We start from the raw sequence: 420,019 nt of genomic DNA on the forward strand, positions 1-420,019 counted from the left end.
TGGGCATCAGGGCCATTGCCAGTCCATAGAAAGCAAGTGTGTGAAGTACAAAAAGCCTCTTCTCCAGGCCAACTGAGCTCCTACATGAGGTCTAGTTGGCCCATGAGACACCTACTAGAGCTGACCTTCAGCCCCTTTCTCCCGCATCGATGGCCTCTGTGCTGTAGGCAGGACCAATGACAGCAGCAACAAGCAAACACCTAGGTCTGAACTGGCTTTGAGGCTGTGGCCTTTGAGGCTTTTCTATCGACTCTTCTCCAGACTGAGAGGCCCAGAGAGGGGGAGGAGGATGCTAATTCCCAGTGAGGAGGAAGCTGCCTCAGTTTCTTCTTCCACTGCACCTCAGGCTGAGACTGAGTTTGCAGCATCGGTCGTGAGGAAGGAGAGAAGGTGAAAAGAAAGTGAAGGCCATGAGTGGGGGAAGTGAGGAAGCCCACGTGTAGAGCAAGGAAGCTTTGGGGCAGGACCTTGAGCCCAGCAGCCCCTCCCATCCCCTCCTTCACAAAGCCTGTTTCCTTGCATCTCTATGGCAGAAACCATACCCAGGAGGAGGCCAGCATAGCATCTGGGCCCTCACCCAGGCACAGATGCAGCTGCAGCCGCAGTTTGGGCAAGGAACCCTCATGTCCCAGACAATCATATTAAAAAATTAACATTCTTGAATGCCAAGCTAGATGACACAATCCACTCAACTAGGACCCACTCCATAGGAAGGGGTTTATATATAAAATTAAATATACTGTGGAAGGTGCCCTCGGGGCACATCGATGGGATGGGACGGCACCCTTAGCACCCCTTCCCCACCCTAAACAAGGGTAAGAACAGTTGACCACACTGTTGCATCCTTCAAGTCATAAGCCACTTTATTCCAGTCCCTTGAACAGCACAGGCTGGCTTGATTTCAGACAGAATGGACTCCATTTCCAGAGGTCCCTCAACACAGCAATGACAATGAACAGCCCAGCACAGGAGTGACGTAAGCCTTCAGGCATTCAGCCTTCTGGGTGCTGCAGAGTCCCGTGGCCACACTCGAGCGCACTGGGTTAGACATACAAAGGCCTTCTTGGGAAGGAAAAGAATGAGAAAAACAACCCTCAAGAAAATACAGACAGGGTCAATGGCAGGCCAGGCAAGGACGATTTTCCATCTATCCCTGGTGTGTCGGTGTTCGTTAGCCATGCGTCTGCTCTGGTTTTTTAACAGCTGGAGACACGCTTCCCTGCTGCTCACTCCCTAGATCTAGGCTCTAGGGAACAAAGTGAGTCTGGATCAATAAGATGTCATGACCGAGGGCAGAGCCCCGGCTGGCTTTCCCCAACATTAACTGACTCCACCATCTAAGCACTAAAGGGAGAACGAGGTCTTTACTCAAGAGCACGAGAAAGTGGGGCGCGTCTCCTGAACGCTTCCCGCAGAGGTGCCGGCTTCCTGGCCACTCTGCACGCCATGCCTTGGGCGGACGCTCTGTTTTTCAAAACGAGATTTTGCCACTTGGCCCATGGGGAAACTCGGCAAGTCTCACAGTCTGGAACCACTATGAGAAACTGACACTCAGAGGAAGATGAAGATTATTTTACTGAGTCCAGGTCTCAAAATTTCACCCTGCAAATTTGGTTCACTTTGGTCAACCGTACAAATTTGGAATTTTCTATCAGTTAAAATGGACTGCAGTGATACATAGGAATCTGGAGGTTGGAATGGACACTGTGTCATTTTCTTCATGGTTATGAGCTTCTCCTTCTGCGGTTAATGGTCTATGGGAAGTAGCTTGGCAGCAGACAGACCCAGTGGGGACCCCTCTGCCTTCCCTTGAGACAGGTTCTCCCCATCTACATCCTATAGTGTTTGGGCTTCCCCATGCCTAGTGCTTGTGAAAATATGACTTACCTGTGGCCAGCAACTTTTATTCTTACCTTCCAATTCAAATTAGGGTGTATGAGGTCATCAGACCACACAACAACTCAAATTTGTGTTATCACTTCTGGAAATAGAAATCTGCATTCAAAGAACACGATGATGGAAATACTTTTGGATTCCCCATAGATGGCCTTGGAAATCACAGACACACTTCAAGATGAACCAGATGACTGCTCAACCTCTGACTCTTTTAAGGGCCTCTAGGAGCATGGAAAAGTCAACATTCCAGCTATGGCTTCCTAACCATACAGGTGGACTCGAGCACTGGGAAGTCCTGAGCGTTTATGCTCTTTGGAGGAGGGGGAGTGTCTACAGAATATTGATCTGCTCAGAAAAGCACCACACCTCCAATCCAATACTATCAATCAGCTGTTGGGCTGGGAGGGCGAACCATCACCTCACATCTCTAATAAATATGAAGCTTCTGGTGCTCCAACTGACATGTCCGACTTAAACCTGCCCCACTTAAGTTCTCTAGGCACTACCACTGGAAAAGCATTCAAAATTCAGGCTGGGCCCTAGTCGTGGTTACTTTGTACTCTTCTGGAATATATAAAATATATATACCTGTTGATTGGTGCATTTGTGCAAAGACGGATATGACCTGAAAACAAGACATAGACATTCTTTATAATTGGCTTACTTCACAATAAGCTACTGCAGTCTTCTGTAATAAGATTGTATTAGTGCTCACTAAACATGCATTTCATTTAAACAAGGCAAAACACTTAATTTGGTCAGCAATACCCAATATTTTATATACAACAATCTTTTTTTTTTTTTTTAAACCACAATAGTAGGCAACAAGATGGATCTGGTTTGGGAATAGAAGTTACCATTTGCTTTTAATTTCCAAAGACACTCATCTTAGTTCAACTAGTGTAAACCTGGGAAGAAATGGCTGAGCCATCTTTTTCCTCTATTAATTGACCTTAAAATGTTCACAGCTTAGAAACTACAGCCTGCTGGGGAGAGAGTGGGGTGGGCCTCTAGGGGGATCCCCCAGGTCCCTTTAAGAGCCTGGCCCCAGAGGATTCTTCATCCTTGGGGAATCCAGCATCTTCCCTAGGGCATGTGTGACTCCAGACCCAGGTGGGGAGTTTTGTTTTTCAAACAAGCCCCTCAAGCTTGCACTAGAATCACTGGACTGGATTGGTTTTCCCTTGGCTTGCCTCCCCGAGTCTTCACTTTTAGAACACAGACTCTCGAATCAAAGGAAAAATAATAACAATGAAACATCTTCAGAACAACGAACACCACAAAGTCTGTGCGTGACAGCACTGTCCATGCTCTCCACAAGCGAGCGGGGGCTGCAGACACTCCCACGAAGCGTCCATGACAAAAGAAGCTGAAGGCGGCATGGAGAAAGGTGCATCCGACCACACGGGGAACAGCATCACCGTCAATATTGTTTGGCAAAAAAAAAAAAAGTTGTAAAGAAAAATCCAAAGGGAACACAAGCAGCTCTACCGTTCGTGGGACGCCGGGCTTAGAACTGGCCGGCGCTGCTGGGGTCGCACTGCAGGAGGCGCACTATGGACGGGTCGCTCTTGGCCCCTCGGATGAATTCTTCCAGGGAGAGTTTTCCTAGAAAGTAAGAGGACCGGTGAGCGGTGGCTGCCGGCAGCTGCACGATCGTACAGTCTTCCCGCAGCACCTTGCGGCAGCAGCGGCTCGCCTCCTCCCGCCTTCTCCCGCCGTGTGAGACCCACCGTGTGTCTTTCCGGGCGGAGACCCCGGGGCAGGGTCTGGTACAGCAGCGCACCGCCGCCCCCCGGGCACAGCACACGGCGTCCCGGGAGCTCACAGTGTGCCCGGCCCTGGCGTTGCGGGTCGGGGTGCTGGGTGGCCCTAACTAATATGGTACCTGCCCTCGTGGCCCTTCCAGCTGCAGGCGCCCTGGGGGGCTCCTTCGGGTCACTCGGGTAGGTTTGCTGGAAGAGTCCCTCACCCAGCATGTGGGCAGAGGGGCCAGAACAGACATCCAGGGGAAGGGTTCCTTCTTTTGGACGAGGTGTGAGAACAGCTGTCCTTCCATCTGAGGTAAGGGGGATAGAGAGGGATGTGCTCCAAGCAGAGGGCACCTGCTGGGTCCCTCCTGTAAATCTGGGCACTTTCTTCCTACCCCGAAGGGCTGGAGGAGGGAGAATGCCTGGGATTCCACTCCTACCTCGTGTCCTTGTGCTTCCTGCCTAAGCTAGAGTTGGTTTTAAATTCCCTTCTAGAAATTTCCTCATGCTGGTCGGGAGGCAAAGCTCCTCCCCCTTCCCTGGCATGGTGGGCAAACCCTGCATTTGGCATCTACATCTGCTCACTGGCTCCCACTAACCACCTGCGTGCGTCGGGGCTGGCTCCCAGACTGGGGGCCAGATTCTTCTCTCCAAGCCAGCGGCCAGGGGTTAGATGCAAAGAACTCCTACCAAGAAGAGTCTGATGGCAGGAGATTCCAGATGAGGCCTCTATTCCGGCGCCCCGCCTTGGGGTCCAGAAGCCCTGAGTGGAAGCACCAAGTGTCCTGGTTGGGCAGAGTCTGACCCCTTGCAGACTTAAAGCCCCTCCCTGTACGGTTCCCACTCTTTTTTTTTTTTTTTCAACCCAAGGTTTTCCCTTAGGAAAGTACAGGGCTTTCACAGGCAGGGCCCAGTGACCCCAGTGCGGCCAAGTCCCAGCGGGCAGGCTCTGATCTCTCCCAGTGGGGGTTTCATCGTGCGGTGTCTGGGTCTTCTCCCTTCCTTCACACCTGTTCTAAAGAGGATGCAGGCCTGGGCAGGATACAAGTCTACCTGCGCTCTTCTGGAGCATCAGCAAATCATGCAGTTTAATGTTAGCAAGTTTATTAGTCCATTAAAAGAATACAGCTTATTTAGTCTTTGCAAAACAAACTATTCGCTGTGACTCAAGGCACAAAAAGAAATGGGATGTAATGGCACCTTTGTCAAGGAACAAAACAAACAGACTGGCCTGTACCCTGCAAACCCGGATACTCTAGCAGCTGGTGCCCCAGAGGGCACAGGGATAGAAACGGAGGCTCACTCTGCAACAAAGCCTTCCGTCGGGGGTATACCGGTGCATCCACTCATCACTGACAAGAATTGCTGGGGAAGCCCAGCAGAACAGGGGAGCCAGAAATAACAGCAAGAGCAACAGATGACTGGGGCTTATTATGGGCTGGGCTCTGTGTGAACACTTTAAACTCAGGTATTACGTCTCCATAGGGCTGCCAGGATTGGCAAATAAAATACAGAATGCCCAGTTAACTTTCAATTTCAAATAAACAATTTCTTCAGTATGTCCTAAATATTGCATAGGGCATACTTACATTAAAAATTCATTTGTTATTTATCAAAAAGTCAAAGTTAATTGGGCCTCCTGTGTTCTATCTGGCAATCCGACATCTAAAACCCACTGTTCTTGAGCTTGAAATCCATCCCTCCTTTCATTTTGGCTTGCTCTGCATCCCCTTGTTGGGTTTGAATTGTGGGTGGCTCCCTCAGAGTGGAACCTGCTGGCCACCTAAGCCCCCAGCAGCTGAGGAGCCCTGCTTGGCTCCAGGAAACCCGACACTTTGGAGCATGTGCAGGAGACCCCAACAAAACCCCTTGGACAGGCTGAGAGGAAGGCTACCAGGGTCAGGATGGACACCAAGCCCCTCCCCACTTTCTGACTAGCTGGCCTGCAGGATCCAGCCTGCTGTGGACCACGCTGGTCCTCCTCCATCCTCCTCTGGCAGGTAACATGCAGGATGAGCCACTTTCACAAAGGGCCTTGAGCCAGGTCCTCACGGTCTATATCTTGTCCTCGAGTGGCATCTCCCAGTGGCACACCCCAGCCCCTCCAGCAGCCCCCACTCTGAGCAAAGCAAAGCAGCCATGGCCTCCTACCGTCTCTGTTGGTGTCCATCTGGCGGAAGATCTTTTCTGTCCTCTTCTCTGGGGTTGACTCATCTTCAGGCATTTTCATTACGGAGGAAACCATCTTATAGATCGCCTGGGGACAGAAGCAGCACCGTGGTAAGATGGACACATGCTTTGGTTTGGCACACAATTAAGCCCCCCAAATACAGGGGTGAAAAGCACGCCGCCCCTTCACACAGAGAGCCAGCTCGGTTCCTGCCAATCTGCTTTAAAAAGAGACACGCAGTTGCTGGTGAGAGCAGCCAGGCCAGCGGAGCTTGTCCAGCGCTAAGACCCTTCAGGAACAACAGCTGACAGGGAGATCCACTCGACCCCCAGTGTCTAACTTTAATGTGCACGTGAATCCCCTGGGAATCTTGTGAAAATACGGAATCTGACTGAGAAGGGTGGGCTGGGGAGATGGGGAGCTTGAGACACTGCATTTCAAACGAGGTCCTTGTGTGTTGCTGCCGCTGTTCTGACGTCCCTGCTCTCGGGTTATAGACGACATTCCTCAGGACAGAGAGGTAGGTCGGTGTCTACGTGGTCTCTCCTTGCATCCCTCAAGGATGATAAACACTGACCTCAGTAAGGGCCTGCCCTCCTCTTCTCCCAGACAGACATTACCAATCCATCCCAGTGCTCTTTCCCCTTGTATGTGGCAGTCATTTTGCATTCCTTCTCAGCAAGCTGTCAGGTGTCCCCAAGATGGGAACAATCTGCCATCTAAGTTCGGGATTAGGTAAGTCTACAGTCTTAGGCTTGAGAGCAACTGAGTACATCTGAAATCTGATGGGCAAAAGAGGATTCCACTGAAAAGGTTTTGTAAGTGGTACTAAAACTATCTCCCCTACCGCCTGTGGACCCCCCATGGTATTCATAGTAAAGGCCTGGAAGGACTCGGTTGTCAAATGCTGTTTTTATTTTGGAAGAATAATGTAAAGTCATTGTTTTCATCCCCAGTCCATGGTTTTGCTACTCAGTTTTAACCCCTAGACAGAGTTTTAGAAAAAGTAGATTTTGCCAGAAGGTGGGCAGAGAGCTCTGGGAAGTTCTGGAGTTTTCTGGGAAGTTCTGGAGTTTGGAAAAGAAGGGCAGGCAGTGGAGGGGAAGGAGCCTCCAAAGGGGAAATGCAGGAGCCAACGGGCTGCAAAAAGAGATAGTGGCTGAACTTCTCTGCTGTACAGACTTGCTCAGGATCAATCTTGTCTCAATCCCTAAAGTGTTCTGGAGAAATGCAGGTAAATATTATGATCTCAGGAGATAAGACAGGCATGAAGAGTGGACTCACCCAGTATGCTGACCCTTGGGCTGATCCCGCCCCATTGGGACCCCTCAGGCCAGGCCCCCTGAGTCTGACTTTAACCCACCCAAAGCCCTCACTGAATTGTAGTGAATCTTTCTGGGAGGAGGGCCAGCTGGGAGTCCTGGCCCCGCCTGGGGGGATGGGTGTCCCTGGGTAAGGAAGCTTGACCACAGTCAGCTTTCCCAAGAGACATTCACTAAAGTGTGTTCCAGAGGTGAGGGGCAGGCCATGCTCTGGCTTCCTCCTCGTCCCCCATTGCTGTCCCCTAGCCCAGGTCCACCTGCCATCTGTGCTGGGGTTAGAGTGCCACGTGCCAAGCCAGTGGGGCACCTGACTCCTTGGTGGGGCTACAAGAGGCTGTAGAGGTAGAGACTGTTTTACAAATGGGGAAACAGAGGTGCTGGGCTTCCAGGGCCAGGCGACTATTTAGAATCAGGAGTAGAAAGCAGGGGTCTCTCCACACCAGCTGGGTCTTGAGGTCCTGGTGCCCTCTGCTCAGGTTTCTTTGCTCTTGCATGGAAGTTTTTCTGTAATTCTTAATCCAAAGAGGAATCGGTGACACTAACCGATGAACACACATACACACACACACACACACACCCCCCCAGATGTCAGACTTACACAGTCTAAATATTTTGTGAATTTGTAAGCTCAGGAATCTTAGAACAACGAGAAAACAGTGTCCGGAAATCAGCCCCCGACTAGACCACCAGCACATCTCTTTAGAGGTGCAAGAGATGACACATTTCAGGAGCTGTAGAGCGGATATGGGCGGGGCATCTATGGGCACATAATAAGTTGGCTTTTTGCTGGGTCTTAAGGATGCTGTGTAATCAAGCTTCCTTCCAAGTCTGTTCTGGCCTCAGTAAGGTCCCAGTGTAGCAAGTAAACCCACCAGACTGGAACACTTCTTGGAGCTCTCAGTCTCTAAGAGTTGAAGCTCATGAAATTCTCCTTCTTTGCATTCTGAAGGGAAGTCAACTGTATAATAATCTAGAGATTTTTCTCTTACTACTCTGGTTGAACCAATGAGTGAAAGAGTAAAAAGCCAGATGAATGTGTGATAGAAAACAAGGCTCTCACACCCAAAAGAAAGTCTTCAAGAATTTAGTCTTTAGCTGTTAGGCTAAAGGAATTGGGTGGGAGCAGAGAAATGAGGACAGTTCACACAAAAACAAAAACAAAACAAAAATGAAGGAGGCAGGGTGCCCTTATGTGAGTGTATTTGCAAACGAGGCTGCTGGGATTGTGCAGGAGGTGCATGGCTGAGTGTGCTGTGGGGTTGAGGAGGGAGTGAAGGCACGTTTAGGAGGCTAACGTTTCCGGATGGCTGTCATAGCACTCAGACGAGATTTTTTTTTAAATGTGCATCAGCTCACAGAAAGGGATTAGTGGATTATTCACAAAACCAGGTCTAGGACATGGGTGAGCAAAGAAGAGAGGTGACAAGTCCTAGAGGTCCCAAGAGTGAGTAAGTGGGTGACAGCCTTGCAAAACCTCGCTGGGGAATGTGTCCCTCTGCCCCTCTTCCACGGCACCAACAGCCCAGCACTGGCTGTTGTTAGGACTTCAAAGTCTAGGCGGCCACAGCGCGGGGAGGGAACAGACACAGCCCCAGACAGAATCTGAAACAAGTCATGCCTTTTCTTAGCTCCAGCTTCCCCCCACCCCCTCAATTTAATGGGATTAAGCCATTAAGAGGCCAGGCTACTTCCCTACTTTATTTTTAGCAATGTCAATGAGAGACCCAGCAGGGACATCCTGTTTTTAATTAAACTTGAAGAGCCCTATTCTTGTCTCTGGGTAAATATGTCTATGGGACACCCAGGAGCCCAGCTGTGCTCTGCCCTGTGCAGACTTAGAACAGTGCCATCCATGGCCAGGGGTCTTACTAGCCTCCTCATGGCCTCTGTGTGTGTGTGTGTATGTGTGTGTTTTTTTTTCCCTCTGAATGAACCACCTCTAGGGATGCTGGAAAGGAAGGACTTGTATCTGAAACGATTAGAAGTTGGGGGATTAACTGAGGGCAGGCACAATTCCAAGAGCTAAAGTTCAGTCTTCTCTCTGAAGGAAACCAGACTGACTTTTCATCAGATGATGCAGGGTTTCTAACAGGACACACCAGGCCCCAGGACAACCCGCCAAGGGCAAAGGAAGTGAGGCAGTTCAAGGTTGTTTTAGACTATGCATAGAGAGCAGCCCCCTGCCTGGGAGGCTACACCACGCCAGGAAGGGCAGGAGAGACAGGCCCTGAGGACCCCTCTTGGAAACACTTTTAAAATGGGATCAGTGTCTATGTATCTAGAATGGCACAAGCATTTTCCTGTTCAGAGATAGAGGGATACACTGAGTAACTTCCACAACGTTCTACCAAAGTTCTGGAGCTGCCTTCACAGACGGGGGGAGGCCGAGGGGAGAATATGGGGCCTACGCCTTTTTTCAACCAAAGCAGCTCCATTCTTCTATTAGGTTTCATGTAAGATTTTACTTGAAAAAACTAGCTCATTTTTGCCCAGTCCCATTCCCCCAACTTTTATATGTGTGTGTGTTTCTAAGTAGTCCTACCATCCATCCTGTAATTAAGTCAAAGACATCTTCGGTACCTCTCTCCCGTCTATCTCCACATCCAGGCAGTTGACTAGACCTATCAAATCTGTATCCTTAATAGTTTCCTAAATTTATCATTCTTGCACATCCCTCCTGCCACCGTCTTGTTTCAAGTCAGTGGTGGTGCCCATCATTTTTAGATACGGGTGACGAATTTTTTTTTCAGTCTTATGTAAAGTGCTCTGCAAAGGCTGCTTCAAAAAACCTCTTGCAAAGATCCCATTTACTTTCCTAAACAGACATTCTGGAGCTGCTGTGTTTTAGGACTTCACATTTGAGGGGGGGAGGTGAGTAATACAGAGTTTAGTTCTGGAATGTCTGACTGAGGTACCAGTGCAGTGTCTTAGTGGAGAAGTCCAGTAACAGCTGGACAGAGTAGAGGTGAAGATCTGGAAGTGATGTGTTTCTTCATCCATAAAACATTGTTAATAAAGCTGTTTCAAGGTTGAAATGAGATAATGCACGTGTACAAGGTTGACTAGTGTCGGGCAAAAATTCATGTCCACCCAGTACCTATGAACGGGACCTTATTTGGAAATAGGGTCTTCACAGATGTAATCAAGTTAAAATGAGATCATACTGGATTGGGGTGGGCCCTAATCCAATGATGTGTCTTTATAAGAAGAAGGAAATTTGGACACAGACACAAGGGAAAATGTCATGTGGCGACTGGACAGATGCAGCTGCAGTCTGAAAACCACCAAAGCTCGCCAGCCATCACCAGAAGCCAGAACAGAGGCATGGAGCAGACTCCCCGCCAGGAGTCTCTGGAATGGAACCAGCCATGCCCACGCCTTGGTTTTGGATTTCTGGCTTCCGGAACTGTGATGGGAAAAATTTCTGTTGTTTGAAACTGCCGAGTTTATGGTAATTTGTTACAGCAACCTAGGAAACTAATACAGCGCGGAAAACACTTAACACAACGCCTGGCCCATGACAAGCACTGAGAAGAGGGGACTTCCCGGAGGGAGAGAAAGGAAAAGAGAGTGAGGCTGCAATGCTGCTGGGGAATATCCACGTTTAGGGAATGGAAGGAGGAAGGAGTCCACAAAGGGCCCCTGGAGGGCACGGCGGAGAGGGGCCTTTGGGTGGCGGCGCTCACTCATGGCGCCAGATGCGTAACTCAAACTCTATAATGTGCCTTGTCATTTTAAGATTAATCTCCTCATAAGAAAGGGATAAGCCAGACACAGCTGATAGCAAACACTCAGGTTAGTTCTTAGAGAAAGTCACTAGCCTAAGCAACTGCTGTAAGGAATTTTCTCCAGGAAAGAAACTGAAGTTGGATTCCAGAGTGACATCTGTGGGCCACTCATCCTGGAGAATTAGGCAAGAGTTTGGAGCTGAATTCCCAGAGGCCATGTCAAGATGGACTAGAAGCTCTCACCCCCACGCCTTTTTTCCCCCCACAATCAGAAGAGCACAGTGTTTCAGATCTCAAATTAAAAGTGACAGTATCTCTGGCACCAATTTAGAAAGATTTGGAAGAAAAAAAATGCTACTCCAGACGTGGTTCTAGAAAGAATGTAACAAAGTCTTTCTGGTCCTGATTTTGATCATTTGTGGCACAAATGCTCACAAGCTGGTTGGCTGAATTGGTCACAGTGGTGCTCTGGAGACAAGGTCAGGTTAATTTGTGCATCTGTTTGGTGTTTGTGGACAGCCAACCTTGGCATGGCCAGCACCATAAGCTCCCTTCCTCTTGCTTCATCTGGTTGCTGTATACATACTTATGCCTTATTCTGATGAGTGAATCAGAAAAAAAATTCCCATACAGCTAAAAGAAACCCAAAAAATACAACCTTTTATGATGGGCTGTCAGTATAAGCCCAACCTCCTTTCTTTAGGTTTCATTCATTCAAAAGGTACGACAATGTAGACTAAGGGTGATAGGAAGTTCGAACTGCTCATCAAAAGTTCCAATTAACCTTGAAGCACAACTAGGAGGGGGATCTGATTCTAAGACAACACTTATTTGAACACCAAGTATTTTCAAAGCAATCATTAACATCCAAGTGATGAGTATGCTAATTAGAAATTATTCCAACCTGGTCATTAAAGTGAGTTCCCTGAGAACTGCTAAGGCTGACACTGAGTTAGCTCAGATATTCCTTTCAGGAAAATCTCACTGGAATTTGAGAACAAATTCAGACAGGCCATCCTCCCAACAGTCCCAGTGCACAAAGGGCACCTCTGGGCTCAGGTCAACAGTTCGGACTTGGGGAATTCCTGGTGCCAACCACATTCTCTCTTGGAAAGGTGATCTTTCTGTTACCTGAATCCTGTGTGCTTCAGAGCAGCCCAGAAGTTTTAGCTTATTCCCAGCTGGGCTGGTGTTAGGTAGAAAAGACAACAGCTGAATAAGACTGGGAACTCCCAAAATTATCAGTACACGAATATCTCTTCTGTGAATTCCACCAGTCAGCGGTCTTGTTGGGTTACCTCCCTTTGTTTTGTGAACATATAGTTTATAACTAGGTGTATGTAATGTAAAACCTAATGGAAGATTCGATTACCTTGTCCTTTGAATGGGAAATGACCTCCCTTTATTTTGCAGGGAAACATCCCGTCCCAGCTCTGGGAATGCTGTAGGATAACAGCAGCCTGCATTTACTGAATGATGCCCCTTGAGAGGCACTGTTCTAGGTGCTCGACTTGTAATAACCGTTTAAGTCTTACAATTACTCATGAGGCAGGTGCTGCGATTAGTTCCAGTTCACAAATTATGAGAACAATGCACAGAAAGGTTAAATTACTTCCTTGATGAAGAGAAGGTAAAGAAGATGGGAAAACGAGAGGTAAGGGGATACGAACCGCTTCGCCCAAGACGCCACCTCTCACACGCCAAACCTTCCCTTGGCCTCCTCTTCATCTTTGTTTTGGATACAGGTGGTCAATTTTTGTCAAAGCTTGTGATTTTCACTCAATCATATGAGTAAAGAACGCAGCTTATCTACTCCTACCTGAGGACAGTCCTGTAGTTAAAAACGTGTTCTTTCAAGGGTCCTAGTTACTTTCAAGAGAACAGAAAGGGGGCCAGTTTCCCTCCACGTTCTTCCTGCATTCTTCCCTGGGAGTGCTGTGGTCCTGCTGCTGGACCCCTAAGTTTATGTTCCCTCGTCCCCGAGACCCCAGAGGGCACCCAAGCATTCATGGTTCAGTGGGCAATGCCACTCACGTGCTCACTGGCCCCTTCCTCAGACACGGCCTGTGCTGGGCTGGGTGTGGGTGCTCAGACCTGCCTCTGGCTGGGCTGAGGGACAGGGAACTGTGCAGGGCAGGAAGGATTCTCCTTCCTCTTGCAGTGGGGGGCTGACACTGGCCCCTCTGGAGAGGATCTGCTATAACAAGAGAAAGGTCAGAGTTGTGATCTGGCTTAAGACTTGTGAGAGGTGGGTTTGAAGCAATAATAAAATACTGGGCTTAAATCATGTTCCTAAGTTTGTCACTTAAAAAAACAAACACATGAATGTGAAGACATTCGTCTGAGACTCTAAAAATAATCTGCATATGGTTTTGCTTATTCACCCAGATGCTGATATAGCATAAAATGATTTTTTTTAAAAAAAGAAACATAACTGCAGTTTGATATATGTAGTAGACTGAATAATGGCCCTCCAAAGATGTGCATGTCATAATCCCTGAAACCTGTGAATATGTTACCTTACATAGTAAAAGGGACTTTGCAGATATGATTAAGTCAAGGATCTTGAGATGGGGGGTAATTCTGAGTTATCTGGGTGGTCCCAGTGTACTCACAGTGTACTCACATAAGCAGAAGAGAGAAGCAGAGTGAGACACCCAGAGGAATGACAGCGTGAGAAGAACTCAATCCACTGTTGCTGGCTTTGAAGATGGATAAAAAGAGCTACAAGCCAAGGAATGTTCCAGAAAGTAGGAAACAGATTTTTCCCCTAAAAAATCTCCAGAAGGAAAACAAGCTGTGGACACTTTGGTTTTAGTCCAGTGAAACTGATTTCAGACCTCTGACCACCAGAACTGTAAGATAATAAATTTGTGTTGTTTTAAGTGCTCAGTTTATAGCATTTTGTTACAGCAGCAAGAGGAAACTAATACAGTGTATTTCAGCATTACACAGTCCACGGTAGAGTCCTTCCTACCAATGTCAGGAAAAACAAAAGGATTCCAGCTTGTTACCACCAATGATATTCTGTGGATACAAAAATTAAACCATAGGAAGCAATGCTAGGTAAGAAAAACTAGAAAATTTATGGAGTCCTACCCTGCATTTGTTGTCAAGTCTCACTGTAAATGTGCTTGGACTCCAGTCTTCACCCTGACCAGTTATTAGCATTTGTAGGTGAACATCATGAACTTGCATTTTGCATTAAATGGCTTGAATTTCTGAGTCTTGGAGGGACAGGCATTCAGCCAAGAGTTTATGTGCTGACCCTTGTAATCAAGCTGCAGTTTGACTCACTTTAACAAATACAGCCTTAATTTATGTGTGCTTCTGCCAGCCCAGAGCTCGCCTCCATCTCATCACTTTCTAACTGATATCTTCCCAGGCACAAAGCAGACACCTAACAGACAGTGACTCCTCTGAAGTAATTGTAGCATGTAGCAGATAAGCGTTTTCCTAAGTGGTGCTAACCAGTTAGAATCGAAAAAAGAGAAACCCCACAGAGGCACACAGCTTCTTGGCACAGTGACGAGGCCTGGAGTGTGGACTTCCAAAGAAGAGGGGGTTGATGAAAGGAAAAGAAATCGAGTCGTAAGTTTAGTAACATCCTACAGCAAATTCCTGATCATCCAGAATCACCGAAAAGTGGGGATTAGCATAAGAATGAGACAGAATACATGAATTGTCCGTTTGCAAAGTAGCAGAATAGAATAAAATAGCCCCTAATAGGAAAATGGTTCTAAATTTAATTTAGTCTCACTGACAATTTGGAAGGTGCCTCAGGGTGCTGCAAGATTTCCTCTCTCCGGTCATGAATATTAACCATCGGGGTGCAGTGCTGTAGAAAACAAGGTAGGAACCTTGAGCCTTCCATCTGCAGGCATCTTAAAGAACCCCGAGTCTATAAGCTTTATTAAGGAATCTGTGCCCTTCCAGTTATAACCTGAAAACTGACTGTGGACCTGCGAGTGGACAGAGCTGTGTCGTAGTCAAGAAAGTGCCTTGTTAAGGTGAATGCATCTTCATTCTGGGGATCAATTTTTACATCTGGTGCTGAACCTGGAGCGAGTCAGCAAGGGCTCAGCACCTTCGGCACATTCTCGGCAACGTTTCACTCTCCCTTGCAAACTGGATGCCACAGCACAGGAACGTGTCTGTTTTCCTCCCTGTGCTGTTTATTCCCAGCTACTTAGTGGGTGCTTAACCACCGGTGCGGAAGCAGTATGTGAATGATTCTTGATGTCCATAAACCCACGTAATCGGGACAGTCCTCCACGCCTGAGGATCTACATCTTTCAAAACTGGCCATCGCACCTGGACTAGGGGTAGCCAGAAGAACTATGCAAAAGGAATATACCCGTCCCTTTCTCTGCAGTGAGGCCGAGGAACAAAGGGGCAGTGCACAGCACCCCCAGATAAAAAGGAGAGATAAAAGAAAACTAATTAAAATGAAAAACCACCTTTTAAATCTTCATGTGTAAAGATTCAGAACAACTCAAGAAGTGCAAAGATAGAGGGCACCCTTGGCTCACTTCAGGGGTACATTTGGAAAAACAATTTGGCAGACTCCATCAAGAGCCTTAGAAATAAATGCTCATTCCTTTTGGCCCAGTAACTGCACTTCTGGGAATCCATTCTAAGGAAATAATCCTAAATATAGAAAAAGCTTCATGCACAAGAATTACGTGTTTGTTATTTCATTTTAAATGTTACAGTATTATGTATAATAACAAAGACTGGAAACAACCTAAATACCCAATAATAAGGGGCAATTAGGTAAATTATGATATGTTGTATGACTATTATGCAGTCATTAAAATATCTGTGTTGAATGTTTCAGTAGCATGAGAAATGCTTGTGTTATGATGTTAAGTGAAAATGGCAAGACACAAAATTTCGTATACATTATGAAATCAATTAGATATTTTTAAGTGCATGGAAATAGGACCAGGAGGATATATTACAAAATTATTAGCAGTGATTCCCTTTGTGGGTGAACTGAAGAATTTGTCTATTTTTCTTTTATTTTTTTCTATAGTCCCCACATTTTTTTGTAGATATTATATTTTTCATATATTTATCTTTGGGGGAGGGGATAAGCTTTTTATTTTTGTTAAAGATCCTTCTCTCTGAGGGATTCATTCAACACAGCTTATTCAGATAGTTACTATTCCAGGCGAAGGAAAAGCCACTGGTGGCCCAGGGAGAAAGGAAGAGGGGCTGATGGACCCGGGGGTCTCCTCGCAGGAGTGCTCATTTGGATTCCCGTTCCTGCAGTGTGGGCAGCTGTCACTCTAACTGCCCATGGGCTTCAGTCCCCCGGGCCCAGTAGCAGACCCCGGGCCTCAGTCACAAGGCTCAATAGCAGGTGAACAGTGTTGCTCTCTTTCAGGCTCTGTCCTTAATTTCTGTTACCACATTATCTACAGATCTTTGAAAGCAAGTGTCAACACCTCCACCTGTGTCCTCATTAGCTGAATCCTTTTTGTCTCCTTGTGTTACACCCTCTCCCCTGCTTCCAGCACCCCACGAAGTCTCCCAGGGGCTGCAGCCCTACCTCTGCACCCAAATGTCCTGGGATAAGCATTGGCCTCTGAGATGAGCCCTCCAGGAAGCCGAATGCTCACTTTTTTGGACCAGCCATTTGCTGCCAGGTGTGTCCCCCTTGTGTCCCACTCACCTACTAAGATGGTGAGTGACTTCCAGCCCTACATGGGCTACCCCCCCCTCCCCGGTCCTTCTTTACTGAAGCTGAGGCTTTCCTTACCCCCCCCCCCCAAGCTGTGTCCCAGTCTCCTTAGCTTGGTCCTGTCCCACCCCTGCAGACGAAGCTGTCACTGCCATAACTATAGCTCCTTATGCCCCCTCCCCACCTCCCCAAAGTCTGCTGGGATCTCACAGGAAAATGTGGCCAACACTAGAGCCCCTTCTCCTGTTCCCTGTAGGAAATTTACTCTGGGTAAGTGATTTGGGGAAATAAAATGGAGAGCTTCCTATTAAAATGATGAAGGTCTCGATTCTGCACTGTTTGTATCTCTGATTAGACAGAAGCTAGGCTAGAGATCCCTACTTTTATTCGAGTCTAATAAAGTTGGAAATTAATGATGAGGATGATGATTAACTTTCCTATGTAGCTGGCACTGTGCTAAGCATTGAACAAGGAGAGTCAATCTAGTCTTTAAAAAAAAAAAACTCCACAGCAGGGGGCACTGTTGGTAGTTCCATTTTACAGATGAGGACACTGAGGCTCACTTAGGTTAACTGGCTTCGTTAAAGTCACAGAGGTAGTGACTGAAAGGGGCAGGATTTAAGCCCAGGTCAGTTTGGTCAATAAATATCACTGCAGGCTGGGCCCTTGCAGTGAATGGATGGAGTGGCCTTGGTGAGCATGACCAGCTGAAGAGTGCATGTCCATCTGTGTGTGTCGGGGGGTGTCACCACAAAGCACCAGGTGACCTATTCCAGGTAAGAATGTGGGCCCGGTGTTGCCAGAGCTCCTGAGTTTCCAAGAGAAGCCATGCAATCTGCATTTTGATATGCGATCACCCTCTTTTGTATACAGGTTCGACATTTTCAGAAACACTGGCTAGGCCAAATCAGTGCCCAGGTGGGCCACCAGTTTGCAATCTCTCCACTAAGCTCTCCCGTGGGCCTTCCAGCTCTTCTTTGTGACCCACGCTCTTCTCTTTGGAAGGCTGAGGGCTACGTACCTGCACGATCTCCAGCATCTCTGCCTTGCTGATGTAGCCATTCCCGTCCAGGTCATACATGCTGAAGGCCCATTTCAGCTTCTGCTCCAGCTTCCCCCTCGATGTCACACTCAGGGCTATGATAAATTCTCTAAAGTCTATTGTCCCATCTCCGTTAGCATCAAAGGTGCGGAAAACGTGCTCTGCAAATTTGGAAGCATCCCCGTAAGGGAAAAAGTTCCCGTAAATTTTCTTAAACTCCTCCATTGACAAATGTCCACTGGGGCAGTCTCTCAAGAAGCCTTTGTACCATTCCTGGATCTCGTGCTCCGTGAAGTCTGTGCTTTCCAGCAAGTCCTGCATGACCTCTGGGCGCAGCTTGCTGTTCTGTTTCCCCATCTTGGCAGCAAGAATTCAGCTGCAGATAGAAAAGAATAGAGTATATATAATTTTTAAACTGTTTCTTTAGAGGCACATGTTATAATCTGTGATTGTTCCTCTGGGAAAAAGAAAGAAATTGCATTTCAGTCCAACAACACTGTCTAGGGTTTTCCAACACTGTGGTCAGCCAAACAACATGCAGAAAGATAGGCAGGCAGAGATGCAGAGCAGAAATGTCATTGACCAGAAAACTGACACTTCTTTTACACAGAGCCAACCTAAAAACAGGAGATTCGTAATGAAAGAGAGAGAGAGAGAATTAATTGGTTACTTAGTTCTGCCTTATCTATTTGCAAGAGGTTGAGCGGGACTTGAAGAAGACTGGGGCTCTAACCCCCAATCCAAGTACCAGCAGGGAGAATTAAAGGGGAATTGCTTTGCAAATAAAGTGCTTGGGCTACTTCTGAATATTATAAATGTGGGCATAAGTAAAGAAAATAGAAACCTATCTAATTCCATTAAATGCTACCAAGCTAGGTCATTTATTTAGATCCACAACAGCAAATCACTGTCAACACTGGGTTTAGATAGTAAAGATGATGCTTCATGAAGTTGTTTATGTCCTATGATTGTGGCTTATGAAATTGGCCAAACATTCCTTTTCTTTCTTTTTTTTTTAACATTTTTTATTGATTTATAATCATTTTACAATGTTGTGTCAAATTCCAGTGTTGAGCACAATTTTTCAGTCATACATGGACATATACACACTCATTGTCACATTTTTTTCTGTTAGCTACCATAACGTTTTGTGTAAATTTCCCTGTGCTATACAGTATAATCTTGTTTATCCATTCTACAATTTTGAAATCCCAGTCTATCCCTTCCCACCCTCCACCCCCCTGGCAACCACAAGTCTGTATTCTCTGTCTATGAGTCTATTTCTGTCCTGTATTTACGCTTTGTTTTTGTTTGTTTGTTTTTTAGATTCCACATATGAGCGATCTCATATGGTATTTTTCTTTCTCTTTCTGGCTTACTTCGCTTAGAATGACCAAACTTTCCTTTTCAAAATACAAATGACTTCATATTTTCTTACCATAATAGCAGCACATCCATAGCAAACTGGTAAAACACAGTGATGCATGAAGAGGAAGTCAGCATCATTTCAAATCTTAACACCTAAGAGAGAACCACTGCTAGCATTTTGGGGTGTGTCCTTCTAGATTTTTTTATATGCACCCTTACCTAAATATGCTATTAATGTATGTTTTTAATACATTTACATTTCAAAAAATAAGAATATGTACCCTTTTGTTATCTATTTTAAAACAATATGAGGAATAAAGGCGCCTTTTATTAGATGGGAAAAATCCTGTAATTACCATCTTCCCAGTCACAGGGCAATTCAACATTAATTGAGCGCTATATACCAGGCACATTTCTGGCGCTGTGGATGCAAAGAAGAGTCAGATGAGCCCTCTCCTCCTTAAGGGGCACCCAGTTGTGTATGTGTGGGGGTGATGGTGGCATTGAGAGGGCAACACAGTAAACATTCAAAATGTGGTATCAGGAGACTGGACATGGTGCTGTGAGAGTACATACAAAGGACACCCAAGCCAAAAGGGGACATGGGTGCTATCAGGGAAGCCTTCTTGGAGGAGGTGACATCTGAGCTTAGTTCCCCTGTCTACAGTCTTTATGATTTAAGCATGGTCAAGATAAATCCCTTTTCATAAAGGAGCTCTGCACTTATATTTTACATTTTTCTTGTATTGGAAAATTATAGAATTATAAAAGATAACACATCCCCATTTTAACAATGATTCCCACTTCCCTTTGAGATTTTCACTTTGTGGTGTTTATGTCTGCCTTCCTCCCACTTCGGGGTGAGCTCCTTGAGAAGGAACCTCCGTTGAAGTTACTTTGTCTCTGTAGGGCCCACCAAAGATAACACTGGGTGAGTTAGTGAACGAAGGAATGACTGATAGATAAACAATTACAACATGGAAATGTGGAATGATCTTCTTGAAAAAGGAGTCTTTCCGCACTAGCTTTCAGAACATTGAGACACAACTAGTTGGTAGTTAAGACTTGGTCTAAGGATCTCTTTTTTACCCCTAATTTTATTGAGATATAATTAACATAGAACATTGCGCACATTTGAGGTATACAACATAATGACCTGATATATGCATATATTGGGAAATGATCACCACAGTAAGTTTAGTTAACATCCGTCATCTCACACAGTTACAGTTTTTTTTTTTCTTCTGTTAAGAACTTTTAAGTCTACTCTCATAGCAACTTTCAAATATACAACACAGCATCGTGAACTGTAGTCACCACGCTGCACGTTACACCTCCAGAACTCACTTATCTCATAACCTGAAGTTTGTGCCTTCTGGCCGCCGTCACTCTGTTCTCCCTCCCTCCCCTCACTGTTGGGATCTCAGACTGAATTGCCTGTATATCTGCCTGAGGCTCCCACTAAAAATAAACTCCTTGAGGGCAGTGTTTGCATCTCACATGCTCAGACGTCTTTGGCTACATCCACAGTTCAGGAAACAACACGCAATCCTTATTAATTGCCAAGTTGATTGATTTTGGCTCTTAGATAGGCATTCCCAAAGGGTAGAGCAACAGAGTGAGCTTTCTTCCCAGTAGCAGGATCAACAGCTGCTAGAAGGAACTTATTTTCAAAGGTCCCCCTGCACTCGGAATCAGGCAGGTACTGTTTTGTGCAAGAGAAAAATTAAACTACGACTCCAAACTGAGCACCAACAGAGTTTATGAATTGAAACTTTCCATAACTTTCACTTCCTTTCTGTGTCCCCACCTCTTTCTTTTTCCTCCAGAAAAAAAGTTGGAAAGGCTGGTTTGTATTAGAATTTTCAAACTGTCATTTAATTGCTAACTTGGCAATTTGCCTGAGGCCAGAATTCAGAAACATGAGGTCATACATAATACATGGATTTACAGAGCTTTGAAACACTTTATGGAATTTACAAGTAAGTTTGAGTTTTCCTTTTGGGGAGTTCTTTAGAGTATAGCCCTTTGGTGTGGTGTTCAACCAAACCACTGTTATTACACTTGGTTCTATACAAATCACCATGTGCAAGGCCTTGGGAAAAAAAAATGCCACTTTGATATTTAAATCTGCTCTCTTAAAGAGTGATTTATTTCCCAGGATATATAAAGCACTGTTTCCGCAAAACCGAACTTATGTTCCTTCCCCAATGTTTAAAAAGTGCTTCTCATTATTAGCTGTTTTTGCAGTAGAAACAAATTGCCTCAACATTTTGGCTAAGTCTCCCGCTGAGACGGATCTGTGTGCAGCTATTTTTCCGGTAAACAGTAATTAAACCACATTTACAAATTCATTAGCACAGTAAGGCCATAACACAAACCAGGCAGAAGAGCATTGAATAAGTTATCTGGGAAGCGGGTGTTTGCAATTTAGTCCAGAATTTGTTTCAGGAGAAGACTACAAATACTTCACGAAGTATGATGTCTGAGCTTGAGAAGAGCATCTGGCCTTGGTTAGGCGGGATGACAGAAATCTCAGGGGATCTATGACGGAGTTGCAGTCTTGGAGGGAGGACGGAAAAGACAGGAAAATGCCTGAGAATACCTTTTCCTTTTGGAAGACAGGAACTTCTGCTGTTGGAGTTGAAGAGGGGGAAAGACAACAGCAGGGAAATGCTACATTAATTAGCAGTCAGGAAAACACATCGTCTAGAGACAAAAGTTGCACCTCCGGTTAAATCCTTTTACTTACTCCATTCAGTCATTAGGACATTTATTTTGTGCCAGTTGAACATAATGGGGAAAAACTCAGGCCGTGGAATAAAAATGCTTGGGTTTAAAGTCTGGCTCTATCGTTGAGCAGCTCAGGTAATTCACTTAACTTCCTGGGGCACCTCAGTTTTCTCATCTGCAAAGTGAGTTCAGTTGTATGTGGTCCTATCTCACTGATTTGATGTGAGAATTAAGTGAGACAGTCATGTATGCAGAGCTCTGGCACTGAGCTGGGGCCAAATGCTGCGGTCAGTGAAAATGACATCTTACTCTTGACAGCGCTTCATACATCATTCTATTGCACCTTCAAAGCAACCCTGAGTGATAGGCAGGGCAGCTTTCTCCATTTTATAAGGAAAAAAAGAAAGAAAGAAAGAAGAAAGAAAAAAGAAAAAAAAAGAGAAAGAAAGAAAAAAGAGAAAAAAGAGAAAGAAAACTCAGAGAGGCAAAGTGACTTGTTCCAAGTCACACAGCTTGTGAAGGGTCAAAAGGTAAACTTGATTTGAAAGTGGCTATCGAATGATTTTACCACTACACCCTACTAGCTTTGCAGACAAGCACATACAGAAATTAAGGCAACAGTTCCATAAAAAGCCAGAAAGAAGCAGTTAAGAGGGAAGAGACCACCTCCTATTAGAACTCATTCATGTCACAAATATGTGCCAAGTGTCTACCAGGAGGGAGGTGTGGCTCCGGGCACTAGGGATTCAGCAGGGAACAAACAGGCAAAACTCCTGTTCTCAGGGAGCTTACAGCCTAGTGGCATGAGACAGACAATAAATAAGATAAATAAGTGATATGTTAGCAGGAGAGGAGCTGTGGAGAAAAGTAAGGGGGTTGGGGAATGCCAGGAGTGGTTGTTAAAATTTTACATAAAAAGCCAGGGAAGGCCCCATTAAGAAAATGATGTTTGAAAAAGACCAGAGAGGGAAGGAGGTAGCCATGGAGATGACTGGGAGAGGACTATTCCAGGCAGAGAAAACAGCAGCTGACAAGGGTCTGCATAGAGAGCACGCTGAGCACACTCAAGGACAGGGCTGGAGCAGGGCGGGAGGAAACCAGGAGATGAGATCCGGATAGTTATGAGGACCAGATGATGTGGGACCAAGAGGTAACCATGAGGACTCTGGCATGCACTCTGAGTGAGATGCAGCCACTGCAGGATTTTTAGCAAAGAAGTGATCAGAGTGATTTCTATTCTAACAGGATCACCCTGGCTGCTGTGTTGAGAGTAAGCTAAAGAAGCGTAAGGGCCGAGGCGGGAGGCCAGACAGGAGGCCATGCAGTGACCCAGGCAAGAGATGATGGTGGGTGGAGCCTGGAGAGCAGCAGAGGAGGTGAAAATTGGTGGGATTCTGGACACAGCTAAAAGGCAGAGTCAACAGGATTAGTTGATGGTTGAGCTGCAGGGTGTAAAAAAAGAGAACTGGAAGGATGAAGTTGACATTTACTGAAATAAGACAAATGCAGGAGAAGCAGGGCTTTGGGGTGAGGCAGAGGGCATGACTATTGATGCTTAGCTGCGCATGTTTTAATTCTGACATGCTTATACATCTGACTGGAGATGTCGAGCAGACAGTTGGATATAAAAGGTCCAGGGAGGTGATATAAATTTGGGAGTCATCAGTTTATAGATAGTGTTTATAGCCAAAGCCTGGATGAGGCACCAAGGAAGGGAATGTGGAAAGAAAAGAAAAGGGGATAAGGACTAAGCCCCGGCTGGCACTGATGTTTAGAATCTAAGACAGGAGAAGGAATCAGCACAGGAGAATGAGGAGGAATGGCAGCGAGGAGGTAGGAAAACCCAGAGGCTGGAGTTATGCCCTCTCCATCATCCTGTGCCCTGCCCTTTGTGCCCACTCAAGGTGGCCCATGGGAAGTGCCCAGTATGGGAGAGGGAACTGGAGCTCTTGGTTTCCTGTCTGAATCTTGTGCTCTCCCCTGACCCCAGCCCGTCCCGTTCCAGCAAAGGACATCATCTTCCACCCAATTGTTCGCTCCAAACCCCTAGGGCTCATCTGTGATTCCATCAGCAGGTGCTGTTGATTCTGTCTCTAAGATTTGTCTCAGACCCACTCAACTCTCATCATCTCCATTGTCACCACCTCAGCCTGAACTACCATCACCTCCTTCCCGAACGTCCACAACACCCTCCTCGCTGGAACCTCGCTCTTCACTCTGGCCCTCTGTCTCCCTACCCTGCCCCCCATCTGCTCTCCACTCGGCTCCACTCCCCAGAGTGACCTGTGAAAAACACAAAATAGACCAGTTCACTCCTCTGCTAAAAGCTCTACACCAGCTTCGTAACACACGTAGAAGAAAATCCAAATGCCCTCCTCTGGCCCACAGGGAGGGCTGTGCAAGCTGGCCCTGGGCCATCCCGGACTCCCTCTCAGCGCCCCCACGCCCAGGTGCCCGGGCTCCCACGTGCTCTGCCTTTTACCTCTTAAGGGCTTTTGCTTCAGGGCCTTGAAGAATATTTTTCAATAGCAAATGACTCTTCAACCCTTTAGTTTACATACCGTGTAAGATCTATCGATCGATTGATCGATCGCCCTATCTATCTATCAATCTATCTATCTACTATAAGATATATAATATATATTAATTATTGCTGCATTTCTACTGCATTTTATTAAATGAAATACACACGTATTCTATTAAACATCAGCATTCTGTTTTTCAGTAGTTTACTCTGAGATGGGTAATGTGAAATTTCCCAACTTATTTTGGCTCACATCCAGTCACCAGGGCCCAAAAAAATAAACCTAGGGTGAATACTGACCACAGATGAGAAAAGAAAAATATACCAGAGAAGGCCCCAAACCACCAACAAAGAACCACGAACAGGAATCTCAAATATGAAGTTGACTTTCCATCTAAAAAAAAAAGCTAAAAAAGGAAAAGCTCCTAAAAAATGACACTGCGGGGAAAGAAACGGGCAAGCAGGGCCAGCCCTTCACAGTGCATGTGCACCCTTCTTAATATTTTGTATCCGTGGAGTGAAAAGAAGTGCGGCGTTTCATTTCTGTGATTCCTCAAAAAGCTCTAAAACTCCGCGAGCTAATTCCTCAGAGCCCAGAGTTAGATTTTCCAGGGGAAAGTCCGTAACTTACCCTGGACAGCCTGGGTAACCTCAGAGGAAGTCTCAATGCAAACTGCACTCAGGTCTTCTGAAATGGAATTTACAAGAAGCTAGCAGCTAAGGTCACGTTTAGCTGCAGCAAGGAACACAGAACCCACAGTGGTTTCCGAAAGAGGCCAGGTTAATTAAAATGTTTGCCGGTTTGGAACATGTTACCTTGTCCTCTAAGAGCCGCTTTGAATTTTCAACCAATGGAATGTCTAAATTATAAAAACACAACTAAAAAAAGGTCCCTAAAATGTACGGAAGGAAATGATAAAAGTTATAGGTTAATGGGAGGAAGCATTCATTTACCATGACTGAGACATCCAATGTTTTGGCCATCTGAATTTTACAGGCGGCTAAAATCCAGCAAATTCATTTCAAGGTCAGTTGTCCTTAATTCTCACTGGGAAAAAAAAATGACTAAATAAAAATCTGAGGAACACATTGCTTCAGAAATTTCTCTTCAGTGGAACTTGCCTCTCAGTGAGAGTTTGAAAGGTGACCGTAGATATAAATTGGCATATTTCTATCAAGTGGGCAAATTAGGAAATCAAATGCAGTGGTGCATAAAGGAAAACAATTAAACTATTTCAGAGGGAGAACTGAAGTTCCGCAACAGTCTCGCTAACTTTTCTCTCCTCTGGTCTCTGGTAGGATTAGCTTATACAAGGAAGCGAGACCTACTGCCGAACCCTCACGTAGATCGCAAAATGGCTTCGCAGGAATTGCCTGAAATTCGTCACAAAGGCAGGGCAGTCTTCCTCCCAATGAGGATGGGGCATCTGGACCATCTCCTGACTGAGGGGTCATACCTGTGACGCCTGGTCACACACCTGGCACTTGCTCCCCGGGCAGAGAGGTGATGGGTTTGAGATGAGAACTTAACTGGTACAAAATACATAGTGAGCAGGAGGCTCACTAGAAGCAAATCCACTCTTCCCTCCACCTTCCTCATGCTCTGAGATAAAGCCTGGAAATGCACTTGGTCTCCTCCCCAGGGTGAGCAGGGCTTACGGTCTCTGCCACATCTGGGCCCTTGTTCCACCGAGCCTGAGTCCCAGACTGGGGAGAGCCTGGCCTTGGGCTCTTTTCCAAGTTTTATTTTCTATAAAAATAAAGTAAACCACGTTACTACCAAAAAACACATATTTCTGATAGACTCTGAATAGAATGCTATCTAACAATGACCTTTGCCCTCGTCCCCCAAAGTGGAAATATTTTTGGTTTTACCGACTACCAAAGTGGTACATTATTATTGTAAAAAAGATGTAAGTGATAAAAGGATATCAAAACTAGAAGGTGAATACCCTTGCTCTGACCCAAGAGTACTCTGTAAGAAACAGCCACTATGGACAGTTTTACATATATCATGCTAGACGTTTACATGCGTATATATGAAATCTGTACATTCTAACCATAAAAGGGATCATTTTCACTTAAGAGTATATTGTGGACATTCTTCCATGTTATACATACAGACGTATCTCTTCTTTTTAAATTGCTGAATTTTGATGCACTGATTCAACAGACAGTACTGAGCACTGACCTGGGGCCAAGCATCGACTTGGCAGCTGACAGAATAGTCAGCAGCATGAGGCTTACAGGCCACTGCGTGGAATTTATTTAGCTACCCCCCCCCCCCGATGGTCGTTTAGGTTGATTCCACTTTTATTCCCTCGGCATTTACCTTAGTCATGGTTCCTGGGCTCCTTGGGCAGTATTTATGACAAAGAGGTTCTCGATGCCTTTGACAAGTGCTGTGCTCTCTAGACCCTCCCTTAAAATTCTCCAACCAGCCACTTCCCCCAGAGCCTTTACATGCTAACCGTGCATTTGGTAAGAGTTTATACACTAGCTAGGATTAGAACTGAATTCGGAGTGGAATTGGGTTTGGAATTCCACACCATCCCCACTGCCCGTGTTACAGGCACATATGTGCAAGTTTGGCGTTAGCTATTTCTAGCACTTACGAGGCCATGTCCACCCTGTTTACTAAAGTACACTGGTGTCACCATGCAAATGCCCCCTCTTTCATTTCAGCCTAAAGACATATTTCACCCAAACAGCACCCTAAATCCTCTATCGCTTAATACTCAACTCCTGACTTTTCATGCCCACTCCTTTCCCTTCTACTTCAAGTCTAGCTAATGGTTGACTCCCGTTCCACTCCCTCCTAGACTGCCAGCCATTGGAGATGAACGTACATTGCAAGCTTAAGGTGCCCTTAAGTAAGTAGCCATAAGTAAGGGGACGGGGGCCATAATAAACGGTCATCTTCCAGGCCTGCAGAAACCACAAACCTGTCCCAAAGAAAGAAATCGTTGGAGCACTGAAGTCAAGGGCTTCAGATGGAGTGAACATGTCCCCTTCCATCTGCACACCTGGCCATCAGACCACTGCATCAGAGCTGCTTGTCTGGGCCGCCAGGGGCAGACGCCAGGTCAATGTCAGCTGCAGGGAGGGAAAGAGAGAGATGCTCTGAGGGCCCTCAACCATTCTCCAGGGCTGCAACAGACTAAGACCCAACCTTGGCTGACTTCCACGGAACTCCTATTGTGATCAATGTCTGCTTGGCTAAACCTACTAAATATTTTCTTATTTTAAAGATAAGAATTACTACTTTGGGTTTTGACAAAACCATGAAGCAGAACGGTCAGCTGGCATGGACTGAGGAGGGCAAAACAGACAGCTGGGCCTCATCTTGTAACGAGCAGCCAGAGGTACAAGAGGAGCTCAAGTCTCCATTTTTAGACATTCTCTAGGGGCTGCAAATGCATTTAGTTAATTGATGCAAGCCCCTCCATGGAGTCTAAGAATAGTTCATAACTCTCTTGTATTATTTATTCAGCAAACATGTGTTTAACATCTACTGTTTCCTGGCTTAAAATGAATATTCCTACAAAAATAGTATCCCACATAAGACAGGGAAAGGAAGGGGGCCTGGGATTCTTCTTGCAGCTCAGAGCATTTTCATTAATATTTCATTCCTACAACTTTGCCATAGAGTTGGTGAGAGGGATATTATATCTTGGCCTTACTCCAAGGGGCTTAGAGGGGCTTAGAGAAGCTCACCATCATGGCAAATTCATGTAGCTCGTGGTCCCAGGGGAGTAAGGTGGGAACGACCCTCCACACTCCCACCCCTTCCACATCTCTGGCTGGATCACTTTTGGTATTTGAATGCTTCTGTTGGAAGGTACTGATTGATCAATCTCTATCCTGGCCAACGTGGCTGAAATACTAATGTTTATCCATCAAATTTCTGTACAAGAAGCCCAATAATTGGCTAACAAGGAGGGACTATGAAGTGACTTCTTTTAGCCTCTTACACCCTTTGTGTCTTCCAGCAAGGTGTGCAGGAAGAGAATTGGACTTGGTAGCAGAGGAACTAAACTGAAGTTCTTATAAGAGTGCTGTGTTATGTGATCTTGGAAAAGCCATTCAACTTCTCTAAGGGTCTCATTCTTCTACAGTAAAATAGGCATAGTAGTGCCTCTCTCATGGAGCTGTTTGGTGAGAAAACAGGAAATGAGAACAAGGGATTCCAATGAGTGCGGGAATCTAAATATTGTGCCTGGCACCTAGCAAGTCCTCAACAAACACTGACTTTTTTTTTTTTTTTTGGATATTCAAGTAATTTTTTATTTAAATGGCTTCTTCATTGAATAATACTTGGTAAGAACCTTTTCTTCCACTTCCTTTTTTTTATTGAAGTATAGTTGATTTACAATGGTGTGTTAGTTTCTGGTGTACAGCATAGTAGAATGTAAAAAAAAATGATACGAATGAACTTATTTACAAAACAGATAGAGACTCAAAGACAAAAAACAAATTTATGGTTACCAAAGGGGAAAGGGAGGGATAAATTAGGAGCTTGGGATTGGCAGATACAAATTACTATATATAAAATAAGTAAAGAAGGTCCAGTAGGATAGCACAAGGAACTACATTCAATATCTTGTAATAACCTATAATAAAAAAGAATATATATAGTATAACTGAAATATTGACTCTAAATATGAGTGAGGTAAGGATTCAGTTTGGTGGGTTGTTACCAAGAGAAATCCTGCAGAGTTGGGGACACTGTCCCCTTTGCTTTAGCTCCATGGAGAATTAGAAAGAACAAATAGCCAAGACATGGAAACAACCTAAATGTCCATTGATAGAGGTCTGGATAAAGAAGTTGTGGTATGTATATACAATGTAATAATACTCGGCCATAAAAATAATAAAATAATGCCATTTGCAGCAATGTGGATTGACCTAGAGATCATCATACTAAGTGAAGTCAGTCAGACAGAGAAAGACATACCATACAATGTCACTTATGTGGAATCAAAAAAAAGACAAATGAACTTATTTACAAAACAGAAACTCACAGATATAGGAAATAAACTTTTAGTTACCAGGAGGGGAAAGGGAGTGGGAAGGGATAAATTGGGAGTTCAAGATTTTTAGATACTAATTACTATATATAAAATAGATAAACAAGGTAATACTGTATAGCACAGGGAGCTATATTCAGTATTTTGTAATAAACTATAATGAAAAAGAATATGAAAAGGAATACACGTATGTATATGTATGACTGAAACATGATGCTGGACACCAGAAATTGACACAACACTGTACACTGACAAGGCCCAGCACATGGTAATTACTCAGTAAGATCTGTTGATGGAATGAGTGGATAATTAAATTCAATTTGGTCTCAGTTCTAACAACCTATTTTCCCTTTGCTTCTAATCTCACCACACAGATTATAAAAGCTTAGAATAAAACAGAGGACACTGCTTTTGAAATCATGTGCAGTGTGTCTTTTAAACCCACTCACCCTTCCTACTAATATTTACGGAACTCCAAGTGTACGCAGGGCACTACACCAGTGGCCGGATGCCACAAACTAAAATAAAGCACGGTTCCTTCTTGCCTGTTTACAGGGCTTTCACATAATCTATTTCAGCAGGTTCTTGAAATCTGGGAGAAAGGAAGGGGCCAGATCAATTACTTATATTAAAGAAATCGAGGGTGATGGTTTCAGGGTTTTCCCACGGTTACATGGCTGATAAGTTTCAAAGGTGAAGCAGAACATGGATCTTCCCCCGTCCATTCAGCACAGCACCTCGTGGTAGAAAACAGAACAAAGCCTCAGGGAGGACGTTGCCAAGTGTTTGAGGATGTGTGCACGTTTTCCTAAGCACGTTTTTGTGCTCAGGAAAAGCCTTCCTGTCTGGCTATTTACACTCTGGTTACTATTTCCGTTTCTTGTTAAGGGAAAATGAAAATGGAAGCCTCATCTGAAAAGAGGGAAGGGGAAAACAGATCCACAAAGTGATTAAAAGGCAACAAACCCAAACCAAGAATCCCCTGCATCTCTGAAAGAGGTTCTGCGTCCATCTAGGCAAGCCCTTCCTCGTTTAGACTGTGTGCACCTGGGTGGGTTTCCTAACTTACCCTGCACACCCACCTGCCCCCTTCCCAGCAAGGACCAGCTAATATTTTCCCTATTTCTAAATTCCGCTAGGAGTGGCTCACTTCTACTAAGCTACCTTATTTTCTCTACATTCTCTTACATTACAGCAAACACTGCAAAAAACACTGTACAATCAGTGTGAAAAAAATAAATGTTCTCAAAATATTTTAACGTTGTTCAAAAAAGCTGGTGGCATTTTCCAGGCGTGTCACTCCCTGGGGAGGGTCAGTGGAAGCAGAATCAAGTAGCCCCCGTGCCGCCTGATGCGGCAAGGACAGCAGAGGCGGCGTCCTGCCCCGTATCCCTCACACACACCGAAGCCCACTTCACGGTTCCCGTGCTGCCAAACCACAGAATGGCCCGACTTCATCAGAAGAAATTGTAAAGAAAACGACATTCTGCCTTTTCCTAAGTAACGTGACTTCTGCCCTTTTCTACTTAATCTTGCAGCACCAAAGGGCTTATTAGTACACACAGCTTAGTCGTTATGACGACGGCAAATACAGCTTCCATGGGAAGCTGCAGAGATGAACTGAAGAGCGGAGACTCCTGGGCTGTGTATTTATCATGTGCCACTAGCCAGACACCTTACATTTATGAAGCAGGCAAGCAGCGCTGACTCAGAAGCACCCATATAATTGTATTACCAATGGTTGGAACTGACAACCTAAATCGTTCTCATTGATCCAAAGATTCAAATGCTTACTCCTGCAGTAAAACTTGGGCTTTGTGGATCAGTTTGGAACAAAAAATGATGAAAGAAAGAAAGAAAGAGAGAAAGAGAGAAAGAGAGAAAGAGAGAAAGAGAGAAAGAGAGAAAGAGAGAAAGAGAGAAAGAAAGAAAGAAAGAAAGAAAGAAAGAAAGAAAGAAAGAAAGAAAGAAAGAAAGAAAAAGGAAGGAAGGAAGGAAGGAAGGAAGGAAGGAAGGAAGAAAGAAAGAAAGAAAGAAAGAAAGAAAGAAAGAAAGAAAGAAAGAAAGAAAGAAAGAAAGAAAGAAAGAAAATCTGCACCTTTACCTAAAGAATTTTATTGAAGGAGAAAGCAATAATGGAAGAGTGTTGTATTGTATGTAACTATTCTATCTGAATAATGATGAAGATAAATTTGCCAGCACTCCTCTTCCCCTTCATTAATGAACTATGATGCGCAAAAATGTATAAAATGATTCAGAACATTATTCCAGTCCTCTGAGTTGACTGCTTGTTTCTTTAAGAGCAGCATTTTCCATTATAAGAAAATTATGCAAAATTAGGATTTGATTGAAGTCATACAGAAAGTGGTAACACAAGAATGTAGAATTGAGGTAAAAGCACTGGAATTCATACACTTCAGCGATCAAAACTGAGCTGGATCCATTTTTAAATAAAAGCCAAAAACAAAGATTTAAAAATCTAAATGTTAACAGTGGTATGCATGTAGTTTAAATCACTTTTTTCATTTAGATTACAAGAATTTTAAATATGCATTAAAAGGTGTATTTTTCAAAGTTTAAATTTATTTCCAGTAGATCAAATAATTCAACTGGAAAGTTAGAATGAACACTGTTCCTTCCTAGAATAAAGTTGTGAGCTATGTACATAGGAGAAGCTCAGAGTAATGTCTTCATTCAAGAAGATCCCATTTCCTTTTGAATTACTTCACAAGAATTTCCTGAGAAATTGTGAGCCTGAGGACTGTGCAAGATATTACGGTAGATTCAAAGAATTATACAGAATGAAATGGCAGGGAGGCTGGTCAGCTGGTAAACCAGATGGACTATTATTTCACATAAAAGACCTGGTCTCTCTACTCAAGGAGCATAATCTGGGCAAAGCGATAACACACCACAAGTGATGGGTAGGTGTTCTTTTCACTGAGTGACTGGGTTAAGAAGTCGTTAGAATGACTGGATTTTCCCTATAACTCTACCTATTAAAAGAGGTAAAGGCGGCCCTCTGGTCACATGAAGAGGGCAGTGCACACAGGTGGGAAAAAGAGATGCGATGCTTTTCTCTTGAACCTTCCCTGCCCCTCAGTCCTTAGACTCCCACAAAAAGCACTGTGCTGTGAGTGATGCTACAAATTCTGAGGCTGTTTTCATGAGTCATAGACACCACAAGAAATAGGATGACAACAAACTAATCTCTTCATGGATTTATGAGGACATTGTATCAGATTTGAATTGTAAAGTCACACTGAACACACTAAAGCTCGCAGTAAAGCTCTGCATATGGCATCTCAAGACCCAGTTCTGTGTGAAATCTGCCCCTCTGCCCTTGGGTGGGAATGTAAATGCGGCGAACAAAGGCTCCCCCCAACGCTTGGAGTCACAACAGTAAGTGCGGAGGAGCCCTTGGGCCAGGCTGCTGGATGGGAAGTCACAGGGCTGGCCTGGAGTGCGTCTGCTCACTTAACACCTGAGGGGAGGTGGCAAAACACCGAAACGCAAAGAGCACGTGGCGCTGATGTGGAGAAGTATCTGTCTGACTTCCAGGGAAAATCCAGTTTGTTGGCGGAGGAACCGTAGACCCATCAAGGCTCAGTCCCCAGGCCACCGCTCCATTTCCATCTCCCCTTTCTCCTTTCCTCTGTTCCCACCATCCTTGGCGTTCAGGACCCTCAAGATCCTCCTCTGTCCCAACCCCTGCTCCTCCATCCAACCTTCCTTCTGCCATCCTCACCTCATTCCACCAGTGCTCACCTATTGGAGGCAGTGTGGCATGGCAGTTGTGAGCTTGGTCTTTTTGGATAGACCTAGATTGGAATCCTAGCTCTGCTCTGCCAGCAGAATATCCTCTACCTTCCCTCTTCCCAAAGCAAAAAGAAGAGAAAGTTAGCTTTTTGAAACCAGAGCATTTTAAACAACTCCATTTCCAAAGAGCATCATGGCTTTATACTTGCCTAATTCAAACTTCCTTGGGTGTTTTTCATAATCAAAGAAATAACCCCAAAGTAATAGGGAAGTCGCTATCTGTAGCAAGACAGATTGTGCTTGCAGATTTTTAAGTGACTTTTTTTTTTAAAGCTTCTCCCTATCAAGGTTTAAAAATCTTAGGACCAAAGTTTCAGGCTGAGCAGGGATCCTGTTTCACTACTAGTTTATTTAATACATGTCTTCATTGTTAAGGGCAAGCTTAGTAAAGAAATTACCTGTGGGAAGTTCTACTAATCATGTGTTCCCGGCATGGTGGCAGGCCATGGCAGTGTGTCCTGGCCTTTAAGTCTCTCAGCACACATAGAGGACGCCACTGGGCATGCAGCGCCCCGGGGTGGGTGGATGAGGGTGCCGGAGGCTCTGGGAGGCCTGGGTGCTCGTGCCACCTGGAGGGCTGAGGGGTCAATACCACCCCATCCACAGCTCACCCGGGGGGTCCCACACTGGGGCTGAGAAGTCCTGACTTAAACAATCAAAATAAAATCTAGTAATTGTAGCAAAGAGGACATCTCATGCTTCTATTATGAACGCCCCACGATAGAGTAAATGTCACTTTCCATCTGCTTGGATCCACTTCACCACTTCAGCCTGTCGGCTCTCATTGTATAAAATGCATGTAAATCCAAACTCCTGACACTCCCTCATCATCTAGCAGACAGGGGTTCCAATTATGTAGGAATGGGCTTTGAAGGGGAGGGGACAGCTCAGCGGTAGAGCACATGCTTAGCATGCATGAGGTCCTGGGTTCAATCCCCACTACCTCTGTTAAAAAAAATTAAATGAAAAAAATTTTTTTTAAAAAGAAAGAAATGGGCTTTGAAACCTGGCCACTGAAATTTAGGGTAAGACAGTCAGTCAGCAGAATATTTTCTTTTCATCTCACAGCCTGACTCATAAGAGTCAAGTTTTCTTTCAACACACAAAATCAGACACACGGAAAGCGGGGAACACAGCACAGCAGTGCTTCCGAGTACTCTGCAGGGGCGAGAGTTAATTAAACCTTTTCTAGATGGGACTCGGTTAAAAGAATTTTTCTTTAGGGAGTGACTTAATTACAAAGTGCTATCACGGTGTAGTGAGTGAGTTGGCCCTGTTTCCTCAAGTCTGTTCTTTGCTTGCTGTTTGGCCTCACCACAATCACCTGCTATGTGATCGGTCGCTAACCCATCGAGGGCCTCGTAGTGTCCCCAGGCCCAGCGGTCACTCCCACTTCATTATTCATCCCATGCCCAGAATGCGCTAAACATTTTGCACGTGTAACTTCATTTAATCCCTGTAACAACCCCATAAAGAAAGTATAATGGCCATCTCAGAGACGAGGGCACTGAGGTTAAAGGAGATTCGATCGTTTCTCCCAGATCAGGCAGGTAGTAAGTGGTGGAGCCTGATTTGAATCCCCAGGCTCCCAGAACCTGCCTTTATCATTACGCGGGGCCGCATCACATTTAAAGAACAGCAGCTAGTGATGAAGAGCAGCACTCACTTGTGTAACACATGACAGTTTTCCAAAGTGCTTTCACATCCGTTTTCTTACTTAATCCTCTGCAATAACTCTGCAAGCTATTATTATCCCCACTTTATAGGTAAGGACATTGACGCTAAGAGAAAGTCATTGAGCCAGAAATCCAGAGAAACTTCAGGTCTCCTGTGACAAGATAAAATTTAGAAAGACTAACATGCAACATGGACTTTGAAGTCAAAGATTAGAATCTGATTTCCTGTTCTGTCCCTTTCCAGTGAAGTGACCCTGGGCAAGGCATGTAACCTGCTGAGCTTCCATTTTGCTTGTGTGAAATGGGCATAACGATAATACCTTATATGGCTGGATCCAGGGAGGTACTGTGTTTGAAAGCACTGTGTACATTATCCAGCGCAGTATGAACGTTAGTAACATCAACAGCAACGATAATAAAAGTCTCAATGCCTGCATGTTAGTGTTATTGTTCATTTCAGCCTCTGTAGGATGCAAACATAGGGACAGAATCAAGGCAGACCTTCAAGAGTTCATGCTGATTCAGATGCTTGTGATGAGAGTTGAAAGTCAGGTCTTCAAATGCAAGGCACAGTATTTTTCTGAACCTCTGCTAGGTGAATGTGTTTGTCTTCTTTTCATCCACCAAAGCCAATACCCAAATTGTCATCAGCATGCACCTCCTTAATGGAATTTTCACATTACATTGCATTTATATCTTAAAAAAAATGTTTAATGAAGTTACTGGGGATTGAATCCAGGACCCTGTGCATGCTAAGCATGTGCTCTACCACTGAGCTACACCCACCCTCCCCACATTAATATCTTTAATTTATTTATTTAGATAAATTAGCTATTGATTTAATTTAATTAGATAAATCTGCACAGTAATAATGACCACCTGGTTGTTAGCTACAATTCATTTCTCACTTGATCTTTCATAAAATCCCACTCCAAACATGCCACATCTGAGATGCTGTGACGCCCCGATGGAATTCCAACCTGGTGGTAGACTAGCTCCCGTCATTCCTGTGAGTGTTAATAGGAGACAAGAGCCATTCGAAGATAATGAATATGTGCTGACGAACAGATAAGACCCAATCTCAGTCAAGTCAAGACTAACATAGCACTCAAAGCCGTCAACTCTACAATAATCCAACTGAAGAGGTTCCAACAGGATCCAGAACAAGGCCCAGTTTAGACACCCCTACTTTTGCAAGTCACTGAGGCACATACTGCTGGGTGCATACCCAGCAGCTCCTTCCCTGTCCCACACCAGGAGCCTTCAAGTGGTTCTGATGCCTTCTCCTCCTCCCCACTGTCACGTGGGCAAATTCTGATTAGTCTAAGCCAACGACGGCAGTTGTGTTCCTCAGTTCTGGTCAATGAAATGTGAGTGGAAGGTTGCCAGAGGCCTTGGAGAGAGCTTTCCTCACTGATAAAACGGGAGCACAGGAAAAGACACAGCCTCCTCCCACAGGTCAGTGTGATGGTGGACCTGCTGTGGTCATCTCGTGACCAAAAACATTAAGATGATGTGAGGACGGGAGAAATGAGAAAAGTTCTTGATGACCCTATTGAGCCGCTAACTGGGCTGCCACCAGTAACTTTCAGTGTGTGAGATAGTAGATTTTCCCTGTGGCAGGCCAGGGCTGGAGTTTTTGAGACCCACCTGGAGGTGTCCTCACTGGGACACATGGAAACGACCACAGTTCTAGATCCTCGCGGATCGTTGCCTCCTTTAGTCTGTGTTCCAGGGGGTCCCTTTGCAGGCTGAGCTCGGGGGAAAATGGATAGACACTAACAGTCATATGAAAAAAGCTCTGATTTGAATGACTTGCCACTGGGAACTCAGACCTTTCTCCTCCAATGAAATGAAACGTTCATTTCATGAAATATCCCAAAGGCATGGGTTTGATCCCAGAGTGAGAAGGAGATCTGTCCAATTTCCTTTTTTTGTGTCCCAATGGCTTATAAAAAAGTGAAGAAATGCTGAAACAGACTTCCAAAAAATTGTGACATACTCTAAGTATTTGTTTTAGCAAATGTATGCTTTTATAACACATACAAATCAAAGCACTATAACATTTAGAAGTGAATTACAGGACTCAGAAGGAATATTAAGTCATAGTACACCATACATGCTGTGGTCCAGGGACCCAACCAAAGTGGCACGATGAACGTCCCATCCATCAACCTTGTCAGCGTAACTCGGTGAGTTAATGTGCAAACTTGAGTGGAGATAATAATGACCAAAGTCTGAATGTGTGGCCTTTGTGAATATGAGGCCCACGGTATAAAAACAAACAAATAAGAAAATAAACAAACACCTTTCCCCACCTGCCTCTTGTCTCACCCGTGGCGGGCGCTGGCTGGCTGCTGTGATTTTTTGTCACTTACCGTGTTTCTATAAAGCACTCCTGACGAACCAGTGTCTTACACACTAACTTATCTGACCCTCATACCACCTCTGAGGAAGGTCCTACCATCACCCCCATTTTATAGGTGAAGAAACTGAAGCACAGAGAGGTTAAGTGAGTTATTCAAGACCACACAGCTAGTAAGTGGTGGAGCCAGGAGTAAAATGTGGGGCTACAGCTCTAGGACTCATACTCCTAACCAGTCCATCATGCAGTCGGACCATGAAACCATGGGGGTTAAGAGAAGTGAACCTGGAGGACAGAACCGGGTAAGGCGCTCTCAAGGCCAAGGTGAGACAAGTTGGTGCCACAGTGTAATCACTGTGCAACGTGGTGTGGTCTCTTCTGCTCCTCTCGCCCTGGAGTGTGCACACGTGTGTGCCTGTGTGGGTTTTGCACACCAGGCGTCAATGCCGTGTGTCGCAGCAGCGCATCAGCTGTGCGGGGTTGACTCCTCCAGCCTCTTCGCTGAAGCTTTTCAAGGCCACTGCTCGGCTCTCTAACAATTATTTTTAATCAGGCTTTGACGGCTGAGTAGAAAGAAGCCCTTAAAATAATTCCATTATCTTGAAATAAGGTCATTTGTCTTTTTCTTTTAAAACAATGTTCATGTTATAATCACTTCAACTGTTTCTAAATTAAGACTCGTAAGTGGCTGTGCAGAATGGATGGTCTCCGTGGTCAGAAATGCTTCCCCAAAGAACCAAAGCTTACGACTGGCACTGCCCCGTCACAGAAGTCCCCTGCTGCCCACGGAACAGGACCGAGAAGGGGGCTGGCGGAGGCGAGTATTGTGGGGCCTTGAGGAATCCTCTCTGGGGTCAAGTTTGCCAAAAGGAATATTATGGAATAACTGTTAGCTCGCAGATTGTGGTGTCCAACAGATCTGGGTCCCAGTCCTGCTCTGCCGCTCAGGGCCATGGCAAGCTCTTTATGTACATTCTCAGAGCCTCAGTTTTGTCTCCGGCCAAAGAGTGACAGTCCTGAGTGTGTGGTCCACACGGCTGTTATAGAAGGAGTGAAGGGCCTTCACAGACACAAGGGAGGAGGAAAGTTTGCCTCCCCTCTGCCTCTATTCAGCCCCTCCTCACGAAGCACTAATGACACTGGGTAAGTTACCAGGCTACGACTTTGCCAAAAGCAAGGACTGCAGTTTGCTGAAGTCCAATGCATTTCCTCGGCTTCTTGCTCTCCCCAGGCAGAAATCTCTGGCACTTTCTCCCGCATCCCCTCTGCTGACTCGTAGTATACTGACTACTCCTCCTGGCTTAGCAGCTGAATGGTGGTAACACTGAGCTTTGAGTTGAGAAGGTGGAGGAGGCCTCACCTGGGCCTTGAGCCTAAGTCATCCACTCCAACCTGATCACTAGAGATGATCTTACCCAACTAATGATAAGAGGCACTTTGATTTCCCAATTTCCTGTGTATTTACAGCCCCCAGGGAAACCCCAAAGGAGAGAAGACAGGATTGGCAGAATTGGATTTGGATATTTCCGGGTCTCTGGTTACAACACCAGCTAACACTGCCTCATGGAATAGAATGGCAGCCAACACACTGAAAAGACGCCCCACTCTCCTGGACAAAGCCACACGCAATCCTCCTCCGAGCTGCTTTAACTCCAGAGGCAGGGACACTTCCCCGCTCCCTTGAAAAGTCCTCTTTTCTACAACAGCAGCGAGACAGCACTTGTCTGGAGCTTCCTGACAGACCCTCAGAAGCCCCTCCTGCCTAGGAGTGGAGGGTGGGATGTGAGCAGCCCCCACATCCCGTCTCTGCCCGGTGAGGAGGCAGAGATGTTTGCACTTGGCTCAGAGAAACATGAACTGTAAAGAGGTCCCCACTCCACGACAGCCTTCCGCACTAGCAGGCTCTCTTTTTCAACAGGGCACTTAGACATTTTTAGGGTGATAACATCTGGGTTTCTTTTTTTCATCAGAAACGAATCCAAATGCAGAAATGGCTGGAGTGTCATCACATGTTTTTCATGCTCTATTAAAAACTAGACATAGCCCAAACATGGAAACAATGTAAATGTCTGTCATCAGATCAACGGATAAAGAAAATGCACTGGAATATTATTCAGCCTTAAAAAGGAAGGAAATTCTGAAACATGCTATCCCAGGGATGAACCTTGAAGACATTATGCTAAATGAAAGCCAGACGCAAAAGGGCAAATACTGCATGATTCCACTGACGTGAGGTACCCAGAACAACCGAATTTCCAGAGACAGAAAGTAGAATAGAGGTTGCCAGGCTAGGAGAAAGGAGGTGAATGAGGAATGAGTGTTTCCTGCTTGGGGCAATGAAGAAGTTCTGGAGGTGGACAGTGGCCATGGATACACAATGCTGTCAGCGTGCTTAATATCGCTGAGTTGTGCGCCTAAAAAGGGTTAAACTGGTGAATCTGATGTTACATATATTTTACCACAATAAAAAAAAGAAAGAAAGGACCCCCAGGCAGTCCTGAGGTACCGATTCTGTGGAAGGGGAGGGCCCCAGAATTCTGCCCGGCTTCCCGGCATCTGCATGTCACTGGGGCAGAGCTTTTCCAAGGGACCGAGAAGAGATGAAAGCCAGAGGAAACAGCTCTTCACAAGACCCGGCAAAGAGCACTTGTTAAAGCCGTCCTGCTGACAAAATAATGGACCCCACGATTGTTTTTGTTCATTCAGGGGGATCAGCGCGCCCAGAGGCAGGGAGGGGCAGGCGGGACTCTGCTTTCAAAGGCTGCTCAGCCCTTTGACCAGACAGTAACCAAGTAAGCCTGCTGCAGCCTCCAGCACGTAATTTATGGCCGTAGATATTACTCACTTCCAAATTAGAACTACAAATTTCCAGATGTTTCTTAAAAAGATAATTTTCCTCAAATAACGGCATTTTGGGGCTACTGTAACTATTCAGTTCAACTCCCTCATTTCTGCTCATGAAATTTAAAAACGTTTCTGACCTCTTTGTGCCATTATAAACAAATTTCCTCCTAAATGTTTTTTGGAATATGTTCATTTTCTTGGCCTTCTAAATAATCCTGGCTTAAGCATATAATACATGATAAATAAATAAATATATATATAATTCTTTTATTCATGAAAAAAAGGAACTGCCAGCTGTAATTCAGTGGAGTTGAACAGAAAGAGCATAATTTACACCTGCATCTTTTTTCCTAATGATTGTAAAAATAACTAAAATATTCTGGAGGTTGTAGTCATGGAGACACCACTACCTATAAAGTGTAAGAGAGAATTCGCTGAGGAATGTCTGAAAAGGCGGGATGAAAACTAACAAAGGTGAGCAAGCCTGATCAGAATCTTTTAGTTCCAGTCTCTCCTCTTTTAATTTGGATGATTTCATAGAAACTCAGTGCCCAGAAGTGGCCACAAGAAACAGAGATTTCCAAACCTGACAAAATTAAAAAGCAGCTTCAGACTAGATAGAACCCAGAAAAGAAACCCAGGCGTCAGCAAATCAGAGGCGGTGGTCACATAAACCATCCATCTTACACTTTCTTTCAACCAAGTCAAGTGTTTTGACTGGATTCCAACTCTGACCGACCCTGGGGTGGGGAAAAGGAGTGAAGTGATGAATAATAGATAAAGAGGATGCAACCCCTGCTCCGGAACAGCTGCCAGTCTAGTGCACAGACATGCAGTGTGAGCTCCACATGGGAGCCACGCAGGGCATTTTAAAAAATTCCAGTCATCACGTTAAAAATGAAGAGGACACAGGTGGAATATACACTGTAATATTTCACTTAACCAAAATGTACTCAAAACATTTGAAACGGTCATTTCAACATGTAATCAACTTTAAAATTATTAGTGAAATATTTTCCATTCCTCCTTTTATTTGTCCTAAATCTTTGAAATTCAAAGTGTATTTTGTACTAACAACACATCTCATTGGGCCAGCCACGTTTCAGGTGTTCAGTAGTCTCGTGTGGCCCAGGCTACATGGGCCACACATGGAGGGGAGGGTGGGAGGCATAGAAAATACACACATAGCTCAAAAGCAAGACTGTCCCTCAGCAGGGCTGTAAAAGAGCCATAAATAAAACATCTGGGGCATCTTCACAGAGGTGGCTGCACTTGAAATGAGTCTTGAGATTCTTTAAGTTAAGAAATACTGTACTCAGACTTGTATCAGATGAAGAGCTGACTGGCAGCTGATTGGGTGGTTGGGAAAAGGACAGAAGGAGTCAGGTGTCCAGGCAAGAGAGCTGGACCCTGGGCAAAGGCCAGGGTGGAGTTAAGAGACGTTCTGGAGGTGGAGTTAGGCGATGTAGTGGCTGGCTGGAAACAGAGTAGAAGACGCTGTAGGTGGTGACCCAGCAACCATTTCTCTTTCCTTCTCTGTGAAAAAAATGACTCTGTTCAGGTGTTCTGCATCTCTGCAATGCCCTATTTTTATGGGGGAAGATGATAGGATTCTCAGCCCCAGCAGGGTGGGTCTTCATTAGCATAAGCCAATTATAGTAACTTTATCTTGACTGGCTTAGGTGGGGACAAGGAATCCAGTTTTGGCCAATGAGACTTACTGGTTAGTCTGCAAGGTGGGAGTCTGAGAAGAGTTTCATAGATACTAAGAAAAAATACAAGAAAGAGAGAGTCTCGTTCTGCCTCTAGGGTGTGGTGATGTGAGGTTGTAATGCCTGGACGACAGCAGCCAGTGTCATCCTGCAGTGAGCCCACCAACACCTGAGAACGGCAGAGTGGAAATATGGACTCTTGATGACATCATCAAACCACAGAATTAACCAGTCCTGGAAACACTGCACCTCCGGACTTCGTGTTTTGTGAGAGAATGTTTGTATGGATTATTTAAGACACGTGGGGTTGTCTCTCATTTGTAGGTGACAGCATCCTAGCGGAGAGGAAAAGGGAAGAACCTAGACCATGACCTACCCCCTGGTAACAACCTTTCCTTTGTTCTGCCCGTTTCATGGTATGTGAAGCTCGTTCACCTGACGTCCCCATGGAACCTCCTACAGCCCAGGAAGCTGCTTGGGCAGATGCTCTTGTCTGGTGTCTCCTGCCCAGCATTCCTCTCCCCCATTCTCCTTTGTATTCCCAGCACCAAGTACCTGGAATAATAGTAACTGCTATTATTTCTTGAGCTCTTGTTATGTGTCAGAAAGTGTCCAATGTTTTGTATACAAAATCTGACTTTATTTCCTCACTTACAGCAGTTCCGTGGGTTGGTATGATTATCACCATGTAATAGATGAGGAAACTGAAGCTCAGAGGGGTTAAATGATAAGTTCAAGGCCTGAAAGTTAGTGACAGAGCTGCAATTTGACCCCTCGTATGTCTCTCTGTAAAGGTTATGTTTATCACCATGATACAATGACACAGAGCAAGTCCCTATGTTTACTTAATGAATGAATGACTCAATTCAACAAAATAAATGGATGCTCAAAGAGATTAAGTACTTTGCATAAGGTCATCCAGTTAAAGACAGATCCATGGCTTGACACAAGCCTTCTACCCCCAAGGCCATTGCCTTTCCTACCACATCCCATGACTATCACTTTTTCCAGCTTTACTGAGGTGTACTTGACAATCCAGGACTATCAGACTATCTTTTATTTGGCACTTGGCTGGGCACGACCTTGAATAATTCCTGGCAAGTTCTTTGTGTCTAAGTTTTTTCTCTTCAACCAGACTGTCAATTCCTTCAGGTGGCACAGCTTTTTTTTTGTAGCTCCCACAGTAATTGGAACAATGTATTTTTCATAGTTAATAGTTCAGTTTTAAAATATAGTATCTTCAAAAGACAGATCCATCATGGTTAGGATGACCACAACTCCTAATGTGCCTGCAATAGTTGCCCTGGCTTTATTATTAATAGAGTAATATTAATACTCTCCAAAGTATTCCTGTTTGGACAATAAATTGTATGGTCACCTTAATCATGGTAAACAAGAGCTCAGTTTGGCTTGTTCAGCTATGCTCCATCAACCACGCCCAGCACAGCAGCCTTTGGATAAAGATGGATCCAACAGCCGTCAAAGTTCATATTTAATGCTGGAACACAGAGAGCTTCCCGGCACGGCACCTACCGCACCTCACCACCTCTTTCGTCTACTACTCATCCCAGACTCTTTCTCTCAAAACCTCCTTTTCTTTGTTTTACTGGTTTCCCTTCCAGAGGCCCCTTTCCAGTCTGCATCTCACATCCTTTGCTGGCACAAATGAGGTAATAGGTTTTGAAAAGTTAGGGAAATACATTACTGTTTAGCTGCTATTCTTGGCTGAAATCACTTTCAACTAAAGAGCAACACCCCCTTGTAAATAGCAAAATAGGAAAAAACAAGCCTTTCGTAGCTAACACCTACATTTTGGCTCTATGTCTTATGCAAATATGTGTGTGTTTTGGGAATGTGAGGCTACATGGTAAACCGGATTATTTTTTAACCAGCAAAAACATACAGTGGTGGCAAGAAGAGATTCCCAGCAGGTTAATGCCATTATGAGCTCAGCTTGAACTAGTTTGAGTTCTGGAATTATGGCTGATGTGGGGAGAATAAAAAGCACAATAATTCTTAAACACACTGTGTAGACTGAGACATCTTATCAGTGGGGACTTACCAGAGATTAAATTTTGGCTCCTCTTTTTTATTAAGACAAATGACAAAAATCAGATCACAAATGGCCCCATTTAGAAGTATAAATGCAGAACTGGAGGCCCTACTGTCTATGGAGAGAAGTGTTTCAAGATCCTTCATTCTGAGAATTTAATAGAAATCTGGCCCACTGTTTGGATGAAGAATCTTGGGGGAAAAGATGCCATGAAGTGGCAGATGCTTAAGAGGCCTTGACTCTGCTCAGCTGGGGCTGACTGTTGTTACAAGAAGTGGCTGTACAGGTGAACCTTCTTGCTTGGAATATACCCTTGGCCTGTGTGGTCAACAGGACCAGCTAGGAGCCCCGGCAGCAGTGGGCAAGCAATGACTGTCAGACCGCCTGGGGCCAGTGCTCAGCACCACCCTTGTGTGACAGCGAGAAGCAAGTACATGGCAGGCCAGTGAGACACCAGCAATAGAGGCGAGGCATGTGGCGGTCAGGGGCTGTTTTTGAACTGAGTAAGTCTTGGAGAATGCTAAACAAGTAAGGGAAGGGATGAGAACGAGAGAGAGACATTGACTGGCCTGCTAATAGGGTACATGAGAGTTCCAAAGATTTAAGTAATTATTAGGAGGAATGCAACTTCACTTGTAACCCGGTTTGTAGAATAATTCTCACTAGTTACAAATGCATCTGACAAGAGAATCTGGCCGGATGAGATTATCCTGGTAAGAATCTGGCTCAAACACACATACTGTGTTTTCCTTCATGATTATTAAGTGTATCCTATTAGAATCTCTACTATTTAATATGTAAGTTATTGACTTTATTCACTCTTGGCAGTAAGTTATGCCACACTACCCATGGCCATCTTTCCAATAAGAGTGTTGCTAGTAACTTCTGGAAGGATGAACACAGTCAAAGACAATGGCCTCATACGTCTCTGTCTTCCTTTTAAGATTTTGTTATTTCTTCATGAACATCACTAAGCATGCTGTAATTCTTTTTCCTCTCCTTGTTTCCTCCTGGGTTCCAAGTAAATATTTACACATCACCAGTCATTCCTACTGTTTATCTAAGATGCCTTCAGATCCTGTCCGCAACCTCTCATTAGATAACCTCCTGTTTTCCATTATCTAACATTGCCTCTCAAAACATTTCTACTTTGATGGGAAAAACAACTTTCCAAAGTCAAGTGTTGGTCTCTCTCTCTTAAAAAGAAAATGAGCTGAACGTTCAAGGTGCCATGAAGATACTGTCCAAAGCTGTTCATTACGTTCTTACTGTTCACTCAAGTTTCATTCTCTCTCGGGAAGATAATACAGAACTTGATTTCACCCCAGAAGGCTGCTGGACCAGCTGCTCGGAGAGGGCTTGCCGTTACTGGCCCCCGTGATTTCTTTTCCCAAAGATTAAGAGGGAGGGGAGGAGAAAGGCAAGAAGAGAAGTGGCTGTCTTTCGCCCTTTCCTATCGCTGAGGAAGTATTTTGAATTCCAATGGCCCAAAAGATCTCATTTTCCCATGAAATTATTTTTCACTTGTCATTCTCCATCACCTCCGCTTCTAGACAGTCACCAGGCTTTATCAATTCTATCTCAGTAAAATGTCCTGCATTGTTCCCTCTTTCTCCATCCCTCGCCTACACTCTGCCTTCATCAGTTCCCAGCAAAATGCCCAGACGCACAGGCCATCGCCAGGTCCTGACAGAGCGAAAGTGAACATAACCCCTTGCTTGCCCTCATTTGCTCATCTCCTAACTAGTCTCCCCTCCAGACTATCCCCACGCAGCTATCAGAAAGGCTACTTTTTAAAACTCACGTCGCTCTCTGTCGCTTTCTTGCTGGCAAACACCAGTCACCCCACACTGTCTTTAATGTCAAGTCTAATACTCAGGCTGGCATTACAGATTGCTTCACAGTCTGGCCCTGACTTCGCTTTTCTAAAGCTCTTGGCTCCCTCTCTCCACTCACTCCTGCCCCCACCGCAGAGACGGGCCGGCTCCTATATGCCGGGGAGCTCTCCTGTCTCCCCAGGGGTCTCCTGCTGAGGTCTCAGCCCTCACCCTTCCTCAGACCACCCAGAATTTCACCCAGTAAAGCCTGAATCAGCTGCCCACTCTCCAGTTACAAACGATCATTCATGGAGCACGTTCTCGGTGTCAGATGCTTTCCTGGGCACATTATACACCATTCCAGGATTTCTTTTAATCCTGGTAGTAACAATGAAAGTTAGCTATTAATTTGTTTACTAACTTGCTTACCTAGTTAATAATGGCAGATCCAGGATGTAACCCCATTTGTCTGCTACCAGAGACCAGGTGTTCTCACCCACCAGGTATATGACATCCCACCCAACCCCACCACATGTCTCTAGCACACACCTTTGCCATAGTGCTCACCACCTCACAAGAGAGTCACTGTTGACAGATGAAAGGTCCCTGGAGGGATTATGAACACCTCAGTAACAAGGCTGGTCCTTACGTATCTGTGTATCTCTAGTGCTCAGCACAATGCTGGCAGATGGGGTGTGCAAAACACATTTTTTTTGGGGGTAATTGGATTTGAATCTTTGCATCCAATACTAGGAAAAAGCTCTGTCCCAAATGAATCAGTTGAGCCACATGTAGAGGGAAAGAATAAATCCAGGGACTCAATTGGGTAATAAGGAAGCTGAAACTCTACTTTTATCTCCAACTGACTTCATAAATATTTTTAACTCACCTATAGGAAGCTGGCATTGTAATACTCATGGCAACCATCTGCAGTTGAAGCAGCCAAGCAGAAACCGCCCACATTTTCAATAACAGCACAGCTTAATCTGAAACGCTTTTTTATAAGACAAAGAAGCATTCATAAAATGAAACAGCAGTGAATGTTGATAACAAGAAAGTTTTACAACAAAGTGTCTTGCTGATTTATACAGTGCTTCCATGCCAATGGCTAGAAGAAATTTTTACAAAGATTCACTCTCCTAAGCCTAGGCAACATGCCAGAAAGGTTGTCAGTGTCTTTAAAGACAAGGAAAGTGAGGGAGAGAGAAGAGGAGAAGGGAAGGAGGAGGAAATGAGGGAGTGGGGCAGAGACAGGGACTTGCCTTCCACCCCTGGGTGCACAGGGGAAACTGTAAGCAGTAAAATGAAGAAAGCGTGCCATTTTTTTTTCCACTACAAGGAGCTCTCATCTGAATTCCAGGTAGGTCTTGAGAAGATACCAGGGACCTGCCTAATCTCAGTGAGAGAAGAGTAATATTTCCTTTCCTACTCTTATTTCATTTCAACCATAAAACAAAGAATTCTGGAGAGTAAGGAGCAGGGAGCCACAAAGCTAGACACACATCCTCAAAAAGACCAGAAAAAGTCACCAAAGCTTCAGGTTACTCAACTGAATTTCCAGTCACTACTTTTTTTTCCCCTTGTATAAAAAAATATGAAAATGTACAGCTACACCCAAAGCTTGACTTGGGTAGCAATATCCAATGCTCAGAGTGTTGGATAAAAATGGATCATCAGGAGGGCACATCAAAGGAGAGGCCCTGATCAAGCAGTTCCCAATACTTCCTCTCTCTTAGTAATTCAATAAAGGGCAACCACTCCTGCATTCTGAGGCTGAGTTTCCAAGACCACACCAGTCCCCAGAAGGTTAGTCAAGTCAAGATGGGGGCCAGCAAACAAGCTGACCCAAGGTTATGGCTCCAGTTCCGTTCGTCTGGTCTTGACATGATCCTCCAAGAGCTACCGACTGATAAGACACAGACTAGGCCTAAGTAGAGAACATTGCATCCCAGTTCTCCCAGTGGAACGTCTCAGAGGCTGACGATTTGTCATGCCAAGAACACGTAGCCTGGATTTTCCACTCCTCCCACGCTGCTTGGCGGGCCTGGCTAGCAACGGACTTTATTTTTACAATGCTTATCACTGTGGCTTTACCTCCCGGCCAGTGGGCTCTGAAGCAGCTGGAAACAAGAGCCAGCTGGGGGCCCAGCTGAGCAGCAAGCCACTTGGAGCCTTCTACACCAGCAGAAGAAAAGAACTGGCCAAAGGCCATACTGCTAAATATCCTGGGAAGGAAAGATGGTGACACAAGGGGGAAGGGACCTCCATTCACCCAAAAACAAATGCAAACTGACATCTGGATTAAAGGTAACTGAGGTTCCAGGAGAGTGTCTGGTTAACTTAACCAGAGGCAGTCAACTCCTTGCTAATTCAGATAAATGAAGACAGACCAGTGCACATTAGTGAAATTCCAAAACCATTGAGCATGGGCTGTTTCTTGTTTTCAAGTCCATAGAGCAACTCAACTTTATCCTAACTGTAAGTTTCAAAGTGAGGTGTGGTTGTTCCCTCTGCTACTGAATCTAACCTCGTCTGGCATAAGCAGCAGTCATTTAAATCCAATTGTTCATGCAGTTAAGTCCTGCAAAAGTCTGCTCTCATGAATATGATCAACATCACCCCTTATTCTCTTGTTTACCATATTTATTTACCCAGGTTGGCCTTCCTTCCAAGGCATCATAGAGATAAACCCAGCCCAGTTCAGGTCAAACAAGCATAAATTGTTAGCAGAGTGCAAGTGGATGAGGTTTTCCCTTTAGAGCCTGAAGCCTTGTGTTCTGTCCCCGTCCTCGTGGGAGCTGTGGAAAGTCTGAACAGATGTTCAGATTCAGGGAGAGGGCTGCTTTACTGCTGCTCTACTTATTTCCTCCTGCAGGATCCGTTTTCATTTCCTTATGGACTAGAGAGAACAATTCTACCAGCTTAACTGCTACCTGCGGGAGGGGAAGCCTGAGACCCTGGTTCCCACGAAGCATGATGCAGTAAGAAAGGAATGCAGCAAGCTGTGGCACCACACTTACCTCTGGCTCTTTGTTCCCAAAATTAGGTCAGCAAATTTGCCAGGGCAGTAGCTTGATCTCTGGGTGCATTAATGAAGCAGCCTCTCAGCTGGAACATGAATCCTTTTTAGTCCGAGTCTATCTTTTGCATCTGTTTTACAACAAGCAGTCTCTCTAGCTTAGCGTGAAGGGGTGTGGACAGTACAGGGAACCGATCTGTGACCACGTTGTCTTTTGACATATATTTTCCTGCAGTATTTACCCTGGGATTGAACAGTGTTTGTTTTGGGCATTATAATAAAAACACTCCACAAAATCTCTTGGATAAAAGTGCATTAACTACATCACCCAATCAGCAAACATTTATTGAATCCTCACAATATGCAAAGTTCTGAGAATGTAAGATTCGGCCCTGCCCTTTAATACCTTATTATTTAGTTGGTGACAGAAATATTTACAGATATGTCCAAGCAGGGACTTCTATTTGTCTCCCAGTAGTCACTCCTTCTTCCTTTTAGTAACAGAATCCCCCAAGCTGGGCACATGGTTACCCTACAGACTAGGTTTCTTGGGTTGTCTTAAGTATGGTCATTTGACTAGGTTCTGTCCAAAGGGATATGACTAGAAGTGAGATGTACAACTTCTGGGTTATATCCTTAAAAATAATCCATTTGCTCATATTTCCCACTCCCCTCTTCCCAGGGCCTAAAACGTACATGTAGGGGTGTAAGCCAGTCTGCCATTATGAGAACAACACAGTAGGGGATGGTGGGGCAACAGCGTGGAAGGAAGTGGGCTCCAGATGACCATGGGAGGCAATCTCCTCTCCCTTGATTGCTTACCAGCTGGTGGGGTAGAGAGAGAGATGGGCAAGGGGAGAGTGGCGAAATGGAATCTTTCTGTCTTGTTTAAGCCACTGTTATTTAGTCTCTGTTAAAGCAGCCTGAATCAATATCCCAACTAACATATACATATTTCCCCTAATAGACCAGAATTTTCTGGAAGCCTCTTTAGTTCCCTAACCCCATCATGAAGTCATAAAGAATAAGTGCTCACCTCATATTTGTGGATGATGAGACAAAGATACAGTTAATAAACACTCCATTTTGCTCTTGTGAAATAATTTAATACCATTATAATTATTATAAGAAGATAAAAGGATTAACTTATAAGGAAAGCTCAAAGTGATGTCTGGCTTGGCTTCTTAAGAGTTCTAAAAAAAGGCAGAAGGGACATAATGTTAATCTATTAGTGTCTGAAAAGCGGAAATATTTCACAACAAGGAGATTTAACAGGACTGAAAGGCAATGAGATAAGAATAAGAATAAACCTTTTCTTGTGGTCAAGTATAATCATGAAAATTAGCACTGCTTTACAGACACTGCTTACTGGATAAGGTCTATTTTTAATAAAAAATGGAAAATAGATGCCCAACAACCACAACCATTTGCAGAAACGTACCTAACCTCAGTGCTTCTTGCCTGTGACTCGGATAAGTACTGTTTTAGAATAGCTTTACTACTTACTGACTGTGTCACCCTCATAAATTACTCAGTCCCCTTAAGGCTCAGTTTCCTCATCTCTATAGTGGTAATTCAACTAAAAACATTTTTTGCATGTACTCTACATCTCAGGCACTGTTCTAGGCATTCTACCTGAGGCAGACAGAAAAATGACAATCAGTAAATGAGGAAGTTACGTGGTATATAAAAGGTGAGAAGTACTTATGGATAAAATTAGAGGAAAGGAGAGCAAGAGAGCTGGTGGTAGGAATTTCAAACATGGTGTTCACCACAGGTCTCCATGAGCAATGACTGTGGCCCAGATTAGGGCATTAGCAATGGAAGGGGTCAGCTATGGTTGTGTTCTGGATATGTTTTGAAGGTAGAATAAAGGGAATTTTCTGACAGGTTGTAATGTGAGATGTAGGAGGAAGAGAGGAGTCAAGAATAACTCCAAGGCACTATATGCCGACGACATGTTACTATATATAGAAAACCCTAAAGGGTCCACACAAAAACTATAAACCATTGATGAAGGAAATTAAAGAAGACTTTAAAAAATGGAAAGATATCCCATGCTCCTGGATTGGAAGAATCAGTATTGTTAAAATGGTCATATTGCCCAAGGCAATCTATAAATTTAATGCAATCCCTATCAAATTACCCAGGACATATTTCACAGAACTAGAACAAATCATAATAAAATTTATATGGAACCATCAAAGACCTAGAATTGCCAAAGCATTACTGAAGAGAAAGAAAGAGGCTGGAGGAATAACTCTCCCAGACTTCAGACAATACTATAGAGCTACAGTCATCAAGACAGCATGATATTGGTACAAAAACAGACGTATAGACCAATGGAAAAGAATAGAGAGCCCAGAATGAACCCACAAACTTTTGGTCAACTAATCTTCGACAAAGGAGGCAAGAATATACAATGGAATAAAGACAGTCTCTTCAGCAAATGCTGTTGGGAAAACTAGACAGCAGCATGTAAAACAATGAAGCTAGAATACTCCCTTACACCATACACAAAAATCAACTCAAAATGGATCAAAGACTTAAACATAAGACAAGATACAATAAACCTCCCTGAAGAAAATATAGGCAAAACATTATCTGACATACATCTCAAAAATGTTCTCCTAAAACAGTCTACTCAAGCAATAGAAATAAAAGCAAGAATAAACAAATGGGACCTAATGAAACTTATAAGCTTCTACACAGCAAAGGAAACCATAAGTAAAACAAAAAGACAACCCACAGAATGGGAGAAAATTTTTGCAAATGAAACCAACAAAGTCCTGATCTCCATAAAATATAAGCAGCTCATATGACTCAATAAGAAGAAAATAAACAACGCAATCCAAAAATGGGCAGATGACCTAAACAAGCAATTCTCCAAGGAAGACATACAAATGATCAATAGGCACATGAAGAAATGCTCAATATCACTAATTATTAGAGAAATGCAAATCAAAACTACAATGAGGTATCACCTCACACCAGTCAGAATGGCCATCATTCAAAAATCCACAAATGACAAATGCTGGAGAGGCTGTGGAGAAAAGGGAACACTCCTACACTGCTGGTGGGAATGCAGTTTGGTGTAGCCACTATGGAAAACAGTGTGGAGATTCCTCAAAAGACTAGGAATAGACTTACCATATGACCCAGGAATCCCACTCCTGGGCTTGTATCCAGAAGGAAATCTACTTCAGGATGACACCTGCACCCCAGTGTTCATAGCAGCACTATTTACAATAGCCAAGACATGGAAACAGCCTAAATGTCCATCAACAGATGACTGGATAAAGAAGAGGTGGTATATTTATACAGCAGAATACTACTCAGCCATAAAAACCGACAACATAACGCCATTTGCAGCAACATGGATGCTCCTGGAGAATGTCATTCTAAGTGAAGTAAGCCAGAAAGAGAAAGAAAAATACCATATGAGATCGCTCATATGTGGAATCTAAAAAAAAAAAAACAAACAAAGCATAAATACAAAACAGAAATAGCCTCATAGACATAGAATATAAACTTGTGGTTGCCAAGGGGGCTGAGGGTGGGAAGGGATAGACAGGATTTCAAAATTGTAGAATAGATAAACAAGATTATACTGTATAGCTCAGGGAAATATACACAAGATCTTATGGTAGCTCACAGAGAAAAAAATGTGACAATGAATATATGTATGCTCATGTATAACTGAAAAATTGTGCTCTACACTGGAATTTGACACAACATTGAAAAATGATTATAAATCAATAAAAAATGTTAAAAAAGAAAAAGAATAACTCCAAGGTTTCGGGCTTGAGACAAACTGGAAGGATGCTGTTGACAACCAATGGTAGGGGAAGATGTAGGTAGAGTAACTTTTGTCCCAGTGATCAGGAGTCCAATTTTTGGACATGCTGTGTGGGATGGTTAATTTTATGTCAGTTTGGCTGGCCACAGAGTGCCCAGGTATTTGGTCAAACACCATTCTGAGGGTGCTTTGGGATGAAATTAACATTTGAATTGGTAGACGGAATAAAGCAGACTGCTCTCCCCAATGTGGGTGGGTCTTCTGCACTCAGCTGAAGGCCTGAGTAGAAGCCAGAACAAAAAGCTGACTCTTCCTCGAGTAAGAGAGAATTCTTCCTGTTTCAATACCTTCAAACTAGGACGTGGGCTTTTTTTTTTCTGCTTTTAAACTCAGACTTAAACATCATCTCTTCTGAGGTGTTGAGCCTACTGGCCTTCAGACAAGAACTAAATCATTGGTACTCCTGGTCCTCAGGCCTTTAGCCTTGGCCTGGAGCCAGGCCATCAGCTTCCTGGGTCTCCAGTTTGCTGATTCACTCTGCAGATATTTTGGGACTTGCCTGTATCCATAATCCATATAGTACATATAATATATATATACACCTTGTTGGTTCTGATTCTCTGGAAAACCCTAACTACTACACAATGCTTGAGGTGCCTACTAGATATTCAAGTGGAAAGTCCGGTAGATAGTTAGATATGAGCCTGGAATTTAGGATTGAATTTAGGGTTGGAAATATATATTTGGGAATCACTGGCAAAGATAGTATTCAAGGCCAGAATACTGGATGGAACCATTGAGGGAACTAATATTGATTCAAAAGAGGTTACTGAGTCCTGGGTCCCTGCGATGTCTAAAGATCAGGGACCTCAGCCACAGAGACTGACACACTGAGACAGAAGGAAACCAAGGAAATGTGTTGTCCTGAAGCCAAGGGGAAAATCACGTCAAGGAGGAAGGAGAGACATCCATCAAATGCTGCTGATTATCACTACCGTTGGTAAATGCTGTGGTCATGGGTGACCTTGACAAGAAAAGTAGCACAGGAGAGATGGGCCAAAGCCTGTTGCAGTGGGTTTAGGAGCAAATGTAAGGAGAGAAGTTGGAGCTGTTAAGTATGGGCCCTCTTTGGAAGAGCTTTGCTCACGGAAACAGACAGCTGTTGGCAGGAGAAGTGAGGTAAAAGAAGGATTTTTTTAATGAGTGAGCTAACAGCACGTTAACAATTTCATTAGCTGTCATTTGTGGAGCAGTGCACTGTGTGACGTTAGGTGCTTTATACACAACCCTCCCAATGGTTCTGCAGGGTAGGTATCACTATTTCTATCTTTCATGCAAGGAAACATGTTAAGAGAAAGTGAGAAACTTTACAAAACCAGTTAATAAGTGGCTGTGTCAAGATTTAAACCCAAGGGACTCTTTACTCCTCTAGTAGAATTACTGTCTCCCACAATGGAGCCTGCCACTCAGAGCCCACCTCCTGCAGGGAGAGCAGGCCTGCAAAGGCACCAGGCCAGTGTCAACTGTCAGGATTCCTGTCAGGGCTGGGGGCAGAGAGATTCGTATGTATCCTTCTCTGGTCCCAACTTTTAGGAAGGAGGTTATAATATGATACCCTCACACAGACTGCTCTATGCAAGTGGTACTTACATAAAAGGATAGGAACAAACAGTAGTGTGCGAATTCTGTTTTTGGACTGGGCAGGGCGGTAAGGTCCTGCCCTTTCTTACCTAGCACCCTGGTATGGATCTAAGGAGCTTCGTAAATATTAGCTATTCCTACAGTGCTACGTTAAGCTGAGGGGCACCCTTTTCTGAAGGTGGGATGAGCAGAGGTGCATTGCTATCCTTGGCAGTGAGAACTACTGGGGTCTCCGAGCATGGTCAAACTCTGACACGTACAGCAATCTGTCATACCAAGACTACATCAGGTTGCTTATTACAGACTCCTTTTCAAAAATGCATGATGAAAGAAACATCTCCTTAGTGAAAAAGGCTCCTGGAATCTTTGTTTGCACTGAGTTTTGGTTATTAAGCTGTATGGAAATTCCCTGCTCTGAAGAGATGCAGTGCATGTGGGGGGAGGGGTAAGAATGAGGACAGTGTCTTCTAAACCCGGCGTTTCTATGGAAAATGATGATCCTGACACCCCAACTCAAAGGAACAGCAAGCGTGAGCAGGTGAAGAGCTTAAGAAAAACTCCCACGGTTAAGCACAGGGCGTCCTGGAAACAGCCATTTCAATTAGTGCCAGACTGACTTGAAATGAGGATTAAGAGGTCATTTCAAATGATAGATGAAGGAGAATTTGCTTAGCATACAGATCTGTACTACAATATCCTTCGCTCTTTCCTCTGCACCGTAGCATTAACCTCGTTTACTGTTCAGTCCTTACAGAGCACACGTTACTAGCCCTACAGACCCCGTTAATTCTCACATCAAGAACTCCACCTAACGTCTCACACACACGTCTCATTCACAGAACACAGATGATGCTTTCAGAAATGCTCAGAAATGCTTCCTCCCCACGTACCTCCTTATTTTCAGTTATTCTTAACTTGTAGGGAAGGTTACTTTTTGGACAAAGTCACCCATATTGAGTGCTTTCATGAAGGCATTCTTTGAATTTTTCAGAGGTCTATCAATCATCCCTGGGTTATGACACAGGAAAACATTAGAAGCCTGGTCATCAGGAGAGAAATAAGCAGTAAATCCCATTTTAAATTGGAAACATTTTGACTTCATTTATCATCTTACATTTTTTCTTGATTATAGAGATAATGCACGCTTACTGAAAACAAATTCAACCAATACAAAAAAACATAAAGGATAACATGAAAAATATCTTACAATTCCATCTGTCAAAGAGTATGGTTAACAATTTGGTGTATATCCTTCCAGATTTTTCTTAACTTATAATACAAATACATATACAATAGAGATCCCTAACCTAGACTTGCTGAAGCTGTGTGTGAAATTTTGTGTGCACGCATGTGTATGCATTTTAAAGGAAAAGGGCCATAAATTTCATCAGTTTCCAAAAGAGTTAAAAAATATATATTTATGTATGTATATAACTATATATAACATACAAAGTGTAACATATATAACTATATGTATATACACATTCCTATGTATACATACATTCCTTTAGTTTACAAAAATCTGTCATAATCTACATAAACTGCTACCCATTTTTTTCCATTTATGGACATTTCTCCATTTTAGAAGTAGTTGTTGTTCCTGATATTACTTTATTATCACTTGGTTTTTCTCCTCTTTAAGTGCCAGAACCTGGGCTTGGAGACAGAAAGATCTGGATGGGACTCCTGGCTCCACCTCTTACCAGTTCCGCAAGTTTGGCAAGTTACTCAGACTTCAGAAGTCTGCTCTGTCATCTGTAAAACTGACTGGAGTTATAATAGAGTTATTGCAAGGGGCAAACAATAAAACATATGCTAGGCAGTTGGCACTTGCAGTGACGGCACAAGAGTAAATATTCAATAAACACTAGTGCTTTTTCTAGGTAGAATGTGCTTGGTCCAAATTCATATATATGACAACATCTGGAGAAGGTTTTTAAAATCAGGATTTAGGATGACAATAAAGTGGATTATTGAGAATAAAGCTGAAGCCACAGTCTGGGATAAGATGGCATTATCCATTACTTAAAAGTAAGTCAGCAAGCAAATGATGATTTGTACAGCTGTAAATGCTACAGAGGATCGGGTGTCAGTCCTAACCAGCATGGCTGAGGAAATCACTTATGGACTGAGCCAAGCAGAACTCATATCCTCCGGATCCCAATCCTCCTCTCATGATACTGAGAAGGTCACGATTTATACCATTCCTTGGTGGGGTTTGCCTTCCCATTCTGGGTCTTATCACTAAGTTCTCAGACTTTGCATCTGCAAATAGTGCAAGTTCCATCAATGTAAGTGCAGAATTCCACTTCCTTTGATGATGTGGTGGCCTGCCCCATTTATGAACACAGGAATGGCTGTGGTCCCTGGCTCGACCTGCAGCTCTCTCCACTCCAGTGCTCTCTGCCCTGCCTGTGTCCACTCTTTCTCTCTGGGGTCCCGGGCAGCCAGAGCAAGGGCAGGTCTGGGGTAAGGCCCTCCCCTGGCCACCACTCCCTGGGCAACAACTATATGCCAGGCATGTGCTAAGTCCTTTGTACATTTTAATTTTCATAATCTCACAGCAATTCCAGAAGTTATCATCTCTGTTTTTCAGAACAGAAATTCAGGTTTAATTAAAATGAGAAATTTGTGCAACATCACATACTTAGTAAGGAGCAGATTTGGTATTTGAACTGAGCCCTGACACTTATGAATGCTCCCCAAACAGCTTTCGATCCTGTGTAGTAAGCTATATGTTACACTTGGAAGACTTTGGTGGAAAAGGAAAAAATATCAATTTGGTGCCCACTGAAAGTTCCCCTTGGACGGAGCAGGTTCCAAAGCACCAGCAGGCCTTCTCAGTAGGAGGTCTTGCCGCAGGATGGCAAGTTCAAATTCACCGTCCACATCTGCAAATCTTGGCTGTAATTAACTCCTTCAGCTTTGCAGGAAGACCAACAAGAAAACTGATCGAAGAGGATAAATTAAATTATCGGTGGTAGGCAGGATAATGGCCCCCCAAAACGTCCACAACCTCATCCTTGAAACTTGTGAATATGTTAGCTTACATGGCAAACAAGACTTTGCAAATATTGGATTAAGAATCTTGAGACGGGAAGGTTAACCTGGATCACCCAGGTGGGCCCAGTGTTATCACAAGAGGGAGGCAGGTGTGCTAGAGTCAGAGGAGGAGACGTGACAACAGAAGCAGAGGGCGGAGAGATGCGGCGACTGCCAGGAGCTAGAAAAGGTAAAGAAACAGATTCCCCCTCAAAGTCTCCAGAGGGAACTTTGCCTTGCTGACCTATTTTAGGCTTCTGACCTCCAGAACTGTAAGATAATAAATTTGTTGTTTCAGGTGCAAAATTTGCAATGGCTTGTCACAGCAGGAACAGGAAACTAATACGGTATCTATATCCCAAGTATCGCAAAACAACACTGTCTGCATTAATCTTCAAGCCCTATACCCAACTTCTTTAAATTCCTAAGATTAATGTTTCCCGGTATTTCAAACAGCCCACTAGTGATGTTCTGATTGACCTCGTTCCCCTCTTCATAGAGAAAGTGAATTATAATACACTACCTGTGAGTTCTTAAGTGCACTGAATACTCCAGATATTTCCAAAACCTAAGAGAGGACGGCCGTCCTCCTTTCCCCTGGAAAACAACCTAGGCATGCTGTCCTCTGACTGCCGCGCGTTCACACGCTGACCACGGTGTTACAAATCTAAGACAGGCAGACGCGATGAGACACGAATGTGAACTCCCTCTCCTGCCGAGAGGCTTGTGAGCATCTTTCATCGGCTCAACTGGACAAAGGTTAAAACCTCTTCCTAATTTTGATTCTAATACATGACTTGAAGAAAAGCGTGTCCCTATTTGTTTACATCTATAAATTTAGAAGCACTGTGAAATCTCAAACAAAATTAGCCACCAGGGAGAAAAAAAAATCAGGTAACCTAATTAACCAAGGCTGAGCCATTTACACTCACAGGACTATGGGTACCGCTGGCCAGCCGGACAGAAGGGAGAGCAGATAAGCATCGATGGAGAGCCAGAGGCCCAGGAACAGAATTCAAACAATAGGAGGGAAGGTCATTAGCCGATGATAAGGCTTTTGTCATCCTTGTCACTGAGCATGAAGAAGAATCCTTTAGCCCTGGAAGGTTCTTAACATCATCCTTGGTATTTGAATAAGGCAGGAAACAGCAAATCCCAGAAATGCATCCTTTGTAGCCATACATTCAGAGAGAAAGCTTTGGGCTTTGGAAACCTGCTGTGTACCCCTATGCTCCTCAGCTGGACGCCACAATCGCCGATGTTTCTGTGCAGACCCTGGACTGCTCTGGAATAGCCAAAGGGGCATTAGTTGGTTCTCTTGTATTATTTATTTCTCCAATTGAGTGCCCCAAACAGCGGAATGTGCCTAGCATCCTAGACTACTTCCCTCAAAGAAATCTCATCTAGAGCTGGTGTTATACTCATTAGTCAAAATTATCACAATTTTTTTTTCCTGAATTTTCCCCATTACCTACAGTCTCCTTGTAAACAGGCTCCTTCTTACTCTCTCATAGTAACAATTTACACTGAAGAAATGATTAAAAATGCCAGAATCACTATGCAAATGCCTTGTTGCCTTCCTGCAAAGAAGCAGGCTGGCAAATATAGTTGCTATTTCTTCACCAGGAAAGTTAGAGCGAGTGGCGTGTCTGTGTGTGCCAGCTGTCATCTGGGACAACGGGGACTCTTGACCCACTTGGCAAATGGCATGATCTTCCAAGTCTCTTTTTCTCTCCCAGGGCACAGGGCAGAGTCGGCTGCAGTCCAGATTTCCCCAAAGCCCTGATTTCAAGTAATTTCATTTTCAACACAGTGATTTGTTTCAATCTAAATGTGGTTTAATCCTTATGCTGGTTGAAGACTGCCCATATAAATGCTTAAAAGAGGATAAACATCTTTAGAGCACTTTATGACTCAGGGTTAAGAAAATAAGGTCACTATGTTTTTATACATCATATGTAGTAATGAGATTTAACTTCCCCCAAATCAAACGTAACTTACAATGCACAGAGTTCAGACAAATGAGCTCTCTTTCTTAGTCATTGCAGCTGTGGATCTGATGTGAGTCCCAATATTTCCCCATCAAAGTGGCTTGCTTTCCTTCTACCCACCTGCTCCAAAAAGTAAAAATAAAAAGCGAAGTGCTGTAGGGTAGTTGTAGATGGGTGCGGCCCATAAGCAGTAACAAGCCCCAGCTCTTTTCCTGGAGGTACTTTGGTTAAGCTGTAATCTGATGGGGCCTCTGCAGAGTTTTAGCAGAAACCACTCAAGCAACATATGCACCTCCAGATGAGCAAGTCCAGGGTAAGGATCGGTGGTGGGGTGGGGGGTGGGTGATACAAAAATGCATCATTCCCGGGGTGCAGTAGTGTAGAAGAAATACTTTACGTACTTGGGAACCTGCTTAAAATAAACACTACCCACTATAAGAATCGAAGAAATAACCCATTCTCATGTCCCTTCTCCCTTTAAACTTGCAATGTCTGTGGTTACAAAACGTACTTGGGGGCAGCCTTTAGTGTCGTAGGACTAGATTTTCAGAGAGGATCACACTAGATACTGAAGCGTCCAGCAGACTGTTAATAGCTGGGACTAATTCCTAATGGAATCATTAAGATCATGTATTTGCAGAGAGTTTAATTTTTGCAAACTGTTTTTCTCCCTGACTGCTCTGAGGTGAGATGGGCGGATTATTCTGAGGCCATTTTGGATAGGTGAAACAGACAGGCACCAAGTTAGGACTATCACTCCCATCTTCTGACTCCTAGTGCTGCAAAGCAGCCTCAGAAAGCACTTCCCCCCAACAAGATGGGCCAGTTGAGTATTTAATCCTGAACAACCAAAGTGCCAGATGTGGTAGCAATTGGGAGTTTGACATAATTATATATCATTCATTCCCTCAATGAATAATCATTCCACAAATTGGCAGTATTTGGGTCCCGACTGTGTGGCAGAGAGATAAAGAACAAGACAGGCAGGGCCCTGCCCTCACACAGTTTACAGCCTCATCTTATGCCCCGACCTGAGGAGTAGGGACCTGGGAATGAGGTCACATCCCACAGAGGGTTCTACACACCCCTGAGAGGTGAGAAAGCGGCCTAAAGGCAGAAGGTGCAGGAGTTAAGAAGGCAAAAGAGCCACAGGAGTCGGGGATTCTGCCCAAGAAGAAAGGGGCCCATGGTCAAATTAGCTTGGGAAACCCATCTTACCATATTTTCCTCTTAGACATTTACAAGCAAATTGAAAGTACTGAGAAGTTCTCCAGGTAAAACACATGCTCACTTTCACTGGCCCAGCAAATGCGTTTGCCGGCCTTCCGTGGGTCCTGCTGCGAGAAGTGCTGATTCGCCCACAGTCTCAGAGCAGAGGCAAGGGGCTCTGACACAGAAGCCATGCTCCCAGCAGCGCACACGCTTGTCCAGACGGCCTGCAGAGGTACTCACTGCTGGGACCTCCCAGGCTTAAGCAGCTCTTAAAGGAGAAAGAGAACAAGGTCCTCCTGGTTCCCAACAGTGAGCTCTAGAAGGCTATTCCTGAGACCAAGTCCTTCAACCCTGGGCACCTTTCCTGGTTTCTGGGTCATGGATTTTCCTGGGACCTGGCCCCATAGCCTCTGACTTGGGTAGCTCTCTATGCTCTTTGAGGCAAGTCTTGACACAACCCCATTTGGCTTCCTGGTACCTGTTTCATTCTTTGATTCAAGGACATAGCCTGACCCTGGGCCCCACAACTTTACAACTCTGAGGCCAAGGGGCTCCCTTGTCAGGTTTTGTCCACACTTGTTTTTCGAGTCAACATATTAAGTCACCACCTTAAACCTAACCTTGTGTTTCCTTGTGAGAATTAGTTACCTTGAAGGAGAGGGTAACAGTCCATCCTTATTTTAATCAAGAGAACTCAACAGTGATCCAGTGACCCTGGATAGGCCAGGGGCCCCTGATGTACTATATCACATATTATCTCATTTCATTGTCCCAACAAATGATAAGTGGTTGCAATTTTTACCTCTGTTTTTCAAATTAGGAAACTGATCATTTGAAAGGTAGTAACTTGCCCAAGGTCACAAAGCTTAAGTGATAGAGCCAGGATTTGAACCCAGGCAGTCTGACCTCAGAGTACATGCTGCTCTGAGCCAATAAACTTCCCTTGATCCTACCTCTTATCAAAGTCTGCCTATCACCTTCCAGAATCACTGCCCGGGAGCACGGCACTCCTCTGCAGTTGGGACCCCGGGCAGCCCCGGGTTCCCAGCACCACCCCTCCCTCACCAGTCTGGTCAGCACACCAGACCCTAGGTTTGTTCTCCTCTCCCCGTCCCTCTGTCAGAGGGGTGTATTTCTACTAGAATTAACTCTGTGCCAATGTTTCCTTTCTGGTAACAAAATGCTTTAACCCAAGGCCAAACGTAGGTGTCTCTAGAGGCTCCATATGCAGGGGCTTTAATGGTAAGACAGTGGAAACCTACAGGGGGAGACTGCTGGGTCAGGATTGGAACCTCAACATCCCATGAACCTCTGCTTACTTTGCCTGGACCAGCATTCTCAACTCTCCCTGCACAGGAGCATCATGGTAGCTTGCTCTGTCTATCAATCAATAAATCTATCTATCTATCTATCTATCTATCTATCTATCTATCTATCTATCTATCTATCAAACCAAAAACCTATGTCTAGGCCACACCCCAAACCAAACGACTCAGAATCCCCAGGAGTGGGACCCTAGCACTGGCATGCTATTAAAGCTCTCTAGGTGATTTTACATGAGACTAGAGTTGAATACTCCTTTCCTAAATAAACACAGAGCTAGCGTGTAAATGAAGACACGTTGTCTAAATTTGGGTTTTTGTGCATCCCATTGAGGCTGGTAAAAGATGACAAATGTGCTTACTCAGAGGATGGAAGAGGTTTAAGAATCATAAACCAGACTCTGATTACCATGTGCTCTTGGGCAAGAATCAGCTTCTTTGAGGTTTGGTTTTCCTAACCCAGTAATGAGGGGTTAATAGTAACTTACCTCAAGGGTGGGTAATGAGAAATGACTAATTCAGATGGCCATGGAGTACTACTTAGACAAAGTTAAAATGCTTCTGTGACAATTTGAGTTATTTGCCTCTTAAATATTGTCAGGAAAGTCCCGATAATTCTAAATAAGGAGCCAGAGTGGAATGCAATGAAGCAGACAGCATAGACTCACTAATTTCCTGCAGATGGCTGCTACTCTCTCCTTCCATTAATATCTTTCCTCTGGATAGCAGTTTGAAAATAAATCAAAAGAAAAGAATATAATATCTTGAAGCTTCCTTGGCACTCCCACAAAGCTAATACTGTCTTGCTGACAGACTGTTTCCTGAAAGCAGGTGTGTCCCAACTTAGAGAACATGGACCTACAATGAACAAGATAACCGAAGTGTTCTTTCACTTTATGAAGCTTTCTTGAAATAGGAACTTTCCTTTCATTAACTTATTATCCTTGGGAGAAAAAAAAATTCAAAATAGAGAGGTAACTCTGAAATGATCAGGATAACCAGTGGGGAAATGTGCTTTAATTTGTGAAACCTTTGTAGGAACTCATGATATTTGAAGTGTGGTTTACTTCTATGAAGCTATAAAGAGCTACAAAGAGAAAAAGACATATTTAGACTTACAGTGTTCAGTACTTGTCAACCACGAGCTCATCTCACAGGTGATGGAGAGCACGGTCAGTGAGTCAGGGTGGAGGCTCATCACTGCTGGGGGTGTGAGGAGGTCTACCATGCTGCGTCAGTTCTGCCAGGCAGGCTCTCCCCTTCTACAACTCCCAAGTGGCACTGAGGTTAGCCTCCTTTGAATAAGAACCATTTAACCTGACCCCTGTGTATCTATTATAAGCTGAGTGCTACACTAGGCTTGCTAAGGAAGATGAAGGTAATAGGGCATGCTGCCTGCCCTCTACTCTTATCAACTTATGGTGACCAGATACCCAAATTTGACAGCATCCATCTTTTAGGGAGTGTCCCTAAATAAGCTTAGGGATAGGGCTGCCAGATAAAATACAGGATGCTTAGTTAAATCTGAATTTTGGATAAACAACCAACAATGTTTTAGTGTAAGTACATCCCAAATACTTCATGGGATATACTTATACTAAAGAAAAAATATTGAGTTTTAGAAAATTCTAATTTAACTTGGTATCTTGTATTTTTATTTGCTAAATTTGACAATCCTACTTAAGGAATCTGTAGGGCCTGTTATGAGCTTCGTGAATTAGCTCCCTCCTTAGACTACTCTTTACACACAGGGAATTTGGAGTTGTTTTTTAATTGTGGGAGCGATTCCTGGGCTGATGACTTCCTGTTTGCATCAGATCCCTTTGTGACCAATGGCCTCTAGCCACAAAAGGAGGTTTTAGTGATGCCAGGTGGTCGTGCTGGGTTGAGGGTACGGGTTTTGACTTCATACCTTACTAACCCCTGATGGTAAGAATTGCCTTTGAGGCCGAAAGTAGTGCCTGTGTTCTAGAATCACTTGTCAAATGCAAGGGCACAGAGCTTGCCTCCTCATGTCATGTGCTGACCAGCCACATGCTTATCTGCAGTTCCTGGTGCTGGACAGTCTGTCCACAGCAAGAGATCCTTGTAGAGTGAGAAGACTGAGATCTAAGCAGCTCTCAGGGTTCAGTTGGTGTGAGTTAAGAATCACCTAGTAAGTTCTGTAAAGAGGCAGACCTGAAAGTCCTGATTTCAGCCTCAGGAATCCGCATCTCTTAAACACAGGGCTGTGATTCTGACTCCAGGGGCCGAGGGGCCTGTGTTCAGACCTTGAATCTCTCCTCTCAGGCTCCGGGGAAGAGTTGAGCCAAGCGCCCTCAGGGGTCACACTGGGCTGATGCTCTTCACTGACCAGGCAGCTCAGATCCAGCTGGGACTTAGAAGAGTGAGAAAACTCACTCACAAGAGTGAGTTCTCTTCTTGTGTCATCTTCATGTGTCATTTCTCTCCTGATGTCTCCAGCCCTGACTACGGCAAGGGTTGCCAAAAATGTGCCCCTTTTTGCCAGTCACTTTACAGTGTTAGAATTCCCAGACCTCATTTTCCAATTAACACGACCTGGCGATTCACTGATGGCTGCCAGGGCAGCTCCTGAGTCATACAACTAGGAACGTCCTGCTCTATACACCTCGCATGTAACACCGGACCGCTGAGGGGCCACACGGCTGTAGTCTTAGAAACAAAGCCAAATCGATACTGAGAAGTTGGTGTGTGATTGACGTGCCCTTTGAGTCAGGGTCTCTGCCACAGGGAACAGCACACCCCCCAGACCATCCTGTGTTCTGGACAAATAAAAGGACCCTGCTGAGATGTCTTTGGTGACATTCTAAGTCCTGGAAGGAATTATCCTCAAAGACAAGAGATGGATCATGTGCGCAGCCTGTGATGGAACTGAAAATGGCTTAAATGGAAAGACTAAGCGGCCTGTAATCAAAAGCAGATCCTTGTGCTTATCAGGGATAATTTCCTGCAAATGTTTTCCTTGACTCTAATTTCAGAAAAGGCAAGCCCAATCTCCTTTCAATGTTTTATTCATTCTTCCACGCTTTTGACAAATATTTATGGAGCACCTGCTACATGGGTAGAATAACACATCTCAAAATTGAAAGACTCATTTTAACTAACCAGGAATTGAGAGCCTACTTGCCTCTGACAATTAGTAGTTTTTAATTAAATAACCAGAGGTAAGGCCCTCAGAGCTCTGAGGAGGACTTCCAGGTGGCGAGCAAGGAAGTTCTGCCAGGAAATCATGTGAGCGGCATAGCTGGTAGCTTCAGCTTCGTACTTCACCAGTTCCCAGCCGGCTGCAGGGGCCCAAGGACGATTGGAAAGCTTCATTCTAAGCCATCTGGGGTTTCATACTGTTGCAATGAAGTGAAGGCTCGACACAATTCATGATATTTAATACAGATGTAAACAGATCCTTTAATAGAAACATGCAAAGAATATTGGCGCAGGTTTTAAGATGTGATTATAAAGTACCACAATGGAGGCTTTATTTACACCTATGGAATTGAGGCACCAGTGTTTCTGCTAAAACACAATGGTTCTAATTAGACCTGCACTTACTGAACTGGCAAAAATGGAAGAACCCTGTAATCTGATTGCCATCAGCACAAAAGGACGCAGCAGAGATTAGAGGTTGAATTTGGATGAACTGATAATCTACAGCTCTCTGGGAACAAACTCCATCATTCCTCCCCAAAGCCATGCCCCAGTTTGTCTTTGAGCCGTTCCTGCTGAAACAACCTTCCAGAGCTTCTCTTGACTAAGAGCAGGTCAGTGCTCATTTTCAGCAAGGAAAGACAACACACGTGTTTCCTAGGTCAGCATCAAGTTCATTCATTCCCTTGTTCATTCATTCAGTTACTTGGTTATTCAGTCTGTATTCTTAATGCATGCCAGCCCCCATGGGGTGCACTGAGGATGCAGACATGAAATAAGGCACCTCATTTACCTTCAGAGGGCTTAGACCTTAGGGGAAGAGATAAATACGAAATTGTACAACTGTGTGGTTACTGTTATAATCAGAGTTTGTATTATGCAGGAGTACTGGGGAAGTTAGGAAGGTTTCCTAGAAGAGATAAGGCCTGAATTGAGTTCTGAAGGATGAGGGAATACCTGTTGGAGGCAGATATTATGAGTCTGATGGAATCTGCTCATGTGATCCATCCTCTCACACTCTGCTCTCTTTGTGTAAATGATCCATGTTGATCACATGGCCGGCCAGGGTGGGGAGTGCTGTCTAGGGTCATGAAAGAAGGAGAAATGACCTTGTGGTGAGTAAGACATGTGCCATGGCCTCATGTCAATCATGGACCAACACACTGGGACAACTACTCGGAATGTTAATACAATCTCACTTTAAGATGGCAGACTAAATCATGTTACTATCAGTTTAATAAAAACAGTTATAGTAATGGGTTGATAGATTTACAGAAAAGGGTAACCACAAGCCAAAAATTTACAAAGGAGTCACAAAAATTAAATAAAATCCATGATAATACAAAGGAAAATTACCAAACCACAAAAAGAAGAAGAAAGGAACAAAGAGGATATACCAATTCAACTGCAAAGATAAGTTCAAAATGGCAATAAACACACATCTATCATTAATTACTGTAAATGTTAATGGACTAAATGCTCCAGTCAAAAGACACAGAGTGGCAGACTGGATAATAAAGCAAGAACCTTCAATATGCTGCATACAAGAGACCCACTTTAGGGAGAAGGACACATATAGATTGAGAGTGAAAGGATGGAAAAGGATATTCCATGCAAATGGAAAAGCCAAAAAAGCAGGTGTTGCAGTACTGATTTCAGACAAAATAGACTTTAAAACAAAGGCCATAAAGAAAGATAAAGAAGGACATTTTATAATGATTAAAGGAATGATACATGATGAGGATATTACACTCATTAATATATATGCAGCCCAATATAGGAGCACCTAAGTACATACAAGAATTACTAACAGAGATAAAGGGGGATATTGATGGGAATACAATCATAGTTGGAGATTTTAACACTGCATTAACATCACTAGACAGATCTTCCAGACAGAAAATAAACAAGGCAACAGAGAAATTAAATACTACAATAGAAAAACTAGATTTGGTGGATATTTTCAGAGCATTACACCCCCAAAAAATAGGATATACATTCTTTTCAAGTGCACATGGAACATTTTCCAGGATCGATCATGTACTTGGGCACAAAAGAAACCTCAACAATTTTAAGAAGATAGAAGTTATCTCAAGCATCTTTACTGACCACAATGCCATGAAACTGGAAATCAACAACAGAGAAACAAAGGAGAAAAAAAGGAAAGCATGGAGATTAAACAATATGTTATTGAAAAAACAATGGATCAATGAGGAAATCAAAGCTGAAATTAAAAAAAACCTTGAGACAAATGATAATGAAAGCACAACCACTCAAAACCTATGGGACACAGCAAAGGCAGTGCTAAGAGGGAAGTTTATAGCGATACAGGCCTTCCTCAAAAAAGAAGAATAATCTCAAATAAACAATTTAACCAACCACCTGAATGAATTAGAAAAAGAAGAACAAAAAGCCCCAAAAAGCAGCAGAAGGAAGGAAATAATAAAGATCAGAGAGGAATTAAATACAATAGAGATTAACAAGACCATAGAAAAAATCAACCAAACCAAAAGCTGGTTTTTTGAAAAAGTAAATAAAATCGACAAACCTCTGGCCAAACTCACAAAGAAGGAAAAAGAGAGAGCACAAATTAGCAAAATAAGAAAGGAAAATGGAGAAATTACAACAAACAAAATAGAAATACAGAATATCATACGAGAATATTATGGAAAAACTATATGGAACCAAACTGGATAACCTAGAGGAGATGGACAAGTTTCTGGAAACATACTGTCCACCGAAACTGAATCAAGAAGAATCTGAACACTTGAACAATCCGATCACTAGAAAGGAAATAGAAATAGCAATTAAAAACCTCCCTACAAATAAAAGTCCAGGACTGGACGGCTTCACCGGGGAATTCTACCAAACATACAAAGAAGAACTCATACCAGTCCTTCTCAAACTCTTCCAGATGATTGAAAAGGAGGGATTACTCCCAAACTCATTCTATGAAGCCACCATCACCCTGATACCAAAACCAAGCAAAGACACTACAAAAAAAGAGAATTATAGGCCAATATCACTGATGAACATAGACGCCAAAATCCTCACCAAAATTTTAGCAAATAGAATCCAACAACACATAAAAAAGATTATACATCATGACCAAGTGGGGTTCATCCCAGGGACACAAGGCTGGTTCAACATACGCAAATCAATCAGTGTAATACATCACATCAACAAGAGAAAGGACAAAAACCACATGATCATCTCAATCGATGCAGAAAAAGCATTTGATAAAATTCAACACCCATTTATGATAAAAACTCTCGCCAAAGTGGGTATAGAGGGAACATATCTCAACATAATAAAAGCTATATATGACAAACCTACAGCCAGCATAGTACTCAACAGTGAAAAACTCAAAAGCTTCCCACTAAAATCTGGGACAAGACAAGGATGCCCACTATCACCACTCCTATTCAACATAGTCCTGGAAGTCCTAGCCACAGCAGTCAGGCAAGAGAAAGAAATAAAAGGGATCCAAATTGGAAAAGAAGAGGTAAAAGTGTCATTATATGCTGATGACATGTTACTATATGTAGAAAACCCTAAAAGGTCCACAACAAAAGCTACTAGAGCTGATTGAAGAATTCAGCAAGGTAGCAGGTTACAAAATTAACGTTCAAAAATCAGTTGCATTTCTTTACACTAACGATAAATCAACAGAAGAAGAAAGTAAAGAAACAATCCCCTTTAAAATAGCACCCAAAGTAATAAAATATCTGGGAATAAATCTAACCAAGGAGGTGAAAGAATTATACACAGAAAACTATAAACCATTGATGAAGGAAATTAAAGAAGACTTTAAAAAATGGAAAGATTTTCCATGCTCTTGGATTGGAAGAATCAATATTGTTAAAATGGTCACACTGCCCAAGGCAATCTACAGATTTAATGCAATCCCTTTCCAATTACCCAGGACATATTTCACAGAACTAGAAAAAATCATAATAAAATTCATATGGAACCATCAAAGACCTAGAATTGCCAAAGCATTACTGAAGAGAAAGAAAGAGGCTGGAGGAATAACTCTCCCAGACTTCAGACAATACTATAGAGCTACAGTCATCAAGACAGCATGGTATTGGTACCAAAACAGACATATAGACCAATGGAACAGAATAGAGAGCCCAGAAATGAACCCACAAACTTTTGGTCAACTCATCTTTGACAAAGGAGGCAAGAATATACATTGGAATAAAGACAGTCTCTTCAGCAAATGGTGTTGGGAAAACTGGACAGCAGCATGTAAAACAATGAAGCTAGAACACTCCCTTACACCATATACAAAAATCAACTCAAAATGGATTAAAGACTTAAACATAAGACAAGATACAATAAACCTCCTAGAGGAAAACATAGGCAAAACATTATCTGACATACATTTAAAAAATTATCTCCTAGAAGAAATAAAAGCAAGAATAAACAAATGGGACCTAATGAAACTTACAAGCTTCTGCACAGCAAAGGAAACCAGAAATAAAACAAGAAGAAAACCTACGGAATGGGAGAAAATTTTTGCAAGTGAAACCGACAAAGGCTTGATCTCCAGAATATATAAGCAGCTCATACGACTCAGTAAGAAAAAAATAAACAACCCAATCCAAAAATGGGCAGAAGACCTAAACAAGCAATTCTCCAAGGAAGACATACAAATGATCAAAAAGCACATGAAAAAATGCTCAATATCACTAATTATCAGAGAAATGCAAATCAAAACTACAATGAGGTATCACCTCACACCAGTCAGAATGGCCATCATTCAAAAATCCACAAATGACAAATGCTGGAGAGGCTGTGGAGAAAGGGGAACCCTCCTACACTGCTGGTGGGAATGCAGTTTGGTGCAGCCACTATGGAAAACAGTGTGGAGATTCCTCAAAAGACTAGGAATAGACTTACCATATGACCCAGGAATCCCACTCCTGGACTCCTGGGCTTGTATCCAGAAGGAAATCTACTTCAGGATGACACCTGCACCCCAATGTTCATAGCAGCACTATTTACAATAGCCAAAACATGGAAACAGCCTAAATGTCCATCAACAGGTGACTGGATAAAGAAGAGGTGGTATATTTATACAATGGAATACTACTCAGCCATAAAAACTGACAACATAGTGCCATTTGCAGCAACATGGATGCTCCTGGAGAATGTCATTCTAAGTGAAGTAAGCCAGAAAGAGAAAGAAAAATACCATATGAGATTGCTCATATGTGGAATCTAAAAAACAAAAACAAAAACAAACAAACAAACAAAAACAAAGCGTAAATAAAGGACAGAAATAGACTCACAGACAGAGAATACAGACTTGTGGTTACCAGGGGGGTGGAGGGTGGGAAGGGATAGACTGGGATTTCAAAATTGTAGAATAGACTACACTGTATAGCACAGGGAAATATACACAAAATGTTATGATAACTCACAGAGAAAAAAATGTGACAATGAGTGTGTATATGTCCATGAATAACTGAAAAATTGTGCTGAACACTGGAATTTGACACAACATTGTAAAATGATTATAAATCAAAAAATGTTAAAAAAAAAAAAAAAAAAGATGGCAGACTAAGCTTATGAATTACCTACCCTACCTCTGTTTTTCAATTTTGAAGGCAAAATGAAGATGTATCAGGACTTAGCCCTTCTTCTTACATTTTGAAAAAAGTAATTTAAAAACATACACTAGCAAAATTGAAAATGAATCCAAGAAATAGGCAGACCTGGAAACAATGGAAATAATGTAGTTCAGATGAAAAGAAAGCCTAGTGGAACAGCGTGTATTTAGTCCAAATGAGAATCGCAGGACAGAGTGCTTGGTGAAGAACACCTTCAACAGAACAAAAGATTATCATGACCCAACTGGATGCTTAAGAACCAAGAAATAAACTAAAACATGCCATGTATGTACTGAAGATTCATGGTTCTCCAGGTCAACTAGAGAAGGAAAAGATAATTAGGAACTCTAGAAAGATAAATCATGAAAGGAAATCATGGTCTAAATATGAAGCAAACTAAAATACAGGTTGTATCTGAACAATTAAAGGGATATAGAAATCACTGGTGTCTGAAGCAAATGAAGTTAACCCTCTATGGCAAAGGAGAGGGTCAGTTAACATGGTGAATGCCTCTAAATTCTCCGTGAGTTCCAGGGCCCTGGGTAAAACAACTGCTTCCCTATTGTATGGTTTATTTTTCCTTTTGAAAGTGGTTTGTGACTTTATGGACTATGTTCCTTACAGATTATCCTTTTTATCTACTTTTTTTTCCCCAGGAGAATATTTCTAAGGCAATCTCTGGTTAAAAACCTTTTATTTCCCCAAGGTAGTTTTGTTTGATTATTCTTGGTCTTTGCTGATCTCCATAAGATAGCTAACTAAGCTCTACTAATTGAAAATACAAAGCTATACCCATTAAGAAGCAATTCGTTTTTAAGAAACATTAATTCCCCAATCTCTTAATGTTTGATTGAATTTCAATTTTTAATTGGCAATTCAGTTTAGTTAAAAACCATTAATTTCTGCTTTAAAGACACAGTTACCTGAAGTTCAAATGCTCAGGTTCATTTCAGAGTTCTTTTTCTTCTGCTGAAGTAAAGTAAGATGAACTATAAACTTAAAATATACCGCTTTTTAATTTTAAGCTATTAATTGTGGTTACTTTAGGCAGTAGAATATTAAAAGTTAGGTTTATTTTCTTCCTTACATTCTTCTGTATTTTCCATATGTTCTATCATAAACATACATTGATTCTATACTTAAGTTACTTGGAATACAAGTAACTATACAAGACTATTTGAGTGTGTTACTAGGACCAGAAATTCTCAGGTTCCATGGCTTTTTTTTGACAAGCAAGGTGGCAAGCTGAGTAATTATATAAAAATTGTATTGAATACGATTTAAGTAGGTGGTTTGGAACACATGTTTCAAGCCATCACCTCTGTTGTATATCTGAAATCTCTACATCATGGAACGCTGTGTAAACATTGCCCACTGTGTAAACCTAAGAAATTTCCATTTATTTTGGGACTTTTAACAGGGACTTTATTAATTGAAGACTTTAAGCAAGACAAAGAGGAACAGTAGGTTTTAAATTTCCTTAAAATGTCCCTGTCAAAAGAAAGTAGAATGACAGTTACAGGGCCTGGGAGGGGAGGAGAGAATGTGGAGTTAGCGTGTGATGGATACAGAGTCTCACTTTGGGAAGATGAAAAAGTTCTGGAGGTGGATGGTAGTGATGGTTGCACAAGAACGTGAATGCACTTAACGCCACTGAATTGTACACTTAAAAATGGTTAAAATGGTTAATTTTATGTTATGTATATTTTACCACAATTAAATCTAGACATGATTTAACATGATTTCAGTGAGACCTTTTCTTTTTTTATAGTATCCCTGACTCAGTATCTTTTTGTCGTCCTATAGCATAACGAAGTTTGTGCCTGTAAGAAAGCAATCCTCCTGACGAGGACACCGATGAAGCAGTCAGGCCTCTTGGTCAGGCTTGGTATTAATCCCTAGGCTGTTTAGAGGGCCAGAGGAGGAAGATAATTTTTTCCAAAGATCAATGGATTGGGCTTTTAAAACTGGAAGTTGGTCAAAATGTTTAGAAGTGACCAGAGCATATATAATGACAATTACTTTTACAAAGTAGAATTTGGACCAGAGGTTCCATCTTAAGTGGCTTGCATTTTGTGAAAGCATTTTTATGATACGCCAGAAAAAAATGTCATGAAACCTATAATTTCCACTTAAATTTCTGTTCAAGTTCCTTATTAAGAAAGCTCCCCTGAGAGTGGATGGTTTGCCTTAACAGCCCCCAGCAGCTGGCCCTGTAAAAGAGCTCTGGCTCACAGAGGGTCACTGCTGAATGGCCAGGAGGTTACAAGCATGAGTGGGCGATGGCTCAGGAAACAGAAATGATCTCCAAACATCCACATCTGCCAGCAGCAAAGGCGAGTGATAGTCTGCAAGTGTAACGCATACTTTTTACTCTCCATTACAGACTGAGATAATGTACTCTCTGTCCTCAACTGGCTTAAAATCTTTATGTGATTAGAAATTTTAAAAGTACATCACAGATTCAATTTCCACGAGGCAGTGGACTTTAGATACAGTGCTAGCCTGCATGGCGCTGTGGTGAAGGCACCATCAATGTCAGTGTGCGGACTTCCACTTCACAAGAACAATTAACAAATATTATTTGTTTTATTTTTATGACATACATTTTCTAATATTCTTTATACTGTACATAAATATACACACTTTTGCGTGTATAATTGACAGTATTTTTCTTGAGAATGGTATGCTTTAAGAACATCCTGACAGTTGCCAAACACGTATAATTGACAGCCAGTTTTCAAAGACTTCAGATATGAAATGTACTAACAACTTAAAACTAAAACTTCACTGAACATAATTAAATCTTTAATTGATGACTTAATCAACAGATTTATCAGAATAATGGTGTGATGTCCCAGGGGTTTCATTATGTATATACAATTGAATATACAAATGAATAACAATTATCACCATAGTATAGTTCTATAGAAAATGTTATGGAGGTTTGAATTTTCAGTCGGTTTGAGTTTTATGTGAATGTGACTTTGCTAAATAGCAGATTATATTTTTTAAACTATGAAGTTGACATAGTTCTCCCTACATATATCACCCAGCTAAAGTTAAAAGAGCCACTTACACAGTATTGAAGGCAAAGAAGAATTCACATTTTTTTAAAATTCACAAAGTTAGAACTTTTCTATGAGAAAAACAGAAAAAAAGGAAATACTTAATACATATTCATAATTAAAATAAGTTGTCTAAAGCAAAAGGAAGCATGGATATTAAAATATTATCACACCCCTTGACACAGATATCACTTACCCGCGCCCTGCCTGTCCCTAGCTTCCTGCCGTCTATCAGGTCAAATCCAGCTTGTTTTACACTGATAATTCTACGTCCTCTACATACCCACCTGTGGACTGTATGTCTTTTCTTTCCCCAGCCATTTTCCTGATTCCAGACGGGTGAGTCTATTTCTGCTACCGGGATGTACTTATGATGTTTCTTACTCATGGGCAATCCTTTCACTTCCAGGTCATGCCAAATATTCTCCATCCTTTGAGGCCTAATTCAAAGTTCACTTCCTCTCTGAAGTCATCTCAAAGCCATAGATCCTTCTAGAGTTAATCTACTCATTAATCACCTACCAGAGATTTAACGAGTGGTTACTGTGTGTCCAGCACTACACTAGGCACTAGGAGAAGTTGTGACCAACATGGAAGACATAGCTCTGGACCTTAGTTGCATATGCTGTCTGGCCTCTTCAACTGGACTGTAACCCTTTCAAAGAGTGGCGGGTCCTATGTTACCCTTGTAGTATCCTGCTTCGCTGAGGCATCTTGAGTGAGGTGGGACATGTGCTGGTCATTGAAACGGTTGGGTTGACTGGACCACATCTGTCTGCTGTCAGTGGTAAGCAAATTAGAGGCAATTAGAGGAACCTTACCAGTCCTTAGACACAAAATTTTTTCATAGGTGCTCAACAAGAGGGCCCACTATATGGGGCTAATAAATGTTGAATGCATACATCAAGAGTGAACAAACCAATTAGCCTTCTAAAGGGAAGATGGACAGAGCCTCAGAATGGGATGATGTTTAAGTGAGTGAGAAGAGGGTCAGGGGTGTTCATTTCTCTCTAGTAGAAGACACAGAGATGCCTCTTTGAGTCAGGACATAAGAAATACATTTCTGAGCATTTCCAGTACTAGGTTTGACCAACACATGCAGCCGCAAGCCAGTGGATGCATGCCATTTTGGCAGCTTTATCAAGAGAAAAAAAAGACTTTGCTGAATGAGCTAAATCTTACCTGGCCAAGAGGAAATCCCCAGCTTTACTATAAACCACTGGAGGAGAAAAACAGGCTTAGAAGCATTGGAAATGGGCCAAAAGAGAGTGTCGAGACAGCAGGGTCTAACAATAGAAAACTCGGCAGCAAATTAGACAAGAGTAGCTGTGAGAAAGAGAGATAAAAACAGATAAGGAGGACTAAGCGGTGACGAAGGGAAAATGGCAGAACTGCTGTCCACGTGGGACTCTCCTACAGAGAGGGTCCCAGCCAGGAGGGAGCAATGAGGGAGACTTTACTAATGCACACAATCCAGTCTCAGTGTAGCCCGAATCCTCCTCTAGAACCAGCAATAGAAAATGTAGGGACACTCTTCTAAGTTTATGAACAGGATGGGTACCTAAAGTCCACTTTAAATTTAATTGGTAACTGAAATATAATTTCCCCCAGAAATTATTTTAACTAGGTTAGCTACCCATGCCAAATCCCCAAAACCTACTTAATCTATATGTCTCTAAAGTTCAGTCCTCTACACAGGTATTTCAGTCATTTCTAACTACCCCATACATTCCACTTACTCTGGTTGCCTAAGAAATAATTCCCAAACTTATGAAGCTAGAACAACAATAGTTTTTATCTTATAAATGAACCTGCAGTTTAGAAGAGTGCTCACCAGGGATAGCTCATCTCCGGTTCCCCTGGCGTCAGGAGGGGTGAGGGGGACCCAAGGGCTGGGGCCCGGGATGCTCTGAAGGCTTGCCCACTCACATATCTGGCAGTTAATGCTGGCTGTTGGCTGAGATCTTAGCGGAGGTGTTGACTGAAACCTACATGCAGCCTCTCTCTATGGTCTAAGCTTCCTCATAACATGGCAGCTGGTTTCCAGGGTCAAATGTCACATGTAAGAGAAAGAAAGGACAGCTGAGAGAAAAAGAAACTGTATTCGTCTTGTAATCCAACCTTGGAAGTCGCATTGCATTGTTTCCACTGTGCTCTCTCAGTGGGACCAATCACAAGTCCACGGGGGTTCCAGGGGAAGGCAATACTTCTCTTGAGGGAGAGTAGCAATATCCTAGAAGGCTTTTAGCGATACAATCTGCCACAACATATTACTTCTAGGGAAAGTGCAAATGTACCAGCTTAAAAGCTTATACAGCATAGAGTCCAGATCTCAGTACACAGAGCTCCATTATACACTTGGGTGGTGTGGGGCAATTTGCTCAAGCTCTCTGTTGCTTAGTTTCCTCATTTATAAAATTGGGATGCTGTGAAGAAAAAAATAGTTATTTTGAAAGGAGCCTAGAAGACTATCTAGCTCCCTAAGTGTTAGCTGTCATCATGACACTAGGGACACATCCCCTCTGACTATGGCCGTGGTACTTCCTGGTTCCTGGGGAGATGGTGGTGGTGGCAGCACTACCAGAAGCAGAAAATTAATGATAACAGTTTAATACCTGCCAAGTAAGCTGACTTAAAAATGTATGAGGTAGGTACTAATACTATCCAGGTAAGAAAGCCATGACTTTGGTAACTTGCCCAAAGTGACACCTGCAAGTGATAGAGACAGAATTTGTCCCCAGATCAGTCTAAGTAGATGGAAGGGCCTGAACCTTGGATTATTGTGCGGAGAAGAGCCCTTTTCCCAAATCTGATTTGGGCGTGAGTGAAAAATGAACAGCACTGTATTATGCCACTGGGGCCTGGGGCTATTTAACAGGGCAGTGAACCTATCTTGACTGGGTTTGAATAGGGAAGATGGGGTCGGTATTCTTGGGCACAACTAACTTAAGGATTCCTTTCATAAGATGAAATAGCTCTCATCATTTGCACAAGGCAGGGTATATGCATAAAGGAAAATTATCCTCTAGGTCAGTCCCTACTAGTCCCATATGTCTTCTGAACTAGAGGACAGAGAGCCTTTGGAAATAGGGCTGGGCGTACTGATCTGGAACCCTTGACACTGATATGAATGGATTAGGCTAGCTGTTCACCAGCTGAAGAATGCCTCTTTCAAGTTTTCACTCTGGTGTAAAATCTAATGGGTTCTCAGGTTATTTACTTGCCTCTTTCATTTTGATTTTTTTTTCCCTTATAGAGAAGATTCTCTTTTTGACTACACTGGCCAGCACGGCTGTAAGAGAAAAAAATCCTTGGTTGCTGTTACACTTAGGTCTCTGGGCAGGTCCCCTGGATAGTTAGACTGAAAGTCCCACGATGGCAGGGATCTTGTCTGTCTTGTTCACCACCACAGCATCCCTAGTATCTAGTGTACCGCCTGGCACACAGTAGGTGCTCAAATTTTACTGAATGCATGAAAGACCAGATGTTTGAACAAAAGCAAACAAAAGCTGGAAGTCTATAAAGTAACTCGGGCTCTTTATGCCAGTGGCATTTTATCACTCAAGGACATCATGAGGGAATCCAAAATGCCTACTACAGTACTGTGGATGCAGCAGCCACTTAATAATGCTTGCTGACGGAGTGACGCTGCCTCACGCTGCGCCTGATCCACAGCAGAAGCAGGAATGCTTAGGCTCAGCTAGCTTTTGTGGGATGCTATTTTTTAATTTATCTCCAAGGATGTTGTAAATATGGTCGTCACAAAATTGATTGTGGATTTAGTTGTATGAATCATATGAAATCTGTGGGAGTCAGCTAAAGAAGACAACGCTTTTCTTGACATTTACCTCTAATGGGAAGGCTTAGAACTCATAGAAGTAAAGAAATTCTAGAATCATTCTTAAAAAATTCATCCTTGCATAAAAGCAATATGTAGCCTTTGGTCCTCCTGTACACACTGGGACAGAATTCAGAAAATAGGGAAAATTCTCCCATTAGGACAGGTAGCAGCTGTGGTATCTTTTAGACTACAGATTTCTTCCTTGAAAATCAAATGTAGAACTTTAATGTGATGTAAGTATACTATGTTTTACATTGGTGTAAACTAAAATTTAAAGGGATGCTATGTCTCTAATTAAAGGCATTTATAGAAATATGTACCCCAAACCCTGAATTTCACTGCAGAGATAAAAAGAACAGACGGTTTTTAGTTTGGAGTACATGGCTCCAGTGAATTTAAATATTTATCATATAATTTTTAATCAAAGTCTTAATGAGCACTAACTTTTAATGGCCTCACTTCTGGAAACAATTAAAAATACTGTATTTTGGAATGCTATTTCTAGTTGGATTTCTATCACAGGGCACCATTTAAATAACAGTTGATTTCGTAAAAAAATAATGGCACATTCCTTTCTGAACTTCAGATTTCAACACCTGCCATCAAAGAAGCAAACAGTACTGCCTGGAATCAGAGATTTTTGACTTTTTCCAAGTTTCTTTATCAAGTTGCCACAGAGACTCAAAGCCCCCAAAGCAGGTGTTCTTTTCTAGTCCAAAGAATAAGAAATGTTTGAGAAAATCCTCTTTCGTAATTCCCCCAAGAACACATGAAGAAAAATAGCTAAGCTTCCATTTCAAATGTTAGGGATTTGGATTGTGTTTAAACACCAGCTTGTGCATAATGTCATAGCTCCAATTTTCCTATGCTGTGATGGTGGGTGCTGATGTAATAGAAAGGGTGGCTAGGACTAAATGCAGGGCTGGTATGGCAGTGATACCTGATATCTGCTAACTGACTGCAGAGTACCTACTTAGATGGAGAGGAAAATTAGGCAATATCTTCTGCAAATTGAGAATGACATTGGGAATGAGACAACTCTCGTGTAAATCAGAAAACAATAATATTAATATCCCCTGTATTGGTCTTGAATATCCAGGAAGTCAAATAGGATTCTGCATTCAGATTACTTGGGAAATGTCTCCGCTCCCCCATTTCGTTCTGAATGTGTCCTGTTCTAGGGACCTCTGACAGGTGAACCAGCAGGCTCTATTCAGAGTAACTGGAATCTACATTATAACTGATCAATTTACACATGTATGTGCTTTACCTTAAAATGAAAAGTTATGTAAGTTTTTTAATGCTCATTTCAATTGCTGTGAGCACACAAAGTACCGTCTAGAATATTCCTTCAGCTATGATCTCATATAACATCCTGCATTCTTCATCTAAGTACAAGCTTATTTTCTTTACAAAGGGATAAAGGTCCCTTTGTAAATAGCTATAGTCTTACTTCTACGGTCCATGGTTTTAACTTGCATAACTTGCATTAACACTAGAGTTTTTCCTCTTAACCCCTATCTAACCAAGTATGAGTTTCTCAGTCCAAGGACACAAGACTACTTATGAATTTCAAGAAGGAAAATAAAACAAAGTTACAGTTTGCTAGCTATGTGGATAAATCATCCCTTTTCACACAGAAATTAAAGAGAGAATACTGTGAAATTCACACATACAGAGAAAACAAATCAGAGGTAGAAGAACTGAATGTGGAAGCAGTGGTGTGGATTTTGTCCAGTGCAGTCCCAAGCCTTTTAGCATCACCAGCTTACATATCATTTAACTCAGGAGTGGACAGAATTCACAGGATCGGGGAACTTGGACGAGAAAAATTTTACATCTTTAGTTTCACTAACCTCAAACTAAAATTTAGTATCTTTCAATTAAAATGAGGCCACAAACCACAGTACCTGTGACTTTGTTGCCCAGAGAAATCACAGATATTCTACATCACATCACAGTCATCGCAGCCATCTCGAAATATCTTCCATGCTCGTCACTACTTCAAAATTATGGTAGTTATTACAACTGCTGTTAATTTTATTTTATGTAATAATGAATTATTAACATACATACCATAATTTTTTAAAATTTGGTTAATGTATTTCAATAAAAGTGGTTTCCTTTGTAATCCTGCATACTTTATCACACATTTAAAAACATCATTCTAAGAAGAACCTATAGGCATCAACAGCCTGCCAAAGAGCTCCGTGACACCCAAAACATTAAAAATCCCTGAAACTGTACATAAAGCATTTAATAATGCAACATCCAGGTTTCTAGAGTAACTCATTCTTTGCTAATATCTTTTGAAGTTGAAACAAACTTGACCTTGAAGTCAACACAGTCTCATTGCTGTAAATGGATGACTCTAATAAGCGTCTTTCCTCCCCTTATTTTGCCATAAGAAAAGACCTGTAGATTCCAGAGAATCTCTGCTGTCACAGCATAGGTTGTTTTCTTCTCATGATAAACTTTATCATTAACATTTTGCCAATCAACACTGAGTTGTTTGCTGAAGTCCAGTCTGTTTCATTAGAGCATTGAATACAATCATTTTATAACTTTAATTTAAAACACCATAGAGAGAGCATCAAGAAAATCTCTGCTACCTGGAAAAACTATAATGATAATTCCTTATTTTGAGAAAAACAAACAACAAAGTACTCCATCAAAGACACTGCTTTTAAATGACAGTGCTTCTGGCTGTTGGTCCTACTTATGCTCAGTTGAAATGCTGTAAATCAATTAACATAGTTCTAGGAGGCTTAAGAATATGGCCTCTGAGTTATTATAATTATGAGATAAATTGAATGATGAGATAATGCCTCAGTGGATGTTCCTTGAGTATAAGTACATTAGACTTTTTGGAAAATCCTCCATGGAGACTCTGGCCAAAAATAGACATATCAAATGGCAGCAAGTCAAATGAATATTCACTCAGTGAAAACTATTGAGAAATTATTGATGTACTCACAATTATTCACTTGTTACTGAAGCTAAACACTGTTCAAAATCCCCATCTCCAAAAGTAAAATAAAGGCTATCAGAACAATGTATTCTGGCATTAAGCTGATACTTAACTCATATACCATAAAATGTGTATTCTTCATATACATAGTTAAACCATTATTTTCTATTCATCAAAATAACAGGTATATTACATGTGCTGCTCTAAAATGTACCTTTTTTTCCAATTAAATTTGTAAGATTCAGACACCTGGTTATAAATCTAGGCTCCAATTAACTTCAATACCAGAGGTTTTCTTTGAATTACAAGCTATAAAAATGATCCAACTTGTGTGCAATGATAGAAAATTCAAAATCACTAAACTTGACAAGGAAAGAAACTACAACAATGCAAAACACCACACCCAATTTGCAGTGCATAGTGCTATAGAAATCGAGATGAAAGGCTCTACTAATCAGTTATCAAATTACTCATTTGAGATCTGGAGCAATTTTTAGTGACTATTCATATCCGTGTTTGAATTAAAGTAGATCTACCAATGATAATTTGGTTTTAAGGCTATTGTTTTCTTCTCTAGGTCATTATTTCAATCTTTAAATATAAAAACCAGCTTACATGACTCCTCAGTGAAGACCATCCAATGCTATTCTCTTCACAACTGAATTTTCAGAGGAAGATGCTGAAAATATGCACTTCGCTCTAACAACCAAAAAGCAACTGCATGCACACATGTAAGAGGTTCCACCCCAGATTCTTTGGCATATTCCAGATTATTTTCTCTAAACAGGAAGCTGTTGACAGTTTTCCCCAGTATTTGCAGAATACTTCGTTTACCAGAAAAACCCCAACTTTTGTTTCAAAGTGTAATGTTCTTTCCCACTGTGCCTATTGTTGCTAATTATGAATGCTGCAAACAAGACAGAAACCGAATTCCAAACTATTCTAGGCTGATTCAGAACAGGGTAGCAAGTGTACAAAAAAGCAAAGTTAGCAACATACTGCAAGACTATGCTGGAGTCTTTAAACCCAAAACAATACAGAAGGGAGGATTCCTGGAATTCAACGGGGAATATTTAGCTCAAGCTGCAAAATCCTATCTCTAAATAATGTCATGTTAGCAAGTGTTGAATAAGAAAGGCGATTACATTTTAACCTACTTCACAGAACATTAATCCAAATTTAACCAAATTCCAGAGATTCCGCCCCAAATTAACAACTAGAAGCTGCTTCACATTTTTCTCCTGGTACAACAATAACTGTTCATGAAGACAAACTTGTAAGAGGTAAGAGAGAGGGGAGAACCACAATGATCTATAAACACATCAACTATTGTACCTAAAGCAAACTAATTACCTCGCACAGAAGAAGGGCAAGGTTTAACAGTCCATGCTCTGCAGCCCCTGGGAAGCAGCGGCAGCAGCGTTAAGAGCAGCGGCAGCGGCAGCCAGCATCCACCAGATTCTCACAGGCCTTTGACTGTGTGGACTCAGCCACAGACTCTGCCTCCAGCTGACGTCAAAGTCCCTGTCACATGGCCAGATGAAAGCCAAGAGAGCATTGGTTGTCGTAGCAACCACAGAACAGCTCTGAAATTATTTCAATAGGTCATCTGTCACTGTGGTGTGTAAATGTGTGTGAGTGAGTGTGTGTGTGTACACTCACCCCACAACCATCACGGACAGCTCCCCGACAACCTCAGCCCTTGAAGTTGTGACTCAAGAGCGCCTACAACTTTCCTCTTTGAGGCTTTGGTGTCTTTTACAGTTACTGGCAGGAAAATGCGTGCCCCTCTGATGTTCCCACTGGTCTCGCTGTCACCAGCATGAAGCTTGTGTCTCTCTGTAGCACAGAGGGAAAGAAGCTGAGAAATTTGGGGGCAGTATTCTAAGCTAATTAAATCTATTTGTAAGCAAATGGATAAAAACAGAAGCTCAAGGAGAGATGGAAGAAAAGCTATTTTTAAAATGATAGAGGAATCCACATCTATGTACTGAGATGGAAAGAAAGAGAAGAAACTTGGGGCGGGTGGCCCCGCATCAGATGAGAGTCTAATGACCCTCACATCAAACAGGATGGGGAATCAGCTGACATGAATTCAGGATCCCTGCACTGGAAAGTGTCTATGCAAGAATGATGACCAAAAGAGTTTCAAAACAGTACTCCTTTAAAATACTTTATATTTTGACCTTTTTTGACTTTTATTTTGGGGGTCACCATACAGGTGCCAAATCCTCCCCTATGTGCTCTTGTCCACATCCCTCTGGGGCTCAGCATGGAGTAAATGGTAAGTGTCCCCAAACACACACTTCAGTGAAAGTCTAGGGCAGCAGAATAAAAGGACAGTCCTGCACGTTTTCTAACTTGAGCTTCATTTCCTTTAGGACCAGCCTAGCTTACTTCTAACTCCTCACACGTGCTTATTTCCTAGTTCATTCTCCCTCTTAATTAACAGGAAGTCCATTAAACAAAATGAAATGAAACCCAGAGGAAGGTACTCTGAAAAAACACATTCAGAGAATGTTTACCCATTCAAAGGGCAAAGGGGTTAAACGGCGGCAGAGGAGTGACTGCTCTCAAAACCCTAAGGATCTTTCCATGCTAGAGTTATCAGGATTTCTATTTTGGCTTCTTTTAAAAAAGGTAGCTCTGGGGTTTTACCAAATATAAGTGGAAGCTAAGCCAGCTGAACAGATTACATTTATGTCCCTGTAAAAGAATGCAATTTCTTCAGTTAGAGTCAGGATTTGCTCTAGAACAGTAAGACTAATGTTCAAACTGTTTCGCCATAGACTCCTCCTAGTCCATCTTTCTCTTCCTTTACTTCTGTCTCAGTCGCAACTGGGAGAAAAGATACACTTTCATTTGAAAAGTTATTTTCCTTACGCGATTGGCTATAGCACTGCAAAAGTAAAATTGAAGTGTAATGCTGCAGTGAAGGCTCCCCCTTTAATTTCAGATTAATGATGGCTAGGAATTTATCTGTTTGCACAAGGACAATTAGCTCATTGAGTCCAATGTCTATCTAAATGGGCCAGGATGTCTCGCCAGTGGCAGATTTCAGTAACAGCTACAATTCACAAATTTGTAATTGGTTCCAGTGATAGTTCTGGTTTCCTGCTCAGAAATGCACATCATAGTAATGAGAGGGGTGGGAAGAGAGGAGAGAAAGCATATCCTTCTAGACTTCCAGGGCCCCACGTTCTCTGACTCCAGATCCATGGCTGCCTGATCAACTCTTCCTCTCTGTGCAGTGTCAACATCTAAAAGAGAAAGCTGCAGTACCATGGTTTGCCAGTAGGTGATGTCCTCTGAAATAAGGAGTTAGCTGTTCTAAACATTCTGGCCTTTCATTAGTTTAAAATTTAACAAATAATAATATCTTTTTATTTTGAATTTTCTTTTTTTTTTTTTAAAGATTTAAGTATACTTTACTGTATACTTATGTGCTTAAACTCATTATAAGTTAAAATCAGTGGACTGGCCTTCAAAGTGAAAAGTGGATACATGTAATTCTTTTTTCTATAGCCTGCTTCCAACATGCCATCAAGTCACTTCCCTTTGCAAACTACCTAGAATTAGAGGTCCCTCTTACAGCTAAGAAAGCCACTGGCCTCCTGCAGAGTTGAAATTGTGAGGACGATCTCTTTGGAGCTCAGGTTTCTACCAGTTTGGCTAATTAATCCAAATGTAGTTGAAAATATCATAGGAAAAACATGAAGGTCTTCTCTAATCAGAGCCCACAACATTAAAAAGAATATGTGTCATTTTCTTTTTTAAATCATAACTCACTTTTTTAGGTGAGAATGATTCATTGAATTTAAAAATACCCATTCGAAAATAGTTCTGCACCATAGCTTTCACTTGCCGTATGAATGTCAAAGCTGCCTATTCTTAGTTTGACCACTTTGCCGGAAATAAACGCCACTAAATTTATTTATGGCAATTTATGGTAAATGCCACAAAACAAGCAGCCTGACTCGGGTTCACACAATTAAATTAACAGGTGGCTTAGGCCATAAGTAGACAGTGATAATCAACCTTTTCTTTGCTGTTGCTAGCTAGTGGTGCTGTGTCCCCACCTTAACATTAGTGGGAAGGCCATGGACCTATGTTTTGTAAGCACTGGGTTCAAATCTCATTTAGGAAAGTTACTTAAGTCCTCTGAGCCTCAGTGCTTACATCTTAAGGTTGTTATGAGGACTATAAAGCTAAGGTTTTCTAAAACTCTGACACCCTGCCACAGAATAGCTGGCTCATTGTGTGTGTCATTTCATGTTTATGTCTGACTCTGGTGAGTCTATAGAGACTTTCAGGGAAAGGACGGGATCTTAGTCATCTCTACAGCTCTGCGGTTAGCACAGGGCCCAGAACACAAGTGCTTGATAAATAGACTCCACTACCGGGAAATAAATGCTGAGCAACAGAAAGAAATGCTTCCTTTTTCTTCCTGCTAACAGAGAAGAGAGAGCCTCCCCTCAAGCTCCCAAAAAGGCAAAAGAAGGAAAAAGAAGAACAAAAATGTTGAGTTATCACAAAATGTTCTAGCAATGGATGGGTTCAAGTAAATTGGCCAAGTAAATCAAACTTATCTCTACTAAATCATAAGTATTTATTATGTGTGTACATAAGTTATATGCTGGTGTATTTTACAGCTACTGCTGTTGATGTTGGATAATCTTTTACATTAACTGACATTAACTGAGCACTTACATCCGGAGCATTGTTCTAAGTGCTATAGATATATTAAATTCTTTACTATAATAACCCTATGAGACAGGTATTATTCTTTTCCACAATCATATGATCCAGCAGTCCCACTCCTGGGCACATATCTGTAGGGAACTCTAATTTGAAAAGATACATGCACTCCAATGTTCATAGCAGCATTATATACAATAGCCAAGACATGAAAGCAACCTAAAGTCCATCAACAGATGACTGGATAAAGAAGTTGTGGTGTATTTATACAATGGAATACTACTCAGCCATAAAAAGAATAAAATAATACCATTTGCAGCAACATGGATGGACCTAGAAATCATCATTCTAAGTGAAGTAAACCAGAAAGAGAAAGAAAAAAACACCGTATGATATCACTCATATGTGAAATCTAAAAAAAGAGGACACTAATGAACTTATCTACAAACAGAATCACAGACATAGTAAACAATCTTATGGTTACCAACAGAAACAGGGTAGGAAGGGATAAATCTGGGAGTCTGAGATTTGCAAATGTGGGCCACTATATACAAAAATAGATTAAAAACAAATTTCTTCTGTAGAGCACAGGGAACTATATTCAATATCTTGTAATAATATTTAATGAAAAAGAATATGAAGATGAATATATGTATGTATATGCATGACTGGGACATTGTGCTGTACACCAGAAATTGACACATTGTAACTGACTACACTTCAATTAAAAAAAAAAAAAAAAAGAGAAAAAAAAAGAGAAACTTAAGCAAAGAAAGATTGAATAACTTGCCTACTGAGTACATGCAGAGCCAGGATCTATACCCAGGAAGCCTGGCTCCACTAATTTTTGGAAATAATTTACATTTGATGTATTTTTAGAAAGAATTGAATTATTTTTAACGGTTATTTTATACTTGAGGGTTATTTTTATTTTTAATTCCTTATGAGAGTGAGAAGGCCAACTTACCCTTTCTGCATTTGGGAACTCTGATGATCTTAATCTAGCTTTGGCTTAAGGAGTAATATGGCAAGAAAAATCTAATCAGGAAGATTTGAATCAAAGAAAACAGGCAAAATAAAACAGTAAAAATAAAATAAAATAAAACTGCCCAAATTATTATAGTCTTTTTTTTTTTTAGGGGGAGGGAGGCAATTAGGTTTATTTATTTATTTTTTACTGATTTATTTAATGGAGGTTGAACCCAGAACCTTGTGCATGCTAAGGTTATTATAGTCTTAACTGAAGCAAATATTTGGATCACACAGGCTTGAGTAACTTCTATTTCCCAGTATGATGGAATTTTTTTTTTTTTGTCTTCAAATTAATACTCTCACTGAGATAATAATAGCTGGATTTTTAAAAAGTGGTTGGAAGGCATCAAAGAGTAGCAAAGGCATCAAGACCTTAGATAAAAGGGAACTATAATGATGCAAGCCCCAGCATTCTCCATATTATCTGTTACTTCTCTCCTCAAATTATTATTTTTTAATTCTTAAGTGGTGTGAGGCTTTTGGCATTCTCAGAGACTGGAGAGAAAAAAAAATGGGGGTACAAATACTCAAAAACATTCAGGACTTTGGGGATTGAGATCCTAGTTTAAAAAAAAAAAACGAAAAAGGAAGCACAGAGAAGAGATCCCAATATTCTGAACTATTTTGCCCTTGAAGCATTTGCCAACTCCTAGATGGTGTTAGACAAGAGAAAAAGAAGTGAAGCATTAAAATGTAGCAAACAGGATAAAAACAAGAAGGGTGCGTGTAGCAGTCTTGCAGGCTTGGGAGTTCAGGATCTTCTGAGGAGCTGGAGCTTGTAAACACCCTTAGTTTTTAGGTCTCATAACTGAAAGGCTATGACCTAGAAGTAATGGAAAATGGGAAATAGATGCATCCTCACAAAAACCAGGACCCATCCTAGAATCACTACAATACTTAGTTGGATCCAGGTAATTTGCCCCTATTACTACTTTCCAGAGAAAATTAACCCTCTCTAAAGGACGATGACGTCAGACAGACCCTTGGCTGCTCTGCATACGCCACTTCCAGTTCACTCAAGAATCATTAATTGTGCGAGAAAACTGGTATAACTAAGCAAAATCCAAGAGGAAGAAATAGACCACAGACAGATCCATGGGTAGTTATCACAGATCCATCTTCTGCAGTTATCAGACAGGACTTTAAAGTAACCATAGTTGATCCCTGAATAATGTGAAATTTAGGGAAGCCGACTATCCACATAGTTGAAAATCTGCGTATAGCTTTACAGTTGGCCCTCCGTATCCGCACATCCACATCCACAGATTCAACCAACCGTAGAGCTGTGTGTAGCACTGTAGTACATGTTTAGTGAAAAAAATCCACATATAAGTGGACTCATGCAGTTCAAACCTACGTTATTCAAAGGTCCACAGTATAATGAATATGTTCAAGGAAATAGACAGCAGGGTGGAGAGTTCCACAAGCAGAATAATAAAATCTGCTTAAGAAGAGCATATTAAAATTAACTGAAACATACAACTGCAATTAAGAGCACAACAGATGGGTTCAAGAGCATAGGAGATACAGCAAAAGAGAAAAATGGTGAAATGAATGATTAGTAGATAATATCTAGACTGAAGTATGAGAAGAAAAAATGAATGGAAAATACAGAAAAGAATGTAAGAGACTTTTGGGACATATGAAAAGGCTAACATGTTGGGGAGAGGAGAGAGAGAGAGGACAGAAGCAATATTTCAAGACAATAGGCCGAGAGAGTCCTAAAACTTACAAAAGATATAAAATAACAGATTTAAGAAGCCCTATATACCCCAAACAGGATAACCACAAAGAAAATCACACATACACACATCATGACCAACTTGCTGAGAACTAAAGACAAAGATAAATTATTAAAAGCAGCAAGACAAAAAATTATATTCACTTGCAAGGAGCAACAAAAGACTTCTTAACAGTAAAAATCAACAGTAAAACAATCCAATTTCCCCCAAGACATTTTCCCCAGGAATATATACAGATAACAAATACGCACACAAAACAATTTTCCGATATCATTAGCTATTAGGGAAAAGCAAGTTAAAACAATAATGAGATATTACTACACACCTCTCAAAATGACTAAAATAAAAAATAGCAACAATATCAAATACTGGCAGAGAAACTGAATCACTCATACATTGCTAGTAGAAATGTAAAATGGTACAGCCATTATAGAAAACAGTTTGACAATTTAAAAACAAAATTAAACATGCAAATACTGTATGACTTGGCAATTATGCTCTTGGTATTTCAGAGAAATGAAGATGTATGCTAACAGAAAAGCTTGTACACAAATGCTTATTGCAGCTCTCTTTGTGCTGGCCAACAGCTGGAAACAGCTCAGGTGCTTTCAATGAGTGAATGGGTGAACACATTTTAGTACATCCACACTATGGAATAGCACTCGGTAGTAAAATGGAACAAACTACTGATGCACACAAAACCCTGCATGAACATCCAGAGAATTTTGCTGCGTGAAAACACTAACCTCAAAGGTCACATACTGTACAATTCCATTTATATAAACATTATTGATATGACAAAATTATAGACATGAAAAACAGATCAGTGGTTGCCAAAGATTAAGGAGGGAATGGGAGGAAGTGCCTACGGTTGTAAATGCGCTATGTGAGGGACTCTTGTGGTGTGATGGAAACATTCTGTATTTTGACTGTGCTAATGTCAATATCCTGGTTGTAACATTGTATGACAGCTTTGCAAAATGTTACTTTTAGGGGAAAGTGGGTAAAGGGTATTTGGGTTCTCGCTATATTGTTTCTCACAACTGCATGTGAATCTCTACTTATCTCAAATTAAAAGTTTAATTTAAAAAATTTAAATGATGATGACACAAGACACTTCAGTCAAAAACCGAGGGAAGTTGTTCCAACAGAATTACATAAATTTCTGAAGTTATTTAAGCAGAAGAAAAATGATCCCAGATGGAAACAGAGAGATACAGAAAGGACAAACATACAGATGAATCTAAATGAATACCAATTTTATAAAATGATAATGTCTTGTAGGGTTTAAAATGTGTGTAGATGCAAAATATAGGGCAACATTAGTACAAAAGGTAAAAGAGGGTGGATAGAATTAAAGTGTTCTAAGATTCCTGTTTTCTGGTCAAAGTACTAATTAAAAATACTCTCTAACAGGGAAGGATGCACAACTACTAATCCTTGTGGTATCCATAAAAGAGTAACAGAAGAATGAATAGCTTATAAACTAACACAGCAGGAAAATAATTTAAAAATTGCTTGATTCCCAAAAGAGGCAAAAAAAAAAGGAGGGGGAATAAAAGAAAAGAAAATGATTCTTCCTAGAATACATAGGAAGAAATAGTAACATTGAAGATTTAATCCCAAACGTGTCCATGGTTACTGTAACATAAACTGGCCAAATATTCCAATTAAAAGACAACAAATATCAGACTGTATTAATAAGAAAATTCTAACTCTTTACTTCATGTAAGAGATGAAAAGTGATATATCAACTAACGTGTAAAAGCTGGTGTAGTGGTATTATTATCAAGAAATAGTATTTAATAGCACTATAAGCAAGAAATCCCACTAGAGACATAGAAGGACACTTCATTGCAATGTAGAAATATTTTGAACTGATATCAAAATTTACATGCACCTAAAGCCCTATTTAATGGAAACACATATATCTGTTAAAAAAAAAAAAAGCAAAAACAGAGTTCCACTTTTAGCATGGCACTTTGAAGAGCTCCGGGGATCTGTACTCCAGTGAAACAAGCATAACTTATGAAAATACTGTTAAGTGTTCTATAAAGTCTCTGAGAATCGTCCTTAGGGCATACTGCCAATGAATAAATATTTATTCAAGAAAATATACTAAAACTTGATAAGAACATCGAGAATCTGTGGCACTTCTGAGTCATGACCTACCTCCTCCCCAACCCCTCCGCGCAGTTTGATGGAAGCTCCACTCTGGGAAGGTGGCACCAATAAGACTGGGCGTCTTCTCCCCTTGGCTCTTGATAAAGGGGCACAGTATCTCACTGGGAAAGGCAGACCATCAGTGTTTCTCCAGCTCTGGTGTTAAATTCCTGGTAAGCACAGCCAGGAGGTGGGGAGCTCCTTTCCTCCACCCAGCCCCCACCCACAGGGCAGAGGCTCTACTCCAGGAATGGCAGGACAAAAATCCTAGTGCCCTTATTGCCCTCAATCCAGCTCACTTGCAGGGCAGAGGTTCTGTGCCAGAGGCTGTCTGAGACTAGAGGTTACCACCACTGTCTGGTGTCCAGAGCACTCACTCAGAGATTTTTTTCTAGAGGGAGAGGCAGTCTGTAAGAGCAGATGGCTCTGAAGATCTTCACAAAGAAACTGACTTTATTTGAAATAGAATGCGGGTAAGCTCAAGTTGAAGGTTGCTCTTGAAAATAATGGAGACTTTCGTGGTAAACAATTGAGAGGAGGCTGAAAGAAGGACAAAAGCTAACCTGTAGACCAGCTAGTTTACCAGAGAGAACCAGGGGAAGAGACAGCTAGAAAAGAGCCCTTCTAGGGTCAGAACAAGCCTCAAAGATTGGCCTCAAAAACTACCCCTAATGAATTTAATTGGATCAGACTGTGGAGATATTTATGCCCGAGAGCACTGTAAGAAATACTAGAGTCATAAGCCAAAAATTAGTGAAGCCTAACAGCTGGGTGTGATACCAAATGTGGCAGATAGTGTGGCAGATAGCATAGCAGAGATCAGGGAACAAGACAGACAAAGAGAGCCATGTTAAATTTAGTCATCACAGGGTGACTGGGCACAGTCGTTCAAACAGTGGTAAGAAACTGCCCTGACCACTTACATTGTGCTTTGTGATTTACACAGCATTTTCATGATTCTATTTCATTTGACCCTAAATCAATAAAAAAAAAATGTCATTTTTTAAGAGGTTTGAAATCTATGATCTAAGTTTCTACCTCAAGTAGTTGGGCAAAGAAGAGCAAAATAAAACCCAAGAAGGTAAAAGGAAGGAAATTATAAAGAGAGCAGAAATTATTAAACTGAAAACAATGTACCATACAGAAAATGAGAAAGCCAGGGTTGGCTCTTGAAACAAATTACTAGAATTAATAAACACCTAAAATAATGAGCAAGGAAAAAGAGAGAGAAAGAGAGAGAGAGAGAGAGAGAGAGAGGTCTCAAATCACCAATATCTGAAATAAAAAAGGGGACATTATTACAGATTCTTCAGATGTTAAGAAATAATCGTTTTCACAGGCTCTTAGGAGGAAATACCTTAGTGGTCACCCAGTGGCATCTTCCCCCTAGAGGAGGAATCCTCTCTGTACCTGAGAGATAGGAAACACCTTTTGCTTGAATACTTTCCAATAAGGGGGACTCTCCACTATAACATGTCAAGTCATCCATGTGGGAATGTTCTTCCTTATGATGAGCCAAATGTCCCCTCCCTACCACTTCAGTATCACACTCATATTTTGCTCCTTGATGCTACAAAGAGCAAATTGAGTCCTTTGGTTCACATGGTGCCCTTCAGAACTCTAAAGGAGCAGCTATTATGTCCGTGGCAGCAGCTAGTTGTCCCCTCAATACTCATTTTCTCCTTCTTGCATAGAAATAGAATCTTTAGCTGGGAAATAGCTGCCTAGAATAAAGACATTTTCCAGCCTCCCCTGTAGCTCTGTGGCTTTGTGATTAAGACAAGGCCAACTGGATGTAAACTGATGTCATGTGTACATTCCAGAACCTTCCTTAAAAACAAACTCGTCTAAGCCCTTTGACCTTTTCTTTGTTTCAGTCTGTTTACCATCCTACTGCTTGGGAGCATGGAGGTGATGGCCACCGCCATGGACCATGAGGAAGTGGGCTATGTACCCGAGAGATGGATGGTGGTGCTGTGGGAAGAAGCCTGGGTTCCTGAAGACTTAATGGAGAAAAGCTGTCTTTCCAGTCCTGCATTTCTTCCCTACCTTATTTAAGGCACACTTATTATACATCAAACTTATTCCCAAGTGTTAGAGTTTCCACCATTAAAAAAAAAATTGGTAATTTCGTGGAAGTGAAATGTCACATAGTAAATAAGCTTATGGAATTTCATGAAATTCCCTGGAATCCGTCTAGAAGAAAATAGAGTGTACTGCATTCAAAAGCATTGCAGAAGAGATACTAGAAAACTTCATTTCTCCAAGTAATTAAACTAGTAACATTTAATTAATATTTGGAAATAATTATGCAAAGGCTCTTTAAAGTCTTTCTGGACACTGAGGAGTTACATAGATTGAAGATATAGAAAAAGGAGAAAAGAAACAAAATTATTCAAGAAGTAAAAACGGCCTCTCCTTTCACCCTGCCTGCCTTTTCATAGATTGAATGAGAGAAATAAATTCTTTTCTCAAAGAGATAATTTCTCACATGAAACTGAGGATTTTGTAGGAAAACAGTCCACAGACCATCTCTTTATATTTAATTTTTCATACAAAGGGAAAGCTGCAAATGTCACTTTTCCATCAGCAACATCCAGTACAATCAGAGCAAATATTGATCTTTTTTTTTTTTGTTTTTTTCTTTTTAAAGATTGGTTTAGAACCGTAACTCTCTCTTTGCATTCAGACACTGTTGCACATTTATGAACTTGATTTTTACAAATCATCAAGGATTCTATTCCTTCCTACTTCCAAGAGATAAAGAAATAGGCTGAAAAACATGAAGAATCTAGATGCTTTCCTGTGGTGTCTGCGTTGAAATGGAACTCCTACAAATAAGAATGGAAAATCAGTCCTGAGACGTATTTGCAGCCCAAAGTCATACATTTTGTTGAGTTTCTGTACAAAATGTTGACATCAAGGATTCTTGCTGTATTATACTGGAAAGAGTATGACGAACTTTGGAATTGGGTACACCCAGATTTAAATGTGGGCTCCGCAAGTATGACTTTTCATCTCTATGACTTTAGACTATTTACTTAACTTGAGTCTTGATTTTATTATCTGTGAAATGGAAATACTAATTACCTTGCAGGGTAACGATAAGAGTGATGCTCAAATTTAGTGGTACATCTGGTACAGCTGAAAAGACAGAGCTAAACTTCACAATTAGTAAGAATAATTAAGAAATATGATGATTAGGGTCCAGTTTATCCTAAATTTATGCTTCCTAAAGAATGAACTTACATGAAACGTGATTTCTTGTTTTCATTGAATTCCTCAGTAAATAGATAATAGTTCTTAATATCAGAACTATGAATTTATATTTTCATAGTCGATATTTTCACTTAACAGCATTTAATGACAGTTAAAACCACAGCATAGAATCACATTTAGCTTATTAAATTATTTATTCTATATAAAAGAGGGAAAATAGGGCATTATTCATTTGCTGATACTAGCTTCTCTTCTAAAAAAGTCATCCCCCACATCAATACTTCAAGAACAGTGAATGCCTAGTTATTTTATTTATGCAAAAACTTTTCCATAATAACCTTCGCATAGGTTTATATAAAACAAATGTGTTCACATGATAAAAGATGTGAATCTTGCTTTAATAAAGTCAAATATATATAAATCTTAATGTAGTAAAATAATTAATTAGGACATTTAAAGCATAATTACTTCCCTGATGAATATAAAATGCAGTTCAATGATAGGAAAAACTATCACAACTTTTCAGAAAGACATTTGACTAAAGGACGTAGTTATCTTCCTGACTTGTTCTAATAGACTACTGATTTCAGTTACTGTGTTTGGACAATGTGAGAGGCAGATGAACACTCTGCTCACCCTTCATTTCCCTGCCCACTCCCACCTCCTGAGATGCCCCTGTTCTAATTCCAGGAACCTGTGAATTTGCTATCTTATGTGTTAAAGGTGAATCAAGGTTGCCAATCAGCTCACCGTAAAATACGGAGATTATTTTGGATTATCTGATGACCCCAATGTAATCACGAAGGTTCTTAAAAGTGGAAGAGGAAAGCAGAAAGACAGCAGCATGAAGAGGTTTTGGCCTAATGTTGCTGGCTTTGAAGATGGAGAAAGGGCCATGAATCAAGGATGCAGGCAAACTCTAGAAGCTGGAAAAGAAAAAGAAATTGCCTCAGTCTGAATGTTTATGTCCCCCTAAAATCTATATGTTGGGAACCTAACCTCCAATGCAATAGTATTGGGAGGTAGGGCCTTGTGGGGTGCTTAGGTCATGAAGGTGGAGCCTTCGTGAATGGGATTAGGCCCTTATGAAATCATGAGATGCCAGAGAGCTTGCTTGCCCCTTCCACCATGTGAGGACACAATGAGGAGTCTGTGACCCGGAAGAAGACCCTCGCCTGACCATATGGCAACCTGGTCTTAGACTTCCAATCTCCAGAACTGTGAGCAATCAATTTCTGTTGTTTATCAGCCACCCAGTCTGTGGTATTTTTGTTATAACAGCCTGAATGAACTAAGATGGAAGTGGACCAACCCCCAGAGCCTATGAAAGGGAACCCAGCCCTACCTACATTTTGAGTACAGCCCAGCGAGACCCATTTCAGATTTCTGACCTCCAGAACTGTTAGATAATAAATGTGTCATTTTAAGTCAAAATTTAAGTCTTAAGTTTAAAGATTGGGATAATTTTTTATGGCAGCAATAGGAAACTAATACAGACAACAAACGTGTACCGTGCATGCCTCTTAAGCATAACTTTGCAAAGGAAATTAAGGTGATTCCAGCCTTAAGGAGCTAGCAAAACAGAGAGGGGAGATATCACATATCCCAAGAGAAGCACAGCAAAGTACTACAGTGCTTCGGGGAGGGAGATGTCCTTCCCAGCTGGGAAAGGAATATATATATACACACATACATAACATATATGTATATATAACTGAATCACTATACTATACACCAGAAATTAACACATTATAAACTGACTATATTTCAATTAAAAAAAAAGATAAAAGGAAGATTTCTGGTCTATTAAGCCTGTCCCCTTGGGAATGAGTTAACATAGAACCTTCTATGAAAGGAAGATTTCTTTCTGGTCCGTTAAGGTCGTGCACGTGGAAATGAGTAACAATGGAATCTTCTATAAAATGATGATGGGCTTGGAGTCCGAGTCCCCAGTTACAACTCTGAGCTCCACAGGGCCTCTCCAGTTCCTACAGTTACTCCTTAATGTCTACGAGCCACATCAACATCATATCAATAACCTCTTTCTGTCTAGCCAGCTTAAGTGGGCATTCCATCAACTGAAGCAAGTGAACTCTAATACAAACACAATCAGCACATTGTTGTCCTCAACTGAATCAGTGTTACTGATTCCGTGAAACTGAAAAGACCTTGATTATCTAAATCATTTTGCTCATTCATTCACTTGTTCACCTAATAATCTTCAGAGAATGCTTTCTCTGTGTATTGGGGACATAGCAATGCCTAAGAAAGACACAGACTTTGGCTTCATGGAGTTTATAGTTATTGAACAATTACAACATTTAGTAACCAGTGAGTGATACAGAAGGAGAGCTACCCAGTGCTAGCCCAGGAGGACCTAATTCAGTCTGGGATTTCAGAGACTCTCTCTCAGAAGACATGGCCCTTGCATGAAGAAGAAAGAGGAGGAGTGAGCCAGTTGAGGAGTTGGCAGATGTGTTGAACAGAGAAAACAGTGGGTTGAGAACCTCAAAGTTGAGAGGCATGGCCTGTTAGAGGAACAGAAAAAGGCCAGGATGGCAGAAGGCTAAGAAGAGTAAGTACAGTATGAGCAGGCTGGTTGTGGGGCAGCTCCTGGAGGACTCTGTAAACTGACGTAACCGGGTAACTGAGCCACTTCAGGACACACAGCTAGCAGGTGGCGGATTGGACCCTAGGTCGTCTGAGCTCTAATACAAAGACCAATTAAAATTCTTTAAAGTAATGTTCTTTTAAAATTATTTCCTGGTTCTAAAGGTAACACATGCTGATTACAGAGAAAACGTATCTTCTATTGGCATAAAGACCACTATGCAAATAGCCCCAAGGTACACAGTACACACTTTGCGTGATGTACAGCATCACCTGATCACCTTCAGCAAATCCATTATCCCCAGACACTAGAATGCCTTTAATTATAGGATTTGTCCAGATTAGGCCATGGAAGTCTCAGGATTAGGGTTCATGATGAAAATCTGTCCATTACACAAAGGCCCTTCCCTGAATGTCAGCTGCTTGCCTATTTTTACTGCATGAAAATGCAAACTTGAAGATAATTGAGTGATTATACTCAGAAAAATATCTGATAAATTATATTTGCACATCTCCTGGACTCTTTATGGTCAGAAGGTCTCTTTCCCTTTCAAAATCGGAAGACGGTGTTTTCCTTGCTCAATCGCAGAAGTCATTTAGGATGTCCTGCCTCTCTCCGCGCTGCTGGCAGCTCAGATTCCTCGGTCAAACCTGAGCTGAGCACTTGTAATAAGGATTCATATGCCAGAATAGAAGCCCCTTGTTCTCCCTCCTGGGAAGGCGCTCTGCAAGCCTAATGGAATCCACTCTCCCCTCCTGGTTGGAGGGGAAGCTGACGAGCCCTGGGAAGCCTGGGCAGCAGATAAAGTGCTAGATTAAGACGCCATCCTCTTCACAGTTAATTGGCAGATCGCTTTTAGAGTTCATGCCTTAGAATTGGTTCTTTCTGGATCGTCATTTTATTTCCCTGCCACCCACATTAAAAGAAAGTCTCTTTTGCCTGTCTTTGCAGTTCCCAAGCCCAATAATAATCACGGTTTCAGCCTCTTGCCTGGAGTTTCTGACAGTGTAAACAACACAGGTGCACAGATAGAATGTAGCTAGGCTGGCTCTTGCTTCTTTAGCCAAGCAGCTACCAAAAAAAAAAAAAAGTAAATAAACTGAATTGACAGAAAGATGCATTTTACTGTCCAGCAGCCAAGAGGGCATTGCTGACAATGAGCATTTCAGAATAATAACCCTAAAGAGAGGAGGTTCAGAGCGTCCCATTCATGGTGGCCACAGCCTGAAAGACACATTGTTCCCGACAGGTCAGGTGGAAGACCCCTCCCGTGAATGCAGCATTCTGAGGAAATGCTAAGCCATCCATTTTTCAAAAGACCCTCTGACACCAGAAATTTCAAACATGATTTGGTTCTCAGAGAGCGATGCTATGTCCTCACAGGTGTGGGATAATCAGGCATCTAAGAACAGCAGCTTCTCCAAAAACAGCTGCGGGAAGGATAAGGATACAATTGGTCCATTTAAAATCTGTGCGGGGGACTCCCCAGCTCAGTGTTTGCTTTCTGAGAGCTGGGAGGGTTGTGAAATGGGGCTTCCCGACTGCTGGAAAGAGGAGGGGCCCCGACATGAGGGCTTTGCTCTGGGAGGAGTCTGGACTTAGAAATGTATTTTTTAGAATACCAACATGCAAAACATTGTAAAGGGAAATGCTCAGAACTAAAATATTCACCCATTCCATTATCCTGCACAAAACTTTTCTCCCATTTTTTTTTCTCATGCTCTCTTCTAAACTTTAATTTTGACAGAGGAAAAAAATAAACATAGTTACAATAATAATATTTAGGTATGCTTCTTTTTTTGGCTGGTTTTGCACTTGGCACTGTGCTGAGTGCCTCATGTGAGTTACCTCATTTGATCTTCACAATAGTCCTGTGAGGTAAGTACTGTTACTACAGACCTGAGAAAACTCAGGTCACTTCTAATCAACCAGTTCCTTTTTCCCCTAGAAAGCTTCCAGATAGTCAACATCTAAATGAGCTAAGTCTTGTTTATATTTAGGTGATTTCTCATTCATAAATCTCTTTTTTAATCACTTGGTGCATTTTTTATTGAGTTCTGATGAAATTGATTGCTATAGCTATTAACCAATAAAAAATTATACAACGGTAAGCAGGTATTTATTAAGGACTTAGCACAGGCTAGTTACTGTGCCAGGAACTTCATACACATTAAGCAACGTGTTCTTACAATGACCCTTGAAAGGTAGGTATTATTTCCATTTTACAGAAGAGAGCACAGAAAAATTAATAACCGTTTCAGGTCACATGGCTGGTAAGTAGTGAAGACGAGCCATGAACTGAGTTGTCTCTGAAGACTGTGGTTCCCGGGGTCTGGTCTGCACAGCCCACGAAGGAGGCCAGGCCTTCCAACACCCACAGCTCAACAGCCACACACTTCTTCAGCCCCATCTAGGTGCTAGCTCTCTGCCAGGCCCCGTGTGGGGTTCAGAGATGAACATGACCACCACGGTGGTCCTTGAGGTGCTTACAGTTTACTGGGAGGAAATGACAGAGAAGCAAATGAATTCTATAAAAGACATACTGAGACCTGTATTATAAAGAGATTCAAGCAAAGAGCTCTGAAGTTCAAGCTGGGCACGGGTATGCCCTGGAATGTACACTGTGTCTTTGAGCTCACAGTAGCGTTACAATAGGAAAAAACAAAAAAGCTTTGGCAAACTATTTACAAATCCTATTTTTCCCACATCAAGGTCTCTTTTGGGTTGCAAGTAAAAAATTGCCATTTTTTCCCAAGCTACAAGGCCACCACATGCTGGCTGGAAAGTGTTAGGCAGAGTTCTTGCCCCAGTTCTGGAAATGAAGAGCTTTGAAGCTTTTTCTGAGACTCTGCTTCCTTGGGGGTGGGGGGTTGAGGATAAAAGTAATTACTACATCTTAGGTTGCCATATGTATTAAATGAGAAATATTTACACGTCACCTAGCATTTTGTGGAAGCATAAGCCAAAAGTGCCTTCCTCCAAAACTTTCTAAAGAAACAAATCACAAAAGATAAACAATAAAATGTATTGCTTGATTTTTTTCATTCACACTCCCATCTTTAAATTTTTTTTTTAAAAATGGAAGCTATCTAAAATTTAAAGTATCTGGGAAAGTGCAAAGAAAACCAAGGGAACATCATTCATTCATTATTCATTCGCTATTCATTCACGAAGCTGGAAAGAAGGATGTGACACACTGTGTGGCACAGCTTCCCTCGGTAGGAAGGACAGACATGAGCTGTCATTTGCCTGTTTGCTCTCAGTTCCACTTCCTTCCCTTCTACGCTCAGCTCTGTTTTGCAGGGAGCTGGACTCTGCAAGCTACATCCTCCAGAATCCTGCCAACCGACTATCAATAAGCTCCAAGCAGTGGGAGCCACTGGCGTGTGTCTGGAAGATGGGAGGAGGAGAGAAGCCACTGATGGTCCTCCCTCTCCTCCCGGCCATGTGCCCAGCCTTGGTGGCAGCTGGCTACTCTGGGCCCCAAAGGGGCTGCCTATTCCAGGAGAGGCAGCAGCAGCCATGAGTGGCTGTGGCTCCAGTGTCCTTTGCAATTCCCCAAGTAGCATCAGGAGGTTCAGAGGCAGGTGCCGACCCAGACGGTTCCCGGGAGTGCACATCCTAGCTCTTCCGTTCTGCCGGCAGCAGCAGTTTGACAGTCTAATCTCTGCATGATCCCACCTTCCCTTTTTCGTTCCTTCAGGCCTTACTTTTAGAATCAGTCCCCTGTTTTAAATCTCCTTTGTTTGACATACCTAACATGGTTTCTATTTTCCTGACTAAACCTTTACTGATTTAATTAGTCCAAAAAAAAAAATGACAAATCCTTTCAACCAACCCAAACAAAGCTCATAAAATGCAGTCTAATTGTTTTTATGAGCCTTGTCAGAATATAAAAATGTCCTTTGATATTCTGCATTTATGTAGAGTTCAAAAGTTTTCTGATGACAAATGGCGTTGCTTCAGAGAATGCCAGAATAGTTCTGGCAAGTAGTTACCAGTATTAGAAAATTAAAAATATAGTGAGCATGGAGAATGTGAAAAAACTTTTTTCCTGCTGTTAGCAAGGCTGTGAAATGTTCTGCTTAATAAAAAGAGAAGAAAAAGAGAGATCTCAGAACTGGCTGAAAAACCAGGTCCTGGAAACTATATAAAAAGCTGCAATTGTAAGAGGCACCCACATGAAAGACAAGAAAGATTCTTCAATGTTCTTTTTTCAAATTTAAGTTTCTATACATATAAGGGCTCCTCCTTGATGAAAATAAATCCCACCAACATTCTGAGTTTGGCTTGCCTTGGAATTTCACAGTGCTCTTTAGGACAAAGGTATTAGAACAATATTTTTGGCCCATCTTGGCAAGGCTTTCAGGAAACAAAAACGCAAATACCATCAGTCTCCAGGCTTCTTAAGGTCAGTAGCATGGGGAAAAAATCATTTCTAGAAAAAGGGAAGCAGCCAATGAATGTTTACAAGCTGAATGGCTTCTCAAAATACTAGAAAATTCAAGGCTGTACTCAAATTATACTGTTCTTTAACTGGGGGTTAAGATCAGAACCCAGGAAGGCCCTAGAGAGCAGCCATAAAATCCTCTGAGTATGGTGGGAGTTGACAACAACCCGCTGGCAGCATCAGTGGAGCAATTATATATATGGCAGTGCCAACTGAGGCAATGGAGAAGGCAAATTCTGGAAAGATCCCTCAGTTTGCCTTCCAAAGTCCTGGGAAGAAAATTAAAAGTAGCAGCTTACTTATTGATCTACATGGGGGCAGTGATCAACTGTCAAAAGGAAACAATGTAAATCCTACAATTATTGTGAACAAAATGTCATTTAACTGTCATGAAACTTCTATATCCAATCAATAGTTTCTTTGCTCTGATCTCAAAAAATAAGGAAAGAAAAAAATATCTCTATAAGTGGCACACAGGACCTATGCTCTATTCTGTCATCTTGGCCCATTCCCTGCCTCTACATAGAAGCTGGAACATGTTAGTATTACTGGCAGTATTTGTTACTGATCAGCATCAACCTCCCTATTTATTGAGCCCTCCCAGTTTCTACTGGCCTTTTGTACCATGGTCCTGCTGGGACCCAAAGCTGTGTCCATTAACTATTGCGGTTCTCACAGGCTGACAGCAGCTTCCAAATTACAAATAAAACCACCATACTGGGGTACAAATAAGCACAGACCCTACTTTCCCTTAATAACTCACTACAGATTTATCTTCTTATATAAATTTCTTGTAATTTTTTTTGGCTGGACCACTACTCCTACCACCACTTCAGATGATGAGCTAACTCATTAAACTTGCTGTAGGCATACCTTAGAGATATTGGAGGTTGAGCCCCAGACCACCACAACAAAGTGAATATTGTAGTAAATCAAGTCACACGAGTTTTTTTGTTTCCCAGTGCATGTAAAAGTTATGTTTACACTATACTACAATCTATTCAGTATGCAACAATACCATGTCTCAAAAGCAATGTACATACCTTAATTAAAAATACTTTATTGTGAAAAAATGCTAGCCATCATCTGAGCCTTTAGCAAGCTGTTACCTTTTTGCCAATGGTTGGTCTTGCCCTGAAGCTGATGGCTGCTGACTGATCAGAATGGTGGTTGCTGAAGGCTGGGGTGGCTGTGGCAATTTCTTAAAACAAGACAATAATAAAGTTTGCCACATCAATTGACTCTTCTTTTCACAAACAACTTCTCATTAGCATGCAATGCTGTTTGATGGCATTTGACCCACAGTACAACTTCTTTCAAAATTGGAGTCAATTCTGCTACTGCTTTATCAACAAAGTTTATGTCATATTCTAAATCTTCTGTTGTCTTTTCAACAATCTTCAAGAAACCTTAACAAACCTCAAGAAATCTCAAGAAACCACTTTCTTTGCTCACCCATAAGAAGCAACTTCTCATCCATTTAAGTTTTATCATGAGATCACAGCAATTCAGTCCCACCCTCAGGCTCTACGTCTAATTCTAGTTCTCTTGCTGTTTTTACCACATCTGCAGTTACTTCCTCCACTGAATCTTGAACCCCTCAAAGTCATCCATGAATCAACTTCTTCCAAACTCCTGTGAATGTTGATATTCTGACCTCTTCCCATGAATCACAAATGTTCTTAATGGCATCTAGAGTGGAGAATCCTTTCCAGGAGGTTTTCAATTTACTTTGCCCATATTCATTAGAGGACTCATTGTCTATGGCAGCTACAGCCTTATGAAATGTATTTCTCAAATAGTAAGACTTGAAAGTAAAAATTACTCCTTGATCCATGGGCTGCAGAATGGATGTTGTGCTTTTAGGCATGAAAACAACATTAATCTCATCATACATCCCTGACAGAGCTCTTGTGCGATCAGGTACATTGTCAACGGGCAGTAACACTTTGAAAGAGATCTTTTTTCTCTGAACAGTAGTTGTCTAGAGTCAGCTTAAAATACTCAGTAAACCACGTTGTAAACATGTGTGCTGTCATCCAGGCTTTGCTGTTCTATTTAGAGAGCACAGGCAGAGTACATTTAGCATAACTCCTAAGGGCCCTAGCATTTTCAGAATGAGCATTGCCTTCAACTTAAAGTCATTAGCTGCCTTAGCCCCTAATAAGAGAGTCAGCCTGTCCCCTAAAGCTTTGAACCCAGGCGTTGATTTCTCCTATTTAACTACAAAAGTCCTAGACGGCATCTTCTTCCAATATAAGGCTGTTTTGTCTACACTGAAAATCTGATGTTTAGTGCAGCCTCCTTCATGAATGATCTGAGCCAGATCTTCTGGATGATCTGCTGCGGCTTCTTGCATCAGCACTTGCTGCTTCGCCCTGCACTTTGATGTCATGGAGACGGCTTCTTTCCTTAAACCACATAAACCAACCGCCACTAGCTTCAAACTTTCCTTCTGCAGCTTCCTCACCTCTCTCAGCCTCTCTAGAATTGAAGAGAGTTAGGGCCCTGCTCTGGCTTAGGCTTTGGTTTAAAGGAATGTTGTTGCTGGTCGGATTTTCTATCCAGACCAGTAAAACTTTCTCCATGTCAACAATAAGGCTGCTCTGCTTTCTTATCATTTGTGTGTTCACTGGAGGAGCACTTTTAATTTCCTTCGAGAACTTTTCCTTCGCATTCACAACTTGGCTAACTGTTTGAGCAGGAGACCTAGCTTTTGACCTGTCTTGGCTTTCTACCTGCCTTCCTCACTAAGCTTAATCATTTCTAGCTTTTGACTTAAAAGTGAGAGATGTGTGACTCTTCCTTTCACTTGAACCCTTGGAAGCCACTGTAGGGTTGTTATTATTTTTTTTTTTACTTTTTTTATTGAGTTATAGTCATTTCACTGCAGGGTTATTAATTGCTTTAATTTCAGTATTGTTGTGCCTCAGAGAATAGGGGGGCCCAAGGAGAGGGAAAGAGACAGGGAAGAGCAGGTCACTGGAGCAGTCAGAACACACACATTTATCAATTAAGTTTGCCAACTTACATGGGCAAAGTTCATGGCACACCAAAACAATTAAAATAGTAACATCCAAGATCACTGATCACAGGTCACCACAGCAAATACAATAATAATGAAAAAGTTTGAAATATTGTGAGAATTACCAAAATGTGACACAGAGACATGAAGTGAAAAAACGCTGTTGGAAAAATGGGGCCAATAGACTTGCTCAAAGAAGGGTTGCCACAAAACTTCAATGTGCAAAGAATGCAATGCCTTTGAAGTGCAGTAAAGCAAAGCACAATAAACTGAGGTATGCCTGACACTCTCCTTGTGAAGTTTCTTTAGCTCAACAATAAGACCAGCTGAAAAGGGCAAAGATTTGAATGACTACTATCTGCCCAGCAGGGTGGAAATCTTTATATTAACTCTTTTACTTCATGTTGACATGAATACTGTGAGTCAAAAGTATTATTGCCATCTTATAGGTTATAAAACTGAACACACAGTATTCAAGATCACAACTGCTGCTTCGTTTCTGTGACTCTCTAAATTTGTGACACCACTCTCCACCCCCACCCTCCCGCCTGGGCAATGGCTGGAGACTTCTCAAAAATACAGATAGCTACATATCCATAAATCACCACCACACTGCACCACTTCAAGGATCCATGTTCCATTATGTGGGAAAAGCACATCCTGGAATTGTGCAATGCAGTGGTTCCAAGTATTACATCAGACTGAAACAGTTTTGTGTCTGACCCAAACTCCCAGAGTTGTGCTGGGAAAGAAAGGATTTCCTTAAAATCAGCCTCTGTGACCAAGAATGTACTCCCGCAAGTATCCTCTTTCTCATAATAACCCAGTATCAATCACTTATTTTTCTTTTAATCCTTAAATAAATTATCTTTCTACCTTACTTCCCTCTTATCCACAAGCTAAGACAATTAGCTTTATACTACCTTCAAAATAAGCAAACTTCATTTCCAAAAAGGAGATACTTCATGATTTTTATGAGTGAGGCACTGTGACAGGTGCTGGAAATGCAGTATACAGATGGAGGAAACCAAAAAAAAGATCACTTCAACACAACATGTGGATTGAAAATCCAACCACCTCTCACTACCTCTGGTCCAAGCCACCTTGGACCACTTCTCATGTTGATCACTGCAGTATCTCCTGAAGGCCTCTACTTTTGCCCTTGCCCCATGTTATAGACTGAACAGTTGTGCCCCCCCCCAACCCCTCAATTGCTATGTAGAAACCCTACCCCATAATGTGATGGTATTAAGAGGAGGGAGCTTTGGGTAGTAATTAGGATGAGATGAGGTCATGAGGGTGAAGCCCTCATGACGGGATTAGTGTCCTTAGAAGACTCATGAGAGCACTTGCTCCCTCTCTCTGCTCTCCGCATGCCAGGATACAACACGAAGCTGGTGGTCTGCTAACTGGAAAGGAGTTCTCACCAGAACCTGACCGTGCTGGCACCCTGATCTCAAACTTTCAGCCTCCAGAACGGTGAGAAACAAATGTTTATTGTTTATAAGCCACCAAGTCTATGACACTTTGTTAGAGCAGCCTGAACAGACTAAGATGCCCCCACTCAGTCTACTCTCCATAACACAGCCAAAACAACCCTGTTAGAACAGCAGTCAGACCAAGTCATGTCCTTTGCACAGAGCCCTTCAGGGACTTCCCAATGCACTTGAAATAGAAGCCAAAATATTTGAAAGGCCCCCAAGACTCTGCACAGTCTGTCTCTGCCCCTCTCCCCCGACACGTCACCTCTCTGACCTCAGCTGCTTCCTTTCTCCCTCACTTAGTCAGCTCCAACTAAAACGGGAAGCACAGTCCTTCCTCGGGGTTTTTGTCTTTACTGTTCCCTCTGCTCAGCAAACTCCCCAGGTATCTGCAGGACTCAGCTTCTCCCCTCCCTGGTGTCTTTACTCAAATGTGGTATTCCCAGTGATGCTCTGATTACTGAATTAAAATTGCAGCGTGTTCCCTGGCACAATCCAGTCTCCTTCTCTCCTTTGTTTCTCTTTTGTTTTTCTATATCTTATTCATTTTTCAAATGATCTGTTTCTCCTCCTTAAGATGTACGTTCATGACAGTTGGGATTATTGATAGTTTTGTTCACTGTTTTGTATACCCACCGTCTAGAATATTGACATCCAGTAATTGATCAGTACATATTTGTTAGATGGATGAGTGATGAATGGATGGTGGATGAATAGATGGATGGACTGAGGAAGGATGAGTAGATGGAAAGGTGAATGGATGGGTAGGTTGATCTGTACACAGGGTATTATGGGAATGCAAAGAAGAGAATACCTAACGTAGCCTGAGCTGATGGGCTGTGGGAAGGCAAAGCCTTCAGTCCACCTGGTCACACCCCCTTCATGGGTCAATTATACAATGAATATGCCTTCTTCCCCACCTCACTCTTCATGACAGTTCTACACTGTTTATTTTTATTTTTTTCAAGGACTATTTTCTAGGTAGCATAATTGTCATCACAGAAAAGGTCAGTCTCTTTGGGCTCATCTCTTTATAAAAGAAAAATAAATAAACTCATCTAAGTTCAACAATTCCTTTAATATCTTGACAGAAGATAATTTAAAAGGACTTAACAAGGAACCTCTATGTATTACAGAAGATTTTCACGGTCACTATCCAATTCATTATACAGCGTTATAAAGACTCCACTATATTATAAAGGTCTTGTTTTTATAAAGTTAACCCATATGGATGACATCCTGTAACATTCTGTGCACTTCTGACATTAACTGCTTTGTTATAAAAGCTTTCCTGTGTACAATTCTGGGAGTGATTTTCATCTTGGCCCTATCTCTGTCTCAGCAATCATATATTGAAACAGAATCTAGCAAACATTCTAAGCTGAAGCATATTGACAGAATACATGCTTTTATACAACCACAATGCAAACACCCTACACTGCATCACCTGTTCTAATCCTCGCTTCTTCAGACATTTGAAGGTATTTTCTATTTCTATTTCAACAAATTTTCTATTTCTATTCTTACCTAGGACTACATGTGACTATTTCATTAATAAGTAAGAAATGTCAAAAGAAGATTTTAACATCTATCAGTAAGTTTGGCAAATATTAAAACTGCTGTTGAGAATCACATCTTTAACCCCCAATGGTGGGGGATGGGAGGGACTGTGGAGGTTTGTCTTCAAGTCCTGGATGTACAACTTTCAAAAGAACTGCTGATCATGATGGCTTCCTAATGTCCTTGAACTTATATTAAGGTGCAGCGGACACCAGGGTGGCATTCACCATCAAGGATAATGAAAGTGAGTCACATTCCTAATCATCTTCTTGAAAAATTTTTGGCAACTTGTTGGCTCGCAAGAGACTGTGTTTTCAGTATCATATTGTGGCTGCCAGTGAGTGCATACCAGGAGTAACAGAAACATTGGCTCTGCTGTTTTCTGGGCTTGGTGTATGCTGACATAATTAGTATTACCCTATTCATATTTCTTTGCAAGAATCATTCTAAGTTACTTGTCCTCTCTATCAGAGGACAGAAGACCATGAACTCCAGAAATTCACTTCACTACAGATGAACAAGAGGCAACATGAGGCAACGTGTGGAAAGTAAACAAGCAAGTCGGGGGTCACTCTGCCCCTCTGAGACATGGGAAGCCCCTCGATCCTCAGGAGACCTCAACGTGGTCATTGTCACGGGGCTGTCTGACAAAAAACTGACAAAATGCTCAATCCATACTTTCGGTATTGGTAAAGCTTAATTTCTTTCTGATTTTTAGAGGAAAAAACTCTAAATAGTTTCCTTTTGCAAGCAGTGGACTATCTTGGGCACCCTCCAGGGTGTAGCAGACTGTCCACTGGTCTAGTAGGAGTGGCACTAGACTTAGACGGAAATTCCTCAGAAAATCACCATGAGAACAGTCCACAGACTGAAATCCACGCTAGTCTGAGAAATGATTATTATTGCTCAGGAGGGCCTACCTGTGTCATTTGGATTATTATAACCTGAGTCCATAACCTCGTGTGGACCCACTATCAAATTCATCTCCAGTTCTCTAATGAAACAGAATGGTGATAATCTGAGAGGAGAAACGGACCCAAGTGTATCTGAAACTAGATAGATCACGGCCCCTCTCCCCTCTCCCCTCTCCCCACTTCTACAGCTTTATATTTTCCTTGAAAGAAAAAACTGGGATGCATAAGACAGACTGGTGTTCCCCTAAAACGTTGTGGGCTCATTGACCTTTTCCCATGAAGCCGGAGAGCCCCCTCCTGGGTGCGCCCTGCCTGGGGTCCGGCACCTCCTCCTCTGCCCCGGAGTCTCGGCACAGGGGCCTGGGTCAGAAGTGCCATGTGCTCCCTGTGACTTCATCTGGAATATTCTAAATCTAGACAGCCAACCACAGATCGTGGTTGGCTCCACTCCCATCCTTTCAAGCTAAATCCACAGGAACCCTAGTCCTTGTCAGGAAATCCAAACTTCTCCCGGCCCCAGAGGCACAGAGATTCTGCTTCTGCTGCTACTGTTCTCACGCAGCAGCCGGGATTCACACAGCTGTTCTTTTATGGATGGAAACATTCTCCTTTATGTTTTGCTACTACAGATAAAGAGAGTCCTCTTGAGCAAACCAGATCTACCTCTGGGTCTTGCCAGGGCCGTGTCATCAGCCTGACTCTCCCCAGGAAAGAGACGCGGGTGAAGAAAGAACACACGTTGCCCGGTCTCCACGGGCCAGACTTCGTGACCCGGGCTGCGTTTTCAGGTACGTTATCGCTCATTTACATGCATCCAACCCTCCAAAAGCAAAGGAATGCAAATCCTCCTTTCTCTGCCTCCTCCAGGGGAAAGAAACACTCCTTCTCTCCCTTCCTCTCTCCCTGTCTCCAGGCCCACAAACCCACGGGACCTGTTGTCAGGCCTCTAACAGCCTGACCCTTCTGCTCAAAGCACGGAGCTCAGACCTGTACATGTGACAGGGCATGTCAGCTCCTTTCCCATCAGAAACACATGGTATTCTATTCTCTCCATCTTGGTTTCTAAAATAATTGTTTTCACGGCTTCCCCGCACACAGCCAGGTTTCACAATCAGAAACGATTTCTTTTTCATAATGACAGCACAATGTTAGACTCAATACATGAGTGACCAACCTGGTGAATTTATAGCCCTGTTTACAGTGAAAACTGTAGCTACAAAGCACTAGGCTGCCTTAGGTAGTCATTGCATCAAACCTGAAATACGAGAAATGGTTGTTTATTATTTTAAACGAACACCTGACTTTAGGGACCTACCCAGTAAGAGACATGCTTGGGATTAATGAGGATGTTTCCTCACATAAACAGTGAAAATTCTGACATAAACACTGTGGGCTCTGACCTGGCAGAGTGGGCTGTGCTCCCGCCACCACCGGGAAACTGCTCGCAGCAGGCCTGAATGGATGCTGACTCACTGTTTACCTGGCGGGTCTGAAATGGCTGGGTCAGCTCATATCGGTCCCACTGGGGTGTCTTTCACACTTATTTTTAGAAACGTACCCACCATAGAAACAGCTCTGGAACATTCCCTTACTTCGTGGTCACGTGGAAGTATGGTGGAAAGTGGGTATCACAGAGCCTTCAGCCACCCTGCGAGCCTGCACCCCGAGAGACGCCGAGGTCTGTGGACTTGCTTTTACGATGCAGCCCTGTTCCTGTGCCATAGCCTCCCCTGTGCTCTGAGACTCTGAAACTGCCCGGGCCTCCGTTTCCTCACATGTCAGACAAAGGAGTCAGACAAGACAGGTGTGTCTCTAATTGAACGCGCATACAAATCACCTGGGGGTCTTGCTGAACTGCAGATTCTAATTCAGTAGGTTTGGGGTGGGGCCTAAAATTCTGCATTTCTAGGAAGCTCTCAGGGGGTGAAAATGCTGTTAGTCTATGGACACGCTTTGAGTAGCAAGGAGTTAAAGGACTTCTAAAGAGATTTTTCTTGCTGCAGTTTTTTCCCATTCAAAATGATGCAAAAGGCTAAGCAACAAATGTTGCAGCATAATAATAATAATAATAAAGCTGAACATCTAAAGATTGAAGTCTCTTAACAATAACCCAGTTCAGCAAACTGCCCAAGCACTTTGGCCAGGACTATTAATAGTTCAGTTCGACACAGCACATAGGACCCCAAATGTCTACACATTTCTTCACTTTTTTCCCCCATGAGAAATTAAGATGAAATTAGTTTTTTTTTTTACAATGTTATTGACCGAGGACAAATCAACAATTAACTCCCAGTTCAGATATCCTGAGGCCTGAAGTTTAATTCCAAGAATTGTTATCCAAACTTGGGGGAAAAAGAGAGAGAGAGGTGTTTAAAACTGTGTCAGAATACCAATTTAAAATTTGCAATTCTCAGAGTGAGGATAATTGTTCCCCTTCTCCCAATGTAAGTTTCGTCTGGAAGGAATAGTTAGCGGAGGAGAGAAACAGCAGATCCGGGTGAGGCTGGCAGCGGCGAGGCAGACCCGCAGCCGCCCTCGGTGAGTGAGAGCCTTGCTCCTGCTGCTTGTGAGAATGTGCAGAAGATTATCCACCAAGACACATGATCATTGTTTTGTAATCACCTCAGGGAAAGTAAGTCCCTTCTTCTCTCCATAATTGGTCAGAGTTAGAAAGGGACCAAATTACGGGCGCCTTCTAGGAGGGAATTTGTAAATCCGTAAGCAGTCCCAGGACCCCCGGCGTCAGAACTGGCTCGCGGGATAAAGGAAGTTTTGACTAGAGGAAGGAGGGCATAACCATGTGTGCAGGGCGCATTAAGTGGTGCACTTATCTTACAGCTTCCTCCAAAGGACACCTCTCTCACATGTGACGAGGTGCCAATGCCTCCTGCCAGGACTAGCCTCCCCCAGATGCCCCAGGAATGACCTGCGGGCTTAGCACCGGCAGGCCCTGAGCCAAGGAGAACCAGGCTTCAAGTTCTGCTAGAAACATCCTTCCCACTAGCAACTGGGCTTGTTTCTCACGCAGAGCACGCACCGGGGGTGGCTGGGCCACCCGGAGGGCCTTTAGTTTCCCTGGTTTCCTGGCCCCTCAGTCCTCCTCTCATCCCAATTGGAACTCCATGCTGGCCCTGTTTGGGGGCACTGGACTGCTCGGGACCCCACTTTAGGGACCTCCTTGTTCTTCTGGGCTAGCTGACGAATCTCATAAAGGCATCTACACAGATGGGTAGCACATGGAAGCATCATTCCCCCAAGGAACAGCATCTTTAAAGAGTGAGGCAATGTCTTATCCCCAAATAATGACTCAGATGATATAACACAATGAACAGGTAGAAGAAACACAATTGAGGGGTTGATGCAAGAATGAAACAAAAGTGCTTTATCCACCCATCCTGGACTAGGCCAACATCAGCCCAAGTTTTGGCCAAGTTAAACTATACCAAGTTCTTGAGAGAGTGTTACTTTTCAAATGTAGCTGATTTTTATCACTTCCATCTGTTGACTATAAAGGGTTAGAGACGGGTGACTTCCGGTTAAGGCACTGGACAAAGCCTCTGGAGGCCTGAGTCCTGGGCCTGCCTCTGCAGCTCACTAGCTGTGTGACTGTGGACAAGTCAATGCTTTGCACCCAAATCCTCATCTGTAAAGGGAAGAGACTGAGCTGGCTCCAAAGTTTCCAAAGGTTTTGTTCATTTTATTCTTTTTGAGTGAAATCCTTTATTTAAAAGGAATCTCACGCAGAAGTCCAATTTGCAAAGCAGATCAAAGCAGTGTGTTTGGTTAGGTAGCACCATGTCCTGTAACAAACCTCAAATTTTCACAGCTGATAATCCGATGCAGTACTTCCTGATTGGCTTTCTATTCCATGATAATACAGAGACCCATGTTCCTTCCATCCGTGACTCTGCAACACTCCAGGCAGTGGCTCTCAGTCAGTGCTCATTTTGTCTGCCCTCTCGCCCTCAAACCAGAGGACACTTGGTCATGTCTGAAGACAATTTTGGTCGCTACAACTGGGGGGAGGGACTGCTGGCATCACGTGGCAAGAGGCTAGGGATGCTGCTAAACATCCCCCGGTGCACAGGACAGGCTCTCACTACCAAGAACTGTTCAGCCCCAAATGCTAACAGTGCTGAGCTTAAGAAATGCTGAGCTAGGTCCTGAAATTCTGCATATCCAGCCAGTAAAAAGGGAAGAGCACAGAGGACTGCCACACGGGAGTCGGGTAGACCAGGGCTAGAAGTGACGCGTATCGCTCCCACTCACGTTTCATGAGCTCCACTTGCTTATGTAACCATCCCTAAATCCGTGTGTGTGTGTGTGTGTGTGTGTGTCTGTGTGTCTGTGTGGTAGGGGTGGAGGTGGCGTGGGAGAGATGTGATTTCTGACCGAGTGGCTACTTCCTAGAAGCAAATCTGTGCTACACAAGGAGGCCCATGAAGAGCTGGTGGACAGCCAGCTGTCTGCCACCCCGTCTCCTCAGCTGAACACACCTAATAACAAAGATTACAAATGACGGCTACCTAACAGGGATAAGGCAGAATCACGCAGGGCCTTGTTCCCCAAAGTGTGGCAACATCTGGGAGTCTACCAAAGACCCCCAGTGCTCATAAAAGGCATGGTGAGAGCCAGGCCCCTGGATGCCAGGATCACACACGAGATGCGCATGGAAATGTACCATTTTCAGACAAACTGCACTTCCCACTGCAGGGGGGGCTGGGCTGCGCTTCATGGAAGGGTCTCTTGTCTATCTGAAGAGTGAAGATGAATACAGTCAAATGTAATAAGGGGATTAAAAACGACACAGTGGATTTACCCTCTTTGCTTCTCAGTCCGGGACAGGGCAGTCATTCATTTCCTCAGTTACTATCACTAATCAGACAGTGGCCCAGTTTCAAAGGACATGGACAGTAGGAAACACAAATGAAAAGACATGAAAATAGTGTTAGGTTTTCAGAAGAAAGGTCAATGAAATAAGTCAAAATGTCTGCACCCGGACCCCTTTCTGCTCCGGACAAGCAGTGCTACAGGAGGGTACACTTGCCCTTGCCTGGGCCTTGGCACTCTCCTTGGCAAAATGTGGAGACTGGCCTGGAGCAGCAGTTTGCAGACTGTGTCCTGGGGAAGCCCTTGGAGATGTAAATGGAGCAAGTGAATGGGCATCGGTCCCCACATCCAACTCCACTTTGTCTGACACACCACACGTCCGTGTAAAGTTTTGTTTACAACATCTGAAAACCCCCGACAGAGACCATCGCTCATGTCCAATTCTAACAGTCTGTGATTAGTGCACATGACAAGGACAATCTCAGTAAAAATCTCTATTTATTCCACAATAAGACAATTTCTTTAATCTCTGAATTTTAAATTACCATTGAAAAGGCAAAATTAATTTGGCCCAACCCTTTAGTTCTCTGTATACGTTAAAGTTAGTCTCATGTAGAAGAATACAAAATGAAACCCATCATGGCCTGAAGAGAATCTTGTAGATTCTAAATATCAGTCAAATGGAATTTTTACATATCAAATATGGGTAACTCTGAACAAAAATCTATAATAAATTCGATTTTAGTGTGACCTTTCACAGCTGTCCTCAAACTCAGCACCTGCTATTATCAGCCACACTGCTTTGACAGGGTTAAGGGACCTTCCTTCTTCCTGCACCGAGACCCGGGGAAGCTCTCCATTCCTGATCACTCCACAGCGATGAGCTTTTAAGACACCCAACACAACAGTACTCTCATTTTCCCACTAGGAACCAAGACCTACTTCCGCTCGCAGGTGGCATTCTCTCTGTGACCTGGAGCCAGCAGGCCCCGTGTCTTGCTTGATGTCATTCCTGAGCTGTAAACCCACCGAGAACAAAACGGAGCCCCCCAGTGCCTAGCGTGGTACTTTGCACACACAACAGAGACCCAGCAAATAACTAAACACTGGTGTAAAGTACACGTGACAAAGACCAGAAGATGTAAATCAAACAGCTTAATTCTCTTACCTACTAACATTTGGATGTCTATGCGATTCAATCAGATTTTGCTGAATAAACAAAATGTGCTTCTAGAAACTCCCCAAGTTGGAACTTTTGCTCCAACTTTCAGAAGCAGCAATTACTTCCCACTTCCTTTACTTGAAAACAATCACTGCCACTGGGGCTGCCCTTGGTGACCACCCCCTCCCATGACTGACAGGCATCGCTATTCTCCACAGGCAAACCACTGAGATTGTAAATACAAATCTTGTTCCCCTTAACTAGCCCCCCAGCCCTACCACAAAAGCCCCAAGAATAACCAAGTTCAGAGAGACATTGTGGACCCTCAATTAAACCCTGATCCCCACCAGCAGAGCAATAAAACTGGCCCTTGTATGGGTTACAATGGTCTCTTAAACCAGTGATGGACAAGTGACCCGGCAGAGGTGGACAATGTTTTATGGGCTGGTGAGGTTCTTAGAATTGAAATACATTCTCTATTGCAATTCTGTTTGTTGCTCTGTCTCCTCTCTAAACTTTAAGACCTTGAGACAAGAGTTCATCTACCCTTTCACTCTTAGGTCCCAAGCCCTAGCACAACGCCTAGCACATGGCACCTGTTGAATGACTGGATGGACAAAAGCAGACAGAGTCATTTGATGAGCCATTATTAATACAGTGTATAGCCATTTTTTGGTGTATGACCACAACCTGATTCTCTTAAGGAAGTGAAAAAACGTAATATAATTCAAGTTCTTATAGTCTTCTGTAGTCACTGAGTATTCAAAAGTTTCCTTCCTGAAAATTAATACTTTTCAGGAACAGGAAGATTTTTGGAGAAGTTCATACTAAATGATCTAGGGACAGATGACTGTATTCCAGATGTTTTGTAAGCTACCTCAATCTGTATTCATTCATTCAAATCAAAATCTGACAGTCTAACATTTGGTGCTTCACTGGAGGGTCACTGGCTAGACCACTGCTTTGTTTTGTTAATATGTATGTTTTATTTAAAGAACATTGATTGACACCATTATTTCAAGGCACCTGCACAGGTTGTGGAACACTGCTAATATCAGAGTTCAATGAGAGAACCGACACTCACAGCAAGATCCCCAAGTCATGAAGCAAAGCATATGTTAGGCCTTTTTCCCAAAGCAGGGAAATCATAAAAGATTCTTCACACTAAGAAAATAATTCAGCGTTTATAGGGTTATGTTTTAGCCACCTGTTCCCCATTCCTTTGGGGAACACCTCCTTCTCATTGCTGCCAATAAAAACAGATACCATAGTAGCAACAAGGGGTTAACGCAACATACCTTTCCTGAGCCCCAGCCAAATGTCAGAAACTGTCTGGGCACTGGTCATACCAAAGTGAGTAAGATATGGTCCCTGCCTTCAAGTTGCTTCCAATCCAATGCGGAGGAAAGCTGTGCACTGGACAACTAGAATTCCCCGCCAGCCCTGGCGGGACCAGTAGTGAGGAGGAAGCACTGTCAGCATAGGTGAGAGAGAGACTGTGACTAATTCTGTCCGGCGAAGGTTCAAGATAGTTTCTCAGAAGTAGGGTTTACACAGAGATAACACCTCATACCTGTTAGAATGACCCTCAACAAAAAGACAAGAGATAACAAATGCTAGCAAAGGCATGAGGAAAGGGAACCCCTGTGCACTGCTGGCGGGAATGTAAATCGGTGCAGCCACTATGGAAACAGTATGGAGGATCCTCAGAAATTAAAAATAGAACTACCATATGATCCAGGAATTCTACTTCTGGGAATATAGCCAAAGAAAACTAAAACACTAACTCAAAAAAATATCTGAACCCCTATGTTTACAGCAGCATTATTTACAATAGCCAAGACATAGAAACAACCTAAGTGCCCACTGATGGATGAATGGGTAAAGAAGTTGTGATGTATAAACAATGAAATTTTATTCAACCATAAAAAAAAAGAGAAAATCCTACCATTTGCAACAACATGGATGAAACTAGAGGGCATTACGCTAAGTGAAATAAGTCAGACAGAGAAAGACAAATACTGTATGATCTTACTTATATGTGGAATCTAAAAACAAAACAAAACAAACAAAAACCCAAACTCATAGAAAAAGGGATCGGATCTGTGCTTACCAGAGGCAGGGGTGAGGAGAGGAGGAATAGGAGGAAGACGGTCAAAAGATACAAACTTCAGTTATAAGAAAGTAAGTACTAGGCGTGTAATGTACAACACAAGGACTACAGTAACACTGCTGTGTGACGCATGTGAAAGCGGTTGAGAGTAAATCCTGAGTTCTCATCAGGAGAAACAATCTTTCTTTTTTCACTTTTTCTTTTTATTGTATCTATATGAGCTGATGGATGCTAACTAAACTTACTGCAGTAATAATTTCACAATACATGTAAGTCAGATCATTATGCTGTACACCTTAAACTTATACAGAGATGTATGTCAATTATATCTCAATAAAACCGGAAAAAAGAGAAGAGGTAGGGTTTAAATTGGGTTTCGGTAGAGAGCATAGGTAGTAGGGGAGGGGAGAGAGTCTAGGCCTTGGGGACACTAAAAACTAAGGAGAGAAAAAGAGAAAGCTGGGTGTCCAGTTCCTGGAACAGTCACAAGCCCTGTGTAGCTGCCACTTGGCTGAGTAGAAGGCTCAGGGGGGCAAGCTGGTGGAATATAAGAGAGACAGTGTGAAATTATACTCCAGAAAGCCACACAAAGAGTGTCAGCCCTCAGTGGTGCCACTAAGAGGGACTTTCTGTGAGGGGAATGACCAGTGGCTCTGCCAAAGGTGACTCAGGGGACTTTACACTCCCCTCCCCACCAAATATCTATCAGTTTCTGCACAGCTGCCTCAAAAAGAAAAAACACAATTAAAACGAAACAAAACATGTTTGTCCTGCACACACTCAGTCAAGGTAAGTCCCCTAGCCTTCTGCTATATTGCTACCCATAAATATGTAAAAATTCAGGAGCTGCCCCTGAGGGCTTCCACAGTCCATCAGGGGGGTTTGGATAAAGTCAAAACAGTCTAGAATAAAGTTGAACCTACGAGGTGGTCTGCCTTCCTTTTTCAGTGGTGGCACCACACCAGACGTAGCTGGGGTAATGAAGGATGCTGAGGTCACTGAGGGGAAACTATCTGAGAAGCTTGTCTTGGATTCGGCTTCCGAGGGCAGGGATCTCATCAATTAGCTGCAGGCTCCCTGTGGCGTAAGCTGCACGTATTGGCAGTAAAACAACTGAAAACCAACTGTGTCACCCCAGGCGGCGCTAAATTAGATGTACAGTGTCTCTTCCACAGCTATTAATAGCAAGGAGCCTGGAGCCAATTAGAAATACGTCCATGTAATAAGGAGCTGGAGGGCTCTTAAATACGTAAAACATCATTGTCTGTCATCCACAGGCAGCCAAACAGAAAAGCACAGGCTGAAGAGCATCTTCAGACAGAAGGAATATACCTGGGGAGACTCTAGGTCTATAATAGGACTAACTGAAAGATGATGATTCTGGCTTCTAGACACTGGCTAAAGAAAAGAAGTGAATGCAGAAACTGTATGTGAACGCACAGGAACACACAGAAGTGAGTATGTCAGTGGCCATTCTTTAAAAAACGAAGTCCAAGGCAAACTCCTTGTGAACTGATGAAAGAATGTTTAAGGAAAAGTGCCGCCAGGGAGGCCCTGCATAGTTCAGCCTATAAAACAGAACACACTTCACAGTTTAAGCTAACTGTGCTTTTTGCTATATCCAAAGCTGATACATTATGATACATACAAAAAGTAAGTTCGTGATCGGCTGGTAACAAAACTGGACACCGTGAAACTGTTAGCGAATCTGGCCAAAGTCTTCTGTCACTTCTTTCATTTTCATCTGAGAGGAAAATGTGATCTTACAAACAGAAGCCATAAAGCAAACAGAACAAATTCTATTTGCAAAGGAAACTGCAGGGCATGGCATTGATTTTTTCAAAAAAATCCAGCTACCTTTGTAGAAAGAAGTGTGCCTATCATTCACAGTTATAAACCATATGTAAGAAAAGTTTGCAAAGAAGTTTAAGAACAGTTTAAACCATTACATCACTTCTTACTTATGGCAAAATGTCAAGACAGATGGAAATAAAAAACCTCGTCATTGATTCTAATGCTTAAAAGAGCTACTCTTAGAAATTATGAAAGTAATTTAAATATATACCAATAATACACCAAAATTAAGTTATTAATATATTTTAAATATTAAAAAGCATTAATTTTACATGGTGATTAAGGCATTATTAAACTTGGAGCTAGTGAAAGCTAGTGATTAGAGTGAGAGGGCACCATATGTTTATATTTTTAGTCCTATTTATGTGTCAGACTGCAGTCTCAGAGGAACTAAATAGGCCTATTCAAATTTATTTCCAAATCGTCATTTATGTTCTCCTTTCTAATTTTAGCCTGCACAGTTCTTTCTGACTCACTCGGGGCCCTGACACAGAGTTGCGGATGAAGGGCCGGCTGGCCAGTGTGATCAGATCAGCTCCGTCACTCAGGCTGGGGCAGTGCAGCCCGCAGCCACTGGGCTAACAGGCAGGCGCCACACATGCAGTTCCCCCCGTGGCAGGTCTGGGGGCAACTGCTTGCCACCTCCTCCTTCCTTCCATCACAGGGATCCTTCATCTGGCACTGTTGACATCTGGGTTGGACACTTCTTTGTTTCAGGGACTGTCCTGCGCGCTGCAGAATGTTTAGCACCATCCCTGGTCTCTATGAAATAAATGCCAAGGACAACAGTCTCCCCTTTGTTGTGACAACCAAAAACGTCTCCAGACACGACCAAAGGCCCCTGGAGTTGGAGGCAGGGGGCAAAATCATCCCTGGATGATAACCACTCTACTCACAGAACCCTGTTTTAAATCTTGTCCCCATAGAATTCTGTGAGCATTTATGAGCTGTAAGAAAGGCAGTTTCTACTCCCAGCCAAAAGGGGTGAATTTTGACTGGTCTAGATCAATTACGGTGGACCCACTCCTCTTCTCTGCTGTTGGCTTACACAGCGCATGTGCCACAGTTCTGGCCAAGAAGACATAAGGAGTCGGCTGAGGGGCCCAATGAAAGGATTCCTCACTCTTGGGTGTCTTTTGGGTATAACACACACACACACACACACACACACACACACACACACACTCACTCACTCACACTATAGACAACAAAGGAAAAGAAAGAATAGTGAGAAAAGGGAGGAAGACATGTATTAGTCCGCTAGGGCTGCTGTAACAAAGCAGCACACACTAAGTGGCTTAAACAGCAGAAATGTGTTGGCTCACAATCTGGAGACCAGAAGTGTAAGATCAGGGTGCCATAAGGGTGAGCTTCTTCTGAGGTCTCTCTCCTTGGCTAATAAATGGCCACCTTCTCCCTGTGTCTTTACACGGTCTTTTCTCTGTGCATCCTTTGTACAAATTTCCTCTTCTTTTAAGGACATCAGTCATATTGGATTAGGACCCACTCTAACAGCTTCACTTTAACGTAATTACATCTTTAAAGCCCTTATCTCTAAATACAGTCACATTCTGAGGTACTGGAGGTTAGAATTTCAACATATGAATTTGGTGGGCGAGGAGCCCACAATTAATCCCACAATAAGGAAAGAAGAAAAAAGAGAAGAGAACAAAAAAGGAGTAAGAAGTAGGAGGTTAGTAATCTGTGTTTAAAACCCCCTACGGGGGATGCTAATGCATGCTGAAGCTCCTGAACACACCACACACACACACACACACACACACACACACACACACACACACCACTAAGCTCTCTGTGTCCTTCATAATTTTAGGGCCATGAGTATTTTATTTACTGCAATTTCTCTTCTGTGTTACATTGATCATTTGAAGACACTATTCTGTTCTAAGGATATTGCTTGACTTTTGTAAATGTTAAGTTACAAAATATTAAAATGTAAAGAAAAGTAGAGAGAAAAATATAAACCAGCCACGTACACACTCCTAGAATTTTACAAATGTTAACATTTGCCAGAGTTGCCTGCATGTCTTTTTAGAGTTGCTAGGTCCAGCACTGATTTCTCCCATCCTTCCAGTCCTCTCTGACAGCTCGTCTCTATTCCTAAGCATTCTGACCTTTTCCTGCTGCTTCCTAAATCCCTAGGCTGAGACCCCAAGCATGTGATGAAGGTGCATAGTCTCACTAGCGCCCCCACAGGGTGAGTTAATAGCAATTTTCATCAACAGAGCTTCATTACCCCTTCACTTGGGTCTGATCTCATCTGCTGAGATTGGCTTTATGTTCAGACATCTGGGAGGGAGGTTGGCAGTGAATGGAATTGTTAATATCATATGTTTCCCATCTAAAATGCAACTCTAAATTCTTTTTCCTCTTCTTAAAATTCAGGAACAATGTTCTTTGCGATGAGACCCACCACAGAGAGAAAAGAATGAAGCAAGTTCAGCAGGGATGCCGGGGAGTGGGGGCTTTTAATTCTGCCAGTATTACCTTCTTGTTCTCTTTGTATCTTTGATTCAGCTAATGGAGGAGAGAGAATACCTGATCCTGAAACATAATTAGGTTTATACAGCACCTCCACACATACTTGCCCATTTGATAATACCAGTGGATGGCAACTGATACCCTCAAGACTGTCCTGTGGCCCACTGTGTCACCAGCACAGTACTTGGCACACTGTGGGCCCCAACTAAATGTTTGTTAAAGAAATGAAGGACAGAGGGATGCCTAAAGTGGCAGATCCAGAATTTCCAGGAAGGCAGGGCCAGGGCAGCTGTCTTGCTGGAAGGGAGCTATTAGAGCAGTGCTTCTCAAAGGAGCAGGTCCTCAAACCATTTGTTTCTCTACTGCACTGATTTCCTCTTCAAGAAAATTTTAGTATTAAAAACATGTCTGTTGAACTAAACAGTGATCTTAGTAACATACGGTTGGCCCTTTTCATCCATGGTTGGTTGAATCAGCAGATGCGGAACCCACAGATGAGGAGGACTGACTGTACTGAGCCATTTTATGCAGGAGACTTGAGCATCTGTGGATTTTGGTATCTGTGGGGATCCAGAACCAATCACCCGCGATACAGAAGGATGATTGTACTCGATTTACATGAGTTCAAGTTCTTATCTCCTTGCAGACCAGTAACAAAGACTTCTCTAATTGGATCAGCCTATGAACCAAGCTTTGGGGAAGCTTGGGCCATAAGACCTAACTGAAGGCTGTGTGTGCTCTGTGAGTACATTTCACTTAATTGCATTAGTTAGTTTTGGGTTATTTGGAGGAGGTGTACATGGATATCATGGGATAGCCAAAACCTCCTCTGTACAAACTACATTTTAGTGGCCCCACTGAAGCTTAAGAATTATAAATTTTTTTTTAAAATTTTTATTGAAATATAGTCAATTTACAATGTGTAATTTCTGGTGTATGGTGTAGTGATTCGGTTATATGTGTATATATATGTGTGTGTATATATATATATTCCTTTTCATATTCTCTTTCATTATAGGCTATTACAAGACGTTGACTATAGTTCCCTGTGCTGTACAGTAGGGCATAGTTGTTTATCCACTTTATATATAGTAGTTAGTATCTGCAAATCCTGAACTCCCAATTTCTCTCTCCACCTCCCCTCCTCCACCCCCTGCTAGCTATAAGTTTGTTTTCTATGTCTGTGAGTCTGTTTCTGTTTTGTAAATAAGTTCACTCATGTCATTTTTCAGATTCCATATATGTGATATCCTATATTTTTCTTTCTATCTGATTTACTTCACTTAGTATGACAATCTCCAGGTCCATCCATGTTGCTGAAAATGGCACTGTTTTATTCTTTTTTTATGGCTCAGTAATAAGAATTATAAATTTCAAATAATATTTATTGACAAAACCCTAGAGTAATGCTTTCTGTTTTGCTTCTGCACAAGATAGAAGCCCTTCAACTGAATGGGAAGGAAGATGGACATTTGAAAGGAAAAGGCCTTTGGAATTTGCTGGCAGGCTGAAGTTCATCCGTGGCCTGGTTCTTTCACACAGGTTTTCCTTCAAGTTCCTCCTGAACTCAACACCATCAAGGCTCTGGATCACTCTAGCCCTGTTTGGGTGAGCTTGAATTGTTTCACAAAGTCTTTCTAGTGCCTAACTTGGTCACTAATCCATCCCAGCCGTACTGGTGATGTCAGGACAGGACGAGCCTGGGAGGCGGGGACTCCGTGCATGTCGTCTTAGTCCAGCGGTCCTCAGACTCTAGCATGCATCAGAACCCTCTGTAAGGGATTTAAACCACAAACTACTGACTCCACCTTCTTATGATTCAGTAGGTCTTGGGTAAGGCCTGAGAATTTGCATTTCTAACAAGGTCCCAGGTAATGCTGTTGCAGCTGGTCTGGGGACTGCACTTGGACAGCCACTCTTCTGGGTACCCAGCACATCCATTTGGCAGTGGGAGCCTCCCATTCCATCCATGAGCAGTATTTCTGCAAACTTACCCTAGTAGAGAACTTAGACTGCTACCAAATCTCTCTTCTTTCCCAACGGAACCTCAATTTTATCAAGAGCAACAACATACACAGTTTCGAGAACACTGCATTTTCAGGCTCCTTTCAGCTACAGGTGTCCATATGACACAGTTTTACCAATGAAAGGTAAGTGGACTCCCTGGAAGTCACTTCTGGGAAAACTCTTTAAAGGGGGTTGGCTGATTGTTGCTTTGTTGGTGTCTTCCATCAACAAGTTTGAGTATCACAAATTTCCCATTTTCTTTCCCTTTCTTTTCTGGAATGTGGGCATGATGCTTGAGGAGGTTTGGCCATCAGGGGACCACAAGTGACAAGCAGATGCTAAGGATGCTTGAATGGACAAAGGTGCCTGGGTCCCTGATAACATAACAGGCAGTCATGCCAGCTCTGGACTGCCCCCTCCAGACCTCTGATTATGTGAAAATAGGAAAACCCCTAATTTGGAGCCAATGAAATTCTTAACTAATACACCTGCCACATTAAAGACCAATGCGAGGTGAGGTGCAAGGTTGACTTTGGGGATCTTGAGATGAGAGTGTTTAACTCCAGGCATTAAAGCTCATGAGAAATGGTGATGTTAAGTGAAAAGAGGATGCTGGGAAATGCTCAGGTCTGTCATAGGGATGGGAAACGGTAAAGAACTATCTATAGTGCAAAAGGGACATGAGGAGGAACAAACATTACAAATGAAGTCTGAGAAAGGCAATGTCTGAAGAAAGAAGAGAAATGATCCAAAGTTGGCACACAGAGGCTTTGGAAGTTGTGAGGCTAATACCAGGCACAACAAGCCTGTGGTTTTGATGCGGGAGAGAAGGAGTTTGCAGACATTTTAAAGGCATGGAGCCCTTAGTTCAGGAAAGCTTTGTAAGAAAAACAGCCAAGAACGAGCTATTCTGGTTAAAAAAGTCATAAGAGAATCTTAGTCAGTAACTTTTCCTTTCCTATTGCATCTCAGGATCTCCACAGAGCAGCCAGGGCCACGGGGACTGAATTATGAAGAAGAAGTTGAAGGTAGAGGTGAGACGTGGAGTGGCTTGGATACCACGAAATGATTCAGAGGGGAAGGAGCAAGAGAAGACTTGAAAAAACTATTGTCTGGGGATTCAAGACCTCTTGAACATGTTCCAGGTCTGTGGAGCTATTAACTCTCAGACTGATGCTAAGAATGATGTTGGACCTCTGAGAAGTTTGATGTTCAAGGTGCTTTCCAAAACCTAAAAATATCCTAAGTTTGGGGAAATTTTGTTTAGAAAAGAAGAGGACATGTTTTTCAGTCTTTTACACAAAGAGTCACATTGAAATGGTCCAAGATTTTTAATGTTCAGTTGTTCTTCACTCTAGAAAGTTTTTTTTTAAAAACTGAATCCCTTCTCTACTTTCTGTTTTAAAGGAGTAAAGTCTGTGATATTAACTTTGAATTTTTATACAAATCAGATAGTAACAAATAAAAGAGAAAGATAAAATCTAGCCTGGAAAATGCTGTTCTACAATATTGCTTCATAAAATTTTAAGATAAATCAATCAAATTTGCATCTGATTCCAAGTATGCTGAGAATTTGTGACTACCTTGTTTTTTTAATAAGATAAAAATTGAATGTTGATACTTAGCACGAATATGGAGCTGTTCATTTGTAAAGTGCCCTATAATAAATGTTTCGTCAGTTATTCACAATGTCACACTGTGAAAGGTCTTTATTTCCCTGCCCACTTTCCATATAGGAAACCAGAAAACCCAGCAAGGTAAAATTCACTCAATACAGCTTGAGGATGGTTGCAACCTGCCTGGCTGCACTAGCATAGGAATGGAAGCCTCCTGCATCCTAATCTGTCTAAAATCAGACAACGCAGACACTATGATGGAAATAATCATTCATTTTATAAACCTGTCTTGGACAGAATTATAAGCAAGCAGAGACAAGCTAGTGCCAACTTTCATCTTTGCCGCTGTGACAGACATAGAATTTGAAAGGGCTCCAAGCCAGGCAACGTGGTACGTTCACATTAAAGACAGACACCCTTTCTTGTGGCTCCCCAGCTGCTCACACGATTCAGGAAGTTCTTCCAAATTCAATAAAGCTGGTACATTTTTTAAGTTGGTTTTTGTTTTTTCAGACAATATGAATTGAAAGTACTTTCCACCTCTGGTGTGGAAGTACCCCTGTCACAGCCGATGAGGTCCCTGGACCAAAGACGTACACAATCCAGCTCAGGTGTTACTCAGAGAGACCTGGTACTGCCCCTGGGAGTGCCTGTCACTAAAGACGCCCTAGTCTTTGAAAGACTCAGAGGAGTGTCACAGGCCCTGGCACCAGCCCCCTGCCCTGCAGAGGAAGCCTCTTTCTGTAGCTGGAGTCCTAGCTCCTCTGGTCTAACAGCGTAAAGCAATTCTTCTGTGGAGCATAACCCAGATGCACGCTGAATCAAGGCACTTCCAAAACACAGGGGGATGGCTGCCCGCACACATGGCCAGGACACACCCACTGACCTGCAGGGTAAATGAATCTAACATAGAATACACTGCTTTCTGATAGATTGTATTTTCTGTCGTAAGTAAGTGATGAGAGAGAAGTGCAAATGTATACAGAGCCTGTAAGGGAAAACAACGCTACACACCCGTGTTAAAGAACGTGTGCGGGGTTAATGTTTCCCTTGGATGCGAGTCCTCCTGGAAGAAGAGGAATATGCAGATCTGTGGGTTATTGGAGCACTCTTAGATGTTCTGACAAAACAAAACAAAACAGAATCTTGACCCATAATAAGATACAAGATAAAATGTTGGAAGGCTTAGAATGACTTTTCTGTACATTGTACATGAGCCTTCTCGTTATGGCGCCTTATACCTTCAAATATGCGTGAAGCAGAGGGTAGAAAATGTGTTCTTCCAATTTTCTTTCTTAAGTCTCTGGGACTTAGAGAAATCTATAAATATAGACCATAACACCTGCAATGAAAGCAGCAGCAACAATCATCAGCCCAGTTCTAGAGTTAGAAAGTCATTTAATGAGTGGAGCTGGATCAACAGTTCTCTGAGAGTATCCAGCAGGGTGTTAATAGGATTTACCTGGGAGAGGAAAAGTTCCATGGTACATTGCATTTGAGAAATATTGGATTTAAAGAGGTTTTTCTTTTTTCTTTTTTTCAATTTGAAGGCAACTCAAAGCCTTGTGTGTGTTTTCACAGGCATAGCACATCTCAGAGCAGGAGATAAAACATGACGCATTTCCTAAACTTACTTGACCACAAACCTCTTTTCTGAAGAATCTGTTTGGATTACTGTTCCTTGGCTTACATTTGGGGGAAATGCTGAATTAGACAAAAATTTGTGAACTGCTATAAAGAAAGAAGGGAGTGGAGAAAAGGGGTGGAAAGAAATGTCAAAATGCAAGGTGAGGTGATCTGAAGTCGCATGCATCTTATGGAATAATTTTCCGTGCAATATTTCAAGATGTGAAGAGAGAGGGAAGTGTATGTCGTTGGAACTAACCTTTCCTTAAAGATACAAATAGAAGATGTGATAAAAACACTTAACATCATAACCCACAGGTCTAGCCTAGCTCTCCCTTCTGTTTCATTTACTTCTGAAAATAAAAATAAACTGAATACAAATAAATACCCTAAAATAAAAATACAATAAATAATGGCAACACAATGTTAAGGTTATGAATAATCGATCTCTGTCTTGGATTAGCCCCTGAAAACCGGTTAGAGCCACTCCCCAAGCACGCCCGCTGCACAGAGGCAAACCGCACACACCACTCAGTACTCTCAGCGGTCACTCAGGGTTCCCGGGGACTCTGGGTTAGCATGGGTCACAGCAGGCACTATGCTAAGCACTCAGAGAACACTGTCTCCTGTAATCCCTACACCTCTGTGAGGCTGGGACACTGCTTTCATTATATGGAGCAGGAAGTGTAGAGTCAGTGAACACAAGTAACTCTTCCAAGGGAGTCATAACTGCCTAACTTGAGTTCCCCTCTGCTGCTACATGCATTGTGCTTTTTCCACTTCCTCACTCTCCTAACACCTTCTGTGCCCACCTCTGACCTTCTAGCCTCTATGATGCCCTTGGTCTTCCAGATCCTGGAACATTACTTTTCATGACTGGATGAAAAGTTCAAGTTATCCTGTGATCCAGCTCACCGTGGGGAACCAACTCATGCCATCCGACACTGAACTAGAACCTTCTCCAGAACAGTGGGGCTGTGGCTCCAGGCCAGATGGAGTGATGCACCCCATTCAGTCTTTTATCTCTGGGGCAAGATCACTCATTAGACATAACTTACCACAAACCCAGTTATTGGGAAAAGTGAGGAAATGAGGTGTCTCGAAGGTCAAGGAATGCATCTTGGACTCGGCCCTTGCTGTCTGCACACAAAGCAGCTAGACTAGAGGTCACAGGCTCACAGCTTGGAAGGGTCAGACAGGAAATTTAACTGGATGCTGTGGTCTGCTGTGATGGGGGCTGTGGCGAGCTGGAGTGTGCGAGACTTGTCCAAAGAGCTGGTTGTTCTCAGCTTCTGTATGAGTTGGGACTGTAAACCTAATGATGCCTGGTATCCCCCTTTTCAAAAGAAGTCAGCAAATCCAGATTTCTATGTAAATTTTCTGAAATTCTGTATTATGAATGGGCCATGCAAAACATGTTTGTGGGCCAGTCTACACCCTCTGATCTAGAATATTGACTGGGAAGGAAAGTTGCTTGAGAGGCTGCAGAGTATGGTAGACAGCATGAACTTCAGTGCCACTGCCCACGTCCGAATCCTGCTCCATCACACATGAGCTGAACTGTAACCTCTCTCTGCCTCAGTTTCCTCATCTATACAATGAGTACCTACTAATAAAGTTCAATGAGCATTGAATAAATTAACATCTATAAAGTGTTTCAATGGAATCAGGTACTTAGTTAAGTGCTAAATAAGTGTTTATTTTTAAAGGTTTAAAAAATAAATCCCAAGGACAGGCCAGCTTTGGAACTTCCTGGATGACAGACATATTAAATTTTAAGTATTAAAATCTCTCACTCACTAAAAATAGATGGGGAAAAGGGAAGAAACTGCAGAATGATATTTTTGGTGGCATAGCCTAAAAGACAGAGGGACTTAAACATCCCAGCACTACGATCTGATGGTTCTACATGGACACGAGATTTGAGCTGATCCGGATGTATTTCTTTCTGGACTTGACAACCATCCACAAGACCTGTGCAATTTAGAAAGAGAGAAAGCAAATGGTTCCCCCATACACAGGAAGAAATGAAGACGTGTTTAATTTTTCAATTTGTACTGAACTAAGTTGACCTGTAGGTTTTGGGTTGGGGACACAATGGCTGGGGAGCTGACGCCTGTTCTCTGCTAACCGGCAGAACAGGGGCAGCTGACTGTGATGGAAGCGCAACAGCTCCCTCTCTTCTCAGGACACAATTAACTTCCATCTGCTGAAACCTCCCCACTTAACCTCCTTCCACCAACCCAGTGTGAAGTTAAGAAAACCAAACCCATTAGTAATGCAAGCCCTTACACATCAAAAGCCATGGGAGAGGACTGGCTGACCTCCAGGTCACCACATGAGACACAAAAAGGCAAAAAGGGACTTTGAGGAACAACTGCTGTTTCGAGGATTATAAGTCAGAGACAACATCTGCTTTGGGCCAAGAGCCAGCTTGAGCCGCATAAGACGAGGGATATAAAGTACATTAAAAAAAAATGAAATCTCAAAAAAAAAAAAAAGAAACCTCTAGTTCTACTTGCTGTTTACTCAGAAAGATGAAAGCATCCCCTTGCGCCAAAGAGGTCTCTCTGAGTGGCTTGAAACAGGGTAGCAGGTGCTGCTTGGCACCCCTCTGAGGGTCCGGACCCAGAGTGGACACCAGCTGCTGGCCCCCAGACCAGGGTTAGTGCCTGGAGACTAGCGGCCTCCTTTAGATAGATCAAATGATTCTCCTGATGACAAGGCTGGAGACACTCTACTTTCAATTTGGTTTCGACAGTTTGGTTACTTGCACCCCAAGACATAGGAGAGCACTGGCGTGTCAGGGGGAGGGGCGGGATGGCAGGACTGCAGTCCTGAAGTGTGTGGGACAGGAAGCCCCTGCACTTGTTTTTCTATTGCCCGCTGACCTCTGCCCACTCACTGCCTCCCAACTTCCCCTCCTGTCCTGCACTTTATTATTCCCATTTCCCTGGTCTCTCTGGTGAGACTTTTCTTACTCGTGATGCTTCATTCCTTATAGCACAAGACCAGCAATTGATCAATAGTTTATTTAAATTCAAAGCTATATTTTATTGCTGAACAAACATATGGTTTTTCCAGTCTGCCATGAAAGAAGATATGGGCCTCATGCTTAAACGCAGGGCTAGCGCAGCCATTCTCCTGGAGTATGAGAGCGTGTTTTGATACAGCATCATATGGCATTTTTTTTTTAATTTCAAAAGACAACAGACTGAGGCTGAGCACCTGAATCACTCTTTCAGGAATTTACAACACTCATTCATTCCCCTCGTACAGCAAACTTTGCTGAGGACTCACACGTACCAAGCACCATCAGTACAAGGGCCAGCAAGATCAGTGAGGCAGCCACTGAGCTGGTACGACCAGGAGCCTGGCGTGCCCCACACGAGTAGAGCGGTGGGATGGCTGGGGCACAGGGAAGCACAGAGTGCCTTGGCAGCAGGGGTCACGGATTCCCCAGGAGGTTGCTGGGGACAAGCAGGAGTAAAGAAACCTGGAGGTGACGCAGGAAGGGTGAGCATCAGGTAAAATCACGGGGGACTGGCATCCCTAAGAGAGAGAACAGCAGATGCAAAGTGAAGGAGGGGGAGCCCTCACAGCTTCTCGCAAGACCTTCTAGTGACTGCGTCTGGCCAGAGCATGGGAGAAAGTGACGAGAAATGAAGCCCGGCAGGTAAGCCTTCCTGAGTCAGCTCATGAAAGGTCACAGTCAGGGAACAGAGGGTCTAATAAAGGAGACAGGAGCCACTCAAACAGTCCACGTCTCTCTGGAGGCAGGCCGAGGGTGAATGAGAAAAGAGCCAGACGGAAGGTAATCACTGTTGTGGCATAGGTGAAACCTAGTAAGGGTCAAAATGAAGACAGCGGTAATGGAGATGGAATAGAGGGATGGCTGGAGGAGGTATTCAGAGGGAATGAGCAACAGTGACAATGGGCTAAATGACTGATTATATGCGGCAAGTGAAAGAGGAATTCAGGACAGCCCCAGGTATCTGCCTGTAGTATAGTAGGGACGACTGCGTTCTCCTGTGTCTGCTTCTCTTCTCTTGGCGCACAGGAGGCTAATACTCCATTCTCATGCCTTTGGGTAGAACCACATGACTAACTCTAGTCAACGGACTGTGAGCAGAAGTGCTGTGGGTCATTTCTGGGCCACATCATTTGATTGCTAACGTGAGATCCTCCAGCTTTATCTTTCCCCGGAAGCATATGCTGTAAGAAGTTTCCATAAAATGAGAAGCAGTCTGGAATGCTGAGAGCCATTTGCACCCATCATGGATTGTATGTGGGTGAGAAATAAATGTCAACTGTGTTAATTCAGAAATTTGAGGCTTTTTTTTGTTTTTATAGTTGCATAATAATAGTCTGTCCTGACAGAAACGACCAGTTATACTTAGAGAAGTGGATACATTCAATAAATGAAGGCTCAAATTTATTTATTTTTTTACCTTTTTCTTTTAATTTAAAGTTTATTTCTTGGTGTTACTTCTATTCTTACTTCACATTTGTTTCAAGTTTTAACTTGTACGAATCGCTCACAAAACAGCTGCCTTTTATAAATGCACAGATTAAGTGTAGCTCATTCCTGCACTCGCCGAACGAAAACTCACTCTGGGCACTTTCTGGCCACTCAGAGATTGAATTTCCACTTCAACGTCCTTATAGCTTTATCTATTAAGTTATATTCTCTTACCTCAAAGCTCTCTCCCAGGGAGGATTTCGTGTCAGTGTGGGGGAAAGGGAAAGACCACACAACTTTCAAAGCACCAATATCTACCCTTATCACCGAGTCATCTATTTCACCAGAATGAGAATGTATACAATTATAAGACCTGCTTCCACAAAGCATGATCTCAATACATTGTAAATTTTATCTTTATTTTTTTCAATTTTATTAAGGTATAACTGAAAAAAATTATACTGTATTTAAAGTGTACATGACAATTTGATATACATATACACTGTGAAAGGATTCCACTCTCGATTAACACATCCATCACCTCGTGTATTTACCATTTTTTTTTCTGGTGAGAACACAAGTTCTACTCTCTCGGCAAATTTCAGTAATAGAATACAGTATAATCACTATGTTATACATTAGATCCTCAGACCATATTCATTTTATAACTGAAAATTTGTGCATTTTAATAGTATGGAGGTTCCTTAAAAAACTAAAAGTAGAGTTACCATATGATCCAGGAACTCCTTGTACATAACAAATTGCTTTTCTTTTGCTGCTTTTAAGAATCTCTCTTGTCTTTACCTTTTGGCAGCTTAATTATAATGTGTCTTGGTGTGGGTCTTTTTAAATTTATCTTTTTTGGCGCTTTTTAGGCTCCCTGGATCTGGATGTCTATTTCTTTTCCCAAGTTAGGGAAGTTTTCAGCCATCCTTTCTCTAAGTTAGCTTTCTACCCCTTTCTCTGTCTCTCCTTCTGAGAGGTCTATAAAGCATATATTGGTCCACTTGATAATGTCCTATTGGTCCCTTAAATTATCTTGACTCTTTTCCATTCTTTTTAAAAATTTGCTGCTCTGATTAGATGAATCCCACTGCCCTGTATTTGAGTTTGCTGATCCATACTTCTTCTTAATCTCATCTACTTTTGAACCCATTACTGAATTCTTAGCTCAGTTATTGTATTCTTCAGTTCTATGATTTCTGTTTGGTATTTCTTAATATTTTCGATCTCTTTGTTGAAAGTATCATTTTGTTCATGCATTGCCCTCCCAACCTCAGTGAGTATCTTTATGACCATTATTTTGAACTCTCTCTCCAGTAAATCACTCATCTCCCTTTCACTAAGTTCAGTTTCTGGAGATTTATCTTGTTCTTTTGTTTGGAACATAGTCCGTTGTTTCTTTATTTCCCTTGACTCTGTGTTTCTTTCTGCACATTAGATAAAGCAACCACCTCTTCTGGTTTTCATCTCACGTAGGAGATGAACCTCATCAGTCAGCCCAGCCCAAGCCCCCAGCTGCCTCCCAAACCTCTGTAACTGTCTAAGCTGCTCTCTTTGTTTAGTAGCTCCCAGTAGTTGAGGGTATGTTAAGACCCGTCAGTGTCCCAAAGGAAAGGACTGTAGTCAGCACCTAGAAACAGGGAGAGGTGGGAACGCATACAATCAGACCCCTTCCAGGGAGAAACTGGAAGCTAGGCATTTTTGCCTGCTTCTTCTGCACTGTAGCTGCTCAAGTTTAGAAAGGAAGATAAAGAGAAAGTGTTTGACAAGTTAGTTTGGGATGACTATGGCATGTCTAGACAGAGATGTGTCAGGGGCTCAGGTGAGATGTGTGGGCTAATTTGAGAGTCACCAGTGGAAAGGTGGAAAATGAACCATGAGAGTAGAAAAAACATGAAATATAAGAAATAGATTAGAGGGTAAAAGAGAAGATCCCCACAATGGAAAATCTGGGGGGCCAGAAAGATGGAAATAAAAAAAGACAGTGGTGTCGTAGAAGCTCAATGCTCTTAAACGTCCATTGCTTTGTTGACGCCACATTGCTTGTTTCTAATTATAAGATCTTAGCAGTAATTTTCACTTCTTTCCTTTGAAGCCCATACATGATCAAATGTTAATATCTTCAGGAACACTCACACATCTGACTGTGACATTCTTAGGGCTTCATTTCAGGCTGAGTCGCTGCACTTCAAGTAGTCTTTGCAGGACACTAGAGGCTGCTTAAAGGCACCCTGAGGACAGGAAACGGTAAAGAATGGGCTGTAAGCCCTGTCCCTGCAACGTACACTACAGCAGCTCTGATTTCACTTGTTTCTTTATTGGGCTTATGTGTCAGTTTTTATTTGAAAAAAGGTTCTGCTATTAAGAAAATAAGACAAAGAAAACTACTGGTCTAGATGAATTAAAATATCACAATTTATTTATATAAATATGAAATCTTATGAGATAATTAATGAGTCAAAAAAATTATCCTCTGGGGTAGAAAATCCTCCTTGTTACCAAGGTGTAAGGAGCCCCTGGAATCCGGGTCTTCCTACTTTCCTAGCCCTGCGCCTTGCCACTTTCCACCAAGCCCGGCACACTCCCCAGGCAGAGCATAGTCTCTCAAAGTACTGTGCCACGACACACACGGATTTTTTTTTTTTAATAAATGATGTTCTGATTCCTTCATCTGCTGGCAAATTCCTGCATTCCCTTTAAGAAGCCAGTTCAGATGTCTGCTTTAGTGAGGCCTTCCTTAACTCCCTCCCACTCCTCATGTAAGTTATTCCTTCCAGTCTGCTTATAACTACAGCACTTCACTAACATCTCTGTTATACTCTGTTTTACATGCTTTTGACTCTCTTGTGAGCCCTCTCACCTCTGGGTCTGAATGTCTACTGGTTTAATAAATGAAGACAATATCAAAACTGCTCATGAGCCAAGTATTGCTACCATACAGCTGTGACACAGCAAAATACTGAATAAACAGCAGGATGCCAGGGTTTGTTTTAATTTTTAACTTACCCTTATTACACAATGTCCATCTTCCTCCTCTAACTTTATGTCCTTTTTGATTCATAGTTCTTTTGATGAATACAGATGCAGTAAGATCTATGTGGAGGCACGACGACTCATTTTCTCTTCGGCATGGTGAATTTCCAACACGGCTCACACCCCAAACACCGTCTAATGCAGACACAGCCGCGACCATGCATATGCACGACGTGTCTACTCACGCAAGACACTCTGACTCCTCTTTCCCACCGAACTCTGAGCTCTGGTCCTCAAGGACAAGGCCGGGGGAAATAACTTAACACCAGCTTCAGGCTTTTCCACTAATGCCATTGATCTATTACACTTCCCACACACCTCTAATTTGCTCCTCTGTTTCCAAAGGAAAAAGGGGAAGAGAAGAAGAGGATAGGGAGTCAAATTCTGGTTTTTGCTGAGAAGATGGAGACGTGGCGGACATGGAGGTAAAAGAGGGAGGACAAGGTATAGTCCTGGGTTCAGTAACTATCTCTGCTTTAGAAAGGATGGGGAAATCATGATAAGCCAACTAAAAATCAATTAGTAGGGTAACGAATTCATTTTGGTTTTGTTAGTTTTAGCACTGGATATTCCACATCCCAGAAGACCCCCTTTGTATATATTTAAATTTTTCTACAATAAAACATCATGTATAATTAAATTATTCAATAAAACAAGTTTTTGGGTTTTTTTTTAAGGTAAGCTAACTGCTTGAATACAATGATTGTCAGCTCTAGAGAGTATAATAATCACCAGAGAGACTTGTAAAAATTTAGTCCTGGGCTCTGCTCCCAGACAGTCTGATTCTTTTGGCTTTCACAGGGCCCAGCATTCTTCATTTTAACCAGCACTGACATTCCCTCCACCTCCACTCAGTGATTCCAGCGCAGCTGTTCTGAAGGTCACACCTTGAGGATGACTTCTCTGGGGGGGCTGCGGTGGGCAGAGCAACACCCCTCCCCACTGCACAAAGTGCCGACTTCCTAATCCCAGAACCTGTGCTATGTTAGGTCATATGACAAAGGGGAATTAAGGTTACACATGGAATTAAGGTTGCTAATCAGCTGATTAAAATAGGAAAGTATTTTGGATTGTCTGGGTAATGCAATCACAAGTGCAAGAGGGAAGCAGAGTAAAAATCACAGAAGCAGCTGTAATGACAGAAGCAAGGCCAGAACAATGTGATATGAGAAGGACTCAACCCGCTGCTGCTGGCTTTGGAGATGGTGGGAGGGAGCCATGAGACAAGGAATTTGGTAGCCTTCAGAAGTGGAAAAACGAGGAAGCAGACTTTCCCTAGAGCCTCCACAGGGAACCAGCCCTGCCAACACCTGGATGTTAGCCCAGTGAAATGCACTTTGGACTTCTGACCTCCAGATCTGTAAGATAATAAAATTGTGTTGTTTTAAGTCATTAAGTTTGTAGTAATTTGTTACAGCAGCAAAAGGAAACTAATACAGGAGGCTTTGTTTCTCTTGGCTTTAGCTGGTTATCAGGGCTGAGGAGCCTGGAGACTGGGATAGCCCTGTCCAAGGAGGAAATTTCTTAGGAGTCCATTAAACCTTGGCCCTCCCCTGTGGGCCACTGGGGTTTTCAGCACCCACTGGGGTAGTCCCACTGTGGTCCTTGCTGTCAGAGCACAACATAACACAACATAACTAAAAGCAGAGGTTGAATGTATGGACAGGAGGAGCAGAAGGAACCAAGAACTCATAAAGAAACCTGAAGACATAGCCTGAACAATGCAAAATAAGGATTTTAAGACCACACATGTGATATTAAAAAAAAAAGAAAAAAAAACTTGCCAAAATACATAAATGCTGTACTTCAAGAAGAGTAAACATGAAATTTGCAATGCAAATACCTTAAATGCTGATGAATCATGGGACAACTGAGTATTGAGTAACTGCTACAAAGATAACGTTAGATTCCTACTGTGTTCCCACATGTTTGATTGCATTTCTCACATGTATGACACCACGTGAGGCTCTCTGGTTTCAAGAAAGGGAGATGAGAAAATTAGTGTTCATCTAAAGTGGGAGACTTACCCACAGCAAGTTACTTCTCAAGGCTGCATGTGTACCCAGATCATGGCTTCATGAACACGTGTTTTTGTTTCTATTTTTCACTGTAGGATGTGTGATAGAAGATATAATCCTTGCCCTCAAAGAACTTATAATCACCTATTAGGTCATAATTTATATAACTGTCTTTACAAAAAATTCTTCAAATTTGCAAGAGTTCATTATGAGGCTGCACTTAAATATTAAAGAAGACTGTGACTTTCCCTGATACCACTAGGTATTCATTTATAGGCTTTTAACTGCTACACCTAACAAAGAATTAGAAGTTACTATGAATTAAAATCAATTGGAGAAGTTAGTGTAGCGGTTCCCCTGGGGGTGGGAAAGAATCAAGATTGTGCAAATAGATGATGTGTGGAATTTCTCATATACTTGAATAAAAATTCCTAGAATGAGGTCTCTGAGGTATGTGAATTTGATACTGTTGACTGGTGGGTACCCAGCCCTCCATTGTTATTTCTGTTTTTCTTTCTGGAATAATTCATAATAGGTTTATTTTTATTATGGATTATTCCTGGGGGACTCCTATATATATATATATTTCAGATTTTTTCATGCTGTAGACTTTTTGTCATATATATTTTTAATAAATTTTCATTATTAGTATTGATTCAAAAAAATAAAAATAAAATCAATTGGAAACAAAGACAGCCTTTCATAGATGTAATGTAAGTTAGTGGGGAAATGAATCAATTATAAAAATTTGTTTCAGGCACAGTTGTGCAGGAATATAGTTATTACATAAACTAACGTACATCTGAATAGTAATTAATGAGCTGCTACACAATTGTGACCTTCTGGAACATAGTGGATTTCCCCTAACTAAATTGTCCTTTTGAGGCCATAGATACAAAGCCTATAATGTAGGAGCTGGTTTCAAATAAATAACGTTTTCTTAATTACAACCCACAAAGCCCTTTTTCAGCTTGATCTTTCTGAGTCTTGGACAAAAGTTGCAAAGTGCTTAGCATGTGCTTTTTCTAAAAGTAAACTAATCAAATTTCAAGCAAATATTAACTAGTGATTAATTTCTAATACCATAATAAAGAGGACCATAATTTGGATAAACATTTTTTAATCACAAATACCCAAGTACAGCTTTGCCCATTTCTCGTAACTTTGACTGCTGTCACTTAGCATTTAAATCTAACACTAGTTTTCCCTAACAGGGACCACAGAAAGCCCTTCCAGTATTTTGGGAAGAGTCAAAGTCTGGCCTCATTGACTTGCTCCTGGCTCCCGGGGATTAATGCCATGTGACTAAACAACAACTTTTTCCAGCTTTCTCTGATAGTTTATACTTTTTAAAAAACATTATTAATAATAGACATTTCTAAGTATTTGCTATTTCCCCAGGGCTCTGCTGCAAACTTTTCTATACTATTTCCTTTAACTTTCCAACAACCCAGTGAGACAGGAGCTCCTGTCATTCTCTCCTTACAGGTGAGGACGTGAAGGCCCACGAAGGGAAGTCAAGTCTGTGCGTCTCACAGCTGCTCAGCGGTGGGCCTGGGTTCAAGTCCACGCAGGCTGACCCTGGAGCCTGCTCCTCCCCGCCGGTGCTTGCCTCCTCAGAACACCCCTCAAGCTCCCACCCCCTCACTCCACAGCCTCCTCTTGTCTTTCATCAGGTGTGAGGTGTGGCAGGGACGGATGCGGCATCTCTGTCGCTTGTGACCATTTTTCTCAGCTCTGAGGTGTTTCTTTGACCAGCCAGATTTTCTCCCTCAACCTGGATACTGGTTCTCTAACTGCGGGGATGAGGTTTCTTGCCACTTGTCAGCTTGGCTTCTGCCAAAGACTTGCTTTCAATTTTTAGAAAGATTGGATCTCCTCCCTTTTCTTTTTGGAGTGTCTTAAAACCACGTTTCTCCCCCCCCCCTTTTTTTTTTTTTCAATCCCGGGCTTCCTCTATCAGCTGCTTTTCCCCAGCAGCCAGGGGGGTGTAGGCTAGCATCCCATCTGCGGTCGATATTCTTTTACAACAGGGGATTGGAAATTTAAGGGTGATGCCTGCTCCTCCAAGGAAATGGAATTCAATTCCTTATTATCCCACATATATTAACATCATGTCAGGTAGTCATTAAGTGCTTGGAAAAACACAAAAGCACTTTGGGGAGACCCGTGACTTTAACGCACAACAGGACAGAGAACAGTGTTAATCAGCAATCGGAACACCGCCTGACCATCAGAGAGTACTGCAGACTTTTGGAAGCATTTTCACATACTTCATAGAATCTCAATTAACCTCCATCAACCTTATAAGACACATGAAGCAAGACTACTTACTGCTATATGGTGGTTCAGGAAACATTTTCAGGAAGCTTTTTGCATCAAATCACTCCTGAAGGGAACTCTGAGCTCCGGTATCTTTCCAAGAGGCTAACAGTGAGTGAAAATGCATCTACTTGCTATGCGTGGGTATCAACAACATACAAGAAAAGAGGCCTATGACCACCCAGAGCCACCCTGCATGTTAGGGCGCTGGAATGCCAGTGCTGACTAAGGCCGGGGGATTAGTGATGGACACCTGCATGGGAGACTGGAAGCAGATGCTGATGGCAGAAAAGGGAGCAACCAGGAGACAGGGCTGAGCTAGACACACTAAGGTAACAAGAAACAGCTTCTTATAAAGATTTGACCAAAAAAGCCTGGATATGACCTGATAGGATGTTCTAATTTCCTAGAAGGACAAAGCGTACTTGTACTCTTTATCTATTTTGAACGAAGGACTCAAAATAGAATTGTTGATTGGTTAATCACAAAGACTGGTCAGAATGATTTACATCACTTAATTGCTCCCATCTGCAGGTGGGACTCAAGGACTCAGAAAGGAGAAGTCAGGGGCTTCTAGTTTCTCCCCGATCATAGACCTGTATACATATACACCTAAGATTGTGTCTTTAAATACTCTAAACCGGGCTCTTGATTTCCCAGAATAAGAGAGATTTTGAATAATGAAAACTCATCTGTTGCTAATTTCATTTTAACCAATGAAATTTTATCATTATTGCCAATCAAACTTATACCAAAGAATCAACCAAATACAATGGTTTGAATTTCCTTCCCCTTTGTGTTTATTGGCAGTTGGGGGGCATGGAAGTCAAATCCCTTTTCCTCTTGATGTTGTGTTTATGTGAGAACTCTTGGACGGACATTCCTAGCCTCCTCCTCCCTGCCTCACTGTCCCAGCGAGAAGCAGTGTTTTCTCGAATCAGAGCTTTGGGGATAGGAACTGGGCTGTTTTTCCCCTTTTTGTGGTGCTGACTACCTGCAGGAAGCATGAACTCCTGTAAGCCCTCCGTATATGCTTAGGGCTGCAGCGCTATTTGCTGTGCGGGTCTCTCTCTCCCTCCCCTTTCTGATGATGGTGATGGGTGTGGCTGTGTATTTCTCCCACTCAGTTTGAGTTCACAAGTCTTGGTCTCCAGTTTTGTTGACTTACTGGATTCTGATGAAGCAGAAATCAAGATTTTTTTCCAGCTACCCTCCTTCACCAATGCCATTGGATTTCTGCTGTTCTATCTGGCAATACCAAATACTTGGCTTGGGGAATACCCTTGTGCCTGAAGTAACTCCTTAGAAGTCATGGACTATCTTGTTTTTTAATTTCATGTGTCTGGGGCCAGTGCTATTATATTCTTTAGTGTCCTATCAACTCTTCAGATCTACTAAAAAGCAATCCACTTGGATGATTCTGTGTCTGAGTCTACTTCTTAGTACATTAATCCTTGAAGAAACAGCATCCATGGAAGGCAGCCAGCCTACAACTGCCAAAAGGGGTTCAGCCCTCCCCAGGCACAAGAATGTCCATCAGTCTGGCTGGGTCTACGCTTATTAAAGTCTCTCTTAACTACCATGTCACTAAATCCAAAGGTCAATTCCCAGCCTTTCCCCTCCAACCTCTCAGCAGCTTTTGACATGGTTGTTTAGTCCCTTCTCCCTTAAACAATTTCTTCACTTGGTTGGTTTCCTTCCCACCTTCCCAGATGCCTGTACTCATTCTCCTTTGCTGGTTCCCCCTCATCTTCCTGATCACTGGGTTGGAGTCCCCCAAGGCGTAGGTCCTGAAATTCTTCTCTTTTCTGTCCACACGCATTTCCCAGGTGACCTCATGCAGCTTCACGGCTTTGAATAAAATCTATGTGCTGATAATCACCAAAGTTGTACCTCCATTGAGGACCCCCTCCCCTGAAGTCCTGACCCCTCTATTCAAATGCCTGCTCATCTACTTTTGCATGTTTAGTCAGCATCTAGGACTTAATGTATACAAAGCTGGCCACTTGGTCTTTTCTTCAAAACCTATCTTCTTCCCAGTCTTTCCCAGTCTGCTAATGGTAACTCCACTCTAGTGGGTCAAACCAAAAACCATGTTGTCATCCTCAGCTTTTTTTGTATCTCATACCTGAGACAAATGAGGAAATTCTATCATCTGGACCATCAAAATACCTCCAGAATCTGAACACTTCTCATCACCCACTTTTCCACCACTGAGTTTAAACACCACAAACTATGGCCAGGAGTACTGCAATGGCCTCCTAACTGGTGTCACTGCGTCTGTCCTGAATCTCCTTCAGCCTCTTCATAACACAGTGGCCAGAGGGGTCTGACTTACATTTTAAGTCAGATGATGTCACTTCTCTCCTCAACATCTTCCAGTGCCTCCACTGTGCTCAGAGTAAATACCCAAATCCTTCTCCTCAGGGCCCCAAGTGCCATTTCCTCTCTGACCACCACCTCCTCCCCTCTCCCACCTCTCTCTCCGCTCCAGCCACTCTGGACTTCCACTGGTCCTCAGGTGCTCCAGGCCCAGACCTGCTGCTGGCCCTTTGCCTTTTGCTCCTCCAGCCTGGCATGGCCTTCCTCCAAACCTCTGCCTGGGTACCTCCCTCCTTCTCCATGAGACCATCCTTGGCCATTCTATCTAAAATCCCAAACTGTCTCCACTCCCAGTTTCCCTACTTTTTTTCCTCCTTAGCTACCATCACTAAAATGCTATATATTTTACTTAATTATGTTATCTTAAATGTAAACTCGTAAGAGCATGACGTGCTGTGTTTTGCTCACTGCTCTATCCCAGGTACCTAATACAGGGCCTGGCGTGTAGTAGAAGCTCAATCATTATTTACTGAATGACTAAATGACTGTGACATGATTTCTTAGAAATTTCTAAAATAATGTTAAACTTTGCCTTAATGATTGGAGCTTTGATTCCTTTGGGTTTTTAACTCATAAGAGCAAAAGCTTTGGATTTTGGACCTTAATTCCTTTGGGTTTTAATTTTGAAGTTTAATTTGTAGACTTTACTTTTCCTCTGTGAAACTCATAATGTGAAAAAAGTTTATACCAAACTGAAGGCATCTCCATATTGTTGGCATTTCATTAACATTTATCTTAATATTGTCATTTAATCTATCTCCCAATGTGGCATCATTAGGGATGAATTTTTCAGCTTTGGGTAATTTAATGAATGTACCATCTCCGAACTTAGCATCAACATTCATTGTTCACTTATTCAATATAGTGTTGTCTATTCCTAGGGATTCTGTGCTTTTTCTTTTAAACCAGATGTCAGTCGCAAATTGGAGAGTTGAATAGTCCTTTTTTTTTTTGCTTTGTTTTGTGTTTTTGTTTTTGCTCACATGGTGTTTAAAATAAAACAAAAACAGATTTCTAGTTTTGTTCAAAAAACTGACAATATGTAGCAATACTGGGGCTCCTTCCTCTGGGACAGCATATCTGCTGCCTCCTTTACAAGGGCAGACAGTCTGTTTTCCCACAGTCTATTTCCAGGCATTCATTTCTGTCACCTGCATGGCTGCTGGAGGCAACGCTGCTTCTGGGCATGAGCATCGGGCCCTGTTCTGAGCCTCTGGCTCTAGAGGGCCCTATTCAGCCTTCTTTTGGCTGCACTCTTCCTTATGGATGGAGGGGCCTGATAGACAAGAGCATGTGCCCACACTGAGTTTACAATGACCTTCTCCTAAACCTAGACTACATTCCAAGTGCCCAGGATCCCAGAATGTCCTGCCCAATTGGACCAAGCCAACTCTAGGACCCATGTGAACCCTTGCCTGGGTCGGCCCTCCCAGGGGCAGACAGGCAGTACTGTTGCTATTCCCTTGTATATTGGGGCAGGGGGAGGGAAAAGGGGGCCAGGATGGGTAGAGGATGGAGTTGAAAATGCAGGACTGAAGACTTCACATACATGGTAGGCCTCCCAAAGATATTTACCTCCAAGTCCCCAGATTCTGTAAATGTTACCTTACATGGTAAAAGGGCTTTACAGACATGATGAAGTTAAGGATTTAGAAAAGAAAGATTATCCTGGATTAACTGGGTGGGCCCAATGTAATCATAAGAGCTCTTATATGAGGGGGGCCAGAGGATCAGAGTTTGTAGTAGGAAATAACGACAGAAGCAAGAGGTCGGGATAATGAGAGAAAGGGGCCATGAGCCAAAGAACATAGGCAGCTTTGAAAAACTAAAATAGATGAGGGAGTAGATTCTTCCATCCAGGCCTCCAGAAGGAATGCAGCCCTGCTGAGACCCTTACTTCAGACTTCTGACCTTCAGAATGGCAAGATAATAAACTGGCCTTGTTTAAAGCCACTAAGCTTGAGGTAAGTTGTTACAGCAGCTACAGAAAACTAATACAGCCTGCTTGCATGGAAGGCCTCTCGAGAGGCCAGGAGAAGGGCTGCAGGCTGAGGCTTCCATCTGTACTCTTGTCTCAGACAGCCTCAAATATTAATCTACAATAATATAGGTTCAAGAGATATTGTTTCAATGGAAGATAAACCAAAGTCTATACCTACAGCCTAAGCTTTATGGGTCACTTCTGTGCAGTGGCCAAAATGCCAGGTACTGTTACCACAACAGTGTTTAAGTAATCTGTCCACTTATGTGTTAGCCATAAAATTATTCAGGAGTGGGCTACAGAGAAGATTTTCATCAAATCATGATGAACCAGATGCGAGGAAGAATGGTATTTTACTGGGGCTTGATTTCATGCATCTTTTTGACAAGCTTCAAACCAAATTTCCTTGTATCAAATTTCACAAATATTTACTTGTGTTTTCTGTTCCCAGGAAACAGACACCATAATATGTTATTCTACAGTTCAAAAATTGAGGAAATTAAAAACAGAAAATACACCAGGCCAACGGCATGGGCACAATGCTAATTCACGAAGAGAAGGGAGGACTGAATTCATGTTGTGATCATTTCATCTCAGACTCCCACAACTCTCCTCATTTAAAACAAATTTTCCCCATCAGAAATGTGATTGCTTCGGTGTTTCAGAGCTACAGAACAATGACTCTTTACCCAGCTAGAAAGAAGTACTAAAAATGAGTATTTGGAGGATGGGCAAAACAAATGTCTAACCAAAAAAAAAAAATCCCCCCCCCCCAGTTTCTATTTTACCTTAGGGGATTCTCTTAAATTTTGATTTGGTTGTATATACATACTCACCACAAATCACTTAGTTCACATAAAGTTCATATGAAACAAACAAACAAGAATCAAAATCACAAGAAAGACTCTGCCTTTTTTTTTTTTTCTGTCCAATAATCTAAGCTGTTATTTTGCTTGAATCATTCCAAGAGCCAGCCAAGGGCAGTGAGCTAAGCTGTCAGATGCACATGAACTCAGTGGCCCACACTATGTGATGGATGTTCTTCTGGAAGACGCCAACTCACCATGGCTGCTGCTGGGATTCATGGCCTCTATACAAAGGTTAGACTGGGTCACAGCTTTAACATGACTTGAAAATTCTGAAAAGTCAAGGCATATACAAAAAAGGTTTTGTTTTTTTTTTTTTTTTTTTTTTTTTGGAGGGAACAGTCCTGGGGAAATAAGATTTTATCCATGGGTGAAAGAAAAGCGAAGAAGGAAAAAAGTTGTCATAATTTATCTAAAGTACATCTGGCAGAAACTGACCTGAAAATGTAATTTCGGATGAGTATTCTCTCAAGTCTGGAAAGAAACCAAAACCTTATTATAAATATCCCAGTTGAGGTTTTGGAAGAACAATATATGAGACTACATGTCATGTGCTTTGAGTGCAATTTAATTCTTGGGCTTCTCTTAAATCCATCTCAGGAAGGGGGTTAATCAATAGCATCTTGGTGGAGCTTGACAAAGAGCTTCCTGTCTTTTGGTTGAATCTGTCCTCCTGGATGTATAGACCACACCAAGTCTCCACAGAACCTCCCAGTTCCTGTCTTTTTTCGAAAAGGATGGAAACCATATCAGCACTCCCTCTTAGCACTATTTTTAAATAGAAAAATCTGGAAAAAATACAAAACAACAGGGTAATTCTTCCTAATTGGCCCTTGTGCAGCTGACTTGGCTCCTAACATGCCCCTCTCCCCCACCTCCACCCCTAATTAAAATTCTATGGTATCTATGGTGGGACTCATCAGCATCCACCAGAGTCCAGTCCAGTGCAGGCTGTACCCCAATACCATGCCTCAGCCCTACAGGGCCGTGACCATCTGCAGGCATTTACTTCAGCTGTGTGCCCGGGAAGATGTTTCCAAACAGAGATATTTTAATCCTCTGGAATTCAGATTTTCAAAAAAAAAAACTTACTCTTTAAATCTGACTGACCCTTGCAGATGTGTGGGTTTGAATCAATCAGATCTGTATTGTGATAAAGGCTAAGGTCCTTTCCTTTCTTTATTAAGTATGAAAGGATGCCAGAGAAAAATCTAGACTCTTCTAACTCCTTCTGTCTGATAGTATTAAGTCTATCTTTTATGCCATGGTCATGTGTCAAGCAGGGGCTAACCTGTTCAGAGCGTGACTCCATTAGCAGGAAGTTTCTTGGAGAACACTGTCCCTTTGGCCCTTCAAGCTGGCCCTCGGGTGTGTGTAATCAGTTCTCACACCATAAATGAGAGTCCATCAGTCAAAAAGGAGGAGGAGGAGGCTACGAGCACCTCTGTAGGCTCCCATCCTTCATTTCACACTCTGCCTCTCTGAGCAGCTGCCTTTCCCTCCAGTGTTTTCCACCCCCCCACACCTCCTTGTTTTCCTGCCACTTTGTCCTACTCCAGTTAATTGCTTTTTCGCTCCAGCCCTTCTCTGCCATGAACTCCTGTTTTTTAAGTCAGAAAAATGCCTTTTTTCCCTCCTTCCAGCTTCTTTTGGGCCTTTCCCTCTAAGGGAAGTCTTAGTCACTTCCGCACGTCATTCTAAACCAAAATAAAGCAAAGAGTTCCCACTGTCCTAGAATGGGATCCCCAATATTTTCACTGATAGAAATGGCTTTTTATATCCTCAAAAACTCTGAGATCACTGGGGGAGAGGCACGGATGGCACTGAGACCTCTAGGGCGCTGTCCCTCACCTTCGTGGAGGGGTTTCCCAGAGCGTGGAGTGCATACCACTAGCATCATGTGAGATGGTTTTAGGCAGTGCATAGTTATGGTGGATTTTGGTTGTGTATTTGTTGTAATGTGCATCAGGAAGTATAGCTGGCATATCAAATTGTGATTTCACGGCTATTGCAGTTTATGACAAATTTAAGTTCAAATATAAAGAGAGAGTGGTTTAAAGAGAGGATATTAAGTGAAAAATAGTATTAATGTGGTAAAAATCATGAAGATAGAACATGAATGATTAACACTTGGGAAGCACCACTTGATGGAAACAACCTGAAATTAGGAAGACTGGGCATGAGGTCAGCTTCTGGCCATACTTCCTCCTCCCTTGCAAAGCCCTGAGTTTGGAGCAGAGAGTGGGAACGCAGCTGTTATCCAGGAGGGGACTCACAATTTCACACTAGGGACCAAAACATGTAGAAATTTTTCTGAATGGATAAATCAAATTCATATCCTGCTGTAACCAAGGATAACACTGCCATTGAATTTACAATTAGAAACATTCTGGTCCAAATCTTTCAGCTTATAGGCTAAAAACCCAGAAAGATACATGAGTTGGCCAGTATCTCCCTAATGAATTGCAGCAGAACTAGAATTCAAACCCCAAAGTTTGCTCATTCTAAATCTTCCTACTGTGTTACTGCTGCCAGGTGAGTCTTTCTGATGGCCAGCGAGTCATCTATTGCTGATTCTATCGAGCTGTATTTAAGAGAGCAGCAGGAGAGAAAATCAGAGAGGTAACATGAAGTGTGGGAGGGAGATGATGTCAGGACTTCAGGCCAGTATGAGGACTGTGGGGGGGTCCAGCCCGAAGGTGGAGCTGAGAGTTGCGTGTCACCTTGGCAAGAGAGCCAGAGTACGGTGACGTGAGAACAGTCACTGGGACAATCTGATAATGTTGTTATACAGTCCTCTTCTCAGAGCCTTCTTTTTTAACCTTTTATTTTAGAATAATTTTAGATATACAGAAAAGTTGCAAAGGTAGTACAGAGAGTTTCCCAACTTCCCCTATTGCTAACATCTTATAAGCCGTGGTGTATTTATCAAAACTAAGAAATCCGCATTGGTACAATTCTATTGAGCAAACTGCAGGCTTTATTTGGATTTCCCCAGTTTTTCTGTTATTTTGCTGTTGTTTCAGGACGCAGCCTAGGGTATCACACTGCATCTGTCACCACATCTCCTTCGTCTCCTCCAGCCTGTGACAGTTTCTAGACTTTTCCTTGTTTTTCATGACTTTGACACTTTCAAATAGGTCAGGTGTTGTGGAAACTCTGTCAGTTTGAGTTTGTCTGTTATTTTCTCATGATTAGGTTTGGGGAATGGGCAGAAGAATATCACCAAGATAAAGTGCCCTTCTCATTGCATCGTTTCGGGGGACAGATGACTGTCAACAGTGATATTAACTTTGATCCCTTGCTTAAGGTAGTGTCTGTGAAGTTTACCACTGAAAAGTTCCTTTTCCTTTCCATACTGTATTTGTTAGAAGCATGCCACTAAGCCCAGCCTACACCCAATGAAAATTAAGCTCCACTTCCTGGATGGAGAACTATCAAAGAATCTGTGACATAGGTTAAAACTACCACAATCATTTAGTGAATATTTGGGGAAATGAAAGGCTATGAAAATATCCTTTTTCTCCTCAAAGGTTTGCCTACTAGTCTTCGGCTTCACCAGTGGATCCCGCCTGCAGCAATGATTGCTGCAATGTTCTAAGGATGACTTTTTATTGCCCTCATTTCTACTACATTTACAGTTTGGAATTCTTCTGTAAGAGTTGCTCCTTCAATCCTATTTATTTATTTATGTATTTATTTACTTATTCTATCATTTATTTATGTTAGAATAAACACATGGATATTTATTTCATTCTTTTGGTTTTCTTGCTTGAATTGCTCCAGCTTTGGCTATAGGGAGCTTTCAGGTTGACTCCTGTATCCTTTGACATGCTCTATATTTAAAAAAAAATAGCATTTTCAAACTTTCTAGCACTCCAAGGTGTTCCAAATTCGTCTTGTAGTTTCCCTGCCTCAGCTCTACAAGCAGTCATTCCTCCAAAGAGCGTTGGTTTCTTTTGATTGGAGAATGGTATTTAGAAACCAAGACGTGGGAGCTGGGTGTGCATTGTTACTGGGTGTCACTGTTTCCAGGCTCTCTCAATAGACAGAACTAGAAAATACATGTATGTACATGAACCCGTCAATACACACCTCAGTATCAATTTCTGTATCTATTTATTTGAACATGTATACAAAATATGTGCATATATAGTGTGTGTTATACATACACACATATACGTGTATGCATGTATTTGTGTAAATATTCATACACATATGTCTGTCTGTCTATCAGTATAAACATAAGATTATACTGATAGCCTCAGTGTTACTTTGAATCAGCTGGCCTAATACTGATACCCAGCACCATTTTAAAGGCTCAGCCTTGCATCTAAAATCCTAGTCAGCAACTACTGTGGGTTGAATTGTGTCTCCTCAAAAAGATACGCTGAAGTCCTAACCCTCAGTACCTCAGAATGATCCGAATGGAAGATAGAGCGGTTGCAGATTTAGTTAACAGTATGTCATACTGGCGTAGAATGAATCTTTAATCCAATATGACTGAAGTCCTTATAAAAAGAGAAGAAGACAGAAACACCAAAGGAAGACTGCCATGTGAAGACAGAAGCAGAGATTGGAGTGATGCTGCCACAAACCAAGTAGCTGGTACTTGGGGCTACCAGGAGCTGGCAGAGACAAGGAAGGATTCTTCCTTAGAGCCTCTGGCGGGAATGTGGTCCTGCCAATACCTTGAGTGCAAAGATTTAGCCTTCAGAACTGTGAGAGAATAACTTTCTGTTGTTTTAAGCCACCCAGATTGTGATACTTTGTTATGGCAGCTCTAGGAAACTAACACAGCACCTAACTATTTGATACCATGTTTTTGTTCTGTGTAATCTGATAACACACAAATTATCTACTTTACTCCAAAAGATACCTACCGCAGTTATATCTCATTTAAGACTGTCTGGATCCCTCCTAGACCTCTGTCCTTGGTGGCAAAGATAGTACCTTATTTTTTGTTACATCCTTACTACCTGGTACAGTGTTGGGTACAGAGTAGGTGCTCACTAAATGTTTGTTGTTTTGAATACCTATAGGTCTTCTATTAGACTCTCTTTTCTAAGACTTTATTTTTTTTGGCCTCAAGCTCTGCTAGGTGAATTTCATCTGTCCTTCCTTCCTTCCTTTCTTCCTTCCTTCCTTCCCTCCTCCCTCCAACAAATATCAATTGGACACATACATGTGCAAGGCATAGTTCTAAACACTAGAGAAATAGCAGTGAACAAAAGAGACAAAAATCCTTGCCATCTTGGAGACTTACATTCTAATGGGGGAGAAAACTCTAGAATCTGAAGCTGCAAGCCACTTATGTCTAAAAGACATTAAGTAGCAGCACAGGATGATAGAATGCACTTTGGGAATGGTTTCCATGGGTTATTTGGCCAGCTGTGGTCTGGCAGCCTCCTTCTTGATAACCAAAGGCCCCAGATGAACAGCTGCACTTTTCTTATCCAGTTTTAAATTCCTCTCCTCTCTTAAGAGAAAGAGTGAAGAGGGAGGATGGAATAAGGGAAGAAAACAAACTGACCAGAAAGAGAATAGAGAAGACAAAATGGGAATAATGATTCTTCTACAATGTATTTTAAAGCCAATCCTTCTGAGCTGTGTCAGGCTAGGTACCTTACCTGTTGTTAATATCTTTATTGCTATTAAATCACTAAGTTGACAATGTAACTGCATAATAATAATAATAATAATAATAATAATAATAATAATAATAATAATAATAATAATAATAATAATAATATCTAAGCCAGTACTGAGAATTTTTCATATGCCAGGAAGTGGTCTAGACACTCACCAATTTGATCCCATTTACTCCTCACCACAATTCTGAGACAAGTACTGCTATTTTTCATCTCACAGATGAAGAGCTGGATGCTCAGAGAGGTAAAGTCATTTGCTCCAAATTCCACAGTTAGTAAATGGCAGAGTCCAGACACAGATGTCAGGATGTTGGACTCCTAAGTCCTGGCTCTTCCCCTGTTCTCAGGGAACTTCCCCCCTCCACCTCCCCCCCTGAGGCTTTGGCTAGCTAGAGCTTTCCAGCATATACAGTCTTCAAGCAGGATTTCCTTCCACATAAATGGTCTTCCCAACAATGGACCCTCTTACTGACCCTGTCTTTTTTTTTTTTATCACTTTACTGTGAACATTTTTTCTAACCCCACTGCCCCATTGCTCTGTCTCCCCTGGTTACTGGGGCAACAGATATCTTGGGTAATATCTGCTGGATTTCCAATGGTCATGGTCTATCTTTCCCAGGACTTCTCAGCCTTTTAATTTTCTCCTCATTATTTAAGGCAGCATGGAGCAGTTTTTTTCAAAACATCCAATTAGCAATGCACAGAAGGAACTGGGTTCATAATTAATTAGTGATTCTAGGACACAACAAAGTAAAAGCAAAGCCAAGGGTGTGAAAAGCACTGAAAACTGAAACTGCAAGAGGAAGATTTACACATTCCAGGACCCTTCCCTAAGAGGGACAAAGAATCGAACAATCTGCTCACTCAAATCCCAAAAGCTTCACCATATATCCTGGAATTGAAAAGACATTAATCACTGGATGACAATCCCAAGTGGAACATCTCCCCCTCCAGGATGAACAGCTGCCTCTGTTCTAGGGTGAATTGATTCTTTGCCCGTTGTTTTCATGCAAGAAGGTTAATCCTTCTTTCCTCCCACAATTGTTTAAGCCTTTTTAGATGGTCTTCCCTTTAAGATGGCCCCAACCTCTGGGATTTCTAGCTCTTCATCAGAGCAGAAGTCAAGTTACAACATCATAATTTAAGACACCAAGCTGGAATGACTTTGGATACAGAGAAAGGGAAGAATGCGAAAGAATGCCAGGATTCTCAGATGCACAGTTTCTATTTTAATTTGGAGAAGAAAGAAGGGTTTGGGTAAAAGTCAATCCAGATCAAATTCTCCCCAGACACAAACTCATTCTCCAACACACATGGTGAAGTGCAAATGACAGGGTAGTGTTAGCAATGTTATTAGGGAAAGTACTAAATTTTCACTGGGAGGAAGTAGGGATTATGTCTGCTTTCAGTGATTATGGACTCTGTTACTACCTGAAAGACCAGAGCCAACAAAACAAGAAGTCTGAAAAGTATTACAGCAAGTTCCCACATCTTACAGGGGTAACATCACCACCACTGCACACTTGCCAGCAGTGAAAATTAGGAGCCTTATACAGAACATTAGAGTTGCAGGTATCTTTTACTACTTTTTCTTACTTGCAGCTTACTTTTTCTTCTGGTTCTACACTGGACTAATGCCAGCTTTCAGGGCCAATCTCTGTATGTAAGGGAATATATCTAAACCAACCCCCACCAAGGCACTTGGCTAATACTATGACAATGGAAACAAACAATGTTAGTTGAAAGGAAAATGAAAATACCTGCCAGGACATACTTGTTGCTGCTGCTCCTCCTGCTCAGAAGATGCATGTTGCTAAGCAGTGTCACATTTTCAGTCCTTAATGAATCTATTAGTAACACAGGATGCCTGACTTCTGTGAATAATCGGCCTCAGCAACCATGGCTTCCAACACAAAGCAAAAGTGCTTACTACAAATATTATTCCTTCTGATTCAAAGATGACACTGCTTTTAGGGATCCTGCTTGAGAGTGACTGACTCTGTAGGACAGTCCCAGATCTTGTATTAATAACAACAACCCTTTGGTTTACAGATGCTAGAAAGTTGTTCAGAGTAAGCTGCCAACTAATGGCTTCTCACCCTTTTCCCCCAGGTACCCAGCATTCCCTGATTACCCAGGATTCCTTGGTTACCCAGGATTCCTTGGTTACCCAGCATTCTCTAGTTACCCAGGATTCCTTGGTTACCCAGCATTCTCTAGTTACCCAGAATTACCAGTTACCCACCACTTGTTGTTATCTAATATTCCCCAGTTGCTCAGCATTTCCTACCTAGTATTAGGCAGAAACAGTCTGCAAGAAAATAACCTCTTCTGCAGGATTATACCAATGGAATCTCTACTTAGGGGAGCAAAGCAGCATAAGACACTAAGGGATGAGAGCTAGAGCACAGAATCTGGAGCCGAACTTCCTAAGGTGAATCTCAACTACACAGTTTCCCTCCCATTGAAGTGACTTTGGCAAATTAATGTCTTCATGCCTCTGTTATCTCACCCGTCATTGCAATGATTACACTGATATATGTAAAGTTCTTACAACAGTGCCTCCTTCTGGCACCTTCTGGGTCTGGGGCAGAGTTATGAAAGTATTCACAAGAGTCTTGAAACACCTCCTCAATTAAAACACAAGTTGTAAAGGAGGAAAAGCTGACTCCAGTGAACCCATAGGATCTGTATTCACTGCTTTTATATTTCAGAGGAAGAAGCTAGAAATTGCCGAAATTCAAATTCCTATAACATCAAACTGTTACTAATTATGGTTCTGGTCATATGCCATATGTTTCCCAGAAAGAACAAATGTTCCATAGAAAAGTAAGTGGCTAACAAGGGTGGGAAAAACATATAATAAATGTTCTTGTTTTTCTTGGCTGTTTAATATAATGAAATATTCAATGAAAAATATGAACATTCAACTGCAACTACTTCTTACCACTTCAGAAAGACACTCTTGAACTTCTGAAAGTTAGAAATCTATGTTCCAATAGCATTATCAAGTAATTTATTCTAAATTTCTTACATTTAAAATTTTGAACAATGTTACTCATATCCCAGGTGTTTTTCCCAGTAGAAATTTAGCTAGTTAGTAGAAAGTTAAACATCTAACTCCATGTAAGTCTCATTTTCAAAAAATACGATGTTAGACTGCTTAAGAGTTTCAGCGTATCCCCTTGAGCTGCATAAAAGAAAGCCATTTTGGTTTAAAATACAGTTTTGTTTCTGTGGGGTTTCCTATTAGGAGTACATTTCTCTCAGACAACTTCTCAATATTGCTATTTAACATGCTAAATTTTTAGATTTCTTCTAAGCTCCCTTTATTTTACTTAAATAAAGTTAATTACAGTGAGTTTTTGCAACTATCTAGGGAAAGAAAATCAAATTATAGATCAAATGATCATTTATTTAATTAACTTTTTTTTTGTTGAGTTATGGTCAGTTTACAATGTTGTGTCAATTTCCATTGTAGGGCACAATTTTTCAGTTATACATGAACATACATATATTCCTTGTCACATTCTTTTTTGCTGTGAGCTACCACAAGATCTTGTATATATTTCCCTGTGCTATACAGTATAATCTCGTTTACCTATTCTACATACACCTGTCAGTGTCTACAAATTTTGAACTCCCAGTCTGTCCCTTTCCACCCCCTGCCCCCTTGGCAACAATAAATTTGTGTTCTATGTCTATGAGTCTGTTTCTGTTTTGTATTTATGTTCTTTTTTTTTTTTTTTTTAAGATTCCACATATGAGCAGTCTCATATGGTATTTTTCTTTCTCTTTCTGGCTTACTTCACTTAGAATGACATTTTCCAGGGACATCCATGTTGCTGCAAATGGCATTATGTTGTTGTTTTTCAAGGCTGAATAGTATTCCATTGTATAAATATACCACATCTTCTTTACCCAGTCATCTGTCAATGGACATTTAGGCTGTTTCCATGTCTTGGCTATTGTAAATAGTGCTGCTATGAACATTGGGGTGCAGGTGTCATCCTGAAGTAGGGTTCACTCTGCATCTTCATTTATAAAGGCTATACCAGGACTAGCAGGCCGAGTGTATGTTTTATTTCAGCAGATTTTATACTAAAGAGCATTATTTATACTAAAGAGAGTATATTTTTAAAATAAATCAGTCTGATATTCTCATTCATTCCTATTTTCAGTCTGATATTTCTCATACAGGTTAGGCACGATAATCCTATAGGTGCTAAAAAGTGATCAAGATTCGATCCAAGATATCTTGGTGCTGTTAGGTGCTGTTATCTGTAGTAGGATACTTCTGCGTTGAATACATGTGCTTACTATGTGACAAGCAATGCCAAGTGCTAGAAGTATGATGAAAAAAGCAGACCTAGCTCCTGTCCTCATGGAGTCTAGGGCAGTGCTTGTTAAAGTGTGGTCTGTGGACCAGTGTCCCCTCATGAACTATTTCTTACCAGACAACAACCGGACAGGTACAGAGATTGCAAGTAACTGCTAGACACTTTTAGAGCATTGGACATAGCTGCAATATCCAAATGTGTGATCAAGTGGAGTCGGTTCACTGAATGGGGTCTAGACCACTTTGGATGTGTGAATTTCACAGTGTGAGATCTAAGTACTCGTTATGGACAGGACACATATTGGCCCTAATGAATTGGAAATAGTAATAAAAAAAAATCTAGTCCTTCCCATAGATAGTTTGAAAAGTACTAGTGTAGCGCTTTCCAAACATTATAGGAGAGAAGGAGAGAGAGAGCGAGAAAGAGAGAGATTAATTCCAACTGAGAAAATTTGGGGAAATTTCAGGGAAAAAAAATGATTCTTAAGCATGGATTGGAATCTGAGGGGCAGAGATCACAGAGCTATGGGGCAGAGAGAAGAGCTATGAAGGCAGAAAAGTGCAAGGATGCCCCAGGCCACCTAGTTCATTGCAGCTGGAGTGTGCTATGGGGACAGGGGCAAATGGAGGTAAAGGTGATAAATCTGAAAAGATGGGTTGCAGCCCAGTTAGTCCAAGGCTTTGAGTGCCATGAAAAAGAATTAGAACATTATTCTTGAGACGACTGGAAGTTCTTAAATATTCCCGAACATAATAGTGACATGAAAGAGAGCTCTATTTTATAATGTAATATTGGTCCATTTGAACTACATGCAACACTTTGAGGCAGGAGGCCTTTAAGCAAAGTAAGTAACAGTAAAAAGGAATTTTAAATATAGTTCTCTTAATGGTATCATATACTAGTCATATGTCTAAGCAAATTTATGCCATCTTAAGCCTCCCGAGGCACCACAGCAGAGTAAAATACCGCTTTAGAAGATTTAATCGTGTACGATTAAAATGACTTTGAAATGCCATTTCTTAGCTTAACAGTGACAGAAAGAACACACATTCTTCCCTTTTTCAGAAACTTAGAGTAAACCACGGAAACATTAAACCACTACACTTTCTAATAACTTATGCTAAATGTCAAGTACCATCACCAAAGGATACCGAGTGGCACTTTTCTCTCTCTGCTGTTCTCAGCTTCCTCTACAACCAGAAATGAACTCGCTGAATGTGCCTCCTTTAAGTTTCTATATGTCACCAAAAGGCTATTAGTTATTGCAGCTGACTGAGCTGGAGTCCTTTGTGGCATGAAGATTCCCATAAATGTATCTTTAAACAAACAGTTGAGCGGCTAAGTAAGTTTTAAACTTTGAGGATAAAATCTTGTAAGGTTTTAACCAATAAAATAAGGCCCTCAAAGTGCAAACCATCCCTGTCCCCCGGGCCCCAAAACATATTACCATGTCAGAATTTCACACATTTGGCTGAATAAAAATCTAATTATTTAGACTTCGGGTTTCATAATAGCATTTTTAATTGTGATGTAAGAACTATAGAATTATAAAGATACCATCCTGTTAAACTAAAAGCTATGCATTTAGAATTGGACATGTTTGCAATACAACTATAATACAAAGCTAACACAGCACTGAGCCCTGATTATGATATACTAAAGAAGTCGTTCTCAACTGAGAGCACTTTTACCTGCCCCAGAGCACATGTGACAATGTCTAGAGAGGACTGTCATGACGGGGGAGATATGGCTGGCATCAGGACACTACCAAATATGCTACACTTCATAGGACAGCCCTTCACAACAGAATTATCTGGTCCAAAACATTAACAGAGCTGCAGTTAAGAACTCTTGTACTAAAGGATCACACTAACAACATTTCTATTATTCCTCTTGGATTATATGGAAATAATCGCTTTGATTCATACAACTTGGAAATTAGAAACAAGGATGTTCCTGAAGATTAAAACAGATAATTATTATGCCTCCCTTTGATACAATGAACTACTTTCTGATTTTTGCAAGCAGGACCTGAAGGTGACCCTCACAAGTGCTCTGGTTTAATTCCGTCAACGGTAATACTTTATAGGTAGATATGCAGACACTGCCATCAGGAAATCTTCAAGCAGAAAAGACAGGCATGACTGAAAATTCAAACAAGGGTCCAGATAAGTATTACTTTCTGAATTGTAAGTCACTGATGCTTTTAAGATGCACCATCAATTAAATGACAGCTTTGGGGAATGTGGCAAAGAAATGTCTCTCCTTAAATGTACACATTGATTGTAAGATGCGAACCTTTTATAGAGATAGCAAATGTGCAAAATCTATACAGTATTTTAAGTGTATCATAAGACATACTAAGCTCTTTTTATCAAAAGAAATAGACTCTGGAATATTCTCCCTCTTGGATCCTTTTCCATCAGCGTTAGCCTCTGTTGTTTTCACTTGAGTCTTTTTGTTGCTCCCCTCCTCCTGCCCCCACCATTCCAAGAAGAGATGGTAAGGACCTGGAGGGTAGGTGCGGGGGCAGTGGAATCAATTTTCTCCTCAGAAACAAGAACAAATAAAAATCTCACAACTTCCCTCTCTTATTTCTTCTCTTGGAATTTATCCAAAGTCTTTGTGAACTGAGTACTGTGAAGAACACGTGCTGAGCATGGTCCTAGCTCTGGTAGAAGATGTAACTTTATTTAACTAAACAGAGGAATAACCACACTTAAATGCAATACAATAAATATTTGAAATGATTTAAAAAATTCCATTTAAGACCACTCACATCATTTATTCACAAACAAAAAGTTACTATAAAATCTGCATATTTGTTTACTGGCATATTATCTGCTTGGTCCACTAGAATTTAAGATCCATGTGAACGGGGATTTTGTCTTTTATTTACTGGCTGAATGAGTGAATGAATGAATAATAAATACCTTCTCCAAAACAGCAGAGTAATTATACAATTGCAAACTCCTTTTAGGAGACAATAGGACTCACTCCATGTTATAAACTACCCATGTTCGTTCACGTATTCATTCGTTCATTCATTCATTCACTTATTGTCTACTAAGTCTTTCATGATCTGCCCCGCCACCTTTCTAGCTTTCCCCCACATCGTGCCCCACTTGCTCTCCAGCAACACTGGCCTTGGTTCAGTTCCCAGTAAGCTCCATGCTCTCTTCTACCTCAGGGTTTCTGCCCAGGACACTCTCCTCCCCATTCCCAACCTCTTCAGATTTCTTTAGGGAAGTCTTCCCTGATCACCACTTACACTAGACGTAGTACCTGTATTTTATAGTCTTGGTTTCCTATGTTTCTTTCCCCACCTACCCCCATCATAGTAATGATCACATTTGTAAAATATATTTGTGTAACTACTTGATTAATATTTCCCCCCAACCTCGCATCACTCAACTGTAGGCAGAAATCATGCCTGCCTTGTTCCCCACAAATATCCCCACCATTTAACACACTCAGTAAATATTTATTGAATGAATAAATGAATTAGGCTTCTAGTAACATGATCTGTTATCAAATATGTAAGTCCATGTTATACTACATCATTCTCCACTAGGGCTCCGGTTAGTAGCTGCTTTATCAATACTTTTTGGTTAACTGGAATTATCATTTATCTACTACAAACTACATTCTCTTAAGTCTACATGACACTAAAGGAACTTGTTGCAAAATTGCTGGGAAGTCAATTACTCTCTTTCTATTCTTTTTTCTACATACTAATAAAAAGCAGTTTGGGTTTTTTTTTTTTCTTTGAACTTATTAGCTGTTATGGCATTAAGAACGTGACTGAATGGAAAATAGTTGTCAGTGAATCAATTATTTGGATGATCAGTATTTGTCTCTATTTGAAAACATCTGAAAAACAAATCTGGAAGGGCACCCTAATTATCCCCTAGATATTTGGTGTCTTGTGCTCTCAGCCTCTGAAATAATCTCTCCCCATTACTGCTCCTGAACAAAAGCTATGCTGTTGACAAAGGAGGTTTTTTAACAGAAGAGGATTTCTGAGACATTGAAAATATAGAGAGCTCCAAGGCTAAGAAGATTAAAATAGCATTTTTTTTAAGAGGAGGAGGAAAGAGATCTTTAGTGCAGAAAACTGTAGAAAAATATAATTCCATGTAACAGCATGTAACTGAGAAGCTAGTCACACAGGAAGCCTTGGGGAAGAGTATGGATTTCTTGGGGATCCAGACAAAATAATTCTAGCCTAAGGGGCTAAAGAGAGATACCCAGACAACAGGAAGTCAGAAATAATCGTAAACCTAGAGTCCATTCACACACTTCACTTTAAAATGGTTTCCTTACATGTACCTTTCCTATCTATTGTTGTCAGGAACTCTGTCACTAGGCAATTTTTACAAGAGAGTCTGGAATTCTTGAACAAAATTCCAGAAAGCCCAGGAAACTGGGGCAGTGTTTGCTAACTTCGGCCATTCTTTTGGAAAGCCCTGGTTAGACAGCTTAGTCTCTGTGACAGGGTCATCTCACCCCTGCCCTTGCCCACTCCTCTCTCAAGCCAACAGTAGTTGAGCAGGAAGTGGCTTCTTCACGCCTCAAGAGCTTTTCAGTCAATTTTTTATCCAAATTATCCTCCTTTGGGTGTGGCAGATGCTCAAATCTGCAGCATGAATTCCTGTAGCCCCTCCTTGCTCCGCATGAACCAGAGATGAAGTAGAGTGTGTCTGGGGCTCACTCAAGAAGGGAACCTGCAGTGAGGAATCACCTGTCCCTGAGATCACAGACACAGAAGAGAGACCTGGATGCCTGAGGAGGGGCAGAAACGGCCGGAAACCAATGGCAAACACATTGATTCCCTATATCTTCCTGTCAAGGGAAAGGGTTCTTATGCTGGATCATACTCATGCTTTACTGTCTTTAGGGCAAAAATGCACATTTTTCTATTATTCTTTAGTTTGATATCAGAAAGATCCAAGGAACGAAGCCAATGGCTACTATCATGTTTAGGGTTGTGATATCCATTAAGTACTTCAGTCAGAGTATCAGAAGAAGAAAGATCCTCTTAAGTTTGCCTGATCACTAACCAACTTAAATGCACAATTCTTTCTTGGCCTCCAGGAGAAATGCAGTGGGACTGAGGCTTAGTTCTCAATGTCATGAGGAAAAAACCAACAACAACAATATATTTTGGTTAGCTTGACTTCAAATACGTTCTCTACTGTCCTATATAGATCTTATCAAAAGGACTAGCCTACCCAGTTTGGAATAAAGGCTCTTCACTTTCACTTTCTTGTTACATCCTGTTGAGCCATGTTTCTCATCTAATAATCAAGCCACAGAGACTTAATGGGGATGAAGGTAGTGGGATGAAGAAAAGCTAAGCACATTTAAGTTTTATTTTATATAATTTCTCTTCCCTCCAATATCAGCAAAATACAAACTAAGGTTTTGTTTTTGCCCAAATTTATTTTAATATTTTATCCAGTTGTCCTTATACAAAACTATCTGACCAAGTAAATATTAGACTAATATTCATGCCTTGTTTACAAACAGCCACAAAAAGTATTACCAGGGCTAAAGCCGTATTACCTTGCCTACAAATCTTGGTTGGCTCTCATCTGAGGCCATTAACATATTTTGAAAAATTTCCAAGACATTCATAAATCAGTAGATTTCCCTTCCTGAAAAGCCAATTTCCTAAACATTCAATAAGACGGCTTTTGAAACCCACATCAACAAATTAGGAAAGTACTAATGTCCCTACCTTAAGAGCAAATTCACTATTGCAGGTGCTGCTGTCCTGACTATACTATAGTAGAATTTCAAAAGAACCTTTTCTGAATTACAAAACATTCCATCTGCTTGCTGCACAATATCCTCTTCAATTTTCCATACCAAATGAGTAGATTTGGGAAGTAAGGAGGGGCACATAATTACTGCCCTTTTTTCTAGGAAGCAAGTCAGGTTTTTACTTCATTATCACTTCTATATGGTTTTTTGTTTTTTTTTTTTTTGAGTAAATTTCTTTAGGTTTCTATTTAATCAGAAGAGAACAGAATTTTTTAAAAAATTAGACTGGGTGCATAGTTTTCGGTCAAACACAAATTCATCTAGAGTTGAAAATGGAAATGTATACTCATAGCAAAGCTTTCATGCAGGTACAAACCAGCATTTTCTATATGAAACACTAAACACACAACAACCTAGGATGCAACATCTCTGCATTCTGAACCATAATTTATACAATTTAAAACCAAGGCACATGAGAGGTTAAAAAAGTAACTCACGCTATGCAGTGGTGCAGCGCCTGGGACCCGAGAGCCTCCGCAGCTATCCCGGCAGATCTCACCAGCAGCTGTGTGGCCCTGCGACTGAGAGCACTCATAATTAATGAATAATTTACTTGAACATTTGACAGCTCAGTAAGTGGTTTATGCAAGGCTGTTACTTTTATTTCTTCTGTAGCTGCCTTTGCAAACAGGAAACAGGAAACACACCTACAAGAACACTGACATATCTCAGCCTAATTGGTCTTTAGCTCAAAGTACTCAGGGCTGAGTCTTGTACCACAGGGTTGTAATAAGTTCAGTCCCTAAAGAGCAAGACTCAGGTCCTAGCATTACACATTCTAAAATCCTTTAGACAGAAGTTATGCAGGCAATTTTTACAGGGAAAAACAAGCATTCTTAAGAATATTCACTAAGAATATCAATATTCTTAATAATAATAATATTCTATTATTAAGAATGCTTATTTTTCTATAAAGGACTATAAACTTCAGAATATATATAAATATATAATATATTAAGATGTTGTTTAAAATATATACATTATTTAAATAATAAATAATGTATTAAAATAATACATACAATTTTTTCCTGGAATATACATAGAAACTATCATTCAGGAATCTTTTGGCTACAAATAATGGAAAACCCAACTCAAACTCACTTATACAAATAAATAACAAAACAAGGAAATATTTTGGTTCATTGAGCTGGGGGAAAAATGCTGGACGTAGGGTTGGTTTGGGGGAAACAGAGGTTCACTATGTATATCATTTGATTCTTTGCAGTTCTCTGAGCATGCATATTCTCTGTAGATTGACTTCACCTTCTGGCTGCCTCTCCTTATGGTGCAAAAAAAATCTTCAGCAGGTCAAGACCACAAGAGGATAGTGTTAGCATGCTGGCCGTCCCAAGTTCTGAAGTCACTCTGATTACCCATCACTGAATCAGTCACTAGACTTTGCTGAATGGCTTTAAACTAATCAAGGCTTATCCTTAGAGGTGAGGGGATCATTCCAAAGAAAAATCATATGGAAAGACATTCCACCTACTAAGAGGGAGGGAAAAGGAATACTGGAGGAAATGAACAGATGTCCACCACAACAATGTTTGATAATAACATGGATCTGAAGATTGGTATTTAAGGCTGTGTACTGATGAAAACCCTGGATCTTGGCTTATCTGAAGATGTCTGAAAGAGAATGAGCTAAGGTTCAAGTGATATTGATTACCCAAGTCTTCGCATTTAGTAAGACTTGCTATTAACATTCGATTTGCTCTCTGAGAAAACAGTTCATAATATTTCCACTTTGTTTATGAAATGCCTTTTATCGTGTATGAAGTGATCTTGCATGTGACCTTCCATTTTGTCATCCAGACAACCCTGCCATGGGGGTAGGCATTCCCACCAGAAGCTTAAGAGAGTGGAGCAGACACTGCTGGGAACCTGTCCGACACCCACTCTGCCCTTTGTCCTAACTGCACTTTGATTCTGTTCAGGGCAGCAATTTGCCCAGTTTAAACTGCAGCTAAGGATGGGCAGTAGAGCAGTTTGGGCCCTGGGGGTGTGAGCTGGAGGCCCCAGGCGGAGCTGGTAGAAGAGCTCCTGTAAAGGGCTCTGGGATTTGGTTTTTGCTCTTTGCCCTTCTTCCTCCTAGGCCTGAAGCTAGTAAAATGCCAGATGTAGAGCCATATTTTGTAGTCACTGAGTGACAGCATGAGGACAAAGGCCACATACTGTGAAGACTAAATAGGAAGGAGGAGCCCCTACACTGGGCCTAGTTTGCCTCCTCCTGGGCTGTTAGATGAGAAGAAAAATCTGGCTAAGCCACTTTAGGAGGTTCTTGTTACATGCGGCCGAGCACACTCCTGATACAAAGAGGTTTCACAAGCAGGTAATGGCAAACCAAGGCTTAAAGCCAGGTCTCCTGACTCCCCGTCCAGCAATGCTTCCAGTAAACTGTGTTGCCTCACAAAACCGGAACCCACACTCAGAATACTATACAAACAGGCATTAAAATGTATGCTTTCTTTCTCAACAAATAGCTCATTTAAAGGATCTGAGCCATAGTTAAAATGCTGAGAGGGGATTCTCTCACTATTCCTCTGTTTTTGGTTTCTTTAGCTTTTTAACACATAATACTCAAGCACTTGAAAAATTGCTAAAGCAAAGATGCCTTGGCTACAGCGAAAGACACTTAGGTCAAGTGACCAAAATTTCCTTCAAAGATGCCTAGGGGAGAATTGGCCATCTTCCCAAATTGTGCCATGGATGAGTTTACTACCTAGATTTTCTCATTCATTTAGTTTTTAAAAGACAACAGAGGACTTCCGGTGTCAGGCTCCGCATGTAAGGAGCCTGGAAGTCATCACTCTGTCCTAAGAACAAGTACACATCAACAACTCTTCTTGGATTCGGAAACCACTGCCCCCAAAATTGGAGAGACCAACAGGGGAATACAGGATGTCTCGGCTTCCCTGAGCAGAGCCTTGCCAGTGGAACCGTCACAGGAAGCAGGGCTAGGATAGGGAAACCTGAACTGTAACTGAAGATTGCTGGAGTCTCTGCGGGGACAACTCTGAGAGTTAATACTCCAGGGGGATGCAGTCATGGGGGCCCTCACAACACTGTGAGCCCTACCAGATTCTCACAGTAAATATTACAGAAAAATCCCCTCAGGCTTCAGGAAGGGGAAGAGGAAAAAGCCATTTTGAAGTAAGTCTGAGCACTCTGTAACAAAGCCTGCCCTCAGGTGATACTAGTTAACCAGAGCCTAACTGACCTGAGGAAAGAGGACATTCAACTCCAGGCTCCTCTGCCTTCCACTGTGGGAGGAGGGGAATACTCGACCGCAGCCCACCTAGCCATCCTGTCCCACTTAAGTGGGGAGAAAAAAACTGACAAATACTTGTGAAGTCCACAGTCCTGAGACACAGGCTTACTAAAGACTAAGGCCTAATCATGGGATGCAGACAATGCTTCCTGTCCCTGAAAACTCCCACCACAACTCTGAAGATCTATTTATAGCAGTTCCTTTTACCTGGTACATCATGTCTGGCTATGAAGAAAAAAATTACAAGGCACACCGAGAGAAAGAAAAAACCCACACAATTTTTAGAGACAGAGCATTAGAACCAGCATGGCAGGGAAGTTGGAATTAAAAGATAACAGAGCGCTCACAAAGGCTGGAATAATTTACTGAGCCAAAGTTAAGAAGGAGCCATACCCAAAGGTCAATTCCAGAGGGATTAAGGACTTAGCTGTGAAAAGTGAAGTGTTAAAACTTGTAGAAGAAAATACAGGAGAACATCTTTCTGACCTCCAAATGGGAAAAGAGTTCTTAAGGCACAAAACTGCCAATCACAAAAGGAAAGGTCGATACATTTGCCTACTCTACTATTAAGTTCTTCTGTTTATCAAAGGTTACAGTAAAGAAAGTGAAAGATATGCCAGTATCTGAGACACGTTTGCCACAGGTGAAACAACAAAAGACCAGTATTCAGATTATACAAAGAAATGTTACAAATCAGTAAGAAAAAGACAACACAATAGAAAAATGAGCAATAGATCTGACACATTATCCCAGAGGAGAAAAATATGAATGGTGAATGAACATATGAAAAGATGAGCAACCTGATTTGTAATCAGGAAAATGCAAATTAAACTGATGGTGGGAGTATAAGTTGATAAGCACTTGGGTACAATTTTACCTTATCTTATGGAACGAAATGTTCACATACCCTTCAGTTGAGCAAATTCACTCCTACCTATATTTGCTAGAGTAACTCCTGTGTAAATTTGCACTGGGAGACATGCACAAAGTGTTTATAATAGCTTTATTCAAAACAACAAAAAGCTTTACTGCTTATCTTGTATCACTATAACCTAGCTGAACTCACTTATTGGTTCTAGGAGGCTTTTGTTTGTTTGCTTTTGGTAGGTTCCACTGGATTTTTCTAGTAGATCATCATGTCATTTGTAAATAAGAGCAATTTCCTCTTCATTCCTGAAGGATATTTTCACTGGGTATAGAATTCTGAGTTGATGGGTCTTTTCTTCCAGCATTTGAAAAATATTCTGCCACTTCCGTTTGGCCTCTATTCTTTCTGATGATAAATCCACTGTCATTCTTTTTTTTTTTTTTTTAACATTTTTTATTGATTTATAATCATTTTACAATGTTATGTCAAATTCCAGTGTAGAACACAATTTTTCAATTATACATGAACATATATATATATTCATTGTCACATTCCTTTCTCTGTGAGCTACCATAAGATCTTGTGTATATTTCCCTGTGCTATACAGTATAATCTTGTTTATCTATTCTACAATTTTGAAATCCCAGTCTATCTCTTCCCACCCCCCACCCCCTTGGCAACCACAAGTCTGTATTCTATGTTTAAGAGTCTATCTCTGTTTTGTATTTATGCTTTTTTTTTTTTTTTTAAGATTCCACATATGAGTGATCTCATATGGTATTTTTCTTTCTCTTTCTGGCTTACTTCACTTAGAATGACATTCTCCAGGAGCATCCATGTTGCTGCAAATGGCATTATGTTGCTGGTTTTTGTGACTGAGTAGTATTCCATTGTATAAATATACCACCTCTTCTTTATCCAGTCATCTGTTGATGGACATTTAGGCTGTTTCCATGTCTTGGCTATTGAAAATAATGCTGCTATGAACATTGGGGTGCAGGTGTCATCCTGATGCAGGGTTCCTTCTGGATATAAGCCCAGGAGTGGGATTCCTGGGTCATATGGTAAGTCTATTCCTAGTCTTTTGAGGAATCACCATACTGTTTTCCACAGTGGCTGCACCAAACTGCATTCCCACCAGCAATCCACTGTCATTCTAATTGTTTTCTCCTTATAGATAAGGTTTCATTTCTCTCTTGCTGTTTTCAAATTTTTTTCCCTTGACTTTATTTTTCAGAAGTCTGAATGTGATGTGTCTTAGTGTTGACTTCTTTGGGTTAATCTTGCTGGGATTTCACTCAGCTTCTTGACACTGTAGGTCTATGTCTTTGGCCAAATTTGGAAAACTTTCAGCCATTGTTTCTTTGAATACTTTCTGGCCTTGTCCTCCTTCTTTTCTTCCAGGATGCTGAAGGTATATTTGCCAAACAATTTCTATATCCCCATAGGTCCCTGAGGCCCTACATTTTTTTTGCAGTATATTTTCTGTTTTTTTAATTAATAATTTCTGTTATCTTTATCTGTAAGTTCACTGATTCTTTTCTCTGTCCACTCCATTCTACTGTTGAGACTATTCATTAAATTTTTCACTTTGTTTCTGTTATTTTTCAGTTTCTAGGAAACTGAAAGATGATAAAATTTTTATTTATTTTATTTTATTTTTTACTGAAGTATAGTTGATTTACAATGTTGTGAAGTTTTTTTTAAAAAGAACATAAAAAGCAAGCTAAAACATTTTTTTTTAATTGCAAAAGGAAATAGATCTTTCCTGCTTCCTGAGAAATGTATACCTTGACAAGCAGGGCTCTGTGGACTGATGTGGCTCACATTTAGAATGCTCTTGCTTCCATTCAACAGTCCTCTGTAGAACGTGTTCTGAGAGTTTTTCTCCAGAGCAATGGTTACTTCGGGCATGACTGACTGCCTCCAGGAGACAGGACAGGTAGATGAGATGGGAACAGGCAGTATTTCAGCATTAAGCCATTACTTACTATGGTGCTTCTGGCCTTTTCAGCCCCACCCCACCTCATGTTACTTCAGCCCTTCAGCTCCCTCAGATCCCAGACTCTTTGCATGAATTTTTATAGTTTTTTCCCCTCTGGTACAATTTTCCTCTGGCATTCTGCTTGTTTATTAGTCTCTTGCCCCTTTTTGCCTGCACTGTGACATTTCACGCATGTGCGGGCTCCCTGACCCAGCTCCCTGACTGGGGCCCTTGACCTAGCTAAACACCACCTACACATTTTAATGGGTTTGCTTTTATCAACACTTGTGTTGCTCTCCAAAGCTAATGGAATACAGATATTTCTTTCTTCTCTTCAAGGTGGGGTTGGGGGAGACTGATTTTAAAGTCCATAGTCTCCTCTCTCTATGAGATGTTTCTCTGAGGTCACCAGCTGCTTCTGATATGTGCTCCTTTCATCCTAAGCCCCACAACTAGAGGCAGGAAGATAAATGGGTGGGAGGACAAATTAACACTGAAAAGCTTGATAAATACTAACAACAAATACTAAAAATAACTAGGCAGAAGTAGTCTACTTTTAGGAATTTCATTTGTGCCTTTGTGTTGGGGGTGAGGAGGAGGGAGGGAGAGAGGGCTGTGGAGAAAGGGCTGAAAATGTTAATGTTCTCTGGAGGTGGAGGCACTAAGAGCTTCCCCAGGCAGACAGCACCACCCAATCCCCTCCCTGAAAAAGCTCTTTCTCTTTCTCAGCTTTCTCAGGCTTCTGCAGCTCTGCAAATGACTCCCTCCCTGTGCTGCAAACAGCATCCCTGCTTTTGCCAGCAGAGAGGAAAAGCAACTAAGAGACTGCAGGCTGCTTTGCTCTGCAACCCCATCCTCTCCTATTTGCAGAATATCCTGGCCGTTTTCTGACCTCTGTTCTTGGAGATCAGATGTTGGTTGGGATCGGTGTGTGTTGCCTGCATGTCGTGAATCCCTGGTATGCTGGGTGTGACATGGCAAATTAACCCCGCGTGACACAATCTGCATGGGGAAACAGGACATCACAGACTAGAATTTCACATGTTCCCCAAAAAGATTTCTAGGACTGGCAGCCCTGTTGCCCACTTCCAGGATTGCGACGTGGATAGGTAACCCTGACCGTTTCATGGCCAGGATGTCCTGATTTAACAAAATGGAGGAGAACAGGCCTGTTCAGTTCTGTTCCTGTCGTTTTCCTTTCCCTAGTGAGCAATTCAATTATGTTCTGAATCGATATGAATCACTAGAGCTGAGGGAAGATACACCATGAAGGAAATAAATGGCTCCCACTTGGATGAATCATATGCACTTTTGAGCTCTTCATCATACCTGTCCTGGGCAACCAGGAAAAAGGGAGCACCTCAAGCCCAAGTCTTCCCCTCCTGCTCCCCTAATCCCTCTTCCATAACACACACTTTCAATAGCACGGTTGGACAGTAAAAAGAAATAAAAAGTGTTCCTTCCTCTTCCCTACTCTCAGAATCTCCATATCTTTATCCATCTCCCCCTCCTTCTTTCAAGACTTGGATGCAGAAGGAGCATCCTCCATGCAAAGGTTAATCCCTCTACTTGTGCCAGATTCTCCCCTCCAGCGTCATCCCCAGTTTGCTCCAACCCTTATCCCCATCACTCCTCTTACATCTTTAGGATACAACTTCCCTCATCTCCTGCTCTGAAGCTAGAAAAAGCTTCAGCCACTCGAATCCTGCAAATTTGCCTATTTTGTTACCCTTTACCATCCCATCTCTCTCCTCTTTTTAAATCACATTTCCTAAAATAAGGGTCTTCACTGATTATTTCCATCTCCCGTCCTGCATTTACTCCTTATCCCACACAACCAGACCCTACTCTGCTCTCTCCAAGGTCCCTAACAATTTCCAGGTTGCCAAATGCAATGCCCTTGACCCTTCTGCTTAGCTCTCCTGAATCCCAGTCTGCCCTATGATGCCATGATGGTACAACATCCTAGCTTTCCTGGGACCTATCTGTCCATTTCCAGGCCCTTCCACTACCTCTTCCTCTCCTGACCATCCCATAAATATGGGAAATCACTATAATCTAGAGTTGCCAGATTTGGCAACAAAAAATACAGAATGCCCAGTTAAATATGAATTTCAGATCAATAATGAATAAACTTTTTTAACATAAATATGTCCTAAATATTGCATGGGACATTCTTATACTAAAATATTATTCTCTGTTGATCTGAAATTCAATTTTAATCAAGCATCCTGTATTTTACTGACAACTTTACCATAATTGTTTCTTTAATGCTCATCTCCTCTGATTTCTTCCTTTATTGATGTTTTCTATGCCCTTGGCTTCAGTGTTTATCTTTTCTCAGATAATTCCTAAATCTTCATCTCTAGCAACAATTCCCACCCCCTCTCCCTCTCCCCCTCCCCCTCGCTCTCTCCTTCTGATGCATCTCTCTGTTCTACCTCAGATATTTTATAGCATCTTCAATTCATTATATATAAAACTGAAGTTACTCTTTTAGACCCTCAAACTTACTTCTCTTCCTGGCTTCTCTATCTCTAGTATTATCCTCCCAGCCTCCCAATCACCTTAACACCAAATCCAGGAGCCTCCCTATTTGAGTGGCTGAATCTTGGTTGATTTTACCCTCACCGGCATTCTCAGATCTTTCTTCCCATTTCCATGCGTACTGCTAACTTGAAGCCCTTGTCATTTCTGTATGACTACAAACCACACCCGGCTATCCAGGCTATTGAAATCGCCTTCGGATTAGTCCCCTTACTTTTCTTCTCAACCATCCTCCACCCCTCACAAGCTATCATTCAGTTAACAACCTAATTAAAGCACAAGTATGAATATGTCACTTTCTTAATCAAGAAAGCTTCCTACTAGTTCCTGGTTGAAGTTCAAGCTCCCTAGCCAGCACTGATGGCCATCCATGAGTTGACCTTTCTCCTCTTATCTCCCTGTGGCTTCCTCTATGCACCCCAAACACAAGGCACATAAGAACACATTGTTGGGGCCTTCCTAACTCTGTTTGCTCACACTTAGACTTAGTAGACTACTTTGAGGGTGACTCTTGGAGTTTCTGAATAAATAAATATATGCTCACTAAAGGCTTGCTGAATTTGTGAAGTCAGTTCTAAATTATCCACATTAACAGGATGAAGTAATTAAATCTAAAATCACTTATGTGATAATGCAAGTGGATGCACTTTTTCCAAAAACAAATCCATTGTTTGCCTGCTGCTAAATATAGACGATGTCAAGTTCTCATAAGCATCTCATATCCTGTGACGTCAAGTCACAGCTGGACTGTGATAGGAATCCCAGGGTCAGAGACAGGCACAGACTCCACCCACTCTCACTCTCAGCTGCCTCTCTTGATTTATCTTTTTTTTAAAATTTTTTTATTGAAGTATAGTTGACTTATAATGTTTCAGGTGTACAGCAAAATGATTCAGTTATACATATAGGTATCTATTCTTTTTCAGAGTCTTTTCATTATAGCATATTACAAGATAGTGAATATAGTTCCCTGTGCTATACATACAGCAAATCCCTGTTGTTTATCTATTTTATATATAGTAGTGTGAAAATTTCAAGTTTATCCCTTCCACCTTCCCCTTTTAGTAACCCTAAGTTTGTTTTCTATGTCTGTGAGTCTATTTCTGTTTTGTAAATAAGTTCATTTGTAGCATTTTTTTTAGATTCTACATATAAGTGATATCAAATGGTATTTGTCTTTGACTAACTTCACTTAGTATGATAAACTCTAGATCATTCATTCTTTTTTTTTTTTTCAGGTCATTCATTCTTGACTTACCTTTTAAACTCTGATTTCTTACCCCCCCCCCCTTGCACTTGGAAAATAACAATATTCTCTGTAAATGTCCCTGAATTCTCTGTTATGTAGATCTCCAAATAACTATATATCCTAAAAATGCTGCCAACCCACATGCCGATCCAAAAATATCTGAGTGTTTTGATCATCTCAATTAGAGGTCTGCTACAGGCCAGAAAGTCAATATTTTCAGCTTCACAGACCACATGGTCCCTGCTGCACTACCCAATTCCACCATTATGTCACAAAGGAGCCTAGATGACACCAAAGAAAGTGAGCAGGCCTGTGTGCCAATTAAACCTCACCTACAAAAGCAGGCAGCAGGCGTGCAGTCATCGTCTGCCAAGCCCCAAACCTACATCAAGCTCCTAATGAGCAAATGAATTCATGTTTTCTTTCCAAACTCCATCTTTCACTGCGGCCACTTGAATAGAAAGAACACCAGACCGTGATTTGAGATGGGCATTTCTGTTTTCACAAGATTATAATTAAACCAAACTCAAGACCCCAGAGTGGGTGAGGGGAAACATGGGCCAGGGCCTGGAAGCCCTCTCTGGGTCTTCCCTCCTGCCCAGTGGACATCACCCCAGGACATGGGCAGGGCAAGGCCAACGGGGTAAGGCATGCACTCTCTTTGGGCACAGATTTTAAGGGGACACCAAAAAACTCAGTAATCAGAATAAATATTTTACTGCAATACTTTCACAAATCAAAAGCCATGAAGCATTTATGTCACTTCTCAGCATTCTAAGTAGAGACAGGGTCACTAGTACCGGTTTTTTTTTTTCTTTCGCTTTGGGCTCCCACAGGGCTCTGCACAGCACTGTTACTGATCTGATCTTTATCTGAAATGTTAATATTTTGTTCATCATGGATTGTTTTGCATTAATTTTGATTTTTAAAAAATTCTGCATTAAGCATAATTTCTCTTGATTATGGAGTTTTATGGTGCCTTCTTTAATTTTGTGCCAAAGTGAGTGCCCCACTCCCCTCCCTCCCCATTCCTTAGAACCAGCTCCACACTGCCCCCTGCATTATCAGCGACTATCCTCCTTTCAGAGAATGATGCACACATCCTTAACATTCCCTTTGGACCAGATCGTTCCCCTGGGCTGCTTTGATCCCATTTTGGTTACTGGATCTGCCTACAGATTTGAAGCCTAAGGAAACTCTTATACCAGACTTTCTAGAGTCACTTTTGAGAGACATGTTAAGATGAGAAGGGATTTAACAATTTATAAAACACGCACTAAGTCCCAAGCGACACTAGGGCAAGAGACTTTCTAACCATCATTTCATTTAATGCTCATGACAAGCCAATGAGCTTTGAGTACATTCTTTTGTATGAATGAGGACATGAAAGCTCAACAAAACGAGATTATAGAAAACATTAAAGCCAGGTGGAAGCTTTCTGCTACATCACATATCTGTCAAGAAGCTAACACTGTGCACACGGTTAAGGCACTGTCTTGCCTTCCTACCTTACATTTGCACAGATGCATCCTCTTGTGTACAAAGAGCTTTCAAATGCTTCTTCTCATTTGAGCTTCATGATTATCATGGGAGGTGAAAGTCTCATATTTAAGACGCGCTAGCACAGACTCATCAATTCCATTATTTGGGTAAGGACATACTCAGAAAGGTTAAGCAACATAACCCAAGGTCACCAGCTAATAAGTGGAAAAAAACTAGCATTATAAACCCAGGTCACCTGGGGCTTAATGAGCTGTGCTTTTCACTACGTCCTTCCCACCCTAGAGGCGCACACCTGCACAGTTATCTTCAACCCAGTACCACCTATGTTTACATGGTAGCAAATACCCCAAAGAAATAATATCTGGGACTAGGAATTTTGCTAGAAGGAAACTGATGCATAAGGGGAGGAGCCTGAAGTATTGAGCGCTATCTACCCTGCTGAGGAAGACCTGAGGTAAACAAGGGGGTGGGGGCTGGAGCGGGGTGTCGGGAGCCCCTGGAAGGATAGAGGCAAGAAGAGGCTCCGAATGACAAGGCCAGCCTTGGCCTCCCTCACCACTTTGCTAAGGGTTATCCCTCTTGGTGTTGGGAGCCACTGTGATTGTAATTAAAGCAACTGTAATCAAAGCAACTTCTGCTCAAACCACCCACCTTTCTGCACCCCATGCTCCAAGAAGCAAAGGAACAATTTCCAGCTTCCAGTTCCTATTTGTTCCAGGTGCCACCATGATTTTGTGATCAGAAGGAACATCATCACAGGGCACAGGGGAGACCATTCAGATGGGGGAGAAGGATCAGACCAAAGTGAGGACAGGATGCAGGAGGGGAGGAGATGGACAGGAGGCATTAGGACATCATTTCCAACCCAGCACTGGGGAGAAAATGGCAGGTGCTCCGTTTTAAAAGGAATCACATTTCATGTAATTCCAGGCGACTTCCAAGCAGCATCTGGCATTATATCTCCACAATGAGATGCACAATAGGCACTTTCAAGTGTTTAAAATACTTGGATGTGCAAAATTTCACAGCTGGTCACAAGTTCATAACAGCTACGTGCCTCTTCCATTGGGGAGCCTCCGTGCCATGCTGGGATTCCACAGGGCAGCGTGGCTTCCTCATTCTTCAAAACAGAGCTGCTCAAAGAATCCTCTGGCAATTTTAACTACACAAGAATAGAAAACACCCCAGGCAGAGTGTGAGAGACCAATCTTGTAAACTGCAGGATGGCAAGGTATAAACAAAAATGGAAAGAAATCATACAGCCTTTTAAAAAAAGTCATTGCTTTTTACAAGGACAATAAGAAGGAAATATATTCAGCCCCAAACATCACGGAGCAAAAGCTCAGAGAAGTGTTAAATCACAAGGCCGGTGGCTGCAGGAATTTGCAATGATCCATTCCAATCTGCCACTCGTCCCTGCTGGCATCACGCTTGACTTTACAGACTCCTCTTTCAGTTTTACATGCTTGGGTTTTTCTTGGTTTGTTTTTTTTGCTTTTTCTTTCATGCACCACAGCCATCATTTTCAAGGTTGTTGCAACTTTCCTAAGTCACATCTTTCTTCTTCTCTGACCCTACAAACAATGTTGCTTCAGAGAAAGGACCGCAAAACACAATTATTTCTGTCTCTCATTTGACTGAATCATGCTCTTGCATGCAGGGAGAATGTTCACATACTTGTACTGAGTCTTCATGAATCCTTTATATGATCACTTGTGTTGTTAGAAGTGGTAGTTCCAGCAAAACTCCAGAATCTTCTACCCTTTTAATCATTCTACCAATAATTGAGCACTGAGCGTGTACTCCTGACAGTGGTCTGGAGAAAACAGGGATAAACTGTCAGCCCTAGCTTTGAGGACCACACAGTCCAGTAGAGGAGAGAGGCTCGGAAACAATTCTGAGAGAGGGTCAAGCTACACTCACTCCTCTGCTCTAAGGTAACAATGTGTATGTATGTCACACTTTTCCCACTCCCTGGCAGACTGCTTCCACGCCAGAAATGCCCCTGCAGGCCAGCCGATCAGGGGACTCGGTACCCTTGGCTAAGCAAGCACAGATAATGGTTGCCGTGCATGTTCTCCTATGAGGCGAGGAGGTCCTTTCTAGGAAGGTCTCCCACCCTCCTCCACCGCCACCACAATTGCCTTGCTCTGCGTACCTTCTCTCGGCCTCGGACCTCAAACTGCCGTGCTTGGACTTACAAGCCTCCCTTGCTCCAGTTATTGTTACTGAGGTCACACATGTCATGCGTATCTACTATGGGCCAAGAATGACCCACACATTAGCTCACTGAATTTTCATGACATCCTTAGGCTTTGTTATCCCGGGGTCATAGATGAAGGAAATGAGGCCCAGAAAATTTCAGAAATGTATGCAAAGCCACACAGCTGATAAGTAGAAAAACTGAGACTGGAAGCCAGGACCATGTGATTAGAGACGCTCTTAAATGGCACAAGTGCTCCAGCTCCCTGGCCAGGCTATTTACACTACAAGGACAGACATCAACGTTTCCACTCTTTTCATAGTCCCTAGGGAGGGCACACCTATGAGCAAGCAGAGTAGGCATTCTCCTGTGCGGTGTCACTTAGCAGAGGACAGGCAAGGATGGGTTAAAAATATGTCCACTGTTGTTTCTCACAGCGCCGAGAATTTCACCACTGGAGGTGCATTACTTCAGACCTCGAAGTCATTCTGATTTTTAGGATTTCTCTATTAGAACATGGTTTCCCTAGAAGGGATCATACTGCTACCAAACTTGGGTCTGCTCGCCCGTGCGCAGTAAAGCCAATCTGCTGACACCAGGCTGCGGTGAAGGAAAGTGCAGCGTGTACTGTAAGGTACCATACAAGGAGTCCAGGACAGCTAGTGCTCAAAAAAGCCCAAACTCCCTGATGGGTTTCAGCAAAGCATTTGGAAAGGCCAGGTGAGGGAGGGGCTTCCTGGGGTACGTGATCAGCTCGTGCACAGTTCTCTGACTGGTTGATGGTGAGCTAACAGGGCGGTGTCACATAAATTAACATTATCAATCCTTAGGTTCCAGTAGCCCTGGGGGCCATGTGCTCATGATCGTCAAGTAGTTAATGTCTTCCATTGGGTCGGGGTTTTAGCATGCGTAAAACAACTCAGGAAATGTGCATCAGATACTGTTACCTGGGTACGTTGGGGAGGAACTAAAGTGGAGGATATGGGGGAGGGGTCTGTCCCTGGAAGGCCCCATAGGGTCCTGCTTGGTTATAATACTCAACTGAGATCAGGGTCTTGGAGAATGAGTCACAGGAGAGATGCCTAGAAAGGAGCCTGGGACCTGAGAATGGCACAGTGGTCCTGAGAGGAGGATGGGAGGTCCTGAAGACAGGGGTGATGGTTTTGTTTGGCTGACTCCCTCTGTGGCCCTCAGCACAGGGTGAGGCAAATGGAAGGTACATAATTCTCTTGATATGAGGAAACACTGTTTTGATCAAGCATAAGACTTGGGAGGCACAGGGCATGGAGGCAGGTGGGCACTGAGTGCTAATGACCCTAAGCATTGTGAAGGCACAAGAGACAAGAGAGCAAAATTCTTGCTCTCAAAGAGCTAACAGCCTCTTTGGAGAGAAAAAGTATCAATAGCAAACAATGGGTGAATAAGGCAAGACAGGAATGACCAAGCTCGGAATACATGTGTAATAGGAAACTCAGGAGGAGAGCTCAGTGTGGGAGGAGGTGATGCCGGCATCACTGGGGCTTGAGGTACCAAGAACAGTAGCAAAGGAAGCAAGATGATGAATGTCTGTCTTATGCCAAAAGAAGACCCAGAGGACCTCAACCAGCTGCCACCTCAGTACTCCCAAACAAGGAAAATCAGCTTGGATTTGATCACCATGATGCAAAATGATGTTAGGATGGCCTAGAAATGAAATCTGAAGACAGATAAAATGTACAGAGATACTCTTTAGAAAATATACTTCTTCAAATTAAACCCAGATCTTTTGATAAAAGGATCTAATGGTTGCTCTAAACTTATTATAAATAAATCTAGAATTTCAGTAATAGGAGAAATGATCAGATTTATATATTAAGACACATGGAGAATAAATCTGATGGAACCATTAGGCAAGTCTAACCCCCTCTAACACCAGAGAAGAGATCTGATGATGATCACCACAGGCCAACAACACTGGCAGATTCTCAGACCTTCCCCTGGAGTCAGCTCTCATAAAGAATCGCTTTATCCTGTGACCTTCCAGCCACAAATGGCTTTCACTTAATACTTCCTTCACAAGCAGGAAAGGTTACTTCTGTTTACTCTAACTCATTTTAAATTTTAAAAAAGATCCCTTTATTAATTCCTACAAAGAAAACAACCCCAAGGAAGAAAGGAAGGAAGAAAGCAAGCAAGCTCTGACCTTTGTTTGCTAAATGAGTTATTTCACCAATGGCTACATGTGATTATGTTCTCACCATTCTGAGTCACAACCCGCTGTACCCCTTGGCATAAGAGGAACAGCTACAGCTTAAGGCTTAGTTGTGAGTGAGCAGAAAAAGAAAAATACAGGTAGAGAGAGAGACTTGAAAAAAGAGTGAAGGGTGGGGGAGGAGGATCCACAAGAAATCATTTCTCCTTTGAGAAAGAATGAATTGAATTACTGCAATATATTTTTTCTTTTCATGTCAACTTGGCTGCTAATGAGCTTTGTTGCCATAAGTTACCTGTTTTCTTCAAGGTGGCGGCATATTTGAGGCGTAAACAGCAAAAGGTCTCTGGTTCAATCTGCTAATAGGTTCGCATTAACCTCCATGGAGACGCAGAGACAGTGATCACATTATCCAAACCCACAACTTAGATGCAGGGTCTAACAAAGGATGCTGTGCCTTGTTTCCAGGTGCAAGCAGCAACTTGGCAAATGTTGTTCCAATGACTAAATGGTAGAATTTCTGGGACATTTTGGTGTTACAAGGAGCAATCAGAAAAAAGAAAATTGAGTTTCTGAAAATCCAGGTGGTGATTACAATCCTGGAGTAAAATAACAATAGCAGAATTTCCACATTTTATATTTTATAAGAAAATGATTCAAAATCCATAAAAAGAAATCAGTGGAAATAGATATTCAATACATTTAAAATATACAAATTTCTAAGGACCATGTAAAATGTAAAAATTATAACTTGAACTGTATCATCCTATTATTATTAGCAGACAAAATTTTAAAACATAAATATTAAAGAACTTAAGTCTCAAAAATGAAAAAAATTATCATGAATGTTGAAAGTGAGATCTTATTATGTGAACATTATTAAATGAGAGTTCTTAAAGTACATAAATGCTGTTGCCACTGAGTTGAGAATATATTTTCGTGCAAATTTCTTCACTGCTTAAAAAAATAAAAAAGACCCTAATCAGAAAAATGGTGATATATTTAGGAGCTATCTCCAAATATTTCATTCCTCAAAGTTTAAAGATATTCCTCAAAGTCAAACATAATATTGTGTATTTGTGTGTGGGTGAGGGGATGAAACTTTCTTAGTTACCTCGAGCTGTAGTTTGCTTGAAGGCAAGAAGCAAGCATTTCTGATTTGTTCTTCTCTTCCTTAGTTTGCTCCTATACGCCCAGCTGCTTGTGTCTGTTTCAAAACTCTCCTGTTGCAGTGGACATACCCTGAGGTGACTGCCCAGTGAGTCGTGCCCTCCCCTGAGTGCAGGCACAGACTGTGACTTGCTCCTAGCCAATGGAGCAGAGCAAAGCCATAGGGGAGAGTCACTTCCTTGATTAGGTTACAGTATGTAAGACTCTGTCCTAGCAGACTGGACCCAGAGATTCTCCTACTGGCTTTGAAGTCAGCCACCATGTTGTGACAGAGACTATGAGAGACAAACAGCCACATGACAAGGAACCATGAGTGGTACTTGGGAGATAAGAGCAGCCCAGGTGACAGTCAGCAAGAAAACAAGGGGACCTCAGTCCTACAACCTCAAGTGAATTCCGACAACCTCATGAACTTAGAAGGAAAAAACCCGACCTCCAGAAAGGAACACAGCCCAGCAAACATCTTGATTATGCCATTATGAGACCTGAAGCAGAAGACCCAGCTAAGTTACACCCAGACTCCTGAGCCACAGAAACTGTGGGATAATCATTAAATGTTGTTTTAAGCCACTAGATTTGTAGTAATTTGTTATGCTGCAATATGTAACTAATGCACATGTGATAATCCACTTTGAACTCCAATAACAATTATTCTTGCAAAAACCGTTTGTGCTGCCAGTTCCATTTTCTTCCTCCATTTGAGGACAGCAGAAACATAGCAGAATGCTTTACAGACGTGTACACCTTTATCCAATTCAAAACCTTAATGCAGAACGTAATTATCTACATAAGAGTCTCAAAACATAAATTAATTCAGTTCAACATTTTCAAAATACTATTATTTTGGTACTTGAAAATTAGCATACCTTCAAACCATTTTTTATTGTGCACATACTTCATTACTCTTTTAAATAAATTTTTTATTTTTGAACAGTTTCAGATTTGCAGAACTATTGGGAAACTAGTACAGAGTTCTTGTATACCCCACTCCGATTTTCCACCATTATTATATCTTATATTAGGATGGTACCTTTTTCACAACTAATTAACAAATACTGACACATTGTTATTAACCAGACTCCATACTTTATTCAGATTTCCTTAAGTCTTTACATAATGTCCTTTTTCTGTTCCAGGATCCCATCCAAGTTATCACCTCACAGTTAGTCATCAAGTGTCTGTAGGCTTCTCTTGGTTGTGACACTTTCTCAGACTTCCCTTGTTTTTGATAATCTTGACAGTTGTGAAGAGGACTGGTCAGGATGCACCTCTACTGAAATTTATCTTATGCTTTTCTCATGATTAGACTAGGGTAATATGTTTGGGAGGAAGACCACAGAGGTCAAGTGCCATCCTCATCACATTATGTGAAGGATGCCTACCATCAATACGACATACCACTGTGGAGGTTAACCTCGATTACTCAGCTTGAGGTAATGTTGTCAGGTTTCTCTGTTGTAAATTCCTTTTTTTTTTTTTTTAATTTACACCCATTCCATACTGTACCCTTTGGAAGAAAAAAATCTGTGCAGCCCCCATCTGGAATCATGCTTTACTGCCTGAAAAGTGGAGTATCTACATACATTATTTGGAATTCTTCTGCATAAGAGATTTGTCAATTTTCCTCATGTATTTATCCAATCATATACTTATATTAGAATAGATACTTATTTTCTCAGATTTGTGTTAATCTCAATACTGTATTTTATTGCTCGAATGGTTCCAGCTTTGTCAGTGGGAAGCATTTTCAGTTGGCTCCTGCATCCTCTCTACACACATGATGTCACACTCACCATTATGAGATTATTTGTTTTAAGTTTTATCTTTTTTCTTCTAGTAGTTCCTTATTTTCCGGCACTGTGAGATATTCCAGGTTCATTTTGCATATTTCTTGTCCCCATCCTCAATCAGCCATTTCTCTGGTAGTTTTTATTGAGAAACAGTATTGAAACCAAGATTTGGATGCTAGGTGCATGTATTGCTACTGGAGAGTCACTGCTTCTAGACCAAACCAGTTTTTCAGTCTCTAATATGGGACCTTGGAATATCCCTACATGCTTAATATATTTTAATTTATTCAACAAACATTTTACAGAGATTACTATGTACCAGTCATTATTTCAAGTATTTTGTAAACACTCACTTAATGCCTGTAATCACCTCATAACAACAACAACATAGGTAGTGTTACTAAACCCATTTTATGGACAGAAAAACTGAGACACTGAAAGGTTTGGACCTGTGCCCAAAGTCATGTAGCTAGTAAGTGGCAGAGCCAGGCACTGAACACAAGCATCTGGCTCCAGATTTCGGGCACTAACCAGTGTACCATATTGCCTCACACTGGTGAGGGCCTCACAGAGCATAAAATTGATTAATTAATTAATCCACCCATTCATTCTCCAACAAATTTCTATTAAGTGCCCATTAGGTGCTAAAGTCTGCTAGATGTTAATTGGTGCTTAATGTCATTTGAGATACATCTTGGGCTATGGCCCAATTTAAAAGGGAAGAAGAAGCTGTTGTAACGTGCCCCTTGAGAGGACTCTGGCAGCTGCCTGGGATGAAGATAGTACATAAAAACCACTCCACTCGGTGGCTGCAAATATACTTCTCTGTGCTACAGGTGATAGTCAAGAGTGCCAGGCAGTGCCTTATTTATTTCATTTCTATTTTCCTTTTCACAAATTTTAGAGAGGGAGCTATTATCTTTCCTATATATGAAACTCCCATTTATTACACTACTATTCACTGATAAAATATTTGAATGAAACTGTCTCTGGTGAAAACCATTGTGCAAAACTGAGATTTCCATTTACAGATGACTGAAAAGAGAATTTAAAATGTATGCTTACTTTATGAGTATCTCCAGTGGGTGGTTCCAAAGGACCAAAGCTGAGATGATCTAAAAGAAAACAGGCAAAATAACCATGCTGAAAGCAAATGTCTTACAGGATGCTTTCAAGGTCACGTATCCCCACGTATTTCAGTGGCAGAGCTCTGTGAGGCTCCCCATGACTTGGCTTTACTTGTCAATAACACATTTTGAGAAAGGGAGTACAGGTGGGGTAGAGGCGGGACTCTCCAAAAAGGACAGGCCTAGAGAAGAAGGCAGGGCTGACACGACAGGCAGTCTGACGTTGACTCTGACTGATATTTATAAACTCCTTGGAAGAGGATACAGATCGAAGGGAAGGGATAGTCAAAAACACGGGTCTTCATTTTTTAGTTCAGAGCAAGCACCAAATTAACCTCTTTTTAGATACACCAAACTTTAGGTATTTTCCAAAAAGAATGAGCAGACACAGTGCCATAATGCAACAATAAGAAACCATAAAAAAATAGGTGAATAAGTGGGAATGATGTATTGGTTATAGTCACAGTTCAGAAGAAAGGAATGATCAAAGGGATCAGCCTGGGAGTGGGCTGTATCAGAGGTAGCCTGAGAGGAGCCTGGCTCCGAGGGTCTGATTGAGAAGGCTTGGAGGACGGGGGTGTGATCTACTGAATCCCACGGCCAATGGACACAGAGAGGGGCGTGGTCTCTCAGATTTTGCTTCTGGCTTTTATAACCTCTCTTTGAGAACATGTGTATTTTAGAACCTCTGGGAGCACTAGTCTAGACGATCTAATTAGCCTATCTAATACAGTTTCAAAACTATCAACAGGGTCAAAGCCCTCTTGGGAGATCTGTTTAAAACAAAATTCCAACTCACATCATTTAACTCTTAAATATCAGAGTGTTACTGTTACTAGGAATAAAAACCAAGAAGTTTTCAATTGAGTTTCTAAAAATCTTCCTTTTTTTCTAAAAAAATTCAATTGTTATAATTCAAGAAGAAAATGTGTTCCAACTGACATGTTAGGAAAAAAAATGTAATTTTCCGCCAATTTCTATGTATTTGATGATGTACAATCATTGTAAAATGTATCTCAGTTAATATACCAAAGACTCATATTCCTCCAAGCATTTAACAGAGAACTGAATACAGTTAAAGATGAACTCGGAACTTTACCAGTTAATAAATTTGTCCTTTTGAACATAGATAGAAGCAGTATATTTCAGTGGTAAGGACCTCGGCAATACTGAAATTTTGGATGTTCCACAAATAACTGTTATACTATTTTTAATTCTGGCAATATGAGAATTCTGATCTAAGACAGAGTCTCAGTTTTTTTCTTACTCATAATAACTTGCACATTTTAATAATACAGATATTTAAAAGATATTTTGGCTTATAAAATGTAATCTTTCAAGTATGATTTTTTTAACTAGAAGAAAATCTGTGAAATGGTTTTTGTACATTTTCCTTTATATCACACTTTGTTGACATACAAGCACATTGCAATTTGAAAATTGATAATGTCATTTGCAGCAACATGGATGGACCTGGAGATTGTCATTCTAAGTGAAGCAAGCCAGAAGGAGAAAGACAAATATCATATGATATCACTTATATGTGGAAACCAAAAAAAAAAAAAAAAAAAAAAAGACACAAATGAACTATTTGCAAAACAGAAACAGGCTCACAGACACAGAAAACAAACTTATGGTTACCAGTGGGGAAAGGGGGCGGGGAGGATAAATTAGGAGTTTGGGATTTGCAGATACTAACTACTATATATAAAATAGATAAACAACCAGGTCCTACTGTATAGCACAGGGAACTATATTCAATATCTTTGAGTAACCTATGATAAAAAAGAATGTGAAAAAGAGTATGTATATATATGTGTGTATAACTGAATCACTATGCTGTACACCAGAGATGAAGTAACACTGTAAACCAACTATACGTCAATAAAAAAAAAGAAAAGAAAATTTGAAAAGTGATATTTTAGGCTTTTTCATTGTTAAGATGTAGAATTAAGTCAAAGTGGATTCAGTGCTTTACATTTTAAAATACATATAGTTAACTCTGTTTCAAACTTTCAGATTTTACTGAAAACAAAACACAGATGTTTGGTTAAAATGGCAAGGTGAATACATAAGCAGTTTACCAGAGCTGACCCAACGCAGGGCTCCAGAGGCTTTCTCTAGTGTCAGAGCAGACAAGTCATTAAAAAGCGAGCCTGCCACTGGCATCTAAGCAGCGTGAGACCAGGAGAAGAGGACATCACACGAGAGGCGTCAGAGTTCTGTCTGTTCTCTGTGCCATTTCATTGATCTGCTCACAGAAGAACATTGAAACAGCCTATCTTATCTATTTTTTCTCAGAGATTGATAAGAAAATGATGGAGGTGGGGTGGGAGGGGCAAGGACATTTGGGAGGGCAGGCGTAAATAATCCATAAAGTGTATACGCTGTTGTCTCTGCTTTCATTGAAACAGACACATAAGAGAAAGTTTGTAGACTACAGGTATATCTTGCTAATTCAAACGATCATTTCCAGGAGAAGAGGGGATAAGGCAGAAAGAACACAGGAGTGGAAGTCAGGATTCTGGGTCTGACCCCAGTGTGACCGTTAGTTAGCAGTGGGCTAACTCTGGGGCAGTCTGTTACCAACGCTAGGTCTCTACCCACAGAGACATTGTGTGAGCCCTCTAAAGCCCCTTTGACATCCATTTCAAGTTGGTTCTCACTTTTGCTTTAAGATCTCCATCAGGAAGTTTAGGTTTATGAACAAATAAATACAGCTAGCCAAATTAGCTCTTTCAGAATGCTGAAGTGAATGCTTTTTTAATGGTGATAGTGTTTAAAATAGTCACTGCGTATATTTTGATTTGCATACACAAATTTCAAGGTTTATGATATGAAAGTCTGAGAACATTTGGATAAAAACTGCTTTGAAAAGTTTAAACGTATGAAGACACTGTACAGTTACCAACATCATTTAACCTTCATTTCTAACTGCCCTACAGGTCAGCAATACTATCCCTTCATGCTAACAATGAATGAATTGGTTTCTGATCTCAGTGTTGGTGTCTAATTTTTTATCCCAAACATGGCATTTTCACTGAGCAGTATATTCTGAAAGTACTTGTAAATAGAATCAAAGAGCTTTTTACATTTCATTTTAATCTGATTCATTTAGTCTGGTCATTTGAATTTCAGAATCCAAGCCTATCTTTACTCTAGAAGTGGAAAAGGCTTAAAATTTATTCATCTGGAAAAAACTGTGCCTCGCTCCAAAACACAATCAGACTGGAAACAGATGACATTCATGTTCTCAGGGGCATTTAGCATAAGCTAAATATATTCACAGCACAGCTGACCATTTATAAACACAGCTACCATCACAACCAGAGAGCTGTGTCCATGGCCATCCATTCATCGGTCCAAAGTAAAAAAGCCATGAATCCTGCCGGGGTGAAGGCCAGGTCTGAATATCATTGCAGTCAACACGACTCTATTTTACACAATTGTTTAATACAAATATTTTAAAGCACTCCATTGTCTTATTTCCTACTTTTAGACTGAGTACTTAAGTAAGAATTAATCTAGTTCTTTCCACTTTGGGAAACATGGATGTTAAGAACAGAGGAAGCAGATTTAAAAGGATTCTGGTTTCCCTAAAAGGACCACTGCATTGCCCCGGCTACTCACAGCATAGCACAGCACAGCCTCACCTGGGCTCGGTGCTCCTCCTGAGCTTCCTTCACATGCTATAATCGCTCTGATGCCACGATTCTGAGACTCTAGTTGTGAGGAATAGATATTTTTCTCACTTCTTTCTCAGAGCTGGTCTTAAATTCAGAAAGCATGTTATGACAAAATAAAAAACAATAACCCCTGTGTCATGCAAGGAAATTAGGACAGTTGGGTTCCCACTGAGAATTGCTGAGATGGGCTCCTAGAACTATGTGGTTCCAAAGTCTCTCCCCTCGGAACAGACATTTCCCTGTCCTCCCCTCTGGCTTCCTCTTTCCTCCTGACTATTGCTAGTTTGCAGAAACTGCCCACCAAGTGCCAGATCCCAGCCAGTTTATTTACCCTCAACTATTGGTCCTCACCCTGCCATCCTGTCACACACCACTTCTTTCTACCACCTCATTTTACCTTTCCACAATTTATTCATTATCAGTCACTCAGAAAATATGCGAGGACCTGAATGTGCCAGGCTCCGTGCAGGACACAAAGAGTGTGGAGCAAGTAAGGCAAAGCTCCTGCCCTCACGGAGCAGCCAGTGTAAAGGGGGAAACGGACGGAACACAGGTTAACATAAGCATCAGTACAAGTGTGCACTGCGCACGGGTGATGGTCAGAGAAGCTGCATCCAAGTCAGAGCCTAACAGAGAAGGGCCCACGTCAGGTGACAGACTCAGGGGAGCTGTCTTCTAAGCGAAGAAAAGTGAAGGGTTTCAGAGGAGGGCAGTCTAAGCAGAGGGCACAGCTCATGCAAAGGCCGAGAGCTGGAAAAGGGTCTGGGTAGTGAGTATGGAGACAGCGGGGCACCAGTGAGCCGACGGAGGTGGGCAGGGCTGGATGGGAGTTTGGGCTTTATTCTGGGTGTAATTTTATTTTCCCATTACTTCCATAAGTACAATTTTTTTCTCTTATTACTCTCAAAGAAAGCAAATCTAAAAACAAAACAAGAAGGAAAACATTTTAACAATTATTTTCATGTCTATTTAATGCCAAAACAGCTGACAAAGAGCTGTACTCTTCCAACACTGGAGACCTGCCTGGGCTGCAAACAGAAGGACAAGCCACGAACCAACTGGAAAATGATTCTGCAAAAAGCTTCACACAACAACTGCTCTATGAATCCCTGACAGAAATAAACTAAGAAATGGACAACGGCTCCAAGATCTTACGAGGTGGAGATGAGGACCCTCATTTTACATGAGGAAAATGAAGCTCCGAAGGTCTCATAGTTAGTTAATCAAGTGGAAGAACCAGGATTTATCACCAGGCTTGTCAGACTCCAAAACTTACCCACCTTGCTACACTTCCCCCAAATTCCATCAATTTAATAAAATACCATCTTGTTTGATCAACATTCCTGGAGAATGAGGTGAGCCTCCTGTAGCACAGAGACCCTGTAAAAAGGAAAACTTTATATAACTCGTGGGATGAGAATTTTTCAAATTTTCAGCACTTTGTATCAAGTGCCCACGCTAAGTACATGAACATCGGTGATTCCACAATGCTGCCCTCAGGCACTGTGAGATGTAAGCACCTGTTTGCCCCTAAAGGAAATGGGCCTGTATTGCAGACTCAGGATTATTACTGTTACATATTAACAATTTCTCTATTATTATTTTAGTTTTCTGTGCTTCATTCTTTTCCTGTCTATTCACTTTCAGGAGGAGTTTTTTGTTATTTCTACCTGTCTCTTTGTTTACTTTCCAGACTTTATTTCTTGCAATTTTCACTGTGGCTGTCTCTTGCAACTTATCCCCAAATATTAACACGCAACTTTTATTTACTTGGGCTTGAGAGACCTGACAACTTAGTTTGTTAGCATTCTTAGTAAAAGAAGAATAAAGAGGAACCAAGCAAGGAGTATTAAATTCAAACACCCAGTGCTGTGGGAAAAAATGTGTCCTGAAGGCCTGAGTTCAAAAGACAGGCGTGCAGGGTGTCCTCAGAGGAGGGTAGAGAATGAGCTAGAACAGAGAGCAGAATTCAGACCGTTCAGGAGACAGATTATCCAGAAGGTGCGTCTGAGTTGGCAGTTTAGGACTCAGGACACACTCTTTCATGGGAATAGCATTTCACATGGTGTTTGGGTTGTCAAGCCACTCTATAAAATCTTCTTTAATCTGTCATTACATGAAATGCTTCCCTTTGATTCTATGAGACTGTGAAATAGGAACAAGAAATCAGAAAGTCAGGTAAATATTGTAAAAACCATAGCCTCTAAAAGAAGGAGGAGAGGAAGAAGAAAAAAAGAAGGAAGGGAAGGAAGGAAGAAGGGAGGGGGGCGGAAGAAGTATTTTCCTGGGGGTTGGAGAGCAGATCCAGATTTGCGGTGTCTGGGCTTATGAAATTAGAGGCCTCTTTTAAAAAAAATACAAATTATGAATACAGAAGTAAATATAAATGGGAATATTTTTAGAATGAAAAGAGAACTATAGAAATTACAAATTTTAATAACTGAAAAATAGCTTAGCATAATAATATTTTTAGTAATTAACTTCCAGATGACATGTATACATGGGAGTGACTGGAAATCACATAAATATATCTTATTAAACCCAAACAATATCAACCCCGACTCATCTTTCCCTTAGACTGATCCCCTCAAATGCCTCTGGCTGTGCCAACACCCCTCCATGTGAGGGTAAAGGCAATCGCAGTGGAGGGAGATGGTGCTCTTAACCAACTGTAGTCAAAATCTCTTTCTTTTGAAAATCTTACAAAAACACGCTCATGTGAGCCCCACAGTAAGGCCTTAAGCATCCAAGTTCGGTGGATCCTGTGCTTTCCCCTCCTCCAAGTCTGCCCTGTTCTCCTGATCAGAGGCTCCTCTTCCTCCCACGTCACCCCAAACAGGAGGCAGAAAAGAGCCCATGCTCCTGATTTAATAAGTCAGGAGAGCTCGGGTCTCTTGATCCCGACTCATCAAAACATGCTCCCTCCCACAGGGAAGACAGGGAGCTAGGACGAGTTAGCAACGGGCACCCACTGGAGTTTTATAGAGTCTTGGCTCCACAACATCTCCCTGAAATAGTCATCAAAACAGCCGCGTCCAAATAAATCATCCTTCATCAGCACCAGCAAGTGTGCGTCAGGGTGTGGGAGATGGTGTCCCTCTGCAGTCACGACCTCAACTTCTCCTCTTTAGGAAAGTGGTGACATGGCTGCTCTGGCAGCTTTTGTTTCTATTGCAAAGCTTGTACAACTCCTTTTTTGGGGGTTTTGCCAGTGACCTTGCCTTCAGAACTAGAAGCTCCTTATCAGTGTCAGATAATCAGAAGGCTGTATCCCCAGCACCGCTGAGCCTGAAGTCAGCCTGGATCACCCCACTGACTTCCTTTACGGGCCTCGGGGTAGCTGGCCCACAGCAGATTCAGTACTATCTGTAGGCCAGGGATCAGTGAGCAAGCGAAGGTCCACCCCAAGGTGCAAAGGCCGTTTGCTGCCCAATGGTTATTTGGACTTTACATGAGAATCCGGTGGATGACCTGGAGCAACTCTGTTACTAGAGGTCTGAGTAAGAAGCCAAGCTCCTCCCTTAGATGTGGGCCAGGCCCTCAGGCCCTTGTCCACCAGGCTGGCTGGGTCATGCTGGTGGCCCTAAAGCACCCCGAATGGGTGTATGCATCTGAAGTCAGAAACTCTACCAGAGAAATGCCAAGGGGCTGGAGCAGAGGAGCAGAAAGAGCTCGAGGCGGGGGCTCAAGTGAACCGTGTGTGACTCTATGTCCTGAGCTGTAGAATAGTCACAAACACTATATGGCAAGAAACAGGAACGTGCGTGACCACATCTGGTAACAGATGCCTCCAGTGACGATTAATAGCCTTCCTTTTCCCCCTATTTCTTTTTCCTCCTCTTTCTTTCTTTCCTTTTTTGTTTGTCTGTTGCCATCTCTTTCATTTTCCTTGTCGCAGGCTCCTGTCATTTGTGGGGCCAGCAGGTCCCAGTCCCCATGCAGAGCACTTCACATACATTATCCCTTTACTTACATGCCAGCCCTAAAAAGGAGGCACTGTGGTTCTTATTTTACATAGGAGGGAACCGAGGCTGGGGAGCAGACAGCTGCAGCCATGGGTGTGAACTCCTATCTGTCACTCGCCACAGCCCAAGCCTCTTCTACTGAGAGCACATAGCATCTTTTTCTTGATAAACATTTGCCATGAGAGGATCCTTGCTGCACCCTACCTACCATTTGATCAGGAGGTTTCCAGAGTTCCTGCCTCTGGCACCCTGCACCACATCCTGCTTCCAGCTGCAGCTGGAAGCAGATGGAAGGGGTGCAGCCCGTAGCCAAGGAACACAGGCAGCCTCTAGAAGCTGAAAATGGCAAGGAAACAGATCCTCCCCTCTGAGCCTCTGCAAGGACCTGGCCTTGCTGACACTTTGACTTTAGCCCACTGAACCTGATTTCAGACTTCAGACCTTCAAAATTGCAAGAGAATAAATTTGTGTGGCTTGAAGTCTCCAGGCTTGTGGTGTTTCGTTACAGCACCTATAGGAAACTGATACAACCAGCTTTTCATTCTGCCACTTCTTTTCTACGCTCACCTTACCAGTACCCCTTTGCTCCCCTCCCCCAACCTACACACCACATCCAAATGAGGAGTTAGAAAGTAGCTCTCGCTGCATCAGCCCTGAACGACATGTCCTGGGGGTTGGAGACCTCAAGGCGCTAGAAATCCTGTACCAGGAGGACAAGAAACACTTGCACACAAGGGGTAGGATGCGCAGAGACAATCAGTGCAGGACGGCAGCAGGGGCTACAGGAAGCGAGTCAGGCGTCATGGGCATGTAGGTGATGGCTGAAGTCAAACCACAGTTTGGCCACATAAATGTATGCAGTGGCCTTGACAGAACCAGGCAGTGGGACACGGGGATTAGTTTGCAAATGGTAGGCCTGTCAGAGATCCACAGAAAGTTCATGAGAGAAAATGTGATCTGAAGTATCATTTTTACAAATTTTTCTTGAGCTGAAATGCAATCTCAGTTAGTTGATAAAGAGGATTATGTCTCATTCAGAGACAGGCCTCAAAGAAAGCTCCTGAGTTCTGGATTAGGCACAAGGATACAAAAATAGTCACCATTCCTCCCCTTCAGGAGATCACAGATAACTTCATTACACTGTGCTAGAGGTATGATCGTGGTGCCAACAAGGGCTACGGCGGCGGGGGGAGTGGGAGGAGGGGAGGGTGGTCCAGCACTAGGACTGAAAAAAGCCCTACTGGAGGGCGGAATAACTAAGATGGGTTTTGAGGGATGAAAAGGAGAGGGCAAGAAAGGGGAACATTTAAGGCAGAGGAAACAGCACAAAATCGTGGCTGTAGTTAAAGGAATATGAGTAGGCGAGGTCCCCCAGGAAGACTATGCATAATGAAGAGCCAGAGGGGCAAGGGCAGGACCCTGGGGAGGCAGAAGGACCAGAGTGGATGCAGAGGAGGAGAAGCCCACAGATCAGTCCAAAAGGGGAAAGAGGAGCAGGAGAGAAAAGGGAGCCGTGGAACTGGTGAGGGCAGAGAGCTGGGGGAGGCAGGGGTGAGGAAGCCAAGTGCTACAAGGACAAGCGGATGCCTGGAGGGAGCTTTCTCAGAGTGGGTTCCCTAGGTGATGAGAGAGAGCATCATGACACAGGGCTGAGAGGCAAAGGGGAGTAAAGAAGAGGCACAATCAGATGGCGGTCTCCAATGTCTTGGTTGAGACAGGAATGAGAATCATGCCTGCTTGTCAGGTTTTTAAACTTCAGAGACCAAAATAGGCTTTATAAGCTGCCGCTAAAAAGAAGAGATAAGATTTAAATACACAAGGAGAAGATAAGAATCAACTTGGCCCATCCTCCTGAGACTTAGGCAAAGCTAAAATAAGTGGGGCTCTCACCGCAAGAACAGTGGGGCAAGCTGGCTGGGGAGAAGGAAAACATTTTAAAAGTAAGAGACTACGTATTTAAAAAAAAAACATGTCCAAGAAGTCTCAACTTAAAGATCCCAAGAAGAAACAAGGAGATATGGAAGCAGATGAACTAGAGAAATAAGCGGGAATAGTTAAAGACGGTTAAGACAAAGGAGTGGATTCTACATCAAAGAGAAAAAACTAATAATGAAACAAAAGGTTATGAAAACTACAAGGTAAAAATATTAAAATAGATAAAGAAGGAAAGCACATCTTAATTGATGAGATGCCTGGAATACAGATGAGTTTTAACAAGGCAGGCCTTTGTAAATCACCAAACCAGTGGTGAGCGTTAATAAATAGGCACTTAGTTCTGAAGAATTAAGACATAATGATAAAGTAGAGGATAGAAGAATATTCCAAAAACCCAGTTTCCACAGTCACTTTCAAATTCAGCAAACATTTCTTGAGGATCGACATAGGGGGACAGAGTTATATTTACACAATAGCATCACTTAATAAACAAAAGACAGAAAATTAAGTTTAACTATGATGTTAAAATGTTCTTTTCATGAAACCATGTGGTTCGATAACATCTTGATGGATCCAGCATAAAAGTAGAGTTTAAAATCCACAACAGAAAACAAGTGATTAAAATGGTAAAGAAAAATAAAGAACAAGAGGAAAGGAATGATTGATGGCATCAAATGCTGTTGAGAAGCCCAGCAGGATGAGCACTGAGAACTGATTGTCCAAGTTAGCAGCACGAAGGTCACTGGTGACCTTGACGACAGGCCTTGGTAGCTTTAATGTTACACGTATTTGGATAATATTGTGAAGATCAAAATTGTAGCAACAGGATGGGCAGGCAAATAATCCAGCTCAGCCTTGTCATTTCTAACTATTTCTTCATAGTAATTTCTTTGCTGAACAAGTAAAGAAATAATGGTAAAATGTGCAAGTGGCAATAAAAACATGCAACAAGTAATTGCATCCTGAAAATGTCTAAATAACAATAATGACCTACGGTGCATCCTCAAGCCTGAAGCTGAAGTCAGATCGACTTGTGCTGAGCACATGCACACGCCCCCACAGACCCCCGGTGATTACCTGTGATCACCAGCGTCTGTCTGGCCTTGCCAAAGGGCTGGGTCATCTCTGTCTTCACTACTAGAAGTCAAGTGATAAACTCTTGCCTTGTCCTTATTCATTCAAAAGATGGAGTATTAACGTGCAAGCAATGACATTATTGTACACCTAGTTAAACCTGGTATCTACCAGGGGGTCTGACTGGGATGCCCATGTAGCACGAGAAAGCACGTTTTCATCATTAGAGAAGGCAAGCTTTATCTCTGTACCCTGAGGCCAGACAGAAAATTCTTCTGCAATTGCATGCCTGATCACTGACCGGCTGTTAATAATTGTTCAATGAATGAATGAAGGGCTAGGGGAGAGGAGTGCAGCCGAGGTGTAAATTATAAATGAGTATAAGCCAATGAAGGTCTTTCCCACAGGCTTGGTGATGATGGACAGCTATTTACCTGGACTCAGTGTTCCATATTTCAGTATTAGAGAGATCCAGTGGATTCAAAGGAAAGCACATCTTAACTGAGGAGATGTCTGAACTGCAGATCAGTTTTAACCAGACCCGCCTTTGTAAGTCACACAGAAGATAATCGCACACGAACCAGTGGCAGGCGTTACTAAGCAGATTGTCTCCCCAACCCTTTCAGTGACTTAGATAATGACTGTTTTTAACTAATTCTTTCTCTTTATTTGCAAATAGGAGTTTCTAAAAGCTTTAAGTAGCTTAACTTTTCTCCTCATCGCCATTCTGGTTGACAGAAAAATTTGCTTAAGCGAATCCCTTCTTCTTCGTAGTTAAAAAAAAAAAAAAACAACTTCTGCTCAGCCCTGTCTGAGCAACTCCAAAGTCTGATTTAATTAATGACATTTTGTAATAATTACATTTAGTATATTTACCAACCTATAACATGACCGTCTCATTGCACTGACGAACCTGGCAGAGAGAAACCAACCTTGCAGAGTCCCTGCCATTCTCCAGGCAGTTTCCATTTGATAATGCCACTGGATTTTACTGATGCTGAAACTGAGATTCAGAAAAGTGAAATAACGACCTCATGATCAGACTGATAGTAAGTGACAGCGGCCGGTACAATCCCAGGTCAGTTTTACTTTAAAACCTGTGGGTACTTTCCTCATCGTACTGTAAAATAAGATCCAATTCTCTGGGAGCCGACCCAGTGCATCGAAGAAGCTTTCGGGAGAGTGGTGGTCAGCATGCAATTATTGCTATTTTTTCATCTCTTAACATTCTTTTCAAGGCTGAAGTTGTGCTCTTTGAACACTTAACACACATCTTGGGCACAGCAGATTTTGTTTCATTTGTAATTTTGAGAGGAGTACCTGGAAGAATGTTCTGGACTCGGCACATTGAGATGAATCTCAAATACTTTTAGAAAATTAATTATTAAGGCGGAGATCCGGGGAAAGTCAGTTGCCTTGGGTGGGTAGCAATAGGAGGGGACTGGGTTAGATATCAAGAAGAACTTCCTGCCGATAAGACAGGATAAGCGTTGAAATGAACCCAGGAAATTTAGTGACACGTCTGGATGGAAACGTATCACAATCAGTGATCCGTCATCTGTCAGAGGAAATGCGTTTGGAAGCAGAAGGATGATCCGTTTTAAATGACCTGACACGCCCTCATCAAAACACAAACTGTGTCCTTCTGTGTGATGGTCAGTCAGGTGTGGCCACAAAAGGAGACATCAGAGAGGCTCCGGAAAACAAACATTTATTATAGTCTCTGGTCCTAGAAACAGGAGGGGCACAGGCCCTGTAGCGCCACCTGGGGAAGCCAGGGCGGTCGGAGGCAGGAAGCAGGAGTGAGGGGGAAGTCCAGGCCAGAGCCTTTACCGAGGTTTCCATGGGAAGGGCAGGGCAATGCAGAGTAACCAGTTTTAAGACTGGCTAGTTCGAATAATTCCCGCAGGCAGGGCTTTGGGCCATAGGGGTGGTCTCGTTGCATGGCAGCAGGCCCTGGGGTGATTGAGGGCAGAGAAAATACTGGCGTGGTGTGAATGTGCCAGATGGAGGAGGAGGAAAGGCTCTGGGCTGATTAGTTTTCACATCAGAAGTATGATCCCGCTGAGCGCTTTGCTATCTGAGAACCGGCTAACCGGGCGGGGCAACCTCTCCCCTGCCAGAAGGGTTTTAAGGTGTCAAAACGTCATAATGTACAGAAATCAAAAATATAAACCAAACACAAACATACTAAACAGCACTCGATGGTGAGCCCCAGCGTCTGTTCCACCTTCAGCGTGACAGCCTTTGTCTCCCACCGAGCCTGAGCAACCAGCAGTAGGCACAGCTGGTCTGGGGCAAACAGGACGATGAACACAGCTGCGAAGCCAACAGGCCATCCACACCCAGAAGGAGACAAGCTCTAGGTTTGGACAAGAGCTACTGTAAAGCATTACAATACACTGGATAAAATTCACGAACCCAGTTGGTCGGCTGCTGGATGGAAAACAGGGAAGAAAGCAGAAAGGTCTTTAAGTTAAAGGCACATCACACAGAACAGCCCAATCCCTACTGCTACAGAGAACACATTTGGATGGATCCCGAGGCTTCTGAACAGAGCCCACTTCCAACACTGTAATATATTTTAAGATAAAATATCACAAATCTTATTTACAGATGCTTAAAAGTGTTTTTTTAAGAAGAGGGGAAATACCAAATTTTCACCAACAAAAACAACACCTTTAAGATTTTAACCTACTCTCAAATAACAAATATAATAGAGCAATTTGATTAGATAAATTTCCCTCTGCAGTCTGGGTTATAATACACTTTAAACCTCAAAAGCAGTTTATGCTTCTCTTTTATTAGAAATCTAACATAACATTCATTCATTCCGTTATCCATACAAGCTAATGTTTATGATTATTCTGATGCATAACAAAAACTTCTGACTCAGACTGCAAAAATGACATCTGTGCATCCTTCCAGCTAATATGACAAGCAGATGCTCACACGGGGCATTTCATGGTGCACTTGTCATGTGCGTGCACCTGCACAGATATTTACAAGGGAGCAGGATGACAGGTTGACGCAGGGTGTTGACTGAAAGCACACTGTCAGCCGTAACTACAGCAGTTTCTGCAGTAAATCACTGTTTGATGTCACCCTTTTACAGTCATCAGTACATCACAAATACAAGTCAAATGGCTTCAAGTTAGAAAAGGATATATTTCTTTGTACTTAAGGGAAACCAAAAACAGGAAGTGATAAATCGTTATGTATTTTCTTTTTCTTTTATCCCATAAACATCTCAAGTCACAAGCTTGGGGAGGGAATGTACTCAGCCATCACCTGAATGAGTCATCTGTTGGATGAGGCTGCTTTTCACAGCAAACAATGCTTCATGGTGGTAGAATTCCACTTTGAGTCAAAGGTATGAAAGCTCCATTTGAAACCAGGCAAATGTTTTGCATAAAGGGGAGAGAAAAGGGGAGGCCCCAAGTCTCACTTAATATCATTCATTTCAAACATTGTATAGAGCTTACATATGGAACAGGGGAAGACCCATCTCGGCACTAGAATTCACGGTCTGATTCTGCACTTGCTAAATCACGTGAGCTGATGAGGGGAGGCAGGTGCACCCAAAACCAGAAGTCTTGGTTTTTTGGGGTTTTTTTTGAGCAGTTCCAGGTACCAATTTACTTTTAAATTTTTTTTTATTGAAGTATAGTCGGTTTACAATGTTGTGTTAATTTCTGGTTTACAGTATAGTGATTCAGTTATACATATATATATATTCTTTTTCATATTCTTTTTCATTATAGACCATTACAAGGTATCCCTGTGCTACACAGCAGGACCTTGTTGTTTATCTATTTTATGCATAGTAGTTAGTATCCTCAAATCCTGAACTGCCACTTATCCCTCCCCTCAGCCTTCCCCTCTGGTAACCATAAGTTTGTTTTCTACGTCTGTGAGTCTGTTTTTGCCAAAACCAGAAGTTTAAACCGATCTGCTTTAGACCTCTTATTGAACAAAGACCGTCACTAACAAGCTATCAGCATCAATCTTGGGGTCAAAAACCTTGCTGAGCTAAGATAGTTTTTTATTTTAACCAATCTCAAACATTTATTCATCACCTACTCATATCTATAAAAACCTCAAAGCCCAACACATAAGACAGAATCCAAACAATGACAATACAGTGTAAAAAACACTACTAGAGGTACAATCATCATACTATGGGAACACGGGGGATGGACAAGCTCTCCCTGGCATGTTGGAGAATAACAAGAAAATGTACCGTAACGACTACCATCATCATTTACTGAGAACTGACTTTGGGTCAGCCATAATTTCAGTGCTTTACAAGTCTTACCTAACTTATCCTTACAACTCAATGAGATAGAAAATAATAAAGTCCAACAGTCAGTCAAGGTTAACATGGATGGGGCATTGTTCTAAGAGCTTTTTCTTTAATGCATTCATTTAATCCTCACAACAAATCTGTACAGATCTTATCACTTCCATCTTACAGATGAAGAAACTGAGGCCCTGAGAGGCTCATTAACTTTCTCAAGGTCTGACAGCTGGTAGGTGGCTGAGCCAGCATTTGCAACCAGGCAATCTGGCACTGGTGAATAGACACTGAACCCCTGTAATATGCAACCTCACCCATTTACCAGCCCAGTTTACAAAGGAAGAAAGCAGGATCCCTGATAAGAGGCTGGACTAGATATAAGTGCAAGTAGCCTGACTGCAGAGCACTGTCTCATGGGAAGGGGCATTTGAGCAGAAACTTGAAAGAATTTCTCAGGGGTAGGAAAGGGTGCGTGCAGAGAACCAGCACCGTGGAGAGTTCTGACACTGAGAAACGGTCTGGAATGGACAGGTAGCTGGGTTGCCCCGCTGGTTCTGTTCTTGAACAGGGTGGCTCGGAAGAGACTCCACACGAGGGAGGAATAAGCACTCAAAGGGAGGAGCGCCCCGGCCACCAATCAAGGCTGCCATCCTGGAACTTCATTGACAAACAACTGCTGCCATTTTTCATAAATTCAACTTTCAACATAATCCAAAATGCTAGAAAACACTCATTTCCTATTTGCGGGAGGTTTTGCAGCGCTGATTATGGCTAAAAAGCATTACGCCCTGTCCCTCTTATCAGGAACCTCACTGACAGAATCACTCACTCTGTATGAAGACAAATGAATAGTTATTCTGATTAAGAAGCAGAACAACATCAGCTCATGAACCAGACTCTGAGCACAGCATCTGGGGCACAACAGCTGCCCCGGCTGATCCCGGAGCAGGGGAGGGGGCTGAAGCGGCCTCACACGGGAGGAGACACCAACACTAGGCACACTTGGTGAATCCAGTTGACAGACGCAGCTCATCCTGTGCTTGCAGATTCTGACAGTGAGCATTAGTGGTCCCTCCCAGCAGCCCAACGTCGATATTATTAGCCTTCATTCGGGAGGATGGTCACCTTGGCAGTGACGATGTACTAGACATGAAAGGTGGCTTCCAGTCAGACTGCTTCCTCTAAGGAATCTGCAACCCATAACGATTTTTGAGAGATTTTTCTATCACAGGCCATCCTGCTTTGCAGCTAATTGAAGCAGAGACAGGTGTGTGACCCAGGGACAGTCTTCACAGGCTGCCCTGTGAGCACCCCACCCAATACCAGAGGACAACACCATCAGTTTTCTCTGGAAGAGTTTAAATGCAAGACATATAAAGAATAGTAGACAGCAGAGTATCAGAGAAGCAGAAAGACAAACAGATGCAGTAAAGTGAAGTCAAGAAACATTGGGTGCCATAATAGATTGGAGTGGGAGTGGGCAGAATAAAGATGATCACAAGCAACCTCTCTCTATTTAAAGAGAGAATCACTTACCAAAAATAATGGCACACACTAGCTTCTCTCCTGTCCCCCACCCCCAGGTCCAACCCCTGCCTTCTGCACCCCGGGAGGCTGACTCTGCAGATCACATCACTGAGATCCCTTGCTTCCTGGCTTCCCGTTGGGCTGTGCTGACTGGAGGCTCAGCAGGAGGTCAAAAGGAAGGAGGAGAGAACGTGGGTATTTCTTCCTCTTGCCCTCCCTGCCTCACACTGTGCTTCTGACAGTGCCTGCATCCCTCCGCAAGCACTCCCCTGCCCATTTCCACGCCGCCAGGGCTCGCCAGCTCCAGCAGTCACCTTCAGGCCCCAGAGTGAGCTGGGCCTGGGGTGCTCCAGCAGCCTGCTGGTTCCCCCGTCCTGCCCACACCTCTATAAACAATCCCTTCGTTAAATTTTCTTTCAAATCCCAGGCTTGGAGCCTTTTCTTTCAGTGGGGGCTGAGGTGTGGGAACAACTGAGACACAACAAGTGAAATGCCTGTGGGACCATCAGGGCGAGGTCCATGCTCAGCGTGAGGTCTGCTGAGAGGCCTTCCTACCCTTCCTCACTCCTCTGACGGGAAACCTTTCCACCCGAGGTCAGCTGAGCGGGACTCTCTGGAGAGCCTCAGTGATCCAGGGAGTTGCCCACGAGCCTTCCTATTGTGATGTTCACTCAGCCAGAGATGTTCTACACGAGCATCTGAGCCTTTACTATGTGCCAGGCATCACGCTAGGCTCTGGGAATCAAGTGGCAAACAGAACAGACAGTCTTTGTCCTCATGAACCTTACAATGGTGGAGGGTGGGCGAGGCAGGGGTTAAAGCAGGGAACAGAGCAGATTGCAAACAAAGAGTCACATAAATAAGTGTATAATTACAAGCCATGACAAGTGATTCAAAGGAACATGAGAAGAAGTTAACAGAGTAACAGAGATCTCACTGAGAACGTCAACTCTGTAATGACGGCAGCAGCCACTGCTGGCCCCTGGCCACTGTGGGTGGTCGACCAAACTATCCCCGTGTGGATGAAGAGGTTGATAAAAAGGAAACTAAAGCGCAGGGACTGTGGAGAAGAACGTGAGCTAAGCACGTTTACGTAAAAATGCCCGAGCTGACACCATGAAGCCGGCACCTCCATCAGTGCATCTACTGCTGCCGCTGAAAACAGATGCTGGTGGGTTTTGATGTGGAGGACAAGTTCTATGATGGCCAAGGTTAGTCCACTGCCTTCAATCCCTGCTTGCAAAGCTGCCCATCTCCAGAGAACCTGTCTCCAAGGAGGCAACAATTTTACTGTTTGAAGAGGTGTGAACAGAGGCCAAAGGGTATGGCAGCCACTTCCTTCGTTCAGTTTGGAAAAAAGGTTCATTCTCCTTTTTCTAAGGGCACAAAGCACTTAGAAACACCCTCTATAACCCCTCCTACCTCATCCACTGTTGTCTCCTCAGCACCTCTGATCCACACCCGCCTAGAGGTACGAGTGACCGAGGTAATAGGGCATCAGAATTTCTGGAAAAGAGAGGATCAAAGTCTTCTTTTCATTTTCATTTATTCCCCAATGTCTTGAATACTAGTAGCAAAGATATATCTCCAGTTTACCTTCTTACACGGTGATCCATTAAGGACAAAAGAGCATTGAATTCTGGAGGGGTCTTATTTTGGGAATGGGGCAATTTGTAACCTATGATGCTTTATACAATATTCACTTAATATTTAATAAATAGTTACTGAGTTCCCATTATGTGCCAGTGATCATGCTGGTCTCAGGGGATGCAGTTTATGAGCTAGACCTACATGGTCCTTGCCCTTAAGAGATATCTAGTATAGGCAGAGAGACAGACAATTAAACAAACAATAGCAATACATTGCTGCAAGCATTAGGTAGGATATATGTATAAGGCATTTTAAAAAGACTAGTAAAGTCAAAGAAGGCTTCCCAGACAACATTCTCAGTTTAATACCTGAAGAATGAAAAGGAGCTGGACAGAAAAGTGTAGAAGAACGGAGGCTGTGCAAAGGCACTGAGGTGCAAAGGCACTGAGGTGCACACGAGGTGGGCAGAGATGCTGAAAGACCTTCACTATGGCTATAGAAAATGACATAAGAAAAAAAGAGATGGAACTGAGGCTGAAACTGTAGGACCTGACCAGGTAACAATCAATCTTGGAAACCAAGTTAAGAATGCTGGCCTTTATCTTGCGATCATCAGGAGTCCTTTGAAGAGTTCTAAGCTGGAAAATATATGATTATGTTTTAGAAAGATCATATCAACTGTAATGTGAGTTAAGTGCTGGAGGACTGCAAAACTGAAGACAAGGAGACTATTAAGGGAAGATGTTTAGAGAGGTCTGGTTGGACACAGAATGGAAGTCTTTAGCAGACAGATGGAAATTAAAGCCATGGATACATAGTGACTGTTCAGGGAGAGGGTAGTAAGTGAGATAAAAATAGAGCCTAAGAGAGAACCCTGAGAACGTTTAGTGGCCACCAGAGGAAGAAGAGCCCAGAAAGGAATGGCTAGAGCGAGTAGGAAGTGTGCCTGGAGGCCACTCCCCACCGAGCGCCATGCAGCCCACCCTGCCGACTCTGGAGCCAGGCTGCCTGGGGGCAGGTCCTGGCTCCACTAGTAAATGACATGATCTTCAGCAACTTAACTTCTCTGGGCTTCCATTTCTCCTATTTTAAAATGGTGATAATACTACCTACAGAATCCACTTTATAGGGTTGATCTGAGGGTTAGATGATTTGCTATGTATTAAGTGCTTAGAGCAGGGCATGGCGTTTACCAGTGCCCACCAGGTGTTCTCATTAACTGTGCCTTACAGTGAACAATCTGCAGAGTTCACTCAGCTGGCTAGGACTAACGTGTTCCAAGTAATGGAAGGTACATAAAAATGGATTTCTTTTACCTACCCACCTTGTATAAACTACTTATGTTCATAACTATCCCCCAATAAAACTTGCATTTGAATAGAACTTCTATTCAACAACGAGCTTTCATTGTCTCCTTTCATTGTTCCAACAACTCTATAAGCAAGGAGACTATTTTTCTCATCTAAAAAATCAAGAAAATTGCCCAAGGTCATAATGAAAGAAGCAGAATCAGGGCTGGCACCCAGCTGTCTGACTCAGGGATCACTAATTGTCACGGATCAGTCTCCTTTCTCCCCTTGCTTGGAAATGCATTCGAAGGCCCCTGTCCCAACAGCACTCCAAAATATCTCCATTTGGTTTCCAGATGATTCTGACCTGTAATAACTTTTTCTGCTGCACACACCCAGTGCTGTTAGAGAGGCTGTGGGTCAAACAATTTAGGATGTAAGTGTTACTGTCACTGCAGCACTCCTGTCAGTCTTCCCATCCGTCAGATGGGAAGCTCTAGTGGTCAACCAGCATTTGGAAAATATGAAAGAGCTGATCAAACTATGAGTTATAGAGGATCTTTTCCACCCCCATTATTTCCAATGAAAAGGATGAAGGCAGTCAGAAGAAGAATGAAGGCGGTAAGCTGTGACACCACCTGCCAGAACCTGTCCCCTCTACAGGGATTCACTGTTCCCCTCAGAGCCTCTCAAGAGTCCTGTGCGGCCAGCAGAGCAGGGTGGCTGGCCCCATTTTACAGGTGGGGAAACTGAGTTCCAGACAGGTCTGGTATTTGTATTCTTTTGCATTTCATCTTGGTATAAGAAAGTCCAGCTTCTTATTATGTGTTATGCATGTGTGTGTGTGGTCAACTGAATGATTCTCATGCCTCAGATTCAGATAAAAAATAATGATGTTATATAGTTAAGGACACTAAAGAGGTAGACAATTTTTTAAAAAGTATTTGTGTTTATGGACACAACATTCAGTCAGAAAGGGTTATTCTGCAACCGACACTGTGTTCCAACAACGAGCCAGACTGAGAAGTGAGTCACCACCCCATCAGGCATTTCATCAAAGTTCTGCTACTTGGCTGTCTCCGGGCAACAAAGGGCTCTGAGCGGCACGTCATTAAAGCCAGAGTAGCTGGAGAGGGAATGAAGGCTGATCATTAAGGTGTCAAGAAGAAGCCAGGTGGCAATGATGATGGATTGAAAACATGCATTTAGCCTTACTCTCTCCCCGAACCCTGTCGAAATGGCAGTAAAAGGATTTTATTACAGACATAAACCTACAAGGACAAAGAGATGTGAAAAGAGACAAAAACAAAGAAATTCTGGAAGCCAGGAAGCAGATGGGCAAGCGGTAGCTGACTTAACAAACCTGAAAATGTGAATCCTAAGGCGGTAGGGGGAAAAACAAGAAGCAACCAGAAGCACATCACATGACCCCCAATGGCTCAGGAATTGGCAGGACCAGGGGTTTCTGCAGGAAGGGGTTCATGCTGGGGCTAATAGCAAGAGGATTCACTGAAAGTCCCCTTAAAAGACTGTCAGATGTGTAGACGTCCCTCCTGTGCAGCAGGAGAGCTAGAGCAGATCTCACTATTTCCTTGATTCTTCGTCCCTCCCTCTGCCACGTGGTTTTGCAGTTGCTACCACTAGAAAGAGGGCACGCATCTCTGCCTCACTGATGTTGTGTTTGGCCAATGGACTGAGGGCAGAAGTGACAGTGAACAAGTTCTGAGCTGAGGCCTTAAAAGACACTGTGTGTTTCCACTTGTCTCTGCCACAGTTCTGACGTGGCTGTGAGAAGCCTATGCCCCCAGGAACCTGCTGGTCCAAGAAGAATGAGAAACGTGGAATGGAACAGAGCTGATCTAGGTGCACAGGCTGGATCCCAGCCCAGCCCAGCCCAGCTGACTGGCAGCCACACGATCTAGAAACAGAGCTTGTTGCCGTGGTTATCTGTTCCTCAGCGTAGCTGGCTGAGCTGGTAATAGGTCCGTACAAATAGATGCTGCTGTAATAAAACTGAAGTATGTGGTACTGGCTTTGGGAACAGGTCACAGGGGGTGAGATATACACATTTTATATGCTGTAATATACATATATTTCATATCTTGCAATGTATATTTTATATACTGCAATATATATGTATATATATTTTACATATTGCAACACATGTTTTTATAAATTGCAATGTATATATTTTGAGAGCTAAAAATGATAAGGGTAATATTATAGGAGTTGGAAAAATGGTGCCCCATGTTTTGTAATGACAAAATACTTGGTACAATTGTTACCTAAAGTGACTTGGAAGATAGAAAAAATATCTAATGAACTCAAAGCCTGGAGCAAGGAGGTTTCTAGGCAGAATGTTGACACAGGTGACTGGAGTATCCTCAGCAATCTTAGGCCAGAGCATGTAAGGAGTGGGTAAATGTGCAAGGACTCAGATGGGAGACCACGCTCCATGGACAGGTGGGAGGGCGTCTGTGGATGGAGGGAGGCTGGACTCAGGGCAAAAGACTGGGCACAGACCCCAAACCCCCACTTCCGTGGGGCTCCGATGATGTTTCCAGCTCGATATGGAGGCATCTGGGTTTGAAAAGGCTCCTGTGCCCGAAGCTAGGCATGGCCAGAGCATGCTGGAGCTGGTGACTCCAGAACACTTTACTCGTCTCAGATTTTAACATGCCTGCCAGTGCCTAGTGCTCAGCAAATACTTCTTGAACAAATAAATGAATGATCTTAAGTCACTTCCCTGACTTTATTCTCCTTGGTTTCTTCTCGCTTAGCTCCCCTGACTAGTTTCCTTGGTCTCTTCCAATGTTAAGTTCCCTGGGGGATATTTGTTCCAACCATCCCGCTATCGGGGGGCCCAGGGACATCGCAGAGCTGTCGGTCAGCTTCACCTGCTGGGAGGAACCAAGTGGTCAGTCCCCTCCACGCTGAGCCCCTGGTTCTCCCAAGTCAGGGTGCCGAAGCCAAGCGTGAGAAAACTGGAGAGAAGAGAAGGGTAATTTGGTTTGTGTATGGTTTGAAGCCCTTGGTTCTATTCCAGCTACCCAGAATTTTTTTTTTTGTCATTTCAGCAAAAAGGAGCAAGTTCCTCAAGTTCCTCAGAGGGCAGTGTGAGATCCAAGCACTTCTTAGTGTCTCTGGAAGATGCCAGGCAGGAGGAAGTGGGAACTGGCGGCTGCAGGGACCTGGGAGAAAGCCCCAGACAGCTGCCCGCACCGTCCTCTACTTCCGAGGCAGCTGGGAGTGTCAAATCTTGTCCATGCAAAGAATGCAAATGTAAGATCCTCGGGACTCTGGGTCTCTGTACAATGAAACCACTAAGCAGCTCACATCTTCACGGGCTCATCTCTTATGCTCCCTGTGCTCTCCTCACACCAGACCAGCTGAAAATTGATCAGGCTCACCCACTGCCTCTCTTTTGCCGAGCTCTGGCATCTCCTTCTAAGTCCAGCATCTCCCTCGCCCCGTGACCTCATCTTCCACAGGGTCTGGGCAGGCAGAGCCTCACTTCCTCTCACCTGCTGGTTCCCTGGCTGCAGGTACCAGGCAAGGCCACGCAAGCAATGCCAATTAGACACACTTCAGCCCTCGTTCCGGGAGAAATGTTCCTAGTGACACCCTGGGCACCCCCGGAGTGTCTCTGATCACAGCAGCAGAGCACACTTGCTATCAGTGGGCTTGCAATGGAGGCTCTTCATCAGGTCCAAAAGCACAAAGAGGCTGAAGGCAGAGCTTAACACTCACATACCCAGGCTCAGGAAAGGCCAGAAGGAAGCCGGGGAGATGCTGGGCTCACGTGTTGTGTTGCCGACAGATATGTAAACGTGGATGGCACCAAGAGGTCTCCTGGGGCTAGGTTCTTCCAGGGTACTAAGGGAGCAAAGAGCTCTCCACCTTGTCAAGATAAGAGACCAGCTCTCCATGTGGGGTTGCCACCTGCTAGCCGGGCAGACGTGTCTGCCGTCAGGAGGCAACAGCAAGGCTCTTCTTTTTAGAAATCACACCTTCTCTTTCCCAGTTTCCCTTCTGTCTTCTCTCTCTCCTCCATCCCCACAATTTTTGAGGAGTTTGGGTGGCTGCACATGCTGGTATCTCTCTAATGAGCCTGGGTTTCTTTCAGGAACCCTTCCCCTGCTGGCCCAGGACACTGATTTCTCACTAAGTGGACGGGAGCTGTCAGGACAATCACACATTCGCATTTGGAAGAATGACAGCATCTCTTCTAACCTGAGGTATATGTAGGGCAGCAGCCACCCATCTGTCACCCACTTCATCTGCCACCAGGTGAAGAATAGCCACCGATGGTGACAAGGTCCTCAATCTGGGAGTATCCGACTGCTGGCTCTCTCCCCAAGTTAAAGAACACCATAAAAAGCACACGGTGGCCACAGACCCTCTGAAGTTTTCATGATGTAAACTAAGGGTCAGCTGATGGCTATCAGGAGCCCTGCCTTAATCCAGCCATCTCTGACAGCCTCTCTCTTTTCTCCAATTTGGAGAGAGACTGAAAGCCAAAGATCTGCATTGCACAAGATGATTTATGAAACAAAGATGTCAGGGCAGCTATCACTCCGCCCTCTTCAAGAGCTGAAGAAATCTTGCTGTTTGGAAATGAAGGAACAGAGACCTCAAGGAGTTCCTGCAATAAAAACCATATAAAAACACCCCTCATGTAGAGAAACAGAGCTTGGTCCAGACCTCTGTTCCTGACAGGCACTAGAAAAACTCACACTGTATTCGATGAGATAGGAAGAAGGTAACTCAGTTTGTGGTGCTTTTTATGAAATGACTATGTGGGTTTTAGAGGGCACAGCCAGCTTTGTCTTTTAGCATTGTGGCTGGCTTACCTTCTGTTTTGATGTAGAGAGTCTTGGAATAATCACACCTGGAAGACCATCTGTTAGACACTTGCCTTGTGCCTGTGCTTCTGGTCAGACACCTTCAATGGCTCCCTCCTGCCACTGGATTTAAGTACTGTCTACTCCAGTCTGTCCATCATCTGATTCCATTGGCTTTTGGCTGCCTGTCTCCTTCCATTCCCTTCTCTCCCTCACGCTTAGAGTCACATTAAGGGGCAGGTTAGCCAGACATCCAATCCATAAAAGGTATATAGCAAAAAGAACGTAAACAAATGCAAGCAACATCTCCATTCTCAGCATAAAGCTTTGGCATTCAACAGGACAGGGTTCAGCAGAGAATGGGGGTCTACAGGCTTGGAGTAAAGGATTGAGAGGCTCAGGGAGGGACAATCTGAGAAGGGAAGGCAGGGAATAGGAAGGCTGAGTGCGGGAAGGGAAAAAAATGGAGCGGTAACCCGGCAGCTGCAAGGTGGAGAAGCAAGGCTTGAGAGCACAGCCAGATGATTTCAAATGAAAGCATTTAAACTTTTCCCTCCTTCTCCTCTTTGAAATGGTAAGTAATGATGATACCAGATAACGATGCATCACATAGCCAGGCACTGTTGTGATTTTACCTATATAAGCTTGTTCAATTCACAAAACAAAGCTATCAGGTAGGTACTATTATTATACCCACTTCACCAATGAAGAAAGGCGGGTGAGCGGCTTGTACAAGGTCACACAACTAGCAAATAATGTTCCAGCTCTAGACTCTCCAAGGCTCCCTGCCCAACACCAACCTGTTCTGCCTTTTCTGTCCACCCTGCATTGCTCTCATGTTGCTACAGATTGTGGAGGTGGGATTTTGGAGAAGACCAGAGAAAGAGAGAAGGGTCAGCTGACATATGGACTAAAACATAAGGGAAGGGTAAAGAGCTGTTATTAAAAGGAAATCAATGATAAATTCTGGAGAGGGTGTAGAGAAAACGGAACCCTCCTACACTGCTGGTGGAAATGTAGTTTGGTGCAGCCACTATGGAAAACATTATGGAAATTCCTCAAAAAACTAAAAATAGACTTATCATATGATCCAGAAATCCCATTCCTGGGCATATATCCAGAGGGAACTTTAATTCAAAAAGATACATGCACCCCAATGTTCATAGTAGCACTATTCACAACAGCCAAGACATGGAAGCAACCTAAATGTCGATCAACAAATTACTAGACAAAGAAGTTGTGATATATTGATATAATGGAATACTACTCAGTCATAAAAAAGGATAAAATAATGCCATTTGCAGCAACATGGATGGACCTGAAGACTGTCATTCTAAATGAAGTAAGCCAGAAAAAGAAAAAATATATATACCATATGATATCACTTATATGTGGAATTAAAAAAAAAGTGAAATGAACTTATTTACAAAACAGAAAAGACTCACAAACAGAAAACAAACTTATGGTTACCAGTGGAGGAAGGGGGTGGGAAGGAAAAATTAGGAGTTCAAGATTTGCAGATACTAACTACTATATATAAAGTAGATAAAAAACATGTTTATACCATATAGCAAGGGGAACTATATTCAATATCTTGTAGTAACCCATAATGAAAAAGAATATATATATATATATATACACACACACACATGGCTGAACTATTATGCTGTACACCAGAAATCAACACAACATTGTAAACTGACTATACTTCAATTAAAAAAATAAAGTAATTATTGATAGATTTAAAAAAATAGGAAATCAAATCATGCCCTCACTAAAGCTGTGTTGGAAAAATATCCACACTAAGTTCATCAAGTTGAATATGTTAAATATGCACAGCTTTTGTATGTCTATCATACCTCCATAAAGTGTTTTTTTTTTTTTTAAATAGAATGAAGGAAGAATGAGCTGCCTCAACTGATGAGACTGAGAAAATGAACCGTGGCTTTTAGTTCAGTGCTGTGCAGCACAACCCCAGGCCCCCGTGCCCACCTGTGGGTAAGATACTTGCGTTTATCGATCTAGATAAAAGCAGGATTTCATTGCATTGCTTCACACTTAGCTTTTGTTTGAGACTTAGTTTCACATCATCAACGTTTATGTGTAACCGAAACTTCTGAGTTTCAAAACTGAGTATCACATAATCAACAATATGAAGTAACTTTGCTTAGAGGAAGACACAATTTAAAAAAAAGCCCTAGTGGAAGCCTTTTGTATTTCTTCCATGAGTGCTCTCCCATCTGATACGGTGCTACAGTTCCATTTAAAATTCTTGTGTCTGATAACCATGAGTGAAGAGACCATCCATCTATAGAGCTAAAACAGGAAAAAGAAAAAATATCTACATAATATTTTTGAAAGGAAACCAAAAAGTAGAACTACCCTATGATTTAGCAATCCCTCTCCTGGGTGTATACTCAAAAGAACTCAGATCAGTACCTTGAAGAGAGTTCTGTACTCCCATGTTCACTGCATTACTCACAGTATGTTCACAAAATGTTCAAGCATGATTCACCATAGCCAAGATGCGGAAATAACCGCAGTGTCCATCAGTGGATGAATAGATCAAGATATTGTGGTATATAGATAATGGAATAACAAAATGAATGGACCTGGAGGACATTATACTAAGTGAAATAAGCACTTTCTGTGTCTACAGAAAGAAAAACACTGCATGACTTCATTTATACGTGGGATCTTCTAAAGTCAAATACATTAAAGCAGAGAGTAGAAGGTAGTTTCCGGGGCAGGAGCTGGGGAAAGTGGGGAGATGCTGGTCAAAGAGGGCAAGGTTGCGGTAATATAAGACAAATATATCTGGAGACCTAATGTACAGTGTGATGATAATAGTTAACACTGCTGAATACTGGAAATTCGCTAATAAAGTAGATTTCAGATCCACGCATCACACACAAAAAATGGTCACTATGTGAGGAGATATGTTAATTAGGCTGACTGCAGTAATTGCTTCACTATGTATATGCATATCAAATAATCATGTTGTACCCCTTAAATATATACAATTTTTTTTTTAATGGGCCAGAGCAGCCACATGTTTGGAGCTACTCATTGTGCTTCCAGCCCCTGTTCCCTGAAAACATGCACTGAGCTTTCCCACCCTGGGAACTTACTGTCCTCCCTCCCACCCTCTCTTTCCCTGTCCCCTGTCCACATTTTGCCTGTCAAAACCCTCTGTTTATCTCAGCTCACTCAGATGCCAGTGTGAACACAAAGTGGTCACCTTCAGGCATAGCATTTTGTTTATTAACTCATTTTATTTTTTCCTTTAGAATAAACAAAGCTTTCTTGAGCACTCCCACTCTATAATAAAGAATTTGGCCTTTGTCCCTCATTGCTAGGAGGGAGCCTCTCAAAGCTTGGAAGTTCCCAAGTGATAGGAGTATCTTTGTCACTTTGATGGCTTCTCAAACCATGCATGAGTTTATGCTGACCAGGTGGCTCATGGTGAGCCCTTAGGTGGTTTCAGGATGGGGTTGGCCGGGCTGGAAAGACCAACCATGTGATCAGAGGGTTGGGATGTTGAGCCATGCAAAATTAACCTGACCTCCAGGGCGGGGACGGAGGTTGGAGACAGAGTTTGTTCACATGACTAATAATTCAATCAATCACGCTTGCATAACAAAACACCAATAAAAACTCTGGCCACCAAAGCTCAGCGGAGTCTCCTGGTTGTGACACACACTGATGTGCTGAGAGGGTGATGCATCCTGGGGACAAGGAAGCCTTGTTTTCGGAAACCTCCCAGACCTTTCCCTGTGCATTGCTTCACTGGGCTTTTCCTGCTTTGTGTCCTTAACAATAAAACTGTGATCATAAATATGGTGCCTTCCTGAGTCCCATGACTCATTCTAGCAAATTATTGAAGCTCAGGGCACAGTGGAAAGCCCTGAATTTGCAGCCAGTTGGTCAAAAGTGCAGGTAGCCTGGGAACCCCAGAGCTGGTGGCTAGTATACGAAGTGAGGGGAGTCTTAACTCCAGGTTGTGTCAGAATCGCATCACAACTCTGTAGACACATGGTGAGAAAGACTGACACAGACTCTGGCCTTCATGGGGCTCACAGCCATGGCAGACACGGACTAAGCAATCCATGTGGGGACAACTCTGTTTGAAGTGAATTATAGGGCACAGTGGGGCCTATGGCAGAAGCAGCTCCGGGCACCCAGAGACATGGGCAGGGGGCCTGGCTTGTATTCATTTATATTTGCAACAATTAGAATGATGGCTTGGCCATCACAGGTACTCAGTGAATTATTCCTAATTGAAGTTGATGGAATAACACAACACTTTGTTCAGACCAGAACATTTTCCAGCTTAAAAATTCCTAGATGAGTGAACCCCTTCTCAATTGCCCAGATGGGTCATGCCACGTGGAAACCAGAAATATCCCCATCCCTGAGGCCCTCCTCATTTCCTTTGACCTCTCCTGGCTTGTCTGCCATCTGCTTTTCTTTTCCTTCTCGACCCATCCCTCTCACCTCCCCCTTTCCCTCAGTCATTCTCTCTCCCTCTCCCTCGTATCAGAGGAAAACAGTCTCACTTAGGGAAGGAACAATCATCTTCCTCCTTCGGTGTAAAGGATGGCTAAGCTGTTCTGCACTAACCATCAACAGTGATCTCGATATGAAAGGAGAAGAAGAGAGGACAGAGGGAGAGAAGAGAGAACTGGGGCCAGATTTCTCCTCCCGTAGAGCTCCAGGCAGGGTCCACAATGTGATCCCATCAGCACCTGATACGAAACCTGCCTGCCGCTCCCGGCAGTGCGAGTAGACTAGAGGACCAGAACTTTGCTGAAGGTGATAAAGAAATCAGACCCGTCATCATCACTACACATCTAAACACTGATCCCTGACGATGTGCCAGGCATGGTTCTAGAGTAACAATTCATGTTTTCATAAATTATCATCCCAGGAAGGTTAGTTAACCATAGCTCCAGTGAGTGGCAGATCTAGAACAAGGAGTCTTGTCCCTGAAATAGTCTATCTACAACTTCGCTCAAGTCCTTGATCCTCTCTGAGCCTCAGGTCTTTAAATCTGCAAAATGAAGCTTGGATCCATATTCCAAGGTCATGCAACAGCCAGTAAAGGAGCCAGGACTTGGCTCCAATCATGTGACTCTGAGCCCAGAGACCTTTCATCCACCCTGCAGCTCCCTCTGTCCTCTTCCAAATTACTGCTGTCTTTTGCCAAGTGACTAACTGGCAGAAGCAGTAAATGCCATGAGAGAGAAGAAAAACTTCAAAGAAAAGGTATCACCAAATGCCTCAATGGGTGATTAAATGGGAATTTAGAGATGGGACATTAAAGTCCCTAGACCTAGTTTTATGTTTTTAATGGGAAGGAAGATATGGTTGCGGGGAAACAGAAAGGAGGTGATTTCCGTGGACCCCAACCTACTCCCTTTTGTGGAGAAGGTGAACGTAAGAACAAAGAACCACACAAAAAGTTTAGACATCCTGGGGCTACGTAAGAGGCCACACAGAACAAGAGGTAAGCTGAAGCACAAGGAGGGACCCTGACAGGAGAAAAAGTGGTGACAGTGATTAATACTTAGAAAGCTGAGGTCTAAAACCGGGCTTTGATCCATTTGTTCATTTAGCTGATACACGCAGTGAGGTAAGGGCTCTGGAAGATACAAAGTTTAGCAACACAACAGGCTCTGCCCTTATGAAACCTGGGCTCACAAACTTAAAAAACTTCCAGTAAAACATGAAGCAGTGCTTTAGCAACCAAACAATTCTCAGTATAGTTTCAGTTCAATGAAATGTGATCATGAGTGGGGAAATGGCCAAACACAGGGGAAGCAAAGTCAAAAGCCTGTGTTTTAAAACACAATTGGTTTTAAAAATAGTTGGAGAAGATACTGGGACAACTGACAAAATGTGTATTTGGACTGTGGATTAGATAGTAATCCAGTATTAATGTTAAATTTCCTAGTTTTGTAATGTGGTTATGAAAGAGAATGTGCTTGATCTCAGAAAATATGCACTCGGGTATTTAAGGGTAATGGGTGTGATGTCTCCAAGTTATTGTCAAATAGTTTAGAGAAACACACACACACACACACACACACACACACACACACACACACACACGGGGTGCGGGAAGGTGGGGAGAAAGAGAATGAGAGAGCAGAGAAGCCCAAATGAAAACATATGTAGAATCTAGGTAATGGAATTAGAACTATTTGTACTAGAAATTTTTCAATAAGTTTAAAATTACATTACAATTTAAAAGTGCCCCCCAGACACCCACAACTGATACAATGGATAAACCACAGATGCTAATGGAACATCGTCTAACCCCAGAGAGGCTCTTTCTGGCTAGGGCTCTGCCTGGTCATGGTTTTTCCCATCTTCTGCAACCAAAACATAGGAAAATCTCAGGCTGGTTGCATGCCAAGCATGGAAAGGTGACATGTTTTAGACTGTGAGTCAAATGGCGATGTTTAAATTAACCAACTCAAACCAGTTTCTTGAAGAATTTATCCAAACACAGCTGTTAGAAAGAGACACCTTAATCAGAGTGAGACTGTTCAAGTCACAAAAATCACTAACCCTCAACTGTCCTTAAGCTACAGCTGCTGCAGCAAACGTACACAAAGGCAGTGTCCCTGAAATTTTGTAGAAATACAAGTATGTGTATGCATACATGTATACGTATGTTGTGAGGAGGAGGGAAAAGAGAAAGAAAACAGAGAGAAGGAAGAATATCTGCTACTATGGACTGTAAGACAGTGTTTACTTAGATGACAGCCAAGAAATAATACGGACAAACAGTTCAACTCTCTAGCCCCCTACTTAACTTCACAGGACTAAACAAGAAAAATGATTGAAAGAACATTCGCTTTAAGCGAAAACACGTCTGCCTAACCCACACCATCATGCCCAGCTGGAAGGATATAATCATGTAACATCAACAATTACACTTCATTTTCATTTCATCTTCAAAACACATTTCACCCAGAGTTCATTGTGCAGCTTAATAAAATACAGAAATAGCAATCAGAGAAAAGTTAAATTCTGAATAAACCATATTTAAATAAAAATGTAATGCTTTTTCCCCTAAAGAAAAGAAATGAAAACAGAAAAGGTTTCTTCCTTAATGAACCTCAGAAATAAACACAAACATTATTGTTAACCTACTGGGATCTATGAAAGTAATTTTGATTCTTGCATTACTGAAAGAGATCTAGTTCTCGTATGCTCTAAATTCTAATTAAACAAACGAGGAAAAAAGTTTTACAATGAACAATGCAGTCAAATGTAGACATTCTATTCAGAAGCAGTAATGTTAGCATAACAAGTGAGTTAAAAAAAGAAAAAGGAAAGAAATTATTAAAGAGACGGGTCGTGAAAAGAAAAGTTGGGGTTTTTTTTAATGCATAAAGCCTTAATCTGAAGCCAAGCAGAGATGAAGATAAACAGGAAGTTGCCCTCCACAGCCAAAGAGCATAATACCCAGGAAATCAAGTGAAATCAGTCTAAAATACTAACTACAGTTAATATGAGCTTAGTATCCTGATGCCAAATGAAATATTAAAGCAAGTTCCCTATTTCCAGGGCTTTGTATCTTGGTGGCTGTATGATGAATCAGGATGTGTCTTGGCAAACTCACTGGCAGCCTGGAGGATATTTGTTTTCCTACCAAAAATAGTTGGAGTCTCCTAAACTGTGGAATGGACATAAAGTGATCAGAGCACTTGAGGAATCTGACTCAACCGTTGAATCAGGAAGATCACTCAGGGGCTCGGGCTAAGGGCCTGACACTTTGCATGTACAGGAACCTGCTGGAACACGGTGACGGCAACCAAAAGATTAGGCAGCACTTGGTCTGCAGTCTGCAAGGCACATAACACAGACTCACTGAGAAACACATTCCAGAGCTGATACCTCACTAGGCTGTCAGAATGGATTCCTCCAGGCTGGAACCTAGCAGGTCAGGGTACCCTCGGCCCCCAGCAGAGGTCCCCACTTGGAATCAATTCCTCTGCTATCACCTGAAAGACGTGCAATTCTCTACCAAAAACCCTCTCCTCCTTCTGTCCTGGGACCTCAGCATCACCCAGACTATTCTACCTCTGTGTCAGGATACCTCCAAACCCCAGTGGTATATCCTATGTGTGGCAAATTTCACCTCTCTGGGCCTCCATCCCCTTACCTACAAAATGAGAGGGTTGGACCAAAGGATCTCCAAAGGCCTTTGCGGTTCTGAAAATGGAATTACAATGAGCAATTCTGGATTCCAAACCCAGAGAAATTAATTCTTGACCCTCCACAGTCGTGGCCATGGGTGCTAGCCATCAACATATTTTTATCTGGCCAAATCTTACAAGTATGTCTAGTTGGCCAAAGATGGACCAAGAGCCTCCCCAACAGCTCTTAGGAAGTCTATAACCCTGTCACCATACCCTCAGAAGGCTTGCGGGTGTTTCCTTTTAGAGCAGAGTTGGTCTTATAAACTGGGGCTTAGTTATGACACCCCTGAACATAGGGAGCAGCTCAGTACAAGGAGGGACCTTCTTGGAACTCTTTCGAGGGATTGTGCTATTAAAGGACTGATAAAGATAAATTACACAGGTGTTTTACCAGCTTAAGGAATGATAAGAATAGTAGCTAGTATTTGTTGACTGTTTACCATGTGCCAGGACCTACTGTAGGATTTTGCATGATTATCTCACTAAAATCTCTTTTCAACCTTTTAAAATTGTTAACCCCCATGTGCTCAAATAGAAGATGAAAATGGGCCCAGAAAAGATAAATAATTCACCCAAGGACACTCAGAACTAGAATTTGAACCCAGGCAGTCTGGTTTCAGAGTCATCATGCTTTAAAAAAAGGTTTCCTTTTAAATACAGCTGTACAGCATAGGAGAGACATTAGTCTTTTGACCTTCTAGTTGGCTTTTATTTATTTTTTTTAATTTTTTATTTGGAAACAATTCTGATCATATCGAAAAGTTGTAAAAAAACAGTACATTTGAACCGTTTAAGAGTAAGCTGCTGGCATTCTGCCCCATCACCTCCAGAAATGCTCTAGTGCATTTATTCTGTAACTGCAATGCAACCATCAAAATCTGGAAATTAATACTGAAACACTGCTGTCAGACCAGCCTCAGACCCCATCTAGGTTCACCCAATCACGTGTTTTCTAGCAAAGGAGACAGTTCAGAATCACAGGTTGCATTTAATTGTCACAGCTCTTCAGTCTCCTTCAATGTGCAACAGCTTCTGATCTATTCCTTCACTCTCATGACCTGAGCATTTTTTTTTTTTAAGTTACAGTAGAGTCATTTTACAGAATGGTCCTTTGATTGGAGGTTTTCTCCTGTAACCTCACAGTGAGAGCTGGGTTGCACAGCTTTGGCAGGAACATCCCAGAAGTGACACTGTGCTCCTCTGCCTGGCTCACCAGGTGGCACATCATTTTGCTTTGGTTCCATTACTGATAACGTTCACTGAGAAACCTGGCAGACCCACCAGTCTCAATCACTAAGTATTTCATAAGAAGGCACCATGAGACCATGTAAATATCCTGTTCCTTAAGAAACTTTCAAGTTATTTGTTTGTATGTTTATGCTAATATGGAGTCATTGATTCCTGTTTTATTTATTAGATTACAATCTGTTGCCATTTTTTTTATTCTCAAAGTATCTCAGATTTGGCCAGGGGGAGACCTTTTAAATCAGCTTCTATGTTCTTCAGACATGCCCATCATTCTTTGAGTACCTTCTTACTTTTTGGCACAATGTGGTGTTCCAGGTTCATCTTGTACTTTCCCTGCCATAGCTCTGGAATCAGCCAGTTCTCCAAGAAGCCCTGGTTTCTTTTAGAGGAAAATGGTATTTAGAAAACAATATCTGGACACTAATGTGCTCACAGCTATTGTTCATGGCTGCCACTGACCTCTCTGCCCCTGGTGTAGACATCCTCTACACCCCTCTGCAGCTTCAAAACCTTGTGACCCAACTTGGGCTCCAACATCCTTCCTGAGCCACCTCCACATCCTTCCTTTATTCTCATGATGCCCACCCCCAAGCCCCAACCCCTGAAGACTGAATGAACACCTCCCTTGCTCAGCCCTATCTACTGGCTTTTGGACTGGATTGTTCAAGAGGACAGAGAAAGAGGAATCAGCCAGACTTCAGATCACTATGTTTGCTAATTCTTCCAGGTTCACAGGAAGGAACACTAAAGAGCCCCCACATGATTCATTTCCATTTTTCTGTACATTTTCATTGAGATCAAGATGCACTGGTACCTACCACGCTGTTCTGTTTGCATTAGCATGGCCAGTGCCCCAAAACAATGGCAACACCAGATAGAACAGGATTTACCGAAGTAACTGCTAGAAGACCTTTAAACTTCAAAATCAGAGTTCTTTCACTCTTTTAAGAGCAGAATACAGTGAAGCAAACTGGCCCTGACCCATTTTTCAGGGGGAAAACATTAATTCAAGAGTATAAAGTAAAAATAATCATTTAATGTACTAGTATAACTGCTTTAAATGTGAGGATAATATGAGTACAGGGGGAAAAAAAGGAAACAGCACAGCATGGGATCTGGAGCTATTCAATTCAGAACTGATGCCAACCTCTGCCACTTACTAGCTGAATGACCTTGGGCAAGTCAAAGGACTTCTGTGTACTTTGACTTCTCATGTGTAAAATGAGGAAGTGTTAGAAAAGGAACAGTAATAATCATAAATTGGATCATTCCACATCCCTGCTTTTTAGACACCCTCCCCAAAACGTTTCACTTTTCCAAACTCTCTATCTTGGCCTTGAGGACCCTTCATGGTTCTTATTTTACTTTTACCTTCATTAATATGGCCTGACCATCCTTGCATTTTTGATTCCTATTCTCCTTCTCTCCTTGGGGCTTTGCACTTGCTGTTTCCTCTAACTGAAACACTCCCTTTGTCACTTAGGCCTCAGCCCGAACATCACCTCTTCAATTTAAAGCCATTCTCTTCCACCCCAAGCACCCTCCATTACACTAGCCTGTTTCATTTTCACCACGGCACTCATCACTGTCTGAAATGATCATATTTGTTGGTTTATGTCATCACTATCTACTGCTCCCACTAGAACATGAGAACATGAAAGCAATTATTCTGGTTGCATCTAGGACAGTGGCTGACACATAGCAGGTATGTCATAGTAAGTGTGAATGGCATAAATTAATGAATGAATGGTACTTTTTATGTGTCTTTATGAGTATTAAATGAGATAATAAAAGTAAAATATTTATCACAGAACCTGGTACATAGTAAATCAACAATCTGTGGTATAATAAAAAATATCAAGGTACCCAAGTTCTAGCCTTGGGTCTTTCTTCAGCTGGTAGGATGATTTCTGGCAAGCCATAAATTCTCTGAGCCTTAACTTTCTCATCTTAAATCCTGCCAGATCATCTCTGAGGTCTCTTCCGGGATTAAAGTTCCATGGTTTTTCATATCTCACAGTCAGTTTCCAAGTTGCCTAATGGTAACTGAACTACTGCTGCCTTAGGGGCAACTCTAGATAAACAACAAGTTTCTACTGTGCAGCACAGGGAACTGTATTCAGTATCTTGTAGTGACCTATAGTGAAAAAGAATATGAAAAGAAATAGATGTATGTATATGTATGACTGAAACATTATACTGTACACCAGGAATTGAGACAACATTGTAAACTGACTATACTTCAACAAAAAAATGAAAAGAACAGAAGCAACTCAAAAAGGCTAATTGTGGTATTGCTTGACTATTACAGTTTCCATTTGCTAACTACACTTTCAGCTCAAGTTTACAAGGGGTTTCCAAGCAACTCTGAAGAGTTCCTCTGTTTTCCACTGCACCTCAACTCTTTCCCCTACCATAATTTCCAGGCACAAAACAGAGGCTGGCTTGATCTTAACATCATCTGGCCTGGACTATATTGAAATATTTATCAAAACAAAACTCAGGAAAATTTCAGAAAGCAGTTAAAGGTTGGTGTTTCACTCAGATATCTTAGTGAAATTTTTGGACCCTGGATAGAAATCTACAATCCTGGGGACATCAGATTATCTCCAAAGAGAGAGTTTCTAGAAACACTATTAAAACAGAGAACCAAATGGTGGCTCGTTCATTTTGTTATTTCCAAGAAACAATGCAGTAGCCTACACTGTCCACTCAAAAGTCCAGGATGATCCTCTCAGTGACACTGAAGTCAGTGATTTAGTAATCATCCAGCCTTGAAAAATGATTCTAGGTTAAAAACAAAGCAATGTGTCTCATAGACAAAGCTGTGTCGTGGCTGATGCTGCCAAACTAAGTTGGAAGCGTGCATTCATCGTTTATCTTGATTGTCCAACAGAACAAAAAATGAACACAAAAGAAAAAGGATAAACATCTCTTTTCATTCAGCTTGCCCTCATTCCTAGATAGCTTATGCCAATCAAGCCAATTCTGCTGCTGGTTTGGTAACTAGCTTCAGTCAACCACTTTTAGTGCTTCCAACAGTCTTTTCCCTGACTAGTACCTGGAAAATCTCCTTACATTTAACTGACTTAATCAGTTTCCCCAGCAAGGCCAGACAAGGGAAGGGTGGTTCCCTGTCACCACTGCCAAATGTCACCAGGAGAAAGGAATCATCTGATTTAGCATTTCTGTTGTATAACAGCAGTCTCACCCTCACCCCTTCCTCCTGCAACATATTACAAAAATCAAGGGTTGAAGCCTTGTTACCCAAAGTCCTTAGACTGGCAGCAATGGCAACACCTTCGAGCTTGCTAGAAACTTGAAATCTCAGACACTTCTCCAGACCTACTGAATTTGAATTTGCATTTACAGGATCCCCAGGTAATTAACACGTACATTAAAGTTTGAAAAGCATCAAGGTAGAATAATCTCTTTGAGGTATTCATTTCAAATGAAATAAACTTATTCCCATTCAGCTCCTATTCATTTGGAAAGAAGGGAAATAGATTATTAGGCTTGTTTGTCTTAAAGCAATAACTGATAATTAACTCTATGGGGACTTTTTGTAGTATTATTTTGGTCTTGGAATTTATTCTCCCTTTTTATGCAATAAGATTCTCATAATCCTAGAGCAAGTTAAGAAAATGAGATGTATTTACCACTAGTATACTAGTAAATTGGTTTTCTGGAGGCAGAAGTCCTGATTTGTACCATTTGCCAATTTCCATGGCGTAAATGCTCATTCATGATCAATTTAAAGCTGCCATGTAAAATTCCAGAAAATTTGAGAGTTGACTTTCACTAACTGTTCCAATTCTGAAAGACCCTCAAAAAGGAAACCTCTTTTCAAGTCATGGCCACTCCTTGCTCAAATCTATTCAAAATGAGATGACATCAGACTTCCTAAACATCCTTTTCGTTATGTCACTCATGCCTCTGCTCCCAAACCTAAGAAGCTTCCCTATTAATCGTTTAGTGCACACACCTAATCTCCTTTCCCTATTTTTCAAAACTCCCTCTCCTTCCTCATGCTCCACTTATCCCACTTCATTTTCTAGTTCTCCTTAACATACTCCATATGCCCCACTTCTGTTTCCTGCAGCTCATCAGTTCTTGAGTCATAACTGAGGAAGCACATTACTCCAGTTGCTGCTGGCATCTAACTCCCAACATTGAAGGACAGGACTGCAAAGGGCAGAACAAACACAGCAAATGGCAGATGGAGAAATGGAAAGAATGTGAGTGCTGATAACATTTCTGAATGGCTGAATCAACCTTCCCTGAACTCGCCCTTCTTATGGACTTTCCATTATAGAAGGCAATAGACATCTAGATTTTATACCTGCAACCGAAAGCAAAACCAACAGTGGGTCTATAGCAAAAGTTCACTGATAGAATAATAAGCCATGCCATTGCAAACCCAAATGAGGCTGTCACCAACATGGCCTGCAATGGTTCCCCCAGTCCTGTAATCGGGGGAGAGAGGAACTATCTGGGAAGATACCAGTGAGGAGTTGATATTGACAACAGTGCATTACAGTAGTTCATAATCTCATAGACTCTTAGATAGGGAAGAGATCTTAATGGTCTTATAATTTTACTTCCCACCAAAAGCATCCATGATGGGTAATTACCAGCCTCTTAAAATGAATGGGAATTGATATTCTTCTAAGGCAGTACATTCTATTTTATTATTTACTCTATTTATTGTTTTAAATTCTTTGTGACAAGCTAACATATGTTTTTTCATAATTTCTAGTCATTGGTCATAATTCTCCTGCCTTGAATCACACATAAAAAGACCTTGATAGGAAAATAGGAAAATATTGATCATGGATTGTCCTTTCTAAGTACATTATTCCCCATTTCCCAGACCTCTCACCAGCTCTCATCTCTGGATAGAAGGACAGGGCCACATGGCATGCCTCTAGACAGATCTCTACACACTGACATCAGCCCACATCAGTCTACTTTCTTTGCACACAATGTTTCAATCTGCTGAAAATCTGAACTTTCTCTAATTTGACCACAAGAAGATAGTATTAGTCAAGGTAACACCAGTTGCTGTAATCAGATTTCAGTGGCTTAATCCAATAGATTTCTTTCTTTCTTATTTCTCCTTTACAAAGATGCAAAAGCAAAGTTCTGACTGGTTATGACTTAGGGTCTCAGGAGCTTTCTGTCTTGTGGCTCCACCAACTTCAATGCCTGGCTTCTAAAGCTACCAGAGAAACAGAAAGAGCACAAGGATCTGGTAAAAGGTGTAGTTACGGGCCAAGTCTGGATGTGGTGCACATCACTTCCACTCACATTCCATTGGCCAAAACCCAGTGAGATGCCACATGTGACTGAAAACATATGCCTGAGAAATACATTTAGCTGTGTGACCAGGAGGAAGAGGACACAAGCTTGATGAACAGCCAGTAAATTTCTGCCACAAACACCATTTAAAAACATCTATCTAAATATCTAAATGTATACAGAAATCCAAATTATCCAGGAGGACAGACAAGGACTTGCCCAACTTTGAAAGACAAAAGGTGGAGTCCCACAGGAAAATAGGTGTGACAGCACACTCTGTGTATTTCATAAAAATAGAAAATACTTTGGCACAAAATGGGAAATACCTAAAAAAGAATGCTTCCAAAAGGTTTCCTAAAGAGTGCATTAGGAAAACTCACTTCCTCCGAAGCATAATAAAAAAAGCAATAGTAAGTCAAAAGTAAAAACACTTATTTTTAGAAAATATTTTCTGCTGCCTAAATTATTTAAAAGGAACAGCAATGCTGTGCTACGTTATTCTCACAATATTATTCAAATCTATTCATTATTTAACGATACGAAACAGGAGATCATAAAGAGTAAACTGATATGTAAACTTCTGCTGGCATAAGAAGCTAGATGTTTCAGGACAAAGCTCAGGAGGACTTTTAAATTTCTTCCAATATGAAGCTTCACCCTTGATAACTACCACCAGATAATGGATGATATTTCATTACATTTTGTGACACATCTAGAATTTACCAAGCCCTTTCACATATTAGATTAAATAGTATGAAATTGCCAATATTTGGCTGTTTTTGACTTACAAAACCAGTTTTATATGATTTGACCTGATACTTTACAACTTTCAACCTTCTGTAGAATAAATAGGTCCAAGCTTTTAGGTTTGTTTCATTCCGGGAAATGTAAACAGCAGGAATAAATCTAATTACATGTATGTGTATATAGGTAACAAAGCATTAATCATTTGGCTTAGCCATTTAGGTACCACTCCCAAAATGCTCTCAGAATATAAATAAATAGACAAACAAATAATAAACTATGAACATTAAGTATCTTGCCTCATATTTGCCTCTTATTAACTTCATTTTTCTAATCAATGGATTATCTCTGCAGGGACTTAGCCAACACAAACCTTTTCCAAGCCCACCTCCAGACACTCAGGATGCAACCTCCTTTATGCTTTTTATATCTTATTCACTAACAAGGAAATTACGGAGGTTTATTCATTTACTTAAGCTGCTTTTTCCTATTTCTACTTTTCCTTCCAACCTCTTTGTAGCCATGTGGACATTTTAATTGCATTATATACTGCAATGCAAGTGTTGTTAATAACAAAATCATCCCATTCTAACCTCCCATCGCTGCTCCCACCTGCCCCCTCATGGAGGGCAGATTTCTACCATTCAAAGAGTCTGAACATTTTGAGAATTTTTGTGGCCCCAACCAATAAAGCTCTATCTGCCCCCAAAAAATAATTTTATAAACTGTGAAATAACCACATTCTAGCAGCATGTTTCTCTATGTACTTGTTAACGTTTCGAGGCTCAAATCTGACATGTGGTTTAACAAAAATTAGGCAGCTCTTCAGGAGCACATTACAGATCTCTACTTCTACCAGCAACGTCTCAGACTTCATTTTAAAAAACAATTCAGAAGAAACCCACAAACCCACTGAACTGGATCAACTGTGCCTGTTACAATGTTGTTTAAATTTCTCCCCATGCAGAGATCATTCACCCGAAGGGTTCTAAGGATACAAAGCATAAGACTGCAGAGTCTATCATGGTCTTCAAATTAACTTCTGCTGTCTTGGCAACATCATCCCTTCCCTCAGAGCGCAAAGGTTAAGTGATGGCTCAAAGAGGTACTGGACTCACAGTAGACACCAATCAGTCTTGCCTCTGTTGTTTACTGAAATGGCTTAATAAAAGACAGAGACCTCAGGAGGACTGACCCAACCTCCTGACTCTATTGTTTTCCACCTGGCTGCCCTCCTGACCCCAATCCTGCTCCCTCTTCCCTTCATCTTGTAGCTTCCATCTATGAGAAAGCTGAAAAAGGTATGAGAAAATATGTAATGGGTCAGAAGAAAGCCCTGTCATCTTCTGCACCAGGGAAGAGGGCCCTTAGAGAATCAGGTCCAAGTAGCTTTTCCATGTGTTTTTACCAAATTTCCAGCAGGGGCATATGAGGAGGAAGTGAACGATCATGCTGATGAGGACGGAAAATGCTGTGCAAATAAGAGTTTCTACCTCTGAAATGCACTGGCAACAAATCAAAGCACAAGCCAAAGACCTGGACAAAATCCAGTGCTTCCAATGGCAGAGAAAGCACCTGCTGGAGGGGCTGGGTGAGGAAGCAGCCCCGGGAGAAGTATGTCGGCTTGAGGGGCAGGTGGAGCTGGGCTCTAGACTTGGATGGGACACTCATAGGTTGACCCAGCACACAAGCTCATTCACCTCAGTGTCCAGGTCTAAAGGTGGGACAAAAATGTTGACTTTAAAATACTGTAGAGATTAAGTGAGATCATCTGTGCACTGCTCCTGTAAAGTGTGAGGGAATGTCCTTCCCCCTTTGCCTCCTTCTTTTTCTTAGAATGGCTGTGAAGAGACTAACAAAACCCCCTTTGCAACCTGAGGAGAATGTCTACAGGAATGATGAAGTTTGGAAGCTAATATGAAATCTACTACTCAGTGAACAAAACTTATCTCTGGAGAGTTCATCACCAAGCACATTTTTCAAGCGTCCCCAGTGTCTGACACTGCATTGAAAATTACTTTTTCCCAATCTGCCTACATAGTTTAGAAATATTTCAGTGTGAACTTTGTGGGTTGGGAGAATCATGTAATTAATTGAGATAAAGTCTTGAAAAAGAGCAAACCCTTCTCTCCACAATGAACATTGCTCCCCTTGTCCAATTCAGGTGTCCAGAGTGAGGTCACACTGACAGACCGTGACCCCAGAATCCCCAAGAACTGGGTAGTATAAGCCGGATCTGGGCTAGCAAACAGCTCTCAACAAACAGAGTCAATATGTTTGTTCATCTGTAGTGGGAAGAAACAGTAATTATAACTTCAAGAGTATCTGGATGAGCTACAGTGAAACAAAGAACTCCTAAAGCGCTCTGGCAGAGAAATTAATGAGGATCAGTGAGGGAGGTGTATTTAGAGATGCCCCAAAGCAGGAGAGGCATGAGGAGGAGAAGGGCAGGGACGTGGCTGGACAGGACGCTGGGATGGCACCTAGACAGGGAATGTGAGGAAAATTGGCAGAGAGAAATTTACTGTTTTAAGTATATGACCAGGGGACCTTTTTAAACTAATAAATTTTATTTTCCATAAAAATTGTAGATTTATGTGAAAATTAAGAAGATGGTAAAAAGAGTTCCATATACCACATCCCCTCCCTATATAGCTTCCCATTATTAATATTTTACATTCACATGGTATCTTTGTTATAACTAAAAAGCCAGTATCGATACATTGTTATTAACTAAAGTCCATAGTTTATTCAGATTTCCTTAGTTTTTACCTAATATCCTTTTTCTGTTTCAGGTATCACATTACATTTAGCTGCTACACCTCCTTAGGCTCTTCTTGTCTGTGACTATATTTCAGACTTTCCATGGTTTGGTGACCTTGAGAGTTTTGAGGAGTACTGGTCAGGTACATTATAGGATGGCCCTCTGCTGGGACTTGTATGATGTTTTTCTCATAATTGGACTGGGGTTTTGAGGTTTGGGAGGATGATCATAGAGATAAAAATGTATCACATCATATCAAGGGTGCATACTATCAACGTTTTAAGGCAACTGATGATGACCTTGAACACCTCTTAGATTTCACCACTGTGAAGTTATTCTTTCCCCATCTTTTTCATGCTGTCCTCTTTAGAAGGAAATCACAGTGTGAAATGAAAAAAATTGAAGTTATGGTCCTCAGGAGAATTTTTTAGAACAAAACTAATACTTAATCCTAAATTATATCCACTCTGCTATCCCCTAACTAGTATCTCTAAATAGTTAGAATAAGTCTACTTGCACACAAATGCCACACTTAAGAATTATTTAGGGGAAACCAAAGAGAGGGAGCTGGTAACTTCACACAGGGCAGAGAGAGGAGAACAGCCACAGATGAGTCACACACGTGACCAAGAGCTCAGGAGCAATCAGAAATCGGGTCCTGAGACCATAAGCCACCAAGATTTTAGAGCACCTAGGATGGAGTTCAAGTCCATTTTATGTACATTTCAAAGAATAAGGTGACTTATGTAACATCTGAGTTACACATTTACCTGCACTGTAAGTATTTATTTAATAGCTACCAAAAGACAGGCACTGCACTAGGTGCAGAGAAGCTGGGGGAGGACACAAAGATGAAGTGAACATTGCTTCTTCTCTAAAGAAACTTCTCTAAAGAAATAATATTAGACAAAAATACCAAAAGAAAGAAAGGAAGGAAGGAAGGAAGAAAAGAAGGAAGGAAGGAAGGAAGGAAGGAAGGAAGGAAGGAAGGGAGGGAGGGAGGGAGGGAGGGAGGTTGGGTAAAATAGGTGAAGGGGATTAAGAAGTACTAACTTCCAGTTATAAAACAAGTAAGTCACGGAATGTGATATATAGCATAAGAAGTATGGTCAATAATATTGTAATAACTTTGTATGGAGATAGATGGTTACTAGACTTACGGTGATCATTTTGTAGTGTATTTAATTGTCAAATAATTATATTGTACACCTGAAACTAACATAATATTGTACATCAACTATATTCAATAAAAAGAAGTGGCTGGGGGCAAGAACTTTACTCCTTCCTACACCAATAATTTCTCCCTAAAAGCCAATCTAATTTTTTTAAAGAATATTATTTGATATAATTAATCACCATTTTACTAATTTTCCATATAGTGTATATTTTTGGAAAATTTTTAATTTTATAAATTTTTTAAACATTTTTATTGAGTTATAGTCATTTTACAATGTTGTATCAAATTCCAGTGTAGAGCACAATTTTTCAGTTATACATGAACATACATATATTCATTGTTACATTCGTTTTTGCTGTGAGCTACCACAAGATCTTGTATATATTTGCCTGTGCTATACAGTATAATCTTGTTTATCTATTCAGCATATGCTTGTCAGTATCAACAAATTTTGAAATCCCAGTCTGTCCCTTACCACCCCCCCACCCCCTTGGCAACCACAAGTTTATATTCTACGTCTATGAGTCTATTTCTGTTTTGTATTTATGCTTTGTTTGTTTGTTTGTTTGTTTTTTAGATTCCACATATGAGCGATCTCATATGGTATTTTTCTTTCTCTTTCTGGCTTACTTCACTTAGAATGACATTCTCCAGGAGCATCCATGTTGCTGCAAATGGCATTATGTTGTCGGTTTTATGGCTGAATAGTATTCCATTGTATAAATACACCACCTCTTCTTTATCTGGTCATCTGTTGATGGACATTTAGGCTGTTTCCATGTCTTGGTTATTGTAAATAGTGCTGCTATGAACATTGGGGTGTAGGTGTCTTTTTGAAGTATGGTTCCTTTTGGATATAAGCCCAGGAGTGGGATTGCTGGGTCATATGGTAAGTCTATTCCTAGTCTTTGGAGGAATCTCCATACTGTTTTCCACAGTGGCTGCACCAAACTGCATTCCCACCAGCAGTGTAGGAGGGTTCCCTTTTCTCCACAGCCTCTCCAGCATTTGTCATTTGTGGACTTTTGAATGATGGACATTCTGGCTGGTGTGAGGTGATACCTCATTGTAGTTTCAATTTGCATTTCTCTGATAATTGGTGATATTGAGCATTTTTTCATGTGCCTATTGATCATTTGTATTTCTTCCTTGGAGAATTGCTTGTTTAGGTCTTTTGCCCATTTTTGGATTGGGTTATTTGTTTTTCTCTTATTATGTCGTATGAGCTGTTTATATATTATGGAGACCATATATTTGTCGGTTTCATCATTTGCAAAAATTTCCTCCCATTCTGTAGGTTGTCTTTTTGTTTTACTTATGGTTTCCTTTGCTGTGCAGAAGCTGGTAAGTTTCATTAGGTCCCATTTGTTTATTCTTGCTTTTATCTCTATTGCTTGGGTAGACTGCCCTAGGAGAACATTTTTGAGATGTATGTCAGATAATATTTTGCCTATATTTTCTTTTAGGAGGTTTATTGTATCTTGTCTTATGTTTAAGTCTTTGATCCATTTTGAGTTGATTTTTGTATATGGTGTAAGGGAGTGTTCTAGCTTCATTGATTTACATGCTGCTGTCCAGTTTTCCCAACAGCATTTGCTGAAGAGACTGTCTTTATTCCATTGTATATTCTTGCCTCCTTTGTCGAAGATTAGTTGACCAAAAGTTTGTGGGTTCATTTCTGGGCTCTCTATTCTGTTCCATTGGTCTATATGTCTGTTTTTGTACCAATACCATGCTGTCTTGATGACTGTAGCTCTACAGTATTGTCTGAAGTCTGGGAGAATTATTCCTCCAGCTTCTTTCTTTCTCTTCAGTAATGCTTTGGCAATTCTAGATCTTTGATGGTTCCATATAAATTTTATTATGACTTGTTCTAGTTCTGTGAAATATGTCCTGGGTAATTTGATAGGGATTGCATTAAATTTGTAGATTGCCTTGGGCAATATGACCATTTTAACAATACTGATTCTTCCAATCCAGGAGCATGGGATATAAATTTTGATATACACACTAAGAAAGATAATGTGTGCTTGCTTTTTAAATTTACGTTCAAGACAAGTGAGTCCCTATTCCATTCCCCACCCCCAACAACAAGGTGACTGCCCCCAACACTCTTCTATGTAGAAATTCTGGAGCCACCACATGTAATACAGGCAGGCAGTATACTATGATGGCTTTGTGACAAATAAGAAAATGCAAGCACAGAAATGATGGGTGATCGCCCAAGCTTTTGGATTTGTAAGCCAAATAAAGAACCAGGATTAGAGCATCTCCGAGTCTGCCTGCTGAACCATACTGCTTTCCATCTTTAAATGTTTAATAGCCTAGCGCTTACATGGACAGCTCAGACACACGAGTTGATGCAAGCAGAAAGGCAGTGACACTTTCTGCAAATTTTTTGTGTTCAAAACAGCAATAAGAGATAAAACAACTAAGGACATGCTGCCAAGAAGTAACTGCCATTCTGGAAATCACACATGCATTCAGGGTAGAAAGGTTTATGGTCGCACCCCTTTAGCTGCACCACAAAGGGCAGGAAATGGAAAAACAGCACCCCTGGTCATAAGTCAGTGCTAATATTTTGAAGTAAAACAAAGTATACATCTGTGTAAGCTACAAATATAGATTCCATACATACTAAGTCAATGCAATTGACCCGTGTAGACAGCACCCTAGAACATTTGATCAAGAGGGAATCTTAGATCACCGCAAACAGGGATTTTCAGTGCTTCTTAAGTCCTAGAACCCTGTGTCTAAATGGAACATTATTTAGTTGAGTGGACTGGCCCAGTGATCCCCCTTGGCTCTGAAGGGGATCAAATAAATAGTTTGAAAACCACTTCTGTAATCCAATTTCCTTATTTTACAGGACTATTTGAAAATACGTGAAGATTAAGATACAATTGCATGAACTACAGTTGTGTATGTGTGTGTGCGTGTTACAGCCCTGAGCTTTTTCTTCAGTTTCCAAAAGTTTGTAATATCTGCTAAAGCTTCTCAAGTTTAAGCCTGCATAGGAATCACCCGGAGAGCTGCTAAACACAGTTTTCTGAACCGCAATCCAGAGATGCAGACTCCGAAGGACAGAGTGTAGTCATGAATTTGTACTGCTAACCAGCCCCAAGGTGCTGCTGCTGGTCTGGGAGCCCTACTCTAAGTACCTGCCCTAAAGGACGACCTATAGATAAAGTCTCGCACTATTGGAAAATGAGGGCACTTAAACGCTCTTCTGTCCAACACAGCACGGTGCTTGCAAATGCTTGCTGAACAATGACCGATTAATGGGAGCTTTAGGATGTAAGGTCAGCCGCTGCACTGAGCAGCTCTGTGACATTGGATATGACACTCCTTCTCATGGGATCAGTACCCAGGTTGACACTCACATAAGTAGCCTCATTCCATTAGAAGACTTCCACACTTTCCAGGCTTTCTGTGTCCTCCAGTGGGTTTCAGCAAGGAGAACGTGGCCATGTCTTTCATCTCCTCTGCCTCGCATCTTCTCTTCGCACCTCACATTCATTCTCCAAACAGCCCCACCCTGCTCTGGGCCCCACATGGCTGACCCTTATGGACTCAATCAGTGGGTCCCCTTATCCCCTGACTTCCAGTTGGGTTGTATCCATAGAAGGCACTGGCAGGAGATGCAGAGGTGGGAGACGATTGAGGATGCTGTTTGCATTGTCCCAGCTTCCTCCCTGCCAAGATGCCATGGGCTGGCCGTGCTCCCACCAAAGGGCACAGCTCCTGTCGGGGCCTTTCCTTTCAGCCACCCTCTATGACTTCTGGTAACTCTCCATCCCCTGACCTTCCAGGGCTAGTGGGAGTAAAGGCTCCCAGCTGGAGCCAGCTCTGGGGCACGGCACTACCTTGTAATGGTTTCTATAAACCCTAGCCTCACTTTCATTTTTCAAAATTTTGCTCGAAATGTCAGTTCAAGGGTGCCTTCACTTCCTGCTGGGACCCTGACTGGTATATAAGGATGTGTCTTTGACTGCTCTCACGAAAGGCACCCCCTACCCATGTCTTACTCTCCCTACGCTGGTTCTAATTTGGTAAAACTACCTACCCCTTCTCTATCTCACACAGGGCTGAGAAGATAAAATAATTTATTGGAAATCAATTCACACTGTCAGAAATGCAAATGTTCATATCCAACTCAGTTGTAGCATTTGAGATACATCATGGCTTAAAAATTCAAAGCAATATACAAAATAAGTCTTAAGTGGATTTTTTCAGACTTTGCAGTTTAATAGTTGCAAGGATTTTGAAGGCTGATTCCTTCATTAGCAGGATGCCTGTTATTCAATAAGTGTTAGCTATTATTCAGAATATAAACAGCTTCCACAATGTGCCAGGCACTGGGCCAGGCCCAGTGTACACCAAGGTGAACAGCGCAGTTCCCTCTCCTGCCCTCATGGAGATTCCAGTCTGGCAAAAAGGCGAGAGATTTCAAAATGAATTACAAAATTTATTTTTAGATTATCACTATGAAGAGTGCTATGCAGGAGAAACACCAATGCTGTAAGTCCCCAAGGCTAAGGGGCAGGATGGGGGAGTGGAACGTGGGGAGAGGAGGGTTGGGAAGCTGGGCCAGGGTAGCCTGACTACGCGGGGGGAACAGCAGGTTCACATGGACAGACACACTTCATCTCATTACAGTCTTTTCTGAATCTTCTCCTAATGGAAATTTACATGTAAAGGAGAAACAAATGCACACAGAAATGGAAGCCCTCTGAAAAGCTGAGAGAGGGAGTTAGAAGATGGAGAGGAGAAACAACTGCTTGCCCAGCATGGCTTCTTATTCAGAAATGGTTAAGACGGAAAAAAAGAAAAATATTGTGATTGTTACACGTGTTTTCACACCAGGAGAACAAGCCTCTATTCTCTATTTTTGTCCTAAACTATTTTTATTCAGTATTCACACTCTACTATGTTTAGACACCTCTGCTGAAAAACAAGCATTCTAAGAGAATCAAGAGGCTTTCTTCTTTCCGTTAGGACATTTTTGCTGGAATTGTTGTTAAGTTTCCCAAACAGTCATTCTAAGCACTCAAAATGCTAAAAGGCACTAAAAAAAAATGAACAAATTTCCATAGAAGCTGAATTTTTCAAGCAACAAACTTGGTGTTAAAGAGGGGATTTCAACATGGCCCTTGGACATGTAACCAATTTCAAGCAGAAAACCAGTTAAAGGCCTCACAGGTGAACACTCACAGCAACCCCGGTCCCTGCAGGGGCACAGGTACCTGCCCTCCCTTCTCAGCAGTGAGCTCCCTCTTTATCACCAGCGGCGTCCTCTTAGAGTGTGATACACAGAACTGCCATCCTAGTTCAGCACAGGGCCACAGGGTACATTACTCACTTTCGTGTCATTTATGGAAGGTTCTGGCACTTAAGATTGTCTTCAATTATTTAAGACGAGGCTATAAAAGCTACAGACAAGTCATCGTAAATAGAGCAGGAAATGAGAAAGCCCACAGGCTTTGTCCTCTCTTCCTTCTCTCCCCACTCTGTGTCCCTCCCCGGCAAACCCCTTGTCTCTTCTCAGCAGCTTTTTTGTTACAGATGTGTGGCCGACGTACACAGTGACCAGTGACCCAGATACACATCCTCTGCCCTTTCCCCAGAGAAGTGCATATGCATGCTTGTCAGACTACATGTGCTGAGCTTCTGAGTTCAGAAAATAAGATTACTATACTCATATATAACCCAACTATGTTTACCTTGTTTTCCTTATTGTTAATTTAAACAGATTCTATTATCTTGGGCAAGAAACTAAAGCATGTGTATCATAGCCAAGGTCAAACTATTTCCACCTAAGCTCCCAGGTATTCTCACCATGTTCGTTCTCGTTACCATCACTTATTACGAGTCAGGTTCTATCCTAAGTGCTTTAAAGCAAATGTATTTCATTTCCCCTTCCAATGAATTCTATAAAGTGAAAGCTAGTATTCTCCCCATTTTACCAATGAGAAAGCTGAAAACGTTGGTTACCTGGGCAGGATCATCTGGGGAATAAACGGAAGACCTGGGATGTCAGCCCAGGCCTGTATGATTCCACAACTCTACACCATAATGATGTTTGTTAAACTAGAACTTAACCCTTCAACCGAAGCCTGTATTGTGTGCGTGTGTGTGTGTGTGTGTGTGTGTGTGTGGTGGGGCGGGGGCAGGGGATGAGGGGAGCATTGTTTTTAGAGCAATCTTTAATAAGCCTTCATGGCTGTAAGCTCTGAGCGGGCAGGCATCCTGCTTGTCTGTTTCCCATGGCACCCCGGAACTTAACACAGGACTTCTTGGTAGGTATTCAACAAATGCTTGCTGAAGAAAAGAAGGGAGGGAGGGAGGAAAGAAAAAAAGCAAGAAAGGAAAAAAGGAAGGAAGAAAGGAAAAAAGGAAGGAAGGAAGGAAAGGCAGAAGGGAGGAAGGAAGGAAAGGCAGAAGGGAGGAAGGAAGGAAAGAAGGAAGGCAGACTGACTCTCGAAGAAAACAGCATGTTTGGTAAAGAAGTAGATTAAAAATGTACAATGGTCTGTAGCTCAGCTCCCGCATCTGAATGTTGCGGCCCCTTAAGAAATAAGGAGGCAGTTTTTTGGCTATTCAGGGAGATAAAGGAGTAATGAACAAGACTGGCAGAAAAATATTTGTCGTATGGTAAATAGGGTACTCAGATCAATCTCTTCAGGCTACATATAAATGGGCAAAAAATATTCAGAGAGCAAAACTGCAGGGAAGTTATAATGATGTGGGTAGCTATTCATTCCTGAAGAATCCAGTGGGGGTGGGCAGATGACCATTGGTACTGGGACACTGGGAGCAGCCATAAGGGACTAGCAAGTAACCAAAAGAGGGCATCTTTCGGATAGCACTCATTCTGGAAATTTTTCTCATTTTGCTAAAACCTAGTAAGGCTCAGAAGTCCACCCCCACTCCACCGTATGGAGATGTATGCATCTTACGCCACTAGTGATGTAACATTCATTCCCCAAATATTCACCGCATGTGCGTATGCAGGACACGGGACAGAGAAATGAACAAAGACAGGGTTCATACTCTCGTGCAGCTCACAACAAATCAGCAAATAAACATGAGAAGTACCAGGAAGTGATAAGTGCTCTGCAGAGAATTAAAATGGAGTGCTGGAGGCTGTCCTGGAGCCCAGAGCAAATCAATAGCCGAATATGAGAACTATCAGGATGAGTGGGATAAGGGGGCTGCAGAGAAACCATGCTATCAGCTTTCAAATGACACAGGATAAAAACAAGAAGGCATTCTGCGGTTTCTCAATAAAGCCAAAAGGGACACTCTCCTCTTCTCTGACATTACAGGAAGGCTCCTCCTTTCAGAATGCTGCAGTAAGGGTACTGAGCTGGACTATAACAGCTCAAATTCTTATAAGACAGACTGAAATCAGCAAATAGAAAGAAGTAAACGAAACTCAATCTATATACAGTGTTAGGGATGCATTCTGCAGGCCTCAGTCATCTTTCTGGGAACTAACCTATTTTCTCAGCCAGTTTAAATGCCACAAGAGACCCCATAAGCTTCGAGGAGTGGTGAAAATCAGAAACTCAGCCAGCAGAGTCCCTGTGTTACCTCAGGGCTTAAGGGACCTCATGAGCTCACGCTCAGGACAGCGGTGGTGGTGGGCACCGCCTTGGTCAAAGGCTTGGCCGCTGTGAGGAGCAAGACCCGGCACTGGGCTGAGGCCAGAGCAGAAGGCCCGGCAGTCCCACAGCGGCCTGGGCATCCCTGGAAGCCATGATGCAACGGCCAGGACAACAAAAGTGCGGTCCTTACAGCTCTCAGGCCACGGCCTTGCTCCTTCACCAAAGGGAAAAATCCCACAATGACAAAACCTCACTCCCCTCCTTCTCCTTCCCCTACCAAGAACCTTGACCAGGCTTAGCCAAATGTATTCACAGAAGCGGAGGTGGGGGACCCATTAGATGTTGCATCATAGTTATGCTGCGTCTTCCAGTTAAGGTGGTATTTTCCAGAAGAGGGGAACATGGTACAAACATTTTTGGTTCCCAGTGGGAACTATGTCACAGCTGCCGGGTAAACTGCATTCATTCTGTGGAGACTGGACAGCCACTGAAAGTTTTCAATAGTGGAGAGATCAGATCTGTGCTTTACAGGAGAGAGATGTATTGGTGAAGGAAGTGTCTCGAGATACACAGAAAAAAAGTAACCAGGATGGCAAAGTATTTGGAAACAATGAAAAATGAGAAACAGCTGAGAGAACTGGAGGGAAAAAGACTTAGGGGACATAAAATAGTTCTCTTTACTACTTCAAGGGCTCTCATGTGGAAGAGGGATTCGGATTTCTCCGAGAGAACTCAAAGGAGAGGTAAAGTTGGAATGGGGAAGAGATACAGATTTCACCTGAAGACCAAACAGAAGAACTTTCTGATGACTAACGCTAAGCAAAAATAGAGCAGGTTACCTGTGAAGGATGTGACTCACTGGTGATGTTCAAGTACGGTCCAGATTACGTGACCATGGAGATCCCTGTCCATTTAAGCTCTATTATTTCATTATCTCCTCCTTTAATGCCCAAGGCTTTTCTAAGTCTATCAGTTCATACCTGCCCTGAAAAAGCCAACTCAAGTTCCACCTCCAAGTCACCCCAGGCCTTTCCATCATCATCTCTCCCTTTTTTGAATAAGACACTTATTACCTGTACCATTTACCTGGGGGATAAGCATATTCAGCTTTGTGGCATTGTTTTGATTGAACAGTTATTTATTTCTTGTATCCCAATTACTTTTCATGGGTTTTCTCTCTACAGTTACACAATACATTCTTGAAGGCAATAACCTCATCTTATATTCCTAGAACTAGCCCCGTGTCTTGCACACAGCAAATGCCCAACTTGTTCGTTTATTACCAAGACTCCTCAGTGCCTGCCCTTGTAAAACTGCGGGTCTGAGGATAAATGTTTCGTGTGCATCTGTACAAGAAGCCATGTGGGTGCCTTCCGATGTCTGATCCTGATTATTCCGTTTCCTGATTATACTCAGTTGTACTTCAGTTTTACTGAGCTGGATGTTTCTTCCAATTAAAATAGTACTCTTCCACAGCATATTTTTAGAGAAGGGGAAAAAAAGATTGAAACTTTTAATTGAAAACATTTTAAACCTTTCTTTCCATCACAAAATAAAATGGATGGTTCTGCAGCAGAAAATGTCATCCAGAAAACCAGCCACTTATGAAACAATTAATTTTTCTCATGGTTGAACTAAACAAGTGCAATGAACACTACTGACTTACTCTCCCACACAGAGGTTGCCTTTGTGAATATTTGAATTCAAGACCAATAACAAATTCAGGTGACTTTCAAATTGAATGACCGTAAGGAACTTTTCAGCCCCTTTGGGTCTTTATATGGCTATACTTGCTGAATATGTCTCTTTCCATAACCTACTTATGTGACCATTTCTTTTTTTTTAAATGCAGCCTTCAATGTATACATATTCCAGTATCAAAGGGCAATTCAAATCTGTATTTTTTGGAGAAAGAGCCACCTTGATTCCAAAACCTAAGAAGCTAGAATTGCCCTAAAATGCTGCTTTTGAGCAAGCACCGTGAGCTTGCCATATACTAAGTCCTTTTGGTACTTTGAGATTGGGGCAGATTGAATGGGAATCTCTACTGACCCACTTTATATGATGAAAGCCACTGTGATGCAGTTAGGCTTCTTATAAAACCCTTACAGCCTTGGAAATCCCTATGAGTTCTTACACAGAAAAAACTGCACGTACTGTTTTCATGTAATGGATTTTCCATGACATCACATAAATCAGCATCTGTTGGAAACTACAGGGCTCTTTTCCTCTATTTTGGGCTGCTTCCACACTAAAAGACACGACCCCAGTGGGTCTGCAGAGTTAGACAATTCTATTTTTAAAGGAGAAATAAACCATGGTGTGAACACTTCTAAACCCCCCCCCCCCCCCCGCCGCCGCCAAATGGCCATAAATGCTACCAGATAAACACACTTCTGAGACAGAGGCTGAGCACTTCTTGGAACTCGCTCTCCTTTTTGAACACACTGACCACAGTTCACCCACCTCTGAGGTCCTGTCCCTCCGCTGCCAGACAGTGAAGGGCTTGCAAACCTAACTGGTGGGCATGTTTTCTCCTCACCTCCATCCCTGGCCCTCTCAGGAGCTCTGCCAAGGGTTTACTTCCTGGTATAGAACCAGGATCTCCTTCTTTTCAGGGAAAGTTAGTTCCAAATACCTTAGCCCACCTCTGCTATCCACCCTTAGGACTCCACGCTACACTGCGGCCAGAAGAAAACCAAAAATAGGAAGCCTCAAATTCCCTCTGTCCCCAAGCTAATAACACTGGGTGGGTGGATGGGGGTGGGGGATTTTCATTTTTATTCTATTAGAGGGAAACTTGTATTAAATTCATTATGCAACTAGGCCCACCCAGTGAGCTTGTTTTTGTGGTGGAAAAAAAAACCCCAACAAACCAACACTGTAGGGTTGTGTTTATTTGCTGTGATGGTTCCTTTCCATTCCATTGGCCTTCGAATCCACTCTCTACACTTCTCCACCCTGCTCGGAACTCCAGAAGGCTAAATGCTCTGGAATGTACCAATGGGCTTCTTGCCATCCCACCGGGGTTTGGTTGGGATCTGTCAGTGGAAGGTCTCGGCAGGTGATGAGAAGGAAGAAGAGAGGCTGGAGGGTTTATTTTTCCCGGCTTCTTCCTGGTGGCTGGATGTGTCCCTCCACTCAAAGCACAGCCCTATCCAGTGGCCTCTCCGACCTGTAAGTTTGGTTCCCTCCCTCTGTCCTTTCAGGCCCAGTGGTGGTGATGGGCCCCCAGGGTGTTTTCATTGGCCTTTTTTGGTTTCCCTTAGCCATGCCTACATTTTTGTAAATAGGTCTTTTCCTTAAACTCTCCCAAACTGCCTGTTTGAGTGTGCCCTCTGTTTCCTGTCTGGATGCTACAGTACTATTTTAATCCAGCATTATCCAGAAATGCCTCCACCTGAGGTTTCTATAAACCATGAGCATCCACCTAAGAAACCGAGTGAGAGGTGAGTGGATAGAAACCAACTGGTTATACGTCATTTATAAAAATGACTCATTCCTTGGACAGTTCTTTGTTCCTAAGTCTTTACCCTTTCTAAAGGTTTTAATGCAAAAAAAAAAAAAAAAAAAAAACCCAGACTGCATCAAATAGAACAAACTTCTGCTTCCAAAATTAATGGTATAGACATGGCCTTCTTCCAACATATGGTTTCATGACAAAAATAGTTTTAATAAATATCAGTATAAGAAAATATATCAGTATGACATCAGACAGTATTTATAGAAGAAATGGGCAAAGCCTTACAGAGTAAGAGTAAAAACCTGCTCTATAGGACAGCTGACTAACTGCAGGAGCTCTTAAGTGAAAGGAGTTTGCAATTTAATACCAAAATTGTTCAGCTATTTCTAAACGACTCAAAAACAACTCTTGGAAACCTAGGAGATCAACAAGCACTGAAGCATGTTTTTTCCATCAGTGGAAAGAGCTTAAAGGACTCTCCAAATAACATCCTCTCTCTCCCATATTTGAAATTAAAGGCAAGCCAGAAGCTATCAAGTAACTTCAGCCATGCAGAACCCACCTGAAGGAAAAAGAATACAGTCACACTCTCTGAAGTTGCTTTGAAAGCAAGGGTAAAGGAGTGCTGAAAAACCACCACTTGACTTTCAGATCTCAGAGAAAGGTATTTTAATACTGCCTCTGTGACTCTCTGAGAACACTCTCCCCGGGGAGTTTCCACCATTGTCTCAGATCACATCTTTGCAGCTCAGCCTCTCATCTCTGCCGAGAGCTCCAGGATCCCACACACTTTGGGGGCTGGAGCACCTCAAATAGACCTTCTCAGCGACCTGTGACTGCAGACACCAGAGCCAGGGACATGGTTTTTATGGAGCCACGTAGCTGCAGGGCCTATCCCAAAGACTATCTACACTATTAGAGCATCAAATACCTAAACAACGTCAGTCCCAGGCTCCCTTTAACCCAGCATTCTGCCCCTTGCTGAGAACTGTCATTCAAACACCAGCTCCAAGGATGAAGGACATCCTCTAAAAGCACGTTTCCACTTCTGACCCATATGGATTATATCCTGCCCTTAAAAATAATCAAGAAGACTAACTGAACAACAACAAACAAGAGTTGAGAGGGACAGCGGTGAGGTTTGCTTCTACTTCTCCACCTAGCCAGAAACTCCAGGCTGGTGGCTTGGGAGGTTGGGTCTATCTGCTTTAGGTGAGGGGAGCTCTCTCCTTTACATCACCATCCCCACACCCGCTTCACTCACATCCGTGACCTGTCTGGCCCTGTCCTAGACAGTGTCCCAGGTTCAGTCCTATGAACATTTCAAGACACAATTCAAGAGAGGGGAAGATGAACTGGTGGAGGCAGTGGGGCAGGGGTGGAGAATGCTACGGATGCTGTGGCAGTTTTAAAACATGTTGGCAAATGCTATGGTATTTTTCCCATCAAGAGGTAGACTCAAACTTCCCTCCTCTTGAAGTTGGGATGGCTTAGTCACATCTACCAAATAAAAAGTGGTGGAAACTGGGCTGATAATCTACAAATTAGGTCAGAAGGGCAATAGAGCTTCTAGCTGGTGCTCTTTCTCTCTCTCATTCAGGATTTTCACTTTTGGAACTCAGACACATCAAGCCACATGGAAGCCAGGCAGCCCTGGAGAGGCTTATGTGAAAAAAAGGAACTACAGTTCCCCACCCTGTCCTTCCAGCAAGCCCCCCGATACCAAGCTCCCAGCCAACAACCAGAACCAACTTGCCGGCCATGAGAGTGCGCCATCTTGACAGTAGATCCTCCAGCCTCTAGTTGACCTGTCCCAACTGACGCCATGTGGAACAGAGATGAGCCTTCCAACCCAGCTGGGCTCTGATTAGAGTTTCGTAAGGCACACAAGCGATTGCTGTGCCCCTAGGTTTTGGGGTCATTTGTTATGCAGCAGTACCAGAAAAGATCCTTAGACACAGAAACTTTACCATTAATTCCAATACGGAAACTGTTAAATACATCCTCATCCAGGGAGAGGGCAGAGAAACGAAGAAGGAGGCAGATTCTATAGCTTTTATACTTTTTAAAACTATGAGAACCTACATATAACCCAAAAAAGCACCTGTGGCCTTTTACAGTTTGACATTTTACTCACTTTGAAGGGCTAGAAAAATTGGAAGAGGAAAGAGGATGAATACTGATGATGCTAGAGCTGGACGTGAGTGGGCATGCCTGTCTCTGTCCCTTCACTTTAAAATCCCTCAAATACTTCCTTTTTCTTCCCAAGCTGCTTATTTTTGCTGGCAAGATTATTTATAGTCAACCCTTCTTCCTAGAAGGACATCAGATCAAATTCCAAAAACACTCATTCAATAACATTCAAGGGGTGAGGGCTGAAGCTCTGAAGCCTTAGGGGCTATTTTTTCCTGAAAACTATTCTGCACACTCCATCACATGGAGTTCCTGATATTTGCCCATCAGCATATCACTCTCTCGTTCAAGAACAAATGATCAAGGTGGGAGGGTATAGCAGTGGCAGAATGCATGCTTAGCATGCATGAGGTCCTGGGTTCAATCCCCAGTACCTCCATTAAAAAGAAATAAATAAACCTAACTACCTCTCCCACAAAAAAAATAAACTTAAAAAACCAACTTTTTTTTTTAATTTAAAAAAAGAGAACAAATGGTCACTCCTTTTACTTACTGCAAAAAATCTGACTTTCTTTGTCCATCTTTACGGTACCATGGCTTCACCTTACAGGTTGAACTGTACTTCCTAATTTGCTTGGGTAATTTCTACCTCTAAGCTTTGACTCATGTCAAGCCATAGCCCCTTATCTATGTCTCTTTTTAATCTGCCAGCTGTCTTTCAAAGCCATATTCCATATTCAAGCCTGATCTCAATTTTTAAAAAAACCTCCCTGACCATTGCAGCTGACAGCAATCCATCTCTCCATTTGAATTCTTACGGCACTCACAATCCAGGCTCATCTGATATTTATACAGACCTTCACATTCTGCACCACTCATTACAGGTCCTTCAAGTGCAGGACCATATGTTATTCATCTTTACATTCCTTCCCACAACCCCAAATATGCCCTCAGCCCCACTCAGTATCTTGAATATCTTATGTGCTTAATTACCGCTTATTGGATTAGTTAAATGAACTAAATAATATGGAAAATAGCTTATGAAGTTCCATCTAGTAATATTTTAATTTTAACCAGTGCCTAATCTTAAGGAATGAATCTTTAACAGGGCAATTCTGAGGCCAAGCCAGCCAGTTGGGGTTAGTATTTGGGAGGTTGGGGGACACTCAAATGAGGAGGTGGCTGCCTGTATTAAACATACCCAGGTAAATCTGTCATGTGTTTATTACACATAAAGAAAGGTTATTTCATGTAGAAATTATTTAGTGTAAACCATCATTTAACAGATGAAGACAGCAGGACTCTGAGAGGTAAATAACTAAGTCGAAGACAACAGGACTCTGAGAGGTAAATAACTAAGTCCCAAAGCAGCTGGTTATCAGCAGAAATGGCCTTGACCTCAGGTCTCCTGACTCCTATTTCAGCATCTTTCCACTACAAAAAACTGGAGGACTGTTGCCTTTCCGCAATAAGCCCTCCTTTTTGAAGAGCAGTCTGTAGGCAGTGTTTCAAACTGAACATTTAAATGATCTTTTTAAAGTCAATTCTGACTGTGAAGAGTGACCTAAATTGCTAGACACTGTTTTCTCAAACAAACAAACAAAAAAATCCATTTTCTCCCATATGGCTGAGAAAGATACATTCATGTATCTAACTTGCAAGCAATTTTTCCAAAGGAGAAGGGGATTCTTATCTGTGTACTGCATCATACACCGTCTCTGGGCTGAAAACAATAAACCAGACCAAGTAATTGACATATCCAAAAGAAAAATATAAAAGATGAAAGCCAATGCATTAAAAACAAATCCAGAACATAGGCCGGATGTGTGTATTTACTTGAGAAATTGATAAAAAGCAACTTAAATTACAAACTCTTCTTCAAGAGACTCGGCAATCACTCCCTGATAATATACCAGCAAATCTTTTTTCCCCAGATTTATCTTCAGTTCTAAGATGGATTAAATCTTTCCACTGCCCTTGTCAAAATAGGCCTTTCTCATAACAAGAAGTAATAAAAGCAACGCCATGCCCTAGATCAGTGAGATCAGACAGTGGACTGACAAAGACAGCAGCACGGAGCCCTCGAGCGATTTTTAATTTAAAAAAGTAACTCTTAAGAAATGAGTACTCCACTTTGTTTTCAAGTTCTTGCTCTGTATTTTGATTAAATAAGGAAAAGTTATTTATCTATAGATGTATATCTCTAAGGCACGCATATTTGTTGATCTACATGTTAAAGCAGGAATTTAAGGAGCATAGTATAGTAGGTAAGAACCCATCCTCTAAAGTGACCACCTAGTTCAAATCCCAGCTCCATCACTTACTGTGTGACATTGAGAAAGTTACTTAAAATGTTTTCTAGTTCAGTGTCTTCATCTAAAACATGAAATTGGTATTATTAGTTAACTCAGAAGGCGGTTACGAGGACTCAGTGACAGTAGACGTAAGGTACTCAGAAGAGTGCCTAGAGAACACTTAACAAACATTAGCCATTATTATTATCCAAGACACAGACAAAATGATGAAAACATGACTCGGCATGGCCTGCCCCTATGCCCTCCTGCTGGTCAGGCCAGCTCCAGGGTTTTCTCTTGTTGCACGAAGTCTGAGTCCGGGTGTGAGAAAATCCACCAGGGAACATTCAGACTACATTTCCCAGGGGAGATTCCACATAGGAAAGAGGGAGCAGGGTATGTGGGCCTGGGGGAAGATGGCTAAATTTAGGAGCTGGACGGTGTGTGAGCAGAAGAGGAAAAGAGCAGCCAGTTAGCACTGAGATAGCCACATAAAGAGAGGAGACGCTTCAAGCAACTGCAGTGTGAAACAGAATTGAAAAAAAGAGAAAACGTAGTTTTAAGAAATTTCATTGCATGTTCTTTGAGAGTTACAATAAGGATAGGAATTAATTTTTTGCCATTGCTTTGGACTACTGGACATTGTTCCCTTGGATGTACTGAGACCAAACCTCACAGGAGCCTCAAATTTACATGCGGGCATAATAAGTTAGAGAGGCAGCAATTTGCAGTACGTGGCTTCAGATTTATAACAAGAACAGATTATCATAAAGTGGTGAATGTCACTGAGCAGAGCACACAGCTTTCAAAAGAAGCTAAAATATTCCCTAGATGTATTCACTACAGCCCTTTGAAAAATATTTTGGCAACAGGTATCCAGAGCCATAAAAACATTGATCCCATTGGTGCAGTACTAATTCATCCTAAAGGCGAAAAAAGAAACGTTGTACACAAGAAGATGCTCATGGCAACATTATCTATAATAGTTAAGGGGAGGGGCAGTATGGGGGGAAGCAACCAACCAAAACAGGGAGTGTTGATTTAATAGAATGATATGACATTGTTTAAAATGATAATGTTGAAAGCTGGGAACATTTTTTTAAACTCAGAATACTGATGCTGACCATGGAGTGGTCCACTTCCAGCTTAAGGGACACAGAAAGTATCACTGCCCTTAGAATGATGGGCTATAGACCTGTTTGCTGATGCTTTGTGGCTAATCCAGGCTCCTTCAGGCTTTCAAAAACTCCTTTACTTTCCTCAGACTAAATGACTTCATGAGATTAACCCTCACCCAACGAACCTAGTATCTGCAGCTGCCCACCCAGTTTAAGGAGATCTGGGCCTGGCCCCTCTAATTCTCCCTAGTTCTAGTAAAAGCTTTCCCATTTATTCCTCTGCTTTTGAAGCTTTTTAAATTTCACGTTCCCTGACGATTGGATTCGGAGGGTTAATAAAGCCTTTCACAATACATTTCTCTCAGTAACAGCCCCAGCATGCCTGGGACAGTAAGCAGAGTCCTGGGAACAGTGCTCTTGTCTAGAGCCTGTGTGATCTCTGCCACATAACCTATGGAATCGGAGCTGGTTTTTCACTTAAGGAACTTGCAGAAAAGAAGAGAAACATAACATCTTAACACCATCCACTGATTCATTCCACAAATGACCGCCAACTATGTGCCAGACACCATTTGGGGCACAGGTATTATGTCACAGTCCTGACTTGCAAAAGATGTCAATATATAAATATATATATATATATATATGTATAACTGAATCACTTTGCTGTACACCTGAAACTAACACAACATTGTAAATCAACTATACTTCAATTTTTAAAAAAAATTTAAAAAGGTGCATGGAACAGGTAATCCTCATAAAATGTGATGAGTGCCTTGCAAGAAAATGTCTGGGGAGACTGAGGAGACACAACTAACCCAGCTCTGGGTAAGTCAGAGAAGAGGAGATAACATTCTCCCTTAATTCAATCCTAAAGAATTCAAATTAACCATATAGGAAAAATGGAAGAAATAGGCCCAATTTGGACTCTGAATTCTCATTTCTAAGCCATATTCTCTCAGACTGGCCTGTCTTTAGGGCAAGTAATTCTCCTAAATATCGCCTCCAACCACCATTTCACTAACAGACCCCATAAACGTAATCTGAGGGCCAGGTCCTCTCAGCATCCAGCAGACGAGCTAACCTTCCTCGCCTGCCCGCTGCGAGCCAGGCCCTCGTGCCAACCGCCAGTCTCGCCTTTTTCATCCTAGATGAAACGTTCTCTCTCCCTCTTGGTTAGGGTTTTAGTTTAGCTCTGTGAATGACAGTAGTCAGAAGTTTATTTTGGTTTTAAGAAGAAAGGAAGACATACTTTGTTATTTTTTAAGGGTGGCAAAGGGCACGCTGAATCATCTTTTGCCTGGCATTGTATAGACAATGTGCTATTTTTACAGAAAAGATTCATCTTCTCTACTTGTGATGGTGTCTTGAGAAGCCGCAGTGCGACGAGTTGGAGAAACCACACGTTGACACAGGGCTTGTCACAGCCACCATAAATCATCAGGCGCCCCTCACCCCTCCTGGAAAAACTCCCAGCACTGCTTGCTCCCATGGGGCTGCGACCCTTGCAGCTTCACATCGGATGGGAATTTGAGAAGAAAGGAGTCAACACTGATCCTTCACAATGTAATCCCACCAATACAAAAACCCTAACCCTCAACTCTTATTTTAGCCTCTCCAATAAAATCTCAGGAGAAAAACAATTTTGAAATATGCAGAAGCTTTCAAAAGTTATCTCCTTGACGTAAACGGTACTAAGTTGTATGCCTGAGTTCTCCCCCCAAGGCAGCTGGGAGCCAAAGGAGCTCAGGGACAGCCAAGAGGGGAAGAGATTTTGATGCCAACAGAGATAGAGAGAAGGCAGGGCTGAGAAGATGGAAAGAAAAGAGTCCAGCCAACCATCAAATGCTAAGGAGCTAGGTAAAGAGGGCAGGACTGTGGAGGGCCCAGAACCAACTCAGAAGGCACAGCCAGGACAGTGAAATCCCCACTGTGCTCCTCCTGATGGCCCACTGCCCACCATCCCTGTCTATCGAAGAAGCAGTCCCCCTTGAAAATCCCTCAGGAAGGTGTCTCACCGGGGCCTGGCCATGCCATTTACCGAAAATTCTGGCACAGTTCCTTTTGGTTCTGGCACTGGTGTGAATTCCTGTTTCTCTGGTTGAGCACAAGCTGAACTAGCTGGCTTCATTTATGGGCCATGTTGTATGAAAAGTGCCTTATTAAAGCTCCATGTGGCAAGATGCTCACACCATGGAAGTCACGTGAGAAATGAAGCCATCCGAGCCAGGAGCGTGGGTGGGTGACCTGTCCTGATGGAAGAGCAGTTAGAAATACTGGCATTATTCATTTGTTCAGTGGGCTTGTTCTTTCTCTCCCCCACTTCCTCCTTCCCTCCCTGGACCCTAACCACATAGAGCTCAATTATGGTAGGGAAAGCTGTGTCACCTTTTCCGAAGGTTAGAATTCAGGAATTTCCACTACTAAGCTAAAATGTACGTATAATCTATAAAGGCTGAGACTATAAACCACTTCAAAAACATTAAAATATGTAAAGACAACAAATGTATTAGGGGCTGATAAAGAACATCAAACTATTAAGGAGATCTTTCCTGTTTTGTGATTGACAGGAAGGGCCAACATCCCAGCTCTGACTCTGACCAGCCGGCTGAACTTGGGCAAGGTAGTTAACAGCTGTGTCTTCTTTATAAGCAGAACTAATAATGGACTGTTGTGAGGATTAAGGAGTGAAAACACATGAAGCACTAAGAGCACTTCCTGGCACCGGGCCACTGCACTGCACGACTCCTGGGTGACATTCCCAGGGCTGTCTTTGCGGAAGGTGCCCCCGGGAGCCGTGTAGCGCACAGCCCAGGCCCAGGCCTGGTCCAGAACAAGTGCTCACTCAGCGTTTGCTATTCTTATCACTTTAGGTGTCCTTACTATGTGCTGAGCAATGTGCTAAGCAATTTTAAAGAATTTTCTTGCTGAATCTTCAGAATAACCCTTCAAGGTGGGTACTTTTATTATTCCCATTTTAGAAATGAAGAAACTGAGGTGCAGAAAGTCTAAGTAACTTGCTCAGTATAAGCCAAAGCATCAAGATTCAGACACTGGTGGCCACATTACCTACCACTGCAAACAAACACAGTGCAGGGAAAGGGACACTGTCATTCTTAGATCAAGCCAACTAGTTTATGCAGTTAATCCACAAGCATGCTCTATAGGGAAAAAAAATGATAACAAATCACTCCCTTCCTCTCCAGAAGGTGCAGTCTAGGGCTCACTGGCTGCTGCCACCACCCTTGCCCTGACGCCTGAAGAACTGGAGCACTGTGCCCCAAATTAACAAAGACAACCACTTGTCCAGTGTCAACAAAGATCTTTCTGGGCCCACAGCTCCTAACAAGGGCACATGCCATTAGTTAAAAAAGCAGACCACTAGGTTGATAACAGAAAGGTCAAGACAAATACATCTGCTCATCAGCTGATGCACCCCTGTCCCAGCAAAGCTGAGGCACGTTCACTGCCCAAGGGGGATCAGAGTCTCAGGACTTAGCTTAACGGACTCCTGCTATCCAAGAAGTAATCCTGGGCAAGGATACCATTTCAAACTGGTAAATTTCAATGATATGTGAGAAGGACGGGTCTGACACAGAACAGGGGAGGGAGATGTGAAGCTTGGGCAAGTCCAGTCCTCTTGGCCCCGCCACTGCCCTCCCCTCTCCTGACTATCAGCTCCTCATGGCATTTGACTGCCTGCTGTGTTTGGGACAATCTGCACTTTCTCCAACTAAAATTTGGACAGACCCCTGGCGATGTATGACAGAACAGGCTCTGGAATCAGACAAACCAGGCTGAAATCTTGGCTCCACCACCCCACTGTGTGACATCAGAATTCTGGGTCCTCTGAGCCTTGGTTTCCTCATCTATGCATTTGGAACATGAATAGTACCTACCTAGTGGGACTGATTAAAGATTAAACCCATATCAGCTCCCAGAACTCCACAAAAAAAAGCTGCTATTCAAGACTCTGGATTGATTAAAAGTGGTGACATATTTCTTCTTTCATTTACAAGAACATAGATATTCAAATGAGCGTTACGTTCTTCAAAACAATCACCTTAAAAATAATTCTAGGCAACATTTTTCCCCTAAAGCTTCCTTTGCTTAACACATTTCTGTAACGTCTCCTTTGGAGTTGCCTCTAGCGTGTGTATCTTAGGTGACGGCAAATCTCTTTCCTCTGGGGATGCATTATGACCAAGAATGACCGTTCAGAACTAAGCACATTATCAAGAAGAGGAGCATCTTTCCAGTCAAATGTGAGGGGCAATGTGGCCCCACTCTGGTCCCACTACTGGTGTCTAGCTCTATCGGCTGCCACTGCTCCCCATCCTACACTAGAGTTTGCAACCTCACCATTCCCTGACCGAACAGAGCCGTTCCTGCCTTAGGACTCAGTGCAAGCTATTCCTCCTGAATGGAAAGGCACAACCTTTTGCCCTGATCCATCCAAAAATATCCTACTTATCTGCCATGCCCCGGCCCATATTTAGCCCTTCTGTAAAGTTTCTCTTCTGCCAGTGGGGTCCAATAGAATAGAAGTTACGAACACAGACACGAGAGTCCAACAACAGGGCTCAAGAGGAGCAGCAGACAAGATGGTGATGTACATGGACCACAGAGCCAGGCTGCCTGGGTCTGAATCCTGTGTCTACAATATGGCCATGAAAGCTCTGTGGTCTTAGTTGAATTATTTCACTTCCCCTTGTCTCGTTTTCCCTAATAGTGAAATAGGACAAAGTAGTAGCTACTTCAAAGGTCTATTTTAGAGATTATATACAGCACCTAGAAAAGTGCCCTGCAAATGTTTGTTTAATAAAGTCTTAGACTTGTCATCTCCTAGCTAGGTGACTTTTGGTGGGTTACTCAACCTCTTTGCATCTCAATTTAACTTTGTATGATTGTTGAGGACTAAATTAATATACGTGTGTAATTTGTCTAGTACTTAATGTAAGTAGTAAGATTTTGTAAATGGTAAGATTTCAATGTAATTGAATGTAAATGGTAAGATTTCAACAAAACAGTAGTTTTTTTTTTAAAGTTAGTTGTTTCTTCTGAATTCCATAACATCTTATTTGTATCTCTATTATGGCACATATCAAATGATAATAACCTAGACTGGAAACTCCTTGAGGACAGGAACAGCTATTATTATTCTGATAAAGGAAAACCTGTTCAGCTGGCAACTAGGATGTTGGGGGAAACTGAACGTTCAAACAGAAACCGCCACTTGCAAAACTCTGTTACGACTCACAAAATTTTAAAAATTGTACCAAACCATGACATGCAAAACAAAGTCCAGACTCTTAAGAGCAGCTCAATCACACCCACGGTATTCTAAACAAGACCGCAGACAAACTAACCTAACAACGACTCCACACAAAGTTACATGTCCCAAAGATAAGACCACAGTCTGTTTCAGCAACTTCCTATATTTCAAATTCTGACCATCTCTGCTAAGGCCACCCTACGACTAACTCCAGTCCTGCAAACTCTATATTCTTCCCTAACTGCCACCTGCTGGAATGCCCCACAGCCCCCCATGACATGTGCTCTGTCTTGCTGCAGCAAGCTAATAAACCCACGTTTGTCTAACGATGGTGTAGCCCTGGTAGTCTTTGTTTGGTGGACATTAACCCATATTGGTATGCCAAGGATTCGGCACAGCACCTGGTACAAAGCAATCCTTCTATAAACTGCATCTTTTTTTTTTTTAACATTTTTTATTGATTTATAATCATTTTACAATGTTGTGTCAAATTCCAGTGTTCAGCACAATTTTTCAGTCATTCATGGACATATACACACTCATTGTCACATTTTTTTCTCTGTGAGTTATCATAACATTTTGTGTATATTTCCCTGTGCTATACAGTGTAATCTTGTTTATCTATTCTACAATTTTGAAATCCCAGTCTATCCCTTCCCACCCTCCACCCCCCTGGTAACCACAAGTCTGTATTCTCTGTCTGTGAGTCTATTTCTGTCCTTTATTTATGCTTTGTTTTTGTTTGTTTGTTTTTGTTTTTGTTTTTTAGATTCCACATATGAGCGATCTCATATGGTATTTTTCTTTCTCTTTCTGGCTTACTTCACTTAGAATGACATTCTCCAGGAGCATCCATGTTGCTGCAAATGGCATTATGTTGTCAGTTTTTATGGCTGAGTAGTATTCCATTGTATAAATATACCACATCTTCTTTATCCAGTCACCTGTTGATGGACATTTAGGCTGTCTCCATGTTTTGGCTATTGTAAATAGTGCTGCTATGAACATTGGGGTGCAGGTGTCATCCTGAAGTAGATTTCCTTCTGGATACAAGCCCAGGAGTGGGATTCCTGGGTCATATGGTAAGTCTATTCCTAGTCTTTGGAGGAATCTCCACACTGTTTTCCATAGTGGCTGCACCAAACCTCATTCCCACCAGCAGTGTAGGAGGGTTCCCCTTTCTCCACAGCCTCTCCAGCATTTGTCATTTGTGGATTTTTGAATGATGGCCATTCTGACTGGTGTGAGGTGATACCTCATTGTAGTTTTGATTTGCATTTCTCTGATAATTAGTGATATTGAGCACTTCTTCATGTGCTTTTAGATCATTTGTATGTCTTCCTTGGAGAATTGCTTGTTTAGGTCTTCTGCCCATTTTTGGATTGGGTTGTTTATTTTTTTCTTATTGAGTCGTATGAGCTGCTTATATATTCTGGAGATCAAGCCTTTGTCGGTTTCACTTGCAAAAATTTTCTCCCATTCCGTAGATTTTCTTCTTGTTTTACTTCTGGTTTCCTTTGCTGTGCAGAAGCTTGTAAGTTTCATTAGGTCCCATTTGTTTATTCTTGCTTTTATTTCTTCTAGGAGAAAATTTTTGAAATGTATGTCAGATAATGTTTTGCCTACGTTTTCCTCTAGGAGGTTTATTGTATCTTGTCTTGTGTTTAAGTCTTTAATCCATTTTGAGTTGATTTTTGTATATGGTGTAAGGGAGTGTTCTAGCTTCATTGTTTTACATGCTTAAAACTGAACTTGAACAAAAGAATGGAGTAAGCTGACTCTTTTGTTTTCATAACTTATGAGCTCTGAAGATAATTCCACATAGAGAGTTTCAAAAATATTAAGAGCCCATCAAGCAGCCTTCAAAGGACTATATGTGTAATTTTTCCAAGCTGTATTCCTTAAAGAGCTATTCTCAACTGCAAATATGTAATCGAGAACGTTGATCAACAACCAGCCTTGTTGCTGTGCACTTGTACATTTCATGCATAATTCCTGATCTACCAGAAATCGAGGACACAGATAAACAAGCTAGTGGACATGGTCTGTGTTCCCACAGCACCTAGCAGAGGGCCTTGCCCATAGCAGCTGCTCACAGAAATTTATTCATTCATTACTGACAGGGATTTCACTCTGTCGGTAATAACTGGCTAAGAGGTTTTGAGCAGAGGCAGATCCTGATAAGTATGATGGTCTAGGAAGCATATGTAGCAAGAGCAAGGAAATTCTATGAGCAGGCAGGCTTGCGAGAGGTTATCTCAATAACCAGACCATTAGGAAGGTCCTTGCCTATGGCGGGAACAGTGGGGAAGGAAATAGATCTCTCTTGCAGAGCTAGAAAAGACAGCCACGGTGACTAACTGAGCTGGAGGGAGCCAGGAGGGCACCAGAGTTAAAAACGCATCAGTGTTTACCACCACAGAGATTTGGAAAATGATCCTGACACAGACAGGAAGAGAAGCAAAGGACAGAGATGGTCTTTTCATCAGTTCCAATGCTGATTATCCTGGAGTTCAGGTTCTTAACTCAGGTTGAAGCAAGCTAGCCCGGCCTTGCAGTAATCACCCACCTGCTCTAACACCGGGCACAGGTCAGATCAATAAGCGGGAAAAGGTCTCTGTATCCATTCAGAGTCACTAACTATAAGCAGCTTATTGATTCTAGCTACTCAAAGCCATGACAATCCTTCATAATGCACGATCGACAGATTTTTTTTTCCTTTAGCTTTGCTCAAAATTGTGATTAAACTCATTTAAGCTATGAGAGTCAAAGACCTTTGGATTTTAAGCCAATTGACCACTAGAATGAATAGCTTAGGTTAATATTTTTTAATCTTTTGACTTAACGTTTTCATCATATAAAGAGAACAGCCAAGATAGCTGAAGACAAAGCCAGGCCAGGCATTTTTCCAAGCTAGGGAAAAAGGACATACAGTCAAGGCTAATGACGGTGAAAAATAACTGACTGACTGACATAAACAAAGAAATAATACTTTTTAAAAGCATAAGTTTTATTTTTCTGGAGCCTTTTAGATGAAGGCAGCTTTGCCCAATAATCCATCACATATATGGGAAGGAAAAGTGGGGTCAAAAGGACAAAAACATCACAGCACATAGGAGACTGACAAGCTTCCACTGAATCACAGTTAAAGTTTTGGTGTAAGGTATTTCGGAGGGATTGACCACCAGGAAAAGGAAATCAAATACGAACTTCTTTTCCCAAGAATGCAATCTTCTGAGAGCCGCCAATTTGTCGCTCACTCAAAACCTTAGGCTGAAGAAAACATTCTCAGGCCCCTCTGCTGAAATTGCTGCAACTGATCTATTTTCAACTCTGCATCTCAGAGCCTCGCAGCAGAAGGTCTTAAATGATCCTGGGGCCAGGTTTGGTTAGAGCTGCCAGAAGCATTTAAAATTGTTTTGTTGCTCTATTTTTATTTTCAAATCATCTGCTACTGGGGGGTATGGGCTCCAGTGAATGTTTCTCCCAGAAACGGGCCTTCAACCACTTGGTCATCTGGGTCTATTCTCATTAAATAATTTATGCACAAATAATCAATGAACAACTGGAAATGATTATTTGGTAATTACATTTAGCTCCAACAGAAACAAGCCATTAAGGCAATAAGAGCATACACGTTATGATGGCCATTTTTAACTCTGGAAATGTCATCTGGGGCAACCAGTAACACAAATTATGCTGGTTCCCCCTCCTCCTTCAGGGGCCTTGGAGGTCAGATTCAGACTTCACATCATGTTAAAGGTCAATAATACCTTTCTCACCACACAGCGAGGCTAAGAAAACTCAAGAAAGCAGGGGGTGGTGGGGTGGGTATAGCTCAGTGGTAGAGTACATAGTTCCTGGGTTCAATACCCAGTACCTCCAAGGAAAAAAAATGCAATTAAAAAAATGTAAAAATAATAAGAAAATTTTAAAGAAGGAAACTTGAGAAAACAGGTCTCTCTGCACTAAACTGTCAGAACGGGCTAGTGAGTAGGAGGTCTTTAAAACAACACAACTTGCTCTATGGAAAATGGACATGCACCTTAACTTAATGCTCTGCTTTGCATTTCCCCCAAACATGATGCCACAAGTAATCATTTGGGGAGCTCGAATAGCAACAAAACATTTTGCTGGTTATTTCCCACCTCCCCCACAACACCCTGGGTCATGTTCTGCCTGCGCCCATGTCATCTATACTGTTGGCTTCCTGTTGGTTTTGACCAAAGGGGCCACCAGACAAAGATGGGGAGGTGAGAGGAGGGCTCCGGGGAGCTGTTCTCCCTGCTCTCTCCCCGCTTCCCTGCAGCATCTGAAAGCAGCTATGTCCCTTCATGGCCATGGCTCCTGTCCAGTGGCCCTTCCTCCATGATTGCAACCCTCACCGGGCTCCACTATTTGCTCCTCTTGTCCCTCGGCCTGGGGGTGGCAATGGCTTCCCATTGCTGCTAGTTCCTGGGTGCTGGACCACCCCTTGTTTGTTCCTGTCACCCTGCCCACAGGTCTGCAACAGTCCCTTCATTAAACGTTCTTCATTCAAACCGTCCGAGGTAAATTGTTTCCTGCCAAGATCCCAATGCAACCGCTTTGCAAAATAAATATAGAAATGTTTGTTTCCTGGCTGAGGACAGTGAACAAACACAAAAGACCAATATCTAAGAAAAACATTCATGGGCAAAACAAACCTCCACCGTGTTTTGCCAAATTTGATGTATTTAATGTCACATAACATCAAAAACAGCAAAATATAGCTAATATTCCTCCTTGCTAACTTTTACTCCTTCTTTGAAATGAAGGGGAAAAAATTCTCACCTATTCTACCACCATCAAAAAAACAAAAACAAAAAACAAAACCTCCATTGAATAAACCCCAGGAAAAACAAAGTCTAAAGACTGGTGATTCACCATAAGTCCCACAGATGCTTGAGGAAGATGAGCTTTTTTCCCTGTTTTATCCTTTTTCAATTACAAAAAGAAGAACATTTTCTGAATCTTTTTTTCCTTGGTGCCCAGAATTTAAGTCACTATGCAGAATGGGTGACAACATTGCCTTTCAAAACCTAGAGCCAAGAAACAAAATAGGGGAAAAAAATAAAAGCACTGTTGTATCCAAACTGTATAAGGTGGTATGTGACACTCTTAAAACTTGTTATCAATTCTAAAACTGTATCTCAGACGAGGGCATTTCTTTTTCTTCAAAGAAGAAGTCTGGATATTTATTTATGTAGCTGGAGGTTACAGTTCTTTTAATATCATTAACTCACCAAAAAGATATTTGTTGAATTTGCAACCAGTTGATAAACTGTATAGTTTCCAAGTCTAAATGTAATGTTTTTATTGGATTCTCTTTTTTTAAAATCAAGCCATGAGCCCCTAATAACATAGCAGCTATGAATTAATAACCAGAGCACAGGTTTTAACCCAGGCATGATTAACTAATCAGGCTATCTCTCCTGCGTCCTGCCTTCACACAGGGCTGGTTATTCTCACCTCAAGCCCTCTCTAAATCCATTCTCCAGATCCACTCTCCACCCTTCTTTTCTTCCTCTGTGCCCAGCAACAGTATCATCCATTCCCTGCTCTCTGGCTTCTTGTTAAGTCTCACCAGTGGGAGGCACCAACAAGAGATCCAAGGTAGAGGAGACAAAGACCCGTGTCCTCCACACACTGGAGCCTGAGAGTTCTGGCAGTGGCTGGTTCTCCAGCCACACATCCCTGACGACTGCTGCACTGGTGGCTCATCCCAAAGGGAGTAAAAGCTTCTCACTGCTCAAAGTTCCTGGTTACCTTACTATCCCTTATTGGTTTCTTCTGCCCTGCCTACATCTCTGAAAATAGTACTTTTGCTAAGTTCTCTCCAGACTCCTCCAGAGCGTGCCTTCTGTTTCCTGCTGGCCCCTGACTGACAGGAGAATGACTTGGGATGAAAAGCACAAGAGACAGCTCAGAAACCTGTCCCCCAGGCACTTGTCAGGTGTGCCCACGGTGTGTCCCTGACTTTGAAATTGCATGGGTTTTGAGTTCCAGTGTCTGAGAACCACCTGAAGAGCTTATTAAAAACAAAGATTCAAGAAAACCCTAAGAAACTATCACAGATCAGAGGAGACTAAGGAAACATGACGACTACATGTAATGTGATGTCCTGGATTGAACAAAAGAAGGACATGAGTGCAAAAGCTAGTGAAATTTGAATAAAGTCTGTAACTTAGCACTACTGCACCAATATTAATTTGTTAATTTTGACAAATATATTCTGGTTATATAAGAAGTTAACATTAGGGAAAGCCAGGTGAAGGAAATATAGGAACTTTCTATACCACTCTGCAACTTTCCTTTAAATATAAAATAATTCCAAAATAAAATGTTTATTAAAAAAAAAAAAAAAAAGCAGAATCCAAGACCGTGCACCAGACCTCTTGAATCAGAATTTCAGCTGTGGATACTTTAGCAGGTGGTTTGAGGACTAAACCTTAAAAAAGTACTGTCCCTAACAGACTTGGAAACCATTACCTAGAGTTGAGGTGAGGATGGAAACAACTGTTTACTGATGCCAAATTGCAGCATAACTACTTGACTATTTAAAGAAAAGAACCAACCAAAGCTTTGTCAAAGTTCACCTTCTATGCCAGTTAATTAGAGTGATTCATCCCTCGACCAGTCTCTGTATTTAGTTTCCTGCACAGAAACACTTGAAAAGGTACAGGTAATTATAGAAGCAAACAAAGAAAGTGACAGTAAAGTTCTTCCACTTCCTCCTCCCCCTGAGATCAAGGTTTCTGTGCAGTGCATGTCCTCTTTGCGTCCCCCACCTTTGAGTTTCCAAGAGAGCAGGGCCAACCAAACAGACGGATGGATAGTGATTTCCCTCATCTTTTCCGTGCTGGGTACCCTGTTTCTCTGAGTCTGCTTTAAGCTCCCCGAAGGCAGGAGCTCTATTTTCGGTTTCAGTGTTTTTCTACAGCTCCATTCAGTGTTCTTCACCCATTACTTTGATGGACTAACAACCTGCACTTCCTCATTAAGCCCAGATCTCTGCCTGTTTATTTCAGACATAATGCTTATACTCAGCATTTTCTATGCCACTGGGATGTGTAAGAAAGGGCTGGATAAAGGTGAAAATGCTGGCATTATTAGCACTGCTTTAGCAACGTAAGTGTTAACTGAGCATCTGCTGCATGCCAGGAAATATTCCAGGCAGTGGGGCTCTAACAGTGAATAAAACAATCCCCACCCCAGGGAACTTAAAGTCGAGTGAGGGAGATAGATGGACTAAGCAGATAGTTAACAAACAAGATATAGGCTCTCCCTTACCATCCTCACACTTTGTTCACCATCACAGGGCAACTTAAAAAGGAATTAGGAACAGGAAGGGTAGATTCTAGTCCCTGGTCTAACTCTGGTAAGAACTGATTTTAAAGGAGGCATAATCTTTCTGACCCTCGATGCTCTCATAATTTAAAAAAAAATCTGTTTTTCTGCTTTACAGGGGTTGTTACATAGCTCAGCTAACAATGGATATGAAAGTGCTTTGAATACTGCGAAGTGTTACACAAATGCCAAGCGATAGAAATTAATGACTTAAACAGTCTTTGCCTATTAACTCTAAAGTAAAAAACCAGTGTTTCAGTGGTCTTCCCATGAAGCAGAAATTTCAGACAATAAGATTTTAAAAATAGCAATCCTTTCAAAGATCTTAGCTCTGTTGCTTTGGAGTTAGCAATTAACGAGAATTAGATTGACATCAAAGAACCGTGTTGGAGGGGAGAGGCTGCCCGTGAAGAAAGCAGGCCTGCCATTTTATTCACAGCAGACCCATTTTTGCTTCACTCTCCTTGAATAACCAGGAAGACTCAGCTATTTCAACTCTTGTCTGAAATTGAAAGCGATTTCTTAGCCAGAGCCATTCAACATTTCTATTTTATTCAAAAAGAAGCTTCCAGATCAGAGATGAAAGAAAAGTTTCTACAAGTCAGTACTGGAGCAGATAAACCTGTGAGCAGTTTTCAGCAAATGTCTTATAAAAGATTATGCTTGAGAGAAGTTTTGAAAATCAGCTTTGCTGTTGCAGATAAATACAGCATCTATTCTCAGCGTCTAAGGTAGAAAATGTTCTATCAGAGCAGTTTGCCATCTTTGTGTCTGGAGAAGTGGATGAGCTTCTGAAGAGCTCTCTTCGGATGCCATGGTAACCGCATGATTCTGGTCAAGTCTGTTGTGTCTGGGGTACAGCTTAAGGAACCTTAAAACGCTACCTAAGAAAACATGCATTAGAGGCACTTCCGGTATGACTGAGCTGGACGGACGACAGTCTCTTCATGTGCACGTACACGTGTAAGTCTCAGCTGTGTCCCTGCACTGGCCAGCACTAGGGTAGCCAAGTGAATGTCAGACACCATCATAAAGAACTCATAGTGGGTGTGGTTCCCAGGGAGCCACAAGAATATATAGGAATGCTATTGTAACGTTTTAGCTTTTATGCCAAAATCTAAATTTCATTCTCTAGTTTCTGCTGTTACTTCAATTGTGGAAGTCTTTCATGAAGATTACTTCAGCTAAATAAAGGCGTGAGAAAACGCTGAATGCCAAGCACGGGAATGGTAATAGGATCGGAAGGAAGTTTAGGTTGTTCACTGGGTCTTCAAATGCACTGAGCCTGCAAAATCACGAAGAGTGGAAGGAGACCTCTACTGGCCTAGGGCACGGAGCGGCATGTTGGGCTTCACTGGTAAGGCAGGATCACATCCCGCACGTGGGACTCTCGGAGGTCTCCTCAGCCTTCCTCTTCGCTCTAGTTAGCACACACACGTGCATGTTTGCACCCCTGTCGGGTTCCAGCAGGAGTCACTTTGGAGCTCACCATTTCCAGGAACCAAAGACCACCTCAGTCATTTCTACATCTGTGAAAGGAATTTGATATGACCCCAAACGGTCTTGACAAAGCCCATGAGTGGGCTGACTTTCTGCAGGAAATATTTAGGAAGCACATGCTGTGAGCAACATGCTGAACCAGGAGCTGAAGGAGAAACAAAAGAAACATATCTGGCCCTTTTTTAACCCTTTGGTGGAGGAGACAAGACAGACCCACCAGAAACAGGTAGCATTTTGTTCTGTTTTTCTTGTCTCTTACCTGGTCTCCATTTCTTTGTTGACCTAATAGAGTCCTCCTGTCCTTGGCCTCTACCCATCCACCATGTCCATTAACTACTTCCTCCACCTGTGCAATACCCCCACACAACTGTACCCCTACACACACACGCACATGCACACGCACACTGGCCTCCCTTCCTTCTGTGCCCAATATGAGATGATTATGGTCTCTCCACCAAAGCCTCCATATCTTTATTTTCTTTTCTTCCCAACCCTGGATAATCCTGTATTCTGTGTTCTCTGCTCTAACACTGAATACTCTTGAAGTAAAACCATGTCACTGTGAAGATGCCTTCAACCAAACCATGAAGAAAGAACCCCTGGAGAATGTTGATTTCCTAATTAGGATATAAGTTCCTGGAAGGCAGAGACTGTGTCTCATGCTGCTTTCTTAAGCACAAGGGCACTCCAGCAGGCTCCATAAATCCTTGTTGCAATGAGTTAACACCAAAAATAAAAAATTAGAAAAGAAGGGTCCATACTCATGGGACAAATAAACTGATTTTTTTAAACATTCACACATAGTTTATATGCAAATAGTTATTCCAAAATAAAGGATTCAATAAAAGAGCCTGAGAACAGACTAGTACTTAAAAAACAGCTGGCATAAGTTAGTCTGTGGATTTCAGAGTTGTAGATCTCTTTGAACTTATTTTATAATTTAGAATATAACTTAAGATCGTTCTTCCTGGTAATTAAAGCAATGCAGTGAGATCTCACCATACTACACGGCAACCACCTCCAAAGCTTCACCAGACAGAAGCCATCATCAGGTCGTATCAGTGTTTCTCCCAGGGAAAAATGAAGGGGTCTCTCCATGTTAACCAGAAAGACAAAGACCAGAGGAGTCCTGAAATACCACACTTCAAAGAGAAGAAAGCCAGCATCCTATCAGGGCAACAGCCACGGCGAGGTGCAAACTTTCAGTGCGATGCTGCCGCCTGAGCAGGGGCCCCTGATGGGCTCTGGGTACTGAGGCCACACTGGGAATGTGGATGGCTCTTCCCTCACGCCAGGGGCTAACCTGCCTCAGAGCTGGGTGGGGGCTACGGCTCTGCCAGGGCAACCGCACCCCGCCATCCTCATACCAGCTTGGCAGGAACAAGCCCAAATGTCACCTGATTATCCTACAAATGTAGTCATATCTGACAAGGGGCTGATTGGAAAGCGCACACTGTCATTTCCTCTAATTAAAGAATGCTCAAGAAAAACCAAAATGGCCACAAAGCACTGTCAGCACAACAATCAGCTGTACTCAGTCCCAAGCTGAGCCCTATGCAGGAAGCAGGGCCGGCTGTTCTGGTTTCCAATCAGCGTGACAACAGGCGTTAAGGAAGACAAGGCTAAGAAGAGGGGCTGGAGCCTGCTGCACACCCAGAGTGCTGGCCTCCGACCCCCGAGTTGAGGGCAGAGGCAGCAGTTTGTTTGTTTGTTTCTGTGCAGCCATGGAGGGGGATGTTAGAAAGAACCCTGCAGCCAGCTTCCGAAGCAGCTGGAAGTCTACTGGCTGCAGCCCAAGCTGTCACTTGCCCTGAATGACCCTTCTTCTTCTCAACCTGAAACAATTCTACAAATCTTTCAAATCTACGAGCAGTTCATCGCCATCTCTTTTGTGAGGGTTTCACAACTTCAACACATGTGAATTCCCCCTTTTCTCAACTCTCATAAGAAATTACCATCTAAATTACAAAGGTCATTAACAGTAGGAGTTGGAAAAATACATAAATAGACATAACACAACTGTCACAATAAGTCATAATGTGTGTATGTGTGTGTGTGTGTGTGTGAGAGAGACAGACATGTCTACATAACAATTATAAGGAGCGTCATTCTCTCCTTCCCAGCATGTCTGCCTAAACATATACAACAAACTGTTTTTCTTCCTAAAACTGATGGAAAGTGATCTCTACCCTTCACTAAATCCCTTCACTCCTCCTCAAGGGAGGAGTATTCAGACTTGAATTGCTCAGACTGAGTGAGGGAAAGTGCATGGAGGTCTGGACACTGTCCCTTCTCTCTGTTTCTGTCCACAGCAGCATGTATTTTTCTTTTCCATGAAAGAAAACTTCAGCAGTAAAAGTAATAGCATGCCTGATTCTAGCTGATCCTGTCCATAATTTAAGCTCATTCTCCAATCCAAGATCACTGTGAATAAAGCTGATACTTACCTCTGTGTCTATCTGACACCTGTATTTAGTTGTCCATCCACAGCAAACCCAACCCTGATTTCTTTTGCCTGACTCAGAGATACATTTCCCAGACTGCCTTGCAGCTAAGGGTAATCACTGAGACTAAAATATAATTCACTGGCCCTGAGAAACCAGGATAAGTCTTCACCTGGACTGATGCAGCTACAAGGCATGACTTTGCGCCCTTCTCTGCCTACCTGCTTGGAACATATCCACGATGGCCCCAAGCTGATAAGCTATGTTAAAACAATTTAGTGATATTGCCAGAACTCTTTAAATGAATGTCTCTTACTAAGGCACAGGGGATGTTGGGGGCAGGGTTCACAGTACCTGGGGACAAAAGCAAGGGTAGAGACAAAAGGACAGCAGGCACGATAACCCAGCAATCATGGCCAGCACTTTTTATGAAATTAAAGGAAAGAGGACAACTTAAGAATTGGGATAAATGTAAAATTAACCTTTATTGAAAGCTGAAAAAATAAGAGAAAACTAGAATTCTAGCAGCACAGTTCTATCACTGCATCACAAGATACAAAGCTTGGAAGATTCAAAAGCTGAAGATCTCTTGGCAAAAACCTTGACAGAGGGATGGGTCCTCACTAGAACCCTTTAGACCAGGTTTTGAAGCATCAGTAGAAACTTCACGCAGGGACTTGTTGCTTGAGCTGGAACCAAAGTGAGGAGGAAGACAACTGCCCCTAGGAGGCAGGCTTCAAAGGTCTAAGAAATCCCTTTATAAGAGGAAGCAACAGAAAAATCCCTGTTACAAGAAAGAGTCAGGGTTTTTGAGTGCTAGGAGCAATTCAGAGAAGAATTGGAAATTAAGAAGCTTTAAATATGCATATAAATGATAATTATTCAGTTAAATTCAATAATTTAGCTAACAAATGCATTTAAATGTCTTAATTTGTGCACTATAACCCAGTTTATTCTTAAAGTAGGATTACCATCACAATATTTGGACTTTGAAGGATTTCAATTTCATTATTAAAAGCACAGTTGGCAAAAAAAAAGAAGAAAGAACGAAAAGAAACAGTGATTGTGAAAAACATGATTTTTCAAAGTGCACAAGAATTCCTCAGGGGCCTTGTTAAAATGCAGATTCTGATTCATCAGGTCTGAGCACGGGACCTGTGATTCTGCGTTTCTGACAAGCTCTCAGGCGAAGCCAATGCTGCTGGTCCTGCCCTTACGGAAGAACAAGGGACTCTCAGGCCCAGGATCCTGCACTGACACAAAGAAGAGGTCTGAGGGAGGAAGGGGCAGGAAACTCTCTCCCACTCAAGCCACCCAAAAAATTCAATGCAGAAATTAGATGCCATGAAGAGAAGCAGAAACACGGACAATGCCCCAATCCTAGACACACAAGGCCTGCCCAAGACTGAGTCTGGACCAGAAGAACACAGGGCCCCACCGCCACAGCTGCAGCTCTGCACTGAGCAATGAGGAGGGCAGTCCACCACGAGGAGAGGAGCAGGTGGAGGACATGGACAGAGATTCCCTCAGTGGAACGAGTGCGGAGGGTCTGCTGAAAGCTGAGGATGGAGTCTGCATGTGAGAAAAACCTTCTGGTACACCAGGCCATGCTAAGCATAAGGTAAATGCAGCCCACCACTGGAAAACTTTGGAGTCTTGGGGGCTGAAAGTAACTACATCAAAAAGGGGTCCAACCCCACCCAAACTCCCTACTGACTACGAATCTTATTAACTGCTAACCAGATGGACTAAACCATCCTCACATCAGCAGCCTTGCAAAGAAGTCTGCCCATTTCTGGGCAGGAATATTATTTACTTTATTGTCTCCTACTTTTCTACTAACAATGTCCAACATTCAGTCAAAATTACAATACATTCAAAAAAATCAAGGAGAAAAAACCCATTGTCAAGTTAAAGCAACCAACAGAACTAGACAGAGAGATGCCCCAGGTACTGGAACAACTGAAGACTTTAAAATAGTTATGATTATTATGTAAAAGGCTCACATGGGAAAAAAGGATACAATCCAAGAAGAGATGGAGAATTTCAGCAGAGACATGGAGACTATAGGAAAGAATTAAACAGAAATTCTAGAAATAAAAATACAATATCAGAAGTGAAGAATTTCTTTGATTGGCTGATGATGAGAGACAGGACACAGTTAAAGAAAAGAATCAGCAAACTTAGAATTTCAATAGAAATTATCCAAAGAGAAATGATAATTTTTTAAAAGTATCCAAGAGCTGTAGAACAATATCAAGCAGTCCAATATGCACATAATTAGGGTACCAGAGGGAGGGGGGAGAGAGAGGTGCCATGGTAATTAAAAGGGGAAAGGAATAGTTTTTTTTAACATATGGCCCTGGAAAATGTGGACATCCATATAAAAAAAAAATTGAACCTTGACCTTTATCTTACACCAGATTCAAAAATTACCTTGAAATGTATCATATAACTAAATGTAAAGCTTGAAGCTATAAAATTTCTAGAAAAAATTAACATCTTTGTATTCCTAGTTTTAGCAAGGATTTCTTAGGACACAAAACTGCTATCCATAGAAGAAAAAAACTGATAAACTGAACTTCATGAAAATTAAAAATTCTACTCTTTGAGTGACACTTTTAAGAGTATGAAAAAACAAGCCATAGACTGGGAAAAGGTGTTTGCAAAGCACACATTTGATAAAGGGTTTGTATCTGGAATATATTCTGTTACAGCACAGTGATGAAAATATAGATAACTTAATTTTTCAAATGGGTGACTAATTTGAATAGATACTCCAACAGAAATGTGTATATATAACCAAAACCAAAACTTACCAAAACTGACTCAAGAAGAAATTAGAAAACCTAAATTAATTAATTAAATAAATTCACAGGTAAAAATTCCTCCCTCAAAGAAAATAACAGTTCTCAACTGTTTTACTCTCATATTCCACCTTACATTCAAGTAGCAAGTAATTCCAATATTTTGAAAACCATTCCTGAGAAGGAAAGTACCAGAAAAGAAAATTGTATTCAATCTGAGGACTAAAACTAAATCTTAGCTAAATACCAAAAGGATAATGCATCATAACCAGGTTGGTTTTATCTCAGCGATGCAAAGTAATTTAACATTAGAAAATCAATTAATACAAATTACCATGAACAGATGAAGAACAAAAATCATTTGATCATCTCAATAGTTTAGAAAAGCATTCAAAAAAATTCAACACCCAGGGCAACCAACTTACTTTCAGCAAACTAGGAATAGAAGAGAAACTTCTTAATCTGATGTAGACTATTAGTAAAGTACCTCCATCAAATGATGTTCCATAACTGATTGAATACACTTTGCCTACTCTCAGATATTTGGATTCTCTCCTCTTTGTTTTATGCGGCAATTATAATTTATGCTGTGATGAACATCTTTGGGCATGTTGATGAAGTTGCCTAACCTCTCTGTGTCTCAAATGCCTCATGTATAAGATTGAAATAAAGTACACCTAACTTACAGGGCTGTTACAAGGATTAAATAAGATACTGGATTTGAGTCTTAGGGAGGCATGGGAGAAAAGCATGGTTCATAAATCTGAGGAAATTTGTTCTGTATTTACCTGACGGAGGACCTCTTAAAGCACACTGCAGGCTCAAGTCAGAAGAAGTCACTCTGTCAAAAATAAAGAAAGTTATTGTCTTAGGTTGTCAGGAACAAAGGACATAATATCCCAGAAATGCAGTCAGTGATGGGGACTATTGCTTGCTGCAGGATTCCCTTGCATCATTGCTATCTTCCACCCACTCCGGTTTCCACTTCCCTAATCAAGTGAGGACGACTCCTTCACCTGCCCTTGATCTACAGCCTTCTGTTCTCACACAGCACCCAGAGTGATAATTCCCATATTGGAGCAGGACACACCACATCCTCCCTGAAACGCCTTCCACAACCCCTTCTCATTCATGAGCTAAAGGCCAAGCTCCTTATGAGACCCATTGTCGGAAGTCTGCCTACTTCTCTAGCCTTGTCTCTCAGCCTGTACCACTGTCTGGGCTCCAGCTACACTGGACTTCCTTCAGCCCCTCACCCCTTGTCACGTCCCAGCTTTCACACACACCACCCAGACTCCCTTCCCCTTCCCCACTCACCTCTGCCTAACTGACTCCTACTTGTCTTTCCATTCTCCACTTGAGTGGCACTTCCTCACTCAGGCCATCTGCTCCCCCTGACCATCTTAAGCTCCCCTATTTACACGTCCGAAGAAGCCTGCAAGTCTTCTTTTGTAATATCATACACGCAACTACTCTGCTGATTCAATATGCCTTGTCTTTCCTGTGAGCCCAGGGACACACCTGCTTTGTTCATGGCTGTATCCTCATGTCTACCCCAGCACTGGTCTCACAGTAGATACTTAATATTTACTGAGTAAAAGAATTACTAAATTCATTCCTCAGTTCTTAGCTTTCCAACTCGTCTTTTGATTCACACTGATAATTTAATAGACTTCCTACTTTATTACCATACATCATTGATTAAGATTCACTGATTGTAAAAGACAAGCTATTTTATATAACAATAGGAAAGGAAAATGGTTGCAAGTTAAATTGTGAAATAATATTAAGATTTACAATTTTTATCTTGTACTTATTGAAAGAGCTCTGTTAGACATCCTTAGGCATGGGTTTTATTATATTCCTAAAAAAGGAAAATTTTAAAATATGAGTGAAATAAATTGGTTAGATACTTCAATTTAATTTGCTTTAGGTTTCACACTCAAAACCCACTCTTCTGAACCACTTTGCCACAAGGTCCAATGACTGTGTTTTTCCACACAGTATTGTCCTCCATGCCACCAAGAACATCAGTGATGCAGCATTTCTTAAAAGAGTGCTCAATCCCAAATATCTGGGATTTCCTCCTAAGCTTCTGATGCCTTTCCACATCTGACACTGGCTATTAGTAAGAAAATCTTACTAACAGCTGTCAGCAGAAGATTTCAGTCAACACCTTGGACCACATTCCTTCCTCAGCTGGTCATGGACTGAATCATTGCTGAAACAATAAGGGGTTTCCCTCGTCTTGTCTTGCAGTCAGAACCACCAAGTTCACACACACACACACACACACACACACACACACACACACACACACACACACAGAGGCAAGGCAGCTATAGCACAACCAGCACCTGACCAACTGCAATAAAAGATGCTTTCCATTGTATGATACGTCCTGGTATCAGAGTATTAAAATGTGAAGAAAATAAAACATGTCCTAGAGTCAATAAAACACGAGAGGTTGGGGGCAGGGCATAGCTCAAGTGGTAGAGCGCATGGTCAGTACACAGGAGGTCCTGGGTTCAATCCCCGGTACCTCCTCTAAAAATAAACAGACCTAATTACCTACCCCACTAAATAAGTAAGTAAGTAAATAAATAAATAATACTTTAAAAATAAATAAAATACAAGAGGTCAAAAAAGACTCTTCAAGAGAACTTGGGAAAGTTAATAAAAGGAAGAATGCAAATTCATTCTCTCCCTCTCCCTCCCTCCCCAACTCTCTCTCTCTCTCTCTCTCTCACCTACACACACTCAGTCACTCCCTTGTGGTTCCTCACATGTAGGAGTGGGGAGGTGGGTGCACGCAGCACAGAGCTGAGAGAAGGGTGGGGGATAAATCCAGCCCGCATTGCTCTAGCCACGCCCCACACCAGGTGCTTCCACCCTCGAGGAAGAAGGCATTTCCTGACTTTCCACCAGCCCAGCCACCTCCCATGAACAGTGTCCTCCCAGAAGAGACTCCTTTAACTACTTTTTGAGCTATTAAAATACTTTTTTTTGCTTCTCTTTTTGTGGCAAAAAAAAATAAATGAGATCTACCTTCCTAAATTTTTAACTGTATAATGGAGTGTTGTTAGCTATCAGCACGATTCTAGTAGCAGGTCTCTAGAACATATTCATCTTGCATAACTGAAACTTCACAACCAGTGTACAGCAACTCTCCTTTTCCCCCTCCCACCAGCCCCTGGCAACCATTGTTCTGCTTTCTGCCTCTAGGAGCTGGACTACTTAGATTCCTCATGTAAGTGGAACCATGGAGTAGGGCTGATTTCACTTAGCATAACACCCTCAAGGGTCATCCATGTTGTTGCATATGACAGGATCACCTTTTTAAAGGCTGAATAATATTCCATTGTATGTACATACCACATAAAATAACATTTTTAAGGACCCAGTTATTAAATAAATGGGCATTTCTTAGAAATGTGTCATCACATTAGAGCAGACCCAGTGCCAGAGGTTCTCATCCCCAGTCAGCATGCCAGGGCCCTGAGGGCTCAGCTTGTGAATACTCAACCACGGCTGGGAAAGGCGGAGGACAGGGATGCTGCTGGAAAAGACAGTGGGTCTCTCTGTGCCTCAGATTCCTCATCTGTGAAATGGTCATAAAGGATTATATGATGTATCAGTTCAGGGTCACAGCAAGAAAGAGATTACACACTCAAATGGGAGTTTTTATGAAGGGGATTATTTACAAGGTGTAAACAGGATTTAAGAAACCATCAAGGGATGATAAGCAAGTGCCCCCCATTGACCAAATCCAAACAGGAGCCAAAGGGCAGAGAAGTGATTGATGTGGTCCATGGACACTAGCCTCCCAGGACCCAGAACAGTGTGGAGAAGTGGGGAGAAGGGATCTGGAAGGACAGAGTATGTCCCTCTCAGATCGTCCCTGAGTCCCCCTACAGCTGCAGCTTTCTACGACCATTCTGGAACAGAATGAAGTTCACTACAGCAAGAAAAAGAATCTATTTACTCTAAAGATCGGAGGAAAATCCACTAGGATGCATTTTCTCATCATCCTGTGCTTAACTCAGAGAGCAGCACTTGTTTGCTGCTTTTGGAAACAGCTCAGATTGAGAACCCCACACTCAACGGTCCCTGTTTTTCTTTAACTGAGCTCTTACACGTGTGGTGGGATTCTGTTTTGAGCTAGTAATTGATGTTTCACCCTCCTCGTCTTATCCCCTGACACCCTTCCCTTTTTCCAGAAGGAGGATCCTGCAGTGTCCACTGCCTCACAGACGAGACGTTCCAGCAGGAGCAGAATAAAGGCTTTTGGCTTTCTAAACCCAGGCTCTTAAAGTCGCAGAGCACAGACAACAGAGCAATGCTTACCATCTGCTCCTGCCCACACTCCACACCCAGGCTGGGAAGCAGGGAGAGAAAGAAAGTGAGGACTGAGTAGACAGTGCAGTTTCTGAGAAAAGGGCCCCGATCCTTCCCCACCACATGAAGACAGTGAATGGTCGGCACCACGTGACCTCTTTTTTCTCTTCTCACTCAGGAGTCACCCTCAGTCTGCCCTCTTCCCCTTGGCTGTGCCGTGTTCCTACGCACAAGCACAGGGGCTCGGGGCTCACAGGGGTGCTCAGTCCTAGGACGGAGCTGCGGGCTTTTTAATTTCAAGAATCAAGGATCTTTTTGAGAATTTGATAAGTGGTTGCTTCTAAGGAAGCTCCTAGTATCACTCGCCCTAAAGACCAGGTGCTGACCGGAGTCCAACATCTGTCCTTTCCTGAGTGTAGAGGTCCTCCTGGGCTCCAAAACGCTTGGGGTTTTGCTGTGACTGTGACTGTGACACAGATGTCCACCCGGGCAGCACCGGCCATTAGAGAGACGTCATAGCTCTCTCAGAACAGAAGGGAGTCACACTGCGTTAGAACAAAACCCCATTCGGAAAAAAAGTAAAAATGAGTTTTCTGAGTAAACATGTCTTTTCTTCTTTCAAAGGAGTTACATGAATTCCAAGAGGCTTTAAAAAGTGAAGGGAGACTCTAAGTTCTGACAATTGACCCGTTAAAAGGAGGAGGGGAGCTGCCAACCTGCCCATTCTGAAAGAGGAGTCTAGCTGGGCCCGAGGCTACAATAACTAGCTGGATGACTGTGGCTAAATCACTTAACCTCTCTGTGTCTCGTTTCTCTCATCTGCAAAAATGCCCGGGGTTTGGATTAAAAGCAGGATCCAGGTCCTTCCCAACTCTAAAAATATATGACTTTCAACCTAGGAAAGGGACTTTCCAGTTCAGAGTCCAAGGATTTGCCATTGAAAAATGAAGCAGAGAAGGAGGAACCGCCATCATCAGCCAGCAGGGCTGCAGCCTGACAAACAGCAGAGAAGAAGCGCTTGGAGGACTCTGTCGTCCTGATGCCTTGATACGTTAGGGCTGCGTTCCCATCTCAGATGATGTGGTCCAAATGGCTATTCCATGCATCTCAAGAATGCCCCAACCATATTAGGAATTCTCCTAAGTGGGTCCTCCGTAACATTACACAGCCTTGCTCCTGACATGGACATTTCAGGCAGCTTTGACCTCAACTCTAGACAAAAATATTACAACTGGATGATTTGTCAAGTGCTAAGTCTAATCCTTGCTGTTCTTTTTCCAGAGCCCTTAAAAAGAAGAGTGCCAGATGTTAGGCTTGTATGTCTAATGGGAAACTGAATGGGCGGAAAACAAAATGCAGCTAGCCTAATTGTAATATTTAGCTGTTTCTGAAAACCCACCATCTAAACATATCAGAAATAACATATTTTCAGAACTGTGACAAAGTCAAAGTCAAGTCTCTCAAACCCCCCAAAATTAGTCTGTCACGAGTAATTCAGAATAAAGCAATCTGTCAGTTGTTAAATTCAAGCACCCTTTTATAAGTAGTTTGAATGCTTCCAACTCAATAAATACCATGTTAACATATCAAAAATATTCAGAGAGAATTTTATCAACTTCAGAAAACATTAACTAATCAGTTATTTGGGTAACATCAGGCTGGATCTCCCACAAGCACTCAGCACTTACCAGGGACAAATCTAACACATGGTCTGTTGCCCAAGCGGGTTTGCCTCTTGCTATCCCTTTCCACTTGTCACACAAGCCTGGAGCCTGAACACCAATTCATACTCCTCCACTTCCTCCTCTCGCCAGTAACCAATTCTATAGATTGTGCTTACCGAGCATCTTTGTCTCCTGTTCTCTCTCTTTGCTGCCCCTGCCTTAGGTCAAACCTTCGTCCCCTCTCTACTGGACAATTACAAAGTCTTCCAGGCTTCGATGTCTTCAATTAATTCATCCACCCTTGAGATTTCCCTTTCTCAAATACACACCTGTGTCATTCCCCTGCTCCTACCCATTCTTCAATGGCTCCCTGTTTACAGGAATAACTCAAAATTCAACGTGGAGTTCTCTTTCACACGCCCCACTCCAGCCTTGTCAAGTTGCCTACTGTTTTTCACTGATCCATTTCCATGGTGACATTCAGGTCTCTGGGTCCTTAATGACCAATCTCTCCCCACCCCACCTCCAAAACGATCCATCTAACAATTCTACTTCTTTCAAGATGAAAACTCCTTATCCTGGGCTTGCATAGCCTGTCACCTGCCTCTCTCCTCACCTGGCACCACCCTCCTCCTCCACTGCTCTGCTCCAGCTGGACCGGCCCTCTGCAGGGTCTGCTGCCCTCCTGGGGGTGGCCACCTGCACATACTGGAGGCCCTGTCCCCACTACTCCTCACCTGCCTAACTTGATTACATCACAGGTTCAGGGTAATTCCCTCAGAGAGACCTTCCCTGACCCCAGAGAAGAAATGTGGTCCTTCCTCTACCTAGTCTGCAGCCTGCTGCCCTCTTCCTTTATTACACTTATCACAACTGATAGTTATTCTGTTATTAATTCAAATAATAAACAAATTCTTGGGTTATCATTGTGGTTGTTAATTCAAAGCCCACTGCCCTCAATGGACACTAACCTCTGTGAAGTAGGGATGGATCAGGTCCAAAGTTAATCCCCAGAGGCTAGCACACTGCTTAGCACTCAATAAAAATGTTTAAGCCAATGCATGGATGGTATCTCCAGCCTCACTGCATCTATGAATAATCTTCTGCTCGGTCCCACCAAGCAGGTAAGGACTACCTCCTCCCTTGTGGCTCAGCTGTGCCCTGAACAGACTTAAATCAGAGCACACCGGACGCCTAATGCACTTCCGTGTCATTCTTCCACGACACTATATGCTCCTTGGAGTGCTCCTTGCAAAAATCATGTCATGTCTCTGAGCCATGTGAATCCTTAAGGCACAATAAAAAGGGTACAGAGAGGGACATATGTCCTCAGATATCAATTTGCGAGGGTGCCACAAGAATGGCAGCAAGATAATTCTGGACTTCAATTTGCACAGTAGGTTTTTTTCAACATCACATAACAAACATAAACCTACTATGCTTACTTATCTATGTTCAATTCTAGCTGCACTGTAATATATTATATTGCTTTTGGGGACTGGGTGCCCCCTCTGCGCCACTGATCTATCCCCAGCTTCTAACATAGTGCCTGCATGTTACAGGTGCTCAGTAAATGTTTAATGAATAAATGAACAAGAAATAAGTAATAGCGTGAAAACTGAACAATTCTTACCCTCAAAGAATTTACTACTTAAAGAAATAAACAGCAGACACACCAAATTTTGAAACCACTGTAGATGAAATTGCTCATGAAACTGCTGCTTTTGTAAGGCAGTTTCATGTGGTTTAATCTAATACTCATGTGCAGGAGTGTACCTGCGTACACTGTTCACCATGTTTATTTATAACTTTTATCCATTTGTGCAAGGTAAATTGTGGTGCAAACAACAGGCATGTGTAACCAGAGTAATCATACATTTTGGTTTGCCTGACACCATTAAGCCCATGGCCCGGAAACAGTTATTTCACTGTCAATAATTATTTCATATTCACTACAAATATTTCACTGTTAAACATGTCCCAGTTTGGATGATTAAAACTCTCCGATCTGCTAAAATCCTCTTAAGACACTCTAAAGGCCATAGCCATAAGAAAGCTTTCTCTCTCCATGAACGTGAATGCTTTCTCCTTTGAAGAGAAAAGACATGTGTGAGCAGAATGAATGTGGGTTTCCCATGAAGCTCATCTGGACAGAATGGCACGTGCAGGGAAACACAGGCCAACGGTAACTAATCAGCAGCATAACCTTTGCTGGTTCTGGAAGAAGACTAGAGAGAATCCAATACGTAACTCACAGCAATACTTCTTCAAAGTTCCTTCCCTCCTCTCCAAGCCCCACATCTCAGAGTTCCTGGGATGGGTGGGCCATAGGAGAGGAACCTGGGTTTTTCCAAAGCCTCGGGACCAACTTCCAAAGCACACTTCTCCTCCCACTTCTCTTTTACTCCAGCCCAGGAACTCCTCTCCAGATTTTTCATCACCAAATTACAAGAAGCAGACAGCAGACCTGGCAGTGATGGAACTTTCTTTAGAAGAGAGAGGAGGAGGAAGAATCTAAGCGGTTAAAGGCAAAATTCTTTAAGGGGTGAGAGGGAAAGAATCTCAAACACTGCACATTAACAATATGTGCTGCGTGCACACGCACACACACACACCAAAAACAGGCAGAGAGACTGCAAGTTTAAAAGAGATGACAGGGGAAGGGGGAGGGTATAGCTTAAGTGGTAGAGTACATGCTTGGCATGCACCAAGTCCTGGGTTCACTCCCCAGTACCTCCTCTAAAAATAAGTAATAAACGTAGTTACCTCCCCAATAAAACAAACAAACAAACAAAAAGATGAAAGAGACATAATGAATCAAGTGGATTCTGAATCCAAAAACTGTTTGAGGACATGTGAATATGGACTGCATACTAGATGATTTTGTGGAATTACTGTCAATTGTCTTGGATGTAACAATGATACTGTGTTTATATAGAAGATTGTCTCTATTCTTAGGAGAAGTATGTGGAAATATTTAGGGGTAAAGTGTCAGGATGCCTTTAAACCAATATTCAAGGGGTTCAGAAAAAGAATGTGAATACATACATCTTACTTAAAAACAAACCTAATCCAATGTGCATACATTGGAGCAAGAGAGGAAAAGTATGTGTAGCAAAATGAAGGGTCTATGACCATGTACTATTCTGTTGACTTTTCTGTAGGCTCCTCTTAAAAATAAAAAGGAATGGAAAATAAATAAATAATAAGTAAACAAAGTCCCTTTCACATGTGTACTAAACATTCCACACAACGCCCAGCTATTCTCTGAAGCTCTAACTGCACTGCCCCCAGGGGGAAACAATGCCTCCAGCCCTTCATGTTGGGAGAGATTGTTTATTAGACCCTCAGGGAATCTAACTTTCTGATGGGAAAGTAATCGCTTCTGGGCAGTGCCATTAGGAGAACTAGCTCTCCGAGGAATCAAAACTAATCTCTTAAGCATTTCCTCATGGCCTCTGCAATGTAGTCCCTGCCCCAGCACAAGGCAGTCTCCTTTTTCTGACCTTCTTTGCCCACCATATGTGGGTGACGCCACCCCTCCTGATAAATGACCAGGATTCAAGCATGAGTATGATGCAGCCTCAATCCCTCAGTTTCTTACTGCAAGGATGACCATTTAATTTATCATTCTAATCAAGATACTTTTGAGAATGCAAGGGGGCGCTAACCAGACAGAGTGCTGGGACAGTGCATATACTGTCCCTGAGACTGTCCCAGGAAAATTGGAACTGTTTCAAGTACAGACATATGTTCACCCTATTTATACCCCATGAGCAGGTGTATTAGACAAATACATAAATGATGGCAACAGCATATAACAAAATAATACAAAGCAACTGCATAAACAAATTGCTTGAGAGTTCAAAGGAGGAATAAAGTAATTTATTTGGAGGAGTTAGGAAGAATCTCCTGGAGGAGGAGGAATTTCAAGTTGGTTTTAATAATAGGATTTCCACAGGTAGAAATGGGAGGCAAGGTCATTCCAAATGGAAGGAATTATGTGAGCAAAAGCCAAAGTAGGAAAACAAGAGGTATACTAGGGAAATGGAAGCAATCCACTATAGCTGATCTAATGTGATACACACACACACACACGGAATATTACTCAGCCATAAAGAGAATGAAATAATTCCATTTGCAGCAACATGGATGGACCTAGAACTTATCATATTAAGTGAAGTAAGTCAGACAAAGACAAATATCATGTAATATCACTTATATGTGGAATCTTTAAAAAAAAAAAAAGATACAAATCTTATTTACAAACCAAAGATAGACTCATGGACATAGAAAACAAACCATGGTTACCAAAGGGGAAAGGGTAAGGGGGGGATAAATTTAGGAGTTTAAGATTAATAGATACACATTACTATATATAAAGCAGATAAACAACAAGGACCTATTGTATAGCATGGGGAATTATATTCAATTTCCTGAAATAACATTTCATAGAAAAGAATCTGAAAAAGAATATATATGTATATGCATAACTGAGTCGCTTTGCTGTACACCTGAAACTAACATTGTAAATCAACTATCCTTCAGTGAAAAAGCAAAATTTTAAAAAATTAAAAATTAAAAAAATAAATTTTAAAAAAAGATTCCAAAATGAGATTGAAAATGGGGATGGAAGTGAGAAATAGAAAACAGTGAGTTTTGTTAAAAAAAAAAATCCAACATAGCTGACCTAAAGAGGTGTCCACAGGAAAGGCAAGGAGACGAGTCTAGAGAGGTGAGTTGGAACCTCAGTAAAAGTGCACCCTCAGTCCAGCAGGCAATAGGGAGTCACTGAGGGGTTTTGAGGAGGACAGTTATAAGACTGGAGGGCCTTGAATATCAGGCTAAAGACTCAAAGCTAGAGAATCAGACAGATCTTTTACAGAAGAGTCCTCCACAATAAGCCGCACCCCCCACCAGGGTAAATCCATATTACCCCGCCTGAAAACATGAGTGATGTAAACCAAACGAAAACTGGTACAGACACCGAAGCCGGAAGCACCTCAAAACCACCCTTGTTCTCTCCTATGGGGGGTTCTGTTTCATGTGCTGGGTCAAGTATTACTTCTTCTGTCAAGTTTTCATCATAAACATTTTCACAGGAGCCCTATTGCCAGAAAGTCGCTGTCACAGAAACAGAAATGAGAGAGTTAAAATGTTCAGACTTGTCCAAGCAAGAGAAGATGAAAACAGAAAACAGCATTTGAGCTGAAGGGAAAGCAAGTTACCCAGAGGGGAGGGATGTGATAAATTTCCTTTGACGATAGGAAATTACATTTTCAAGGCACAGCTCATTTTAAATGCAAGTCCTTCTACCCCACACAAAGAAGCTTGAGGCAATCTCACATTTAATAACATTAATCTATTTTTCCCGAACGTTAATTTATAGATATTTAGTGGATTACATAGAGAATTTCTGGGGCAGAGTAAAATACAGTGTTTTGGCTGTTTTCAATTTTATTCCAGATATTTGACCAAGTAAGAGCACATGCCTCCTAGAAGAATAAGTCATTTTAGAGCAAACTATTAATATCAACTCTTTCCGGAAAAGGTGGACAACACTGGCAAAGCAATCTCCTTTCCAGAGGAGAATGGCCCAACAGGAAGCCAGAGCTCTGGTCTCTAAACACAAAGCCAGGAATATTTGTAAACAGAAAGCACATATTCCCTTTCTATAGAGGGTGTGTCCTGCTCTTCAAACATATTCCCTGGTCAGTTAAGGCCATACATGGATGGGAAAAAAAGGCTGACCTAGAGAAGTAGTTCTTGAGTTTTCAGTCCATAGAGTTTTGTATCTACAAATGACATCCAGGAAAAATAAACAGGAGCCAACTTTAAATGGCTTCCACTAGGCTTTGAGCTTTCAAAAAGGTAACTGCAATTATATGGAACTCATCAAATATGCCTAAGTCCACAAATTCATGCATATGTATGAATGTGTGTGTGTGTGTGTGTGTGTGTGTGTGTGTGTGTATACACACCTTTGCAGGATGAAAGGGGACCAGATTTATGATTTTGAAACTTAGTAAATGAAGGAAAAGAGTCAAATATTGCCCTTGTCTCTCTTATGTGAACTGTACCATTGGGTGATCAAAAAGTAGATGAGCGGAAGTAATTCTTTATAAAAGTACTCCATCTGATAAATGAACAAGTCTAAATCAGAATATCACCATTTTACCAGCCCCAATAAATAGATGAATCTAAGCACTGAGCATCAACAATGGTCAACATTATAAAAAAGAGACAACATCTGTCGATATTACATGCTTCCTGATGGAAGAACACTCTCATAGTGTTACCAAAGGAATGGTATCTGAGTCTGATCAAGCCTCTAAATCCAGCTACTACATTACAGGAATACAGAAGATAGAGGAACACAGTGCAGTGTACCATGACTATGAGAAACTCTACAGGTCAGAAGACTAGATTCATCCACAAATAAACTATAAGGAAAAGAAAGGGATGGAGCAGGAATGTATAGGTTAAGAGAATGGTGTATCAGTTTTTTTTTAAATGAGGAAACTCATTTTTTAAAAACTGTTAACCTATACTATCTAAGGATGCCCATGTGGGTGATTACTATTAAAAGCTGGACAATGGTTATTTATAAAGGGAACTCAGAGATTGCAACTGAGATGCACCACATGGAAGGGGCTTCTGGAGTTAGTGGCAAATTTTTATTTCCTGACCTGGGTGGTAGTTACAAATACTTTTGCCTCATGATAATTTACTAAGTTATATATTTGATTTGGAAGAGGGGGTTCTACCTGTGTTTTGTTTTACAGTAAAGTAGCTTGATTTAAAGAAAAGAAAGAAAAGATACTTCCAGTGAACTCCTCAGAAGCATGAAAAAGGACCTAAAGAAGCATCTATTATTTTACAAACTGAAGGCAAGTGTGATATGTAAGTAAGGCAATAATGATTCATATTTGGGGAAAGTGAGTTAGAAATATTCTCAATACACTTCTATAATCAATACCAGGAAAAAGTCAGCTAGGAAGGAATATAATTCAACTAAGGAAAGTTAAAAGGAAAGATGTTGATCAATATGCAGGGCTCTGTGGCCACCATTCCCAGCAAATCCCCCCGTGATCCCCAAAAGCGCTGCAGCTCATCTCCCACGTACAAAAGGGGGTGGTTTAGCAATCTTCGGGCAAGACCTACATTAAAATCACAACTTAGAACACTAGTGTTTCGGAACAAAACCAGCCTCTTCTGCTAATTTTCGTCCTCTGAGAAACAGCAGCCACTTTCTCCCCTTGAAAGCCTGTTTCTGGGCTCCTGTGGAAACAGGACTCCTGGCCTTGGGCACCTGATGACCACGTGACCTGTGCTGACCACCATAAACTAAATGTGTCATTTGACCTACCAAGCCATAAAATCAGTTAAGTGCAGTCACACTCTGTTGTCGAGTGGAAGTGATATCTAAGACAGCTCTGCAGCAGGTCCTAAAGGTGCAGTAAGTTGCACAATTAAGTGACTCAGACTCCGTGGCCACCTACTTCTGCTACATTGCTTCCTCTCTCATAACCCGCACCAATGACCTCATGAGGAGTTCCTTGTGCCCAGGTGATGGTGGAAAAAAGACTCAGGTATGTTTTATAGATAATTCTCCATTACAAACCAGCACTAGCTGGAAATAGTGTTGCCTGTGCACAACAGTGGAGAAATAAAATTCTCCCCTTTGGTAGAACTTCACAGTACATCTGGGTATCCACTTTGTCTAGACTGAAAGATGACCAGAAATACAAATCCATACGAACTCATAAGTAGTAGTTAATGACTTAGCCAGATGGTCAGAGACTTGGAAAGAATAGAATTGAAAAACTAGTTTAAAAATAAAAAAAAAAAAAAGAGGACTGGAGAATATATGGATGACCTTTTGGGAAAGGTAAAGAATATGAACTATTTGTACCTCATGTAAATACTCACTAAAGAACACCCACTGCAGAGGAGGCTCTGAGTGGTCAGGTGGACAAGATAGCACATTCTGAGGATGTCAGTCTGCCTTTTTCCCTCCTGGCTACCCTAGTGCTTTCTCCAAGGACTTATACTCAGAGTGTCTGTGGCAGCAATCAAGCAGCCTATGCATAAGCAAATCTTGCCACCGCCATTACTGAGTGCTCAGCCTCCCAGCAGCAGGAGCCAACAATGAGCCCGGGTGGACCAGCTAGCCATCTAATGGGGGTTGATTACAACTGGTCCCCTTCCAGCACGGAGCGGGCAGATTTGTCCTCACTGGAATAAACACATTCTGGATATAGATTTGCCTTTTTCAAGTACAACCATCCACATACTTTGACAATGTGCCATTTACCATCATAGGACCCTACCCCTCACAACATTTCTTCTGACCAAGGCACTAATTTCTCAGCAAAATTAGTGCAACAACTAGCTTATGACCATGAGATTCTCTGGTCTTGCTACCTACTCCATCATCCAGAAGCAGCTGGCCCTAAAGAATGGTGGAATCACCTACTGAAGGCTCAGTTATGTCAAGAGCTGGGAGATAAATTTTGAAAGTTGATGGCCCAGTCTTACAGGATGCAGTATGTGCTTTGAATCGACAACCCATAAAGGGTGCTGTTTCTTTCATAACCAGAATACATGGGCCTAGGAACCAAGGGTTAAAGCTAGAGGGTCTGCTTTTATTATTACACCTAATAACTTAATTGCAAAATCTTGCTTCCTGTCCCTGAGATTTGGGGCTCTGCTGGCTTCGAGTTATTAGTTCCCAAGGAAAAACATTTCCACTACAGGCACAAAAACGTTTCCACTGAACGTAAATTTGAGACTGCCCCCTGGTCACTTTAGACTCCTCACGTCACTGAACCAATGGACGTAATTACAGTTGTAGAATCTCAGAGCTGGAAAAATCCTTAAAAGTAATCTAGCCCAGGGTCTTACCCAGTGCATGGATCCCGGCTTTTTCATCTTAAATCCAGTGACCTCTACGTTTTGATCACCTGACCTCTGCTGGACAAATCCCAGCAACTGCCTCAAAAAGGTGAGCCATGTATGAGCAGACACTTCTCATGATTGAAAAAAAAAGTCCTTCCTTTCATTAACCTAAACTGTCGAACTTCTGCCCATTGATTTCAGTCTATTTTCTAGAATAGAACACATTTCCTTTCATCTTCCAAGTTTACATGCTTTGTGCTATTTTAAAAACACATTTTTATCACGTGTGTTTTAGTCTGCCATGAGACAGCAAGGTTTGCATGGAGAAAACCCGGAGCACAAATTAAGGCTATCAACTACTGTTCATATTCAACACCCAGCAAGAGTGTACCATGTGGCCAGAGGTCTCCATAGCCAAAGGGAAGGCAGCAGAATTCAGAAACTAATTAAAACAGTGAATCAGTGCTTGTTCCTGAGGCCTGTTGCACATCCAGGCCTTTAAAAATAAATATTCATCCACATGTTCACAAGATTACTAACAGTTTCTCATTAGGTGACTACTTAGCTCTTTAATAAACCAAGAGATTCTCTCCCAGGTAGTCACAATATTTACCACTATGCAAAGACGAAAACTGTCGCTAATGAAATCTCATTCACAAAAGCCCATCGCTTCAAAATGACTTCTGAAGTCACAGAGGCAGGATGTGACCTTGTTTTTGCAGTGTTTCTAGCAGCACTTGTGGCAACCCCTCCCCCCAAATAACTGCATGATATGTTCTTTATACCATAAATTTGTACTGTTGCTATAGAAATAAAACCAAAAAAATAATAATAATAATGAAGTTGAAGACAAAAGAGTCTGACAGAATGTCTCTCATGGAAGATCAGAGGCTGGGCCAGCCTTGCACGACAGCTATAGGAGGCCGCTGCCTCTGTCGGGTGTGATACATACCTTCGGCAACTACCTTCGTCATCTTCATCGTCATCGTGGTTAAACGCACTCAAATGCCTCTGATACAGAAGAGGCAATGTCAATTTCAAAGAGAAACATAAAAATAGCAAAGGCCAGGAAGCAATCATTATACAGAATAAATGTAAAAAAATAAACGTATGGAAAAATATCTCTGTAACTTGTAATCAAAGAAATGCCAATCAAAACAACGTGCGATACTACTTTTGTCTCAAACTCAGAACAAGAGGAAACAGACATTCTCAGTACTGCAGATGGAAGTGTAAATTGGTAAAACTTTTCAGAGGATTAATTTGCCAATATATAACAGAAACCTTTAAAATATTAACATATTTTGGTCCAGAAATTTTATTTCCTGAAATATAGGCTAAAGAAACGATGGAAAAAATGGGCACACAAGAAGTATGTACAAGGGTTTCATAATTTGTAATAATCAAAAATCAGAAACATCCAAATAGGAAGCAATGGATGATAAATAAATCATGGCTCACCCAGAAGATGGAATCCTATGCAACCATCAATAAAAGCAAATATTATAATATATATAGCACTTACCATACAGCAGACTCTATTCTAAGCAATTTGTAAACACATTAACTCATTTAATCTTTACTATAATTCTGTGATGTAGGTACTATACTGCCCCCTCTTTACAGAGAAAACTAAGGCAAAGAAGTTAAGAAACTTGCCCGAGGCCACCAAACTAGATACCGCTGAGACAGTGTTCAAACTCAGGCGGTTTGATCTGATCCCTGACTCTGTGCACTCACACCATTATACAGCAGAATATTTAATGTCATGTTGGAAATCTCAAATATACATGTAAAAATGTTTTAAATGAAACTACCAAATTGGTGTAGTGTGTGTGTAATATAAAATATTATCCATACATATGCCAAAATACCAACAACCATTATTGGAATTATAAGCATTTTTTAACTTTGTTCCATTTGTCTAATTTTTTTTTTTTTTTTGCAATTAGCATATACAGTTGGCCTTCTGGATCCATGGGTTGTGTAATTGCAGATTCAACCAGCTGGAGATCCACAGATGTGGAACAGAGAATACAGAGAGTCCACTATATTAGGGACTTGAGCATCCATGGATTTTGGTATCTGCAGGGGTTCTGGAATTAATCTCCCACAGATGCCAAGGACGACTGCATTACATTGATAATTTTAAAAATACAAGAATGCTGTCAGTACCATCACTTAAATATTCCTGACAGGCCCCCTTCAGCCTAGAGCTGGAAGGGACCCAATTCTTAGCATGACTATTTGGGCAAACTGAAGTGCTTCACATCAGTTTACCTCCTTCTTGACCATAAGATGCACTAGTTGCTGTAGTTTTTAAATCTTCTTGAAAACTAAAGAATAAAGGATCTGGACCTGAACTGATAGCACTTTGTATATAAAACCTCTTATATAAATAAAATCTTTTTAGTTTTTCAATACCTGAAGTTTCAAAGCACTCAAACCTGTATTTGAATAAAGTCTCTTTATTCTCAGCCTTCACTCCTAAGTCATCTGAGTTTCTGAGTGTGCAAATATTTAACTTCAGAAACAAAATTCCCAGTCTGGTGAGGATTGTGCTGCTTCTAATAGGCACTTTCAGCGCCCCTGACTCACTGGGATGTCCCGATGGCCATCACTTTATTGTACTAAACTGACCCTGGAGCTCCTCCATGGTAATTCTCAACTGAACCAACTAGAGGATTTAAACTGCCCTCAGGAAAAGGGCAAGTGAAATTAAGCCAGCACCTTCCCACAAGGCTCTGTCTACACCATACAGAAAGAAAACGATTGCTTATGGGTCAATGGGACAGAGGCAAAATTATATTCTCTCAAAGAACAATCTTTGCTCGGATGAGAAATGTTTATCACACAGTTCTCTGCATGGGCTCACAGAGTACGTAAGAAGTACGGTAAGCTGCGAGCCTGAAGAGGATGCCGCGTCAGCTTTCGTCAGGGTCACACTTCCTTGGCAATTCTCACCACCTGGCATCTGGTGGCCTTGATTATCCCCATGGCAGCAAAGCCCTTAGAGGCCCTAAGTGGAAGGCTCCAGATTCTGCAGCATTTACCAGAATAAGCACATAAATAAATAGCACATTTGGGTGGCGTATCCACATTCATCAGTAAACCATTGCACAGTTTTTTCACATTCACTTTAGCAATGCTGCTGGGACTCCTCTGGGCCCCAAAGCTGCAATGACTGTAGTGGGCAGAAGTCTAAGATGTCCCACCAGACTCCCTCACCCAGGTGTCCACACCTGTATAACCCCCTCCCCTCGCGTGAGGCTGGAACCTGTGAATATGGTCGGATGATGACACCTCAGTCAGGTTACATTATGTGGCTAATGGTGATGGATAGGCACTGCTTCTTAGCCAACTAAAGAGAGATCAGAAGTCAGAGAGGTACACTCCTACCGGCCTGGAAGAAAGTAGATATCTACGGTGCAAACTGCCGATGAGAGCCAATTGGTAAGGACCTGCAGTGACCTCCAGGAGCTGAGAGGGGTCCCAGCCAACTGCTGGCAACGTCAGTCTTACAGCTTCAAGGAAATGAATCCTGTCAACAACCAGTGAGCTGGGAAAACAACCCTGAGCCTCGGATGAGATCACAGCCCCTGCTACCACCTTGATTTCAGCCTGGGGAGACCCTGAGCAGGACCCAGTTAGCCTGCGCTGGACTCCTGACCCACAGGAACTGCGAGATAATAAATCTGTGTTGTTTGAAGCCCAAGCTCCTCAGTTGTGGTAATTTGTTACCCAGTAATAGAAAACTAACACACTGACCGTGCTGGTGACACCGTCAGAACATGTGCCGTGACGCTGTTTCTCACGCTTACTGTCTTCAGAAGGAACTCCGGTCTACAGCATTCACCCCTAAGGAACCCAAATGAGAGTGCTAATTGATATCTGTGTAATAGTCTGGAGTTTATTCAACTTTCAAATACAATCTCATTTGAATTCTGCATCATTAATCTAAGCAAATCTGGGCAGTGATGATTAGAAAGGAGGATTCAGGAGCCAAGCTGCCTGGATTCAGCTTCTTCCTTCTGCCACTTACTAGATGAGCTCAAGTCAGTTCCTCGACCTTTCTGTGCCTCACTTTCCTCACCTGTAAAATAGGGATGTGATCATCTCTACCTCCTAGAGGGCTGTGAGGATTAAATGACTTTAAATAAAGCCTAGCACCTAGTAAGCACTGGATACGTGTTTATTGTTTTTGTGATCAGCTGGATCAATAGTAGTACTTAAACACACCAGCTAGCTTTGTTTACTTCCCACTATAAAATGCTCCAAGAATTAAGGCCCAAGGTTTTAACAGGTTCTACAACACTGAACTTGTACGTTATCCTGGAGAAAGGTAATCCACAGCCCCCACCCTCTAGCTGTTATCCTAAACAAAGTGGGGAGAACACAGGCAAAAAAGAATGAGCTCTCTGCACCCCCTAGAAAGGACCACAGATCCAGGGGAGAGCAGGAGTGTGATGGCTTCCTTAAGTGGCCTTATAAATAAAACCCAGGTTTCAACAGAATTCTGGTTTTGAGACGAGAACACAGACACAGGTGGGCTTCTGCTGCTATAATTAGACTCATGCAGCCCACATCACATGCATTCTGGAGCACAGATGGGCTGCCACGCTGTCTAGCTCCAACAGGTGTTCCTTCCAGGTGGACGTAGTAATAGTGAATCCATTAAAAGCCATTCGGGGTGGGCAGGGGAGGGTTGGCACTGCCTCCTTTTGGGCTGCCAGATCCCTATGTGACAAAGACAATAGTGGTCTTGTCATTGGGATTCTTCAAGGTGAGCTGCTGGTGCACTCACCTCATAACACAGAGACAGGTGCATAAAAGGACACTTTCCAGTTCAGAGAGTGCCCCACCAAGCTGGCCCACCTGTCAGGACTGCTATGGACAACGGTGGTGTTTCAGCTCGTGGGCACCGCTGTGGTTATGCTCTGTTAAAGTTTAAGTAGCTCAAGGTATATTTTCCCAGTTTGATTTTGGTCCCAGTGAAGTGTCATTGACCAAAGACCTACTTAGTCCTCCCTCATCTGTTTTACTCATTTCTCAGTTTAAGTTTTAAAGAACTCTTGGTGGTGGCAGGTAAAATGTAAGCATTTGTATGTGTCTGTGTGTAATAAATGTCCCTCTTTTGTCTCCAGCCCTTACTGTGCAGCCTTCATGCCACATAGAGAGACAGGCCCAATGTCCCCTTTCTATCTTTTGGGGTCTTTCCCATTACTTCTCTTCCCTCAAAACAAATCAATAGCTGATAAAGGAAGTGGAAAATTACAGTGGAAAGTGCTTTACCTTATCTCCCAATTACTCAAAGGTATATTGGCTTGTTTCAGAGAGTTTCCCTTAATTAACACTGGAAGATATCCTAAAAGATCCAAACAGAGGTAGTCAAGCTTGATTGGCTACAGGCGTGCGCAGTTAGCAACAGGAACTGTGTGATCTAGGTTGAAAGGAACCAGCCCAGAAGACTTGCCTTTTAAAACTGCAAATCTAATAAAACAGCCAAACAAAAATCTCACCAGTGGGCCATGTATGGCTCGGGGCCACAATCTGTAAAGACCCTTGATTTAGAGCATAGAAGGTTTTTTCAAAAACCAATCTGATACAAGGAATGTGACCCCCAGGCAAAGGCATGAGGCTCTCTGAGAAGGTTGAAGCAACCTGAACTGCTCTCTGAAAACTGCCAAACTAGCTAATTTGTGAGCTCAGAACTCTCCACTTGGCATGGCCTGGAAGTCCAAAGGAAGGCTGCAATGACACACAGTCTAAACACAAAAGGCCACCATCAAGAGGAAATGCCTCAGCTGCTGGCACCCAATTACCTCTGAGATCTTGATCAAAGGAAAATGTTTCCTCTTTCTAATCACAAAATCCAGTCACCTACTATGGTAAGGTGGGTTTCAAGCCATTTAGCAGCAAGCTCCAGTAATCAGGGACCCATTGAGTAGAGGTCTTTTTCCTGGGAGGAATTCCCTGCTAAAATCCCTTAAGAGCAGAGCTCGGTCTAAGCCTAATAGTACATACAGTCCTCAGTGAGTTTGGTCTGTTTATTTCACGTGTAACAGGATGTGCCAAAATGGAACATTTTCTGTCAGTTTAGAAATAATAAACCCAAGGCAGAATTTTAAAGTAGGTGTCCAAGAACTAGTTAGAAGAAGCAGACTCCTCATCTACAATAAGCATATCAAGGGCAGACAGCAGAGCAACTGAGAAAAGATTCTGTGAGGAGGATTTACTTGGAGAGAGCTGTACTTTAATCCCTGAGAAAGGGGTGGGGGGTGTCTTGTTCCCTCTCTGAGCCTGCTGGAGGGCAGTTCAATGGGACCCCTCAAAGAGCTTCACATGTGATGCCTGCAGTATGGACTGTGGCCTGAAAACCCTACAGGGCAAAAGGGAGACTTGAGCGACCAACATGAGCTCATGGACTGTGTTGGAATCGGACCGGCCTGTACCCCCAGAGCTCATCGGCGAAAAGGATGCCTGCATTTTTCCCATGACGAGATGGAGAGGGGGCCGCTCACTCACAAGAGAGCTGGTGGGAGGTCATGTGAGGTCCTGTCTTGTAGGGTCTCCCACATGCTGGATGAAAGCTGGGAGTGACTCCAGATTCCTCAGGATGAAGAAGAAATAAATGAAGAACCAGAGGAGAGAGAGAGTAACTCATCTGCAACAAGAGAGCTGCAGGTGAAAGGGTCCCAATGATTAGGGTAGCAAATGGCGGAGGGCGGGGGGAGGGAGGCGAGGGAGTGGGTAGTCTCTGAAAAATCCATAAAAACACCCAGGAGAAAAAAGCTAGCCTTAAACACCTGCCATCTAATAGCAATGGTATCAAGTCAAAACCTCCCGGTTCCCCTTATCTTTCCACCCCAACACGGAGGACTTGGACAGCCACAGCAATGGGAGGAATAAGGGAACACAAGTGAGAGCCACCACACCCCTTCTCTGTGTGCACTAGCAGCATGCCAACCACAAACAAGATGCTGCCACAACAGAGACATCTCCTGAGACTTAGATTTGTTGTCATCAAGGTATTAAAGGTAATACACTCACCTCTCACACAAGGAAGTCACTTTCGTCCTACCTGCTTATTCTTATTTTAATTTTCCATTACATAATTATGGACATTTAACTGGATTTCTCAAATAGTATATGGCCCATGTGAGTCCTGTACTCATTTCCGTTTGAGGATAATATTTTGCTGAAGTTAAAGCTTTGGAAACTTCTTTAATGAGAAAGAGTTTAGAGGATTTTCTTTTTTCCCTTTTTTCTGGTTTTGTTTTGTTTTTTTGATGTTCTTCCTGCTGCTTTCTGTAATTATTCCCAAAGAGCTGACAGCTGTCTTGTCCTTAATCCAGCAGCAAGTATCTGAATTTTTGATTAAACATTAATAGGCTGTCACAGGTTGAAAATCTGGATGCTGACAAAATGCTATGAAAATAGTTAAAGGTTGAGAACCGGGGAACTGGACAAGGACAAGTCAAAGGAGTTGAGACTCTTAAGAAGTGACCTGAAATCAGAATTAGTGTAAAAGGCAAAATGTTAGGAGGTTAAAAAACAGCTGTTCTCTATTTCTATTATAGACAGAAAAAAGTTGTAAATGAAAAATAAGGCTACCGATGTTGCACTAAATCAGGCTGGAGTTATAAGGAGGGGTTGGAAGGGGAATATTCTGTAACTGCTCGTGTTCTTTGCTTCCTTGTCCCCACCTGAAAGGCCAAGCCAGAAAGAAGACACCTGGCCGCCCCTCCTGAGCTCTAGGACTCTGGTTGCACCTCCACTGGGAGGAAAAATTTCCATCATTGGTTCAAAAAGTCCAGTGTGCCTCAAATGACTGGTGTTAAAATATTACCAGAATCTGAGCATCAACACAAGGAAATATGTTAGAATTTCAACATATTTTCAGTTACTTGCAGCCAGTTATGGCCTTTATTTTAAGCAGGACATGTTATAACAACATATGGAAAATTGCTGCAAGAGTTATTTTTAAATAGTTCTTTTTTAAGAATTTAAGTCTGATAAAATACTAGAAGAGACAGAGAAGAGGAATTTGAGAAGATAGTTGGAGAGGCTGCAAAGTTATTATTTACAACTTTAAATAATGAATAAACTAACAAAAAAATACTTACTCCTTGCTAGGGAATTTGAGGACTCACAGAAGTGGGTTCAGAAAGAGAGGAACATTTGGGAAACTCCTCCTCTGAGTGGAGGAAAAGGCGTAACTTCCCCAGGCATGGGAAGGAAAGGGCTTCATCCCACGAATGGGGTGAGCTGGGAGAAGAGCTGACAGTACCGAATGGATGTTTCTGTAAGTTGGAAAGAACATTCACGGCCACTCAGAAGGGACTCAGAAAGGTGTCCAAAGAGTTGAATGGGGAATATTTGAGAGGGACTCTAATGTGGAGAAACTTTAGTGTCATGATAAGAGCATAGCTATGGAGCAGGTCTGCGGGGGAAGAATTCCAGCAATGTCACTTAGTAGCTGTGTGAGTCTGAGCAAGTTACTGGTCCTCTCAAGCCTTCAGTTTCGACACCTGTAAAACAGGGATGTTAACCAGGTCTACTAGGTGGGGTTCTGTGGGAATTCAGTGTATTAATACATGAGAAGTACTTAGTGCCTGGCACAGAGTAGGTGCACTTAAGTGCATGGGTTCAGTAGACAACACTACAAGAAAGGATGAAGAAAACAGAGGAGAAATCCAAGGCCCACAAAGGTTAGCAACTCTTTGACATCACACTCAACTCAAATCTCTATTTCTAAACTCAAGGCTTCCTATCACAATACACTGTTGCCATGAAACCAAGGAACAATAATTAAAAAGGATTAAAGTCTAGTTTCACCTCCTTTTGCTTCTATGGGCTGTACTTTGATGGCAAGGTCACTGAGTAACTTTCAAAAGGTTGAGAACTACCTTGTTCAAAGGTGTCTTGAAAGAAAACATGGTGCTTCTAGTCCGTTGACCCTGGAGACAAGAGTCTTGGTTCAAATTTCAGCTCAACTTATGCAGCAGCTTGTGACCCAGGGAAGGCACTTCAGTGTCACTGAAACATAGACCAGGAGTACTAACATGCCCATCTTGGTGGGTGTTTGTGAGGATGAGATGACAAAATCCTTACGTTTTATTCTTTGTTACACAGCTGAACTACATATAGTGTTTTCCAAATAAAATGTGATTCGTATAAAAGAGTAAAAGCACTAGTACATGGTAAACATTCAAATTTTAGCTGTTCTTGTCATCATCATCGACACCACCAGTGTTCAATTACCCAACTGATACCTGAATTTCCTCTACACCACTGGCTTTTAAACGTTTCTCACCACGACCCTTGGAGGATAAAAAAAATTCATTGATATTCAGTATGCCCATACACACATATTTGAAAGAAACATTTTACAGCACATTTACCCTTAATACATGCAACATCTCTGGTATTTTAGTTCTGTTTCATTCTATTTCATTTTTTAAATGCTGGCTGTGACTCACTAAACTGAGTCTATGATCACGAATTGGTCACTATGCACAGTTTAAACAATGCTCATTGCACCGTTTCTGCCAGCCATTTCTAGGAACCCACAAAGATACTAGGTTTAGTTTACCACTGTTCACTGAGGCTAAGTTTAGATAACTTAGAGATTTTGCATAGCAAAAGACAACATAAACAAAATGAAAAGAACCTACAAACTGGGAGAAAATACTTGCAAATGATGCAACTAACAAGGGCTTAATTTCCAAAAATATAGAAACAGCTGTTAAAACTCAATAACAACAACAACAACAAAAACAAAATAAACAACCCAATCAAAAAATGAACAGAAGACCTAAATATATATTTCTCCAAAGAAGACATACAGATGGCTAACAGGCACATGAAACGATGTTCAACATTGCTAATTATTAGAGAAATGTGAGTCAAAATTACCATGAGGTATCATCTCACACTGGTCAGAATGACCATTATCAAAAAGTCTATAAATAATAAATGCTGGAGAGGGTGTGGAGAAAAGGGAACCCTCTCACTCTTGGTGGGAATGTAATTTTGTGCAGCAATTATGGAAATCAGTATGAAGGTTCCTTAAAAATCAAAAAATAGAATTACCATATGATCCAGCAATCCTATTCCTGGGCATATAACCAGAAAAAAACCCTAATTCGAAAAGATACATGCACCCCAATGTTCATAGCAGCACTGTTTACAATAGCCAAGACATGGAAGCAACCTATATGTCCATGTACATCAACAGATGAATGGATAAATAAAATGTGGTGCATATATATATACATGGTATACACGCACGCGCACGCACACACACACACACACACACACAGTGGAATACTACTCATCCATAAAACAGAATGAAATAATGCCATTTGCAGCAACATGGATGGACCTAGAGATTATCATACTAAATGAGGTAAGTCAGAATGAAGTAAGTCGGAGAAAGACTAATATTCTATGATACCACTTATATGTGGAATCTTAAAAAAAATGACACAAGTGAACTTATTTACAAAGCAGAAGCAGACATAAAAAAACAAACATACAGTTACCAAAGGGAAAAGGTGGGGGAGGATAAATTAGGAGATGGGGATTAGCAGTTACACAGTACTATATATAAAATAGATAAACAACAAGGTCCTACCCTATAGCACAGGGGACTATATTCAATATCTTGTAATAAACTATAATGTAAAGACTATGAAAAAGTGTGTATAATAATAACTGAATCACTTTGCTCTACACCTGAAAGTAACATGACATTGTAAATCAATACTTCAATTTGAAAACTTTCAAATTATATAATCCACTCCCCAAAATAATTTAGCCTAAGTGATAAAAATTATTCCTGATAGTTCATAAATAAGCAGTGCTGCTGTTAATTTTGCTTTTATAGATCATAGTTTACTTTGGATCCTGTCCACCAAATACTTTAACTCACTGTTGGGTTGATGTTCCCTGATGCTGCACCAAGAATCTAGGAGCCCCACTTCACTACTTGAGAACAATGTATGATAAATCCTCCCAGAAACTTAGAGGATCCTTCTAAAAGACACAGACTCAACCCTTTACCGAGACATCAGTCTTTCCTTTACTGTATCTGACCGCCCCGTATCTGTTTAAGCTTCTCCGTCAGAATCATATACTCATAAGCACTTCCCTTACATGTTCTTGGACAATATTTACAAACTAGGAGAGTGGCTGTAATGCATTCCACTGCCTAAAAAGTTTTACCAGATAAATAAATGTTGAATCCTCTGGCCACTTTTTATCATTATTATTATTATCATCATCATCATCATTATTATTATTATTATTATTATTATTATTATTATTATTATTATTATAGCTTTATTCTAATTCATCTCATAATGTTATAGAGGTCATGTCTGACATAGTGTTAAATCACCAACTAGCTGATATTTGAAAAACATGTCTTGGCTTATGAGTTTATAGTGCCATTGGGTACACGCCACAGCAGCAAAGTCCAATAGAACTGACTTTGATGATGAAAAGGTTCTAAGTCTGCACTATCCAGTGTGGCAGCCACTAGACACATGTGGCATTGAGTCCTTGACATGGGGCTAATGTAATTGAGGAACTGAGTTTTTACTTTTATTTTATTTTAATTAATTTAAATCTAAATAGTCACATGTGGTTAGTAGCTACTATATTAGTGCAGCCCTAGAATATTTATCATGGTACACACTAATGATCCTGGTGATAAAGGAAATGATAAATAAAAGGTGCCATTTATTGAGCATTTATCTGGGGCCAGGTGTTAGCCTAAGCCCTTTTCATACACATTATGTAACTTACGCCTCACAACAGTTTTACCTGGTGAGTACTATCATTACTCTTCCCAGTTTTCAGTTAAAGAAACAGATCACACAGCCAGTAAGTACAGCATGGAGCTGAGGAGCTGAGGTTCCCACCCCAGAGCACAGAGCTGAACTGTTCTTCCCACAATGTGCCCTGGCCATGTGTGTGTCTGGTTTTTTGTTTGTTTGTTTTTTTCTTTTAACATTTTTTATTGATTTATAATCATTTTACAATGTTGTGTCAAATTCCAGTGTAGAGCACAATTTTTCAGTTATACATGAATATATATATATATTCATTGTCACATTTTTTTCTCTGTGAGCTACCATATATTTCCCTGTGCTATACAGTATAATCCTGTTTATCTATTCTACAATTTTGAAATCCCGTCTGTCCCTTCCCACCCTCCACCCCCTTGGCAACCACAAGTTTGTATTCTATGTCTATGAGTCTATTTCTGTTTTGTATTTATGCTTTGCTTTTTTTTGTTACCATATGACCCAGGAATCCCACTCCTGGGCTTATATCCAGAAGGAACGATACTTCAGGATGACACCTGCACCCCAATGTTCATACCAGCACTATTTACAATAGCCAAGACATGGAAACAGCCTAAATGTCCATCAACAGATGACTGGATAAAGAAGAGGTGGTATATTTATACAATGGAATACTACTCAGTCACAAAAACCAACAACATAATGCCATTTGCAGCAACATGGATGCTCCTGGAGAATGTCATTCTAAGTGAAGTAAGCCAGAAAGAGAAAGAAAAATACCATATGAGATCACTCATATGTAGAATCTAAAAACAAAAACAAAAACAAAAACAAAAACACAAAGTGTGTGTCTGTTTTTAATTTCAATGGAGAGAAAAAAAGACCTGTACGAAAGGCTTGGGAATAAATGAACTTTTTCTCAATTCTTTTAATAATCTCCTCCACTTAGTGTCCCAGACTGGCCTCTAAAGGAAGGAAAATTCTATGAGTGAGGACTCTTCTAGTTTGAAAAACAAAATGTCTACAATTTAAATAAAAGGGTTGAGAACAACAGGTGAATTAGAATTCAACTTGTATTTATGGCTTGGAGAATCTCTACCCACTCAAGGATATGATACTATTTTTACATTTACTTAAGATTTTTTTCTTGCCTGCTTCTGAAGATGTGGGGGGCTTAAGGATCATAAAGAGCAGAGATCACCTGGAAAAAAATTAATAGGTAAAAATTTTTAAGCACCCAATTTCTGAGACAGAGGATTAACTAAAGCTTTCCAGCTAGGTCAGAATAATAATAATTATTATTATTAACTAAGTAACAAAAACGTGGAGGCATTAGATTATACACAGAATCTGTTGTTCTCTGTTTTTTTTTAGACAATGAAATTAATCAAATTGGTGTGCAGTTTTCTCTAAAGACATGGATTGCTCACGTTGTAATTTTCATTTTTTCTCCTCCACAAAAGCAGACCATATTGCAGGAAAATGTAACTCAGAAAAGGCAATTCTCTAAGGAGAAAAGCCACGTAGCCCAGGTCCTCATTTTTTGAGATCATCTAAGTGTTCTTCTGCCCATCCAGCACTAATTCAGATATGTGTTCCCTGCCTGGTCCTCTCTGAATGGATTCTTCTGTCCATTATTACTGCTGATCACTCAGAGGCTGCACTGCGGGGTTAGTGGCTCCTCCACCACCAGAAAGGAGAAGACCAGTTAAGAAAAGTGGTCACTTGGCTCTATAAGTATGCTCCTTCATATCAATGTAGGAAATCTTTATAAGCGAAGAAATGCCTGTTGTCACTTACTTGCAGTTGATCTGAATTTGTACTGTGTGTGTTTGTGTGTGCACGCGTCAGAGGTTTCAGTAAGTGTTTTGAATTTGTTTGTGGGTTTTGTCTTCTTATGTACTTTCTTCTCCCCAGTTGAAGAAAAGAAATAATCACACACACATACACTTTTTCTACTCTGAAACAGTAACTTCTCTGGGGATTTTCTAAGGAGTGATGTTTTGTCTTTATCAGATCAGACAGTTAAAGGACTTGGTTGCCTTTTACCCTTCAGTTCACGGCTGCCTCTAACCCTCTTTTCCCTTACTATGTTCCTTGAGCTGGTGGCAGAGGGAGTTAGGTTAAGAGGATAAAGGAATGCAGAGCCTTTGACAGCCTTACTGTGCCTCCAATTCCACAAGGAGATAGAAGGAAAATTTTGTCTATAATCTGTATGCTTTGTATGCCTAAATTTAGTCCTCACAAATCTGTCAATGGTAGGTATGATCCTTACCACCATTTTAGAGATGAAAATCACTGAGATAAATCGCCTAAGATTTCACAGCCTACAGGTGTCAAAGCTGGAATCAGAACCAAGATTGTCCATCCCCAATATCATAATCAAAGTCACTGAACTGTCAGTCCTTGACAGGAGGGACCATGTCTACATGGAATACCTGTGTACCTGGGCCTAGCACACAGCAGCATTCAATAAATACTGGCTCAAAGCCAAGAGCTGATTTTTGGAAAAGATGAACAAAATTGACAAACCTCTGGCCCAGTTCACCAAGAAGAAAAGAGAGAGGACACAAACAAATGAAATAAGAAATGAAGGAGGAGAAATAACAACCAATACTGCAGAAATACAAAACACCCAAAGAGAGTACTATGAACAATCATATGCCAACATATTGGACAACCTAGGAGAAACAGACATGTTTCTATAAACATACAGCCCACCAACACTGAATCAAGAAGGAAAAAGGTAATTTGAACATTCCTATCACTAGAAGTGAAATAGAATCTATAATAATAATTTTTAAAACTCCCTGCAAATAAAAGTCCAGGACCAGATGACTTCCCTAGGGAATTCTACCAAACTGACAAAGAACTTACACCGATACTTCTCAAGCTCTTCCAAAAGACTGAAGAGGAGAGAACACTCACAAAGTCATTCTGTGAAGCCATCATCACCCTGATACCAAGACCAGACAAAGATACTACCAAAGAGAAAATTATAGGCTAACGTCTTTGTTAAATATAGACGTAAAAATTCTTAACAAAAAATTAGAAAACAGAATCCAAAAATACATAAAAAAGATCATACACTATGATTAAGTTCCCAGGGTCACAAAGATGGTTTAACATATGCAAACCATCCAATGTGATATAACACATCAACAAAAGAAAGCACAAAAACCACATGATCATCTCAAAAGATGCAGAAAAACCATCTGATAAAATTCAACAACCATTTATGATAAAAATTCTTACCAAAGTGCATATACCAAGAACTTACCTCAAAGTAATAAAAGCTACTTATGACAAACCTACAGCCAACGTACTACTCAACAGTGGAAAGCTGAAAGCCTTCCTGATAAAATGTGGAACAAGACAAGGATGCCCACTCTCACCACTTCTATTCAACATAGAATTGGAAGTCCTCGCCAGAGAAATCAGACAAGAGAAAGGAATAAAAGGGATCCACATTGGAAGGGAAGAGGTAAAACTGTCATTATATGCAGATGACATGATACTATATATAGAAAACCCTAAAGATTCCATATAAAATCTACTAGAACCGATAAACAAATTCAGCAAGGTAGCAGGATACGAAATTAACATACAGAAATCTGTGGCATTTCTTTTCACTAACAATAAAACATCAGAAAGGAAAAGTAAAATAACAATCCCTTTTAAAATTGCATCAAAAAATCAAATACTTAGAAATAAAACTGACCCAGGAGGTGCAAGACTTATATGTTGAGAACCATAAAACACTGATAAAAAGAAACTGAAGATGATCTAAGGAAATGGAAAGATATCCCATACTCTTGGATTGGAAGAACTAATATTGTTTAAATGGCCATACTACCCAAAGCAATCTACAGATTTAATGAGATCCCTATCAAATTACCCATGACATTTTTCACAGAACTACAACAGATAATCCTGAAATTTAGATGGGATCATAAAAGACCCAGGATTGCCAAAGCAATCCTGAGGAAAAAGAACAAAGCTGGAGGCATAACCCTCCCAACTGCATACAATATTACAAAGCTACAGTAATCAAAACAGCGTGGTATTGGCACAAACACAGACTATGAATCAGCAAATACTGGCTGACTGACTAGCTGAGTGTTCTTTACCCCTGCTTCCTTTTGGTAATGCCACAACTGTGCTTTAAATTGGAAAGTTGAAAGCAATAGAAATTCAAAAAAAATTTTTCCAATTATTGCTAACTTATCACTTCCTCCCTCAGAACACTTTACAAAACTTCAACAATCTTCTTTGTTCTAAGGAAAAAGGGACCCATCAGTCTACTCCCTTCATTCTTCTATCCCATTCTTATCCATTCAACTCAACAATTATTTCTGTACAATGTGAGCAACAGTGAAAATACATATTCTAAAAATTATGTCTCTTGGTTATAGAAGAGTGGCTGAAATGCTGTTCTTCTATGAATGGGGTTGAGAGTTTTGAAAATTAATCAATGTTAACAAGAAGGGAAATAGACTAAGACCTAGATGCTGCTATTATACAATGTTTATTTGTTTTTAGTTAATAGATTTCATTTTTAGAGCAGTGTTAGATTTACTGAAAAACTGAGCAGAAAGTATAGAGTTCTCATATACATCCCCTCTCCTGCACCCACCCTCATACACAATTTCCCCCTATTAACTTCCAACATAGTATGGTACATTTGTTAAAATTGATGTGTAACTATCAATAAATTATTTTTAACTAAAGCTCATAGTTTACATAGGGTTGACTTTTTGTGTTATACATTCTATGGATTTTGACAAATGTGTAATGACATATATCCAACAGTATAGTTATAGTATCATACAGAACAGTTTTACTGCCCTGAAGGTCCTTTGTGCTTCACCTTTTCACCTCTCTCTCCTCATCTCTGGAAACCACTGATTTTTTTACTGCCTCCATAGTTTGGCCTTTTCCAGAGTGTCATATAGTTGGAATCATACAGTATATAGCCTTTTCAGATTGGCTTCTTTCATTTAGCAATATGCATTTCAGGCTCCTCTATGTCTTTTGGTGGCTTGATAGCTCATTTCTTTTTATTATTGAATAGTGTTTCATTGTATGAATGTACCACAGTTTATCCATTTACCGTTTGAAGAACATCTTGGTTGCTTTCAAGTTTGGGCAGTTATAAATAAAGCTGCTATAAATATTCATCTTAAGGTTTTTGGGTGGACATATGTTTTCAATTAATTTGGGTGAATACCAAGGAATGTGATTGCTGGATCCTATGACAAGAGTATGCTTGGATTTATAAAAACCTGCCAAACTGTCTTCCAAAGTGGCTATACCATTTTGCATTCCCAAGAGCAAAGAATGAGAGTTCCTGTTGCTCCACATCCTTGCCAACATTTGATACTGTTAGGGTTTTGGATTTTAGGTATGTAGTGGTGAATCTCGTTGTTTTAACTTGCAATCCCTAATGGCATATGATGTAGAACATACGCTTATTTGCCATCTATATATCTTTTTCAGTAAAGTTTCTGTTAGCTCTTTCATCCATTTTTTCTTGTTTGTTTTATTGTTGAGTTTTAAGAACTTAATGCTCACTTTTTTCATTGTTATAAAAACACAGAGCCTTCCTTCTGCTCTATAATTTTCTTCCTCCTTTTGTCAACTAGGTGCTATAACTCAACTGCTGCTTTTCCAGTGCTGCTGAGCTCCACGCTGACATCGGATTAACATGTTTATTCAGTCACACTGTACTCCAAAGGGCTAAAGGAATAGGACAACTGGGAGAAACAGGGTAATCATTGAACAAAGCCTTGAACAGTCTCAGCCCACCACCAAGGCCTCAGAACACAGAAACCATAAACTAGTATGTCAAGCAGAATCCAAACTACAGTGTATCAGGTTAACACAATGCCCCATTATTTCAATATTTTTAAAACATGAGACCTTCCTGAAGGTACCATTCCTCTAGAGTGTTCATTCCAAACAACAATGAGGAGCTCTGTCAAAAAAGAGGTTTCAACAAAAATTCAAATAAAGTAGGTCTTCAAATGAGCAGAAGAATAAACTTTCTAAACTGTAACTTGCTGCAGAGAATTATATCCACCAGAATTTTTCCATCTAGAAAGAAACTGAATTAATGTTCTTTGGATTTCTATCAGCACAAGGTAAACAGGAAGAATCTCTCAGAATCACTTTTATGAAGTTATACAAAGTATTTTTCAAGCATTTCATGGTTGGCAGCTGAAGATAATTTTATTATTTGTAAGGAAAGGGTTTCTTAGTTCTTTTGACGTGGTGATAACATGTACCACAGATCTCAGTAATTACAGCAAATAAACCATGATGAAGCAGTTGAGAAGATTACAGCCTAAGAATATCGGAAAAGAAAAGGAAGAACACTCCCACTGGGTTGCGCCCTTTTTATCTAATGCATTTGAGCCTAAAAAAAATTACAAATGACAGACCTCTATTCACAGGCTCCCCTTGGCTGCCTCAGTAGCAGGCCCCCCTGCCACGACAGTCTTTTGATACGAACTCTGAAGGCATTTACCTTTCTCGCACCCAGCGCCGCACTGTCTCTAAATGTTCTCACTTGCGTTACCTCGGAAGGTAAGGGCAACTTAAAGTAGTTAAACCCACACGTAATCCAGGAAGTTTATTTTACTTAAAAACTTCCGTCTCTGACCTCACTTGCAAACAGGTTCCAAAAAGGACAAATATGAATCTGACCTCTTTTTTTCAGTTGTTACCACTCTGGAACTGGACAAGCTCCGGCACACGCCTCGCATAATGGACCGGGTAGTTAGTACCTGGGGCTTTGCAGGCCGCACATCCTCTGTCACCACTCCTCAGCCCGCAGCTGTGACACGACGTAGACACGGCGCAAAGGAGCCGGTCTGGCTGTGTTCCAGTAAAGTTCTATTCGTGGACACTGAAATTCGAATTTTACATAAACTCTCATGTCATGAAATATTATCCTTCTTTTGAATTTTTTTCAGCTATTTAAAAAATGTAAAAACCATTCTTAGCTCAAGGGCCATAGAAAAACAAGCATCAGGCCAGATTTAGCCTGCAAGTCATAGTTTATCTTAGAAGAAATCTCAAAACATTTGATAGTCACAATAGAAACAGGAGCCAGACGCTTTGATTAAAATGATTTATGGAATCCTATAAGGAGACAAGCTTCCAACCTACAAATATAAAGAACAATATTCCCCAGAAATCTTTGGTATGTATGTTTAAAAAGTCACCATATGTGTTATAATCTCATTTCGTATGTGCTATGAAATTCAACCACAATGACAAAATCTTAATTTCTTTAAAATCTAATTTAACACATCCTCTCAAAAATTGGTAAAGTTTAAAATATTCAAATACTAAGTATTAATATAACATTTTTTATATCATTGTAAATACTGAATACTTAAAATTGTGATATTTAAGCATATTATCCCTACTCTTTTATCATTTTTATTGAGTTATAGTCATCTTACAATGTTGTGTCAAATTCCAGTGTAGAGCACAATTTTTCAATTATACATGAACATACATATATTTACTGTCACTTTTTTTTCGCTGTGAGCTACCACAAGATCTTGTATATATCTCCCTGTGCTATACAGTATAATCTTGTTTATCTATTCTGCATGTGCTTGTTATTATCCCTACTCTTAACTGGCTATCAAAAGCAGCATATTAAAAGTTAAATATGAAGACAGCGCTGAGTAACACTGCTTGATCACTTACTATACACCAGGCACTGGATTAAGCATTTTCTGCATGTAATTCATTTAATCCTCACAGCAACTCTAGAGGCTGATCACTGTTACCCCTGTTTTACAGTGGGGGAAACTGAAGTTCAAAATTAATGAACAGTGGAGCCAAGATCCAAACCGGGGAGTCTTACTACAAAGCTGGCATCAAGAACCACCTGGCAATACCAACACATGTCAGACTGGTTAGATGTCATTTCTCTTTGACTCAGTAATCTCATAGGGTTTAAATGGCTTCTCATTCCTTTAGGTATTCATGTTTTAATTTTTTTGACACATGAATGACTGTTTTTTAAAGGACCCTCAGTCTTAAAGTTACGGATTCATCACTTAAGATAAAATAGATGAAAGGACCCAACCAATCATCCATGGAAGTTTAACTTTTTATTCACATACAAATTGTATCCTTTCCAATTCCATCAGTATGCAATTCTTATACAAAATGAGAGTAACATCTTTCTTTCCAAGATATTAGAACATGCTAACTGCCATTTTCTCACCAGTTCTCATTTTATCTCTTATAGGTAATAAACTAAGACATTAGCAGAGTCACGTTTTTCTTCCAGTCATTCATTCACACGTTCATTCATAAACACTTGCACTAAACATGCTTACTATGTGGAAGTCAGTGTCCCAGGGGCAGGAATGTTTAAAAAGTGAGTAACATCCTTCAATGGCTAATTTTATGTGTCAACTTGGTTAGGACATGGTGCCCAGATATGTGGAAAAACGCCAGTCTAAATGTCACTGTGAAAGTACTTTTTAGATGAGATTAACATTCCAATCAGGTAGAGCAACATTTCAATCTAAGTAAAGCAGATCACCCTCCAAAATGTGGGTGGGCCTCATCCAATCAGTTGAAGGTCTTAAGAGAAAAAGACTGAGATCCTCCTAGAAAGGGGGAATTCTGCCTCCAGACTGCCTTTGGACTTTAGATGCAACATCAACTCTTCTATGGGTCTCCAGCCCGCCAGCCTGCCATGCAAATTTCCAACTTGCCAACCTCTACAAATACATGAGCCAGTTCCTTAAAATAAAGCAATCCTCTCAATAGATAGATAGATAGATAGATAGATAGATAGATAGATAGATAGGTAGATATAGTAAACACATATACATATGAATATGTATATATACATACTATTGGTTCTGTTTCTCTGGAGAACTCTGACTAATACGTATCCCCTCAGATCCATCAGATTAAGGGAAAAAAACCTAAAATTCACCAAGGGTCGATGAGATGTGGAAGAAAGGAACCCTCCCATACTGCTAGTGGAAATATCAAGTGTACATCCATTGTAGGGTGCAATCAGCTCACATCTAGCAAAGATAAATGTGCCCTCATCCTGTGACCCAGCCCCAGAAGAACAACCACACAGCACTACATAGCCAACCCTCCTGGGAATCGCTGCTGAGTTGACAAATTTCCAAGTTCATAAAGAAAAACTGTACATAGTGTGATTATTTTCAAAACTATCTCAAATCATTCAAGAGAGACCTAAGTCACATTCATTCACAATAAGCTGAAAGAAGCCAATGGAACCGTGTCTAACACTTTTGGGTCCCACTGCCTCCCCAGACAGTGGCAGCAGCCGCTCAACTTGCCAGCCACCTACAAATGGCCTGTTGTTCCCACATCCCACAGTGAAAGCTGACATTAATGACACAAAGGGAAGAAAAGGCCCTAGAGCAGTGTCTGCATATAACAAGTGCTTGCTAAACATTAGCTGTTATTAAGGATATAAAAATATGCATTTCATTGTTTTCCTTTTAAGTGACTTGCTAAATAAAATGCCTGCCTTCTCCCTGGCACTTCTGCTCCGAATATGGTGATACCAGATGAGCACTTTTCATAGAATCACCCTTTTCTGTTGAATAGTCAGTTTACCCAGATATGGTTGGATTGATTCTTTTTTTCACCAAATTAATGAAGAGAGGGAAAGTAATCGTCAGTTAGTCAGCTGGTATGGACTACATCATCTTAGTCTTAAACACACAACACACCATTGTCTGAAAATTCACAATAAACAGTTGCTAGAACAAAAGTAAACTAAAATCAAATTTCTCTTTCAGCTTTCCTGTTGCTCTCTTTTTATTTCCTAGTGGATCTTGGTAACCTAATCTATTATTAGAACCTCATTTTTCCCACCTCCTATTGCTGTAGATCAAAACAGGGCCCCTCATCACAGTGAGCACATGGGAGGCACAGAGCATACACTCAGAGGTGAGTTTCATTACATCCTTAGCTATCTTTTGGATACAGGTTTGTATGAAGAACATACATTTTTGGAAAGTAACTCAGTACCCTTCTGGGAGATCAGCAAGCCAGATACATTTTTTTAAAGCCTTAACATTTTGTGTACCATTTAACTAAGCAATTACACTTTTCAAAAATTATCTAAAAGGAAAAGTAACATCATAAAAGATGTGGAAAGATGTAACTGCATTATTTTCTAAACTTTTTATGAAGAACTTGTGTCACTTCCTTAGTAAGAACAATGGGGCTTATGCTTGTTTTGTTTAAGAGCATGAGTTTTGGGATGAAACGATTCTGAGTCAGAACTTGGAAGCTGCCCCCTTCTATTAGCTACATGACCTTGAGGAAGTCACCTGGCTTCTTTGGGCATCAGTTTTGAGGTCTGTGAAATGGGGATAATATACACCTCCCTCAAAGAGGACTTTGTATCAATCCAGAGAGACAAAGCTTATTACAGAGCCCTGCACACTTATATTTCAGCATCAATAAATGCAGTGAATGTATTTTAAAAAAAAAAGGAGGAGGACAAGAGAGTAAACAATTGAACAAACAATCCCAGAGGCTCTATGTGGCACTGCTCAGTGCTGGTGAGAACAGATCAGCAGGGAATAGTGAGAATTATCACAAACTCTAAATCAACACTATCAGGGTATAAGTGCACCTTGTCTTGAAAATATTCATCAGTGAGCTTGAGCCTGACCACTCATATTTCAGGGCCACCTCAGCAGATCAAACCAAAGACTGATCCCAAGTGTCCTTGAGATCTGGCCATACAGTTAACCAGCCTCCAAGATGGCCCCCAGCAACCCTATCTCCCTGTATTCACACCTCCGTGTAATTCTCGCCCGCATTAGACCAGGGTTGGTCTCATTTTGTCTCTGGGACCAACAGGATATGACAGAAGTGAAGGTGTGTCCCTCCTGAGATTAGATCATGAAGGATTGCAGCTCCCAACTGGGGCTGTCTCCTCTTGGCTCACTCATTCTGGAGGAAGCCATATTATAAGCAGCCCCATGGAGAGGCTCATCAGAGGAGGAACAGAAGCCTCCAGACAGTGGCAATGTAAGTGAGCTTGGAATTGGATCCTCCAAACCTAGTTAAGACTTCAGCCTCAGTCAACAAATTAACTGCAACTTCATGGGAGACCCTGAGCCAGAGTCACCTAGCTGAGCCACTCCTGTGTGAGAGAACTCATAAATTTTGTTGTATTAAGCATCTAACTTTGGGGGTACTTTATTACACAGCAGCAAATAACTGATACACCATCCCAAGAAGAACAAGTCTTCTGATTTCAGTATATATTATTATTGGACCCATTTTACAGATAATGACACTGAGGTACAATGAGGTTAATTGACCTTCCTAAAGGGTACCAACTAAAAAGGGGTAAAACCAAGATTTAAACATAGCTTCATCTGAGTCCAGAGCCAGTGCTTTTTAACCACAACCTTATACACTGCTTCCATCCCCTCCTTACCATCCCTAAGTCTGGGATAGTAGCCATGCCTATGTGCTCCCATAGCACTTCGTATTTCCTGTCATAGATAGCATTTACCACATCATATTTTAATTTTTTTGTTTAAGAGACAGTCTTCCTCCCACCAAATTGTAAATTCCTGTTTGTTCATTCATTTGTCTTTGTTCATTCAACCACTTGAGAAATGTTTCTTGAGAGCCTACGCTGTACTGGGCACTGGGAATATGACGTGCACCCTCAGATAGCTTACATTCTAGTGGAGGATACAGGCATCCCTCAAATCAATATAAAACTACAACCACATAGTGCCGCACAGGGCATCTGGGACCTGCGACCTAGTCAGGAAGAGCCATAAAGACTTCCTGAGAGGCGGTCACTCAGAATGAGGATAAAGTGGCAACTGCAGCTGTAATTTCAGGGAAAAGGAGAAGCAGGAGCGCCCCAGCAGAGAAACCACACACCTCAAGTTCTCAAGATGGAGGGAGACAGCTGTGATCGAAAAACTGAGAGGAGGCCAGTGGGAGGAGCACAGAAGCCCAGCGTCAGGAGCCTGGAGTGAGAAGCCTGGCAGGAGAGAGGCAGGAAGAAGTACACCAGGTAAACGTGGGTTGTCACCTGCAGACCTTAGTCAGGAACCTAACTTGCCCCTAGAAGCAGAGGGAGCAGGGGAAAGAGGTGCGACTGCAGGGGTGACAAGATCATCATTGCGGCTTAAAACAGTCACTCCCGCAGCACTGCAGGGGACAGCCTGGAAGAAGGCTGGAGGGAAAGGGGCAGATCATCAGAGGCAGCTGCAGCAGGCAGCTGAGAAGTGACAGGAGCTCTTCTGCTGGAGCCCTGATGCCTTGTGTAGGGTCCTGCACAGAGTCAGCCCTCCACTGCAGTAACTGAAATGAAGTGCTTGTTCAATGCATGCACGGTAACCTACTGCAAGGACAAGAGAGAGAACAGCACATAAGAGCTCTGAGAACTCCAACACCTTGGGGGCTCACAGGGCTCTCCTCAGCCTCAGAAGGGAAGGAACAACGTGGTTCAAAATGCTCAGGAGGAAAAGCCTATCCAGCTCACCTGGACCATGTCAGCCCTGGTGTGTCAATGTCTTCTTCCAAAACTCATTGTATGCAAGTCATCCCTCCTGATTACACTTAAAATAAGAAACACATAAGGATTGTCTGAGACATGAGGCATAGCCTGGGCAGTATATGAGTCACTCCAGGATCCCATGAACGCCTGCCATTAAGTCAGGAGCACCCGGGACAACACTTTTTTACATGAAACCAGGTGATGCTGGGCAACTCTGCACCTTATAGAGCTTTATGACTGCTTCACAAGTTTTATCCAAACCACAGCAAAATGAAGGTAAGCTTTAGAAGCTTTAATTTTATGTTTTTCCCTTTAAAATTTAACACATCTGAAAAAATTATTTGTTGTCTATAAATCTCTACCAGATTTAAATAATCAATGAGTCTTGACCCTTAAAGGCTTTCTTGTCTGCTGAGTAGGGTGAAGTGTATGAATTTACAGGTTTAAAGAAGGTTGGATTAAGCAAACCTACTTTGCATAGAAAAGGGAAAGATTGAGAGATGGAGAGATCTGGAAGTGGAGGGAAGAACGATGGAAGGAATGGGAAGTTTCGGTCACTGATGAGCTAAAATCAGAGACTGGGGGGAAATGTCTAATGGGGATTTTCTGAGTGGAAAAAACCTATAGGGTATGTGATGTAATTTCCCACCCCATCCACCAACTGCATTGTGAAACCGTCTATGAAATCTAAGTGGGTTCTGTGGAAGGAATGCAAAGAAATGCCAAGTGCAGCTTCATGGGCAGCATGAGGCAAGACAGGGCTGCCCTGGGACAGCAGCAGGAGGGCTTACTCTTTGCTGAAGAAGCAGTGAACTATCTGACTGACAGCTGGCAGCAGAGGCCAGCAGGCTCCACTCTCTCCGCTCTGCAGATGTGCCAATCCACCAAGGGCACGTCCCCCAGTCCTCTTCTCTCTGCCTTTGAGGTGGACACGTTCTCATTCTAGCACTGCCTGCAGTGGATTCAGGGGAAGGAATCCACAAACCCACCTAGCCTCATGTTTAAAGCCTGATCAAAACTAGATTGAAGAATCTGGCTTTAGACTGAGGCAAGTGGGTTTCAATGTGAGGCTTTTTTTTTTTTTTTTTCCATCTGTCTGCCTCCTGTGTCTCTTTCTTAATTAGCTCCAAACTCAAGCAGGGAAAAAGAATGTTATTTCTAGAATTCCTTGATTTCTGACCTCAACATCTGTGAGCATTCTGAAGAAGGTTTGCAAGAAAGTACAACTAGATATTTAATAGGAATTATCTCTGCATAAGTTTGACTATATGCTATGGTTTTCCTGTTAGAGACAAGTATTGCTAAAATTTTCAAACTCCATTTATTAAAAAAGTTGTTAAAAAATGTTTCATTTTACATTTCCACCTGTCTTGAGGAGCTAGGATTTAAATTCAAGTCAGAGTGCCCCCCAAGCCCACACTCGTGTATTAATGAGTTTCTGACCTACTGTTCTTCCCAGTTTGGGTGAAAATTACTTCTTTTGATAATCACATCCTCTACATTTATTCCCCAGATCCATTTACCTTTCACTGTCTGATTTTCTTCTCTCTCATTTCTTCCCAGTAGTGAAGTATTAAGGGAAGACATTTTTTAATAATAATGAATTACTTACATTCAGGATAGTTCTGCAGCAGGAAGTGTTTGAAGATCAAGCTTTTAAAATCTGAGCTTTAATACAATAAACTTTTGGTGGAGATTGGATCGGAAGAGGGTGTGTAGTTTATGGCTAACCTAAAGTCCTTATTGCTCATAAGAATTTAATAAACAATGGCCAACGACTATTTGAAAATGCATTACAGAGTACAATCCAGAGTACAATCCAGAGTACACTAAAGATGATTTCCCAGCTCAGGGACATAAATGTTAGGGACTTCAATACAGTCAGCATGGTCTCCTTTTATGATAATGCCAATCTTTACCCGGGAAAACAACTAAAAGAATGAGGACACAGGTCAAATGCGGTTAGAAAGAAAGTTGAGCAAGATTTACTGTAATTTCACTGCAGAGAGACACTCTCCATCCTGGATGTACCCCTCAGGTACTGTGTATATAAAGTTTTTTTTTTTCCCCACTATAGATAGCAATACAATGCTAGTCTTTACTGAAGCGCAAGTCGATTGTACCAAAACTCCTGTGATTCACAATGGCTTACCAAATAAATTTCTGGTGGGTGAAAAAGATAAGTAAGAAAAACTAGAAAAAGAAATTGCATTTTTCTACCTACTTGTATCTGTCTCTGTTGCCAATATCCATTTTTTTCCCCTGGAATTACTTCTCTAAAATAGTGGTCAACTGAATTAATTCAGCCACAAAAAGTTTTAAACTTGGGCCTCTGCTGAAAGCATTTCTGTTCCACTTTGCCATATACACATTTCCATTTCTCAGCAGCACTTTATCCTCCCTCCTGGCCATAGCACAGCTACACTGGGCTTTCCTATTCTTTCTAAAGCAGTCACCACACTCAGGCATCCATGCTGTCCCCATGGTAGGCAGAATAACAGCCCCTGAAGATGCTCTAAGCCTCAGAACACGTAACTGTGATACTTGACATGACAAAGGGATCTTACAGATTTAATAAGGTTAACAACCTTGTGATGGGTAGATTATATTCTATATTTTTCAGGTATGTCCAATCTAACCATAAGAGTCCACACAACCAGATAGGTGGCTGCATGAGAAGGATACGGTTCATCACTTCCAGCTTGGAAGAGGGAGGAAGGACGCTGCACACCAAGGAATGCAGGCAGCCTCTTTTAGCTGGAAAAGGCACAGAAATATGTTGTCCTTTAGAGCCTCCAGTGAGAAATGGACTCTGCCAACACCTTGATTTTACCCCTTGTCAGAGTTCTGATCTACAGAATAATAAATAATTTCGTGATTAAGCTACCAAGTTTGTGGTAATTTCCTATAGCAAATACAGTCCCATATGTATCCTCTCCACCTAGGACATTCTTCCTACCTGTACTACCTGGTAAATGCTTTGTTCCTAGGTCTCTGTTCAAATATCACCTTTTCCATTAAAGCTTCCCAAAGGCCATTCTCCTTTCAGGTCCTCTGGGTCACTCCATCCTCTTTGCTCCCAAATCTCTTTGTATGCACCTCAGTTGGGCATGTTGTGATTATCGTTATAAACAGAACTCCATCATCTCCCCTACATCACCTACCCTTGACAGCAGAGCTCATATCTTTTCAACTAAGCACAGGGTCTAGTACATAACAGGTGCTCCATGGCATTTGAATGAATGAATGAATGAATGAACAGATGTTCAAAAAACTCAAGTCACAGGCTTGAGTTCTAAAAGAAGTTAGGGCATGCAAATAAATCAATGAAGTTAGAACATCCTCTCACACCATATCCAAAAATAAATAAAATGGCTTGAAGATTTAAATATAAGACAGGGCACCATAAAAATCCTAGAAGAGAACATAGGCAAAACATTCTCTGACATAAATCGCAGCACTGTTTTCTTAGGTCAGACTCCCAAGGCAAAAGATCTAAAAGCAAAAATATACAAATGGGTCCTAATCAAACTTATAAGCTTTTGCACAGCAAAGGAATCCATAAAGAAAACGAAAAGACAACCCACAGAATGGGAGAAAATATTTGCAAATGATGTAACCAACAAGGGCTTAATTTCCAAAATAAGCAAACAGCTCATACAACTCAATATCAAAAAAAAAAAGAACCAAATAACCTAATCAAAAAATGGGCGGAAGACCTAAATACACATTTCTCAAAAAAAGACATACAAATGACCAACACGCACATGAAAAGATGCTCAGCATTGCTAATTATTCGAGAAATGCAAATCAGAACTACAATGAATTATCACCTCATACCGGACAGAATGGCCATTATCAAAAAGTCTACAAATAATAAATGCTGGAGAGGCTGTGGGGAAAAGGGAGCCCTCCTATACTGCAGGTGGGAATATAATCAGTGTAGCCACTGTGGAGAACTGTATGAAGGTTCCTTAAAAAATTAAAAATAGAGTTACCATGTGATCCAGCAATCCCACCCCTAGGCATATACCTGGAAAAGAAGAAAACTCTAATTCAAAAAGATACATGCACCCCAGTGTTCATAGAAGCACTATTTACAATAGCCAAGACATGGAATTAACCTAAGTGTTCATGGACAGATGATGGATGGATAAAGAAGATGTGGTATATATACACAATGGAATATTACTCAGCCATAAAAGGCATAAAATAATACCACTTGCAGCAACCTAGAGATGGACCTAGAGATTATCATACTAAGCGAAGTAAGTCATACAAAGAAAGAGAAATACCATATGATATCACTTATATGTGGAATCCAAAAAAATGATACAAAGGAACTTATTTACAAAACAGAAACAGACTCACAGACATTGCAAACAATCTTACGGTTACCAAAGTTCGGAATTAATAGATATAAAGTACTATATATAAAATAGATAAACAACAAGGTCCTACTGTAGAGCACAGGGAACTATATTCAATATCTTGTAATAACCTATAATGGAAAAGAATATGAAAAAGAATTTATATGTATGTATATGTGTATGTATAACTGAATCACTTATCTGTACACCTGAAACTAACACATTGTAAATCAACTATACTTCAATAAAAAAATTTACTGATATTTAAAAAATGAAGTCGGGGCAAACATGAAAGAAATCAGGCTATAGAAATATATAACTATTAGTAAAATATCAAAATATGATCTAAGCACCATTTTTCTAAGTTTGCAATATGTGGTGAATCACTACCCTGCTGGTATAACACTTAGGGGGAATAAATGAATGAGTAGTGATCTCTTAAAAGTATCATCTTATTAAACGTGTTAACTATTGAGTAGGAGGGAAAAATCTTTTTCATGATGAGCCCTGGACACCACTCCTTCAGTCCTAGGTGACAGGTCCCCTGGTGCCCTTTAGCTCTTTCTAAGGCTATGTTTCTCCAACTTCAGATCCCCAGAGAGCTTTCAGAACAAACTGTTTAGAGCTTAACCTGTCTAGAGCTCCACACTCAGTGTGTCTGATGCAGCAGGTCTGGAGTGGACCTGGGAAGCTGCATTTCTAACAAGTTCTAAGCAATACAGAAGACGCTGGTCAGAGAACACACTTTGAGAACCACTGCTCTATGACAGGGCTCACCAGGCTTCCGATTCTGATCTCTTCCCTGGACAGTCAGTCTAAGGAGACCTCACTTCCAAGTCCAGGTATTGTCCAAAATCACTTGGCCCAGGTCCGTTGGAGAGAGGAGACTAGGTAAATAATGACTTCCTCCCTGCACCGCTTCCCCAAGCATTTGGAGGTCTTTCTTACAGAACAAGACCCCCAGTTCAGCTTCAGTTTCTTCAGGCTTAATTCCTTCCTGCTAACATTGTGACACCTTGACTGAGACTCAGAGCCTGATCATTAAAACAGACCAGCCAAAATGTTCTGGCCCTGGGAAGCTGCCAGAGCCCGGGAAATTCAACAGTCTTGAGGGCAGACCCTACCAAATCATATTTTTACAATTGGGCATCTTTGCCCTGAGTACTTTGGGCTTCACTCAATCAGAAAGGAGCCATTAACTTCTTAAACTAGAAATAAAACTTTGTTTCTAAATGGCTGAAACAGCATATGCCAACAACACACCCCACGGGCTTGCAAACCATTCCCTCTTCACTTCCCCAAAAAGAAAACACAGCGAGACAAAGCAAAGGTCTAAGAAAAAACTGGAAACGTCATCCCAAAGGTTAAAGGGGGTCAAGTCTAGCCAAGAGTGACAGTATCTTGAGAGTGGGCAAAGGGGGAAGCCAGATTCTCTCTGAGAACGAGATTCCACTGACCAATGGATCTCCAGGGTGGACAGAGAAAGACCTTTCATGGCCCTAATGGACATCCCAGTGCTTCACGACTATCAGTAGGGTTATCCTCCCCGCCCTGGACCACTGACATTTGAGACCTAGACGAAAGAGAGTTGGACATCAAAGCAAAAACAAAAAAACAAAAACAAAAACAAAAAAATTTCACTGTATTCCAAAGTGTAATAAATTATTTTTCAAACTACTTGTTATTTGTTGTCATCTAGGACTAACCTGGACAAGCAAGCCTTACTTCCTTCAATTTAAACCTGAAATGGGCCTTGCAGCCGAAGGCCTCTGAGAACTGGGTAGACACAGCTGGATCGCAGCCCTGCTGTCCAGGAAACAAGAAATGTGAATTTTTGCTGCTGATTCCCAATCGTCCTCAAAGTCATGAAACTGAACTTTTCCATCATTTGAATAATATTTTTAAGTGTATTCAACATTACATTCAAATTCCCTTCCCAGGATGATGTTTTCATTCCAGACCAGCCGCCACAGACCTCCACAGCCAGCAGGATTCTCAGACATGCATAATTATAAGCACACACGCACAGCCATTTACCCTGGTGAAGTTTCACGTGCACAGGGAGATTATTTTTAGTTATGGAACCTAGTCAAAACTTTGTACAAAGCAAAATCAAGCAAGAGCAAAATTGGTAGACAAAGTCATGGTGTTTTTTTCTTTTCCTTCTATTTTTATATATTTTTTCTAGACATTTCTGGACATGAGAGGAATGCCTTAACCTTCATTAACCAGTTTTGCTGATAATGGTGATAACATCAATAGTTAAGTTATTCCCTGACTTCTTTGTTCAATATATGACATATATCTATAGATAAGGTAACATACTAGACAAGATCACATCTACCCAGATAACTGGCACTTTCCAAACACGTCAGTGCAAAGTTAGTTTGCCTTTTTGGGAAAGGGAAAAAACAAGCATTCATCAGATTCTTAAATAGCCAAGCAAAAATTATTGAACATCCACTAGAATGTGCACGCTCCAAGGGCTGAGACTTGGTCTGCCTTGCTGGCTGCTGTGGCCCCAGAACTTACAGCAATCACTGGCGCATAGTAAGTGCTCATTAAATCCAACCTTACACACTCCAGTGTGTGGCTAACTAATCAATGTGCTAGACGATGTCAGTCAGTTATTGCTACAGTAATGCTGGGTGGCAACTCATCAATGGAATCTCAATATCATACAACAATAAGTCTTCCTTTCTTGCTCACTCACCTGTTGGTTGGCTAGAGGTCAGCTAATTTAGGTTAGGCTCAGCTGGATTTAGGTCAGCTCTACATATCTGTCATCTTCTTTGTACCAACAGCACCTGAGCCATCACCTTCTCCCAGAGAATGAGAGGAATACAAGAGGCGAAGCCAAACCACAAGCTCCTTTCAAGCCTCTGCTTTTGGGTCTGCTAATACCCCCCTGGCCGAAGCAAGTCACATGACCATGCCAAGCATGCTTGGGGTGGGGAAGTCTACTCCTGTGGCGGTGGGATGTGTGGGGAAGCAAGTGTCTCCTACAGACCAGCATTTCCAAAACCTGGAAACTTTCCTTTTAAAGAAAAAATTCCTCAAGGACTTCCAGGGTTGACCAAAGTTATTTTTATTATAATTCATATATATATATGAGACATACATATGTATACACACACATATATACTTACCATATATACATACATATCTCTTGTGCTGGTAGTTTCATACCACTATAAATCTACAAATTAAATTCAGACAAAACTATAAAGCCAATAAAGCTCAAAATACCATTAGTGCATGTAAAGGATTATGTTGTTTTGTTGAAACTAAATGCCTGCTTTCAATCTGCCCATGGTGCTGACTGCTACGGCTCGATTTCCCTTGCATTCATCATGCCAGTGCTACCATATGAAAACCCCATTTTCCAAACATTTCTCTCTGTTCTAAAAACAGCCCTCTCTGGTATCATTTGGTCTGCACTTGACGCAAACATTATTTTTACATTAAGCCTGCTTCTATTTTTCTCTCGTTAGACCGTGACAGTTAATGAATTTCTATTCAGAACCAATGCTGCAGAAAAACCAATGAATGAAGAGAGGGCTCAGTGCTTATGATGTTAAGTATCATCAGATGATGCAGAATAAGCAGATAAAGGGACCTAATTTTAAGATTATTATTTAAATAAAACTTTAAAATTTTGAAGTTCTCATTGAGAAACCCCCAGAGAAATGCAGACCTCCGCTAGAGAAACACTGAGGTAGCCCGCCATCTCCAATCCAGGGCTTCCTAACCATAGTTTATTATGAAGCCACTCTGAGCATACGTAGTCTCATGTTCTGGGATCCACAGCTCCACCTGTTACCTCCTTGCTGCTCACTCTGAGTTACTAACATGGCCACTGCAACCTCAAGCCATGCTCCAAAAGCTCAAAAGTACTCTTGATAGACTACCTACAACTAAACAGGCCAGAAAGTTTAGGAAGAAAGAAGTCTGAGATATACACCCTCATTTCACGGTCAGGGTGGCCATCTGTCAGTGTCTGTCATTCCAGCATCCACCTGGACAACCCTCCTTGGCAGCTTGCAACCTTGGCCCTCTGGTAAGGGGATATGCAGAGTGACCCCGCCAACGTGCTCTTTCAGGAATTTGAGTCTCCAGGGAAAGAATGCCAGGTTGGAAAACGACTGCTGCTGATTCATCCTGATGTGAGTCTGGAAAAGACCATCCTTCAGTTCCCCGGTATTTAGAACCCTAGAACTGTCCAACCTCCTTTCTGAGGCCAGGTCATGAACCATTCATTCTTTTCTTTCAATTCTGGGAACTGCCCAATATCCTTCCAGTGGAATCCTTTTTGGCTTAAGTAGCCAGAGTTGGTTTCTGTACCTCGACTGATAAATATTCCAACATGAATTTCTAAACATAAACAACCTCAAACAAGACCATGATTACACGAACAAATGCAACTGTGTTTGCCTTTAGATTCCCAAAACAGAAGTGATCTCATCCCCAAATGTTGTTTATGCTGTATATTCAGCTGCTGCAACCCCGGGATTAACCCTCCCTCTTCCATCCTCTGGCCCCAGAGCTCTAAGAATCTCCCACCAAGAGGAGAGAAAACTGACAAGGGTCACTCCCCCACAGTGCCAGGGTTTGGGACAAGAATCATTGGCTGCTCCTGTGAAATAGGTTTTTGCTCCTCTAACCCACCCCGAGATGCCTCATACATGTGCTTCTGGTGCAAGGACAGATGGATGGCGCCCCGTATCACCACGGCACAACTAGGTTCAAGTCTTCCAAATACTATCCGCTGAATCATTTTATATTCTTTAATTCTTTGTATGAACATTGTTCCCTCCCCTCCTGACACATCTTCAGCTGATGCAAATCAAAAACAAACAGCATTCCCCAGACAGAGAGCCCCTCAGGGACAGGGACTAAAACCTTTTCCTTGTGCTAGATGACTGAATCAGTTACTCCACCAATCCCAGGATGCACATAGGCGCTTCTGGAGCATCATCGCCATCATCACCACCACCATCATGGCAAACACTCATATAGCAACTCCTCCATGCCAGGCACGGTTCTAAGCATCTGTCACTGAGAGACACTTACTGAAATGCAAAACATATTTAACCAAAGCTGAATTTCCTCTCTTATTTTTGGGTGACATGAGAATATTTCTTATTTTCAATTTTACATCTAAAAATAGATGAAAGGAAGAATCTATAAACACCCTCCTATGAGATGATGATTTTGAAGGAAAAAAAGAGCTTTTCATTAATTGTGGCTTGAAGATGGGAACTGAAACAGAAACTTCAATGTCACTTAATGTCATTAACACTGTAACTACCCAATTAAAGGAAAAAATTAAAAAGAACTCAGTACAAGTTAGTAGACAGATACATTTAAGAGGATAACCCTTGGGTATTTTATCTTAGCAAAGTTAGTAAAGTTGTCCCATAAAAGCAAAAGGAAAGAAAAAAATGAAAAGATAAGGAGTTTTGAAATTTTAGTGTTCCTTAAAAATAAAATATCAAAATTAAAAACAATTCTAAGTATCTTATTTCTTTACCTTGCTTGAAATATTAGAAAGAGCCAGTACTTCATTGCTCATGAAATACAATTCAACCATTTTTGAGTTTTATTTCTGTCAGTTGTCCCACCCTGGCTAAACACTTGTACAACTGCTCAAGTCAACAGAGGCCCAGAGATGGGAAAAAAACAAAAATATATATGCCTTAGCCAGGCAACCATTGTCTATAGCAACTAAACTGATTTTCTGCTGTACTGATGATACAAAATGTACAAAAATGACATACTGCACAGGAGCAGAAACTTTCTGCCGTGGAAGTTTGAGTCAGTGTGCAAAATTAAGGGGTATTAGTGGGAAGTGTTCTTGCAAAGTGCCCAGGACTGAATGAGTCTCTTGATAGAATGAGTCTCTTCATAGAATTTCATGCTATATTCTTTGGGGCTTTGGTCTTCTGTGTGTGTGTCCTCATCTGTTCATGCACTCACTCATTCAACTAGTGTTTACAGAGGACCCAGGCCTTCTTCAATCTGAGACTTCTTCAGTGGAGTCCAGCCCATGGTAAACTGTCAGATTCAACAATATTCTCACCCCAGCAAACAACTGAGAAACTCCAGGCAAGGGACTCCACAGCACTGGAAAAGTAAAATAGCTAAAAGTAGAAGGGGCTTTGAGACCTGAAGGGGGAGTGGAAAAAAGAACGAAACAGTTGGAGTGATGGTCTCCACACCCAAAATAGACATGCTGAGCGGCAGGAACAGATTTCAATCTGCTAATCTGAAAAGTCACATTACTTTGTCCCGATGTGAATCAGTGAGACTTTTTTTTTTCATATCCGCCCCTGTACTTCCACTGCCCCATACACAGACACCACCTCCCAGAGGAGCCCATCTGCAGGCAGCCTGTTTCCTCTGGGACGTGAAGGAGTAGAGACAGAGTGACAGTGGGTGGGGTGGGTGGGGATGTGAACAGTTCCAGGAACCACTCAAGCTCCTGTCCCAGCTACTGGCAGATCTCCAAGGAATGTTCACTTCAAACCTTTGGGAGATTATTCCTCCATTTTCAAAGGCATAAATATAAAATGAGGCGTCTACTATCATCAAATGCGAAACACCAAGGGCGGGGCAGTGAGTGTTAGAGAATTCAGTTCTTTATCCCGCCACCAGCTTCCTCCCTTCCTGATCTCATCTCCAATTTTAAACTCCTGAGCTATAGGAGTTCACTACTAGAGCACTGTTATAAATATGACCACTACCCTTTCCCCCTTAAAAAAATCTAGCATATTTCTACTCCACTACACTTCCAAGTAGATAGGGTTGTGGGGTTCTTCTTGGCAATTTTTAAATAATTTTACAACTATATACAATTTTATAACTATACATGACTCTCAATTGTTCAAGGGAAGACAATTTTTAGAAAACCCACCAGGATTCTTTGAGCCATTAGTTTTACCTTCGTGGAGCCAACATACGGTTGCTAACAAATAGTAAAATGAGTCATTTTTCTTTACACTCCCTTTTCCTAACAGTGTGGCTAATAAATACTGAGATTAAAATACAGGCAGCCCAGAGAAGTCTGAAAAGACACACGGCAGGTCATGTGTTCTGGAATTACCATGAGGGCATTGAACCAGAAATAATGCTTGCCCCAGGAAGGACAGCTCCCTCCTCATTTACTCTTCCTAAAATGTGTTTTTATATTGGATTGTGGTGTCCTAGGTCCTTATTCATTTGCTATGAAGGTCAATTTAAGCTTTTTTGCCCAACATAAGAGAAAGTTCCTATCTCTAATGTCACCTTGCAGTTAATGAGAGCTTTGTTCAGTAGTTCCAGAATCTTTACTGAACCCCTACTCTGAGTCGTGTGGTGCCGGGCCTGGAGGACACACCACAAACAAGACAGAGTTCTGCCCTGTGGGGCTTGGGGCATAGCCTGGAAGGCAGCCATCAATTACATAAATTGCCATTTAATTATAACTGTGAAATGGTTTTATAAGAACACAACTAGTGAAAGCCATTTCCTTTCAAGACGTGAGGTTAGAGGGAAGAGCAAGGTTCAGCAGTGAGGCAGGCGTACACCCACAGGTCAATGTCTGACTGTGGGGCGTGTCTGAAAAGGAACCTTCCACCTAATTCTTTCTTGTATTTGGGGAAAGCAACACGAGCTTTGAACCCCAAGTCATCTGTGCAAGATGCAGAAGCTTTTGTAAAATTAAAATATTGGAGGAAAGCCTTTAACCTAAGCACAACATTTCAGAGTCAAAATACGAAGGAGGCATTAGTTCTAATGTCCTTCCATAGCTCCTGTCAGCACCTTGTTCTGTCCTGCTCTGACCTCCTCCAGCCTTTACCCCTCTCCATCTGCCACTGGACACCTACCTTCAAGCTTGTTTCTACTTATTTCAGCAGAAACATTAACTGACAATGTGAGTGTTGGTTGATTATGGCCTGGCTCTGAATTATTTGCATTTTTAAAGGGAGATTCCTGAAGACTAAAAGAAATCTTGCTGATTCTAGAAATTAAAATAAAATGATGTTCTCTGCCTGAGCCCTCAAACTCCACTTTAGATGCAGAGTCTCTCCATAACCCATGCTGAGAAATGGGTCCACCCCATAAGTTCTCCCTCCCATTGTGCAAACCCTAGATGGTTCCCTTATTTCCATTTCTGCTTATTTCCAGCACACTGGCTTCTGGAGCACCTAAAATAACAGGGAAACATGTGAAGCCATTTTAAAACAAAAACTGGACCTAAATCTGCAGCCTGTGTCAGGTCAGCAAACTCAGATCAGATATCACTATTTTTTCAGATATCACTGGGAATAAAACATAATTCAACCATTTAACTCTGCTGTGGCTCTCTTCTCGTCCTTCAACTGTGTACTTTTAAGTGATACAGAATCAATCTTGTTCCCAAACACACACACACACACACCCCAATTGTTCTCATATGACCTTGACAACATTTCGTTTTAACAAGGACTTTCCAGGAAGAGAATCGAGTGATGTACCAGTAGGAGTTATCTTTCTGAATCACCATAACTGCCTCCTGATGCCATAGAACATTAGTATTTTTGAATTCTGAAACAATACAAACCAGGTTCAAAAAGTTAGACATACACCTTTCAGGCAGCATAAACAGTATCATTCGTACCCTCCCCACAGAGAAATCTGGAGCTCAAGACCGCGTTCCAGATACTGTTACATTAACACACCTCCCAGCCCTGCAGCAGGACGCAGGGGCCCAATGAAAGCCTGAGCAGGAATACAGAATAGAGACCTAAACTGAATCACGGCTGGCAAGCATTTCATATGATACTGGAGACTGTTTTTCCTGCCCTCCTATCTTTCCTAGTCTAATAACATTATTTTGCAACTGGTTCCCCAGTGCCAGAATCCTCTTCATCGCATGCCCAAATTTGCTCCTTTCTGTTGAATTAACACTTACATTTCCTGTCCTCCAGTTTTATCACTCTAGTTCTACACAATTGGCTTTATCTTCCAGTGTTTCATCCACAGACCACACGAGAACTAATTTTGTGGTCTACTGTGATCCAAAGCCTCAAATGTCTATCGGACAGAGGGATGACACCCTGCATTCTGGTGCCGGGCACGCTCTGTAGGGGTGGGTCAAGTTCATCAGGAGGCTGGACCCCCACTGACAGATGCCAGACCGGGAGTGATCAGGGATCTCATGCCCCAGCTTGAACCCTCTTGAGGCTGCCCACTGCACCCAGAAAAGTTCCACTCCTCCCACGGCCTACAGGGCCCTGCCCACCTGCCTTTATCCTCATCTCCAGGCTTACTTCACATCAGGCACCATTCCTCCCCTCATGTTCAAGCCACTCTGGCCTCCCTTCTATTCCCCTCATAAACGAAGCTGCATTCCACCCAGGGCCTTTGCACTCGCTGTTTTCCCTGCCTAGAATGTTCTTCCCACTGCTTTTCACAAGGCTAGGGCTGCTCTTGTCTTAGATCTCAGCCTGTAAGTCATCTTCCAGTCCCCAGAGAGGCCTCCCCTGGCTACCCACTCTAAAGTTCCCCCCTCACCCCGGCCCATTCACTCTCAATTCCATCACCTTGCTGACTTCCTTCATTCCATGTTTATTTCTGAAATAATCTAGTTTTTTTCACATAGCTGTCTTGATCACTGTTATATGTCCATGTCTAGTTAATAGTAGCAGCTCAATAAATATTTGTATGACAAGATAATTAAGAATTTAAGTTGTGTTTCTTATCTTTGTATTTCTCTCTCCCGTTTCATGAAAGTAGCCAAGTCAAGTTCTCTTGCTTTTCAGAGTTCAAAGTGAAATTGTTAGCAAGGTATTTCCTTCCTGAAACTTTTCCCTAAAGCTTGAGTTCACTGAAGGTATTAGCTAAGGGCCCTTAAAGACAACAAAGAGACATGGGGAAAAAATTACTGACATTGGCAAAAAGAGATGGGATGTGGCAGAGAGAGCTGACCTACCACCAAGGATTTATGGCCCCTTCTGCAGTGTAGACTTGCTGCTGGGAAGCCAGCTACCCCCTGGCACCTAGGTGAGGCCATGTGACTAGTTCTCACCAATATAAAGTGAGAGGAAGTGATGTGTGTCCCTCCACATTCTGGACGGCAAAGGATTCTGAGGGCCAGGAAGATGGTTAACTCATAAGATGAAAACAACTTGAGTCCCTGAGTCAGCACCAAAAGAAAAATAAGGTACATCTATTATGTTAAGTACTGAGGTTCACTGGTTACTTGTTTCAACAGTTGTCCACCATGGCTAGCACAAGGTGGGCAGGGCTGGGAGACACAGAGACCACCTTCTTGTGACAATGCCCTGAGGATGTGGCAGGTGGATGTGTGGTAGACCTAAGAAGTCTGGACCCTGTGCCCAGGCCCAGGTCCCACTGCTTATGATCAGGCCTTTTATCTGTATTCCAAGGACCTTAACCATAAGCCTCTTTGATTCTGGTGCAACCCTGATAAGGAAAGGAGCCTCCAGATTTCACTCTCAGCAGTCTGGAAGATGAGAGCTCCAAGTCAAATTTAAACTAATTTTTAAAATAAACATAATATTTCTTACATGCCTAAATTTTTAGATTGAAATTTCTACCTGCTATATTAGTTGAACAGATAAATTAATAGAGAATAGCAACCCCACAGTCACAAAGATCAGAAAACAAAAACAAACAAAACCCGTATGTTGGGGGAGGCTGTCTGAGGTGGCGAAGTAGGGAAGATCCTGAACTCACCTCCTCCCACAGTCACACTGAATCTACAGCTACACATGGAAAAATTTCCTCTGAAAATGACCCGACAACTAGCTGTGCAGCTGCTCCTTATCTACAAACTGGAAAAGAGCCCCATCGAGGCGGGCAGGACAGGCTGAGCCGTGATATTGCCATGAACCCCACCCCAAGGGCAGCGACCCATAGTCAGGAGGGAACTTACAAACCCAGAGCATCTCCGTGAGGAGAGAGGGGTTCACACCCCACATCAAGCACCCCAGCATGTAAGACCTGCCCCTGAGAGATGAGCTTCCCAAACATCTGGCTTTGAAGACCAATGGGGCTCACGTCCACGAGGCCAAAAGTGCTGCAACGAGCTGAGAAACAGCTCTGTAGGGGCAGGCTCCCTCTCCAGGGTCCAGCGCAGAAGCAGCTGTTTGAGAAGCACCCAGGCTTTATGTCAGAGATTCGTTTGCTAACCTTGAAGCATCAGCCTGAGGGGCCACGGCTTGTTGGGATCCTCTCCAGGGATGGAGGTGCTGGGACATCATTTTAGCTCTCCCCTACTCCCTTGCTAAAGGCAGCCAGCACCATTTTTTTTTCCTTTTTCCTTGGAGGGTGTCAACTTTGCACACTCCCTCAGCCACACTCCACAGCATCAATGTCTCCCAAAAGGGAGCTCTTACACATGTCTGGTGCCCTGGTTTTTATGTCCAGTGCCCCACTTTTTGCATCTGGTATCCTGGTTTTTTGCAGCTGCCACCCAAGGGACATCCCTTAATAACTGGCTCCAGGGGCCAGGAAGGCTTCCCTTTCTGGGTCCCCAGGGACTGGAACACTTGAAGACCATTCCCTGAAGGCTACTGCCCCAGGGCACTGCACAGACAGCTGGCTGAAACACACCCCCAGCCTTTGTGAAAAAGACCTATTTGCTTGTCCTGAAGCTTCAGCCTGGCAGGCAGGTTTCAGGCTGGCACACACCTGGAGGCTACAGAGGGGCTCTCAGGGAGCGCAGTCCGGGGGACACCATCCTTTCACTCTCCCTCTGCCTCACTACAGCTCACCAGTATCTTCCAGAAAGGACATTATATGCTCGTCTGGAGCACTGATTTCCGTGACTGTCACCCATGGAACACTTCCAAATCCCCTGGTCTGGTGGCCAACAGGGCTTACGCTTGTGGTCCCACAGCACCAGATATGTTTGCATACTTTAAAGCCACTGCCTGCACGTCTGGTTTCCAATCAGGTGCTGACTGCAAGCTCAAAGGCAGTAATCATAAAGATGCTCATCAAATTGGAAGAAGAATGGATGGAGCAGTATGTTGATGTCTTTCAGACACCTTTATCTGTATTCCTGACACACACTATTCAATTAGTGGACCCTTGAACAGCATAAGTTTCAACTGCGTGGGTCCACTTACATGCAGATCTTTTTTCACTAAATATGTCCTACAAGACCCACAGTTGGTTAAATCCATGGATGTGCAACCATGGATTGGAAAGGCCAACTGTAAAGTCATCCAGAAGATCAGTGCCCCAGTCCCCACATCATTCAAGGGTCAACTATATTGAACAAATGTTTACTGAGCACCTACTATGTGCCAGACATTTTTCTACAAGCTTGAGGTACATCAGTGTGCAAAGCTAACAAGAATACCTCCCTCATGGAGCTTAAACTCATAAGGTAGTAAATATATATATAGAGAGAGCTTGTTATTTTTAGAATTAACTGAGTTGATCTACAGAACTGATAAGATGATGACTTGGTTAGATCAGCAGTGACTTTCTAATACTACATAAAATTCATCCATATTATCTTCTAATTGTTAAGTAAAAGCTCAAATTGCCAAGTGAAATGTACCATTTTTGATTAAATGTACAAATACAAGCCAAACAGGACCCTTAGAAGAAGTAAAAACTAAGAAAACTTGACATAGAGAATATAAATTGTTGCTGTTGCTGTACAGGTAAAATAAAAATAACATATATAAAGGGCATCACATTCTGAGGGCAAAAAGCAAACAAATGAAAGATCTATATTATAAAAAGTCAGCTTAGAAATGCAGTTTTGAGGGAGGCTGAGACTTCAGTTTCAGTTAAGAATGTTAAAAGCAAAGTGTCTACAACCACTCAAAAGGTTCAAAGGAAAATAAACCATCCTTTCCAGTAGGCCCAGTGTCATGGGTCAGGGTCTTCTCCACAAGAGACCACTCCCAAGGGAAGAAGGAAAATTTAAGTCAGATCGGAAGAACAGAGCAACCCCCAAATTAAGAATGTGTCTGGTTAAGGAGGGAGTGATTCGCTCCAGGTCTGAGGTTTGAAGTAAACATTTCTTGCCATCCTGCCCACACTCACTTCATTTCTACTCCCATCGGACAGGCCCCTTTCCTCTTTTCTCTCTTTAAGTCCTCATCTCATTCACTCAGGTGGTTACAATTAGAGTCTATCAAACATTAAAGACCCACCAAGCCTGGATCTCCCTCAGCTGTTTCTTATCAGTGGCCTCACTGTCCACCCAGAAACTTGGAGTCAACCTTGACACTTTCCTCCTTTCATTCCCACTTGCATAAAATCAATCGCCAATTCAAACAATTTTTCCTCTGAAATTCCTTTAACATCTGCCCACTTCTCTTCATCTCCACAGCCGACACTTATTCAAGAGGCCAAAATTGCTCCACCCCAACTACACCTCAGGTTCCCAGTGCTCTGGGGACTAAAGTCCAAAATCATTTCCTTAAGCCTGTACTGCCCTACCTTTCTCTGGCTTCGTCATGTTCCACCCCTAGCCGTCTTCTGGTTCCTGGAAGGCACCCATCTTCTTCTCATCTCAGCTTTCACATATGAGGCTCCTGCTGCACTGACTTCTCCTTTGACCTTCCTCCCAACTGGCCAACTCCTCCTCATTCTTAGTTCTCAGCTCCCTGCCTTGTCAACACACATCAGGTGAGGCCCTGGTGCCATTCTCTACTGCACACTGCACTTTTCCTTCCTAGCATTTATTATAATAAATATAATTAATTAGTTGTGTGATTATTTGTTTAGTGTTAGACTTCCCTCTAGATAATACCTTTCAAAATGGAAGAGACTGTGTCTGTCTCGATCTCTGTCTGACACACAGTAGGAAACTGATAGTTACTTGGAGAATGAATGGACATGCAACCTCACTGTCATGCACACTTGGTAGAATTTTCTCCCTCTTACCTTCAGGTCTTGGCTCAGCCTGACCCCTGTGACGGCAGCAGTCCAATCTCAGCAGTCCATTAGTAACAAACAGAAACAGATCCCTCATCAATTCTTACCAAATTAACTCGGAATCATTCACCAACCCCACAGAATCCCAGATCATGAGCCTGCTCCCTCATCTGGGTGCCCACCTCCTGGAAGGTGATTTGCACATAAGCCATGCACACGAGGTCAGTGTTATGGTAAGATGAACCTCCTAACTCACAATAATGCCTGATAACTATGTGGTATTATATCCATTTTAATGCATTACCCACATCATTTAGCTTATTATCCATAAAGACGCTTAGCAAAGTGGTTAAATGGCTTGTTCTAGATCTCAGATGACAGTGAAGCTGGGACTGGAGTCCAGTTTCCTAGACTCCCTGCCCAGGGCTGCCACAACTGGTTGGTCAGCCCTATGCTGAGGCATAGGGGAAAGAAATTTACCCTAGAAACACCCTACAGAGGGAGGCCATGGTCATATCTATCACCATTACTCAAATTTTAGAATATCTAAAGAAGGGGGGTTAGGGATAGAAGACGTGGGTAAAGAGAATTCCTTCCCTACATCACCATCTTCTCCTTGTCCTTCAACACCAAGTTCAAATGTAACTTCTCTTCTGAACACTCCCGGGACTGACTATGTTGCCCGCTTCACAAATAAACACTGACTGGGCAGCAGGCCCTGTGCTAGAACCCAAGGAAGCAAAGACAGTAAGATTCCTGGCCCTTCCAGAACCTATGGTTTCCCCTGGTGCTTGTCTAATTCTGCTCCAGCACATACTGAGTGTAAATATTCGTTCATCTCCCTCACTAAACTGAAAGGATTTCAAGGGTAGAGACTTACTCATCTCTGTCCCCTCATTCCAAGTTCAGAGGGAGCATCACAAAAGGAGAGAGGTGAAGGGGGAAGGGTAACAGTCAAAGGTAAGTCACATGGTTTCACATCAAACCACAGAGTCCGGGACACAGACCACGAGTTTCTCCTTGGTAGGTGTGACGTTGTCCATAGGCATTTTAAACTAGCACTTTGTCCTCACTCTCCACTCCTTGGTAAGATCCCTTGGGGCAGGAGTCACTTCTGATCTGATTGCTGGAACCACAGTTTGTCTGCTAAGACAGTACAAATGTTCCATGTATTTTGCAGAACTTAATAAAATTCGAACAAATACATTAGGAACAAGTCACTAGCATATTATGTGTCCATGGGATATGAAATTACAGCAGGAAGCCCATGAGGCCACAAAAATGAGCTGCTGGACTAAGCAAGATCAGCTGTTCCTGCACATTAATGTTCAAAGATGTTGCAACTTCTCGTCCACTCATTTTGTCATCTGCTAGTACCTGCTGGTAGAATAAGCAACAGTAGCCACCAAACTTAATTCCATTAATTAAGCTAACTTCTTTCTTTAACATTTGGAAAATATCAGTCTTTGATTCGGGCTGGGAAACAGTCCAGTTCATGAAATCAACATTCTAAGGAAGCTTTGTTTGGGATTCACTGCTGTGAAAAATCTGGCAATTCATTCATCACAGCCATTCTGTGAGTGTCGAACAAAGCCTTCTGAATACTGTGGAAGCCAGTGGGCAGTCAGAGCATGCTGTATTACATTTGCCTGGATCCACTGAGGGAACTCTAAAAAGAAGACAGGCCCTTACATCCCAGAGTCAAATCCTAACCGATAAACAACCAATAAGAAATAAGTCTGAAGTTGTTGACCAAATAGTTTCCATCCACTTAAGATGATAACCTCAGTTCGTTCACCTCAGTTGAAAAATCTCTTTCTTGCTTATAGGATAAGTGATTTCCCAACCATAGGAAAGTTTAGAATTAAAGATAGAGATGAAATAACTCCATCTTACATTTATATGTTAAATTTAGGAATAAGTTTTGTAATCATCAGTACACTTTGCATGTATTTGGTATTTAACTATTTGCAAAATTTAAGAATGTCTGACAGATTTTTTTTTAAATTTCAATTTAAAACGTATAGTGACTTTAAATTTAAGAGCCTGAAGATGAATGTGCATTATTTAATTTAGCATTTATTCACTTACTAACAATTGTTAAGCACATTCTTTGTACCCAAAACTAGAAGAATGCAAAGGAATTAATATAGCATTTTAGAGTTGAAAGGGCCCTGGTCTAAAAAAGTTTATATACTGGCATTTGGGGTTGAATTGTGTGCCCCCAAACTTCATATGTTGAAGTCCTAATGCCCAGTGCCTCAGAATGCAAACTTATCTGGAAGTAAGTCATTGCAGATATAATTAGTTAAATTAAGATAAGGTCATACTGAAAACATGGTGGGCCCCTAATCCAATATAGCTGGTAAGAAATACCTTAACCTCCGATGTCTAGGCTCCAGAACTGTGAGACAATACACTTCTGCTGTTCAAAGCCACTCAGTTCATGGTCATTTGATACGGCAGCCCCAACAAGCTAATGCAACTGGCTGTGTACTTACTGCCTCTTAACTCCCGGCCCAGTGTTCTCTTTTCTGCTCTGTGATGCTGAGGATGGAGCTCTGCAAAACTGACTTCACTGACTCCCTTGTCAGCTGGCTTCCTGGAAGCTTTTGCCAATACGAGAGGCACTAGAGAGAGACTGAAAAGTGAGAGGAGAAAAAAGAGACTTCCTTCTGGTTTCCAGCAACAACAGCACATGGCGGGCTCAGTCCCCAGTTCCTCTTACAGCTCCAACACCAGCCAGCCCGTGCCTCCCTGGACGTGCTGGCAGCTGGGCCACACCCTCCTAGCAGTCAGAATGCCAGCGGCTGCACAACCTCATGGGCCAGGCCGCACCCCAGCCCAGGTCCAGCCCGGCCCCTGAAGGCCCCTCCCCAGAGCTCCTGGGTCTCCTCGTCATACCTCTCCCTGCTCCAGCTTCTTGCAGCTACTACCTCTGACTTCAACATTTCCTTCTTGCATTTTCACATTTCCAGTACATGTGGAACTAGTCCCCAGTATGAAATCTTTGCTATTTAAAACACTGAGTGCACTTTTGGGTTTTCTGACTGGATCCTGACTGATTTAGCTTACAACTCCCATGAAGAGTCAAGATTCATAATAAATAATATTTGCAATGGTGTAGGTAAAGACTCCCAATTTGATGTTGATATGGATAAAATTTAACTCAAATTCTCTGCAGGGAAGTTTGGCAAAATGAATCTATAGATAGAATATACACAGACTGAGCCCTAGAATTCTACTGCCAAAATTGTCTCCTAAGGAACTAATTAGATTTATTTACAAGTATTCCCCAATGCAATGTTGTTTATAATAGTAAAAAAATTTTTTAACAAAAATATCCATCAATAAATAACTGATTAGTTAAATTATTTTACACACACACACACAAATTCTAAGCTATTAAAATAATGTAGCTCTGTATTATCAATTATATGTGAATCTAAAAAATAAAACAAGCAAGCAAACAAAGTAAAATGAAAACAGGGAACAAACAGATGTTTGCCAGAGGGGAGGGTGTGAAAGGGGGCAAAATAGGTGAAGGGGATTAAGAGGTACAAACCCCCAGTTATGAAACAAGTAAGCCATGGGGATATAATATACAGCATAAGGAATATGGTTAATACTATCATAATAACTTTGCATGGTGACAGATGGTTACTAGACTTATCGTGGTGATCATTTCCTAATGTATGCAAATGTCAAATCACTATGTAGTACAGCAAAACTAACATAATATTGTCTGTCAACATTTCAAATGAATAAATAAATATCACCAAAATACTTCCAGAACACTGTTTTAATGTCAGTATGTAAATGCTTAAGAGAACCAAATATATAAAATCATTGAAAAATTCAAGTATTTGAAAAAATAATCACCCTGTATTTATATCATTAAATCCAAACTTAACAAGCATACGCATTCTTTTATTTTGCTCTTTTCTATTACTTCTGTCACTCATTTTTTCCAAGGAGATACATATTTATTCAACAGCAAAAACTTAATTAGCTCATTCATATGCTAGCTTTTTACTGATGCATGAGCCTAATCTGATAGTAAAATGTCAACCAATGTGGATAAGACGACCAGGGAGCAGTCCCTGAAGCCTCAACTCAAAACTACCTTAAATATTTTACCAATCTCCTGCTTAAACTGCTAACAAAGAAACAATGGAATTGCCTCCTTAGAAACAAACTCATCATGCATGGAAGAAAACATCCTTTTCCATCCGCGTGGACAACAGAGTCTATGAAAGAGAAATGACTACCGCAACCAAAAATGCAAAAATGGACATCAAAGCCCAATCAGTGCTCTCCTCCGGCCCTAGGAGTCGTCTGCAGCTCGCAGGCTGCCACGGTGCAGCCCCGTGGAGCTTCAGAATGGGCAGGAGCAGCCACGTACAGGGAAAAGACCACCGCCCATTCACATGAACCCTCGTCCTCACTCCTTAACACAATCTCACTCACAAACTCCCAGTGCATACTAGAAATCTAAAAATAACATTGCTCTTGGAATTCAGAGGCTCAAAACTGAAAATTTCCCAGGCTTCACTCCAGTAGTATTAAAAATGCAGTTTTTTTTCCTACACCAACAGAAGCCTAGGGAATTGGGACTGAAGGCAATGAAGTCCAGGGATCCATCTGCTTTGTGATATCCTGGGGAAAAGTAGTCACTGCTATTTTGGAAGTCTCAGAATGCTCAGCAAGAGTTGTATAGAACATAAATAACACGAACATAACACCAGAGAAGCATCCTGCAACTGGAACCACAAACCAGGCAGAATGACCTGGAGAATCTTCCACCTGCAGCAACTCTTGCAAATCAAGATGTACCAACCCACAAAAGTGGGCTTTAACCAGCATCCTTTTTCTTGGTGGTGGTTCACTTATCATACAGAATAGTAAATGACAGCATTAATTTCCTTATTTTCCCCATCATCATTTAAATAGTCAACCAAAATTCTCTTATATCTTCCATGTTTCAAGCACCATGATAGGACGTTGCCTCAAAGGATCTTGCCTCAAGTAGCTTACAGTCTGGTGGGGAAAGAAAAAATTATACAGAAATTGTGCAATACAACAAGAAAGTTTTAAAAAATAAGAGGCATAAATATTAGAAAGGAAGAAGTGAATCTTCTTTTTTAGCAGATGACATAAGTATGTATCTTAAAAATCCAAGGTAAAGTATAACAACTATAACAACTAATATGTGGGTTAAGGAGGGAAACAAGATACAAAGTTCGTATATAAAAACCAGCTGCATTTCTATATACTAGAAATCAACAATCAAAAAATAAAATTTAAAAAGTAATACCACTTGCAATGGCATAAAAAATCAGATACGTAAGAAGAAATTTAACAAAAGATGTGCAAGAATCCTACACTGAAAACACATGCTGAGATAATGAAAGAAGACTTGAGTAAACAGACTGTTAAATGATCAATCCTGCCAAATTGACCTATAGGTTCAATAAAGTCCCAATCAAAATCCCAGCAGGCATTTTTATTTTAGAAATTGACAAGCCTATTCTGAAATTTATATGAGAATTCAAAGGATCTAAAATAGCCAAGACAATTTTGAAAAACCAAAAGTTGGAGGGCTTAAACCTTCAGATTTTAAGATTTACCATAAAACTACAGGAATTCAGACACTGGGCAAAAACTTAAACAGACACTTTGCAAGAGATGATATCCACATAGACAATAAGCATACAAAAATGTGCTCAACATTATTATACACTGTGGAATTAAAACCACATGCATCATTAAAATCACAACAAGACACCACTACACATACAACAGAATGAAAAAGATGTACACCATCAAATGATGGGAAGGATGTAGATCTCATATATTTCTGTTAAAAATGTAAAATAAAATAACCTCTTTGGAAAACTGTTCACTGGTTTCTCGTAGTGTTAAACATATACTTACCCTATGATCTAGCAATCCACTCCTAGCTATATGTGCATGAGAAAGAAGACTTAGTTCAAGAATATTTAGAGTACCTTTATTTATAATTGTGAAAAACTGGAAACAACCCAAGTTCACCAACAGGGGAATGTATAAACAAATTGTTACACAGTGGAATTCTACACAGCAATAAAAAAGGAACAAAACAACTGATGGACAAAATAGCATGGATAAAATTCAAAAGCATTATGTTGAGCAAAAGTAGCCAGACACAAAAGAGTACATGTTGCATGATGCCATTTATTTGAAGTTCAGGTACATGAAAACCAACCTATGATGACAGAAATAAGAACGGTCATTACCTTTGGGCCCTGGCAGCAGTTATTAACTGGGAAGGAACGTAAGGGAAATTTCTGAGGTGATGGAAATGTTCTGAGTGGCTATTACATAGGAATTTGCATTTCTAAAAATTCATTATGTTGTACAATTAAGATTTTTTCATTTACTATACATAAATAATATCTGAACATAAAACAAAATATAGAAATAACCAGATGCTAGGAGGAGAAAAAGTTCCAGAAAAGATGTGCATATAAAGAGGGACTGGATGGTGAAATTTCTATCTGAGGTGGTAGTGAAGGATGGGGAGCAGGGGGCTATGATCAGTACAAGTACTGCATTTAAAATGATCCTTTAAAGAGGGAGAAGATTTTAAATCTAAGGAAATGTAGGTGAAGGTGAAAGAAGGAAGAGAATATTGTAGGAGAGAAAACATTACTCATTGCTGTGGTCTGAGTGTTTATGTTCCCCTCAAATTCATACGCTGAAATCCTAACCCCTGGGTGAGTATTGGGAGCTCGGGCCTTTGGAAGATCTTAGGTCATGAAGGTGAAGTCTAATGAATGGGATTGGAGCCCTCATAAGAGAGACCCCAGAGGGCTAGCTTGCCCCTTTCATCATGTGAGGACACAGTGAGAAGGCACCATCTGTGAGGAGTTGGCCCTCAGCAGACACTGACCTGCTGGTGCCATGACCTTGGACTACCAGCCTCCAAACCTGTGAGAAGTGAAATATCTGTCGCTTATGAGCCATCCAGTTTATGTGTTTTTGTTACAGCAGCCCAAACACACTAAGACACACGTTAAATGACGAGAACCTGAACTGAGGTAGGTACAACAGGAAAAGAGAAGATGGGAAGAATATCACAGAGCCACAGCGTGCGTGACTTGCCAGCTCATAAAACATAGAAACTGGAGCTCAAGAGAAAGGTCAGAGCTGAAGATGGTGAGGGCGTCATTCTTAGAGGACGACGTACAATTGATAATAAATATTTGTTGGCTGGGTGGATGGAAAGACGATGGACAGTTAGAGAGAAGGAAATTGAATTAGTGTCAAGAGAAATACAGCAGGTTTAACCATATAAAACTACTGGTATTTGACCATTTTTCAACCTTCTAAAAACTGTATGTTCATATGGCTCAGTCTAAAGGATAAAGAAAAATATGGGTCTAGGGTAGCTTTTGGGAACACTCCTTTCTTTAGGAAGAGAAAGAAAAGACAGAGAAAGACCAGAAGGAGAAAATGCAAAATAATAATGATAATAATAATCTCTATGAATTTGGGGAAATGCATTGCCTTAATTAAAAATTACTTAATTAAAAACTCTTGCCTAAGGACATGAACTGACAATTCACAGAAGATACACAAAGCGAAAATGCATATAAGAAGTATTTAGCATCACAATATTAAAAGAATAAGCATTAAAACCATGGGATACTATTCCAATTTTTTTTAATCACAGTACATGTTTCTGTCAAGAGTTTAGGAAAACATTCTCACACATTTCTTTAAAAAGCATAAATTCATACAGACTTTCTGGAGAGCAACTTATGTGTATGCATAAAATTCTTTAAATTTTTGACATCTTGTGACTCAGTAATTTCACTACTAGGAATTTATTATGAGCACAGTAAAAATGTACATACAGATATATGTAGAAAGATGTTTATCACACCTTATTTATAATTTAAAACATATTCAAATAATAACCTAAGTGTCCGATAATAGGGACTTTCAGAATATTATACAGTTATTTTTAAAAGTCACCCTTCTATAAGAATGTTTAATAACAAAAGAGGAAGCTCACCATATATCTAATCTTCAAAATAACATTTTGAAGTTGTCCCTTTTTTGCAGATGAGGAAATAGAAACATATATATATTCAATAAAAAGAACATCTAAAAGAAAATACACCAAAATCACCACACAGTAGGATTATAGTAATTTTTTTACATTTCCTTTTTTTTTTTTAACAACATCATGGATCACTCAATTTTAAAACAAACTAAGTATTATTTATTTTAAAAAAAACTATAACTCTCAAAGCAACAGGCAGCATACAAAACAGTCCAAAGGGTGTGCACATTTCTCTATAAGGAGATGTACAGAGATGGATTTACAATAAAGCTAAAGAAGCTTCAGCTTCAGGACCTTTTCTGAGGGCACAGGTCTTTCTGCTCTAAGAGGGTCCTAGCATTGTGCCTACATGGTCATATATTTGTTTAGTTTTGCATGAGTAAGCTATCTCGACAGCAATTGGTTAAAACCATCGTCTCCACCACAATTTCTCCTCCATCATACTTTGTCTCCCTTTAGGTGCCATAGGAATTGCCCTGGGCATCTTTGAGTCTGAATAAAAGGAAGCTGAGTTGGGATCCATTTGGTTTGGGACTTCAGAGGACATATTAATAAGGTTTATGATCATTTCTAAGTATAGCTAAGTTACCAATGGCTGTCCCAGGGTACATATGGCTTTCAGGAATATTCCCGCCACCCCCTGTGCTGACTCACCCAGTGTCATTTAACAAAGGCGCAAGATCAGAAGATATGAATATGTCTTAGGGCCTTATGTACCCAGGATGCCCAGGACTGGAAGTATGTGGGCTGGAGGAGAAACAACTTTTGAAATATATAGTCAGAAGGTAGCCTATGGGGGAAAAAAAAAAAACTTCCAATCACTAGAGGAGTCACAGAAGTTCCGGCTCTCCTTGACATCTCCTGTCATTTTCCAGGACTCCGTGGGACTCCAGATGTGCTAAGGCAGAGGACAAGCTAGCAGACAGATTCAGGTGGAGCAAATGGCACCAGAAGCCCAGCCTAGTGTCCATGGGTTGCCTCTCTAGTGTTGATCCACTTATCTGGACAAATTCCTGTTCTAATCTGTGATGTTCTCCATCTTTAACTTCTACCTCAGAAGTTCCTGACCTTGGTGTACCAGCTGATTCTGAACTTTGACAAGTCTGACCTAACTTCCTGTTTGTCGCATTTACTTCCTCTGAGATTTTAATCTTTGTGCCCCTAAGCCAGACTGGTGACCTGTATCCTTCCTCATTGGTCTCTGGGTCTCAGGAATTAGACTTCGTGGTCTTCAACCGTGACTGAACTCAGATCAGCAACTGTCATGTCTGTTCCACAGGAAATCCTAAGGCTCTGGCTACGGGCATATTGACTTAACACAAAATATTGTTTGTGTGTACTTAGATTTATACCTACCTCTTTCTACAAAGGACTTGAAATAGCTATAATATATATGCATAAACCAGAATTTTTTTAATCAGTTGTGGGCATTTCCCCTATGGTTACATTCAGCTGTGAATTTCCTATTACTGCTGCTCCACATTCCTTATGTAGGGCTTCCTTCCACAGGTCAAAAGATGGCTGCTGTACCTCTAAGCATCACAGGTGTATCCCAGGCAACAGGAAAGAGGGAAGGGGTACCACAGGCTTCTGCTTAACCTCTTTTTGCTCAGAACTGAGTCCCATGGCCACATTTATGGGTAAAGAATTGAGTTTTTAACAAGGTCCACTGCTGCCCTGAACAAAATCAGGGTTCTGTTAGTGAGAAAAAAGGGGACCACACAGCAAGTGGCCAACCAACAGCAAGTGCCACCTCAAGGAAAGTGTAAACCACATAGATGTTATCAGTCTGTATGGTCCAAAAAAAAATCTTCCCTATGTGTCTATGAATATTCATATGATGTTATATGTTTATGTGATTATGTAAATCTGCTAAAAATTAAAAGTTAATAACCTAGATAAGTACTTATTAAACATCTTAGCTTTCCCCCTTTCTCCTTTATGTTTCTCCCTTTTGAAAATGTCCCCTCCTTATTTAAATCAACAATAAGATCTTGACGATAAACTTGAGAAGTCTGACAACGTGTATCAGAACTCACAAAAATGTTCCGACATTGTGCCTCATAATTTAGGTTGCCAGATTGAGCAAATAAAAATACTGGATCCCCAGTTAAATTTGAATTTTAAATACAAACGCTTTTCAGTTTAAGTATGTACTGAATATTACATGGGATATACCTATACTGAAAAAACCACTTACAGTCTATTTGAAATTCAAATTTAACTGGGTGTCCCATGTCTTATGCGGCAACCCTACCCATATTACTGCCCGTGAGACTTTATCTGAGGGAAAGAATAACAGAAGGAAGGAAGGGAGCCCTACAGTGACAGAAAATAGTGAAAAACTGAAAGCAAAGTCAATGCCCTCAAAGAATAGAACAGTAAATAAACTGTGGTCATTCTAATCTATGGAACAGTACTCAGAAAAATAAAGCCAATAGATTGTTTTTTAAAAGTACAGGAGCAAATGCAAGTTTTGTGTATGATATAACTAAAACACTAAAAATACATATAAATAATAGAAAGACCAATAAGGAATAAGAAAAAAGTTGTTTATTAGGAAAGATTTGAAGTTTTCTCCTCTGCTCAACTTTTGAGATATCTTTATAACCTTTGTAAAGTGCTCTGCTAAGAGAACACTGTGAGTTATGGTGAGTAACCAAGTTGAGCTGAGTGACCACAGGGGCTTGCAGATGAGGGAAGTCAGGGTCACCCACCAAAGGTGCTGAGCCACCTGCCTTCATGATCATGGCTTTGCCGGTTCTAACAGAAGCCCCCCTGAAAATGAGACCGAGGGTAGGGAGCAGAGAAACAGAATAAGATTTTAGCAGGCATGTAGCGTTTGCCACGTGCCAAGGGCATTAAACTCAACATCTGCGAAAGGTCAACTCTGTTATCACACTTGATACATAGAAACAGAAGGTCAAAATGACATGCCAGTCACACTTTGAGCTGCTTTTCTAATGGTGATGGTGGATTTGTACAATTACCTCCACTCTTCAGCCTGCTGTACCTGTGGCCCATTTATGACCCACATCTGCACAGCAATCTGCTGGCCAGGATGGAGAATTCAGGGAATGGAGTAAAGCTATGCTAAGCCAGCTTCCCCAAACACCCACTTCCCTTGGAGGACGCATCTGAAATCAGGTCAAGTCTCCTAATCGACATCAGCTCGTAGCATTCCCAGACTTAAGCCGTGCTCTCTGTTCCTTTCCTGTCCCTCTTCTGAGGAGGACTTGGAACTGCCTCAGCACCACTTGGGTGAAAGATTTATTCTGACAGATCCTGTATGACATTGAGAGGATCAGCTCACTGCTGCCTGGAGAAGTGCTGGCTACGGTGGCAGGTGGCCCCATTGTATGGTTCCCCAAAAGGGTACAAGATACTTGGGGTTATGGATACTGGATTGTGTCTACAGATGTGAATGTGGGAAGGAATTTTAAGGCTGGACCTAGAAAGGAAAGAAGACAAAAAGGTGAGAAGAAATTCAGATACTGGTGGTACAAAAGGCCTCTAAGATCCTTTGGAAAGTAAAGGGTAAGACAGAATTGGTAAAAAGTCTGTAAAAGTGAGGTAAATTAAAATAAAGCTATGATGAGAGAGAGAGAGAAGACAGAAGCAAAGGTGCAAAGAAGCCAGACCATCCCTTAGGGCAAGAGACCACAGCTTCAGACTCTAGTCTTTTTCCAGGTGCAGCCCCTACATGGCCTGGCTGCTCCAGCACCTAGGTTTGGGAATTTGTCTGTTGCATCCTCCTTTCCTTTACCTGCGCCAGCTTCAGTGGGCATCTGTTTCATCCACACTAACAGCACTGAATACTAGCTCAGAGCAGAGACTGCAAAGCTACCAGCTGCCTGCCTTTTGTTCCTTTTCTAACCCCCACAAAGCTAAATCCTCCTGAGGCAGAGAGCAAGGCAAAGAAGATACTCTGCACAACCACAGCATCCCTCCATTCTACAGAGAGAGAAACTGAGACCATAAGTGTACGTGTCTTTCCCATGACGGCCAGCAAAGCTGGAATTTGAAGATAGGAAGATTCTTCTCATGAAACATGATCTCTATACCAAGGACGTGTAACCCACTATTTTGAAGGCACGATAGCCTTCACTTTCCAAAAAAAGAGGGAAATATAAAGAACTCTACCACCCAGAACACAATTTTCATTAAATAAGGCTTTAAAGTGAAAACTGTGCATTTCTTTAAAAGGTTCCGGGCGGAACAGGAGCGAGCCCTATGCATAGCAACCACCGCTGCCATTTGAACAGTCCTTTTCTCAAGCACTCCTACAGCTAATCACTTGATAGCTTTAAATGAATATTAACAGCAATGCATAATTAATAAATTGGATTGCTTTCCCTTCACACATCCGAACATACAAAGCAATCTGCCAACAATTATGGAAATCCCATCATGCTACGAGGTGTTAAATAATACTTAAAGATGTGAGAAATTAAGACACAAGGATAATGGCAAACTTGCCTAAATATTAGAAAGCACACCCAGCGAAGTGCCACAGCAGTGAGGCACTTGTCAAATAATGGGAAAGACCTGATTGCAAACACATAGCCATTTCATTGTGCTTCTCAAACTTTTTTAATAAAAATAGATCCCTGCTGCCACCCACCTCCTTTTAAAAAAAAAAACTCCACCCAGGAAACATAATTCATCTCTCTTCCAGCGGCTTCACATGAAAGGTTCAAGGCACGGCGTGCCTCAGCAGCCAGCAGTGTTGGCTATTTTGACCTCTCACTTAAGTTCCATTATCCCGAACAATCCCAAGCAAATACCATTATTTAAACTACCCCCAACCGACATTTACAGCCTAATACTAGGTTCATCTTGACAGCTTCCTATAAGCATTCACTTCAGGACTAGCCTGCAGAATTATCCAAGAACAACCTACCATGGCTTTTCAGAGAGCACCAGGGCGAGGGAGGCGGGCCCAACGCTTCACTGAGGATTTTAAGGGCTGTCTCCGGAGTATATCATTGATCTGTTCCTGTCAGAGCTGGTCATGGAACTTCAAGGGACCTCAACCCAAATGGATTAAAGCTTTCTTGTCAGAGGCTCTACAGGGTGGGGGATTTAGCAGGTACTTCCACTAATCAAAGGGAACGCCTTGGGAGTTTTATTCCACTGGGAAGGAAGGCTCTCAGATAAAAGCATGGGCTTCAGGGAGCCTCCGGGGGGCACTGAAAGTCTGTGCCCACCCAGCGCTGTGGGCACAGAGGGCTTGAGGACTGGTGTGTGTCACCCAACCAATGGTTCTCAAATTACACCCCACTGGTGGGCTGGGGGGGCTCTAGCGCAGACTCAGCCTCCAGCCCGAGCACTAGGCGTGAAGGCAGAGCTTCTAAGAGCCTGCAAATGTTTAAGGGTTTGAGATACGTACAAGTTTTGATGTTAGAGAGGGTTTGGTTTTTTTTTCCCCCTTTCTTTTTATTATTTATTTATTTATTTATTTACTTTTGGTTTGGTTCTTTTTCCCCCAAGTTTGACGTTCAGACTATCTCCATCATAGTCACCTGTGGTATCTGTTAAATATTTAGGCTCATGGGCCCCTCTCTTTATGTTCTGAACCTAAATCTCAGGGTGGGGGCCAGGTATCTTCACTTCATGCACACCCTGCAAGGGTGAGAACCATTCCCTTCAGAGCAGAAACAATCAAGGGGCTCTCTGATGATCCCTTCTCTTGGTAGTTCATCCCTTATTGTCAAACAAAAAAAGGTAGAAGAAAATAGTGTTTTAATAATGTTAGAAAATGTACTGTTTACCACAATTTCAAGAAATCACTCAAATACAATATGACGAGCCTAGACCAGGTCTGCTTAGAATCTAAACGCATTAGCACATTATTTCTGAGGCTGAATCTCTGATGAGTCATTTGGCTTTCACTGTCTCAACAAAGCCCCTTTCATACAGAAAATTGCTCTTTAATATTGTTGATATCACACTGATGAAAAGAGGCCTATACTGTGACACAAACAGTCCCTGGGCTTCAAAGTAGTTTAGCCCATTTGGGCCTATTATTGATTTAATGTTGAGGAGCTTTCGGATAACAAGAAGGTAAAAGTCCACCTGTTTTCCACACAAGCACACTCTCCTCTTCCGAATTCCCATTTCTCTTCTATTCATCCTCCCATCGGTTTAGTCAGCTGAAGCACTGCGCCCATATTCTAGGCCAGATGTCATGCTGACGTGTGAAGATAACTCCCTCTTCATCGTTAGAAGATAAACATTGTTATGGACTGAATGTTATGTCTCCCTAAAGTTCATGTGTTGAAACCCTAACCTCCAGTATGATGGTATTAGGAGGTAGGGCCTTCGGGAGGTAATTAGGTTTCAATGAGGTCATAAGGGTGGAGCCCCTATGATGAGATTAATGCCCTTATTAAGAAGAGGGCGAGAATTCTCTCTCCATGTGCACACACCACGCACACACAGAGAAAAGGCCATGTGAGCACACGGCAAGGCGGCAGCCACCTGCAGGCCCGGAAGTGGCCCTCACCAGACAGTGAGTCTGCCAGCACTTTGATCTTGGAATTAGCCTCCAACACTGTGAGAAATAAATGTCCATTGTTTAAGTCACCCAGTCTATGGCGTTTTATTATAGTAGCCCCAGCTAACTAACACAGAAATTGTTTGGTAAACGTAACAATCACACAAACGTAAAAGCTCAGCTGCAAGCCCTTTACAAGGCACTAGGGAAACCCTTCGCTAGGCATGGCTGGTGCCTTCTCCAACACCAAGCCTAGCGGAACCCACCGGGTCCAGCTGCTGGACCAGTCCGGGAGGAAACAGTCTGGTCTATGGGTGGGAATGTGAGCTAGTAGTGGCTGCTGGTCACTGAGTAAGTGTCGTATTTAAATTGCCTTCGTAACCCAACACTCCCACCCCCTCTTCGAAGATACCCACTAATACTGCCACAGACAAGCTAGCTGTTGGTTGTCTACCTCTAAGGGTACAAAAAGAAAAAAAAAGACATCAACATTGCCCTAAGACACCTTCTCTTGGTGCTTATTATTTCCAAATAATAGCCTTTTAGATGGGCAGTTATTTGAGAAATAAAGCTCTCTTTGGAGATATGATTGACACATGAGCTCTCTGTCCCTACCAGAAATTGATGCAAATTAAAAGTTCTCTTCAAATTGCAGCTTCTCTCCAAATCCCTCTCCAACTAAAATAGGTATGGAGCATCCACCCCTCCAGCTCCCATTCCAAATGGTCTAAACAGGCAACCTCCATAAACGCACCACAAAGAATACTTATCCCTCTGTCTTGTTTAATTTTTTAAATTACTATTTCCTCAGTCACTGCTGGAACCATTGTTTTTCTTTATGTTGGAGGCATCAGTAAAGACATCACCAGCTTTAAAAAAAAAAATGAGAAAAAGGAGTCTTCAAGATAACATATGGTTGAATAGAAGCCTATTCAGCTCAGAAGACTTCCTGGCAAGAAGAAAGTGAGCGCTCCCTCCCGGCAGGGTGCATCTGTAGCAGAGCTGCAAATTCAGTGAACATTTGGCCTGCTTCTCAATCCCTAGCCAAAGCCGTTCCTACTATGGCTCTGATTCAAGTCATTCTGCAGCCCATGGGAGAAGAATGCAATAGAGAGCTTGCTAAAAAACCAAGAATTACTACCGAGATGTGAACATCTCCTGGCTGTACTTCCAAAAGAAAATTCAATGTATTTCACCGTTTGTGTTTATTAACAATGTTTTTTTTTTTCTCTTGGTGCATAAGGAACAAAAAATAACTTCAGGAGGCAACGCTCACAAAAGAGAAATACCACCTGAGTGTCTCCCCCACCGATGAGTTCACCAAGTCTGATTCAACCCTCAAGTGGCAACCAGCCCCACAAGTGTAACACTCAAATTGCCTAATTAAGTCTACACCCAAGCCAAGAAGACACTTTACTTAATTGAAATAATCCATGAATAGCAGACCAGTAGTTCAAATTGGCTCAGCATGATTTGGGCTTATCTTTGGCAATAAACAAACCATTCCGGAATCCTTTGTAAGCCTTCTCATAGCCAGTCACAGTGTGATGGCTGCAGTCATGAGTATAAAAGAAAGGTGTGGTGCCTCTGTGGATGGGGACAGTGACCCTTTCCTGTGCAGCAGTTCAGAGTCCAGCTGGGTGACCCAACATAAGGCTAAATGATTCCTTTATTCTTTCTCTTTAATTTGTATTTTAAATCAAAGTAGCATTTGTGTATCATCTTAAAAAGTCAGATCGCACTACAAGGCTAAGAGGAAAAGAGAACAGCTTGTTACCCCACCTCTATCCACTCCCCAGTCCCATTCCCCACAGGTAACCACTCTCAACAATTTTTAACTATTTCCTACGATCATAACCTCCATAATTTTATCTTAAATTCTTCCTTGCTATTTCTTGTTTCCTTTTTCTATTTGAACATTACCTACTACTTACTACTATCAGAGATTAGAATTTAGCAGTTAAATTACTTCCTCCCATTACTCTACCCCACCATCATCTTTATATAGTAATATCACTATTTTGATTAAAGCAATATGGTATTTACATTGTTATGACTATGAACCCAGACTGCCTTGGTTCAAATCCTTGGTTCAAATCCAGCAGGCACCAGCTAAACGACCTTGTGTATTACTTTCCATATTTGTAAAATGAAAACACTATTACATCCACACCCACATCATGGGGTTGCTGTGAGGGTTAAATGAGGAACTGTGCGCAAACACTTAAAACAGTGTCTAATATAAAACGAGTGCTTTCTAAATGCACAATCAGGATAGATTTCCTTTCTTGTCCATCCTCTTTCCTTTGTTTTAGCCTCCGTTTTCATTTTCCATTTCACTGCTTCTTTTTACTTAATTTTCTACCTAACTTTCACTAATGTTATCTTGAAAACTCTTAACAAAACTAAAATTCCTCTCTTTGCAGATATTACATTATGTAGTATCTGACTGCTTTCCTTAAAGACATCCTTCTTGGAGTGCGCCATCCTCCTGTTACCATCTGTCCAAACTCCGTGTGCCTGATGCACACTTAGATGGGGCATTCCCTTCTCCTTTTACTATGTATGTCCTTGACATGATCCCATGTCCCAGGTCATTCTCCCTCTCGATTTACATTACTTTTTGATGGAGCACATCCTGCAGCATATTCTTAAGACAAGGTATATAGGATGTAAATTCCTATCGTCAGGTAACTTAGAAAATGTCTTCATTCTACCTTTACATTTGCTTGAATTTTGCAGAGTATGGAATTCAAGGTGGAAATAATTTTCCCTCAAAATGTTGAGAGCAAGGCTCCATCATCTCACTTTCAGTGTTTCTGTTAAAAAGTCTAGTGCCCCTCTGATAACTGATGTCTTTTTCTTTCTGGTAGCTCATAAGATTTTTCTTTATTGCTGGTATAAAATTTCATTATGATACGCATCTCTGGTACTGGGCACCCAGCAGGTCCTTATTCTGGAAACTCATACCCCTGGGGGAATTTTCTTGTATTTTTTTCTCCTCTGATTTCCTTCCTTTCATGTTCTTTTTAGAATCCCTATTAGCTGAATGTTGACCTCTTGGATTTTCCTCCATTGCTATCTTTTTTCCCATTTCTTGATCTTTCTGTTCTACTTTCTAAGCTTTCCTCAACTGTACTTTTCAACACTTCATTTTTATTTCCATTCTCATATTTTAAATTTCCAATCGTTTCTCCTGTTTTCTCAATGTCTCTTTCTTCTTACTAGCATACTGTTCTCGTTTAAGAAGTGCAATAGCATCTCTTCTCTTTCTAAAGATATTATAATCAAGTTATTTTTGTTTTCCTCTGTTTCTTGCATTCTTTATTTTCCTCCTAAATTCCTTTTATTTTTCTCTTCATTTTTCTCTCTATTTTTCATTATGAGGCTCTCCTCAGCTATTTGGTGAGTCATGGCTCTCTGTTTGTATTTAAGAAAGTCTCAAAAAATCAATGAAAGTTCTTGGAGAGTGTGTAGCGCTCACAGTGGGTGACCAGCAGGGACCTGCTGTTGGGAGATTTACAGATATCAGTATCTTTCTCTTTACTGGCCAACTTTCTAACAGAAGTAGTCTCAGGTCTCCTGCAGTGCCTGTGCCTGCATGGGTCTGCGCTGGGTGGGGAGGCAGGGAGTCTCACCCTAGATCTGCACTTAACTCAGAATTTGTCAAGCTCAGCACTGTTGACATTTTGGGCCAGAAAGTTCTTTGTTGTGGCGGTTGCCTGTGTCCTGCGTGTTGTGAAACATTTAGCAGAATCTACCCACTAGATGCCAGTAGCAAACTCCTGACAAGTTGTGACAACAAAAAAATGTCTCCAAGTATTGCCAGGTATCTGTGGACTTGTCCCACAGGCTGGGAGCTCTCCTGTTCCTCCTCTTTAGGCAGGAAACCCCTACTATGCAGTGCAAAGGGAGGGTACCTGCCTAGCATCACGCCTGGAGGGAGGGTGTTCTTTTAAACTCCTCCTCCTATCAGCTCCACCTTTAGGGGCATCCAGTGCCACCAATATCTGAGTCTGCCTGGGGTTTTCTGGCACAAATCAGCTTGCTTATTGTTGGCTATAGGATTTAACCAAGCAGAAAAAAACTAAAACCCAAATCAGTTATCACTCATCCATCCACTTTCCATACCTCAAAATTTTGCTGGCCTCTTTTGTGTGCAGCCATCTCCTTCCCTATCCTCTTTGTCCCCATGGGTTACTGCTACTTAACCCTTTTGCTAACATTTAGTGATGCTAAGGATGAGGGAGAGTCAACAATAAACACTGCATTTGGGCAGCATGTATAACCTGAAACCTCTCAATTCCTTAATTCTCAAATTCTGCTCAATGAAAAAGCTAACAAATTTCACAGAGGTAAGGAAAACATCACCTAGGCATCTTTCATCTCAGTGTACGAGAACCTGCAGGTCTGTGGTGTACATTTCATCAAAATATCAGAGTTTAGGATTGGAAAACTAGATGAAATCATGAATAGTTCACTAAGACCAAACCAGGACCAAGCCTCACCCCAACCCAGCTTTGGTGAAGCCTGCGTTATTCTGAGTTTGAACAAACTTCTAGAACAGAATCCTGTTTTAACCAATAAATTTAATGTAACCATTTCCTCTTCCGTATTAATGCTTTCTGCCTGGAGCACGTATCTCAGAAAGGCACACGTGGACCACCATCAGCCCTCAAGTCAAGGGGCTCTAAGAACTACATTTGTCCTCCTGAATCCATCTACTTCCTTCCTTGCCTACAGTTACCATCATTCTGGACCACATTACCATTATGCCTTACCGAGACTCCTTTCTGGTCTGTCTGCCACTATTTAATCCAGTCCAGTCCATTCTCTATAGGAATAATCTTTTCAAAGAGCAAATATGATCATTTAACAAGCTCCTAACACCCACCGCTACCTTAAAACTCAGCAGCTTCCCATTGCTCTTGGGAGAAAGACTGAAATCATTATAACATGCCTAACACATCCCCACATGGCTGGTCCTTGTCCACCTCTCTAGTCTCATTTCTTAATGTGCTTCTTCTTATTTCTTGTGCTCCAGCAACACTGACTAGCCTTTTTCCCATGGTCCTCTCACCACTGGCCTTCATCTGTACTATTCCTTCTTTCCAGAATGCCTGGAATTCCTGGAATGCTATTTACCCACACATCCCCTTCAACTAGGTATTTCCTACTCATCCATCAAATTTCAACTCGTCTATGCAGTCAGGAGCCTTCCCTAACTCTATGACCAAGAGAGCTTTTCTTATTGTACCTAAGGCATATCATTCTTTGTCATCTCGATAGGAATTCTTCGTGTCTTTATGTGATTCTTTGATTCATGTCTCCTCCTCCACTGAACTGTAACTAGGAGAGAAGGGATGGTGCCTGTCTTACTCATTGCTCTATCCTCAGGCTTCATACCTTGCCAGACATTTAGGAAACAAACAAACATACTATTTGTTGTATAAATGAATGACTTCACTAATTCCCATGAGTTAACGAACTGTCCGAGGTACTCTAGAAAGAACCTCTCTTTAGTTCTTTAGGAGTGACTCTTTGCATTATGACTGACAATTTTGGTTGGATAGTAGGAAGTGAGTTTTAATCATGAAGCAGGTGATCAACTGAGCTGAGGGAGTTGAGTCAGAGATTGCTAGCTGCACTAAAGATGGAACAGAAAACTGGAAGAATGCTGGGTCCAAGGACTGAGTTGCAGCCACACTCTTCCTGAACTGACTACCTCTAGGTATTTTTTATATAATAAAATAATAAGTCAGTTCTATTCCCAGCAGCCTAGCACAATTCCTAACTGATGTGATGGTTAATGAAAAGAAACAAATTCCGCCCCTAAGTAGCTGACGAATTCCTGAGGATCAGGTAAATGGGCCCAGAGCCACAAAACATCATCAGGATTAACCAGCTCCAACCAAGTCCCTCAGGTAGTTGTTGCCAAGAGGGCCAGATACTTGATGATCCATAAAGTTACCAGTGATGGGCATTCTACTACCCTCTTCATGATGAAAAGGCACTTCCTGCTGCATTTCCAACATTATCAATTACACCCAAAAAGAGTCACTTAAAATACATAATTTGAGCAATGCTCAGATTGGCTAATAATCTTAACACTAGCCATATAATTCTTACCGTTGACCCTTGAACAATATGTGGGTTTTGAATGCTCAGGTCCACTTACACATGGATTTTTTCAGTAGTAAATATTGCAGTACTACACGATCTGTGGTTGGTCAAATCTGCAGACGCAGAGGCTCTAAGATGGAAGAACAGCCTACATGGAGGGCTGATGGTAGGTTACATGTGGCTTTGGGAGGACTGGCATCCTTAATCTCTAGCATTGTTCAAGGGTCAACTGTACTTCTGAATTCTATGAACAACTCAAAGAAATCTGCAAACTCATTTACATGAAGTCAGCTTGATTTCAAAAGGAAGTGACAGATGATATTAGTTGAACACTCAGTCTGTGCCAGGCACTGTGCTTTGTGGGAACCGTCTTTTATGACCCTCACAACTGCGAGGCATGACAGCTATTGTACTCATTACATAAATAAGAAACTGCGGATCAGAAAAGGGACTTATCCAGGCTTCTCAGAAACAAGTACTGGGGCTAGGATTTTAAAACATGTCTCTGTATCCTGTACTGCTTTCACTACCCCATTCTACCTTGTGATACTGTGATTTGTAATAATAAATAAATATTTGGCCTTCATCCCAGTTCCTGGCACAGAGGTCCTAAAACTCTTGGAATTTCCTAAGTGATGAGAACAAAGAGGTGTCTTCTGTTACATTAATGAGGTAACTTTTGGAAAGTGCCTAGGTCACCTAAGGATGGGGGCTGGTCACACAGAGGAGCCAACCATGTGATTAGAGGGTTAGAACATTCAGTCCCACTGTGAACCTCTGGGGACTGGAAAGGGACTGGAGATCGACTTCAGCCGCCAAAGACCAATGATATACTCAATCATTGCTCTGTGTTGAAGCCTCCATAAAGCTCAGAAGGATAGGATTCAGGGAGCTTTTGGTTAATGAACACATAGAGATGCAGGGAGAGTGGTGCCCAGAAAGCATGGAATCTCTGAGCCTCTAGGCAAATCTTCCATCTAATTGTTCCTGAGTCATACCCTTTTAAAATAAACTGGTAAGCTAGTACATAAAAAGTTTCTCTGAGTTCTGTGAGCCTCTCTAGCAAATTACCTGAACCCAAGAAGGGGGTCATGGAAACCTCTGCTCTATAGCTGGTCGGTCAGAAGCACAGGTGAACTTGTACTCTGGAGGGAGGGGACTCTTTTAGGACTAAGCTGTTAACCTGCGGCATCAGCCACTATCTCCAGGTAAGGAGTATCAGAACTGAGTTAATTGCTTGGTGGTGTGGAAAAAACACACACACATTGGAGCTGGTGTCAGAAATGGAGCCTCAAAGCCAGCAGGTTTACTATCTTAAGTGTGGCTGACTTCGCCAAGTCCTGTTAACAAGCAAATGTTGTTTTTCATAGGATTTATCAGCAAGAAGTTCTTGTGGGCTGAAGTGAGTCCCCCCCACCAAAAAAAAAATACAAAGTCCAAACCTCCAGTACCTGTGAATGTGATCCTATTTGGAAAGAGGGACTTTGCAGATGTAATCAATTTAAGGTCAAGTCATACTGAACAAGGGAAGGTCCTAATTTAATGACTGGTATCCTCAGAAGATGGAAATCTGGACACAAGGTACACAGAGAGGAGAACATCATATGAAGATGGAGACCCAGATTGGAGAGATGTGTCCAAAAGCCAAGAATGCAAAGAACTGCCAGCAATCACCAGAAGCTGGGAAGAGACAAGGAAGAATTCTCCCCTGCGACCTTCAGAGGGAGTAGGACACTGCTGACACCTTGATCTCAGACTTCCAACCTCCAGAACTGTAAGGAAATAAAATTCTATTATTTTAAGCCACCCTGTTCATGGTGACTCATTAGGATAGCCTTAGAAAACTAACACAAAAGTTAACCCTGACTTAGGGCAGTTTTTGCCTTAGCAGTAACCTGTTGGGTTGAGTGTGAAGTTATGCCCATAATGTTTGATGTGGGGGTGGTACACTGGTCAGATGGAGCTGAGAATGTGTCCAATACTCACTCCTGCCCAGTCCACGAAGGCATGGAGAAGGATGAGAGAGATGGCGGGTGGCAGATGGAGCGAGAAAGGCAGAACTGGGTGTGGTAGGCGGCTTGGGCTTAAGAACCGAGCTGGGCCAGTGAGATGTGAGCAAATAACAAGTGTTCAGGATGGCAATGCAAGGGCTTCATCATCCCTGCATCTAAAGACCTGAAGGATCTCGTGTTCTCCACTCACCCAGAATAAGGGCCATGAAAGGTGGCCCACTTTAGCCCCATGTTTAGATTTTAATCATCTGTCGGGTTTGAACCAGCTAAAACCCACTGAACAACAGCTGGCTCCGATTTTGTATTTTACACAATGCCAAGATACTGTTAGCGGGCTCACTAAAGGGTTCAATTAGCTGAAGCAAATGCTTAGAATCATTTGGGAGATAATTACTTAAAATGTACACCCTGAAATGTATGAAATTTTTAATAATACAAACCCAAGCCAAGAAAATATCCTTGTTAAAATGAAACTAATAGGAGATGATGGAATTGAAAGGTGTGTCTTAAACTGACTTGCTTTTCATAATTAGGCCAGTTTCACAGTGGAAGCACCCATTTCTAGGCAGTTTCTAGGGAGAAAAAAAAGAGCATTTCTAAGATGATAATACCAACAATTGTTATGACATTCTCTTTGACCAGCCACCTTTCAATGAAACCAATGAAATAAATAAATCTTGACAAAGCTTCCCTCTTATTAGAGTGCCTAACCTACCCCAGTTTGCCTGGGAATGTTCCAGTTTTAGCACTGAAGATCCCACATCCCAGAAGCCCCTCAGCCCTGGGCAAACCAGCACAGTTTGCCACCTTTCTTTAATCCCTTACAAAAGTACGTTTACATCCTATTTTCCCAAAGAGGTTCTCCCTGATCATTCAACACCACCTTCATTCTACTCTATGTGAGTGGTCGTATAATTCTGCTTTAATTAGAATTCTACCTCCAATTCTCTTTAATTCTACTTTAATTCTATCTATTTTCTTGAGGGTAAAACTCTTGTCTGTCCTTGGCACCCCTCTACTCCTAGTGCCTGGGAGAGTGAATGGCACAGCGTAGATGCTTGCTAAGTGTTTGCTGTTTCAACTGAAACAAATTAGCTACATCTCCAGGGCAGGGGCACCACCATCTTTTCTCCAGTGTGATTTAGGGAAAAGACATACCAGACACAATGGACTGGTTCTCTGGTGACTTCTGAGAAACACAATCACAGACCTGCAAACACTGGCACAGCCAGAAGTCATGGATGTGCAGGGATTTGAGAAAACTGGCGATTCCCACCTACCTAAGCTCCACAGTCTTAGGTTACCTGAGTCACAGCTTACCTAAGTCCCACAGACTAAGGCATTACAAAAAGGTAAGACTAAGTATTAGCGGCCAAAAAGGAACTAGCGCAGGAGGAAAAAATGGGGAAAGGCAAGAAAACGGATCCGTTCACTGCATCTAACATTCATTCCACACTTGCCAGTCTGCATTTTCCACCTATTAGTTCACTCACCCACACAACAAGCCTGTAAGCCAAAGTTCTTAGTCACAACGAGGGGGCCCCAAACCAGTTCCATCCTCACGAGTGACTAAGTGCAAGATGGCTTTTTTATCTATCGCCATTGTATCTGTGCCCTCTCTTGCACAGTATCACAAGATGTTTATCTCAGATCCCTTACTCCTGATAAGACTGACACACAGAGATGCCACTTCAAGGCCAGGAGCTCAGGATGCCTGCATGAGGCTGGATACCGCTTATCTGTTAGCACCCTCTGTCTGGCAACAGCCAATAATCTTCTTTCAAAGTACCTCCTTATTTCAGATTCTCATCAATTTATCCCATTATTTTTACTACTGAAACCTCAGTCCTCTTGCTCTCTGCCCAATACAGCATCTGTCTGATAACCTGAGAAAACAGAATCTGTCGGTCTGACAGGTACATAGGTCACTGTTTCCAAATTTGAAATTATGGCATAATAAAGATTCATGCTGCCGTGACTCTTTTTTTTTTTTTCTTTTTTTCTTTTCTTTTTCTTGTATATATTTTTACCGAAGAATAGTCAGTTTGCAATGTTCTGTCAATTTCTGTATCAACTCTCTTCTTTCCCTGGGCCTTACACCCAGTCTCGCCCCAAGACAACACAATCCAGAATGCACTTCCAAGGCAGGGCCAGAGAACAGGCCGTGCACTGCATGATTTCAGAGGATGCCATTCACATGATGTGAATGGTGCTTCCCGCACAGACATCTGCTGTACCCCTGGCAAAGGCACGTGGTGCAAGACAACAAAGTAAGTATAGTCTCTGCTTGAAGTATGAGTTATAGCAGCAGGCTAAATACATCTAAGAAGATTTGCATTAAGATGAGGCTAGAAGCAGACTGAGAGTGAGAAAGAAGACTGAGATGACCTCTATTTGTCCTTCCAGGTGCCTGGAGACTGATCGTCGGGTAATACATCAACTGGGCTTCTAGATGGTTTCAGGCCAGGGGAAGCACAGCAGACTAGAAGTCAGGATGAGAGAGAGAGTTGGGGTATTTATCCTCCCCATTTCTTCCCTACCAGGCCATAGTTTGACAGTGGTGAGTTCCTCTAACCAAGGCCTTGGCTCCTATCAGGCCTCCCTCTCCTACACATACTGCTCTCTCTGATTCCGGGAGCTATGCCTCCCATTACTTCTCTAGGTCAGCTTTCTAACAGCTTCCAGCAGTTTCTGGTCCTGAGGTGCCTTGCCATTCCTCAATGGTTTCCCTTAACCTTGTTGACATCCTATAAATAATTCCTTAATTAAACTTTCACCACTCATCAATTGAGCAACTCTGTTAAAGCATGTGTCATCTAAAAGAAACAAAGATGAATAAAACTGGTCCTTTCTTATAAAGAGATTTCAGGACAACTAAATGATGTCCTGGGTATCTTCTTCTTCTGACATCACACCCTGTCCTTCCAATGAGAAACCCATCTCAAATACTTGGAATTCAATGAACCCTTCCCCAACCCCTGACACAGTGATGGCCACATGACTCAGACTTGGCCAATCATGGTATTCACCTCCCCACCACAGTGATTAGTTCAGGGACAGCCATATGACCCAGGTCTGGCCAATCATTCATTACTCCTCCACCACATCAATTGGCGCAGAGATGAGCACATGACCCTAAACTGAGTTCATCCCTCTCTTGTAATTTTGTCAGAGCTTCTGTAGAAGAAGTTTTCTCTTTTGTCTAGGATTGCTAACTGTAAAGGTGATGTAAGCCTGGACACCATCTTGGCTTCCACATGGAGAGAGCTTGTTGAGAATTAGATCAACATAAATGAAAGCAGACATTAGAGGGAGAAAGTGTGAGAAAGACAAATTCCTCATATTCTTTGAACATCTTAAGTGGGTCTCAATGCCAACCCTGGAATTTTCAATTATTTGAGCTATTTTGCCCAAACAATTTGAGTTAGGTATCTGTTACTTGCAAATAAAACAGCCCTGAGTAGTAAAAATGGCCTCCGTTGCTAACCCATGCTCTCCAATAATCCAGGGCACCCAAAATTTATCATAGGAAAGTCAATTCCTTAGAACTATTACAAACAATATCTTTGGTGAATGGGGTTGGGCCAGGTGGAAAGAGCACTTCAAACTATAAACACTTAGATGAGACAAGAATCTTGCATCTTATCTTTTAAGGGATTTCTCCTACATGTCTTAAAATTTAAATGCATTTGTTTTAAAATAAGTAAATAAGAAGAGATAGGTCCTTATCAAAAGATAATGGGTCTATATTAGATACCAAATTGGTCCTTGAAATGTGACTTAATGGTTAAGCCAATTTGAAATTAAAAATGTGCCCACACACATTAAGACTGGCATGTTTTCTTAAAACTGCAAGCATACTGAAAAATAATAAAAAATAATTATAGCAAAAATTCAGTAATTCGGATGAAGGTTTGTTGTATTAGTTTAAAAGTCTAGGTTATAAAACACTTTTAAAGAAATGCAATCATGAAACTTTTAAGAAAACATTAAAATAAGCCAGGCTCTTAAAACAAATCTTATGTAGTAGGAAAGGAAATATGAGGCTTCCAGCTTTAATGAAGAGAAGGATTTGTGATCTGATGTCAAATTGTTTGTAAACTCATACTTTTCATTTTCTGAAAGTACTTGAAAATAATTTATTTTCCTAAAGAGTTTAATGTTCTCTGTGCAATATTAGTTGTACTCTCAATTTCAAAAAGTTATGTCCACAACTGGATTAGTCTAAAATGCTAAGTAAATATCAGCAATGCAAATTCTGGCCCAGTGCCTACCTAAATAACCAAACTTCCAAGTTAATATCAAGATTTTGTTCACATAATAATAAGGTGGAATTGCCATGTACCTATGTCAGATAATGACATTTAGGCTGATGTTGTCATTAACAAAGAACAGATCAGAAACAGTACTCTCTGAAAGAGAAAAGCAAAAACTCATCTTGACCTTTCCATTTGGCACTCAGTGAGAAAAAAAATTATACTTTTCCTAGCTTAATGCAACCTGAAAATTCAGAAATAAAATCTAAATCATTTTTATACTTCTCATTTATCAGCACCTCCCCGAGAAAGGTCTCATTACCATACATAGCACACTGAACACGCTTCATTCAGATCAAGAAAATCAAATACACTGCAAATTTCTTCTTCAAATTTTATAACTAAACTCAAGATTGTATAGATCACAAAATGTTAGTTCCAGATATTTTTATTAATGTGGCATTAAATTTTGAAAATTCCTCAGAAGCTATCATTTACAATTTTAAAGGATCTAAGTCAGTTTTCATGAGATGTCTTGAAGATTTTTCAGTGCTTCTCAAAGAAGTTAATCCATTAAGCTGAAGCCAGTCCCTATCCTTTTGGAAGACCGGTGGAAGAAAGGAAGGCTGGAGCTACAAAAGCATAGCAAGGAAATGATCAAGAAAATTGTCAATAAACACAAATGTTCAAGGGGCTCAAACAGATACGTGAACAACCATGTTCACAGCAGCACTACTCACAATAGCCAAAAGGTGGAAGCAACCCACATGTCTACTAACAGATGAATGGATAAACATACTATAGTGCACATACACTCCAGTATATTATTCAGCCTTAAAAAAGGAAGGAAATTCTGACACCTGCTACAACATGGATGAACCTTGAAGACATTATGTTAAATGAAAGAAGTCAACCACAAAAGGGCAAAGATTGTATAATTCCATTTATATTAAGTACCTACAGTAGTCAAATTCACAGAGACAGAAAATAGAATGGTGGCTGTCAGGAGCTGCAGGGAGAGGGAAATGAGAAGTTGTTGTTTAATGAGTAACAGAGTTCCAGTTGGGAAAGTTGAAAAAGTTCTGGATATGGATGGTGGTGACAGTTGCACAATAACGTGAATGTACTTGGTATCACTAAACTACACACTTAACAATAGTTAAAATAGTAAATTTTACATTGTGTATATTTTACCATTAAAAAAATGCAAATGTGTATAAGGGCAGGTGGGCCTGTGGCTGAGTGGCGCAGGTCAGGGTTTGTGATGGTAGCGAGCGCGGAGATTTCGATCAATGAGTGCGCATGTGTCCTCTCTAAAGCGAGCAGGCCCAGGCCCTGCTCTGCCCGCAGATCGCGCCAATGTGCCATCTTCCTGGCAGATATTATGGTTTCTCAAGAGACGCCTGAAATCCACATTTGTATGAGACATCATCTATTTTCTTTTTTAAATTGGCAACAAAGTTTAAGTTTTAAAAACACTACGGGGGGAAAAAATAAAGCATGTCTCCAGGCCTCTAGCATGTATCTTTCAATTTAGAGAGTGAATTAACAGCATTCTTTCCATGAACGAAGGCCACATTTGATTCAGGGGAGCAAGCCAAGTCCTGAACAGCATCAGCTTGAGCAGAGGAATCACTTCCAGCCTGTGCTGCCAGCCAGTGCTTTCAGGGAGGGAGACATACAAGTTTATCACAACTGTAACCTCATTCTAGGAAGCTACAAACAAGTGGAAAATGGGTATCTTACGTGTGATTAGTTTTGCTGTTATGAATCTACAATGAGAGCCTTTAGAATTCTTGCATATATGAGAATAGGCTTCCACTTATTGGCCAGTTTTAATAGAGTCCCACATTAGTCTCAGACAAGAAAGGAACCCTCTACTGAAGAATAAAGATGTGAGGAGCATTCATCCAAATCACGTGAAGGACAACTTGGCAGTATTAACAGCCCTAACTCTTGCACATAAGGCTGTGGGAGCCTGAATTTTAAAACAAAACTAATGTTTTAATTTTATATTTCATGAAGTTGGGGGTAGGAGGGAGTAATTTCAAAATAATAAAACATCTTAGAATAAACTAACATGAGTCATTATTAAATGAGTGCAATTCTGGAGCAGAACTAAAGCCCTCATAAAGCGTCCTCAGTTCTTCAAAATAACCAGCTTTATTTTTTACTTGTGTTTATCGTGTTATCACTATGCTGTAGATGAGGTGAATAACGTCTTTAGTATAAGAATGCAATTTGAATTCATACTCAATTCAACTTAACAAGTGTTTATTGATCTCCTTTTATACATTCAGTGCTGTGATGGGCATAGTGGATAATACACAAGAATTGTGTTCACCCTTGTTCCCAACCACTAACACCCCACCCACACAACCTTGCTTCATTTCAAGTGGGGCAACCAGAAAAGCCAACGTGAAACAATCAGAGGGCAGGAGAGGTAGCTCACCTTGGATTCCAGATGGTAGAAAATTTTGTGCCATAACATCCCCAACCCTTCTTGGCAGTCATCTTGTTAGGGTGTAACTGTTAGAGCTGGGAGAGAAACCAAGAGGGCATTCAGCCTTCAGTAGGGAAAGATTTTATCTCGTTGCACAAATAAGGCGTGTGAAGATCAGTTAAAGGATCTCTCTAAAGGCACACATTAAGTGGGAGAAGGGACCAGAATTCAGACTCCTGCTGCCAGAGCATGACTCCTCCTGCCCCAGGCCACTGCCCATTCTATCACCAGCAGCGAAGACCCTTCATTAGTTCAACAAGCATTTAATGGGCACTTCCTTCTGCATGCCGCTGCTCTGCCCAATCCCATCAGATATTTGAGGTTCATCTTGTCACACTGTTTAAAAGTGTAAAGGCTGGAGCAAGAAGGAGGAGAAAAAGAGGTGGGCGGGTTCTCTGTTTGGAGCGGGGCCTCTCAGTGCCTGCGCCTCCAAGGGGTCACTGCAGGTCCAAGGCCTGGTCTTCAGCTCTGCATTCAGGAATTTGATTTTATCAGTTCCCTCAGGGGTGATGAGACTCTGGGGGACTGACTCACGCCAACCAAATGCTCAAGACACTGATTGATAAACCAGAAGGCCAGTTTGCTCGTGTACAATGAGAAACACATGGTTAGGCAGGCCAGGATATGCTTCTATGCTGCTTTGAAGCCCCTTTCAGGAAACTTCTTCCAGGAGGTGACTTGGAAAACACAGAAGAGAGAAAGGGAGCCTTGGTGACCCGAACTCCGGACAAACCAGACAGCCGTTCACAGATGCAAGCCATGTCCTCCATCCGTCGTCCACACACGTCGTCAGCCTGCAACCACCACGTCTCTTCTCCCCAGGCACACTCTACCCCATCCTCTGCTCGTTAAAATATTGATAACTAATGTTAATAATTTACTGAATGCTTACAACACACTAAGCACAGCTCTGAGAGCTTCACATGCATTTTCTCATTTAATCTCCCCAACATTGTGAGACAGGTACTGCCATTATCCTCCTTTTAAAAACAACAAAGGCTCAGAGGGTTGAGTAACTTGCCCACAGTCACAAACCTAGCAAGACACCACGAGGATTCAGACCAGGAAGTCAGACCCCAAAGCCCACATGCCTAACTATTAAACTGCCCTGCCTGCGAGGTGCCCCCGCTCCCTCCACGCGCTGCCTCTGGTGAAGCCTTCAATGATCCCTGACCATGCTCTCGCCCTTCCTCCAAGCCCCACTGCTCCTCTAGCTTTTGCTGCATATCCAACTACGATCCCTACCTCCCTCTTTGGGATTTAAGGCAAATCAATCCATATCCGTCTGCTCAGGCTGCTGATCACTTGTTCCAAAGGGCATCTGGGACCGCAGTAGGTACAGTAAGCAAAGAGATACGGAAATTCTGTCAGCACAAAGCTGTATCTACACACACACACACACACACACACACAGATAGATAGACACACACACACACACACACACTACTCCTCAAGATTCAAGGTTACACAGATTCAACCTGTATCTGCAAGCATGAGGACTTGCTAATTTAACCTCCCCTGGCCTTGAAGTTCCTGATTTATGAGACAGTTAAAAACCAAGCAATTACTTCCCAGTAGGTATTAAGATTATGGACATATAAACAGGACAATTTAATCATTACCTAGATAAACTAGATCTTAAATCCTAGGCACTGCTAAAGGTTTACGCAAAGCCTTTATGTAATTCACCAAAGTCATTTCAATGCCAGAACAGCTTAGACTTTAAATAGAGGGCACCTAACAAGAGTTATCCTCCTACTTAATCAAAAAATGGAGACAAGACCATCCGGTGACTGGCTCTCTCAAAAAGATGCAAGTCTTAAAAACAAGTTTGTTTGATACAATAGCATCATCTTTCAGGATTAACGACTAAAAACCACAGATCTAGGCCTTTCCAAACGCTTATAATTTCTTTGGTCTTTGGATTTGTCACATACAAATAAGATAAAGTGACCCAAACTGCTTACCCTGAGCCCCCAAACCTTGATAATGGATGTCCAATTACTTGTGATATACCTGAAAATGTTCCAAAGCGGACATGGGTCATTTTTGTGGGGACAGCATCCTTCCTCATTCCTCTGGGTACTAATATCCCAGTTGTCACTGGAGACTATGCCCCCCCATTCCTAGTCCCTGTGTTTTAATAAAGGGGTGATTTAACCCCTTCCCAAGGGTGGGCAGTGACCCAGGCCTGACCAATTCGCCTGGCTGCCATGTTTGGTTGAGAAACTGGCATGGAACCAATCCAGACAATGAGAATCAAACCTGGGAATCTTGCTAGAACTCCAAAGAAAGAGAAACTCCCCACTGGAGTGGCTTAGCTAACAGACAAGCCTGGAGCTTCCAATTATGTCTTGATGTCATGAAGGGAGGGCCTGCCTCAGGATGAAACCAATTCAGGTGAATGTCAAGTCAAGTGATGGCAAGAGACAGATTTCTGATGTCATTGTCTGAGACCTGAATCCAGCCAAGGCTTTAAGCCTTCACAGTTACAAGAATGAATTAAATGTGATATTTTTCCAAGCCCCTTTGAATCAGGTTTCTATCAACCTGAAGAGTCTTAACAGATAACAGATTCTTTTAACCTGAAACTTTATATAAGGATAGCAAATGCGTTATTTAACTTTAAAAGTATTAAACTATAAAATGAGCTTATACCAGATGTTAATTTCCTACTCCAAACAACTTCTCATGCCTTACCCACAATCCCCTGCTTGCAGAAATGGTGCTGGAGAAGTCAGTGCACGAGGCAGCCACCAGTGGACCTGGGATGAACAGCCAACCCAAAGGCAGATAATTATTTTCCTGGCCAGGCTGCAATAGCTGTGTGGTCTGAACCAATGAGCTGGGCCAATAGGAAACTCTCCCTTATGAACTGAGCCAGAAGATACTGAGGTCCCAGGCTGTAGCCTTATGGCTGACCATTCAGGGGCCATATGTAAAATGAAGCAACAGAGGAAGATAGGAGAGAAAACGGGAGGGGCCAAATGAGGAGAAACCACACAAACTCTGAGAAAGATTATGACTCCATTCTCAATTTTCCAGCCCTTTGTCTCGGTCCCCAGGACACCCAGCTATTCTTTGTTTCACAGGCTCAGAATCCTTTCAAAGGGCAGAGCAGTACCGTGGTGAGAGACTATGGTTTTTTCAAGTGACCACCTGGGTGTGAGTCCAGGTTCCCACCCACCAGCCACATGCCTTAGGGCACATTCCTGAAGCCTGCACCTCCTCAGTAGAATGAGGATGGTAAGACTCTACTCCCCAGGGCAGGGGGGAAGAGTTCGTGTGATCATGTACTCAGAACAATGTCATGATGGTCGTTGTCACTGTTACAATAAGCCCATTGGCCTTAAGCTCATTTGAGTGACATCCTAGTCCTTGACAACTGAGAGGGCCCAAAACACTAATTTATTGATTAACTTAAACATAAATATATTTTTACACAATACATATGGAACCGTCAATATGGGTATAACTACAAGTAAAATCCACTTCAACGGGGGAAGATCTGAGCCATGGGTGGCATGTGAAAGTGGACACTCCCCATCCCTGTCCCCATTCTGTATTGTGCCCTGTTCCTCTTGGGTCCTGCTCTGACTCCTCGGGACTAATTATTCCATATACCAGGGCTGATAGGCCAACTTTCAAGACTTCTCCTCTGCCTGCAACTGTTTGAAGCTCAGCCTCCTCTTCCATTGCATCCTCCAGCTCTAGCCGTCTCCTCGGCTCCTCATTCTTATGGGGCAGGTGTCCGCGTGCAGTACGTGTGCCCAGGAAGATGCAGATGTTGCAGAAGAAGGGTTGCGTCTGTAGCCTGCCCTGGCTTTCGGCATGAAGAAAACAGCTAAGTCCAATCCAGAAGCGGTCTCTCGTTACTCAAACCGCTGACCCGCGATTACTTCCTGTTCGGAGTGGGCCCACCCCTTCCGAGATTGGGAGAAAAATTCATTTAGAAGCTGGGGGATTTTACTCTTTAACTGTTTTGTCCCTTCTGTGAAAATTACACAAGCAACTGTATAGACTTGGTTCCTGTCCAGGTAAGTATCGTTTAATCGCTCTGAACTGCTGATCTATACTTTCCAGCCTTCAAAAAAACAAAACGGATTTTGCTAAAGAAAGGTGACATAAATCACCTTTAGAAAAACCTCTTTATTTAGAAAAAAGAAATCCTCTATTTCCCCGGAAAAAGAAAACATTCACAGATATATTCTTCAAATCTGTTCCCCAAAATGCATTAAGAATGAGACGTATATAGGAGTCCTGAGAAAGGAACAGAAGTTTTTATTTCTCAAGGGAAAAACTAAGACCTTCCGCAAAGGCCATGGTGTATTTGGTTTTGTATTCTTTGCTAAAAGGCAATAATCGAGGAACTAAACCTATATTCCCAGGGTCTTTCTTCCTGCTTTCTTTTGGTAGAGTCAAGATGCGAGCCTTTTTAGTACATTCGCTACTCTAAAAATCAGAGAATTCATATTTTCTGACAGCTTCAGAAGAGGGCTGGGTGAGAAAAGAACTGACACACTCCAGTGTCTCAAACAACAGGGCACTTCCATGCAGGAAAAAACCACTTTTGAGTTTACATGCAGTCCCTCAACTTACAAGCTGATCATGTTCTAAGGTTCTTCCTAACCTGGAATGCTTAGAATCTCGAAAGCATTCTCCCCTGAGAACAACATTCTCAGCACAGACTGATGTTACCCTAAGAGTCATCCTAACCTCAGATTTTCTGAAGAATCACGTAGTTTTGTCCTGTGGGCCCTGCACAGTCCAGTCACAACTTGTACCGTTCTTTATGGAAATGCATTCAGAGCTCCAAATAAGACATAGTGCTTCTGACCCTACCACACTGTCACCAGAGCCAAGATGTCAGTGGTGACCAGGGCCTGCACTCCAGGGGTGAGGCAGCTCACCCCACCCACACTGACCAACCAAGGGAACCGAGAGGGGTAAGGGTAGGGCCGGCGGGGTCCTTCCTGTTCCTCCTTCTGGCCCCCATTTGGCCACCAGCAGAGAATGAAAAAGCAGGAACTTGATGCCAGCAACGCAGACCCCAGGGCCACAGAGTGCAGGAATGGGGGAGGGTAGGAGAATTCTCTGAGGCTTTGGCCAGCTGGTTCCTCCAGCTCGGCCTGGACTGCCTGTGCTCTTAACTTTCATTTCCACTGTTGGTTGCTAAGTGCTATACATAATGCAAAAGTAAACAGTAACACAGCGCAGTTTGGGAGACACGAAAACACACATCAATCAGCCAAGGAAAAAGACACTCTCAAAGTTTCTAGGTTTATTTTTAGATCCTGGTTGACCAAATGAGTAACCTAAATGTCCAAAGGAAGAGAAGCTGGGACCAAAAGTGTAACACAGCTACCGCAGATCTCCAGGTCCATCTTAGCTTATAAAATATGCATCGGTCAAGTCCTCAGGTGTTTAAAGTGCCTCATAGTAGCACTTTGAAAAGGATACAGCAGCCAATGCACTCTACGCACAAGACTTGCTCAACAGAAAACATCATCCCCTGGGGTTTCAAGACCATGGAGTAAGCGCAACCCAAAATGCTGGTATCCTTCAGTAGAGAACACAATTTAACAAAAGGAACTAAAACTATGCTAAAGAAATGTATGTAAATCCACTGAGGAAAGGAAAAGTGTTTTATTCACTTTGTATTCTCACAACATTTGGCATAGTGCCTTGTACAGAGCAGATATGCAATAAATGTTTGTTTAATAATAGTAATAATAATAATAATAATCCTGGAAGAGCCCTCATTTCTAAGCAAAACTATCATTATGACCTTCTTGAAATTCCCTACATGGTGAAATCAAACCAGCCAAACAGACTTGAAATTTCAAAAATAAACTTAGCACTATAAAAGGGAACCAGAAGAAAGAGCATAACAGACAGATTATAAAAGACTGAACTATTGGATTGGAAAGCAGGAATAACCCTGAGTGAGCCTTTGAGATTTGCTTGGCTTCTTCACCTGTGAGATGAGATGATATTCGTGGCCCTACCACCTCATGGCAATGCAGTAGAGACAGATGAGAAATTGTTAGCGGGAGCACTGCTCAGACTACACCCACAAGCTGCATCATGACAGTCAAGTTACAAGGCAAAGATCTGGGACCCGAGGGAACCAAGTTATTATTCTCAGTGTATCTACCTAATTCCCGGTAAATGCAAAAATCTGTTTTCCCTTAGAAAAGACCCTTCTGATTATAATACCACTATTTTAAGTTGAAAAAAAATGCACAAATAAGAGAAGACACTTGTTTACGGAAAGTTAAAACAATAAAAAAAAAGCACTTAATAAAAAGTGCTGGGACATCTTTTATTTTTAAATGTTCAAAACTTCAATTGATTAAATCCACTGGAAATATATCCTTATTAAATATGTCTTTATATAATCTTACATAAGGTAAAAGTTACTATATTAAAATGATAATAGCAAAAAAATTATTTAGATTTTTTATCAAATGACCAAGAACAGAATGGCTAAGCAACCTGGGGTATATCCATTCAACAGAATATTATATGCTCAATTAAGTATTATCTACGAAGAGTATATAATAAAATGTAGAGTTCCTGTAAAAAGTGAAAACTTCTATTTCTTTTATTCTCAGTCCTTCACTTCTGACACCAGTGTGTGAAGGTTTTTTCCACACCAACCAATACTCTAACTCTCTGAGCACCAACTGGGTGTCCTATAATTCAATTCTTCCTACTAACTACTTGAAGTTAATGCAGACCCCTCAGGTTAAGGGCTCAGTCCCACAAGACTGCTCCCCACTTCAAAGACCAGTTGCAAGTCCTACGTTGTCACCTGTGCTTCTGACCAACCAGCTATAAATCAGGAGTTCCTAAGACCCCCCTCCTCAGGTTCAGTGATTTTCTAGAACAGCTCACAGAACTCAAGAAAACAGTTTCCTTACTAGAGTACCAATTTGCTATAAAGGGATACAACTCAGGAACAGGCAGATGGAAGAGATGCATACAGTGAGGTATGGGGGAAGGGGCTTAGAGCTTCCATGCTCTCTCCAAGCATGCCACCCTCCCAGCACTTGCTATGTTTTGCAACCTGGAAGGTCTCCAAACCCCATTACAAAGGATTTTTATGGAGGTTCCATCATAATGGCATGGTTGATTAAATTACTGGCCATTAGTGACTGAATTCAATCTCCAGCCCCTTTTCCCTCCCTGGAGGTTGGGGGTAGGGGAGTGGCAGAGGGGAGGAGCTAAAATTCCAACCCTCTATCTTCAAGAGTCACCTCATTAGCATAAATTCAGATATGGTTGAAAGAGGCATACTGTGAGTAACAAAAGACATTACTCTTATCCCCATCCCTCAGAAACTCCAAGGGTTTTAGGAGCTCTGTGCCGGCAAATGAAGACAAAGACCAAATATATATTTCTTATTATATCACAGTATCAGAGCTTAGGGTAGATGGTTAAATTTTAAAATATTTTTTAAGTTATATCTAAATATGACTGTATAACTAAAGAAAAAATCTATGAAAATAATGAAATGTTCCAAATATTAACCCTGTTTGCCTTTGAATATTTAGATTATTACTTTTTTCTTCTTTCCAATGTTCTCTACTGTGCAGACTTTATTTCACGACAATGCCTTACTTTTACAATGGTAGGGATGAGGGTATGAAGGAAACAGCACCCAGGCTCTGGCGAACATAATCTGTAAGAGTCTAGATTAAAAAAATACAAGGCACAGTTTTCCTGTTGCTTTCCCAAGAAACATCAGAGGCCAGAACTGACTTATGATTCTCACTGCCTGCCTTTCGGTCTCACGTGGAAATAGCCGTCATGTCTTCCAAAGGGTGAGGTGGTGGGAATTCAACAACCCAGATTTCCCACATCCCATTCCTCCCCTCTGACAAGTCACAGAGCAAAATCCCATCAAAGGGCTCTTACTTTAAATATCCTATTAGAAATTCCAGGTCACATGTCTAAAGAGAAGTGTGTATGTGTCTTTTAGTCTGTCTGTACATCTGCTTCCTCCCCCTTCCTCTGTCCCCAAGGGCAGCAAGACAAACTCCAGGGCCATGATGCAGCAATCTGCCTCAGCTGTCAAATCTGATCAATCTGAATGATAAATGATAAATCTATTTATCAAAATAGAATAGCAATGCACAAAAAGTGAGAACCAAAGGAACCTCAGCCAGGATAACACTCCAATATTAAACAATTTTAAATAACAAAGTTTGAAGTCCATCACTCCTCTCAAACTTGCCATAAAATCCAAATTAATAGTCTCAGATCCCTATCATCAGTATTTCAAGCCCTAATACTGAATTAGGCTAAATATTTCACCTTCAAGTACATACAACTATCAGATAAACGTTCAAAATCCCTTGCATAGCACTACAGAGATATATATCATATACACCTTTACATAAAAATAATGAAGGAAAGCACCCCAAATATTAACACCCGCTGCCTTTAAATTAAGGGTAATAATACTACAGTTACGTTCCTGAAAGTATGGGGGTAAATTAGAGATTTTTAATTTCAATACTACTAAAAGTATACCCAATGGTTTGTTCACCATTAAAAGAAATTTTCTGAAATGCTTATTAAAACAAAAGACATTTTAGTAAAGAAAATAATAATCCCCCTAATTTATCTCTTTAGTAAATTCAAGTATGTGCAATATCTTGTATGAAATTATCTTCTGAAAGGTGGTATCCTTGCACCATGGACAGTAAAGAGCAGCCACAGCCAGCGGCAGGAGTCCCCTGTGTGAGATGCTGCTCCCCGTGCTCACAGGTGCTGCCCACTCACCCTCTCAACCTTCACAGCAGCCCCATGAAGCAGGTATGACTGACTCATTGCCCAGTTGCCACCTGAAGATACAAGCTTCCGGAGGTCGCTCGGCTGGTAAGTAGCAGCACTAAGACTGAAGCCGGGTTAATCCAGCTGCAGAGGAGGTGCACTCTCTCCCCGACAGATCTACAGATTGTGTCTGCATCCCTTTTCGCTTCTACCAAAAATATCCTTGCCCAAGCTTGGCTTGGACAACCTGCAGGAAAAACAACTGGCATCAACTAACCAAACAAACAAACAATCAGTATAGATTTAGCAACGCTGAACGGAGTAGGTCCCGAATTACTATGCCAGTTTTCAAAAAGTTAACCAATCCTCAAATTAGAACTAGAGGGAGGAAGCTATACATGGCTTTCCAGTAATGGAAACAGAAAAAATTAAATCAATTACATGGTCTAGTGGAGAAAAAGAAAGGTATAGAAGGGCCTAAAAATAGTTGCTATGTTATCTCTGCTTTAATAATAGCAGATTAGCACACATTCTCTTGGAAATGTCACCTAGGCAACCAGAAATACAAAGACAAAGATGTTCGGAAAAATATATGTATATGGATCTATTTTTGCCATCTTTTGAACATAAATGATCACTATTGCAAGAAGGACAATAATTAGGAGACTAAGTAGGGGAAAGAGGTAGGTGCAGTAGAAAGTTTTGTAAGTAGGTGCCCCATATAAGTAGGGTAATAAAGTATAAAAGCAGGTCTCTATTTGTGTAAGAAGCCTTGACCTATTGTCTCAGATTTGGGCCAAGAATCTAGTAAGAGTGTTAAACATATTTTTTCTATGTTGTTGAAATCTCATTTTTTATCTCATAAACCAAAGGCAGACTAATACAAAGGAGGGTAGCCTGACAAACTTTAAAACACATTTGGAAAACTCTTAAGTCCCACTTAACTGGGGTGACCTTATGTCCCTGTTCGCCTGGATTGCCTAGGACATCCCTACTTGGGCCTGTTTTTTGTTATAATCATTGAAAAGCTCTCCTCCTTCACACTCAAAAGTGTCCTGGTGTGAACAATGAATTATATGGTCACTTTATATTTAGCCACAACGTATTTCTTGACCACTTACTGATGTGCTGGATACTAGGTTGGGAACTTAGATCTGTACCAAAACAATTCTGAAATAGAATCCCTGACCTCCAGAACACTATAGTCTCACTGAATAGACAGAAATACCATCTGAGACAACAGTGAAACAGTGACAACTTGATAATCATTGTGTAGTCTAGGCTGGAAGTGCCTTGGTTCAGAGACAAGGGGGACAGTCTCCTTTGAGTGGGACACTCCAGAGAACTAATGGTAAAAGTTCTCCATGAGCACTTATTGCATACCCAGCCCTGCTGTAAGCACGGTGCCCGCATGACGTCACTTCATGCTCAAAACAACCCTAGAAGCAAAGAACGATCACTATGCTTGTTTTGCAGATGAGATGACTCACCCAGACTCATGCCAGAGAATTCAAATGCCCCAATCCAAGCACGTGTTCTCCCCTGCGGTGTGGACCCCCTGCTTCCTGCCTACCCCGCTTTTCCAGGAGCCGAGGCAGCAGTCAAGTGTTATCAGAGTCCTCAGCTGCCCTTTTGGCTCTGTAGCAGCGCAAGCTGCGGTCAAGCCCCGACAGAAGGTTGTCACATCCACCAGGGCCCAGGTGGGCCCCTGAGGGCTCTGTGATCCTACTGAGGAGTCCTGCTGAGGAGGCTGTTGAGAAAACAGCAAGGAGAGGCTCAGTTAAGCAGTGAAGGTTTGTGACAGCAAGCAGTGTCACCATCCTAGGCCTGCATGCAGAGTGGCTAAAGGAACCCAAAAAGGATGGCTGTAGGGAGAGGATGCCTGGCAGGAGCTGTGGCCTTTAGGGACAGACAAGTCAACCTGCAGCATGCAACCCAGTAGGAGGGAACGGAGGAAATAAATGCCCTACCTCACTCTCCTCCCACCCACCCAACAGTAGGCTGGACCCACCATTGGCTGAACTATACTAGAAATCAGAAGACAAAGATGGAAATTGATGGTGATGGTAGAGATCCAGCTCTCAGGGCACAGAGCCAGGTAGACAAGGGAGGACAGAGGATATGGAGGGGGCAATAAGAGATGGCCAGCCTGTCTGCTGTCCTTGTCCCTGCAGAAAAGTGTGCTTCAACTGAAGGAGAGTAAACTGGCCTGGTCACTCTTGAGGGGTCAAGATGGTGCTAATAAGCCAGAAGATGCCATCCTTACCATCTACGTGACGCCAGAGCCAACTTCATGGGCAAGTGACCTGTGCAGTTACACAAGGCACCATGCTCAGGAGGGCCCCATGCTTGGTCTAATGCTCTGCCACACCATCTTGAAATTCTTAATAACTTCCTAACAAGGGCCCCACATTTTCACTTTGCACTGGGCCTCATAAATCATATAGCTGGTCTTGTGCAAGGCAAGCCATTTTCTTCAGCAGGTGAGACTAAATTCTCTTAAGTATCAGAGTATTCCAGGAATACTATTCAAAGCAAATAGATCCAAAGTTAATACTAACCAGAGGAACAACTGTTATAGCAGAATATATAACACAATAAAGTGAAGGGATATTTTACCTTTTTTTCCTTTCCTCTTTCTCTTTTGAAGTCAAACTGCCAAGTGGCTGAGAAACCAAAATTAGCTGCCCCCTGGAGAGAAACCAACCTTAATTACAACTGCCTCTCCATAGCACAGAGGGAGTAGATTTTGGCTCAGTTAATGTGATCAATACAGACAAACAGAATAATTTACGCCCTGGGGTGGACTCTCTCGATGTATTCCACTTGATGAGTTAGTCATCAAATTAGCCAGGTAATTGCCAAAGCTACTCTTGACCTTGTCTTTTGTGCCTGGTGTCCACAGGCCCCAGTTTGAGACTCAGTATTGAAAATACACGCATAAAAGGCTTGTTAATGGGCTGGCAAGATTTACAGCTCATATTTCTAAGCCACTGCTTTCTGAAAGACTAGAAACTTGAGCTTTTACTGCTTCTGCCTCATTTTCCTGGAAGACTCAACATTCTGAGGCTTCCTCTAAGTAACTGCAGTTTTAAAATCTGGCAATCCCAGGTGAGAAGCCAGAACAGGACCAGTGGCTACCCTTCTCCCATTCATTTCCTCCAAGGCCACTGGGCAAAGCAAAGCACAGAAAACTTCCATCCAAGTTAGGGATCAAACTGGTTTTTGTGAGCTTCTTTCAGTCACCCCTTCATTTCAGAAATAAGGATGGCAGATTCTAAGAATTTTGTTTTGTCATTTAAAGTAAAAATAAAATTTCAATAGATCAAATTAAAAGCATCTGCAAGATCTGTACTATGTTAAGGAACCTATAGTCCAGGTAGTAAATCAAATCTATAGGCATTGTGACAGAATTGGAGGATCAAGGGTTGCAAGGTACACTCATGAGCCCTGTTGTGGGGTGAATGCTGCCCCCCAAAAGATATGTCCACATCCAAACCCCAGGAACAGGTGAATGTGCTCTTATTTTTAAAAGGGTCTTTGCAGATGTAATTAAGTTAAGGATCTTGAAATAAGATCATCCTGTAAAATGCAAATTAAAACCACAATGAGAAAGCAACTCATCCTCATTAGAATGGTCATTACTAAAAAGACAAGAGATCACAAATATTGGTGTGGATGTGAAGAAAAGGGAACTCTTGTGCACTATTGGTGGGATTGTAAATTGGTGCAGCCACTATGACAAACAGTATGGAAGATCCTCAAAAAATTAAAAATAGAACTATACCATATGACCCAGCCATTCTATTTCTGGGAATATGTCTAAAGGAAATGAAAACACTAACTCAAAAATATTATCTGCAACCCCCTGTTCATAGCAGCATTATTTACAATAGCCAAGACATGTAAGTGTTCACTGACAATGAATAGATAAAGAAGTTGTGGCTTATATACACAATGGAATATTATTCAGCCGTTAAAATGAGAAAATACTATCATTTGCAGCAACATGGATGGACCTCGAAGGCATTATGCTAAATGAAGTAAGTCAGACCAAGAAAGAAATTATTATATGATATCACTTACATGTGAAATCTAAAAACAAACAAATTTTAAAAACCTACCAAACTCACAGAAAAAAAGATCAGACCTGTGGTTACCAGAGGCAGCAGGTGGGAGAAGAAAGAATTGGAGGAAGATGGTCAAAAGGTATAAACTTTGAGTTATAAGATAAGTAGCAGAGATGGAATGTAGAATGTGATGACTATAGTTAGAGCTGCTGTGTGATGTATGGGAAAGATGTTAAGAGAATAAACCCTAAGAATTCTCGTGACAAGGGGAAAACAATTTTTTATCTTTTCTTTTTTCTTTTCTTTTTATTGTATCTATGTAAGACGATGGTTGGTAGCTGAACCTTTGTGGTAATCATTTCACACTATATGTAAATTAAACCATCATGCTGTACATCTTACATTTACAGTGATGTATGTCAGCCTTTCACAATAAAACTGGGGGGGAGGGGGTGGAAATCACCTGGAATTATTATACAGGTGAGCCCTAAATCCAATGACAAGTGTCCTTATAAGAGACACACAGAGGTGAAGAGGACTCCATGTGACCAGAGGCAGAGACGGGAGTAATGCAGCCTCAAGCCCAGAAATGCTGATGGCCACCAGCCTAGAAGCAAGGAGGGTCTTCTCCTCCAGAGCCTCTGGAAAAAGCTTGGCCCTGCTGATAACTTGATTTCCGACTTCTGCCTTCAAAATGGTGAGAAAATAACTTTCTGTTATTTTAAGTCACCCAGCTTGTGGTGATTTGTTGGAGGCCACAGGAAACTAATACAAGCCCTCAGCCACATCTCTCACCTGTGGCCTCCTCTTCGCAACCTCCGGTAATGGAAAATATGAGGCCTTCCAAAAGCAGCCTGTTCTGTTTTCACAGTGACCCAGTTCTGGCCCCAGAATAGGTCTTTTCCCCAACACAGTACTTCACGTATTTGGAGACCATAATAATCGGGCTCCCACAGAACTTTTTCTGGCTAGAGAGCCCCTCAGTCATGCCTCAGGGGAGGGGGGCTCCACCCCCCACCACACTAGACACTGCCCTCTGCATTCCCTCCGCCAGAACAGCACCATCTCCCTTGTCCTCAACACTCTTCTAACGCAGCCCAAGGTCTCATTAATGTTTAAGCAGCCAGGTTACACTGTCAACTCCTTTGGGGTTTTCAGCTGAAAGCAAAACAAAACAAACTTACATCTTTTTCACTTATGTTTCAAGGACATATTGTCAACCCCATCAAGTATATGGAAAAGACTTTTTAATGGAAATACAACGATCAGCTATGAAACATATCTACAAAATACATGCTGTTATTTAGAAAAGAAAGGGGGAGAGGGGGTGAATTCTGAGCAGTACCTTACTCTACATTTTGACAGCCAAGCTGAGTTTGTACAAATCAGATTATTACGAAAGAATCAAAACACACAGTTTTCAGGAAAAACTAACGTTCCAGATCCAACTGGATGTACAGAGGAAATGTCCGTGGGTTAAATCCCAGCTCCACAACTTCCAAGTTACTGATGTAGGATAGGTCGCTCAACCTCTTGATGCTTTAGTTCCCTTACCTGTAAAGATAACTGTAATGCTCTCTAGGGCTGGGTTCTCTCTGCTTGTTGCCCCTCCAGATCCACCCTCCTCCCTCCCTTACTCTGGTCTCAGCACTGGAAGGCTGATTTCTCAGCACAAGGTAGTCTCTGCATTTCTTGCCCTCCAGCTTCTGGTTGGTTTGGCTAATTGGAAGGCACCAACAGAAGACCAGAGAGGGGGAAAAAAGACTGGTCAGGAACTTATTCACCGGGTGCCTCCCAGCCAGGCCACAGCTTGGCAGCTGTGTTTTTCTACTGAAGAGCAATCACCCTTTCAGGGAAGGGATGTAAAGGCTTGCACACTTGGCTAGCTAGCCGGTGGTGTCTTCCCTTAACTTTGCCCACATCTTTCTGAATACAGTGGTCCCCGTTCATCCATGGGACATATTGTCAACCCCATATACGTTCCAAGAGCCCCAGTAGTTGCCAGAAACCACGGATAGTACCGAGCCCTGTAAAATTTTTCCTATACTTACGTACCTATAGTAAAGTTTAATTTATAAATTAGGTACATAAGAGATTGACAACAGTAATTATAATAATATAGAATTATAACAATATACTGAAATCGAACTTACGTGAATGTGGTCAGTCTTCCTCAGAATATCTTATGGTACAAATTTAATGCCTTTTCCATCACAATTAAGCATTTTTCGTGCACTGGGGCTGTTACATTAGCAGTCTGAGGTATGACAGCAAAACTAGCATGAATTTCTTTTTCCTTTTTCACAATTTCACGGATAGAAGATTCGATTCGTTCTTACCGTAAATCTTAGCAAACTCAGCGTTAAGGTTTTATCTTCTTTCCTTAAGTCGAGAATTTTCACCATTTCACTTAAAGGAAGCACTTCATAGCTTCTCTTTGGTGTATCCGAATTGTCAGCAGCACTCCTCTTGCGCTTTGGGGCCATTATTAAGTAAAAGTAGGATGAACACAAGCGCTGAGACACCCGGACAGCGGCTCTGCCACGAGACTACGAGGCGGGATTCACGGGACCAAGCGCCCAGGCTCGCGTGGGGCGAACGGAGCAGATTACGCGAGATTTCACCACGCTGCGCAGAATGGCGGCAGTTTCGAACTTACGATTGTTTATTTCTAGAATTTTCCACGTTACATTTTCAGACCACGGTTCACCTCGGGTAACTGAAACCTCAGAAAGCAAAATCAAGGATAAGCAGGGACTACTAATAGTCCCTTCATTAAGCTTCCTTCAGTGATCTTTTGAGCGTGTCATCTGCCTCCCTGTGAGACCCTGTTCACAGCGGCATTGCTCAAAACAGCCAGAAGATGGAAGCAACCCAAGCATCCATCTACAGGTAAATGGGTAAACACATGTGGTATAGTCTATCCATACACTGTAATATTATTCAGCTTTAAAAAGAAAGGAAATTCCAACACATGCTACAATCTGAATGAACCTTGAAAACAAGCACTATGCTAAGTGAAATAAGCTAGTCACAAAAAGACAAATATTCTATGATTCCACTTATAGAGGTACTTAGAATAGTCAGATCCATAAAGACATAAAGTAGAATGAACGGTGGTGGCCATGGGCTAGGGGGCAGGGGGAAATGAAAAGTTTTTGTATAACGGGTATGGAGTTTTAGTTTGGGAAGATGAAAACGTTCTGGGGATGGATGGTGGTGATAGATGCACAACAGTGTGAATGTACTTAATGCCATAAAGCTATGCACTCAAAAAATGGTTAAAATAGTAAAAATTTATGTTATGTGTATTTAACCACAATTTTAAAATGTATTTAAGAAATATTTATTACTCATCTATTGCACAAAGCACCACACTGGGGATAAACAAACTGGAAGGTCACTGTCTCTGTCAAGGGGGCTCAGTTCCTGCACTTCCCCCCCAACATACCCCTCATTCCAGCAGTCTGTTCCCTAATTATGTCTTGCACTTTCATGTTGGGATACAAATTCCTTCAAGACAAGGGACTAGATCATATTCATCCAAATCCCTAGAATTTAACAAAATGTTGAGCACGTAGAAACTTCTCAAAAATATTGGTTGAATACGTAAGTAAAGGTCTAGTCGAAGAAATCTACGTTCTCTTTTTTCTCACATCTTCTGGTCAGTATTTAGCATTTCTTGAAGTTAGTTATGTATATTTTCAGAAATGAAAAGAATAGAGCTGCATACAAAATTCACTTTAAATTGTTCTGTTCACAAATAATTTTACCAAGTGCATAAATTGCAGAGTTCTGCAAGTCAGAACTCTTTCATTTGCAAGCCATGTGTCCTCGGGAGTTATTGAGTGCCCCTTAGCCTGTTTCCCTCATCTGTTAGGTGGGAATGCTGACTCTACTATATTGGATGTCCATTGCTTTGTAATCCAAAATCCATTGGCCAGTCTCCTAGTAAGAGTATAACAGTGTTCTGCTGGAGAAATACCCTTGCTCCTACTTCTTAGCCTATGACTCAGGGATGAAACCTGTAACCAAGCCCAAGCCCTAGACTAGTGTGGAATTCTGGTCAGAGGAACAGGCATGGGACCCAATGAAAGCCAATGACTACAGCCAGCCACTGTGGGTAGTGCTGGGATAGAGGCTCCCACTTTCTAGCTGGACTTAAATCCCAGCTTACATAAGGCCTAGAGCTCTTACAGCCATCCTGCCATGAACCAGCATCTAAAAATGGTGCCAACTCCAAGAAAGCAACCAAGAACTGGGAAGATAGAAATCAGGTACAAGTAATGATGCTTGAGCCCCAAATCAAGCCATACCTGAAGTTTCTTCCTCTGGACTGAGGAGGAAGCCAAAATAATATTCCTTTTTTTTCCCTCAAAATAGTTTGAGCTTTGGGGTTTCTGATCCTTGCAGCAGAATTGAGTCCTAATTAAGTATTTCCTCAAAAAGTTATTACACAGATGAAACGTGATCCTCATGTACATACATAGTGCACACTTGATAAATGGAAACTACTCATGTTAACTGTGGCCATAGTTTATGGTTGTGGTGGAAAATTCCTGGCTTCTTCTAGGAATCATTTCTAATCTATGGGCTCTGTCCCTGATTTTTGCCTTCACTCTTCTTCAGTGATATTCTATCATAGTGACAGAGATAGAGGGATGGTGACAACCAAGCCTGGCTGTCATTACTTCCTAATCCCACACACTGACAGTCATCACTAACTGACCACAGCACTCTTTCCTACTGAGCCTGGTCCCAGCCTTGAATTCCTCTTCAACCCAGCTCTCCAGGCAGCCACTACCAATCAATCAAAGATGACACACAAAATGAAGCCAATTGCCTCAGCTCCAGAACAGTGGTAGGCAGTTTTTCTGTAAAGAACTAGGTATTAAGTATTTTTAGACATGCTCTCCATTACATATTCTTCTTTGTGTTGATTTGTTTTGTTTACAACCCTTTAAAAATGTAAGAAGCATTTTTTGATCTTTTAGCTTATAAAACCCCCTGCTCTGGAGCCTTGAAATCAGACTCTGGGGCTGTCCCAGAAATCCAGACACCGTCTTATCTCCCTCTGCAGGGCTCCTGGAGGCTCAGCTGTGGAGCGCTTGGAAATGCCACCTCAGTTAAGAGTGTACCCACAGAACATACTGAATTGCCTGAGAAGTACAGAGGAGCTTTGATGATGGGAGAGTTCCTGTTCTCATCATACCAATCCGAGGGCAAGCTGAAACCCACACTCTGGGGGAAGCTACAATCCAAGGAAGAGCTACAAAGCCCACACATGCGATGACCTTCACCTCTGCCTCCAGAAACAGATTTACTGCACAACCCCTCAAAGAGCCGAACCTCCATTCCCCACGGCCAGTCTGTGATGTTCAACATTTTTATGAGGAAAGTAAGGTAAGAGTTCAGAGCACTACATTTCTCCACTGTTAGTCTGACACCTCACCACTTTAAAAAAAACCCTCAGAAACTGTTCCAAGATAGTGTGTCACATTTCTATCGACCAACCCTTGATTCCTTAATATTTCCCATAGCTTTTTTTATTGCAGTGTATATATAAAGATTGGTTTGGTCCTCTTCTCTATTATTGTCCATGTTTGTTTCCAGTTTTAGTGAAAAGGAATGAACTTTGCTTGACTAATGTTCATTTATTCATCCAACTCTAATTACTGATAATCACAATCCACCTCTCCAGGCACTTGCAGGCAGGGAAGATACATGGAGATGATGATGCAGCGTGATGAGAGGAGTATGTGCAGGGTAACATTCCAGCACGAAGCAAGGTGGTGGGGGGAGGGGGAGATACCGAGAAATTTGCTGGAAGGCAGAGTCGCTGCCACTGAGTAGGGAAGAATGCCCAGGAGTTGATCAGACAAGGAAGGGTGGGAAGATGACAGGTGCTAAGACTCAGTGGCTTGGGCCAAGGCTGCACATAGGGAGGCTTGGGAGCTGACGCTGGCAAGGAGACAAGGGTAGGGTCATGAAGGTCCTGGGGTCCAAACTATCCTGAAAGCCATAGTAAACCCCTGAAGGAAATGAAGCTGAATGACTGGCTTAGATTTTTGTTTTCAAAACAAGCCTTCTAGCTGCAGTTTGGAGAACAGACTGGAGCAAGAGTGTCCTGATTTGGAGCAAGGAGCCTGGTGTGAAGGCAACTGGAGCAAGAAGTGATGAGGTTATGAACTAAACTGGTGACAGTAGGGCCAGAGGAGGCAGACATCAACAAGAATAATAATAAGAGCTCACCCGTGTGCAACACTTGCAAATGACAAGACACTGCACGAAGTGCTTTCTGGTTATTAATTCACTTTATCTTCACAACAAGCCTGAGATAGGTTTGGTACCGATTATCAACCTCATGCCACAGATCAGGAAACAGAGAAAGATTAAGCAAGGAGCCCCTGGTCTGGGAGCAATTTGTGTCCCAACTAGAACCCAAACCCAGCAGTCTGGCTGCAGAGCCCATGCTCCTCACAGCCCATAGCCCAGCAAACTTGCAGGGAGTGGATATTCAGGATGGCCACTGAGTGGTTTTAATGGGGGAGACTCTAGGGCAATTTCCAGGGGTCTGGCTTGGATAACTGAACATTTGGGTTTCAGCTTCTGAAGCCCCACCCCCAAGTCTGTATTTAGCCTTCAACCAGCACTCCCCATACACCCACAGTCTCCCCAGCACACCAGCACCCCTTTCTCGTCTGCGGTCCCTGATGCTGCATTTGACCCTAAAATACAGGCATCTCCCAGCTGGAATGAAAAACCTCACAATCATTACCAATTAAGTCTGAGAAATCCAGACAGTGAAGCCTGCTCTTGGTAATACAGAGGCTTGGCTCTATTATTTTCAAATCAGTCAGAACTGGGAAAACTTTGAGCAAGCTTGTGTGGTTTCCTTCTCAGCGAGACCTTGGCAGCCCTACTTCTGCGTTCACACTCGTTGCCCTACGGAGCAGAACGTGTACCATTATTTGGGGCTAAGCGCTGAACAACTGAAGCACTCGCCTGGCCAGCGGTCTCCGACAGACCCCGCAGGAAGAAAGTAGCCCTGGTGGGGAGACCTTCAGAGAGCCAAATGGCTTTCTTTCTCCAGGCATGAAAGTTAAAGCAAGCATCTGCTGCAAGAAACTTGTGCATTTCCTGCGGACAGGGAGACCTCCTGCCCCTCCCGGGCTGATACAACCCACTTTGCACATCCTGCTTCTCTGGGAGCTAAAAATAAATCGGTATGCACTGAAAAACACTCAAACACATCTCCCCAGCACACCCCTTCCGAGTCTCTGGGGGCAAGAGACACAAATCTTTAAGATCCTGAGTCTAAAATGCAGACCACTTCCTCCTATGGGTTCAACTGGCGCCTTTCGGTGGTTCCCTAAGCCCCCTCCCCAGACACCCACCCAACGCACTCGCCTGCTGCGGCCTCTCGGAGCCGACTTAGAAGACCCAGGAACCGGCGAGTGCCCTGGACCCCAACCTCCTCCCCCGACCCCAGGAGGGGTGCTTCTGGTGTCCCTGGCCACCAGGCGCACGAACGCCCCCTTCCGACCCGGCGCGCCCCCATCCTGCCTGCCCCGCGCGCCTCTGCGCGTCCCTCTGCAAAGTTGCTCTCTCCTTTCCTGCCACCCATCCTCAGCGTCTTTGGCTTTGTTTTATTTTACCTCAGAGGCACTCAGGGAAGGGCAGGGGAATTGACAGGAGGAGCTGCACCTGGGAAGGGCTGCGGGAACCAGGTCCTCAGGACCGCGCGCTCCTGGCGCCCACCCCCACGCCCGCCGCGCCCCTAGCGTGCCGGTTCCCCCAGCAGCCGCTCCCGGCGCCGCCGCCCCCGCTGCATCCTCCCGAGCTACAATTCCCACTCGGCGCTGGCTCGGCAGAAGCGGAGGGAAGGCGCTGCGACTCACCGCCTCGGCTGCTCCCGGCGTCTGTGCTGCCGCGGGTGAGGCGGCGGCAGCGCCTTCCCTCCGCCCGCCTCCCCCTGGCCAGCACCGCCGCCTGCCGCGCCCCCCTCCCCAGCCTCGCTCGCCGCCTCCCTCCCCGCGGCCGCCGACCCCTCCTCCCCACCGCGGCCCCGCAGGCAGCCTCTCCAGGTTGGGCCGACGCCCGGGGTGCAGAGCGCCAAGCTGAGGCGCGGGGTTTGCAGGTGCAGTGAACACCCCCATCTTGCCCGGGTGCAGCCACCACGCTTATTACCCCTGTTGAGCCTCCGAGTCCTAGCCCACTGCCAGGCTTCTAGCGAGGCTACACTGGTGCTTTGCAAGGGTGCCATCCGTTTGCCTGTTAAGGTCGTGGGAAGGTCAGAGCCAACACAGAGCACCTTCTAGGTTTCCACTGGGAGACCCCCGGGGTCCCTGCTACGCAGCAGTGAAGTTCAAGGGCCTTGGAAGGACAGGCCCACAAGGGTGAGATGGGCTGCTTTGCCTGATCAGTGTTTTCTCTACCCAGAGCTTAACGAAAAACTGGAAAAGGGGGCCATCTAAGGAATCTCTTCCCCTCCTCCCTCCGCCAACCCTCCCCCCACCTCCGGTCGTCCACCACGTAATGTCTCCAAATCTTCCATCTCCACTGGAGATGATGAGAAGCAAATGTCTTGTCAATTCATTCAACCAGTATTTATCAGTTGGTTGCCAGTGTATGTCCCTGCCCTGCTGTGTTAGCCACTAGGGACCTCTCAAAAAGCCACCAAAACTTCCCATACTTGTCAAACTCAACGACATTTCCAGAACCCACAGAAGGTCTCCATAGCAAGTCACATTTGTTGATTTAAAAAGTTGCTGGTTAAAAATAACAAAAAGGCACCATGTAAAGCTGTGAAGGCACCATGACTTGTCCATGCATGTTGTAATGATTACAGAATCTTTCAACATGACAAGTGTTACAGAAATGGCAGTTACATTTGGGTCCAAACATCTGCCAACTCCGATTTGAAAATCAAGTCAAAGGTTCACAAAACCATCCTCTTTGTTCTGCCTTCCATTTCCACATAATTTACTCCTCAAGGTGAAGCTTAAAAAGCAGAAGTTGTCCAAGAAGCCATTAAACCATTATTGAATGCTAAATTTGTTCTTGAATTGGATTAGCAGTTAGCCCAGTGGCTTCCCCGATACACTTTGGAATCACCTAAGGAGCTGTGTTTCTGTTCTGTTTTTCAATAGTAGGCCTGGGCCTCACCCTGATAAATTCTGATTTACCTGCTTGGGATGCAGCCTTGTTTAGGGACTTTTTGCAAGAGCCCCAGGAGGTTCTGATGTGCAGCCAGGGTTGGAAACCCCAGGATTAGCCAATCATCAAACAGAACCTGAGACAATGAGATGATGAACAAGGAAATTTTGATGCAGGGAAAGGTCTAAGCAGGTATTGCAAACTCAAATGTCCCTAAGGGCTTTAAAAGAAGTAACAAAGTGACTTAGGCTGGTGTACAGGGGCAAACTGGGAAGGGCATCATGTCCTAAAAAGGACAGTCTCACTTTTCCACGTTGGAAACGCAGGTCCAGTGTGGCCATCAAGTTGAGGGTTTTCTTCACTTTGTTTTTGTTTTGTTTTTCCCACCTCCTCCAACCCCAGAAGCCAAAAATCCACATTTAATGTGAACTCTTCTAATTTTAAAATGTTGGTAATTAATTTTTTTTAGTATTTTAAGTGCTCTGTAGGCTAAAAAAAGAAGAGGCCACATGGTGTCCCAAAGTCATTTTGTAACCTGTGGTCTGGACAATTTAGGCCTGATCATTGCTTACAGATTCTGCAGGAAGAGCCCTGCAGGTGGGCAGAAGGCAGTAGTAGGAAGGCGGCAGTGCTAGGGGTAGGGGTGTCTCTGAGCCAGAATGATTTAAAAACTCAGTTTATTTTTAAATTTTGTTTAATGATCTCTGCTTTTTAAAAAAGCTTTGTTAAAATATAACTCATATAGCATGCAACTCACCCATTTATAGTATACAATTTGATGTTTTTAGTATATTCACAGAGTTGTACAACCATCACCACAGTCAATTTTAGAACTGACTTCGATCACCCCAAAAAGAAATGCTGTGCTCATTAGCGCTCATTCCCTCTTTTCTCCCAACCTGCAGCCCATGGCAATCTCTAATCTACTTTTTTCTCTATATTTGACTTTTGTGGACATTTCTTTTAAATAAAGTCTTCATACAACATGAAGTCTTTTGTGGCTGCTTTCTTTCACTTAGCATAGTGTTCTCAAGGTTCATCCATGTGGTCAATACTTCATTCTTTTTATAAACAAACAATATCCCACGGTAGGGATATATCATATTTTATTTATTTGTTTTTCATTTGATGGACATTTGGGTTGTTTCCACTTTGGGGCTATTGTAAATAATGCTGCTACAAACATTTGTGGATAGGTTTTTGTGTGGATGTATGTTTTCATCTCTCTTGGGTGTATGTCTAGGAGTGGGATTGCTGGGTCACATGGTAACTCTATGTTTAACATTTGAGGAAATGCCACACTGGTTTCCAAAGCAGCTGCACCATTTTACATTCTCGCCAGCAGTGTGTGAACTTTCCAATTTCTCCACATCCTTGCCAACACTTGTTATTTGCCATGTGTTAAATTTATACCATCCTACTGGGCATGAAGTGGTATTTCATGGTTCTGTTTTGCAGTTTCCTAACAGCTAATGATGTTAATCATCCTCTCGTGTGCTTATCTTCTTTGGAGAATTATCTATTCAGATCCTTTACCCATTTTTTAAACTCGGTTATTTGTCTTTTTAATTTATTATTTATTATTCAGGTGTAAGTGTTCTTTATATATTCTGGGCATAAGTACCTTATTGGACATACAATTTGAAAATCTTTCCTCCCATTCTGTGGGTTCTCTTTTTGCTGTCTTGGTGGTGTCCTTTGAAACAACAAAGTTTTTCTTTTTTTTTTCTTTTTTAAAAATTTTTTATTTTTTTAATTGAAGTACAATTGATTTACAATGTTGTGTTACTTTCAGATGTACAGCAAAGTGATTCAGTTATATATACATATACATTCTTCTTCAGATAAAAGTTTTTCATTTTGATGAAGCATAAATTATCTGTTTTCTTTTGTTGCTTGTACTTTTGGTGTTGTATCTAAAGGGTTTTGCCTAATTCAAGGGCACAAAGGCTTATACCTTAATGTTGGGCCCTACTTTTTGAAACGCTCTTTAATGGTGTGATATTGGAAACCAGGAACACTGAAACCACTGGCCTTGAGCCCGTAGTCAGAGTCTCCCACTTCCAGAGGTCTAATGTGCTGGGACAGCTCTTACCATAGTATTTGGTCAACTTTGGTCACTGAGTTGCAAGTTTTTGTCAAGGAAGCAATCGAGTGTATAATTTTGGGGCCAGCTAGATCAACAATGGCATGCATTCATTCATCTGCTCCACAAATACTTCCTAAGGGCTTCCTATGTGCTTTGAACTATTCTAAGTTCTCAGGATATATCACTAAACAAGGCAGACAAGATTCATGTTCTGGTGGGGCTTCTAGTTTAATGAGAGAGAAGACAGATGATAGGTGATGGATGGATAGATGGATGGATGGATAGATAGATAGATGATAGATAGATAGATGGAACACATTAAGATCCATATCAAATGAGTGCTATGTCAAGAATTCACACAGAGTACACCAGAAACTAATACAACATTGTAAATCAACTATACTTCAATTTAAAAAAAGAATTCACATAGAGTGATATGCTGGAACAACTAAGGAAAGAGCCAGGCAGAGGAAACACCGTGCAAAAGCTCTCATTTGAAGGGGGAAATACCCAGTTTATTCTGGGAACCCAAAGAAATCTAGTGTGGCTGAACTTATTGGGTGCCTTTGGCCGAACTCCCTAGAAAGTCAAGCCCAAGCACAAGGTTAGGTGAAAAGACTATAGGGAAGTGAAGCCTCAGGGAAGGACTGTGAGAAAAGAGGAATGAGTCAGGGAGAGGAGAGCGACTGCAGGGAAGTGTGGTTCCCCGCTGGTGGCTGCTGCTGAGTCTGCAGGAAGCACCATGGCTTTGTCTGAGGCAACATGGAGGCATCAGTGGATGGGCTGAAGGATTCCAGAGGAGGGTGCTGTTTTCTGGTCTGTGGAGAAGCAATGGAATGCTTCTGAAGATTCAAACATCTGATGGAGGTCAGGGGAAGGAGTACTGGTGTGGTAGAAAGAGAGAAAATTCATTTTCAGGCTCCTTTCTCTAATTGGTCGGTGTTAACTGGTTGAGACTCCTGGTTGCATGTGAGTGGTCACCAAACAGGTGTTTGAGCATGACTAGGGAAGTCCCTAGGTGGAAGACAAAAGGCCTATGGTGGGAGGTGAGGCGCCACTGGGCTGTATTCAAGAGCAACTTGAAAGACTGAGAGCAGCAGCCACAGTGAGCTCCTCCCTGTGACAGAAGTGACAGCAACCTGGCTCTATGACCACAGTAATAGCACAAACCTTTGCTAGATTTACTCTAGCAAATTGGTGCCTTATCATCAATTGAGTTAGTGCGTAAAGTGAGTTCAGTACAGTGGGTAAGGGGCAGAGTGAAAGACGATGTGGCCACAGAGCAGCAGGGCCAGGCCAGGCATTGTTTCACACACAAGTCAGGATAAAGAACATAAAATTTATTCTGGTGTGGAATTTATTCTAAGAACAACACAAAGCCACTGAAAGCTCCTTTTAAATTTCTCTTTTAAATTTGTGTACAGGAAAATTCACCTTTTAAAGGAACAGTGCTGCAAATTTCAATAAATCCATCATCACCATCAAGATTCAGAATGGTACCATCACTCCAGAAATGTTGCTGCCCCTTGTAGTCAAGCCCTCTCCCTAACCCTGGAAACCACTGATGGGTTTTTTGCCTCTACAGTGTTGTCTGTTCAAGAATGTCTTATCAGTGGAATCATGCAGTGTGTAGCCTTTCAAGAATGGCTTCTTTCACTGATTATAATGCATGTGAGATTCATCTGTGTGGTTGAGTCCGTCAGTGGTTTATTCCTTTTAACTGTATGAATGTACTACAAGATACTTATCCACTCATCAGTTGAAAGAAGTTGAGGTTATTTCTAATTTAGGTCAATTATGAATAAAGCAACTGTAAATATTGGCCTGTGAATGTAAATTAAGTTTCTGTGTGAATAGAAGTTATCATTTCACTTGAGTAAATACACAGGATTGGGTTTGCTGGCTCCCACAGTGAGCATATGTTTACCTATATAAGAAACTGCCAAACTGCTTTTGAAATCACATTCCCAGCAGCAATATAGGAGTGTTCTGGCTGTTCTGCATTCACTCCAGGACTTGATATGGCTAAGTTTTTATTGTTTTGTTTTGTTTTAACCCATTTTATTTATTTGTTTGTTTGTTTATTGAAGTATAGTTAGTTATAATGTGTCAATTTCTGGTATACAGTATAATGTCCCAGTCATACATATATATATATTCACTTTCATATTATTTTTCATTAAAAGTTATTACAGGATATTGAATATAGTTTCCTGTGCTATACAGAAGAAATTTTTTAATCTACTTTGTGTATATAGTAGTTAATATTTGCAAATCTTGAACTCCCAAGAGTTTTAACCCATTTTAAATGGTGTGTTGTAGTTTTAATGTGTATCTCTCTAATAACTCATGATGTCGAGCATTTTGTCATGTGCTTATTTCATTCCATTGAAGTATCTTTTCAAAAAGTTTTCTGTTTCTTGCTTATTGATGAGTTTTAAGTAGCCTTTATATACACTGAATACAAATCCTCTGTCATTTAGGTGATTTGCAAATATTTTTTTCCCAGTGGGCAGAGTGTCTTTTCATTCTTTTACCGTGGTCCTTCACAGAACAAAAAAATTCAGTTTGGTAGAGTCTAACTTATCAATTTTTCCTTTATGTATCATACTTAATGGTATCATATCTAGTAACTCTTTGTTTATTTCTGACTCACAATTCTGTTCCAATGATCTATATGTCTATCCTTTGCCAGAATCACAATGTCTTGATTACTGTGGGTTTTTAGTCAGTCTTGAAATCATGTGGTGCAATTTTGTTCTTTTGCAAAACTGTCTTGGCTGTCTTATTTCTTTTGCCTTTTCACATAATCTTCGGAATCATCTTGTCAATGTCTACTAAGTCCCTACTCATATTTTTACTGTGATTGCATTAAATCTATAGCTCAGTTTGGGTAGAATCAACATCTTAAAAATGTTCAGACTTATAATCCATGAACATGATAAATATCTCTAACTCTTCTTTGATTTCTTTCATTATTGTTTTTTAGTTTTGAACATAAATATTCTGCACATTTTTGTTAGTCTTATAACTGTATTTCTTTTCCTGTGTGCTGTTGAACATGTAAGCTTCAATCTCAATTGTTTATGGCTTATATATAGAAATATGATTAGTTTTTGTATATTGACCTTGTATCCTATGGCCTTGATAAACTCACTAGTGCTATGAACTTCTTTGTAGACTTCTTTCGCTTTCCTATGAAGACAATCATGGCACTGGTGATTTTCCAATCTCTGTGGCTTTTATTTTTTTTTCTTATCCTACTGTACTTGCTAGAACTTTCAGTTCTTTGTCAGATGGAAGTGGCAAGAGCAGACATCCTTGCCTGGCTACTGATCGTAGGGGGAAAGTATTCAGTCTGATTAGGAGGGCACTTTGGGTTGTGTCCAAGGAGAGAGTAGTGGTGTATCTTCTGTGCATTCCAGAATCAGTATTCTTAAAAAGAACCCATATACACTCCACAGGTGATTCTGATGTCCAGATAGATTTGGAGACCACCAGTCTAGAGACCACTAGACTCTTTCCTCCCTTCTGGCTTTTAAATTCTGTGAAACCAGCTCTTTTGTTCAACAACAAACATTCATTCAGTGTTTTCTCTATGCCAGATACGGAAATTAAAACTCAGTATGTGCCCTTAAGTCTAGTGGGGACGACTCACCCATCAGCCTGTGTTACAATGCAGTGTAAATGCTCTAATGGAGATGCGTTGCCTGCTCGCCTTGCTCTTAATTTCTTAGATCCTTGAAGAATGAGGATCTTTCCGCCTGCTGAAATCTAACTGAAGCCACTACACATTAGAGCAAAGCCACCTCGTAGCCACCTAAAAGCCAGTCTTTTCTGGATTCTGCCCACAGAGTCTTCCTCTTGGTTATGAAGCTTCAGAATTTGTGGACTCCCTTTGAGATAATTTGAGCCTGTCATCTTAATTAAGACTTCTTAATTTCCCCTCAGATCTCTGTTTTCATCTTCAACAAACTCTATAAAAGGATCCTTTTTCTTTTAAGTGTCTCTTCCTTCATCTCCAATCACAGCTGATAAGATCTTCACACCCTATATCTAGATCATGTTTTTAAACTCCTACATGTGTATTTAATGATACATCTTCATTTAATTATAGCTCATGCCCACTAGCTAAGGATATGCTGACATACCCCACCAAAATCACAATGTCATGGAGAGGAGGGAGGGTATAAAAGTTTTTATTAAAATGGATTATTCCCTGCTGCCAACACAGTATTACTTCAATACTACTCTTCATCTCCAAAGTACCTATGTGAAAATGTAGACCATTTTCAGTTATTCAGTTATTCGGATCAGATATTTTCTAAATGTTCTCATTGATGACTTTCTAAAATACATAATTTTCATCAATTAATACATTTAGTAATAGTACTTTTGCTTAATCTGAAAGTGTTCCATAGGAGACACATGGTAGGACATCCCAAAAGTTTAAAGAAAGTGTTACGGGAAAAAATTATGCAGTTGAGAAAACTTTATCTACAAACTTTTATTTTCTGTATGATTTTTTTTTAAATGATTAGACTCATTTTTCACTCTTAATGGTAACACACTTCAACCCAGTCTTTTATTGGGAAGCCTCTTCTGTGCCAGGCATGAGGGAGTTACAAAGATCCATCAGCGAGTCCCCATGTAGTCAGGGAACTCTGCTGAAGAGAGGAAAGAGACACATAAACAGATAGTGACATTACAATGTAGGGTGTGCTGCGGTTAGGGAAGGACAGGGTTCTGTGGGAGTTCAAAGAAAGGTCTCTAATCCTGAGCCAAGGTGAGCAAGCATACTTAAGGTTTAAAGTAAAACTTGCTAGCATTCACTGAGTGCTTGGCATGTGCCAGGCACCCTTTTAAGTCCGTGGGACATGTAAGCACATCTAATCTTCATCAAAAGCCATGAGGAAGCTATTACTATTACTACTATTACCACTATCAAATGGGGTTTTTTAAAAGATTGGTGACTTGCCCCAGACTACCTAGCTCTGAAGATAGTGGGTTGGAATCCAGAATAAGGTCATTAAGCATAATAACAGCCCTTCAAAGATGTCCATGTCCTACTCTTCAGGACCTATAAATATGTTACCCTACAGGGCAAAGGGGAATTAAAGATATGATGGAGTGAAGATTACTAATCCATTGGCTTTAAATAGGGAGATTATCCTAGATTATCCAGGTGGGTGAATACAACCACAAGAGTCCTTAAAAATAGAAGGAAGCAGAAGAAGAGGCAGAAGAAGAGCAGAAGAGATGCAGCTCTGCCGGCTTTGAAGATGGAGGAGGAGATCCGAGAGCCTAGGAATGTGGGTGGCCTCTAAAAGCAGGAAAGGGCAAGGAAAGTTTTTTCCCTAGAGCCTTCAGAAAGGAAAACAGCCATGCCAACACCTTGATTTCAGCCCACTGAGTCCCATTCCAGACTCCTAAACTCCAGAACTATAAGATAATAAATTTGTGATGTTTTAAGCCACCAAGTTCATGGTAATTTGTTACAGCAGCAACAGGGAACTAATACACAGATCCAGGTCTTTCTCATTTAAGAGTGCAAGGCTTTGACTCCAGAATTCTTTTCTCGAGTTTTACCTTAGGAGAATGTAAGCCACTATTTTTGCATGTGTACCTTGGAATATTTGGCCCTAAAACTGCTTACCTCATTCTTATCCACTGTGAAAGGTAGCACCAGACTTTCAACCTCCATTCATCTCCCAGAGACCCTCCCTGTACTTTCTCCATATTCCCTTGGCATTTCTCAGAGCATCTTTAATTCATCTGCAAACTATGAGGACTCATCCTGGAACATTGCCCAAAATGCCAAAGAAGAACCATCCACACAGAGCCATGATCAGAGGGGAGCAATGTTTCCACCAAGCACCATGATGAATCCTATCGGCCAGGCTGTCACTGCTGCACCCATCATGCCTGATCCTGCAACTTTTATATAGGGTGGAGGAAAGCCTAAGAAGTGCCTAGTAACCTCGACAGGAGGATCCATTTATGCCTCGAAACATTCTTGGTTTGGTTCAAGGCAAGGCATTCTAAAGAAAGAAGAAAACAGCTTCCTTCCCTGATGTCCAGGTGGCTGCCTTGCCTGCAACTCTTCAGGAATGAGTGAAGAGGAGAATCCAGCTCAAGGTGGAGGAGACTACGTTTGCTGGCCCTCTGTTGGCTGCAGAGCTGCGGACACCGTGAAAGCAAGTGAAGGCGGAGGCTCTCTCCTGCCTCACTCCTCTCTCACTGCCTCAGGCACCAGCTGCTTGTTATTTCCTCATCTTCACAGTTCATCTCACAGCCTTCAACACGTTCTCTGGGTCTCTTGTCAAGGGGCAACCGGAATGAAGCGCCCTTCTCTAGGAAGAGCCTTCTGACAGGCAGCCAAAGGTGACGGGCATCAACCTTGAGGCCGTGGCTATGGGCTGGGGTCCAGAAAACTGATGGTTGAATAGGAATTTTTCAAGCCAGTGGAAGTAGTTACACAACAGAAATAGACAAAGGCCACCAGTCAGGATGTCTCCCCTCCTCACTCCTGCCCTGGCACTGGCAGGCTTCAGGACACCACTGAGTATGTATGCAGTTTGTGACAAGGGGTCTATTTACTTGTTTTTGAAAACCAGCACCAGAGGTGAGACTGTTGTTCAGCTTGTAGGCCATGAAGACAGAAAACACAGGACAGTCAGTCACCAAGAAAAATACAGCTTCTAAGCCCAAGCACCGCTCTTCAACAATTCGTTAAACCTCCACGACAGCGAGAGTTCATGTACCAAGTATCTGTGACAGAATTAAGATAAAAACCCAGTGTTTTCCACTGGTAGGGCAGAAGCTCTCACTGGGGTTCAGGGGAAAGAGAGGATATTTGGTTGAAATCAGAGCTAAGTTTTGACGAAGGAATTAGTTAGGGATTTATTCCTTGCTTTACCAATAATTACAGAGCGTGGCTCACATGCAAAACGCTGCTCTAGGTCCTTTGGGGTCACAAAGATGAATCTGGATATAGGTCCTCTCCTACAAAAGCTTGCAGCTTTAAGGAACCTCCAGGAAGGACCCCTGAGCATCGAGACTCTCATTTGGGAGTTAGGCCAAGATTGTTTTCCTCCATCCCTGCTTCTCCTCCGTCTTCAGTTTTACTGCTCCTTGCCCCCCTAATCTGACCTGTTCCTTGGCTTCTGTTTTCTGTTTCTCAGACTTTGGTACTTCATATCACATGTTCAAGGCCCTCCATGCCTCTCAGCTCATGTGCCGGCCCCTCAGACAGGCCTTCCTCACAACACCCGAACGCAGACCCCGTTCACACCATTCACGTGTGCACACAGAGGACCAGGTGCTCTGTATCGTATCATTCAATTTCTTTCTTTTGTGGCAGTTATATCATAATCTGTACTTAGGTCATTTACTTGTTTACTTTTTCCTTGCCTGTTCTACCACCACCACCTGCCACTAGGTAAGTTCTCTAAAGGGCAGGAACCTTACCTGTCTCATTCACCATGGTATTTGTGATACCTACTGCCATGCCTGGACATTCAACAATAAATACTTAATTAATACAAGTATAAATGAAGGGCAATGGTTGGACCTCAGAGGAGGGTGTGGTTACATCCAACTGGAAAGATTTTATAGAAGAGGTAGTCTTCTTTTTGAGCTGAACCTGGAAGGATGGGTAGGATTTGGGAGGCAGACGGTACAAAGTGAGAAACAACATGCAGGAGTAAACACAGTGCAGAAACCAGCACAGAGAGAGAAGATTGCTCCAAAAAAACTGGACACATCGCCATTGCCATCAGTTCAGCCATATATTCAAAACCTATGATTCTGGAAAGAGAAACATTTTATAATTTTTCTTTTCTTAAGACATTTCAACATTGAGCTCTGCAGAATCCTCTTCTCACACAGCTTGACTGGGAGTGGAGTTCAGGGGTGATTATTTGGTCTTATCTTCCCCACCTTCCCCCACCACCATTGTCCCCGTCCTCACCCTCAGACAACCAGAACAACCCTGCTTCAATACATTGTATCTGTTTGTGCTTTTAAGTATTAAGTAAGGTTTGACTTGGGAAAACATACCATCTTTCTTTCTTTATCTTTTCTATACAATGAAAATATTTCAGCATGTATCTTCTGATTTTGATTTCAACTCTCATGGAAAAATAGACACTTCTTTTTTTTCCTTCTTAAATAAGATTTTTTTTTCAGAGATTTAGATCCCTTACCATATATAGATTTTTCAGAGTAAAGATTCACTCTTGTAAGTTAACACTTTTGAAATATAGATTCTTTCTCCTTTTCTATAGATCCTATGAGCTATACATAGATATATTTGCAAAGTGTGTTTATGACTGTGTTGAAAGACAGGACTGTATCATGGACATGTTTAAAGATAAGGAAATAGATAAAATATATTTAAATATCTAGGTAGGAAAAAACTGCCTTCTGGGTACTGGGACAGTATGCCGAATTTTAAGAGTTAATTGAAATAAATGGAGTAGCTGTAAAATATTCTGAACTGCATTAAAAAGATAATTATTAAAATTCAAAGTACGCTTATCAGCTCTGACATTTTTATGTTGCATTCTGCTTCTGACAGGGTTGGGTCTGTCAGTGATTTATTTCAAATCCAAAAGAGAATCAATGCCCCCCTCCTTCTTACCCTGTGATACGAATACCACTTTCTTCACAGATCACATCTTCTATTTCCACTTAAAAAGCACCCCTACGTAAAACTTTATCTGTCATGGCCTGATCAAGGAACGTGTCATTTTATCTTGACTGATATTGAGAATTTTTACATCCAAAAAGATTCAGAAGTACTTTGATTAATTAATCTTCACATGGTGTTAGAGGTTGAATCCCTGTTACAGCAAATTCCAGGGTAATTAAAATTGCATAGCGATAAGTCTTATACATCTAGGATCCCATTTATTTCAAGAAATTCTAATAAACAAAATAATTTGGGGTTCAATTACAATGAGATTTGGTCAACATTTTTAATACCTTGGTGGAAAGTAATGGGAGCAAAACTGATGGTGTGACATAGAGATACAAAATTTAGGATTAAAGATCATGATATTTCCAGGATTCCCTTGTCCCATCAGGTTATACAACCTCCACTGCTGGTGCTGTCATGCAATGTCAGAATCCTTAGTTTTTGGTTCTAGTACACTAAGAAGTGCAGCAGTGGATTCATGCCCAGGAAATCCACACACCACCCCCCAGAAGCAGCTGGCTTAGTAGAATGGTGGGATGGCCTGCTGAAGACTCAATTATAGCACCAGTTGGAAGATAAAACTCTGAATAGATAAGACATGATGGAGTTATGCTTTAAGTTAAAAACCAAGATGAAGCAACATTTCCTCAATAAGCAAAATGTACAGATCCAGGCAGCAGAGAATAACATTTTGCCATTTGCAACCATGTGGCTGGACTTGGAGAGTATTATGCTAAGTGAAATAAGTCAGACAGAGGAAGACAAATACTGTAGATATCACTTATATGTGGAATTAAAAATACAACAAACTAGTGAATATAACCAAAAAAAAAAATAAATAAAAAGAATCAGGCTCACAGATATAGAGAACAAACTAGTGGTTACCAGAGGGAAAAGGGAAGAAGGGAGGGGCAATATAAGGGTGGAGGAGTGAGAGGTACAAACTATTAGGTATAAAATAAGCTACAAGGACATATTGTACAAAACAAGGAATATAGGCAATATTTTATAATAACTATAAATGGAATATAATCTTTAAAGTTGTGAATCACTATGTTGAACACTTGAAACTTATATAATATTGTAAATCAACTATACTTCAACAAAAAATTATTTTAAAAAAATTGATTCAATGACTTTTGGAAATTTTTATTTCTTCATTTTGGGAAAAGAGTAAGGAATGTTTCTGGTTGTACAAAATTATTTGTATTTAGTTAGGTGAAAGTATAAAGAAGTTTTTCCTTGTTGCATTGAAGTTTGAACATGTATAGAAAGGTAGTTATAAATGTTGAATAGCCAAAGGGATGAGCTATGTCAGTTATTAAACTATTGGCTCTCAGTTCAACCCACTCTCTATACTCTACTGCTGGGGACTACAATACTCCTTTCTCAGTAGTTAATAAAACAAAATAGTAGGCAGAAATTCATCAAGAATATAGATGTCCTAAAAATAATACTATCAACTTGACCTAACTGACGTAAAACACTCTACCCAACAACAGCAGAACACATTTTATTCAAGCATATATGAACCATTAATCATGATAGGCCATATTTTTTTACCATAAGACAAACTTTAGCAACTTTAAAAGAACTGAAATCTTACAAAGTGTGTTCTCTGATCATAGAAGAATTAAACTAGAAATCAACAGTAGAAAGATATCTGGAAGATCCCCAGGTATTTAGAAATTAAGCCACCAAACATGTGAAAATGAAATAACACATTTCTAAATTGCATATTGGTTAAAAAGGAAGTTTCAAGGAACGTTAGAAATATTTTGAGAGGAGCGTTGGCATCTCTTACTATAATTGTGGATTTGTCTGTTTGTCCTAAGAGTTATCTTGGTTTTTTGCTGCATGTATTTTGAAGCTCTGTTAGTAGGTGCACGAATGTTTAGGATGTTTATGTCCAGGTAATTGACCATTTTATAGTGATGAAATGATTCTTGGTATCTCTGGTAATAGTCTTTGCTCTGAAACCTACTTTGTCTGATATTAATGTAGCTGCTCCAGTTTTCTTTTATTAATAATAGCATGGTATATTTCTTTCTTTTTTTAAATTTTTAACCTACTTGTATCTTTACACTTAAAGTTAGTTTCTTGTAAGCAAGATAGAATTGGGTTCTGCCTTTTATCCAATCTGACAATTGCTGCCTTTTGATTAGAGTGTTTAGGCCATTTACTTTTAATGTGATTACAGGTATGTTTGAGTTTAGAACTTAGAAGCAGGAGTTATGCAGTCCTCTTACCCCTATTCAGAGAGAGCCAAGTAGAGAATGAAGCCTACATAGCAGAAGTCAGAGTTATGAGATAGAGAGAAACCAAGTCCTGGTGACATTACCTGAGCCACTGAATGTGGCTGTCCCTGTGGCTGGACCAACCCTAGATCTTCAGCAATTTCCATAAATTCCCTCTTTAGTTACGTCAGTTAGGGATGAGTGACCTAGTCAACCTCAACTTCTACCTGAAAAAGTCCTAACTGAAATAAGAAGTTTTCTCTCTCTGGATAGGAATGACTTGAACACATTTGTAGGTTAAGAGGAGGCTAGTTGAGTAGAAAATTATTTAGGAGATAATAACATAAGAAAAGAGAAAAATACACCTTTATTTATTTGTGTAGCCAGGGTAATACAATATTATCTGACATTTTATTTTTGTCATTTGTGTATTCCTATTACCATCCAGAGAAAGGGCCTCCGAGGAAAAGAGCTCAACATCCAAAGAATGATTATATGCCACGTTCTACTCACTACAGGCAAAACTCCCTTTAGAACACCTTTTAATTCCTAGAACTCCCTCGTCCCTCATTTACTTACATGGCTAGGTCCTACTTAGCCTTCAAGAATTAGTTCAATGGTGTCAAACTCTGGAAGGGTGTCCCCTTAATTTTTCCTCAACCTTGTCCCACTCCTAAACTAAATTAGGGCCCTCTCTTTGATGTCCCATAATGTTTCCTGCAAATGGGGATCGGAGCCCTTTTAACCACCACGTGGCCACTTGATTGCCAGAACCATGAGGGCACCTCCTGACTGTGGTGAGCTCCATTAAACCATAGGGAAGCACAACAAATGCAGGGAAATGAGAGTTGGGGGGAAGCTAGGTAACTGCTACTCTCTCAGACCCCCTTTCTTCAACTCTACATATGCTGATGAAAGAGTCTGTAATTTGCTGCTCTGAAATAATGAAAAGCATTAGAAGAGATTCCCTTTTTCTTGATGTCTAGGGCCTGCTTTTATTAACAGTGTTTTTGGTCTGGCTACACTTACCAAGCTTTGAGGCTAAAGGGAAAATAAATTGCTTTAATTTACATGAAGTTAGAGGCTTCAGGAGAACTGCTTTCATCTGACTGCATGCAGTATTGTGGAAGGGAAGAAACAGGCACGTACGTGCAATTATTTTTCTTCTAGGCTCCCATTAATTTAAGGGTAAAAAAAACCCTGGCACATTTCCGAGTTCTTACTTCTACCTGGTGTGCTGCTGAAAATCAGAACTGATGAGAGAAGGAACGAATCTGTGCCTTTCTTTGTCTGTGGGTCGCCCTTTCAACAAATCCCATGACATTTTCACTGGCCTGACTAGAGATGGCTCAAATTGCAAATCACCATGGCAGGATGGTGAGATGGGATGCAGGCAAAGCTTTTCCTGGACCACAACAGAATTTCACTCAGTAAGTGTGAAAATTGTCCATTTTTTAAAAGTACCTTAGCTCCCTCCAGCCAGTTAATATGGACAAAAAACAGCACACCGCCAGCTCTGTGTTCAGTCAGGTTTCCTTCAGACTGGTTCTTTCCTTAGTCAGTCAATTTTAACATCGTTTGCCTTTAGCATAGAGTTTGAGGAGCTGGGGGAGGGTGTTCAATACATGACAGAATATGACACAAGACAGTATGTGAAACTGGCTATGTGAATTATCAAAGGCGAGTCATGGTTCTGTTTGTTATGCTAAAGTATAGTCCTCAGAAATTGTTCATTGAGATGGACACTAAAAGCAAAGTTAAACTGTGAGTGCCATCTCTCTTAGCCCAGGCTCACTAGGAAGATGAGCCTGCTGAGGCAAGGACAGAGGTAGAGATACTTTCTTTGAGAGGTGCAAGCCCAGGAGGAAGTGAGAGTGGAGGAGAGGGGAACTGAGACAAAGGAAGATGTAGAGCAATGCTGTGTGATCATTGCTGTGCTGGTTAGTCCTTCATAATGAGTCACAAAGAGATGTAGCAAGTCACTCAGCAGGTTCATTTGTTGGCGCTGTAGGACTTTTCTAGAAGGGCTGTAAAGAGGAACTGTACCTCAGAGAACTGTATAGAGGGAAGAAAGGAAGTGGGATTTATCTGCCCAGCTCACTCCCATCTCCCATTTCCTGTAAATTAAGGTTTACCCCATGAAGTACTAATCCCCCTGCATTGCCAGATTGTGTCATCCAGCCCCCTAGTGGCCAATGGGAAAACCAGATTCCACACCTGCAGGAAAGCACTCCATTCAGGTCTTGAAGTAGGAGTGGCTTGGTGTAGATGAGCTCTAAGTGTGTGTGGTGTGTATAGTCCATGAACTTCTGGGGCTTCAATTTGGGGAGTCCCGCAAAAAGATTCCTATTTACCATTGAGATGCACCCCTGATCAAGGCTGCATCAAGGGAAGTTCAGTTTGGAGAGCATGGAATCAGTAAATACCAAAGGAACATTTATTGGAAATCTGGTATTCAGTTAGGCTCTCTGGAGGATACAAAGAAGTTTATATCTCTGTTCTTGCTCTTAAAATATCCAAACATACACATAGATCTGAGTTCTGGGGTACTAAATCCACTGGGATTTCCAGGGCAGGGTACCTAAGAAGAGAGAGAAGCACAGAGGAGGTCCTTGGAGGTATATACAAACATTCACTGTACCTCCTTGGCCAAGGGTTGGTATATTAGTTATCTACTGCTGCTTAACCCTAAAACTTAGCAGCTTAAGACAGCATACGTTTATCATCTTGCAGTTTCTGCTTCATTCCTTTGTTGGCTGTTGGCCAGAGGTTACCCTCAGTTTCTTGCCACATGGGCCTCTCCAATATGGCAGCTTGCTCATCAAAGCCAGCAAGTCTGCTCACAAGACAGAAGTCATGACATGTTACAGCCTAGTCACAGAAGTGATATGCCATCATTTTTGCTGTATTCTGTAGGCTAGAAGCAAGTCATTAGGTCCAGCCCACAGTCAAGGGGAGAGGATTATGGAAGGGCATGAATAGTAGAAGGTGGGGGACCACTGAAGACCATTTTAGAAGTCAGCCTACCATAGTTGAACTGCACCTGTGCAAGACGAGATCTACAGGGTCCTGCAGAGGTTGAATATTAATGATCTGACAACTGGGAAAGCTAGAATGGAGAGACTTCACTGAGAGCTAAAAAAGCCCCAGATATTAGGAAATTAAACAACACACTTGTAAATAGCCCATGGGAAAAAATCACAAGGAAAATTAGAAAATATTTTAAGCAGAGTGGCAATGAAAATACAACATATAAAAATCTGTGGGCTGAAACTGAAGCCATAATTAAAGGGAACACTTAACCTAAATATATGAGAGAACAAGAAAGATTTAAAATCAATGATACAACCTGACACCTAAATAGAAAAAGATAAGCAAATTAAACCTAAAATAAGTAGGAAGATAAACTGATAAAGATACAACAGAAATCAGTGAAACAGGAAAACAGACAATACAGAAAATTACTAAAACCAAAAATTGATTCTTTGAAGAGATCACAACTGATAAACTCCTAGCAAACCTAATCAAGAGAAAAACAGAGAAAACACAAATTACCAATATCAGGATTGGAAGAGTGACTAGCACTACAGAAACCACCACACTGAAAGCACAGTAAGGGAGTAATGTCAGCTCTACATCAATCAATTCAATAACAGATGAAATGGAAAAATCCCTTGAAAAATCCATCCTTATCAAGTAACGGAGTGGGTACATGACAGAAGCGTTCTTGGCCCCTGTTTGCTGCAAGATCTTAAACAGCAAAGGGAAAATTACAAGAAATGCTAAAGGAAGCTCTTCAGAATAAAAGGAAATGACACCATATGGTAACTCAGATCTACAGGAAAGAGTGAAAAGCACCAAAAATGGTAGTACATGGATGAATATTAAAACTATAGAATTTTATTTCTCTTCTCTTAATTTTTATGAGTCATATTTGACTGTTTAAAATAAAAATTATAACACAGTATTGTTAGGTTTAAAATGTATACAGATATTATATTATTCCATGTATAAAAAATCTCTAGAATAGGAAATCCATAGAGACAAAAAGTATGTAAGGGATTGCCAGAGGCTGTGGGGAGAAGGGAAAGAAGAGAAGCTCCTAATGGGTATAGAGTTTCTTTCTGGATGAAATGTTCTGGAATTAAACAGATTTTTGAATATACTTTTTAAAAACACTGAATTGTATAAATTAAAAAGGTAAATTTCATGGTATGTGAATTACATCTCAAAAAAGGTATGTAGATATAATATATATGATAAAAATATCAAAAAAGGGGGTAATGCAACCATACTATTGCAAGATTTCTATAACTTTCTTAAAGTAATTCAGTCTAACATCTAAGAAGATCGTGATAAATTAAAGATGCACAGTGTAATTCCTAGAGCAACCAATGAAAAATACATAAAAACTAGGGGGGTTGTATAGCTCAGTGATAGGCCGCGTGCTTAGCATGTCCACTCAGTGGACATCCTGGGTTCAATGTCCACTACACCTCCATTATAATTAAATAAATAAACCTAAATACCCCCAAAAAACTGATAAATAAATAAATAAAAGCTATATTTAAAAAGCCAAAGGAAGAAGCTTCTACTTCCAGTCATGATGGTGTAACAAGGAAAAGCCTTAATCTTCCTTGGTCAGGAAACAAGAATATACAGGAAACAACTGTTTTCAGACATTGGGCTACAAGTAGCGCAGGGCAGTGGCCCATGAGAGAAGACAAACTAACCACTGGGCCCTATGGGTATCCCAGCTTTTCGCCTAGAGGCGATTTCATAGTCACCGGTATAGCCAAGGGGAATCAGACATAATCTTGTGGTCTCGCTGAAAAAGATATGGAGATGAGAGTTTGGAGAGACTGAGGCAGCTGGAAGTTGTGGGCCTGGGAAGTGGACTGAAGGGAGCAAGGCAAGAAATTTTGGTAATTTGCTTATGGGTCTGCTTGCGTCTTTGATGAGTGCTGGATTAGGTGTGCATGGAGTGGAATTTCACAGAGAGGCAAAAAATAACCAGAGAGTGGTAAATATAAAATTCCCCAAATATAGCCAATATTTTGTAATAACTGTAAGTAGAGTGTAATCTTTAAAAACTGTGTAATTAAATAAAGAGTTAATTAAATTCCCCAAAGCTCACATCTGGTGGAAAGACAAGAGCTCTGACCAGCCATGGTAGAAGGTCTTCAGTGATCAACCAGGGAATTCCCAAACATGACAAAATATGATCTCAACTACACTCCCTTGCTTAATGGGTAACCCTAGACATACAGCAAAAGAATTAATATCAGTGCAATTTCCACCTTAGGAAACTAGATCTCTCTTCTTTTCTAATATATAGAAACTCTCATACATTGCTGGTGGGAATGTAAAATGGTATGGCCACTTTAGAAGACAGTTTGGTGGTTTCTTACAAAACCAAATATATTCTTATCATACAGTCTGGCAGTCATACTTTTTGGTATTTACCAAAAGGATTGAAAACTTAGGTCTCCACAGAAGCCTACACACAGATGTTTAGAGTGGCTTTATTCATAACTGCCAAAACTTGGAAGCAACGAAGATGTCCTTCAGTAAGTGAATGAATAAATAAACTGTGGTACATCCAAACAATAGAATATTAATCAGCAGTAAAAAAAAAATGAGCTATAAAGCCATGAAAAGACATGGAGGAAACTTAATAATGTTAATATTATTAAACAAAAGAAGCCAATATGAAAAGGCTATATAATGTATTATTCTAACTATATGACATTCTAGAAAAGGCAAAACTATGGAAACAGTAACAAGATCAGTGGTTGCCAGGGGTTGCAAGGATGGGAGGGATGAATAGGCAGAGCTCAGAGGAGTTCTAGGGCAATGAAAATACTCTGTATAGTACTATCTGGTTGATACAGGTCATTATACTTTTGTCCAAATCCGTAGAATGTGCAGTGCCAAGTGTGAACCCTAATGTAAACTCTGGATTTGGGGTGATTATGATATGTCAATGTAGGTTCATCAATTGTAACAAATGTCCTACTCTGGTGGGGGACATTGATAATGGAGGAGGCTGTGTGTGTATAGGGGCAGAGGATACATGAGAAATGTCTGTATCCTCTGTTCCGTTTTGCTATGAACCTAAAACTGGTTTAAAATATAAAATCTATTTTTTAAAAGTTCATTTATTCTCTGACCAACAATTATATCCAGAATTTATCTCATAGATATACCTCTCTATGTGCACAAACAAAAATTTCCAAGGAATTTTATTGCAATATTTTTATGGCAAGAGCCTGGAAACATTCTTAATATCCATCAGTATAAGATTGGTTAAATAAATTATAGTACATCCACACATAGAATATAAAGCAGTCATTAAGAGAACAAGGCATTGTGGAATGTTATGGCAGTTCCTCAAAAGTGAAACATAAATCTATCTAGCCACATGATGTACCCAGAAGAATTGAAGCAGGGACTTAAACCAATACTTGCACACTTATGTTTATAGCAGCATTATTCATGATAGCCAAAAAGTAGAAGCAATCCAAGTGTCCACAGTCAGATGAATGGATAAACAAAATGTGGACAGTGTATACATACAATGAAATATAATTCAGCCTTAAAAAGGGTGGAGATTCTTATATATGCTATAACATAAATGAACCTTGAAGACATTATGCTAAGTGAAATGGCAGCCACAAAAGGACAAATACTATGTGATTCCAGTTATATGCGGTATGAAGAGTAGCTAATTCTTAGAGACAGAAAGCGGAATGGTGACTGCCAGGGGCCATGGGGAGGGGAACATTGGGGGTTAGTGTTTAATGAGTGTGGAGTTTCAATTTGGGAAGATGAAAAATCTGGAGATGGATGGTGGTGATGGTTGCACAACAATGTGACTGCTTAATACCACTGAACTGGACACTTAAAAATAGTTAAAATGTAAATTTTAGATTATGTATATTTGCCACAGTTTAAAAAAAAAATTCTACCCCAAACTGAAATCATTTGATACAACAAAAATAAATAAAAGCTTAAGTTCAGAAACAGAAAAAAAAAAGTCAGTTCTGTGAGTACTGTGACCAGCTGTGGTGCAAGGTCTTCAATGATCATCCAGGGATGATATGGAACAATGATGAGTATTTTAAATGAAAAAAATGGCGGAAGAACAATGTGGATAATATGCTACTATTAGTTTTAAAATAAAAAGAAAAGAATATTCTTGTGTGTATCTGTAAGAATGAGATACTTATAAATGCAAGATATAAACACATATGTTGACTGTATATGATAGGAAGGTGCACAGGGAGCTGGTGGAATCAAGCTTCTGGGGTGGAAAATCAGTTGGTTGGTGGTTGGGGGTATCAGGAAAGTCATTTTAAAATATATATCAATTTCTAATCCTTTGGATTTTGAACATGTGCACTCTTTAACCATGGAAGCATTTTAAAAATATGTTTTCATTAAGAACTTGTGCAGTGCCTTTGCAGGGTGCATAGGATTTGGTAAGGCAGAAAGGAAAAAGATCAGCCCAGGGGATGGAATAAATTGTATGAAAAAGGAAGCAGAAATGGGAAATTCCATGCTGTTTCTGAAGCAAGGCAAATAAATCATTTAGTCCCCCTGAGGATGACTTTGGGCAGACACAATGGGATGATCCCACAGGTGGGATGATTGATTGGGACCAGACTGTAAGGGGCTGGCAGGTTGGACTTTATCCAGGAGGCAGAGCAGAATCATGAGAAAGATTCTGGCAGGGAAATGACAAAAAGAAAGAAAAGGGCATGGGGGAAGATAAATCCAGCAGCAGTGTGGGTTCAGCCTCCAGGGTGTGCGTGGGCAGCTGCCTGGGGTTTGGCAGGTTGAGAAGAACAGAAAATAACCAGAGAGGACAGAAAAGAAAAACAATGGGGGCAGCTGAGCTAGGCAGAAGAGGCCTGAGGCAGAGGCCCTGAGCTAGAGGTGGAAGTCAGAGAAGAGCAGGCAGAGAGGTCCAAGGGAGGACCTCTGAGGAAAGGAGGGTTTGCTTTCTCATCCAGATTCACCGGTTTGGAAACCTGACCATGCCTCCAGTTCACTTAGAGAACTTTTTTTTAAAAATATCGACCCTCCCTAGTTCCCATCCTAAATCTTCTGAATTGGAAGTGGAGGGGTGGGAGAGGCAGTAAAAATGTAGATATTCACACCATCTCCACCACTAGCCATCATCTCCCACCAGAAATATGGAAGGCCTGGACTGTTCTCCTGCCTCTATCCTGGCCCCCCTCTCATAGTCTGTGCTCTTCTGCAGGACAACCAGAGTGATCCTTTAAAAACCAAAGACAGATCTTATAGCTCATCTGTTCAAAACTTTCAGTGCCTTCCTATCTCATTCAGTGTGTAAAATCTTACATCCTTTCAATGGCCTCCAAATCAGCACCCAGCCTCCAGCTCCCTGCTCTCATTCCTAAGTCTGCCTCTACCCCAACTTGCTCATCTTCAGTTGCTGGCCTCATTGCTATTGCTTAAACAGAAAAAAAAACAAACAAACAAGTATTCACTTCCCTTAGGACCTTTGCGCATGCTATTCCTTCTGCAGAATGACTCTAAGTCCAAACATCCCCCTCAATATACACATGCCTTTTCTCTCACTCCCTTCAGGCCTCGCTCGTATGTCACCTTATCAGAGAGGCGTTCTCCTACCACCTGTCTGAAATAGCATCCCCATCCCCTCTATGATCCAATGGAATATTATTCAGTACTAAAAAGAAATCAGCTGTCAAGCCATGAAAAGACATAGAGGAACCTTAAATATATACTACTATGTGAAAGAAGCCAATCTGAAAAGGCTACATACTATATGATTCCAATTATATGACATGCTGGAAAACGCAAAACTATGGAAACAGTAATAATAATAAAAAAAGATCAGTGTTGCCAAGAGTTAGAGGTCAGGGAAATAGAGGAACAGGCAGATCACAGAGGATTTTTAGGGCAGTGAAAATTCTCTATGATACTATAATGATATATACACGTTATTATACATTTCTCCAAACCTATAGAATGTACAACACCAAAAGAATCCTAATGTAAATTATAAACTGGGTGATTATGATGTGTCAATGTAGGTACGTCATTTGTCATAAATGTACCACTCTGCTGGGGGATGTTGATAAGGGGGCGGGGGTGGGAGGCTATGCATGTGTAGGGGCGGGGGCATATGGCAAGTCTCTGTACCTTCCTCATAGATTTGATGTGAACCTAAACCTACTTTAAAAACATTAGGTTTTTTTTAAAAAACTGAGTAAAAAGAAAAAAAAGTTAGCTGTCTTTTCTGAAATGACACTGCCAGTGATGATACTATTGAAACTCAGACCATTCTGTTTCCAAATCCCAAGCTGTTTCCACTACACCATTTAATAATATTGAGAAGAATGAACTTGACTCTAAGTCTCACACCATTTACTATAATATTATTACCATCATCATCACCATATCTAGTATCTGTGGGGCTCTTTGTGCTAAGCTCGTGCTAAGTGCTTTATATGCATTATCCAATGTAAGCCCCACAAAAACCTAAAAATGGGACATCATTATTAATTTAATTTTCAAAGAGGAATTTTAGGCCAAGAAGTTGAGGAACTCTTGCACTGGTAACAAAATAAGGTGGAGGAAAAACTAGATTTTAAACTTAATTCTATATAATTGGAGAGCCAAGCTTTTAACCACAATCTCATATTTCCTCTACTAAAAAGTTAGTGTCGGGGGGAGGATATAGCTCAGTGGTAGAGTGCATGCCTAGCATATATAAGGTCCTAGGTTCAATCCCTAGTACCTGCACTAAAAAGATAAATAAATAAACCTAATTACCTACCCCCCAAAAAAAAGTTAGTGTCATAAAGATATCACCAAGGTTCATGTCCTCATCTTCTCTTTACTGTAAGAAAAATCTCTTCCAAACTTTTTATGTATGAAATCTTGACTACCTCCCCTTCCCCAATTTTTTCTCCATACTAAAATTCAAGTAATATTCCCAAAAGACAACTGGACAGGGAAAATCCCCTATTTGAAAATCGCCACTGATTCCAAATCACTTCCGTGACAAAGGCTAACCTCTGTATCATCTCATTATGTGAACCCCGTACATGAATGAGTCCTAACCTGCTCTTCGAGGCTCATTCTTGCAGCTTTGCTCCACTCAGGCTATGTTGCACCCCTACCGTGATGTCACCAGACTTCTCTGTGCCTTTTTACATAATGCTCTCTCTGCATGAGATACTCTTACCTGTCTTCTCCATCTGGCAGACTTGTACTCACATGTACCAGTAGGTACAGGTTAGGTTGTGTTGTAGGAACAAGCAATGAACTCTAGGTGATATAGACTAAAGTGACTTCTCAGTGATATCACACTACATGCCCGTGATTAATAGAACTGCGGGCTCTACTTTGATCTCTCCTACTCTAGTACCCAGACTAACAGAGCAGCCTCCATTTGGAGGGTTGTCAGGCACTGGGGCAGAAAAAGAAAAAAGAAAAAGTGATGAACTGTGCATTGGTTTTTAAAGCTGTCATTCAGAAATAATACACATCAATTCCAATCACTTTCATTGACCAAAACAAGTTAGTCACATGCCTGGATTCAGGCATGGAATAGAGTCAGCAGATAGTTGGATTTCATTAGGTTTGTGATATGCCAGGAGAGTGTGATGGAAGAAGAGAGACAAGGTAGGAGTGTTTGAATTGATGGACTTTGGAGTCTGACCTGGATAAGAAAAGAAGAGAGGCCATGACAGTGGTGGGGGGGGGGGTCAATGAATTGAAGATCTCTATAAGACTGAAGATGAATGGTCTCAAGAGGAACTCCATGTTTACTGAGAAAGAAGCATGTGAACAGGTTTTTGGAGGGGCACAAGTCAACCCTCAACAACCAACTGTCTACTGTTTTTCTTATTCACTTAAATATATATATGTATATAATATCTATTTATTTATTTTCCTCCAACTAGAGTATAAGCTGCACCAGAGCAGGGACTTTGTCTTATTCACCATTATATCCACAATGGCTGGAACACAGCCCAGCACAGAGTAGATGCTCAGTAAAAAGCTGATAGTGAGTGAGTAGATGAATAAATGAGTAAGTAGTGGGTGTCCTCTACTTCCACAGCACTCCTGAGAAAAGCTGATAAATGGCCTGGTCACCGTGGCATGATAGACTGACTCCAAAGATGATACCATTACTTTCTTCCCTCCCTGGCCTTTCTTCCATTAAGAAATGGAGTTTATTTTTTCCTTTTTTCAAATCTAAGCACAACCTAGGACTTCTCTGATCAACAGAATGCAGCAGAAATACATTCTGGGACTGTTCAGCCCAGGCCTTAAGACTAGAATCTTCTATTTCCTTCCTTTCAGAATTCAGTTCCCATATTATACAAACAAGCCACATGGAAAGGCTGTCTGGAGGAGAACCAGGTCCTCTGTTTGGCAGCTACAGCTGAGCTGTCTGCTGATGGACAGCCAGCACCAACTACCAGTCATATGAATGAACCATCTTGGACATTCCAGGCCAGTCTAGCCTCTGCAGCCCCAATAACAGCCCATGGAAGAAAGCAACCTTCCAGCTAAGACCAGCCAACCACCAAATTCACAAAAAATCATACAAAGTTGGTTATCTTAAACCACTAAGTTTGGGGGTGATTTTTTACACAGCAATAGATAACTGAGACAGAAATTGGCACCTAGTAATGCATTGCTGGTGTAAGAAAAGCCTAAAACATGCAGGATTGGCTTTGGGAGCAGAAGGTGGATAGAGGCCTGAAGACTTTCAACAAGACTCTAGTGAAGGCTGGCGGAGCAGTGAGGAGACTGTTACTGATTGCTAGAGTGAGGGGGATGCAATTTACATACCAGAAGAAATTTTATTGGAACTGTTGCCTGTGGTAACATCACAAATAGAAATGGTGCCTCATGAACTTGTGGATCTGGCTAATAAGATTTCCAGGCAAATTGTTGAAAGTGCTAACTGGCTTCTTTTAGCTTCCTATACTATGATAAAATACAAGAAGAAAGGAATGAGCTAAATAAAGAACTATTTGAGCAGAATTTAGAGAAAATATAGAGGGTCCAGGGAAATCTTCAAGGTGGCAAAAGTTTCTCAAAGTGAGAAATGGCCTTAAGGCAAAGACCAAATCTAGGGTGCTGTCAGTAAAACATAGCTCCAGTGTGAAATTCAGATCAAAGGTGCACCTCCAAGATCTTTTGCAAAGACCTTAGAAAGATTTAAGTTGTGCCTGAGAGGCCTTAAAGCCAGACAAAAATACTTCTAAAAATCTTCAGGACATGACTGGTAGAGCCTCAATGGTAGAGCTTCTAAGAATGTTAGGACTGTTATTCCACAGCACCTCAAAGCAACTTTGATGCCACTGTATATCTAGTAAACTAGCAAAAATAAATAATAATGTTAACAATCCAATGTGGATGTGGCTTCAGGGAAACATACTGTTGATAATGCTGTAAAATTGCTTCAATCTTTCTAAAAAGCAGTCTGGCGACAGTTAACAAAATGTTCATGTCTTTTTTTTCCAAGTAATTCATCTTTAGGAATATTGACCTAAGGAAATGACCCCAAAGAGATAATTTTAAAAGCCATTGGTCTAAACAAGCCTTCACAGTCACATTGTTTATAATAGAAAGAAACTGGAAACAGCCCAAATGTCCAAAAATAGAGATATGGATGAGCAAACTTGGCATATTTACATGATGAATGGTTCTATAACCATTAAAAAGACAAGTTTATGGATTGTGTTGACTCAATGTTATGTGGGCTTGAAATATTATTAATAAAGAGCAAAGTACAAAATGGGAAGTGCAAAGCTATTTTAACTCCATAGAAATAAGCACTGTCTATATATTTTTAATAAAATAAAGGAATATGCATGTAACAATTTAATGTTTAGTATGTTTTAAACTTGAAGTGCTTGATATCTTAGTTTGAACGAGTGAAGAGGATACTGTTGGTAACTACTGGAAAAACAGTTAAGGGAAGTTAGGACATATATATATTTATGTTTAGGGGATATGTTTAATTAAGAAACATTGACACGGACCTACATTATACTCAGCCCTTAGTTAGACACAGCAATAGAACAAAAAAAAAGAATTAGATATGATACCTGGGCTCAATAAACATTCAATAAACAAACAAAAGACCCAATAGATTATAATGTAGATGAATTTTTTTGGTTCAATTCTGTGGAAAAGGCCAAAAGGTTTTTAAAATTGTGTTTTTAGAGACTCTAAGTTTTATTTTAAAAACTTGCCAGAGTTCTGTGAACATTTTGTAAATGGAATTAGGCTTTTGGGTAATTTTGTGTAATTGTAGATTTTTAGCTATTATTTTTATTTTTTTAAAAGCTGATTTTAACTATTGTTTTTGTTTAAAAATGTTCTTTTAAAACATTTGAACACTATGAGAAAAAAAAAATAGAGAAAGTAAACAAACATAGCACCTAAAATCAATCCCATCCCTGAGAAATAATCATTGTTAACATTTTGTAAGCACTGTTTTAGCCAGATTCATTTAGTCAGTGTTCAAATAGTAAAGCAGAACAAGTAGGAGATATATTTTCATAGATTTATTGCAGGAACTGGTTTACACAATTGTGGGGGTTGGCTAGACAAGTCTGAAATCAATAGAACAGACCATCAGGAAGGACAGGATGAAACACTGGGGCACAGGCTGAAGCAGTTGTACACACGCAGAATTTCCTCCTCCTCAGGCACACCTCAGCTCTGCTCTTAAAGGCCTTTCAGCTGAATCAGGCCTGCCCAGATTATCTAGGAAAAAATCCCCAACGTAAAGCCAACTGATCATGGATTTTAATCAAATCTTAAAAATACCTTCACAGTAACACCTAGATTAGCGTTTTATTGAATAACTGAAAAATTTGGCCTAGTCAGTTTGACATGTCAAAAGGACCACCACAGTCCACCCCTTGTCAAGTTGACACCCATGCACATCTCCTTAAACCATACTTAATCTCCAAATAAAGACAATAAAAGTCATACTTCTGCTTAACATAATACAACCACCTTGTGTGCAACCAAAATCACACTAGTCCTTGGGTGTTGTCCACTCTCCTTTGATATTCTATAACTTAAATACTGTAATATAAAGTTAACTTTTTTTTGATACACCTTAATGTTTGGTGATATGGGCATAAGAGAGGGAAGAAAACAAAATATTTGCTTAACATATATACAAACATATTCATAAAAATTAAAGAAGAAATACTTATAACAATTAGTCCTCATTTCTGCAACTGGTCACCTGGTCATAGTATGTATAACTACATTCTTCTACTTCCCATTCTATATTCTCTTTGCCCTTAGATAGTACCTAACCAGCTTCTGTACCTCGTAGGATGACCCAGGCCTTCTTTCCTAAAGGGCCTGGGGCATTAGCAGTCCAGCCTGAATTGGGTTATTGTAGTTTTCCATTGACTTTAATCACAGAGCATGGTACTACAAAGAGACAGCCTTAAGGGATCTGCTGTATTCCAGGCATACTCTTCCTTACTGCCATTGTGTAATGGATGCCCAGTTTCTCCAGGGTAATCAGGGTCAATCATCCTCCTTTGCTTACTGATTTGGATACATCATGACCCCAAAGTGACCACGTGACAGTCTTAACTTCCAGTTCAATGCAATCATTGTTGTGTCTCTTGATAGAACGATTCCTCCCTTTGGAATTTGCATCTCTAGGCCAGCAAAGCCTAAGGACACAGGGATGAGAAGAAAAAATTTTGCTAGTAGACTATCAGTCACTCACATTTGTACCCTTTGATAGACTCTAGAATCCTGGCTATGGGAGACATAGCCTCATATATTGGACACTGATTTAAAGCATACACGGAAACCTAGAGGTCATTTCCTAGCACTGCAAGGTATTGCCACCTACCTGGTGCTGCAACTGAGTCTTCAAAGGGCCATTTCACTATTCTATCAAGCCAGCTGCTTCAGGATGATGGATATTGACAGCAAAATGGTGGCACTTATTCTCCAAAGGCAAGGTGGACATGGTTACCATGATGGACAAAGGAGTCAAAGCAGTAGTGGGTATAATCTGACTCACAGAGACCTACAGCTTTGATTACTTCATCATGGGGTCCTATATACCAGACTAGTAGTTGCCAGAGGCTGGGGGAGTGGGGAGTGACTGTTAATGGGTATAGGGTTTCTTTTAAGGAATGGCAAAAATGTTTCTGGGATTATATAGTGGAGATGGTTGCAAAACTACATACAAAAATCCCTAAACTGCACTTTAAAAGGGAGAATTTTATGGGATGGAATTTATGATATGTGATAAAATAAAACATGTGATAAAAAATGTGATAAAAATAATTTACAATGTCTTTACTTTTTTCAAAAAAGCTGGATTTAATATTGGGTCATTTTAGAAAATTAGAAAGTAGAAATAACACAAAGAAGAAAATGAAATCACTTGAAAGTCAGAACAAAGGAATCAAAGAATGAGATATAATTTCAACTTTCAAGGAACTTGTATTTTGGTACTCAATATCTTAAAATCCAAGCTACATACAGTGTGATATAAAAATTGCTATTACAGCTATGACCTGTATACCACAGGGATTAAGTATTTCTGGTGTTCTTCCCTCAGATATGCACAGATAGGATAAATTGTCTGCTAGCTCCCCTCCCACCCAGCTTACAACCATCCATTATAATTAATGGAGAAGATGCCAACAGTTGGTTCTGCCTTGGGAAGAAAAGCAGACCCACCCTCTGGCAATGGCCCATGCCTTAAGTCAGCTCCTGGAGCAGTTGTTAAATTGTAGGTGATCTGGCAGAGAAGACTGAGCCAAGAAACATCGATGAATCTAACTCTAATCAAAGGACTTTGCTAAGGCATTTTTGCCTTTTGCCATTTTTGTTACTTAATGTATGGTGTTCAGCAATGCCCATTGCCTGTGTTTGCTGCTGATACCCATGCTCTGGGGGAAGCTCAAAGAACAAAGTGTGAAGCTCAACAAGACCTCCTCCACCTTCCCAGGTGTTCACAGTCCATCATGGCCCACCTAGCAGCTCTTCTACTTGAAGGCACTTCAGCAAAGGCTTCTCCAAGAGTATCTCCAAGAAATCTAATGACACCTTTCATGGTTAGAGTCAAGTCAAATGTCCTGCTAGGTCACTTGAGGCTGTTGTGAAGTCTTTCTCTAATATCAAAATGGGATGTTCTGGAGCTTCAGAGACTTTCTCTCCAGAGAAGCTGAGAAGTGATTATCTGGACTCTCTTTCCTCTCTTCTCTCCCAGGGCCCTCTGCTCACTTTCCCCAGCCCGCCAGCACTATGTCTGCCAGCAGCTACATCAAGTCTCCCACATGGGAGGCTGTCTGGAAGCCATTCTCTGCAGAGAACCTGACTAATTGCTTAATTGTGCACTTTCAATAGAGGAGGCTATGCTCACAATTTTGTTTTCTGATTCATCTCACTATCACTTTTGTGGTATAAAAATGTGGTACAAGACTGAATCCCTTCCCCTGTTCCTTTAAACAGTGTTTTGGTTCTGATGGGTCAGCTAAGTGCAGGAAAAGGCAACTGGCTTTCCATCATAAGAAACTACATTACAAAATATTAACAAAGTATTATTTGGTGGAAAGAAAGAAAGAAAAGAGAATAGGTGTGGCAACACATGGGAGAGGGAGGGAAGGGGCCACACCTCTAGGCTTCAAAGCCCCATTTGCTACTGTTCACTTCCCACTCTTTGCTTTAAATATCTATTCCTTTGTTTTCACAACCTTGTAATGATTTTTTGTCAGTAGGAATTGTATAGTGAATTCACACCTTTAGTTCCTTAGTTCTATGGCTAGACAAATTCGTAGACCCCAAAAGATCAACCTGAATACTGTCCTAAGAGGAGAGATGGGGATAAAAGGGAGGTGAGAGACCGCGGGGTGCTTCTCCCCAAGGAAAGGAAAGCTGAAACAACTTAGTACCACCAAAGGCCTAGGAGAGGGTTGAGTGTTTAATACTCTGAATAAATTAGCCTATAGGCCAGTAGCATCTGTTGGGGCCTCAATTACACGCTGATCCCATAGAATTAACAAGGTATTATGTTCAGGGTAGGGCTACAGGCAGCAGAATCAGTCCAAGGAGTCCAGTGATTGGACTAGTTTGCATCAGAATCCCTGGGGCAGGGCTATTGAAGTTTTCACACACATACACATACTCCAAGTGATTCTAGAATGGGTCCTGGTACAGAAGGAAATGTGGTTTGCAAAGCCCCCTGAGTTATTCTGCTATATGACCTTACCCATGACCCAGCCATTTCTCTGGCTTAACACAAAGTCACAGGAAACTCTTTTCCTCCTCACCCACAAATGCTGCTTCCCTTGATGTGCCATTTACCACAGTGAGCACAGCTCTCAGTGGCTTAAGGAAGGCTCACTTTAGTTTGTGGCTCAGGTGCAACCTGATCTAGGACTCGAAAGATGTCAGGACATGGTTCCCATTCCCTCCATTTCTTCTCCACTTCCTTCGTCCTGATTCCAACTTCTAACCCCAGGTGGTCCCAGATGGCTGCAGCAGTTCCAGCAGCTGCATCTTTTTTCTTTCGTGGCTAGAAAGAAGAGAGTAAGAGTCTCTTTCCCAGGATTCTTAGTGACTGTATCACTGTATGTAATTAGCTCACTTCTGAGCTAATGTCTGTGACCAAGAGAATGTACATGCTGATTAGCCAATCAGGGCCCACCCCTAGACATGGGCTTTGAAATCAATTCCATCCAGACCTCAAACCTGGAGAGGTAATTTCCCTAAGGAAATTCAGGATGCTTTTGTCAGGAGAGATGGGTGCTGGGCATCAAACCACTGGCAGCCACTCCCTTCCACTCCACTCTACTCCACTCTGAGTGTGCAGTTAACCAAAGCCGGCTCCCAGGAATCCCACAAAGCGTTGCTAGGATGACCTCATCTGGTTGTTTTGTATGATGCACCATTCCTCTGACACATCCATCTAAGGCTGACAGAAGACAAACATAAAAGAGACTTGGTCCCTGGTCTCAAGTGGCTTACAATCTAGTCAACACATATGTTTTCACTATAGAAAGAAAAAAAGAAGAAAAGCTGGCCCATCTAACTGGATATCCCCTTTCTTGAAATTCAATTCTTAATGACCCAGTAAAGTTCTGAAAGTAAAAAAATGTCTAAGGGATTCATTGTCTTCAACCAGGCATTTAACCTCATTCATTTCAAATCTTCCTCTGGGATGACCACCTGTTAAGGCTGTGTGGGCCGTCTCCACAGCGCCACCTACGCACTCACTTTCACTGAGGACATCTGGTGAGGGGAGCAAAGAGCAATGAGTTAGGAGGCGGAAGACCTGGGTTCTACCCACTTCTCAGCCATCACTAGTGATCGGCTACTGGGTAAGTGGCTTTGTCCCCTGACTAGGAAAGGGCTTTTAAACCTTTACAACAACATGGAAATCAAGAGCATATTGTTCTTCTGAAGTAACTAACCTTTTCCAGTTCACATTTAAAAGAGCTACCACGAGAGGAGAACTCCCACTTTCAGGAGTAGAAAGATACTTGTCCTCATATAACTATTGCGCACCCACTAGGTGCAGGCGCAGTGCTGGGCTCTGAGAATAGAAAGATACAAAAGGCCTGGCTGCTGTGCTGGGTCAACGCCCATGTTGCTCATGGAGACAGGTGGGTAAATAAACATTTATAATGCAATGTGTTCCACGAGACAATTGAAATTTGCACAGGCTGTTTTCAATTTCAACTGAAAGGCCGGACATGAGGCTTGATAGTTGATGATGAGTTTATTATGTGAACAAGGGACAGGAAAGGGGATGGGGTGAGATGAGCCTTTCAAGCAGAAGGAAAAGCAGATGCAGAGGCCTGGTGAAATGGAGTGTATATGCTCATATTGTTGGCCTCTCCAGGGCCATTCTCATCTCTATCTACTCTGCTCTGTGCCCCGGGACTGGCCTCTGATGAATGCATCTTAGAGGTTCCCCTGCCTTCTGGCTTATAATTGAGTTCAGCCAAATGGGGTACACCAGGTGCAGAATGGAGGGAAGAGGGAGCCAAAGTTCTGATATACAGCCCCTCAGCTGCCTCCCTGCAGAGCAGCAGGGGGGCCACAGCTCCAGCCCACTAGGCTGACCCATCTCATTCTAGGTCCTGGGAACAGCTCCTTCACATTGCCCGTTCAGGCCCAGAAGTGTAATGACCTTCCATTCTTGTTTCCCTTAACTCTGTCCACACCTTTGTAAACAGTCTAGTAAACTCTTCAGTTACCCCTTTTGTGTGTATCATCTATTTCCGGCCAGTACCCCGACTGATTAGAGTGTGGATTATGTGGAAATTGCAAGGCTAGGACACAGCATCTCTGTCTGCACGTGGTGAGAGTGATGAGGGCAGAAAGTTGGCAGGAGCTGGGTCTTTAAGGGCCTTGGGTTCTCTGTAGGGACTAAGTAAAGTTGTTCTGAATCATTAAATTTCATTTTTAAAAAGTCATTTTTCATCATTCTGGGTAATACACACACTATGCCCAATTCAAAGTAGCTACCTGCATGCTCCTAGGACTTAGTAAGTACAGAGTATCTCACTTTTGGAGCACAGACCATCAAGTGACCACATAGCCAGAGCTGCCTGTCAAGAAATCAGCTGAACAATCCATCATAAGGTGGAAGGATCAGGCAAAGCAGGGCCAGAGGGTACAAGTAAGCAGCAGAAGTAGAAGGCCCAGAATCCCTCCACTTCAGCTCGTGTTTATGGCTACATGGAGGAAGAGGGGAGGCTTATCACCAGCTGAAAGAGGAGGAAAAGGCTGATTTGGGTTCACAGATGGGCTGGTTTGTGCTATGGACTGAATCGTGCCCCTACCCTAAATTCATATGTTGAAGCCCTACCCCTCAATGTGATGGTATTTAGAGATGAAGCCTTTGAGAAGTAATTAGATTTAGATGAGATTGTGAGTGTGGGGCCCCATGATGGGATTCGTGCCCCTATAAGAAGAGACACCAGAGAACTTGCTTCCTCTCCCTCTCTCCACCATGTGAGGAGGCGAGAAGGCAACTGTCTGCAAGCGAGGAAAAGAGCCTTCACCAGAACTTGACCATGCTGGTACCCTGGTCTTAGACTTCCAGCCCCTGAAACTAGGAAAACAGTTTTCAGTTGCTCAAGCTACCCAGTTTGTGGCATTTTGCTATGGCAGCCTGAGCAGACTAACACGGCTTGGTGTGTTGATGTGAGTCTGCTGCTGATTTAGGACACCACTTAGTAATGGGCTCTGGAAGAGAGGAAAGTCCTCCCATTGTGCAGCATTCCAGACTAGGTACTTAGTCACCCTCTGTGTATGGAGAAAGAAGGGACCTGAGACATGAATATATGCAAATTCATAGGAAGCAGCAACAGCTTGGCTGTTTGGTCAGGGAACTGGGAAGAGAAAGATTGGAATAGCAGGGTCAAAAGATCTCAGAAGAGACACATGGGCTTATGAAAATGGATAAGAGCAGCAATGTATCATATGCTAACACCTGACAGAGATCATCTACAATGGAAGAGGAGCTGAACAACAAAGTCGACAGAATTACTAGCCATCAGCCAGCCTCCAGCATCACCCATCCCAGTGCTGACACAATGGGCTCATGAATGACATCCATGGTGCCAGGGGTGAGAGTATTCCCAAAGATATGGACTTCCACTCACCAGAGCTGATCTAGCTACTGCCTCTGATGAGTGCCCAACTCCCCAGCAGCACAGCTAAGCCCCCTGAACTGACATCATCTCTCAGAGAATAGCCACAGGCCTATTTTCACCCTGAAAGAGGTAGCAATTTCTGTTGCCTAAGACCAACACATATTTCGAAGTTTGTCTTTCCTTCCTGCAGAGCCCTGGTCCAGAATCACCAGCCAAGGACTTGCACAGCATTTGATCCACCTATGTGGAATACCACATAGCACTGCCTCAGAATGCGGGACTCACCCTCCAGGAATGAAGGTAAAGCAATGGGAGCATGACCACAGCATCCACTGGTCTTATCACATTGTACACCACTAGACACCATCAGCCTGAGTAACAAAATTGTCTCTTAAAGACATAGCTGGGATGTCACTCCAAGTCAATGCATGAAGCTATGTCCCAAATGGTAGAAGACATGGGTTCAGGAGAACAAGGGATAGAAGCAGAAGTAGACCTGCTTATCCTCTCTCAGAATATAAGACCAACCAGAATCCCATGAAACCTGTTCTGATGTGGGGAAAACTTACTATAAGAAGTCAGTCAGTATGAATGGTGCAAGGGTTGGCAGCAATGGACTCCACCCAGACCTCCTCTTATGGGCCATTCCCCCAAGCACTTTGTGTATTTACTCCCCCATATGCTAATATCTGCCACTGGCAATACACAGTTGTGTCCCTCACTGAACACTGTCCTCAGCCACAGGGCCATGCCTTGCTCAAGGCTATGCCCCTCCCAGAGGGCAGCCCACAGCCATGACTGGTTGTTGTTATGAAGGCCAGACCCTTTGTCTCCATGTGAGACAATTGTGAAGGGCTTTCCCACCGCCAGGCTTCCTCAAAGGATGAGCTGAAGCTTCAGTCGCATCCATGTTGCTGATTAGCTTCTCACTCTAACCAATCCTGCCTTCTTCATGTGCTTACAAGCATATGTCCCAGGAGCACGCCCCTCCACACACAATTCTGCATACAACTCTCTCTCAGAATTTGTTTCCAAAGGAACCCAATATAAGATCTGAAACTTCCATTCAATCTAACAAAGTAAACACAATGGAAAAGAAAACAAGGAATTACTTTAATTTTAGGTTAATACGAGGTGCAATTAGACTTTCATTTTGATTCAGGCAACTTTTGTTATTTTTTAAAGAGAAATTTTGTGCCTGGTGACTAAAATTTTCAAAGCCACCTCCACTAGCTCTTCCTTGGCATGTTAAGCATCCATTAATATTATAAGCCACCAAATTGATGGCATTTTGTTACGGCGGCCCACACAAAGAAATACAAGCAGCCCACAACCTGGCCTGAAGGGCTATCAGAAATATCCCAGCAAGGAAAAGAGGGCTTCATTCCAGCAAGCAGGAGAGAAAAGAAGGTTGAGAGTTTGTAATCCATATGGGTTTATTACATCAAATTCAAAGCCTACTGTTTATCACCACTAGAAATTTATTTTGTGGCTGCCTCTTCCTTAGAGAGTTTCACAGTGGCAAATGGGAGTGGATGAATATTAGTCATAATAGGCTAGATTATACTGTGGCAGTAAATGGCTTTAAACAACAACAAAGGTAGGTTTCTCCCTTATTCTACTTGTCCATTGAGGGTCACCTACTGTTTTGACCCAATTAACTTTACTTTGGGACTCAGTCCAATGGAGAAGTTTCACTGTGTCACTGGGAACCACACATGCTGGCTTTCACAGCCTCTGCTCAGAAGTGTCCCATATTAGATTGGCCAAAGCAAGTCACATGGCCGCTTCAGAGTTCAACAGGGCAGGGATGTATAATCTTCCCATAGAAAAAACTACCATACGGAGGAGCACCAAAATTATGAGTAAAAAGTAATATGGTCTACCACAGTGAGGTAGGTCTTTTGTTCCTTAAAGAGTGGTCCATATACACAGATATCCAACCTAAGTAGGGCTGTAACTATAATGTTCTATATTCCTGGGATTTAAAGATTAACAGTACAGACATTTAATCTAAGTATACCAAATTTTTTGGATGTGTGGTAGATATCCTATAATCTTTCTCCTAAAATAGCATTCTTTTATTGTCTTAGCATGTGATAAACAAATTTTTATTTCTAATCATCAGAAAATTAGAATCTCAAAATTTTAAATGTAAGGGGACAAGTTAGATAGAGATATATATTTTTCCAGTAACATCTCTCTAATTCATAAATACAAAATGGGAGGAAGGAGAAGAGACAGAGGGCGGAAAGGAGGAAAAAGAAAGAGAAAGAGAGAGAGAGGCCCAGCTAGAAAGTCAGCACTATGTCTAACACTGGAAATTCCTAATATGGCTTAGGAGTTCTACAAGGAACCACCATGGACAGTTCCCACGATGGCTTCAGCTGCAGAGAAAGTGACCATATTTGTAATTGAGGGGTGTGGAGTTCTGGGGTAAACTAAGCATATCATCTTTCCCAGTCGGTTTACTAGGTTTACAGCTTGGCTTATCATCTTTCCAAGTAAGAAGACCATTTGAGTCATGGAAAATCACCTGCAGTATCTAACAATCCAAATGTACTTGGGATAGAAACAGGGTATCTCTCCAAGTCATAAGGATGTTGGCAAGGTTACAAATACCTCTGTATCTTCAAGTGTCAGAGAAATCCCTGAAAGGTGATCCTGAAGGCAGAGGAAAATTAAAAGGTCTTTGGCAGTGATACTGTCTTGGCTGTGTCCTTGGAATCAAGATGTGAGATTTAATCCTTGTGAGTAGCTCAAAAACTAGTACAAGCTTTGTGTAGTTGCATGGCTTGGTCTAGCAAAGACTTTGAAGTCAAGCATACCTGAGTCTGAATCCTGTCTTTGCCGCTCATAAGCCATGTGACTTTGAGCAAACTAACCTCTCTGAATCTTGGATTCCTCATCTGTAAAATGGAGATATTAATAGCTCTTATTCATAGGGTTATGGTGAAGATTAAATGAGATAGTACTCCTGGTACATGGTAAACTCTTAATAAAGTATAGCTATCACTGTCAATCATCACCATCAGTTTCTTCATCTTCATCATCATCATGATGAGCCAATCTACAGAAGAATTAGAGAGGTGCAAAGGTAGCTCAATCCTGAAACATTCACAGGTGGGGGAGGTAATGTTTGTTTTCACAAATATGTCCACACTGTAATTACACACATTGGATTTCTGATTTCAGAAACATTGTGCCATCAGGGAGGAAATAAATAAAATAGAGATTAAAAATAGTAGAAAAATCAATCAAACCAAGAGCTTTTAGCAAGATTTTTAGGAAAAGTAAACAAAATTGACAAACCTCTGACCAGGCTTCCCAAGAAAAGAGAGAGGACACAAATAAACAAAATAAGAAATGAAAATGGAGAAATTACAACCAATACCACAGAAATTCAAAACATCATAAGAGAATACTATGAACAACTATATGACAATACATTGGACAACTTAGAAGAAATGGACAAGTTTCTAGAAACATACAGTCCACCAAAACTGAATCAAGAAGAAATAGATCATTTGAACAGACCTAACACTAGAAGTGATATAGAATCAGCAATAAAAAAAAAAAAAAACCTGCCTGCAAACAAAAGTCCAGGACCAGATAGCTTCACTGGGCAATTCCATCAAACATACAAAGAAGAGCTCATACTAATCCTTCTCAAACGCTTTCAAAAGGCTGACAAGGAGGGAATACTCCCAAACTCATTCTATGATGCCACCATCACCCTGATACCAAAGCCAGACAAAGACATTACCAAAAAAGAAAACTATAGACCAATATTGTTGATGAACATAGATGCAAAAATCCTCAACAAAATATTAGCAAATGAATCCAACAGCATACAGAAAAGACTGTACACCATTATCAAGTTGGGTTCATCCCAGGGACACAAGGATGGTTCAACATATGTAAATCAATCAATGTGATAAACACATCAACAAGAAAAAGGACAAAAATCACATGATCATCTCAATAGATGCAGAAAAAGCATTTGATAAAATTCAACACCCATTTATGATAAAAATTCTAATCAAAGTGGGTATAGAGGGAACATATCTCAACATAATAAAAGCTATTTATGACAAACCTACAGCCAGCATAACACTCAATGGTGAAAAGTTGAAAGCTTTCCTGTTAAAATCCCAAAAAACACAATGATGCCCACTCTCATCACTTCTGTTCAATACAGTCAAGACATACAAAGACATACAAAAGGCCAAGAGGCACATTAAAAAATGCTCAATATTGCTAATTATCAGAGAAATGCAAATCAAAACTACAATGAGGTCAATGAGATACCACCTCACACCAGTCAGAATGGCCATCATTAAAAAGTCCACAAATGATAAATGATGGAGAGGATGTGGAGAAAAGGAAACCCGGTGGGAATGTAGTTTGGTGCAGTCATTATGGAAAACAGTATGGAGATTCCTCAAAAGACTAAAAATAGACTTACCATATGATCTAGCAATCCCACTCCTGGGCACATATCCAGAAGGAAACTTAATTTAAAAAGATACATGTACCCCAATGTTCATAGCAGCACTATTTACAATAGCCAAGACACGGAAGCAACCTAAATGTCCATCAACAGATGACTGCACGAAGAAGTTGTGGTATATTTATACAATGGACTACTACTCAGCCATAAAAAGAATAGAATACTGCCATTTGCAGCAACATGGATGGACCTGGAGATTATCTTTCTAAGTGAAGTAAGCCAGAAAGAGAAAGAAAAATATCATATATCACTTATACGTGGAATCTAAAAAAAAAAAAAAAAAGACAAACAAACTTATTTACAAAACAGAAACAGACTCACAGATATAGAAAACAAACTTATGGTTACCGGGAGGGGGTGAGATGGGATAAATTGGGAGTTCAAGATTTGCAGATACTAATATATACAAAATAAATGAACAAGTTCATACTGTATAGCACAGGGAACTCTATTCAATATCTTACAACAACTTATGGTGAAAAAGAATGTGAAAACGAATATATGTATGTTCATGTATGACTGAAGCATTGTGCTGTACACCAGAAATTGATACAACATTATAAACTGACTGTACTTCAATAAAAATATATATATATATGCAAAAAAGAACATTGTGCTAAATCTCATTAATTAACTGATTAATGATTAAAAGCTCTATTTAAAAGAGTTTAGAAAAATGGGGGGACTGGGTAATAGCTCAGTGGTAGAACATGTGCTTAGCATGCACAAGGTCCTGGGTTCAATCCTCAGTACTTCCATTAAAAAGAAAGAAGAAAAATCTGAGTGTTATAATCCTAATTGTTTTTCCCATTAAATTTAGCATCATCTACTGCGCCACAAAAATAAGTATCTTCATAACCAAACTATGTCCATTCTCATTAAGAAGCGTCTGAAATTTGTGATTTCATGAACTGAAATGATTTCTTTGCCCTCATTCAGAAAGAGAAAGCCCCTGCTCTCTAATAATACTGCCATGGGAGAAATTACCACAGAAATCAGTCATTGTACTTCCTCCTTGCAAAACTTCATAACTTTGTAGAGTTCCCTCAAGGGAAAAGACAAATTTAAAATCATCAAAAATATCGCCTTCTAAATTTAATTGTTACTAAGCTATTTTATTTGCATATTCAAATTGTTACTGGGTAAAGCACGATTTGTGGAATGGTGTTTTTCAGAAAACCACAGTGGAGAAAAATTAATTACAGAGCTCCAGAGTTCATTCACCCAAGTGTAGAGAAAATATACATTAATAAGTGACTAACTAGAATCCATCGGAGTATGAGTATTTCCCTTCTTGAGAGAGGAATGAGTTTTTCTTAGGTGCTTTGATAGTCAGGGGCTGTGTAATCGGGATATAATCCATAAACGAACAGGTTGTTTAGACTTCAAAATGCCATTCTATGCCAGTTCTCCCTGTGGCCATTTCACTAAGAGTTTAATTTAAAACTTAGTTTCTCACTTGAAAAAACAAAAATTGGAGAGGCTTTCTTCATTAGCTCTCCTCTCTTTATCATAATATCCCAAGAGAGTATTATCTACAAATAGACTGCTCTTGAAAGAGAAAATATAGCTAGGAAACAAAAAAATCTGAGGATATATTCAAAGAAAAGCAAATTTTAGAAATTGTGATTTTACTTACTTGTAAATTTATTGTTTTTAAAACAAATAACCAGTACTGGCAAGAATATTGAGAAATAGGTATCTTACCCACTGTTGGTAAAACTGTAAACCAATATAAACTTTATGAAAGATCAGTACTGTATCTCCAGAACAAAGAATCTGGAATTCTTCTCAAAGGCAGGTTATGACCATGGGCTCTAGAGTTGGAAGCCTGCCTTCAAATTCCTACTCATTACCTGCTGTGTGACTCTGGGCAAGTTTCTCAGCTTCTCTGAACATCAGAATCCTCATTTATAAAGATAGGAACAGTATAATTAACTTCTTAAGGCTGTTGAGAAAATCAATTGAGATAGTATCTGCAAAGTTATTTATTACAGAGAATATTCACTTTCTCTTGCTGCATAACGAATCATCACAGATTGTACAACCTTAAACAATATATATTTCTTATCTCAGTTTCTGTGCATTGAGAGTCTAGGCATGGTTTAGCTGGGTCCTCTGCAAGACTCACCCAGGTGTCAGTCAGAGCTGGATTCTCATCCAGAGGCTCGGCTGGAGAAGGGTCTCTTGTTGGCTCCTGAATGGAGTCGCTCTCATCTCCTAAAGGCTTCCCTTAGCTCCGTGCTGCATGGACCTCCTAATATAGCCACCTACTCTTTCAAATCCAGCAAGGGGAAAAGTCTCTAGAATGAGTCTGTTAGCAAGACTGAGTTTTATACAGGGTGGGGTGGGTATAGCTCAATGGTAGAGTGCATGCTTAGCAAGTGCAAGGTCATGGGTTCTATCCCCAGTACTGCCATTAAAAAAAAAAAAAAGACAGTTTTATATTATGTAACATAATCACATACCATCACCTTTGTCATATTCTATTGGTTAGAAGTAAGTCATAGGTCCTGCTCACACTCAAGGTGAGGAAATTATACAAAACCATAAATACTAGGATGGGGGGTTATGGGTGCTGTCTTAGAGTTCATCCACCACACAGAGCCTGATAATAAATGTTAGTCATGTCCCATATATATGAAGAAGTTCAGTACAGAATTGTTTATGACACTGAAAAATATGAAACAACTTAAATGGCCACCATTTAAGAAACGCAAGCTCAAATCACTTTGCTGTACACCTGAAACGAACAATGTATATCAATTATACTTCAATTTAAAAAAAAAGAAAGAAAAGAAATGCAAGCTCAATGTGGCTGGAGCACACTGTATGAAAGGCATGAGGGTGATGGAACCACTAAGCCAGAAGGAGCAGGTCAGAATTCTCTGAGCTCCCCACTAATGCTTTCAGACCACAAGACACATACCATTATCTGAAAGTTGGCCTGAGTATAACAGCAGCATACTCTTCATAGTAGTAACAGTAGTAGTGAGAGTAGAAGCAATTATAGTAATATAAAAATAGCCCTTCGCATACTCCAGTCATCTAGCTATACCTGTCTCCTCTCTCCTCATCACTGACATCAGATCTCGTCATTCCATCCCTTCATTTCTTGAAGACAATGTCAGATGCCAAAGTTCCACTCTCCAGTTCTGTGCTATTCTTATCCTCAATTCCATAAAGATCTAGGAAAACCACCCATGCGACATCCTGGCTTCACAACCCCTTTGATTCTCACAACCCACTTCAGCTATGCTTACTTATGGCCATGCTCTCAATTCTGACAGCATCTTATAAATCCTAGATTCCATCTTCCTCCCTAAGCATACTGTCTGATCCTTCCAGCTTCCTCAGTTTTTCACTGTCATTTCATCAACCTTCTCACTAAGGCTTCCAGAGCCTGGACCTCTACTTTATCTCCTATTGCATTAGATTCTTTCTATCTCTGTATCTTTCCCAATCCCACCAAATTCAGTGGCCCATCCCATCAGTCACTCTCTCAACTTTTGACTTTCTTGTCTTATTCTATTTTTACCTTCATATTGTTATTATAAAAATATGCATATGTGTGCTGGTTATTCTCCATTACTCCACCTGCACTTCCAACCTTCCACACCCCAACCTTCTCTGCTCTGCTCTTGTCCTGGGAGGCTGACCTCTGTGGATTGTGTCTGCCAGGTTCCCTTGTCACCTGGCTTCTGGCTGGGTTCGGCCAATAGGAAGCGCCAGCAAAAGATTGGTCAGGGAAGGAAAGAGAGGTCAGAGTGACAGTCTCCTAACACCCACCTTGGCTCTGACACTGTGACTCTAGCAAGAAAAACAAAACCCTACAAAGACTTTCTTCCCTCCAAACAAAAGCTTTAAGTGACTAAGTGTGGGACAACAAACTCTGTTGTCCCCGGGGAACATACGGAGAACCACAGTAGTTGGGGAAAGCACACACACAAAAGAACTCATTCCCCAAGAGAAGGGCAGGAAAGAGTCTTGGGCCCAGGACACTCAATCAGTACAACTGAAAGTCTCCTCTCACTGCTGGAGGGTGGGAGACTCTCTCCCACACAAGATCTGCCAGACATATCAGAGTTTGGCTTCTGTGGGGAGAAGAGCAGGATGACTGAGTCTCCAACCTGAATTACTGGCACAGAAGATCTAAAAGTAGGACAAGTCCAGGGTAACAGAGGAAAACTCCTGACCCCCACCATCCACTAGCAAGCACCAAGTAAGAAGCAGTGGTTATCTACCACTAGGAGAGGGACAGGAGCGTGGAGAGAGACCCTTTGTGGCACAGGTGCACAAGGAAAGCAGAAAGATAAAAGTTAGAGCAGGAACTTTGAGGAAAACTCTCTGGCACTACAGCTCCCACTCAGTACTTTACGCCCCTTATCTTCTTTAATCTTCACAGCAGCCTTGCTTTCATCCCGTTTAACAAACGAGGCAGGAAGTTCACATAATAATCTCCGTGTTACATAGTCAGTGGTAGAACTAAGATCCCAAGCCAGATGTTTGGCCCAAACTCCTTCTTCCCCCTACTATACCTTATTACTTCCAAAGAAGGTAGGAAAAAAGAATCACTGTATCCACAGTCACTCATCCCTCAATCTTAATGGAAGTCTAAAACCTAAAGGAGCAATCATGCGCCAACTTCTTTTAGAGACTGACAAAGGTTCCAGATGGAGGGTTTGCAGCATTGACTTTTCCATGAGATACAGGCACTCATGTGCACTGAGGGTGTCCAACCCAGACCCGGCTCCACATCTGGTTTCCTTCTAAATGACCATGCTGGTCTTGAGGTCATGTTTCCTCATTCAGCAGCATCCTGGTACATAGCTATAGAATTCCCCTTACAGAGTAGTACCAGTAACCAAGGAGGATGGGATTATTTACAGTTTTACAAAAAAATCTAAGGTACTTCTTTAGCCATAAATATAATTTCTATCAGTCACAGGGAGCAGAATTTGGCTCTAAAACACTGGGTCTGAACAGACAGGGGAGAAAGTTTATAAAGGGAAACAGTAAAATATAATAAATTAAGGGTCTGTTTGGTGACAGGAGGGACAGTCTTCTTAACAATGCTCTGTCTCAGAGATATTTTTTCCTGCCAAAAATGATAGGATCAGTGTGCTGAGAGTGTAGAACTAAAGAATAAACAGAGCTTTGTGTTTTGATTTTATTTTAACCACTACACGAGGGGACACAGGGAACTAGTGTTTCACATGCCAGAAATTAGAACCTGGTTTTTAGAGTGTTAGGACAGGGAACTTAGCTTTTGGCAGGAATGGAATTGAAAACTCTCGGGAAGGTTTACTTTAAATTCAGTTATATCTGAATTGACTAACAAATACAGTTACCCATTATTACCTCCTCTGCCAGTCATGTTTTGTGGCTTCTCATAATTTTCTAAAACATTCTTCATGGTCCTTGCGGGGCTTGGTAAGTTTACATATCAGGTGGGTAAAAATGTAACATCAAGAGAGTCCTTACCACACTGCTTTACACTGAATGGCGAAGAACTTTACCACCTAGAATAGCAAAACCAAGTTTATTCAAGACCTTGTCTCCATCTGATTAATGAGTAAATATTTAGATCCTGAAGGTCAAAAATATACTGTATCCTCTGGCTCTTCTTATCAGCAAACACAAAAGAGAGCAATTCACTAGTGGCGCTGGAATAAATGGTTCCAGTGTTTCCTTCAGAATTTTCCTGTTAAAACTGATTTCCTTCTTAAAGGAAGACTCATATTCCTGTTCTCTATTTTTCTTTCTCAAAGACAAGACTTGTATTACTCTATTTCCAGAGAAGATAAACATGCCAACAGACAGATGGGGAGAGGCAGTTAGAATAAACTGTAGGTTTATGACCACAGGGGTAGGAACAAGAATACAGATTCCCAGTCAGCAGGTCTGTATATGACCTGAGATTCTGCATGGCAAGCAAGCTCCCAGGTGGTGTTACAGTGGTGGTCCAACGACCACACTCAGAGTAGCGGGGGTAGAGGCGGTGTGAGGCCAGAGCGGGCTGAGAGGCTAGGCTGAACTGCGTGGGACAGCAGACAGCTCCCACTGCAGTCAGGGAGCAAATCCAGCCCAGCACCTGGTCTTAATCTTGATGTCTTATGTTAGGACTCCCCTTAACTAGGTTAGCCACATACCCAGTATTTACAAGGGACCTCAGTTTCTAGTTGCCAGCACCAAAGGAAGTAAGTGCTGGCAGTTACAATCTCCTTTCAGACCTTCACCAAACAGGATCCTATCAACCCATCAGTTCCCACACTGAAGATGGCAGCCCTGAGCCATCATCTACCTTTGTGATGTTTAGTGTGACCATTCCATTCCCTAGGGAACCTCATCTTCACTCTCCCAGCAACATCAACTGGGCTTTTTCCAGGGGTTCAAATTTGTCTTCCTTTATTGCCTTACCTGGAATCCCCCTTGATTGCTTGTAACTCTACATGAATTAAACCTGTTGCTGTTTTTTTCCAATACAGACAATTGTTCAAACCTGTAAGCTAAATTCATTCAATTCAACCCACTTAACATTACAGTCTCTCCTTTTCTCCTTCATATGTTAGTCACAAATTGAGTTGCAATCAAAATGCAACTTATTTTTGTCACCCAATGACCTTTTAAAATTAATTCCACGAGTATACTATTTTATTGCCCATGGATAAAACTTATCACCTTTTCTATTCCTTCTTGGATTATAGACTCTCCTAAGGCCCCAAAATTAACAAATACAAATCAATTGAATGATTTGAATGTTCAGTCCAAGATATTGATTAAAACTTCTAGTATGATTTAGTATTAAACACACCAAGTACCACCCCAACCTCCAAGCCCTGCCCCAGTTCAAATCTGTTTTCTTACTGTAGCAAAAGCGATGTGATTGGTTTTGTCTCAGGCTCATCACTTACAGCTGGCAAACTGGGCGCTGAACAACGCGGGATAGGGGCCAGAGGCCACCACACAAATTCATAGACTTTCCCGTAATATTCACAAAGAAGTTATTGGGTGAGGGCACTTCTGGCTTCTCCTCTACCTCTCCGCTGGCCCCCCGCCCCAGAACAGGAAGAAGGAGAGGTGATAACAAACAGGAAATCACTTCCTGAAACTGGTTCCTCCCTCAGCTAGGTCGGCAGCTGGTTAACGCAGGCTCTTTCCTCTGGGAGTCTTCTGAAGACTTGCGAAGGGTCCTCCACTGGCCACTCCAGTTGCAAATCCATAAGGTAGGCGATGCCGCTTTTCTCCATCAGGCAACTTTCAGTCCGCCTCGACTTCTGCTTTCCTAGAGTCCACCTCACACATACCCTCACTGTTGGAGTGCCCTTCCTTCTGGCAAAAGCCTCTTGGTTAGGACTCAAGCAGGTCCGGCCCTTTCTCCTTGGTCCATGGGAATTCCTGCAAGTTCACCGCAGCACAACCACCTCAGTTCCGGGCTGCACCGTTTGAGCTGTTTGTTAATAACAGCTCCCTTGTGATCACAGATCCCTCCCGGTGTTTCTCAAGTGCAGGAAGAACGTGTCAAGTGCACCAGGGGGTCCCATGGAAGCTCCCTCACTGTACTTGAAATGGGGGTACCTTCGCCTCTCCCTACAAAGGATTGGGGCTTACAGCAGAATAGCATTTTTCGCCAAAGAAATCCATCCATCCCCATTGCCTTCTCATTCCACTCCAGCCCCTATTTATATCCTTAGACTAAACGGCTCAAGCATCATGTAACAGTTCTGCACAATTTCTCATGTCAATTTTGCACATGGGGAGTTTGTCTTAACATTCATTTTGGCATCTGATGGCCATTGTATTGTGTGACCTTTTGAAATTAATCCCCAGTTACATTCATTTCAGAGTCACTCCACTCTTCTCTTCCTAGTGTTAAAAGCATTGAGACTAAACTTTCAGAGAAAACCACGATTCTCCATCTAGATGCAATGGGAGAGCCAACATCAGAATTCATTGTGTAATAAACTTTGTCCAGATCTCTACCCGACCTGCTGGGCAGCCAGTCTGAAGGTCAGCATGGGATTCTCTCAGACACCAGCTCCTCGAGAGGCAGGCTGCCTTTTGGTTCAGTCTATGATGGTGCAATTCTTCCTATCAAGGTGGTAATTGTTCCAGGGATAAGGAACCAAGTGTTACTACATTAGGTTTGGGGTGGGGGGGAACAGATCCTATGAGTGAGAGATACATACTCCAAGGCATTTGGCTATGAGATGAAAGTGAATTCTTATAATTACATTTTAAAATATTTTATTTAACGTTTTTAAAAGTCCCTCTCAGACTCTCCCTGCTAGCCACGGAACTATCTCCAAAAAGTATCTCTAAACTTCAGCATCAAAGGGCTCCAAAGATGCCACCTGTGCTCAGAGCCCCAAGATCAGCCTTCTTGGGTGGAACTGGGTTTGCAGAGCAAAATTACCAGCTGTTCTTTTTTTAAAAAAATTTTTTTTAATTGACGTATAGTTGGCTTACAATGTTGTGTTAATTTCTGATGTATAGCATAGTGATTCAGTTATACATATATATTCCTTTTCATATTCTTTTTCATTACATTATAGGCCATTACAAGGTATTGAATACAGTCCCCTGTGCTGTGCAGTAGGACCATGCTGTTTATTACCAGCTACTCTGAATTACAAGGGGGCTGCATGGGAAGGAGGGGGATCTCTGTGGCTACTGGAGTCCTGGCTACACCACTGGACAAAAGACTGGAAAATCTAAAGTCAATGTCTTTGCATTCTTGCCCTGAGGGGCTCTTCCCCCCACCCCCCACCCCCCAATTAACTTAGTGTCCAGCATGTAGTTAAATACCAAGATGTCCTAGTTCAGTCCAGGCTGGAATCTAGAGTCTGGATCCTTGAAGAACTCATAGGCTAAGGACTCTGAGGTGTTTATTTGCACGGGCTGGTGGACCTAAGGGGCACTTGTGTGTGTGTGTGAATGTGTATGGTTACCCAACCCCCTGGACTATTTTTAAACCCCTTTTTAAAAAATTTGAGGTAGATGCTGGAGGAACTCTTTACATGAGGGCATTTGTAAGACACTGCACATACGGAGAACTGCTTTGGGACCCTGGTGATGAATAAGGTGCACAGTTGGAGATGGAACCATTCTCCCCACCTCTGCACTAAGTCCACAGTCAGGAGGTGACACCTGCACACAGACACTGCTGTTCTCACACGGGGCCCCACTGGAGTCTCTCGGTGAACGGAGGGCAGTGTCAGGAAGACCCCTGTGGCGGCTGTGCCTGGATCACCACGAGAGGCAACCTTTGCTAGCCTCTCAAAATACATTGGCCTGGGGGGTTTCACAGGAACAGGTGAGGGCAAGAACAAGAAATCTGGAAACCCGACTTTAGTGGGGCTTCATTTGTGCCCACAAACTGACTCAGCCTTGACTTCCTGACGGCCAAGAAGCAGCCATTTACAGACTGGGGGGATTCACAGCAACAGCTGAGCCTGGTCACAACATGACTCATATTGTGCGGCTTATTCTGGGGCAAATTCTGGCTGGAAATAAATCTGCAACCTATTCAAACCTCGGGGTGTGTAAGAATCACTTCCAGATTCTCGCTAAGCATGTGAAGTCTGGGTCCTCCCGCAGAAAGTCTAATTGAGCCAGTCTGATGTGGGGCTCAAGAAACTTCTATCAAGTCCCTCAGGCACTTCCCAAGCCAGTGAACTAAAGCCCAAGCTTTAACAAATGCTGGCTCACAGTGATCCACCTCCAGGCTTGCACATAGAGCCAAAAGTTGGGACATTTTAACTTCTCCACTAAAAATAAATCTGCACCCCATGACTGCCAAGGCTCACTATCCAGGTCCCTCTCCTCACACAAGGGGCCTCTGGTGGCAGGAATAACCTCTGAAGGAAAGCCTGCTGCTGTGAGTCACGAAGATGACACAGTTCCACCTGGCTTCCAGGTGGAGGGCCGGCCTTTCTCGACAGCATCTTCTCATCCAAGGGCCTGCGCAACAACCCATGTAGTTGCATTTTGACTAGAATGAGATACGTAGTGAAAGGGTCCTTGAACGAATGACGTAGGCAGACAAGCAAGGAGACACTACTTTGCGCTGAGGGTTGGATGAAGAAAATCTAAGTCGCCCATGACAGGGAAGACACAAAGGAACCATCTCCAGTGATGGGAACTTCTGTGCAAGTTCCTTGCACGATGACCTTGTACGAGAGAACTAAATGTTCAAAATGCTGAGCCGCCAAGGTTTCAGAGACCCAGAACCCGAATATGGGATGGTGTTAGAGGCCGGTGGGCGGGAGGAGGCTCTCTAGAAAACAGGGCTACCAAACTGAGGGGGCTGGTTCCCGTCTCAGGGTAGGAAATAAGCAGAGGGAATGAAAGGTCAGGAAGAGGAAGGGGCTGAAGAGTGAGCCAGGCGGAGGCCCAGGAGCACCGGGGGGCAGGGCCCTGACTGGAGCCAGGCATCCCGGCAGCAGCTGTTGCCAAGATGCGAGGCTAAGCCGGGGTTGGCATTCTACATGCAACATGACTGACTATATTGCTGCTGACTTATTTCCTGCCATTATTTAGCTAGTATTCCAACATTCTCTGACAGGCATAAATGTCTGGTTTAACTCCATTCCATACTCCAGTGGCTCTTAGACTTGGGTGTGCATCAGAACACCCGGAGGGCTTGTTAAAACACAGACCTGTGGGCCCCAACTCAGGCTTTCAGACTCAGTCAGCCTGGGCACGGCCAGAGAATTTATGTTCTCAGAAGTTCCCAGGTGAGGGCGATGCTGCTAGTCCAGCTACCACACTACAGAACCACTGTAGAGTCCATTCTTCCATCAAACAGGTGACAAGAGGAGGATGGAAGGGAACTGGAGAAAGAAAGACGAGAAAGGGGCCTGAGAAGAGGCACTACGTGACAATGTGAGTAGGGCACGTTGTGCTCCGTGGTTGCTGTGATTTCAGTGGCCATGGAAAAGTTAAGAACTAAAAAAATTTGTACCAGCTGATTGACACAATAATTTTCATGTACAGAATTTACTGCACTGATTTGATAGTGAATACTTCTGAGAGAAAATACTCAGGTTATTAATCTTTTTCACTTTATCCTGAACAAGCAAAACTTCATATCTACATGTAAAGTTGTCAACTGTGAAAGAGATCATTTTACTTCCTCCTTTCCAATTTGGATGCATTTTGTTTCTTTTTCTTGCCTGATTACTCTGGTGAGAACTTCCAGTACTACGGTGAATTGCAGTGGTGAGAGTGGGCCTGACCTTGTTCCTGAGTTTGCGGGGAAGATTTCTATCAAGTGTGAGGTTAGCTGTGGGTAAATTCACAACTGAGAAAGTTCAGAGGGTGAGGGGAGGTGAAAGGTCACCGAGGGTGGAGATGGTCTGTAATTTATTCATTTTAACCATATTTGGCCCTTGGCTGACCTGAGGCTGAAAGTTTTCAAAGCCAAGTTATCAAGCAAGATTTAAAGTTAAAACTGACTGCGTGGGGCTACTTCCAGTCATACTGTTCTAACCTGCAATAGCTGTGGGACCTTGGGCGAGGGTCTTGACCTTTCTGAACCTTAGTCTCCATCTCTATAAAATAAACCTGCAAGCAGCACTAGGTTATCCTGAGAGGAACGTAGCTTTAAGGAGGGCCTGGCCTGACCACAGGAGAGTCAGCTACAACTTTAAACTATTTAACCATTAAAACCCACCAGGACCAGCTCAGGCACAAACTGAGACTTGACTCCCTCCCTCCCTTCTCATCCAGCGCTTTTCCCTTTCTACACTCAGCTCAGATCTGGGCTCCTTATTTTACTGCAGTGCCCTGCTTACCCCATACCACAACTCCTTTAAACCTCATATCAAAAGGCACCCCCATTTTACACATAGGAAGACAGGTTCACAGGGGTTTAAGCCACTCACCGAAGGGCACATGGCTAGTAAAGGGTAGAACAGGTGTTTTTCTCAACTGTCTGACCACAGTAGTTCATCTTTGCCCTTTACTGCTCTCTGTGACTCCCAGCCCAGCACTGGTTTCACTGCACCACATACTGGGAACGTTGGTCTCTGCCGAGGGTACTTGCAACATCTCCACCTGAGCCTCTGCCCCTCCTTCCACTCTTTCCTCAGGTATCGAAACCTAAGCCAGGAAGGGGGCATTTCTAACCTGCCTGCCCCTTCCCACCCCAGCCACTCAGCATGAGCACACACCTCCCACTAGGCTGTTGGTGAGAGGTGTAGGCGACTGGATAGAAGAAACCCTGTAATTCATTCCTGTCACAGGAAGCTTGAATATTAGCTAAATCACAACAGAAACCCAGCTATTTCAGAGGTAATACAATCAAACATTTCTCTCCATCCAAAGATACCTGCAGAAGGGAAAACGATTCCAGCTGTCTTTGAATCTGGAAGAAATTCTGAGTTCTTTGTATTCCAGGCACAAACACCTCATGTACTATTTTCAGGATGAAGGTTCTGGTTTGAACATTGAGCCTTTCTAACATGGTCTTAGTTAAAAGGCAGTAGCACAGAGATCCTATCACTGTGACCTCCTCCTCAGGAAGGACGGGTGCTGGGGCTCAGTCCTGAAATGAGAAGCAGGCAGGGCAGCACCATAGCGGAACCCAGGAGTGCGTTGGACACCTTCTCTGACCTTGCTGCTGCTGAAGGTGGGGAGTTGAGGGGACGGCAGGGTGAAGGCACAAGAAAGGCAGCTGACTGCTCAGCTTGTGTCCTTTGCCAAAACGTGGGAAAGCCAGGCTGAACCAGGGCTGGGTGGAAATGAACATTAGTGATGGATACCAGAATTGCTGAGAAATGGACCTGCGTGTCTTAACATTTTTAAATGTTTTGTAAAGAATGTAATCATAGTGGGAGTATTGAAACCACCCTGTGGGTGAGGGATGCAGAATGAGAGGAGAGGGATAATAATCTCATTTTGAATTATTTAAAAAGGGGGAGCTTGTTTCAATTAAGATGTGTTTGTTATAAGTAATAGAAGCCACGAGTAAGAATAGCCCAGGTAACCTTGTTACTTATTGTCTTACAGAACAGAAAATGGGAGGTAGGCGTTTCCAAGGCTGGTCCAGCCATGTAACAGTATCTTCAAAACCCAGGCATCTTTTATCTTTTACCTCTTCCATCATCAATATCTTGCTTTTTTTGTTTTTCCTCATACTTGTTGCCTCATGGTCACAAGGTGGCTGCCACTGTTGCAAGGATTCATCCTCACACAATTCTTTAAAGGCAGGGCACATAGGATATTTTTGGCAGAGGTTTTCTTTTCACAAGCCTCACTTTCAGCAGAGAAGAAAAATTATTTCTTGGTAAGACCCCAACAGGCTTTCCTTCATGTTTTATTAGCCAAACTGGGCCACTTAGCCTCTTCTAGCTACAAGGGAGTCTGGGAAAGCAAATATGTGGCTTTCCCAACTTCTATCATTAGAAATGGGTATGGGTTGGGAGTGGCTTTGGAGTAGACAGCTCAGAGTATTTGCCATAGGGGTAAATAGAAGTATGGCCAAAATAAAAATTAAAGATTTTAGAATATGTCTATAGTTTTAGTAAAAAGAAAGTTTTGTATATAAACATCTCTATTATTTTAAAGAAAAGAAAAAAAGACCTGTCCATGTATGCATATTTTACTTCCAGACAGGATTTTTTTTTAAGTGGGATATCTTCAGAATTCTGCATTCCTCTGACCCAATTTATCCTAGGGTTGTATATGGACATGTATATGTATAAATTTGTTGATGTGTTTGTTTACAATAGCACGAAGTTGGACCAACCGAGCACCCCTACTTTATGCTGCTCTGCCAGGCACAAAGTTGATTACAAGTTGTCCTAGAAAGGCAAATAGACCTTATCCTCAGTGTGGTTTGTATCCCAACATGGGCAAGGTTCTATAAAACCACTTGTTCAAGCTCTACCTTCACCCTTGTCCTACCTGGGAGGTTTGCATAATGGCCTCTGTCCAACATTCAGAATCTCTGCCGCATCCCATCACTTGGGCAAACCTATCAGATCTGCCTCCTCCTTGCCCCAGGGCTGATTCTCTCCCAGGAGACCCCATGCAAAGAAATTTCAGTTGAGCCCCCAAACCAGTTCCTCTACCCACCCAGCTGTATCTGAATCCCGGTGGTGGGGCCTAGGCTCAAAGGGAGCTCCCTACTGCAAATAGAAATCAGTCTGAATCCCACCTGGTGCAAGGAGGGGCTTTAAAGGCAGAGGAAGCAAATCTGGGCCCTCAAGCTCTCGGTCCAATTGAGGGAACAACAGGATGAGATCTGCTGGGACTGAAGTTTCCCCTGAGAGCAGTGATACATCATGGCTCTAAAGCTACTTGACTTTGCTACTTGTAGAACGAAATGGGGATTATTCCTTATGAGGGCTTGTGATTTGTTCATTAGCCTTAAAAGGGGATGTTCATTAGAAACAGCAACAAGGGATGTTAAACGTGTATGGATAGCTAAAGTGAACTGAATTTCACTTGTTCCTCGTGTTGTAGTCAGAACAAAGCTATCTGATGTGTCAGGGAAATGCAAGAACCTACTTCCCAGCCAACTAAAATGCAGATGCTGAAACCATTTAGAAACATATCCTAAAAAATGGAACAGTCAGTCTGCAAAATGGAAATGAAACTTACATAATGATGAAACTATTAAAGGTGACATAGCAAGAGGCCCATAGCTCAGCCTTGGAGGAACTGTTGATTTTAAGGTCTCTTTAAGCGAACGGGAATGTTCCAGGCGTAGAGTTAGAATTTCAGGGCTAGACAGAAGCTTTGAGATAATACTGTCAATTACTGAGTACCTACTATGTGCTGGGTGCTATTTTAAGTTTCTGCATATTTCTACAACAACACAAAAAAGTCCACACTGTTTTTCTTCAGAGTCTTACGGATAATGACTTGCCAAAGTCCAGCCAGTAAATGGTAGAGCCAGGACTTTGAATCAGGCGGTCTGGCTCTGAAGCCCGTGCCCCTCCACACCTCACAATAGCAGTGCCCCACAACTGGAGGTGCTTTCTGTGGGTTGCTAGTGAGTTAACTGGGTCGGGGTAGATTTAGGCTCAAGGAAGGATCCTGCAATGATGCTCGCCCGTGCCAGTGTCCACGTGGTGGTGGTGGGCTCCCAGGGTGGCTGCTGCTGGTTTCTGTGCCCCCAGGGTGAGCTGCAGTTGCCTCCTGCCTCTCCAGGAGACACTCCAAGACCAGCAGATACAACCCACAAGTGGAATTTCCAAACTGAAATTATTGAGCTTATGCATGCAAGTGAATCAGACACTCTGAGGCTCAGCACTCTGTGTGTTAACAAGCCTGTAACCGTGCAGCAGGTGTAGAGGGTTGCCCGGGGGGCCCTGCTCCTCACAGGGAATAAGATAGTACTGGACGCTGACTCATTCCCAAGTAATAGACCTAAAGCCTCAAAAATTAAGGAATTGTTAAGGAAAAAGAAAAGACTTAGT

General features: G+C 41.8%; 1 protein-coding gene across 12 annotated transcripts; it reads right to left on the minus strand.

The window, feature by feature from the left end:
- Nucleotides 1–845: 845 nt before the first annotated feature.
- On the minus strand, nt 846–365,155 carry NCALD (neurocalcin delta). Of its 12 annotated transcripts, XM_074353003.1 has the most exons (9): nt 365,107–365,126; nt 275,970–276,059; nt 258,087–258,139; nt 195,536–195,619; nt 177,565–177,614; nt 158,161–158,244; nt 17,578–17,974; nt 5,799–5,904; nt 846–3,504 (listed from the first exon to the last, which is right to left on the minus strand). In XM_074353003.1, the coding sequence occupies exons 7-9, from the start codon at nt 17,953–17,955 to the stop codon at nt 3,407–3,409; spliced, it is 582 nt and encodes a 193-aa protein (XP_074209104.1). In that variant the 5' UTR covers nt 17,956–17,974; nt 158,161–158,244; nt 177,565–177,614; nt 195,536–195,619; nt 258,087–258,139; nt 275,970–276,059; nt 365,107–365,126; the 3' UTR covers nt 846–3,406. The 12 variants fall into 12 exon arrangements, with proteins under 12 accessions (XP_074209104.1, XP_074209101.1, XP_074209100.1 ...); XM_074353000.1 differs by lacking the exon at nt 195,536–195,619; XM_074352999.1 differs by lacking the exons at nt 195,536–195,619; nt 275,970–276,059 and having other exon boundaries at nt 365,107–365,155.
- Nucleotides 365,156–420,019: the final 54,864 nt, after the last annotated feature.

The sequence above is a fragment of the Camelus bactrianus genome, chromosome 25 (genome assembly GCF_048773025.1).
Source record: "Camelus bactrianus isolate YW-2024 breed Bactrian camel chromosome 25, ASM4877302v1, whole genome shotgun sequence".
In the NCBI taxonomy this organism is placed as follows: domain Eukaryota; kingdom Metazoa; phylum Chordata; class Mammalia; order Artiodactyla; family Camelidae; genus Camelus; species Camelus bactrianus.

Excerpts from the sequence above, each read along its gene's own strand:
- NCALD (XM_074352999.1), bottom strand. The coding sequence starts at position 17,955 with ATGGGGAAACAGAACAGCAAGCTGCGCCCAGAGGTCATGCAGGACTTG. Across the intron at positions 5,905-17,577 it reads AGATGCTGGAGATCGTGCAG|GCGATCTATAAGATGGTTTC; the intron begins GTACGTAGCCCT and ends TTCTGTCCCCAG. Across the intron at positions 3,505-5,798 it reads GATGGACACCAACAGAGACG|GAAAACTCTCCCTGGAAGAA; the intron begins GTAGGAGGCCAT and ends CTTACTTTCTAG.